Source organism: Rhamphochromis longiceps, linkage group LG5 (genome assembly GCF_057381845.1).
Source record: "Rhamphochromis longiceps isolate RC_006_pf linkage group LG5, R_longiceps_female_GT1.1, whole genome shotgun sequence".
Taxonomy (NCBI): domain Eukaryota; kingdom Metazoa; phylum Chordata; class Actinopteri; order Cichliformes; family Cichlidae; genus Rhamphochromis; species Rhamphochromis longiceps.
Window position 1 is genome coordinate 22,868,854 of NC_140561.1, and position 499,341 is coordinate 23,368,194.

Consider the following 499,341-nt stretch of genomic DNA (forward strand, 5'->3'; position numbering starts at 1 on the left):
AGAACAAAACTGTAAAATGCACAGTAAAATACCTTCATATTAGGATTTTTTCCTACAGTGCAGCCATACCCGCGACATTGTGGTTATTAGTTCACATTCATTGGCCGATGCTTAGCGTCATGTTATTATGTGTCCCAACATCCAATGGCATGTCACATTGTTTTCATGGCCACACCCTCACCCCAGGTGCAGAGGCCTATTTTTGTTCAGGAATGTTGTGAATACTTTGAGATTCATATTAATTGCAATTCCTACCTCTACATTTATTTTTTAAAATATATAATTAGGACAGCGTGGCCGTGCAATGTTTTATGTCATGATCCTGGGTCTGTGGACCCAGCGTTTTGAGTTTTAGTTTATGTAAGTCCTTCAGGTTTCCTAAGTTCATTTGTTATCATGTTATCATTTGTTTCTAGTTCTTATTATTTCCCCCTCGTGTTTCCAACTATGTTAAGTCTCCCCTGCTCTTCATGTGTTTCATGTCTGTGTCTTACGTTGTCAAGTTCGGGTTGTCATGTCTACGTCTCATTATGTTTCCTGTTTTATTGTGAAGAGGTCTGGTGTTTCTGTGTTCATCGTGTTCAGTTTTACTCTCCCACTGTGACGTCATTATGTTCATGTGTCAGCTGGTTCCCCATGTGTTGCCACTTCCCTCATTATCCTCCTGTGTCTATTTAGTCCGTGGGCTTTCAGTCATTCTTTGTCAGGTCGCCTGTTCTCTCTGTTCACTTCGCTGTTGCTCCTTCCCTGTGCACCCCGCTGTTGTTCACCCTGCTGCTGTTCATGTCTCTGCTCCAGGTACCCATGTCAGTTCACTATGTTTAAGGTTTTTCATGTTTTGTTTTAGTTCACCCAGTTTAGGTTATTGTTTAGTTTTCAATGATGCCCTATTATTTTGTACCCTCGTTGCTAGCCTCAATAAACGGCTTGTTTTGTTAATCCACACCACGTTTTGGTCTGCGTTTGAGTCCTCCTCTGCAACACATACGGTCTGCCCCAGCCAGACCGTGACAGTTTTATATGTTCTTTTTAGTTTTTATTCCTATTAATTATATTTTCACTTGTTACCTCTCAATTATTGAATCAGACCTAGATGACATGAAATTTTCAGCAAAATTATAATTCAATTACTCCTTTAATTATTGATTATTCTCATGAATTTTCGATCATTTTAAATATTTTTCCATAGTATTACATTTGAATTTAACAGATCATTCTCTCACATAACAGACAAATATTTGTGAAATTATGATATATTTCTTAATGTATTTTTACAATCTAAATATGCATATGTACAAAAAAATATATTTAAAAAACAAGTAAATTGTGTTTTACTATATTTAGAGTGATGTTATGTTATCTTACCTTTGACATGTGAAATCACAGTCTACATATGTAAATTTAATGATATTCTAGAAAGACAGTACAAAAGTGTGAAATATACAGTAAGATACTTTGACATTACTATTTTTTGGAACAGTGTGGTTAAAATAATTCAAATGCAGTAAGTATATACGTTTTTCATATAAATATAGTCTATAACTTAATTATTGTCTTTAGCCCACATAACTACACACTTCAGTTACATAAAACGTGAGTTTTGATTCTTATGTACTGTATAGCCTGTATAATAAATAAATATGTAGCCCAATAAGTATAAAATCCAGAAAGCTACACAACATGGAGCGCTTCATTTACAAACACAAGTCTAACTTAAGTTTCACACTTTTTTTGTTAGAAAACAATCACAATGTTACAGCTTAAATTGCACAAAATGTCAGAAATCTGCACTGTCATGAACAAATATTTCAACCTAATTTTTCATGATTTGTTGGATTAACCCATTGAGGTCTGAAATACAACTGGCAATTTTTGACTCCTTTTGAGTTTTGAGTTTCACTCTCAAATTGTTTTATTTTATTTTTTTCCCCTTGCCTTGTTTGGTATCATTCTTTTTTAGCTCAACTGAATTTAGTTGTTTTTTTCACCGACATACTGCATTAGTATTACTGATCTGAAATCACACAAATAACTTTTTTTATAAGTATTTTTTTTACTGTAAAAAAAACATAGACATGTTGAGTAATTTTTTATAACTTGAAATGCAAATATAATTGTATATTTTGTAAACATATACAACTATTTATCTAAAAATGCAGCCAATACACCTGCCGAGTTTTTAAATTTTGCACAACCATTTAAACTAAAACCATTAACCATTAAAATTAAAATGAGAGAACAATCAGGTTTCGCAATAAGATGCCCCACAAATGATGTGTGTCAGTAAAAAAAAAGTTTGTCCACCAAAAGACAAATGAGAACAGCACAGGGATAAACCTGCAGGCCTGACAACAGGAGGTGTATCACTCTGCTGGTTTTCTACTTAGTGACAGTTTTTACATTGCAAATGTGCCTTTGTGTTCATTAGTGCCCTCACTGACACACCAAGCAAAACGACTACACAACAGAACAGCTACACAAGACAACACAACACACTAAGTATACACTCCACACTAACCGTCACAAATCTCCCACATCTAAAAACTCTCTCTCTCTCTCTCTCTCACTCACTCACTCACTCACTCGCTCGCTCTGTCTCGCTGTCGTTACTGTCACTCCCAAAACTTTTGCCTCTTCCTAAACAACCAAATCTCAGTGTTGACTTTTTTTTTTTAAAATTGGTCGACATGGTACAGTTTTCCACCGATAGGAAAGCGATGGCTTTTTTTCCTTTCTTTACTGTTTTCGCGCTTTCCTTAAAGAACGCTTAAAACACACACACAAACGTGACGACAGTATTTAGAAAAAAAGCATGGCTTATATATATTATCATAACTCTGGATTTACTGGCCTGTAATTAAAATTTATAAGCGTTGAAGTCCGAACTTTCAATGTGGGCTGAAATAGAGACTCAGCGTGGCTGCAGCTTTTTGCTAACTTAAATCAGTCATGTGATTTGGAGGTGCAGCGCGTCCGTGGACTACAGAGGGTTGATAACACTCATTTACAGAGTGTAACATCCAACCACCTGTGTAAAATCTGAAATTCCCATGGTGTTGTTCAAAATGTGCTCTGGCACAATCATAAGCATTGCTTGCTACTGAAAACAAGAAAAAAGCCGGTCCTGCTATGGGCTGAACCATTTGTTAATGGTAGAGGGGGGGGGGACACTATCCAATATATTCAGTTTTAGCATTTATATTCACTGTTGACTGTAACTATGCTCAAACTGTTAATGCTATCTTATTTTAATAAACAACACTGTCATATGAAAAACTGGGTTGGCACTTGGGGTGGCAAGGGATCATTTTAGGGTGGCACTTGCCATCCCATGCCACCCTTCTAGATCCGCCCCTGCCTGTAATCATTATGATGCTATAATTTGATGATACAATAAATAAAATGTTTTTGTACATAGTATCGGTATCGGATCAGTATCGTCGATACTACCCTGAATATTACTTGGTATGAGATCAGAAAGGAAATCAGTGGTATCGCACATCACTACTAAATGCCGTATGGAGTGCCCACCCCCAAGGTCCTATATGTATGTGTTATGAGAGTATGAATAATGTGGATGTCTAGGTTGTGGGATAAAATTCAGACACAGGTGGCCAGAAGGGGGTTCAGAGGAGGAATGCCTCCCCTGCACCTCAGTGTCACATCTGTACCCCAAAACCCTGCATGTGTGGGGGTGTGAGGGATTCTTACATATTCTGAATACTTTGGATTACTTAATATATTGTCATGCTTTTTACAACTACATGAATGTAATATTACTGTGTGATTTATTACTTTTACTGAAGGATACTCGCCATATCTATACCAACTAGATTTTTAAATCTTAACCCTTTCGTGCATGAATTATGACAACCTCAATCCAGAGTATTTTTATTCATCTTTAGACATGAAAAAAAGATTTTTGAACTTTTTTTTAAAACATGTACTTTTCAAAGAGTTGTTTACATGTCCACTTAGGTGGACAACACATATTTTGACTAGGGCTGGGTATCGTCACTGATTTCTGGAATCGTTTCGATTCCGATTCACAAGGTTCAGAATCGATTCGATCCACGATTCGATTCGATTCGATTTGAATCTGGGAAATTTTGCCTCAGACAGTCAGAAATATTATAATTCAGATCAGTACATTTACATGTTTTTGTATCTATAAAAAGGAAGCTGACACTCGCAAGACTTTATCAAAGGTGTGAGCATCACAGCAGATGCCTTTGTGTCAAAGTAGCTGAAGATAAAACACAGAAAAACATGAAGGTGATTTTCCTGGCCTGGGATTTTATAAAAAATATTTCGCAGTACATCAAAAACGAAAGAAAACCATTAATCAACATATTAACTAGTGATGCGCGAATCATGAACGAATCGTTCAATACTCGAGAATCACTTTACTGACTCATGAATCATGATTCACAAGCCCAACTGACTCACTGACTCATCCCTGTTGCTGTTAGCAGCAATATATCTAGCTTAAAATTAAAATTGTGGAGCAAAACACAACATCCAGTATCTTAACAAAAGAATTTCTGCTCTGAACTGGAAGAAAAAACCCCGAGTAGAAGCTCACATCAAGACAATAGCTCCTCAGTTCACAGTAGCATCGCTCTGCTAACATGCTAACAGCACATTTGAGCTACTCACCCCCTCCCTCCTGTGCTGAATCATAGAGCGAACGAATCACTCAGGACTCACTAACCCCCTCCCTCCTGTGCTGAATCGTAAGCGCAAGCGAATCACTCAGGACTCGCTCACCCCCTCCCTTCCTGTGCTGAAATAGCATAAACGAATCGCTCACTCACTCACCCCCTCCCTCCTGGCTCACAGCTTCTTCTTCTTCTTGGTTGGCAACCAATGTTAAAGCGCATTACCGCCCCCTGGCTCACAGCTCAGTGGACATTTACATGAGAAAATATATATTTGACACATTTGAGGAAAATACTAATAAAATAAAATTAAAATCTTTTGCTCTTTTTTGCTGTATAAAAATTGTTGTTTTTCTTTTTCAATCACTCATCTTAGCAGTATGATATACATGAAAAGAGAAACAAATTAAGTTTGAGTGAAAATGTACATTTTTGCGCTCTCTGGGCAACTGACTCAGTGACTGAAAGGACTCAAAAAACCCGATTAATTTTGGTGAGTGACTCATTCAAACTCGATTCAGTAAAAAGAATCAAATTTACCATCACTAATTACCACAGCAGGAAGGTAATTTTGCAATATAATGACCAAGACTCATGCTCTTAGCATTAAGTACAGATGTGTGACCTTAGAAAGCAGCGGTCCCCAACCCCCGGGCCTCGGACCGGTACCGGTCCGTCAGTCGTTTGGTACCAGGCCGCGAGAGTTGAGGCTCAGGTGTGAAATGTATGGTTTTCAGGGTTTTCAGCATTATTTTGTTATCGTTTTTAGCGTTAACTCTGTTTTCCTGGGTCTTTTCACGTGTGTTAAGAATAAATCTTCTTTTTTTCGGTACCGGTACTAGTTTTATTTTGTTGTATTTATCCGCGACACCTTAAAGGCCGGTCCGTGAAAATATTGTCGGGCATAAACCGGTCCGTGGCGCAAAAAAGGTTGGGGACCGCTGTTATAAAGTTCTGTCACTAAGAGTTACATGCCAAGATCAATAGTCTACTGTCAGCACCTGTCCAACTTAGCTGACATGTCTGAAACTAGACAAAAAAGTATTCTGGAACATCCATCCGCAGAGCACTAATTTGATCTACCTTATCTGGGGTTTTATCTTTACAATTTAATGTAAATGAGATGTTATTGAGATGTTACTAAGTATCAATCCTCAACTAGGTATGAACCTAGGAAAAGGTTCAGATGAGGTGCACTGTGATTATTTGTAAGGAGTTAAAATAATCTATTTATTTAGGAATGAAAATGGCAGGGGCTCACCGAACGTCACAACCCCATATCCAGTGATGGGAAAGCCATTACTTTTTTCAGTAATTAGTAATCTAACGCAGTGGTTCCCAAACTTTTTTTCCCTAGTCCCCCCTTTGTTTTACATGAAAAATCGTCGATTTCTATTATTACTCCTAAACACAAAGATATATTAACTATTTTGGTGTCTCTTTTGGAGTGACAGCACTGTTGACTATACCCTTGTCTCTCCTCTCACAATGACCTGCTTGCTTACGTCTGCTGAATCTGCCCTTCAGAGACCACTGACTGATTTTTATGTTGCACAACACTGATTTGTCTTATCGAAAATGTAATTTAATGCATTCTTTCAGTTTCACCAATAATTACAAAGTCAAATTGTCTTCATGTATCTTTATCAGAACACTGTGGCTTACCACAAATGAAAAGATTGTTGTGGTAACAAAGTCCTGGTAAAGTGCACCGATCTGTCAACATTAAAGCTCACAAAACTGCAGGAAAATCACTTTGTTGGAGGAGTGGTTTGTGTGTGGGGGTGTTTGTTATTGCTGGCAGAAGAGGACAGAAAGTAGAGTTTGCTCTTTAAATATTAAAAATATTTACACAGCAGTGCTGTCCTTGTTTGAGTTTAAAAGGCAGTTTCAGCTGCCTTGATTGCACTCTGGTAGGAGGCATAATGGAGAGAAGCGTGGTGCAAATCACTCTCTTTGGACTGCTGCTGTCTTTGGCCTCCACACTGCCAAACAAGGTAAGATAATAATACTTAAAAAGGGCCACAGAACCACTTCAAGAATCCAAAATCTAAAAAAATGTGTGTGTGTGTGCGTGTTTGCATTACGGATGTTGAGGAGGCAAAAATAAAAGGTTAAAGTCTTTAGCTAACTAATATACAGTAAGATCGCATAATGTCTTGTGAATTGAAGGAATTTTGATCAATCTCTGTTTGCATATTTACTTTATTCTTGCTCTGGGTCGAAGTCAAAAGGAAATTTGAGCAAACTTTAATAGTTAAAGCTTGCTATTGATAACGGTACTGGTAAGTTCTAAATTAAGGTTAAAAATGCCAAGTCCCATTAAGTAAATATTTATTGTCTATTCTTTTTTTAACTTAAATATTGTAATATTATTCTGACTTTGGAAACTTCTGTTTCCCAGTCGGTCTGGGAAATCAACTCTTTAGGGAAAGAATGTAATAGTTAAAACTAGAGGAAAAATAAAAAGAATGGGGTGTTACTGCAGTTAAACCAATTAGATTTCACTGATGTCATCCACCAACACATTGTTTTTCATTTGTTTTTACATCTGACCTTTGGTCAACCAATAAGATCACCTAAGCCACTTTTTAAAAAATGTGCCTCCTGTGTTTGCTCAGGATGACTGGGACATCTACAGCTTTCACATAAACTCCACAGTGACCAGTCGTTATGCCACCACTGTCATCACAAGCCGTGTGGCCAATCGTATGAACGAGTCAAAGGAAATTGAATTCCATGTTCGGATTCCCAAGAATGCCTTCATCAGTAAATTTCGAATGTGTGTGAAGTTAAAATAATGTGTAACCATCCAGAGACATTTGCAAATAAAGAATTCTATACTGAAAAACATATTACAGGATACTCAATAGTGTGTATTTACACCAGGGCTTCTCTTGGTCCTCCAGGTTTATCGATGGCCAAGTTTATGATGGTGTTGTGAAAGCTAAGGAGCAAGCTCAGCAACAGTACTCTGAAGCTGTGTCCCGTGGTGAAAGTGCTGGACTTGTCAGGTATTTGAGTTCAGTCATAACTTGACATAAAAAAAACAATTCTCAGTCACGCAAAACAAGTTTTTTGGGGGGGATCCATGGGCCAAAGGGTGAAAGTCCAACAGGACCAACTGGGACAAAGCCAAAGCACACCACAAATCTCCTGGATACCCCCATCACAGGCAGGGTGTTTGAAACAAGGGTGTGGGAAGATGTCCCCTCTTCCCACTTTGGGGGTTTTTTGTTCTGTTTTTTTAATGTTCTCATTTTAGCAATAACCTGCTGTGACATTCTATTTAAGGAAATGATTATTGTTTCTGCTATAGTTCTGTAGGAAGGACTCTGGAGGAATTTAAGACCTCTGTAACTGTGGCTGCTCACAAAAAGGTCACTTTTGAACTCACATATGAGGAATTAATGAAACGAACACGTGGCAAGTACAAGCTGCAAATTCATGCTCGACCCATGCAGCCTGTCAGTGACTTCAAGGTGACTGTCTTATTGCTATCTGTTCGGTGATTGTTTAGGAGAACAATGCTGAGGTAAGCCATGACTAGATCTTATATTTACTGTACTTAATACCAGGTGGATGTGCACATTCAAGAGGAAGCTGGCTTCAGTTTCATCGATGTGAAAGGAGGCCTGAGCACCAAAGCCCTCGCTAATGCCATCACTAAAACACACACAGATAAAGAGGTACCGTATATTGGAAATCTCAGTTTTGTAAAGCATTAAGTGAACCTAAGTCCTGTCACAACAGACAATAAAATAGATACTATCAGGATAGGATGATAGGTTGTAGGATGCCTTTGAAAATCAGGAAGAGGAAGCGAGGGAAGGAAGAGGCAAGGATTAAATGGTGGAAGCTACACAGAAATGTACAAATACACAAGTTAACCATGTCATGTGTACATGGCAGTTGCATTTCTTATCACGTCAGTCCACATTCAATACGAAATAAGAAATTCAAATAAGAAATTAAATAAGAAATAAGTGTTTCACAATCTTGTTGATTTTTTTTTTATTTGTGTATACAACAACAAACCATATTAGCTGACAATGGTTTTCTCAAGTGTTCCTGAGCTCATGCAGGGATTGCTACTACAAAGTCTCGTCTATTTTAGATGTGGTGCCAACTGAATGGACAATGATAAAATATTGATTCAAACATTTGGTCCTTGAGTAAAAACATATGTCTCTATATTCTGAATCTTTTAATATATCATATTATAACTGTCTAGTTTCCTAGACAGTCTTTGAGAAAGTGGTGAGACCATCTTTACTGCTGAAATTCCCCGCTTCTCTTTTTATGACCAGTCAGACCTAAATATTTTTTAGTATAATTAGACTTGTTAGAAAACTGAATTTTAAGCTGCTGACCTTTATTCTTTAATATGGAGTGTAAGTTGTCTGAAAGTTTTGTTTATATTAAGATCTTACACATTGTGCAGAATATTTTGAAATTGAGCTTGTACATTCTCACCTTTCAGATGAATGCAATCAAAGGTTTGGAAGGAAAGGACACAGTTTTTTTTTTTTATCAAGTAAACAGAAATTAAAATCACTGACCTCTCTGTCTCTCATGAGTCTAAAGAATTAAATTCATTCTGTTTCCAGGCGTGGGTGTATTTCTATCCAACAGTTGACCAACAGAAGATGTGTGACAGCTGTAGTGATCAGGGTATGAATGGAGATCTAGTTATTATTTATGATGTCAACAGGGACAATGGACTAGGACACATCAAGGTAAAACCTGGTCAATTATCAATGTACACACAAAGAGAAAAAGAAATGCTGAATTAATATTATATTTTTCTGCTCCTTAAATTATCTTTTGACCAACGAACCTTCTTCTCACTGCTCCTTAGAAATCTGACAGATACTTTGTTCATCACTTTGCTCCATCTGATCTTCCTCGAGTGCCAAAAAATGTCGTCTTTGTTATTGATCAGAGTGGCTCAATGAGTGGCAGAAAAATACTCCAGGTAAATTCTTTGAAGGGCCTATATTTGCCCTCCTCCCTGATTTTTGCATCTTTATCACACCAACGTGCTTTAGATTTATGTGATTTTAGTATTAGATACTGACAACCCAAGTAAATACAAAATGCTGTTTTTAAATGATGATGAATTTATTTATTTTGGAAAAAACATTTTCCAAAAGTATCGCCTGTTAGGTTACCTGTGTCGTTGACCCAGTGGTTTGTTTTTACTGTTTTGAGGTTGAGGTTTTTCAATCTTCTCTGAATCGTTTATTTCTTAGTTTAGTTTAGTATGCTTATGCTCCTGAGTTTACTTAGTGTTTCTGGTTTTGGATATCTGCCTGTGTGTGTGTGTTTTCCCTGTACTTCCTGTTTTACTTTGATAGTCTCCTGTTGTTGTGTGTCATGTTCTGTTTTGCTTCTCTCCCATCTTGTCTGCTTCATTAGTTGCCAGCTGTGTTTCTCAGGTGTTTCCTCTTTGTCCTTTTTCTCTCTTGTATTTAGTGTCTGTGTTTCCCTCTGTTCAGCGTCACATTCTCCCTCCTTTCTTGCCATGTGTTCGGCCTGCCTGCTTAGTTCACGTTTTTCCAGTTTGTTTTGTTATCTTGGACTCCAGTAATTAAATTCGATTTGATAAAGACGATCAAGTCTTTGAGATAACTTGCACTGAGTCTTTAACATTGCTGTGGACCATTCTTCTTTGCAGAATTCTTTCAGCCACACTTGAGGGTTTACAACGGTCAGTTTAAGGCCATGCCAAAGCATCTAAAGGGATTTAAGTCCTGACATGAATTGTTTATTTGTTTTACTCATATATTTCTGTTTTCAGTAATTCAGAGGTGGACTTCCTTGTGTGTTTTGGACCACTGTCGTGCGGCATAATTTTAGTATGCTTGAGCTTCAACGCACAAACAGATAATCTTTTACAGACTGATATATCTCAGTAACTTTGTCTCTCAGGTGTTCTCAAGATTCATTAGTTTAGGGCTTGATGTGTTGTTTGTTGATATTTGTTAGCAATTACTTTTACACATGGAAACAGGTACAGGTAATTTTTTAAAATTTAAATCATGATCATTTAAAAACTACATTTTGCATTTACTTGGGTCATCTATGTCTAATGTTAAAATTAAATTAATGATCTTTAACATGCAACTGTGACAAATATGGAAAAAATATGAAATCAGGAAAAGGGAAAGAACTTTTTATCAACACTTTTGTGGTGGTTTTTCACTCTATAATTCTAAAACATGCAATATGTTTAAATCACTTTAAAAATGTAACATGTTTTTGCCCAGACTAGGACTGCATTAATCCACATTTTGAATGATCTGGCAGAAGATGATCACTTTGGTCTGATCACTTTTGATGGCAACATTTTGCACTGGAAGCGAGAACTCGTTCAGGCCAACAGCAAAAACCTGGAAAGCGCCAAAAACTTTGCAAGCAATATACAAGCTAGAGGATGTGAGGAGTTGCAGTAAACATATATATTATGGAATATGAACACTTGACAGAAAAATGTCTGGCCTGAAACTTTGTTTGTTTGTTGTTGAATTTCAGCCACAAATATAAATGAAGCAGTGTTGCAAGGAGCACGTATGCTGAATGATCATAGCAGAGAAGGTTCAGCATCTATTCTGATACTTCTTACAGATGGAGACCCAACCTCAGGTTATAATAAAGCACACATTTACATAAATGTGCAAGAATACTTCAAGAAATAGGGGATTCGATTAAACACTGTATTTAATTTAGTTATATGTTTTAAGCTTTTTTATCAAGTTTTTTTTTAGCATTATTGAGACTGTTATTTCTGACTCTATCTGGGTATATCTTGCATCTTTTCAGGGGTGACAAACCTGGAGAATATTCAGTCAAATGTAAGACAAGCTATTGCAGGCAAATTCCCACTGTACTGTCTTGGTTTTGGTTTTGATGTTGATTTTAAGTTCCTTGAGAAAATGTCGCTGCAAAATAATGGTGTGGCACGGCGGATATATGAAGACTCTGATGCTGATTTACAGCTGAAGGTAATTTTCCTTATACAGTAAATACTCTTATGATGTGATTTAAAAATCGCAGAGGATTGAAAGAAAAAACAAGAATAGTTTGTATAATGTCCACATTGTATATCAACAGGGTTTCTATGAAGAGGTGGCCACACCTCTATTAACAGACGTGACAATGATCTATGTTGGTGGGACCAATCTAACCCAGACTAACTTCAGCCAGTATTATAATGGTTCTGAGATTGTGGTGGCCGGTGAGATCACAGATAACAATATTGAAACCTTCACCCCTCAAGTTGTGGCCATTTCGGTAAAAATAGATTTGCAGGACTCATCAGTTGTCATTTTCTTAAACTGTTTTCCCTGTATCTATACTGACATTACATTGCATTTGAATTGTTACAGAGTAATAGAAGAATAATATTCTCTAAATCAAATAAAACCGTGGAATCCACTGGAACAGTGTCTGATGACCGTATCCAGAGGGTTTGGGCGTACCTCACAGTTAAGCAGCTACTAGACAAAGAGTGAGTATGATATATGCCATCTTTCCTCATTTGACTGTTCCTAACAGTTTATTTAATGGTCAAATGTACAATAAAGTTGGGCTTTTAGAAAAGGCCAAAGTTATTTAATAATTTCCCTGAGGTAACATATTTACAGTAATTTCCTTATTTTGACCAGCTTTATACACGTTTCTAAGGAGCAAAGACCCCAGGTTTGATTCTGAGAGGAGTCACAAATCCCTTGGGGTATTTGGCATAAAAAGCTGCATAAAAAGCTGGCTTTTGACTGTAGTGAGACTTAGTTTCTCTTTGAATTAAACCATTTATTAACTAACTAATTAATTATTTTACTTTTTTCCTTCTTTTATTTGGGTTTTATTTATACCTCATCTAATTGTATTATTTAGTTCTAATGTCAGCACTTTTTGTCACCTGTGGTTGTTTTTAAAGTACTTTATAAATAAAGATGATGGTGATGATGATGATAAAAAGCTGCCCGATCATAAAATGTGGACCAGCTTGTGAATAAGGGAGTGGCTGAAAGTAGCTAATGGTAAAAGATTCTATCATGAAAACTACCATAAACACAGTTCAGTAAACAAGTCATGACTGAAATGATTCATTACAGAAACAAAACACATTTCAAATTGCATAGCTCTGTTTGAGGCTAACCTGTCTTGAAAATTTGTTTCATATTAGCAGGCAGCCGATGACCTAAAAACCTATATTTTACATTCTATTGAATGTATCAGTAAATGTTTCCGTTGATCTGGAAATGAGGACCAGCTTTAAAAAGAAGTGTGGCACATGAACTCACTGTTGTCACCATTTGTGTGATAATATTACACACAAATTATTGTTTTATCAATTTTTATGATTAGAATCACAAAATGGTTAGCACTGTTGCCGCACAGCAAGAAGGTCCTGAGTTCAATTCCACCATCAGGCCGGGGTCTTTCTGTGTGGAGTTTGCATGTTCTCCCCGTGTTTGCGTGGGTTCTCTCCGGGTACTCCGGCTTCCTCCCAAAGACATGCAACTTGTGGGGATAGGTTAATTGGATAATCCAAATTGCCACTAGGTGTGAATGTGCAAGTGAATGTGAGTGCGAATGGTTGTCTGTCCCTATGTGTTAGCCCTGCGACAGACTGGCGACCTGTCCAGGGTGTACCCTGCCTCTCGCCCTATGACAGCTGGGATAGGCTCCAGCGCCCCCCGCGACCCTGAAAAGGATAAGCGGAAGCGAATGGATGGATGGATGGATAGAATCACAAAATCTAATCTAATCTTTCCATTTTCTAAAAATTCCACCTATACAGCAGTACTTTAAAAACACTCAAGATGGGCCAAGGACATGCAGAAGTTATCAAGTGCACATTTAATTCTTTCTTAATGTTCATATTTATTTAATATTTTGTGGCACAGGCTTCAGTTATCGAGACCGGAGAAAGAGAAAGTAAAGAAGGAGGCTTTGGAGCTGTCACTGAAGTACAGTTTTGTGACTCCTCTCACATCTATGGTGGTCACAAAGCCTCCAGGAGAGAACACAGATGTGCTTCATAAACCAAAGGAAGGTGAAACACCACAGAGATGGCAGCCCCGTGTAGATCACTCCTTTTCAAGACAATATTTGGCTCCTAGTAGTCGCCGTTCATCTGGTGAGTATCACAAACACAAAAAGACTGAAATAAATGAAATGCCTCATAATCTCTACTTTTAGCCCTCAGACTAATGTCATTGTCAAGTTAAGGGGAAAAAAAACATATGCATCAAACTGCCATGCCCTGACTATCATCTTGTCTTTATGTTTATTTAGCACATACCTTAAACGCTTAAAGCTGTAAGCTAATGATAGTTATATAAGAGCAGATGCATGCTGGTGCAATAAGCTGTACGTTTTATGTCCAATGGATGTATGATCTGATTAGTCGACTAATCAAAAAAATAATTGGTGACTAGTCGATTATCAAAATAATCGTTTGTGGCAGCCCTAGTCCTCTCCAGGTTCCTCCCACAGTCCAAGGACATGCAGTTGGCAGGGTTGGATTAACTGATTAACTAGTAGTCGCCTGGGTGAGTAGACTAACGTCATTGTCAAGTTAAGGAAAAACCCAATGCGCATCAAACTGCCATCCACTGAGTATTGTAATACCTTTCTATCAGAGCTAGGATGAACTTTGAGCCACAGTAGCTCATCTGTTAAATCGAACCACACATGCCAGTCTTTGTTCCCCACATTTCTCAGTGATCCTAGGCCGCCCATGGCCCCATCGCTGGTTCACCACTGTTCCTTCCTTGGACCACTATTGATAGATACTAACCAGTGCAGACCGGGAACAGAGGCATCACTATGATTACAAAAATTAAGAAAAGAAACTAAAAGTTCTAAACTTCAAACATCAAAACTCACACATAATAACCACAACTGAGAATATTTACTGAAAGAGGGTTGAAAAAGGGTGAGAGACAGCCAATGTAGACAGTGCATCCGGGCCACACATACTGCAGCTGCTTTAATATGATGTAATTACTGCTTGAGGTTGTACTAACTTAATAACTATAAATACATTATATAAGTAAACCTATACTAACTAATAAACTAGGTACTATTAGAAAACATGATATGGTGTGTGTTATGAAATGGCTGTGTGCAGGCAGGAAAGGACCCAAAGTGCAGACTCCGGAGACAAACGTAAACTACAAAACACAGCTTTAATGCTGAACTTAAAAGGATAACAAAACTGAGAATACAAAATAGGTTTACGCAAACAGAACACACAGCAAGATGAGGGTAGATCACGACACAGACAAAGAGAAACACAGGGCTTAAATACACAGAGGTAGCAATCAGGGAATGGGAAACAGGAGGGAAACACAGCTGGGGCAAATCAGGCCTAACGAGACAAAGGCAGCAAAACCAGAGACATTAACATGAGACAAGTACTTTCAAAGTAAAACAGGAAACATAACACAGAGATGCAGACTTGACCCGGGGAGACAGCAACTATGGATAACAGACAGAAAACCAGAACACTAAAACTCTAACAAAACCCACACAGAAAACCTGAACTAAGAATAAACCTATAACCCATAATATAATGAAATAAACAAAATCAAAGAACCAAAAACACAAAACACTGGGTCGACGACCCAGGCACCCTAACAGTGTGATACAGCGGGTCCAGAGATTGTCGTTCAGAGCCATCTATATTGCACATCACACCACATTCAACGCAGCTTACAACTCAGCCCCAAACCCCAATTCACTGTGTTTTAACACAGCAGGTGTGATTATGGATGCTGTGCAGGTGCGTCCAGCACCGCAGACCACGCCCCACAACACATGACTAACATAAGCTGTGTAACTCCGAAATGACAACACAGGCACAGCTTCTTCAAGACGGGCGCTTCGCTGCATTTATTGAACGCCGTGAAAACTACAAACATAAAACACAAAGGCTTTAAGCGCTTCAGTCTATCAAAAGTAACACTTGTGCTTTAACAACAAAAATTACCCCGTGGCCACCTGCCACTTTGGAGGTCCTAAAAGAATACCTTTACAGTCTTGTGCATTCTAAATTAAAACATAAAATAATTAGAACACCATACATTACAAATTTTCACAATATTACAATACAGTTATGGCAAATGACAAATGCCTTGTACAGCTGGTAGACTAACCCGGCCTTTGCAGATAGCTCGCTGGACTCCTTAGCGTGATTATTAAACGTGGGCTCACAGCCTATACTATCACGCCCAAACCTCGCGATAATAGCGGTGTAACAAAACTACAATATTGACCACAGAAACGTACAAGCAAGAACATTTTAACTGCTGGAACCATCTATTAAACTTCTTTATACATAAGCCATTTCTGTGACACTTACAAGCTGTGTCCCAAAATGTCAGCTGCATCCTTCGGGGGACCCGGCCTTCGCGGTCTACGTGGGCCGGGTCCTTCGAAGACCGAGAAGGCCGGAAGTGCGAGGCTGTGAAATGGGACGGTCTAGCCTTCAGATTTGCATTACCGCTGTTTCGGTGGAGTTTAATAAACTCGTCCGTCTGCTCCTTGCTATCTAAAATATAACAGGACACTGGCGTAAATTCTCGCCTGTCTCACACTTCTGTTTAATCAGTTTTCTGTTTGACGTTTATTCAGCTCTGTGAAAATTCCGGAGGAATTAATAAAGTTAATTATTAAGAAAGTTTTATTTAATCTAATAACTTTGATCTCAGCCAAACCGATTTACTCCGGAACAAATAAAACACAGAAAAAGGGTAAAAAATTACATTTTTAAGTTATCAGAGTGACTTATATATCATGTTTAACCTGAGTAGCGAAAGAGCGGGGGTCTGAAAACGATGAAGTCGGGAGTCCGCTGCTCTCGCCGGCTGGAGTGACCATTGAACCCCCCCGGCTTGCTATCGAGCGGGTGGGTAACAGACGTCTCTGAAAACGTCGGCACACTTTTGCAAATATGTGATGTCTTGATAAACCGAGCAGATATTTGATGTTTACACAGCTACTTTCTCGCCTGAAAATATGTTAAAAGTTTATTTTGTGACCCAGAAAGATTAATAAGACTAATTTTAAAACTCAGTAGCGGCCGCCATTGTTGGCAGCTGAAATTTGGCTGGGCCGTGCTATGAATTCTGGGATATGGTGGGCCACAAAGGACACACCCGACCCATCCTTCAAATTCGGGGAAATGAAGGACGCATTTGTCGGCCGCATTTGAAGGAGTCGACGAATTGGGACAGCCTTCGTTGCCTGGCTGTGACGTAATCGGCCTTCAAATGCGGCCTCCGAAGGATGCAGCCGATGTTTTGGGACACAGCTATAGACTGCTGTAAGTAAGCTCTATATAAATGGTTATCCAGTCTAGAGCACTAGGAATAATGGGTAGAACACAAACACTGACCTCAACATTGGAGAATCTCAACACCCACTCTAAAAAATGCACAACACAGAAGAACCACCTTGACAGGAAAAGACTTGGCTGTACATCTGGATCTATAGGTCAAAGGTCACTCTGTCGAGGATACCAATGTTCACATTTTGGAAGGAGAAGACAATAGATAATCTGAAAGAGGAATGAAAGCAGCCATTTATGTTCACTGTCAACAACTATCTTTGAACAGGAGGGGTTATTCACGACAATCCAGCATGGAGACCCGTTTCCAGGCAACTCAACCATCACTCACATCTTGCGTCAGGTGAGGTTAGATGCCACAATGGTTTCACCCCAAACCTCTAGTGATAATGACCCATGCCTTTTTCACACTTGTGTGATGAGTCACATGATACATAGTCCTCTTAAGCGACCTCGATAGGGTTTAACTATCTGGGACTATCCACCATTTGATTTTAGAACTGAAGACGTTACTCAGATGAAATGTCTTCAAGAAACTTAAAGAAGTCCAGTAACTTTTCCTTCCAGTCTCCTTAGATTATCATGATCTGGATGACTGCGAACCTACACAGACATAGATTGGCAACTGTACCGTACCCTAAAACATTTTTTAAAGAAAATAACAGATTCCTAAATGTTACTGTTTGTTTCTAATCACAGATGTGATGGGCAAACAATCCATTGGAGGCTATGGAGGATACAGTTTATCAGGTACAGTGCTAAACAAATTTATTAGACCATCACCCAATGCAAGGTTTATGTAACGGCTGCTCTAAATTAACAGAATTGTAACTACCAAACTCACATTCCTGAACAGAAAAATAAGTTTAGTTCTTGAAAATTATGACTTCTCTGAGAAGTTCAGTTAATTCAGTCATTTTTAAAACTAGCTTTTAACAGATTTCTCAAACTCTAGTCTCTATAAGTTCAATGTTCAAGAAACTGAACTACCTTCTAATTCAGTTGTTCTAATGATTAAAAAAAAAAGGATAATAAAAGTAAGACAAAACCTGTGTGAATAATCTAACAATATACAGTGCTGTGAAGCAACTGTTGTTGAAATTTAACAATATATACATTAAATTGCATTGCAATGAATTGAATTAACACATTTTTACTAAAAAAAACCATGTTTGAATCAACCCACATAGCAAAATTGGTATAGCCCGGATCTGGCCCACAAAATGTGCTTACACATGGCCCACATACCGCAAAGGATGACGGCCCTTTGGTGGCCCAGATCTGGTTTGCCAGATGTGGCCCAGACATAGGCCAGCACAAGGCCAGTTGCAGACACACTGGTGGTCCTGTGCTGGCCCATGTGTGGACAACCTCTGGTAAACCTGGTCTGGGCCACCAAAGGGCCGTCATTCTTTGCGGTATGTGGGCCATGTGTAAGTTGTGTGCAGCCATGGGCCAGTTGTAGACACACTGCACAGAACAGTTTCAGGTCTGGCCCCAGATGTCGGCCTAATGTGTACCTTAATCAAGCCATGTAATAATGTCCTGGAACATGCAAAACAGTGCAAAAGTAACATGACAAAACTCTGTTCATAAGTGAATGGACTGACTCTTATATAGCACTTTTCTAGTTTCCCAGATTACTCAAAATGCTCCATACAACAGGCCACATTCAGCCAATCACACACTTTCTCTAAACTGAGTGCTTCCTCACAAACCTGTCAAACCTGCACTTGAAACATTGGCTACAACATGGCATTTGGCTGCAACATGGCATTTGGGTCTTCTAACTAAAATAGGAAAATAGGAACATAAATAGTGCCATCATTGCCAGAGGTCGCCCACATTGGTTGACAAACACCCTACCATGACACCGGTCAGTCAGAAGTGCCAGCTTGATGCTGGATCCAGGGAAGACCTGTTTTCTATGAGCCTGGGCCACAGAACCCAAACCACAATCGATGCCATGCCATCACATAGACAGTGCCATCTCTGCCAGGCCTGGCCCATGTCTGGATGACATACGTCCTATCATGCCAGAGGTCGGTCAGCAGTGCCGGCTTGATACCAGATCCGGGCCAGACCTCCTTGCTGTGTGGGAACAAGAAAAAGGGACCTTGTGTATTATTTTGGGCCATTCGGCTAGTTAAGTATTATATATAAATCGAAATAAACATGTTTCTTAATTTCATGTTATCAATTTGTGTTTTTGTTGTTTCAGGAATCTCAAACACACGTACTCGTGCCGTACAAGGTATGATGTGACACATACTGCAGCTGCTTTAATATTATGTAATTGCTGCTTAAGGTTGTTAATGCGTAGTTTACTGGGTTTCCTAACGTCTATTCTTCTGATGAAGGATTCACAGCCGTAGAGCTTTTCATTAACATTTTAACTGGAAATTACTGACTTTTTTGCTTAAACTTTCATTTTTAAGATATTATATTACAGAGTGTAAAACGTAAAAATTCAAACGTAAAAGTATCGAATTTTCTGGATCGTTCCGCACGTCCCTACCCCTCAGTCAGTGAGTGAGATGGTAGACAGCGTCGAGGAGAAGAGTGTGAAAACACATAAATATGATTGACACACATAAATAAAGCAGCAACTGGCTGCACTTTAAAGAAGAAGCAGATGACTAACTAACTAAGAGGAGACACTGCAATGTCAACCTACACTGATGAAATACTGTTCGGCTACTGAGTTTGGTTCTGTTTCTGTTATGTGAAAAAACCTTTTTGCAGTGTTTTGTTTTTGTGTTAAATTAAAATGAAAATTTTCATGAAAATATTAAACAAAAGTAAGAATACCTGCTTTTGCAACAGAACAACAAAATTAGGCAATTATAAGGCTTCTCATAAAAACAATGAATGCAAAAGGGTTTATAAACACACAAAGCATCCATCTTTGCCAAGTAGGGCTAAAATATGAGGCTATAGATAATAATAAATTAAGACCCGTTTGGGAGCCGTGTCACAAGAGCCAGCTCTCTGAAAAGCTGAACTTCCCATCACTACAAACCTGACACTGAGTTTTGAGATTCAATATAATACGTGTTTTTATTTATTTAAAGCATGGGTTAGTTTCAGGGTGTGTTTATTAAATCAATATGCAACATAAGGATTTTAAATATTGGTGTATGTAATTCGTGTTGTTTAAATGTATTCAACGTCAATACATAAATCTGAATTGCACTGAATTGAATGAAAAACGTGTATGAATTGACAAGAAAAATGGACCTTGTTTATTACTTTATTTTGGCAAGTAATAAATGAACATGTTTCTTAATTTCATGTTATCAATTTGTTTTTGTTATTTCAGGAATCTTAAAAGGAAAGAATATTGGCCGTCAAGGTATGATGTGACAAATATTGCAGCTTTTCTATTATGATGTAACTCCTGCTTAAGTTTGTACTAAATAAATTAACTATCTTAACTATGTAAATACAAAAAAATACAATATAATTAAACTTGTACTAACTATTAAACTAGTTACAGGCCGAAAACATGAGTAACATAGGCTGTTGTCAGTAAGCTCTATATAAATGGCAGTCCAGTATAGAGCACTAGAAATAATGGGGAAAACACAAGGAAGGATCTGGGAACAAATTGGCAGAATAAACACTAAAGACAGCAGTGCAGCACAACAATGAACAAACATTATCCCAGACACTGAGAGCAATCATTGTAAAATGGAAACACAAGGCTAGCACAGCTAAACTTAATCAGGGATAAGACAAGGGAAGTAAAGCTGAATACAAAGCATAATAGACAAAAGACTACAAAAATAAAATGGGAACACAAAGAGGCCTAACACAGAAACAGACTCTTAATGAGAAACATTTTACATAAAAAAAAAACATATCAATTCATACAATATTCTATTTTTATTGTGTTTTTACAAGAAACCATCTTGAATCTACAATACTTTTTCTTGTAGATTCAAGATGGTTTTTTGTCCTCTTTTTAAACTTTATTTTAGTCACGATTGCTTTGGGTTTATTTATATATAAATATAAATGAATATGTTTCTTAATTTTAATTAATCAATTTGTTCATTATTTTGTTGTTTTATGAGTCATTAGCATTCATGATTTGCAACATTGAGGTATGTTGTGGCACATAATGCAGGTGCTCTATTAAGACATAATTACTACTAAAGTTTGTACTGACTTATTCATTATAAATACACAATATATAAATGCATGCTAACTAATAAACTAGATACTGTGAGAAAACATGACTAATATAGAGTGCTGTACTAATGTTGTCAGCAAGTTCTTTTTTTTTTTTTTTTTGGCCTGTCCCGTTTGGCTCTTTTGCCATCAGAATTGTTGTCTAAAGGCAAAGAAAGATGCCCAACGGATTTACTTTACCAAACTGACCATCCCAGCCTTGCCGTAATGGTCCATTTGATTCACCTTTTATTGTTTATTTTATTTTCACTTACTGAATACGGGACAGACTTGACTGGGGGAAAGAAGGGGAGAAAGAAAGAGGGAAAGAGAAACAGCTGAGAAGAGGGACGGGGGAGAAGGGCAAAAGACAAAAACCAACAGAACGGGCAGAGAAAAAAAAATGCATATATCAATCACCTGGATCACCTGCTGAGAAAGAAAAAAGAAAGCAAGCAGAAGAGAACAAGAGTAATAGAATAAACAACATCACAATGATATATGGGAATATGACAGTAAATACTAAATGTTAAACATTATTGTGCAGCACATAAGATCAACAGAACACAGTGTGCTTTGAGGTAGGAGCCAAAAAGGGTGTAGTTTGTGGGTGTGATCACCCGTGTGTACAGCTGTGAGCATGGACGCGCTTGTTTTTTGTTTTTTTAAAAGGTTCCTTCATGTAATAATCTGCTAGAGGGTGTGGGGGGGCCACAGCCCCGTCCTCCAGGGCGTGAAGCAGGTGTGGAGGAGATCAAAACTCCAGACATCCAGAGGCCCCCAGAACACAAGAGACCAAGGAAGACCAACAGAGGGGCAGCTGCGCCACTGTCCCGGAAAGAGCTGAGGAGAGTCCCAGATGAGGGCTCACTCAGCAGCCGCGGAGCAGAAGCCAGGGGGAGTTGCAGTGACGCGCCCGTGAGCTCCGCCGGCAGCCAGCTGCGCCTGAGTGACCGAGCCCCAGGCCGAGAGGCCGGGGGCACCCCACCTCCGAAGTGGCCCGAGCGAGCCCCAGGCTCCAGGCCCCGATAAGCGGCCGCCAAGGAGTGAGCCGGTGTGTACCTGGACGCCCATCCCCGGACACAAAGAACCACCAACGCACCGATGTCTGAGGGGGTCCGCCACTGGCAGGGGAAGTGGTGGTAGGGGGAGATAGGCCTCCAAACCTTGGAGGGCCTGAGATATCCCCAGAGAGGTGGCGCCTGACACCCAACCTGACATATAGACACAGACATACAGGCACACACAGATACAAACATCCATTCCCACCCTCATGCTCTCATATGCACTTACTCCACACTCAACCAACGTGGAGACAGACATAAAGAGACGTTGTACACACGATCACACTCCCCAAGCGTACTCTACAAACCGGGTCTAGGTGCCCTCGCCCCTGGAGGGGGGAACTGCACCCAGACCCAGGTGGTGTTTCCCTTTTCCCTGCGGTGGGGGGAGGCAGACCGCCCCGACTCCGCAGCAGCAGGAAGGCTCCACACTCCAGACCGCAGTCGGACGGCCAACTCCTCCTCCTAGCCCCCCTGCTCCAGCAGGTCGCAGAGAACGGGGGTGAGAGAAGACTCCAAACCTCCCTCCACCCGCTCATTGTAGTGTTGATGCATGTGTGTTCTAAGGTGCATTTAAAACCCAGGAGGGCATGGAGCTACCTGCCAGAGAGCAGCAGGTAAGCGCATGGTCCCTCCTGCTAGCCCTCAATGTCTACGTGTATTTAAAATTGAGAGGTGGGCAACGATGCCAGGGGTGGGGTGTACACCCTGATGGTACTTTGGACTCCGTGTATCGTGCCCACCCCCAAGATCCTATATGTATGTGTAATGAGAGTGTGAGTAATGTGAATGTCTAAGTTGTGGGATAAAATTGAGGCAGAGGCAGCCAGAAGGGGACAGAGGGGGGGGGTAGCCTCCTCTGCACCCTGGTGACATACCCCTACTCCAAGGCCCTGCATGTGTGGGTGGTTGGGAGGCAGCTGGAGATGGGGAGGGAAGGAAGGGAGGGGCAAGTGACCCCTCCCTGGGGCCAGCTCCCCCGCTGACCCCAGTAGGCACCCCCATACTCCGCGACCCGCCAGGGAAAGGGGGCCCAGGCCCATCCAGACCGGGCCCAGTGCAGCAGCGCCGCCCGGCCCCACAGAGCCCGGGACAGTCCACCCAACCCCACCACAGAGAAAACTGCACCCACCCCACCATCCACTCATCTTCCAGACTACATAAGACAATAAACACCCAGGCTGAGATCTTCCTCCACCTCTCCTGTATCTCCCCCTCCTGCAGAGGGAGCTCCTGAGGAGAGGAAAGCTCCTGCAAGATGTGACAATCTCCCCCACCAGTTGAAGAGCCCCCCAGGTGGCTCGACGCACCGGCGGCACCCTGCTCCAGGGCTGGGCCCCCATGCACCCACCCGCCCACAACCCCGGCAACACACCAACCAGGACCCAAGCCCCCGAGGCCCAGTCCGGGTCCCAGCCCAGAGACGGAGCGCCCCCAGAACCTCACGCCCATCCCGGACCCACCCAGGGCCAGCCAGGCTACCAGGTCAGTAACCCACGTCCGTCAGCACAGACCCTCCCCTAGCCCCGCTGCACGCAGCCGCGAGGAAACAGTCACCAGAGAGCCAACAGAGCCCCTAACCGGACATGACCGCTACCCCGGGTTGAGCCCCCCAAGGAAGATGCCTCCGGGGAACCCCCCGACGCCCTAAGCCTGTCCCTACCCCCACACCAATCACAACAGTGAAGGCGGGACCAAACTATGACCCCCCACCCCCACTAGGTGATGGAGCTGATCAAAGGAGCCCAGAGCAATTGATCTGATGTGGTGGCAGAGGCTGTATCAAGACTAATGTAATCTAATAGATAATTTCTATATTGGTTAGAATTAAGATTATTTTTATTTTTCCAGTTCATGAGGACTGTTTTCTTGGCTATGCATAGGGCAGTGAAAACCATATGGGCGATATTCTTTTCTGAAGTGACATTATCTAAGCTGCCCAACAAACACACTAAGGGGGAAGTTGGAATGTTACATTTCAGACACTTCGATAAGTCTTCACATATCTCGCGCCAAAACTTCTGAACTGGTGGACAGAACCAAAGAGCGTGGATATAATTGTCCGGTGAATTGGTTTGGCAGTGTGAGCAGTTGTTGGTAGACGTAAAGCCCATCTTGAACATCCGATGACCTGTATAGTGTACTCTATGTAATATTTTGTATTGAATTAATTGAAGACTGGGATTTCTAATTAGATGAAAGGTTTTTAAGCAAATCTGAGACCAGAAGTTTAGGTCTAAGTTAACTGATAAATCCGCTTCCCATTTTGCAATAGGAAGTGATATTGATTCATCTGTTTTAGAAAGCATTCTGTATATTTTGGATAGTAATTTGGGGGGTTTAAGAGTAAGAAATTGAACCACACTTGGTGGTGTTTGTAGTTCAACTTGACCCGGTTTAAATTTCTTTTTTACTATGGATTTAATTTGTTGATATTCTAAAAATCTTTTCTTGTTGATCCCATATTGTGTAACTAGTCCGTCAAATGAAATAAATTCTGTTCCTTCTAGTATATGTTCTAAATATTTGATTCCTTTATCACTCCAATCTGAAAAGTTTATCATATTATTGTTTTGTAATATGTCAGGGTTGTTCCAGATAGGTGTACGTTTGCATGGGATTAATGAAGACGCCGTCAATTTTAGAAACTCCCACCATGCTGTCAGAGAAGAGCTGATGTTGATGCTTTTAAAGCATTCATGTCGTTGGATGTTTGAGCTGATAAATGGTAGGTCTGAGATCTCTAGATTATTGCAGAGTGCTTGTTCTACATCTAGCCAAGGTTCATCTAAGAGGGTGTGTTTTAGCCATCCTGAGATAAACTGAAGCCTGTTGGCTAAGAAGTAGTGCTGAAAGTTAGGCAGTTCTAGTCCTCCTTTATCCTTGGTCTTTTGTAGTGTTTTTAAGCTTATACGTGGGGGTTTATTTTTCCAAAGGAATTTGGACATACATGAATCTAGAGATCTGAACCAATCTTGTGGCGGTTTAGTTGGGATCATTGAGAATAAATAATTTATTTTTGGTAAGACCATCATTTTTATAGCGGCAACCCTTCCCATGAGTGATATGGGTAGACATTTCCATCTAGCCAGATCATCTTCTACCTTCTTTAAAAGTGGGATATGGTTTAATTTAGTTAGATCTGCAAGCTTGGGAGAAACATTAATACCTAAATATTTTATATTTCCCGATTGCAGTGGTGTAGAAGAGGAATTATGGAAGGAGCAATTAATCGGTAGGACTGTAGATTTTGACCAGTTAATTGAGTAATCTGATATTCTTGCAAAAGAGTTTATCAATTCAATCACCCCAGAGATATTGGTTTGTGAATTTTGGAGAAAGAGTAACACATCATCCGCATAAAGGCTGATTTTATGTTCCACGTTCTTGCATTTTATGCCCTTAATTACTGAATTCTGTCTAATTGCTGCTGCTAGTGGTTCAATAAAAATTGCAAATAGTGAAGGGGAGAGTGGGCATCCCTGCCTGGTGCCCCTCAAGAGACAGAAGCTGGAGGATGTCTGGTCATTTGTTCTAACACAAGCTGTTGGGGAATTATATAATATTTTTAACCAGTTTATGAAAGAGGATCCAAAACCAAATTTGTGTAAAGTTGCAAATAGAAATTTCCAGTTAACTCTGTCAAATGCTTTTTCTGCGTCTAAAGAGAATATTGTAGTTTCTAGGTTTTTACTGTATGAGTAGTCTATCAAATTAAGTAATCTACGTGTATTTGTTGATGAGTGCCTACCTTTTATGAAACCAGTTTGGTCAGGATGAATTAAGAGGGGGGTTATTTTCTCCAGTCTCTTTGAGAGAGCTTTGCAGATTATTTTAAGGTCTACATTTATAAGGGATATTGGACGATAGCTTGAGGGATATACAGGGTCTTTGCCTGGTTTTAGCAGGAGATTAATGTTTGCAGAATTCATATTTGATGGAAGTCTGCCCTTTTCTTTAATTTCCAACAACGTTCTGTAGAAAACTGGTGCTAGAATCGACCAGAATTCTTTGTAGAATTCTGCAGGAAAGCCATCTGGACCTGGAGCCTTATTATTGTGCATACTTATCAGGGCTTCCTGGAGTTCACCTGGTGTCAGTGGTGAATCCAGTGCCATTGCTTGAGTGTCCAATAATTTTGGAAGAGTTATGTTGTCCAAAAACTGATCAATTTCTTTTTTAGATGGGTTTATTTGTGGTGAATACAACGTTTTATAGAAATCCCTGAAAATGTTGTTTATTTGTATCGGTTCATATAATGTGTTCCCAGATGAATCTTGAACAGCACATATAGTTGTTTTTTCTTTATTTATTTTTAGCTGGTTTGCTAGAAATTGACCGGATTTATTACCATGTTCATAATTTTGTAGGCGTAGTCTTTGTACTAAGAATTTTGTTTTTTTATCAATTATCTCATTTAATTCTAGTTTTGTTTTGCGTATTTTGTTCAATGTTTCCTGATCTTGGTGGGACACGTAGGCTTCTTCTAGTGATTTGATGTTTTTTTCTAATTCCTGAATATTTTTGTTTTCTTTTTTCTTTTTATGTGATGAGAAAGAAATTATTTTACCTCTCATCACAGCTTTCCCTGCTTCCCATAGAACAGAAGCTGATGTTTCGGGAGTGTCATTATAGTTCAAATATGAAGTCCACTCTTTTTTAAAATATTTAATAAAGTCTTCATCTTTAAGTAGTGATATATTAAATCTCCAGTTTTTTCTTGGCATAGTATTATTCTTGTGCATTAGTGTTAAAGATACAGGACCATGATCGCTGACAGCTATAGGGTGAATCTCAGTGTCTGAAATGTCGTTCAGCAGTGAGCTGCTGACCAAAAAATAATCCAGACGAGAGTAGGAGTGATGGACATGTGAGAAAAAAGTATATTCCTTACTGGTGGGGTGAAGGGAGCGCCATGCATCGCAAAGACCAAAGTCGCTCATATATTGTTTGATTATATTTGTGGACTGCCAATTACGCTGAGTTCCCGCTGTATTGAGCCTATCCATGTCTTCATTTAGTCCAAGGTTGAGGTCACCTCCAAGAACAAGTGTGCCATCTAAGTGTTCAGAGAGTGCACTGAAAAAACCGTGAAAGAATGAGGGATCATCAACATTTGGACCATATACACTTGCAATACATAGCTTTTTATCACGTATAGATAGTTTAATGATTAAGAATCTGCCCTCTGGATCTATAACTGTATCGAGTACTGTGAAATTAATATTTTTATGTATTAAAATTGCTGCTCCCCTTTGTCTAGAATTATAACAAGCTGAGAACACATTAGGAAACTCAGGTGTTTTAAGTTCATTCGAACCTCTAAGAGGTCTGTGGGTCTCTTGTAATAGGACAACATCTGCCTGTAGTTTTTTGAGTTGGTTAAATATTTTTAACCTCTTTTCTCTGGAGCCAGCTCCATTTATATTCCATGTAATGAACCTCAGTGTACCCATAGATGTTTGTGTATAACTAGGGATGTATGCTGTGTGCGTCGCTTAGACAGGTGGAGAGAATACGTCACTTGTTCATAAATAAAGAGAAGGAGAGAGAGAAAAAATGTGTGGCGAGATGCTCCCTGAGTCTGACTTTGTGTATGCATAGTTACTAATATGAGTAGGCTTGGCTTAAGTGTGTGTGTATCTTATATGACTGTGTGCGCTGTCTGACTGATGTAAATGTGCTGCCGTTGAGCGCATGGTGCGTATGTGTCGAAATAAAGGATGTTTGTGGATGAGTGTCGAAGCAGGTGATCGAGGCAGTGAAAGGAATAAAGAAAGAAACCAAGGACAGGGGTGAGCAGCATAAAACCAAGAGGGGGAAAAGAGAGGAGGGGAAAAAAAAAAAAAAAAACGAGAAGAAAAAAAAAACAGAAACAAAACGTAAACATTCCAATTAAATCACTGACGGAGAGTGACGGTGTTAATTCTGCTATGAAATCACACTTTAAGATGCGATTTGATACTGGTAAGTTAAACAGATGTTAATGCAAGTTAGTGTGAGTGGATAGGGAAATGGTGTAGCTGATTCTTATCTGGTGTGAGGTTAATACAGCCACGGAGTGATGTTGGGGTCGCGGTGGAGCTGTCCGTCCACGTACAGCCGGTCCACAGCGATGACAGCGCGGGAGCCCTTCTGGATGAAGCCGCGTCGGATTGGGAAGAGGACCCTGCGTCGTTCCAAGATCTCTTTGGGGAACTGGTCGTTCACGCTGAAGTCCGTTCCTTTTAATTCCCTGCCGCGGCTTTTCACATGTTGCTTTTGTTTGAAGTGGCCGAATTTGGCCACGATAGGACGTGGTCTCCCGGCCGTAGCCCGAATGGGGCCGAGGCGATGTACCCGATCGAAGACGATGTTCTTCACAGTGTCCTCCGGCAGCTTCAGGTGGGTTTTGATGAAGCTTTTTACCGTGGTCTCCGCGTCCTCTCCAGCGGCTTCTGGAATACCAGAAAATACCAGATTATCACGCATGCTACGAGCTTGTAGATCGATAACTGTTTCTTTTATTTTTTTATTTTCTCTATTGAGCTGGGTAACATTGTCTGTGAGACATTTCACCGACTCCCTTAGCGTGGCATTTTCAGCAGCAAGCGTTTCCACCTGCTGCTGGCTGTACTCCAGGGATTCTCGCAAGCATTTAAATTCTCGGTGAAGAATCTCCACCAAGGACAGCCTTGCGTCGAAACTGGACAATCGCTTGTCGATTGACTCCAATATGTCGGCAATATCTTTGCCGGCTGGCGATGTTGAGCCGGGGGAATCTGCCGGGCGTTGTCTTTTCGACGACGGCGTCTCAGCTTTGGCCGGGGAAGCTGCACACGGGGTCTTCTTCATCACGAGATCCTGAAAGCACTGATCGATGTAATCTTGGAGAGTCTCTAAACTCTCCTCGTTGTTCTCCAGGGTGTTGGAGATTATTTAGACAAATAGTGTTAGTTATAAGACAATTGATAAGTGTATTTGGTCATGCTGAAGCTTAAATGAATTTGTTCAAATCTAAACTACCATTTGCTTTCATTTTCCGCCAAAATCTCCGGCGTCTGACGTCAGTTACAACATGAGTCGCTTACCTTGTCCGTCACTTCCGTCACTTACTCACCTGCTCCGTCACTTCTCACCTGCTCCCTCACTTCTCACTTATAAAAACACAGTTATATTTTTTCTTGTCAGCAAGTTCTATATAAATGCATGTTAATTTTTTAGACTCATTCCATCTTACATTATCAGATTTTTTTTTTCTTCTGCTCAACCACATCTGATTTTCCCAAAATTGTTATGGTTTAAATCTATCTATCTATCTATCTATCTATCTATCTATCTATCTATCTATCTATATATATATATATATATATATATATATATATATATATATATATATATATGTGTGTGTGTGTGTGTGTGTGTTCTTCTCATGTTTGTGTGGGTTCTCTCTAGGGCTGCCACGATTAGTCGACTAGTCACAATTACGTCGACTATCAAAATCGTCGACGACTGATTTAATAGTCGAAAAGACGCAGTAATAAGATTTAAGAGTGTAATAACGGACTGAAACAGAAGATGGCAGCACTGCATGTACAAGGATGCCAGCTGCCGTTAAACCCCAAAGAAGAAGAAGTTGTGTCCCAGAATTCATAGCGCAGGCCAGCTCAGTTTCCAACAATGGCGGCAGCTAGCTAGTTTTAATATTACTCTGATTATTCTCTCTGGGTCACAAAATATATTTAACATATTTTCAGGCGAGAATGTAACTATTTAAACCTCAAATATCTGCTCAGTTTATCAAGACACCACATATTTTCAAAAGCGCTCCGACTTTTTCCTAGCTGGGGGCAAGGCTCGGTCGAGCCCGTGAGAACACTGGACTCCCGGCAAATCGTTTTCAAACCCACCGCTGTCTTTCGCTACTCAGGTTAAACATACATAAGTCACTTAGATAACTTAAAAATGTTATTTTTTGGCCTTTTTTTTTAGTATTTTATTTGTTCCTGAGTAAATCGGTTTGGCTGAGATTAAAATTATAGTTTTTACACAGCTGAATAAGCAGACGACTGATTATCAGAAGTGTGAGATGCTCGAGAATATACTCCGGTGTCCCGTTATATTTTAGATAGTAAGAAGTTTATTAAACTTCACCGAAACAATCTGCAAATTTCATTAAAATTTAACAAACTATCATCTTGTCTTTATTTTTATTTAGCACATACCTTAAACACTTAAAGCTGTAAGCTAATGATAGTTATATAAGAGCAGATGCTGCTGGTGCAATAAGCTGTATGTTTTATGTCCAATGGATGTATGATCTGATTAGTCGACTAATCGCAAAAATAATTGGTGACTAGTTGATTATCAAAATAATCGTTTGTGGCAGCCCTAGTCCTCTCCAGGTTCCTCCCACAGTCCAAGGACATGCAGTTGGCAGGGTTGGATTAACTGATTATTTTAAACTTAAACTGTCCATAGGTGTGAATGTCAGTGTGAATGGTTGTCTGCCTCTGTTTCCCTTTCATAAAACAGCCACCCTTCCACTGGGGCCATTTCTGATCAGGCTTAGAACCTTAGAACCTCTAAGGATACTTCTAAATTGAAGACCTTTCAGAATGTTTTTATTTATTTTTTTCAGTTTATTAATGGGATAATGTACCTGTAATACTATCGGAGACTATGGTAAATTTTTACAACTACCTGCAAAAGGTTAATGGGGTAGGTTCTCAGTCATCAAGGTCATGGTAGTCTAAGGAGCTTGGAATCTAAGTTAATGGACTTCTTTAAGTTTCTTGAAGATGTTTCACCTTTCATCTGAGAAACGTATTGAGTTCTAGAACCAAATGAGAATTTTCACCAAGCATGACATCCCAGTCCACTTCAGACCCAGCCACACCTCTACATCACAGAATCCAAACAGCCATACTATAAACACATGACATAGAAGAGCCATCTTGACGGGACAAGACTTGGCTATACAACTGGATCTAAAGGTCAAAGGTCACTCTGTCAAGGATGGCAAAGTTCACATTTTGGAAACAGAAGACAGATAATCTGAAAGAGGAGTAAAAGAAGCTATTTATGTCTACTGTGAATGACCATCTTTGAACAGAGGGGGTTGCTTACAACACCAACTGTCTGCCACCTACAAACCAGCTTTGAGATCCCTTCCCAGCTCACGCCCCACTTACATCTAGCATCAGGTGAAGCAAGGTCCCACAGTGGTTTAACCCAAAAACCTCTTGTGATAATGACCCATGCCTTTTTCACACTTTGGCTCATGTGATGAGTCACATGATTAATAGTCCTCTTAAGGGACCTCCACTAGGGTATAAATGCAACCAGGAGATGACGGACTAGAGCAGCGCAGATACTGAAGGACCCGTCCCATCCTGGCAACAAACTGTTCCAACTTCTGCAATCCGGTAGAAGTCCGATTGTCTATTCTTATTTAAGTCACGTAATGTACAGAATTCACCTGAAAAAGGATTCTCTGGTCGAGGTACAGTGCTTAACAAATGTAATAGACCATCACCTGATGCAAGGTTCATGTAATTGCTACCATAAAATTAACAGTATTGGTAACTACCAAAACAAATCTGTTTATTGGAATAATTAATACAACAGTATGTGCAAGCTGTTTAATTAAAATCATATTGTTAATGCTAAAATATAATCATTAATATTATCCCTGAATTTTCAAATGTACTCTTACAAAAACATACAAAAGTATATAATAAAAACAGATATTTCCTTCTTATATGTTACTGTTTATTTTTAGTCATGCAACAGCACACCCCCAGAGGAGAGAGAGGAGAGAGTGGACATCCTGGAGCAGGTGAAGTGCTTAACAAATTTATTAGATCACCCAATGCAAGGTTTATGTAACTGCTGCTTTAGATTAACAGTATTGGTAACTACCAATTTTGTATTTTTTTTTTTTGGGGGGGGGGGGTGGAATAATTAATCCAACAGTATATACAAGCTATTTAATCAAAATCATATTGTTAATGCCATCCATCCATCCATTTTCATCCGCTTTGTCCGGGGCCGGGTCGCGGGGGCAGCAGCCTAAGCATATTGTTAATGCTAAAATATAATCATTAATATTATCCCTGAATTTTCAAATGTACTCTTACAAAAACATACAAAAGTATATAATAAAAACAGATATTTCCTTCTTATATGTTACTGTTTATTTTTAGATTAACAGTATTGGTAATTACCCAAAAAACCTGTGTGCACAGTTTTAATGCGTAATTTTACTGGGTTTCCTAACATCTGTTCTTCTAGTGAAGCATTCAAAGCTTTTATATGAATTCATATGTACTATCAGGTTTTGCATTTGTGGGGTAATAGAATAGAATACAATGCTTTTTATTGTCACTGTACACATGCACAATGAGATACAGAGCATCTCCTTCTCAGTGCAGACATGTAGGAAAAGAAACCGTTTTGCAGCACTATATACATATGAACAGTATTAAATTAATTAAATATTACACAGTAGTGATGGTAAAGAGTGTAGTCTGGGTGTAGAGGGTAGTCCTTGGATTGGGAGGTGGTATTGTATTGTCAGTGCAGCGTGGTTATGGCTTTTTGGAAGAAACTATTTACGCTGCATCTGTAGTGTTTCCCTGAGTGAAGCAGGTTGAACAGGTCAAAACCAGTGTAGGAGCTGTCTTTGATAATGTTTGTCAACAACATTTCTAACAACTTGAAGTGCAAAAATTAGAATTTATGTACAAACTATGTTTACAGACTGACACTGAGTTGTGAGACTCAATATATACGTGTCTTTATTTATTTATTTAAAGCAGTGGTTAGTATCAGGATGTGTTTATAAACTCAATATGCAACATAAAGACTTAAAATATTAGTGTATGTGATTAAATGTATTTACAGTTGTTCTCCCTGATGTCCAACCTGCTGTTGTTCATCTTTCACGTGATACTACTACTCTGGAAGCCACTGATGGTATTGTATTGCCTTGATGTCATTCAGGTTGATAAAAAAAATAATAGTAATTGTTTTGGTTTGGTTTCTTTTGTTTGTTTGCTTTTTTTGTATTGCAAGTTCCAAACAACCCATGATGTACTCAGATATGCAGCAAATTACATACTTTTTTTCTGGAAGGAAACTCCAAACATGGGCTGTTTTTCAAATCTCTTCATTAACCATAAAACAAAAAGAAAAGCAAACAAAATTGTAAGAATAATATGTTATATAAATCAGGCTCTGCATAGTATGTATGAACAAATGTGTATTTTTTGGATTCCTGGCTCAGGGGTTATAAAGCACATTTTGGGTAGAAAACCTGGGGTGAATATTTAATTTCACTAAAAATGTTCTAACACTGTGTACCTCTGTATCTCTAGTTCCTGTACTCCACAGGTTTTTGCTAAAAGCTGAGAACCAGACTGTTCCACTATGCTTTGATGTCAGTGGACCTGTCCGCCTTAAACTTCTTCACTATCCCAGCAGGGGTCAGTAGTGTTAGCTTTTTCCATCCTAATTTTTTTTTTCTTTTCAGTGTAATATAAACGAATATTTTTCTTCCCCATTGTTATTTTTCATATGAAAACTCCAGTTTGTGGTATAAGATGAGCATTTCTCTTTTCTTCTAGAACTGTCTGTAAATGGTGAGCTTGATTCAGTTACAAATGGAGGCTTCAGCAGAATTTTCATACACGTCAAAGACAGCCAACATGTTGAGATCGACACCAACTGGGTCACTGTACGAGATGGACAGACAGTGACATATTACACTGGACAGGATCGCATTACAGCTGGAAGGTGATGTTGTATTATCATGGTCGAGACTCGTGCTCTCAGCTTTAAGCACAGATGTGTGACCTTATTCACCTGTGTTACCAAGATTTACATGAGAAGACTGTCTCTCTCAGCACCTATATATGTTAGCTGACATCTCTGAGGCTGAAACCCCTAAAAAGTTTGTTTTTTATTTTGTGTTGATTATTGAACAGATGGGATATGATTTTAGTAAGGACAGATCGTTTGAAAGCACCGGTAAGATTTATAAGTAAAGAGTATGAATTATAAGCTATTTGGTGATTAGACATAGTGTAACAGATCAGAGTCAATGTTAGGAGGGTACATGCGAATGGTGGATGAGGTAAAGCAATTGGAAGAGGTGGGTCACATGAAGGAGTCCGAAAAGCAAAATGATAAGAGGCTGTGAGATTTAAAACACACAGAACAGAGATTAGCTGGCTCAGAAAAGGAAAGCGAAAGCAGGAACATGATTGTTTCTCACATGAGTGGATTTGAGTAAAGCCCAAATGCACGAGAATACAGGCAGACGAGTGCATACAGATCTTCACTTTTTATGCTGAGGTAGACTACAAGCCATACACTTATATTTATTTACAGACTTAAGTTTACTTATTAGAAACCAAGCCAGCACTGTGTCAGACTGAGGACCTATCCTGGGTGTACCCCAACTCTCAGGAATAGGCTCCAGCTCCTATCATGGATAAGTGGAAGAAAATGCATTGATGGATGCAAATAATTATTTGTTCAGGCCATGAACTGAAGTACAGAATGAAAATGGCAGGGGCAGACATGAAGTAGAGTTTGTCATGAATTCACTGTCATAAATTCACTTTTACAAAAGATGCTAACATTAAAGTCCCTGTACTTTATGCACTGCACTGCTGTTTAATCAGAGCAGGCTAAATTCATCCAAGTAGCATGATCTGTGCAGGTGCTTTATACAGCTTTAAAAAAAAGTTGAGTAACTCCATGTTTTTCCAGTGTGACAGTGATTGTGCGCAACAACGAAATAGACGTTGCCACTGGAGACATGCGAATGGTCATCATAGTTCATGAGAACAATGGTCCAAAAATCCTTTGGCCAGTTTTAAGACAGCGTCCCTCGGACAACAATGCTGAAGGACTTTTAGGTGAGTGAAAAGCTGTGTGTGTTTGTGTCCTTGCTGCATTGGTTTTCAATGTTGCTTCACTCTCTCTTTCCAGCTGTAGAGGCTGCAGTTTATGAGGAGGTACAGCAAGCTCCTGTCAGAAAACTAAAGATTAAAAACCAGGAGGCAGACGTTACTGGGTATATATTCTTTTCTTTTTTGTATTTATGTTTTTGTTTTGCTTTAGAATCCAGCCATTTCTACAAAGATTAATGATCTCTTTATTCTTTCTTTTGTAGGGAGATGGTTGTTGACTACAGCTTTGCTTCTCCTGTCACAATGAAGTGTTGGCTCACGTCTGCTGACTCTGCCCTGCAGAGACCACTGTTCCAGTTTGTCATTACACAGCTTTAACTGGCAAATATGTTGATTTATTTGAAAAATCTTTAATTTAAAAGGAAAACAAGGCAAAAACATATATTGTGGAAACTTTCTTTCCATCTGTTTCCAACATGTAGAAATATAACTGTGAATGTGGATCTAGTGTCAGACAGCATTACCAATTAAAAATAACATACATAAATCAGGATTTATGATTACCACCATCTGCCATTAACATAGCGTCCAAAATGACACAAATGCAGTTGACATGACAATAACAGGCATACTTCTACACCTTTATTTTTTTAAATTCGTTGAAAAATAAAAAAATTAATTTTATAAGTTTAAACTACAGTAATCATATTGTTATAGCTAAATGTTAATCAGCTTTGCTGGCTGATCTGGAAGAGAGTTGGATTGTAGAAGGTTTGCTTATAAATAACAATTTCAAATATTTCTGAATCCTGGTTAAGTACCAGAACATTGAGAGAGAAAACTTTTTAAAACATTTCTTCTGTTTTGTCTTTAGCCTCAAACTGCAAATGACATGTAATGAGGCTGACTTGATTCAAGGATCTCTGACAAATATAATGCTGTTATTTTTCTTGCATAATTTCATGACTTCCTCAGAACAGTTTATGGAATGGATATCAAGCGAATGAATAAAGAATCCAAACTATTCCCTAACTTTGTTTGCGAGCTCTTCTGTACAACAGCTATAAGCCCCTCCTGCTGGGGAGGTTGATGTACAAGAAATTCAAAACACATTCGAGCCACCCTTGTTTCTTTGTATTTTCTTTTCAAGGAGAGAGCTAGACTTTCTTGTAAATTTTCAACATTAATAGCAACGGTTCACTGGGTTTTTTGAAGTTTCAAAGTTTTCCTTTGGACATTGGCTCCTTTTTCGCTCATTTATGTCCAGTATTACTTGACTATTTTCAAAGAAATGCTTTTTTTGTTATATTTTCTATAGCCACTTAACACTGACCTATTCCTGCATAAGGAGGCACCTAACTCAAACAATGGACCAGTTTAGAAGTCTTAGGAAAATTAAACACAAGTTTAAATGATGAGTACTTCTAATACTGCAACTACTAAATAAATTGTTATAATTTTTACTGTTATTATTACCTTTTGGTCATTGTTTATAGTTTCCCAAAACATATGTATATATAATGCTCAGATTTACAGTTTAAAATAAAACTGCATATAAAGAAAACTAAAGTACTAAATGGGATGGAGTAGTCTTTCATCTTCTTACTTTCAAGATATTCTAATATGCCTTATCTTAGCTCCTACATATTTGATGACAACAGGTTAAAGGACATTTTGCACAAATGACTGAGATTAAGTTAAGATAAAAAATAAAAAAATTCCCAGCATGCATCTCTACCACAACTGGTGCGGAAAGGCAGCTATTTTAATCAGTGGAGTGGAACCAAAGTCTAACAAAACGTTAGACTTTGGTTCACAATAGAACCATGACATATATGTTATATAACATACAGCCTAACTCATATAATCTGTCAACTTTAACTTGAATACTGTGAGCATGAATATTCTGTTAAATGTGTAGAGGCTATTTTATTTGTGTTGTTATGTTATGTTGACTGGAGCCTCCATGTTTTTATAGGGGGCCCTGGCCTCTCCTCCTTAGAATGTGTGGCCTTATTTAGTTCGTTGGTCACTTATTCACACCAGTCCAAACTGGGTGATGTGTCCAAGACTGACCAAGAAATACAGTGACATATCTAACTCCTAAAGAAAAGTTTAAGCAGTCTCTTCAGTCTTTTTAAACTTTGCACTGATTGGTTCTGTTTACTAAGGTTTTTTACTCCAACACCTAGACTAGAGTTTTCTTTGTTATGAGGAAAATGTCTTTCCTATGATGGAGTATTAGGCCACATTAAGAAGAAAAATATTATTTATCATTTTGAGAATAAAATTGAAGTTTCAAGATTAAAGTTGTAATTCTATTTTGAGAAAAAGAAATCTGAATGTTACAGTTGTTGTATCAAGCAAACTGTCATGGCTGCTTTACCCTCTGCAAAACGTCTTGTGTAGTTGGGTTAATGAGATCGTACTTCAGAATCGGTTTTAGTAAGAAGGAGGTTATTTCTTAGCACATAAACAGAGTGTGGAGAGGACTTTAAGGACATTAAAAAGATGGCATAGAAAGTCAGACGGAAAACTGTGGAAGAAATTCCAAATGTATTCTCAATAATGATCAATATGATCAATAATATATATTACTAATATATTACTAATGCTCCTTCATACTTTTCTACCTGTTACCAACATTAACAGAAAAAAAGGTTTATATGAATGACTCGTATAACCTCGTATTTAATGTCTTGAAATATATATATATATATATATATATATATATATATATATATATATATATATATATATATCAAGATTTGCAATAACGGTAATTACTCAGTAGAAAATGTGTGGTGCCACTTTACCTTCCAACATTACTCCTTTGCACAGAATTGACAGTAAAAAAGGTATTATTTATATACTTCTTACTGTCTTAGTGCTTTCTACCAAGCATCTTAGTCCTTTCAATGTAAAGAATGCAACAACACCAGCTTGTAGCTCTGCATGCACCTGTCTCTTCATGATACAAACCAAAAGTGAAAGTAATGTGAACACTTCTTACACTGCGCTAAAGTAACAAATACTTCACATTGGCAACCTGTTTAAATGCAATAATTTTGAAGCATTATGAATGAAAGCTAACTCCATGTTTAAGTGAAAAGAAATGAGATTAGCAAGGCTATCTGCTTTTTTTAATGGTAATAGCAGAAACTGAAAAACATAAACACAGCACAAGTTTTAAAGTGTTCAAACTTGCATGGACAGGGACAAGCAGAGTTCGGTTACACGGGTGGTGATATGCCTCACTGTTCACTCACTCTTTATTAACTGGTTCTTAAACAAAGAGAAGATGTTATCTTAAACTGGAAATTTCTGATTATTGCAGTGCATTGAAAAACAAATCGGACAAAAAATGAAATGGTAAATGCAGAAAGGCTTGAAAACTTCAGTGCCATTGTCTCACAGTGACAAAGCAAAAACACTGATATACGTTTTCTTTTTCTTTTTTTCTTCTTTTTTTTCTTCTCAAGAGACAGACACGGTTTTGAGTTTAGTTAAGCATTATGTGGTCAAACCAGTTGAGCTGCTGTGCAAGGTGTGTGCCATTGTGTTCCTCCTTGAATAATTCTCACTCAACGGGCTGCATTAGAGTGGATGAAAGACATGCAAGTAGGTGTTAAACTTGTTTATCTAGGCACAGTATACCAAAAACAGCAACACAAGGAATTTTTGACAAAGGCACAGAGAACACATTATCAAGTGCTGTCCAAAAAAACAGAACAAAAAACCCAAATAGGAACTGTTAACTGTTAAAGTAACACTCTGTGTACTGTTTAAGAATACTTTAGTCTTATAAAGGTTGAACCTTGTTCTGATTTAAAAAAAAACAACAACAAAAAAACCCAGAAAAAAACCTCCTTGTGGACTTTGAACTTTGTCGTTTGTGTTGGTTACACTGTAATCAAGAATTCGGAGCAGGAAGTTTTAGGATTATGCGCATTGCTGAGTCTCGGTTGCAGACAGGAACAGAAAGAAAGAGAGGCAGGGAGAGAGAGGGAGGGACTTGTCTTGATTCAGTACAATGACGTGCGGTGTGGTGCAATTTTCACATGACTCAAGCACTTGTGGGATACTTTGGTAAGGTGTGGAGCTGAATACCCAGTAGAAATGCACACTTTGGAGTGGATTACAACACAAGGTTTTAAAGAAAGTAAGACTATTCTCTATTAGATTACTAATTTTGCTGTAGTTTTATGTCATTATACTCCTGTCTTATCTAATGTCATACTACAGTGTTCTTATTTTTCATGTTTGAATGCGTTTTAAGCAAGGACTATTGAGTTAACAGTGAACACTGTAATGGATTTGTTAACAACACAAAGATTGCCAATGCCAGTCAAGTTGCTAGATCTAAATTGTATTGATTAAGTTATTCTGTTAAACAAAATAACTTATTTTTTTTTTATCTCTTTTTGACTAGACCATAAACAAATGTGAAACACATATTCATATATGTGGGTTTATAGTTTATCTCAGTGCCTCACTCCCTTCCTTGTACAAATAGAGTTTCTATGTGTATAACTTCCAATCTCTAACCCAGCTGATGATCAGGAAGCAGCCAAATTACTCGCTTAACAAGGTTTGAATGTTGCCCTCAGAGAAATATGCGTAGAAGAATGCTGTAGGACTGCTGCAGATACCTAAAGAAGAATGTTGGCTCTTGGATGGTCCTTCTGGTGTATTTTACTGAGTCTACACATGCCACTTCATGGCTTGGAGATTTTTGAACATGACAGCCACAAAGTCATTTGCTCACAGGTACTATAATTTACAGTGCTTAAATACACCGACAATGGCATGCCCTGTACATAAAACACAGTTTTCATTGATAGTTTATCATAATGTCCCTGAACATTTTCATTTCCTGTTTCACCAATCAAGTTATCTGTTCTTAAACATTTAATTAAAAGCAGACAAAAGGTTATATGATCAGAGTGTTTTATGTTTTATAACATAGTCATCAGAACTGCAAATATTGCCACCCAGGCTCATTCAGTAACAAGTCAAATGTTTTTCCTCCAATTTTTTTTCTCCTTAAAGGGTCTCTCTAAATGCAAGATGAAAGATGAGATGCCTGTTAATCCCAGCAAAAACACTGTGGATGTTCAGACACTAAAACCAGATTTTAAGCTCTGCTGTACGAACAAGACAGCATGTGCATTATGTTTGGTGATAGACATAGAGTTTAACATCGATCCAGATGAAGACACGGAGGATCAAGGCTCCTCTGGCTCAGAAATGGAAGAATACAGAGAAGACAAGATCACTTCACAAGGTATTTGAAATCCACTTATAAGTTCAAACATCAGCCTTGTATTAAAACAAAAGGAAACTGTAACGTGCCTTTTTATGTGATGCAATTTTTAAACTTTTGTCTTGGTTGAAGGAAAGCCACTACAGTGAGCAATGACTCTTATTTACTTGAAAGTCAGAGTTACTTGCTGCGATATACAAGCAGATGTGTTTTGAAAGCCATCCAAGTGAGATGTAGAAGAACATGTCCTGGCATGTTGGGAATCATCACTGGAACAATGAATGAGCAAACATGGAGTTTATTTGTGAAATGGTTCGTGTGAAATGAACACGTGTTTGGCTAACAAAACAACAATTTAGCTCACAATAAAAATCAGTTACATCTGATTTGCTTTTTCATAAGTCAATCTGAAGAAGCAGAGGTTTGTTGCAACGCTGTCATAGATAACAGTGGCACAAGTGAAAACCACTAGCTTCAGTTACTAATGGTTAGTAATACAATATAAGTCAAGCGTCTTGACAGATAAGACTACTGGCTTATTGTGGAAATGAAGTTTCAATTCTTTCTTATCCACACCTTCGTTTGTTTCTGTGTTACCACAGGGTCATTGACAGTATGTTATTGCACAGAAGCGTCCATGCCAAAGTGCAAGAAGGTGGTGTTTACAGTGAATAATGAAGCTCTTACTCAACAAAACCAGCTAAAGGTATTGTAAACCCCATGTACTTTGCACTGCCATTACTGCCTCACTTCCAGCATACTTGTCTCATTAACGCTGATCTGTATGTGACTTCTACAGATCTCAGTGGTGATTACTCAGTCAGATGGCTTTCCCTTTGAAATCTCCCTGATTGTCCGTAGCTCAAGTATAACTGAAAGGGTTGCTGCTCCTTCTTTTAATGAAGGTGTGTATTTTTAATTACGTTTGAACTATAAAGCTACAGCTTATTACACATCTGGCAACAGTGACATATATACCTGTTTGTTCTCAGTGTGCTCCCAGGAACTGCAGAAAACTTTACCAGAGTGTCAAGGTAAAACACACAATCAAACAATGTCCCTGTGCATTAAAGCAAAAAACAACAAAAAGAGAGAGAGAGAGAGAGAGAGAGAGAGAGAGAGAGAGAGAGAGAGAGAAAACATACCTAATAACTGACACTGATTTCCTCTTTTCAGTGCCCAAATTCACATTTGCAGTAAACTCAAAGATGAATCAAGTGGAGCTGCAGCTTGAAGACGGGAATAAGATCCCCCCCTCGATGTGCATCCAGTACGAGCAGAAAGGAAGGTGTCAGGTTAGTGATATCAGTGCCTTAATTTCATGACATTTATAGTTTGTCATTTATATTCTGTACAAAGGTTGGAAAGGGTTTGACTTTTTTTTTTAGTAAAAGAAGCAAAAACACCATTCCAAGTAAAACTGTAGCATTAAAATTTCACTTTATTTCAAATTATTAGAACGCATCAGAGGAGAAATTACTCATCATGTGGAGTTTTTCATGATGTTATATAAACACGAATAAGTATACAATCATAATATTCGATGGCTGGTGTAGGTGAAGCTAATTTTATTACTTTTAGTGTGTGTGAAGAAGGTATTTAGTTTAAGGAATAATTCGAGAATTTGAGGAGGAAATGCTTTCACTGCTTTATTAAATGCACTGCAAATAATAATAAGTAATCATTAACACTGCAAAGTAACTACCTGATAAACATAACCTGATAAATGTAGTGAATATTGTCTTCCTCTGCCCACAAAAGTAGCTGGGCAATTAGGCAAATTGTACTAAAGTTGTACTACTCTTCGCTGAAGCCATTTTAAATGTTACTCTGCAGAGTTGGAACAGGATGACCATACCACTGTACTCCGTAACCCGCTGCATGTGTCTCCAGGTATCATCAGCTCTTTTACATGATTTCTCCTGGCTAATATCAGCAGTCTTGTGTCCCATGCAGACTTATATGACTATCATATTCACATATTCACATGTCCTATAGCTGTGGTACGAGGATGGACAAAGGTCTACACGGTCACTACAATGCCCCTTCAATAAATCTGGTGAGAAAATTTGAGCAATGTGTATTTATTTAATTGGGATGATTACCTCCTTGAAATGTAGACATCATAACTCACTATGTGTCTCCCCTAGATTCTCTAAATGAATCACAAAAGAACATATGGGAAAATATCACCGTGTCAAAGCCCCATGTACAAATGACCAGCTTTGGAGAAATGTTATCCTGGAACGTGTCTGCACCTTGCAGGCTGGATGGTAAAGTGTGGCTGCTTAAGAAACACAGTCGAAGCAGGAGTGCCTTCAGCCAACAGCTGGAAAATGGCACTGCATGGAAACAAAACATCAAGGGACTCTGGGTAAGAAGTGATACAGCCTAGTGAGGCGTGCACTCCTCTTTTTCAGACTCTTCACTATTACTATCTATCTATCTATCTATCTATCTATCTATCTATCTATCTATCTATCTATCTATCTATCTATCTATCTATCTATCTATCTATCTATCTATCTATCTATCTATCTATCTATCTATCTGTTTTCAAGACCACCTGAAAATGGTAAAAAAATAAAAAAAAATCATATTTTACATGGTTGGATCTTAACAAGGTTCCATGTAGAGCTTCAACATCCAACAAGAAGAAAGACAAAACATTTTTTGGAGCACGCAATTTATTGAAAACAGTGCTGAAACAACTCAGACAATTATGGCGCCCCTTCCACTGTGGCGTGTAGAAAACATCTCAGGTGGGATCTGCTTGTCATGCCACTAACGTTGGAATCAAGGTTACATTTTTTCTCATCAGAAAATAAAACTTTCTTCCACCTTTCAATGTCCTGTGTTTGGTCCAAACGGTCAGGTATATGGATTTCAAGAGACTCTTTTTGCGACCCTGCTTATGCAGTTCAGCAACCTGACGACACTCAAAAAGGGAACATTTTTTTGCTTTTGCCTTCAGAACACCGTGACAGTGTGATTACCTGACAGAATTTGACAATGAATCAATTTTTCTTTGACAGATTTGGCCTTTTGATCAGCTGTAAAACAGCCTGTTTCAGTTTCAGCGTTGTTTTCAAAAAACTACATGCTCAAAAATGTTTTGTCTCACTCCCATTTCTTCTTGTTGCATATTGAAGCGCTACTTGGAACCTTGTTAAGATCCAATCATGCAAAAAAATTTTTGCCATTTTTGCAAGTGGTCTTAAACTTTTGATCGGGATTGCATGCACTATATCAGTTTGTTCCAGCTCTTAATTGAAAATAAAGGACATTTGCAACGAGTGAAGTACCAATATTAGTATCAATGTATCTGTATTAGACAAAAATAAAATAAAACAGTGTCTAGCTGAACACCCTATTTTATAAACTAATAGGATTTGCAATTGTTTCATCAGGTGAACACATTTGTGTTTGAAAATGTACCCCTCCGGCCCTTGCCGTGTTTGATGGTAAAGTATTCCAAAATGTATAGACTTAGTCATACCTGATTCCTGAACAGAGGTAACTTCTTTGTTTTTATTTGTTTGTGCAGATGAGAGTAAAGGGAATGGAACATGACCTAGGTCCATTTTGTTTTGATGACAATGGTAGGTACATGTCACATTTTAAAAATTGTAAAAGAATAGCATTCTTCTATTTTCTGAAAAGGGATTTTATTTTTTCCTAGTTGCAGCTGGCAGGTGGCGCTGGAGTCTCCTAGCCACTGCTGTTATGCTGCTGGCTTTCATTACTGTGCTGTTGTTATGGTCCTTTCATAAATCTATCAAGGGTAAGTTTGAAAATTTCCTTTTCTTTTTCGCGTTAGTAGTCTAACAATAACATCGCGTATTCACGGTGCAGCGAATCAGTTATTTGTGAAGAGATAAATATCCATGTAGTGATAAATCCAGTGATTTAAATTTACCTGTTCTTACTTTTATAGGATGGGTGTGGAGCTGGCAACACGGTGGGATAGTAAAAAGTGAGTTTTTTTTCTCTACTTTCACTAAAAAACACATACACATACACCCACAACAATACAATTCTGACTTACCTTTCTCTAAAGTTGGTAAGATGCGTCATGTTGTCCTGCTGAGCCCCCCAGACGTGGATGATGCCACTTCTAAGTTGGTGTGTCAGATCGGGTCCAACCTCAGCGACAAGGGCTTCAGTGTGTCTGTCGACCAGTGGAGCAGGAGGGAGCAGTGTAATTGGGGGCCTCTGCCATGGCTGCATTCACAGCTGCTGGAGCTTAACAGCCTGGGTGGCCGAGTTCTGCTGGTTCTGACACGTAGAGCCTTGGAGAGAACCGAAGAATGGATGCACTGGAACAAAGATATTATCAACGAAAGCATGGGGAACAAAGAAAATGATCTACCAAAGCTGTGGTCACCGTATTCTGATTTGTTCACAGCCTCCCTGTCCCTCATTCAAGCTGACAAGCTCCTTGATAGAGCTGGTAAACGTTTCGTTCTGGTGAAATTTGATTCCCACCCAAGAGAGACTCACACCAGAGACAGGTGTTTACCAGAGCTTCTTCAGGGGCTGCCACTGTTTAGTCTTCCCTCTCAGAATCAGTCTCTCCTAGCTGAGCTAACTGTGACAAAGACAGAGAGAGGATCATATGGAGGAAGGTGAGGTACTCCAATGGCTAAAAAGGGACCAAGACCAGCAAGAGGGCATCATCGTGTAAATCTTTTAAATCACCCAAATGTACTTTAATAAGCTGTATTGCTTTTTTGTGTACATGAAGAATATGTTCATCAGAGTTGGCTGCCATGAAGATGATATGCTAATGAAGAATAAGACTCCCGACTCAGTGATAAGTGATACAAATACAGTCAACAAATTCCATACAGAGACCATAACCAATAATCTGTTGTTCTAAATCTCCACATACCTTCAAGCCTTATTTTATTTTATTTTTTAAATCTGCTTAAGCAGAAGCAGCTGCTGTACCAGGACAGTGTATACAAACTGACAGTATAAACTAAGTCCTGACATGTCTTGAGATGATCATCTCTGTACACAAAGACAACGGCAAAAAAATCTGGATGATCTATTCATTTTGGTCTTTTAGGGGATTTTTTGAAAGCAAGAACGATTATAGTCTTATTGTCAAAGCTGCAAAACTGTAACTCCTACAGACTAAAAATAACCGTGCACGGAAGCCTGTCCACACCTGTCTATAACTATATTTGCCTCTGTTTTTGTTTTTTTGTTTGGTTTAAAAGCTAAAACACATCGAGTTATGATTGGTCTTTGGAAGGACAGCGGCTCTTATTGGGCCAGTGTAAGGACTTACTGAAGTACTTGTTATAAGTATTACCACATTCCGTAAGAGCGGTGTCTTGGGACGGATATGTGCTCCGCCCGCGCGGGAGGTGTGAGTTATCTCTGCAACCGAACACAATGTAGCCAACAGCCGGGTCATGTGTCAAGCGGGTCTGTCTTGGATTCACTTCTTTTAAAGTTTTCTGCCCGTTTCACCCTATAGCAGCGCGAAGGTAACGAATACTCTTCATTTCAGAGTCAGTTTGTTGCTGGTCGTGTTGCTTGTTTTAGTGTCAGATTTTCTGTCGGCTGATATGTTGGTTTTTTTTCAACGTGAAACATGAAGAACCAGAGACTGGCATCAAGGCTACTTTATATTTAGAAGCACGGTAACCGAGTACGTCCGGTTTCTTTTGGTTTTGTTTGTTTGTTTATGTTAATGTTCGTTTTTATATTGAACCAAACAGTGGTGGAACAAATAAATTAACTAAGAATATTTTAGAAGTTAATATCCTTTATATGGAAAATCCTAATTAGGGTGTGTTAAGCAATGTATTCTGTTACCCCAGCCAATACTGGAGGTTTCCATTTTTAGACTTTTCGGGAAGTAAAACAAAATTTATTAGCTTTATAGCAACTTAATAATTTCTGCTCAAGTGTGGTGCATAATTTGCTACAGCTGCAGATAATATTGAGTACAATGTAAACAATGTAACCACTCTACTGGGCAAACTAGGTGATGACATCATTTCTAAATTACCACAAGCCTCTTTTTTTCAGCATTTAGTTCAATAAAAAAAATCAATCAATAAATAAAAAACAGTCAGAACATATAAGACAACAAATACCTTTGATATGATATATCTGTGATGTTCCAGTAACTGTTGATAATAGCAGTTAATTGATATAGCTTTCAGAACTGTAATAGTATTTTTGTGTATTTTTAAGCAACCTTTGTTTATATGTAAAACTTTAATATATAAAACCTGTGTCAAAACAAAACAAAAACGTTTGTGTTATGTGTGAAATATTGTGAAGCAGTGTTGGAGACCATTAAATATAATTGTGGAAAATAACTGATATTGTCATGAAGTAAACAGATAAATCTCACTTTATCTCTACTAACACAAGCACCATTTCGTAAAGACATGGTAGCAAATTCATAGTTTCATCTTCTGGCCAGATGGGCATGAAGAGTCTCCACAGAAACCTGCTTCAGGGTGTTTGTCTATGGAGTCTGCTGGCTGTTCAGGTGAGCAGTTGTCCAGATAGCTGCAGTTTGTGTTCAGGGCCAGAAAATGACCAGTGTGAGGAATGCAGAGATGGATGGACACTCCATAATAAGATCTGTGTAGGTACTGTATACAGAGCTTCTTTCTGGAGTCAAGACATTATCACTTATATATTTAATTTTTTTAAAAAGGTGTTTTTACATTTTTAAATGTTATGTTTTAGACATCGATGAGTGTGGCACACAGCTGGGTAACTGTCCTCCAAACAGTTACTGCTTTAATACAGAAGGATCCTTTGAGTGCAGAGGTCAGTGCCTTAGAGTTGGTGTTAAAGAAACTATGTTGGATACTCATGCAGAAAATTAAGAATTGGACCTATTGCTCACTTGTTTGCTTATTATTTGCAGCAGCTTAAGAATGCAATGCAGGCAGTGGATTAAAAAAAGGAAATGACCCCTCTTTTCTCAGGCTGCGACGTGGCCTGTGTGGGCTGCTTGGGTAGCGGACCAGCACGCTGCAGGAAATGTGCTTCTGGGTACAGACTGACAGGATCCAAGTGTTTGGGTAAATACAAGAGAATAGTTTGTGCATGATATATGCATGAGTTCCAAAAATGCTGGAACACTGTAAAACTGGCCTGTGCCATATTGTGTTGTAATAAAATACCTGGTATGATTCTTTCTCACAATATAAAAGTGTTTTTGCAATATTGTTGCCTTAAAAATAGCACAAAATGCACAAAAATGAGACAAGCTCAGGTGTGTTTGAAGAAAGAGCTTGTATGTCAGCCTCCAGTGAAAAGAGTACACTGAAAAAATATGCAAGAAAATTGTTCCCATTAGAGGTCAAAACAACAAAACTTGAGGCAAAAACACCATTGAGTGCAACCAGGCTATGAAGGAGGAGATACTAGTAGATGATTAAATGTGAACCAAAAGCAAACCAATGACTCAGTAAAGCATCGCTAGCTATATGTACTAGTTTCACTCTATATGACAGACAGAGCAAAAAGTAGGTGAAAAATAATGATGCAGGTACATGGTGGAAAAGTAGAGCTCCAAAGTTCTAGCTGCTTAAAAAGTCTGACCATTCTGTTGCTATTGTTTTGCTCAGATATAGATGAATGCAGTGACCGTGTGCTTGCCTGCCATGGTCTCGATGAGATTTGTACCAACACAGAAGGATCTTTCCGTTGTGACTGCGCTGAAGGATTCATCCGCATGGACAGTGTTTGCGTGAAAAAGCAGTTGCCTCGTGAGTGCCACCTAATGTTAACCATGGACACTTACAAATACATGAACAGAAAATTTGCTCAAAGGAAACCAAACTGAATTCTTCTTTTCTCCCACCCTTCTGCAGATTTTGAGGAGAAAGGTCTATTTGAGGATATCCAGGATGATGAGGTGGAGATACTGAAGCAGATGTTTTTTGGGGTGGTCCTTTGTGCTCTGGCAACACTTGCAGCAAAGGGAGATTTGGTCTACACATCTGTGTTTATGGGAGCATTGGCAGCCATGGCGGGTTACTGGCTTTCTGATCGAGGCGACCGATTGTTAAACAGCTTTGTAAAGGGACATTAGAGTTGCAGACTTTTGCAAAGAGAACTTTACAGGAAATGGACAAACCAATGCGCTGCTGCTTAGAGTGGCCATGGAGTTTTGCATTATTTTGTATTGTGTGGAATATAATATGTGCTTTTAAAAATGTCTTGTTTGTTAAAGTGTATAAACTATTACTTTAAGTTTATGCTGCTTATAAAATTTTTTGATTCAGGAGGGTGACATTTAGTGTGCCTTATCTTCTGCAAGTCTGCAGATTTTTCTCAGACTCATGGATTTAAATTGTTTTTCCATAAGTCAGTGTGTGATATCATGGTCCTTATGGAGTACGGAAAAGAAAATATATTTGTGCAGTGAGATTACAAAAGGTTGATTCAGTTAAGCAGCTAAAGAGTTGAAGTGCATTTGGTGGTATCTAACATCGTCTTATTTCGTAGAATAAAATTACAGATGTCTTGAATTCTATGTGCACATTGCAGTTTTAGTGAGTTTGATTACGGAGATTCAAGTAAAACCTGTTAAATCTTTAAAAGTATTGGCACAGGCACCCAGGAAAAACTGACTTTCAGGGTCTCAAGTATCTTTCTCACAAGGACATTAATGAAGCTGCAGACATCTAAATACCACGGTGAATGTTGTCTCACTTTACACAAGTAAGAGCCAAAGAATCCAAACTAAAGATCTAAACAAAGGGGGGAGAAGGTATCTTAGCAGAAGGCTTAGGAAGAAAGTCATGTGTTTAGATTATTATATATATCAAACAAACACATTGATGTTGTGCTCCTGCAGCAGTCCAAGGTAATGACCATGGCCAGTTTTCCATATAAAATGCTGCTGTTATTTGTATGTACTGCATTAGAAATGACCAACGATTGGGTTTTTTTTTCTCTGTATTTGGAGCAGCCAAAATACAATGAGAGGATGCTTTCACCACCCTTTTTTTTAATTTTTTTTTTAGGTACACCTGTTCAGCTGCCGTTTATGCAAATATATAGTTGGCTAATGATTTAAGTGACTTTGACTATGTCAAGGTTGTTGTTGCCAGACAGCCTGGTCTCAGTATTTCACAAACTGGTGATCTATTTAAAATTTCCCAACATAACCATCTTTATAGTTTACAGACAATGGTCCAAGGCATGTGGACCCCAGCTCAGCAGCCAGACCCTGAACTTTAACATGTAGCAAAAGCAGCGATGAGCAGTTAGGCTGCTGCCTCCATTTCTACCTGTTCATGTTTCTGAAGTCAAAGTCTCTCTGTGCTGGTTTTCATCTTTGCTTTTTGCTGTCAGCACAAACTAAAGGAAAGATTATGTGTCCTCATTAGGATCCTGATTTGTGTTGGTGTATGGAAATTTGTAGTAAAGCTGTTATGTTCAATGCTTTCCATGTGCACATTTTTCAAGGTATAAATGCTCAAATAAATACTTTACATACAGTTATTCTGAATCAGTCATCTTCAGTGAGCATTAAATCAGGTTTTAACTTAAAGAAGGTAGACAAAGTTTATGTATAAAGTAGCAACTGTTTAAGTGATTTTAGTTGAAAAATCACAAACGCAGACAGAAAGAAAGTCACCTTTATTTGATGGATATAAACAAGCTGGCCAACACTCAATAGTAATATTCTGATACAGCACATACAATAGCAAACTGGGGCACTGAGGACAGCCTCCTATAGTTTTTATAAAACAAAACATTACAGAGTATCCATGCTTTTTTTTTCCCCCAAACTTACTCAATCTCACTTTTTTTTTTTTTTTAATTTAGGGACTTTCTCTTTATAAAGTTGTTGTTGTTTTTGTTCAGTTTTTTTTAAATAGTTTTATCTTGTGCATTCACACAACAACATACACGCACTCATAAACAAATAAATTGCAGTTATGCACGCACACATCCCTCTTTTCTGAATGCATTTACACCAGCAACTCCAAGAACATGCTGCACTCTCACAGAACTGCACAGGCTGTCTACTAAGGGGACACAGTAAGTGAGACACACATCACTCTCAAACACAACATCACACCGTCACAATGCACGATGCAGATGCAATTAATGTATGAGGAATGATGCTTTATGGGAGATTAGCTCACGTTCACACGAATAATCATTCAGCATGCTGGACACATTTAGTTTGCTCCTTGGTTTTTACTGTACACCTCAAAACATTTACCTATACAAATAGTACAGTCTCAAACTGGCATGTTCAGTGCACCGAAAAAATAGAAAAAATAAAGCTAACTTAAATACAAAAAAATGAATAATAAAAAAGTAAACATAATATTTGTTCCGTTAAACAAAAGCGTTTCTGGCATTGGTCACAGTGATTTGTTTAATCCAAAGTTTTCAGTGATTTGCAGTAAAACAAAAACAACCTGTTTACAAAAATTACTGGTGACTTTTCAAGTCTTTCTACACATCTGTTTCTAGGCACCGATGAAGCCTTGCCTTCTCAAATCTGCCACGCGCAATGTCAGATTACTCTTGCGTCTAAGCTCAGGAAACCAGTCCCAGCCTCTAAGCCTTGGTGTCTCCGAAACCTTTTTTTGACGCAACAGTAGAGAAATCGCTCTGCATAGAGAACAGGAGATTATCCTTACATCATCGCTTTCAGTTGGCACATTATGTAAAAATCGACATGCATGGGCACAATTGAAATGTCGTCTACCATGTAAATCATATGTTACTATTTCATGGTAGGAGAACTCCCTACTTCAAGTATTCAGTAGATAAGGACCTGAAAATAGAGGATTCATACTTCATCCCCCTCTCGGTGTAGTGAGAGGATTGTTGCTCCTCTGTCTGTTTGCATTGTCTTCCCTTTTGTTTTTTTTAAACATCCAAGTCAGGATTTATCTTAACATTTGTAAACACAAACAGCAAGGTTTCACACGGTCTGTTGGTTCTTGGTCAGTGGATCAGAGCCGTAACGGTGGGAAGCAGACACATAAAAGATGATGCACAGATCACCTTGGAGTGATGAGTAAATGGAAAGACATTTATATACAACAACCAACACTTGGCCATAAAAGGGAGACACACAGGCACTATGAGGGTTAGAGAGAGGAACTGGGGATTGTAACAGTCTACTTCATTTTTCCACTATACTGTAACAATTTGTGTGCGCGTGTGTTTTTTTTTTCTACTCGGTTAGCTGTCACAGTCACATACATCATCACTTCGGCTTACGAGACAACAACAACGACAAACACACGAAGGAAATGCATCCAGACAGAGTCACTCAAACCTCCGGTTGGGTGATAACTGTGATAGTCCTCTCACAAGTGCAAGCTTCTGACTGCTGAGTTCAGCAGACATAATCTCAATGCTACCTGTGCGAGCTGCAAAATTAAAAAAATAAATAAAGTCGCTGTTCAAAGTCGTCACCACAGGCAAAGTGGTCTTCAACTGAGTTGTTTTTCACATTAAGAAAGGAATGTAATAATGTCACCTTTTCTAAACTTCTAGATAGATTTGGATACACTTCTTTGTTTCCCATAAACTGTCCTAAAGCTCTTAATTTTTTTTTATTTGGGCTGTCCTGTATTTTCAGACAGGGAATGTTAAATTTGCTGCTGAGGGGGGTTTTCATATACAGTATAAATCAGAGGAAAATCACACCGCTCAACGCTCTAAATAAGACATTTCTCAGACCTCCAGCCAGATAGAAAAATAACCATGAAGAAAAAAGAAACATATATATTATATATATATATATTTATATAGTATCTTGTCAGTTTGAAATGATTTTCTGACCACATATAGACACACTCTATAGATTTCTCTCTATATGTATAATATATTCATATCTATCATATGTGTACAGTTTTTACGAGGCACAGGCCACCTTGTTGAGAAGGAGAAAACAAGTCACTATGTTTGGGGAGGTCACACAAACTACTGCTGGAAGAGTACAAGGGAGAGGGGAGCAGGAGCATACTCTAGGTCAGACACTGGTGTGTCAGTGGCTCCAATAGACCTGCAGGATAAACATCTATTGGACACTGCCTTCTCTTTATAGTCTAGAATGATGCTTATAGTAGCAGTATTTGCTGAGGGACCTAGCCTCTGTTTGTGGATCACAAACCCCATTTGTCAAATCATATGTACAAAGAACTCCTTTACAGTTGTTTATGAAGCCCATTGTGGGATCAAGTCCCTTTACTGTAAAAGGACTAAAAGATGCTCTTTACCAGGTCTTCTCACACCGTTTAGTTTGAGCACCAGCAGAAGCACCATTAGTAAAAATTCCTGCAACACAGAGGAGGTGCATAGGTGCATAGTCTCAGAAATAATCTAAATAATCTGATCAATATATTCTGACCACTCCCTTGGCTGCTGTGATTGGACAATTAAATCATTTTGACTTGATTTAAGTAAGGATGGGAATGCATTCACTCTATGTTTACATCTGCATAGTTTATTTCTTTTTTTGACTACTTTTGATTAAAATGAGGTAAGATGAAGATAAAATCCAGTGCAGCCACAGCCTTAAGGCTAAAACTAGCCTGAGAACTGGAAGGCCCTGCTTGCACAGCCACAGAGACCTCTTGATGTTGCAGGCAAGGCTCAAGCCTGTCATCAGTCAGATCAAAGCTCTTCGTTTTACCAACAAGAAATGACAAAAGAAACCCTAAAACCACTTAATCTGGACTGTGTGGAACATGCTAGTAAAGGGACACCATGTCACGTTTAGAAATGCTGAAGAAACACATGGCAGGTAAAAAGGTTAAAAAAAGAAAAAGAAAGGAAGAAGTCACTGCGTGCCACGGAGGGAAAATATAGCTCAGCAAAACAATCTGATGATTACAACACGCCGAAGGTCATGACAGCCAGGCAGAGGGGTCAGATGTCACCAGGTGAGTCAGGAGGGCAGTGAGGATTGAAAAACCATGACAAGAGTCAGGCGGAGGAGCCAACCAGAGCCAGAGGAGTCAGGCAGGTGAAACAGTCAGCAAGACAACCATGATCTTGAACCAGTCAAAGGAAGAAGGAGGAAGGAAGAAATACTGGGCTGACAGACGGTCATGAGATCTCTGCTGGGTGGATCAAGAGAGCGCCGTTGGCCTGAACTTGTGACAGACAGGTGAGTTGACCTCGGTGTAACCTCTGATACAGTGCTCCCGTGTTAATCACATGTCCAAGCAACAATTAGACACACACAGAACATCTCTTTCTCCATATCGTTCTCTCTCCTTCCATTTCAGTTGTGAATATCTAATGTTGTGTGAAGTGGAGTGCGTCTTGTCCTGTTCACACCAAGAAGAGCTCCCACATCACCTTAAACAGAACATGAAGGAGACAGTGGAAGTTTCAGTTTGGAAAGATTTTTCTTTTAGTGTAATTAATATAATGTTCACTACAGCATGTCTATGCGTGTCCAGATGGGTGAAATACCTGCTCAGCTGTCAGTCTCTATGCATGACCTGCACACCTGAGTTCCCCCTCCTCTTCCTGGGAAAAAAAGGTCCCGTTGCTGGGTACTGATTGAGTGGAGGTAATAAATATTTAGTTGGGTAGTGTTACAACATCATGGCATGGCTGTGCTCCTCCAGTAGTGACTGAATCATCTGAATGTGAGAAAAAAAAATACAAAGATATATAAAGATAAAAATATAAATCTGACAAACATGCTGAGATTTTTACAAAACACCACAGACTCCGCTGGCAAAGAAGTAAAATTAAGAAAGTCTTAAATATTTCTCACCCCTCAAAACAACATTAGAGCTTTGGTTGTCACAGCAAGGATTATGCCCAAATGCCCTCCTCGTCATCCTGTCGTTGGCAGCGTTATGCATGAGGAGAAGAAAGCAGCAGAAGCTGTTATGTTGCTTTTATTCAAAGCAGCATTGAGAACTGGAGGGACTGAAACTGTGTCTTATTTATTGAGACCAACATCTGGTGACTGGAGCGATGTCAGCGGTTAATTCTTTGTTCGCTTAATGTCACAACTATTTCTCTACAACAGAATTTTAACATTGCATCTATTGTCCAACTACTGTGCTACTGTGTATTTGACAGTCTGTCAAAGCAAACTTCTAACCATCATGGCTGAGATTATCACAGATATCTGTGTCACATGCAAGTACAGTATGTAGCTTGTGGCATTTGTTGGTCACAGTTATTAGATTAACTGAGTTTTAAGACATTTTTACTTTTCCATATCAAAAAGACGTCAGTGCTGACCTTTGAAACATGTTGTAAATAGCATTTAATAACAGAGATAACATGTGTGATCTTACCTGGTCTGGGGAAGGGCGATGACCAGCATGCGGGGGTCCTCGGGCTGGTCCCCCGCGATGGTGGGGCGACGGGTGACGTGGATGTTGGGCATGGTGAGGGTGTTGGGGATGCTGAGGGTGCTGGGGGTGCTGGGGGTGCTGAGGGTGTGGATGTTGGGGGTGTGGCCCCTGTTGCGGAGGTCCGTGTGGGTGCTGAGGGTGAGGGTGCTGCGGAGGCAGATGCCCATGTGGGTGCTGCTGAGGATGCTGGGGGTGCTGTTGGTGAGGGTGCTGGGGCTGTGGAGGGCGTGGGTGCTGTTGGTGCTGGGGAGGTGGCTGAGGGTGCTGAGGATGTTGCTGGTGAGGAGGGTGAGGGTACTGCATCTGTGGCTGCTGTGGGTGTGGGTGTTGCTGGGATGCCTGTGGGTGCTGTGGGTGTTGCAGGTGCTGTGGGTGCTGTTGGTGTTGCGGATGTTGCGGGTGCGGGGCGTGTGGATATGGAGTCTGTTGAGGGTGGGGAGCGTGGGAATACTGGGGCTGGGGCTGAGGTGGAGCATGTGGGGGCTGAGACTGGGGGTGGTGAGGAGCATGTGGATGATATTGCTCGTCTTCATAGTTGTCGGCTATCAGCTTCATTCTGCTTTGTGTCTGTAGGAGGAGGGCAGAGGTCAGTGCATGACGCTCTGCAGTTGGCAGAAGTGAGGAGACTGCACACTTGCAGTACATGGCAGCAACTTGTCAGTAACAAAGTAACTGTCGCTGTCCTAATTCATAACATAAAAATCAGGTTGTATTAAATAAGGCTTAAAACTACTGATTAAGATGAGCAACAACTCTCACCTCCTACTGGCAGTTAGAAAGAATGTATAACTCTTAGACACATTTACAATGGCTTTAGGCCTAGAGGCTTCCTCCATTCTTTATATACCGTCTGTGGTTAAACTACAGTACGATTCCAGGTGACCATCCACTGTTCAAGGATCAGTTTATGTGCTTCCAAGGTGACATAAGACAAAAACTAGAGACAGAAAAGTGGCCAGATTGCCTCTGCCAGAATTTTACGTGTGTAAATCATACTAGAGCTGTACGCTTTAAAATTTGAGTTAGCTTAAAATAAAAAAAAAATTAAAAAACGGAATATTTGAGACTGCTGCAAAACTGAAGTCTTGGAGGCACAGACTTCTTATTCAACTCTGATGTTTACGGCCACAAATTATTTGCAAATTGAGATGATAATGACATCACTTCATTTTAGTACTAGTCTGGAATTAACAAAGACTTAAGAAATAAAAGCAGAAAAATGACTCTGAACTTGCAAAGTGGTCATGCAGTGATAACCTTGTAGAAAATTGTTTAGCTGACTTGTACAGCTACATTTTTTATTTTGGCAACAAGCATCGGCAGAGAGAAATTTCCTTGGAAGTATGCTGCAGTACTAACATGTTGTTTGAGCTGGTGCATCAGTTTGTCCCGCTCCCTCTTGAGGGCTAGCACCTCCTCCTGGGTCTTCTTTTTATTCGAGGCAGACAGTTCCAGCAGTGCAATATTAGCATCTTTCTCACTAATTGCTGCCAGCAGAGCTTGTTGTCTGAAAGAAAAACAACATAAAACACTACAGTAGTATCTCCAGAAAGATTTAGCTATCAGATAGAAGGCCTCACATTTGACTCTAGAATACTTTGATATACAGAGGTACTCATGATCGACTCAGTGATTACAAGGTGCTCAGACCCTGCGACTGAAAAACAAGCCAAAATCATCACCCCACCAACACTGTGCTTTAACAGGGTATGAGGTGTTTGTACTGATATGTTGTGTTTGGTTTTTGTCAAACTTTGTGCTAATTATTATTAGCAAACATCGCCACATTGATCTCATTTGTCCAGGACAGTTTTTTCTTAAGATGCACTTTTACGATGTGTGCTACCATGTTCTTCTGGCTCTTCCATACAAGCCAAACTGTCATGAACTTCAACATTTAACAAGCTAACCAAGGCATGTAGAGTCTGAGATTTTGTGTTTTTTTCTGCAATTTCTCTGGACATTATCTGGCCTCAGGGTGAATGTGCAGCACATATTGACTTTTGGGTAGATTTAAGGAGCTTGGGAAGAAAAATTATTGGACTATTTTAAGTTTCTTGAAGAGGTTTCACTTCAGAGAAGCTTCTTCAGTTCTAAGACCAAATGGTGGAGAGCCCCAGGTATTCCCTAGTGGGAGTTGTCCCTTTAAAAAAAACTGGGACTCTCCACCATTTGGTCTTAGAACTGAAGCTTCCTGGATGAGAAGTGAAACCTCTTCAAGAAACTTAGATTACAATGACCTGGATGACTGAGAACCTACACAGACATTTTGGGTAGATTGGCTACTGTTTTGAATATCAGTGTGACCATCGTGGTGGATTTCAGATTACTTTTTGTTCTGATAATGAAATCAAATTTCAATTTAGCAGTGCTATGTCGGCTGTCTTCTCATAAAGACGGTGGGGAAGGACAAAAACAAATGAACTGGATTACATTTTGAGAAAAGAAATTAATCCAAGGCTTAATTACAAGAACATTTTTTAAAAAAGGAGGTTGAAAATGTAGACCGCCAATCTGATTTTTGCTAACAGCAAATCTCAGAAAACACTAACTTCATTTCAAGGATCTCCTCCAGCTGTTTCCTGCGTTCTTGTCTCATGTTGGTGAGGTGAGTGTCCCTCTCCTGTAAAGACTGCTGTGTGGAGGAGAGACGCTGCTTGGTGGCATCCAGCTCTTGCCTCGTCCTTTCTAGCGTGTTCATTAGCTCCTCCAACTGACGTTTGGGAAAACAAGGACATATATCTCATTAGGTAATTATTAAACTGTGTATCATCAGGGGTAAAAAATTTTTTTATTAGGGTACATCACCTTCAAGTGGTGACCACCATCTATGGAGCTGTCCTTACGAGGGTCCTGTCCCAAGCCTTTCTTGTCACCTTGCAGCCCCAGTTTGATGTTTGAACCCTTTTTAGCTTGATCTTTACCCCCTTGTCTGCAAAACCACAAAATTTGTGCATTTCCATTAAAAGTCAGTAGAGTTATATGAAAAATATGTAGACTTATGAAATGGGTGCATTTTATACCCAAAACCACAACAAAAATGTGAAACACAAAACAAGCAAAGCCAGTACAGCAATGGGCGATCATGTCAAGTGCATTTTGAATGTATTCAGTTTCAAAATAGTACCGCTTATGAGATCACCAGGACAACAACAAAACATGAGCATCACAGATGTAGCGATAGCTTCATGTTAATTGCATTGCTGAGATAAATCACAGGTTTAAGCACCAGTGTTAGGATGGAGTTAGGAAGAAATGGGGATGTAATGGGAGCAGGGTCATTACTTACCTGGGAGCTAGACTGCAGATGGGGAAAGGAAAAGGCAGAAGACAAGGGGTTGATGGAACGAGTGAAGTAGACATTGGAAGCAGGAAATAAGAGAACACACAGGAAAGTAAAAAACAAACAAAACAGACACATTAGAACCAGAACATAAAGAAACAATCACAAGAAAAAAGTACAGTGAACCCAGAGGAGATCACGCTGCGTTCATTGCTCATCCAACAACATGGAAAATTACAAACACGCCTGTGGCAGTCACTGCTCTGCAGCCTGACACAGCTAATGCAGGATGCACCTTCTCTGAAAACAAGGGCCCATGTGCATCTTCTGCCAAGCCTGGAAGTGGCAGACATGCATTTAGTCAGGCAAAAGTTAGCCGGGCAAAAATAAGAGGAGAGGACAGGTTGGAGAGTCGAGCAAAAGGAGAGGAAGCCAACGGTGGTTTGATCAAGTGGGCAAGAAGGGAGCTAGTGGGAGAATCAGTTATGGATGCAGGGTTGTTCAGACAGAAAAGACCTGACTGAACTGACACACTTCAGGACTGAGGGCTCAGTCCAGACCCTACCTACTACAGCACCCCACACTGAGCGCGTGTAGACGTGGAGCACAGCAGCTCTATTCATGCAGGCCACTAGGGCTGATCTTTTCCTTTAGTATCTCGTAGAGCAAGCTAGGCAGGGCACGTGGGGGCAGGTTGGGATGGAAAGCAGGAAGAAGGGGGCACTAGAAAATAGGGTCTGTTAGGTGGTGTTAATGGGATATGAGGGTGCAAGGGTGGCTGGGTCACAGAGGGTGACTTGGGGTGAGGCGAGCAGATGGGTGGCTGGAATGAGAAGGGGAAGCGTGCTCGTGGCAACAGCAAACATTAGCTGAGGGCAGACACTTATACAATAAGCTACTACAAACAACCAACGCCACAAAAAGACACAAAAGGGTGTATATTTGTGTGTCTTAAAGTGTGTTAGCAGGAAGCTATTTCCACAAGAACACAAGGAAGTATAGCAAGTTCAAATAAAATGTAAAAAAAGTAAAGAAGTCAAAGCAAGTGGGTAAATCACACCAAGTTCTATAGATAAAGGTGCTGATGCGTGCATTATTTGCAGTATTATTAGTATTAAAACATTTACAGTATATACAATGCGTTTTTAGTTAGGGTTACAAATTACAAAACATTTGCTTATAAAACTGCAATTTTTATATTGACAGTTTGCTGCAACACCGGTGTGACTGAATTTACTGTGTGACTTTACCAAGCATCACCACAGAAACACGCCAAAACAGTAAAAAATGAGTGTAGCATGTGGTGCAAATAAATGGCAAGCAATATATGCCTATCTGGACATATATTCACAACATTATGACCTGATGATTTGCATTTATATGAAGTACAACCCTTGATCTTTAAGGTTTGAACTTCATATTTGCTTAAAATTTCACATGGCTGTTTAATTTGCTGTGATTGCTCATGCAGCAAAATATTTGTGGACTTTTTTCCCACTTTACATCATCAGTGCACAGATAAATGAGTTTTAATGATGACTGCTGCCCCCAAAATAAACATGCAACACAAACTCCTTCTCCCTTACACGTGTATACATGCACACGTGCACACACACACACACACGCGTAGAAAAGCTCCTTAAATGATCAAAAAGCAGTCACGGACACAGATGCAGACTAGAAAGCAAAAACATTCTAAAGAAATGAAATCAAAATGAATCCAGGGATCTTTGTATCATGTACGCGAATAAAATAATGGCACCACGGACTAAAAACAGACTGTGTAACTCTGATACAAAGATTTTTGAATCCTTCAAACAGCAGGCAGACCCAGGTACACAGGTGAAACCAGATGCAGTTGCGGCAGTCGCAGTCGGAGACTTTAACCACGCAGCCAAGCCTTAAGTGCCAGGGCAGAGCACTCACTTTCCCAGGAAATCCCACACCATGCCCCCTATCTGCTGGGGAGCAGTGGACACAGAAGGGAGCGGGTCAGGGGGAGCTCTGCCACCGGGACGAGGGGTGGGGCGGGGGGCGGGGGGAGGGGGGCTGGTGTCAAAACAGAGAAAGATTTGCAAGGGAGATGAAGAAAAGATTTTGAAAAATCAGAATCAGATTTCAGAACAGAAGAGAAGTAGGTTGAAAGTTGATTCATGGCCAGGGGTAAAGAGAGGGGCAGGTGAGCATGGTTCAGAAGAGAGAGAGGGAAATGGGACGGAGAAAAGTGGGTAAAGATGGCAAAAAAAAGGACAAGAAGACGCAATTAATCAAACACCACTAACAAAGTATCACGACATTAATCCTATAATGATCTGAGAAGGGAGTATATAAGTGTCTTTAACACTAAGCAGTGGCAGGGGAGAAGGGCTGTGTGGTCCTCATGCAGATCAACCAATCCCTATGTTAGTCTCATCCGTCTGAATCCTGTCCAGGTAAAGGACGATGATCTCCTTCATTAGACAAACCAAAGTGCAAATAAACTTGCAGTACTGCTCCCAGGAGAGAACCAGAGAGGCCACCTGCTTTATTTCTGCACTCCATTAACTGGACTCAGATGACCTCTTCCGAAAGAGAAGTGGCTGAGTGGAGCATTGCTGATATTTATAAACAAAACCTAAACGTGTAAATCAAAACTGTGTGTACAGAGCACATTATCCAATACCATCGAGTGCAGTGCAGTATGAGAACATCACAACTGAACATAACATGGAAACACTATGAAAATGTGCACAGAGCCACATGGACATTTGCCCAGCATACACCGAACACAGAGAACTGTAAAGCTGACAAACAGATGCATCCAGATCAAGAATAGACTGCTCAGAGCTACTCAGCACAAACAGTGGCACACTGTATTGCTTATGGTAATACCATTAGAGAGTTGGGTAACCTAAATTACAAAATAAACTGATTTATCTGAAGATAAATGGGGTTTTGTTTGCGATATAGAGAGTAGCAGATTTAAAACCATCTCTTTATGCCGGGTTACTTGTTATGATGTGAAACAAGCCACAGAAAAATATTTATTTTTTGTATCATACACAACGTTTTGAGCATTTTGGCCTTGGCCATTTTTTTCTCTTTTCTTTTTTAGTAACATAAAGGGGGACTTCCACTTTTCACGTATAATTTTACTTCCAGCAGACCTGTTCTCTATTTGGGACGCTAATTTACAAAATTTATCTCATGTTGTATCTTATATGAGCTAAAACTAATAAAACAGACAATAAACTCATAAAGAAAATGTCATTTTCATGAGGCCCTTTTCTCATGCAGTCCTTTACAAATGGATTTCTTTTTGAATTGGCCAACAGAAAGAATGGTGATTTAAGAAACACCTTTATTAGTGTCCTAAACCTGCTACATCCATCTTTTCTATATACAGTCTATGATCATACATGAAATAAACACACCGTATGTATGTATTGATAAGTTTGTTTTTCCTTTTCTTTACTTGTTTTCTCCCATTTTTTGTGTTTTTATATTCCCTATATTTATATTGTATATAAATATATTGAAGCTAAGTAGAGAGCTAAAAAATAAACAAAGAATGGATGTATCAGGCATTTTCAGGCAAACATGTTAAATTACCTAAGAGGTTTGCTAAAATTGCAGGCAGGTATGCTAATTTTTATCTTCATAGATGTAACAATGGTCATAGAAAACAGAGTGTTTGTTAAAAGGGAAGCATTAAAGCAGTGCAGGCTAATATGCAGTCAGAATTAGTTACCTTTCCAACTCAGCAATTTTCTTGTCCTTATCATTCTTTTCGGTTTCCACCTCTCGCAGGATGTCCAGCAGTCTCTCCACCTCTGTCTGAGCCTTATTAGCTTCATCCTTGTAGTAGCTCACCTCCTTTTCCAGCAGTTTCACCCGGTCCACATACTCTGGGTTCCCTCTGGAGCCCGACTGCTGCTCCACTTCATGGGCTTTCTGCATCAACATGCCAAGAAAAGACAAATACAAACATGTACACGCCCAAAAACACACAGTTAACAAAAATAACAACCCAGTATCAACAAAAGTGTGAAGCACAGAACGTTTTACTGTCAATGAAAGAGAGATACATACAGTACACTGTAGTCCATCAGTGACTTATATTATCTACGTCTCTTGCAGTGTCCCTGTACTTTCAAATGAATAAAGCCGAGGCAAATGTTGTGGATGAGGGCATCATTACTGGTACTGGCTCATTAGTTTTAACAAAGCTATTATTTAGCTCCAATTAAATGGTCCATTGAGACTCACTTCATGCACATGGAGTAGAATACAGGACTTCAGGATAGTCTGTGAGAGTTTTGTATGTCTGTGACAATAATAACAAATCATTATAGTTAAGCACTAAATTGATTCACTGGCTATCAAAATCAGAGGTCTAGTTTTTGGACAGCAAGGACATCTCTCCACTACAGTGGTACACAGCACCCTGGACAATACACAGCCACATATGTTAACACATATCGCAGAGTTATACAGAGCCATCCACCAAAACACTGCAGTGATCTTCAACCACGGCCGATACCTTCGCTAACAGCACCACACTGAGACAAAAGAGAAGCGTGGCAACACTGATACTGACAACATGCACAAAGGTCGACCAAGTCATGCAAACCCAACGAAGCTGCACAGTCTTTGCAATTGTCAGTCCAAAGAATGAAGAAAGAGAAGCAAGGGTGACCAAGTAAATCTGTTCTAACTGTCATATTTTATGCATGAGGAACGATGCTAGAGTTTAGCTTAGAGGAGATATACATAATTTTATTTAAGACCCAATAATCCTAGTTGAAATTTATGAAAAATAACTACAACAGACAGTTATTGGACAACAAATTGCCCTCCATATGGCCCCTGCAAATATTGCAATGAACAGTATACTACAGAAGAGCATTTATAGGAGGCTATAGGAAGGAAGCACTTGATGATTTGAGGATTTTGCAGTTCAATTACTTTATTTATTTGAATGCATTCTGTGTTTTTATTCTGTTTTCCTTATCTATAACATTTGTTTAAGAACCTCTGAAATTGCCAAGATTCACAAAATACACAAAAGTGGATCAAGTTGGGGGGATGTCAATATTATAATTCACTGTCAAATAGTTTGATATTTTTTGAGGATTTTCACAGAGATGCTAAAACACACTGAACTGAAATGCTGTGCTAAAAATGTAATATTTAGACATAATTCAATGACAAATATGTATTAAAGAAAGGTTTGTTCACTCTGTTTGCCTCTTTTAATTTTTTTCACTGGTTATAAGTGCACCAAATATGAGGAAACTTGAATGCCATGTCCTGTGACTTCAATTGCATAAAGTCTCTGAAAGTCCAATGAAAAGTTTACTATTAATTTGTCATATTCCCCACATGAGCTTCTATGACAAAACACACGTGTGCTGCATTTGAGGTCAGTGTAACCTGTACAATTCAGTGAATGTATGGGTTCCTGTTGCCACACAACTTCCCAGATGAGGCCTTAGTGACTAAAAACATTACCATTAAATTTAGCTATAGATACAAAATTTTACATAAATGTAAAATTTGTTACATTTAAATGTTTTTTTTGTGCTGTGGAAGAATATGACAGTTTATTAAGTATAACCACCGAAAAAACTATCTACAAAGCCAAAACTTAAAAAAACAACAACAACTTCACACATAGTTAAAGCTAATGCAGTCTAACAGTCCTGCAATTAATCCCAGGTGTGTCCTTACATGACACAGTGTAATGAGGCTATACTAAATCATAGGAAGACTTTTACATGTAAAATGTAATTACAACAAAGGGCAATAAACAGCTGTATAAAATTAACCCTCATAAAGACAGAATTTATTGCAAGATTGTTGTTTTAGTTTGAGCTACATATACTTAATAAAATGGCAGAAGAATCTATATTGAGCACGTTCCAGCAGACTAAGTAAGCCTTCGGTTCTACATATATGCAGCACCAGTTTCACCACATATCACAAACAGTTACAGGATGAGCACAGTGCACAGGACTCTGACTGCAGCTCATTATATCAGTACAGTGCAATGAACAACATGCATCCTGGGTGGGTGAAAGCAGGACCTGTGCTGGGGTTTGGCACGATCACCATCTAGCATATTTCAAGGAAGTTATCAGTGTCCTCATGCTTTCAATATGTGCCTCAGAGAGCTCAGGAGAGGGACTTACAGGAGTGTTCATGTGACTGAATAGCTGCTCAGCTTGCTACATTGCAAACAGAGGGTTTGAGGAAGGAACAGGAGGGAGACGGGGGAGTCCCGGGAGAGTAAATGTCAGGATTGAGTTTGAGCCAAAGAGAGAACAGCAGGATCAGACATGGTACAATACATGTTTGACAGATAAGTAACATAGTACACATGTTGTTAGGCTAACGGCAACACAACAGAGACAAACACAGAGGAAGAGATGATACAGCGATAGTCTCAAGAAGGAGAAGAAGAAGGCAAAGAGGGATATTTAATGACTGCCTGCTACTTGCAACACCCTTAAAAAGCATGGCTGCCTGTTACAGGAGACAAAGCACGATGGCAGCCATTAGCCTAATGAAGTGTGCTTTATATAAGGTCTGTTCACATTTCTTGTTCAGGTCCAAAGAAACAGCCTAATGAAGGATAACATGTTCTCAGAAGTGAGACCTCGGTATTCTTGTTTCTTTACTGCTACTTTAATTTTTAAATGGGACAGAGCTGTCTTCACTAAATAATCTGTGATCATACTTAATCTTCCCTCAATGACACAGGCCAAGATCAGACCAGCAGGAAAATATGAACAGAGAAAATACACTGCACGTTAATTTGGCCAATCATTTCTACAAAAGGAAAGTAGCCTTTTTTTCTTATGTCTGTAACTGCTTAACAGTCTCCACTGAAGTGGTCCCTGAATTCACAATGAGCTCATTCCTTTCTTCGCAGTGGACACTCAGCTCTGGCTTCTTATCTACAATTCAGTGCAATTAAAGAGAGACATTGCTGCAGTCTTCATTCAGAGTACAGAAGCTCTCTGCAATTCAGACAAAGAGACATCCATAGAAAATGTTGCCGTACTGACTGCTAAAATGGTCAGCTTTCATCCAGACATTTCTGAAATCATCAGCGGAAAGTCATCATTTATATATGACCTTCAGTAAGAGTAGCATTAGGCTCATTTTTAAGTTCTTTCTTCACAGTGGATCACTGATAGCAAAACAGTGTTAACCAGTGTTAAAGTCCAGAACATGGCTGCTGTCGAGCTGTTAAACACAGGTTTCCTGAGCACATGAAATTGCTTAACTTTATATAGAGATTGAATAGTACAATCAAAAGCTTAGCAGCAGCTCCAACATGAAACTTGTTGCGGTGTCGTTTTCCCAACACGTGCAGACTTGTATGAGTCTGTGTGGTGTAATGCTAGCTTTACTACACTGTTTGACCCCAATTCAGGATTTCCGACTTTTCCACCTTTACTTGATTTCCCTCTAACTGAAGCACAACAGATCTTTAAAACCAAAAAAACTGGATAATTAGGATTGGCTGCAAAAAGTAACTGTGTAAAAATGAGCATTAGATAAGCCGTCTTTTAATATAGATGGCTGTGGGAACCATAATCTGTAATTACTTCTTTCAAAACAACCTGCTGAAAAATTCTCTACAGGTTAAAAACTGTGAATTGCTCGTCTCTTAAAATCTAAATTAAAATTTTGCATTATAGTGTGCGAGGTGATTCGGTGGTGAGAGATGCACACCTACCTTCTGTAACTGTGTCTCCAACTTACTACATTCCTCTTTTTTCTGCTCAATTGCAATCTCCAGTGACTTGAGCTTTGAATCCTTCTTGAGGCCAGAGGATGCCAGGGATGATGCGTGTTCTTTCAGATCGATGAGACTGGACTGCAGGTGAGTAGTCAGGACAGACGGTTAGCAGCGCTTCAAACCAGGCAGGCCAGCAGAGTGCCAGCATGTGCAACAAAGTTACAGCACCTGAGGCGACTGCTTAAATGGCACCTAAAGCCCTACTGAAAGATAGTGTTTCAATATTTGCTGTGCATAAAAAAGGTGCATGCTCTGCAGCAAAGAGAAGGACACAGTCATGTGTACACAGCCCTGTAGCCTTATAGAGAAAATCTCTTTGCTCACTGACCTCCTTTTCTGTTAGTTCTATCTGCAGGCTGTTCACCTTCTCCTTCAATTCCTTGTTCTCTTTCTTATATGATTCCACTTCTTCCAGTCGTTCTCTGTCTTCTCTCTCCCTTTGGTCCTTCAAACGCTCAATAATCCTCTCCTAACACACAGAAGCACAAAGAATTAAAACTCTTCATATGACTGAACGGTTAAGAGTCTATATAAACATTAAACTGCTGAGATGTTCATTTAAGATTGTTCCAGCACAAATCAGAGATTTGTATCAGTTCATTCCTTTTAAAAAACAAATGTCTCTAGTTATGTGAAATTAATATCACACATGAAAAATACAGTTATTAAGAAATTAGACTAAAATTAAGCTAAAATGCTGAATCAAGCTAGATGCCGTGCCTGGAATTTTACCCCAGTGCTACTTTGTTATTTTTTCCTTGTATGTTTTTATAAGTAAAGATGTAATCATCAAAATCTGGTTACCTAAAAATTGAATAAAACACTAGTGCAGGAAAGAAATAATGATATCTAATGCAGCTAGAGGATTACATCAGCTATTTCCTCAATTATACATAAATCTATGAACTGTAATAGAGTTACTACTGATATTTGGTGAGGTTCCACGATTTTTAGGAGGATTAAGAAAAGTCAAACCCGATGGAGCTTTTTAAAGCACCATGATGGGCTTCACAAACAGCCTTAGTGCAGAGAAGGGCACAGTCGCCCTGCTGCGACATGTGCCTTCATCTCTCTTCTTTGATATCAAGGAATGTAATAACAGAATGTAATAATAAATGTTTTAATATTTTATACTATTCACACTTCTTTCTGTACTTTCTGCACAAGTACAAATCTGATCTCGTCACAATTTCAGAAGTTCTGTACAATCACTCCACAGCAACTAGACGCAACTTGTAGTTGTTTAAAAAAAGAAGAAGAAGAAACAGAAAACAAGAATTTTTACTAACATGGTTCATTTAGAGGAAAGGTTTAACATATGTGGGAATTTCACCAGCTACCAGCTGACTAAGCTTAATATGAAGTCTGGAAATAAGAGGAAGCATTTCTGTTTGTGTCTCTTTAAATTCCCCTTATGAGGAACTCTAAAGTTCAAGTATCTATGACAACACCGAAGCTTACATTATTCTCTTTAAAGAGTGTAACTTTTACTAAATTAAATAAATAAATGTGTATTTATCTTCTCTTTTTCCTCACCCCCAGTCACAGCAGATAGCTTCTCTCTAATATTAGCGTACAATATAAAGCACTTTGAGGTGATTGTTGTTGAATTGGCACTATATAAATAAAATTGAATCGAACTGAATTTAATTGAACTGATGGCGAACATGCTCCTTTTCTACTCTGTGTGGCACTTGCAGTGTGTTCAAGTTTCACTAGAGCCCAGAGAGAAAATGTTGCAGACAAGTTGGAGCCACCCATACAAACGCTGGCAATGTGCCAATCTGCTAGTGACCAAAACAACCACAAGGAGGTTTTTGGTGCAGCATCCTCTTTGTGATCAGTATCACTTAGCGACAGCCAGCAACCATTTACCAGTCGGTCAGGGAATACAAGTTTGCTTAGGACCGTGTTACTGCGACCTAACAGAGATATAAAACGTCAGGAAAAAAGTTTGCTAATCTCAATTTCTTGTCGATAATGACGCTAATGTTTGGTCCTTGTGGTCTTCTTGAGAGCATACAAGAAAAAAAGAGGTCATTCACATCCTGGATTTTGAATGAATGATTGTCTGAAAAAGTCACCTGGAATTCCTTCCAGTATATACATCCTTTTGATGATATGATAGTAACTACAAACAGATAAAGTGTCACAGTTCAGACAGTGTTACGGGTTCTGTGGTATAAGGGTGGCGTGATCTACCTTCTCTGACAGCGCCTCTTCCAGGGTGGCCAGGGCAGTGTCTGTGTTACTGGAGTCGGTCTGCAGAGACTTGACCCTGTCCTTGAGGTTCCCCAGCTGCTTGTCTTTGTCCCGCAGCTGCTCCTGCAGGTTCTCAATCTGACTCAGAAAAATAAGAAAAAACAAGGAGCAAAACACACAATAAAAAGCACGATCTCCAAACCAGCGCAACATTTAAAGTCGGTATATCTGCCATTTTTTAAGTCTCTGAAGCTTAACACACTACATAAGCAACAATGTACAATGTGAGAAGAAATACATCAAAAACTATAAGACCTTTAAGTTTTGAAAAGCAGAACTTAATGTAAACCTGAATTTAAACCAAACTGCTATCTGAGCAGTGCAGGACTGAATTAAGGTATTTTATTTATGATAAGATAGGAGAAAACAATGATTCATAATTAATAAAAATGATGAAACAGATAAAAGTGCAAAGATGAGAGAGAGAGAGAGAGAGAGAGAGAGAGAGAGAGAGAGAGAGAGAGAGAGAGAGAGAGAGAGAGAGAGGGGTGTGTGATCAGACACAAGAGAAGAAAAACAAAACGGGAGAGCAGGTCTGGGTGCGATATGGAGTAACACTCTGTGAGTATTTATAGCACACACAAATGAGAGCCAGTGAGGCAGAAATATCTTCTTGCTTGTCTTTCTGTGGGCATTTTCCCCTGAGAGCATGAGACTCTCTCACACTTCATGGACAGAGTAACCTCCCAGCTTTATATTTCCACAGAGCGACTGGTTTAGTCCAGGACACGGAAATGTGACGAAACAACCCACACAGTCGCTGTTCATTTCAAATTTGTGACTAAATCTGGAGTAATTAGACATGCCCCCACAATACAGTGTGTTGTAGACAAAAAAATAAACAATAACTCAAAAGCAGAGTAATGTGGGCAAGCCAAAATTGTGGCTAAAGTGTATTTCCTCCCTAATGTTTCTACATGGTGAGGTCTTCTTTCCTTCCATTCTCACCTTTTTCTGCAGGACATTAATCTTTCTTTCTTTGACCTCAAGCATGTCCTTCATGTCCCTGATTTCTCCGGCGAGAGTACCCTTCTCCTCCGTCAGGTCCTGCAGCTGCTTGGTTTTCTTGTTCAAGAAGGACTCTTTCTCCTCCAGACGTAGACGTAAAGCGTCAACCTAAAGCACATTAATACATGTCAGAGGAAGCACACAAAGTGGACTAATTATCCCAAGTGTACCATTATAGTTAAAAGCACTTTGATTTAATAACTTATAGTAACCCTAAAGTAAAAAAGGTGCTGGATGAGTATTTATTAGGGAAGTATTTTAATAATTCACCACAGTTATTTATTTATTACTGCAGATCTGTGATGTTTTCTGGTCTATGAGCTGTGACAGTACACTGGGCAACAGTTTTTCATTGGTAGTGACCTAGGTTGCACTTCACTTACTACAAAGCTTTCAAAGCAAACACTCTGCTGATATGATTTGCTGTAATAAGCCTCGGGCCCAGGGCGAGCCTATTGTTTGCTCAGTTTGGCTAGGAGCTTGAGAATGTTTGTGAAGCGATGTATTGTTAAGTTAATTTATTGTACGTGTACAAATAAGTTGAGCTTGTTTTATTACCTCCGTTTGCAGGATGGCAGCACGTTGCTCCTTGGCAGTGAGAGACTCTTTGAGCACCTCGATATGCTGTTTGCAGTCTGAGTTCTGGTTGTTGAGGGTCTCTAGCTTCGTCTGCAGAGCCAGCAGTTCTGACTCTTTCTTTGACAACTCCTGCTTCAACTGGTCAATCTGTACATGAGAGGAAGCAGATCATTTTGACCCAACCGTTACGTGAGCAGTGTAACGATTTCACACTCACGAATGGGAACCGCGAGCTAGTCTGCACAGCTTTCGCACTATTTTCATCAACACGCTTCTCCCTCATTAAATATGCATTTGGGACTAACTCCCCTGCATTCATCATATATTATACATCATTTCTATTCATGATTGATGAAAAGAAGTCTAAAAATAGAAGAACAAAACTGTGGCTGGTCGCTTAATAAGGAGAGAAAACGTAAACACTCCAAAGACACGTACGCGTGAGCCCCAGAAAGTCACAGACACACACACCTTGACACTATCACAGGTTGTAGGTGGCTGTGCTTGAGTGTATGACTCTAACTCTGATATGCAAACACAACTTATCATCACGGACCGGTCGGAAAACAAGCAGCGGAAGTCAGTTCAACAAAAACAAAGCTTTCATTGTGGCTTATCTTATTTTAGACTTGTGTTTGTCTTGTGGCCACAGATTAATAAAGTGATGTACTTTTTATGTGTAATTAAGGAAGAAAAGTGTTTTCAAATGTTAAAGTATGCGTTTGCAAAGTTTGGATTTTTCCCCACTTTTGGCACGGAGCCTCTTTCAGATTTTTTGCCGACAGGGCACTTTGCTGTTCTCACTATGTGTTAAAGCAGCTCATTTATGTAACACAACATTTTTCAGTACTCTCTCTTCTGCACAGCTCTGTACCCTGAACATCATGCCTGCCATTTTATATTAAGCCATACTTTAACAGCATCAGATCTGCATGCACAGTGCAGTTAGTCTCTACCTTCGTCTTCATAAACTTAGAGTGGTTCTTGTAGACCTCCATCTGTTTGATTTCCTCTTCTCTGTCCTCTGTGTTCAGTAAGCCGTTTGCCTTCAGCATTTGAATCTCATCCTCCAGATCCCGAATGTTGCGTTCCAGAGAGGCAATTTTGGTGTCCTGCACACAAACACGCGGAGGAGACACACCTCAAAACCAGGACTGGCATGTCCAAAAGTTGCATGCTGCAAATAAATCTGAGCTAAAGAAAAGAGTCCAGGAAACAAATGGAGGGTAAAAGATTTAAAGAGAAATACAGACACAGAGACTGAAAGGGGGGGGGAGGAACTGAAAGATATAGTGAGATAAACCAAGAATGGAAAAAGCTCTTTGGTCTGACTGAGAGCAACTGCAGTATCTGTCGGTGAAATCAGAAGCGTTCTACTCAGCTCCGTGCGGCAGCTCGGAGGATTAATCACCATTGGGAAATATTGAGCGCACATCCAGTACGGCGAGATCAACCAGGACCGGAGAGAAATGCGCAGGGGGAAAGGAAGAAAAGTAACAAGCCGTAGCTTTTGCCGTAGATGCTTGCAGATCAAGTCTCTAGACTGCGACTGTGAGTGCAGCTTTAGCTTCACGGCTTTTTAAATAAATAATACAACGTCTTTAAGATTAGCCATGGTCCATCTCCCTCTCCAGCAGAACATGGAGCAACCTTGTTGTTCTCTGTCTTTCTCTCTTTTTTTGTGTCCCTCCTTCTTTCCTCTTAGTGACTCTGAACTTATGAACTTATGGCCATTAGCAGGGGCAGTGATAGCCCGCTGCAGAGGAAGGTGGGAAATGTGATGAGGAATGATGAAGTACCAGACAAGGATCTGAGGGGTTAACGTCAATGTATGAGCACTGCACATTGTACATGCACTTCGCCCTGCTGCTGCACCTCAGCTCAGTCTCTGTGTTACGAGACGAACATCAATGAACTAACACTGCTGCAATCGAGACAAGACATCGTACCTTTAAAGAAGAGTGATTTTATTCCATCCACATGTAATCACTGGTACATCGACCTGGTCAGTAAATCTTGCTCTTTATTTCCCTTTCCCTGCCTCTGTATGCCTCTCTGTCTCTCTATCTCCCTGCATACTGGCCTCTCACTGTCATAAACAACCACACCTGTTTCCATGGCAGCAGCAGGCAGGCTATATACCGTGCACTGTCTCTGGTGAGTGAGGAGGAGAGGGTGGGAGGGATGTAGGGGAAGAGAGGGAGGGAGGATTATTCGTGCTTCCATCAGCATCAACACAGCAGTGGGAGAGAGGAGAGGGGGAGAGATGCAGGGTCTTCCTGCACAGCACAGGAGGAGAAAGGAGGCGGGACTTCCCCGCGCGCCGTATGAAAATCAACAGGATCCTAGAGCTTGCACATCACATGACTAGGCTGGGGCCTGCTCGGCACGGATCCAGCCGAGTGAGAGGGGCTGTGTCAGCTCAGCGATGATGTCATGATTTATTTTGAGGAAGTGATGTCAGGCCTCTGCAGTGAGGCTGGTGGTGTCTACAGTGGTTCATTGAATGAGCCTGATATCGCTAGTGTCACATCCAGCTGCTGTACAACATGCTTGTGTAAAGAGGGTGGGGTCCTTCATCCTAAAAGATTCTCCATATGGTATGTTTTGTGGAATTATTTACAATCCAAGATGCTTCTTGCTATCCTTTTATACACTTTTTTTTGCTATATTTCAGCTCAGTAGTTTTTCCTCAGTTCAGAAACCTTGAATGAAAATTTTAAAACAATGCTTTGGAGTCACAATACTCCCCTGCAAAAAAATGAAGCTGAAATGATAGAGCTGGAGTCTGGGATGTTTGCAAACAATCTGTCATGCAGAATAGAAAACATCTTGTCATGAAACTGGTGTGGCGTGTTACTGTCTGGGGTAGCTGGCCATCTGTCAAGCGAGCCACAACAGCTGAAATGTTAAACAGTAATATTGACTCTTGTTTATGTTTGCACAACTGCTTTGTGAGCAGTACGTGTGTGTGTGTGTGTGTGTTTGCTAGAGTGTGTCAGTGTGTTGATGATTGACTCAGCTGCCGACGATCACAATCACAACAATAGATTTGCCGGAACAGGTTTCCATTTAGACATGCAGTGGCAAACATGCTACAGCTGTGAACGTCAGTCAGTTAGGTAAATACAAAAATAACATCTGGCTTTAAACAGAAGCAGTGAAGCGTAGTTGATGATGGGCCCTGCTGTATGTGTTTATGCGCAGGCTGTATAGGAGTCTTACTTTCATCTCTATAATGGTCTGCAGGGCCTTAGTTTTACTTGGGTCCTGATGCAGTTGATTTCTTCTGTGCAGTTCCTTAAAAAAAAGACAACAATTTGTAGCAGCGGTACAGCAAAACCGATCGTGGTCTCCAATGAATAGCTAGATTATTAAAATTTCAAAAGCTCACCTCACAATGCATAAAAGCTTTATGCTTACACATGCAAAATATTTCATGCAACTGCTCTTCAGTTCTTTTACTTCATACATTACATAATTGTTATGATGCAGGGATAAGCAGCAGAGAAGAGAATATTGATTTTGTGACATGCTGCACTGCCATCTAGTGACAACAAAACAAAAGAACAGTTGTTTTTTTTTACTCTAAAGCAGTGAATGCAATGACTTAACATCATCATCTTAACCCTCGACATATACTACCTCTCGCAAATGGATGTTTTCCTTCTCCTTTTGATCCAGAATGACCTCCAGGTGTCCCAGTTGCGCCTCTGCTTCTGCAATGCGCCGGGCTCGTTCTTGCTCCTCCTCCTCGGTCGCCCTGCCCGGGCCCGGGGGCAGCCCTTTGCTCTGTAGCATCTCAAGCAACTTCTTAATTGACTCATCTCTGGCACCCAGGGTTTGTTTCTGGGTCTCAATCCTCAGTTCCATCTCCTCTAGGGTCTTTCTCAGCAGGAAGAGCTCCTTGGCCTGTCTGTCATGTTCAGCCTGCAGCCGCCGGAAGTTCTCCTCTGTCAGCTCAATGGTGGTGAAATGCTCAGACCCAGAGCGGTTACCACTCTCCTGCTGCAGCAGGTGGTTGAGGTCTCGCTGTGTGCGCAATTCATCCTGCAGAGCTTGGATGGTCATCTGAAGATGCTACAAACACACACACATATACAAACACACACAGAGGCTTACCAATTATTGAAACTATTTTTAGGTATAGCTCATAACCGGACATTACGTAATAACACTACACATGGGGATGAACAAACAATCCCACAGCAGGTCGATCATGGGGAACACATGACTTACCTTGGCACGCTTTTAGATTTTAGGTTTTTTGTTGAAAAAGTGTGAAGCACGGATCTAATTTAAGTCCTGACTGCATAGATTTACAGTTGTTGGAGAAAATATCTTTAAAAAGAATTCACAGCTTCCAAATATAAATTTATTAGTCTGTAAAGGGCTTTATTATACACAGAAACACCCTGGTGCTCTCACAGGTCTGACTTTCACACTGAGAAAGCAGGGACCAAGTGCATGTACAATAACATGCACATTCAACTTTATGTAAACTGGTACATATAAGTGAAGAAAGTGTGCAGATGAACAAAAAAAAAAAACTGAACACCCTGAAATTTAATTTAATTCTAAATCTAAATGATCATAATCATCTGTATTCATCAAACATAAAGTGAAATATTCCAAGCCTTTTTTGTTTTAAATTTGATTATTATCCCCTCCTTGAATCGCTACCTTATCGTGGTGGAGGGGTTTGTTTGTCCCAGGGATCCCAGGGGCTATGTTGTCCGGGGGCTTTTGCCCCCTGGTAGGGTCTCCCATGGAAAATTGGTCCTGAGTGAGGGACCAGACAAAGAGCGATTCAGAAAACCCTTATGAGGAAAGCATCGAGGAAACAGTTTACCCTGCCCGGGGTAAGGGTTACCGGGGCCCCGCCCTGGAGCCAGGCCCGGGGAGGGTGCCTGAGGGCGAGTGTCTGGTGTCCAGGCCTTAGTCCATGGGGCCCGGTCGGGCACAGCCCAAAAAGGGGAAATGGGCCCATCCTCACGTAGGCCCACCACCTCGGGGGAATTGTGTGCCGGGCAGCAGCCAGGAGCGGAGGCCCTGGCGCACTGATCCCCGGCTACCAAGACTGGCAACTGGGACAAGGAATGTCACCTCTCTGGTGGGGAAGGAGCCTGAGTTAGTGCGTGAGGTTGAGAGGTACCAGCTAGATATAGTCAGGCTCACCTCTACGCATGGCTTGGGCTCTGGAACCAGTCTCCTGGAGAGGGGCTGGACTCTGTCTCAGTTTGGAGTTGCCCCTGGTGAGAGGCGGCGGGCTGGGGTGGGTATTCTAATATCCCCTCGGCTTGCTGCCTGTACGCTGGGATTCTTCCCAGTGGATGAGAGGGTTTGTTCCCTGCGCCTTAGGGTCGGGGAACGGGTCCTGACTGTCATCTGCGCTTATGCGCTGAGTGGCAGTTCAGAGTACCCAGCCTTCTTAGAGTCCCTGGGTGGGGTGCTGGAGGGTGCTCCACCTGGAGACTCTGTTGTCCTACTGGGAGACTTCAATGCTCACGTGGGTAACGACAGTGATACCTGGAGGGGCGTGATCGGGAGGGATGGCCTCCCTGATCTGAACACGAGCGGTGTTTTGTTATTGGACTTCTGCACAAATCACAGTTTGGCCATACAAACACTTTGTTCAAACATAAGAGTGTCCATAAGTGCACGTGGCACCAGGACGCTCTAGGCCGCAGGTCGATGATCGATTTTGTAATTGTATCACCAGACCTGCGACCATATGTTCTGGACACTCGGGTAAAGAGAGGGGCTGAGCTGTCAACTGATCACCACCTGGTGGTGAGTTGGATCAGGTGGCGGGGGAGGACGCTGGACAGACCCGGTGCACCTAAATGCGTAGTGAGGGTGTTCTGGCAACGCCTAGCAGAGGCCCCAGTCCGTGAGATCTTCAACGCACACCTCCGGCAGAGCTTCAACAGCATTCCGAGGGAGACTGGGGACATTGAGTCCAAATGGACCATGTTCAGCGTCTCCATTCCCGAAGCTGCTGCATTGAGCTGTGGCCGCAAGGTGGTTGGTGCCTGTCGTGGTGGTAACCTCCGAACCAAATGGTGGACACCAGAGGTGAAGGGAGCCACCAGGCTGAAGAAGGAGTCCTATCGGGCTTGGCTAGCCTGTGGGACTTCGGAGGTAGCTGACAGGTACCGACAGGCCAAGCGGAATGCGGCTCGGGCAGTGGCTGATGCAAAAACTCAGGTGTGGGAGGAGTTCGGAGAGGCCATGGAAAAAGACTTTCGGACTGTCTCGAAGAGATTCTGGCAAACCGTCTCAGGAGGGGAAAGCGGTGCTCTACCTGCACTGTGTATAGTGCTGGCAGAGCGCTGCTGACTTCGACTGAGAAAATTGTCGGGCACTGGAAGGAATACTTCAAGGACCTCCTTAATCCCACTGACACATCTTCTGAGGAGGAAGCAGAGTCTGGCCACGAGCTGTGGGTAGTGACTGAAAGAACGAGATCGTGGATACAAGCGGAGGAAATGAGCTTCCTCCGAAGGGTGGCTGGCCTCTCCCTTAGAGATAGGGTGAGAAGTTCGGCCATCCGGGAGGGGCTCAGAGTAGAGCCGCTCCTTCTCCACATCGAAAGGAGCCAGTTGAGGTGGTTCGGGCATCTGACAAGGATGCCTCCTGGGCGCCTCCTGGGTGAGGTGTTCCGGCCATGTCGCACCGAGAGGACCCACGACACGCTGGAGAGATTATATCTCTCGGCTGGCCTGGGAACGCCTTGGTGTTCCCCCGGATAAGCTGGAGGAGGTGGCTGGGGAGAGGAAGGTCTGGGCTTCTCTGCTTAGGCTGCTGCCCCGCGACCCGGCCCCGGATAAGGCAGGAGAAGATGGATGGATGGATGGCTGGATGGATTTGATTTTTATGGTTTAAAACTCATGAAAATCAGAAGTCCAGTAAACTATTAAAACAATTTGTAATGTAGAAATATTTAATTAATGGAATATATGTTTATATAAATACTCAGTACTTGGGAATCCTTTGCCACTAATTACTGCATCAGAGCAGTATGACACGGTTGTTCCACTGCTGAGGTGTTACTGCTCGGTTCCTTTGATGGCGGCCTTCAGCTCGACTGTATTTTTGGGTCAGGTGTTTCTCATCTTCATCTTAGATTCTCTGGGGATTCGGGTCAGGAGAGTTGGCTGGCTAATCATTTACAGTAATAACATGGTCATGGTAGCAGTTCTGGCACTGTGAGCAGGTGGTGCTTTTCTGCAGATGGAAGCATAAAGTGTTATAAAATCTCCTGGTAGATGTCAGTATTGACTTTGGACTTGATAAAAAACAGTGGACCAAAACACCAACAACATCGGCTGAAGACTTGGCACCCTGAGTCATCACAGTGTGCGGACTTCTTACTGGACTTCAAAACATCTTCGATTTTGTGCCTTTTCCACTCTTCCCCCAGACGTCAGGACCTTTGCTTCATTTGAAAAAAAAGCATTTTGCACGTCTGTGCAACAGCCCAGTAACACTGCATCTGTCCACTCCTCGAGAAGCTCTCCCAAGTTCTTGAATCAACTTTTCTCACGATTCTCTCAAGGCTGCTGTCATCCCTGCTGTTTGTGCACTATTCCTACCACATTTTTCCCTTGAAGTCAGCTATCCACGAATAAGCTTGAGCACAGCACTCTGCAACAGCCAGCCTTTTCTTCCGTGCCCTTGTGGACGATGTCAATGATCATTATCTGGAGAATTGTCAAGTCAGCAGTTGGGTTGTGTTTGCATGTACTGAACTAGACTGAGAGATAGACATTATTTATACTGTGTGAACAGTATTTCACTCAAAATGAAATCTATATTTTTCTTTATAAAGACCTGAAATATTTCACTTTATATATGATGAATGTAGAATGTATCAAAGTTCACCTTCTTTAATTTAATCACAAAAAAATGAACTTTTCACAATGATCAAATTTTCTTAGATGCACTAGATCTTCAGACCATATGAGGGACATTTTTAGAGGAAATCAGCGCAGATATGGTGAAACTGATGAGGATAATATGGGATACAAAACTTATCAACTATACAGATTTTTGTTTTAATCTAAGTGTCTAGGTGCATTTGAAGAGCACAATCTGTATGCATGGTTTCATAAATCTGCCTTTGCCTTTGTGCATACACACAGCTTTATGCATCTGCCACCAGGACACGAATACTAAAAGTTAAAAATATCAGAGGGGCCATACTGTTACAATGAAAACATATGCAAACTAACTGTGAAATTTCCTGGTAGAGACTGGCTGGGTGGATGAAAACTAGTTAAAATATAAAATTAATGAACAGAAGTTACAGTATTGATACCCCATAGGGACAGATCAGCCATCTGTTGAACAAAGGTGTGCATGTTTGTGAATTTGTCTGTCCGTATTACATGATATCAAAGCTATACACCATTCACATTCTTTTTATTGATTGGTTTTGGGTCTAGAGGAATACCTTTAAGGCCCGGTTTCTGTCAAAAACTGACTTCTGTTGAAATTTTCTTCCAGCAGAGACAGAGAGTGGAGCACAAATTACTTTTTGTTCAGAAAATAGCTCAGTCAGGATCTGAAGGAGTGGAAAATATGTGAAATCAAACCGACTTCACGGGGAGTCTGAGGTTTTAGGTTTTGTTGTACTAAAGGAGCACCAGACATTATTACATTAAACAGAGTAATCACTTTGTACTCTTAAAATGAGGAAACATAAAGACCAGGGTTCATAGGACAAGAAGGGAGCCTGAAACACTGAAAATATTTAACTTCTAGGAGTTATAGGATTCATAGGAGAAAGGACTGTATGGTGCAAAGGGATTGCCAGGTGTCTGAAAATACACGCCACACTGAAGGTGACTCTATGTTGTGCACTCAGCACGTGGTGCAAACATAGGGACAAACCTTGGTTCTCCTGGCATCCAGCAGCTGCAGAGCATGGGCAGAATGAACAGAAAAACAAATGTATGGTGAAAACACAGCGTCAGAGCTTGATGCAACAGAGATGGATGAACATAAACAAGTCAGAGATTAAAATGAGAGCTGCCAGTTTATCAGTCCACAGTCAGTAGTGCAAATTCTTCTTAAAAACAGACATTTTGGCTTGTCATAGTAGGAAAAGCAATGGAAAAAATTAATCATTTTAATAGTGACAGCATTTAATTGATAAAGGATGCTTCAGAGTCCTGAGCTGTACTTCCACACTTACACATATGTGTGTTCACATTAATAGCTCTGTCTATACAGAGTGCTCAGAGGGTGTACACATAACCATCAAAAAGTTAGGGATGGAATTCTGTACACTTCTCATCTCACTGCGTGCTGAGACTTACTAGAGCTCAGCTATTTCTTTTATTTCTGCCTTTTCTCTCTACAAGAAGTCAAAAGTCTGTCCACAGAAAAATGATGACTTTATCAGAATGGCCTTTCTGGAAAGAGATGAAGAAAAGATTGGAAATGGCTTTTTAAAAAATGACTTAAGCATTCTGGTTAGCAGCAGTGATAGATGTACAATTAATAAAAGCAGTATAAATTATGTTATTAAGAATGATAATGATGAGATGAAGCATTATCGTAGAAAACTGCAGCTACAGAGAAAATACGCAAAACATTACACCAGCTTTAAAAGTACATTTTTTCCTCTTACAATCTTGCAGCAAACATATTTTTTGATCTTTGTTAGCTTATTTTACCATTTCATTAGAACTTACTGAAATAGTAATTGCAGAGGGACGTAACATAATGAACAGATTAACCACAGAGTCACTAGTTGCAGTTTTAATTTATAATAATTACAGTGTAACTACGTTATAATATATGTAGTACAGCCACCTCTTAATATAAATACAAAATTATCATAAATGTCACAAAACCTTCTCATTTGGCTCAGTATCTGAGCACAGAACTGACATGATACTGTGTAAGTATAAAACATGTACTCTTCCGGCCATCAGGGGGCGGTGTTTGTGTCAGCATTCTTGCGGGACTGCTGCCAAGCACAACTCCCTTCAGTAGTGCTGTTGGAAATATAATATATAAAACAGAGAATGAGGCCAAACTTTAAAACCTGAACAGTCTCTTAGTGACAAACACTTTTCAACACAAAGTTTTCTCTCTCACAGAAATATTAATTTGCTATGTACATAAAAACATGTTAGAAATATATCTAATTTTTTGAACATGTAGAGGTTAAATCTCTGCAAATACTGAAACCCAACCGTTTATTTCTCCTCACATACTTTCTTTCTTATCCTCCCTCATTTCTGCTCCTTTCTCCTAAATTACCTCCCATCTTGGAACTGAACTGCAAAAGCCAGTCCAGTGAATCCATTTACATAATTGCACTGTGGGTTAAATTGACTGCATGGCCGTTCCTCCAATAATCACAGCACAACTGTGGAAGTTTCTGTGAGTCAGTAATGACTCAGCGGATGTTCCCTTTTTGGTCACCCTCTCTCTCACGAGTAGGCTTCTGTTTGGCCGCATATCCTAAAAAATTGCTTCCAGAGGTTTCACCAGAGTCGCAGAGAGATGCTAAGCTTCCCTCTTCGACTGACACCTGGTGCAGCCGGGGGTAACTGGCTGTCAGAAATCTTGTAGTGCGGAAACAGGAAATCCATTTGAGAGAGACCATAAACAAGGAGTCAGATTCAGCCATTTTAAGGAATATATCTATAAAAAGCAAAACTCTGGTTAATCTAGAGAAAAAAGACTGAGATTAAGTGGAATAAGTTTCTTAAAAAATCTGCCTGCAAAATTGCATTAACCTGAACTTTAGACCTAAATCTACTCTAGCAATCCATCCATCCATTTTCCTTACCTGTTTCTCAAACTGAGGCATATCCCAGCTACCACAGGAAAAGGCAGGATCGGTAGACAGAAACTTACTACAGTTCCATCTACCTACTCATGCAAAGAGTAACCACTGTATGTGCTTACTCTTTAGCACTGTATTATGTAAGCACTGTATTGTGCACAATACCACAAGGCAGCTTACAACTACAGTAAGTATTCAATTCAGTTGTATTTATACAATGCCAAATTACAATAAAAGTTGCCTCAAGGCACTTTATATTGTAAGGTAAAGGCCCTACAATAATACAAAGAAAACAGAAAACCCCCCAACAATCATATGGCTCCCTATGAGCAAGCGCTTTGGAAAAACTCCCTTTTAACAGGAAGAAACCTCCAGCCAGGCTCAAGGAGGGGCGGCCGTCTGCCACGAATGGCTGGGGTGAGGGGAGGAAGACAGGACAAAGACACGCTGTGGAAGAGAGCCACACATTAATAATAACTAATGAGAGGTGTATGAAGGTTTATGAAGACTTTAAAACTATATTTTGTCATTTTGACATCTAAAAGTACTGTTGTTCTGTAAGAATGTGCACGTGCTACATCTTAAAGAGTCAAACATGACATTAAACAGATTGAACCCAGAGTGTAAAATCTCCTGCCTTACAACATGTCTTTGATGCTCTTTCTTCATAGCTAAATTATCCAACAAAGGCTCAGGAATCTCTGTGAAAATATTGGCTGATTTCTAACATCCTTGACATTTTTTAAAGAGTTCTTCTCCTTAGCAGGGGCTGACAGGCGGCATTAAATAGTTGTAGCTGTTGGGAAAATTTTAAATGTGATCCACAATCAACCACCTTTTTCCTCAATGTCAGAGGAGCCAGCCAACCTCCCTTTGTGCCCTGTTTAAAAGAACTAGCATTCCTGCTCCACCTCTATCACTTGTTGGTTTAACAATAAGGCATGACCTTTTCAGACTTATACTTTGCCTCCATAAATCCTGGAAGCAGAGGAAACTTCAACAGAAACTTCTACTCTTCCCCGCCTTATTATTCTAACCAGTTGCCCACAAGGATGGGTGTTTACTAGGATAGCTAAAATGTGTCTTGCAATGAGTAATAAAAACTGTTAAAGCTACTCTACCCTCAGAATTATATTCAAAGCTGGTGGCATTTAGGCGGTTTTACCAGGTGGCAAAGGAAAAAGCTGCGATATGTGTGGCATACTGTCTGTGTATGTGTTAAAGAATGTGGGTGTTTGCATCTGACAGACAGCTTTAAAGTGCTGACTCGGAGCAGCCTACTCCTCACTACATTCCTAATCTTTGTATTGTATGTCGTGACAGCTGACAATACACAATTACACCCACACGAGGCAACTGTGCATCTGCATGCAGCTACAGGAAAGTTAGGCAGCAGAGTAAAGGCACGAATCTGTGAGTCTAGGCAGTACACACAACTGTGCAGCAAGATTTTTTCTATGCAGCACTACTAAAGATTAACCCTTGGTAGGGGAATTTCATTTTGATATCTTTCAATATGGATTTTTAAAGCTGTAGGCGTGATGTCTAAACGTATTAGATGTTCTCCTCATAGTCAAGAACAGCCAACTATAATACTCCAGCATCATTAAGTTTGATAAAAACCAAAGACTGAGGAGTGATCTTCTACACTTAGGCTTTGTTTAATTAACTGAGTGTCAAAGCGTCACTGTGAAGAATGATATGAAGTTCAAACACAAGATGAAATGATTCATTTTAGCAGTTAAACTGTGCTCTGATGCAGATCTGTTCACTGTTGATGTAATATGCAAAAGAAGAGCAAATAATTTATTGATTATATATTTTTTTATGTTTCTAAACTCATTGATAGCACACTGTTTATTAGTAGTACTATTGTTATCATTTTTGCTAGTATTTATTGGATAATATAATGCAAAGTTGCCATCCACATGGTTATAAAAGTTATTTATTAGCTATAACCTAATAACAAGTCAGGGCAAACCAATATACACTGGAAACAGCCAATGTTTTGTTTTTAAACCCTCTGAGCAATAAAATACAACATATGTTAACTTTTGGCTTCTTTAACCGTTAATTTATTAAATAATTAGATTCATAACCAACGCCTGTAAAACTCGTGTATTTGAGTGCACATGGGGGCACAAGTAAAGGTTTATGTACTTAATTCTGCTCTCTTTGAGATAACATATGGGGGTGGTGATTACCCCAATCCATCATCATCAAATGAGAGAAGCCATAATGAGAGTGCTGCTATCTATTTTTTTTAATTAAAGTTTTTTGTAACTGTGTTTGCGGCCATTTACACACACAAACACACATACACACACACATATATACATATGGAGAGAGAGAGAGAGAGAGAGAGAGAGAGAGAGAGAGAGAGAGAGAGATAAATATATAGCCAGGCAAATGTGATGACCCCATATTGACCCCACAGGTATGTCGCATCTTTTCTCTTTCAGCTGAAAGTAAGAAATACGTGTGTGTGTCTTGACAGCAATGGTGAGAGAGCACTGTTGTTTTTTGTGTGTTTTTGGCAACACAGTCTGCTATCTTTATGGATAACCCCACATGCATCCATGGTGGCGTGTCAGTAAATATGGGGGTGACAGGACTGACTGAACTATAGAGAAGATCTCTCAAACCTACCAACAGTTCAAGAGCGCAGGAAGCCGGTAATAACAGTTGTCTCTCAAGATGCAGTACATAGATTTTCAGCACAGGAGAAAATCATCAAAATAATTTCTGCACTCTTGAAGTGTGTAAGTGCGGACCATTTGTGCATTGACCAGTTGAATCACTGATTGATTCATCAACACTGCTTGCCTTTCATTAATTGTCAGCGCACGCCTCTGCTAATCATGATTTTCAGTCCTTGTTGTAGTTATGGAATGAGCTTACGTTTTCTTAAATGTTCACAAAGTCTATTTTTTGTAGAATGTTGCAGTTAATTAACAATATAAATGAATACTATAGATTTATGAGGCAGGCAGCAGAAACTGTGGGATTAAATGCACCAGACATCAAAAGAAGAAATGAACCTGTGACACAGTTTGTGTGTTTCTTTACTAATTCTGTGTTGGTAGTGTAACGTTGAGTTCATGGGCTTTAGTGTATCCATTAGGCTCAGGCTTATGTGCTATGAATAACAGCAAGCTAATGTGATACTTCTTTATTAAATCGTCTTCAAACTGATGCAAAATAATGATGTACAATCCCATCAGTAATGATGGACTGAAGTGGATAATTTCACGGTCATTTTGCATGAAAAATCAGCTAGTCTGTCTTTTACTGAAACGTAAAGGCTGTGTTTAATCTACAGGAATGTTGCCAAATTAATGTGCTCATGATATGGTTTTTAATCAGGCATGAATTAGAAAAACAGAACCACACATGAGAAAAAAAGAACTAATGTACATTTCTTTTAAATATCAGGGTTTTTTTTACCTCCAATAATCTATGTTACATTAGAGGAAATAAATATTTGATCCCCTGCTGAATTGGTAAGTTTGACACTTACATAGAAATTAACAGTATCTACTTTTTATGAAGGTTTTATTTTAATGGAGTGAGGCAGAATATCAGGGCAGCACAGTGGTGCAGTGGTTAGTGGCGTTCCCACACGTGAATTGCATGAGATCTCTCCAGGTACTCTGGCTTCCTCCCACAGTCCAAAGACTGTTAGTGGGGTTAGGTTAAATGGTGATTCTAAAGTGACCTTCAATGTGAATGTGAGAATAGTTGCCAGGGTTTACCCCGCCTTACATAAAAGTTATAAATTCATTTGCATGTCACTGAATGAAATAATTATTTCATCCCCTGAAACCAAGCCTTTGGAAGAATTCTTACTCCCACAGATTGGGAGCACAATCACAGATACTCCTGCTCTAAACCATCTTTGCATAAGACTAAAGAGTTGTCAAAGGATGTAAGAGACAAGATTGTGGACCTGCACAAGGCTGGAGTGGGCTACAAGACCATCAGCAAGAATTATTGTGAAAAGGGAGAAACTGCTGATATGATTATTCACAAATGGAAGAAATATAAAAGAACTGTCAATCGCCTTCTGTCTGGAGTTTCATGAAAGATCTTGAGCAGTTGGGACCACAGTAATCAAGAACACCATCCGTAACACTCCACAATGTAATAGATCAAACTCTTGCAGCACCTGCAAGGTCCCCCTGCTCAAGAAGGCACAAGTTCTGGGCTGTCTTAAGTTTGGGGCTGTTCTGGGTTTCTTTTTACCATACAGGACAACATCACTGCATTGAGGGGTCACTGGATGGGGCCATGTACTGTAAAACCTTGGATGAGAACCTCCATCCATTAGGTCATGCATGGGTCTTCCGGTATGACCTAAAACCAGGGTCGGCAACCCTGGGCACCTGTGCCAGCTGTGGCATGCGAAGGGTTAACTGATCTGGTTAACGACCATAGCTGGACTGGCCATCGGGCATACCGGTGATGGTGATTTTTTGTTTTCATGGGCCGATGTTTTTTTGTTTTTGTTGTTGTCGTTTTTGTAACAGTATAAACAATGAAAGGTGGTGGATTGGCCAGATGCTGGCCAATGTGTAAAAATAACTCAGTTGTTTGATGGTGGCTATGGCGGAGCTTTCACAGAGGCCAGCAGGTGGATGAGGGAAAGGGGAGACAGGAGGAGGAGAGACAGGAGGAGGAGAGACAGGAGGAGGAGAGACCCGAGGCGGCCGCTGGTCCAAGTGTCAGGTGAACTGAACTTCAGGTAAGAAGTTATGACCTGCAGTCTATCTGGGTCAGATATAAACCAAGTTTAGGTGTAGTTTATTTTCGTTGTGCTGACTTTTTACAGTGAGTTACAATATCTTGTACTGCGTACTAGCTAGCATGACGGAGGTGCTATACAGCCAATGGCTGGGCGGGTGCTATGATGTTACTGATAGTGAACTTTATTTCATTCATAAGATTAGTTATTAGAGTTGCCAACCGTCCGGTAAAAAACTGAATCGTTTATTTAATATTAATTTCTAGTATCAGCTGATGTTTGCTGGAGCCACAGCTGTAAGCTGCTGGCCATGATATAGGTTTGGATATGTGGTGAGAGGGAAACGGAGATGTCCTTACTGAATTATCAGAGCTGAACAGGTTATGGGGAAACAGGTTTACCTTTTAGGTGACATGAATGAGTTGAAGGGAAGTTATGAACTGTTTCTGAGAGACAAATAACACCAGGATCCTTTTCTAAGTAGCTGAAAGCTGGTAACTGTGCAGGGGCGGGTCTAGCAAAGTTTTGCCAGGGGGCCAGGAAGGGCATTAACAGGGAAAAGGGGGGCACAAAGAAATACTTTTCTTTCTTATTCCATCCATCCATCTTCATCCGCTTAGGCAGCAGCCTAAGCAGAGATGCCCAGATCTCCCTCTCCCCAGCCACCTCCTCCAGCTTATCCGGGGGAATACCAAGGCGTTCCCAGGCCAGCCGAGAGATATAATCTCTCCAGCGTGTCCTGGTCTGCCCCGGGGCCTCCTGCCGGTGGGACATGCCCGGAACACCTCACCCCACCCAGGAGGCGCCCAGGAGGCATCCATATCAGATGCCCGAACCACCTCAGCTGGCTCCTTTCGATGTGGAGGAGCAGCGGCTCTACTCTGAGCCCCTCCCGGATGGCCGAACTTCTCACCCTATCTCTAAGGGAGAGGCCAGCCACCCTTCGGAGGAAGCTTATTTCCGCCGCTTGTATCCGCGATCTCGTTCTTTCGGTCACTACCCACAGCTCATGGCCATAGGTGAGGGTAGGGACGTAGATCGACCGGTAAATTGAGAGCTTCGCTTTTACGCTCAGCTCCCTCTTCATCATGACGGACCGGTGCAGCGTCCGCATCACTGTAGCCGCAGCACCAATCCGTCTGTCAATCTCCAGCTCCCTTCTCCCATCACTCGCGAACAAGACCCTGAGATACTTGAACTCCTCCACTTGGGGCAGGAACTCATCCCTGACCCGGAGTGGGCACTCCACCCTTTTCCGGCTGAGAACCATGGCCTCAGATTTGGAGGTGCTGATCCTCATTCCCGCTGCTTTACACTCGGCTGCGAACCGTTCCAGTGCGAGCTGGAGGCCTTCACTCGATGAAGCCAACAGAACCACATCATCCGCAGAAACCGCGACCAGGACGAAAACCGCATTGTTCCTCCTGTATCCGAGGTTCGACTAACGGACGAACTCTCCTTTCCAGCACCCTGGCATAGACTTTCCCAGGGAGGCTGAGGAGTGTGATCCCCCTGTAGTTGGAACACACCCTCCGGTCCCCCTTCTTAAAGATGGGGACCACCACCCCGGTGTGCCAGTCCAGGGGTACTGCACCTGATCTCCACGCAACATTGTAGAGGCGTGGCAGCCAGGACAGCCCTACAACGTCCAGAGCCTTCAGGAACTCGGGGCGGACCTCATCAACACCAGGGGCTCTGCCACCAAGGAGTTGTTTAACTGCCTCAGTGACCTCGCCTCGGAAATTGGCGGGTCATTCCCCTCAATCCCAGACTCTGCTTCCTCCTCGGAAGACGTGTCAGTGGGATTAAGGAGGTCCTTGAAGTATTCCTTCCACCGCCCGACAATTTTCTCAGTCGAAGTCAGCAGCGCTCCACCAGCACTATACACAGTGCAGGTAGAGCACCGCTTTCCCCTCCTGAGACGCCTGACGGTTTGCCAGAATCTCTTCGAAACAGTCCGAAAGTCTTTTTCCATGGCCTCTCCGAACTCCTCCCACACCCGAGTTTTTGTTTCAGCCACTGCCCGAGCCGCATTCCACTTGGCCTGTCGGTACCTGTCGGCTACCTCCGGAGTCCCACAGGCTAACCAAGCCCGATAGGACTCCTTCTTCAGCCTGGTGGCTCCCTTCACCTCTGGTGTCCACCATTTGGTTCGGGGATTACCACCATGACAGGCACCAACCACCTTGCGGCCGCAGCTCAATGCAGCAGCTTCGGCAATGGAGACGCTCAAGATGGTCCATTCGGACTCAATGTCCCCAGTCTCCCTCAGAATGCTGTTGAAGCTCTGCCGGAGGTGTGTGTTGAAGATCTCGCAGACTGAGGCCTCTGTTAGACGTTCCCAGCACACCCTCACTACGCATTTAGGTCCACCGGGTCTGTCTAGCGTCCTCCCCCACCACCTGATCCAACTCACCACCAAGTGGTGATCAGTTGACAGCTCAGCCCCTCTCTTTACCCGAGTGTCCAGAACATATGGTCGCAGGTCTGGTGATACGATTACAAAATCGATCATCGACCTGCGGCCTAGAGCGTCCTTGTGCCACGTGCACTTATGGACACTCTTATGTTTGAACAAGGTGTTCGTTATGGCCAAACTGTGATTTGCACAGAAGTCCAATAACAAAACACCGCTCGTGTTCAGATCAGGGAGGCCGTTCCTCCCAATTACGCCCCTCCAGGTCTCACTGTCGTTACCTACGTGAGCATTGAAGTCTCCCAGTAGGACAACAGAGTCTCCAGGTGGAGCACCTTCCAGCACCCCACCCAGGGACTCTAAGAAGGCTGGGTACTCTGAACTGCCACTCGGCACATAAGCGCAGATGACAGTCAGGACCCGTTCCCCGACCCTAAGGCACAGGGAACCCTCTCATCCACCGGGAAAAACCCCAACGTATCGGCAGCAAGCCGAGGGGATATTAGAATACCCTCTCACCAGGGGCAACTCCAGACTGAGACAGAGTCCAGCCCCTCTCCAGGAGACTGGTTCCAGAGCCCAAGCCATGCGTAGAGGTCAGCCCGACTATATCTAGCCGGTACCTCTCAACCTCACGCACTAACTCAGGCTCCTTCCCCACCAGAGAGGTGACATTCCATGTCCCGATTGCCAGTCTTGGTAGCCGGGGATCAGTCCGCCAGGGCCTCCGCTCCTGGCCGCCGCCTGGCACACAATGCACCCGACCCCTATGGCACCTCCTGCGGGTGGTGGGCCTGCAGGAGGATGGGCCCATGTCCCCTTTTCGAGCTGTGCCCGGCCACCAGATGCTCGCCCTCGGGCACCCTCCCCGGGCCTGGCTCCAGGATGGGGCCCCGGTAACCCTATCCCGGGCAGGGTAAACTGTTCCCTCGATGTTTTTTTCATAAGGGTCTTCTGAATTGCTCCTTGTCTGGTCCCTCACCCAGGACCATTTAAAATGTCTCGCTTTTAATAAATAATTATCTTAATCTTACAACCAAAGTTTTTATCTGATGTAAAATGTATAGAAATCATACATATACCAACAAGACTGTACATCACTGTCACAACAGTGTTTGTTTTCATTCAAAGGCTTTATGGCTTTTCCTATAATACCTGGTGGGCCGGTCTCTAGTCATAATGCCCGGGCTGATTTTTTTGTCCCAGTCCAGCCCTGGGCACGACACGCAGTGAATTAATTTGAGAAGGTGCATTAAAAAATAAATGGCTGGGCCAGCGGTGCACATTGCAAATTAGCTTGCATAGACACATTAGTTGTGCCACTTCTTAATGATGGTATCTTAGCTAACAACCCCCAACTACCAGATACAACCAATAAGCTAAAAATTACTTGGCCTACCGGTAAAAGGGACGTTACTAGCTGGCAGTTCTTTCAAGCGATGTTGAAATTTCAACATTCCGACACTTCAAATGCTTCAGGAGCTGTTCGCTCAGCGCAGCATCAACACCGCGGAAATACACGGATACATCGGTAGACTCGTGACAGAACTCACACTCTGTGGGGGTCAAAGTTTGCAGAAATACGAATGCAACTGGTATCCATAGCTGTGCGTGTTCATGGAGCTTGCATTTTCACCTGCTGGACATCACTACCTGACAAGTTTAACTGTCTTCAGAACATTGCGGAGGCCTTATTGACAGTATTTGGCTCTATATATCTGTGTGAGCAGATTTTCTCTCACACGAAGAGAGTCCTCAGGTAGCCATCTGAATGCTGGAGTGAGAGACCAGAGGTCACATTAATACGTGTATCTCTGTATTAACAAACATGCCAATTGGCCCAGTTTATTTTTCTTATCATTGTTGTGAGGAGACCATAAATAGCATTTGCATTTTCTGTTGTACAGTTCATTTGCTGTTATGGAGTTCTTGTTATGGCTAAAAAAGTGTCTTTTTTTTGTTACAAAATAGCTGATAACTATTTGCTGATAGCTGCCAACATCTGCGAACAAATATAATTCTATAAAGTTGTTCTATATAGTGTGTAACTGTTAGTATAGAGCGTTATTAAATTTATTGCTAATGCAATCATATGGCACATTGACTTCTGAGGAAATTTTAGATGGCACTCATCATTAGAAAGGTTGCTGACCCCTGACCTAAAACATATGACCAAGGCAATAAAGAAATGGCTAAAGAAGAAACACATTAAGGTCATGGAGTGGCCTAGCTAGTCTCCAGACTTTGAAGTTTTGAGTTGCCAAGCAGCTGCCAAGAAACCTCAAGGTTTCAGTGAGTGTCTGTAAAGAAGAGTGGGCCAAAAATCCCACCAGAGATGTGTGAAGACCTGCTGAGCAACTACAAGAAACATGTTATGGCTGTCTTACAACTGTGGTTGCCAACAAGGATTTAACTTTAATGTATTTTTTTTTTTGAATTTCTGGTTGATATTCTGTCTCTCTCCATTAAAATTAAACTACCATAAAAATCAGAGAAGATTAGAGTTCATTTCTTTGCAAGTGAGCAAACTCAGCAGGGGATCAGATCATTCTTCCCCCCACTGTATTTTGACATGCTTCAGTGTAATGTATTGAAATAACAAGATTCAAATATGTTCCTAGAGAAATGCAAAACTGCAGTGTCATTAATTGTGTGATTACCTTTTATTTTCTGGCTTACATTTGTGCATATTTTTTATTACTTTACTTGTTATGATTTTTCTGCACTCAAATCTCTGCTCTGAATCTAAACTGATGTGATTCTGTAGAAAAAGGAGACTGTAACATTTCACTCTCATCCAAATCCTAGCAGCCTTGCCCTATGTAAACTGCATTTTAATCTCATCTTGTCAAAATAAAATAGGGAGACGGCCTCCTCATTTCAACACCTTCCTGTCGTGTGGATGAGGCAGCAGCCATCTTATGTGCTCTGATGGAGAGTGGCCGGCACGGGAAGAATCCATGGGCACTTTAAGAAAAGTGACTATTCACATGACGCTGACTGTGACATGACTCAACGTGTCATCAGTACTTTTGCTCATCATGTGTGTATGACAGCTGCAAGCTTGTTTGCTACTTAATGAAATGGGATAAATCAACAAACTGCACTAATGTACTCTGTAGTGGGTTCACCTGAGCCATGAATCATACATACAAACAATTAACTATCCCCTCCCACACAAACACACCCTGGCAATTAAACTTCTGTGCACACATTTACAAGCCAGCACAACTACCAAAGGAAGTAACCGCTAATTAAGAATGCAAACACACTACACACACAGATATGAGGAATACAAGCATGAATGCTTTTTCATGAGGTATTTAAAATACACTCCAACACTCTGGTGAGATTCACAAGTTCACACTTGTGCTAACACCATGTAAAGATTGGCATCTTCCAGCATAAAATAAGCAAACATTGCACCCATGCACAGACACAGAGCAGAGGGACTGGGAAGCTCAGCCTCCATTTTTGTGAAAAGCATTGATGCAGGCTGACTGGGTGGCTGAGCAGGAGTGGTCATGACTCAGTCCGATATGGTATGCTCTAGCTCACATATTTGCCTCCAGCAGCTCTTCTCCAGCTTGAGCGCAGCAAAACATTTGGTGAAATGGAGTCAAAAAAGAACAGTTTTATAACGGCCTCAGCCACACTACATTAAAAATGCACAAAACGGTCCCGGGCTAATCAGTAATCATTACCTCCAGTCATGACCATTGAACGTTTTGATAAAAACTCTGCAGGCTACGCTTGGTATTTCACTCACAATGAAATCTTCGCTTTACAAAACAGACAAAAGGCAAAATCTAATGCCAGAGAGCATGTCTTTAAAAAGTTTGTCTAAAAAAAGAAGCACATCCTCCCTTATTCTAGATTTCGCACGATAAATAATGCATGGCATTTGCTCAAGCTAATAGAGGCCCAAGGCACCTGATGCAACTGTAAAGAGTTCTGCAAGACAGACGTAATGATTGGCCTGAAATTACTCCATTATTAATGAAGCAATTTGCTCCTCACTCAGCCTCTGAACAAGCCTAGTGGGTGTGACCAAAGCATTCCACTGCAAGTATGCACTTATGTAAGGACGCCTTGCAGCCCAGAAATCAACTTAGAACAGACCAATTATAGTAACAAGGCACATCTGCCTTTTATTAGCTGACATACTTCATTAATGAGCCCTACCAGGAGGAACATAAATATCACTCAGTGCAGGGGATGACTATGGACTGGACAAGGCTAAATATATTTGTGGCAAGTGAAAACCTATTAAAGCCAACACTGTATATAGCCTTCATGTTCTACAGGACCAATCAGCCACTGCAATGTCTGAAGCCAGGCTAAAAATGCATACAGGACTCAGTACCTAATCACACTGAATGTAAAGAACTGCTTTGGTCCTGTCACTGACACTGCTATTAAACAGGCACATTTGCATACAAAACTTGTTTCGATATTAAATCTTTGACTTCATCCCGATGCGTGACACAGACTCTCATCAGTAATAACCAGACAGTCTGCCTACTATTCAAATACAAAGGCTGTGCATAATCTACACAACTGTTGCCAAATTAATGTGTTGCAAATGATGATATCATTTTTATTCAGGCGTGGATTCAAAAAACAAATCAAGGAAATCGAATAACACCACACAAATGCTCATTCACGCCCAAAACAAGTGCCCCCTTGTTTTTTTAGGAATCATAAAGAAAGACAAGAGTCAAAGTACACCTGCCCCACACCCTTTATGAGGGTTGCTAGCAGGTTTAGGCATCCAGCCTGTGACGCATCTTTCAGTTTAGCCTCATGACACTGCTGTAACCACAAGAATAAAAAGTGCAGGCCCTTTTAACTCCAGTCAAATCAGGTGCGTCCACACCGATTTGTTTTTTAAAGGGCTGTTCTTATACATAAATCCAAACCAATGTGCCGACAGACAGTCATGTGACGGTCCTGCTAACACTATCCTTCTATGACCTTGAAGGGTGGAGAGACACCGTCTGCTGCTTTGAGTAATGAATGCCCCACTGGCTGTTCGTTATTTTAAATCACATCTCAAACTGGCACAAAGACGCCAGCCGGCTGGTCATATTTAACCTTTACATCACTGAGGTATTCTTCAATTTGCTGCATCATGCCACAGCCTGCCACAAAAAGAAAAAACATACTGTACGGTTCAGTCTGGCCAGACAAGCAGTACGCTGACCTACTCCACAATCTAGTGCACTGTATCATCAGCAATGACATATCCAACTGAACCGAGGGCTTTATATTCAAATGTTCTCTCCAGACTATGAGTCAGCTAACTGTTTCCAATTTCTGCCACCAAGGTTTGACATAAAAATGATTAAAATCAGGGTGAGCATTTTCTCAACATGAACGCGAGCTCAGCTGGGGTTTTTTTTTTATCCACCTTGTTTTCTGTAGATATTTGTGTGCTGCACACACAGGTCAGTGGAAAAGAAGAAGAAAGCTGCAGGTTAGCCTTTTACTTCATTAACTCCAAAAGTGGGTTGAAAGCTCTCTTAAAGTGAATGCAGTGAAGGCCAGATGAACAGAGGTAAACAGCGAGAGATGATCAAAGCCAGTGCGAGTAAAGGACAGACAGTGGAAAATGAGAATGACAGTTAGAGAGTAAGACAGATAGAGAGTGTTTAAGAGTCCTTGACAATTGTGTCTGGGCCTTGTGCCTACTCTTGTCAGGCAGTGATTTAACTGGGCCATGACTACACCCCCACACTGAGGCAAGCAGAAAACCTTTTGACATCTCCCCCCTCTAGGGCCAATCTGCTGAACCTTTAAAAAAATACACTAAAATTAAGCAGTGCTGCTTCTATACTGTGTGCAGGAAGTTCAGTTTACCTGTTGGCAGCGTCACTGCACTTTTAACTTAATATGCTCAGATTTCGAGTATATTGTAAAAAACTTGATTAGTGTTTTGTATTTCCTGTGGCTGAGGTGACATTGATTCTGCAGAGGAGTACTAGGAGAGGAGAGTGTCGGCATGTTAAATATTTATGCACACAAATAACTCTTTCCAGAAAGGTTCCCACAAGTATTGAAAAACATGACTGCAATAATTCTCTGAAATCTTGGACTGAGGATGACTGTGGTCTATTGCAGAAGGAGAGCGTGGTGAAAGCACAGTCACAGCTCAAGAAGGACAGTACGTGAAAAAAAACAGAAAGGCAAGAGACAAAAGCAGCAACTGAAATTCACTGCAGTAATGAGTGGATTATGACAGCTACGAGGGCTTGTCTCACCTGGTTCTCCTCATGAGTGACTCTCATTTGCTCTTTGAGGATTGACGTACGAGCCGCCTCTTCTTTCCTCATTATCCTCTCCTTCTTCAGTTCAGGACTCCAGAAACTCTTGATGCTGTTGGTGGAAGATCCCAACTTACTGTCCTTCAGGTCAAGCTCCCGTCGCAGCATCTCATTCTCCCTCTGCATCTCCCTGAGCTGGGCCTGCATCTCCAGCAGCTCCCCACCACTGCCCCGCACTGCCTGCCTCAGCAGAGCAGAGGGCACCCCCTGGTGGTGGTGGGGGTGCAGCATGGAGAGGGAGCCCAGGTCACTGTAAGACAGAAGGTCAGCATGAGGCAGCCCCACAGAAGCAATATTGGGACTGCTGCCCATGGCTGTGACACGGCCCCCATACATGGCCCGACTGGTGGCGCGACCCAGAGTCATAGTGCCTTTTGGGTAGGTGGCAGTGGAGCCCACGCCCTCGTGGTCACTCAGGTACATGGGCCCCGAAGTAGCATAGGCAGCGTTGAGGGACTGGATGTTCTCCATGGAGAGCGTCTTGCCCCCCGCACCGCCCCCGCTCCCACTGTGTGCCCTTCGATGGCCCAGTCTGGGGGACCTTGGTAGGCGCGGGGACCGTACGGGGCTGCTCTCTACATGGCCTACAGCTCTGGCACTGCCGTACATGTCCTGTGATTCGGCGGTGTAGCCACCAGAGGGGTCCTTAACAGGGGCGAGTTATAATGAGACTGCTCTGACTCTTAGAACTGCACATGGGTGACTTATTTCATGTCTGAAAAGGTGGAGTAGATCAAAGTCAGATCTGAGGAAACAGGAGAGAAGCTTCTGTTAGATAAATAACCACTATTTGTACGTGTCACATGAAAGGCACAGCGAGACAAAGCATTTACTATTACAAAAAACCCCCCAAAAAAACACTGCATTCAGAAAAGAATACCAAAACAGACCTGGCCTGCAAAATACTACTATGGATTGAAAAATAACTAGTTTTATCATTTATTAGTTTTATTAGCAGCAAATTGACACAATTTATGTGACTTACAGTAATCTCCCAGCATCCCACTGGATTCATACACTGTCCAGCAGTGATGTACAGTAAATCCCATTAATGATCCCAAATAAACAACGGACTAATTCACAGGAATAATATATCACATGCCCATTCACTGATGCTTGCTTATTGTGCAGTAGAGTGAACAATGATATCCATGGAAAATTTACTGAGATACTAAAGAAAAATCTTTTAAAACATCTAGTCATTTTTTAAGGTTTTTCACATTCTAATGATATTGCTTTAATTAAAACTAATAGGGGCTATTAGTTGTATTGTTTTATTATATTAAGATATAATGACAAAGTACAGACCCAATTAGCAGTGTTGATTCCTAATTAGCTCCTCGTGCGAGGAGAAAAATGTGTTGTTCGGAAAGTGGTTTTAATGAGCAGTTAGCCCATAACATGTCCCACATACACAGAAGCATGACCGAGCATGCTTGTAACAGTATGAAGAGCATCACAGCACATGAACACAGTATCACAGTGCATCCAACAGTGCAGTCAATGCAATATCTAAAGAAATAAATGTGATTTATGTGTGTACAAAAAGACAGCTAACAGATTCCATGGCAAACAGAACAGAGTAAAGCCCTGCAGTATTTTATTGTCTCATAAACGGATAATTTAATTCACACAGTAATATTCACAATAAGACTGTAAAGAGTTTGGGATTGAACGTGTCTTTGGGATCAGCACAATGCTGCAGCCGTTATCTCTTAACTGCATGTTGTTATGTGCAAACAGTAAAGTGTGGATGGTTGTCTGATTCTCTGCGTTTTCCTGTGTTAGACTGGTGAACTGTCCATCCAGTGTGTACGCCGCCTCTTTGCCCAGTGTCATCTGGCATAGACTCCAGACTGCAATGAAGAAAATAAATGGATATTTTTGACTGGGTTTCATTTTTTGAACATGTGAAGGGATTAGTATTAACTATAACAGTAATGCCATAGTATGGGGCCTAGTTTGTTTTTTGTTTTGTTTTTTCAGAAATTAAAAGACTGCAAAGCAAAGCAGACATTACTGGCTAAATGGGAGAAAATGATGTGGGAGAGTTAATTTTTAATGGGTGTAATAATGGATGTGTCAGTTTGTGCCATCTTTAGTTTAAATATATCACAAGATGTATTACGCTTATAATTTATTTAAACCTGATGTCCTTATTACACCGTAGCTGATATTTGGGGTCAAATACCTTATATAACCCTGTATAACCCTGTATAACCCTGTATAAGACAAAGGTTAACTGAGCTTATAGGCATTCAGTGTAAGTTAAAAAGAACCAGACTCTTCCATCAAAGTGTCTCCTTTGGTGACACTTGTTACGCAGATCCAGTTGCCATGGTGACTATGCCAGGGCTAACAAAGATAAAGCACCTCAGTCGTCTGACGTAATGTTTCAAAAAGGTCTGATTAAAAAAATTTTTTTTTAAATGTTTAATTGTATATGCAGCACAAAATTTACTTAAGGGTATATTCTGCAAATAATTCCTTTTTTATTATCATGTACATTCTTGTATTTTACTTTGAAGGGCAGTTAAAATGACAATTAATGGCACGGTAGAGCATATCGACAGGTTGGGCAGTGTGTGAAATTCAATGCGATTTTTGATGATGGGGACCCTCAGCTGCTTTCACCGAAGCTTCATCTGTAAATCAGCGCCTGCCCAGCAGCGATCACTGCAGCCAGGCTGAGGAAGTGGAACGAGACAGTGTCTTCTCTGCTAGCTGTATTAAGTAACAGGTGTCTGGAAACAGAACGGGGCTGGACAGATATATGCATATATTTAAAAAGGGCAAAAGAAAATCAAATGGAATCTGTCTAAAGGCTCGGACAGAGCATGCCTTCAGATATTTCATCTATATCCTTTAGCTGCAAAAAAACCCTCTTTTTTAACTTTACATGCTCAAAGGGACACGAGCAAATTAAATGCAAATTTCAAATATGCTGACATGTGCAACAACAAAGCCTGCTGCTGTTATCTTCAGCGGTCAGCTTGCTACAGCAGCTCTGTGAAGTCTAGTTGGTAAATTTATGGGGAAAAACCCCCAACATATCCAGCAAAAGACTGCAGAGAAGCATCTTTTAACAAATTAGCACTGTCCTGCTAATGAGCCTCATAATCATTATTTTTTTGCTGATAGATGACACTGCTCAGAGTTGAGGCATTAATGTGTCAGAAAATATCCAGTGAATCAGAGTTTGTTAGGATATATAAATGTGAGTCTCTATAGAATTAGGATTATTGTTTTAGTTTGACTTGTGTCAAAAATGATGAGCCAACGATTCAGGCAGTGACTCCAGCATGTTTCTCACTCTGTAAGTTGACCTAAAATATGTCTTCTTGTCCAATGCTGAAGCTTTTTAGGCTATCCAACTTCCATTCCGAGTTAGGCATATAAACTCTGAAATTACAGGAAAACCACACATGCAGAACAATGCTGGGAAATGTTTTAAAAAAAACAACAACAACATACAAACACAGGTTTTGAAAGCACAATAGACTGCCACCGCTTAAGTGAACACACCAAAAGTGTGTCTTTCTCTGTCCTAACAGAAATCAGCTGCTAGTGATAAGGCTTTTACATTGCACAGTATTCCCTGTCCACCATATGGCACATTCCAAGCACATCATTGTGCCACAGTCATGTGTTTCTCTACTTGCACTTGCAGTGGTGGAATAGTTGGATGGAAATCTGTAAATTGTGGTTTGGTCATAGGACTTGCAGTGTAAGATTGCAGATAGTGAAAAAATTTACACTAAATCATCCATTTAGTCCATTTAGTCATTGTTGTTTGTTTCATTGTAGAAGCTGGACTCAAGTGACAAATATCTGTGACAAATACCATAACGTGCTATGTTCTACCTTATATACTGTGTTATAAAAGACTGTGGGGGCTCGTTTATTGTTGTTATAACCCTTTTCTAAAGGAAAATTGAATCACCTGCATCCGAAGCACACTGCTGAGAAAGCCAGAATGACAAAACTGTCAAAAAATGGAAAAAGGAGAGTATCTATTTTTGCAGAAACAGTGATAATATAGAAGAACCTCAAGAGATGCCAGCTGATGACAAGCCCAACTGCAATCATCTACCTTATATGGATAACAAAAGGTTCCATGACAAATCAGAAGGGAAATCAGAGCTTACTTCCATTATGACACCAAACTTGTTTACAGACTTTATTATCCAGGCTTTCTGCTGTGAGCTTATTATTGCGATCGTAAATATCAAACACGCGTGGTTGTGGAGGGTTTGAAACATAGATTATGCCGCTGAGGTGACAAACCTAAGAGCAAATTACAGTATAACACGATCAGAGAGAAATGGTGCGGAAACAGCAGAGAGGGTACAGATGTCCCGAAACAAAGATTTCACCACAGGGGATGCTTTGGCTACCTCTGGGGTCAGGGGGAGTGTTTCCTATCAGGCAATCGTGACATTTTATGAAAGGCTGCACGGGGGTATTTTGTTCTTACCCTGATAAAACTGATGAAACGACCAGCCTACTAAACTATATGGAGCGGCTGTGGTAATGTGAGGTCAGAGCGCATGCCAATGGCGGACAAAGAAGGACATTTTCTATAAATAGACTGTCATATGGGCCGATAATAGTTAGTAATTCATGTGAAGGCGGCCAAGCACGCCAACCGGTTCCTTACGAGAGCAAGTGCAACACATGCAGCCTCCTCATCATGTATTCTACTACAGAGCCTTGACGCCCCCGAATGCCTCCCACGGACTTCAACGCTTGGATGATTAGATGAGAAAATGTAGATGTCCACTTATCCACCAAATTCCAGTATTTAAGGATGGTCCAGCTTATGCTTCAGGCTCCTAATGGAAGATGTCACGGGCGGGGGGAGGGAAATGTCAAACACCCCGATATCACGGTAACCTTCATTAAGTCATAAACGACTATTTGGAGCTGAGGTGTTTCTCCTTATGTCGCCTTATTGACACTGGGTGATAGGGGCTACATTTAATGCAGCACAGTAATACAGGAAGGCACGACCGAGCAATTGACAGCTCACTGGGCCTACATTTTCGATAGCTCCAGCGTGGTGTGCATCTGAATACACCAATGAAATATTAGTCTAACCCGCCGTGGAGAAAGCGATTGAAACCTTTATTTTGAAAGACTTCGCTGCTCTATCGCGTCAACGCGGCTTAAAAATGCAAATTCTTACGTATCAAGTGAGCTATGCAATCAGCCACCACGGAATTAGGAGGATTTCTTTCTTCTTCTTTTTTTTAAACGCACACAGCCTGTGCCTTTTCCCCCGGCAAGTCGTTCATGAAACCCTCAAGAAGGCAGGGGAAAAAAACCTTCGCGCATGTCAGGCGTTCATTCTTCTGTAATGAAAATCACAGATCTGATGTGAGGTAAAATAAACGCACGGGCTTTACCTTTATCGATGTTAATTCCTCTTCTTCGCCGCTCTAGACGGCATCTTGTCGCCTCCATTCACCCGAGCAGCCTCTCTCAGCATCCTGCGCTGTCATTGGGCAGCGGGCACGCTCTCTCTCCTCCTCTACACGCCAGGGAGCAGCATCACCACTACTGCAAGTGGCAGCTGGCGGGAGGGGATGGGCGAGAGGGATGCGGAGAGCGGCCTGCGCTGAATCTCACATCTTGGTGCTGAATGGGAATCACTGACCATTCCCACCCACATTAGTAGAAGATATTTGGATCTTGTTTTATTTTATTTTCTTTGCACGTCTCTCTGTGCCAATAATAGCGCATCAAACCTGCGTGCACAGGGCCCTGGAAGCACTTTGATGCTTCCAGGTGCCCAAGTGTCCTTGTGTAAGATATCGAACCCCAGATTGCTCTCCGATGCGTTCATCAGAGTATGAATGTGTGTGTCTGTTAGATAGACAGCACTTAAGTGTAGAAAAATCGTGCTTGTATGAGTGGGTAAATGAAGCATGTTGTGTAAAGCGCTTGGAGCGCTCAAGTGGAGTAGAAAAGTGCGATATAAGAAACAGTCCATTTATAAAGATATGTTAAGTAGCCCAAAAAGGCTGGATTGGTTATAATGTAAGTACAATAACACAGAGTCATAAAGATACTTGAATCAGGTCACAGTTTGTTTACCAAAGCAAACAAATATATCGTGCTTTAAAAAACACAAAAAACCCCACTGGAAATCTTTTTTTTTTTTTTTTTTTTTTTTTTTTTTTTTGGTAGTCACTCACTTTTTGGCACACCACGGGCAGTCCAGCTTTACATGCTTTACAACACCCCAAATACAAGTGTGGTGGTTAGTTATCAGCTCCTGCACTTAGTCTGCTGCTTTAAGTAGTAAAATTGTGTATTTAATATTAGATACAAGGACAAATTACAATCAAATTATTATGTGATTGTATTGAACTGATTATATATGATTATATTGCACTGACCTTTGTTTAAGTACAAATCAGTTTGGATCATTGACAAAATATACCTGAATACTTTTTTTATTCAACAAGTAGTAGAAAGTAACTCAGTACATTTACTAAAGTATTTTAAGGTTACTTATGTATAGCAGGACTCAAATTTGTTTTTTTAATCACCTGTTTCTATCATTAGGGCTTAGTCTGTGTGACAGCCTCAGCTCTTTACAGCAAAGCCCGTATGTTTCTGTGACCTATCTGTAGAATGATAGGTCACAGAATCAGGACCACTCTTGCACATCTGATCTAGTTCATTCTTTCTCATCAAGCAGAAGAAACAATCTGCTTGCATGAAAGTGGATCAAGTGCATTTTATTACATATTAATGTCTGTTAGAGTGATTAAAGCCAGTCCAGGTTTGGTTTACATAAGCTACGGGCCTTAATCAGAAAATCCATAATAAAAAGTTGTAAATCAGTCCGATGAAAGGAAACAAACCAGAAAACATGCAGACCATCCTTGAAAACATGGTAAAGCTTAGCAATTAGCTTAGCAATTAGCTTAGCCTTGCATGAAGCTCAGAAACAACAGGAAACCGCTACCGTTGCTGTATGTATAAGACATAAAAATCTACTGCATTGATCAGCAACTCAAGGCCTCATTAATTAACTTGAAATTGGTCTTGTTTAATGTAGTGAAAGCTTTAAGCTTTAGGCAGTTTCTGCCTCTGTATTCAGTCAGAGGCAGAAACTGTTTCATCTGATGCACTGGTAATCTTACAGCAACAACAAAACTTCATGCAGTAACATTTTACCATACAGACAAGAGAGTGATATTAATCTTCTCTAACTCTCCACAAACACAATAGGAATGCCCCCACACCCAAAAAACATCCTCTTTAAAATATGAAAGCAGCCCTGAACTAGGACAGATAATCTTTGTTTTTAAATCAAACCACTGGAAGAATCACAGAGTCAGAAAAGCACTGACACATTGTGTGCTCTTTTATAAAACAGTATTCAGCCTGCCAGCATTATAAATCAAATTTGCCTGAGGGTAACCACGAATCTGTTGAGCTGCTCTGACAGAGGAACCTACGCTGCAGCGGAAATCAATCTAAACCCATGACATCATGCACTGTGATTTTACCATGAGGTGAGTGCGTCCTTCACATGTGTTTGAACACACAGCCCCGAGGGCTTTTCCAATTCCGAACAATTTCCCCCTGGCTCCTGTCTTCCTCCTGTTCTCACCAGCCTTCAGGCCTCCTGGAATTACAGGGACTTTCTCCAATTTTACATTGTAAACACTGACGCTAAGTGTGCTTGACAGGGCCCAAAGGAGAAGCATCAGCATTTCTGTGTCCTGAACACACAAACACACCAGCTCACATGGTCTCTCTGTTTCTGAAGCTCTTTATTTCATGCGCACACGCCAGTATCCAGAAACAATAATGAGGGGGAAAGAGGAAGCAGTAAAACACCCTTTGGGCATGTTGACTGAATAATCTCTTCTTCTATCTTCCTCTGATGTTTCCATTATCATATCTCATAACCAGCAGGACCTCTTTTTTGTTGTGAGTGCTAGCCATAAGGTTTACTTGCCTCATGTGTGACATCAGTGCCACGGTCAGTTTGCTCAGTATTTAAGTGTTTTAGACTTTCAAGTTTTGTTTTTGTAAATATCTGATGTGATTGTTGGCTTACTTAGAATTTAGGCTGTTTCATGTATTTCCCCACTTTAGTGTATTTAGTGCTGTTCTCGGTCCTTTAGAGTTTAATTCCTCCTTCAGTGTGCCATCCTCTCTTGTCAAGTCTCCTGTATTAAGTTTATTCCTTTGTCTGTTTTCCAAGTTGACTCACTTCCGGCTTTATTTTGATAGTCCATTGTTCCTTGTGCTTTGCTTTTAGTTTTTCTTCCCTTCTCCCATCTTCTGTGATTTAGTTCAGGTGTTGCCTCGTTCTCTCCATCTGTTTCCACTTCGCTGATATTGCCCTTCTCCCTGTCTGTGTGTATGCAGTGCCATGTGTCCTATTAGTCTTTGTTAGAGTGTCTGCTCTCCTGGCAGTTCCCATTCCCTGTGTGGGTTTTCTTGTAGTTCATCATTTCCAGTGTTTCCCTTATTTTTTCTTGTTAACACTCTATTAAATCATTTGCTTTATCATCACCTCTGCCTGCCCGAGAGCCTGCATTCAGGCCATCCTCACAACACTGAATGCAGTTTGTAACATCCACAGACCCATGACAATCAGAGGCAATCTCTCTTCTTAACTTTTGAATTCAATTAGGTGAGTTTAAGGCCACGATCCCAAAGAATTTGCATGCACAGGTACTGGTACACACTCCTACATATCTTAAGTATCTCACACTACCCAAAATATAACCAGCACTGCATCAAAAACACTAATGCCAAGTGCCACAAATCTAACCCCAAAAGCTCCATCACTCCATCACAATGTGGAAAGTTCACAAGAAACCACTAAGTTGTCAAATAATAACAACAACTGTATTAAAAATTATTCTGAAATGTGTTACGGATTGTAAATCTGTAACAAAGAGAAATCTTATTTTAAAAACATGAGAAAGGAATAAAATAAAACAAAATGCCAATAGTGAACCACTGAAAAAGAAAACCGCCTGTATGAGACACACACACAGGAAACGCACATGCTGCAAGGGTAATGAAATGAAGGTGAAACAAATAAGGGAAGAGTAGGTAGTCACACAGACAGGAAACCCTCATGGGCAAGAAGGGAAGTTTCTTAAATGAAAAGAGAGCTAAAAATAAAATAGGAAGCAGTAATAAAAATGTGAGGAAACAAAACGTTCATTAATGCATATGATATATTGATGTGTAAGCTTTGTGCGGGGGGGGGTTGTTTATTTTATCTAGCATTATGTTTTTAGAGGCAGTGGGGTTTTATGTGGCTTGTTCTGATAACTCTGTATCCAAACAATGGAAACAGTGAGACAACTGAATCAAAACTTAAATCTTGGTTTTATTAAAATTGGTTTATCTCACGCTACAAAAAACCCCAGACCCCGAGAGCCAAGTGCTCACGAACATTATAAAGTTTGTGTGAGCAGTTTCATTATTACCCAGAAGCACACCCAGAAAGGGGCCAGTGTTCAGCTGAAATGAACAATCAACTGATTAGTTGTTCAAAACATTGCTGTTGATATTGTGAGTTCTCTTAACTGCTTACGTTTTTTAAAATAAACAATCCTAAATGAAAACTAAAAACAACCCTTTAATGAAACTTTGTGCTGATGCTCAGACAAAACAATGCATTCAAATATGATGGATTTCAGGGAATATTGGTGGGAATTTGTTCCCTCTTCTTTATCCTTACTTTGCTGGAGAAACCTGGAGTTTCGCTGAACGCTGATGGGTCGGTGAAACACGGCTGTCAGTCAGAGTAGCACTATGACATAAAAAAATATCAGAAATGTCCTTTTTGAAAAGTTTTTAAAATCAGTATTTGCACTGATAGGCATATAAATAATTGTACAAAATGTCACCATAATAAAACCGAGTCTTAACAATTTCTTAAAAAATTTCAAAATCGAATCGTTGGAATTCTTTTTTTTGACATATGCTATTCAAGCAATATGTTTTTCTCATATTTAGTTTTTCTTGATAGAGTCATATTGTCTTACATCAAGGCATCCAGCACCGTGACAATAATAATTTGAGTTTACTTTTTAGTCATCAATTTCCGTTCTTAAATTAAAATTAATAAAACTTAGCCAATCAATGGCGAAACAAAGTCATCAGTCCATAAAGGCGCACAGAGAGGGGTTGTTTCATTATTTAAAGGACTGCGAGCGGGTAGGTTGAGACTGTGACGGGTGAGGGAGGAAACCCTGTTTATTTAATTTCAATAGCCTGATTAATGTTGCCATATTTAGGGCTGATAGGGTTATGGATCTGTTTTTTGATGGTTTCAAACACATCAAAGTCCTGTTAAGCATCTCCTCAGTCTGTAAAAGTCGCTTTTAGTTTTTCTGTACACTTTTCATCGTACACTTGTCTGGTTTGTTATGTGTTTAAAAGATTTAGAAACAGGGAGTGCTACACTCGCAGGAGATTTCTCAGAAATGAGTAGCACGGTGAATCAGTTTAAATTTAAAGCCTCAATTCCTGTAATCTTTGAGCCCACTGAGTGATCGTAACGGTGACTAAATTGTAGAATGAGTGGCCCTCACTTCTGGTCACCCTCTGCTTCTACCTCCATCACTTGAGGATGAGTCATAAACTGCTTCTCTCAGGTCATGGCTGATGTTAATAACTGCTTAATCCTTGGAGCCAAAGTCTGTCGTCATGGCTTTCAGGAAATGAATGAATGTGAGCGTACCAATTATAGTTTAATCATTTATCACATATGCCCTTAATATGAGGACATCCAGGTTAAGTGACCTACAGTATAACTGGGTTCAGCAATAACAGGCAATTAATCAGCCTGATGTATACAGTCGTTCATCTGTTCTGCACTGAGAGACTGGATAGAGCTGGCTCAAAAAGCCTCAAAGACCACCTCTGTGAGAGAAGAAATATGTCCATAAGTTACTATAGAGCCCAGCAGTGTCATTTATGATGTTATGATGTTAAATGTGTCCCATTAGAACTCCTTAAAGTTACAAAAAGGCTGGACACCCGTGATGTAGAGCTGGCTGCTGGACTTGGCAATAAATCTTTGTTAGGAAAAAGATTTAGGAGTTAAAGCTTTGCGGTGCTCTCACTGATGGGTGATATCAGCTAACAGTGATTCTTTTAGTCTCGTTTTAACCTTTGTGGCCCTATGGCTCCATCATCTGTATCAAAGAGTATATCTTCTGTGAAGTCCACTCTATGCTTCCTTCGAAGTATCAAAGACTTCGGTAAGGTCCTCGGTAATGCTAATTAACAGGACCAATAGATCCCTCACTGCTGAGACTTCCGTTTTGTTTCTAGCTGGACTTCACATTTATAAAAGAAGAATATCTTTTGTATCCCAGAAAACATGTCTCTTCTTTAACATGCTGCCCATATCTTAAACTTTGGAGGAAATGTGATGGTGTGTGTGTTTTGTAATCAAAAGATCTTTCATTGTTGCATTTGCAGGTCAGCACAGAAACTGACCTCATTAAACAAATCATTGACCTTTTTGCCTGTAAAGTCGGGTGCAAATTCAGTTTAATCCTTTCACATCCCAGTGTAGTCTTTGACTATGCAGTCCAGCACAGTTATAATTGACTACCTCTGAGTCAGGATTAGCATCAAGGGCGTAGCACTGAAGGATGAGTTTAAGGTTTCATCCTGTTTTGCATTTAGAGGGTTCCAGTTGGTTATATTGTTATTTTTAAGCTATTCTCTTGCTTTTCTATTCAGAAATAACCCCTGAAGTGTGATGATTAAACACTTCGAATGCACGAATACATTATTTCTATCTGCCTCTCCAAACTCTAAGTTATAAAGTATACTGCTCAAAAAAATAAAGTTAACACTTGATTATCAACAAAGTCGGTTAGACTTCAGGGATATCAATCTGTTCAGCCGGGCAGCAGAAGCTGATGTGAATCAATTTTCTCCTTCTGGCCAAACTGTCAGAAAGAGAAGGTGCCATGAGGGCTCGCTGTCCTTTACTGGGACCTGTGCTCACAGCCAGGCAAGGTAAAGCTCAATTGGTATTCATCCAAGAGCATTAGAGCTGGCAGGTGCACCACTGGTGTCCCGTTCTCTTCACACATGATGTTGCAGGCAGCATAACATTTGCCACGTCATGTCCACACTCTGTAACGCCTGTCACACATGCTCAGTGTGAACCTGCTCTCATCTGAACAAGGCGCCAATGGCAGACCTGTCAGTTCTGGTGTACTCTGGCGTATGCCAGTCGAGCTGCGTGATGCTGGGCTGTGAGCACAGGTCTCACTAAAGGGTATCACGATTTTTTTTCAGTGCTTATGTGGAACTTTCAATTCAATTCAATTTTATTTATATAGCGCCAAATCACTACAGCAGTCGTCTCAAGGCTGTAACTTTCTTACAGTTTGGTAAGTAACGTACACACGAACAGTCCATTGGAGTTCATTCTCCTGTTCCTCCTTGCTCCTTCTACAGCCCTGCACTTAAAATGAATATTTTAACAACATCATAAAGAGCTTATCCACAAGTGCACATTTTATTTATTTTTACTATGTGCATCTTACATTAAAAATAAAATGACATTGACTCCAATTCTCTATCACACCAGTTGAGGGCAGTCAAGATTAGGAAATGTGGGTGTTGATTTCTTACTGTGTGGTATGGCGAGCTGTTCAGTGGGTGGTGTTTTATAGTAAGGTGATGGGCAATTCAGCACATTGTAGAGTAGTACACTATTGTACTGCACCGCCATCAATTCAAGCACAATTCAGCAACTTGAATGCACTGCAACTTCAAAGCCTATTTGGAGGACCAGTAAGTCAAACAGTGTTGCAGGTGAGGACACATTATACGTGTAAGCAGAATTGAAATAAACAGTGAATTATTATTACATGGATGACAAAAAGCCAGGACACACAGATCAACCTGGTTTCTCAGGTTTCAGGTAAATATCTGGCACAATGTGCATATGAAACACAGACCATCCTTTTCATAGTTTTCTTAACAAATTTTAAATCCAGCAGTATTTCCAAGAATATTTGTTATTAAAAGGTACATTCTTCAATCTCAATGAGAATATCATGAATAAAAATCAGGATCTTCATCATGTTGCATCCTTCAAACCACGCAGATGACACGTGACACAAGGCACACGTTAGCGACGATAGGAACTGTAATCGGTTTGTTCTGACATGCACACATGTGCAGACTCAGTCACGAATACTCACACACTCACACCTCCATCTCTCCCTATGCATTGGCAAACGCTCCACTTCACGCTGATCCTTCCCCTCTACCACCCACACCGGGATAAGTCATCCCTGCCTCAGCATGTAAAGCCTAGTCTCATCTGAACAGTATCATTGCCTTCGAGGGTCTTATTCTTGATCTTTTCCTCTCCTGGCTGGCAGCAAACCTACCGCACAACTTGCCTACAACTATGAGTCTATATCGGTGTCTCACATGCACATACTCACACAGAGACCCCAGACAGAAATCACAATATACTCCTTTTCTTTTTATTCTTTTCTCCATTTGGAAATTGCAGGGTCAATATTTTCATTAATCACATTACTTGACATGATGCACCAAAATTTTTACTCTGCTTACAGGAATACACTGAATAAAACACAAGGTTTCACAATGGATACACGACTGACATTTTGCCCATTGCACTTACAACAGTGAATGACATTTTTCCAAATTTTTAGTTTCCTTTTTTTCCCGTTGCTTCCCTTCGTCACCTCGCGGATCACACCCACCAAACTAAAGACCTCCTGATAGTCTGACAAAGGCATTCTGCTCTGCAATTGCCACGGAGGTTTTTTTTTCTCCTCGTTTAACAAATACAATATGTATAGAAACTCCACAGAGACTGGATATGTTTCTGAATACAAGGTTTGTTCCACTGTTGTAAACAGTCAATACAAGTCAGCCACATACACTATGCTTATGCAGTAATAATGATCATCGTCATCATTAGTTTTATCGTCATCATCCTCATTATTGTGATAATAAATATTCTTTTTATACACAAAAGTTGGCAGCAAATACGGCATGGGGATGCACATGAAAGCCGTACTCGAAACTCAAAAGCTGTACAGAAGAATGACTTTATATTTACAGTAAGAATGTGAGAACGTGCCCGTCTGCCCTTCTGTTAATAATGTCCTGTTTAGTATCATGCGCCTCGCCGTCGCTCCTCACCGTGTTTTTATGCAAGTATTAACGTTGTTCAGAGAGAGGCACTGTCACGCAACCTCGATATTCCTGTGTTTCATCAAGCATCGAGTGCTGCCAGTCAGGCTTGTGCTTTCAAAATGACATGCCCTGATTTGTGAATGACTGGCTGAACATTTTACTCATTGTTATTCTCTACGTTGGCCTATGAACGTCAAGGTTTGTTAGGCAAACCTCGGTGAAATCATGCCTTACCTTTTTTTTCCTTTTTTCCTTTTTTAAATTCAGGTACAACTTCCAAGAATATAGTTTCTAATCATGCACCTTTCCAATGGCTTGGCTGCTGAGTGGGTTAATCAACAATGAAATATCTGATAGAAGCATTCCATTCATCCTTACAGGTTATACTGACACCCAATATGTACATTGACACATATTAATGAGGAGTGCTGACCATCTGTATCACAGGTTTTATAGCAGCACAGACAGTCACTGCAAGCCAAACACTGAGGAGCCCAGGTCAGCCAAAACGCACAAAAACTGAATGAGGGCTTACGAACAGCCAGACAAAGCCAAGCAAACCCATGCTTCAAAGCAACATGATGGTGGACATTCATAAAACCGACAGTCTAACACAGTTTACCCTTTGGCAACAAGTCCCCCATGCGGGGAGTGAGGGGTCAAAACATGCCACAGAAAACAAAAACAAAAAAACAAACAAGAACTCTAGTTCAATATTCAAATTCATACAGACAAGTTGCTAAGTAAAAACGTTTTCAGTACTTTTTTTTCTGCTTTCGTAGTTCATAATTCTCTTGTTTTCTTGTGAGTACAGTGATGATAATAAACTGTTTTAGGCTGAATCACTTCCAGGTTCAAAATGAGTCATTGCATAGAACATTTGAATTGATAATTGCTTTCGTCCTCTCCTGTATCTGTCTGTGAGTGTAGGTGTGTGTTTGTGTGTGTGTCCGCATGTGTGTACGTGTGTGTCTTTGTACAAATAGAGGCAGTGGCCCCAGCTTGTTAGTGAGATCATCTCGTTGGTTTATTGGTAACCTCATCAATCAGCAGGAGGTTAACAGGTCTATTTGGAGAGAACTCAATTAGCCTTGGCTCTGAAGTGTAACAGGGATGCAAAGTGTGTAACGTGTGCAGTATGTGTGTGCGTGTGTTTGCAGGAAATTGGTAGAGAGAGAGAAAGAGAAAGTGAGAGAAAGACAGAAAGAGAAAGTGAGAGTGTGTTCGTACCTGTCTGCATGCTCTTATGCGTCTGCATATACCATGCATGTTTGTACACGGTACTGTGATTGTAAACCCTCTGACAAATTGTATTACGGCTAGTTATTGACAGAAGTGTCTGATAATACCCTTCACTACTATAAACTACATTTATGTGCTATATAGCATTTTCTGCATGCTATTGCTTTTAAAAATGAATAAGCAAATTAGTTTGATGCGAGAAAACAGAGATTCAAATAAATACAAAGTGAAAAATAGATAATATAAATAAAAAGTTTTACCAAAGTAAACCACATAACAAAAAAAGTCACAGAAAAGTGATTCATTAAATACACAAAACAACAAATTTACATAATTATATCTCTTGTTTTGTCTTATGTACATACAGTAGTATACAGTGTAAAAACAAATGCGTGACAATATGAACGTTTTCAAACATATGAGGTATACAAGTAAAAACGTACCGAATAAGGCTCTTCCATTCAGTGAATATATCAGGCAAAAAAAAAGTGAAAAGAAACTAAAAGATGAGCCAAATCAATGAAAAGGATAAAGTCCCAGAATGCTCTGGGGCTGACTACAACGATGGCTTTGTGATGGCTAATAAAGAGCCGTGGCCATTCTTTCATTTGGTCCTCTCATCCGTGTGAATCTCACACATGTGGGCACACCGGTAGTAATTTCCCTTCCCTAAAAACCTACAGCTAATGACTAGCGGCATCTTCGAGGTGGTGAAAAAGTATTGATATGGGCTTTTTTTTTCTTTTTTGCAGTTTTTCATTTGTGCGTGCATTCTCATGTCCACGTTTACACAATGCATTCTGTAGACACTGAAACAACAACAAAATAAAAGACAAATAAAAACACATTCAAAGACAGGGTCATTTTCCCTATACTGGAATGTACTGTAGAGATCAGAGAAACCAAGCCTTGAAGAGTTTTAGTGGCGTCATCAGGTTGGTCGTCATTGTCGTGATATGCAGGTTCTGCTCCAGGTATGTGGTGCCTTTTAGGGCTAAGATTGGTCTCTTTGGTACAAGGTAAAACCTATGAAATCTGACTTCTTTTTATTGATTTTCCACCATGTTTTGCATGAAAATACTCTGAAGGCATCAAAGTAGAATCAAGTATCCTTGAAAGACATGAGTGGTGTCACATTAAAACCCCTGTAGAGGGCGCTGTGAGGCTTTCTTCATTGAGCTGCTTCAAAGGAGGGACACGCAAGGATGAGCATGCTGACTTTCCCCTATGATATCCACCTGCCTCAGTTAGTGGGGCTTTTACTGTCACACAGATCCCAGGAGGACTTTTTCTTTTTTTAAAAAAGGATGGGAGGCATGACTTGCTCTTTCCAGTTTGCCTCATCCCCATTATCCACCTGAAATAGAGACAATGGAAATGTTAATGTTGGCAGAAATAAATGAAACCTTAATGCACAACAGATGCTAGTTAAATTAAAACAATACAGTTAAAAGAAAAATACCAAAAATGACGTTAAAAAAACCCATATTTTTGTAAAAAGCAATCACATAGTGACAGAGATTAAAGCTTTCTTTCTTCTGTTCATGTCACGACGCAGCCTGCCCACCACATCCTCCTTCACATGACACTCCAGCCTATCACAGCCCTGCTGGTCCTGGCAGTAATTCACTGAGCCACTGGGTCTGGTTTATCTCTACATTTCCCCTCTGACTCCTCAGAGTGGCAACCAACAGAGATGACCAACACGGTTGCTGACATCAATCCAAACTCGACAGCAGACAGAATCAAAGCTAAATGATAGATCTTCACTCAAATAAACTTCAACTTTGTCCCTGCGTGAGTTTTAACACAGGCAAAAGAGAAAAAAAAGCGAGCTTTGAAATCTGCTTTATTTGCACTTTTGCAATTCTGCTCCATTGAGCAGAATTTGTTCATTCTACCATGTAATGAATTACAATGAGTCATGAATCTGTGTCCCTACATGTGCTCTTGTCTCTGTGTGTCTTTGCGTGTGTGCAACTAAAGCCACGCCACAGTTAGCTTTCGCTGGCTAATTATAGCCCAGTGTGCTTGGCCCAGATTATCGGAGGTGTGTTTAGTTAGGAGGTAAACTATTCTAGTGCAGACCTCACTTGCTCTTGGTTTCTGCCTATCATCTCTGCTACACAAACTTCAAGTGGACAGTAACAAAACTGTAAAAAAAAAAATGCACATGCAAAGAAAAGTTAATTAAACCAGCAACACAGGCATACATTCACACACAAGAACACAGATGTGCAGCATGTGAAAGTGACTTGCCGTTGGTCTAATGAGGCCTCAGATGTCTTCGCAATCATCATTCTGGGACCATAGTTCTGTATAAGCCTCCACTTACTTTCAGCCCTCTGCTCAGGACTTGTAACACTGTGCTGACGAAGCGATCGCCCTTATTTAATCCACTTCAGTCATGCGCCCATGTCTGGGGAATTGAGTGCTGACAAGGCATCCTTTGATTCCACCTCTGTTTAGCAATTCGGGGTAAAGGAGAGGTACCGCGAATCAGTTCAAATATACAATCAAGACATTTAATGAGTCATCACTTCACTTGAGTCTTCTCATTATGCAGACATGGACTATGCTAATCTATGTAAATATACCCTGATAGAACACTTAATCCATTAATCAAAGTGAGACAGCATTTTATGTTTTCACAGCTTGGAGTGTTGGTGTACCCCAAGAAAACCAAAACACAAACCTAAATGCATAAAAAATACCACCAATGATCAATAGCATAACATCTGCTGCATTTACTACATACAAAATTATCAAATCTTTCAATAAGTTACTATTATGACGTGGTTTTCGACTGCTTAGTGGTGCTTTGTCCCAAAAAAATAAAAAAATAAAAATCAAAGTCGACCTGTTACGATTCCCTTTCAAATGTACACTGTTAAAATGTTGACGCTCACATTAAACATAACAAAATTCAGACAATGAGGCCAGTGTATGTGTAAGTATTTTCTTATTCAGCCTTTTTTCAAGCAGACAATTAATAAATACATTGGAGCGTTAAACCCTTTAAATCTCTTTCAAACTTGTCCTAAAAGTAGAGATACTCACTGATGCATTCAGCATTCCTCCCTGTCCTCTAAAAAGTGAAATGTATTAAAGCAGTTTCATAGGTTTTTCCAGTACAAAGCTACCAATCCAACTTATTTCCACTCTGCAAACCCTGGAAAAAAGCAGCACAGTAGAAAGAAAATGAACATGTTAAATAATAACCACACATATTTCCCTTTTCTAAGCAGTAACTATTCAAAATTTGGAAGTGTTCCATCATTTCTGTTGACAGATGTCAGCCCGTCATCATTTCTCTAACGCAATCCGTGCTTCTAACATAACAGCTTGAAAAACAACAAAAATGTATACATTTTTATAATTTCAACAAGTCTCTTATTAAGAACTACAGTTTCATTACCCTCCTCTCTACAGTTCACCAGAATGAAGTGAACTTCTTCCCAAGGCCGGACAAAGCTGCAAGAATGACAAAAGAGAAGAAGGCAAATATGAAAAAACAAGAAAATCCAAGAGCTTAGTTTTAGCTGTAATAAATTTCTCTGTTTTACCATATCATAGCAAAACTAAACCTAAAGGAAAACTCTATTTCAATAAATCAAAGTATTAATGAGAGTACCATCTCCCAGTTTTCCTGCTTGCTCTGCAGCTCCTCCTTGCAGTATTTTGGTGAGAACATTCTCCCCTTCAGCAGGTGCCTGGCCTGCTGTAGCGCTGCCTATACCTCCCGGTTTGCTACCGATCCCAACGGGGGCAGCCTTGGAGCCTACAAACAACAACAACAAAAAATCTAAATCATCATGTACTGTGTGCCATATTTTTGCCTGTGGCGGTGGTTATGGCATCTTGACAGTGATACTATGACGTACCAATGCCTGTTAGAGGTGGCGTGGCTATTTTGGTAGGCTGAGGTGCTATTGGGATTCCTGCTGTAGGTTTCATTCCTGTGGCAGCTGCTGCAGGCGTGGTATCCATTTTTGCCTGAACAAAAATCAAGACAAATACTGAGTACGGGGAAACTGAAACTACTGAGTGGATTTCTGAGTGAGTCACGTTGTTCTCACACTTGCATTTCAGCAACAGCATCAAACAACAGCTTTATCCATAGTGGCATTTGGAACCGTTTTTGAAAGCTGAATAGGACACACCAGTGCAATTCACTGCTTATAATTATTATATCATCATAAAAGGCTTCTGTGGATTATTTAGAAAACACAACTACTTAAAATATGTCGCCATAAAAACATGTATGTTGTTGTATATGGGGAAAGCAAGGCCAGGTGTAGCTCTACTTACCGCTGCAGGTGGTTGCCCTGCTGCCGACCCTACTCCAGGCTGTCGTCCCTGTGCTGGAGCTTGGCCAGCTTTTGGCTGCTGCTGTGCTGGTCCAGCCCCTGCACTTGTTGGTATAGGCTGACTGCTTTGTATCTGGCCTTGCTGCAGCGGTTGCTGCTGCTGCTGCTGCTGTTGTTGCTGTTGTTGCTGCTGCTGCTGTGCATTCTGCTGATGGTGCTGCTGCTGAGCATGTTGGGTACCATCAAGTGGCTCAGAGCCTGGATGCCTCCCCGACTGGTCCTGCCCACCTGACCGCTGCTGTCCAGAATGGCCCTGAGAGGTCTGCTGTTGCTGTGGTTTAGGCCCTGTTGCAGTGGGATCCTGTCTCCGGGACGTTGAGCGATCTCCTTGTCCCCTCTGACTCCTTCCTGCAGTGCCATGGTGATGACCGGAGTCACGAGAGAAGTCTCCTGAGTTCCGAGGGCTTCCCTGGGCAGAACGTGAGTCTGCACCGCTCCTTCTTTGTAAAGATGAGGAACTCCGGCCATCAGAACGGCCAGATGGGTCTTTGGGGTGTGTCCTGGAAGACCGAGAGGACCTGGAGTCTTCTGTGGAGTGGCGGGAAGAGCTGTGTCTGCCAGGGGTGCTGCTGTGGTGACGGTGGTCCCGTGGTGTGGAGGATGAGTGGCGTTGGTTGTACTCATCCTGTGGACCGTATTCCTCTGGAGGCTCGTCGTAATCATGGTAAGTATGTTTACTACGTCTGCCTGTGGACGAGTGACTCCCGCCTCCATGATGTCTTGAGCGATCAGAACGAGCCTCCCGTGGTTTCTCAAACCAGTCAGTCTCCTCTTGACCCAAATGATAGGCTTTTCAAAAATCAATACAGACATGATCAGTCAATGTCAGTGGTATTGCTTTGGCGGGTGGAGTAGCATGCAGACTGATGACATGCAAAATATCTGTAAAGCCATGCTCCATATTCCAGAGCCATGCAGATGTTTAAAAAAAAACAAAAGGAAAAAAAGAAGCAGCATTCACGGCCCACCTCATACATAAAAACTATGCATGCAAAACATGAATATAAAACATTTTTGGCATTGTTTGTCAAAGGAAAAAAAATAAATAAATCAAAATAAAAATGGTGATGTTCTCCAAACTTGGCATGCAGTCTTTTCAGCACAGAGGAACAAACTACAGCACAAATAATTCAGCACCAGTTACCTTCACTGTCAGAAACAGCACAATGCATGTCATCTACAAGATAAGGGTCATCTGGTTTATAGACATGACTCCTGGGCAGGTCCTTCTTATGATGGTCCTGTACATCTGGAAGTGAATGGCTGGAGCCGTACTGGTTTCGCACGTCATGGGCTTCTGATATGCCAGAGCTTCTTCCCATGCCGACAGGCTTTCCAACCGGACTGAGCGGGCTCTCCTCTTCTGAATTCTGGCGCATAGGAGGCCTTCCACTGCGGCTGCTTCTTTGAGATCGCTCCATAGCATCTCTTTCATACGATTTACTCCGGTGCCCTGTGGCATCTCTGGAAGAAATCTTGTCCATACCATATCCTGTAGACCTGGACCTACCAGAGCTATACATGCGGTCCTCTTCCTCAAGACCTTCACGACTGGTGCCATAATATTTCTGCTGGTCGTATGCACTTTTCTTCATCCCGTAGGTGGCATCATCCTGAAGCTTCTTGGATCTGGACACCACTGTACAGGAACCCCCCGTTGATGTTGTCATTGTGTAAGAGGCAAGGTCAGACTCCACATCCCGTGCTTCTTCAATAGGGGAGAATTTTGAAATTTTCTGCTCCATTCCCTGCTTCCTGTGTTTACTACGTTTAGAGGAGACTACGGCAGGGGCAAGATTCTTGGAAGTTAATTTGTGGCTGCTAGAGCTGCTGCGTGATGAGTGTTTATAATCATCATAGTAATAGGAAGAGCCTCCACTCACTGTGGTGCCAGTGCGACTGTCCACTGTGGTCTGGTAACCTGTGGAACTTATAGGTTTGCCATAAGCGTCCACGGGCTCATCATCTGGCCTGCCATATGCACTTCCTCGAGCGGGGCCATTCTCACTACGATACCGCCCTCCGACTGGATGACCCAGAGCATCTGTGGGTTGCCCACTGTCTTTTGTCAGCTCGCTGATGTCATCGATCATGACATAGTTCCTAGGAATACTCTGCTCTAAGTTAGAAGTGTAGAGACCATCTGTAGCATAAGCAGATGTGGGGCTCTCCACAGAATGAGTCAGGCCTGGCTCAGGTGGGTGGTATTGTCCATATGCATTGCCATAAGCTGAACCATAGCTGCTATCTGGAGCTGATGTAGCCACAGATACTGCAGGGTTGCTGATGACCTCATAATTGGTGGGAAGCTTTTGTTCAAGGTCAGCCAAAGATGTTTGCCTTGGTCTTTGATGGACTGTGAGAATCTCAGCCTGGGGCTGATAGGAGAGGCCAGGCTGGTAGGAACTGTGAGTGGGATAAGGAAGGCTCTGTCCTGGCATAGGTTGAGCAGGTGAATGGAAGCCCTGGTGACCATGCTGTTGCATGCCAATGTCTGTCTGATAAGAGGACTGGCCATACATGCGTGAGGAATAAGTTCCCTGGTTCTGATATCCAGGGCCTGGTGGGGGATGTGGCTGGAATGTTCCAGGCTGGGGTGCAGAGGATGAAGGGTACTGAGGAGGCTGGAAACCTATCTGTTGGTAAGTGGAGCCTGGTTGCTGTGTAGATGTTTGAGGGTATGGATAAGACATATAAGATGAAGTTGAGGGATACTGGGAAGTTGCAGTGAGATCATTCGTAAACTGACTCAGTGGGGCAGTGCTGGGCCTTGTCAGCAAACCATTAGCGTCAAAGGTTCCAGTTGCAGCTGCCATCCTAAGGTTATTGAGCTCGCTGTCTGACATGTAGTCTCGGGCATCACCCATACATCGCAGGTAGGCCAATTCTCTCCTCTCTCTCTCTTTCACCATAGTCTCCTTTCGTTGTGTAATGCCTAGCTCCAAATAGCGTAGCTTGGCATCAATCTCTTTTTCTTCTTCCTCCAGTTCAGCCTGCTGCTTACGAAGCTTCGACGACTCTTGTTCCACAGCTTTTAGTTCGCTCAGAAGGCCAGCCTTGGTGACACCCTGGGCGGGTCTTGGAAGGACCCTCTGGTGCATGCCAGGAGAGCTGTACATTTGTGCTGGAGTAACAATGGGAAGTGGAGTCTCCTCTGGAGGGGGGCTGGGGAGAGTCCTCTTTATTTTCCTCATCAGAGAGTTCTGCTGCTGCTGCAGGGAGGCCATCTGCTAGGAGGGGCAGATACACATCAGCAAACACGGAGCTATAAACAGAATGTGTTTATGTAAATTAAACTCATTACTGTACACTTAGTACTCATAGAGAAGCTGCACACATCTTCATCTCTACACCGAAGCAAAGAACTATTAAGCCCTGTGTTTTGTCAGACTCCCTGACGTTAATTGAGCTATGTACTATGAGAGCCTGAAATTCATCAGTATTTTAATTAATATGGTTTAATTTTATTAAAACGTTCCACTGAAGCCAGAAATTGTAATTGAAATTTTTCATGTTATGCCAGGTTAATAATTTTAATAAAATGTTTAGAACTAAAAGTCAACACAGAGCACCACGCTATATCACACTACATAAAAATGTTCAAATGTAACCATGTTGTTTATTAAAACAGTAATATTAAAACCACTGTTACTGTAATGAACTAAGCATTAGTCTACAAAGCTATTATCTTAAAATAACAGCAATTTTTCTAAATTTAAGGCCCATAAAGGTCAATGACAAAATTTTTGATGAAATATAATGTTGAACAAATTCTGTGTTTTAGCAGTTTAGTATATGTAAAGATAAGCAGATGATGGTTAGACATACTTTTCAAGGAGAATAAAATGAAGAATAAAATGAAGCAAATGTCTTCTGATTTCACTCCAAATGTAGTTTCAGAAAAATGCTAATTTTCCCTTTACTGCTTTGATAGTTGCTGTGGCTGGACTTCTTTTACAAGACATAAATATTTATGCGCCTCATGCAAGTAAGAACAGTGAAACATAACAAATAAAACACAGTTTAAAAAGATATCTATGCTAGTCTTTTACTTACAAAACATTTGTGCTTCGTTGATCCATGATGGAGGGTTTTTTTTAGTATCCACAAGAGAATCGAGTTTTAAATGTTAACACTAAAGATTAGAGGTATGTATATGAAAAAGACTTGGTCTAAGTGCAGAGCGATATTAATTTATTTTGACCAGCTGCTAACAATTAGGGAGCGAGCAAGGCAGCGGTGGGATTACTTCACATTGTGTCTCCCTGTGGCAAAACTTTAGGGTTTACCAAAAATAGAAAACGTGGCAAATAGAGAAAGAGACAAACGGACTAAAAATGTATAAATGGAGAAGATAGGGGAGGAGACGTAGCAGAAAAGCTTTTCTGATTTTGCCATCTGCTCTTATGAGATCATTCTGGTACTCTGTCAATGCCAGATCCTGTGTGATTATCCATGTTCATGTCCACACAAAGCATCCGAGACATCCTGGATACATATTAAAGGAAAAGCCTGAACCTTTGACCTTGCAGTCAGGGGATATACTGGCTCTGTTATGCAAATTAATATAAGAACTGTTATAATCACCTTTATCCTTTGATGGAGCATTTCTGTCCTGATGGGACAGGTTTGACCAGTATGAAAATGATGTGGATGATATTCTATGGCTTTAAAAGTCTTCAAATCTAAATTGAGTTGATTTTCGACCAGTTTGTTGTACATTACTCTCCACCTCCCTTTTTTAAACACCAAATGAAGGGAAAATATTCTGGAAGAATTGTGTTCATCCTTACCATAAAATCTCAACCTTGGAAAATGAACTCCAAGGTGCACTGAAGCAGCTTTGACAGCATATGTTGGCGTAAACTGTGTGTGTGTGTGTGTGTGTGTGTGTGTGTGTGTGTGTGTGTGTGTGTGTGTGTGTGTGTGTGTGTGTGTGTGTGTGTGTGTGTGTGTGTGTGTGTATTTTTTAATTCACGTAATGAAGTTTTAGTTTTATAGTGTAGAAAAGCACTATGTGACTTCAAATAGCCCCCAAAAGGTGCTCCTTTTATTTGATTGTATCTGTGCTAATAGGCTCTAGTAACTATAGAATAAATTAGTCTTGAATGTGTAACACTAATAACCACACATTAGTTTAACTAGTTTCTAAAGTCAGATTTGTCTTGTGATTATACTCTTCAAACAGGCATTTAAATTTTTAGAATTCTACTAGTTCTTTGTTGTGTATAAACACTGATATGTTACATGCATGATAAATTCTGTTTAAACAAAAGGTTATGATTTTGTACCTGACTGTTGGACACAGCTTGTTGGTGATATGGGGAGAACCTGGTCTTGACAGGGTCCTCTGATGTAGGACTGAGAGGCTTTGGATCCGACATCGAACGCTGCACACTTTTTATGGGTCTTGGTAGAGTCTGGTGGCGTTGGGGTGACTCGGCGGTGAAGGCCTTTTGCTGGGGCGTTACATGGGCCTTGTTAAGCTTCTCCTGTGAGGCAAATGTTGTCTCTAGCATGCGATGAGGAGACAGCGGAGATACAGGGGAGTATAGCACTTGGGGAGATTTGGGGGGCTGGCGAGAATGAGACTCATTCTGTTGCTGCTGATAGCCGATTTCCAAGGGGTCTGGTTTCCTCCTCTCAAACTTAACAACTCCTTGGAGTCTAGGGGAGATTGGGTCAGATGTGTTTGCTCCTACTATATGCAGACTTGTTGAGTAGGGGCTGATAGTTGTGGGCACACTTAGCTGAGGGGCGACCACTCCCTGGGAATGAGACTCTGGTTCTGTCTGGCAGGCCAGACTCTCTCCTTTGTGCGTTCTTTCAGGAGCCGCAATGTAATGTAACAGGTCAACCTTTGAGGTTTCTGCCACTGTAATGTGGATTGCAGGCGAAACCCTGCCTAGTTGGTCAGGTTCTGTTTGGCATGATGAATCATTTGTGGTCTGAATAGCTATGCTTGCAGAAACCACTTTGGATGATCCTTCAGATTTAGCCTCACCGCTAGATTCAGAGTGCTTGGATGCACGTGATCGCCTGCGCCTTACGGGCTGCTGGTCCCATTCTGCCTGGTCCTCCTCATCAGTCTGTACACTGCAGTCTGCAATTCGCCGAGTTCTCCTGCGCCTGTTCATGAATCTTTCCTCTCCATCTTCGTCATCTGTTTGCACACAGCTGTCTGTAATCCTTTTCACAGAGTCCTCCTCTGAGCCATCCCTCAGCCGAGGCATGGAATTCTGCTTTTTCATAATCTTAGAGTCAACCTGTTTGTCACTGCTTTTTAAAGACATTTCAGAGGCTGAACTATGAATAGGTCGAGCTGCCACCACGGCTTGGACCAGCTGTCCATCTTGCCAAAACTGAACACTCTGTCCATCTTGCTGAATAACTCTACCACTTTGGTCACAAATAATAAACCCTTGAGGGGGACCTCCTCCAACAACAACACCTTGTATAGCACCTTGGGCAGATGTTGCTGCTGCTGCAGCTGCAGCAGATGCAGCAGCAGCTTCAGCCGCCACAGCTGCCGCTGCTGCCTCCACTGCTGCTGTCTTTTGCCTTTTCTGCTCCTCCAACTGCTGCTGGAGCTGCTGCTGTAATGACTGGATTTGCTCAAGCTGCATTCTCTGTTGAGCTAGTTGTTCCCTTTGCATAATGAGCTGCGTTTCGCGCTCAGCTTGCTGCTGCTGTAGGACTTGCTGTTTGATCGTCTGCAACTCTTGGATCTCACGCTGAACCAGGAGCTGTTCTTTTTCTCTGTGACGCTGAAGCTCCATACGATCTCTTTCAAGCTCCTCTTGCAGACGTAACTGTCGTAATTTCTCTAGTTCAACCCGTTCTCGTTCTAACTGCAGCATGTGCTCTTGTTGCTGACTCAGTCTCTCATCTTCCTTACCTTTCTGAGCATCTGTGGGTGGAGAAAGTTTGGAGCTTGGTGCTTGTGCAGAACCATGTGGTGGTGCTTGCGAGTGACTTTGCGGCAAAACTAACTGTTGAGGCTGACTGACAGGTTGTGCTTGAGTTTGGGTTTGAGTGAGGGATAAAGGCTCAGTTTGAGCAGGCAACTGCTGTGCCTGCACTGGCTGGACAGTTGGAGGCTGGCTTTGAGCTTGAGAGAGAGCTGTAATACTCTGCGATGAGAGCTTAGAGTGGTCTATTTGATGATCAGCTGTTGTGTACATCCCAGTGGCAACAACACTTTGTACTGCAGTTTGTGATGGTGCAATTGTTGTAACTGTTTGTGGAGCAACTGTTGTTAAAGGCTTTCCAAGGTACATTGGAGTTTCTTGGTGGGAGCTGCTTACCACGGGCATACCTCCTGATGGTGTGGCAGACGTTTGATATTGGTTTGGAGGAGGGTATGAATATGCTCCCTGCGTGGACAGAGGCATCCTGGGAGTCAACTGAGGCAACCTTGTAAGACTAGCCAATGGTACAGCAGTTACACCTGTAGGGTACGATCTGTAAATTCCTCTCGGCATGGGGCGCAGGACAGAGGCAGGCTGTGTAGTAATTGGCAAGGTAGAGGCAATGGGAGCATTTATGGTAGAATATATCATTCCATCACCTCCCCTCAAAGCAGCAGGGTACAAGGCGCGTATACTAGCTTGTCTAGCATTTATTAGATTTGTTAGGGTTTGGCCATTTGCTGTTGGTCTTCCATCTGGTCCATAGAGTAAATTTGCTCTTATTGATGCTAAGCTTTGCTGGAGATTTAACTTTGCTAAAGGTCCACCCCTTCCTGCCCCATATGGTAATTCTGCATTAGTTCCATACCGGTTCCCATACTGATCCACTGTGTTAAGAGCTGCACACATGCGACTGATCTCCCTGGCAGTGGTCGCACTATACTGAGCCAAATTGGAGTCCTGTGATACTGTTAGGTCACGTGAACTGTAGGCATAGTCTGAACTGATATTTGACATGGAGCCATATCGGCGAAGGGGTAACGAAGGGCCTCCGAGATCTCCTTGGTGACGCAAGTCTGTGTAGGAACCATACTGTGCTCCCATGCCAAGGTATCCACCTTCATAAACCTGATTTATACTGCTAAGATCTACTGCCATACCACCCTGGAGATTATTCTGGTAGTGGCTAGCATCAGTCATGGAAGGCAGATTAGTATCCGACATGGATGGCTGTATTCTTCCTGAGGGGACTATGGGTGTTTGGTATGCTTTATGTTCGTCTGTCATTCCTTGTGTAACTTGAGGCTGGTGTTGTTGTTGTTGGCTAATGCTGTAGTGAGGTGACTGGGGAGGATGGGCTGCTTGAGAGCTTTCAGTGGTCGTGTTTTTATCTGAGGATACTGTGGTAGACTTCTGAGTGAGTGACCCTGAACAGGAACCACCAAAGGGCAATTTGTAAACAACATCACAACAAGCCACCTGGTTTTCTGGTTTGATCTGTCCAGTAAGATCCAAGACCTGAGGAGGGGGAGGAGGTTCCTCTCGCTTTATCAGTTGAGTCACTGTGCCACTTTGTGATGGATTACTCTCATCAAGGTGCACCATCATCACATGGGGCTTACCTGTGGACAGGTTCATTACTGTTGGCTTATTTTTTAGTTCTAAGGCAACTCCACCATACAATTCGTGGGGAATATTAGAAGCAGGAGCCCCAGAAACTGATGGTGGAGCCAGTGGGGAGACTCTAGGTATGGCACTAGCAGTCACTCCAGGCTGGGCACTGCTTGTCTGGTTCACTACAAGGTCTTTTTTTATCAGCAGTGGCTGGACTTGATTAGCCAAATTATAACGAGCAAAAGAGGATTGCTGCTGGTGCTGCTGGAGCTGTTGTTCCAGAAGCTGTTGCTGCTGAAGCAGCTTCTGCTGCTGTAACTGCAGTTGTTGCTGTTGTATACCCAGATTCTCCAGACAGGCATCAATTTTGGGAATAGATGGGTCTGTGATTGGTGGCTTACTTTGGGTTAAACAGACAGCTGATCCAACACCTTGCCCAAGATCCACACGGTTTTGTAATGGATCTCCATACACGACAGGCTGCTTTGGTTGGGATATGAATGTTGAACCTGCGACTGTGACACTCACTGTGGTTGGCGTTGATACAGATACGTGTGGTTGCTCTTGTGCGTTTAGGTTCATGATAAGAGGTTGCACTGCTGTGTGTCTACCAGCCGGCTGCTCTGCTCCTAAAGAGTATCGTCTCGTGTCAGAGGCAAGGGATGTTAGGTCCATTCCCTGGTCTGTCATTATAATTGGAGCTGGCCTCATTGGGGCCCTCAAATCCACAATATTAGTTCCAAGAAGTGTTTCACCCTGACCTACAACCTTTGAAGTGCCTTGAATATTTGAAATTTTACCTAGCGATATCTCCACAGATCCAGCACTTATACCAACATTAACTTTTTCAACATTCTGAGCCATCTGAGAAGAATGTTTCAGGGACTGTTGAGATGGGTGTTTTTGAGGTGATGTTGGCGAACTTGTCGAAGAGGGATGCGAGCTGTAAAGTGTTTTACAACTTGCTTGTGTTGGTGATGACAAAGGCGAAGTGGAAGAATTTACAGTAAGTGGCTTGGCAGGACTAGTTGTTTCTGAACCGAGAGTTATCACCATCACCGGTGAATCTTGGGAGGACTGCTGTCGTATGAGACGTGGCGAAACTGCTCTTTGAGGTGCCTGAGCCCCATGGGATGCTGCAGCTGATGTAGGACCACCAGGCACAGATGGCAGTTGCCTGCCGCCACTACTAGTGGATCGCACAGATGGGGCATGAGTTGGACTTTGTACTGGAGAAGCAGTGGGAGAGACTGGGGGGCTAGGCCCTTTGAAAAGGGAAAAGACTCTGGAGGTCAGGGAGGATGTTCCAGGGTCAGATGGTGCCTGTGTTGGCCTCTGGGAGCCTACCTTGGTGCCAGCAGGTACCGGGCCACCTGTTTGGCGATTTGTCACAGTATGACTCACAGCTTTTGTTGTGGCAACTCCAACAACACCTTCAATTTTGGCACTCTGTGTCATCATCCTGTTTTGTGTTTCTTTTGATAGATGCTGTGCTGCATGAATACCTGGAATTCTTGGATCACTGCCTGTTGTAGAGAAGGACATAGGTGCAGTAACCTGTGTTGGGCTTGAGCCAGGGGTGAGTGCAGTTCCAGCTTCAAGATGATGCTTATCATCAGACTGAGAGGTACTTTTCCGCTGATTAACAGCTTGCCCCTGCCTCTGCATGAGCTGTGCTTTCTTCATCATCTCCTCGTACACTTCCTCTGCACTTTTCAGTGTTTTATCAGATGGTAAAACTGCTGTCTTTTCTGTTGGAGAGTAGAGAGAAGTAAAGGTTGGAAGGTTATACTCATTTCCTGATTTGTAAAGCTTTCCACCAATTATCTCAAAGCCTTCTGCCTCAGAGTCCATAGAAGGTGAGTACTCCGAACATGACGATCTGTGAAGTTCCTCCATCTCAGCAGCCTGCCTCAGCTCCTCTGTTGGTGATGCATCCTCGATAGGAGAGAGATTACTTGGAGGAGTTTTGGACCTTTCTCTGCGTCTTTGGGCTCGTAGCTCTTCTTTATCCCTTTTTGTTTTTCGGGCAGTACTTCTGATCCTCTGTTGCTCTAAATCTCTCATTTGCTCCTGTTCTCTAAGTAGTTCTTCCTCCTCTCTAAGCTCATCCTCCTCAGATGAGTCCTCAATGGTTGGCAGCAGGGGCCCATGGGAACGATGGCGAGCCTTTCTCTGCTGCTTAGCCTCCTCTAGTCGTGCCCTACGGCTAGGGCTGCTGTCACTGTCATCCTCCATGGATGACACAGATGTGGGGGATGTTCCAGAGGTGTAGCTGGGGGTGGTGGCAGGCAGAGTTGATGAATACTCTCCTTTAGACCGCTCCTCTGGAGACCCAGTCAGACTTTCCATCTCTAGCTCTGGTTCTCTTAGGTCATGCTCAGTACTGAGCTCCATGTCTCGATTGTAGCTGTTGGTGTTATTTAGCTCAATGGTTTTAAAGCGGCGAAGGCCTCCAGCGATCACAACGTCTTCTTCTTCATTTGCCTTATAAGCCCCTTCTGAAACCTTGGCGTCATCCTCAAAACTATTAGAATGATGAGAGAGTCGTCGCCTCTCTTTGTTTAAGTCTCCACTTGTTTTATGTGACTTTTTTACTTTCTGATTTCCATAATCTTCTAAATCTTCTTCATCAGCACTCATCTCCATAATTTGCCTCCTCATGTATTCTTCATCTGTTAAATCTTTATGTGACTTCTTCTGTCTTACTGGCAATGGTGAGAGACCACTTTCACTGCTGTCCTCCACGTAATCATGCCGAAGCTTACAACTGAGGTCATCTTCTGATTCATCTCTTGCTGCATCGTCATCGGGACTGATGTCCTGTCCTACCGACAGTGAATGTGGCCTGTGCTTCTGATCTGAAGTACTCTTTGACTCCAACAGAGGTTTCATGGAGCTCTCCAGCTTGGTGATTTCTGAGGGGATGGAGGCACCTCTTTCACTGAGCTTGATTCCTTCTTCCCGAATCTGACCAGTAATTTCCCCATGAGAACTGGAGATGCCATCTGAAGAGTATCCAGTGTCACTTAAACTCTGAGAACTTGATTTGTTGGAATCCTAAGAAAAGAGAGGAAGAAGAGAAGAGGTCAGAAGCAAAAAAGACATACTTTTTTCCTGTAATTAATTAATGAAAAAGTATATTACAAGCTTCAGTGCACATCTTGTATCCAACTATTTCATCCAGCTCATCAGTGACATTTCTATGAGCATTTTTGAAATGCTTAGGAGTAAAATTAATTCACTACACCTAATAAAGATGAAATAGTCTCTAATAGTAATATATTAGAGAATAATTAACTTGGAAATAACATATCCGTAAAGAGACAGTTCACCCCAAAATAACAATTCTTACTTCGTGGCGCACAAAGCACCAAAAAAAGTTGTCTTGATACATGTTTTTTTTGGGTGGCAGGCAAAAAAGGTTCATTTGAAAATCCAGGAGCTATGTCTCTTTCTAGAATGTATGACTGCACAACTAAAAAAAGACCACCGACCTTGGTGGGAGTAGTTCATTCTAGGAACTACATTCTTTTTATTGAACTACACATGCAAATAAAAAGAAACTATACATGCTGTCACACTGTCACAACTACAAGCCTCACAGCACAGGTAAATGTGATGCAGGTGGTGGATGCAGTGGGGTAGAAAGAAAAAAACTTCTTGAAAGTGATTAGTGCTGGATTCACTATTTATTTAGAGTAACCAGGTCATGATGTTGAGAAACAGACTTTATTAGGGTTGAGTTTTGAGCACCACTTGGTAAGTGGCAGTTAGCTCCTTGATATTCACCAAACTATATGGTGAAAAAAAGTGGGCAGCTCGCACTAAGTTTAGATGGAAAGTCAGCACTATAGGCCAGAGGAAACATAAATTTGTCTTTTTTATGTGTGAACTGTTTCTTCAATCAAACAACCAGATATATTAACATTTTAGGTTAAAATCAACCCAAATATTTACACTTTATTTCTTTTTGGTTTTAGAAATTAGGCAAATTTGCAAAAGTTGCCATTTAGAAATATTTATGCATTTGTACTTGTACTTGGAAAAAAAGACCAACTTAACTGCAAAATGTTTCTGTCTTATAGAAAAGAAAAAAGAAAACAAAATAATTAGTGTCATTAGTAATGAATTATTTCATAGTTTATTATGGCTGTTGACTGTCTCGTCTTGATTTGGGTTGAGTTTGCCTTTCAGCATTATGTACACACAGATGGATAAATACACTGACACAGCATGACTATAACAGACAGTTGAACATACAAACAATTACGGACAAATGTCATTTGATTACATGCTTCATTGCCATCTTTGATGCATTCTCCATTGCATTCTTCCAACCGCTGAAGAATAACGAACATGCTTAGAATGCTTAAAATATCATCACGTGTCACATTAAACAAACACAAAAAAAGTTCAAGAAAACCTGCAAATAAAATAAAAGTGGACAAAACATGGCTGCAGAACGAAGGCATGATCTGAATGAAAGAAATGGCTCCTGAGACCAATGATGACGATCATAAGGATGAGGATGAAAATGACATAGATGGTGATGTTAAGGACATCATGATGATGAAAAAAGTCCATTAAAAGGAAATCATCTCACTACCAAGTGAAGGAATTTCTGTATCTCTATCTGTTCTTTGCCTCTCTCAAATGTAGTTTCTCACATTTATTTTCTCCACACGAGGTGACCTTAAAGTTGACGTCACCCTCCTCCGTGCCTTCTTAATGATGTCACTGGTCTTGATATCATAATAATTCCTAAATAAAACTGATGCTGACAACTACCTTTTCGTGACAGCACTACTCTATTTTATGCAAAAGATGTTATGATATAGCACCTTTAGGTAAAGATGTAATTATTTACACCTTAAACTTTGCTCAGGATTAAAGAGATAATGATGACAGAGTGGTGGAACAGATGAAGTTATGAAAATTATAATACGAACATAAAATCATAAAGAGCTTGATAAGCACAATAATTAAAAAATGTAAAAAAAAAAAAAAAAAGAACAACTCTTAATGGAGCAAAATAAATAAAAAAAATGGTGACTCAAGTGGAACAGGTGAAGGCGAAGAAGTTGCAGGTAGCTCACTTCATGGTGTCTTGACTTCTGCGCATCTTCAGGTATCTTCGTGTCTTTTGGAGAAGTGACAGTCTCTGACAATGCCTTCTTTGGCGAGGCTTTGACGTCTTCTTTTAGAGATTTAGATGCAACTTTAGTCTTCTCCTGGCTTTGCAGATGTTTGCGGGCCTGGTTGTTACCTGTGGGTTTAGACTGAGTAGGTATGGTTTTTGAAGGGGTGGAAGAAGCCTTGGCATTGCTGGGTGCAGCTTTACCAGGGGTAGATGAAGTCTTGGGACCAGAAGGGCCCTTAGTCTGAGCAGAGGGCTGAGCAGATACCTTTGTCTGAGTCAGCCCTTTGGCCTGGCTCGGGCCCTTTGTCTGGTTAGCTGGCTGAGCAGGGACCTTACTTTGAGCGTGTGACTGAGTAGGACCCTTAACCTGACCAGGTCCCTTACTCTGAGCCGTGGGTTGTGTTGGACCCTTAACTTGGGAAGGTGGCTGGGTTGAACTCTTAAGTTGGGCAGAACCTTTGGTTTCAGAGGTAGGCCCAGCCTGTTTCACATTAGAGAGAGGGCCACTTACTTGGGGACCCGCTGGTTTCTGTTGTTGTTGAGGACCTGTGGTCCTGGGCCCTGATAGTTGATTGGGCCCTTTCTGTTGAGGTGGTTGTTGATTGGCTGGAACAGGTGACCGGGGGGATGCCATTGGCTGTGGAACAGGAGCTGGAATATCTCCCAAGCTTCCTGACAGGGCCCGCTGTGTCTGGCAGTTCAAGCATAACCATTCTTTCTTCTGAAAAACAAAAAGAAGAAAGCAGGATTTAGCCATGAAGTAAAGAAATCAGATAGGAGAACATGATTTCATAGTATGTACATCAGCAAAACAAATTATACACTAATGCTAGTAAAAGAAACAATTTGAATTTTCTGCCACCAGCAAACCTCAGGCATGATTAGGTGCTCATAGTAATATTTTCCAAAACACACTACTGGATTCTTATTCCCAGTGATTGATGGGTACAAGCATAAAGATCTGTCTGTTAGTTAGATATATTAAATCCAAGTCATGTTTCTTCATAAATGGTCACGGTGTGCTAAGGACATGCTATAGCAAGTCTGAACAACTGAATATTTGAAAGCCTGTCCAAACAAGGCCTTTCATCTCCTCAAGAAGACTTAATAATTTGACAGCATTTAGCACTCTCAAACCGAGTACACAGAAGAAAGAGTGCAGCACAAATACAAATGAACACAACTGTTATTAGATTGGACGGGTGCAACAATCATCAGATCTTTTATGGAGCCCATAGCATCTGCAAGAGCAGCATTCACCCTTCACAGTCATCCTCGCTAAGCCCTATGTTTGGAGAGAGGAGTGTGACACTGTTAAAAATCTAGTACAAAAGCCATCACAGACAGGATATTAACATAAACAGATTCAATTTCAGGTCAACACAACACATCGATCAAACTGCTCAATGGAAAGAAATGGTTCAATTACAGGTAATGAAAGCTGAAAATAGAGGGGAAGGAACTATGTTTGTAACACAGCCTCCTGTTAATGACAATCATCTGTGCCTCGGGCCTGAAGAATGAGCATTCTTGTGTCACCGACTTGTACAACAAAACAAATAACCTCATAAACACCTCCATTGCTGATTACCATCTGCCCAAATAAATCATTTCTTTTATTGGTGTAATACTTCAAAAGCATAAATACAGAAGATGGAATTTAACAACATGCCCGGTAACAGCTAATAAATAAAATAATGGTGGTAGGTGTGCAGTGACTGTATCAGAGGACATCTTTACCGCGGTGCAAACAGTCAAGATGGCAGAGAAGGTTGCAAATAAAACATTTATTTTTAACGCACCCTTACGTTTTCATCACACTGCAATGATCAAATGGAAAAGGGAGTCATTGAAGTCACTGGGATGCTGTCTTTCAGTCAAATTCAATTAAGGAAAGTTACATTAAGAAGAGATCCTCCTGAGTTATACAAATAAATGAGAAAAGCCCACGTTCCACGTAAGACAAAGAGAGACTGACAGAGACTGACAAGCATTTAATCAGCAAGAAACATCTGATCAGCACAATAGGGATCTTAATCTAGAGACCCAAGAGGCCAGCATTTGATAGATATGTCTCTAGTGATAAGGTCTGTGAGTACAACAGTCTGTCTTCTTTATCATTTTATACAAAACCTTTAGAGACATTGACCCGGCCCTGTGTAAGGGAGAGACTGATTGTTCTTCTTAGTGGTCCTTGTCTGTCCTCTATTAGATTCAGTGGCCACAATGAATGGTGGCCGCATGGTCATGGACACCCTAATTGAAAAGTAGGATTAAAAACAAACTATAGAAAATGTAGGTATACCAGTTCAACTGCTCATTAATGTGAAGATTAATTCAGCCAATCGCAGGGCAGCAACATCAGAATATGGAAGAAAGGTGATTTCAGTTACTTTGAATGTACAACTACTGTGATTTTCTCTCACAACCATCTTTACACAGAATGAAAAGCGAACATATCTAATGAGAGACAGTTCTCTGGGTGAAAATGCCCGTCAGCGGTCAGAGGATAATAGCCACACTGCTTCAAGCTGGAAGGAAGGCAAGGGTAAGTCAAATAACCACTAATTATAATTAGAGATGGCACGATACCACTTTTTTATGTCCGATACCGATACCGATATCATAAATTTGGATATCTGCCGATACCGATATGAATCCGATATAGTGTTTTTTAATCAACAAAACTGTCTTTTTAAATATCTTGCTGCATTTTGTATAAGTTCATACTCAAGTTTAAAACAACAGCTACACTAAAGCTATTCTGTTATACCTGTATGCAAAAAAAAAAATTTCATAGTTCAGCAATACTGATCAATCTAATAAACTTAAACCTACACCATCCTCCCTATTCTGGTATTTTAAAGAGTACTTAGCGTAAATATTAAGCAACCTAACTAATAGGGTTCCAACTCCCAGCAACAACAAAAATAAATAAATAAAAAATAGGGAACCACCCCTCACGCTCCACCTCATGATGCTTAATCGACGTAATCAACCTTAATTTGATGCAGTGTGAAAAAAAATGCACAGAAATCAATTATTTTTCAATATATTAAAATATTAAATAGATTCAACATATTTCTTCAACAAAATTGCAGACTGCACAGATGGTACCTTCCCAAAGTAAAAAGTACTATAGCTTACTAGGGTATATATATTAGACTTAATAGTTACTATATACAGTAATTGACTTCTATTCATTTTGCATCAAATTAAAACTTTGGGTGTCAGATAATTATTTATTAAAAGCTAGACATTTTAAATGAGAATAAGAAAGAAAAGTATGTCTTTGTGCCCCCTTTTCCCTGTTAATGCCCTATCGGCCCCCCTGGCTAAACTTTGCTAGATCCGCCCCTGCACAGTTACCAGCGTCAGCTACGTAGAAAAAGATCCTGGTGTAGAAAGTAATATTAAATAAATTCTAACAACAGCTTATCAAGCTTAAACGTGCTGCTGTTGTTTATCCACTGGTTTCCTCTTTCTGGTGCAAAGTGGGCCAAAAGCAAACAAGAGAGACGGACTCGCAACAGAAAAGCCGATCAGCTGATCATTAAGCAGTTTCATGATTGAAGTAGCAGCAAGAAGAGGCAGTCGCTCCATATATCGCTTGTTAAGCTTAACGCAGGAATGCTTTACAAAGATTCAGAGATGGACTTACACACTTGCTTTACTTCTCTCGGGGATAACTTTGTCGGAGATGAAATGCCGGGTTGCTAGCGAAGCTCCACAGCCGCTCTATCACGTGATGCATACTGCTTCGACGTGCTAACGTTCTGAGGTGAGTTACGGCTGTTGCAAGTTTTGTGAGGTGCTTTCGTGATATTTAATGGATCGGATTTCATTTTTCATTTTTCTCCGATATCCGATCCAGTAATTTAGGTCAGTATCGGACTGATACCGATACGTAATATCGGATCGGTCCATCTCTAATTATAATCAAGGTATGAATATACACAAAACATCAAACTTTGAAACAGAGGGGCTACATAACCACAAGACCTCACTGCATGTCACTTCTGTCAGTTAAGAACAGGAAACTGAAGCTACAGTTTACACAGGCTCGCCAACATCGGAAAATAGAAGATTGAAAAAATGCTGAGTCTCGATTGAGCCGTCATTTAGCTTGAATCAACGGTTCAAGCTTGCGTTGGTATAACTGTATGGGGAAGATGTTCCAGGCACACCTTGGGCCCCTACTAACTGATCATCATTTAAACACCACATCCTACCTAAGTATTGTGTTGCTGTCCATATCTATCCCATCTAGTGTACCCATCTTCTGATGCCTGTTTCCATCAACGTGTCATGTCACAAAGCTCAAACCATCTAGTCAAAAGTGGGTTTTTACCCGTGTGGTGTCCTCGGGATTCCCATATACTTGTTTGCCATTCACCTAAGGACCAGTTTTGACCCGAGGACACCACAAGGGTTCAGCAATGACTTCACTGTACTCCAATGGCCTCCACAGCCCCTAAATCTCAATTCAGCAAAGCACCTTTGGGATGTGGTGGAGCCAGGGATTCATATCATGGATGTTATCATGCCAATATGGACCGAAATCTCAGAGAAATGTTTCAAACACCTTATTGAATTTGAGATGTGACGAATTAAAGCAGTTCTTAAGGCAAAAGCAGGTCCAATCTAGTACTAGCAATGTGTCCCTAATGAAGTTGCAGTAAGAGTATCATTCTGAGAACTCCTCATTTCTTAATTATGATCTAATATAATAAATTCCTAATATAATACATTTCTCATGCATGTATGATAGATAAATAAAGACATATACAGGGAGTGCAGAATTATTAGGCAAATGAGTATTTTGTCCACATCATCCTCTTCATGCATGTTGTCTTACTCCAAGCTGTATAGGCTCGAAAGCCTACTACCAATTAAGCATATTAGGTGATGTGCATCTCTGTAATGAGAAGGGGTGTGGTCTAATGACATCAACACCCTATATCAGGTGTGCATAATTATTAGGCAACGTCCTTTCCTTTGGCAAAATGGGTCAAAAGAAGGACTTGACAGGCTCAGAAAAGTCAAAAATAGTGAGATATCTTGCAGAGGGATGCAGCAGTCTCAAAATTGCAAAGCTTCTGAAGCGTGATCATCGAACAATCAAGCGTTTCATTCAAAATAGTCAACAGGGTCGCAAGAAGCGTGTGGAAAAACCAAGGCGCAAAATAACTGCCCATGAACTGAGAAAAGTCAAGCGTGCAGCTGCCAAGATGCCACTTGCCACCAGTTTGGCCATATTTCAGAGCTGCAACATCACTGGAGTGCCCAAAAGCACAAGGTGTGCAATACTCAGAGACATGGCCAAGGTAAGAAAGGCTGAAAGACAACCACCACTGAACAAGAAACACAAGCTGAAACGTCAAGACTGGGCCAAGAAATATCTCAAGACTGGTTTTTCTAAGGTTTTATGGACTGATGAAATGAGAGTGAGTCTTGATGGGCCAGATGGATGGGCCCGTGGCTGGATTGGTAAAGGGCAGAGAGCTCCAGTCCGACTCAGACGCCAGCAAGGTGGAGGTGGAGTACTGGTTTGGGCTGGTATCATCAAAGAGGAGCTTGTGGGGCCTTTTCGGGTTGAGGATGGAGTCAAGCTCAACTCCCAGTCCTACTGCCAGTTCCTGGAAGACACCTTCTTCAAGCAGTGGTACAGGAAGAAGTCTGCATCGTTCAAGAAAAACATGATTTTCATGCAGGACAATGCTCCATCACACGCGTCCAAGTACTCCACAGTGTGGCTGGCAAGAAAGGGTATAAAAGAAGAAAAACTAATGACATGGCCACCTTGTTCACCTGATCTGAACCCCATTGAGAACATGTGGTCCATCATCAAATGTGAGATTTACAAGGAGGGAAAACAGTACACCTCTCTGAACAGTGTCTGGGAGGCTGTGGTTGCTGCTGCACGCAATGTTGATGGTGAACAGATCAAAACACTGACAGAATCCATGGATGGCAGGCTTTTGAGTGTCCTTGCAAAGAAAGGTGTCTATTTTGGTCGCTGATTTGTTTTTGTTTTGTTTTTGAATGTCAGAAATGTATATTTGTGAATGTGGAGATGTTATATTGGTTTCACTGGTAAAAATAAATAATTGAAATGGGTATATATTTGTTTTTTGTTAAGTTGCCTAATAATTATGCACAGTAATAGTCACCTGCACACACAGATATCCCCCTAAAATAGCTAAAACTAAAAACAAACTAAAAACTACTTCCAAAAACATTCAGCTTTGATATTAATGAGTTTTTTGGGTTCATTGAGAACATGGTTGTTGTTCAATAATAAAATTATTCCTCAAAAATACAACTTGCCTAATAATTCTGCACTCCCTGTATCTGCTCAGTGTAACTGACTTTGAACACAAAATGATGTACAAATAATGGTTAGTGACATGTTGGCGTAGGTGTTAGTAGACAAAGCTACAGCTCACATTTAACACAACAGGATGAAAAGGATGAGGAGGTGGATGGGAAAAGAGGAAGGAGAAGGTGGTCCTGTAAGAATAATGATGCTGTTAGTGAAGATAATGTCTATTCAGGATATAGGTATATAATATTTGCTATATTTAATGCTGTTACTATATGCCGCTTATAATAATGTATAATTATTATTTATCTAAGCTGAATTATTATTTATGGGAGGCCACTAAAGCTAACATACTGAAACCTCTTCAGTATACCTACATGCACATCCCTGCAGACAGAGCAACAGTATAAAGGTGGTGAGACAGCAACGTCACTGTACATGTACATTTGTAAATGCAATAACAGACATATCAAATTATAGCAGGGTTTACCTTTTTTCCCCTTTCTGCATACTTAAAGAATGCATATGATTTTTCAAAGCATAATTACTGAAACCAAAACACCTGCAGACAATGTATTTGCCAAGTGTCAGAAACTGAATCCACATTCTCTGCTTTACACTCAGCTAATATTTTTAAAACACTCAGATATAGCCTTCCAGCAGATTCTTTCCACACTGCCTACCTCAAAACAACACTGCATGCAGTGTGAATGAAGTTTCATGGCTTTATACACATAGATCCCCTTTTGTTTTTACTGTTCTTCAATTCAGTTTGATTTTATTTATTTGCATTGCACCAAATTAAAACAACAGTTGCCTGAAGGTGCTTGATATTGTAAGGTATAGACCCTACAATAATAATACAGAGAAAACTCAAACAATCAGACAACGATGAGCAAGCAGTTGGTGACAGCGGGAAGGAAAAACTCCCCTTTAAAAGCAAGAAACCTCAAGCAGAAACATGCTCATGGAGGGGCAGCCATCTGCCACGACTGGTTGGGGGTGAGGGGAGGGAGACAGGATAAAAAACACACTGTGGAAAAGAGCCAGAGATTAATAATAACTAATGATTAAATGCAAAGTGGTGGACAAACACACAGAGGGAAAAGATGTGCATGAAGAAGAAGCACTATCACTATATTTGCTTCCTTAAAAAAAATCCCTTTTTGTATTTGTGGTGCGTTCTCTTTAGAATACACATTTGGATATCTGCGTGTCTATGTTTATTACATGTATAAAACATCCTTAGCTGCTGTGGCCTGCACACAGAAAAATGAAAACCTCCAAGTCTTATTTAATCTATTAAGTCAGAAAGTAGTTGACGATTCTTTAAATGTAATTAACTTAAAGGAGTTTTGCAAAAAAAAAGTTTTTTCATTGTCATCTTTTGCTAAACTTGTATGATGTTTTGTTGGTTTCACAATTAATTTTGCAAAAACAGCCACGTTTCAAAGATGACGCCCAATCAGTCAGGGGGAAAAGAGCTGTAATAAGTGGCAATGACCCAGCAAACATAGAACCTCAATAATAACTCAATTATGCAACATGAGTGACAAATTATGCAACTCCTTCCCTCAGAAATGATGCCATTTGAATCATGAATAGTGTGAAAATATGCAGTGCATCTTGGTTAATGCAGCACTAACAATAGTGTGGGCAACGACATCATTTTTCAACATTAAGCAGGATAAAGTAAGAGCCTGGAAAACATTTGGGTGCACCGTGAAAACACAAACCACAGGTTATGACTGTAAGGTACTACATTACTTAACTTCACCTACTCAGTTTGATAAAGTCCGAAACCCAACAAAGGGCCTCAACCAAATATAACGCAGCAAAAATAGACGTGACGGTTACATTAAAAATCTATCTATAATGCGCTATTTTTGCTGGTGCTATTCCTCCGTACAAGATAAAACCTTTGTTAATATGCCCGAATCCTAAAGGAATCTGCTGTCTCAACTGAGACCACAAAGCGTGGATGGAGCTACTGCAATGCCAAACAGACAGACTTGCTTTGTTTTCCTATCTCTCAAGTGCTCTACTGAGAAGCTATATATAAACAGGTGCAGTGCTCTCAGAACTAGCCATCTGTGCTGGTTCTTTCACAACAAGTGACTGTGTGTTTGTGGACAGCTAGTACATGCTGCGACCAAGAGACAACTACTGAAGCTATGCAACAACAGCTACAGTGAAGACGCTATATGAGTGTATACTTATATGATCACACAATTAAGCCAGCTAATAAAAATTCCAGCTTCTGAACTCTTGACTCACGTCTCTAACTTTCTCGAAACCCCATCTAATCATCCTTTTTAACATTATCACTTAAATGAGATGCTGAATAGTATTTCTTTTCTATGGAGACGTTTTTCTTCCTGCCATGTTGGAAGTGCCAAACTCTCCTCTTTGCTCCCGAATCAGCATAACACCACTGCGTGGGTGAAAGGGAAAGAGGAGCAAGGCCAAACCGGAGCAGGGAGTAGCAAATTATTCATGTAGAATGCTTTAGCTTGTACAGCAGCGAGTGTTGTGGGCTGTGCTTCCCACCTCTACCCACACTATGTGGAGAAAATCAGGACCGTATAAAAGAGCGAGCCTCTGTGCTTCAGAAACAGCCTTTTAATGCATCTTGAAAACAAAACAGCCAATTCACTGTGGTAGTCTCCAGCAGCTCGATAAATACAAATTAAACTGTAGCCAAAAACTACAAAAGACACAAGTAATGAAATGTCCTCTTTAAGCTGGAAGTAATTAATTCTGAAAACAGCTTTTTTTTACTTTTAACTGCAAAGAAACTGACATACCTCTGTGCTGTTCTGTTGTTTGCATTTTTCATTTGCTGGAACTCTCATTTTTTTAGGGGATTAAGTGTGTGGGGGTTTTCTCTAAGGACAGCAGGCTCAGTTTGTTAGCAGGATTATCCTGTTAGTGAGTTGATAACCTTGTTAAATGGCAGGTTAAGGTTAAGTTATCTGATCAGTGGACAGTGTACTTAACATTCACTCTCATCTGTGATTCAGATTTAGCCAACAGGACTACACACTGGTTGTTAATTTGTAATTACATACACATAATAAGCATTTAATGTTTGTTTGTATCTGCTAAAGCTTACATGTGCCAACAAGTGATTTTTAGCAATTTGTTGACAGAACACATGTTTTGAATACATTTTGGGATTGAACGTGTGTCTTTGTATTACTCTCTGCAGCTGTCAGAACCATTTGGTTTATTGTATTTCTTGACAAAATCTAGATGTGTAAAATATTCTCATTTGATTTTTTTCTGTAAACCAATAAAAGTCAGTGAGAAACCCTGGTGGTTATACGACAGAAGGAATGCGCACTGACAGAGATTTGTATAATTACAAATACTGTAAAGTATGTAATGAACACAACCGTTGTTAGATTGGACAGGTGCAAGTATGATTTAAATTTAGACACACTTTTTAAGACTGCTCTCACTTCTAGCAATACTAGTATGTATACACAGTTTGAGATTCTGTTTTATAGATCATGCATTTCTACATAACTTGAAAGAATATTTTCTTTGATTGAAGTTTGTCTGTTTGTATATCCTTTCCAAAAATTTCAAATTTTGGGACTGAAAAATCAATAATGTCAAAGTCAAACTCGCAAAAACTGCACTTCCTGGAATGGCCACTTGAGGACAGCACCAAAAACCCTAACCCTATATCCCACAGATATGTCAAAATACCCATATTTACAGGAGAAATAAACATATATAGCAGCCTGGTACACAAAATAAATAAATAAATATGTTCTGTACCATTGTGTCTGACTTGATTTTTAAAAACATTAAATTAAAGCATTTCTCTGCCTTAAATTATTAAGGCTTAAAAATTGCATTTGACAAAGTTTAAGCCTCCACATTCCTTTATGGAAAGATCAGCCCTAATCTGTTAGAACCTGTGATCCAAAATCCTTTAGAGCGCGTTACGGGACCAAGTAAATTTCACATTTTTATTAACTCTCAAACTCAGAAATGTTGCTGTAGAACAGGGTCACCTTGTTACCTGAACAGAGATTTACAGATCTTGGTAAAAGACGGCAACACTCTGCAGATGATTCACGGCACGAAAGTAAATAAAAACCTGTCAATGTAGACTGTTGTCTTAGTTTAATATGTAGGAATCAACTGTAGCAGAATATCTATTAATTCTTTCTTTAAATTTGTGCTATTGCATTTTACAATGATTTCCTATTCAGTATTCAAGTAAGACCATTTGTATTGTTCCATTTGACTGCTATGTTTGAGGAGTTCAATTTGAATTACCATTACAAGACTAAATACTCAGAGAAATACAAAAATTTGACTGATGCAAAGCAGACAGGGATAGATGAACCTTTGCTTGCAAAGCTGCAAAAGCAACAATGACTTTTTAACAAGCTTTACACATTGAGGGATGGAGCAGTGAGACCAGCTTTGTGATTTCACTAAAAATATACCCCAAGAATAAAGAAGCATTTGAGAATGTTCCCCTGCCCAGATGATCTATGACAAGACAACAGTATCATGGCAAAATAAGTAATAGAAACACCAGTCCACCGGTCCATGCAGAAGTTGCATTAGCAGCAGGGGGTGGTAATATGTTTAATTAAAGCCACAAAGTCGGTATCGAGCAAAAAATGTATGCAGTGCACTCTAGGGTCTTTAAGAAATTGTAAAGCTAGGCGGCTAATATGTATTTCCATGTAAATGTGTCAATAATGTCTGTTTAAACACTTTCCCATTATTATTTTCATGTTGGCTTAAAATAAAATATCTCATTCTGCTGTTACTGCATCTTACTGCAACTTCTGCATGCGTGTCCTTTTCACATTTTGTAGAGGCAAAAAGCCATACTTTTTCATTGTTTTTCGAATGGCACTGTTGTTAGCATTCACATTTTAGCCAGCTAACTGAGGCCCGTTTTATTTTTGGTTTTTTGTAGTTTCCCTGAGCATTACACAGTTTAACCTTGAGAGCGAATTTGCTGGGACACTCCTGGGAAGATTGGCAGCTGTCTTGAATGTTTTCCACTTTCTGACTAATCTTGCTCACTGCAGAATGAATGACTTCAAATTGTTTAGAAATTTCCTTAAAACCTATCTGAGATTGATGGACAGAAACAATTGCTTCTCTAAGATCACTGCTGATGTCTTTTGACCTTGCCATTGTATTAACACACCTGAATGATCCAAACTAGCAAACTGCCAAAACTTCTGATTTCATAGAGGTAAACACACTTGCTGATGATCAGTTATCAAGTGCGTTTGATTAGCAGCTGATACTTACACTCGTAACTCCTATGGAAACACTAAGGGAGGACTTAGCTTTATCTTGAGTGTTATGTAATGAGTGTAATGTGGCACTTGTTGTTCTTTACTTTTAAACTGTTTGCTAATGTGGCTTTAAACTGGCACTTGTAAAACCGTAGAATTTTAAAAAGGGTCTGCTTTCTATTCATAACAGCTGCAGGTCGATAACATTTCATCCTTTTTTCCTGTTTTTACCCTCTTTTACAAAACCAAGTTGACAATTAGTTTCACTTTGCATATTTTGTTTAATCTGCAAATGAACTAATGAGTGCATTCTCTAGCTTTCTTCGCTTTTTTGACCATACCAGCTTTCAAAAAGATGTGAGGAGAGTTTAAAGAAAAGGGGGGGGATCCATGAATTTAAGACTGCTTCAAAATCGGCTGTTCATAATTCTTTTTGTTTAACTGTACAGAAATAGCTATGTGTGTGCATGTAAATAATGTCAAACCTACAGACCAAGCTGCTGGTGAGGTGAGATATGTGTGGAGAGATTTAACCATCTCTACCCATGGAGGGAGCCAGAGTGTGCACAATTTCAAGGAGAGAAATGGAGCCCCTGTGGGAGCATACACACCCACACAACAACATGAACGTGCAGAGCTGAAAAACGAAAAACGAACAGTACACTCACTAACTCGCATTTGAGCATCCTGCTAAATATTGCACTTAGAGTAGGCTGCGTGTTTAACACCAGGGTTTTTAATTTTATCCTGGCTCTGAGTCCCTGCACAACTGGTGCTGACATCTGCACGCCCCTTTCCCACTTTACTTCTGACACACTTATACATGCACATCAATCTACTTTAATGTGCTGGACAAAAAGAAGAGAAACACATGCACAGGCAGCACTGTGTTCAATTTACACAACTTCTGTATACACCTCTTACTGTCAGCCAGCTCCCAGTGGGAGTCTGTGCCCCACATGGTCTCTCTGCCAGGAACTAGAACACAAGCTGTGAGCAAGAAATGTCAACTGTCATTAGATGCACTCACACACCTCACTGAGATATAATATTTTAGGTGCTCATTACGAGAAAGAAACGAAAAGCCCTATCCCAGACATATCCCTATCCTATCCCATTTCAGGTGGCCATTCCTTGACACAACTCCTGGGTTTTGAATATTTAAACAGCACGCCGTGGCTAATATACAAGCAGAGGATAAAGCCTGACATTTCTTATTGTTTAGCAGATCTGAATTACAGTGGCTGTTTCCAAGCCAAAACAAAAACCGCAAAGGGGGAGGCAATGGTAAAAGAAAGATACTAAGTTGTGCAAGGGAAGTGAGGAAGTGGAAGCACGACATCTAGTATTAAATATTCTCAGAAACACAGTCACGCATCGTGTGTAATCCTCCTCACCAAAGTTTTATTTAAAAACGTCAAACTTTGCCTGTTACATATTAGTTATTTCCAAGTAATTCAACAACAGCTTTGACATCTTTCCCCATCAAAACTACCTTGGTCACTAGCTGAATATAAATTATTTGTGACAAAGCAGAACAAAAGAAGTGGCCACATCAACCATCAAAGAAACTACAGAGTACTGAAATTCAAAGCGTCGCTATGTAGCAACAAAGGCAGCAACCATCATAATAATCCTTCGCGTTCTGTGTCTCGCAGAGATTAATGAGGCATGCGACGGAGGAGGTCATAATTAATTCGTAACAAGTGAAGGTCATGGGAGCAGAGGGTCAGTGTGAATTATTAACTAACACGTGCACAGGGGCGAGCTGCCAAGCAGGTGTGAATAGGGTGAGCCTACGTTGACTGGGGAAATACATTACACACAGTTTGGTGCCCAGACATGTCGACACACATATGATCAGTACCAGCAAAGGTATAATAAACCCTGAGACATACTACATATGCACTCAAATAACAGAGACTTACATTGAAAAAGTTTGTATTCAGTCTTTTGTGCTTTATATATAATTTATTCCAAGTAGCCCCATAGCAATAATTACATTATCTTCAAGCAAAATATTGATGAGAGTCAAAGATTAGCGGGGCAATCTTTAAAAGCACTATTAGATTATATTTCTAATGTGAAGAGTCTGAATGAACAACAGGTCAAGATACTAAGTGTGCAATGGAAAGCGTGACTGAGCACATGTCCCAGCAGTGTGCCAGGCAGTGCCACGACTGTGACATGTCAGTAAGAGTCAGCAGGTATATAGGTCAATCCCCTGGGACTCCTTCAATGGGGACACGTGGTGAAGCTTGTGGATTAGAGAGGAAATGAAGGATCATCTACTGAGCAAGCAGGACTCAAGTACAGTCACTGTCAGTCATATACCATCTGGCACAGAGGAATGGTTAAATGGTCATGACAAGGGGTTTTGCAGGTCTTCACATTATGTTGCTCTGAATGAATGCTGTTGTTTCAGTATTACAAGGCCAAACATCTGATGTCTAAGTAGTCACTGAGCTGATTTTAGATTTAGAATAAAGACAAAGGTTATACTGAAAGTGTGAATGCTGAATGCTGTTCAAGTTAGAAAAATACAAGAAGAGACTTACATTCAATGTAAGACAGATGATGTAGCAGGACTGTCCATACTTGAAGTACTGCAAGAGCCTTGCCAGCAGTTTTCTATTTGTAGACATGAAATGTAATTTACACTTACAAATAGATAGTTACACTTTATTTATTTTATACACTTTATAAGCTTTTTTACAAAATGACTGTCAGATCCGCTGTTATTGCAATGTCCCACTCAGCTAAACAAATCCCAGAAAGATTAAATTCACTACCTAGCAACCTCGCTTTGACATCAAAACCAGCTAAGATGATGCACAGTTCACCTGGTAGAGCAGGCGCCCATATGAAAACAGGCTACTGTCTGCTCCAGACAATTTCCTGCATGTCATCCCCAGCAGACTGATTGGGATATGATTTGAGTTGCAGACATGCTTTTATCCACAAAAGCACTGGATAAACAGATGAGTCAACTCAACTAATTTGTCCCCTGTGAACCATGAATGTGCAAGATTTCACGTTAGTGTCATGCAACAACCATTACTGTCAGTAAATGTTTTAATGTGGACGCTGGTAGGATAACTGACTAAAAATTAGCACTCATAAAATGGTTAGTCTGGCAGAGTCATACTTAATGTGATTAAAGTAAATACAGCCAATATATCTATTTTTTGCACAGATTGGGCATTTAAGCAGACCATAATGGCTTAATAACTTCACGACTGCATAACATGACCAGTGTACAAACAAGCACATTACCAAGGTGCTAAGAGTGCAGGATAAATATTTTCCAAAACAGTGGCACTCTATATGGGAAATAATTTTCTATGAGAGGGGGACTCATGGCCTCTCCAGCAGAGTGTGTTGCTGCAGGACAATAGTGCGTCATCTGCAATCAATAATGTGTGTCTCTGCTGTCCCTCTGGGAGCTGCGCAGCACTGGGTCAGGTCATGTTTCCTGCTTTTTATTTACATATTCTGTCTTTTTCTATTCATGTCAGCAGGAACAACAGGTGCTTTTTCTTGCCCAGCACACATGCAGACCTATTTGATTGGTGAGGCAATCTTGCCTCAGCAGGGAGCTCGAAATACAGAAGTGTCCAAAATGTATGTTTTCAGACACAAATGTCAGCAGGGGAATGTTACCACTACCCTTTTGCCAGGATTTTGTGTGTGGGAATAAGCTTTTCTTTATTATTACATTAACGTTTGAAAATTCTGTGTTGTGTTAGGTGATGTCTGCCTCGCAGCAGTCATTTGAACAGGGGATCTATGTACTCCTTATGGGCCACATTATTCCGCAGCATAAAGTCTTGTTCCATTCCACTGCTGATGACAGACAGATCTGCCTCTTACTCAAAACCTTAGTGTACTCAGTCTTAGTCATTATTGAGAGTGAATTATATGAAAACTTGTGACTCAGTAACATGTCTGTAAACATAACTGCTTTGACACTACTTTTAAAACTACTGGCTCTTTCTGCGAAACCCTACATAATAACCACAAATCCTAACTTCAAATGTGAAAAGTATTATAATTGCGCTATATTATTGTAGAGTCTCTACCTTATAATGAGACGACTGCTTTTGTGAAGGGGTTCTATATAAATTGAATTGAACTGAATTAAATTGAACTATGCATCTCATGCAAAAGAAATCAGTTATTGAGCATTATTGTTATTGAGCACTAACAAGAATATCAGTGAAAGACACTGTGAGGTTTTGGCTCGTTCTATGTTTCAGGGCAATGAAATTTTGTGAAAAATAAAGCATTGATGTGTAGTTTTAAAAAAAAACGTGCATTTTCTTTTCCTCTAAACAGCTTAATACTTTTCAATTAAAAACAAATACATAAAAAGGTAACCTTGCAGTGCTAGGAAAAAACCTAGGCATTGTGGGTCAGGCCATAACTGCAGGCACATCACATGGAATATTGTTCTGAGCTCACCAGCTTGTCTTCTGGAGTGCTGTGTTTGAATGTACAACACTCCTGTTAAACTGTGGTATAAAATTACAAGTTGAGTGCCAAGCAAAGAATTTGCATCCAAATTAGAACAGTTAGTAAACGTATTAGGTGTACGAGTTTAGTTTAAGAGATACTTCTTCAAGCATCACTTTAAGCATTCAGAAAAAAAGGCTTGAAAAGTCCAAGGATTTTGCTCCTCTCAATTGGCGTCCTTTTAAATGTGATCTTATATCGTCTTTTGTTGTGGCGAATCTGTAAGTGCTTGTGGAGACAGTTTTCTGCGACTACAGGATTTCGGTTGCCCTAAGCTCAGACTCATGCTGTCAAGCTCTGTGCTGCTCTGCCTGCCTGTCTCATTAGCTATAGCCTACATAGTACCACCAGGAGTGGAATGTACTTAGGCGTTACACTTCTCCAAGACATTTTTTACTACTACACTACATTTATCTAATGGCACTAGTTACTAGGTTCTTCGCACTTTTTTCATATAAAACATATAAAGACCTTATAAAATATGTACAGATTAATACAATTCATACAAAAACAATCAACATAAATCAGATTTATCGTTTAGTCTATTGACAGATAGCTGTCAGTTGTTTTGATAACGATTTAGAGCAATCTTCCAACACAGCTGGAGCACAATTCCAATATAATCGATCTAATAATTGTAAAAATATTCCACAGGGCTTTTGCACTGGGATAAATCATACATTTAACTGTTAAGTGAATACTTCCCCCACCAACGACCACCACGCCATAAGGATCCCACCCAGTGATTTTAAGCGAGACTCTGCTGGGTTAAGTAGTAGCTCAACCCAGCAAAGTGGTGGTCCATAATGTGTCAGACAAAGATGTAATTTGTATAGTTTTGCTTCTTATATTTAGAAAAATTGCATTTAATTAAAGTACAGCTTTAATTCAAGGAGTTTATAAAAATTTAGCATTGTTTGTTTGCACTCTTCAACAATTCTAGCCATTGTTTTGCATTATGTCTCCTCTTATCAGAGGCTCAGAATTAATTTAACTGAGTTTCACAGCCAGCCGAGCCTTGTTCATAGTTGATTCCGTTATAGCTTTACACTGTGAAGTGTAAACTGTAATTTTAAATAGGGGGAGATCATCATTGGGCTGAACAAACAAAATAAACCTATCAGGGATGCACTGACCAGTTCAAAAACAGCAAAAGGCCTGAAAGATGACAGAAGACAACCGAAGAGTATGATGACAGAATCGTTTTCATGGTTAAGAAAATAACTTCACTAGATCTAATGAAGTTAAAAACACTCGTGTTATTGTCAAAGTCTATAATCATGATACAACTTCATGAATGGAAATACAGAGGCTTTATAACAAGGTGCAACCCGCTGGTTACAGTGATTCTAAAAACAGTTCTTTGGACAGAAGAAATCAAGATTAATTTGTACCAGGATGATGGGGAGAAAACAGTAAACACAGAGAAAACACATGGTGGAGGCAATGTTAAGGCATGGTGTCAGTTTCAGTTCAGTTTCAGTTTCAGAGGCAATGTTATAGCATGGGCATGTATGACTGGCTAATTGAAGACGTGACTGCTGATAGACGTATCAGGATAAATTCTGCTCTCTGCTCAGACTCAGCCGGATGCTGCAAACTTATCGGACGGGACTAAACAGTGCAAACAGAAAATGACCCACAGCACACTGCAAAAGCAGCCCAAGAGTTCCTCAAAAGAAAGCAATGAGATATTCTTCAGTGTCAAAAACAAGTCAGCTAACCTCAACCCACTGAGAGGTACTAGTAACAAGCAGTAACAAGTGATGGCACCTGAAGTAAAGGTCTCTCAACATCAAGTAAGTAATATTTAGTATGTTTATGGTTATTAATGTTTATTAAAGTTGTCACAAATTGCTGTGCACTAAATAAATAAATAAGAAACATAAATAAGTCCATAAAAGTTAAAAATAAGTTAAGATACAGAATAGATTTAATTAACGAAAGTATCAACAACAAACCAAAACATGGTTAAACAAAATATTTTTAACTACTTTTATTAGAAAGGGAAGAAGCATGGCATTTGTACACAGGCCTTCATTCAATGCAAATGATTTTCACCAAGTATTAAAACAAATACTTATAATTTCAAATTATTTTAGTCTGTCCAATTAATTTTGAGCCTCAGATAATTGGGGACTGCATACAAAAATGGCTGTGATTCCTAAATAGTTAATTCAAGACTTCTATAAAACCCCTCGAATTAAAGGGGTGTCTTTGTGGTGGTGGTGGTGTGCTTGTCCAACCAATTATGGACTTGACTGTATGTACGCATTTATGCATCAATTATTTACTGATTAACATACAAATATACAATTCAATCATTTCAATATATATCTGGTATTCTAAAGACTGCAAATGATTTTATGTGCAGAGAGTTACAGAGCTCTCCACCCCTCATACTCTTTAGTTTCTTACCAGCTTGTCTGAGATTAGTCAATATTTGTTATATCTTCATGAGGACAACACTTTATTATTTGCTCCTTTTTAAGATAAATCAGTTGTCCACTTTGTGTTAAGTCTTCTGTTAAGAACTTATGTGCCTCATTTTCAACTTGTCAGGTCTTGCTTTCTTTGGCTTGTTTAATAAACAGGAGCGTTCATTTCATAAGGTGACCTACAAAAAGGAGTAAATTCCCTCGTGTCTCTCCTGAATCACTGCGAACTCTCATACTCAGCTGGCTCAGCCAAAATAGCCTGCACCACTTAAAACTCGTACAGAATGTTGTTGGACAGATTCATCTTCAGGTTGATATAAACATGTACAAACATGGTACTGTTTTTAGTGTTTTTATTCATATTTAATGCTTCATGGAAAGTCTTTTGCAGTAATAACTGGCCCTACTGACTGACACAAAGACATTAACAGATGTTTTGTGCCTTCTTCAGTCCTCACTTAGTCTGCAGCTCACTGAAGGATTCACTGGTTCACGACTTGTTCTTTTTCCTCCCCACTCTCATTTTCCACCATAGCACAGAGGTTTGATTTGTTCTTTATTTTATTGTTTTTCTTTTAGTCTGTAGCACTTCCTTTCACAGTTTGGCATTTTTTGTGAACTGCAGCTTGGTCTTTTGTTGTTTTTGTTGTTTTTGATACTTTGCCAGACATTTTCTGGTGCATTTCCTGGTGAATCCTCTAAGCTTATAATTATAAAGTCTTCTTTTAGTTCCTGACCAAGTGACATGTACATGTACATCTCCTACTTGCCTCCAATCACAAAGTGGTAGCTCTTCCTGTCTTATTCCACTTATCCATCTTTAGAAAAGAAACATATCCAACTCTTGGTTCTGATCATTTTTTTATTTAACAGCCAAGTGTTTAATAAATGTTTTAACTGTCACACTCTTGCCGCTGTGCAGGATTCTCAAATTAAAGCCGAACGTACCCATTATTTCGTTTTCAATTTAATCTCCTGTAGCACAGACCCCAAAGAACAAAATGTCCACATGCTTACAGTATGAACTGAACGCATTGTAATATAAGGTAGGGGGAAGGACATATTTCTATAAAAAGCCAGTACAGTAATAATGCTAATCTGTCGCCTCCACCCCTGCTAAATATAACTCAATCATCGTGACAGATTCTTTCAGTCCACCTCTTTCATCCCTAGAGGACAAGAACAATCTAATATCCTCCTTCTTACACTTGAGGAATTGTAAGACAGCATTCAAAGGATGACTGAGGCTGTTCTGAAGGCAAGAAAGGCATCTGACTGTTTCATTTTTTTCTTTTTTTCTTTCCTTTCACAGTTAAGCCTTTTAGCCCAGCTCTGTTAATTTGCCCTGAGAATATTCAAGATGAATTGCAGTGTTTATCCCTCTGCAATCTTGCTTTAAAAGCACCCACAGCGATGCCATACAGCTCAACTTAGTTTAGTGAATGCACTACTCTCTGTGGCCAAACTGTCTAACGCAGTCAGTACAATAAAGTCTTTGATGTGTCTTATTTTCACCTTCCTTCACTACCCTCTTCTGTGATTGCGCAGCTATATTTCTTGACTTACTCACTGCTCTGAACCTTTGCAGGATTTAATCAGCAAACAGACTTAATGTCAGCAAGATAATAAAGACACAGAATTGCAGTGTGGCAAAATGAGATTAAGTGAGATGCATGTACTAGTCGATAAGCGTATAGTCTATCTGCGGTAGCATCATACAGAAGATGGGTTATGCCATGAAGATTAAAGAGTCAGATGCACATTTTGCAAAAGACCTCAAAGGCAAATAAAGAATAAAGATGGTAACAAAAACAAAAGTCACACCTCTAACACTATTTCTGTTTTCCAGTAATGTTAATCAAGCTGCTGTCAAGCAAACCTATTTTACACTGTGGTTGGCAGCCGACGCTAGTCATGCGTCTCATCTTGTCACATATGTCTGTCCCCAGGACAAGTTAATCAGGCTGTCTGCTAAGTCCTGTTTTATTTTAGATGAGTTTCTGTTACTTCTGCCGGAGAAAGCCACAGCTAGCAGTCAAGCAAATAAAATTTATGTACCTCACATAAGCCTTCAAAACAAGTCACTCAAGCTGTAATCTATCACTGGAACATAGTAAGATGACAACTTTAATGGAACACGTCCAGCAGAAATATGTCTGCTAATTCTACAGTAGGCTCACGTGCAGGTTGATGAGCCATCTTATATGCATCCGACTGAGTCTGCAAGGCAGTATGAAATGTGGCTATTAGAAATGTATCTACATGCTTTATAGATATGATCTGGCATAATTTAGACAGGATTAGACCATTTCAATTAATGAAAAGATCCACAATGAGACACAATGTGTGCTTTACCTTAGCTGTAGATAGCCTGGGCTCACACAGGTTGGATTAGATAAGAAAATACTAAACTTGACATGTGACAAAATGTCCTGGGGAGAAAGTTTATGTAAGAAAAAGTTGCAAACTTCTTTCTCATGATTATACATTTAAGCAATTCAAGAGGCTGATGTGTCCATATGAAACATAGTATATTAAATTCATTGCTTTCCCTGAAGCCTCATCAGGTACCAGGGGAAGGGTGGCTGTCAAGAAGCCATTCATAACGCTTTAAAGTCCAAACCATGAAAATTGAGTGTTTAGTGAACCTTCTGGTGAAAAGTAACTTTGCAAGTTTAAATTTGTATCATATTTGCTACATCAGGCATTTCTTAAAAATGTATTCTGTAAAAATGTACAGTGCAATTTATTTTGTTTTTTTCAGAGGGAAAAAGAAAAATCACGTTAATGATGTAGGAGTCTCAAAAGCTCACAAAACTTGCATCAAATATAATATACTTGATTTTAAAGGGCTAATGCAGGGAAACAGAGAAAAGGCTGAGGTGTGCCAACTTAGAAAACAACTGGACTGAAAATCAGTGGCAACAGATCTGATGATGATGATCTCAATCCAAATTTTGAATTTTTGGATTAAATCATCATCAATATGCACAGAGGAGCTCAAGAGAGAGGTACAACAGTGTCTACAGCCATCTGTAAAACACGGTGGAGGCTCTGTGATGGTTTGAGCCTGCATTTCAGCCAGTGGTTTTGGGGATCTGTCAAACTTTGATCCACCATGAAATCTCGAAAGCATCTGATTGGCAGTGGCTTCACTTTTCAGCATGAGGATGAGCCAAAACACGCTGCCAATGCAACAAAAGCATAAGCGGTTAGAAACACACAGTGGAACACTATCAGTCATGAATTAACCTCCCTAGAGCGCAGACCTTAATGTTATTGAAACAGTGTGGGATTGGCAGCCAACATCCAAAGTGCTTTGAATGCATTTCAGGAGACCAGAAAAACTGTTCCTGATGACTTCTTAAAGAAATGACAAGAAAGTTTGCTGATATTGCCCTCTGTTTTTCCCTTTTTATACTGCATTTACATGTATGTTTGCACATTTCTCTGCATCTATTTCCCATATCCCCTGGTAAAATATAGAGACACGAGTGGTGGCTCAAGTCTTTTGCACATCTCTGTGGCATCCTGTCAACAGGGATCAACTCTCCAACGATCAAAACAGAAAATACTATATCAAAAAAATATATATATATCGAAAAAACACAGCTTCCATCTTCCTCGGCAGCAGAGTCCCGATGTCTTCATTAATGGAGACAGTGAGAACACCATTTGTTTAGAAGAGCCTAAAGATCCTCAGGCTGCTTTTGCTATACTTGTTGTTGGGATGCTGTTCAGGGCAGCAGCCCAGACCATCACTAACTGATCTGGTCATTTCCAGAGCTGCCCGACAGCTGCAGCACTGAGAAGATTAGCAAGGGGTTAAATGTAATATCTGTGCGATCAGTGAGCTTTATCTCTTTCATTTTGTCTCTCAATCTCCCGCTCCCTTTCATTATAGCTCTCCCTCTTCCTGGCTCGGTTTTTGTGTTCCCCTGACATACAACCACACATTCCTGTCCTATAATCTCACATTTGTGTTGCCAGGCTTTTAGTATTTGCAGCCTCTAAGCATAGAGCGCATTCAGCTAACCCCTCCTTCTTTCCTAATGCTAGCATTAGGGAGCAATCGCATGACTGAGGTGCTGAGGGGAAGAGAGAGCAGGAGCACCAATGAGGCATGTGAAGTGATGTGTTAAGACGGGAGGGCCCAGTAGCAGAGATGGGAGGACTGCACTGGCCCGCCTCTGTGGCTCTGACAGCAATGATAGACCCAACACTGCCAGACATCCCTGGAGCATAGCTAAAGCTAGTTAGCATAGCCATCAGGCCTTGAAGATGATGAGTTTTGAAGAGGTGATTAAGCCAGTGCCGAGGCCCCTTGTAGGCTTCAAAGCACATTTTCTTACAAGATAGGAGAGAAAAGGCATTTGAAGATAGAACCAGAAGGTCTGAAGGGGTAATTCAAGTTCAGTATGGTCCATGTGCTCCTCACCTCATGTAGTTATTCATGAAAAGCACTGATACTACAGCCGGTGCAGGTAGAGCAAGTTACAGGTTAAAGTTGATCTCAAAGACATCTAGAGACAAATTTACGTTTGCAATGCGCAGAAATGCAGCAGAATAATGCGGAAACCAAAGCAGTCCCAGTGTCGGCTTCGTGCTAGACATTTTCCTCTTATCTTTTTCTACTTTTTGTTGTTCTTTTCTTTACAATCGGGCAAAACAATGTTGCCATAAAATGTCAAAAATCTCAAAAAGACTTGAATTCTAAAAGCTGCTCTGGGAGCTTTGCCTCTGGTTGTCTCCATAGATCTGCTGCATACAGAAGTTCAGGGAAAGAGTATGCAACTCTGTCTGAGCACAGAGCCTGGTTCCAAACACATAGTTCCCAGGGATGAGAGTGAGTGGCATTTAAGCCTTCAAACCAGCGAGCCATCTGTGCTGGGTGCCACATAATCTCAACAGGAAACAGTCATGGCTGTACACCACATCATCTTCAAGTCATCCACAGCACAGTCATACACACTGAATTTTATCATACTGTAGTGTATACTGTACTGATCTTAATTCAAGCTAAGAGTGCACCCATTTATTAGAAACGCAGGGTTTATGTGATTAAGAACAGGGTATTTCCCTCTTACAGCCTCTTCAATACTAACATGGTTATCAAACAAAGTAAGAAATGGCATTGTCTCAGTTTAATCACCCAACAAGGCTTACAATTCTCAGATGGCACTTATTTGTGTGGGTGGATCTTTACAATGGTGTGTTGGGGTTAAGCTCTTTACTCAAAGGGACCACCAAACTCCCTCAAAATGGATTAGTACTATTCCCAACTAACTCCCTCTACGACCTACCCCAACCCCAAATCCCCACTCAACCCCTTAACATGCACACAGAAACACACTCATCTCTGTGTTTCTTTTTTTTCCTCCGTATCAGCTCCTTTAAGTACTCTCTTATTATGTGCGGAGGTTTTAAAATGCTAGTCCTTCTGTTGTGGCTAAATAAATACAACACAGACTAAATCAAGAGTGCTGAGTACCCATGCTGCAATGTCAACTGCAAGGTATTCAACCAGAAGCAATTGCCAGTTCAATCAATGTGTCAACAGCAAGCAGTTCCCAACTCCTTCGTGTAGACACGAGGAAGAGGAATGCAAAAGGAACAAGGAGATCATTGAAACGCAAAGAGTAGGAGTGTGCGTGCAAAGATCCATCACGAAGTGGAAAATAAGACAAGAGAACAAAACAACCAGAGCATCACAATGAAGAATGACGTGTCAGCAGGACAATTTTACTGTATGAATATGGCAAATCTACCCTAATCTGCATATAGTCACGTATGAGAAAGGGATGAAATATTCAAAGGTATCATAAGGTACAAGCAAGCATTGAGGTGTTTCATAATATATATGTACTTTTGGCATAAGGGCCATTTTAAGCTGAGGAGAACAGATGAATAAGGTTTGCTCCGTATTTTTATGTTGTAATTTTCAACAGCCAGCTCACAAATTGAGAAATTAAAACTGTAAATTCAGACCTCGCTGCATGTAGCTGTAATCCCCATTATCGTGTTTCAGTGGCTGTGATTAAGTCATATTCACTCCTACTAGAAACGTGCAGGCGTGAATGACATGTGCAAGATTCATGTGGACCTGAAAATTGTAATTCTTCCTCCAGAACCTATCTGCACTGGGTTATTCTAGGCACGCAGCACTTGCAGTATAAAGGAATATGAGAATATTAAAAGGCAGCGAGCAGCTGATCGAGGCCGGGTGGGTGTCTGAATCTGTGATGGCGTACCATCATCACTTTGGAAGCAGCCAGGCTCAGCATGGCAGGCTTGGATGCCTGATGCCACCAGCCATCTGGCTTTGGATGAGACTCCTAAGGGAGACACAGGCTGGTGCCAACCTTCAGAAAACACTTCCAACATGTTTGAGAATAAGAATGGTGTGTTCAGCTACACTGCCGCTCTGTGTGAAAGCAGCAACTGTGTTCCTGCAGTCCGGTGACACATTCGCAAATACTACATGTTCTACATATGTTCACTGTATGCAGGATGTGTACTCAAGGACACCGGGCTCCTGTGGTGAAAAGCCAGAAAAGAAGACCAATGATTTGTATAACTCATATGAATTTCATTCATGCATAGCTCGCAACACAAATCGAATCAAGTCTTTTTTATTAAACACATGTAAAATGCAGGTGTCTCACCAATTTCAGCTCATGACTCATGTACAGCCTAACTGGATCTTTAGTGAACCACAACAGTGCACAAATAAAAATAAAATACTTCCACACTACATTCTTGAGACATCTACTATAACATCTACTGATCTACTGTCATTACATGTGCATTAAAACCATTTCTAATGATTACAATTTACACTGCTTGGGCTGCTGGTGGGCCAGATCCACTCCTCCGGTGGACTGGATGTGGCCCACAGTTCATATGTCTGACAGCCCTGTTTTAACAGCTAAAACTGCTTCTGCAAATTCACTTCATGTGTGAGCAGCATAGTTTATTGTATCCTCTGTGGAAGGTGCATAAAAGGCGCCAATTTACCATACAGGTTTTTCATTTAACAGACTGCCTTTTCCTCTTCACTGCCTTGCTACAGCTGTGCATATTAAAGAATGAGACTGTAACAGTGTTATACTATAACTGGTAAATATCATATGTTGATGTCAAAAAGTTGATTATTAAATTCTGACTTTATTTCAGCTTTTTATTACGCTAACCGCCGTGAACTGAAACCAGATCCAAAATAGACCACAGCTGAACTTTACTTTAGTGACACATGACCAGGATGTGCTTAGATTAAACACAAGTCTGTCTGATCTACCTCGATACTCTAGAAAATTAGAGCATTAACCAGCAGCCGAAAAGCCACATTCCCATAAAAGAAGGAACAACTCTTTCATAGAGGCCTGAATATTTGTGTCTAAATGTCCAAATACGTATCCAGAAACAATAACTAGTTTCAGGACACCTGCGTTTATGCGTTCTTGTCTCTCAGACACAAATACGCACACATGCACACATGCACACATGCATCAACACACACTGACCCTATGTGACATGTGGAATCAAACACAGCTCTCTCACTGCTGCACACTGCATGAACTATTTATAATGTTCTCCTTCACTGAATTATTGATGAGCTATGTTTTCTGTTTCTCTACACTTTTCTGCAGTTCTGTGAGAAATTTGCTCCTTTTTGACTAAATATCCACTCTGGGCCTCTTTCACATTATAAACAATGGGGACAATTTTAAGCAAACAGGGTCGGTTGAGAACATCTAACCAACCATGGGGACGGGGAAAAATAGGCATATGGAGTAAAAACACAATGAAATCATGTTTTGTTTTGTTTTTTTAAAGTAATGTTAAAGTGAGAATGCTGGGAAGTCAGAGGTAATTTCTTATGTCAGTCACACCTCTACCTGTATTTCGAGTCATGAAAGATCTAAAGTATGACATCCACTCTGCCGTGTCTGCCTCACTAGCAGACTGTGATACCAGGAGGAGAGACAGAAGCACAGAGTTATTCAGGAGTAAGGACTGAAATCCAGTGTACTGTGAAACAGATTGAGCAGCAGACACTCCAGTGAAAATATTCTATGTTCTATTTACAGCCAAACTCTGGGGAGATGACAATGACACGGGGGTTTGTTTAAATCTCCTTCAGAAGCAATAAAGGGGGAGGAAACCTCCCAAAACAAGGACATCTTATTTACTCAGAGCCACACATGACTTTCAACACTAATTGATGTGAAATATTCCGCAATGTAACAAACAGTTGGCTTCCTCACGCTAATTATCACTGATTCTCACTTTCCTCCTCCTCCTCAATCTTTCACCTCTTTCCTTCCTCTCCTCCTCCTCCTCCTCCTCCTCCATTCTTCAACACGTTCTCGCATAGACACTGGCAATCTTCGTCTCATCCCAGATTAAAAAGGGGCTCGCTATTTTTTTATATAATGCAGCTCAGCCTAATTCACTCTGGATGAATTATGCATTGTGACGGAAAATATTTTTTTCTTCTTGAATGCTTCAAGCGTTTTCTGATTTCCACAGGCTAGAATTTTTTTTTCTCCTTGCGAGAGAATATGCATTCGATAAATGTAACAATCTGTTACCGGAGATGGTTTGGCATGACGTAGGCAAGCGGCTGAAACAAATAATTCAACAGTTTTATAGGGCCAGTGAATTTAGGTAAATTTTCTCTCTGCGTTTCCTCTGTTTGCCAATTTCTAGACACTAGTTTTCTCTACATGTGTCCCGCTTTCAGTTAATGTAATTATCTTCTGAGCTGTCAACACTGTAGGAACTGTTTATTCTAAGTTCTCTGTACAACTGTAGCAGGAAAAACAGACATCTTCAGATAATTGTATCAGTAAAAACCAAACTGCTTCTCTAAAAAATATCATGCAATTAAATAACAATATAAAAAAAAAACAAAAGCAGAAAAGAAATATAAATCTGGTAATGATGTTTTTTTTAACATACACCAACAGGCTATTTTGTTACAATGGCTGAACAATGTTTTACAATCAGACTTGCCTAAATTCTGTGTGGCATGGATTCAACAAGATAATGGAAACATTGCTTAGAGACTTTGGTCCATGTTGACTTTAGCCATCACAGTTGCTGCAAATTCATCCTGAGTCACGGATACAGTACAAAGCAAGATGGAGCCATGCTTTCATGTTGTTTATGCCAGCGGTCTCCAACCTTTTTTGCGCCACGGACCGGTTTATGTCGAACAATATTTTCACGGACCGGCCTTTAAGGTGTCACGGATAAATACAACAAAACAAAACCAGTACTGGTACCAAAAAAAAGACGATTTATTCATAACACACAAGAAAAGACCAAGGGAAACCAAGTTAACGATAAAAACGATAAATGCTAAAAACCGCTAAAAACCCTGAACCCACACCTGAGCCTCAACTCTCGCGGCCCGGTACCAATTGACTCACAGACCGGTACCGGTCCGTGGCCCGGGGGTTGGGGACCGCTGGTTTATGCAAATTTCTCACTCTATAGCCAAATGTTAAAGCAGAAGTCAAGGCACATAAGACCAGACAACCTTTTTCCAATCTTCTATTGTCCAGTGTTGGTGAGGCTGTGTGAACTGTAACTACAATTTCCTGTTCTTAGCTGACAGGAGTGACAGCCAGTGTGGTCTTCTTCTGCTGCTTCAAAGTTTGTGTTGTGTGCTCTTCTGCATACCTTTATTGTAACAAGTGATTATTTAAGTTACTGGTTTCAGGTCAATCTCTATAAACCCTTGAGTTTGTTGTTTAGGAACATTCCAGCAGTTCAACACTTTCTGAAACATTCAGACCAGCCTGTCAGGCAACAACCACAATGCCACCTTAAAAGTCATTTAAATCAGCTTCCTTTCCCATTTTAATGCTTTTTCTTAACTTCTGCAGGTCATCTTGACAATATCTACAAGCCTAAGTATATTGAGCTGCTGCCATGTGATTAGCGGATTAGATATTTGCAATAACAAGCAGTCCTAAGCACAAACACCTGTGCCTAATGAAAAACTAGTATAACATAAATAACAGCAAACACTATACACAATAAACTATTCATCATTTAGTATTTCTTGTTTAGCCAAAACCTGATAAAGCTGATTTCTTTAAACTCAAACACAAATCAGCACATGGATAAAATCATAGTGTCACTGTATGCATAAAAAGTGCATCACATCATTGACTAACTTGCTCAAAATTATTATAGCTAATGAGCAACACTGTCATGACATTGAAAAACTGTGTGGGAAGAGGATATCCAGATCTATCCAACAACCAGCATGTCAAACAGACAATAAATCTAGCATATGACAGCTTCTTCAATGAGTCTGTTGGACTCATGCACATAGGGAAGGCAACCTTCTTTAGTTTTGTTACCACTGCTTAGTTTAAACATCTCCATAATGCTGACAATTCTCCTCCATGGCCTACGTTCTATATCAACATGGCTCAAACTTCGTGTTGTGCAAAAGTGGTATTTGATGCATTGTATCAAAAGTTTTACAATTACAACAGTACAGCATCCCTAACCCCAACAGCTTTGTTACCACATCCTTGAAAAGAAGAAAGAATGGTTACAACATTGCCGGCGCAAAGAAACACTAAAGTTTGGAGAGATTAAGAGAGGATGAGAAGGAGGATATCTGTGCCAAACAAGCTGTGGAAATCAAGCTGAGGAACCAAGATTCAAAGTACAAAGCCTCACACCATGTCCAAATGGTTCTCACCCACTCTGGAGCGACCCACCTGCCAGCTCACGAGGAATGACAACAAAACCTGTTCACAGATTTGGAAAGAATCCTGGATTGAGATGCAGGCTTAAGCCTGCAGAGCAGAAACACAACACACCTATTAACTGAGTTCCTCCTAAAAGAAGAGCAACAGCAGTCTGAAAGTTTTTGCAGACTCTGAGCATCTCAGCATCCAAGCATGTAAGGGATGGCTGACAAACAAATTATCTCTCTGTTTCCATAGCAATCTATGAATGGGCTGTGCTACTGCCTGTGACAACCCGATGCCTGTGAAGACAAGACTCGCCCATAAAACGCTAGCGCTCTGCAGCAAGCCTGTTATTACTGCTATCATTCAATTGGACTTGATTTGCATAATTAAACTCTGTTATTGCCTGGCTCTGAATGCTATTGTCAGGTCCTGTTCTTACCAACCAGACTCCCAGCGTGACACAGGACAAGGGGGCACTTAAAGAAGAAATATACCCTCAGGTGACCCTGAGATATGACTAACCAATACTAAGATTATCCATTAAATTGAATTTAATAAGCCTCTGTTTCCTGTAGATAGGTCATTTATTTCTGCGCTTCTCCAGGGTAGTCACTGATGAGGTGAGTCACAGCTTGGACTTCACTCTGCTAACCACATGAAAGGCCCTGACGGAGCTGAATGAAGCAGGTCCCGACTGTGAAATAGAGAAAGGCAGGAGAAAAAGGAGAAGCTCACAGGCTTATGTAAAATATTGTTTGTGCAAGCTGTGAAGGCTCCAAATATCAATGAAGAAATGTTATCAAGTTAGCTATTTATCATTTAGTTATCATTTGTAATAATGCCTTCATAGCTCTGTGTTAAAGAATGAGAGTGAGAAAGAGTGGGTCATTCTTAAAAAAAAAATACCAAGGAACAAGAGAATCAGAGTCACGGTGATTCTCAAGGATAGAATAAATGCAGCAATTGCTGTCTATTTGACAATCCCTGGAGCCACATGCTGGATTCGTACAAGCAGTCATCCTCAGTGAAATGAAGTTGTTCACACCAAGAACACACCAAGATGACCTGGCAGCATCAAGTTGATAACAACCATTGTAGCGAGTATGCAACAATTCAGCGTTTTTCACAAAAACATGCCATTTTGTGTTGGAAATCAGAATCTTACCTCGACTATGTGTGGAGTGGGATTGAATCCACACATGTTGCACACTTGAGAGCGGCACTGTGTGCAGGTGTTGTAGTTGGGTTGTTCTGCTGTGTTGCCTATGTTGAGATTTGTTTTACAAAGGGGACAAGAGGCTTTGGCCTCTTGTCCCCTTTGCTGTTGCTGCTGCTGAGAAGGGGGCCGAGGCCCTTGTTGTGCAGACTGAGGTCCTGAGGGTTTACCTGCCCCAGCTCCTGGACCAGGAGGTCCTCCTGGTTTGGGGGCTGGTTTAGGGGGCTGCTGTTGGGGTTGAGTAGTCTCTGATATCAGAGTGCTTGCTTGGTTGAGAAGAGACGCACCAAAGCCAAACAACTTCCCGAAGGTTTGCTCTGGAGGTGGGGGCTGTCGTGAAGGGGAGCTTCCTGCACTGCGCGTCTGGTCCTGGCGTGGGTGCTGGGGTTGGTGGGCGGGTGAACTACGGGATAAATCAGGCTGGGATGGGGCCTTGGCCATCCCAGGGAGAGGGACTGCCCCTGGAGGCAGCCTTGCTTGCTGCTGACCTGCGCCAGCTGGACCAGTCTGTTTGGTAGGGCCAGGCACTGGATGGGCCTGCAATGGAGGCTGCGTCTGAGGAGGTGTATGTGTCTGAGGTGTGGGCTGAGCTGAAGCGTTAGGTTTAGGTTCTGGATTGGTTGCATGAGAAGGAGAGTGAATCTGTTGCTGACTCTTGGAACGTGGTGTGGTCATATCCATCCCCAGTGCTCTCTGCATTTGACAGTTTAGACATAACCACTCTTGGACCTGAAAAAGAAAGAAAAACAAGGCAATGGCAATAAGCTACAGTATCTTGTTTTCACAATGGGGTACACTGGATACAAAAATAGAAATTCATTGAATAATCAGTTTCCTGCAACTGCTGAAAGAAGGTTGCATTTTTATCTTGCTGGCTACTGAGTGATTTTACCATGGTGCCACAAACTGATAGCAAGGAAAAGTCTTGCAGGCAGCCTGAAAAGTCCCGGTGATAATCAAGCCTCTTTCTCCATTCCTCCTCTACTTCACTATGTCAACATGCTCTCCTAGTAGCAAGCCTGACACCCCTGAAAAAAGAATGAAAGAATAAGCAGCTACCTCACAGACCAACATTACCATTTACTCACTAGATTCTCTACTGCGAACTTTAAAGCCACATAAAAAGTGATTCACTCATCACACATCACTCCGTGGCTGACAGGTTGCTGCTAGTGGGCATTCTGGCTTTCAGTTGTTTTGGTAATTCTCTAATCTACTTACCACCCCCTCATGTGTCAATCAGCAGTATCATTCGCTCCTATTGGTAGTCACTTTAATTTCTCACCCCAAAGTTATGAAAAGTTAAAACTGGAACCAGCCTATTTTATTTTGCCTGTTGCTGCAACAATCAGTGCTCTGCCACTCGCTTTCAGCATGGAAGCTTCTTAACTCTGTTTCCCCCACAAAGGCAAACACATGAATGTGCTGTTTTTGACTGCAAAAGCAGACACAACTAAGTCTTCATGTAAGCAAGTGAAAAGCTGAAAATCCACTGCATTCATTTATGACCGTAATGTCAAGTCAACAATAGAAACAGCATCACTGGTAGCATCTTGTCTGATTTAGGCTTTCACTGGGAATCTTTCGAGTGCCTACGATATAACTTGTAGAAGTGGCCGATGTCGTTGGTATGATTTTTATGTGTGTGTGTGTGGCTCGTGTTTCATACATATTGCTGGCTGACAGAAACCAATAAAATGCTGGGACTTTTTCCCACCTGTGTCCCCACTCTTTATCGTGGTTGATTCAACTTTTTCCACTTTTTTGTAAAGTCCCTCACATCCATTCCGATAGTTTCAACACTCTCTCCAGGAATTTGCCAACTTATGTGTGTCCTTATATTGATGTTATTCCTTATACTGAGATGATGGTTGTTTTTCTCTCACTGATATATTTAAAAACTGCTGTGAAAAAGTAGTCGAAAGTGAGCAGGATGAATCCAGGTGTGCCAACCTGACGTGTATTTACATTTTTAGGGAGACGCACATCAAGCAACCGCCTGTGTTAAGGTGCATGGTTCAGAGGGGTTTGCACAGAGGCAGTAGGTTACATTGTAGATTTCCCACTGAAGTATAAAACACTAGCAGTGTGACAAACATTACCATTAGCTTTTTTATAAAATGACCACCAGAAACTATAAAAGCAAGGACTGGGTGTGAGTAACTGTGTTTTCATGTCATCCACAGTGATTTAGTGAACCATAAACGCCACTAGTCCAATTTCTCTTCCCTCTCTAAAGATATCCAAGTAAAATGAACTAAAAACTGAAGAATGCTTGTATGGGTGTGAATGTGAATGAGTGTGTTGATCTGTTTATGTGACAGAGTGGGCGCAGTCCTTTATCCAGTGCGTGCTGGGGTAGCCTCCAGCCTGCTCTGAATGGGAAATATTGTGTGTGGAAAATGATTCAACCGCAAAATAATTGTGAATGGTGTAAAATATCTCATTGAGGAAGGATTTGAGTATCCCCATGCCTCCGCATAGGCATTTATTGCTACCCATCACTTACCCATAAACAAAATGTGTGTGAAATAAATCTGACAAATGAGATGAACTCTGAAAATCCTCAGTAAATCACTGCTGCCCCTGATTTTATAATCTTCCCTTCCTCTGTCTTTTCTGGGAGTCTCTTTCCTTTTTGCTTTCTCATGATTTCATATTTGCATTACATAACGTGGAGAGCTCCTCATTAAATTCATTCCTCCAATCTCCTTGTGTTTCTCCTGTTGATCTCTTTGCCTCTTGTTTTCATTTCTTGTTCACTTACTGCTTCATACACACACACACAAAAAGGTGAAAGCCAGAAAGAGGCGCTAGTGATGCCACATGGCCATAGACTGTAATTGGCATCCTGGTGCTCTGACAGCTGCCACACTATTGTAACTGTCTTGGATTCGTGGTCATTGCATAATACCTTAATGAATTATAAATGAAGGCAGCAAAAGGTTGTAGGTTTGGGTTATCGCTTGGAGGTCTGGGCCTCAAAGAACAAGCTGGGAAGGCTGGACTGGGTTTTTTTTTTCCTTAGAGCTTAGGGTCAAAATTGCCTTTCAGTCTGTGAATCTGGATTTCATAAAGATTTTAGTTCAACTTTCCCTGAGAATTATTTGCACTCTAAGAATTTCTAAAAAAAAAAGTGTAATGCTAAAAAAAAAGGGCAGTCTGAAAATGCTTTTAACTAACAGTCTGTCAGCGGAGATGTTCCTGCTCCATTATTCCATAATTTACAATACACTCAGCACTACATGTGGCAGAGTACACATCACAGCTGAGCAGACTTCAGTGTGGATTCAAGCGGAGTTGTCACATTAACCCTCTAAAGCTTGAAACATGAAATAATTTCCAGAAAACATTTTTTTTTTTGAGTATGGAGTGTTTATTGAACCTTCTGACAAGTAAAGAAAATAAATAAATATCCATCTGCACACATAAGTTTTCATTTTAATGGCATTTCTTTCCCAATTTATTGCTTTAACATGTGCTGTGCAATTTATTTACGTTTTCAGGTGAAAGAAAATCCCACTGAGGATGATGATGAAGTCTCAAAAACTTGTGTATCAAATATCATACAGTAGAAAGGGGTATACTGATAAAATATTTATAAACAATGACTCTACAAGTTTAGTTTTTAATAAAACTCTGCATAAGCTGATATCAGCATATGATAAATGCAGTAAATGCAAAGATTTCATACTATTTTATGCATCTCTTGTATTTATTAATGCATTTCTAAAGCCGTCTGGTATCTGACAACATGTATTAAATCAAGATTAAGCAAAATTGTATCATACTACTAGATAAACAGGAGGAAGAAAGACATAATTTAGTCACTTCACAGTTTAACTATGAGTCACTGGACCTTAACTGTAGTATTGCCCCTCATATTGTAAAGCAGTGACTCACTATTATGCTGGGATTTCTGGTTGAAGAAGAAGCTCTCTAACTTAAACCCACTCATAACATCGAGTTTTGCTGAAGCCTGATCGGACTGCACTCATTTCATTGCACTTCATTATTCAGTTATAGTTATTCACTATTTGAACTGCTGCAAAAAATGAGATATGGGTAGTGATATGACTCACATCTCTCAACGCTGCACTTTTTTCTGCCTCCAGTGGTCAGAATTCTAGTTTAGATGATGTAGAATTGAGTTTGTCATATTCAGCACACATTGATCTCACCATTAGGTATGATTACAGGTGCAATACAGCACCTACAGTAACTATCCTGATCTGGGCAGAAGTACAGTAGTGCTGAGCTAGACAGCATTTTCTGTAGCTGTAGCACTTGCTAACAGGCAGCTGCTTCCTCTGGGTGGAGAAAAAAAAACAACCAATCGGGGAGATCATGTGTGTTAGACACTTCCTCCGGCTGAGCTGGCTGGTTGCCTGCAGGCTCTATGCAGTGAGTGCATACGGCATAAATGCCATAAAATCCTATCCTGATCCAACTCTTCTACAGTCTAGTTTTTTATCTGCCTTTCTGGATCAAATTCTGATTATGCAAAGAGAAGCTTTCAGGCTGTGTTAAAAGTGAAGGAAATTAAAAATCTATTCATCAGTTCACAGATGAAACACTCATCAGAAAACTACCACACATATTATGACAAGCACGACTCTGAGATTGCTAACATGATTTTACAGCACTGCTTTAGTCATCGGGAAGAACTTTAACTCTTCTTCGAATCCCTGCTGCTGCTTTCTGACCACACCTATCTGTTCTTGTAAGAGGCATGGGCTTGAAATTTTCAACCAGATGGGGCAGTAATAGACTACATTTCCCTCTGCTTAACAGTCATTTTTTAATAACAAGATAATGCAGTTTTTAATTATATATTATCTTATTCTTATTGCAACAAAATCTTTAATGAATCTATTGCAATAGCTCAAAATTTGACTGTTGACTGCTTTTAAATGTTTAGCAACCTCTTCACCTGCTTCACAGTATTTCTTTATCTCTTAAGTCAGTCATTCGATCAGTCAGTCATTCAGTAAGTCCGTGTAGACAGAGTAAGTCACAAGCTCAGCAGCACCTTAGCCTACTGCCTGGCTCACTGCCAGTTCCTGGTATAAGGAGCGATCAGGCCGTGGTTTTCACTGTCAATCAGGGAAACTGAGAAGCCGGGTGCAGAGGTGACTCCTGGGGACAGTGAAAAAAGCCAACACAGCGCCATCTAACACTGCACACTTTATCTAATCAGAGACTCGTGTAGAAACTCCTATTTCTATGACAATTATTGTCATTGACATTTTTTTTCAGACACACTGTTAGGATAATCATATAAAGCTCACCAAGGGGGAAAAACACTCTGGAAAAAACAAAGAAAGCAGCTGCAATTTCTTCATGTCTCTGCTTGCCTCATCTCTCCATCTCATTCCTTTCTGCGTCCCCGTTGTTATGAGGCAATCATGTGGATCTTTATGAAATCTGATCTGTATCAGCAAAAAACACACACACACACACACACACACACACACACACACACACACACACACACACACACACACACACACACACACACACACACACACACAAGCACACTGCACACTGTGTCTCCTCCCCTGCCTCTCTATCAGTTCTCTTTTGCAGTCCTCCATCTTTTTCTCCTGCACTCATCTTCATTTCTCCTTGTTATCTGCATCTCTCACATCCCATCACTCCATCTAATTTTCTTCTTCCAGCTCCATCATCATCTGTGTGTTTATGACGACTCTCTTCAGAGCCAGAAATTCATACACAGCTAGTTTCAAATGAGGGTAAATTTCAGAAAGCTAACTGCCACACTGCCAGGTAAATGTTTGTACCAAAATAGTCGCGTAACAAAGAACTATGCTGAGAGTGTCTACCTCTCATTTACGAGTGCGTGCTTCTGTCTTCTGCTGTCTTGGAGTCTGACACATATACAGACGTTAGAAGATGTAACACTGCATACATCACACAGGTGCACAAAGTTTCCCTGTTTTTCTTCTTCGTGCGTTCGTTGACAGGTGTGAGACATCATGCCGTCCATCATTCCCCGGGAAAGCTGGATAACGAACGCGCTGAGACACATCCAAACTTCAGCTGACAAAGATGCAGATGAAGAAAGCAGCTTTGTCTTAGAGATCACAATGCAGTATCACCATGCGGTATGTACAGCAGCTGAGCACTGCAGTTTGGGGATCGGGACACTTGGAATGCAGTGGTTTATCAATTCCTTGCAAATTGGGCCAAAGACATTGAAATTCTTCCCTATGCCTCGCTCCCCCTTTCTCTCTTTCTCTCTGTCAATTTGTCTCCCAGCCTCTGCTAAACTCAAACACAAGCAGCTCTACAAACAACTACACGAGAACAGTCTCAATAAAACACATCTGTTTTACTCCTGAATGTTACCAAGCAGGGAAACAAAGCTAATGAAAATCCTGAGTCATTGTTGGGGAATCGCTGTTAAATTTCTTTTCATGCATACTATTCAACTTCTCTCACCAGGTATACTGGTGCAGTGTTGGGAATGGCAGGGAGTCATGGTATTAATAAGTATGCGGGAAAGTAGTGCAGAGTGCATAACATTAAATCATGATCTACAGTAGAGGAAATCGGCATGATATGATGAACGCTTGTGCACTGCAATGCAATACCGTTCCCTTGCAAAGGATTTGTTGCTACCTTTATGAAACTTTTAATAGTCAGTTCCTTTGAGATTTTGCCACAGAGAGCTCTAGACTCCACTCTGCAATACCGTTTGAGTCTACAGTACATCATGTGTCATTATTGTCACTTGAGAGTATTACTGAAAAGCCAAGAGCATTTCGATTTCAAATGTTTCTGTCTGGATGTTTCACACACAGCCAGAAAATTAGCAAGATTTGCTGCGAGGGAAAAGTTTCTGTGGTCTGATAGGCCATGCAACAAATGTGCAATAACAGTGCAAAGTACAATCCTGTTTGATGACAGATTAAATAATCAGTAGAAGGCCTAAAAGAAGTCATTGTTTGCAACACGGAGTCAAAGAATTATACCAAACTGCTGAAAGTGATCTTTCTGCGTGTCCAGTTCTAACAAGGGCACTATTAGGAAAACTGACTAAAGATTCCTGTGCAATTTTTCCATACAGAAAAGACTACTGTAAGATGGACTTTAACTGCAGTAGGTTATGGTGTAATAATTAAAACAGTGTCCCAGATTTAGTGTCTGGCAGTTCTTGTTGCAAAATATTTTGGTATATGCAAAATGCAGCATGAAGTGTCTCAGCTGGATTCCTGACCTAGTTCCCACTGTTTGTCCACTTTAAACCAGTCTATGATTACATCCAAAAGCACAGTGTGGAAAAACAGCCACCCAAACCCTGACATAAGTTTCACAGAATAATTATTTCGTTATTTGAACATACGTGTTCACTAAGGAGCTTTTTGTCTCACTTTCTTATGAAATGATTTACAGTAAATAGGATAAGAGGTTTGCAAAGGAAGGACAATTACTTGAAACACTGTATGTTATACTGTTTATTTTTGTTAAAATTATCTATTTAAAATCATCAGCGCAACATCGAGATGTCCAAATATAACTGTTTGGAAAGACTTACATTATCAAACCTTCTGATCGGTGTTCTCTATATAATGGTGTATGTTTGTCGTGTATGTGCAGTTAGGATCACACGTTTTTGGACAATGACACATTGTTTTGTAATTTAGCCTGTGCACACTGCCACAGTGGATTTAAAATCAGACAATACAAATGTGACTGAAGTGCAGACTTAAAGTTTTAATTCAAGGGGTTTAACATTTTCAGACGCTCAAAAGTAACTGGACAAACAAACATAGCAACCAAATGCTGTTTCGTCCCTTGAGACACTCTGCTAGGCCTTAATTGAATTGAGATCAGGTGACTGACTTGAATATCCCATTTCTTTTTCTTAAGAAACGCTTGGGTTTCTTTTGCGGTATGCTTTGGGTCACTATCCATTTGCACTGTAAAGCGCCGTCCAATCAGTTTTGCAGCATTTGGTTTAATCTGAGCAGAGAGTATAGCTCTGTACACTTCAGAGTTCTTCTATCAGCAGTTATATCATCAATAAATACTAGTGCCCTGGTTCCACTGGCAGCCATCCCCACATCATAACATTGCATCATTTTCTTTTCCCATCATTCTGGTACAAGTTAACCTGTGCAAATAATTTTTTCCCCAAACAAAGCAGACACTTTTATATGTTTAAAGTCTAATTTGGCCTTCTTGTTATCAAATAGCTGGTTGTAACCACTGATTTGGCCATTTGTTGTAAAACCCTCTGTATTTGCACTCATGAGGGTGCCTCTTGACTGTAAACTTTGGCAATAATACCCCAACTTCTTCAAGAGTGTTCTTGACTTGTTGTTTTTCTTAACCAGAGGAAGAATTCTGCAATCATCCACTTTAGTTTAGTGGCTGTCAATATATAGAGTGGCCTTTCAGGTGTTTTGGTGTTGCCAAGTTGCCCAGTACATTCAGTCTTTGTAAGAATGTATTGTACACTCCAAGAAGGTCCTGGGTTTGAATCCACTATCTCGCAGGGGACCTTCTGTGTGTCTGCATGTTCTCCCCATCATGTTTGTGTGGGTTCTCGCCACATACTTCCCATGATGCACTGAGGGTTACTGTTTCACTCACGTTTTTTACTCACTATGTGTTTATAGTTTACTCTGCATTTAATCATTAGTTATTATTAATCTCTGGCTCTCTTCCATAGTGTGTCTTAATCTCGTCTTCATCTCCTCACATCAAATAATTGAGGAGATGGCCGCCCCTCCCTGAGCCTAGTCCTGCTGGAGGTTTCTTCCTGGTAAAATTGAGTTTTTCCTTTCCAGTGTCGCCAAAGTGCTTGCTCAAAGGGTGCCTTTATTTTACAAGATTAAGTGTCTTGAAGCAATTGTTGTTGTGATTTGGTGCTATATAACTAAAATTTTATTAAATTAAAAATAGCCTATAGGTCCAAATATGAGTGTGAACGGTTGTCTGTCTCTGTGTGTTAGCCCTGTGACACGCCTGGTAACCTGTCCAGGGTATGTCCTTTGGTAGCCTATGGTAGGTAGGGTAGGCTCCAGCTCCCACCCACAACCCCAAAATGGATAAGCAGATGGACACTCCCGAACTACCAAATCTCTCTCACAGGTTTATTTCAGATTGTCAGCCTCCTTCACTTGCATCAACATCTCTGTTTAGAGAGCTCCAGTGAACATCTAAAAAGTGCAAGTTCAAAACTTGAAAACAACCACACATCGAATAGTCAATACAATACTTTTGTTAAAAACCTAGAATTAAGGCTATAGAATTATATTCAAATATTGAATATTTGATTTAAGAAACACTGCGGTTGTATGCAGAGGAAAAACTACAAAATTTGTGTCATTGTCCAAAAACCTAAATAGTCGACTGTGCATATCATACTGGCTAAATGGTTATTTGAATATTGTGTAAGTGTATGTATTGTATCATGTAGTTTAGGGTGTGACCAAAAGACATGCACTCAATGTTTTTGTTGAAAAACCTGGAAAAACATTTGTTGACTAGTAGGTAGACTCAGAAATAAATTCATTTCAGAACATGTTTTGGTTTTTGGGGGGGTTTTTTTGCTCTGATGTTATTTAGCATCGTCAAACGGAAGAAAATGAATCTCTCATCAAAAGAGAGCAAGACACACAAAGATCAACAGCTTCATGGAAAGAATAATTTAGAAGGATCGAGAGAAAAAAGATCACATTCACTAAAATTAAGTGAATCTTGAAGAGATTCCCCTAAATGGTATTTTCATACATGATTTATCTCCTACTCTAAATCTAACCAAATGACATCTTGATTTCCTACATTAAATTCTTCACAGCTCACCCATGTCAGACAGAAGCAATGCTGTCTTTCACTAAAATGAAACTTTAATAGTGATTCATGAAACATTCTCATTGTGTTACACTTTGCCAGATCTGAATGTCACTGAATCTCTTGTGCCACATCATCCAGAGTTAGAGGGGGATTAGAAAAGTCTAACGCTAAATATCTGAATTAATTTGAGGGGATTAGGAACCGTCCTCTGCCTCCTCTGGGGTATAATGGACTTATCCTTCACTGATATGACCATATCACTGTATTTACATTTATATAACTAATACATTACCCACTCAAAATGTGGCCGTTTCGAAAGGCCAACTGCAGCTTGCAGCTTGAGTGAGTGATGAATTCTTTTGTTGACCGAGGAATGAGGCTTGTCAGCAAACACACTGCTGATTCAGGTAGCGTCTAATTATTTATATTGATATTTGACAAAATCTAGATTGTATTTAATGTGTAGGCTAACTTTGCTTTGCAGTTTTCTCTATATTTGCATGTAAATGTGTGTGTATGTGTACTGTGATTATAAACAAAGGCCCTAAATAAGCCAGTGGAACAGAGTTAGCACAGACACACATATAACATTACTGTTTTATCAAAAGGACACAAATAAGCACAGAATTAAACAAAAAACACCCCAAGTGAGCTTGTGAAGCAGAACTGCCAAATTAGGCAGGCGCTGCAGAATAATCAGCTAAAAATATACTTTGAGAACCATGAATGCCCACTAATAATGTCCCTGAAAACATACAGCAACATACAGAGAAAACTATTTTTTCTGCAATGCACCAACATATCAGCCAATCCGATTGCCTGTGTCAGCCTTGCTGACTGTTTATTGGGCAAATAGAATAACATCTGCTAATGGCAAATGTCATCTCACTAAACACTAAGTGCTAATGTGATGAAAATCTGAAAGACCTTAAAACTTTCAAACAGATCGCTTGTGTTTGTGTCATTCCACAAACAAACATGCACTATATCGACTCAAGTACTACGTCTTACACCCATGCCCAGAAGCTGCCGGCGCAGTTTTTGTGCTGATGTTAATGCCAGAGGAAGTTATTGAGTCAGCAGAGTGTTGGTGACTTTTACGCACTATGAGCCTCAACACTCAGCAACCCCGTTCTGTAAACACTTGGGCTGAGTTGCTGTGGTTCCTGAACGCTTCCACTATGCAATAACACCACTCACAGTTGGTTATGAAATATCTAGGAGGTAAAAAAAAAAATCATCATGAAGTGATTTGTTTCAACGGTGGCATCATATTACAGTATCATGCTCAAATACATCGAGCTCTCTAGAATGACCCATTGTTTCCCAAATGTTTGTAAAGAAAGACTTCATGGCCCGTTGTTTGCTTTTACACACCCATGGCAATGGCACAGTAAACAGCTGAATTCAAAGATTAAGGGGTGTGACCCAATATTTTTGTCCAAATAGTGCAAGGCCTCAGCTATGGGAAAAATTAAGAATTTTACTCTGCATCTCCACAATTTCTAGCAACAAAAAATGAAAACTATAATAATATTCAACAGTACACATCCTTTCTTCTCCAGCAGTTCTTTCAGTTTGATTCCTTGTTGTTTTCTATGAGATCTTATTAGTCCTCTTTTGTGAAGTGCTTTATATTCTGTGTTTCTGTTACTCACTTCCTGTTTTACTTTGGTAGTCATTTGTCTCTTGTGCCTTGTATTTACTTCCTTGTGTTGTTTTCATCAGTTTCAGCTGTGTCTCGTCACCCTCCTGTGTCCACTTTCCTCGATTACCTGGCCTCAGTTCTTTGTAGCATCATACTGTGTACCTGCCGTGAGTGCGAGAGAGACAGTACACCTGTGTGTTTGTGTTACTCCGACTAAATATATAATCCTCTTGTTTTTGTTACGTGTGTGGGTGTGTGAGGCACCTGTGTTATTCTTTTGGATTTTGGACCATATTTGCCTGTTTCTGGATTCATCATCAGTTTGTTCAGGAGTCTGCATTCAAGCTGCTATACACCATATGACAAATTCACCTTCCGAACAGGAAGCAGACTGGTTGAACTCTATTTAAGAAATATAAACAGTCACACATATGCAGATAGACTCCTTCTTTTATTCCTTTTAGCTCAGCAAAAAACTCAAGTGGCCCTCAGTTTGAAGAACACAGCGCACTTTCTAAAAGTTAAGAAGTAATCACAAGTTTAAGGTCAAACTGGGATCAATACCATACCTGAAACACTCACAACCCACAAAGCTGCCTTCGAGCACGCTTGAAAATTACAGAATGTTTACTTATGACACTATGGACAGCTTGCTCTCCCCGGTTGGTGTTGCTTGAGAAAATTTATTTTCAGCCTTGGGATTAGAACTTTAGAGCATTAAAGTCGATTTAAACAGTCCCATGTCTGACTGAGAAATGTAGTGTTTAACTGTAAGCTTGTGTACAAAAGACGTCCAGCTGTGCACCCAGTATATGTTTTCCTGATCAGTTTGTGGTCTCAGTTTCTAGTTTCAAGGGTAATTGAATTTATGCCTTTTAGAGGGATGTTTTTGTTTTTTTCGTTTGTCAGACATATGACTATCCAAAGAGTATGTAGTGAGCCTCAGTTTTTTAGTCAGCCCTGTGCCTCACTCATTGTGTCCAGTTTCAAAACCAAGATGGCAAAAATTCTCCGTTTGAAGCTAGAAAGTGGGCCTTCACTAACAATGACAATAGCGCGGTAATCTAATCTGTGGTTTTCAGTACACAGTGTCTACGAGGCCAGTCTGCTGTTTGGTGCCTAACAGATGTACAGTGGGTTTCTCTCTTTCTTTTTATACTGAACGTCTGCCTGTTTCATCTGATTACTGAAGCTTTTTGTCTGATCTTGATTGGAAACATTTTATTGTAGAGTCCAAATCGATATTACTGCTTTTGGTTTGGTTGCTAAATCTATCTACTGCAACTGTAAACTGTGGCCACCTACCTGCTATATTTTAAACTCGAATGAGGAGATAGAGTGCTTCTGTGTGGGAGCATTTGTTAAAACTGCTCTTTCAGCTTGTGGGATTGTTGATAAAAAAAGAAAGAAAGAGAAGAACCTCCAAGGCATTTCTGAAACAAAGACTTTAAAGAGTCATTGTTTCATGACTTGTTTGAAGAATGTTTCAGCTCCATGTCAGGGGTGTGTCTTCATCACCAAACTGTATGAAGAAAAAATTTCGTTTTCAAAAGCATCTTAGCATTGTTTTCTGATTTGTTTCTCCATTTTGTTGTTGTTGGGGTATTTTTTTCTCCCTACGCTGAATTTATGCAGAGATAGATAGTGTCAGTACGAACACTCTGGCTATTACGGTTAATTTATGATGATGCTTTTTTTTCTCCTCCCGTTCTGTCTCCTCCTGCTACGGCACAGCTTTTTCAACCAGCTCTGTCTCTCTCTCTCTTCCTCTCCCTCCTTCTTTCAGCTGTGGCTTCTCAGGACCGGGCCACCGTTGCAGACAGAAGGAGGGTAGGGTCTATAAATAGAAATTGGACCAATTATGAAGCAGATGTTCCCCTGTATGGTGGTGGGAGAACACTGTCAGGGGAGAATGTCTGTGGTATTCTCAGTATCGCTCTCACTGCTCTTGTTCTTTGTTGTTCTAAGGTTGCCTTTAGACCGTCTCATTTCTTGCCTTTCTGGCTTTCTCGTTTTCTCATTTCGGTGCTACCTACGTCACGTCACATGTAAGTCTTAGTTCACGTGCACGATAGCTGGCATGTCTGAATTCGTAGCTATCATGTCTAAATAAAACTTGTCTTCTCAGCTTGACTGACAGCCACGTAACAGATGCGGTCTGTGAGATCCATTTGTCGCTCGCTGTTTACATCCAAATTGCATTACCATCAAGAGGTAGTTTAACACAGCTCTGACGTGCATTGCAACAATTATCTTCACCCCTCAAAGAGTGAAGAGAGATTCTCTTTACAAGATAATGTGGCTTCTTAAAAGAAAATCCAGGCTAGCCCCGCTATTTGAGTCTGTGCTCAAAAATCCAAACATGAAATCATCCACAGCTATCAGGACTTTAATCGGCACTGCCATCTTTCTGTGATTTAATGGGAAATCCTCTTCAATGACAGATTTTTGCTCATATTATCCTGATAATCTGGGGGACTTCAGTGGGTCTCTGTAAACTATTTGCAGACACACATCTCTTGCACAAGAAGTGGTCCTAATAGTGTGTTGTCATCACAGGTCTAATCCTGAAACTACAACGAATGAGAAAATTCTTCAGGTAATTTTTCACACAAAACACCAAATGTTCAAATGAAAACAAGATTATAATCTCAGAAAATCCCAAAACCTTGTTATTATACAGGACAGGATATATGTTTATATACAAATATTTTACTATTAAGAATCAAGAGAATCCCTGTGTGGATTTTGACACAGCCTTGCTATGGCTATCCTTTCTCTGGGCCAGTTCCCATCACTGTAATCGTAATTCCTGTCATCGTCATCTTCTGCATTATCATCACCTTGGTTGTCATCAGTTTCCCTGATGAGTGATAAGGCTGTTTTAGATATGCTGTAGTGAGGCTGAAGCCAAATCCATCCTAAGTAGGTTAAGGGGGTAAATCTTCAGGTCTCCAGAGGCTGGACATTTTCCCTCCCTGTTTCTCTCTCTCTCTGTCAGGATCTGACAAGCACACCAAGCCTGAGCTGAAAAGCACCCACCTCCGCTGTTCTCTTTACTGCCATGCTCTCCTTCACTCCCTGCCATGATCTATTCTTTACTGTCTGTTTCCACTTTGGTCCATGCTTTTTTCTTTCTCATCTTTCCATTTCCCACTGCTTTCTTCTTCCAACGTTTGCAGTCTCCTCTCTTATGCACCCGATGCATACATGTCATCAAGCTTACACACACCCATTGGGCAGTACATTTACATGCACGCATTTATCGTTCAAAAAACCTAAACATTATATTCTGCATCCTAATATTTACTCAGCCTACGGTCGCTCTGATAGCCTGTAGGCCAGCGTAACTGACATTGCTTCTTGGCTTCAATTTGCAACATGACTCAGTGAAGTTGATTTGAAACTTTGTGACAGATGACACAGCCACACTTGACTCACAGTTACAGTGAAGCATGGCCTAATTCAAATTAGGCAAGTGATTTATTTTCAGATGAAGGCAATAGGCTTTCTTAGCTACCTGTTAACAGCGATGAGTGTTTAGACGCATATGAATGATTGCGAATGATGGGGTAATGTGTTGTGCTCCTTTTTTGGGATGATATAAGAATCTGTTCAGATTTTTCAGAAGAGGCTCTGGGCATGATTAGGATGTGCTTGTCAGAAAGGATGGATGTATAATATACAGGCACAATATACTTCACATAAGTGTTATGTAAAGATAGATTAGCTGAATAAACAACAGAGTTTGCTCTAGAGGTAAGAGCCTCTGATTTATTATGGCTAGTAGGGGGTGAGTAATATATTACTATGCACCTTGGAAAAGTGCATGCAACCAGGTCTTTGCAGATGAAAGATTATAAGCCAACCAAACTATTAAATACTCCACCTATCAAGAGAAATCATGGCTGGAGCAGAAGTTCACAGCTCTCAAACAACATGCATCTAATTCACATCTTGACTCCCATTCATTTGGTGCAATTCAACCCATGAGTCAGTCAGAGCCAACTTGATAACAATTGTCATCAACAGCATTACTCATAAATGTCAATGAGAAATAACATTCAAAAGACAAATTAAACCAAATTGTAGCACCTGAATCACCCACTTCAAAAAAAAATGCATACACCACTATGACGTTACAAAGGGTGTAGAGGAAAAGACTGGCAGTGCAGCAGCCAGAGACCATGGCGACAGCTGGTGAAATAGCTGTTGGAAAGTGAGCAGGTACTGAGTTCAATTACTGATAACCCGTAGGAGCAAAGGACACCAATGACTGACCTCCACTACAGCAACAAGTGAGTCAGTTTGTACACTCACCAGCCACTTTGTTAGGTACACCTGTTCATCATAAAGACTCAATCACATGGCAGCAACCAATCATGTTTAGGCATGTAGTCAAGACGACCGGCTGAAGTTGAAACTGTTGTTGTCTGATGGATGGGCTGGTCTGGTATGTGAGTGTTTTGGAAACTGGTGATCTCCTGTCAAACAACCATCTCTAGGGTTTACAGAAAATGGTCCAAAAAAGCAAAGGTGGCTGGTTGATGCCATAGGTCAGAGGAGGATGGAAGGAAGGAAACACTAATTCAAACAACAACTCATTACAACCAAGTGCAGTAGATCATCTCTGAACCCACAACATGTTGAACCTTGAACACTTCATGCCACAAAGCTCAACTCATCTCAAACTGCTTTCATGAATATGAAAATGATTTCACTGTACTCAAATCTGCAGCACCTGTGTGATGCTATCATGTGGAACAAAATCTCTGAGGGATGTTTCCATCATCTTGTTGAATCTATGCTATAAAGTGTTAAGACAGGCCTGAAGGCAAAAGAGGATCCAACGTGGTACTAGCAAGGTGTACCTCCTAACGTCCCAGGTAAGTTTATACTGACAGGACTTTAGACGTGCAGTACACATATTTGACTGATGATGAAAATAATACAATCATGTGACAACAAACAAAACCTGATGGTGTTTAGACTTGGTCCTATTTTAAAGCAGATCAAAATTACAAGGAAAATCTTGTGCTCAGTTTGTCAACATTAGAGAGTAACCTTCTTCCTTTTATTCTCTTTAGCTCTGAGGCAGTCTGCAATGCTGTATGCCTGAATTCATTCCAAATATGTTTGTGCAGTCGATTACACGGTTGCATTTTTTAACCTTTTTAGCAGTATTTGAGATGTTTTTGTTTCCGTGCGAATGCACCATGGCAGATGCTCACTACGTTTGTAACTCCCTCACTGACAGTAACCGGGAATCAGATGAATTCACCTTTACTATGTGGCACTGGTCTGCTGTAGTGAAAGATAAAAGAGAACAATCCTTGAAAATAAAAACATCTTGGTGAAGCAGATCCACCTACCTCTGTTAGGTCAGGGTTTGGGTTGAAGCCACACTGGTTGCACACCATGGAGCGGCACTGCGTGCAGGTGTTGATGTTCGGCTTGTCATCCCCAGTGCCCATCAAGTCGGTGGTTTTGCAGACGGGGCACAGTTTGCTGCTGGGCATGGGTGCTATTTGAGGCACAGAGTAAGGGGAGGTGGGGACACTGCCTCGGTCTGGGGACGCAGAAGGGGACCTCCCAGTTCTGCTACTACCGACGTCCACCTGCAGACTCTTCCTGGCCACATGGCCCTGGCCTTGCTCTCCATGAGGCGCAGCATGCTGTGGGGTGTCATGGGAAGCCAACCTGTCACCTGTCCCATGACCGATCTGGCCGCCTGCTTTAGGTCCTGAGTCTGATGGAGGTGGCCTGACAGAGAGGTAAAGAGAACACAAAACAAGGTGTACATTAGATCTGTGTCCTAAGCTAGGAGTATAACCAGTTTAACAAAGAGACTATTGTTTACTGAGAGCCAACTGAGCATGGAAATATTTCTATTCGTCTAGGGATAGGAAAGGCTTTAGCTCTGAAAAAACTCAAGAAGCTTCTCAGCTATTCTCTCAATTACCCTTTGCAAGGTCAAGACTGAGTTTTACACACTTTATGTACATTTTACACTTTTAAAGTCATACGTTTTAAAAATCCTTTTCAGGTTCGCTTGCTGGAAATGGCTTTATGATCACTATATCAGACTGCACTGAAGCACACATATCCACTGTGTCTGTGACAAATAAAGTCTTTGAGTCCAGTTAACATGCTTATTCTTATAAGCACACATTTGCAAACACCCAGTCCATGCTATTTTTTACTCATGAATGCAAGGCCATCTATTGCATAAACGAGAACGCCGAAATAAAAACTCATTACACTCTCTGCTGGAAGTAACTACACGGGGTTACGAGCTTTTTGGTTTTTTTCTTTTGTTAACATGCAGAAACTTTAAGAAAATAACCACAGCAGCCTTTTGGAGTGATTGAAAGTACTGAAAGAAGAATAGTGAACATCATTAAGAGAAACGTGGTGTTTCCGGGTTTAGACTTAGGAAAACAAAGGAACCTAACTTTGTTTTTCTGACCTTTTCTTTTATAATAAATTAGTATATATTTTAAATGCATTGCATTTGACTTTTTCTTAAGTGGGCTTTTATAGCTGTAACAGCTACTGAATATAAATAAGCAGCAGTGCTTCTTCATAAAGGATGCATTTTGGAGTCCTTCAGCTCTGAGATGCATTAGGCGCACATATCATTAAAAGATTGTATTGTGGTTCATGATGTGATAGCAGACCACTCAAAACAGAGGCCAGGAGTAAATCAAATGCTGCCTATTTTATAGTGCCTCTTTCTGTAAAGTGCTTGTCTTTAAAGCTGGTCTGTTCTCGCCTCAGCATTCTGTTTGGGGTGGCACAAAGGTGGCGTATCAGGACTGTAAACTTTGGGTTTTCTTGCACACCCTGGCCTTCAAGCACTGGTGCCAACAGTTAAATAGGAACGGAGGATTTCCACTGTCATAACAACTTAGACCTTGTTTAGTCATGGCCGTCATCTTCAAAGACAGTCGAAGCAGCAGCCCTGGATCCACAGTGAGGGAAGTGTGGCGATAATGGGAGAATAAAGGAATTAAAATAGAGCATGTTAGCAATTGTGACTCATTGGCAAACACTTGAGTTGCCACAAAACTCTAACCTTGTTCAACTCTCTACAGGAGCTCTGTGTTTACTGCAGTGAGCCCATCGGGAAAATCTTTACTTTTCATCTATCGACTGTGAACTTGAAATTCACACAGTTGCTGACAGTCTATGGCGGACCATCACTTTCAGTCCTTCTGAGGCTACACTCATTCCTTCTCAGACATGGGATATGTAACATTGCTGGCTTCATGAATATTTAAAATGTAGGCATTCGGTGATTCATATGGGTCAGTTTTATGTTAATAATCCTCAGGGAACATTGACAGAGCAGTTACCAGTTTCACACAATATTATGTAGTATGAGCAAGATCTGACACTAAGTAACATATAATGAATTATTTTAACTTTTCTTTGATTAGCAGCTGTAATGCGATAGTTGTTTTGATCACTACAGGAGCCACATTGTGTATGTGGTTATGGGAATAGATCCATACAAACTTGTACATATACAAATGTAGCTTATAAACTACAGTTCACCTGCCTGAAGTGAAGTACATAATGTAATTTGCAGTGAGATCCTGATCAATCCTGTCTCAATGTCAGGGATAATCTCACATAACTAATTAATGAAGTACTGCTGTTGTGCTGTGTGCACAAATGCATGAAACTCTCTCACTCTGAATAAACACAGTACAGTGTTGTGTGCGCCAATCCAATAATGGATTTGACTCCATGCATTCAGACGCGCTATGTTGAAAAGGATACTTAATGTTATCAGGTGTGACTCGGCGTGATTGCCGCCACTGCTGCTGATTTTACGAAGGTAAGCATTCAGACATGAAACCCTCAGATAAATGAACATTTTTTAGTAGCTGATGCGTCTTACCGTTGATCCACTGTGCAGTCTACATTTAAGTCTATGTCAAGGTGTTTTCAGAAAATAATTGCAATTTAAAACACCGAGGCACTAAGTGGAGTCTCTTGTGGTTTATGTAAAGCCTCAGGCACCATGGCTTAATGAGAGTCAAAAGCATAGTTTAAACTTGAGGACACTTTTTCAAAAGATTTCTTCAAATGTTCTCATCCATCAGTAAGTGGTAATCCACTGAGAACAACTTGTGGCTTTGTGGCGAAAGCACTAGAGACTGCTTCACAAAGTGGATAGTAAGGCATTTGTGTGTTGCCAGTCTTTCATGCTGGGGAGCCCCATGTGAAACTTTAGATCGCGAATAAGCAGAAAGATGATTAGATTGTCTACTCAGCCTTAATCATCCATGTGACAATATCCCAATGTCACATTAATTAAAAATTGAAATGCAAGACAATGAAAATCTCAGAGAAATTTTTTAGTATTACAGGAAACACTATTCCCTGAATTGCCAAGAATTAGATGGGAAAATTTTTACCACTTTCATATGAGAAGAGTAATATAAGTTAACTGCAGAGATAAACATTTAGCATACCTCTGTTTTACTGTGAAAAATCTTATCCCTGTCTAATGTAGCTGAAGGTTTCCCAGCAACGGACAACAGCAAAAAACATGTAGGTGCTGACAACTTTTGGACACGTGACAATCACGCTGACTATGTAGAATAAAGCGAATAAGCCCCTGGTTACACAGGCCATCTGTCCAACACAGGTCATGAGGCAAACATTAGATTTTAGGTTTTTTGCTGGAGGTTGACTGCAATCACTGTGAAAGTGATTGATAAAGCTCCAGTCACACGAGTCTACAGTCCACCCCGTAGCAAACGCCTGTTTCTAGGGGCAAATGTTTGTTCCCCAACTAGTTCCTGAAAACCTCCTTCTGATTGTCATAGGAGTGATGCACTCATCTGCAAATGCTGGTAAGCTCTTCAAGTTGTAGTAAAACTTTAAAAAGTACAACACAAACCAGAAATGGAGAAGCTTTGCCTTCAAAGTAAAAGTTGCGCCTTCTGAAACATGTTGTCTGCAGCACTGAGACACAATTTTTGCTTTGAAGGTGACCCTTCTCCATCTCAGGTTTGCCTCTCACTTTTTGAAGTTATAACACCCTTGGGCTAGTAGTTAGTGAGTATTTTTTAGACAAACATGAAAAACTACACGCAACTGTGACAGTCTGCTAGCATCCATGCATCCATCCTCTTTTGTTTATCCAATTCAGGGTCGTGGGAGGGCTGGAGCCTATCCTAGCTGCCATAGGGTAAGAGGCGGGGTACACCACCACGCCAGTCTGTTGCAGTGCTAGCACCCAAAGCAAACGATTTCATCCAGCAACAGCCAGAAACCTCCAGGAAACACCTGCCAACCAGTTGGGGCGCACACATTTAGCCCTAGCAACCGGTGGTTGTATCACATCCAATATGTCTGACAAATTAAGCAATGTGTGCATGATGTCACATGAGAAATTTGTACTGAAAAAATGCTCATGTTTTTATCATTACCCTCAGACAGAGCTGTTTTTGATATTTTCCCAAGCTTCAGGCTAAGCTAATCTAGCTAGTTACTTTGAGGTCCCTAATACTGACTAAACAGATATGAGTGTGATTTCTTATCTGTAGTACATCCTTTAGGTGCTTGCTAAAACACATGCAGTGGGCATTGACAGACTGGCGATGTAATGCGAGACAGGTGAGACAAAACTAGTCATGCTAATCCTGTCAATACTTTAGCACAGGAGGGTATCCACAAAGACTGAAAGTGCTGTTTGCACAGTGATGGCCATAGACATAGTAATTCAACTTAATCCACTATTAAATATCCAGCATAAGAGTCATGGCTGAGAGCCTTTTTGATCAGCATCTAATGTTCAAGTCGGTTTTCAGTTTAAATACAGAATAACATCAGCTCCCTTTAACATCAAATCAAAGCTTTTTTTTCCAAAATGTAGTAGTCTTGCTGTTTTTGTGCATTTCCATCTTTCCTCCCAGCAAAGTTTCATATAGTCCATGTTTTAACTAACAGTACTCATTGTCCTAATAAAAATCTAATTACTGGCCTATACAATATACCAACCCATTACATTGCTTTGAAAGGGTTTACTGAACAATAAAAACCACTGCAGCTATACAATAAACAGCAGGCATTCATTTATATTTACTTTTATCATTTGGATTAAAAATTGTCTTCGCACTGACATCTGGTGTGCCAATTAGGTCCGTTGGTAGAGGGGTAGTCATCAGACTGATGTGTGCTTAATTTTAGCTGGATAAAGTTTCAGAGTCTATACAGTGGAGATGCTACAGACACAACATTAAAACCACTCAAAGACAAATACTGACCATCTAGTCACACTACACTGCTCTCATAACTCCCAGGTCCCAAGTGTGAACAGTCTGATCCACAGAGACCTCAACTGGCAACTAAGTGCACCCAACAAGATTCCCCAGAGAGCCCATGTCCACGGCAAATCAGGGCTATTTTTACAGGATGATAGTTTAAATACTTGTGATGTAGTGTATGTTTGTATCTGGTTTAGGCTTTCTCTCTGTTGGAAATGAACCTGTAGCTGAGGCTTCTGAATGAATGTGCCTCCCATTTAGCAGTATTTAAAGGTCAGAGTGGAAAGGGTTAGGGTGATGAGATGTGCACATGATTAATGGCATTATTTGATGCGAATGTCCAATTGCATGTTCAGTGTATCAGTAAAATGTAAATCCACCATTAAGTATCTGTTTGTCGAAAAGCATCAACAACTATCGCACTTGTTTTTCAATCAGCGCCGGGTACGTCACATCAAAAAGAAAAAGGAAAGAAAGAAAATGTAACAAGGTTATGTTTATTTCCCAGAAGGAAACACTTACAGCTTCATAATTATCCAGCAGGGCAGATTTAATTCTGTCATTCAATGGCTGCTGGACATTAGACAAGAGTGTTTCTGCGTGTAAGTGAATCATCGGGGTTAAAGAGGAACAAAGCAGGGGTTGGCACACATTTAAGCAATTTCTGCAAAAAAATATATAAAAATAAGAAAAAGTGATTATTAGTTGTTGCCACTAACAACCAGAAAAGATGTCAGACACAGAATGAATGATTTTCAATTAGTTTTTTCAATTGGTCAAACCTGCCAAAAAAGCTGTGACAACAAGATCCAAATCAATGTTATAAAGCGTGTATTACAGCATCTCTGACAACGTTACGTAGCTTTGTTAGAGGGCACAGCACTTCTTGATTTCATTATTTACACCACTTTTCATACTTTAACATCAGACAAGCTTGGCTGCCCCTAAAAAATGATGAGCAGCCAAGTCATAGATGAGGGGAAAGCTTACTCTAGAGCCAACATATTCCCAATCTTGCTGGACAAATGTAAAAGTAGTAGTTGCAGTGATGAAACTTTTAAGTTTATCCTGCAATGCCTCACATCATAAATGTGAAACATGGTTCAGTACATCAAATGGTCTTTCCCAAAAAATCACGCAGAGGTTCCTTCAAAAAGCAACCTCAAAGACAGCACGCAAGCTGTGAGCTACAGCTGTATTGTGTTTTGTGGCGATTGTTACTCTGATGGCAAAACGCATCCAGTGTGTAGTTGTGACTAGACTGGACACAGTGTCTGCGCTGCCAAAATATTCAACGTGGCATCCAAGTTCAGTTTCATCCGCAGAACAGCCTGGAAACACAAAGAAGATGGTACTTGACTTGGATATGTGGTTTTAGCCAGCTTCACGAGTAAAACGTATTTTAAAAAAATCAGTTTAATTGATAAAATAAGTTTCTTCTTTTTTGAAAGTTTGATAATGCCGCTATTCTTTTCCATCTGTGAGTAATTGTGTTAAATAATCACGATCTCATTATAGACAAAAAAAACTGATTGTGATTTTTCGCCATAAAGTAGCAGCGCTGGTAGACATCCATTTTCTGTTTATAACAGTGTCATTAGTAAGGGTGCCAATGAAGAACTGGTTCCAAATAATTAAATCTTTTGCCTCCCAGCTTATCAATTCGTTTAACAATGCTGGCTTGTTTTTCTGACAGCTATGCATTGACTAACAATGATGTCAAACTCATACTGAGTCTTTTTTTTTTTTACTCGGTTACTATAATGTGTTCAGCCACAGAGATAATGTAACAATTGTGCTGATGCTGAAAAACTGTGTAGGACTTCTTATTTCCACAAAGAAACAAATCAGGAATCAATAAGAGAAAAGGTGAAGGCGCTAACCTATAATCAGAATCAAAAACAGTATTGGTAGCAATGATATTCTATAAATGCCCCTCCCTGGTGATAAACAATATGAACTGCTTTGCATTTGGAGTGTGCTCAAAGTCTTTGAATTTGAGTGTATCCATTACTTGTGATTGGTTTCATGCACTCTGCTTGTGTCTGGGTTCGTAAAGTACCAGTATCAATACTCAAACCCGCATTTAATATCAATATCAGTTCTCCACCAGTTGAGTTTTTAGACTGATAATAAGGAGATGCCAAAGCAGCAGGACACTGAGCTCATCGCTGTAAACAGGAACTATTTGGAGCTTGTGTCAGACTGCCTTTCAGTTGTGGTCAATAAGTCAGGATGACTATGCACTTAGTCAAAGCTGTTATGATAAGAGAAGAAGCAGAAGAGTGGCTCCCCTAGCTTCACAGACTCATACAGGGGCTCAGATAGAGTTCTCTAACTGCAGTAAATAAAGTGTAAAACTGTCAGAATTGGTCCCAAAAACCTCCTACGTGGAACTTGCTTTTGAATAAAGCTATATAAAGCATATTATACCCTTACTGATATTAATAGGCAAACCCATAAAATGGTGCACCTCATTTTCATTCAGATGAAAGTCTCCTATCTACAGTCTCAACCCAGGCGTTGTCTCATTATTTCTTAAACACTCACAAGGTCTTTGTAAAGGAATATGTTAAGGCAAGATTCAGACTGAATGTGCAGCCACAATCTTAAAAAGACTGTTTAAATTAGCCATATGATATACTCTCTGTCTCTCTCCCAGCCGATTTCTTATAATGCCTCCCTCGGTCTTTTAGTACACTCAGTCTCTCAGCAGTAGACATCACTTTATGAGATACCTTAGGGTGGATACCAGAGAGAAATCAAGATATAAAAGAATCATGAGGTTACAAGGGAGCTATGAGGATTTAAACCTGTTCCAAAGTGAATAGATGGGATGAACGGTAAATGCTTGGACGAACAGAAACACGAAGAAGACTGGACATTATTAAAAGCGTACGGTGTCCTTTTGCAGACCACACATAAAAAGCCCACTAAAACTCACTGTGGAATAAAAAGAAGTTAAGCAGCAGCGCAATGCAAAAAAAAAAAGGCATCAAAAACCAGACGTCTGTTGCACTAAGAAATCAGCACATAGCTTTGAATATCAGGCTAAAATCTATGGAAAGAGACTGTAAGCAGGTGTGGCGAATGTAAGACGCAGCTGTGACTGTGACTGTGCATGTGCATATTCAGGTCTACAACTGCTGAACTGTATAATTAAGGCAACATCAGATCTTGTTGGAAGGGCAATCCCTCCCACACACCCACACAGAAAACACAGACCTGCAGGCTGCTACATGTGATCACACTAATGATTTGTGCTGGCTTTTGGGAAAGGCTAATATTTTATTAGCCGACATTGCTGTCAGTATAAGCCAGCAAGGGGTGGTGGGAGGGTGTTAGGGGGAGTAGGGGTTCATGTAGTGTATGTTCCTGTTAATCTGAAGGTGATGCTGTCACATGAGAAGCTGCCACAACGCCATAACGCGTCTGAACTGAGTGTCTGGGTTTCTTGTGGTGAGATGCGAGCACCACTCTTGAGGAGAGGAAATCACGCTCTTTTTTTTCTCTTCTGTGCAGTACACAGAAAAGTGGAAAAAACAATTTTCACCGGATGCATATTGATTTGAGACTGAGACTGAGATCTGTTAACTGGGACAGCTGTGGGTTATGCTCTCTGGCACTGCTCTTCCACTGACGCTGGCGATATCTAAGGGTAGCTTTGTCATCCTACAGACGTCTCCTTGCAAGGTGGAGGGTGATTTGTCATGACTCTCTATTTACTAGCACTGATGTCGAGGCATGCTAGGTGGAAATCATCATGTAATGGAAGCGATCGAGCCCTTCAACGTGAGATCCAGTGCACTTTGAATCATTTACTATTATATATATATATATATATATATATATATATATATATATATATATATATACTTAACACTGCCTCACTACGTCGCTCTTTCATTCATGATACTTGCTGGTGCCTCGGGACAGACACCGTGAAAACGGGCGTAAATTCCTACTTCAGACGTCTGAGAGCATATTTACGTTTTATTGATTGCACATCGAGACCGTTGCATATTAATTTTCTTATTAACAGGGCGGTGCTGCCAAAAAAATTACAAATAAAAAGCATAAATTGGTCTGAAAGGGGGGTGGTGGTAAATTGTGTTGACAGTGATATTGAAATAAATAATTTAGCACCCATTCAAGTCTATCTACACGCAGTCGGTTGATCCTATATCTACGCTGCACATCGTTAGGCTACTAATGTACGCTACACACCACGTTGCCGTGTAGCCTCCCTGATTCCTCTCCACACTTTGGCGGAGAAGCGTCCTAGCTATTGCTGCTACCTGTTAATCCCCGGCCCGGGTCCAGCCCCACTTCCTCCGGCTGGCGCTCCATTGCTGGGCTTGATGAGCTGTCCAGAGTCCGGTGGTGCTGAAATGGAAGCCGGAGCCCCTGCTGCAGGGACGGCGGGGCCGGGCTGTCCCGCCTGTCCCTCCCCTTCCATGCTGGCCTCGTTCCCCATCGCCTCGGGATAGGTCTCGATGGACAGAAACGATGTTGTAGATGGTTCTACAGCTGTGGTGAAAACTCAGATGAAACTCAGCGGTGCTCCCCTTCCGCCATCATCACCTACAATTCAGCATCCCGCACGGAGCACGCGCGCTGACGGAGAGGGTGAGGGAGCGCGCTGACGCAATGGGTGGTGACTTGTGTGGCTCGTACGTGCGCGTGCACGGTGGTCACTTATCTCAAGCGAGCCTCGAGACACCACGGCGCAAATTCCCCTGGCCCGAGACCTCCAGGGCGCATGACTGGAGAGCAGTGAGGCATCCCTGATTCAGAGCACGTCGTTTCCTTTATGGACCGTTTGTTTAGTAACCTAAATGATGGAGACACCAAACAAAGCGAAGTGTGTGTTTGAGATGCCTGACTACTTTTTGAAGTTTCGCTTTTGTGAGCCTGCTGAAAGTCAGAGAAAATAAAATAATACTGAAAGACTTCAAAACATTGTGTCAAAGCAGTTTCCAGCCAATGGTGTGGCTAGAAATAATCCAATAATATTATATTTGCAATCTTAACAGGAGATTTGTAAGACAGACACCCTCTCTTTTAATATTAGCTTTAAAACTTTCAGTACTACCTTAATTATGCTGCAATAGGGCTAGACTACTGGGGGCTTCCCATGATGCACTGAGCGTTTCTTCTTCACTTATCTTTTTTTACTCACTGTGTGTTTATAGACCACTCTACATTTAATCATTATTAATCTATGTCTTCCACAGCCTGTCTTTTGTCCTGTCTTCCTCTCCTCACCCCCAGCCCATCATGGTAGTGGGCTGCCCCTCTCTGAGCCTGGTTCTGTCAGAGGTTTCTTCCGGTTAAAAGTTAGTTTTTCTTTCACACTATTGACATGGCGCTTGCTATTAGTTAGGTCTGATAGTTGGGGTTTCTCTGCATTACTGTCTTTACTTTACAAAATTAAGCACTTTGAGGCAACTGTTGTTGCGATTTGGCACTATATAAATAAAGTACAATCGAATTAGCTTTCTTGCAAGACATAAAGTAAAAAAAATCCTGTTAACGTAATCCATCTTTTTTATTCAGCAAAAAGAATAAAATGATATGGAATCAAGCACTTGTACCTGAAATCAAATGAAACACAGTTAAACCTCTAAAAATAGTTGCACAGATCTTCAGGAAGTCCATAGTCGGCCACAAGTGATTTGGTTATACTTGCAATTTAATTACATTTCTCTAGAGCTAAAGCAATTATTGTCATCCAGCAGACAATTAATCACCAAGCATTTCGGGCTAATGTTTCAAGTCATTTAAGCAAAAAGGCCAACTGTTCCCTGGAGCTTATAACATGTGAACTTGTTTGTTATCTTGGTCTTTTGTGATGTTTGGGATTGTGGTTTGTTGGACACAAAAAGGAAAATGAAAAGATCATTAAAATAATTCATTGTTGCACCTAAAGGAGTAAAAACCAGGGCCAGAGTGCACCTCCATCTCTGTGTTAAGAGATAATAGGGTAATAGCACCATCAGCAAAGAATGATGTCACACAGTGTACTGCAATCATAGCTTTCCTGTTCTGCACTATGGTAGTGCTGCAGTCACTCCTGCATGTTAGTGCATCTCCATCCACTGGCCCTCCTTGCATTTAAAAAGAGACAAGAGGGAGCATAGAAGGAAGAGGCAGATTAGAGAATGTAGCCCAGTCAAACAACTCTTATGTATTTATAAGCTCTTCTGCTGTCTTGCTGCTTTCTGTTTGTTGTCACTGAGGACTTTTTGGAGTCCCCAGTGACATGAATAAATATGAAAAGTCCTACATTTATTTTAGTAAATGTAAAACTGTGCTTCATCTAAGATATAAAAATGCATGAATAACACTTAAAAAATGAGAGTTTTACTACAGATCCAGTAGAGGTGAGTGTAATTTTATAAAAACCAACCCCCAAAAAGCATACTTCCATACGAATCATCTGTTATTTATAATTTTCTGTTAACGGTAAACATGACTATGACAACAGAAGGACATCTATTCATATAATGTCTATCATGTTTTGTGTTTACTGTGAAGAAGCTGGTTGCAGTTCTAAGTCTATGTCTCTGTAGCAAATCATCAGTGACATAACACACCGCAGCATGGATTTACTTAACTCAAACATCTGCTGCACTCAAAATGTGTGGCCGAGGGGTGGTTTTTTTTTCTTTAAAACCCACTCCCACATAGGTTACTGTGTGCTTGCTTCTCTGCTCTGCCATGAAGCCAGTGTTTATCACAAAGAGGCTCAAACATGTCCTAAGGTAAAGCCAGACAGCAGCTGAAAAACAAAATGAAACACAACCTAACATAAAATACCTGTCATGTTAAGACTGACAGTTTTACTTATGGGTGTAGCTCATGTTTTATAGATCAAAGACTGCTCACTGACTGCGATCATGAAAAACGAATGTATTTCATTTCATATGGGGTAAAATAGAAAATGTAGCTTTGAAGTGCAACAAAAAACTGTGGAAGAACACTGAGCTTGTTTGAGCAAAGACAAAATACTGATGCAACAAGGCTGACATTAAATATTTATATGAATAGAAATTTACATCTCAGACACTGTGCCACAACATAGTCTGACTGCAGTAAATCAAAAGTTCTATTCTGAATAGCTGTATTTAAAGCACAGTGTAGAATAATGGTGGGGATATAGCTACTGCAGGTGGGGTGTGGGTGACCACATGAAAAATGATGCCATTGTGCTGACCTTTATTTCACTGTAATTCAACCTGGATTATTTTCATTCATTTTTTTATGTTTGAAAAAAAAATGTGTGGGACCTGAGCCATTTGTCAGATTTTGAAGTGGGTCACACCACAAAAGGTTTGAGAACCACTGGTCCAAAGACAGATCTGCAAGGTCCCGCTCATCCCTGAATGATTGCTCTCCCTAGTGTGCATCGGCTGCCACTACAGTGCATTTACCTTTGTCTGATAATTACTACCACTTTAACACCTTTCTTTATTGTAGTATGAATTGGTGAGCACAAAGAACTCACCTCAGTATATAGGCAAGCCAATAAACAGATACGCCTCCAAAGAGACACTTTAATCTTTGCTAAAATGACAATAACTTAATTTCCTTTTTTAAATTTTTATTATTTGCAGGACAAACTGTACATATATATCCAGAGACCTTCGATTGAAAAAGACATTCCAGTGAAGAGAAAAACGTGATGAATCAGTCTGTGAGTGACTGTGCCATTGAGGTCTTAACTGTCCATATATATTACAATGATTACAAGTCTATTTTTTATGTTATATAGTGAAGTTGCTACACTGGATATGCTGAAGTGCTGAGAATGACTAAAACATAGGCTTTATTGTCCAAACATTCAATACTTTAAATACTTCATTGGCACTGTGAAAACGTCAAAGAGGGATACAACTGAGGAAATGCTGACTTGTTGTTACAAAAGTTTAGTGATATATAGAATTTTATAGAAATACAGAAGAAAACCATTTATTGTACTGACCACACAAAACTGTAGAGAATTTAAAAAAAAAAAAAAAGCATCCAGCTTCACTTGGGACATGCCCTTTTTTTTTTTTCCCCAGAGGCTGCATATAGCAATGGCACAGGTGGAAAATGTTACATTAAGTCTAAAATAGCATGTACAAATATGATAAAAGAAATTAACAAAAACGCAGCAATAACCTGCCTTCAGGAGAATGTTTCAGGAGTGAAGCCCCGCCCCCAATCCCATGGTGATTGCTTGCTGCTCTCAGAAGTTATGATTGTTCGTGTTTACTGGCGTTTGGCTTTATAAGGTCGGGAACGTTTCCTTCTATCGGGCTTCCTCTGTTTGTGCAAGCGGCCAATGCTCACTCCCTGCCGACGACGCACAGATATGTTCTGCTCCACAAGGCTAGCCAACATGCCTGCACAGGAATACCAGCAAAAGTTACAAAAATACCAACACGGCGCTTGTGTTTTGTTTGTTTGTGTAGAAAAATGTGTACTTCTGATTGAATGGGCACACAACTGAGTGCTTCTCATTTTGTTCTCTCATTCCTAAGATTCTTATTCTTAGTAAATACAGAAAAATGACTGACACTTTATATGAAGACATTCATAAATGTGGTAGGATTTAACTTGTACACAGTACTAGTGACCACTGAGAATTTATGGAATATAAATGAAATCTCAAGAGTTCCTAAAGGCTGGTTTAGACAGGAAGGGAAAAGGAATGCAAGATAAACTGTGATGGAATATGGCGATCAGCTTTACCTTCTTGGGCCAGCATTGATATAAAGGTGCAGATAAATTCATCATAATTGTGGGTTCTTCTTTGATCATCGATCTGAACACATGGAGGTAAAAAGAGAGAGAGATTTGATTATAATTGTATGTTTTTAAAAATGAGTCAAATAAATGATGTTAAATTTCTGTGAAAAAGTCTTCAACCACCCCTGATTTGTATTAGATTTTGCTAAGAAAATGGTAAAGCAGTGCAGTGTTTTACTGAAGCATGTGCAGAATGCATGGAAATACAGTATATACGGTAAAAACAGTCTGTTGAAAGTCAATATTTGCTATGACCACTTAAATTTTTCAACACGCCCTGAACTCTTAGGCAGTTTTCTTGTAATGTCATGTTAAAAAAACAAAAAAAAAAACAAAAAAAAAACTGAAGCTCTTGTCAATTAGAAGCTTTCCAGATGGTAATACATGGTGGATGAAAAGCTAAAAGGTACTTTTAGATATGCTACACACTACTTTTAGCTACAGATGACTACAGACACTAACTGTTTAACCTTCCTCTTTAGCATTTTTCATAGATTCACCCAAAGAAATTTGAATTAATGATGTGTTTTTGTGACAGGCTGCTAGTAAAGAAAAGTTGTTTACTATGTTTACACACAACACTGGATCATCCTTTGAGTTAGATGCCTTTTTATGCTTGAATGATTCATAGGTCAGTGTTAAGTGGCTTAAAAAATGAAAAGAAAAAGCACAAGCTTTTTTTGGCTTATTTGAAGCAACATATGAACAAAGGGGCAGTCTGAGACTTGTCACAGAACTGAAAACAAAAACCTACTTTGTATTTCTTCCTCTTTTCCACCTCTTCCTTTAGATGCACCTCATAATTGGCAATGTCAGCCTCTACACACTTGAGCAGTGCAAGCAGCTCCTGCAAAAGACAGAAAAATAAGACACTTTGTGTGTTCTAACATACGTGACCGGCAACGGCTCATTAATTGTCAGCACAAGCAAAAAGAAAAGTACTGTGACATAAAGATAAGTTGCGGGGGTTGATAAACATGAGTAACAGTGTACACAGTGGAATAAATCCTGGTGATTTTATGGACTTACTTTGGGTGAATACTTATCCCCAAGAGGCTTGCTGTCTGCAGGAGTTTCCACGGTGTTGAGCCTTTCCTTGCCTGGTTTCACCTCAGCTCTATCTGTGCTCCCTTCTTCCTTCTTCACCTCTGCAGACGGTCCCTCATCTCCTCCTTTCACGCCTTCCTTTCCGTCTGCCTGCTCTTTGTCTTTCAACTTCTCAGGAGTGCTGGGCCTCTTTGTGCCATCAGCAGCCGAATCTGCTGTACAGGTGACACATGTGTTTACTTCCATGTCTAAAATTATTTACATACTTGAACTGAAAGGATTACCTGAACAGAGGCTTTTAAACTACCTAATGTAAAGTCATTAATGACCCTGTCTACTCACCAGATGGAGGGAGAGTATAGATGGTTCCATCCTCCTGTAGATGTAGCAGGGCCACACTGACAGAGGGGCCGAGCTCCCGTACGGCACGGTTATGTCTGGAGTCGAGCCTCAGCATCTCATCTTCTCCAAACAGCACGCGAGACAGATGGGAAGCTACCGGACTGGATGGGCGTGTGGCAGCCTGGGAGCGAGCCGGAGAGCGCAAGGGGGAGTTAAAGGCGCTGCCAATCTCAGAGGCTGTATCAGTGCTCTCGTTGCTGGGTGTGGGGGAAGGTTGTGAAGCAGATGTGATGCAAATGCCCCCGGTGCGACCCTCAGTGCGGACAGACAGAGGTGTATTCAGGGCATCTTTTCTTTGAGCCTCCTTTTTTAGTTTCTCAGCCAAAACACTGAGGGCAATCTGGCTCTCCATTCCAGTCGCAACCCGTCCCGTCCTCGAGCGTAGGCTTGCCTTCCGCCTAAACCTAAAAAGAAAGAGTGACATTTACAAACACAGATTAAAAGAGCTTTAGCTTCAGGTCGGATCACAACAGGAAAAATAAAACAAAATCATCCGCCAGAAACAAATCTCCAATACTTGCCTGCTGGATGTCCCTGCAGAGCCAGTCATCTCTTCCTCCTCCTCATCATAGTCATCTTCATCATCTGAGTAAGGGGGTTGAGGAGGGCCTGGCATCCGAGAGCGTCCGACACCAGCCGCAAGATCTTCCTCCTCCTGTCAACCAGAGTGTTTAATAAAGTGCCACAAAATTAGCCCCGCTCCCCCTTTTTTTTTTCTTTTTCTAAGAATGTTTTTAAAGGAAATGTAAAGGCCCTAAAATAAAATCTGTAAAGTGAGTTAAAAGTTTAAGTGCAGAGCTAGCATGTTTTTAAATAGCAGCAGCTTTTTAAATAAGGCCCAGTGTGCCGGACACACGACACTTTAGAGAGTGCAGGATGCAGAGAAGCAAGAAAAGAGAGAAAGCTTTACATAATTTGGCATAATATAGTTTCCATAATATTCGCCACCTAACTCTTGACTCTACTGCATGAAACAGCTAAATTGGAACCATTTCTATAAGCATCCACATAAACTGCTACATAATTCACATTTCAAGGGAAAAGGACAATAAACATTAAAAAAAAAAAAAAATCCAAGTTACCCTTTACCTTATAACGGCAAAGTGTGTAAACTGTGTGTCACTGTGATCTCATTGTTTGCTTGTTTTTTGTCACATATTTGAATAAACTCAACGTCTCTGAGGCTTAAATCAGTGGCCGGACAAAAAAAACAAAAAACAAAAACCCAAAACAGTCATACATTACAATAAAAAAAATCTAAAATGGCCACATAGATGATGGCTGTTCATTCCGTCTTCTTCTCCTTTCAGCTGCTCCCTTTAGATTTCCCACCAGCAGATCATCTGCCTCCATCTCACCCTATCCAAAGCATCCTCCTCTGTCACACCAACCCTCTACACATCCTCGGTCTCTACGTGAACCTTCTCTGTGGTCTTCCTCTTTTCTGTGCTAAAAAAAACGAAAATGCTAATTAGCTAAACACTTCTCTGACCCACTTCTTACCTGCATTGGAGACTTGGCATAGTTGTGGTTGTCCAGAAAGGCGGGCAGACGTTGAACAATGGGATTGGAACTAGTGACTTGCTGGGAACCTCCTCCGGTGGGGACTGGTGGTTTGCCCATGACCTTAGTGTTTCCTGACGAGCTAGTGGTGTCCTTGGACTGAACCCCTGAGTCGTCTGTTGTATATTTATGCTTCGGTTTAAAGTTTGAGCCGACTACACATTTTAAAGGAATAAATTAGAATGAAATAGCAGAAAGAGAGCCGACCGCTTTACCTGAAGATGCGTGTTCACCTCCTTGGGATGTAACTGGGTCTGCATCTGCTTCTTTCTTGACTGTGACGCTGCTTTCATCTGGAGAGGAAGAGCCTTGCTGCTTCTTGTCATGGACAAGCTCGGGCTGGGTGAGCCGGATCATCTGATTGGTGCGACAACATATTTTAATTGCATTCTCAAAAGAAAAAACAAAAACAAAAAAAGTCCATACATTTATTTTATGCGGGCTCTTCTTTTGGAGATCTTCCTCCCATTACAGCGGGAGGGTAACCAGATTTTTGGGTCTCAATCTGTAGTATTGCACAGTACCTTACGGTATAAGGCAGCTATAGTTTACTGTACACCGATGCTGTAAAATTAAAATTAAACATTTTAGCCCCATGCATTTCTTTTAAAATTTTCCCTTGGACAATAAAAAAAAAACAAAAAAAACTTGAAGGCTAATATGCTCTCAGTTAATTGGACTTTGGGGATTGTAATTGGCCTGCAATCAAACTCAATTCCTGACCTTCTGTAGACCCTCCAGCACAGTCTGTCGATTTCGTTTTAATATTTCCAGCTTGGACTCGTACTTCATTCTGCGGTCAGGCACCACTGCCATCAGGTTAAAACGGATATCATGGTATGGTTCGCTGAAAAAAAAGCAGTGCAGCAGCATAATAATGAAGCCTTAAGGGTGACTGTAAAGCTAAAGCACAGCTACTTGAAGCTAACTGATTTAGGACTCACCCAGCAGTGGCCAGTCCAATCCTCTCCATAATAACACGCCGTGCCTTATCAGTCCATTCCTCCTCCTCACCCCAGGGTCCTGAAATATTGTGGTGGGTTATAGTTCATTTAAACAGCAATTTCCATAAAGTGAGTGCTCAACAACAGCATGGTTCAGTTCAGTTTAAAAAAAACAAAAAACTTCCATACGGAGAAATTAAAGGAGAGTCAATTTGTTTTGTTTGCATGATTACTTCAGAAAAGGCACTGCTTTTTTTAAGACGCCAAGAACTCTCGGTCAGTGTTTGCATTTAGCATAGACTCTCAAACAACCAATGAGGTTATCCCGGAATTCAGACTCTTTAATGGATTAAAATAAATAAATAAAAAATAGAATAATGAAAGAAAAAAAGTCTCCCGAGTCTCACCGTGGTCAATGGGATAAGCCTTGAGCCCATCAAGCTCAAAGAGGCGGTCTTTGATGGGCACATAGCTAACAAAGTGGAAGGCTTCCATGGTCCGCACTGCACTGATCCCGTTCTGTTTTTCTGGCAAGTGCCTAGGCTCCGGTCTCCATAGAAACACGGAAAGAAAGCTTGAGAAACTGACGAATGCACAAAGCTTGACATCTCCCACAGTGTGGCAGACCAATCACAGAAGATTTGAGAAGGAATCACTGACTGAAACCAACCTGGCATGGCTGTTATGTGCTCTAGCAAGCTCTGGGGCATTTCCTATTGCATAACCTTTGCTCTGAAATATACATAATTGAGAGTTACACATGACGATACGGAAGAAGCAGTTCACTGTTGACAGAAACGTAAAAAGCATGTTTAGGTTACCTTAATTAATACATCCCCCACAGTAACCACAGTAAGCTACTTATATGATTTTTTTTTGAATGAATAGAAAGGGCCAGTGAGTGAGAGGGACAACTTACTTCTGGACTAAAGCCTTTTGTAAAAGCTTTCATGCGACTAAGGGTGGTGCCAAGCTCAACTCCACTGCAGTTCAGAAGAACACTCAGCAAAGCATGGGTGGCGCATGAATTCGGTATCAGCTAGATATAAAAGTGACAACAAGCACACATGTAAAATTAGACCACCTTATTCTTTTTTTACTTTATAGTAACATATGAAAGTGTAGATGTGGATTTTAAAGGGCTGGAATCTAAATGTGTTAAAGGGCTTCTTTTGTTTTGGGTCACTTGTGATTGAATCCAGTTTTGAAGTTCAGTTTTTCTGTTCTGTGGTTTTGTAAGCATGTTATTTACAGGGTACTTAACAAAATTACATTTTTTAACAAATGATAAAATCTTTAGTTGATTAACAGCATTTGATCAAAAGAACAAAGATATAAAATATACAGAAAATATTTTAGTTAACTTTTTTAAAATTAAATACTAAACACAGCGAGCAGGCCTAACATTATGACTCTCTGGCTAGTATAGCATTGGCTCCCTGACCCCCTGAAAGTGTGCTGTGCTATCTGGCACAGAGATGGCCTCAAACCAAGGTTAGTGGTACATGTCAACGTAACATCCACATGAATGGCAGGACCAAAGGTTTCCCAGCAGAACATTGCTTAACACATTACACTGCGTCTGCTGGCTTGACTTCTCCCTATCCAGACATCCACATTATGTAAAAGAAAACATGGTTGGACAAAGCTCCCTTCCTCCATTGCTCTGTGGTCTAGTTCTGATGCTCTTATGTCCATTGTTGGCACTTTCAGTGATGGGAAAGAGTAAGCATGGCTACCCTGACTATTCTGCGGCTATGCAGGCTTTGTTTTGGAGATGCCCTGACCCAGTCATCTAGCGATCACAATTTGGTTCCTGTAAAACTCACTCAAATCCTTGTGCTTGCCTATTTTCCTGATTCTAACAAATCAACAATGGGGACAAAATGTTCACCTGCTCCCTAATAAATCCCACAAACTAACAGGTGCCATAATGAAAAATAATCATTGTTCGCATGATCTCTCAGTGGTCATAATGTTATGCCTGATCGGTGTACATCTACATATTATCTATTATATAAAAAATGCAAATAATGCAATTTATGACCCAAACTTTGTTCGAGCACTAAGTTATATCCAGCTTTAATTAGCATTAACAAAAATAATTCTTTTAGTCAACTGCACAAAAAAAGTTCATTTTTACAAGTTTACAGAAAATGTATGCTATTTGTCCTGGTTTTTGTAACTTAAATGAATAAAAATTAAATGACAAAAATTAAATAATTTTTAGTTACACACACACACACACACACACACACACACACACACACACACACACAATATACATTAATTTTGCTCACCTGTGAGAAAGAACTAGTCTAGTTAGAGAGTGGGCAAACTTTATAGCTTGACACCTCATACGGAATTTAAAACAAGCCTAACAGCTTTAAATGTTGTCATAATACTACTACGAGAAAAGCACTCACCTGATGAGCAAAAAACATATCATTTACAATTTCCTCATCAATGACTGACGTTTCATCCACCAGTGTATTAACTTTCCTCCTGGATCTACGTTCCTCAATCCACTTGAAGAGGAAGATAAAGCCATAGACTGGGCTGAAAAATATAAATATAAAATACATGAATCCATTTAGACAGTTTGAGTGCTAAACCCAGATTTGCCCCGAATGATCCCCCAAAATCACAGACCTCTGACATTTGCTTTGGAGATCATAGATTTCCTCCACCTGTACCCCCTTGACACCTACGAAATAGAAACACAAGGAAATAGCATGATTTGTTTTAGGAGGACTCCACAGATCTACTGGTATTCACTGCAAACCAGCACAGCTACTCACCGAAATCTTCCACCAGCAGAGTGAACAGTCCTGCAATTATAAAGCATTTAAGGTTCAATAACGAAAAATAAAAACAGACAACACATGCCACTTTCACTGCTATCCTCTCTCTATATATTCAATGTTTCGCCCGTCTTTACTGACATGACCATCTTGCACAACACAAAGCCTATTGGCATCCTACTTGCAAAGGTTTTAAACTCGTATTAGTTCATTGAAAAGCTAAATTGTGCCTCTGGCTTCATGTGGGAGCTAACGTTAGCTAGCTACGCGGTCCGTCGAAATTGCTCACCCGGATCGCTCTCGAGCTCTAGCCACCCTTTATTCATATTTGCATCTATGGGCAGCAGACTAATATCTAAGAGGTTCTCCAGTCCATGTCAGAACGTAGGGTGGAAATCTTAGCCGTATCCATTAACAAATCCGCTGTGTAGAGTCCCTAGGTAAACACAATAGAAAGAAGCCTCCTACATAATACGCGAACAAGAAACGACGGTTCGTCGCGAAAAACAGTCCGACTGGCAACTTCCTGAGCGAGAGCAACGACGAGCGGTCAACCAGGCATGGCGATAACGTCTAACATAACATAACCCATAAAAACTACACATAGAATTGTATAAATATCAGCGAGTTTGATGCTATGATTTAAACCATGAAACCTTCGGGGAAACAACCAGGTCCCTGATTATAATAGTAGCGACTATAAAACCGCGACGTTTGTCCAAAAGCAGCAGTAGAGGACCAAAATTTGGGGGGGGCATCTTTAATGTGAGTACAATAAACAGAACTATGGTTACATTAATAAGCTTACTGTAATGCGTAATATCCTAACCCAAAACTGCAAGTAAGAACGGATACCACGACCCCTGGGAAATCCGGCTAGTTAGTCGGAACGCAAGTTAGAGTAGTCTCTACGGGGACAGTATTTATGGTCACACTGGAAAAAATTGGAAATTAGCAACGTTTTATCAGTGCATTTACACAATTACCGTGCTTATTTGATTGAGTAATAGTTATATGCACTAACATACTGGCGTCTTAAACAGCACAGTGTCCGCTTATATAAGGTAAGCTCAAGTTTACGTTTAAATGACGCGTCTTAGTTAGCCGAGTGTGTTAGCTTTGCTCTAAGATGAGTTAGCATTAGCTGCTGGGACGTTACACCTACACAGTATTAGATCGCTATCTCGCCCGAACAGAGCAGTCGGTTCTGCAAAAAAAGCCGCTGCTCTTCCAGCACAAGTCACAGATGGGTCTCAGCCCGTCCCACCTCTGCCGCTCATGGGCCGTGGAGGTTACCGCTGACCCTCGGGGGCTGAAAATGCGTTTGTTGTTGTGTAATTAGCTAGCACATTGGTCTGCTAACATAGCCGACAAACAGTAACATTTTTTGTGGATGCAGTAATGCAGCCCAACAATAAGCCGTCTGACGACAGGTGCTTGATGTTAATCTTTTAAAAGAAAAATGCATAACATCTTACAGAGGTAGCTGCAAGCTGTCGCCATCCCGGGCTTAGAAGCCTTTTGGAAAGAGGGGGAGGGGGTTCGGGGTTTTTCTCCCGTGTGAATGAATACTCGTATTAATTTCATCTATGGACCCGGAAGGTAATAAAACAAGAAATACGAAAGCTGAAAACGAAGTATATAAGAACTGAACCTAATTTCTGTCCTTCAGACAGACTGTAAACGCTAAACTTGTGAAGTTCTCCGGTATCAGACATCAGGTCTGCAGCCTTGACTTCACCTAGTGAACACGTTTTTTGTTTTTTTTGTTTCTTTTTTTATTTTTTGCAGAACTTAATAACAGCTTCATTATCATTGAACATGTACCGCGCTGTCCTCTAATTGTTGACGATCATTGTACGATTGAGTCTTTTAAAAACGTTGAATGTAGTTATGGCTTTTGGATAAAAGACGCACAAAACAAAATCAAACCTTTGTTTTTTATGTCCTGAAACGTCTGGGCTGCAGTTCAAACTGAATGTGTCAACAACGGGATGCCTTTTTTGTGATGCTCTGGGTTTTGTTTTTTGTTTTTGTTTTTTTTAGTTGATGTTAAGTATAAACCTCTTTTAGAGAAGGGAGACCCTTTGGAAAGCTTTCCTCTCTACCGCTGTGCAGCTAACCACACACAGTCACAGTATAATGAAATTTATAAAAGTATAATGCATAATGAAAGGACACAAGTTTTGGGATGAGGCAAACTTATTGCAGGATTATTTAAAAGAATTCAGATTTCTGTCTTAGATTTTGAAACAGTTGAATGTGTCCTTTTTATGGCCTATTTCTCCTTTGAATAGTGTTTATTGCTCTATCATTGCAAGATTATGAGATGGAGAGAGGAACAAATCCAGGTTAAGTAAAGAGGAACCACAACTCAATGGCAAATAAGTTTTTTTTACACTGTTTTAACAATATTTACTGTAAAAACATGTAAAGGTCTCTGTAAAATACATAGCTGCTCTTGGTTTGTAAATATATGTCTCAAAGTGCACAGCACTGTGAAAAAGTACTTTCCATCTTTCTGATTTTGTTTTTTTGCCCCATTCTTCTTTGTAGAATTGTTTTAATTCAGCACAGTGGAGGGTTTTTGATCATAAACAGCCTGTTTAAGGTGATACCAAAGCATATCGGTCTGCTTTAAAATAGTTTTTCACACAGGGCAGGTAGGTTTGGATAGCTTTCTTTCTTTAATAAAAGCATTTTGAATTTACTTTGGTTAATATATATATTTTTTGGATTATCTGAAACATGTATGCAAAAATCAGGAAGGGGATAAATACTTTTTCATGTCACTGTACATTCCACATGTTCTGGTTCCAACAATGCAGGGGATTTCTTTTTTCTTTTTTTGCTAACTTATCACCTTTGTTGTAATGTAAAGATTGGATGTGCCTCATTATTGCAGGGCTCCTGATGAAGGTGTGCAGGTAATACTTTGAGAGCCCCGTAAGACGCCATGTCTGAAGAGGCAATTTCAGAAAGTGACCTGGAGGCCAGCCTTAACAGTGAAGAGGAGTATTTAGAAAATGAGGAAGAGGAAGACAATGAAGACATGGAGGAAGATGAGGATGAAAATGATGGAGATGATGAAGACGACAGTGTTGGTATGTGACAAATTAACTTTGTGCTTTTACCTCTTAATATTCAGATTCATTTCAGGCATCAAATTCAGCAGTTTTGTTCTCTTAAGCCAAAGATCTGTAGCAAATATTAACTAGTATTCAACTTCATTACTGGCTGCTCCCTTGTTAGATCGACCTGCGAGTGCCCAGAGCCGGACAGAAACGGGTCAGGATGACAGGGACTCCACCTCAGCTACCTCCGGAGAGCCTTCTTCCGAGCCTCCATCTCAGCCTGCATCCCGCCCATCCTCCAGGGCCCCTTCCAGACCTGCCTCTCGTTCTCCAACAAGCCCAGAGAACTCGAGCAAGAGTGGGCCGCCTTCCAGCAAAACAAAGAAACAGAAAGCCTCTAAACTGAACAAATCCTCAAAGTCTCTGAAAGGCTCCAAACCTTCAAAGCCATCTAAGCCTGCACACATGAGGAAGAATATCAGGTACAATTATGTTTCTATGATTTCTAGGTATATTTCCTAATAAATCTTTGCTTGTGTGTAACCAGAAAGTTTTCTCTGTGCTTATAGAAAGCTGCTGAAAGAGGATCAGCTAGAGGCTGGAACCAAGGCTGCTCAGCAGGAAGAGATGGAGAGGCGGAAACGTCTGGAGCAGCAGAGGAAGGACTTTCCTACACCAGCTCCAGCTGTCCCTGACTCTCAACTAGGTGACTTTCTAAGACTGAATTGTAAACAGTATTTCAGTTTGGCAGCTTTCATAATACTCAGTTTCTAAGTTTCCCATTCCCTTTCCATCTTTCCAGCAGTGGAGACTGCTTCAATTTTAGGAGAAGTGTCTCACTTAGTCCCTGGTCTCCTGAGCAAGCAGGATGTGATCTGTCTGGACAGCAGTGGTGAAGAAGATGAAAAAGCGGAGCCAACGTTGCCCGGACTTCCCATTAGAGATGGTGAGATTGATGATAGTTCTGTGCAGTTGTAATTTCTTATTTCCAAGTTAATTTCGATGATACTAACCCAATGTTTACTTCACCAATGACTTCACAGATGTAATTGAGCTCAGTTCTGGGGACGAAGACGCCCTGCAGATAAGCAGTGAGTCGGCTGATGAAGATCCTGATGGTGCCCATGGGACAGAGGAGAGCAGTGGAGCACACATCAACGATGATCTGAACCTGCCTGATGTTCAAGGTCGAGTGCTGGTTAATATCAATCACCCTGCAGAGGAGAAAGACATTTTCCTGGCCCCACAGCTGGCCAGGGCTGTCAAACCTCATCAGGTATAGCTGCCATCTCATACAGCTCATATGCTTGCAGAGCATAAATCTTTGGTAACATTAAAAAAAAAAAATCATAGTCCAGCTTGTTTTATTGCTTAACCTTTTCTTTTCTTCATCTCTAAGATCGGGGGAATCCGGTTTCTCTATGATAACCTCATTGAGTCTCTGGAGCGCTATAATACCAGCAGTGGCTTTGGCTGCATCCTTGCTCACAGCATGGGGCTGGGCAAAACATTGCAAGTCATTTCCTTTATTGACATCCTGCTGAGGAACACTGAGGCCCACACTGTGCTTGCTATTGTCCCTGTGAGTAATCAGTGTATACGGGGTTTAAAAAAAAAGTAGTTATGTAAGTTGCACATTAATGTTTCCTGAAATAACAGTTATGTTAGGATTAAAGTAACATTCCACATTTTTTGTTTCCTTCATACAAGGTGAACACACTTCAGAACTGGCTAACAGAGTTTAATCTCTGGCTCCCACCTCAAGAAGCCCTCCCCCCTGACACCAACCCCACATTCGTCACTGGCCGCACATTCAAAGTTCACATTCTCAATGATGAGCACAAGTATGTAACTTAGTGATTTGTGTGCGCTGTGAAATATTTGAGCTGTTTAATCATGTTGACTATGTGACCTGCAGAACAACGCTGGCCAGGGCCAAGGTTGTGGAGGAGTGGTCTAGAGATGGAGGTGTGTTGCTCATGGGTTATGAAATGTACCGGCTGCTGTCCATGAAGAAGAGCTTTGTGATGGGCAAGAAGAGGAAATCAAAGAAGCCTGCCGGACCAATCATCATTGACCTGGATGAAGAAGACAGACAGCAAGAGCTCATGAAAAGTAAGTACAAGTATAAGGAGCCGTTGGAAACTATACAAACATCTATGTAGATGTTCCTTGTCACTCTAACACTGTTTGAGTCATTGAATTGGACCTTATGACCATGATCTGTTAATTGTACCCGCGGCTATACAAGGAGTCATATTGTACTACTTAATGTTACTTAGCACAAGTTCTCAGGTATCTGTGACTGTGCACAGCACCCATACAGTGAGTGAACGTGCCTTTCTACCCATGCTTGTTAACATTAGCTGATAACTTAGCACTCCCTCATCTTATCTAAATAAGTCACTTAAAGCTCAGAAAAAACTTATGGCAGCAGCGATAAAGCTAAAGCCGAGACTTCTAAACGAGCCAGTGACATGCTTCCATCTTTTGTATGCAGTTTACACTTTCATCTGTTTAATTTTCATCCTTTTTCTTCAGGTATTGAGAAGGCCATAGCACGGCCCGGCCCAGACGTAGTGATCTGTGATGAGGGCCATCGCATTAAGAACTACCACGCCAGCACATCCCAAGCCCTAAAGAACATCCGGTCCAGACGCAGGGTAGTTCTGACAGGTTACCCCTTGCAGAACAACCTTATCGAATACTGGTGCATGGTGGACTTTGTCAGACCTGACTTTTTAGGCACACGCCAGGAGTTCAGCAACATGTTTGAGCGTCCAATCCTAAATGGTCAGTGTGTGGACAGCACTCCTCAAGATGTTCGCTTGATGCGCTACCGTAGTCACGTGTTGCATAGCCTGTTGGAGGGCTTTGTCCAGCGGTAAGCTTTCAGTCAGGCTCAGAAATTGAACATTGTGAAAACGAAGCATACTAATATGGAAGTTGCTTACCTCACCACGTTCACGGGAGTGCTTTTTTTGTTTGCAGACGAGGTCACGATGTGTTGCGAGACCAGCTTCCCACGAAGGAGGAGCATGTGATCCTGGTACGGCTCTCCCCCATTCAGAGAGCACTCTATACAGAGTTTATGAAACGCTTTCGAGAAGCAGGGAACACAGGCTGGCTCGGCCTCAATCCACTCAAAGCTTTCTGTGTTTGCTGCAAGGTAAGACTATGGATTTTTTTTTTATTTTTTTTTTTACTAAAACCCCTGTTTACATTGGGGAGCTTTTTTTTTTTCTTCTTCTTCATCTTATCTGAGTTGCTAAGTCCTGTGTCGTCGTCATCATCATCATCATCTTCTCCATCTAGATCTGGAATCACCCAGACGTCCTCTATGAAGCCCTGCAGAAAGAGAATCAGGCCAACGAGCAGGACCTGGACCTCGATGACATCACTTCAGCTAGCAACCCTCGCTGCCCTGCACCCGGTGCTGGCCTCAAATCCAAAGTAGCAGACTCAAGCAACAGTAAAGTCAACAGCACTCTGCCACCACTCAATTCCTCTCAGGACAGAGCCAATCAAGTCATCACATATGAATGGGTATGTCACGAACATAGAGCTTGGCATGACATTTTTAGTGTCACTGTTTAACAAACACACAGTTTAAAATATGCCAGCAGCATGCCTAAAGGTTTGTTCTATACTTTAGGCAAAGGACATAATGTCCAACTATCAGACAGGAGTTCTGGAGAACTCTGCCAAGATGGTTCTGCTCTTCCATTTGATTGATGAGAGTGTGAGGAGAAGAGACAAGATTTTGGTCTTTAGGTAAGTCCTCTGCCCCATGCACAGGGCATTAAAGACAAATCCACCAATAAGAAGCTTATAGAAGACACTGACTGCAGTTTGCCTAATTAACCTCATTTTTCTAGGTTTTCTGCGTCTTTTCAGGTTACTTTAACAATTACCCCACATTCTGAACTTTCTTGAAAACAAACCAATTACTGGTCATAGCCATAAAAGTAAGCACACTTACTTTGCTTAGCCCTTACAATCTGTTTTTGCTGTATTTCCATTAGCCAAAGCTTGTCCACCTTGACGGTCATTGAAGACTTCTTATCAAAGAGACCCATGCCGCAGGGCATTGCCTGCACTGATGGCCAGAGCCAGAACTGGGTTCGCAACCTCAATTACTACAGTGAGTCATCCAATCTGTGCCCTCTGCAGAAAATGCGCTCTTCAACACTGAAACCTCAAAGTTGTGATTGCCTTTATTGATTTGGTGTCCCTGGCTGCAGTTTCTATAGTATTGGATTCCTCCACTCATTATATTCTTTTGTGGAGAAGACAATGTATTCTATAGGAATTTGATGAAAATGTTCCTAAACTCAGTATCTCTTCTTCACTTCACAAGTTAAAGTGTGTTCAGGTGTTTCACTGTAAAGAGATGCTATACCCCTGCTTTGTGTGTCTGCAGGACTGGATGGAAGTACATCTGCCTCAGAAAGGGAGCGGCTTATTAATCAGTTTAATGATCCAGAAAACAGCTCAACACGGGTCTTCCTGCTTTCTACCAGGTATAAATCTCTGCATTCGCTTCATTTTTTTCTCTCTCACCTTTTCTCATTAATTATTTATTTAACATTTATTTGTTATTCTTTTTTTGTGTATTTCAGAGCGGGCTGTTTGGGGGTAAATTTGATTGGCGCAAATCGCGTCGTCGTGTTTGATGCATCGTGGAACCCCTGTCACGATGCCCAGGCTGTGTGTAGGGTTTACCGATATGGTCAGAGAAAGCCCTGCCACATTTACCGCCTCGTCTGTGACTTTACCTTGGAGAAAAAGATCTACGACAGACAAGTCTCCAAACAGGGCATGTCGGGTAAGGGATTTCTTAATCTGAACAAGAGCTGTTAATCGTTACAGTGGACAGGTACTTCACTTGAGCCCTTATAAAAGCTCTGGTCTTGCCCCAGTTACACAGACCTAGAGACCAAGTAGCAACCATATACTGAAATGTGTGTTCCCTGACTGGTTGGAGTGTGCTTGTTGGTACTTGGTGTGAAATTGATCCCCAAAGCCAGAGTTACACAGGCCTAGAGACTGAGCAGTGATCTAGTGATAGCAACGGGTTACTGGCAGTTGCTACCAAGGCACTGGTTGCAACAAGGTGTATGGTGCTGCACCAAAAATTTTCTTGCCATTGCTTTGCTTTGTTGCTTTGTTACTAACATCGACTGGTATTTCTCAAATGCTGAAACTTTGTTTCTGTGCCTTTAAAGACCGTGTGGTTGATGACCTGAACCCAGTGCTTAACTTTACTCGTAAGGAGGTGGAGTCGCTGCTGCACTTCGTTGAGGAGGAGCCTGAAGCTGAGAAAATCCTTCTAGAATCCCTGGCAGTATATGAGCCAGTGATATCTCAAGCTTGTCAGCTTTATCCACGTCTCATCTCCAAGGTACTGTTGCAATAAAGTTGTTACTTATATTCCACAGACTCAAAAGCACCTCCTATTTCAAAGTACAGTAGGAGGTGTAGTTAGTGGAATGTTGTGCTATGATATATTAAAAGAAAACTGTCAAATTTTCAGATTTTGCTATTGCTTAACTCATTCACTGCCAGCCATTTTCAAATCAGGTAACTCCCCACTGCCAGGGTTTTTGAGCATTTTTACTCATTTTTGAAGAGCCACAGAAAACTGTGTGTTATGATCATATAAACGCTGAACCTACCAAAATGAAGAACAGACTCTCTTCTTACATCCAAAAAAAAAGCTTGTTTCTACCATTTTCCATTCTTTAGTAATCAGCTGTAGAAGAGAGGTGGGTTCCACCAAAAATGCCTGTTTTGACCAAAAAAAGGGAGAAAACGAGCTTTTTGTGAAAAATACATTTCAAGCAGAAAAGTGCCTTTGACACTAATATTTCTTGCTTTGTGACACCTCTAACATATAAAATAGTTTTTCACTTCTATAAAACAGAAATAACACTGAGAAAGTTTATGTTGTATCAAAACAATTTATTTACAAATATATGAAAAAATAAAATTCACTGACAAGCTGCCCGAGGTTGTATTCTGGCCCCTCCCATTGAAAAACGTAATTGACGTCTATAGACGTCAATGGCAGTGAATGAGTTAAGTAAGAATATTAAAAAAAAAAGAAAAGGGGGGGGGGGGGGAAGCACCTCCTATTTCAAAGTACGGTAGGAGGTGTAGTTAGTGGAATGTTGTGCTATGATATATTAAAAGATAACTGTCAAATTTTCAGATTTTGCTATTGCTTAAGTAAGAATATTAAAAAAAAAGAAAAAAAGAAAAGGGGGGGGGAAAAGCAGTGGTTCTTTTTCTTATAAGCTGACTGTAAGTCCAATAAAAGCTCCCAACAAGAATTAGTTGCCAGCCAGCTCTCCTGCTGAGTTACAGCTGAACCACTGAAGAGCAAAGTCTTAACTGTGCGGTGAATGAGTAAGCAAAAGAAAAATCCATCCATCCATTCATTTTCTTAACTTCTTTACCAGTTCAGTGTCATATGGGGTCTGAAACCCTATCCCAGCTGTCATAGGACGAGAGACAAGGTACACCCAGTTTATCGCTGGGCAAATACAAGTTGGGATAGACAACCATTCATGATCACATTCACACTTATGGCCAATTTAGATCACTAGTTGACCTAATAACTCCTGATACTGTGTAAGGAGGCCATTTTTAAAAAAACATGGTACTCAGAGAGTCCTGACTGACTGCCGAGCGTGTGTGGCATGTGAGAGAGCTGCCTCTTCATGAAATGCGGCATCGCTGATATTTGATTCAGTTTCAATTAATTTCAACAGCTACCTTTCCACCACGAGTCTCTGCTGGTGGACCGGAAAGAGTCGAAATTGACCAAAGCAGAGAAGAGAGCTGCTAAGAAGAGCTACGAGGATGAGAAACGAGCCTCTGTACCTTATTCCCGTCCATCATATGCCCCCTATTACCCAACCAGTGATTATCCGCTCACAAACATACCAGCATTTACCCAGCGTGGATGGTGAGTGCAAGTCTACAGTGTTTTGTTTTGCATTCATTGAATGTTAGTTTTTGATTTTCTTTTGAAGTCATTACTACACTAAGTATCTTGCATAATATAATTTAAAAAATCACTCCAGGTTCGGCAAAGTCTGAAAAAAATGGTAGCTTTGATTGCCTCTTTTTTTTTTTTTTTTAATTCTACCTGCGTTTCTCATCTCTTTCTAATGAATTTCCAAACTACAACCAGAGAGAGAGAGAGAGAGTGTGTGTGTGTGTGTGTGTGTGTGTGTGTGTGTGTGTTCATGTTCAAGTTCATCTAATAAGTTCAGCCTTCATATTTGCAGGCGTCCCATGACACGGCCAGATGACAAGCCCGTGGCAAGTGTCAGGCCAATTCAGTCAACACCAATACCCATGATGCCTCGCCAGGTCGGCATGGGCATGGTTGGCTCTTCCGGCAGTCTCCCTGTCAACTTTCTCCAGAAAGCCGGTGTTTACGTGCAGAGGATTGTCACCACAACAGGTTATTATGATGTTTTTAATGTTTAAATCACAATAAATAAATAAATGATCAGATATTACATCCGCCATTTGTCTGGATTCACAGATATAGTGATCCCAGGAGCCAACAGCTCAACAGATGTTCAAGCTCGAATCAGCGCAGGAGAGAGCATCCATGTTATCAGAGGATCTAAAGGTTGGTTCAGTGCTGTGTTAAGAACTCTGTGCATACAAACACTCATTTAAACGTCTCTCTTCACTTACTCTTTTCTGCAAAGCAGGTACCTACATCAGAACAAACGATGGACGAATATTTGCCATTCGATCTGGAAAGATCAGTCGACCTGTAGCCGGGGGTTCTGCTGCTTCAAGAGGTAGGGGTTTTCCTCTTCATTCAGATGTTTTGTCTCATTCATAAGACAAGTATTTCTTATCTGATTAATCAGTGGAATAATCAGTAGAACACTTGATTTCTAAAATAATCGATAGCTGCAGTCTTACACTTAATCAAATTTAGATATTTCTCTTCCGGTCTGTAATGCTGTTTATCCATCCAAGTTGGGTACATCAGACACAAGGCCCAGGGAACAAGGCCAGAATTGACCTGGCAGGGACTCCAGTCTGGCCCACCTGATGTGATTGGAGCATCTAAAGGAGGGCATAAATATTGGACTTTTAACAGTATTGTTATATAGCATTTCCTACGGATAAAGACCTCCCACATGGCTATTCATGGCCTCCTGAGAACCGAGGAAACGACTAACTTTCAGTTGGCTGGTTCTCAGAAGGATAGTACACCAAAGTAATTGAATAATAAATAAATAAATAATTTTAGATGACAGTGAAAAACTGGAACTTTTCTATCTACAATAGAAAATGTAGTTTTGTTTTGCTTAGTTTTTTTTGTTTTTTTACAAAGTGTAGTTAATGTGCAGTTAAACTTCCTTAGTCTGATGGAAAAGGGAGTTTCTTTGGTCTTGCCGACTTAATATCAAAGTGGGTTGTATGTGGCCCTCGATGTAAAACAAGTTTGACATCCCTGATCCAAGTCATTTAGGTAAGACGGAGAGTATGTAGGACCTACTTTCTTTTTGGATGTATGTCTTTGATTCTTTGAGGACCACATTTCATCTTGTTCCATTATATTTAAGAGAAGTTGGACAAACTGGGGAACTGTAGAAAAAAAGGTGAATTTGATTTGAGGGTGAACTGTCCCATTAATCAGTGATCACATTTGTGCAATGCACTACATTAAGTTTTTTAACAAGATTTTCAACTTATAACTTTGTCATTTTCTTTTCAGGATTGACCTTTCAAAATTAAATTCCCCAAAGACGGGAACCCTGTATAAGACCCCTGACATGTCTGCATTTCTGTCTTCTCTACAGACACCCAGGGTTCGGGGATCCGACCAGTCAGTAATGGCTGTTCTTCCCCTGTGGATCAAAACCAACGTTCCCCCAACGACGAGCAGCGACCCTCTTCTCCCTTAGGCACGGAGATCCTCAGAGAGCTCAGCCATTACACCTCATCCACAGGCGACGCTGCTGCTGCTGCTGGAGCAGGGAACGATTTGGCGTCGCCGTCAGACATGTCATCTGTGCCGTCGGGAGATGGAAATGCTTCACAAAACTTTCAGGCCCGCGATCTCAGTAGGCTCGGTGACGACCTTCTGAGTTCATCTTTAGAGATGCGAGGCACCAAACGCAAGAGTACTGAAAGTCAGGGAAACGCACAAATGGGAGACAAATGTACTTCTGCTGCAGCTCATTTCCCTGCGCTTTCAGGTGGGCTCAGTTTTCCTCCAGTGGGTCTGAACTCATCCCTACTTGGGAACCTTGGTCACATGAGTCACCCACTTCTAATGGCTGGTAGTGGTGGATCATCATTCCTACAAACACCAGGACAAACACTGGCTGACCTACAGACCATATTTCCCTCTGCAGGCACAGACCTACTGAGACAACCTGCCACAGGGAACGGGCACCTTCCCACCCCCTCCTCTTCCTCTCTGTCCACTATTTTCTCCTCTGCCTCTACGACCATTCCTATGTCATCTACATCCTCAGCAACAACTTCTTCCTCCCTACCATCTGGTTCTCTGCCTCGGTACTTGATGAACCCCAACATGGCTGGCCTGCTTTCACCAAGGTTCCCCCTCACCTTCAGTCAGCCATTGCTCTCTGAGCCGAGGTTGTTCTCCACGCCTCTTCTCTCAGGGTCAGGGGGGTTTTCTGCACCCAACTCCAGCTCGGCTACATCCAGCTTCCTGTCCCACTTCAACAATCCCACTTCCAGCCTGTTGGGGGCAGCTCTGACCCAACCAGACAGACATCAAAGTACAGAGAACGGCGGTGACAGTTCAGATGATGATGTTATTGAGGTGACAGGACAGTAAGTCAGGAGTCTCAGAAAGTGCTGGCAAGGCAGTTACACACATACACACCTGTTTAACCTAAAGTACATTAGGAATGGGAATATTTAAATCTTTTATGCAACTAAATCAACGAAATTCTGTTGTACCCCCCAAAGTTGCGTGCTATTTTCTGAATTTGCTCTCAGAATGCAAATGAAGAGAAAAAAGTGCAACTTGATTAGATTGAAATGCATAAATAATAAAACGTCTCAGGAAGGATTTATGTTAATCCTGAACCTCTTAAATAGAACGAAGTTACCTGCTTTGACTTTATTTGGCAGTGTTTCACTTATGACCGAGCAAACAGTGGAACTGAATTCCCATTTCTAATGATGTCATTAAATGTCACACATCAGGACGCACACAAACAGCTCATACCTTATTGACTTTCCAGAGTCAAGAGTTACAAAATCCTCATGCTGACTGTCCCAAGTTGTTGAGCTGGAGCAGCAGAGCAGTGGGAACAGACCTTTGTCATACAGGGACCAGCCGAATCTTTCAGGGAGGCAAAACAGCCTCTTTGTGCTACGTTTTAAAGCAAGGCTATGCCTGCAGTTTTCTTTCCTCTGACTTCAAATGAAAGTGATTTGAAACTTTTTTTTTTTTCATGGCCAGTTTCTTATTAAAAAGTGTAACAAAACTGGAACGCTACATGCCACAATAATGAGTAACACACAGTAGCTAATGGGTGGAGGGGATTGTGAAAATCCCCAATATATTGAGAGATGATTCTTCAAGGCTCACCTTTAACAACAGGAATTTTAGGCTTTCAAGCATATTTTAGTCTTTAGCAGTTTGATAGACATTGTAGCTCCCCTGTTAAAGGATATGTGTGATACTATAATTGAACATGTTGATACTTTGTAAATAAACAGTCATTATCATTGTTTATATTGCAAGTCAATACTGTGCAGTGTGTAGATTTTGGTCGTAAGGAAATGGTTTATTAATACGGTGACAGTCATCATGATAAACCCACCCTGAGGATGCTGGGGAAGCAAATTTCTGTTTAACTTTGTATTTTTTTTTTCCCTTAAAATTAAAGTGAATGTACTATCATGCTAGCCTTTGATAACACAGGGGCAGGGACATGGATTTGGACTGTGTTCTTTCATTTTTAGCCTTAAATAGACACAAAGGGGTCTTCAGTCTTAGCATTTATCTTATTTTTTACAAATCCGTCCTACTGACATTTAGACCCTCGGCGCAAAACTCAAAATACAAATTTAAGGTAGATTTTGACTGGAAGCCAAAAGGAGCTCAAACCAAGGTTTAATGTTGCTAGCTTATTCGCAGAAGCCTGTCATTTCTCCTCCATTGCAGTTCTTACTGAAGTGTCCCCACCATTTAATTCACGACTACTCAGTGAGCTTACACAACATGTAATCTCAGCTGCAGTAACTGTATTAGGGTTTTTCTTTCTGAGAACAAACGTTACCTGAGCTATAGAAACCATTGCATTCATGCAGCCTGAGAGCATCAAAATGTCGCTAACGTAGCCACCAACCATCAAACTAGATGTAACTACCCTTTCGGTACAACCGCCTGTGACTGTGGCAGAACCGGGTCAGGTGATATGGTGGCCTTACAAAACTGACAGTGCCATAATGTGGTAGCTTTTCACCTCAGTGCAGTGCAGTGTAAGTAGCTTCTGTCAGTAGTGTCAGTCAGTGTAGATATGCAGTGCTTTAGGGAGTTTGGGTCTTCACTGTTCTCCGTAGCCTTGTGTGTCTGTGTTATCATGTCACCTTGAGCTAATTAGTTTTAGGAAAGTCGCTTTCCTATGTTGGTAAACTAGGCTAGATGCAGTGCTTATTAGCCTTTAGAGACACTGGATAACCTGAGACAACAGTTGAGTTACGTTATTCGTATGCGTTTTTTTCTGGGGATCTTCTCTCTCCCCTGTTGAGTGTTCTTTATTTGCTGCAGGCTTCCTCTGTCAGCTTGGATACTTTTTTTTCCTCCCCCTCCAGTTTTTCTTGAACACATCTTGGGAACTTGTGATTTGGTTTGTTTCCAATTTAAGGTAAAGCTAGTACTTTGTAAAAGGACCATATCCGCTTGTGAGCTGTACAAGGTACAAAATAACGACCCCGTGTCTTTGTTACGTCTTCTCAATCAGTTGGAAATGCTTTACATCTTTTGTTCTTTGGAATATTTCATTCATTTGCAAAAAAAAAAAAAATCTTTGGTGTTCACCTGGCAGTCGTGTCCCTCATTACACTCTAAATATCGGAAATGTATTTATTTATGATGGAAAATGTTGTTTTTGTAATTACATTTTTTACCTCTTTTTTTTTTTTTCTCGATTTGTCCCATTAATGGCTGATCCAGTCAGATTTTCATACATGCAGCCTAAACCGAAGCAAAATATGACTGTGTTATCAATGTTATTTTAACAATAAAACACTCTTCTATCGCAGTGTCAATCATACACAAATACATTTATTTTAAAAGCCATGATGTATCCAAATGTGACAGTACAAACAATCAAATGACAGGATCATCAGTAACCTGAGAAGAGGTCAACGTTATGTCAGGTCAATATACAGTATATTATGGGCTTTTAATAATATTAAAATATTAGGTATTTGCTTATCTATAAATGAATGAAAACTTTAAAATTTTAAAAGACGGGGAAACACCCTTTAACTATATTGAGAGTGCGGATTTTGCAGAGGGCACCCTGCACCTTCCATGTTTGGAACACCACAAACACCAGTTGATCCAAAGAGAGCATAAACAAGTAAATAAATGGTGTGTGTATATATTCATACATGTATATACACACATATCATTCTTTAAAATCCCTTATTGAATAAGTACTAGCTCCAACATTCCACCCTTTGCAAGCTTGAGATCTATGTTTGTTGGTTTAAAACTGCAACATTTTCTACTTAACACAAAAACTTTGATCGTTAAGTTAAAGCTAACATGAAGCAGCAGAAACTAAACAAACAAGCCAGACAGCAGCTTTGGTAGCATCTACCCCAAAATTAGAGGCCAACTGGTGTCAGGTTTTTTTAAAGAACAATACAAATGCTGATAGTTGATATAAAAATCTAATATCCAATAAATGTGCCAATATTTCATTTTCTTTCAACATTTAACGTTGATGTGTAGTTATTTATTTACTCGCTTACACTCTTCTCGACACTCAAAATATAAAGGCTGCTTCCTCTGTCTCATCTTTAAATTCTCATTTACTGGCTATTACAAATGCTGATAGCATTAAGATCAGCAAATAGCTGATATTTGTTGATAACCCAAAATCCAACAAAGACTACATAAGACATGACCTCAGTGTCTACAATTGCAGCTCTTGTTCCATGCGTATTGAAAAAGGATTTCATAAATCACACATAGTGCCTTTTCTTCTTCAAAAACAAACAAACAAACAAACAAAACATCAGGGAGGCTCATGGCAGCAAAAACCAGCACCTTTTGCCCTCCATGTAAATCAGTTTAAAAACAAACAAACATCCAACTCAAATAAGTTTAATCTGTGAGGCTAGCTCATCTTAAGTTCTTTTACATCCTCATCAGGACTGGAACCGTTTTTTAGCCATGTAAGATCTGGAGACTTGGTTCATTATGACCAAGGCACTGAGCACCAGGCAGAGTGCTGACAGGTACCAGGTGTATTCTCTGACAGCTCCAGCGAACCACACAGAGCAGAGGCCCAGGAGCATGCTGGCACTGCCAAGCAGGTAGGTGATGAGTCCAGACGCCGCGTGGTAGCGCTTGAGTTTGGCGAGGGACCAGCCTTTGGCTAGAGAAGGATAACTGAGAGGCATCGCTGCCAAGGACTGCGCAATGACCACACACACTGTCAGCAGGCCCAACAGACCGTGCCACGAGGTGAAGTGGGGTTTACCACTCAGGTGTTTGTTATAAAAGATGGCAGCAAAGCCCAGGACTGCACAAGAAGCACAGAGGCCCTGCAGGAGCCGGTGAACACCACCTTTGGTTTTGTGTGAAAAACTTTTGATAGGAGAGCCCTCAGGTGAGAAGAGGAGTATAGCTTCTGTCATGAAGAAGGAAAACTGGAGGGAAAGGACATTACCTGAGTCGTTGGCAAATTTGATCAATTAAAGAATCTAAGAACATTTTAACTGTTTAAACTTACAGCTAGGGTCATCAAGAAAGGATGCCAAGAAAACCAACCTAAAACAAAACAGGAAATCAAATTAAATGCGATGCAATGACGGGCACTGCTGTAGAAATGTGTGATTACTTAAGGCACTCACTTGTACCGGGTCGAGAGAGAACTGAGATGAAGACAGCGAAGCCAAAGCAGATGAGGTGGGTCAACACAACAGACGCTGTTCTGGTAAAGCCATAAAGCCGAGGCTCTGATTCAGGCTCTTTCTTGTGAACCATGTCTTTAAAATTCACTCAATCGCCACAATGTGACCGACGTGAACTCGCCGTTAGTTGAATCAATGAGAAGCGGAAGTGACGATGGGCCAAAAGTCCTTGCGTTGTCTTCTTTTGCTGCTCCACTGTTTTATTTAACAACCCGGCACAAACAAAAGCCTACATTAGTAATTTATTAACATGTCCCTTGTCGTGACGTCAACACACGTCAAGCGTTGGTGTTTTCCGCCGGCGATGATAAGACTTCCGGCTAGGGTTTTCAAAACAAAGTACGTTGGAGCACTTCCACACAAACGTTCATCCGGAGACTCTGTAACATGTCAGCTGATTTACCTGAATCTGAAATCCCCACATTGTCAAATAATACAATAAAGATTTTCGTTATTAACATCTGGTCCGATTGTGTCAAATTTGACACGGTTCTTCTACTACTATTATTTCTTCTTCTGCTTCTTCTTTTTCTTTTATTTTAGCTGCTCCCTTTATGGGTCAGAGTCAGATTTATTGTCACATCAGACATTAACAAAAGTAAAAAGTGGGTGAAAAACTTTTTGTTTCAGAACAGATCAGCAGAAACACAGTGAGACACCACATTTTATATATGCTCAAATGCATTAGTAAAAGTGCATATGTCTGACATCAAAATAGCAATAAAAATAAAAGTAAATTAACAGGTCGTAATTTATTCAGCAACCTGACAACAGTCGGAAAATAGCTCTTTTGCATCCTGGTCGTGTGCCTGAGGATGCATTTATAGTGTTTCCACATGATGATGATCCACTGTTGTTGACTTTTCCTTCTCGCAGCTTCACATCAAGCACATGCCCAAACCAGCGCAGCCTTGCTTCACTAACTCAACCTGAGCTGGTCTCACCCATTTTGTAAGGGTCCCCTTTCATTCTTGCTGCCTGTCCATCTGTCACAGATCATCCCTGATACTCAACTTCATTATCTCTCTTATGCATTATTGTTTTAGAGGGTTGACCCCAGGTATTCACACTCATCCACTTTCACTGCCTCTGCTCTTTGCAGATGTTACACCTGCTTCCCTCTCTGTCACACACATGCATTCTGTCTCAAAATTCACACGCAGCGCATTCCCCCTAAATATTGACTGAATTAGCCTCTCAAACATGTATGTTACACAGTCCTGCACATAAACACATTTATCCTTATCCTGAATTAAATCATGTAAGTAAATAAGGTTATAACATACCAGATGGAGCATTAACCTTGGGTTCTGTAAATGATCTATTGATATAGGAGCATCTCCACAAGAGTTTTCATAACAATCGTTTCCTTGGCTTGTCTGATCTGAAAAATACAGACATAATATTTTTAGTCCACCAGCCCAAGATCTGAGCTTTGTCTGATTAACCTGTAGTAGTCTGTGCAAAGACTCAGAAATAACTCAAATCCAAATAAAACGGCAATCTTGTTACATGGTAAAGCTTTTATTCTGAAACCGAAATTCCCACAATTCCTTTCATTTTATTCTGACCAGCTTAACCGCCGGCTTCAGTTGCTAGCTGACGTGGACAGAGCATTGTAGTACAACCTCTCCTCAAAAGTGCTTGAATACTTGCACGCGATTGCTGCCAGGCCCTTTAACACGTGGTCAAGGTCCTTGAAAAGGTGTATTTATCTCTAACAAAGTGGTTTTGTAGTTGTCGGTTATTGAGAAAATTCTGCAAAATAAATTTCGGTGCCATTAGATGCATCCCTCATGCTATTTATTGCACAGTGGATAAGAAGTGTCATCTAAAGTACCTAAAGCATTTCCTCAGTTTATGTTATATGTCAGACTAATGGCACCAGTTCCACACCCAGCACTTACTGGTCAGCTGCCTATTAGTTGTTGTTCTTCAGTTACGCTCTAATAAGCTTGTGACTCTGCATGGCTTCCACACTTGCAGAGTCACAAAGAGCACAGAAAACAACAACATTGTCAGTCAGAGTATCTGTCTCCTCTCTCCGTCCTATACAATGCACACCACACAGGGTACTGCATGTCTTCACTGTTGCAGGCTTTAAAAATGAAGCTTCTTAAAAGGTAAGCATGAGCAGTAAAGTTGCTTTTGCTTTTAGATACTCACGTTGTTGGTTCTTTAAAGGAGCAAGTAGACCTGGCAGGAATTTAAAGGGTATGATAACAGAATTATTTCCATGGTTAAGAAAGACAATTCACAACATCAAATCAAGTCAAGAACACTGTAGACATGTCATTGTCAAAGTCTATAATCAAGACACACTTTCATGAATGGAAATACACAAGGCTTACAACAAAAAACAATGGTTACACTCAGAAACAGGAAGTTTAGATTATACTGTGTTGGAGAACATCGAAAAGAGGCTGCACAGTTTTGGAAATAAATCTTTGGACAGATGAAACCAAGATTAACTTGTGTCGGATTGATGGGAAGAGAAAAGTGTGGAGGATGAGAGAAACGGCTCATACTACGTCATCTATCAGACATGGAGACAATATTATGACATGAGCATGTACGGCTGCCAGTGGACCCAGGTCAGCAGTGTTTCTTGAAGATACGACTACTTATAGAACTAGTAGGATGAACTTTGAAGTTCACAGGGCTATACTCTCTGCCCAAATTCAACCAAATGCTGCAAAACTGATCAGACTATACTTCACAGTACAAATGGATAATAGCTCAAAGCATACTGAAAAAGCAACCCAAACGTTTCTGGGTGCAAAGAAATTAAATATTCTTCAATGGTCAAGTCAGTCACCTGACCTTAGTTCAATAGAGCATGTTTTCAGTTAACTGAAGAGAAAAGTAAATGAAAGAGACTGGAAAAAAGCAAAAGACCCATTCTTTTTCTTCTTCTTTTTTTTTTTTTGCCTGTCCCGTTTGGATCTTTAGCCAATAGAATTGTTGTCTGAAGGCCAAAAAAGATGCCTAGCGAATTTACTTTACCAAGTGCATCATCATGGCCTTGCCACATCAGTCCATTTGATTGACCTTTATTATAATTATATATTTGTTTTATTTTATTTTCAGTTGTTACAGACGGGACAGAGATGACTGGGGGATAGGACAGGGAGAAAGAAAGAATGAAAGAGAGGGAGAGAAAGACAAACTGGGAAGAATAGATAGTGAGAAAGGAGGGAAGAAAGAAAGAAAGAAAGAAAAACACCTGGATCACCTGTTGAGAGAAGAAAAAAACAAAAAAACAAACAAACAAAAAAGACCAACATAATAAATATAACACTATCACAATAAACTAGCTAACAGTAGATACTAAATATTAAATGTTATTGTGCAGCACGCAAGATCAACAGCGCACAATGTGCTTTGAGGTAGCAGCCAAGAAAGGTGTAGTTTGTGTCTGTGAACACCCGTGTGTATACCTGTGTGCATACCTGTGTGGATCAGCACGCTTGTATTCAAAAGGTTTCTCCATGTAACGATCTGCTAGGGAGTGTGGGGGGCCATAGCCCCGTCCCCCAGGGCATGAAGCAGGTATGGAGGAGATCCAGGCCCCAGACATCCAGAGGGCCCAGAGTACGAAGACCCAAGGAGGACCACTAAAGGGGCAACCGTGCCACCCTCCTGGGAAGAGCTGAGGAGAGCCCCAGATGAGGGGTCACCCAGCAGCCACGGAGCCGAGGCCAGAGGGGGTTGCAGCGACGTGGATCTTTTTTTGCAGAGCCCAAAAGACCCATTCTAGTGACAGATTTCCATGACTACGTTGTACATGTACAATAACAATAAAGGGCTATTCTATTCTTCTATTCTATTTCTTCATTAAGCCATACATTCCCTTCCTTTTTTATCTGTTCTGATGTTCCAGAGCTGTGGACCTTTAACTGTGAAAACGCTGTTTTCTGTTTGGCTGGTTTTTAGTCGTTACTAACTGTAGAGAAATTATCTCATGCCCTCTTGTAGCTTCAGATGTGCCTTACTCCCACTTGTGAGAAACAGAGAGTGAGCGTGTGGGACATGAATAAATCATGTTATGGTATTCTAACATGCATTTCTGGCCTGGGAGAATCTGCCATATTGGAGCCTGGAAGGTTTTTTTTTCTCTCTGACTGATTTGCCAGTTCAAGTATCCCCAAATCAAAAATGAATCATTCTGTTCATTTCAAACAAGTATCCGTTTAAGCATATCTACTGTTTTATTATGGACTAAAAGATTATCATTAAGAATTAATTTTGTTATTCGGAATTAAACAGTTAAATTATTATTATTATTTTAAATGATCGCTACTCTTTCTGATACAGCAACGTTTATTAAATACTGGGCTTTGTTGTCAAAGGAATTTCCCAAATGAAATGCGTCATTCAGCAACAACACAGAGATGAAAAAATAATAATAAATTTATTTAGTAACCGTTTATATTTAATTTACGATCTTTTTTTTAAATTTATTTTAACATCCTGCCAAAGCTATCATCAGTATCATCAAGAACAGCTCCCACTTACAACTCCATCTAACAGTCGAGTGTCTGATGAGAACAGAGGGGATTCCTCTTAGTGTAGCTTAATACTCATATGGGATTATACGGTAATCCCACACCCACAATGTGCATGCGCAAACAGAAGTGCGTGCGTCGGACGAGGGACGGGTCGCTGTTAATTCAACGAGAAGCTGCGAACGCTCTTCAGATTCCCTGTAGAATGAGTGTGGGTGATAAAGTAAGCGAGGTAAGGTCATCTTCAACACTTTGTCTTTCAAAAAATACGGATTTTTGCTCGGGTGTGACTGTCAACTTGAGTTTGTCGTCCCGTCTCAGACTGCGGGATTAACTCCGTTACACGCAGAGCTGCATTAAGCAAATCAGATGACCAATGAAACAATAAGATGTCGTGAAGACTTAAGCATACATGAGTTCGACTGGTAAACAAACCGATAAGATCCCCCATAATAAATAAATTGCATGGATACTTATGGACGGTTACAATGGGCTCTTGTTGCCCTGTGTGAATAATTGCACCGTGTGGTGACCCACTTGGCAGACAGACTCCCGGGTATTCATATTCACGGCACAAAGCAGCTCCACAAGGACACTAATTTAAAGAGATCCAGATGAACCTGTGAGCATGTACACTTATTCTTCCTAGTGGTATTTGACTTTATTATCATCATTATTATTATTATTATTATCAGTTTCTGCAGCTCAGAGATCAACACTGGCAAGCAGTGTGCACATGCTGTCTGTCTCAGCTGAATGATGTATTCAGGTTCTTCAAAGTAAACTGACAATTATCAACAAAAAGTATGAGCCATGTGGTTGTTACTGAAGTTGCCAGTTGTTTCTGACATAGCTCTGTGCTTTCTGCATGCAACAATTGCTATTTTTCCACTTTTAGTGTCAATGTTTTGTCTTAAATATGCAGTTTGGCCTCACAGTCCTACTGTCAAACAACACGAGTTGTCCCAGGATTGTACAGGATCATACTTGTCGTCTTGTCCCACATTTTAATATAATCTTATCCTGGCATCAGATAACAAAGACTAATCTTTTGGTTTATTTTTTTTATTCGTAAAACCCATACAGTGCACATGCTGAACGCATGTTTATGTTAAACGTATCCATTAACATTTTTGTTTTACCTGTCTTGCAGCTCCTGGGGACTTAGAGGCCATTATCACAGTGGACTCAATCAAATCTTGACCCAGTGCCTTTTTTTTTGCCTCACACGCTATAAATTTGCAAAGCATGCAAAGGTGCATATATTTTCATCTTGAAAGGCAACATGCACCCACAATAGCTCATGGACAGCAAGTGCTTGGCTGACATATTGGCATCTGCGTCTCTGCATCGAGGTCAGGATGTCTAAATGTGAGCTGATAGAGCTGCAGGATCTCAGTGTAAATGATCCCATCGAGCTGGCCGCTCCAGCTGTCCACGTAGCCCCGTCGACTGCAAACCTGGGTCATCCCAGCCACTACTGTGTCGTCCGTCTGGTTGGAGATAACGTCAGCATTGAGGCCTCTGGTCATCACACAGGAGAGACTGGTGTGGGTCATGATTTCCAGCCATACAGTCATGCACATCTCACCTGGTGTGACCTGTGTGGTGAATTCATCTGGGGGCTTTATAAGCAGAGTTTACGCTGCACCAGTAAGTACTTCCACAAAAGATTTGTTTACAGGATAATCCTGGTTATAATCTCTATTTCTCTCACCGTCAACAGTTCCCATGAAACAAACAAAACAAACAAGTAAATCCTGATAATGCAGATCTTCTTCTTTCACATCACAGACCTCCATCATCCCCTAAACACAACTCTAGCTGACAGCCTGACTATAAAATCAGTCAGTCCCTCCAAGCGTCCACATCCAAAGCACAAAACATTTTCCGACAAATGCACTGCTGATTCCTAGTAGAGTAAAGTTTGCTGAAAACTGTAGTCTTTTGAAGTTTCTTGCTATACACTCAGATGAAAACATCACACAGTTGCTGCAGATTTGTCCATGATCCAAAGCTTCTATTGCTCCACTTTCCAAAAGTGCAAAGGTTAGGTTGAGATAGATAGATAGATAGATAGATAGATAGATAGATAGATAGATAGATAGATAGATAGATAGATAGATAGATAGATAGATAGATAGATAGATAGATAGATAGATAGATAGATAGATAGATAGATAGATAGATAGATAGATAGATAGATATTTTATTGATCCCACATGGGAAACTGTTGTGTTACAGCAGTAGGAAAAAGAATAAAAATAATCAAGTCTACAATAAAACACAAATAAACAACAAAATTAAAGTAAAAAAAAACCCACCACAGGTGTCTAGTAAAGGGTTTATACTATGAGATGTATTTATACAGCACTGATAAAAACAAAACAAAACAAAGAAAAGTAAAAAATGAAGTTATTCTTACTTTGACTGTGTTTTAAATGACATTGTGTGAGAGTATAGTGCAAATTGCAATTAATAAATAATATTTACACTATGAATCTAAGAAAAAGAAAAACAACTGCAGAATGAAGAGTTATAATACACCTTTATAGAGAACATTGGGAATGGTCTCCTGACGCCTTCTTCATGCCATCAGAGTTGATTTAGTCTGAGGTAGAAGTGCCTCTGCTGCCTCTGAGGTGTGGAGTGGAGCAGGTGAGATGTTCTGTCCATGATGGAGAGCAGTTTGTTCAGTGACCTCCTGTCCTCCACTGACTCAAAAGAAAAAAATCTAATTCTGAAAATCCCAGTAGATCAGCGATGCCTGAAAGATTCAAACCAGCCCATCTGGCACCCACAACCACACCTTCAAGGTCACTGGTGATTGGCTGATTAGATATTTTTGTGAACGAGTGGTTGATAATTTTATATAATAAACTGGCCAGTCACTGTATATAAAAGTTATATATTAGATATTTGTTTTTAAAGATTCAAATCTTCCTAATGAACAAGTAAACTTCCCATCGCCCCATCTGCCGGGGAGATTAGAAGTAGAGAGTCGAGCAACAGAATCACAAATTCACTTTGTTCTTTTGTGAAAGTATTTGAACATTGGAAATAGAAACAGCGTTATTCTTTGATTAATTATGTAGTATCCAAATTCAAATTCAAATTCAAATTTTATTTGTCACGTACACAGTCATACACAGAACGATATGTAGTGAAATGCTTGGACAACTGCTCGTGACCTAAAGAAAACAAAAAAGGAAAAGGCTATGAATAAGAAAGGAAATAAATATGAAAAATTAAAAAGGGTAAATTTAACTAGGAAGGAATAAAATATAAATTAAGGTTAAAAATGAAATAACTGTACAACACAAATTAGAATGAAGGGTAAATTTAACTGGGAAGAATAAGATAAAATATATAAATTAAAGTTGAAAATAAAATAACTGTACAACAAAATACACAATACACAATATAGAACTATATAAGAATGTATGAAGAAATATAAATAAATAAATATAAATAAATATACACACAATAACAGCAGCTGTACAAGTATTAACTGGAAATGAAGAATATAATGTCCAGTGTTGTGCAATCCACATTATGTCTTGTGCAGTGCAAATATGCTTAAAGTGATTTAAGTGATGAAGTGAAAACAATGTCCAGAATGTCCAGTGTGTGTGTAAGAACTATATGTGTGGGTCAGTACTGTGTGGTGGTGTGATTGAGAGAGCTCGGAGCGGATGGTGCGCTCAGCTGACCGCACAACCCTCTGTAGAGCTTGTCTGTCCTGCATGGTGCTGTTCCCAAACCAGGTTAAGATGTTTCCCGTCAGGATGCTCTCTATGGTGCAGGAGTAAAAGTTCCTGAGCACCTTGGAGGGCAGTTGGAAGTCTCTCAAGCATCTGAGGTGGTAGAGACGCTGACGGGCCTTTTTCACCATGGTGTTGATGTGACAGGACCATGACAGGTCCTGCGTGATGTGAACTCCGAGGTATTTGAAGCTGTCCACTCTCTCCACTGGGCACTCGTTGATGACAGGGGTCTGGTAGTTCCTCTCCTGCTTAGTGCTGAAGTCCACTATCAGCTCCTTTGTCTTACTGACGTTTAGAAGGAGGTTGTTCCTCTGGCACCAGTTCTCCAGATTCCTAATCTCCTTCAGGTAGGCCGTCTCGTTGTTATCAGAGATCAGGCCCACCACGACGGTGTCGTCAGCAAACTTGATGATGGTGGTGGAGCTGGTAGTGGCTACACTACCAGCTCTACCACATCCAGTGAGTAGTTTAGGGTTATTACATTAACTAGTGGAAATATTTAATCATTGCCCTTTGAAGAAGGTGCTGAAATTGAGATAAAGCAAATTTTAAATAAATAACTAAAAATATTGTGAAACTAAAGCGAGAACATCAGAGGGCAAACACAAGAAACAGACAACCCATATCCACACATATGGCCAATTTGGAATCATCAGTGGCCTTATCATCCATGTTTTTGGACTGTGGGAGGAAGCCAAAGCACAAGGAGGAAACTCATGCAGGCACAGGGAGAAAATGGCTACACAGGAAGCCTCCAGCCATTCATGAGGTTCAAACTGAGGACATGTGATGTATTCTTCACTTTCTGCATCACATGATTTATAGTATGTAGGATTCATATGTTAGTTTTTCCATTCATTAGGAATTTTATCACACATTTTTTCCTAATCTGAAGGAAGCTCTGGAAAGCATCACATTTTGACTTCCTGTGTGCTACATGTAGAGCCAGGGAGCGTCTTTTTTTTTTTTTTTTGCCTTCCTGCTGCATGCAGCAGCGCGCTATGAAGCAATTCGACACAGCCAGGTTTTTAGGAAGGGAAAACAATTACGACTAGAAACAACATGAGAAGAAGCTACACCGCAAGTCTTGACATATATCACCTTTAGTGATTTATCGCTCTCTTTTCGTCTCACTCTCATAGACTGCAGCTACACTTGTCACTACCGGTGCCGACCGTCCATCCAGCTGGACTGCATGACACATGGAAGTTTGTTAGCAGAGCCTGCAGCTTTATCTGATGACTGCATCGAGACAGACACAAATGTGGTAAGGAAAACAAGAACACTATAATAGCAGTGTATTTGTGTAGACAGCAGTTTTCATTTGTATTTTTTCTATTTTCGTAGCTACAGAAAAATTTCAGTTGCTTGTTATTTATTTGTACAACTAGGATTTTTTTATTTTTGCACAAAAATAAAGTGCACTTAACTCTTCCTACATTCATATGGAGTAGGTGGGTAGGTCAAATGGAGGGAAGCTGCCCACTACTCTCGTCTCTGGTTCCCCACAGGAATACTTGGGAGTATAGATTTTAGATTATTTTGGAATTTTTCTTCTCAGTTCACTTCTTTTGGCTGCCTGGTCTCATTTATGATTGTGCACCAACCAGACACAGTCAGATCCTTTATTATATTTTGTAAATAGTAACTTTATAACTGATAATAATATCCTTTTTTCAGTACACCTTTTACTGGGAAAACAATCAGAACAATTTAGGGGCCTTGTTGTAGAAGGATGAAAGTGCATTTACAAGGCTTTGGAAGTTCTAATGCCTGCATGTTTGGATGTGTTAGGCTCCCGGGAAAGCTGCAGCAAAGTATTGAATTCAACAAAAATAAAGCCATTGGTGTGGTTGTTATAAGTGCATTTACAAATATAGAAACATAAACATAGAAAACATTAAAATAATGCCGAGGTTTAGATTTTTCTCCACTAAAATCCTCTGAAGTATAGATGAGCAATAACATGAGGGGAAAATTGTCACTTAAGATAATTTAAGCAGATCCCACTGGGAGTAGGTTTCCCCCTCCAGATGTCATTATTGCGTTTTTACTGTCAGTGAGGAGCAAATGGTAATGGTGATGCTAGAAGAGCGACTCATCCTTTACTCAGGAAGCCAGCAGCTGGGAGATGAACCTGCATTTCACTGTGTGTTCATCTTTCTTTCACAGTAATGTACTGGTGAGGCTGTGGCATAGTTTATCAGGCTATTTTTTTTTTTGGTCAACTGTTTTAAGTAAATATTTCTTTATTGTTTTTTTCTGGCTACATAAAAAGAGCTTGTATTGAGCTGACTTTTTTTTCATGCATTTGTTTTATTTCACCTTCCCTTTTTAAAGCCTAGTTGTGAAGGCAAGCTTTCTGCTCACTGTATCGTGGCTTATTTGTTGTTCTTTCCATTTTCTTTTCAGGATGAACAGATCGAGTTGGGTAAACAGGAGTTAAGTGTTAGTGAGATTCAACAGAAGGTGAAGGAATACAATGCTCAGATCAGCAACAATCTCTACATGGTGGATGTGAGGAACTGAAAAAAACAGTTTCATTGAGATTCAGTTAAGCAAAAAATGTGCATTTTCATATAAATACATAGAGTTGTGGTCAGAGGTTTGCATACAATCATTATGATTGTATGTAAACAGAAACCACTTTGTTGCTATATGTCTGTGAAGGTTCTCAGTCATCCAGGTCGTCGTTGTCTAAGGAGCTTGGAAAGAAAAGTGTCTGGACTTGCTTTGTTGCCAGTCGCTTTCTTTCCAAGCTCCTTAGATTTTCTCTGATCCACACAGGGTTAAAAGTATACATACAAACTATAATATATAGAAACACCGACAACTAAAAACTTCTCATTAGTAATCATGATTGACTACAATGGGTATAAAAAGCAAAACGCATAAAAATAATTTGTTTTAAAAGCACTCATTGGATTGACCAATAATCAGAACAATGGAAAAGTCCAAGGAACTCAGTGAAGATCCAAGAAGGACAATCCTAGAGTTACACAAGTTGGCGTCATTAGAGCCATTTCCAAACAACTGGCGCTTCCAAGATCATAGGTTTAAACAGATGTACAAATGGACAACTTGTTCAGATGTGTCACCACTTTTGAAGGGGTTCAAACCATGAAAGAGGCCCCTGTTCCAAAATCAACACCTTCAAGCTCAACTAAAATTTGCAACTGCTCACGTGGACAAGTTTGATCGTCAGCCAAGAAAAGATTGAGCTATTTAGCCACAATGACAAGAGGTATGTTTGGAGGAGTAAAGCTGAGGCTTTCAAACCTAAGAACACCATTCCAGCTGTCAAGCATGGTGGTGGTAGCATCGTGCTCTTGGGCTGTTTTGCTGTCAGTGGTACTGGTACATTGCACAAAGTGGATGAAATGATGAATAAGCAGCACTATCTCCAAATTCTTCAACTTCGCCCTAAATCAACAGCTAGGATACAACCAGATAGTTCAACAGGAAAATGATCCCAAACAAACATCAAAACTGGTTTTGGAATGGAGCAAAGAAAAAGCAGGCTAACATTAAGCTTCTGGAATGGCCTTCCCAAAGCCTCAACCTCAACCATACTAAGAATTTGTGATCTACCATTAAAAGCACCATGCCAGGAAACTAATCAATTTAAATGAACTCTACCAGTTCTGCCAAGAAGAGCAGTCGAATACCCAGCTAGAGTTATGTCAGAACCTTCACAACATGCAAAGGGATATTTAACCAAATATTTGTGGGGTGTATGTATGTATATATGTGACCCTGTGTGGGTTAAAGAAAAACCAAATTAAATTTAAACTTGTGCACGCAATTCTTGTTTTTTTAGTCATAAATGTCTGACTACAACCACATCTCAGCATAGTTATGTAGATGTGTGAACATATTTCTATTCATAATATTTGTTGATAATGTATTAAACCTTTTAATTCCCATTTATATGCTATAAATCTGTCCACCCTTCAGAATAAAGATGGGTCCTACACTGGTTTCATCAAGGTCCACTTTCAGTTAGTTCGTCCCATTTCCCTCCCTCCTCCCCGTCAGAGTTTGAGCTTGATGCAGGAAGATGATTATCAGGGAAGACGGATGAAGCGGCGGACATCATTCTACCTCCCCAAAGATGCTGCAAAGCACCTACATATAAGCTCTGAAACACGGGTACGAGAAGTCATCGAAGCACTGCTCAATAAGTTCACCGTTGTGGACAACCCGGCAAAGTTTGCCTTGTTTGAACGCACAGAGAGACAAGGTCAAGGTAGGATTCCTAATATTGCGTTGTTCTTACAAACTAAAATAGAACCAATTGTTGAATCGTGAAATTCTGCTTCTCTTTCCTCTAGTGTACATGCGTAAACTGTCTGATGATGAGCGTCCCCTATACCTGCGCTTGTGCGCTGGCCCCAGTGAAACAGTCTTAAGCTTGGTTCTGAAAGAGAACGAGACAGGGGATGTAAATGTAAGTTTCCATTCTGTTCTGAGAAAGATAAACTTGTCAATATATGGGGCTTAGATGGTGAATTGCTCTCTTTCACAGTGGCATGCATTTAGCTTTCCTGAATTGTGCAACTTCCTGCGAATCCTTCAGCGGGAGGAAGAAGCACACGTAAGAGAGATCGTGAAGCGCTACGCTCTTGCTAGAGACATGATGAAGCAAGCCATGGCCCCGATGACTACACCGGGTTGACACCGAGACACTCAGCTTCACACTGGAATAATTAGAAGACATTCTTCCATGAAAAGTGTCGATAAGAAATTTTATGTCATGGTAAAGGGGAATGAAATAGCTCAGGTGATGATGTTGTATGGATTAGAGATTGGTAATAAAGCAGGGAGTTTGCTGTAATATTTAATGTGAATTACTTAAAGGTTCAGTTCAGGGTGATTTTGATCTAGTACAGCTATGAACTGGACTGACTCAAAACATATGAAATTGTTGTGGACTAATTGATCACACTTCTTTCTTTAAACATCATGCTGCTTGATTAGATTATTTAAAGTGACATATCTTAGTTTATCTGGTTTATCATCTTATACTCAGTTTTATTCATGTTGCGACGATGTTTTTTAAAATTGTGGCACTTTAATCAGCCTCTGAAAATGAGTTGGGTAAGCTGAAATGTGTGGATGTTCAGATGATCTAATAAAATGTGAAAAATGGCTGTTTAATATGAAACTTTTGATTATTTCTAACAGCGTGCCCGACTAGAAGGCCCATTGTGGGGGACCACAGTAGTTTCCACATGAATATTACACTCATATGTGATTGTAGAACATCTCATTCAAATGTAGGTATTAATATGCTGATATGTCAGCCTTGATTCTTCTAGAAGGGCTTTTGACAAAGTCTTTTGAATGTGGCTGAGATTAGGCGTCTACACAACAAACACACTCATGTGGGCCCACAGTGGGTAGGCGTGGGGCTGTGTGGACAGGGCAAACCCACCCCTCATTGCATGTGGGCCCAGTTGGGTGTGTTCACGCAGGGATAGCAGCAGTTTTATCCTTTGGAGACCCTAAAAAGTTTTCTGTGGACAGCCCACAATGTACTTGCCTACAGAAAACTGCTTTGGGCCCCACATGGGCAAGTAGTTTTGTCTGTGTGAAGGTTTCTGTTGGCATCCCTTAGCAGCTTTGGATATCTGCAACCCACTGGTGATCAGATATGCCCTACTTCTCACCCTAAGTATCAAGACCCACAGTGAGCTGTTCACTGTAGGTCACCGTTGCTGCCTCTACTTCTAGCATCTTCATTATTACACTTGCCTCCCTCTCAGTCACATCCATAACATGCCATATCACAAAGCTCAAAACATCTGAAACTGCTTTATTGAACATTACAACACTGGACCTTTGGCATGTGGTGTAACTGGATATTGAAATCATGGTTGAGCAGCTGACAAATCAGGAGCAACTGCATGATGTTATCAACATGGTCCAAAATCTGAGGAATGTTTCTGGTGAATCAGTGCCATGAAAAATTAAGGCAGTTCTGAAGGCAAAAGGGAGTCCAGCCTGGTACTAATAAGGTGTAGTAAAGTGTCCAATAACTGTATATGTGGCAAGGGGTGGCTATACTATTGGCTCATGAGCACGGGTGTCAAACAGAAGACATGGGGGACCAGCAAAGACTCCAATCTGTCCCAAAGTTTGGCTTTGGAAAATGCAGAGAACATAAATTTTGGACTTTCAGTTTTATTTTGATAGGTTTTCCAGCTTTTCCTATTGATGAAGACCTCCATCTTGGTCATACTACACCAAAGTAATTCAGTTATAGATTTATGTAATTTGGCACATTTACTTCTTATAGTTTAATCCCAAAGAATCGTGCTGATCTTTTTTTTCCCATCTACTACAGCAGCATTTCTTTATTATGTAGAAAAAACAGAGAGGTGCTGTTGAATTAGCACTTCTTTTTTAATATTAAGCTATCTGAGGAATTAAATGTGTAGTTAAAATTCTATACACTTGAAAAAAGGGACAGTTTCACTAGTTTCGGCCCAACATGAGATCAAAACGGACAAGTCACTAGTACTATTATATTCCTGTCCATGTGATGGCGTTAGCTCACCACAGCGTCTCTGCACCAAGCTTCAGAGGGAAAGGACAGAAGAAGAACGTGGCCGTCAGATGGCATAAACAACTTAGCGTAGCTTTGTGTGATATGAGGTCTGTGCTTGTACAGAATTAGCGAGCCAGTAACATAAATTCATCAAAGAGAAATTCTTACCTACGAGCACACTGCTGCGCAATTTAGGTATGTGCTCCGCTAAGCTAAAGCGACGAGGAACAGCACGAACTATTAAATCAGTCCATGCTAGCCCATGGCGACGTCAGTAAATGTTATTTTGTTTAGGAACATGTTGACCTGGCTAATGCTAGTATAAAAGCTAATGGTGATGTTAGCAGACGGTACATAAAGTGACATAAAAGCAGCTACGATTAGCGCAGCCGGGATAAGTTTCTCAGCACTGGTGACAAACTGATCTTGGTGTCGGGAAAGGCTTACTAGCTAACTGCTATGGCTTCAAAATGTTACCGAGTCTTCTACTAGACAGATAGAAGCAGATATTCATGTTGTTGTGTTTGATTTAAACTCCATATCTAACCATTTGTAATTCGTGACACAGAAGCGTGACTGCGTGCGTGATTTTTGGCTGCTGTGTTATTCTAGCACCGTCATGCTTCTGGCCTACAGCAGAAAATGATCATAACTGAACTCAGTCCGGACTTGTCTTGTTTAAAGAAAAGTCAGGTCTCGGCCTTTCTTAAAGTAGCATTTTGTAAAAATGACTAAATAAATCAATACGTGCCATTATGTTTTGCCTGAAAGCAGCTAAAGCTACCCTTTATTTGCCACTTTTCACAGGTGTCACACCCTGAAGGCACATTTCATCTTGTACAGTAACACTGTAGCACCACTGGCAGCCTCGGGACCCGAGAAAATAATGTGCTGCAGCTGAAGATGGGAGGTAGCGGCTCCAAATCCAAAGGATTTTGGCCTTTTTCTGGCTCAGGTAGTTCAGACGATCCAACCAAAGATGGAAATGAGCAGACACTGGCAAGAGTTCGAAGTTTCCCGGGTGCCACTCCTTTTGTCTTTACAAGAAGAAGGTAAATGTAATGTCGTCATACACCAAGACACTCATTTATGACATTGTTGTTGACTTGTGTCGTTTTTAATTAGCAGTCTGTGGGTTTTTGAGTAGACTGAGGTTCCAACTCAAAAGCAGTGCTCGAAAAGGATTGTTTCATGCATGTTGTCCAGCCTTATTTAAACTGGGCGATGTATGTGTGTGATGATTTTGCAAAGATTTTGAAAATATTTAACAGCAATGTGATACAGTGTGTTCTTTCGAAGGGGGGGAAATGTAAAGAATGGTTGAAAATGTTCTTTGTAAAAATGTTTTCGGTGAAAACAGAGTTACACATTCACCTTTGGCCAACACTATTGAGAGAGAAAAAGTCCTAAGATTTATGGTGTTTAACCAGTGAATCACACCAGATCAGCTGAGGTTGTTCTTCCTGCTAATGTGTCCACTATTTTGATTCTCCACACTGTATTTAGACTGGACACAAGCAGACTTTAACAGACCTGTAGTGGTTTTAACTACCCTCTTACGCACCACTTTTACACTGATCTGGTTGTTTGCTTTTCATTTTGTATTGTTTTTTTTTCCCCCCTCACACTGTTAACCTTTTAAAACCAGCCGTTTAACCCACAGGAAGACACTGTTTTCATTTTAGCCAACATTTCTTTCTTTCTTTCTTTCTTTCTTTCTTTCTTTCTTTCTTTCTTTCTTTCTTTCTTTCTTTCTTTCTTTCTTCTTCTTTTTGCACATCACGCATGAATGGGAAGTGGCTTAAGGTGTATTCAGACACCTTAAGTTTGACATCTTAAAACCACACTTATGTGGATGTTCTTTGTGGTACACAAATTAGAGTATGTGGACCAGAAATATTTACACAATACGTGCGTAAGAAGCAAGCTAGCTTGTGTGTATTAAAAATAATTACTGTGCGCAAGTAATTTTGTGTCTTTGCTCCAGCTCAATGTTCTTTGATGAAGACGGTGACTTGGCCCATGAGTTCTACGAAGAGACGATTGTGACAAGAAACGGCCGTAAAAAAGCGAAGCTGAAGAAGATTCAGAAAAACCTCACACCTCAGGTGAGGAAATTAAGATTTTAAAGCAAGACTTTACACACTAATACCAGATCTCTGTAGCATATGTCCAAATCGTTTTATTTTCTCGTGTCCTCACAGGGAATTATAAAGCTGGACCATCCGTGCATCCATGTAGATTTCCCAGTTGTCATCTGTGAAGCCTGACAATGTCTGAGGAGCGTCTCGGACTAGCCACTGTGTCAACTCCGTCCTTCGGCTTCCACTGCAGATGGAAGCCCGAACCACCTTTCAAAATAACATGATCTCTTGATATATTTGATGCCCTTATGTGGACAGGCTGATGCATTGTGTGCTGAGCCTCTGCATGTGATCTGTTTTTGGCTTGTGTGCAGTTAAGACACAAAATAGGTCACCAGTAGGGATCTAGAATGGTGCCAAGCTGGGGAAAATCAGTTTACAGATCTTGGTTTGTGTGCATGTAAGTGTGACTGTGTGCAGATTTGGGATGACACATGACTGAGGCCTGAATATTTAGCAGTAGATTGTCTTCTGGTTTGATTCATAAAACTCAAAGAGCTGAAGGAGAATGTAATGTTCTTCCCTCCAAAGGGGTCTGAGCAAGAGTTGAAAAGTTGCCAGTGCACACTTACGTTTTTTGACATTATGACTCGCTTCATTATGCATGGAACAGGATCTACTTATGGGACAGCCCAATGAGTTGACAATCAGTGGCTCACAAACCCTTAATGTCACAATTTAATGTTGGAAGGACTGGCTTCAGTGACCTCAGAGCCACAAGATGTGCATCGCAGCAGTGAGTCTAATGACAGATCCTGTTGTTTTCTTTGCTGGTTTGACATACAATGTTTAACTTTTAATTTATTATAACTGTTTTTTAATTACAAAATAAAATGCTGAATTAAATCACATTCCTTTTCTGTATCCAAACTTTACAGATGAACATTTCAATGTACCGTAACTTCACATAATCACAGTTCATTATGAAATATTCCAGTAAAAATCAGTAAGAGCAGTGAAGACAAAAGAAGATTAACATGGACACTCGTGTTAATCTTTTGTGCTTTTTTTGGCCCTAGACAGTCGTCTGGGTTTCTATATTAACAGTGATGGATAGATAACTACAGTTTAATTACACAGAGGTCATGGTGGGAAATTAAGATCTTCTAGCAACGGGAGGGGGTTAAAGCCCCTGCCATATATGGTAACCACACCTGACATTTGTAATGTGGTTGGCTCTTGGAATTTAGACCTGCATGGGAATGGCATCAACTAATCTTGGAAACTATTCAGGTGCCTTCTGGGAATGTGGAGTCATGACTATAAAGCCATCAGTCTGGCCCTGGTGGACACTGCATTTTTCACGAGTTTTAATACAAGTAATCACATTAAATTATGTTATTAAAGGTTTTAAAATATTTCAAGTTTCGAGGATTGGATTGGAGTACTTTTAAGTTTTCAGTAGTTTGACTTGCCAAGGCTTTGCTATCCTGTTTGAATTTGACTTCAGTAAAAGAGTCAATTATTTAAAGAAAGATGAACTTTTATATAACTCTCAAAGCTCATAGAAACTATTTGCCAAATAATCCTTTATATAACAGGCAGTTGAATCTTTTTACAGAGTTTTTAAACACAGGAGTGAGCAGAAGGTGGATGTGTATTTCAAATGTCGCTCTTGACCTCCACCTACAACGAAGTTAGGCACTTGTAGAGGAAATTGTGATGGCAAACCAGCACTTGGAAGTAAAGCGTGTATAAGAGCATCTGCTAATGAGTTATGGATGAAGTTAAGACAGAAGTAAAGACTATCAATGCAGTCACCATGGGAAAAGGTTTTTTGACAAAGCTGTCTAATATTGCTCTTCTTAGAGGATAAAGAGTTTAGTGCCAAAATCCACTACACTTTATTGCTTTTATGAAGTGTCTCTGCTGCAGTCTTTGGGCTTTCCCCCTGCCCCCTCTGTGGGTACGTACTGTTTTCAGTCTGGGGAAGACATGCCATGTTATTACTTTTTTGTTGTTTATTTTCTCACAGCTGAACAAATATAAAAGGCCACAAGGTGAATTGCAGTCTCAGGATTAATGAAATTGACTCAGCAAACCACATATCCTCTGGTTTTGCTGACAGGTCACATGACATTTTAAGCCATGCAGTAATGTCAATATATTCTTTTGTCTTTTTAAAGGAGTATTTAAATTATTCCACCTTCTAATAGATATATCTGACAGCTTTTTCTTAAGGTGTAAGTAATAGCACAATTGGGTTATGAAGGTCAAGAATGAAAACGTGCTTTGTTGTTATAAGCATGTTGATGAGTTTTTCTATAAAAACTCTTTTCAAAGGAAAGAGTCGATAACTCAGATTGTGGAAAATAACTGGGTGGATTCTGATTAAGTGGAAAACGTGCACCTCAGTCTAGTTTACATTTCATTTGTTATTGCTGAAAACCAGACACAATAACAATCAGAGGTCACAAGCGGCAAAGTGTTACATGTTACTTGGAGTTTCTGGTGGACATTAAAAAATGCTCTTTTGGAATAATACATTTTGTGAAAAAGAAAAACACAGTTTCAACAATGTTCTTATCAAGATGTGTGGAAAGAGGCACCGAATGCAACGGGAAACAGTCTGACAAGGGCAAAAAATGAGGACAGGACTATTTTTATATTCTGCGGACTGATGAGCGACATGACACGAGGCACAAAAAAGACAGGTGGAAGTAATAAATGCTACGAGACAGGAAGACTTAAACATGATACAGACAGAGTGGAAGACAGAAGGAACAAGCCCAGTGATGAGAAGGAGAAACAATACCAGCAAAATAATAAGATCAAAACAGGGACCAGAAACTCTGTAAAGTGTAAAGTAAAAAAGTAAAACTCAAAAGCTTTAACAAAAAAAAAAACAACTTTTACATTATTTTATACTTTTAAATACATCAACTTTAAATACAGCAAATATCCTATTAACCAAATGTATTTAAGACTAGCTGTGCTTTAGAACGATGCTAATGGGGTGCCTCCCTAATACATAAACAAACATATTATTTCAAAAATTACAGTTTTATCTTTAGTCTTCTGACTGATAAAGGAGAGGTAGAGTTTACTGGACACATATTAAATAAACAAATCAACAGAATAAACAGTTTAAGAAATTACCGTTTTAGCTGATTTTAAACAGAATTTATGCGTGTGTGTGTGTGTGTTAAACTAAAAAGGCTCTAATTTTCACTTCTACATATTGCAATGCTAAAAAATCTTAGAGCTCTAGACTAAATGTTTATTTGTATTCATAATGGATGGTGGGTGCTGTCACTTTGTTCCTGCTCAGGCTCCTCGAAAGCTGCTGTCTTTCTCTGAGCTCTCACCTTCATGCTCTAGCGTCTGGCCCTTCTCCACCTCCTCCCCTGATACTTATACATCTGACTCCCCTTCTACAATTTTGAGTACAATCCTTTCTGTCTCACTCAGCATTCTGCTTCCTGAAGTATGGGCGTAGGTTGAAAACGGGACTCCTGCTGTTTATAGTACTATTTCAGTACTAAGTTGACGTTAATCTCATATTTAAGATAGAAGAACATTTTTAGCAACACAAAGATAATATCTGCAAAGACATGAGTTAATCTCCTTTGTTGCTATAAAAAGTGGAAGCTGCAATGCCGGTCACTTTGAAGAAAGTCAGTGTTGTATGTTGGTCAAATCACTGCAAACAAAAAGCTCAGGCTGTCTTCTTGACAGCTCAGGAGGACACATATAGATTGCATACATTTTTTTTGAGAAAGAGGTCTCAGACTCCTGTTTCTCACAGAGGAGACTGAAAACTATGTTCAGATGCAGCCTAGCAGGAACCCACCACTTACAGTAATCTGATTTAATTAGCTGAAAGGGAGCAGCCTGTGTGTCTCCAAGTGTCACAGTAAGTATTAAATTACTGTGATATTACTTACCATGATCCTGACAACATATATTAGGATCCTCGCACTGGATTATGTATTGTTTTGCAAAACCCAATGTGTTTGTGTGAATGTGGCCTACCCATGTAAAATTTACACTTGATTCATGTAAGACCCAGCAGGCAAAAATCCTGTTTGAGAAGTAAAGTCACACCACTGAGTTTTAGTGATGAAAGTAGCTTCCTATATTAACTACCACGCTTTAAAATTAAGACCAGGTAAGAATATAAAGTGAGGGGTTTGTACTTGCGTGTGCAACTTAGTGGTTAAGAGGTGGGGTTTCCTTGACATTTAAATAGCAATGAACAACTGTTTTTGTATCCTCTGTTAGACAGATCTCTTAGGAGAACTTTCTAGACTCTTGGCACAGAGCACAAGGACTGAGCTGTATTTATTTTTAACAAGTGGACAGCTTGATTGATCCACTTTCATTTGGAGATTATAAAGTAAAAGAAAAGACTGCTGGTAAGACACATAATTACTACTCTTTTAAAAAATGACAGTTTTAAAAAGAAATTGAAGGTATTCACAGCAGTGGCATAGCACTTTTTAGTGTTTAAAAAATGTTTAAAAAATATCTTGAGATGTATAACTGATGCTATCAATTTTATTTTAATGCAGGGGAACATGAGATGAGACATGAGAGTTTTTCTCGCTCTACACTGCCTAACAATTCAAATCAACCTCACTGTAAAAGTGACAAACTAAGCCTATAAACCTGAGAGGTCACCATTTCCAAAGTTTAGTGTGATCTGCAGGTCATTTAAGCTAGTTGATGAAAATGCATCAATCATCTATAGTGCATATCGATTTAAATACACTATATCATGGATACTAGACTTTTTTAAGCAAAAACTTACGTATAGTTAATATTTTTTAGTTTGCATTTATTAAGCTCTTGTTTAAACAAAAGGAAGCAAAATAACCTTTCCATTCCACTTCCGAGTGCTGCAGTTCATCCATTCAGGTTAGGGTGATAATCAGATCTAAATCAGGAGCAAAACACTAGATTTTAATCTAAGATTCGCTTTTATCAGTGAAACTTCCTTCAGGGCAGAACTCGAAGAACAGGCTAACTTGATATTAATTCACGAGGAGGGGGGTAGGTTTTACTGCTATGTACATTTACCCTCAAATTCAAGCCATATGAAGCTGTGATCATGGTGAAATATTTTTATTCTGTAAAGTAATGTGAAATGATGGGAACACTGTTGGGAAGATAAACAGGAAAACGCGGATAAAATACGTCTTTCAATAACTTAACACCCCCCTACTCAGGAAGTAAATGCAATGAACTGTTGTTGCTCAACTCACCACTCCTGCCATGGTCTGGGAGAATTGATTAATTAGTAGTCATCGATATGCATAGAAAAAAGTGAGGTTATTCCTCACATGGCAGGGCAGTGGAAAATAACTTACCCGACGATTACATGAATGGAATAAACTTAACTTCTCGGCTTCAGCGGAACAGGTTAGAATGGACACGAAGAAGACAGCCGTTAGCTAACTTAGCACGGTAGTCCGTTTCAATGAAACTTTGAGCTAACGGCGAGGTAACGTTCGGTAATGTATTTATATAAAGTATATATATGTGTGTATATATATATTTTAACATTACATGTTTACCAGTAGCCTATTTAGCTAGCTTCCCACAACTATTTTCAAAGTAAGTAAAAGTAGTTTTAATTTCCTTCCTGAAGAATAGAGGAAGTTTTTTTGTATGACTTTATTTGGTATTATTTGAAAATACAAATGAGTAATGAGGCAATAATGTAGTAATAGCTCACAGAAACCTTCGTGAGCAAAGCAAGCGAGCTTTGCTTGCGAACGATTTCCATATCTATATATCTAAATATATAGATAATAGATTATAAATAGATTTGAACTATTTCGTTTAGGTTTTGGCTGAATTTAACAAAACTGCTTTGTCTTTTACAGACAAAGAGGGGTGAAGGGTGAGCTGTAACCATGGAGGCTGCATTTCACCCTTTCTTCACCACAACTGGCCAGCTGCCCTGGTTGCTTCTGACTGTGTTTACATCGTGGACAGCCTTTTGTTCTGCAGAAATAAAGCAGACAAGAAGGCCATTATATACCCAGAAGCCAGTTCTTCTTGCCTGGAATGCCCCAACACAGGAGTGTGAACCACGACATAGAGTAACCTTATCTTTGAGCCAGTTTGACATTGTAGCGACCCCCAATGAGGGCTTTGTGGGGCAAAACCTTACAATCTTCTATAAGGAACGTCTTGGGTTGTATCCCTATTATAAGCATGATGGCAGTGCGGTGAATGGAGGCCTTCCACAGCTTGTCAGCCTCACTGAGCACTCAAAAAAGATGCCCGAAGGCCTTAAAAAATACATAAAAGTGCCAGGGGCAAAAGGTTTGGCTGTTATTGACTGGGAGGAGTGGCGTCCTATATGGGTCAGAAATTGGGATGCTAAACTTATCTATCGAAATAAATCCTATGCAATGATAGCCAAAAAGAACCCTACATGGACCTCAAAACAAGTGGAGAAAGTTGCAGAACAAGAATTTGAGCTATCGGCTCAAAGATTCATGCAGGAGACTTTGAAACTGGCCAAGAATATGAGGCCCAATCAGCTGTGGGGCTTCTACCTGTTTCCAGATTGTTACAACCATGACTACAACAAGAATGGTCTGCAAAACTACACAGGCCACTGTCCTTCAGTGGAGGTGGACCGCAATAATCATCTCAACTGGTTGTGGATGGAATGTACAGCACTTTTCCCGTCAGTATACATGGAACCTGTGCTACGCTCAACGAGCCAAGGGCGCCTTTTTGTCCGGAACAGGGTGAAGGAGGCAATGCGCCTGGCATCTGTTGGGGATGGATTAGCACGTCCTGTTTATGTTTACACCCGACCTACCTATATCAGTCAAACGACTCTCCTAACTGAGGTTAGTTGGCTAGAACAGCATTTTATACAAGACGATTACACTTTGATCAATACAAGTGTGATTTAATTTAGATCATCATTATTATTATTATATTTACATTATGCAACAACACACAAGCAAACAAAGCCAACATTAGCCTAAATTTGATGAACATAAATATACTTTTTAAAAAATAAAACTATACCATCTGTTTCTGACGGAGACACACCAATTTGTTGTCCTTCACCACAATCATCTTCAGGTTCTCAATTTTAATTCTTTGGTGGAGTTATTATAAAATTAAATCAGTATTTATAGTCACTTACACCTTCCATATACAGGTGTTAGGAAATCTCATTCAACTGGCAACTAGACATTAGTACTGGATATAAAATGTGTGTATATTTGACTGTCCTACTAAAACACAGGTTACTGTATGATTTCACTGAACAGCCCTGAACTGTTTTTGTTTTTAGACAGATTTGGTCTCCACAATTGGTGAGAGTGTTGCACTTGGAGCTGCAGGTGTAATCTTCTGGGGCGACACCTCTCATGCAAGCAGCAGTGTAAGAACAGTATTTTCTATGCTTCTTTGATGCTGAACTGCTTGGTGATTAGTGGCAAGTCAAGTTAACGTTTCTTTTTTGTCTTCCAGGCCAACTGCTCAACCCTAAATGATTATCTTAAGGGACCGCTGGGTCGGTACCTGCTCAATGTGTCCACAGCAGCAGAGCACTGCAGTCATGTGCTATGTAATTTCAGCGGCCGCTGTTTTCGCAGAATATTGGACAGCGATATATATCTGCATCTCAGCCCTTCAACACACAAGATAACTAGTCAGAGTGGCCAGCTCAAGGTTACAGGAATGCTCAGCCAAACTGAGAAGACTTTTTTCCACAAGCACTTCCAGTGCCAGTGCTACAGTGGGTACAGGGGTGATGACTGTACTTTGAAAGAAAAAGAGCCCAATAGAGCCTCCTCTGTATTAGGGACTTGGCCTCTTTGCCTTTTACTTCCGCTCGGACTCCTTACTCTTCTACATTGAGGAAACAGAGACTAACTATTTTCTGTTTCAGCGAGCCTAGAAGTGGACAGTTTAGACTTTTATGCATAAATATGGAAATTATATTGATGCATTGACAATACCAAGTAATCTGAGACCTCCCCAAGCTGTTTTTGTCCTGGCATGCAGACCGATGGAACATAAATATCTGTGGGTAGCAAGTTGCAGCAACAACTTGCTGTCAGTCTGCCCCAGGGCAGCTGTAGCTTGCATCCACCAGTGTGTGAACATGAGAGTGAATGAATAGTGGAATTGTAAAGCACTTTGGGTGCCTAGAAAAGCGCTATATAAATGCAATCCATCATTATAACAATGGGCTGAAATGAATGTCCTACCACCAAGATTACCTTGTAGAAAATCATGCCTAAAATCAGTCTTTTCTCAAAGTAATCACCAGATAAATGGATGTTGAGTAGCTTTACAGGACCTTAGTGTAAATGTTTTACTGTCTCCATAGTGAAGAGAAGCCAAAGATATCTATTTTTGAAAGCTTTTTTTTATGATTGGTTTAACATCAGAACAACAACACATGGCTTAAAGTAGAAAAAGTGGATAAAAGGGAACAGACGCACACATATTTACAGGTTATTGGTGCCTCATGGCAAAACAGACACTACATTACAATAGTATTATATAGTATGAATATCAAGCTCTTAAGTGTCTTATTAATGAAATACAAGCCAGTCTTAAATCTCTTTTGTATTTTTTTGCTTAGAGAAACATCAAGGATGGACCTGCTTGTTTTCAGTTCAATATTGTGCCTTAACAGGGCTGAAACCAGCTCTCTTTTGCAGTTGCAGTCTTTATGTCCTTGCTTTATATTGATATAAACTCCATCATGGCTAACAATTTTATTATAACCGAACAGTGCAGAGCAAATACATACACGTTACAAGGTATCCATCAACTTAAATGGATATCACTGTGAAAACAGGTCATAAAACATTAGGAAATATATCAGACTGGCAATTTAAACACAACTTGACACTATAACTGACTGTAGTTTACACATTTGCCCAACAAGCCAAATAGCCCCCAGTTTGATCCTGGGAAGACAAAACGGATCGCTTTAGTGTTTCATCAGGAAGGGCATCCGGTATAAAAAATCTACCAAGTCAAACATGTGGAGCTAACGGCTGTGGCGACCCCTGAAAGCAGGGAGCAGCTAAAAGTTCAATATAACTGATTATAGCTGATTTCAGCTTGTGTCTGATGTACTGGAATAGGCTATATGTTCGCTCCATTCATAACCAAATGTATAGGATTGCTTTGAAATTGTTTGCAACTGTCTAACTGAATATTAGCCGACTGAAAAAAAATGTTGTGTCAAGGATCTTGCCGGTGATACTGTGTGAACAGCAATTACTGTAGGTACAAGTTCAGAATTGTTTGTTCCCAATATAGCTGAGCAGTTGCATGTTTTATACAGTAGGTACTAGTTTCAGTAGCTAAAATGAGTTATGAAAGAAGCCAGCAGGTGGTTTTTCACAAACACGGTAGTCTCAGAATTGCACAGCTGGTGTTGAATCGTGATGTTATATGTACTTATATTGCATAGGTCTTCAAGTTCTGCACTTTACTTTCATGCAGAGTTGGACTGGGTGTCATTACATGTCGTGAGGGACAAAACTGAGTGAATACTGTCAGTGCATGACAGTGCTATAGTGGCTTTTCGCGTGTAATGTGTCACATTGGAAATACTCTGTTTCACTGTGAATCTTGCTGAAAAGCAAAGGGTTGCCTCGATGGTTGTTATCTCTCTCCATCAGCTTTCATCTTATTTTTTTAAGAAGTATCCAAAAAAATTTAAGTCTTTTTTTTTTTTTAAATAATAAACATGATATTCTTCTACAGCAAATGTTTCTCAACATATTATTTCAAATAGTATGCAAAAAGCACAAAAATAAAGATCTTGCACGGTAAAACTTGACTAGAACGAGAACAAGAAGAACGTTTTTAACTATTTAAAGCAGATTTTGTGATTCTGTGATCAGTAATTATGTTCAATATTAAGATATAAATAATGTAACTGAAATGTACTGGTTATTGTTTCAAAGCAAATTAACAAAATCAAAGTGTTCTGTATTTAAAAATTTCATATTTGTCTTTTGCATTAGAGAATTACATTATTAAAATGTCTTTATATATGATTTCTTTGTCTGTTATTTCCTTACTCTTAGCAGAAAGGAGGTTCTGCTTTGTCAGGGAAATTCTGAGCGCAAAGTCATATGAAAAAGATTTTAGAGCTACCTTTAGCAGCAGTCACTTGAAGTAAGCATTTTCTGTGTTCTGTGTGACTTTAACAGTTTGTCACATCATTGAGGAATTTTGGGAAACTTTTCTTTACATGGTTGCTTCAGTTCATACCTTCATTTACGGGCAGCACTCTTAAGGTCTCACAACAGCATTTCAATCAGATTGAGGTTCATGGTTGACTCAATGTTTGGATTAATGCCGTTTATTATAGTCAGGTCCTGTGGCACCAAAACAAACCCAAATCAACACCCCTCCACCACTGTGCTTTAATTCATATAAGAACACAAGTGAATTCTTAGTATGGAATATTTTTTAACAGAAATGACAAGTTCTGGTTGTGCATGAAATACCTTTTTTTAGGACAGCCTATCACAATTGACTTGCGGTTCAAGTACATAAAAAATGTCATAAAGATTTAAAGAGTTAAGTTTGATGTGAGATAGTACTAAAAGTATGGTCTTGAGTTTGGGGGTGTCCAGGTAGACATTTGAATTAGATTTCAGAGAAATGACTTTGGTTTATGGCTTCATCTTTTTCTTTTTTCAATTTTATAATGCTATTTTTTTTCTATTTTATTTTTTTGCTATGTTTTTATCCTGTTTTATTTTTACTTTAATTATCTTGAGATGTTTTACCTTATAACATCATCCTAATATATTATAGTCAGTATTTATTTTATTTTTTTACTTATTTAATATTAAAAAAATATTATTGTAAAAATTTTACTTGAGATATTTGTTTTGTCATATTGTGTTTTATTTTATTGGAAAAAATACTGTACTTATATGCCAGTCTATCTTGTTATAGGTTGTAGGTTTTATACAGCGTCTGGGATAAATGGCGTGTACTGCATTTTACTTTAGAGCTTAACATTCTTTTGAGCGCTCAGTTACACTTTACATTTATTATTATTTTGTTTTATTTAATTTTTATTTCTGCAAGCTTTGTTAGGTTCATTTTCTAAAAGTAAACCAAGTATCCAAAACCTTTAAAAAACAAAAATAATTCACATCTTCGCTTTCGGGAAAGAAACTTTCAACGGGAAGTGCCGTTGAGATTAGTGTTGTGTGCAGCTCTTAAAGTGCTCCGACGAGAAAAAGTCGGTTTAAAATCGTGGTAGATTTAATTTATATCGGACAAAAATTCTTTAGAATGCGTTTGCGCTACTGTCTTTCTCGTCTGTTGGTTAATATCTCGTCTACTTTGAGTTTATCGGCAACCACTCGTTCATTGACCGGGTAATTGGTTTTACTTTGTTAGAAGAATAAAGATGTGCATCTGTGTTTAAGTACAATTTCTCCTCTCACTTTGAAAAGCTAAATTAGCCATCCAAACGAGCAGCGAACCGAAGCCTTTCAGCAACATTTCCCATCACTGGCAACCAGCAACGCCGAGGACGATGACGATAGAGAAGAAAGCCTCGCCCCTCCGCCACTGAACGTGTTTAATTACCTCTGTGTCGGTATGTTGCTGCATAATGCAGGTCGCCTCCCGCTGCGTCCCATTGTGCGGGTTTAGCTAGTACCGGAGCAATACAATTAGCTGGTGCTAGCTGTCATTTTCATTTGGCTCGATTATATTGGTCGTCTTACTGTTTTGCACTGCAGCACCAAACAATTGGAGTCACTAATCCTGGCTGTATCTAGGTTTGTTTGTTCATTCTGTTACCTTGCAAATCCACCCGTCCCCAAACATTTTTGTCCAATTGACATTTATTAAGCACCTTTAGAGTGAACAGTGTCTCATGCGGGGTGTGCAAGGATTATTCATTTGCAGTCTGTCTCAGCTTGCATTTAGATGATTGTTTCCAAAGGATCTCACCTTCAATCTTTTAAGGAAAACCAATTCACTTCTAAATGTTAATGTCCACCTAATTAAGTGAAGAACTGCCAAGCAACAAACACTTTTTTGGTAGCTTTACATTAAAAATGTTACCAGTCAGCTCTATTTATTATATGTGAAGATGAAAATCAGCCGTGTTTATCAGCAATGTGACAGTAAATACTTTAACAATACAGGTGAAGTTTGCAATTTGTAACCACATATTGTGCAGGTAAAACCACAGGTCTGGGTACTAGTCCTTTCATCCATTTATACAGTGCCAGACGAATAGCACTATTGTGTGAACCGGAATAATATGAAGGGCTTTCAAACAATTTACTGTTTACCGCTTTCTCTAGATCTTTCATCTTGAGGAAATGAATTTCTTGCGCAATCGTCTCGTTGTTCTGGGCCTGGTATTGTTGGCCACGTTACTGCTCTACCTTCTGCTGCCATCCATTCGCCAGGGCAGCATGGAGCCATCCCTGGAAGCTCAAAAAATGGGGCTAATGGCCACCCCTCCTCTTCCACTTCCAACTATCAATGTGTCTATTCGCACCGGACAGCTGCCTGGAGACCCCCCGCTGTTCTTCCGAGAAGCTTTACCAGTGGATGGAGCTGGACGGCAGATACTGCCAAGGTGAGCTTATCTGAGGACATAGCATGCATTCCAGTTTTAATTAATATCAAACCAATTTACAAAATTAGTTAATAAACCAGATGGCGATGGTGATTATCACAGGATTGGTTTGTGTCTGCTCTAAAATCCCGGTTAACACAGTTATGTGTTTGTGCAGGCTGCAAATTGTCTTATTGCATGGTCAGGCCTTCACATCCAAAACCTGGGAAGAACTTGGTACCATGGCCCTGCTGGCAACTAATGGATATCAGGCCTTGGCGATGGACCTACCAGGTAGAACTTAAGTTGAATCAAACGTCACAAGCACTAAGAATTTGATATACCTTTATTTGATATACCTTTATTAGTCCCACAAGGGGAAATTTCATGTGTCACTAGTGATGATCATCTTGCTTATTACAAGTATTTGCTATCGGACACAGTATATTAGTTACAAAATAATTACTTAAGTTTAATTATACAGTAAAACAATAAAACAAAGTTTGCACACTATTGGCCGTTCCTCAGTTATATGAAAACAAAATTATATTCACAATTAGAATTGAGTCAGTAAGTTTTATTAATGTATTGAGTTTATGAGATGAGTCGACTGACAGCATACATTTAAAGTAAAAAGTAGGCTACAGCAGTTTTCTCATGCACATTTTTGTAGTTATTCAATAGTGCAGTTGGTTTAGCAAGCTCCGGTTTCATGAGTTAATAGCGCACTCTTGTGGTTAAAAATATTTTTACCTGCATTGTATGATCGCAGACCTTGAAGCTCACTTCAGTCTAGTTTATCATACTTATGCTAGCCGATATATGAGCACTGATGTATGATTACGTATGTTATATGGATTGTTGGTACTCACTTTGTGATTAAGTACAGCATCCTTTCGGAAAAGGGCTTAAATGTGGGTTGATGTAAGCAGGACAAGCCTTACTTGAAATTTGATGTTTGCATGTAGTTTCCAACTCTGCTCCAAATCAAGGTGAACTGAGAAGCGGTCTGAGCAACCAGATTAACTAGAAACACCTAAAACGACAAAAGGGAATGCTGGAAAACACTTTAAAATCCCACTCTGCACACATTCCTAAATGATTGCTTTGTTTACAATGGACATGTATTAAAGCTGATTCAGATTTTTGCGTTTAGAAGTTCTCTCGGAAAACTGCTGTGGAAACTCTTTAGTTTGAAAACATTATCTCACTGAGTGAGTTATTTCATACGAGAAGTGAGGAAGAGCACAAATGTAAATGAAGGAGGCTAACCTGGAGGTTTATTTATTTTTGTAACCAGTTATCTTGTAAAGTGTTTTAGATGTGGTTTGAAAAAGAAAAGACCTAACCCCTGATACAAACCAGACTTTAATATATACATGTATACCTGACACCATGAGGAAAAGTAAAGAAAAACTTGAGCTTGTTGGTTCGGTGAACCACCAGCACACCTCACTCCAACAGGCTCTCCTGCACACAGTCCTCAATAATAAACTACTCTACAATACCGAACATTACGGCTAACGTCTCAGTTTTCCCATTTCAGTCCAGCTAGCCAGCAATGAATAACCGGTTATTGCTTAAGAGACAGAGAGTGAATGACAACAGTATATCTTTTATTTTTTTATTTTTTTTTGTGTATTTTATTATTAACATAAAACTCATTTATCAGCCAGGGGCAGCACAAAAGGGATTCCTTAGACTACGTTTTAGTTTTTTTCCCCTTGTTTTCCACCTTGTTATCAGTTCTCTCACTAGTTAGCGGACACAAACTAATGTCAGTCGATTAGCAATAACCAACCAACCCAGTGATGTCACATTCTGTACTCTCACAAGATGGTGCTACGCATGCTCGAAGAATTACTCGAAGAATAACTTTAAATACTTAAAAAAAAATTTCAGCTTAAACCTGTGAGAGTTTCTTGCACTAGGTGTAAATTAACTTTAATATATGTAGCGTAGTGTTGTAGTGTTATCTATTTAAGTTTATTTAAATTATATCCCCCTTCTTTTATATATATTTTAAGGATATGGAAAATCACCAGACTCGGAGTCTCTGAAGACTGACCAAAGTCGAGTGGATCTCCTTTCAAGGTTCATGGAGTCTTTGGGGGTGAGGGCAGCTGTGCTTTTGAGCCCATCGATGAGTGGACATTACTCCCTCCCCTTTCTCATGAAGAACAGTGCTCAGCTACACGGTTTTATCCCTATAGCACCAGTTGGGACCCGGAGTTACTCTGCACAGCAGTACCAAAATATTCAGGTGAGAGAGGCATAAATAATGATGCGATCTCTGAATACAATGACTATAAATACTTACTGTATTATAGACGCGCACCAGATAAGAAGTTAGCTCCGGGGCGTCGGGCTAGCGATTTTATATATATATATATATATATATATATATATATATATATAACACCCAGCACGCCCCTGCGGGCGGTTTATCCTTCAAGCTCGGGTCCTCTACCAGAGGCCTGGGAGCTTGAGGGTCCTGCGCAGTATCTTAGCTGTTCCCAGGACTGCGCTCTTCTGGACAGAGATCTCCGATGTTATTCCCGGGATCTGCTGGAGCCACTCGCCTAGCTTGGGAGTCACCACACCTAGTGCTCCGATTACCACGGGGACCACCGTTACCTTCACCCTCCACATCCTCTCGAGCTCTTCTCTGAGCCCTTGGTATTTCTCCAGCTTCTCGTGTTCCTTCTTCCTGATATTGCTGTCATTCGGAACCGCTACATCGATCACTACGGCCGTCTTCTTCTGTTTATCTACCACCACTATGTCCGGTTGGTTAGCCACCACCATTTTGTCCGTCTGTATCTGGAAGTCCCACAGGATCTTAGCTCGGTCATTCTCCACCACCCTTGGGGGCATCTCCCATTTTGACCTCGGGACTTCCAGGTTATACTCGGCACAGATGTTCCTGTACACTATGCCGGCCACTTGGTTATGGCGTTCCATGTATGCCTTGCCTGCTAGCATCTTGCACCCTGCTGTTATGTGCTGGATTGTCTCTGGGGCATCTTTACACAGCCTGCACCTGGGGTCTTGCCTGGTGTGATAGACCCCAGCCTCTATGGATCTTGTACTCAGAGCTTGTTCTTGTGCTGCCATGATTAGTGCCTCTGTGCTGTCTTTCAGTCCGGCTTTGTCCAGCCACTGGTAGGATTTCTGGATATCAGCCACCTCCTCTATCTGCCGGTGGTACATACCGTGCAGGGGCCTGTCCTTCCATGATGGTTCCTCGTCTCCCTCCTCTTTCTTGGGTTTCTGCTGCCTGAGGTATTCACTGAGCACTCGGTCAGTTGGGGCCATCTTCCCAATGTATTCTTGGATGTTCCTTGTCTCATCCTGGACTGTGGTGCTGACACTCACCAGTCCCCGGCCCCCTTCCTTCCGCTTAGCGTACAGCCTCAGGGTGCTGGACTTGGGGTGAAACCCTCCATGCATGGTCAGGAGCTTTCTTGTCTTTATGTCAGTGGCTTCTATCTCCTCCTTTGGCCAGCCTATTACCCCAGCAGGGTACCTGATCACGGGCAGGGCGTATGTGTTGATGGCCCGGATCTTGTTCTTACCATTCAGCTGACTCCTCAGGACTTGCCTGACCCTCTGCAGGTACTTGGTGGTTGCAGCCTTTCTAGCGGCCTCTTCATGGTTCCCATTTGCCTGCTGGATCCCCAGGTACTTGTAACTGTCCTCTATGTCTGCAATGTTGCCTTCTGGTAGTTCAATCCCCTCAGTTCTGACTACCTTCTCTCTCTTTGATACCATCCGACTACACTTCTCCAGTCCGAACGACATTCCAATGTCATTGCTGTATAGCCTGGTAGTGTGGATCAGTGAATCGATGTCTCGTTCACTCTTGGCATACAGCTTGATGTCATCCATGTACAGGAGGTGGCTGACAACTGCTCCGTTCCGTAGTCGGTATCCGTAGCCAGTCTTGTTAATGATCTCACTGAGGGGGTTCAGGCCTATGCAGAACAGCAGTGGGGACAGAGCATCTCCTTGGTAGATCCCGCACTTGATGGTAACTTGTGCTATGGGCTTGGAGTTGGCCTCTAGTGTTGTACGCCACATCCCCATTGAGTTCCTGATGAAGGCTCTTAGGGTCCCATTGATCTTGTACAATTCTAGGCATTCCAGTATCCAGCTGTGGGGCATTGAGTCATAGGCCTTCTTGTAATCAATCCAGGCAGTGCACAGGTTGGTCAGTCTGGTCTTGCAGTCTCGGCTGATTGTTCTGTCTACCAGTAGCTGGTGTTTTGCACCTCTGGTATTCTTGCCAATTCCTTTCTGTGTCCCGCTCATGTATTGACCCATGTGCCTGTTCATCTTAGCCGATATGATGCCTGACAGGAGCTTCCATGTAGTACTGAGGCAGGTTATTGGTCGGTAGTTGGAGGGGACCGCTCCCTTCTTGGGGTCCTTGGGGATCAGGACCGTCCGACCTTCGGTTAGCCATTCCGGGTGTCTCTCGTTAACTAGCAGCTGGTTCATTTGTGCTGCCAGACGCTCGTGGAGTGCAGTCAGCTTCTTCAGCCAGTAGGCGTGAACCATGTCGGGCCCTGGTGCTGTCCAACTCTTCATACTGGAGACCCTTTCTTGGATATCTGCCACTGTGATGGTTACTGGACCCTGTTCAGGGAGGTCGCTGTGGTCTGCCCTCAGATCCACTAGCCACTGAGCATTGCCGTTATGGGTTGCATCCTTCTCCCATATGCTCTTCCAGTATTGCTCCGTCTCCAGCCTTGGTGGTGCTGTTCTCTTATTGTTCCCTTGCCACTGAGAGGACACCTTTGCTGGTTCTGTGGAGAACAGCTGGTTTATTCTCCTGCCTTCTATCTCTCTGGTGTACCTCCTCAAGCGGCTGGCCAAGGCTGTGAGTCTTTGCTTGGCAGTTTCCAAGGCCTCAGGTATGGACAGCTTGCTGTATTTCTTAGGCACCTTATTTGTCGCACCTTTCTGCAACTCTGTTAGTTGGCTAACCTCCCTCCGTGCTACTTTGATCTTGCCCTCTAGCCTCCTTCTCCATGGAGGGTACTGCCCCTTGTGGCTGTTCAACTTGTAGCCAAGCATCTCACTGATCACTGCTGCCGTATTGTAGATCAGCTTGTTAGTGTCGGTAATCGTGGTTGTAGGTATTGCCCGTAGTGCTGCATTAACATCATCTAGCAGACCTTCTGAGGGTACTTCACGTAATCTTGGTAACCGGCTACGGGGGATCCATACACACACACATATACATATATATATATATATATATATATATATATATATATATATATATATATATATATGTGTATATATATATATATATGTGTGTGTGTGTGTATATGTGTGTGTGTGTGTGTATATATATGTTGTAGGATGGGTGTCTTCCTCTTTGACTTCTTAGTCCTGTGTCCTTTTCAGACTCCCACTCTGATTGTGTTTGGAGCACAGGACACAAATCTGGGTGCCCAGTCCCACAAGAACCTCATACAACTCCCAAATCACTTCGTGCTGAAGCTGGAAGGAGCGCGCCATGCCTGCTATATTGACAAAACCAGAGAATTTCACCAAGGATTGATTGAATTCCTCAGCAAACTGAAATGAGTGGCAGAATACCTGGGCTAGGATGGAATAGTCATTTTTTCTTTGAATGTAGTGACCTGGAAGTATAATAGGAGCTGATTGAAATCTCTACATACTAAAGAAAGTGCGTCAGTGCTTCCTTTTTTAACTCCTTTAGCATAGGATACACTGGACCATGCTTTGTGAAAGGGCAGTAGGTAAAGCCAACCCACAGTTCAAAGCGACACACCATCCAATTTTTCATGAAAATATAACTGAAAAATCATGCAGGTAAATGGTTCCATTTCAATACAGCTCCAGTAGGTTCCATGTTATGCCATAACCTGCTGATATGTTTTAAACCATCAGTGACAGGCTATGATAAACCTACAGGCGACGTATGAACTCTAGGCTGCTGTAACTAAATTAGCTTTTATGTTGTTTCTCTCTGTAAAGAATTTAGATTTATTTAAAAAATATATATGAAGAAAGACATGAACTATATTAAAAATGATGATCAAAGTAAATCTAAGGTTTAGCCTTTAGGATTATCATTATCCAATTTTAGTGTAGGCACAGGAAGCCTACATGAAACATTAAAGTTTCACAGCAGGTGCTCGTCAGCAGCATCTGCTGTAACATTATTGATTAGTCTAACGTAAACGCAGTCGAGCCCTCCCCCACATCTTTCTTTTACTTCATGGCTTTTTCCACTGAAGTCAAGAAATAGTGATTAGGAAAAGACAGGAAGATGTTTTTTTCGGCCAATCAGTGGTTGACTGTAGTGACGTAAATCAGCAGAATTCTTATTTCTTGTAGAGAAAAAAAAACTTTGACAAGGGAATAGCTGTTATAGGGGATGAGGTGGGGTGTCCGCCCTGGACAGGTCAACACTCTGTGGTTTGGAAAATAGTGTTTAAAATTTTACATTTAACAATGTAGTATTTCAGATGTCACAAATGCATTATTTTTCAGTTCCTTTGCCGCCTAAAAATACAAGAGTAATTCAGCTTATCTTGTTAAAAAAACAAAAAAACAGAGACTTGTATAGTGGTGAGTTTTGATTCTTGTTTTTCTCATCACCTGTTGCATGTAAAAAATATTTAATGTGGTTTGAGTGACTGTTACCATTTTTGTGGGTGACATGTAGGTTACTGTAAATAAGCAAATGTTGCTTCCACCTGTATTTGAAAGCTTCTGTTAGTTTCACATTTAACAAACAGCATTTCTATAAATATCTGGTAACCATTCTGGCTCCCATTAAACACAAGCTGTGCTAAACAAAAGCAAACACACTTGATGCTCAAAGTAATGGAGTTTAAAAAACAGTAAAAGAAAGTGTTAACAATGTAAAAATAATTTAAAAACCAACTCTTGTATTATATAATATTGAAGTTGTATGTAATATATTTTCAATGAGTTTGGACAATCATGGAAAAAGGAAAATACGTGCACTGCTTAAAATAAAGGCAAAAAAATCTGTGCTTTGTGTATTTCATTCAGCATGCTGCCATGTTAAGAAGGAACAAACCTTAAGCTTAACCTTGATGTATTTATATGACTTTCTTTGTAGAAGTTTTCTGTATATAATTTGTGACTTGTATATATTTTTTGTACTTTTTTTTTTATCCAGGCCCCAAATTAAAATAAAATTAATGAACGAAAGGGAGGCAGGTGGAATGGTGAAGTCGCATAGATCTCACAGGTAGTGTAGGTGAATGAGCTGCAAGAAATACCTCTGGTTAGTTGGTCATTCAAAGTAATGGACAGTGCAAAAGAGGGGTGAAATAGAGAGTGCAGGCAGAGTGGAGTGGGTGGAGATGAGCAACAAAAAAATAGATGCAAGAGAAGATTTACAAGATGGTAGTGAGACCTGCTATGATGTATGATTTGGAGACTGATACTGACAAAAAGACAGGAGGTCGAGCTGGTGGTGGCAGACCAGGATGGAGACGATTAAATGAGTAACTGTCTGGTAGCTCACCAATCAGCCTGCTTTCACAATTTAAGTTCTAGTTTCAACTTGAGTTTCTGGTCCTTTCTGGCATGTTGAGAGTGACATCTGATTTAAAAGCAGGGAGCAAAAGATACTGAGCAGGATATCAGTCAGCAGTGAAACAATGCCATTTATTTAAGGAACAAAATTATTCATGTGTGTACATGCACAGACTGCATGTGCACATAAATCCACATATGTATATGCCAACTGAAGTGTCTGGTATTAAATTTGTATTTTAATTTTAAAAATGTAATACATACATTCAAAGCATACAAGATATAAAACAATGCAAAGGAAATTATATGGGAAGAAACCTCTCAATAAGTAAATTAGTAAAATAAATAAATTTACTTAAATCAAGCCTTTATATCGTTAGCTTCATAGCATAATTGCCTAAGTCATTGACTTAGGCAATTATGCTATGAAGCTAACGATATCAGAGAAAGCTCATGAGTGCTTTGGAGATAAACGTTGAGATGGTTTGGACATGTGCAGAGGAGGGATAGTGGGTAAACTGGACATAAGATTATGAAGATGGAGCTGCCAGGCGGGAGAAAAAAGGGAAGACCATGGAGATGATCCATGCATGCAGTGAAGGAGGACATGCAGGGCTGATGTGACAGAGGAGGATGCTCGAACTTGGGCGGGATGGAAGAATATGATCGGCTGTAGCGACCCCTAAAGGGAAAAGAATGGTAATAGTAAATGGCCTGTATTTGTATAGCGCTTTTATTTAGTCACTATGGACCCCAAAGCGCTTTACACTACATTCAGTCATCCACCCATTCACACACTGGTGATGACAAGCTACATTGTAGCCACAGCCACCCTGGGGCGTACTGACAGAGGCGAGGCTGCCGGACACTGGCACCACCGGGCCCTCTGACCACCACCAGTAGGCAACGGGTGAAGTGTCTTGCCCAAGGACGCCGGGGCTCGAACCTGGCGTTCCGAAGGTCTTGCAACCTTCCGATTACAAGACGAACTGCCAACTCTTGAGCCACGATCGGAAAACCTGAAAGCGTGTCAGTACGGGGCGATAGCATTAAAATGTGTCTTTCAAATGTGTGAAACAGAAAGGCAGAAAATGCAAATTCATTGTAGTTACCACAGCTAGTAGACTTTTATTTTGAAGGGCAGGAAGCCAGCAGCATGTCAGCTGATACACAGTAACACACACGCCACATACTGTCACAAACCTGGTTACCTGGGTCGTAGGAGCTTGCGTGGCTGGAGAGGGTGAGTAATAACAAGTAATAATAAGTATTAAAATAAGGTGGAGTAAATAACACTGCGCTATTTGCCGTCCTGTAATCTCCGCTGCTGGAGCCTGTGCCAAAAGACAGGGACAATAAGTCAACTCGCTTGAGGCTAGCTAGCTTTTATCAGGACCCGAGCTGAGGTGTTTTAAGCAGGTAAGGTCATGGCAGCGGTAAAAGGGAGACAGTGATAAACGGATTTAGCGTCATGTCTGTGCCAGATAAAGAACAGATATTTGCCACATGAACCTGGCGTGTTATCACTGTGACATGCCGTGTGTTGCCTCCTATGTCCTCAGGCAGAGGATAAGTCGAACCATGCTGCCTGACAAAGACGGTCCAGGTGTTGGAGGCGGACAGAGCTTTCCTGAGGGTGAAGACCCCTCCGTGTCTCTTTTTAGAGACTACCTCCGGCTCAGAACTGTGCACCCAGAGCCCGACTATGGTGAGAGACTTTTATTACATGAGCTCAGTTCGTGACCTTTAGCGATATGGCGCAATTGAATTTTGGGATGCATTTGTCTTTAATAGACCCCAAACCGCTGCTTGACTAATGATCTTTTTCATGTCTTGTTTCTCTGTGGTTTTCCTTTAAGATTATGTTCGACAAATGCTGTTTCTTTATATAGTATAATAATAAATGTATTGTAAACAGTATCTGTGCTTCCTTTGAGAAACTGTAACATGGATTTTTTCGTATCAGTGGCATCATTGTCTTTCTTCAAAGAGAAAAAGTAATCAAAGTTCACTTCTTATCTGTGTCAGTTAAACATTAAATGCTCACAGTTATGCATGTAACAGATGTTCTTAAACGCTGAGCTGTTATGTAAAGTTTTCAGTTCAGTGGTTACACCTTGTGCTGAGTCTCAGGAGTAGAAAAAATAAAAGCAACAGCCATGAGGCAAAAAACATGTGACCCTGGGGATGGATCATTTTCCAAAGAACTATTTGGAGGCATTACGACCCTGTTTACGGTTGTGAAATGCGTCCCGTGCAGTTAGATCCTTGTTGGAAATATATTTCTCCCTGTTTAACAGCAACCATGTTAAACAGGGTTTGTGTTCCAGTTGCTCTGAGAGAGTGTGACTGGCTAGCTAGACTGCTTTTCACATGCACATCTAAGAGTGGCTGAAAATGCAATGATGACAGGAGAAGGCTTGTCAAAGTCCAGCAGCAGGAGCTGTGACTGAGAATTTTCACTCAATTATTAATGCTTGAGTGCGATGTCTTGTTGTTTGTTTATTCTTTCATAGATGCTGCTCTTAGGTTCCTTGACAGAATAGCGGAGGAGCTTGAGCTACCCTTGAAGAAGATCGAGGTGTGTGACATTGATGGCTACGTTCAGAGAGCAGTTGTTTACATGATACAGTGGACATAACATTAATAATAAAAAGATCCTTTTCCTGTCCCTGCTCCTTTTAGGTTTTTCCAGGTAGAGTCATATCCATCATGACATGGGAGGGAACGAATCCCACCTTGAAGTCCATCTTGCTGAATTCCCACACAGATGTTGTACCTGTTTATCAGGTATGACATCGGTCTCACTGTATGGCGCTACAATCCTGTTATCACCTGTAACAGACCTGAAAAAAACAGATTTGATATCAATCTTTTCTCCAGGAACATTGGAAGTACGATGCTTTCAGTGCTTTCAAAGATGCAGAGGGCAACATTTATGCCCGTGGATCACAGGACATGAAATGTGTAACTATACAGTGGGTATAACCTGCCTTGATAACTTGCTTTATTAAACAGGATTTGTGCTCTAGTGTTGTTGTGATGCTCTCTTGTATTTATGTTTCTATGAGAAACACCCGATTTAACACCCGCTCACTCAGCCTGCATACTGTCAGTTCACACTCTCGTCCTTGTTCCTGTCATATATCTGCTGCGTTCACTTTGTTCTGTGTAGGTACATCCAGGCAGTCAGGAGGCTGAAGGCGAGGGGATGGAAACCGACACGCACTCTCCATCTCATGTTTGTTCCTGGTAAGATTTTAATATGCCTCTCCATTCTGTTTTTAAATTGTTTGTAATGTCTTTACATATTGTTAATACAGGCTCATGGGTATTTTTACTTACTGTGACTGATTACTCCTTAATTAGTAATGCTAGGACAGTAAAAACACATACAGTGTGTGACTGATACCATCCTCATTCTCCTGTTGTTGTTAACTGCTTATGATGCAGCTTCAGTAATTCTTTAACAGGGATAAAGACTGATCACAAACTGTAGTCTTGTACTCATTAAACACAAAGGAGATGAGTTTTACCTTTGGTCAGCCAAACACATGTGCTCAATCTAAGATTAACTCTGACCTGTCACTCTGCCAGAGACACCTCAAGATATCATAAAAACAGGAAATGCATATTAAGTGGACTCTTATTAGGGGGTCTGTTAACAGTGTAGATGGGTAGGAAAACACACAGTGTGTTAAACATTATCTCCTAGGTTGTGGAGATGTAAACTTTAACAGCAGGACTTTGTCTATTCACATTTATCCAGTATAGACATGTTAAATATGTGCGTCCAAGTACGCTTTGTTTCCTGCATCTGTTTGTACATGTTGTACGGTATTTATTGTCTGCTTTCCACACAAAGGCTTTGATTCAAGTCTGAATAAATTAAACTGAAACAGCACCCCTTTCAGCAACATTTCTGCACTGTGCCAGCGTGGAGCGGAGGCACTGGCTCCTGGGAGTTTACATTGTTGCCAGCATTGCTCCTCCCAGCTTCGTCCCGAGCAGATGTCTAATCAGCCATAATCATTGAATCCAAGTAATAAGGATGAAGTTTGTTCTCCGAGTCTTGTTAGGTTGTAGTCACTTATTTATTTACTTATTTTTTTAGATGAGGAAGTTGGAGGCTACAAGGGGATGGAGACATTTGTGAAGCAGCCAGAGTTTCACAAGTTAAACATCGGCTTTGCCCTTGATGAAGGTAAAAAAAATAAAGAGATACAGTTAAAGATAAAGCAGCCTTTGTATTCTTTTTCAAAAGTAAATGAATCAAAATCAAAATATTGAACATGCCAAAGTGTATGAGTGAGTTAAAAATACTTGTTATTTATTTAGTTTGAATTATTTCCACAGAAAATCCTTTTACTTTTGAAACAAGATAAAACTGCAGGTATCCATAACAAGAGCACCTAGTAAAACTAAGCTAATGAAGGGAAGAGACTAACAATAAAAACCTACACATTTAAATTTGAGAATTGATCATGCTGTAGTGAAATAAAAGGATTTAGAGAATGTCTTTGTTGTTGGCGGTCTTTACTAGCCTTTCCCTTATTTTCTTTCTTTTTCAAACATTTGATTTTATCTTTTCTCTTTGATGTCATATAGAAGAGTGGTTTAATCCTGAAACCCACTACATTATTTTTAATAAGTTTTTTTTTAATGGGGGAAGATTATAATTCAAATGTATAAATTATAAATCAAATTTGGCATTTACTTATTTTTCTTTCACATATATTAGTAATTTTCTGTCCATATTCTTTTATGTTATACTCTGTGTTCAGACCTTCCCTTATCTTCCCGAACTGATTCAGCCTCAACCTTACACACTTTCTGGAGAAAGGAGAAGTGTTACTCTGGGAGGTTTGGAAGTGTTTATATGGGTGTTTTTTCTTTGTGATCAGCACTAACTGGGCTTCCTGTTTTTCTCTCTCTTAGGATGGGTGAGACCATTAAGTCGGGATTGTAACTTCGTTGTGTTGTTGTGTGATTTTACTTTTTAATTGGTGTCAGTAACATCAGTTCAAAAAGTTCTGAACTTCTTGACTTTTTCACTGAGACCTTTAAAAAAATGAGTAAATGCAGGTCTGAAATTTTCAGGTTATATATGTAAATTGCTTTTTTTTTTTTTTTTACATTATTCATGCCAAAGATAAAAACAAACTTGCCTGCATGGCTGAGTTTATAACAGAGCCAGTGTTTGGTTTGATCAGACGTAAACACAATAAGAGAGAATGCAACAGCAAGCTGATTAACAGCGACTGCTAGATAGAAAAGTGGCCAGCCAGTGATGCTGGCTGACAAATGTGCTTCAAATGATTGTTAATTCCCTTTGTTATAAAACCACAGTAATTAAAAAAAATAGACACAGTTTACAAAGTAAAAAAAAATGTAATAGTTTTTAATCTCTTTTTTTTTTTCATGATAATCTAGAAAGTTTTAGGTTTCAATACAGATAAGAACACTTCCTGAAATATTTTTCGACTAAAAATAGTGAAGATGTTAGACTTTTGCCTCATATGCCTTCATAAATGTCTTCACTGGGTTTAAATTTGACATCCAAACATCAAGAGATTCCAGTGTTTGGTTATGTCTGCTCAGAAATGGGAGTCAGTACATCTTGAACTGGAGTTTCCATGTTCTTGTGCATGAGGTTAGATTCATTGTGATACTAAATTAACTAGTGACTTGCAAGTGTCAATATGAGAGTGCATGATTTTCTGTCTCTGGGGGTGTACCCTGCCTCTTGCCCTGTGGCAGCTGGGATGGGCTTCCGTTCCCATCCTTGTTCCTGAATTGGATGAGTGGAGAAAAATGGATGGATCAAAGTGTATTTGAGTTTTTTCTGCATACTCTGCAGGTTTGGCCAATCCCACTGATGCGTTCACTGTGTTTTATGGGGAAAGGAACCCCTGGTGTAAGTACAAAATACACAGAAATTGAAACCTCAACTTAAATTAGTTTTGAATTACTGGTTAGATGATAAAACGTGTCTTGAATCAAGCAGGATTACCTCTGCTTTCAGGGATTACTGTCCATTGCCCAGGCAGTCCAGGTCATGGGTCTCGGTTTGTGGAGAATACAGCAGCTGAGAAGCTGGTACTTATCTGTACAATGTTACTGGTTAATAAAGCGGTTGAAAACAGGACTAAAGGAAAGTGTCAGTAACAACACTTATCTTTTCACTTTCTTATAGCGCCATGTCATGAACTCCTTCCTGGACTTCAGAGAGAAGGAAAAACACAGGTGAGGAAATTTACACTTTGGTAGTGTAAGCAGGTCCTAGATTTCCTCTATAATAGATCTCTTTGGAGTTAGTTTGAGGTGATAGGTTATCCCAAAACCTGCTCACAAAAGTGTGTAAATCAATTTCAATTGTACAGACGATGGGTTAATTTGCTTGTAGGTCTATTTGCAGCTAATTTGTCCCATAGCAGCATGCTTTAATGAACTGTGTAGACATTAAGAACTTCTAATTTATCTTTACATGTCATAAATGTGAGTAGCCTATATTTATTTATTTAAAAACTTTTTTCTGTTTTTTTTTTTTCACACAGTATTCAGGACATTAGATAAATATTTACACTTTTGGATGCCTAGAAATGTATGACATAATTGGGTTGTGGAAATTCAATTGCTCAGTCTCTCATGAACGATTCAACATAACTAAAGGAAAATATTTTAAAAAGGTGTCTTCTGGCACATTACCTCTAAATTCACTGTAACCATTAAAAAACTACAGAAATGGAAGCAATAATGTATTAATTGTCAAATACTGCTCATCAGTTGTCTTTGTGTCCCATAGATAATTGGGAAGAGACCATTAAATAAAATATAAACTTTTATAAAATGCAGTTGTGTTTGATTCAAAGTTGCATTTTGGTCTGTTTTGCATTATTACCTTCTCTCTCCTCAGGCTAAATACCAGTGAGTGTTTTACACTTGGTGACGTCACCACAGTAAATATGACTATGGTCAAAGGGGGCGTGGCCTACAATGTCATCCCGGCTGAAATGGACGTCAGCTTTGACCTAAGAATACCACCTACAGTAAATCTACAGGTGCGTAAGTGGTTTATGTGGTGGTGGTCAGAGGGCCCGGTGGCGCCTGTGTCCGGCAGCCTCGCCTCTGTCAGTGCGCCCCAGGGCAGCTGTGGCTACAATGTAGCTTGCCATCGCCAGTGTGTGAATGTGTGTGTGAATGGGTGAATGACTGAATGTAGTGTAAAGCGCTTTGGGGTCCTATGGACTAGAAAAGCGCTATACAAATGCAGGCCATTTACCATTTACCATTTATGTGTTTGTGTAACTCCTTCGTACAATTATGCACATGGCTGCAAGTGTCATAGTACTCCACATTGACTTTTAAATTACCACTGTACCAGGAGTTTGAGAGACAGATCAAGCAGTGGTGTAAGGAAGCAGGAGAAGATGTCACCTATGATTTTGCTCAGGTCAGTGTGCTTGCTCTCAACTCTAAGACTGCTGTTGGTTTGTTCTGATGGTCAGATGGTCTAAATCAGCTGGTATCTGTTGTAGAAACACATGAACCAGAATATCACATCCACAGATGAGAGTGATCCATGGTGGAATGCCTTCAGTGCTTCCTGCAAAGAAATGTGAGTGGACTAAATCCTTTTTCAAACCTGGAATACATAACGCTGCTGTTTTCACGAGTCTGTGAAAGTGACGACATTTAGCCACAATTCTACTCTGATTTGCATCTGTCACATTAAGATGCCATCAGATTACTACATCACTATTTAACAATATAAACCTGAGGCTACAACCCCACACCCCAACACAAATGACGGCACACATCTGTAAGATCTTTGTCTTAGTAGAATACAAAGCTGACTGCACAAAGCAAAGATGAAAACCAGTACAAAAAAGCGACCGCTGCTGACATGCAGTGCTTATACTATGGTGGGCTAAGGGCTGCAGCAGTGTTTGAGTGATTTTATCTCCACAAGGGTCCAACATTTATTGTGGGCTGTTAAAGTATTGCATTTTGTATTTTTATTGTCTCAGTATATTTATGTTAAGTCTTCTTTTCTCCATGTGAGGGAGTATTGCTTTAATTTTGTTATGCTTGCATAATGACAATAAAGAGTCTTGAATCGTCATTGTAACCAGATGATCAGTGTTTTTTACTTCCCCGTGTCAGTGTTTTGGCTGATAGGTGTGCAGTGTTGTGTAGTGGTCACAGCTTAAACCTTTGTTTTGGCTTCATCTGCAGCTGCTAACTCTGGTGATTCTTCAAATAGTATGTGTTCATCTTACTGTTGAACAATTAATAATTTAAGATTTTAAATAAAAATGATCTGCTGTATTAGTTTATGGCAAAACTGAATTTTATATCCTTGTAATCTGCTTACATAACTTTTTTTTCTTTTCTTCTTCTTTTTTTTTTTTTTTTTAAAATATCCGCTCTATGAGTCTTCACACATTAGCTGCAAATGTTCACACAACTCTCACAATTTGCTCCTTGTGCTTGGAAAGGTTTGTCACAGATACTTGTGGAGCTGTGAAACACTAGAATTTTCTTTTTCATTTAATATGTTATTCAGGGAGATTTACATATATATGAGTTTTTACTTATGCTTTGCAAGCATTTCCAATATAGGCAGTGACACTTTTTGCACACGTTTAAAAACATCTTATCCATATAGTTTCAGCTAAAAACAGGAGCATACTGTGTAATCAACAGCCACGTCTCATATGATCATCTCCACTCTAGGAATATGACTTTGAAGAAGGAGATCTTTCCTGCTGCCACAGATAGCCGTTTCATCCGTGCGGTGAGTTTAAGAACTGACTTGAGTTTGTAAATAGAGGAAATTTTCTTCTGAGAGTCATTTGAGGTTTTTCTTTTATTGACATTACTGGGAGAAATCAGTTCTTGTGTTTTAAATAATGTTTGTTTAATGATCTAGGTGGGCATCCCTGCGATTGGCTTTTCTCCAATGAACCGGACGCCGATCCTGCTGCATGATCACAACGAGTATCTGAACGAGCAAGTCTTCCTGAAAGGCATCAGCGTGTACGAGAGGATCATCCCGGCTCTTGCCAGCGTTGCTGCCCTTCCCAATGAGGCTTAGACATAATTTAATCCTTTCTAAAACATATTTACCAGATTATCTGACTATTTAACTTGAGGAATTATCAAAGATTACCAAAGAGTATATCATTAAACGGAGCACTGAGCCTTTGGTACTGTTTATCTTTTTGATTCTCAGGATGAAGTCACACTAAGCTTTGCTTTACTCAGCACAGCAGCAAGTCTTAGCATCCTTTATGTTAGCGTTGAGATTGAGTGTACCTTTTTTTTGAAGGATTAATGCCTGTTGTGTAAATCAGTTCATTTAAAGAACTCAAGTGAAAGCTGAAGAGGCTTTTGATTGCCAGTTTCTAATTAAACCAAATCTAAAATTTTAGATGACAGAAAATTTTAATTAACCAAAAGTCAAACTGAATAAATGTATTTCTTCACTACTGTCACTGTCCTGTTTTCTGCTACACAAACAGGAGAGACATGCCTGATGCCACGTTAACACTCGGTTTAATTAGACCTATTAATTAGAGGCAGAATTGCTGTTGTTTTATGAAAGAACACTTCTGATTGCCTTTGGGGGAGGCATTTAATCTCCAAACATCTGGTTAAAGGTCCAGCAATAACACTTAAAATAATCACATCAATAAAACACTGAATCCATTTGTAGCCTCAAGATAATCACAAAGTGGACCCCAAACAAAAATCCAGCTTTTCCCCCCACTTAATTTCACCATTATGTTCCTAAAGGCTGCTTTTTTTTATCACCTGTTAACAGCAAGATGGAGCTAGAGCTCGTATTTCACAAAATGCACAACATGGGTTTGCCTCCTAAAGGAACGCAACACTATAAAATGCAGAAATGTCTCACTGGATTCATCCTCCTAAATTTGGTGATAGTGGACCACAGATAGGTGGCAGTTGCGATAATAGGTAAAATATAAATGTCTGCAGGAAATTTGATTTGGTGCTTTGATTTTTCTTTGGTCCTGATATTTATTCACCCAGTATTATCCTCACCCACCCAAAATATTCCATCAGCATCATTTATGCTTTAGGTGTAGTGCTTACTAGCAAACATTAGCGCTCTAACAACCTAAAGTAAAATGGTGGCATTACTGTGTTTGTGCTTACGGTGATCTCATTGTGAGCATGTCAGTATGCTGCAATTAGCTTTTATTCCAGAGCCTGAGTGCAGTTTCACAGAAAGTCTGTGGCTAAAAATCATATTTAAAATATCAGACAGATATCTAATGTGTTGGCCAGAGGGAATCACTAAATCAGAATGCATCATTTTAAAATCTGTAAGACAGAAAGGTGTAAAACTGGCCTACAGTTAAAATCTCTGCTCACCCAGCCAGATTAAAATTGTGTTTTTATTTAGCGTGTCCCTTAAATAGAAAGTGATATTTTTATTCACTTTACTTGGATGGTTAAAAAGGGAAAAACTCTGTAAAGAAGGATGTTATGAAATACAGATGGAATAATGGCAATGAGGAATTAAAAATGTATTTTGATTTTTAATGCTATTTACATGAGGTAAAGGTCGGCCTCATCCACAGTGCAGCTCTCGTTGGTATTGTCGTCTAATTAACAGTGTATGGCTCTCAGAGGGGGACTGGCAGGAAGCGAGTGCAGTCAGTAATTAGTCTTCTCTCTCTCCCCAGGACGTGACAGCAGTATTAGCACATGGGGCCATCAGGGAGCCGAATAAAAGCTGAACCCAGATCCTTCCTCCCAGAGGGGGGGGAAAAGGTGCAGCCATCCTGTCGGGTCAGCTGCCGAGCTTCTGAATGCCGGGCTGTGGGGAAACATAGGTGCTGTTAAACAGTTTGTCAATGACAACTTCGCTGTTTCAGTATTTCAGGAAAGCCTTTATTATATGTGGTACCAGAGTCAGTAATTTGTATACATGTTTTTTCCTTGGAAACGAAAATTGCTCGACAGTTGATCCCCACTTAATTGTGGTCTCTGAGCAGGGTGCCTGCCCACATGGGGAGATTTTACCTGATTCACAAGGTCTGTGCACACACCCTACTGTGGCGTTTCCAGGATTATGATCATAATTCATGAACAGCTCTCAAAGACCTTTTACAATTAATGGACCAAGTAAAGCCTGAAGATTTATAGAAATAAAATCGTAAACAAGAACTGAGAGGCAGTCTGAAAAACATTTTCTCTATCAGTATCCGTAAAGTAGCTTTGGTGTACATATAGCAAGGCTGTAATGAGTTTCACTTCCATGGTTTTCTTGCTTCTGGGGAGAGCTGTTAATACTCGCAGATGCTGCAGTGTATGAGGGGCTATATGCACAGTGTAAATCACACAGCTGAATGGCTCTGCTGCTCCACTGCAGTGCAACTACAGCTGTCCTTTGGTGGTAAATACATCCAAACCCTTTTGTAATCGAAGGAGCTAACTCTCTCAGGGCTTGTAGTTCAACAGCCACTGCGATCATCTGTTTTTTTTAAATTGTTTTTACTCAGATAAGGAAATTTATCTACAAAAATCCAAATCTGTGTTTTGAAGGTAGTTAATTTAGTAGTTTTCCAAAAAACATTTTTCTTGTATAGGCCTTGGCTGAAGAAAGAAGCTCCATATTTAAGCTATTTAAGTATAGAAATCTCTCTTTTTTTTAAAAGAGAGATTTCTATTCTTAAATAGGCCATAAAAGAATAACAGTTATTTGATATAATATATTTGAGACCCATGTCCGCACATCTGCTTTTTAACTTCTTAGTTTCTACACATTCTCTGTCTCACCGCACATTTTGATGCTTAATTCATTTCCCTGCATTTTAAAATCTCCTTTTCTTATATAGAGCATGTCCAAATGCCTGGCTGATACAGTATATGTTACATCATTTTGTAGTCTACCATTGCCAGACTTATTCTGGGCTGTGTTCCTGTGCATCTGACAGATTGCATGAAAATGGGATGAGCTTAAGTACTGTCTCTGACTTTGACTTTAACTTATCACCTAAATCATAAGGAAGTGATCTCTTGGTTTGAGCACACGTGACGGGCATGAAAGAGCACGGAGACACCGTGGCAAATGTCTACGCTACCTGCAACATCATATGTGAAAAGGAACAGGCACCAGTGGCAGAAACTAATTTTGGTGTTCTCTGGAGAAAGGGATGTCAAAACAGGTCTCACTAAAGGACCCTCATGCAGTTTGGTTCTGACAGTTTGGACAGAAATATACACATGAGTATCCTGCAGGAGGTCATTATGTTGGGTTCTTGCAGTCCCCTTCCTGATCCTCTTCACACAAAGAAGCAGATACTAGTCCTGCTGCTGATGCCCTTCTACAGCCTTGTCCAGTTGTCCTTGTGCAGTGGCCCATCTCCTGATAACACCTCCACACTCTTGAGACTGTGCTGGGGGAGAGAGCAAATCTTCATGTGATGGCAGGTGTGGAGGAGCTGGACTATGTGTCCAACATGAGTGTGCTGCAGGTACTGTCTCAGCAGTGAGAAGAACACTAGCTATAGAAAAGTCATTCAGGTGGGATACAGAGAGAGCAGAGCTGGTCTGTGAAAACTATTCCTTTTTGGGAGTTGTCTTGTTGTTGACTTCCCAGTGTACCTGCTGTCACCTTCTTAGAGAGAGTTCTCAATTTAGCACCATATGTGTTCACTGCATGCGTAAAGTGTAGAGCTTGTCACAAAAACTGGCTTGCAGGCCGCTGTTCATGACTCTACTGCGTTATGTGTGCCTAATGCCTGATGCCTTTAAGTTCCCATTTAGCACAGTGTTTACATCAGTGTCAGCTTTAACATTAATTTGTCACAGTACGCGTTTCAAACTGTCATAGCAGAAAATCAGAGGTGTAATTAATAACATAAATAGTGATTTTATTAAATTTTATGACTCAGTTCCATTCCGGCTCTTTTTTATGGCAATGTGTGAATGGAGAGAAGGCATCGGTAATATTATTGGTTACACGCTAATTACCACAGCATGGTGTATTATAAGGTCCAAGGACTGTAAATACAGAGGAGTGGATTAATTGGAAGAATAGATCAAATATATGTCTTTATCCAATCACGTTACATATAAAAAATAAATAAATAAAAGAACTATACCCACCTATCCTTGGGTAATAAGAAAGTTCAGTCCTGGTCCTTGCATTTCAAGCTGCTAGCTGCTTTCAACAAGATGTCCAAATCCTCAGTGGAAGGAGTGTGTTTCTATTTCTGCACGATGGCTTTCTCAGAGGCAATTATGACTCTTGTCATAGTCCATTTCTTTGCAAATTACTCACAAATTCCATCCTTCTCATCAAGTTTCTCATTAAGAAAATCTCCTGTTAAATTTCATATTACATAAAAGACATAAACCCTTAGTACAGTTAGGATATTCCAGATCAGCTCCCCCAGTGACAGAGTTCCTCGTTGATGTGAGTCTTCCACTTCATGTTGTAATTCCTCCAAAAAGGAATTATCTCCACTCCCACGTCTCATATGGGTGTGGTTTGTTTCACACCCACACACAAAAATGATGGGGGGAGGTTTTTTTCTTTTTAATATGGCTAATAAAATCAAATCAAATGGTCATCTGTGTAAATAATTGTTATGCCTGGATTGATTTAAAAACCAAAACAAATACTGACTGAATTGTCTTGCTCAACTAATGAGCCGCCCTGCGTGGCTGCCACCAGAGCCAACACAAATGAGGGTTACTCATGTCCAGGCATCCAATCTGATTCTGAACTTTTCATCCCAGAAAATCACCCTAAGCTGTTCCTTGATTAAAATTCTGTTAAAGGTCAAGTACCAACAAAAACAAGAACTACAATGTGGGTCTATCTATGATGGACAGGATGCACAGCATACAGACACCAAGAACACAGCAAAGCTCTGCCCTTTATGTTTAAAGGCTTTCATGAACAAGCTATTTGTTCAGTGGGGATGTTTCAGTGAGACTTTTCAAAGAAGTAACCAGAACTCTCAGCGAGCACAACCACACCCAACTCAATGGCTACACTAAAACTTGCTTGCATGCTTTATAATGTTTTTATTACAAAATGCTGACATCAGCCTGTTTTTATTACACTGTGATGGCGTCGTTGTGATGTTGTATTGAAGGTGTGTTGTACAGCTCTCTACACGCTTCTTCATATGATATGTTACTTCATATGATTTCATGAAAGTTTTTTACAAGTCAGTTTTGACCATGGCTGACGATAATAGAGGTCAAGGTCTTAGCCAATGCCAGCCTAGGTACTCATGTCCCCCAAGGCTTAGTATATTGCTGTAAAGTTTTAAAGATGTGAAGTTTAAATATGAAGTTTTACTGATTTTCGTATTTACTGTGACCTTGACCTTGACCTTGACGCAGTTTTCACCTAAATTAAATCCGCTCCAACTGTTATTAGTATCTACCGTCATACAAAATTTAAAAATGATAGTTCGAATGAGACTGTATTCTAAACAATACTTTAATGAGTTCATTCTAAAAAGTTCCTGGAAATTCAAAAAACAGCCCCAAGCATCCTTAATTTACCCTGTAGTGCCACTGTTTTTTGCATCTCTTCCAGTGTATAACACTTCAGTAGTCCTTACTAGATAAAGATTGGCTCGTGTACAAAAAGCTTGTAGCAACAGAACATCCACAGATACTCTCCTCTCCAAAACACACTGTACAAAAAATAAAAACCAACAAGGAAGTATTGAGATTATCTTCTTTTAAACCTAAGTTTTTACTCTCACGTGGGTAAATTCCTTCTTCTTTCGGCTGCTCCATTTATGGGGTGCCACAGCAGGTCATCTGCCTCGATGTCATCCTCCTCTGTCACGCCAGCCCTCTGAATGTCCTCCTTCAGTACACCCATGAATCTTCTCTGTGGTCACATGTCCAAACCATCTCAAACTCGCCTCTCTAACCTTTCTAACATCCTCTGATGTACCCATTTTACTTCTGTCCATCCTGGTAATTCCCTATGAAACTGGAGCATCTTCAACACTCTTACTTCCAGCTCGACTTCCTGTATTTTTGTCAGCGCCACTGTCACATGCAGGTCTCACTACCATCTTGTAAACCTTTCTTTTCCATCTTGTTGCTATTCTTCTGTCACAAATTAACCCTGACACTCCCCTCATTCTACCCTGGCTCTACTTTCTTCTTCACCTCTGTTGTGCACTGTCTGCTGCTCTGGATGGCATTTAAACTCACCTTCATTCCGCTGCTCTTGCAGAGGTAGGTAGCAGGCAATGTTTCAGGATGCTGTACAGTTGATATATGAAGGAAAATTAACACAAAGGCAAATATTAGATGAGATCCGTTTAGCAGATATTTAAAACTAAATGATTAATCCCCACTTTTAACTTCTAACACCTTCAGCATTAACATGTCCCACTTTGCAACAACCCATATATACTCTTTGTCTTTTATTTCAATTTTGTGGGACATGGTCACACTATAAAATGATCACAGATGGTTTTATAGTGTGATATTTAAAAAGAGTGGTTGAATTTTCTCACAATTTTAATGGTTACATTAAAAAGTAAACAGCAGCTAAATTAAATGAATGATCAAACATAACCCCACTTTTTTTAATCTAGTCATGCGTGACCATGACTGGGTCTCCTGTGGACTGGGGCCCAGTTGGTAAACTGGACCCCGGGGGAGTGAAACGGGAGTTAGAAGCGTCTTGATTTTTTTACATTCAGGGACCCTTCAGTACCTGAAGTGTTGCGTCTTCCTCTAAATAGAAAAACTAAATTTATGGCAGTGACAAATCCCACGTGGCTCCTCAGAGATAAATAAAGCCAAACTAGATTCTTCTCCTGCTTCTCTGTTGCCTGGTGAGCGTGAGCGCGCACGGATCCACGGGCTGCTGATGAGAGAGAGAGAAAGAGAGAGCGGGCGTGGACGCGCCGGCCTGTGTGTGATTGTGGTGTTAGTGCTCGTGGTGGTGTGTATGTGTGTGGGAGCAGGAGGGGAGACTCTGCAGTGTCTTGGCAGCTGCATTAGTGCATCTCCCACCGTCCGCGATGCCTTCACGGCCAATGCCTGCCTCCTCCGCGTCCACTTGACGAGAGAAACCGAGATGAAGTCGTCGGGAAACTGAGCCTGACGTTCACACATTGCTCGCTGTATGCCCCGGAGACAGTCCGGAGCGCTTCATTCACGCAACGAGAGCCCGTGACGAGAATTTTTAATGGAAAATGGCGATAGGCGAAAGGTCTTGCAGCATCGTCTGCTTGCTATCTATCCAGATTATCTTCATTTTCAGCGCATCGTGGCCTGGAGCGCAGGGTCTCTTCCCCCAGCAATACACGTAAGTAACCCTCAGTGAAAACGCAGCCGGGCTCCGATGAGAGACAACTTTGGGCTTGACCACTTCGCTTTGCCACCAGGAGATACTCCAGTCACCCTGCATGCTTTATCTTCTGCTGTTATGTAATTTGACAGGGTTGGCGATTACATCAATGTAAAGGCAGGTTATTTAAAGAGCTGGAAGGTGTAGTCCACGCTATGATATATAGGGGTATATAGGTATATTTGTAGGGTTAAATGAGCAATCATATTTCAGTGTTCCTCCCAAGCAGAAGACCCCATACTGTAAGTGTTTGTACATCAAGTTAGGCAGAATTAGGAGCATCTGGCAAATGATTAATCCTCCCTATTACCATATGATGAGTTAGAGCCTTCATCTGATGTTCTGCACAAATAGGATCTGAGGGTTTTACCCAATGGACGACAGTGAATATTAACTTTGACTTTCTCAAAAACCTGTTTAAAAACAAAAAACAAACAAAAAATTAAAACTGCAAGGACGTACAGGGAAGTTTAAGGTGAGCTAGACTGTGGCTTTAATTAGTTGAGCTATTTGGAGAATTTCTATTTGACATGCAACATTAAGTCTGTGGAGTCATAAAACTGGTAAGGCTCTTTTCCTTGTTTCCCCTGTTGTTCTTGTGCTCCACTAAGTGCTAGATCTTTCCATGATGGCTTGAAAAAAAAATCATCAAACAGTCCTATCATTTCCTACAACCTCTTGAGGAAACCACACTGTGCACTGTACAACACAAGTACTCAAAGCTCAGGAGTAGCCTACTAGTACCATGCCTACTATCTAGCACAGCAGAAGAAAGGTGTGGTTTTACTGTGGCTTCTTGCTGAAGGCTGCATTCGAAATACCATTTCCCCTTGTTTTTCAATCAATCTCCTGCCCAGTTCTTCAATCCTAACCTTTAACCCGTTACAGTTAAGTACAGCTGGCACTTAACTTGAGACTATCTGGGCCCAACTCCAGGCTCAGCGATCGGGCTGCTCAGGTGGGAGGAACAGGCCAGATGGTCCACTCATCTCCAGGGCACATGCTGAAGAATTTCTGGCCAATCACAACTGGAGATATGAGGTTTATTTACCAATTAGAAAAGAGGGGTCTATTCTATAAACCAGTCAAGTGTGGGCGTGTGCATATGTGTGTGTTTTATGATGAAATGGGTTATTTCAAGCTGCTGCTTTCTCCTCCTCCTCCTCCTTTCTGCTGCTTTTTTCTGCTGAGTGCTCTGAAACAGCTCCATATAGTCTTGTGCCCTGGGTCGCTTCGGCTAAGCTAAATGAAGCGGTGTTGCGACGCTGTAGAACAGCTTCTCATTCCAATTAAGAATTAATACTGCAGCAGCGTGGATTTATACCACTTCTCCCTCTCTCGCTTTGCTCTTTCTCCTCCCACCCTTTCTGTCTTGATACGGCCTCTCCCTGCTGATAGATAGATAGATAGATAGATAGATAGATAGATAGATAGATAGATAGATACTACAAAAAATATGTGTTTTTATAGTAATAGCCTGCCATGCTGCAGGCATTGCAATCTGCCTTCCTCGTGTTCTGACATCTAGAACATCAATGGGGGAAAATCAAATATTTTTTTATGTTATTTTATTGCAGTTATTCTCAGACTGCAAAGGAGCTCATGACCTGTAAAAGTTTACATTAGAAATAAGTGTTTTGAGAACATTGATCAAAATGCCTTTGTTAAAGTACTCAAATTCAAATCGGAGGTACTTTCACTTTATTCAAGTACAACCTTTTTTTGTTCTGCATCAGATTTCAGCTTCTGTTATTTACTACTGCTATATTTGAAGCTTGACCATAATAAAATCATGCTAAAAGTATTTTGCTTAGTGGATGAAACTTTGCATAAACCTTGCCTATGGCACAGTGGGTCCCAACGTTTCTACAGCATACACAAATATTCTATACAAATCCCACAATCACATTTATTTTTACATTTAACACATTCATACTACAGAATTGAATGTCAGGTTAGAGTGGTGTGTCACAATACAATGAATCAGAGAGCTATACTATAATAATCATAGTGTATGTATGTTTGCATGAATAGCATGAATAAAACCTCCTGGAAGTATCATGGTTATATCGTTATTTTTGACTTATTTTGGCTGCAGCGATGAATTTAATGAAAGTCTAATATTATGTCATCACTAATATGGCACATATGACACCTTGAATGGGGCTGTTTTTCACAGCGAGTACTTTTGTTTTGGTGCCTTTATGTACTTTTTATGTACTTCACCTATCACTGCAAAACCATGTGTAATATGCAACACGTGGAGTTGTAACAGAGCAGAGAGGAAATCTTCTTTTAGTTAAATCCACAACGCTGATCTTTCTCTCAAGGCCACTGCTGGTGCTGCACTAGAACTCAGTGTCTCGAGTAGCTTTGTGTTTTTGCACAGCACATGAACAGACATTAAAGGAAGCAGGCCATGTGTTAACAAAGCCAGGTACTGTTGTCAAAAGACGATTTTTAGGAGCAGCAAGATATGAATAGAACTGAGCAAGCATCAGTAATGGCGGATAAGACAGTTTATGAGCAGCATAAAAAGAGGCGGGTTGCAAAGTGGCAGTCAGCTTGTCTCTGTCTGATTTAATTACTGATTTCCAGTAACCCAAACCATAGATAACCATAGATAGAAGGATAGATAGATGCTTTATGGCTTTTCCGTCTGCTCCTTATACCCCACCTATGGCTCAGCTGTTCCTCTCAACCTTTTGCTCTCTCTGCTGTAAGTGAATATGGGTCACATCATGTAGTGCTTCTCTATCTGTCTTCACAGTGTTGTGTGACTATAGCCGGTAACAGAGTAGAGGCACAAGAGTGCTTTGCTGTGTGGCCCCTGTACTTGGTTTTCTGATGTCCCACAGGGCTTAAGAGGAAGTGGAGCACACAGTCAAAAACTTTAGTGCTTCAGCGGCACTGAGTCACGGGGTCGAAGCTGCTCTGCAGTCATGTAACAAACCTAATTTAGACACAACTTTTTGAGGGCATTTTAACTGAAACTGTGAAGAAGGAAGCTTGGTGTCTTCAGTAAGCTATATGCCTTATTTCAGAAAGACATTAAAGTTACATTTTAGAAACAAATATTTCCTTTATGTGGAAAAAAAAAGTTAACTTTTAGTCGGTTTGTGGGTACAACTGGACACCAGTCCCCTATATGATTGCTTACTGTGCTGTCTTCAGCTAGTCGTGAGGAAAATGTGGAGAAATGCACAGTTGTCAGTCCAAAATGGTAGCATGAGAAAAGCTCAATTTTTGGAGCCAGTAGCAGCTGTTGTCAAAATTCGGATGTGCCAGAAACTCAGGATAGTATTCTCTCCACTGCAGTAAACCCGATCTGCAAAGATTTTCTAATAACACACAACAGACTAGCCGGCACAACAAAGTGTGCACTGTTTTTTTGTGTAAAGTAAATAAATAAAATGCTTTGTAGCATTTTCAGTAAAAAGTGTGATAAAAAAGTGTTTTTTTCCAGGTTTGAGTGTTGCAGAAAAGCCACATATTCATAATGCTGATTCTTTTTTTTTTAATCTATGAAGATTAACCCCACACATTTGTTTTAGCAAATGTCAAAACATCTGGGATGCAGATGGAGGACGTGTGTTAATGAAGCAGTCATGGCATCTGACATGCTTCAGCTTTGGGATTGCTCAGTGTGTTCATGATTGTAAACATGATATTGTTTTGCGCCATGTGACATTTAAGCAACCTGTAGGATTGCTGGGATTAATGTAACTGATTGCCCAATTTATAGGTGCCTTTTAAAGAAATCCTAGCATCTGCAACAAAGTCTTTTTGTCAGCATCTACTTTGCTACTCCTGCCTTTGGATTTGCTCCTTTTACAGTTTTAAATGAACGAGAAAGTAATCATTGCAACAGATTATGCATACAGAGTATCTATTTGTAGTCTGGGTTGCACTGACCAATCACATGCGAACGAAGCAATTTAGCTTTTAGTGGCTCTCCTCTAAAATGCATCTGCATTTGGAAGCAGTCAGTAATAATGACTGGTGCAACAGCAAGTGTTGACATGGCATGGATATCTGCTGGTTACACCGGAAGCCCTGAAAAATGGACCACTGCCTCCAAAGGCTGAGTCAGCAGACAAACTGACTGTTTTCCAGACTGATGACAAAGTAGCTAAATGCAAAAACAAACAAACGATATTTTAATAATATTCAAGATATTTTCAGTTAATCAAATTAATGTAATCCAGATTTAATAGCACCAGCAAATTGAGAACACTTTGGAACAGAGTGCATTTTAAAGGCTTTATTTAAAGCGTTAGATATTTTTCCGATTGCATCCCTCTATAGAGAGGGAAAAGGAAAGTGTGCATGCTGTTTCTCTTTTCCACAGCACGCCTCGCTTATTTCTACCACTGCCTCGAACGCCTCAAGGTAAAAAAGAAATTCACTTTCAAATGGATCAGTGTGAAGACATGTCAGGCATTCAGTCTTATAATAATCTTAAATGGGCCTTTAAAGTGATACTCTTGATGTTGCTGGATTTGAAAAAAAAAAAAAGGTTATATCTTAGTTTCTATACACGGTTCCTGTAGCTGGGCACTTCCCAGAAACCCAGAAGTAAATTATCACTTCAAATAAAAGAATGTGAAAATGTCTCGCACCGTATTAAGAGCTGTCTGATCTTCATCAGGTCTGGGCGTCCTCGATTTCAGCTGGGCTAGAAAAAAGAAAGAAAAAGAATCCTTTGCAGCATCCAAAAAGCTGTCTTCCTGTGAATTCGGGCAGTTGAGTGAAGATTTGTGGCTTGTCCGACAGCAGAAACAAGTCCAACAAGACTTTAATCAGTGCTGTTGTCTTGTAACTCTGCTGGAAGCTGTCTGACTGATAATGAATCGACTCTCTGGGCACTTACAGGTCTGATTAATTGATTTCCTGGTTTGACTTATTTAGGTAGAAACTAAAATGAATATTTCATCTCCAGAAACTTTTCTTAAATCTGACTGAAGTGAAGTACAGGATTGCAGGGGAATATATAGTAAGATAGTCAGAGCATAACACAAATATTGTGTTGTATATTATATGGTATAATAACTATATAGTATATAGTTTAGTGTATAGTCTTTTAAAGCATATTTTTACATTTATGTAGTAATGGTTGACTGCAAAATTTTGAAGGAAACTGATTTTTATACTGCAGGATCCCTCTTTTGTTCAGGTAGGTTGTGTAGGATTGGGTGCCGCTTTGAAATCGCAGCTTGCGATGTGATTATGTCACAGTATTTATTATTTAAAATGGAAGAGCACATGCTGTGCTATATTTATGATATTGATTTAAGTGCAAAATTCTTATTTTAAATGAGTAGTTGAAGGAAGGCTGTATTTAGTTAAAATACATTTGTGGAATAGGATAACATATTTAGTCACCCTAAAAGAATTCAGCACACGTAGTAATGGAATATCTTGAATTTCATAAATCTGGTCCTTCAAGTGTTTTCCCCCTCCTTATTCTCTATTTGTGTTTCTCATTTGTAAAAAAAATAATAAATAAAAAATCTTCAATGTAATAAGTGCAGAAAAGTCCAACAATAATAATAAAAATAGTACTATGTACTTTGAAACTTGAGAGTCCAATCAGAGGTGTGAAATCAGAGGTGTGATCCAATCAGAGTAGTAGCAAATTCAAACTAATTTGTTGCTGTCCTTGATAACACTGCGCCAAACTCCAGAATTTACCCCAAATACAAAAGTTAGCTTTTAATTTAATTAATCCACCTGCAAGGTTTTTTTTGTACCTCCAACTCTTAATCAGACATCAGCCAGTGAACTGTGAGTTTCATATCCATTCAAACTGTAGAAGTGCTACATTTTAGCCACTTTATTACCTTGATGGCAAACATGATAGGTCTGTAAATAAAGTGATAATAATGTGACCATTTAGTATAAAGATATACTAATGTCTCATGCAGAAGGTTTCCTTAAGCTCTCCCTCAGTCTGCTCATATTTATCTACATGAATTCCATTTAGTAGGATTGTATGAAAACAACTGATAAATTATTTAGTGTGTTAGGCTTTGAATGTTAACGCTGCAAGGAACTGTGGAGCGGTATTATTCCTTTTCATTTCCTATTGTGTAGTTCAGTGTATCCTAAATGCTCAAGGAGATAAGAAAGGAAATGAAGCCCCTTTCCTTAGTATTTAGAGAAAAGAGTGACACTTAGATATTTCCATGTCGGTTCAGTCAGTTACAGTGGGGCAAAAAAGTATTTAGCCAGCCACCGATTGTGCAAGTTCCCCCACCTAAAATGATGACAGAGGTCAGTAATTTGCACCAGAGGTACACTTCAACTGTGAGAGACAGAATGTGAAAGAAAAATCCATGAATCCACATGGTAGGATTTGTAAAGAATTTATTCGTAAATCAGGGTGGAAAATAAGTATTTGGTCAATAACAAAAATGCAACTCAATACTTTGTAACATAACCTTTGTTGGCAATAACAGAGGTCAAACGTTTACTATAGGTCTTTACCAGGTTTGCACACACAGTAGCTGGTATTTTGGCCCATTCCTCCATGCAGATCTTCTCGAGAGCAGTGATGTTTTGGGGCTGTCGCCGAGCAACACGGACTTTCAACTCCCGCCACAGATTTTCTATGGGGTTGAGGTCTGGAGACTGGCTAGGCCACTCCAGGACTTTCAAATGCTTCTTACGGAGCCACTCCTTTGTTGCCCGGGCGGTGTGTTTTGGATCATTGTCATGTTGGAAGACCCAGCCTCGTTTCATCTTCAAAGTTCTCACTGATGGAAGGAGGTTTTGGCTCAAAATCTCACGATACATGGCCCCATTCATTCTGTCCTTAACACGGATCAGTCGTCCTGTCCCCTTGGCAGAAAAACAGCCCCATAGCATGATGTTTCCACCCCCATGCTTCACAGTAGGTATGGTGTTCTTGGGATGCAACTCAGTATTCTTCTTCCTCCAAACACGACGAGTTGAGTTTATACCAAAAAGTTCTACTTTGGTTTCATCTGACCACATGACATTCTCCCAATCCTCTGCTGTATCATCCATGTGCTCTCTGGCAAACTTCAGACGGGCCTGGACATGCACTGGCTTCAGCAGCGGAACACGTCTGGCACTGCGGGATTTGATTCCCTGCCGTTGTAGTGTGTTACTGATGGTGACCTTTGTTACTTTGGTCCCAGTTCTCTGCAGGTCATTCACCAGGTCCCCCCGTGTGGTTCTGGGATCTTTGCTCACCGTTCTCATGATCATTTTGACCCCACGGGATGAGATCTTGCGTGGAGCCCCAGATCGAGGGAGATTATCAGTGGTCTTGTATGTCTTCCATTTTCTGATGATTGCTCCCACAGTTGATTTTTTCACACCAAGCTGCTTGCCTATTGTAGATTCACTCTTCCCAGTCTGGTGCAGGTCTACAATACTTTTCCTGGTGTCCTTCGAAAGCTCTTTGGTCTTGGCCATGGCGGAGTTTGGAGTCTGACTGTTTGAGGCTGTGGACAGGTGTCTTTTATACAGATGATGAGTTCAAACAGGTGCCATTCATACAGGTAACGAGTGGGGGACAGAAAAGCTTCTTACAGAAGACGTTACAGGTCTGTGAGAGCCAGAGATTTTCCTTGTTTGAGGTGACCAAATACTTATTTTCCACCCTGATTTACGAATAAATTCTTTACAAATCCTACCATGTGGATTCATGGATTTTTTTTTCACATTCCGTCTCTCACAGTCTAAGTGTACCTCTGGTGCAAATTACTGACCTCTGTCATCATTTTAAGTGGGGGAACTTGCAGAATCGGTGGCTGGCTAAATACTTTTTTGCCCCACTGTAGGAACCTTTCCAGGCATAAAAAGACGATTTGACTCCAACCTAATTATTTTAGTCATGAATTAACCTTTGTGTGGTAGGTGGACTGACAGTATAGAAGTAATTAGTGATATATCATCTCTAAACAAGTGCGTTTTCCCCTAAAGAACATTTTTAATGTTTTCAAAATAGCTGTCCCCAATGTCAGAGCATCAATGTTTACTTTTCTTTTATGGGCAGTACTTGTCAATTAGGGAAACTCCACATGGAGAGGCGGAGGAGGTGTTGAATTGAGGTCCGTGGCCCTTTCTCACATAACAAAGCACTCAAAACGGAGCAGCCCACTTCAGACAAATTCATGCTTCATTTGGGTTAAGGGAGGGAGCCTGCATGATGACCATTTAACCCACCCGTGTATCAGACGTATCCCAACATGAGTCATATGGTCTTTGTGCTAGGGAGCAGTTTGGACACCTTTAAATGTCTGATGTCTGTGTCCTGAAAACAAATTCTGAAAAATTCAGGGCTGCAGTAGATGTGTGAAAACAGCTAGAGATTTGTATATGCTGAATGCGTATGCAGAAAATCAAAATCAACAAAATCAGTAGGATGAAAAGTAGAGAAGGTTTGGTGCCATTTCTGTGTTTTACATATAGTGTATTTAAATGTTTTTCCCTTTCAAACACTATGTAACACCATCAAGGTCAAATTTAAGGTCAAACCTGATCATCACTGGCTTTTATTCCACAGTGTCCCAGGTTTTCAGTTTTGACTGCTTGTTTTGTGTTTCACCTTTAATTAAATATCGTCCGGTCTCATGTGAGGATTACACTGGATACATATTAGATTGGATCATGGACATACAGGGAATACTGTGTGAAAGTGAGCCCGAGAATACTCCTCCCAACAGTGTCTGTTTAAATCTGACAAATAGTGTCTCTGCTGTATTGATACGAGTATAGGTTTCTGTTTTTTGATCGAATAGAAAATAATGAATGAAGTTTTAGTTTATTGGGATTTCTTGGATTAACCAGTCCGCATCTTGAAACGTTACTAGGGAAGACACTGAGTATGTGAGTGTAGCTTGTAGTATAAAGCACTTTCTCCAAAAGTTGATTCTGTTCATCCGGACGTGGCGTTTTGTGGGACAAACGTTTCGTCACTCATCCGAGTGACTTCTTCAGTCTCAGCTGACTGCAGGTTTCCCCAATCTTATAAACAGTAAGATTGCCCATTGTTCCCTCAGTGGGCTGGTGTCAGTCATTATGCAAATTTCATTGATAGTTTGTGGCTATAATGTTGCCTTTTAAAAGATATTCAAACACACATTGAGTTTTTCGAAATACAAAAACAAGAAAAGACAGATTTGTGCAGATAAGTTCAAAAACAATTACCAGTGATAATGTTTTTCTGCTTACTCTGCTGCATTGGAAGCCATTATAATTGCAGTGTGGATGCATATTTTTTAAACATATATCCAAACTATATAACAATTAAAGAAATAAATACTTATATTAAGTACAGACAAGCTTGCAAATCATATGCAATTACAGATGGTTGCAAGAGCGACATAAAAAACATCCACACTGACCAATAAAGCTGTTCTCTCGCTCTGTTGCTGCAAGAAAAATGAAGCATGTTTGCATAAAAGATGTGGTAATCTGTGTGCAGTTTCCTGCTATTTTTGTTACATCACTGATTGTTTCTGTGAAACAGATACACCTCTCTGTTTCATTTGTTTTGCATTGTGTGACAGTCAGCCTCCGGTGTTTATCCACAGGATGATGCACTGGGCCAGGCGTATCGAGCAGGAGATTGACAGAGTCTTTCAGCACATCACTGGAGCTCAGCAGTTGAAAGGGGTGAGTGTCTGCTTCTCTCATTCATCACAGTGTTGGATAAATTCAATAAGAAGTGCACCGAGCGGAGAGGTCAGCGCGCAAATTGACTGTAACTCCATTAAGTTGAAGATCCGCAGCTAAATAGGTGCAAAAAACCAGAAAACAGTCACAGTCTGTCTCACTTAAACCTCTTTGTTTCCTTGTTTGGTGGTTTTCTGGGATCCCTGCAGAGCCAATAACAAAAAATAATGTTTTCTCAGAGCAGCCATAAATCTTTCTCTTACATCTTTTCTCTTTAGCCGTTATTTTTAGTACATATACTCTGCTTTTAGACATTTTAGATACATAATTTTGTATTGCGTTGTGTTTACAATAATTATCAGTTTTGCGCGCACTGGATTATACACCTGAAAGTGAAAGAGATGCCTCAACACACACCTACAGTGGTTAGATTTAGAATATCTGAATTGAGCTTCATGAAATCAAGAGCTTTAATAACACCTACATTCATGAATACTAATTTAGGCCTTTCATGAGCTGATCATATAATAACTGTGTTAATATTGAAACTGTTCATTTTTGAACACATAACAGGTATTTTCCATTAAGCTCTGAGTTGGAAGTCATTAATGATTGATTTTTACATTACAGGTGCATTAGAGTAATCTTATTCCAGGGTCTTTTGATTCTGATTCTGTGCGTTAAATTCCATATTAAATGGTTCTAGTTCTGGTTCTAAACAATATCCAGTCAACTTGGATCTCAGATTCCAACTCTGCTTTTTCCAGCTGAAGGTTGGACATCAAAGTTTTTAGTGAGCATTGCTCATACAGAAGTAAATGATGAATTCCTAATAAATATTTTATACTTAGGATTAACTCAAAATAAAAGTTGTTTGTTTACTGAAATAAAAGAACATTTTAATGTGGAAATGTAGCTCAGTTGCACCCTAAAACAGTGTAAGCAAAAGGCTGAAAAAAAAAAAAAACCCAAAAACATTTCCACTGAAGGTTTTTTACAAAATGGGATTTTGATTTGTTACATTCACTGACTGCAGGTAAGTCCAGATTGTACTTGTTTTTATTTTTGTCTAATTGTTCACAGTGATCTGGTAGACTGTCATTAGGAGTGTATTCAGTTTTCTTTTACTTTTCATTTCCAGCATGTTTTCAACATTATTTAGTGTAACAGGTGGCTGGGAGGGGTTGTCCCTCTGAAGGCAAGTGCCAGAGACCAGGAACAAAGATCATCTGTAGGGGGCAAGTGATCCCTGCTCTGAGGAGATGTGTGGGGGCGTTCCCTCAGCAGAGAGCAGTGGCACGTGTCCTCTCTGTTTGTGTCACACCATAGCAGATGGTCAGCCTGCAGTAATGCCTTGATGTGAAACTCACTTGTTCATTCAATCCTCATTAATCCCGCCATGCTTTTAAAACACTGCAGATCTGTTCAAGATTGTTCTCCTTTGCTTAGAAAGTTTTCTCTTGGTGAGGAAACCGTTATTCACGTCAGGCATCATTTTAATTCCTAAACAAGGGGTTCAAATTTATAGATAACTACAGCTGTCACAGTTAGCTGGGTGTAGAGTGGTAACTTGAGGCCTAATTTGAGAGGCATGAAAGTATCAGTAAAATTCCAAAAACACTGGTTACCATGACACTTTGGGAATATAAGATCAGGAATCATCATGCAAATGATATGGTAATTATAAATAATGTTAAATAATGAAAGGACCATAAGTACACAGAGGAGAATATAAAAATGGGTGGGAAGTGGGGCAGAGCTGAAACAATTTAGGACAGAACGTAAAACTCAAAACAAGATATGAGAGACAATAACTAACAAAGTGAAACAACTAAACTAAAGACTGAGATAAGGAAAATCACAGAACATGAAACACTGATGAGGCTAAAACAATGAACGAATATACAAGAAAACTCAAGTACCTAAACTCTAATAATAAACTCTGTGAATACTGAATTCAGTTCAGTTCTTCTGAACCCCAAGGCTAACTAGAACTTGAATATAACTCTATTCTCACTTGACTTTAGGTTTCTAGTTCTTTCTGCTGGCAGAAACAGGAAAGAACTCAAACAAATCAGCATTTTTTTAGTCTTAAAGAAAGCCGACACATCTTTATAGGTCAAATTAAGACACCTTGTACAAGCCATTCAAAAGTAATAAGGTTAAAAAGTCTGCAGCTCTCCTAGAAATTTTGTTGTTGTTTTGAGCTTAAATGCTAACGTGTTCACAATGGCAATGTTAACGTTGCTGTGGTCAGTTAGGTCTAACATCCTGACTGTCCAGTTCTTGCACCTTTCTGAAGTGACATTTTCATATGTTCCATACATTTCACTGAATAAAAAGGTGCTTCTATGAAATAGGTCACTTCAACATCTGCTATGTAAGAGTATTTGGTTCTTAAATCAGTCAAAATGGCAGCTCATTCCAGAAAAGAACGAAGGACGATGTGACTCTGTACCGACAAGAAGTATCAGTATGTTAGCACAATAACACTGGCTATGTAGCATAAACAACAGATGATAATGGGATTGTTATGAGTTTTATATATAATTGCACAAAGCAAATCAATATGGGGAAAACAGAACCTTTTCTTTATCATGGTAAATTACTAAATTTATTGTCTTTTAACCATAGATGTCAAAATTTTTAGTGGATATCCATTAAGACTTAGTGCTATTTCAGTTTGAACTTGTGTTGAGGGCAGCTTGTATGCAGAGGGGAAAATAAGCATTGAACGTGCCAACATTTTCACACTAAACATTTTTAATGGGGCTATAGATGTGAAATTTTCTGATGTAATCTAGACATAGAAAGAAATCAAAACAAATAAGTCCAAAAAGGAACTTATGTGTAATAAAGTGGAATGACACAGGTATAAATTGTTTTATCAAAGCCAACCCCCCCCCCCCCCCCCCCCCCCCCCCCCAAAAAAAAGCCCCAGCTGCTATTTTAAAAGCAGGCCTACCCCATATTCATTTGGAATATTAGAGGCTTCAGTCCTATTTGATGGCCCATGAAAAGGTTTTTCTTTGGCACTGTGTCACATAAGAAGCATCTCTTTATGAGTAAAAGCAAAAAGCTCTGTCAAGACTGTAGTGACCGTATTGTTGCAAAATGTACTGATAGTGTTGGATATGAATGTTGCAGTGAGCACTAAGACTGGGAATAAGAACCACTTCTTATAGTAGTTCAGTTTCTGTTCCTGTTTCTAAAGTAGAATCACTGTGGCGATTGCTTTAAAGTCTCTTTGTGCTGTTGGTTTTGTTTTCATACCTAAATACTAAGAGAAAATCATATGTGTGTCCTCATGAAGCTGATAGATCGACCCGATCAATCACCTGACTTGCATTTCATCTCAATAGCCCTATTAGAAATATATTTAATGAGGAAAATGCTACCAGGTTCAATACTTATGTTCCTACATGGTTGTTGTCTATGTTTTACCCACATAATGCGTGTCCTCAGTGGTGCTCCTTGATGGATTCTACACAAGACCTAGTTCTTCACAGACAGCACAGTTCACAGAAACACCCATTGCTGCATGTTCCCATCTGTGCAGCATGGGCCAGTAAAGCATCTGGTCAGTATTCAACATTTGGGACATTTTAAAGTTAGGGAAGAAAGCTAATTTTAGTGGAAAAGTCCTCTTGCAGTCTGTATGTATGCTTGCCAAACAGATTCATCCAGAGCACTGCGTTTCTTTTTGGCTTATCTTAATTCTTTCTCCGACATCTTTGCATGTGGGATAGATAAACCCGTTCAACTGCCTGTTAATGCAAATATCTAGCCAATACCAGCCAATAACATGGCAGCAACTTGATGCATTTGGTTCATGTAGACTAAAGGTGACCTGTTAAAGTAGTAGCTCTCTGGTTGAGAAATGTCTTATTGATCAGAAGTCAGAGGTTAAACACTCTGTGCTAATAAGAAGAGTCAAAAATAACTAAAAAAAACAAACAAATGTTGAAGCAGATGGTCTACAGCAGCAGACGACCACACCATCTAAACTTCACTGTACTCAAATGGCTTCAATCTGTGACAAAGTGGATGAGCAGTTGCAATGCTCTCCATTTGTCCGGCATCTCCTGGTGTAGGTGTCCTGAAGTGGGGGGAGAGCAATCCTGCAGCAGCGTTCTGCTGTACGGATCACCCTCTGAAGAGCTTTTTGGTCCTAACACAGCTGTTCCCAAACCAGGATGTGAGGTTCTGTGTGAGGATGCTCTCCACAGCGCCTGTATAGAAAATCCTGAGGATCTTTGGAGAGACCCTGAACTTCCTCAGTTGTCGTAGGTGGTACAGGCGCTGCCTAGCCTTTTTGGTCTGGACCTGAATGTGGGCAGACCATGTCAGGTCTGAGGAGATGTGGACACTGAGATATTTGAAGGACTGCACCCTCTCCACTGGAGCTCCATTGATGATAATGGGCTTGTAGTCTCTGTGCTGACTCCTTCTGAAGTCCACCACCAGCTCCTTGGTCTTGCCAACATTCAGTTGGAGATTGTTGTCCTGGCAACATGATGCCAGATTCTTCACTTCATCCATGTAGGCCGCCTCATCGTTGTTGGAGATGGCGTCCAACACCACTGTGTCGTCAGCAAACTTGGTGTTGGAGCTGTGGGTGGCCACACAGTCTGAAGTGTAGAGGGAGTAGAGCAGTGGCGAGAGGACACATCCCTGTGGCGCTCTCGTGTTGATGGTGATGCTGTTGGAAATGCACTTACCCATCCTCACCACCTGAGTTCTGCCAGTGAGGAAGACAAACACCCATGCACACAGACGGCTCTTGACTGATTTTCACAGTTCAGCATCAATCATCAAAATGCATTTTGAGAAGAAATTTATTTTGAGCGGAGAAAAGCTGCGTGCAAAAAATGTATTTCAGCGTTTGCTATTATCCACACACACACACACAATAGCAGCCACTCTTGCTCAGTTTTTGCATTTGCGCTTGCTCGCAATGTGCTGCTTGCGCTCTCAACATTTCTGCCCGTGCGCGTTCAACTCTTTCTGTACACCGTTATATTTGTGTCACAAAACCAACCAAACCAATCACAGACTTGGATGCAAAAAAATCTGACTGGCTCGTTTGAGTTTTGGACGAAATGGATTCTGGGATATTGCATTTCGTCATTTCGAGCTGATTGGAGACCAAAACAGCCAATCAGATTTTTTTTTACATCCAAGTCTGTGATTTGCTGATTTTGTGGCATAAATATAACGATGTACAGAAAGAGCTGAACGTGCACGGGCAGAAATGTTGATAGCGCAAGCAGCACATTGCGAGCAAGCGCAGATGCAAAAACTGAGCGAGAGGGGCTCAGTTTTTGAGTGTATATGGATAATAGCAAACACTGAAATACATTTTTTGCACGCAGCAATGAATTTTGTTCACTCAAATTTAGCTTTTCTTCGCAGTAAATAAATTTCTTCTCAAAATGCAGCACTTGCACCTGCAAATTTGTTTTACATGCGCTCAGAATAGTGGCACAAAAATAACGCCATAGGTTTGGCCCCAACAGCACACATTGACACAGAAGTCACCAACCTTTGTCTCTCAAAACTAGGCGCCTGCTAATGCCTGTCTATCTGCTGTCTCCCTTTCTCGTGTCCTTGTTGCACATTTCTTCGCACACTGTGTTCTCCTTTCTGTCGCCTCTGCTTCTCACATACACATCTGACTTATTCTCCCAATTCTGTGTGTGTTCTCTATGTGTGAGTGTTTAGCAGCTTGACCTATGGCCTACTTAAATGAATAACGAATATAATGCTTTACTATCGTTAATACAACTAAATCCCTAATACTACAATAATCTATTCTTACAATATAGTAAGTCTCTGCCAGGCTCAGATGAGAGAGGAGAGGCGAGCTGAGTTACCAAATCGATGTATTTTTTGTTTTGTTAATTAAGTTTGGAGGGGACGTTTTGTTAGGTTTCATGTAGGATGGGGTTCACTGTAAATAAATTGCTCACCTCTGGAAACCCGAAATGTCTGCTGAGTCTGCTTCCCTACCACCTTCCTTGACGTTCGAGTCTGACTACTTTACACAATCCTATAGAGCACCTTAGAGATGTGGTGGACCAGGAAAATCTCATCATGGATGTGTACCTGACAGATCTACAGCAACTCTTTGATGCTGTCATGTCAATATGAACCAGAATGTTTTCAGTACCTTGATGAATTAGCGCCATTAAAAATTAAGGCAGAAGGCAAAAGGGCCTAAACCAGCACTAGCAGTGTGGCCACGATTTAAGCTCTAACAATTTCAAAGCAGAAATGATTCTAAGACAAATATTGTGGAAGGTATTGCTCCTAAATAAAATCATTACTCAATACAGCTCCACCCACTATCCATCCAGTGTGATTCCCAGATGTCTCCCACTGACCTGTAAAGTTTCCTTGTGTACTTTCTGTGGCTGTACCAAAGCTGTACGGCAGGTGCTCTGAATTTAACTTTCTCTGTGCGGCCTAATTCAAATTCAGACCCTGCAGCGAAAAGCATTAAGAGCGTCATTTGGGTGTATCAAGCTTAAGACCCCCATGTGTATAACATGCATCTAATTTGTAGAAAGTCCGCTGTGTGATACAAATATGCCTTTTTAATTTAAGTATAAATTAACTCTAATGTAGATTACTTTCTATATGTTTTTTATGACATGGTGATGATTGCTCATAAAATTACTTTGGGCGCTTCAGTGTGTTAACACAGTGTTCATAAATACTTATGCATGAATGGAGACATCTTAGAATTGGACTGTACACGCAGACACAGCAAGTGCGCCTTCAATGAACAGATGAGCTTTCGCATATTGTCGAGCTTTGAATCTTACAGCTCTGTCTCAGACACTCTGTCAGTGTCCTTTTTTATTCTGCAGGTTCATGAAAAAAACGATTTATTCATAGATAACGTATCTCTGGAAAAGTCAGCAGGAGTGAGGTTTGCACTCGATGCACATGTTGCACGTTTTTAACAGCTGTCCATTCAAATTTTACAGATATACAATGAAGAAAGGCGTCGGTTTAGTCTGGTGAAGAATCAGCCTCGCAAGATTGTTGAAAAAGTGGCCTCGGATATTGAGAAACTTCTGGCTAAAAAGCGCAAAGCACTTGATGTAAGTATGTTTCCTCAAGTTTTATATTTTTGTCTTGTGATTTTTAAATATTAATTTCTTAATGCCATAATCATACGATGTTGCTTTAAAAAACGTGTAAAAGAAACGCCTTACTTATCACAACATAAAATAATCCGGTCCTTCTCATTTTTCTAATATTAGATAAATACAATCTCAGATGCACAGCAACTCGTGACATATTATGCCGTGTCCTTATTTAATTACCAAAAATCAAACTGCAGAATTAGTGTGTGAAAGTCTAACAAGACATTTACTAAATCTAAGGGAGTTAAGAGGTGTTGATAATCAAATATACCCAGTTAACATCATCAAGTATGTGCACCTCTCTGAAAGAAAAAGATCTATCAGTTTGCTGGTCTGGAGCATTCAGTTGTGTGTTAGCACAGTGCCAAGGAGGAAAAGATTTCAGCAATGATCTCAGAGAAACAATTATTGCTGCTGCTGTCAATCTGGGAAGGATTATAAAACCATTTCCAATATAGCAAGAAATGTTATTCACAAAGGTAAAAGCCTCAAAACAGCTGCCAATCTTTGCTGGAGTGGTGAATTTGCTGGGGTGGCTGTAGCTCAGGAGGTAGAGCAGGTCATCTACTGATCGGAAGGTGGTTCGATCCTTGGCTCCTCCAATCTGCATGCCAAGTATCCTTGGGCAAGATACTAGCCCCGAGTTGCTCTCCAATGCATCCATCGGAGCTCTGAGGTCTTAACACTGGCTGCCTGTCCGTCAGAGGATAGACTTTAAAGTTCTGATACTAAAGTTCTGATACTGGTCTATAAAGCTCTCAATGGTTTAGGACCAAAATACATCAGTGACCTCCTGACCCAGTATGAACCTTCCAGATCCCTCAGGTCATCTGGATCCGGTCTTTTATCAGTTCCCAGAGTCAGAACCAGACACGGAGAAGCTGCATTCAGCTTTTATGCTCCATATATCTGGAACAAACTCCCAGAAAGCCTCAGATCAGCTGAAACACATTATTTAAATCCAGGTTGAAGACTCACCTGTTCTCAGCTGCATTTGAATAAAACACCAAATCCACACTTTTAAGCTTAAATTTCAAAACTTACATTTTAACTACTGATTTTATCTACTGTTTTTTTAATCAATTTTAAATCATGCTTTTTATTTGTTTTTGTTTTTTAATGTCTCTGTAAAGCACTTTGAATCACCTTGTTGTTGAATTGTGCTATATAAATAAACTTGCCTTGCCTATGAATGAATGTGTGTGAATGTACTTAGAAAGCACTAAGTGCTTGTGAGAATGGGTGTGATTGGGTGAATGTGGCATGTTGTATAGAGCGCTTTGAGTACTCCGGGAGACTAGAAAAGCACCATATAAGAATCAGTCCATTTGCCTGAGCAAAGCTTAGAGAAACTGCGACAGTTAGCATTAGTACATTTGAGAAAAGTACATTTTGTTTGGAGGGGCTGCCAGGACAAAGCCTCCTCTCTCTAAAATGAACAGCATGGCTTAGGGTTGGACAGCTGCATCTAAACAAACCATAAGGTCTTTGCAACATCATTTGTATAAACCAGAATAAAGTGGAGATTTTTGCACATAAGTTAGAGCACCATGCTTAGCAAAAACAAAATACAGAATATCAGCAGATTATAGTTACTTAATTTTATAACCTTTTAAAGAACAGATGATTTTTTAATCAAATTTTAATTAAATTAAATTTATAAATTAAACTCTTTATACCTAAAACCTTAGAAATGATAGAGGGTGAAGTTTATTTTCACATGGCTACATGCAATCCATTTCTCTGTCCTTTTGTACAATGCTGTTTGTGCAAAACCTAAAAAAAAGTTTTGTAAAGATATGACCTACAGATACAAATGTTACTTGCTTATAGCGCACATGCAAGCAAAGACAGAAAAGTTAGATTGAGAACCCATTTCATGTCCTGCAAAATGCAGGACCACAGTATCATTTACAAACACCAGTTAACACAAGTCTGATTAAGTCTGTCTAATTGTGACCTTCCCCCAAAATCATCTGATTAGAGAAATTGAACATTGCTTGTCTAATGTGGCTGTGTCTCTGTAGAGGTTAGCCAGTGAAGCAGAGCGGCTCCAGCGGGAGCATCTGTGGCAGGATGAAATCAAGGTAAGTCTCAATAACATTATATTCTCAGTTTAAATTAGAAATATAATGTTACTCAGTTTATAGCTTTGATAGTTGTGCATGTAGCCAATTCAGCTCCATTTCTTTTACTTTCCATTTCCAAATGTGTTTTTTTAATTACTTGTAAGGCCTTGGTGAGTTTTTGTTTTCAACGTATTCGTCTTTACTTTTCTTCATAAGGTTTTTTGTGTCTGTAGTGGATTTGAGTCAATCTATAGTAATTTCAAGGGGAAATTATTTTTTCAAAAAAATTATATGTTTGAAATACTTGAAAATGTGTCAATTAAAAAATTAGGGAAACAATACAGTGTATTACAATAATATATATTATTGTAATCACTGTATTGTTTCCCTAAAAAAAGCACATGTCATTATACTTGTCATCACACATTTCCTCACATATTAGAAACGGTACAATTTTATCTTGAATTCACTGAATAAAATAATTCAGGGGTATGTTCTCAGCCCTGTGTCTCTAAACGGGATGACCTGAGAAAGAAACATTTACACCAGGCAGCTGAGTGGATCCCTCTGCGCTGCGCTCGTCTGGCTGAAACAGATGACTGAGTACACTCAGCCGTGTGGTTCTTTTGAGTCCTACACACATGGCATTCCACTTTTCCACTCGGTCTGCTTCATTTCCCCGACAAAATGAGACGGGATTAACCTCATCCTCTCACATGGGTTCTCACGTCCTTCTCAGAGGCACTGAATTCCCCTGTGATTTCAAAGGACTACATGTTTTTGCTCATCCGCTACAATCTGAGTAGACACTGTTGCCTTAGGCTCCCAGTTAGATTTCCGCGTCTTAACTGGCCGTTGTTTTCGTTTCTTCTCTGTTTTTGAATGTAGGCAAAGTGATTTGATCATCAGAAGATGGTACACTGTTAACATAAAGGGAAGGACATGGCCACGTAGGCTGGAGTTTTTAAATGATGATCAATACTACGAGGCCGAAAGTGTGCCAAGTAAATAGCCCCCACACCATTACACCATCACCATTAGCCTGGATATGCTGTGCATTCAAAGATGCTCTTTCCATCTCTGTAAGCTGAGTCCGGTTGTGGCAGATGGCTGCTACTAAATGAGCATAGTTATGTCAGAGATTTGTTCTTGTTAAAAGGGAGTTTTTCCTTCTCACTGTTGCCAAGTGCTTGCTTAAAGGGAGTCGTTTGATCATTGGGTTTTATCTCCATAATTGTGGGAGCTTTACCTTAGTGTAAAAAGCACCTTGATGGGACTGTTTTTGTGATTTGGTGCTATATAAAGTCTGAAAGTAAAAAGGCCTTATCAGCAAAGATTAGCAATTTTACTCTTTGGGTTTTTTAAAAATAAATATTTGTATAGAGATGGTGTTGTTTCCACTTGTAACCAGTATGTATGCTAAGCTGAGCAACCCAGCCTGCTTAGCGTGGAGCTCTATATTTAGCAGAGGGATATAAGAGCGATACCCATCTTCTCATCTGTCTCTTAGCAAAGATAGGAACAAGCATATTGTTATACATAAAGGTGGCATGATGAGAAAGAGACAGACTGAAGAGACGATCTGAGTAAATCCTAAACGTCTCCTTTTTTATCATATATGAATGAAACTATCCTTTATCGCTGCTGACAGATTAATGTTAGAAGAAGCAGAGCTCATAGGAGAAGTTAACATGCTGGATGAGCAGCATCATTTCTTTGGACTGACTGAAAAAGAACACTGACTGATAGCTCGGTGTTTTCAGAGGTGCTAAAACTTTATATTACTAACAACAGGATGACTAACGGCAGACTGATGGAGTTGTCATGTTAAGCTCGATTTAGGCTAAGCCGCTCTTTGGAGATCAAATCTGGTAATCAGAACAGGCCAAAAATAGGAACACATCCACCTCAGTGTAGATGTCACGCGTACTCTGAAGTAAAGACAGTAACAGATGGCGATGCTCCACACAAGCCTAACAGCCTGTCTACTGATTTGTAATGTGAGAGTGCTGAACAGAAAACAGTACCGAACAATAGGAAACATTTGGTGGTTACAGCATCACAAATGCAGCTTTTCCTTTTTTTTTAAATGTAGTTTTAAACTAAAGACTTCTGTACTTTTTTTGGCTGCTGTTTAGATGAAAGTGTTACTTTGGAAAGCTCTTGTGCTTTTTGTTAACATTTTATGGATGGAGGAATCATTTTTTGGGCTGTTACTCCTCTCTGGGAAAAAATGTTTTGGATCCGTGCATCCAGCTTGGGGTCTCGGAACAGCTGGTGCCTGTCCCCCCCCAGCTGTGACTGGGCAAGAGGTGGGGTACACCCTGGAGAGGGGCCTGACCGAGAGAGACAGAAAACAACACAGTCTCAAATCCCTGGATTCAAACTGCTTCTATTTGAGGTGCTCATTGGAAAAGATACACATGAGCTAAGTCACGAAAGAACGTCATGATTTATCAAACAGGATTCTCTAGGTTTTGGGCACAGCCATGTTCCTGGGAGTCTGGTTGTTGATTGGTGTGTACCAGTTTGTTGTGTAGGATGAGAGTCTTCCTAAAACTGATCAATGGTGGTTCAGAGGAGATCTGGGTCATTACATCATCACTCCCAATAATACCCCAATTCCTGTCATTATATGTTTATTTGTCTCTCCCTCTGTACTGTATGTTTTCCCCCAAGACTAATTCATGTTTTATTAGTTTTGGAACTAATAAGGTTTGTGTGTCCAGGTGTTGGATAGTGTTTCTATATCTATGTTCCTGAAAACGCTATTTCCTTAGATTTAGCCTCACAGTCCTTTTCCTGGGTGCAGACTGTCCTCACTCATTAGATTTGAGCAAAAGGGACATTTTCTTTAAGCCACTTTGGGTGAAAGCTGCTGGCGTGTACCATAATGTTTCTATCTGTTAATTTTCTAAATACAGATGTATGCAAAGTCCCTTTATTCTCTTTAAAGGTTATAAGATATAAGAATTTTATTTTCTCCCTGCTGTACACTAAAATAATTTAAAATTGGGATTGATTTTATTTTAAAAAACATGATCCAGATTAAGACAAACAATCTTTTTCTGAATAATGTGTTTGAAAAAAACAAATATTTCTTTTATAATTTAACAGTTTTCTTCCCTTTGACCCAGTTATACACCTGCTTAAGGGGGACTGAAAAAGCCTCCATAGCACATCCTTTGGTCTGTTTAAATACTGTTTAATGTTGTTAGTTAACGTCCATTCAGTCAACGACAATAGAAAATCATTAGGTGGCATTACATGGTCTATAGTCATGGGATTCAGTGATTCAACATGTCTGCTAACATTGTCTCTGCATCTACATTTAACTAAGAGCAACAACTATAACAAGGCTTGCCTGCTGAAATGCATTGGGGGGTTTTTTGGGGGGTTTTTTTTGAGGTAAACCTGACCGTCCTATAAGAATAAAGGCATTTTACAGTATTTGAAATGAGACTGCCTTGGAACTTTTTGATGATTTATCCACAAAAGCATGTTGAAATCCTACCATGAATAAAAAAAAGCATTTCAGCAAGTTCCTGAAACTTCAGACAATATAGAAAACATTTCTGACCATCCAGCTAGTTATCAGCACACGTACGGCATCCATGCTCGTACGGGGGTTGTATGCAGGTATGAGTGACTTGCATGTCTGAGAATGTGAACGATAAATACAGATTTAGTAGGAGTATGCACAACTCTAAATCATGAACATGTATAGGTAGCTTGTCCACTTTTTATAAAATATAAAGAACAGAGAAGGTCACTCTTACAGATAGCTGAAAGAAACTCATCTCAGAGTGAATGTTCACAAGTGTACTCATCAGTGAGTGGCCTTGTTTATTTCAGCAGCATCGGACCACATTTAATTCTGTATATAATTTTAAAAAATATTACTTAAATTATTAAAAAGACATTAATTTGTTTTTTTGTTTGTTTGTTTGTAAACAAGGTTGTAGTATTTAAAAAATGCAGTTTTGGACTTTCGATGGGCATCATTTTAAATGAACATACATTCTAAGTAGTGGCTACGCTTATGAAGAACTGTGCAGAGACAGACTTGACACATGCATGCATATGATTACTTGTCCTCAAACTGTTTCACAGTTGCAGCCTCTTCATATCTCCATCTGTTCTCTACTAGGAGCTGGACATGGCTTATTATGATTCCAAGGCAGAGCTGGATTATGTGAGTAAGGGACAAATAAACTGAACTTTTATTTAAAAAAAACTAAGTACAGTAGTACCTTGGTTTATGAGTATGATTCGCTGTTGCTCGCAAACCAAAACCCTCGTATGTCAAAGAGAATTTTCCCCATGAGAAATGATTGATGGACCGCTCCGAGCTCCCAAAATATTCACATAAAAATCATTTTTAAAGGTATTTTCTATATAAGTCACTGACTATGAGTTTTTTGCTCATTACTCGTAGGTCAAGTTACTCGCAATCCGAGGTTCCACTGTATTTGGCTTACACTTACTTGACCTAGCCTGAATTGACTCAACTACAGTATTAATATTAGGGAGAGAAATGTGTTTGTGCTTCATGTGCTTGTCCTCCTGTTCATGTAGTATTCCATGGATGGAGAAGGAGAGGTGGAAAATCCCTCTCACATCAAGCTGGAGTTTGTGTATGACCCAAACTTCAAGAATAATGTCAACTATTCCTACACAGCTGTTCAGATTCCCACGGATATTTATAAAGGAGGTAAGTAGAGTCCCCAGTCTGTAAAGACATGTTTGCAATTAGCTTAAGGTTAAGGTGTGTATTTAAAATATTTCACTGTTTGTTGATTAGCTCCCGTCATTCTAAACGAACTGAACTGGACGCAGGCGTTGGAGAAAGTCTTCATGGAGAATAGTCGAGAGGATCCGTCACTGCTGTGGCAAGCATTTGGGAGCGCGACAGGAGTCACTCGCTATTATCCAGGTAGGTTTTAGTTTTTAGGTTCCAGCTGTCAGGTAGGAGGTGAATAAGCCAAAGTCAAAGTAAATACTATGACGTGAATATTTTCTTCTGTTTTTTTTTTTTTTTTTTGCAGCAACACCCTGGAAAGCTCCTGATAAAATTGACCTGTATGATGTCAGGAGGAGGCCCTGGTATGCGCTCCAGCTTTAAACATGTTTACATGTGGGCTGCATGCATTGGATTGAAGCAGATGAAGTTTTGTGTCCTCTTCTTTGTTCCCCACAGGTACATCCAGGGTGCCTCATCCCCCAAAGACATGGTCATCCTTGTTGACGTGTGAGTAATTCTGCTAAACTCCTTTTGACCCATTCAGAGAATGAACATTCATTTTTCTTATGGTTATCTTAGTTTAGTATCACAGCTGGACACAAGCAAAGGCTAGACTGGCTGGCAATGTACAGAGAGTCCAGGAAATCGCTTTTTTCTGCCCATGTGGGTTTTTTTTATTCTGATTCTCGGATTTTTCTTGTAACATCCAGTCATTTTACTGAATTTCATTACTTTTCTTATGCCCCTCCTGAGTTTTTCTCTGTGTGCCTCTCACTGTTAAACATGCAAATTTCACCTCTGCCCTTCTTTCATTTTGCTCCCTGTTTAATTTTGAAGGTTAGAGCTTTATGATCCCCTTTAGTTGTTGTTTTATTAACCACTTTCTGATGATGCAATATTATTGCAATTTTTAACATTTTGTGATATTCATATGATTTATCACCTGTTTCAAACACGTTATGTCCTCAAAGTTAAACTTTGTCATTATCTGTTCAATCTAATTTTTATTTATTTTTTTGCTGCAAAATGAGACGTTCAAGCTGTCACTAAAACCTGCTAAATGTTGACAGTCAGTCTGATATCAGTCGTGATTGAATGTGGTCAAGTTGGCAAATACTTGCAATCTGTTTCTGATAATACAGCAACTGTGATAGATCATAGAAAATCACATATCTCTTAAAGTCTACAGAGACTGAAAATGATTAGATTTGCACTCAACAATCTTCTTGTTTTATAGGAATGTTACTAGAATACAACCAGCCAGCAGCTAGCTGAGTTGAGTCCCCTTGAGTTATGCTTATTGATAAAGTCTCATTCATACTGATGGCAACATGTTGGCACTCTGAGTAAACAGCAGTTATTTGCAAACCTTTGAAAAAGGGATGGCGGTCAGTCCAAGTCAGACTGCAACTGTTTCCAGAAAGATTACCTCCTACAGGCGTGATGAGTCCTCTAGTTCGTAGACCCAGAGTATTTTAATTTATGCAACAAAATATCAATATTTGGTGTCCCTGTATGGATATAATGTATCGTAAAATACGCAAAATATTCTGACATTAGGCTATATAGATTTTTTCCCCTCACCCCTGGCAATTTAAAGTGCCTGTTTTAACTTCCTGCACGTCCAGCCTGGTTGTTTTCACTGTGTGAGCCTTTCTGTTGGAACATTTTCATCAGCATGATTTGTACTATGTTGGATAAAGTGTGAAATACTGCTTTAATAGTAAAATCCTTCTGCCTTAGGGCCAAACTCGATGAGGTATTTTGCTCTCTGTTTTTGGTATTTTGTTTAACAACAAGCTGTTGGCTGTAGCATCATTTTGTCATCTGCAAATTTGTATATTTCATAAATGTTTTTCAAGTATTGCTTTAATCAGAAACATTTGTATTTGTATGGCAGAGCAGACACTAATGTTTTGCTTTTTTTTGCTGAGTGAATTCAAACTCACGCTCGAGAACAGCAGTCTTTTGTTGCTGTGCTGTTCCCATGGTTGCTATTGTGGTAAAAGGACATACTTCATTGGTACTTGCTGCAAGGTTAATCCCATTGTTAAGCTCAATGTGGGAAATCAGCAGACCTTTCATAAGTTTGAAACCTGGTTGCTCATCACGTGTACATTAGGATAGCAAAAAATGCAAAAACAAATTTTCAGATCTATTCTTCCATGCAGTATTCATGAGCTTTATTTTTTAGCCACATTTTTACTGTAGTTTTTGAGATCACATTTCCACTAGTACTGCAGAAATTTGTGTTTTGTTGAATGCAAACTGTACAAAATTAAAACAGAAGTGGAAAGTAAAGGAGTGAAAAGTACCATTATATAACCACTGAATATATTTATCAGTGCCGATCAATCGCTGCAGCAGGAGAGATTTTGCAGCACTACTGAAGACTTTAGTGGAGGCATTATGAATTATTCTGTTCTTTTTAAACTGGCCTCTTGAATTATTTTAAACCTGGCTCACGAAGAGAGTTTGAAAGTTTTCAAGAAAAAGAATCTTCACTTTGAAGGAGACTTTTACAGTTACAGTACAGAACTTTTCTGTTGAGTTTTTATTTCGAGCTCCTTGGGGCGACTGTTGTTTTGATTTGGCGCTATATAAATAAAATTGAATTGAATATTGCCAGACATACTTGTATCAGGCACAGCAGTGAACCAGTAAAGTGCCCTTCCTGTGAGTGTGAAGAAGTTTAATCCCTGAGATACCTCAGTATAAAAAAAGGTGCAATTTCAGCAGTAAGTCTCAGGTTTTCAGTCTTTGTTGACTTGTGGTATAAACATTGTTAAAGTAAAATTATTTTTTTCATAGTAGGTAGTGAAAAAACTGAGGGTTTTTTTAGTCATTTAATTGTTTATTTATCACTTACTGTAATTACTTTGGTATAGTATGAATGCTTTGGTTGTAAAACATATGAAAATACACCTGAAATTCCAAAATCTATGCCCTCTTTCACATTTTCCAAAGTCATTCAATGGGCTAAATTAAAGTGTTGGCTGACCCAATTTTGGTCCCTGAGCCTGAAATTTGACACCCCTGTGTCAGTCTATGCTCTCCACAACTGTCGATTGGCATAAAAATGGATAAAATTAGATCGTCTTTAGCATCATTTTGCGAGTTTTAACTACATCTGAGCCAAAACCTTTAGGATTAGTTAATACTCTTGACACATAAATGCGTAATTTTTGCATTCCCTCATACAAAATTATCTTCTTGCCTTTTGTTTGTCTCCACACAAGTATTTATTTAAGCATGTTTATTCTGATGTTTCCTCAGGAGTGGCAGTGTCAGTGGACTCACCCTGAAACTGATCAAAGCGTCAGTGATGGAAATGCTGGACACTTTATCCGACGATGACTACGTCAATGTGGCCAGGGTTAGCATATGCTACACTTACTGAATCTGAACACTGCTTTTCCATCATTTCCCCTGTTGTTTTCAAACTGCGTCTGCTCCTGTGTTTCAGTTTAATGAGAAGGCTGTGGCTGTGGTCCCTTGCTTTAGCCATCTAGTCCAGGCTAATGTGCGCAACAAAAAGATTTTCAAGGATGCAGTGCAGCAGATGCAGGCTAAAGGCACCACTGACTACAAGTCTGGATTTCACTTTGCCTTCAATCAGCTATTAAATGCAAGTCATCTATACTGATTTTGTTTGACTTGGCATTATGTGATAAAATAAAGGTTCTGCATGCAGTTTTACTGCATTGACTGACATGTGCATTTTGTTTTTTCCTAATTTTCAGAAAACAAATGTCCCCCGGGCTAACTGCAATAAAATAATCATGCTGTTTACTGACGGAGGAGAGGACCGAGCTCAGGATGTTTTCATGCAATACAACTGGCCCAACAAAACGGTCAGTTTCTCGTGCTAATCAGACACCTCTCCATTACCTCCTGCATTCGAGCAGGATGTTTCTGTAGTGTCTAATCACCCTATGACAGTTAATTTGACATTTCCTTTATTCACCCATGTCAGGTTCGAGTATTTACCTTTTCTGTGGGCCAGCATAACTATGATGTCACACCCTTACAGTGGATTGCGTGCACCAATAAAGGTGAGTTCAGCTTCATATACTGTAGACTACAAAAGGATTCAGTCCATGGTATTAAAAACTGTTTTGAGATGATAAGATAAGATGATGAGAGGATGTATTCTGTGGATCACTTGATAAAAAAAGGTAATGATAAATAAAAATATTTGTAGTTTTACTACTTTTTTGTTTTTTGTGGCTTCATGCCGAGAAAAAGCACTGAAATGTGTGCAATGTTTGGCTAGATGAACTTGCACTATGTCTTTGAGGATCTAGCAAAAAGCATATAATAGGGCATCAAAAGAGGGTTCTGATGACACTCTGGGTCAACCATGGGTCAAGCATTCAAAGCAGCTGACATGCAGGGAGGTTAGAGTGGGTGGAGATGAAAATCAGGGGTCATTTGTGACTGACAACAGCAAGAGTGAAAGGAAAGCTTTATAAGATGGTGGTGAGGCTTGCTGTGGCACAAACACAAATACAGGAGGCCGAGCTAGAGGTGTCAGACTTGAAGATGCTGAGATTGTCATCGTAATTGCCCGGGTGGGACAGAATTAGAAATGATGACATCAGAGGGACAACTCGGGGTGAACAATTTGGAGATGAAGTTAGAGAGACAAGGCTATGATGGTTTGGACATGTGCAGAGGAGGAATAGTGGCTATGCTGGACAAAGTTAAATATGGATCTGCCAGGCAGGAGGAATAGTGGACGACTGATGACAGTTCATGGATGAAGTGATGAAGGACACGCAGAGGGTTGGTGTGACAGAAGAGAATGCTAGGGATAGGGTGAGATGGAGGCAAATGATCCTCAGTGGTCATCCTTAAAGGGAACAGCTGCATGAAGAAGTTTTTACTCATTGTTATGAGTTGAATAAGAAATCCTAAACATCAATATCTGTAAGAATGGGAATAAATAAGAATAGAACCAATAAATAACTGAGCATAATGTAAAACACACTGATCCTGTTAGAGGACTTGACTTTAAGGAGGTGCTGGTACTCACAGAGAGGTCGCTACCACAGTTTTGTTTGTGTAGATATTTTAAGGCCCAACAGTTACTCACTGACACTGAAAACCTCTTTGGCGAGAACGTGGGGGAATGTGGTGCATTTGCCAACGCCTTGAAAAATTCATGCCCGCCGAGTGATATTTTGACCCAAGAGAAAAAGCCTTGTCAGTGTCCTCCTGGTTTGCTAGTTTTGACTGAATAATTGATGGTTTTATAAAATAGATCAGCTGAGCAACACATGTTATATTTTGTTAGCCGTTAAACGTTGTGAGCTAAACTCTCTGCGTCTCACTGCTTTGACCTTCAAACCTTCATTACAAATTCTTTAAGAATCTAGGAAATCCCTTTGCAAAGTTTGCAAAGACAATAAATATGTCAGGCTGTGTCTTCATGAAGACAACCAGAATATTTAAAAATGCACCATACATTTTTTTATGTGTTTGGAATTATGAAAAAGACAAGCATATGGACGTGGGATAATTTGAAACAATGAATGTTAAGGATGAGGACTGAACAGTCTCAGTCCTCATCCCATCAAGAGATCAGTCATTGGAGATTTTAGACTTCCAGCTGATTGAATGGTCTTGACTGAATTTCATGAATATAGAAACCTCTGTGTTAAAGCTCAGTAGTTTTCTTCTTTAAGCTCTTTAAGCTTCCTACCTGTGGGATTTTAAAGGCTGATTCACTGGTCTAGTATCATCCAGTCAAATCTAGAATATTTATGAGCACCACTCCAGTGTTGTTGATTTTTTTTTTTTTTTTTGAAAGAACCGCTCACACATCTCCAATCTCGCTCTCTCTCTCTCTCGCTCTCTCTCTCTCGCTGGTTGTCTTTTTTTCTTCGCCGCTTGCCAGGTTACTATTTCGAGATCCGTTCCATCTGCGCTATAAGGATTAACACCCAGGTGGGTTTGTCTAGTGCCTCTAATACAGATGATGCCTGTTTGCTCATTCTCTTTGTGGCACTCGCTCGTCCTATAGAAACATCTATGCTCATTTGTTTGCTCAGCCTTCTCCCAGAAGCCTGATGTTGTCGGTTGTTTTCAAGCTGCGGCCTGTCACGTATCTCTGTGTTTTGTCAGGAGTACCTTGACGTGCTGGGACGCCCCATGGTTCTGGCAGGCAGCGAAGCCAAGCAGGTTCAGTGGACCAATGTGTATCAGGATGCTCTGGTGAGACGGCATGAGCTCATCAAATATACCTAATCCATTAAATACACAATAAGCTCATATAATTTCTAATAAATGTTTTGGGACTTTATCTTTGCACTCTGCAGGGTCTTGGCATGGTAGTAACTGGGACTTTGCCTGTTTTTAATCTCACCATGGACGGAAACTCACAGGTAACAAAACAGGATAATTATATTTGAGCTTAGGTGGATGAGATGGTTTTGCGAGTTACTTATTTTCTTCCTTTTGTCTTAGTGAACAAATACAGACTTTAACTCTAGTGTGTAATATCACTTATTATTTACAATTACTAATGTTTGTATGGCAAAAACAAATATTAGTGTGATCAGGATGCTTCTATACTTACTAATATATTACATGTGATTGAAGCAGTCTGTATAGAAAGGACACGTTTACATATGGGTGAGGTGACTTTCTGCTGCTAAAGTTTTCTAATTGGCTGCTGCTTCCAGCTTCATCAGGAAAAGCAAATAAGCACATCATTTAAAGTGTGACAACTAGTTTGAATAGAAACAATATATAAACAATTTATTTAAATGACTAAATGTACGGCTGCTGTTTTGTCTTTTTCACAAGAATCAGCTGATTTTAGGTGTCATGGGAGTCGACGTGCATCTTGATGAGATAAAGCGACTCACACCGCGGTACAATGTATGTGCATAAGTCACATTTTTCTTATTTATAAGCTGAGATGGACGAAGAAGACCAGCTCTTCACTGCTATTCCTTCTTTTTCTGTGGTTGTCACAGCTCGGGGCCAACGGATACATATTTGCCATCGATCCAAACGGATACCTGCTCCTTCATCCTAATCTCCAGCCAAAGGTGATTCAAATCTATTTCATTTGGTAAAATGCTTTATTTATTCTGTGGGGAGCTGCTTTAAGAAGAAGAAAGTTGGAGGATGGGGCAGTTTTAGGTTTGGGTTTTAAGCATCAGTGATGATGATGATGAATAATTAATAATATAAGGCTATGTGTTAATATCGCGTTCTCTCTCAACTCCTCTCAGCTTGTGAATCTGCCAGAACCTGTGACGCTGGACTTCCTGGACGCAGAGTTGGAGGACAGCAATAAAGAAGAGGTGAGGAACAAGTAGAGCTGTTTTGTTGATGCATGCTCAATCATCCAGGTAAGTAAATCCCCAAAAGTAATCCTGTTCATCTGGATGTAGCGTTTCTGTTGTTGAATTCTTTGTTGTTCAAACTTAGTAATTGTGTGAACAACATGTTTCCTCCTCAGGAGAATCTGCCCAGCAGGATAAATTGTCTGTGTAGGTCATTGAAAGTCGATGAGAACATATCTGTGGCCGATTTAAAAAAAACCTTTGCTCTGTGTTTCCATCGTGTAGATCCGCCGACAGATGATCGATGGAAGACCAGGTGAAATGCAGATCAAAACTCTGGTACTGTCGATTGACGAGGCAAGTCACTTCTCTTTCTGAATGTCTGCACGCATTTCCTCTTTAGTTTGGACTGCAGCAGTTATGAGGAGTTTAACACATGTCATGATGACTCATACTCATAAATTTACAGTGCTGTGTGGTGGGTCCATGAACAAACTGCTTACACAGTTTTTTTTTTTAATCACTTTATTTGAAAAAATAGACCTAGAACTGTAACCAACAACAGTGTTTTTATTTAGAGCAAAAATCCAGCTTAAATGTGTCCGACTCTTTTTTTATCCTTGCAAGCAACCAAAACTGTTTTTGGTCTATAAGTTCCTATTATGAGGTTGATTATTTACGGCTGATTATCCAGTAGGAGGTTTTTGTACCAACCTGGGCTCTTGCTTCTCTTAAATGCCTGCTGATGTCTCAGTGCTGTTTCCTTTATGTTTATCTGTATGTGCATTTGATTTATTTATTTATTAGTTATGGGGGCTCTATCTGACAGTTGGGTATATTTCTGTGTTGTATGGGGCATGGGGATGTTTTATCTCTTTTTTTTGCCTTTTTGTTCTTTATGTAAACGCTGTATGTTAAAGATAAGCTGCTTAGCCTATACAATCACATCATATTACCATTCCTGCATGCTGAAATAAGCGGCTGAAGTCTTGCATTGTCTTTAATTCACAGGTTTTTAAAATAATAAAATAGTTTTAGGTTATATAAGGTCCAAATCTTATTTAATAAAAAATTAGGTATATTTGAGCAAATTTCATACTCTATCTGCAGAAACTGCTGACAGTCTGGTGATCTAAGTTAATCAAATTCTTAAAGGAGCTTGTTATGTGGACTTGGACTGTGTGTAGAAACATAAACGTGAACATTAATTTTACAATGTACAACCCAGGCAGGGCTGCAGTAGTCTGACGAATAGCAAACACAGTTTTTGAAAGTTAAAAATGCTTAAACTTTGATCACTGTACTTTATTAGCTTTGCCTCTTATGTTTATTGAAATTCTTTACCTCTGCAGCGCTACATCGATGAGGTCTACAGGGGTTACACCTGGACTCCTATCAATGGAACAGACTACAGGTGAGCGGATAGAGAGTCATGAATCATGAATAAAAACCAACCAGCTGTGGCCCAGTGAGGCCTGCAGGCACAGATTGATTCACTCCAAGACCCACCATCTTTTTGTATCCCCCATTCATACTGGAATCCTGTCGGGATGCTGCCACCTGCAGTCTCGGTCTAGTATTACCATCCTACAATGAGTACTACATCAAGGCAGATCTGAGCGATGTGATGCTGCAGCTCCAGTGTGAGTACATGGAGGCAGGGTGTTCAGGTTTACATCCAAGGAAACCAGAAGCATTTCACACTCTCTCTTCTTTCGTGTTACAGATATGCAGTCTTTGCTGCCCAGCTCCTTTGAATCATCAGGGCACGTGTTTCTAGCTCCAAGGTGACTATCTTCATCTGTCATGATTTCATTCTTCAGTAAAAGGAAGGTGCTTATTTATGCTGCCGTGTCCGCAGGGAATACTGCAAGCGTCTGCAGCTTTCTGACAACAACACCCAGTTCTTGCAGAACTTTCTGTCTCTCATGCTTGACCTCTCCCCTGAATCTGATGAGTGTGAGTGCGTTAACAGAATGAAAATATCTCACTGCTGTAGACACACCGATAAGATATTCACCACATTTTTTTAAAATATTTTGCAGGTGACCATGGCCTGATCCACAACCTGATTTTTGATTCTAGGATCATCGGGCAGCTTGCTTCTCGTGTATGGAAGAACAAGGACCTCAATTCGTAAGTTTGGTTCTATTGTTGTTGTTGTTTTTTGTGTAAACTACTATAGTGCAAAACTAGAGCTGAAGAAGTAACAAATGTTACAGGTATGGCTTCCTAGCTGTATTTGCATCCACAGACGGAGGAATAACACGAGTTTTTCCCAACATGTGAGTGATAAAAGTAATTACTTATTCAAGCTCCTACAACTTTCCACTTGAAAACTTTTGATGACTTGTGTTCACGTGTTTTTGTAGAGCTGCCGAGTTGTGGGATGAGGACCCTGAACCCTTCAATTCAAATTTCTACAGACGGAGCCTCGACAACAAAGGCTACATGTTCAGATCTACACTCAGATCCTGTGAGTAACTAAGCAGCCAGACTTCACTGACTCAAAGGAGACGCTGATGTAAACGTTACTAAAACAATAGTTTGTCTGGTAATCATGAGCTTGGCATCAGCTGATATTTCAAGCTTATATTTTGTTATGTTTCATACTATTTTAAATAATTAAAATAGTGAGCATTACACATGCTGGTAAGCACGTTTTGTTACATTTGAGCAGAGACAGGCTCCCGCAGTTCCCTAACTTTGTGCAAAGCTAATATAAGTTGCTTCTCTGCTTCAACTTTGATGTTTATTTCGAGCCGCCTGCCACTGAATTAGGTTTTAAAAAACATTTTTAAGGAAATCACTCAAATGGAAACTCTCTCAGGTGTCATTACTTGATTCCTTTACCTATACTTTGATCGTGTTTCATAGAACGTTTATGCAACATCTTAATCCCAAGATCTTGGCTCATTTCAGCCAATTGTCTTATTTTCATGTCCGTGTATTTCCACCAGCTTTGGATGACCCCATTGCAGCAGAAAATGGGACGAGTGAAATTGTGGTTAGTTCAGCTGTGGAGGTTAATTTAGCAGGAAAACTGCTCAGACCTGCAGGTAAGATTTTTATCTGGTCTGTTATACATATGAAATTGGGGTTTTTGGTTTGTTGTGATTCCTGTTCTCGTCCCGTTCTCCTTTTACTCTGATCCTGTGGATGTCGTCCTGCAGTGGTTGGTGGGAAGCTGGACTTGGAAGCTTGGGTGGATAAGTTCAAAATCCTGGCCAGCAACATGTCAGACGGCCGGCAGGGGTCACACAAGGTACAGATTCTGAGTCTAAATCACCTGTTAAAAGCAAATTCACCTAAACAAAAATCTCACATGGTCTCATTTTGTTAAGCAGTGTGGACCTCTGAGAAGTTGCGAGATGGATTGCGAGATGGACACAAATGTAAGCACTTTTCTTTATTTCACTCTCTCGCTGCGCCGCAGCAGGACAGTGCCATCAGTTTAATGACCAATCTAAGGTCCCTCAGTGGTGATTAACTTGATGAAACTGTGATTAATAGACTGGCCTTTTATTTCACGTCATTCACAGTTTGTAGCCCAGAAGAAAACTGTTGTTGCTGCTTGTTTCTCTTTCAGACAACTCACAGAAAAAAGGAATTCTTATAAATGTGTCCAGCGTGATTAACATAATCCACACTGCTGCATGTAAATGGTTATGAGGGTGATTAAAGCTCATAAGCGCTCACTCATGAGTTGTTGTCATAAATGTAACCTTTTTTTTTTAAAGCTACAATATTTTTTCTTCTTCTCTTTTTTTCTCTATAAACTGTTGGGAATCAGCCTGTAACTTCAACTGCTGTCAGCTGAATGCTTGACAGTTCTTGTCACAGCCCCCAAGCCTTAAGGAGACCTTCACACATGATTTAAAATGCAAATGACTGCAATCACAAATGCTTCTACCATATTATTTAATACATTTCAATATTGTCCAGAATATAATAACACATATTACATCTTTTATTGATTTTTAACTGTCTGTTTTCGCTCTAGTAAGATCAAACTTTGTCTTTCTTCCTGTGTTCTGCTGCACCCACACTGTCTTCTGCAGGAACTCGGCTGCTATCTCATTGATGATGGTGGGTTCCTGGTTATGTCCAATCAGGCAGATCACTTCCAAAAGGTATGTCTATGTGCTGTAATGTGTCTACCCTTTATGATGCATGTCATCCATAGCAGGGGTATCAAACATAAGACATAAGACTCGGCACACCAAAGACTCCGATGCAGCCCAGTGGAAAATGAGGATTTAGGTAGAAAATGTAAATTTGGGATTTTCGTAAGTTTTAGAGTAAGTTTTAAAGACCTCATATTGCAAGTGATGATAAAACGTCTGGGCAATGAGCTACTGGGACTTTTCCTGTAACAAACCAATCATTGCCAGGATTTTAAATTATGAAGGAAATCTATGTAAAACTAATTCCTGTGAAACAGGAAGCTCAGTGGTTTCCAGGGACTTCTTTCCACTTTAGTGAGGAGCAGCAGTGCATTTGTCATAGACACAGCATACACACCTGATCAAACTGCAGTCCTCTTGCTCTATAGATGTGAAAAGTCTCTGCTTGATTTGTGCAATAATCATCTATTTCTTTCAGTATATAAAATAAACCTATAGTATGGTCGCAGGAAAATAACAATTTATATTTTAAATCACCTTTAGTATTTCTTGGAGCAGACGTTTTCTACTTGCATCACCAGTTTATCTCTTTCCCTACACCTACTCATTGGATCTTTTTATGCCTTGTATCACCAAATAAAGTAATCATCGTGTATAGTATAGTATGTACGGAGAGGCCTAGCTGTAGTCTTTGTTGCTCTGGATATTTTATCCTGTAGCAGTTTCAGACTCAGACATATATGGATGAATTTGAGGGGTTCATCAATCAAAAAAAGAAGAGGAACTTTGGCACTATGAAATATAAAGTGATTTGGGATTTTTTTTAAATCTGTGAATCATGCAAAGCTTCTATAATTTTGAGCTCAGTGTTGAGCCATTATTCTCACGTTTTTATTGCTCCCTGTAACTGTCTTATTGTCCTTCTTTTTAAAAAAAATCTCAGATTGGTCTTTTCTTTGGCGATGTGGACGCTCCCCTGATGTATGCCCTCTACAACAATTCGATCTTCACTCGACGGCAGTCTTTCCAGTACCAGTCTGCATGTGAGCCGGTCAGCAGCAGCCACACCGGCGCAGCACCGAGAGGTGTTTTTGTGGTAAGAGACAACATCAGGCCGTCAAACTCTGAATGATTAGACAGTCTGAGACGTTTGCCTTCATTTCTTAATTTTCTCTGTCTCTCCAGCCGTCCATTGCTGATGTTTTGAGCTTGGCATGGTGGACATCAACAATGGCATGGTGAGACTTTATTTGCAGCAAATCAGATGAAATCTACTTCACTTTATGTCTTTTTAAAACAGTCTTTGCTGTGTACATGAAAGTGATTTTATATTTTTTGTGTTCGACAGCTCCTGCACGGTTATTTTGAGCTGTTTATATATAGCTCTGAGTTTACTGTTATTGAACGATGTTTTCTTTCTTTAATGTCTTTTTCAGGTCTGTGTTTCAGCAGCTTCTTTATGGACTGGCCTATAACAGCTGGCTCTATCAAGGTGACATGCATGTGAACTGATGTATTCCTTATTGTTTTATATGGTACACAGTAAGAAAGGAAACACACATTGGATGAATAGTAAACTTTCAGGAATTTCACTGTATTCTTACTTTGTTATTTTCCCGTCATCATTAAGTAAGTGTTCGACTGCAACTAAATAATGTCATTATGTTATAAGCTGATTTTGAACATGCTTTTGTTTCTTTAGCTGATGTCCTCATCGAAGGCTTTGAGACTAAAGAAAGCAGCTGTGTGACCATCCAAAGCCAGTTCTACTTCACAAACACCACAAACTCCTACAATATGCTGCAGGACTGTGGAAACTGCTCCAGGTGAGTTTTCTACAGAATCAGCAAAATCAGCTTGCAGTGTTTATGAGCTCGCAGCCCTGTGCTGTCCATATGGAGCTGGCTAAATACTTGTCACTGTCTCCTACAGACTGTTCCATGCAAAGAGGATCGAAAACACAAACCTGCTTTTTGTGGTCGCCGAGAAACTGCTCTGCCAGTCGTGTGAGATTGAGACACTGACCCAGGTCAGAACAGAGTGTATCCTTTCTGCTGTCGAACACTTCTGACATTTTCATTTTTGTAGAGGTAGAAGATATGTTTTTATGTTTGCTGTTACCGCCATAACCAACAACCAACAGTTCAGGAGGAAAATCCGTGTGAAGTATTGAACAATACACGATATCGTAAAGGCCCGACTTCCTGCTTTGACTACAGTGCCTTAGTAAGTGCCTGTGCTGTTATTATTCAAAGGAATCATTTTGTGTCTTAGTCCTGAGCGTGTGATAGGAAATTCTGAGAAAAAAAATATTTGTAACGTCACACAAACAATAATTATCAAGAATAACCAATTAAACTACTATCCAGTGACAACTATTTGAAAAAATACAGAGACCTGCTACTAAGGAGGTATATTAGATAGTGATTAAAGTTGAAAATTCAGCAGTAAGCAAAACAATGTGTGGCTCTTCCATTCAGTTGCTTTTGCATAGTAAGTGAACTAATGTCCTAATATCCTATCCTAATGTCCTAAACTAAAGTCCTAATGCTCCCACAACCGTTGGCTAAGGCTAAAACAAATTATTTTTGTAAAACTGAATATTAGGGTTTGACACCCCTGAAAAACATACTGTGGTGTTGTTCCATTGCATGGTCAGGATTAAGACACATTTTCTTACTGTAAGACTCCAGGGTCATTAGTTGTGGAGAACAAAAGGATTCACTTTTTACTCTCTTTGCAGGAAAACACGTCAGAGTGTGGACGAGGTCATTCCCTGCAGTCCTCCATAGGAGTCCTCCTCTTCATTCAGCTCACTCTGCCTCTCTTTCATCTCTCACACATGCAAACGCTCTGACATTTTTGATCTCTGTAGGTTAAGGCTCGGATCTACTGAAGAGTAGATCAAACAGCAACTGTAAAATTCTTCTTTTCTGAACTACAAACAGCTCACAGAGAACAGTGCTTTGAAAGAAACCCCTGGATCAGCTCATAGTGTCTTTTGCCTTATTGCTAATGCATTTCTTGGTGTTTCGGGGCTTGAGTGCAAAACATATGATTATAATGCGTTGCGTGTGCATGCTATTTAAACTGAGACAGCATCTTTACATTTTTATTTATTTATTGCATAAAGGCTTAGCCACGGCAAAAAGTCAGGGAGACGACCAAAGCCACCCAGCAGTAGAAGATTGTTGATCACGTTTGTTTGACTGTGTTTCACTGTCTAGAATCTAATGTGGCAGCAGAACAGTGTATCATATTATTACATTACTCCCTGAACTTCCTAGATGTGGTTAAAAACAGTTACTTCATGATTTAGCTTTTTCACATAGGGCCACCTAGGTTTCTATAGCTTTTTTTTTGCTTAATAAATGCAATTATAATTTATAAAGTGCATCTGTATTTACTTGGGTTATCTTTGAGAAAGGACTCAGGAAAGGAGGAAAAACCTTTTTACAGCACTGTACAGTTTATGCTAGCTCGTAGCCTTCGTCCTCCCGGCCTTTGCAAGTGTAGAGCTGTGTATATATATATATCTGTATATAAAATCCATGGGATACCTTTGAGATGCATGGTATATTTTGAATTCTAGTAAAGTACAAGAAACCTAACACTGTATTTACAGGTAGTGTAAAATACGTAATTATTACTTTCTACCACTGAACGTACGAGGCTGTACGCACCATCACCTTTTATTCTGAGGAGCTCTGAGTGGCTTAACAGACGAGTAACAGTTAAATAAGGACAGTACCAAGAGTTTTTAGAGCTTTCAGTACTTAACGTTACTGATCAGCTGAATATATTAAAATGTATATGACTTTTCAACCATACAGTGTCACAGTGTTGTTAACGGTTCAGATAAAGGGCAAACTAAGATATTTAATGGCGTATAGATGGAGATCAATCACTGCCTTGAAAATTTTAATGAAAAAGCTGAATCTGCTGCTGGGTGACTTGAAGACTCCCACCTGTAGGCTGCTCAGATGTTATTTGTGGCACCCATGCTGTTGTTGGCTTGAAATGAATCCCTTGCACCTGTTTGTATTTGCTCGTTCGGTCCCAGCAGATGTCTTTGCACATACAGATCAGGAGGCGCTGCACTTACAACTGTTTTTCACACGACGGTAGATCTGGGCCTTCAACCCACATTCACTTCAGTGTCTTTTGATCCAGTTCTGATCTTTGCCGAGCCAGTTTTAGTACTAAAAATTGGGTCATGCATGACAGGACCCCAAAAGACTTCTCTGTCAAGTATCCTTGCCCTCTAATGTCATTAGATTTAGGCACACGTCTGACAGGATTTAGATAAAAATATCATTTTTTCCCATAAGATATTTTTTTCAAAACTAAACGAGAACAGAGATGTGAAAAGCCAGCGTGACACATCAACAAAGAAGCATCTGTGTGGTTTGCTTGTTTGACTGAATCGTTAAAGCTGAGGTTTGCTTTTTTTCTCCGAACGCCTCCACAGATGCTCGGTATGATCTTGAAGTGCTTCCAGTCAAGTAAGATGTCGTCAGATGATGTGAAATGAAACAACACAAACTAAATTGTCAAACAGTAACTGACTTTGTGAGCTATTAGTGCATCCTTTGTGGACTCCAATATTTAAGTGCTGTGATCATCGGATACTTGCAGTGTAACGTGCAGTGTTAACAGCGTAGTCTATTAGCACAAGCCTCGCAGAAGTCAGCATATTGCCAACATGTTTTTAAACATACACGTCAGTTAGTTGATTGATAGGAAGTCCTTTGTCCCTTTTTCTTGTATTGCCAATGTTTGTCAAGTCTGAATTTATGCACTTATGTATGCTTCTGTATGGGGAATGTAGCTTCTGAAAAACTTTCAGTGTTATGAATATGTTCTTCTGCGCTTTCTGACCTTCTGTCGAGATACCCCTGACGTGTCGCTGATCACTGAATGACTTACTGCGGCAGAACATTTCGGTGTTATCATGCACTAAGATTTTTGACAACAATAGCAAGAAATGTAGCAGTTTTGTAATTTTGACAGGTGTTTATTACACTAAAGATGTTTGGAATCATTTCTTGCATTAGATTAGATAAAAAAAAGAGAAATTTCCTACTTCAGATTAAATCTAATATCTATCAACATATTTGTTGTTCTTAAGTCGACTCTCAGTGTGTGCGCACAGGAGATTTCAAGTTTGTTTTGCTGCATAGTTGGCTTTCAAATTAGTTTTGATGTCAAAATCTGTACTCTTGTTACACTCAGATCAAAGGTAACTTCATAGAAAAGCACCCCCCCCCCCCCTCTCCTCCCTTCAGCAGATGAATGAGGAAGCAACTTTCAGCTGTCAAACACTGCACAGTCACACTCTGCTTAGTGAAGCTCTAACATCCCCCGGGTAGCACCAGTAGAAAGAACATATTTTGATTTCTTTTGAAGAAAGTGAAAGACAGGAGCCTAAAACTGGTGCTACGTGTGATTCATGAGCGCTCGCTGCATGCATGATTAAATGAAGAAATCCGTTTTTCCGCAGTGATTCATTCTTGTACGTCTTTTTCTGTAATCATTTGATCTGGTTGCAGAGTTAAGGGGTATTTTTTAAAAATGTGTTTTGTTTTTTTAAAATAATATTTGTAAAAATGCATTTTCTCTCTTCGTCTGCCTGGTGTTCCACCCCACAGTGCCTTGTTGCACTCGTCATTTTAGATGTCAGGAACATTCGCATCGTAGATGCGGAGATTCACCGTGCAGGCCATGTGAAAGACGCACTTGAATTTCAAGGGTTGCCGTGGTTCAGCTTTGAGAGGACTTTCTGGTCAGGGAATGTGAAAAAAACAAAAATATGCTCCCATAGAACTTTTAAAGGAAAATATTTTTAAAGGAGCGCAGTCGTGAAAGTGCACAACAGAAGAGTCGGCCTCCTTTCCTGCCTTCTCATGGACACGTTTGTCAAATCTACACCAACAAACTGGGCCGCCCTTCTGGCCTGTGTCATCTGATCTCCATACTGTGGTCCAGCCGGGCACAGACACTGTCCATTTACATGGATTTCTACTTTGTCCCATCTGCACCACACTATATTCTATATTTGATGCCTGTTGGAAACTTTTCAGTTGTGACTGACTGAAATGAGTGAATGTTAATGTACAGTATACCTACTGTTGTGCATCTCTGCTGTACCCAAGCATGGTGGGGACCTGGAGAAGCAGATTCAAGCTCAACATTGGTTGAAAACCTCAAAAAAAATTAAATAAAAAAAAATGCTGCTTTCAAAAGAAGACCCAAAACAGGAAACAGCTGTTCCTCTGAGACCTGCAGTATTTCCTTTAGGTCATTTTGCGTCTTTGAAACAACACTGTTGTACTTTGAGGAAAGAACTTTTGTGGAACTCTTTGTACCCTACAGTACAATATATTCCTGCTGTTGAGGTCAGTGTTGTAGTTTCGTTTTAAATTTACTGGTATTTATTTGCATGATATTTTGAATTTGTACATAGTCTGATGGATATTTTACATTCCTGTCTGCATCTGGATCTTCAGCTCTGTCGGGGACGGTGGTGTGATTGTGCCCCAATGTGGATATTTTGGGTAAAGTGGAGGTCGCTGAGCTCTTTGCTGCCTGTAAAGGAACGAAGCTGAAAGTTTGACTTCAGTGAAGCCTACAGTGACTTAGCGTTTGTAGTTTAAGCCTTTTGCAGGAAGTTAAAGCACAGAGCAGTTAAGATTTATGAGCAGCATACTGCCTGGTTGAACTTTATTTGTTTATTCAGCAAAAACTGATGTAAAAACACTGGAAGTGACTCGTGCATTTAACGGCTGCATAACAAATAAGGCAGTGGCATGTGTGGGGATGCCCCTTTATTATTAGGCTTTGTTTATGAAATATGTTTAAGTGTTATTTGTTTATTTCAATGTAAATTTATTTGTTCATTCGTTTGTTTATTTGAACATCGTGAATGATATTTGCGTTGATCAGAAAGGAAGTGAATATGTTTGGAGGTTGCGCAGGCACAAGGTGCAGTTTACAAGACGAAGAGCGAAATAGGACAAAGTTATCGTTATATCCCGTACGTCTGTGTCCTTTAATTTGTCAAACAAGAAGAATGTCCATGTTTTTTGCTGTAACTTTGCTTTTCATTTTGCCGACGTTGTTGTTTACTTGGGACAGTTTTCTCTCTTTGTGCCAGTCTCCTGCGCCACCTCATTTTTGTACAGACAACGTGAAGCAGTCAGCAGAAGACGAAGGCTTAACTTTGTAAAGATTTTGTCAGCCACATTACAAAATGGATATTTAAATGTTTATATCTTTGGTGATTAAATGCTATTGATATTTTTCACTTCAGCTCTGATTGGTACTTTTTCTTCGCTCATTTGTTATTTTCGTTGGGTGACCCTCACACTTCAGCACACTATTATAACGCAAAGATTTACACACTGCAGCTCTTTATAATCCCTTATCAAGGAGATGTGCAAAAAGTTACAAAATGTTACTAAAATGAACAAAGTGATTTGTAAATTATTTAAATCTTGGTGCAAAAACAACATATTAACAGCTGAAATTGGCAAGCATGATTTTGATTGCAACAAGTTAAAAACATGGGACAGGGAAGTCCCATCTCATACATTTCATTTTATAATACCTGCACCACCTAATAGAGATGTATTACATATGACAGGGTATCAATGGGCCTTTCATTGATGTGTAAGTTACCCATGTTATGCGCCCTAATGCCCCTACCTCATCTTTTTAGAGACATGTCGCTGGTATCAAATTTCAAAATGACAGATATAATTAGAAATAGAAAAAAGTGGAACAAACAAAGCAAAATACACCCGCTTGCATAGGTTTAAAAGGTCCTCACCAGGTTGTACAATAATTAAATTACACCTCAGATAAATAATAAATAAATAATGACACAATGTCACTGATTATTTAAACAAAGCTAATCAAAAATGATTAAGCAGCGTGTAAAAATCAAAGTTGAACCCAGTTCAGTAGCAGAAACCTGAAGTCACGATTTTCTTTATGACTTTTTAATCAGTCTCTCACATCATTGTGCAGGACTTTTGCCCCATTCCTCTTTCCACTCCTCTATGTTTAAGTACACTGAGGTTCATTTCTGCACAGCTCACTGTAGAGTGATGGACTTGGGCTTATAAGCCTTTCTGGACTGATAGACAGCAACAGCTGCTCCTTTAAGATCACTGCTTTTCTCCTATTGTGTTAACACAACAGCTGGTCTAGATGGTTATTTTCTTTTTATTACAATTACTGCTGCTTACCCTCTTGATTCTTACAGAAGCAGCAAGACTTTAAATTTGTATTTTGGCTTAGATTTGTTAATATTCACATAGTATAATATGTTGTGTGTTATTCATCCAAGGTTGTATTTAAATCATTTTAGACTCTAGTAAGCAACAGATGATTTTTTTTATGACATCCAAAAAACAACAACAAAAAACAACCTTGAATTGAAATTGGTGTACTGATTTTCTATTTTCTTTTTCACGGTCTTCTGTGGATTCAGGCACTGTGTACTCTTTTTAGACCGTGGTGATGCTGCTGTATAATAACTTCAGTTGAGCCACTGAGCGGTTCCTCTGTTATCTGATGCAGAAAAAGTTCTGTCAGCTGTTTAGGATCGCATCAATAATTTTGAGGGGACTGATGAGAACCAGAAAAGTAATCCAAGAGTTAAGCTGCTTGGAAACTAATCATGGTGATTTTTTCTAACTTCATTTAGAGAGGATATCAAACAGTAGGCTGAGATCTGTCGCTGACACTAAAACCTCCGGATAGAGGTTGTTGATGCTTCTATGATTCAGTAAATCAGCCGTCCTACCCAGCAACTCTTACTAGTCTTGTTTGGAAAAGTGATACCTTCCATCCACCTGGCATTGTGCCTTGTTATGTGGCTTAAGGAGAAATACACCATCCGAATTAGATATGATGTCAGTGGATCAGTGTTTGGCAAAGGAGTTTGAATTATTGTCAATTTAAAACATCATGTTGGATTTATCCAGCAGAGCTCATGAGTTTGTTGGACATAAGTTGAACTTAGGAGACACAGAACAGACGAGGCGTTCGTGGGAGACGGGGACTGATGTAGGTTTGCTGCAGAAGTGGACCTAATCCGGGTAAAACCGCTTCTAATTACAGTTAACGAAAGATGGGAACTGGAAACTGTTTTAGTACCAGATGAGTGTGTATTTCTTTTCTTTTTTCTTTTTTTTTTTTTAGGTTTTTAGGTGTTGAAGGCATGTATCCTCTCAATGAAATATTGTGTGGCTGGTTGTTTTTAAAGGGTTTTATTTGTGGTCAGAAATACTGTGATTTTGATGGGATAATGACTGAAATTTGTGTGGCACACTGACAGAGAGCCGTTCAGTGGTTGGTGTGGCGATTTCTTGGTGACTTCAATACCTATACTAATATTGATACAGTGATTTTGGAGCAAAGTTCAAGCTTGATTTGAAAGATTTTAAAGTTATTTGGAGAAAAATGTTACAGTAACACACCGTGCTTGGCTGTGTCAGTTGATATTTAAGCAATAAGAATGAAAAAGAGACATAAAAAACAAAGTGTAGGGAGCTAAGACTCATACAATACCAGACTGTTCCCTGTGTGTAGTTAAATAAGACCTCTAACAATAAGTAGGCATGTAAAGAATCTCACATGGTGCCATATATTCAGGAACAAACAGGTGCACTGAGAGGAGGGGAGGAGGCAGCTGTCAGGATATATTAATGACAATGGTCCCTGAAGAGGAAACATATGCCTTGCCCCAGAGGACTTGACTAAATAATTTGGTGTTAGAAAAAACAGCAACGCACCACACCCCATCTTAAAAGGTTCATATCTAAAGACACTGTACAGTTGAACTCAGCATGTGTCTGCTGACATTTTAGAATAATATTTTTCACTGCTGTGCAGGAGAAATACATCAGCATTAGCAGCATGCTCAATGAGAGGAAGGCTGTGCAGGTACGATGCAGACAGTGGTGATGTGTTTCGTTACTTTTCGCATAAAATGTCTGAAGAAGTTTAGACATGACATGATATACAAAGTTAAAAAGCTATCTGATGCTTTGCTGCTCTATCAACCACAACTTGTGGGTTTACACTTGTGGAATAAAAAAAAAGTAAATATGTGTAATACAGAGATAACGAGAGCAGATCATCTCCATCTCACGCTATCACTAGCATCCTCCTCTGTCACACCAACCATCCGCGTGGTGTCCTTCATTACATCCATGAATTTCCTCTGTTCTTTTCCTCTTCCCTTATATTCAACATCCCCCATCTAATAGATCCTCTGCAAACCCAAACCATCTCAGCCTTACCTCTCTAACTCTCTCTAAACCACTTGTTACCCTTCTGTCACTAATCACCCGTCACACTCATCTCCACCCGCTCCATCCTGCCTGGACTCTCTTCTTGACCTCTCTTGTGCGATGCCTGACCTTATGCATTTTTTTCCTTACTTTTACTGACTAGATTCCAGTCTCAAAAAACAAGGCACCAAATATAATATAATATAATATAATATAATATAATATAATATAATATAATATAATATAATATAATATAATATATCCAATAAAAACTATGAAGACACTCAGATTTGAAGGATTTTGTTTTTATTGTGGAACGTTTAAAGACAGCAGACTCGCCAAGTCAACAACATTTAATGAGAGCATTTCAACGAAAAATCATATTTTATGATTCTCATTTGAGTCTCTCATAGAAGTTGCAGCTTATTCTTCAGCTTCCATTCCCTGAAACAGACAGAAAAACACACACACACACACGATAAGTTCACTCAAACTGTGGAAGGAAGACTTTGTCCCTGTGAAGACAGAGAAAATATTCTGTCTTTAAAGAGACCTTTTTTGATCATTTCCAGTACTGTGTTTTAGTTGTTCATTATTTAAGATAATACCCATTTATCTTATACACAGTTTATTATTTGTCTGAAACATAACCATTTTAGCTCCTTTCCCCCTGCTTTTAAGCTGGCTTTCTTCTGATTGGCTGCCCCTCACATTTAGAAGATTTGATGGGTGAAGTTTACAGTGACAGCTTAGGTATACCTGCTTTCTTTGACATCATGAAGATTTTAAAGCAAAACACAATCTCTGAAACTGAGTGTTTAGAGAGTGTTTGTTTATGTACACATTTGTCTGTGTGTGTGTGTCAGAAATTAAGCAAAAATAACTTGACTAATAATTTCACCTGAGAAGTTTGAAATTTCATAATTAGGGAAAAATCAATTATGAATGCATGAATTTTACGTATTACTTACTTTTCCAATTTCACGACTCTTAGCCCTCAGCTTGTTGACCTGGGACTCAGCGATGTCAGCGCGCTCCTGAGCTTCCTCCAGCTCGTGCTGAACCTTCCTCAGCCTTGAAATGTGAGTATTGGCTTGCTCCTCCTACAATGAGATAAAACAATGGAGTTAACTGTCATAAAGACTGAAGCTACAGAGAATAAATGACTGACTCATAAACAGCAAAGTATTTAATACTGTGAAACATTTTAACTTACAGCCTCCTCAGCCTGTCTCTTGTAGGCCTTCACTTTCAGCTGCAGCTTATCCACCAGATCTTGAAGCCTGGCAATATTCTTCTTGTCCTCCTCTGTCTGCAGTTTACATAAAGTCACAGCAAATGTAATCATATGGACTTTCCCGGGATACCAGCATCAACAAAATCAAATAAAACACCTTCCTACCTGATAGGTAAGCTCTTTCACTCTTCTCTCATACTTGCGAACACCTTTGACAGCTTCAGCTCCTCGTCTTTGCTCAGATTCAACTTCAGATTCAAGCTCACGTACCTAAAATATGAACAATGTATGACAATGATGGGAGTTCAAAAATAAATACTGTGAAAAAAACAGTTGAGGTCATGCTGGTGAAAAATGGTCTTTACCCTAGCCTCCAGTTTCTGGAGCTGCTTCTTGCCGCCTTTCATGGCCAGGTTCTCAGCTTCATCAAGGCGGTGCTGCAGGTCCTTCACTGTCACCTCCAGGTTCTTCTTCATCCTCTCCAAATGAGCACTGGTGTCCTGCTCCTTCTTCAGCTCTTCTGCCATCATGGCAGCCTGAAATTTCATATCATATGTATTGTTGTAACTGTCATTTGTATTGTTGTACCAACTAATATAGTTGGTAGAGTAATGCTACTGCACTATAGACATTCATCAGGGTGGCTCACATCAGTGATGGCCTTCTTGGCCTTTTCTTCAGCATTTCTGGCCTCCTGGACAGCATCTTCCACTTCACCTTGGATCTGAATGAAATCAGCCTCCAGCTTCTTCTTGGTGTTGATAAGGCTGGTGTTCTGAAAGGAAATACAGGATAATGAATCACATATTTGGACTTTCACCCTTCAAATTATAAAAATATGAAGTTTTTGAATCGTAACTAACCTGAGAGTGCAGCAGTCCCACACGCTCGCTGGCATCAACCAGCTCCTGTTCAGCAATCTTGCGGCCTCTCTCTGTTTGCTCCAGTGCAGCTCTCAGCTCCTCGATCTCAGCCTGCATCAGGTTGTTTCTGCGCTCCACCATTGCAACCTGCTCCTTCATGTCTTCCTGGCTTCTAATGGCTTCATCAAGATGGAGCTGGGCATCCTGAAATGTGCGACATTAAGAGGTAACAGTACCCACTTTAAGCTACTTTTCAGATAATTTTAGAAAGTTCGGGCAAATCCTTCAGTGGACCCACCTTCAGCTGTCCCTGCACATTTCTCAGCTGTTTCTGGGCTTCAGCTGCCTGGCGGTTGGCATGACTCAGCTGAATCTCCATCTCATTCAGGTCTCCCTCCATCTTCTTCTTGATTCTCAGGGCATCATTCCTGCTCCTGACCTCAGCATCCAGAGTAGTTTGCATGGACTCGATCACTCTCTGGCTGTTCCTCTTGATCTGTTCAATCTCCTCGTCCTTCTCTGCAATCTTCCTGTCAACTTCACTCTTGACTTGGGTCAGCTCAAGCTGAATGCGAAGGATCTTGGATTCCTCGTGCTCCAGAGTAGCCTTTGAAAAAGAGTGAACCATATTAACTACAGCACACAACGTTTCCTTTAGTATAAATATACAAACTGAATGTTTGTACAGTTTGTACTGAGTGTACAAACTGGTGAATAAAGAAGAAAAGATAGCTCAGACATAGTGCATCGAATACTTTTCAAGGATAAATCTCACACAGATATGCTTCAAATTGTTTGAGCAGAACATGCACTTCTTTTGCACAGAAGCCAAACTCAGCTCAGGAATCGTAGATTCAGTTTTACCTCGGCCTCTTCCAAAGCTGTCTGGATTTCTGACTTCTCACTTTCCACTGTCTTCTTTCCCTTCTCAAGCTCATGGATGGTTTTACCGGTCTCGCCAAGTTGTTCACTCAGGTCTGATATCTCCTCTGTTCAAGCAGATTTTCAGTACATGAGCATACTGGTCGATTTAAACATTCAAAATTCGTCTCAAGTGTATTTTATTGACAGAGTGCTTGGTGAAAACTGGATTAATGGTCTTACGTTGCAGGTTCTTGTTCTCCCTCTTCAGGGTCTCCAGGTGATCAAGAGCTTCCTCGTAGGAGTTTTTCATCTTGAACAGTTCAGTGCTGAGAGAACGAGCCTCCTTCTGAGATCCCTCCAGCTCTGCCTGGCTTTCCTCATACTTCTGTTTCCACTCTGCAAGAACCTGAAGATACAGCAAACTATTTAGTTTCTCTTTCTTTTAAACTCTCATCATATTTATATACAAACAAAAATACCGTACCTTGTCAAAGTTTCTCTGCTTCTTGTCAAGGTTAGCAGCCAGAGCATTAGCTCTCTCCACGTCGATCATCAGGTCCTCCACTTCACCCTGCAGTCTCTGTTTGGTCTTTTCCAGAGAGGCACATTTTGCATTCATAGCTTCGATGGACTCCTCAGCATCCTGGAGACGCTGGGCGAGCTTTTTCCTGTTAAGAACATTCAATTTTCAGACTTGCTGTATATTAATCACGACACGAGAAAAAATATAAGGTTGGAGACTTACTTTGCCTCCTCCAGCTCCTCAGTGCGCTGAATAGCATCAGTTTCATATTTGGTCCTCCACTGAGCCACCTCGCTGTTTGCCTTGGACATTGAACGCTGCAGCTCAGCTTTGGCCTCCTGCTCCTCCTCATACTGCTCCCTGAGGAGGTCGCAGTCATGCCGAGCTGACTGGACAGCATGAGCCAGGGCGTTCTTGGCCTATAATCCGAACAAAAACCAGATAAATATTTGACAGAAAACATTTTTTCGCCTTTTCTTCTCACACAGTTTTCAAATTCTGTTACCTTGACTTCCTCCTCTATGTGCCTCTTAAGCTCCTCAATTTGCTGAGTGTAGGCCAGTTTGCCTCTGGTCAGCTGAGACACAAGAGCTTCTTTCTCCTCGATCTGCCGTGAATATTCACCTAAGCAACGATTTTTTAGTTATTAGCAGCACTCAACAGCAACAAGAGCAGGAAATAAGCATACACTGATGCACCATAAATTTTCCGCTGTTGCAACTGAAGAAGAACGACATTAAAAACCTTAATGAACCCTAAACTTGTGAATAGCATTCCTAATGAGGTTAGAAATATCCACATCACTACATTTTTAACTTGTAAAAATGTATGTGAATTTCCATTGTTACAGATCTCGCTGCTGGTTGCATTTTGCCTCAGTACCACTATCACAACATGTTTTTCATATGAAGTGAGTTTCGTACCATTTTCAGTCTGAAGTCGTGCTTTTTGTGCACCGATATCATTCAGCTGACGAACATTTTCATCGTTCTTTGACTTGAGCTCATTTAGCTGATCTTCCAATGTCCTGCACATCTTCTCAAGGTTTGCCTGATGAAATAAATCATGTATTAGCAAATAAATAAATACATACATAGATAATAAAATTACAGTTTATTTTCCACTTTTGCAAGTTTAGCGCTCTGATTACCTTGGCTTTGGCAATACCCTCCATGTTGCTTGCAAGGTCATCAATCTCCATCTTGTACTCGCTTTTCTCTTTCTCCAGCTTCTGTTTGACTCTCTGCAGGTTATCAATCTGCTCTCCTAGCTCGGCCACGCTGTCAGCCTGCTTCTTGCGGAGAGCTGCGGCGGTGGCTTCGTGCTGCAGGGTGGACTCTTCGAGATCACGCCGCAGCTTCTGAAACTCGGCCTCGCGCTTCTTGTTCATCTCAATCTGAGCTGCAGTTGCTCCGCCAGCTTCCTCGAGTCTCTCACTGATCTCCTCCAGCTCTCTGGAGAGATCAGACCTCTGCTTCTCCACCTTGGCCCGAGCAGCACGTTCAGCCTCAATCTCCTCCTCGAGCTCCTCAATACGAGCCTAAAACACAAAAAAGTTTAAGCTAAGTTGAACATATTTGAAGATTTTTTGCTATAGTAAATACTTCTAATTATACCTGAAGTTCCTTTATCTTCTTCTGTAACTGCAGTCCCAGAGATTGCTCATCCTCGATCTTACTCAGGAGCTGGCTAATCTCAAAGTCCTTCCTAAAGGGGAAAAAATGATAATGGCATATTACAGTTGTATTTATCAGAGAATATTTTAGTGCAGATAAATATATATGAATTATTTTTCTTACTTCTTTATTTTCTCATCAGATTGCTGCTTATCGTTCTCCAGATCCATGATGGTTTCTTGGGCCAGTTTAAGGTCACCTTCAAGCTTTCTTTTAGCCCGCTCAAGGTCCATGCGAAGCTTCTTTTCTTGCTCCAGGGAACCTTCAAGCTACCAAAGACAGAGATATTTCATGGATTTAGAAAGTGTATTAGTGGACTGTTGGTTTTCAGATGAGTTTTAAAAATACTCACATCGTCCACTTGCTGCTCCAGCTTGGTCTTGGCCTTCGTCAGACTGTTAACTTTGTCTTCCTCTGCCTGCAGGTCATCGAGGACCTGCTGATGGGCCTCTTGGAGGGCTTTCTTTTCTTTGCTCAGCTTGGCAATGGACTCATCTTGAGCAGCCAGTTCCTCTGTGAGGTTTTTGACCTAAAGAAGTTGACATGAATATAAACTTACAAATGATTTTCGCAACACTTAACAAAACAATACATTGTTAAAAGAGGGAGTATGACCTTGTTCTCAGTGGCATGTTTCTCCTTTTCCACTTTGGCCAGGGTCAGCTCCAAGTCATCAATATCCTTCTTCAGCTCAGAGCACTCGTCCTCCAGCTTCCTCTTCTTTGCAGTCAGCTCAGCGTTCATTTCCTCCTCATCCTCCAGTCTCTCAGCTGTCTCTTTGAGTTTGGCCTCAAGCTGGATTTTTGCTTTAATGAGCCCCTCACACCTTTCCTCTGCATCAGCAAGGTTTTCACCTTCCTAAAAGGCAACACAAGTTTGTTAATCAAATTAATTCTTTGATAATCAGTAGACACTGTGCATGCAAGGTAGCGACTGAACTCACAGACTGCACTTGTAACAGTAAGTCATTCTTCTCCTGCAGCAGAGAAACCATCTTTTCCTCCAGTTCTTTCTTCTTAGCCAGAGCCTTTGCCAGATCCTCTTTGGTCTTTTCAAAGGTCTCTTTCATTGCGGCCATCTCTTTCTCCGTCTCTGCACTCTTCAGCAGAGGCTTAATCTTGAAGTACAGCTTCATCCACGGCCAGGTTTTGACATTCATGAATGAACGGATGTTGTACTGGATGGAGAAAATAGCCTCTCTGATAAAAGAAAAAAAGGACGAGTTATAAAATGTTTGTTTTACAAATTAAATTGCAGGTTTCACAAACGTCTGTTACAGCGTCAGCAACAGACAGCTTACCTCCTCTCCATCATCTTGACAAACTCACGCCTCATGAGGAAACCTCTGCAGAGAGCCTGAGTCATTGTGACCAGCTCAGCCAGCTTCTCGTCTCTCATCTCCTCCAGAGTTCCCAGCAGACCGGCTTTGAAGAACACCTGAAAGTTATTAATACAAATTATTTTTAATTTGTTAACTATTCTCCACATTTCAGCATTAACAGCATTTTCCAGAGAGATTTTTCTTTCTCTACCTTGGTGTGACCAAACTTGTACTGAGAGTGGTCCACGTTGATGGATCCCAGAAGTTTCTCTGAGGCCTTCTTGTTGTCAATGAACTGTCCCTCAGGAATGATGCTAGCATTCAATACCTTGTATCTAAAGTAAAGAGTTCAATCACCAAGTCAGATGCAGTGGCTTTAAGATAATAATAAAAGTAATAATAATAAAAAAAAAAAAACGTTTCATTGTCAGTGAAGATGCTAGCAGTGTTACCTCTGCTTGAAGTCACCGTAGAGGATTCTGCTGGGGAACCCTTTCCTGCAGATCCTGATCCCCTCCAGCACACCGTTACACCTCAGCTGGTGGATGACCAGGAAGTTCTCCATGAGGCCTGTAATATGTCATTAAATAAACACATTTTGACAAGAGTGACAGAATGAAAATGTGAAACAGTGAAAGCACATCACAGGTTTGATTTCTTTCAGCCATGTACCTGGCGTCTTTGACTCATTGGGAATCAAGCAGCGCACAAAGTGAGGATGAGTGCTCCTCAGGTTGGTCATCAGCTTGCCCAGATTCTCCTGAAGCATTAAAACAGCATTGAGTTAACAAAATAAATGACAAGTATCTCTAGTAAGTGATTCTTCCACATCTTACCCTGAACAATGCAGACACCGTCTGGAAGGAGCCACCCTTCTTTTTGCCACCTTTCTTGCCACCACCGCCCTCAGCTGTCAGTGGGACAGTTACAGTGAAATGATTAAAGCAAGAAATGGCAATGCATTTTTAATATCTAAAAAACTGTGGAGAAATTACAATTGATACCTTCGGAACCGGCATGAGACGCATACAGGAAAGCCAACAGCTTTGTTGAAGACTTCTGGTAGAGCTGTACCACAGAGTCGTTCAGGGGGTCTTTGTTCTTCTCCAGCCAGCCATTAACATTGTAGTCAACAGTACCAGCATAGTGCACCAGGGAGAAGTGGGCCTCAGCTTTGCCTTTGGCAGGCTTTGGTTTCTGGAAGGGGGCACTTTTGCCAACATGCTGGTCATAGAGTTTGCTCTTGAAGGTCATGTCTGTTGCCTTGGGGACAATGCACTCCTCTTCAAGGATGGAGAAGATGCCCATTGGCTGCCAGGATGAAACATGAAGCAAATTATTTCAAGGCTTCAGACTGATTTCTGTTTTTATCAACACACAGTACAGAGTTCATGTGGTAAAAAAAACACAAAGTGTCTTCACCTTCTCAATAAGCTCAATGCAGGCAGCCAAGTCCATGCCAAAGTCAATGAACTCCCATTCAATGCCCTCTTTCTTGTACTCTTCTTGCTCCAGGACAAACATGTGATGGTTGAAAAACTGTTGCAGTTTTTCATTGGTGAAGTTGATGCACAGCTGTTCCAGGCTGTTGAACTGAAAAGGGAAAAAAATCCTTATTATATTAAACTCATCATTAAAATCTGTCCAAAGCAAAGCTTCTTGCAAGAAATGTTTCAATAACAAAGGTATAAAACGGTGCTATTTCCGGCTGACTTACATCAAAGATTTCGAATCCAGCAATGTCGAGCACACCGATGAAGAACTGTCTCGGCTGCTTTGTGTCCAACATCTCGTTGATTCTGACGACCATCCACAAGAACATTTTCTCATAAACGGACTTGCAGAGCGCCGAGACGGCGTTGTTGACCTGATTTTACAGATCGACAACAAAGACAAAGCATGAGAGAATGTCACACAAATAAACTGTTAAAGTGGTAAAAACGGGATGGATTAGGATATTTCACCTGCGGGACAGTCTGACCCTTAGTCACAAACTCGTTTCCAACTTTGACTCTTGGGTAGCACAGTGCCTTAAGCAAGTCAGATGAGTTCAGGCCCATAAGGTAGGCGATTTTATCCGCGACTGAGAGTAGAGAGAAAGGCAGTAGGACAATTAGCAATAGTGTTTTTAGTTTGTTTCATACTAAAAAAAAATTTTTTTAAGGTCCAACATACCCTCAGTGCCATCTGGCTCAGCCTGCTCTTCTCGCTGCTTCTGCTTGAACTTCATGTTTCCGTGTTGCATCGCAGCTCCGGTCAGTTTATACATGCTAATTTTCTCCTCTGCGGTGAAGCCCAGGATGTCAATGGCAGTCTAGGTATATTAAAATAAATAAGTCATTCACACAAAGCTCTTTCATTTAATACAGTCCTAATTGTTTTTTTTATAGTAACCTATATTTAATCATTTTCTTACATCAGTAGCGATGAATTCTTCAATGTCATTGATACTCTTGACAGTGATTTCACCCTGACTGATCATGGGATAGTCGTATGGGTTTGTGGTGATCAGGAGAGCCTCTAAAGAAAACAAAAAAATACATGTCAATATAATACGCTATACAATACAGAGAAACAACACATATATGTTATATATTGTTGTTTACAAGCTATGGAAAAACTGAGATATTTTCATTATTATTCTCTAACCGATGAGCTCAGGTTTGTGGCCTGTTGTGAGCTGATAGAAGATATGGTAGCTCCTCTCAGCAGAGAGCTGGAACGTCACGCGAGACTTCTCCAGCAGATCTGTAAAACAAATCAGGATGAGGATAAGAAAGTCCATAGGCTAACAGGACAGAGACGAAGGATGTGCTTGATCATTTGTAGCCTCACATGTTTCAATGTCAGCTGAGGCCAATTTCCCAGTTGTGCCAAAATGGATTCTGATGAATTTACCCTTTTAAAAAGAAAAGACTGGATTAGTATGATGATTTTTTTTAATTATATTTTATTTAGAAAGGCTTAATTAATAGACACTTACAAAACGGGATGAGTTGTCATTCCTCACTGTTTTGGCATTACCATAAGCCTCCAGCAGTGGATTCGCTGCAATGATTTGATCCTCAAGGGACCCCTGAAAGTTTAAAATGACACATGTTTGCATTTTGTGTATTTCTTTATTTTCATATACATAATTGAAAACACATTGCATGACTTACCTGCATTTTTCCAGGGACTTGCTCGGTTTTCTTTCCTCCAGCCACTGCGATTGTCGCAAAGTACTGGATGACACGCTTAGTGTTGACAGTCTTTCCTGCACCAGATTCTCCACTGTAGTCACAAAAACACCTCATTAGCAAGAAAACCCCCTTGCACTGGGTAATCATTTGCTGAATTCTAAAAAAGAAACTTACGTGATAAGGATGGACTGATTCTCACGGTCTGTGGAGAAACAGTAACAAAGATATTGGCCATCATTTATATTAACAGTAATGCGGTGACCCACTATTAGAGTTTAATGTGTATATGTAAGTTATTTTATCTTTACTACTACTCCACAAGGTAAGTTCAAAACTTATAAATTGTTCCTCTCTTGTTATATGAGCCTGGTATCACATGCAAAGTGCTGCGACACATGCTTCATACCTTGGAGCATGAACTGATAGGCGTTATCAGAGATGGAGAAGATGTGGGGTGGAGCCTCAATTCTCTTCTTGCCCCTGTATCCTGCCACAACCCCTGAATCATACACTGGGAGCCACTTGTAGGGGTTCACAGTGACGCAGAACAGCCCAGAGTAGGTCTGTGGAGTCAGAGAGGATCATTTATGATGCATATCTTCCTTTTGTCATGAGCACGAGTATCAGCTATGGAGTTCTGATCAACTCACGTAGATCATCCATGCTGCATAGCGCTCTTTGAGGTTATACAGCACAGTAGGCTCACTGAGGTGGGTCATCATGGCCATGTCCTCAATCTTATCGAACTTTGGAGGGTTCATGGGGAAGACTTCATCTTCTTTCACGGTGATAGTCTAACGCACAGACAAAAAAAAAATTAGTGGCACAGATATCAGTGGGCAAGTGGTCCAAACTTATTAAACAAGCAAAGACAATCAGTTTATCTATTCCCTTAGAGGTCAGAAAAACAACACGTGCACATAATTCATTTCCTGCTATTCTGTTTTATTTTAGCTGAAAATGAAGCTGTGCTGCTTAGTTATTTTTTTCTAACATGCATACAATCCTGAGGCCTTCATTCCTGAGACCACACTAGCATCAGTGCAGCTGTTGCACTCAGATATTTGAACTCACCCACTCAATCAAGTAGTCTGGCTCATGCAGCTCGGCTCTATATCATTTACACTACAATAATAATAAAAAAGGTTTTGCAGAGTCAAGGCACTCTCACCTTCCCGCACAGAGTGTCCACGGTGGCTTTGCCGCCCTCTCTCTTAGTAAGTTTCCCCTTGAGGTACATTTCTTTGGGCTCAGTCACAAAGTATGCTGTTTTAGCATCAAATGGAGCGTTCTGGGCTTCAATGCGCTCTCTTTCTGGCTTGCGGAGGTACATGGCCGCCGCGCCAAAACACTCCATCTCTGCGTCTCCCATGATGACTCTTTACTGCAAGTAAGTAAAACAAGACAACAGTCATTATTTCTTCTCGCTCATGATGGCAAGACAGTACTGCACGAGGATAAAGAATCCTGAAGCTGTTGTGGATGTCAAATGAAGTGACAGCTGGACTGTGTTTAAAATACTTTGTAACAAACACTCCAATCTGTGTGTAACCCACGACTGCCTATATCTGCTCCAAAATATTAAAATATTAAGAGGTAAAAGGCACTAGGCACTGAACAAAACTAACAATTTCTCATCTTTATTCAATGATTCAAACATGTTAATAAAGTGAGAAGCCTCAACGTGAACTCTGTTAATTGATTTGTAAGCCATCTCACAAAATGCTAAACGAACAGCTGGATATTCAAGCATCAAAGTCTCATTTACAGCATATAAACAATGCTATTAATTAAAAGTGTCTTTTGATAAACATGGAAAGCAATTACCTTTCCCCCTCCCTTCAGAAAAAAAAAACAGCTGTTGATGGTCCTGTGAGGGTTCTGATGAAGAAAAAGAAAAGATAAATTGTTCAAATGAATAAGTGTAATTAAACTAATAAAATAAATAAAAAGGCACTCGGTCTGCAGTAAAGTCCTGGCATTAGCACAGCGGTCCTGTCTCTGGCAGTAAATGATCATGCCCTGCATTGTTCATTAAGCTGCTGGCTCTCCTCCTGCTAATAAAAGACTGTAAGTCACTCACCTTGACTGGAGGTTTGGCAGTCCTTGTGGGTGTCCAGCCTTCCTTCTTATATAGGGAGATCAGTGTTCACTCAGCAGAAATGGCCTCCTTTATTTGGTCAGGTTGTTTTGTGCTATTTCCTTGAGTATTTTTGCCTCCTCTCTGTCCCCTGTCGTCGTTCGTCACTGATCAACAGGCTCTTTCACTTTTTAGTTGTCACATATTCTGAATGACTTGTTTACAGAGGCATGTTTCAGGCAATGACAACAATTTTAATCAGGAAATAATATCAAGAGTGAATGACACATTATAGTATTTATAATTGTACTTACATATGTAAATATAATTATGTAATTATAAATATAGTAAAAGTCTAAATAAAAGTAAATATATTAACCTCACTGGTGTCATTAGATAAGTGTGGCTTTGCTTTCTATTGTCATTAATTAAAATACTACTCGGTATAATTTATATATTCAAAATAGGAATCAAAAGATCCTAAGGCACTGATGTATGTGACAGAGAGCACAGAACACCATTGTCCTGTTGTAAAGTATTTCACTGCTGCAGTAAAGATGACACACAAAGCACCGCTGTCAAACAGGAAGCCTTAAAAAGTGTATAAATAGATGAAGACACTGGCAATGCAACATTTTTGAACTTTGTCTAAATATTGTTCTGGTGATCGGTTACTGAAGTTCAGACATTGTGTTGGTCTTTACAATAATCTCTTTAATGCACCCTGGCACTGCAGAGGATCTGAGTTTAGCCGTGGAGAAGCTCTCATGTGTCCCTGGGATTCTGTTGCAGAAGCCTTGCAAGTCTTTCCTGTGACAAAGGAGCACAATTGGGCCTAACAGCTGCTAATCTAAGAACTTGTGAAAATGATGATACCTCACGATAGCAGAAACATGCACTGGGGTCTGGGGTTTTATGAAATCCCACACTTAATTAAATTTGCTCGGTAGCGAGAATGGACAACAGAAAGCAGAACAATGTTCATATTTATAGCACTTTAATTTCCTCTGTCCCAGAAATGCTGAATGTATCTGGTAAACACATGTCGAACAAATGTTGCTTTGAAGTTTGATCAATACAAATGCCAATCACGGAATACGTCATGCGCTATAATCAGAATTTACCTTCAAAACAAACCTCTGCGAGCAGTTTCATGCCTTGAAAAGTTCACTAATACTCTCTGCATGATAATGCTGCTGGCCAGAGTATCTCATTATCCCATTATAACAAGCCAAGGGTGAATATCTTGGTGAAGGAACTCAGTTAATGTGATGAAATTACACTTTAACGCCCCACATATAGTGTTCATAAGCAGTATTTAATATTGAACAAATGGGTTATGACAGATACTGTGTACTTAGACACATATATATGATTTTAATTAACTATATAAACATTTATCAAGAAATTCAGCTACTGTTTTATGCTTGTGGACGGATAATAAATGTGAAAAGAACGTTTAGATATGCTGACAAATAAAAAGGTAATTATATCTGCTCACAACTTTATTATTGTGTGCTATGAAAGCTTTATCACATGTTTCATGTTTTTCATTATATTCTCTTATTTTGAAGAGCGGAGGACAACTTCATTCATTTGGGAAAAGATTATAATTTTACTTTATCAACTATTGATCGTTTCAATGAAGACAAAGACATGACGGCTGTATTTTTAGACTAATGAGATTAATGAGACGAATGGCACATGATCCCAAAGAATTTCAGCAATGTCTTTGGACTGAAATTTTAGGCGCTCCAGATTTGCTGGGTTGGCAATACTGCAGCAAGGCACAGGTCATAGGTGATTGGGGGGGGTGTCCTACTATTTCTGTACAAATAGCTCACTTCACTTTTATTTATTCTCCCTTCTTTCTATTTCTATGGCTTTTTTTTACATTTCTATGAGTGTTTTTTTGTGTGAGTGTATGAAACTGTTCTTTGGAAATAAATGTGATGTCAAACCACTAAAATGACAGCAGCCTGTGTCATTTGTTGTAGGTAGTAAGTGAGTAAAGTTTGATTTTCTAACACTTTTCTAGACTTAGAACAGCCACAAAGTGCTTTAAAAAAACATCACATGTTAAAGACATGGTGGTCACACATGAATCGAGTAAAATAACACAAGAACACAAACACTGCGCCTCTCTGAAAGGTTTCAAGCCACATTTACAAGGATACCACAGAGTGACGGGTATGAAGAGAGATCGCTAAGCTGTTCTATAATTGTACAGCTAAGGTTTGAAAGTGCAATCACCCGTAGCTTTCAGCATACAGAATCACAAGAGGGCCTGGAGAATAGGGGCGGAGCGGTTCAATAATGTAGCTGCGGGGCCTTAGCCTGTAAGGCCATAAAAGGAACCAGGGAAGCCAAGGAGAAGCTTTAAAAACGGGGAGATATGTGAAGACTTTGGTATAAGCGTGAGTTAGAAGCCTTAACAGCAGCTTTTTGGTTTGGAGTCAGTTAATAAATGCTTTAGTTGGACAAGAAAACAGAGCTTTACAATAATCTAAGCAGGAGGAAATGAAAGCATAGACAGGTATCACATAGTGATGGATTAATGTCATCTTTGGGTCGAATTTAAAAATCTCAACACATTCACTTTATTTTCCGTTCCACATAAAAAACAACAATAACAGTACAATTCAAAATTAACGCTACTTTCAGCTGCTCCCTTGTCACCACCACAGCAGGTAACGTGTTTGATTGTTACACCAAATGTCCTTTTAAGACTCAATCCCAAAGGACATGCGTGTCACCAGCTGGAACTAAACCAGTAACCTTTCGCTTGCTAAGCAACGGGTAAATGTGTGGCACCACACTAGTAAGAGTGAAATTCAGTCATTAATAATTAAAACAGCAAGCATTAATTAAAGGTCAAAAACAGTTGCTGTGACATTTATACTCTCTGGACATCAGACCAGAAAGCTGTGTGTTACCTGATGAGACTTTTAACCCTCTCAGGCTCAAATTGAACTTTTTGTTGCTAATGCACAACCAAGTCCTGCAGTGGTACTTCTGAGTAAAAAAAACTCATAAAATATGTATGTGGGGTAATCAGGTTGTTAGTTTTTAACTGTTGCAAATCGGCAACGCCTGCCTCGAGAGGGTTAAGGAGGGGAAACAGTGTCAGGTTTCTACTAATTCCCTACTGACAGACCTTTAACACAGTCTGAGGCGTAACTTCAACATTTCTAACCAATACGTAAGGGTCAAAGCACACTCATGAAGCTACCCAGTGCCCAATATTTTGTTTTGCAGAGGCTCAGATGTAATATTTTGTGTAGCTATGATTACTCTAGGTATGATAATCTGATGAGAGATGTGTCAGTGGGCTTGAGCTTTCTAGAGACTGACATGAAATCTCATGTTATGAGTGGAGCAACATCAAAAAGATAGAAAATATGTCTGCTGCCTGCTTTTGTTGGGGTGCTCGTTAACTCACGGGCCACAAGGCTAATGCAGCGGCCTGGTACTGAATCTACGCTGAGGTCTTCCTCATCAATAAAGGCTAAGAAGCCCCACACTCTGCCCTGACTGCTTCTTTTGTATGCTTTAATTTTAAAAACAGGGAAAACACAGTAGAACCAGACATGAATGCAATATACCAAGGGGACCAACTGGTATATATGTACAGGTTTACACGGGATCGTTTGCGGTGTGTTTGAGGACACACACACACACACACACACACACACACACACACACACACACACACACACACACACACACACACACACCTGGCCCATCATTTGTATTTTACACTCTCATTTTAGAGCCCCATTTCGTGTAGCATCTTCACTTCACTGACTGTTTTTCTCCATATCAGATTGCATTGCTGGATTTTTGACACTGTACTGAGTCAACGGGGGTTCGGATGCAACCCTCTCATCTCGCTTTATCCTGCGGCTGAAAGTCAACCATTCAAAGGCAGACAGCTTTGTCTTAAGGCCGAGCCACTGCTGTTGACAAGTTAACTGTCTGTGTCTGAGCGAAGGAACGTCTTTGACAGCAGTACATCACCGTTTCTAGTTCCTCTCGTGCCATCGCTACGCGCCTTTGAAGACCTTGACATTGTACTTCCTAACGTGTCACGGTGCATTTGTCTTCAGGACAATAAACTTTCCATCGTCTGATCCACGGGTAACAGGTGATTAGATTTGTGTCTCTAGGTTTCTCAGGGCAAGCACTTGTGTTGTCTCGAGGGCAAGGATTTATTTTTAAACCCTTTCTTAAAATGGTCTTGTTGTGCTGCGTGCCCTGACAGATGAACTAAAGACAAGGAGCGGCTTGTAGCTTGACCTTCTCTTAAGTCCAGTATTTGTTCCCCATATGCGACAAGGAGAGGATCGTGTTATACGACGTGTAGTAGTTTGCATTCTTTCCTTGTTGAAAGATGACACTGAAGAAGCAAAGAAGGGAAGAGGGCATTAGGAGCCAAATATTGAGGACTTGACACTCGACAAAATAGGCCTAAATATTCAATAGAAATGTGATACTCGACCTCTTGTGCTCCTGGGTGTGCTTATTTGGAAGAAACACAAATATAGCTGTCTCCTCAGCAATGCTCTCAGAGCTCAGTCATTTGTTACAGCTTCAAGTCTTATTGTGGAACGACCTTTGATATGAAACAACTGCCTCCTTGGTGGCCTGAGCCTCCCGAAGGATGCAAGAGCGCTTACTGAAAGGGTATTAAAATGTGAGTCCAGATTTAAATAGAAAATGCAAAGAAAAGTAATTTTTTCTATAGTTGCTTTTAAAGGTTTTCAGCATCTATGGGTCCATGTTGTGTTTATATGAAATGAAAATGTATTAGCTTCTAGCAGAAGAAGCTAAGAGATATGAGGTGATATCAGATAAATAAACACATTTAAAGGAAGACTAATTGGACTATTAATTAAAAAAAGACAATATAATCAATTAGTTTTGCTCAACTTATCATTTCTAGTTTCTCAACTAGTTTTAGTCTGATTATCTTATTTTATTCAGCTTTATGACTCCAGGCTGATTTCAGTTCAATCTAAGCCTATCTAATATTAATCTCAGGTCGTTTCCCATTACCAGTGGAGTCACTATTCAATGTTCATAAAACCACTTCCCAAAGGAGGATGTCTGAGATTCACGTCAAAACAAAGATATTTAAAATCAGACACCTGCAGTAACATCCACATTAAATATCTTGTTTTTCCTCACTCTGCTTTAATAAAATATTACAATATTACTTTAGCTTTTCTGTACTTTGCTAGCTTTCCAGAATACTTCAGGTTTCTATTGGGTTTTCCATGATTTTCTTTTTATTAAAATAAAAAGCAATAATTTGAGATGTAGTGACGGTGAATGCCAAGACACTGCTCGGGTTTAAGCATGAGGAGGAGTGTTGCTGCAGGTTGTGGGTCACTGATGGGTCTATTTTCATCACACAACGTCGTGACATGGTGCAACATATGTGCTGGAGCACATAGAAAAACTGTAAGGTCACTACACTGTCAGTAACATTATCACCAAAGGGAACAGATTTACAGTTATCATAGCCTAAAGAACTTCTATGTGATAACAGGTGACAGTTGACAACCAGGTTATTGCGAGTGATGAAGCTGTGCAGCCCACATTTAGACCACCACACACATAAAAGAGCATTTCAGTTCACTGTTATTAGGTTCTATATGTATTGTTTAACTTGTGCAGAGGTGCACCAAGTGTAAGTACACCTTTAAATCCTGACGCATTTTGAGAAATGCGTTTGGAGCTCTCGAGCACTCCTACAAATATTTAAAAAAAATAACTGTTTAACTTTGATGACCGTAATGTCTCTGAATAACTAGCTTCATGTCTACTTCTTTTGAGTTAAGCATTATTTAAAGCATACGACATATAAAGATATTCAACTGCTTGTGTGTTTATTTCTTGTCACGTAGTTGGTACATCAGACAAAAAAGCTCATATTGTGTGATTTCATCCAGACTGCGGTTCATTCATGTCTCCTTGACCTTCAACACAAAAGAGAGAGCAACAAATTAATGTCAAATGGTTCTGTTAAGAGATGCACCACCTTTGCAGAGTACCTTGCTCTTGACGATAAAACAGAATTAACAAAATTATTTTACCCTGACAATTTCACGGCTCTTTGCTCTCAGCTTGTTGACCTGCAACTCTGCGATGTCAGCGCGCTCCTGAGCTTCCTCAAGCTCATGCTGAACCTTCCTGTTCCTGGCCATGTCAGTGTTGGCTTGCTCCTTCTGAAAAGTAGAAGTTAAGGCAATGACGTCACTCATCAGTAAAAAATAACTTTCATTAAATCTCTTGATGCACGCTCAGTAATCCAGGTAAGGAAATTTAATCTGTTTATCTGGACGCTTCTGGAGTTTTTAGTGGGAGAAACGTTCCAGATGAACAACTTTCAGTCAACTTTCTGTGAACCATCGTAAAATAATTCTGCTTCCTGCTTTAAGTACACTGCTGTCAACAGGGTCAGAAGTAAAGGTGTTACTTTGTCATGACTATCTGCTTTGCATGTGTTGAATATTTCACACTCACAGCTTTCTCAGACAGACAGCTGCAGCTTCAAGATCTTGAAGTCAGGTCTTCTTGTCCTACTCAGCCTAAAGACAGCAGAGTCTGTCTGAAACTACCACTACAGAGACCTACTTCTCTATCTGATTCATGAACGTCTTCAAAACAACTTCAGAGCACACAACACGCTCATCTTCCACAGTGAATCCACTTCAGACGCACACGAGGGACAACAACAAACAAATATGCACCAAACACTCACTTACAACATACTGCAGACTATGTGAAGGGGATGTTTCAGCGCAGCGCAATCACCGGCATCTCTATCAACCACACAATTAGCATAGATATAAACACATAACTGTGTGTATTTATAGTTGCAACCAGAGAGTTTAGTTTCAGCGGTGGTGTACTCTTTATCACATCAGTTCGTCAACTACTGTTGGAGCCACAGACTCTTCATATAATGGAGATTATTGCCCTCTAGGGGTGTAATGCATATTCTACACCCAGCTTTTTCTTGGCAGCACAAATTATAAAACTATACGTGATGATTACTCATCGCTTCCTTATTTAATTAAAATTTTGGGATTTTATGCCAGAAAAAGCATTTCTGTTTTGTTGCATCCTACCTGATAAGTCAGCTCCTTCACTTTAGGTTCATACTTGACACCCTTCACAGCCACAGATCCACGTTTCTGCTCCACCTAAACCTCCGCCTCCAGACCCCGAACCTTTCCAGCCACAAGCCCAGATGTTTTTTATGGTTAAAAAAAAGTGATATAACATTTTATGAACTTTTTTCCTACACAAAACAGTTCAGTGAAATAAACAGAGCCCACCTTTAGTTTTAAGTTTGTTTGGGGTACCACTTCTACAACTTTTATCAAAGTAGTTCCTTAAATGATCTCACGTTACTGAAACCAACAACAAAACACTTTTTTTTCTGCAGCAAACAAACTCTCACCTCTAGTCTCTGGAGATGCTTCTTGCCACCTTTAGTGGTAGATCCATGATGGTTTCGTGGGCCAGTTTCAGATTTCCCTCGAGGTTTCTTTTAGCTCGCTCAAGATCCATACGGAGCTTCCTTTCTTGCTCCAGTGTACCTTCAATCTTGTGCATTCACGCACACAGTAATTAGTGCCAGCTTCAATATATAAAAACTTAGTGCTGCACTTGTGATAATTCAAACAAATTTAGAAACTCACATCGTCCACTTGCTGTTCCAGCTTGGTCTTGACCTTCGTCAGGCTGTTAACTTTGTCTTCCTCTGCCTGCAGGTCATCGAGGACCTGCTGTTGGGCCTTTTGGAGGGCTTCCTTTTTTTTGCTCAGCTTGGCAATGGACACATCTTGAGCAGACTTTTAACCTAAAATGTTAAGTGAATAAAATCATTACAGCATGCAGTTCCCACTAAACAACTGAAACGAGGCACAAACCTTGTTCTCGGTGGCATGTTTCTCCTTTTCCACTTTGGCCAGGGTCAGCTCCAAGTCATCAATATCCTTCTTCAGCACAGAGCACTCGTCCTCCAACTTCCTCTTCTTGTCAGTCAGCTCAGCGTTCATTTCCTCCTCATCCTCCAGTCTTTTGGCTGTCTCTTTAAGTTTGACCCTGAGTTGGATCTTTCCTTTAATTAGCCCCTCACACCTTTCCTCTGCATCAGCGAGGGTTTCACCCTTCTGTAAATGCAAAAAGGAAATGATACAGTCAGCTGTAAATAATCAAGTTACAGACAAATGGAGGTTCCAGTTCTCTTTAACATACACTCTGAATTTGGATCTGCAAGTCATTCTTCTCCTGTACGAGAGCAACCATCTTTTCCTCCAGTTTTTTCCTCTTAGCCAGAGCCTTTGCTGGGTCCTCCTTGGTCTTTTCAAAGTCCACTTTCGTCGTGCCATCTCTGCCTCTGCACTCCCGAGAAGTGGCCTTATTCTGAAGTATAGCTTCATCCAAGGCCAGGTTTTGACATTCATGAATGCACGGATGTTGTACTGGATGGTGTAAATGGATTCTCTGTGGAGACAGAGTACAGGACATTTTTCTTTCATTGCTCAAACTGAATAGAAAAAGGTTACTGCTGTCTCCCAGATTCTAAAAAAAGAAAACTGCACTGCAATCGTTTCTTAACTCAAAAAATACATTTTGCGAGAACATTAAGTTCAGCATCTTCCTGTTCAATAACATGTCCCTAGAGGCCTCCGGCACTCTGACACACAGCTTTGTTGTCTATTAAAGACCTTAAACTATGTGACTAAGAATAAGTCTGAATAATGCAGAAGCTCTGACAAATCCTGCATTTACCATGTGGTAGCCTAACAAGATGCTTTTATCTACCATAAAACTGAAGGAGTTACAGTCAGCTGTTGTACATTACCCATGACATTGTCAACATTTTTCATTACATTTTTGGGTTCAGTCAATGTAAAGTCAAACTGAGTTTAGGAGGTGGAGAGCCCTGAGACAAAAAAGTAAAAGTGACAGGCTGGAACTAATGTTTATGAGCGACACCATTGTTTGTTGTTGGTCTGCATATGGTACACTGTTAATGCTTGCATATGGTTAAATGCAAGAAAAACTGGTCATAAATGCTATTGTTTACTGTTTAAGTTCTAATGCAGATTAGCCATTTGATTTAGCACTTTTAAAAAAGCAAGATCTTTTAATCTTGTGTTCAATCACATAATTACATAATTTGAATTACATAATTTGAGCATTTAAAAATACTCAAGTAAATATTGTGCTACAAAGCTTATGCACTGCTACTGTTAAAAAAGGTTTGGATTGGTTAATGTTCGCAGATGTGTGAAAACAAACGTAATTTGTATTTTGGTTTTTTGGTTTGTATTTAAAGGTTTTTCACCTGTGGCTGACTATGGCCGAAAAGAAGAAAAAAGGGAAACAAAAGATCTGCCTGGTCATTGAGTGAAATCCAGTTAAACACCTGTGGTAGATGCATCAATCCCTTTCAAGCGGGGAAGCTGCACAAACATAAAGAGCTTGACAATCAAGGTTAAGCAAAAACTTATTTAAAATGTTTCCATTATTATATCAAATATGATCTATTTTGATACTTTGAAAAGAAAAAAAGTTGGATTTTGTGATTGTTCCAGCATTAAGAGCCTGCTGGACTGAACTATGTAACTAGGAAATAGCGACTTTTTATGGCAATCACACCAAAATACTTAGCTTTCACAGACTAATGAAAAATTAAATTTTCCCTGAATTATTCAGAGCAGAAGTACTTTCTGTACATTAATCAAAGTCTCCACCTGCAGTGATATTAAACCAGGGACCTACCTGGTGTTTTAGTTTCATTGGGAATCAAGCAGCACACAAAATGTGGGTGCATGCTCATTAAAGTTCATCATTTAAGTATTTAAGAAAATGAATATTACCCTGAAAAGAGCCGACACTGTCTGGAAGGAACTGCCCTTCTTCTTGCCACCACCCACATAGCAAAATTGGTGTGACCCAGATCTGGCCCACACAACGTGCTTACACATGGCCCACATACCGCAAAGAATGACGGCCCTTTGGTGGCCCAGATCTGGTTTGCCAGAGGTGGCCCACACATGGGCCACCACAAGGCAGTTGCAGACACACTGGTGGTCCTGTGCTGGCCCAGAACAGTTTCAGCTCTGGCCCCAGATGTCAGCCTAATGTGTACCTTAATCAAGCCATGTAATAACAACATGTGCCGGAACATAATAGTGCAAAAGTAACATGACGAAACTCTGTTCAGACAGTGATTCTTAAATAGCACTTTTCTACTCTCCCGGATTACCTAAAGTGTTCTATACGACATGCCACATTCACACATCTTCTCTGAACTGAGTGCTTCCTAACTACATTCATACACATTCACACTCTTGACATGCTGACTGGAGGGATCAAACCACTACCATGGCAGTATAGTATTGCAACATGGCAGTTGGGTCTTCTACCTAAAATAGGAAAATAGGAACATAAATAGTGTCATCATTGCCAGACCTGGCCCACATCTGGTTGACATACACCCTGCCAACACACCAGTCAGTCAGAAGTGCCAGCTTGATGCTGGATCCAGGCCAGACCTGTTGTCTGTGAGCCTGGGCCACATAAACCAAACCACAATCGGGCCAGATGTGGCATGCCATCACATAAACAGTGTCATCTATGCCAGGCCTGGCCCATATCTGGATGACATACCACGTACCATGCCAGAAGTCAGCCAGCAGTGCCGGCTTGACACCAGATCCAGGCCAGACCTGTCTGCTATGTGGGCAGCCTTTTTTCCACCTTTTGGACCTGTAAAGCGCATTTTGCAAACTGATTTGTAAATAATGCGAAGCAATAAATGCAATAGTCTTTCCGCATACCTTAAATTTTGTAGATACATGAGTTTATATAAAAAAACACTACCTTCTGTCTACACATGAGGTGCAAACAGCAAGGCCAGCAGCTTTGTGAAAGACATCTGCTGTACCACAGAGTCGTTCAGAGGGTCTTTGTTCTTCTCCAGCCAGCCAATGACATTGTATTCAACATTACCAGCATAGTGCACCAGGGAGAAGTGGGCCTCAGCTTTGCCTTTGGCAGGCTTTGGTTTCTGGAAGGGGGAACTTTTGCCAGCATGCTGGTCATAGAGTTTGCTCTTGACGGTCATGTCTGTTGCCTTGGAGAACATGCACCCCAACATGCATCCTCTTCAAGGATGGAGAAGATACCCATCGGCTGCCGTGATGAAAGAAGCAGTAAAAAAACAAAACAACTTAAATTTGTTTTCTACTGTTTTCTATGCAAATGGACAGCACACGGCTCACCTTCTCAATAAGTTCAATGCAGGCAGCCAAGTCCATACCAAAGTCAGTGCACTCCCATTCAATGCCCTCTTTCTTGTACTCTTCTTGCTCCAGGACAAACATGTGATGGTTGAAAAACTGTTGCAGTTTTTCATTAGTGAATTTGATGCACAGCTGTTCCAGGCTGTTGAACTGAAAAGGGGGAAAAGTGTCAAAGATTGTGTGTTGCTGTTGTGTAAAGTATGAAGAAATGACGTTTGTACTTTACTTACTTTACATGAACATGAACGTAAGACTATGCAGTGTTAGTTCTGCATACTTACATCAAAGATTTCAAACCCAGTGATGTCCAGGACAGATATGAAAAAAATCTTGGCTGCTTTGTATCCAGAATGTCATTGAGTCTGACAACCATCCACAAGAACATTTTCTCATAGACAGCCTTGGACAGAGCCATCACTCTATTATTAACCTAAGAAATAAGAGTTTGGGTTCTGATTATACCACAGAAAAAATATATAAATTACTGTTTGCTCATAGACTACTTTTTAATTACTTGTGGCACAGTTTGACCTTTGACCACCATTTCATTGCCAATCTGTACTCTTGGTTAACAGAAAGCCTTCAGCATATTGGGAGAGTTCAGGCCCGTGAGGTAGGTATGTATCAGCCTCTGATGAAAACAAAAAACAAAAACAAAAAAAGAGAAGAGGGAAGATGTTTTAGAAATGACTAAGTTTGAAATGAATGAAATAAAATGACAACAAAGGATCATGCATGTTCTGGGTCTGCCTCTGGTTGTCTTGTATTTGTGTATTCCCAAAATACAGGACAGTTCACAGTAAGTTTTCTTTCTCCAGAGGAGTTGCAAATGGCCCTTTATAAAGTCAAGGACCAGCAGCTCTACTCTGAGCTCCTTATAGTTTCCTAAAACCTTTAACTAGTGTTACATGTCGGCCAAGACACCTGAAAACAATCAGGACACCCCAAACATTACAATGCAATAATTCTCCACCATGGAAACAGGATCAAATGTGTACACAATACAAGATATATAAGTAGATTCATATTGGGAAGTATAAAACTGGATAATAACTAATTTTTACAATTTTTTAAATTTACAGTGGCCCTGAGACATCAAAACACAATTTTACCTTCAGCGCACTCGCTCAGCCTGCTATTCTCACTCCTTCTGCTTGAACTTCATCTTTCTGCGATGCATCACAGACCCAGTCAGCTTGTAAATACTTATCTTTTTCTCTGCATTGAAACCCAAGATGTCAATGGTGGTCTAAGGAAAGAATCGACAAAAACACAGATTTTACAGGTGTTACTTACATTATCTACGATACCTGATTCTTCATCAAACAAATTTGTTCTCAAATTCATCAGTAAGAAATGAGAAGCTTACATTTTTCAATTCCTGATTTTACAGCCAGAAGCACACAAAGACAACAGGGTTTCCTTCTCAGTTTAGCTATTAACCTTAATATTTTACAGCAATGAAGTGGAAAAAAAGACTATCAGCCCACAGTGAATACAGAGATGAGTTATCATTCCTAACTGTTTTAGTATTACCATAAGCCTCCAGAAGTGGGTTGGCTGCAATGATTTGATCCTCCAGCGACCTCCTAAAATGATGATATCCAACTCGTTTGTGTTTTTCATTTTAAATTGGCAAGTGTATCACACAGTTCTACATCATATCACATCACTTAACTTGCATTTTACATTTCGAGTTTCTATTTACATTTCGTTTACATTTCGCTCCAGACACTGCGACTGTTGCAAAGTGTTGGATGACACGCTTAGTGTTGACAGTCTTTTCTGCACCAGATTCGCCACTGGAAAATGAAACACACATGCAATGGTGTAAATCTGACATAATACAGTGCAGAAATTACTAGTTAGATCACTTAGAGTTGTTTCAGTCCAAAACAGATGTCTTTCATTAAAACTTAAGTAATCATGATTGACTGATTCTCACAATCTGTGAAAAAATGTAATTTAATACAAATTGTGTTATTGAATTCATTTATTATAAGCTGCCACATTAAATCATTATAAATTCATATGTATTTATAGGCACCATCACCATAAAGGGGAAGTACACAAGACATTATGTAGAATATAAAATGTAGTCTGGGTCTGGGTGCAATTCCCCCCTCCAGGGGCAAGGGTACCTAGACCCGGTTTGTAGAGTACGCTTGGGGAGTGTGATTGTGTGTACAGCGTCTCTTTACGTCTGTCTCCACGTTGGTTGAGTGTGGAGTGAGTGCATATGAGAGCATAAGGGTGGGAATGGATGTTTGTGTCTGTGTGTGCCTGTATGTCTGTGTCTATATGTCAGGTTGGGTATCAGACGCCACCTCTCTGGGGACACCTCAGGCCCTCCAAGGTTTGGAGGCCTATCTCCACCCACCACCACTTCCCCTGCCGGTGGCGGACTCCCTCAGGTGTCGGTGTGTTGGTGGTTCTTTGTGTCTGGGGGTGGGCGTCCGGGTACACACCGGCTCACTCCTTGGCGGCCGCTTGTCGGGGCCTGGGGCCTGGGGCTCGCTCGGGCCCCTTTGGAGGTGGGGTGCCCCCGGCCTCTCGGCCTGGGGCTCGGTCACTCAGGCACAGCTGGGGGCCGGCGGAGCTCACGGGCGCGTCACTGCAACTCCCCCTGACTTCTGCTCCGCGGCTGCTGGGCGAGCCCTCATCTGGGACTCTCCTCAGCTCTTACTGGAACAGTGGCGCGGCTGCCCCTCTGTTGGTCTTCCATGGTCTCTTGTGTTCTGGGGGCCTCTGGATGTCTGGAGTTTTGATCTCCTCCATACCCGCTTCACACCCTGGAGGACAGGGCTGTGGCCCCCCCACACTCCCTAGCAGATCATTACATGGAGAAACCTTTGGAATGCAAGCATGCTGATCCACACAGGTATGCACACATGGGTATTCACAGACGCGGACTAAAGCTTTCTTGGCTGCTGCCTCAAAGCACACTGTGCGCTGTCTATCTTGCGTGCTGCACAATATCGTTTATTATTTAGTAAATATTGATATCTATGACTAGCTAGTTTATTGTGATGGTGCTTTGTTTTCTCTATTATTATGTTACTCTTTGTTGTTTGCTGTCTCCTCTGTTTGTTTTTTTTGTTTGTTTGTTTTTTTTTTCTCCATACAGGTGACCCAGGAGTTCTTTTTTTTTTTTTCTCTCTCTTCCCCCCCCTTCTCACCGTCTCTTCTCCCCTTTGGTTTTCTTTCTTTCTCTCCCCCTCTTTCTCTCATTCATTCCCCCTGTCCTATTTATTAAAAAAAAAAAAAAAAAAAAAAAAAAAAATGACAAAGGATGAACTGAAGCTCTGCCATCACGTAATGTCGCATACTGCTGTTTCTGATGTCATTTAAAAAAAAAAAAAAAAAAAAAAAAAAAAAAAAAGAATATAAAATGTAGACTTTTTATGGGTCATTACTTTAATGGAGTTGCTGATCAAAGGGTTTATCACCTTGGAGCATGAACTGATTATCTCATTATCAGAGATGGAGAAGGTGTGGGGCTGGCAAAATCCCATCACCACCTCCTCGCGGTGCCAGCTGGAAACAACGACCCTCGGGAAGTTGGCTAACGGTGAGGGTCCTCGACGTCAGGTGGAGTGACGCGCCGGTCGATGTATTCCACAGTCACATCCCATGCAATGACGTCTCAAAAAGCTAGGGCGTCCCCCGCAGGCGACGCGCGTCGTCCCCGCCTGAACGACGTGAGAAGTGGACAAAGGCTACCTGCTCATGGAGGGAGTGGGCTGAAGAAGCAAGCCCAAATCCGCCTTGGAACCCTGAACATCGGAACAATGACCGGAAGAAGTCGAGAATTGGCTGACGCCCTCAAGACCCGCCGCATCGACATCGCGTGCATTCAAGAAACCAAGTGGAAGGGAGCGAAGGCACGGGACATTGGAGAAGGCTTCAAGCTTTTCTACAATGGCAACCGGGCCCAGAATGGAGTGGGCATAGTGGTGAGTCAAAAGCTCCGGGACAACGTGGTCGAAGTTACCCGCATATCGGATCGCATCATGTCAGTGAAGATCGACGCCGACCCGACCATCCTACGGATTATCTCCTGCTATGCACCACAGACCAACTGCCCCGACGAGGAGAAGACAGAATTCTGGCGCGCCCTCGACGACCACCTGCAAACGATTAGCTCTGAGGAACACGTGGCGGTAGGCGGCGACCTAAATGGACATGTAGGCAAGGGGAGAGACGGATATCACCGATTCCATGGCGGCCAAGGATTTGGGACCAGAAACGACGACGGTTGCCGGGTACTGGACTACGCAGAGGCCCACGATCTTGCCGTGACCAACACCTTCTTCAAAAAGAAGCCGGCACACCTCATCACGTACTCCAGCGGCGGCAGAGACACCCAAATCGACTACTGGCTAGTCCGAAGACCCCATCTCAGCCTAGTCACGAACGTAAAAGTCATACCATCAACCAATATTGGCCCTCAACATCGGCTACTTGTGATGGATCTCCGACTCAACCTTGGCCAACGACGACGAAGAACACCAACCACGACGGTGGAGAAGATCAAGTGGTGGCGCCTCCCTGAGTGCAAACAGCAGCTTATGGACGCCCTTGAACACCTCGACGTGGACTCCAATGAGCCAGTGGACAAGGCTTGGGAGAACATCGCCAGTCAAATACGTGACGCAGCAGGCAACACCCTTGGGGCGACGAAGCCAGGGAAGCACTTCATCGACAAGCAAGTATGGTGGTGGAATGATAGCGTGCAGCAAACCATCAAGGAAAAGAAGTCGGCACTCAAAGTGTGGCTTCAATCCCGCAGCGATGGCGACTACCAGCAATACAGGGCCCTACGATCGGCCGCAAAGAAGGCAGTAGCAGCGGCAAAGGCATCGCACTATGACCAACTGTATGAAGAGTTGGACACGCCCGGAGGACCGAACAAAATCTACCGCCTTGCCAGCAGCCGCCATCGAGCAACACAGGATATTGGCCAGGTCAAACACATCAAGGATGCCAACCATCAAACCCTCCGCGACCCGCTCGCCATCCTCAATTGCTGGAGCGAGTATTTCTCCGATATCTGCAACGTGGAGTTCCCTCACCAGCCAATCCACAGTGCCCCGCCCGTCCCAGGACCTGTCCCGCCAATCACCATCAAGGAAGTGGAAACAGCCGTTAAAAATATGAAGAATGGTAAAGCGACCGGACCAGACGACATACCAGCCGAAGTCTGGAAGCTGCTCGGGCGCCAAGGCGCCTTAGTCCTCGCCAGCCTGTTCAATAGCATCATCAGAGACGGGACCGTCCCAGCAGCCTGGTCAACCAGCATAACGGTGCCCATCTGGAAAGGGAAAGGCGATGTGGCTGAATGCTCCAACTACCGCCCGATCCGACTCCTAAGCCATACCATGAAGGTTTTCGAACGGATCATCGACGCCAGGATGCGAGAAATCGTCAACTTAACGCCCAACCAATGTGGCTTCATCAGGGGGCGTGGCACGACGGACGCCATCCATGCTGCCCGCCTGCTTTTGGAGAAGCACCGAGAGAAGTCCAAGACCATCCACATGGCCTTCCTCGACTTGGAAAAGGCGTTTGACCGTGTCCCACACGACCTCATCTGGCACTCCCTGCGATCACATGGAGTTCCTGAAGCCTACGTCAACTGGACAAAGCTCCTCTACCGACAAGTCACCAGCGTGGTCAGAAGCCCAGTGGGAACATCGCCGCCCTTTAACATCAATGTGGGCGTCCACCAAGGCTCGGCACTCCCCCCGCTGCTCTTCATCCTTTGCATGGACACTGCGACGGCGGATCTCCAGTCACCCCATCCCTGGACACTTCTCTACGCCGACGATGTCTTCCTGGCCGATGAATCGCGAATAGAACTGCAATACCAAACGCAGCAGTGGAAGACTCGCCTAGCTGACTTCGGCCTGAGGCTCAACACCAACAAGACCGAATACTTAGAGGCTGGCCCCCAGACGATCAGCGTCGATGGAGAAGATCTGGCGAAAGTACCTCATTTCAAATACCTCGGATCGATGATCAGCAATGACGGCGATATCCTACTAGATGTACGAGCCAGGATCAACGCAGCATGGATGAAATGGCGCCAAGTCACCGGCGTCCTGTGTGACCGAAGAATGCCCAATCGCCTCAAGTCAAAGATCTACAAGAGTGTAGTGCGCCCCGTCGCCCTCTATGGATCCGAGTGCTGGCCAGCCACCGCAAAGCACGAACAAGCCCTTCACACGATGGAAATGCGGATGCTGCGATGGTGCCTAGGCCTAACACGATGGGACCACGTCATGAACACCGACGTTAGAAAGAGGATGGGAATCGCGCCAATCACAGATAAGATGCAAGAAGCGAGGCTGCGGTGGTACGGACATGTGGTACGGAGCGATGAGAACTCAGTGGTGAGAACAGCACTGCGGCTCAGCCCCCAAGGACGTCGACCTAGAGGCAGACCAAAGCGGAGATGGATGGACCGAATCAAGGACGACGTGAAGAAGATTGAAGCCGATCTGACCGACACCCTTGACCGACCCAAGTGGAGACGACTTTGCAGAAAAGCGGACCCTGCAACCGAGCGGGAAAAACGCTAGGAGGAAGAAGAGATGGAGAAGGTGTGGGGTGGAGCCTCAATCCTCTTCTTGCCCCTGTATCTTGCAACAACCATTGCATCATACACCAGGAGCCACTGGCAGGGGTTCAGTGTGGAACAGGCCAGAGTAGGTCTGTTTGAGAAGCACAAGATCATATAAATGACAAGAAATAAAAGAAGCCCAAACATTATGAAGACCTACACGTCAAACACATAAAACAGATCTCATAACAATGGTACACATCAAAGTGGAATATAGTGGATGGTTCTCACTGTCACTTGTAGGTGGTGGGAGAAATGAGCAGGTATAAAGACTTTGAAGGGACAAATGGGTCTGGCCATAACAATTTGCATTTCTGGCATCTCTGAAGCAACCAACATGTTAGCAGGTGTGAGTGAGGGGTTATATGTGCCAGAAGTCTGATTTGTGGGGGTGCTTCTTTTATACTGAAATCTCTGGCCACCATTTATCACCTCATTCTTAGGTCACTGTGCTTCTGAATAATAGCAGATTGCTTCCTAAGCTCATCATGTCAGTCTATCCAAAACAGAAAAACAAACAACTCAACAATTCCTCACAAAAAAGCGACCTGTAAATAACTGAAGGGGTTGTTTATGCATTATCATACCTAAACCTGAAAGGAAGAATGAATTCATGTATGCTGCATTTCTACAGGCTTTTATGAATTCATAAAAAATGTAGAAATATAATTAATGACAGTCTTTGTATACATATGACAGATTACATTATCAGCAAAGGGAACAGCCACACCATTAAAACACATTTTTGGCAGAGAAATTGTTTCAAACATCTCTTAAGCAAAGGCCCAAGCATTAACCAGAAGCTAATTTGAGATCTCTTTATGGTCCATTATCATGATGTGCTTCCTCTATAAAGAAAGAGGACACCTAAGCTCTGTATTTCTGACTGTTAGTACAGTAACTAGGTCACAAACACATCACGTTCAATTGTGTTAAGTTCTTTCATGGTAAGTAGAGATCTTTGCAAGTCTGTTATCGTTTCTGTTCTGCGCAGCGAGTTTGCTAAGTGCATGCTTAGCACTGATTGTAGTTTGTGTTTGAGGCTCAGATGCTACAAACACTGATGGTACTCTGAGAAAAATGGCAACTGTTGAACTCCTGTGTGGTTACATGTGGTTAATTTATTCAAAGAAGAAAATCAAATTCATTGTGAAACACAATGACAATGATGGTCTTATAAGCTGGATTAGCTTTGAGAATTTCAGTCAGAAAAATCTTTAAAAGCATAAAAATTGCTGAAATTATAAATTCAAATGTTGATGATTATTATGCACTTAAAGAAAACTGTGCACCTGATACTTTAACATTATGGTATTGTAGGATGGTCTGTATCGTACTGGACCAGCCTGTGCTGTGAACAGGGTGAAACATGGTATTAACAAACAAGAGGAGGGCACGAGGTCGGGAAATCCCAATTTTTTCGTTGTTCAACTGCATCCGCTCCATTGCTTTATAGATAGAAAAAGCACCAAGTAATCAACAGTGAATATTTGTCTTAATGAAAACAAGTGAACAACTTGTTCACATGGCAGAGCACCTGTTCGCCTTTGGTAAACAATCTATCTTGGCTTCAAGAAGGCCGAGTTATTTTTGAACTGCTAATGAGGAAAATATTCCCCTGTGTGTGATAAATGAGACATCTCTGCAGGTTTTTGGCAGCAGACTGACAATTTTGCTTCTGTGTTCATTTATTCTTAAGTGACAAAAAGGTCAAATCAGTAGAGCAGACAGAGAGTGAGGAAAGGAGAGATTAAGGCTGATTCATAGCTTACTTGGACTGATGCTGAACCTTTCTTGGTTGCCTTTTGGAAAGTTCAGGTAAGTTAAATACCAAAAAACAAAATGGAGCGTCACATGTTTTGTTAATTGCACTACCAGTGTCTGCATTTCCTTGTGTACCACATGCCTTTTGGTACTGATATTGCAGACAGATGGATGATGCAAAGATGTTTTGGTGCTGACTGCAGTGTGTATGATTTCCTTTTTAGAATCATGAAATATATACCAGCCTCCTATAAATAACAGATGGGACACACCTTTTCTGCTCTTAGGGTTGTTAGTAAAAGGTTTTGAATGTGTAACAATGTCTTTATCAGTCTTTGGCATCACTGTAGGGTCCACTTTTCAGAACATTGCTTCTAGACTTTGACTGGACCATTACAACTTCTTTTTCAGTAATTCTGTCATAGGTTTACTTGAGTGCTTGGGATTATTGCCCTGTTGTAGAACCACACAATGTTTTTGAAGGGTGCTCTTCAGTATCATTTTGCTTATCATGTCAGAGCTGTGCTGAATGTATCTACTTCTGCCTTTAGCTGTCTGTCCAAAAGCCAGAGCTATTTTGACCAAGCTTTAGCTGTGAAACTGATGACTGAATATTTAGACGTTTTTCCTAAAGTGTTCTGCTTTGTTCATATTCAGCATTGCAAACTCTTTTTTACAGAGGTGAGGCTTTCTTCTGGTAACCCTTCCAAAAAAGCCAAGCTTGTTCATGTTTGCAGATGACACTGTGATGTGAATTGAGCAGCTCAAAGAGAGAGAGTGAGGTGGAGGTAAGAGGTAGCAGTGCAGTCTGCTTAATATATATATCAATTTTTGGCTAGGATTAATTTGCATATTTGTTTTTGATGGGCAAAATTATTTTGTAAGTGGCAGATATGTCACAGTGTGAACTCTCATCAAGCTCTAAGGCCAACAGATCCGCCTGTCCTCTCTCATTCTGTAATAGACAAATGCAGCTGCTCCCACATCCTCATTCATTACAAAGTGCATAACATTTTTTCCTGATTAATTACATTTTATTTAAAAGGACATAGGACTATTACACTCACTTTAGCCCGATAAGCTTTGGATGGTTAAGAGTTTGAAATCATTCTTATTTAGGTAATATTTAGCTCCCTAGTTCTCCTTAGTTCTTCTGAAACAAACATTTTATCTCCTCTCCCTTAAAGGCTGCCATCCTACTTTAAACCAACTTTCTGCTGATTTTAACAACGAAAAAGTCCAGGTGAAAAAGTCATCCTCATAGGACAAGCTTCCACTCCCTTCACATACATACAGATCCAAGAGTAAAAAAAACCTACAAGAAACAGAACGTTTCAAGCTCTTTGACGCTTGAGATTTTGGCTAACAGGAATTGATCAGATTTCATCATTTGAAAGTTTGGCCAAGTTTAATTCGATGTTCCACCATTGTTTATTTGACAAACAATAACAAAAAACATAACTGCTCTGACTTTGCAGTAACGCACACAACTATAAAACAGAGAGCAATGATAGTAATCGTGGAGGAAATGTAATCATGTGGCTGTTGATTATGATTTGTTACTTTGTAAATGAACTCCACAGTTGCAAAAGAGATGAGCATCAGATTCAAGTGCTTGAAATGCAGGGCTTAACCCATAATCTGGAAAGCTGTATAAACTGGAAGATAGCTTAGATAAAATTCTGTCTATGTGCAACCAACTAGAAATGTTTAGTGCTGACAGTAACTTAGGAACCAGTAATACGCCAGTGTAGATAAATCTTGTATATGTATTCAGGTGTATAAATGTTGTATAAAACGTAATAATTAAACATCTTTTCATGTTGATGTATTTTTAATGCTAATCAATTCTATTTTCTACAGGTAGATGGGTCTCTGCACACACATCATTTTTCAGTTTTTTGCTACAATTTCATGTTTACATCATTCCTGTAAATCTATTCCACTGTGCCAAGGTTTTTTCTAATATGGGAAAATCTGCAAATAACATTTATGTGGATTGTTTCCTTTTTTGTGTGTATTGTTTTTTTTTTACTATATCCTTTTTAAAACATGTGAAAAAAAGTAGTTTTGCACCTGCAGTCTCTCTTACTCTTCCAGCTTTGTCAGTTAGCACTTCATGAGTCGTTGTTCCATCTCTCCATGTCTTCCGTTTTTTCTCTTCTCCTTCTGCCCCGTTCCTGTGTAGATAATTAAAAAACAGCATTAGTTCGTTGCTTTTATTAATTACCTTTAAACCTTTAGGGGGAAAACTCACATGGCAATGGGATTTTGTGATAAGTAGTTATTAAATATGTCTTACTCAATCAAGTGTACATGTATCATTTGATTTGTGATGATCACATTACTGCCTGTGGAAAACAACCTTGGCTGTGGTCAGAAAAAAGACAGGAAAGGTTTCATTAAAGGTTCTGCTGAGAACTATGGAAAACAGCAATGGTGTTTTTAAGCTTGACAGGAGAGGCAGCTGGTGCTTTTGGGATACATAATAGAGTTTATACTGGGTGCACTACATCAGTGAACTCTTCAATTATACTTGTCTGATGGGCATACAGGTTTCATTTCAATCCAGATGTTCCCCAGTATTCATTTAAATATGCTTAAAGTTCAGTTCAAGGTGATCTAGAGCAATTCCCTCCATTCAAAAATCACAGTAAACCAGTGAAATATCTTTACAATCTATTACAATTAGAGTTCACATAAAAAAGCAAGGCTGGAAATTCTACTGAATTTCTCAGAACAATGCATGCAATAAATAATCAGTATGAAAGCTGAATAGCATATAGAAAAATCTGAAAACATGTCATACCATATTTTAAGATAGTTCCAAGGGACTGTCCCCGGTTTTCCCATCTTCTGTCCAATGCAAGCTGGTACAGATTCAAGCATCACCCTGTGACCTGAATAAAACATTTTGTATGTTACCCAGCACTCACCTTGGTTTATTATCCACAGCCCAGCTGATACTCTTTGACAAATGAAGAAGGTGTCAGGCGTAGATCAAAGTCCATTAAAATACAATAAGCCTGCTAGGTATGTAGCATTTGACTTTAGTATCAACATAAGCCTGATGCTATATTTGAGTTTTGCCCTAATAAGACAGAAGATTTCGGAGCAGGTATCGTGTAACACATGTTTATTGAAGACAGAGGCTCATTATATCTTGTGGGTAAGTGCTTTAGAATGCCTTCTTCTTATTCACTGCTGTAAGTTGATCTTCTTTCCAGGGAAACAGTGCCCAATGGCTTTCTACCCACGCTTAATTGTGCCGGCTATGTTCCATAGTCTTGGCAAAAATGTCTGCACGCTTGCCATCCTTGACAAAAGCCTCAACAAGCATCTAACAAACACAAACAATATGGAATTGAATGCCCTAAACAGTGTTAACTCGCTCCGCTTAGATTCACAGGAAAAATCCAGGATGAGGTCATTTTTCAAACATAAAGGAAGAAGAACTGGTACTCTGCTGCTCTACTTTTAGGGATTGTCTCAGTCTCCCTTGTGTGTCCCTTAAGAACAAGACTAAGAACAGCTGTTGGCACTGTTGTAAAATGTAATGCCTTGGCAATCCTTCCTTTTCTTTAAAGCTTTTTGGCACTCATTTTATTTTATAATAATTTCTGACTTGTAAGGCCTCTGAAACAGTACCTCAGTGACTTTTTAAAGCTTCCCCAAAGCACTTCGAGGGACTACTGTTGTGCCAGAGACCAATAAAAAGATCCATTAGTCACACCTTTGGACTGTCTGTAACTGCTGACTTGACTTTAGCCAAAAATGAGCCAATTTCCTATCTGTGCTACACATAAACAACCAAAAGCCAACTGCACATCTGTATGTTACATAAAATTTAAAACAAGACAGGAGTATGGAGTTCGAAATGCTGCTTCATCTCCGTATTTTTGCTGAAGGCAACACAACCTGACTGTGTTGGTAATTACAGGTACAGGAATTCTGGCATGTAAGACGTCCAGAAGACATAAACTGTGCGATGACAGAGGTGGAGGAAAGAACTGGTGCACAAGGATAACACCACACAGCATGACCAAATAGAGAAACCCACTTGTGATAGGCTCCCATCATTTGATATAAAAGGAAGAGCAAGCCACCACCAAGCACAGGCACCCAGCAAAGGTAAGTATCTTGGGGAGGTCATTTATTCCAGTACTTTGCCATATCATAGGAATCAGGCTGGTTATTCACATTTTTATGTTTCCAAACAGATTTTTCTTTAGAAAAAATAGAAAATTATTTTCTATTTAATACTATTTTAAAACAAAGAACCACTGACTTAACTGTCTAATTTGTGAATTTTTGTTCCTTATTTCAGAAGTCTGCAGTGAAGTCTGAAAGGAATACCCATTTCTCATCTGGTGTCCTCCAAGGTAAATGTGATCAGTTTTCGTGATCAAGAGTACCAGTGCATGAGTAGGACAGACACAAGAGCGGATCTTTATGAGCATCTCTTGTTGGTACTTATTGAATCCCTGGCTTGAGAGTAGCTACTCTGAGAGTAGCTACTCTCAAGCCTTCTCTTCTTAAAGGAATAGCATGTTTGACTGTATAGGTAGCTATAAGAGTGTGAATATATGTAATATATACACTGCTGACAAATAAGATGAATGACTCCTCTCTTGTTTCCTCACTTGCAGTAAAGGGTCATCATGAGTGGGGACGCAGAGATGGAGTGTTTTGGCGCGGCGGCCATGTTTCTCCGCAAGCCAGAAAGAGAGCGCATTGAAGCTCAAAATATTCCATTTGATGCTAAAACAGCATACTTCGTGAGTGAGCCCAAAGAAATGTACCTCAAGGGGAAACTTGTTAAGAGAGAGGGCGGCAAAGCCACCGTGGAGACTCTGTGCAGGAAGGTGAGAGTAGTGACACTTGAATTTGTGCAGCTTCAAATGTGAATTCAGACTGCTCAAGTTATGAATAACTATATGGATATGTTAACTATATGTAGCATGGTCCAAATATCTGAAACCAGAGAGGTTTGGGTATATTTACATGTAACACACGAAGTCATGACATGTAAGCTATATTTGGAATTTTCAGAATCTGACAAACTCTTTTCAGCAATCAAATGTAAACTTGTGAGATTGCCCTGAAGCCATTCTTCACCACATGATAGCAGAAAACATGGCATCACAACTGAGTGAAAATGTCATAACTCAAGTTGTTATGGTAAGAAAGAAGGGGCTTTTCTCAGCATAATGGTTAGACTGAAAGTTTCACTTGGTTCAATTCAAGGCAGTGATGTGAATTTCCTTTGGAGTTGAACCAAGCTGGTGTTGTAAAAAACAACAACAGCAACAACAAACAAACCAAAAAAAAAATGCAGGTGCAGCTATAATGCTAAATTAAAACACTTCTCAGAAGGAGGAAGAACAGAAAGAACAAGGCCAGACATACCCAGAATTTCACTGTTGATAAAGTTCAAAGTTGTTTGACACCAGACTTGAATCACTAAACAATACACCAAAGAATACTAGCACTCCTTTCTTCTGAGATACGGTAAAACCTCCGGTTTTCATCGCTGTGAACAAAACAGACAGCAAAATCTTTGCATGAACTACTTGAAGAGTAACAAAAGCCAAGTACTGTTAACTGTCACAGCTTAATGTGTGAATGAGTGTGGCACGAATAGCATTGTCCGATTCATTCTGACAATGCTATTCTTGCCACATATTAAATCTGAAATACAACCTTGTGCAAAGTAGACTAAGACGAAGTAGCTTTTTGGACCCATTTGGATGTATTCCACAGTCAAAAACTGATCAGAAGGCCAAATGAATAATTCAAAATAAGAATGAGAATAAAACAAACAAGATTAAAAACAAATATCACAATTTAGACAAAACTGCTTAATTCTATCTGAATTTACATTTGTGCCTTCTTTGGCAGACTATCACCGTGAAAGAAGATGAAGTCTTCCCAATGAACCCTCCCAAATTCGATAAGATTGAGGACATGGCCATGATGACCCACCTCAGTGAGCCTTCTGTGCTGTATAACCTCAAAGAGCGCTATGCAGCATGGATGATCTACGTGAGTTGATCAGAACTCCATAGCTGATACTCGTGCTCACGACAAAAGGAAGATCTGCATCATAAATGATCCTCTCTGACTCCACAGACCTACTCTGGGCTGTTCTGCGTCACTGTGAACCCCTACAAGTGGCTCCCAGTGTATGATTCAATGGTTGTAGCAGGATACAGGGGCAAGAAGAGAATTGAGGCTCCACCCCACATCTTCTCCATCTCTGATAACGCCTATCAGTTCATGCTCCAAGGTAATAAACCTTTTTAAGATACAATGTGTCCTGATCATTTTGTAAGCTACAGTTCAGAAATAAAACAGCTGCAATTCAAAAGTGAACGAATTATTTTGGCTTGATGATTTTGGTCTCTTACAGACAGAGAAAATCAGTCCATCCTGATTACGTAAGTACAAAGCATGCTTTTATATGATGAGCATTTCCAAAAGTATTATTTGCAATATCGAAATTACAACTCTAAAACTCCTTACTCTAACCAGTGGAGAATCTGGTGCAGGAAAGACTGTCAACACAAAACGTGTCATCCAGTACTTTGCAACAATTGCAGTGGCTGGAGGAAAGAAAACCGAGCAAGTTCCCGGCAAAATGCAGGTAAATGAAGTTGCAAAATATGAGATCTAAAAATCAATCAAAGAATTCCTGTACTCACAGCTCATGAACGGTGTCTGTAGGGGTCACTGGAAGACCAAATCATTGCAGCAAACCCACTGTTGGAAGCTTATGGTAATGCCAAGACTGTGAGGAATGACAATTCTTCACGTTTTGTAAGTTATTTTGGTGATTTTACCTTAATTCTGTGGTAAAAATTCACAGTTCATGTTCACTGTTGCATTTATAATTGAAACATTATTCTCCTGCTTAGGGAAAATTTATCAGAATTCACTTTGGGACAACTGGAAAACTGGCTTCGGCTGATATTGAAACATGTATGATTTTTGTTTTGGTTTTACTTATGTATTTATTTTTGAGGGAATTATCAGACTGCTTTGACTGCTACAAGGAAGATTTGTGATAACCACGAAACTTAAATCTGTACAGATCTGCTGGAGAAGTCTCGAGTGACGTTCCAGCTCTCTGCTGAGAGGAGCTACCATATCTTCTATCAGCTCACAACGGGCCACAAACCTGAGCTCATCGGTTAGAGAATTATACCAAAATGACACCAAAAAACAAAATATAGTGTTTATATATATATATATATATATATATATATATATATATATATATATATTGTTCATTATGTTTTATGTATTTTGTTTTTCTCATTTAGAGGCTCTCCTGATCACCACAAACCCATACGACTATCCCATGATCAGTCAGGGTGAAATCACTGTCACGAGTATCAATGACGTTGAAGAATTCATCGCTACTGATGTAAGAACAGCTTCACTCACGACCTTTCACTAATATTAATAACTATATAAACAGAACTCCATGAAGCTCATCATATTGATGTTCGGCTTTGTTAATGGGGAGTTTGAATTAAAAATGTAATAAATGCTGAATCAAAAACAGCTTTCTATTTTACATTAAAATATAATGGGTTCTGTTTGTGCTTATTAAAACTTATTCATCATTTCACAGACTGCCATTGACATCCTGGGCTTCACCGCAGACGAGAAAATTAGCATGTATAAACTGACCGGAGCTGTGATGCATCACGGAAACATGAAGTTCAAGCAGAAGCAGCGAGAAGAGCAGGCTGAGCCAGATGGCACTGAGGGTATGAAGAACATTGTGCACTTTAAGCACTGCTGATTTTGTCACTTGAAAGAGGACCTTTGAGGTAGAGGTTTATTTATTTATGAATTTGTGTTCATATAGTTGCAGATAAAATCGCCTACCTCATGGGTCTGAACTCGGCTGATTTGCTAAAAGCACTGTGCTACCCGAGAGTGAAGGTTGGGAACGAGTATGTGACCAAAGGTCAAACTGTTCCTCAGGTACAGATGTTACAAAGAAAACACACAAATAACAAATGATTTCCTGTAAGACAGTGTCTTTAAACCAAACCCTTCAAGACACTAATACATATTAATAAGGCTTTTTTTTTTACCAATAGGTTACAATGGCACTATTCCTAAATTTATAACCACTAATGATAAAATCAATATCCCTTCACTTCAAAATCAGGTCAACAATTCCGTCAATGCTCTCTCAAAGTCGGTCTATGAGAAAATGTTCTTGTGGATGGTCGTCAGAATCAACGAGATGTTGGACACAAAGCAGTCAAGAAGCTATTTTATTGGTGTCCTGGACATTGCTGGGTTTGAAATTTTTGATGTAAGTATGCAGAACTAACACTGCATTGTCTTATGTTCATGTTGCTAATTATGCAAAACATTTTCAAAACAGTTCAGGGTTTAGGGTATGTCAAGAATAAAAGCACAGTCTTGTTTTGGGTGCGCTTGCTGACCTTATCTGTATTTTTTCAGTTCAACAGCCTGGAACAGCTGTGCATCAACTTCACCAATGAAAAACTGCAACAGTTTTTCAACCATCACATGTTTGTCCTGGAGCAAGAAGAGTACAAGAAAGAGGGCATTGAATGGGAGTTCATTGACTTTGGTATGGACTTGGCTGCCTGCATTGAGCTTATTGAGAAGGTGAGCCGTGTGCTGTCCATTTGCACACATAAAACAATAGAAAACAACTTGAAACTGTTTTTTTATGCTTCTTTCATCATGGCAGCCAATGGGCATCTTCTCCATCCTTGAAGAGGAGTGCATTGTCCCCAAGGCAACAGACATAACCTTCAAGAACAAACTCTATGACCAGCATGTTGGCAAAAGTGCCCCCTTCCAGAAACCAAAGCCTGCCAAAGGCAAAGCTGAGGCCCACTTCTCCCTGGTGCACTATGCTGGTACTGTTGACTACAATGTTAATGGCTGGCTGGAGAAGAACAAAGACCCCCTGAACGACTCTGTGGTACAGCTCTACCAGAAGTCTTCAACAAAGCTGTTGGCTTTCCTGTATGCGTCACATGCCTCTGCAGAAGGTGATGATCATATTTTTAGGACAGAATTCAGAGTTTCCATTGTTTTCATTATATTTCAAAATGATCAGATTTAGTACAGAACAGAAAAATAATTACATTATAAAATAAAAAATTATATTTAAAGTCATTTAAGTTTATATCTGACATTTAATGTTTCAGCTGAGGGAGGTGGAAAGAAAGGTGGCAAGAAAAAGGGTGGGTCTTTTCAGACTGTATCTGCTCTGTTCAGGGTAAGCATAAAAATATTATTTTTTTCCTCAGATGCGTAGGTAGCATCCAGGGTTTACTTTCCATCATGTGAAAATTTGAATATTTTCATATTTTAGGAGAATCTGGGCAAGCTGATGACGAACTTAAGGAGCACTCATCCTCATTTTGTACGCTGTCTCATTCCAAATGAATCAAAAACTCCTGGTAAAGACTGGTAACAATAATGTAAATTAATGCATTTTAAGGTCTGTGAAGGTTCTCAGTCATCCAGGTCATCGTAGTCAAAGGAGCTTGCAAAGAAAAGCGTCTGGACTTCTTTAAGTTACTTGAAGACGTTTCACCTCTCATCCAAGAAGCTTCTTCAGTTCTAAGGTCAAATGGTGGAGAGTCCCAGATATAAACCTAGTGGGAGTAACCCCCCACAGAGGGACAAAAGGACCCCCTTTTGTCCCTCTGTGATGATGATGATCCTCTAATCGCCTGAGCCAAGGTGTGAAACTGGGTGTGGGTCCCAATCAGCCAGAGTTTCGGGTGTGTTCATTGTGAAACCTGGCCCCACCTTATCATGCGAATTCCTAAGATCAGATGGCCCAGGATGTGAGTGGGCGTTAAGGCGTCTGGGAAGGGATCTCAAAACTGGATTATAGATGGCAGAGAGTTGGTGTCGTAAACCCCCGCCTCTGTTCAAAGATGGTCGCTCACAGTGGACATAGATGGCTTCTTTCACTCCTCTTTCAAACCATCTGTCCTCTCTGTCCAAAATGTGAACATTGGCATCCTCGAAAGAGTGTCCTTCATCCTTAAGATGCAGATGGACTGCTGAGTCTTGTCCTGTGGAGGTGGCTCTTCTGTGTTGTGCCATGCGCTTGTGAAGTGGCTGTTTGGTCTCTCCAATGTAGAGGTCTGGGCATTCCTCGCTGCACTGTACAGCATACACGACATTGTTAAGTCTGTGTTTTGGAGTTTTGTCTTTCGGGTGAACTAGTTTTTGTCTGAGCGTGTTACTGGGTCTGAAATGCACCGGGATGTCATGCTTGGAGAAAACTCTCCTGAGTTTTTCTGATACACCGGCTACATAGGGGATGACAATGTTGTTGCGTCTGTCCTTCTTATCCTCCCTCACTGGTGTCTGGTCTTCTTTTCTGTGCCTCTTTGCTGACATTAAGAACGCCCATTTAGGATAGCCGCACGTTTTGAGTGCTTCCTTTACATGTGTGTGTTCCTTCTTTTTTCCTTCAGGCTTAGAGGGAACATGTTCTGCCCGGTGGTGTAGGGTCCTAATTACTCCAAGTTTGTGTTCCAGAGGGTGATGGGAGTCAAAGAGGAGGTACTGGTCCGTGTGTGTGGGCTTCCGGTAAACTTCGATGTTGAGGTTGCCATTCTCTTCAATGTGAAACGTCTTCAAGTAACTTAAAGAAGTCCAGACGCTTTTCTTTGCAAGCTCCTTTGACAATGCATTTTAAGGTAAATGTAATGCCATGTACATGACTGAATTTAATATGGGTTTAAGGTCTCATGGAGAACTTCCTGGTCATCCACCAGCTAAGGTGTAACGGTGTGCTGGAGGGGATCAGGATCTGCAGGAAAGGGTTCCCCAGCAGAATCGTCTACGGTGACTTCAAGCAGAGGTGATTACTAAGAATAAAGACATTTGCCACAATCTAAAGATCGACTTCTCCTTAATTCATCATGTACCCCCAATCAGATACAAAGTGTTGAATGCCAGTGTCATCCCTGAGGGACAGTTCATCGACAACAAGAAGGCCTCAGAGAAACTCTTGGGCTCTATTGATGTTGACCACACACAGTACAAGTTTGGCCACACAAAGGTACAGTAACAAAAAATGCAAACTTTTGTTGGTATTTTAAATAAACTGCTGCTAAATCAGGATACTTTAAGCAGGTATTACAATTTTGCTTTTGACAATGCTGTATGTGCTCTGTATGACTATTTTTCAGGTGTTCTTCAAAGCTGGTCTCCTGGGTCTATTGGAGGAGATGCGTGATGAAAAACTCGCTATCCTTGTCACAATGACGCAGGCTCTCTGCAGAGGTTTCCTCATGAGGAGAGAGTTTGTCAAGATGATGGAACGCAGGTACTGTAGGCATAGTAGCTTTACACACCAAAGGGGATTTTTACAAATGCAGATGACAACTTCAATGTAATTTCTGCGCTAATTTTTTTCTTTCTGGTTCAGCCCATAGTTTTTATTACAGTTTTTCAGATCTAAAAATACCAATTTTTCTCAATCTTCTATCCTCAGGGAGGCAATTTACTCCATCCAGTACAACATCCGTGCATTCATGAATGTCAAAACCTGGCCTTGGATGAAGTTGTACTTCAAGATTAAGCCTCTGCTGAAGAGTGCAGAGACGGAGAAAGAGATGGCCGCAATGAAAGTGGACTTTGAAAAGACCAAAGAGGATCTGGCAAAGGCTCTGGCTAAGAAGAAAGAGCTGGAAGAGAAGATGGTTACTCTCCTACAGGAGAAGAATGACTTGCAGATCCAAATTCAAGCGGTATGTTAAAATAACAAAGGAATTTGAACTGTCTTTATGAATAAGGAAATCTTAATCCATTTGTATATTACTATCAATTTAGGAAGGTGAAAACCTTGCTGATGCAGAGGAAAGGTGTGAGGGGCTCATTAAAGCAAAAATCCAGTTCGAGGCCAGACTCAAAGAGACAGCTGAGAGACTGGAGGATGAGGAGGAAATGAACGCTGAGCTGACTGCAAAGAAGAGGAAGCTGGAGGACGAGTGCTCTGAGCTGAAGAAGGATATTGATGACTTGGAGCTGACCCTGGCCAAAGTGGAAAAGGAGAAACATGCCACTGAGAACAAGGTTGGTGCGTCAGTCTCAAGGCTTTGAGGTCAAATTGTTTGCAAACTGCAAATACATTGTTTTTTGGGTTTTTTTTAAATACTGTCAATATACAGTGAGACTGTGAGAGACAGAATGAGAGAGACAGAATGTGAAAAAAAAATCCATGAATTCACATGGTAGGATTTGTAAAGAATTTATTCGTAAATTAGGGTGGAAAATAAGTATTTGGTCACCTCAAACAAGGAAAATCTCTGGCTCTCACAGACCTGTAACGTCTTCTGTAAGAAGCTTTTCTGTCCCCCACTCGTTACCTGTATGAATGGCACCTGTTTGAACTCATCATCTGTATAAAAGACACCTGTCCACAGCCTCAAACAGTCAGACTCCAAACTCCGCCATGGCCAAGACCAAAGAGCTTTCGAAGGACACCAGGAAAAGTATTGTAGACCTGCACCAGACTGGGAAGAGTGAATCTACAATAGGCAAGCAGCTTGGTGTGAAAAAATCAACTGTGGGAGCAATCATCAGAAAATGGAAGACATACAAGACCACTGATAATCTCCCTCGATCTGGGGCTCCACGCAAGATCTCATCCCGTGGGGTCAAAATGATCATGAGAACGGTGAGCAAAGATCCCAGAACCACACGGGGGGACCTGGTGAATGACCTGCAGAGAGCTGGGACCAAAGTAACAAAGGTCACCATCAGTAACACACTACAACGGCAGGGAATCAAATCCCGCAGTGCCAGACGTGTTCCGCTGCTGAAGCCAGTGCATGTCCAGGCCCGTCTGAAGTTTGCCAGAGAGCACATGGTTGATACAGCAGAGGATTGGGAGAATGTCATGTGGTCAGATGAAACCAAAGTAGAACTTTTTGGTATAAACTCAACTCGTCGTGTTTGGAGGAAGAAGAATACTGAGTTGCATCCCAAGAACACCATACCTACTGTGAAGCATGGGGGTGGAAACATCATGCTATGGGGCTGTTTTTCTGCCAAGGGGACAGGACGACTGATCCGTGTTAAGGACAGAATGAATGGGGCCATGTATCGTGAGATTTTGAGCCAAAACCTCCTTCCATCAGTGAGAACTTTGAAGATGAAACGAGGCTGGGTCTTCCAACATGACAATGATCCAAAACACACCGCCCGGGCAACAAAGGAGTGGCTCCGTAAGAAGCATTTGAAAGTCCTGGAGTGGCCTAGCCAGTCTCCAGACCTCAACCCCATAGAAAATCTGTGGCGGGAGTTGAAAGTCCGTGTTGCTCGGCGACAGCCCCAAAACATCACTGCTCTCGAGAAGATCTGCATGGAGGAATGGGCCAAAATACCAGCTACTGTGTGTGCAAACCTGGTAAAGACCTATAGTAAACGTTTGACCTCTGTTATTGCCAACAAAGGTTATGTTACAAAGTATTGAGTTGCATTTTTGTTATTGACCAAATACTTATTTTCCACCCTGATTTACGAATAAATTCTTTACAAATCCTACCATGTGGATTCATGGATTTTTTTTTCACATTCTGTCTCTCACAGTTGAAGTGTACCTCTGGTGCAAATTACTGACCTCTGTCATCATTTTAGGTGGGGGAACTTGCACAATCGGTGGCTGACTAAATACTTTTTTGCCCCACTGTAGGTTAAAAACCTGGTTGAGGAAATGACTTCCCAAGATGAGACAATTGCCAAGTTGACCAAAGAAAAGAAAGCCCTCCAAGAGGCCCATCAGCAGGTCCTCGATGACCTGCAGGCAGAGGAAGACAAAGTTAACAGTCTGACGAAGGCCAAGACCAAGCTGGAGCAGCAAGTGGACGATGTGAGTATAGGAATTTGAGTTTCCTTGAAAATAAACTATAAACCCCAAAAATCTCAAAACCAAAATAAAATCTTATCTTGTTTTACACAGCTTGAAGGTTCCCTGGAGCAAGAAAAGAAGCTTCGCATGGACCTTGAGCGGGCTAAAAGAAAGCTTGAAGGTGACCTTAAACTGGCCCAAGAAACCATCATGGATCTGGAGAATGATAAGCAGCAATCTGATGAGAAAATAAAGAAGTAAGCAAAATGCAATTAATCAAATTTAGTATCTAATATAACTGCATTTGTTTAGCAGACAGCAGCAACGCTAAAGATCATTTCCCGACCAACCAGCATATGTTACTGAAAAACAAATCATAATAAAAACAGAACGGTTCGCCCACTCTTCCGCAAAAGTGAAAAAACAAAAACTCTCTATTTCAGTGTAAAAATCAGCAGTCAGAATGAGGGTTACCTATTTCAAGAATAAAAATAAATAAATAAAAAATGTGGATGTAAAATTTGGTTTGAACTTTTCCCCACAGGAAGGATTTTGAAATAAGCCAGCTTCTGAACAAGATTGAGGATGAGCAGTCTCTTTCTGCTCAGCTTCAGAAAAAGATCAAAGAACTGCAGGTTGGTGTATCTGACAGCAAGCTGCCAAGTCTATTACAAGTAACAAGTATATTCAGCTTTATTATTACATTTTGATTAGATGTCTGTTTCTTTCAACATGTAAATCATAGGCTCGTATTGAGGAGCTCGAGGAGGAGATTGAAGCTGAACGTGCTGCTCGGGCCAAGGTGGAGAAGCAGAGGTCTGATCTCTCCAGAGAGCTGGAGGAGATCAGTGAGCGGCTCGAGGAAGCTGGCGGGGCCACTTCTGTTCAGATTGAGATGAACAAGAAGCGCGAGGCCGAGTTTCAGAAGCTGCGGCGTGATCTCGAAGAGGCCACCCTGCAGCACGAAGCCACCGCCGCAGCTCTCCGCAAGAAGCAGGCTGACAGCGTGGCTGAGCTAGGAGAGCAGATTGATAACCTGCAGAGAGTCAAACAGAAGCTGGAGAAAGAGAAAAGCGAGTACAAGATGGAGATTGATGACCTTGCAAGCAACATGGAGGCCATCGCTAAAGCCAAGGTACGATAAAGTAAAACATTTGACAAGCAAGAGAAAACATACATTTAACCTTATGTTCGTTTACATTTGGCTCTTGTGTCCATTACTTTAGATTATTGCAGCTTTTGTTCATTTCAGGCAAATCTGGAGAAAATGTGTCGCTCACTGGAGGATCAGCTGAGTGAGCTGAAGACCAAAAATGATGAACATGTGCGGCAACTGAATGACATTGGGGTGCAAAGGGCAAGGCTTCAAACGGAAAATGGTGGGAAAACTATTTTTAGCTATTTTTTCATTCGATATATGATCATATTCAAATGTGGATTGTTTTTTTCTTTCTTTCTTTTTTTTCTGTCTCACCTTAGCTGAAATCGCTCGCCAACTGGAGGAGAAGGAAGCCCTGATCTCTCAGCTGACAAGGAGCAAGCAGGCTTACACTCAGCAGATTGAAGAGCTAAAGAGGCACATTGAAGAGGAAGTTAAAGTAAGTGCACATTAAAAACACCTGCACTACCCCGGAGCTGATTAAACCACAATTTAAGTTAATAAATTAAATATTTTTTTCCAATTTTCTGTAAGGCCAAGAACGCCCTGGCTCATGCTGTCCAGTCAGCTCGTCATGACTGCGACCTCCTCAGAGAGCAGTATGAGGAGGAGCAGGAGGCCAAAGCTGAGCTGCAGCGTGCATTATCCAAAGCAAACAGCGAGGTGGCTCAGTGGAGGACCAAATATGAAACCGATGCTATTCAGCGCACTGAGGAGCTGGAGGAGGCAAAGTAAGTCGTCGGTTTTAGTTTCGTCCTATCGCAAACTATGTTTATAATAGAATATAAAGTCTGTTAACTAATCGTTAACAGGAAAAAGCTCGCCCAGCGTCTCCAGGATGCAGAGGAGTCCATCGAAGCTGTGAATGCAAAATGTGCCTCTCTGGAAAAGACCAAACAGAGACTGCAGGGTGAAGTGGAGGACCTGATGATCGACGTGGAGAGAGCCAATGCTCTGGCTGCTAACCTTGACAAGAAGCAGAGAAACTTTGACAAGGTACCATTTTCATTTTTGAGTTATTTATTTTAATCAAAGCTAATGAATCATGAATTATGCAAATACATGGGTCTGCCTTATATCTAAGATTCTTGCTGAGTGGAAGCAGAAGTATGAAGAAACCCAAGCAGAACTAGAGGGATCTCAAAAAGAAGCTCGTTCTCTCAGCACTGAGCTGTTTAAGATGAAGAATTCATATGAGGAAGCTCTTGATCACCTGGAGACCTTGAAGAGGGAGAACAAGAACCTGCAACGTATGCAAAGCTTTAGATATTCAGTCAACTAACAAAAATACCAGACAGTAAGCTAACTGTGCAAAATTTTAACGTTTTTATAACGTATTTCAATTATTATACCCAAGGAATTTTACCCCATTTCTAATATTGTTTCATGTATTTTATGTTAGAAGAAGCGATGGTGACCCGCACTACTGCTCAGAGATTTAAGTCTTACAAATGTTATACTGTACGCTACAATCAATGCAAGTTTGCATTTATTAGACATTAAGATCCACCAAAAGTAAACAAAATAATGAATTCTGCTTAAACTTTAAATTGATTATTCTTTATTATCTTACAGAGGAGATCTCTGATCTAACTGAGCAAATCAGTGAGGGTGGAAAAACCATTCATGAACTGGAAAAAGCGAAAAAGACTGTAGAAACAGAGAAGTCTGAACTCCAGACTTCACTTGAAGAGGCAGAGGTACTGTTTGATAAAAAAAAAAACTACTCTCCAATCAGCACAATTCAATTTTAATGATCCTGGAGCTACATGGTAAATATTTTATTTTTTCAAAGGCTACTCTGGAGCACGAGGAATCCAAGATCCTCCGCATTCAGCTTGAGCTGACCCAAGTCAAGAGTGAAGTTGACAGGAAGATTGCAGAGAAGGACGAAGAGATTGAACAGATCAAGAGGAACAGCCAGAGAGTGATCGAGTCCATGCAAACTACTCTGGATGCTGAGGTCAGGAGCAGGAATGATGCCCTGAGAATCAAGAAGAAGATGGAGGGAGACCTGAATGAGATGGAGATTCAGCTGAGTCATGCCAACCGCCAGGCAGCTGAATCCCAGAAACAGCTGAGGAATGTGCAGGGACAGCTGAAGGTGGGTCCACTGAAGGATTTGCCCGAACTTTCTATCTGAAAGGTGTGCACTAATACCTCTTAACGTTACACATTTCAGGATGCCCAGCTCCATCTTGATGAAGCCATTAGAAGCCAGGAAGACATGAAGGAGCAGGTTGCAATGGTGGAGCGCAGAAACAACCTGATGCAGGCTGAGATCGAGGAGCTGAGAGCTGCACTGGAGCAAACAGAGAGAGGCCGCAAGATTGCTGAACAGGAGCTGGTTGATGCCAGCGAGCGTGTGGGACTGCTGCACTCTCAGGTTAGTTACGATTCAAAAACTTCATATTTTTATAATTTGAAGGGTGAAAGTCCAAATATGTGATTCATTATCCTGTATTTCCTTTCAGAACACCAGCCTTATCAACACCAAGAAGAAGCTGGAGGCTGATTTCATTCAGATCCAAGGTGAAGTGGAAGATGCTGTCCAGGAGGCCAGAAATGCTGAAGAAAAGGCCAAGAAGGCCATCACTGATGTGAGCCACCCTGATGAATGTCTATAGTGCAGTAGCATTACTCTACCAACTATATTAGTTGGCACAACAATACAAATGACAGTTACAACAATACATATGATATGAAATTTCAGGCTGCCATGATGGCAGAAGAGCTGAAGAAGGAGCAGGACACCAGTGCTCATTTGGAGAGGATGAAGAAGAACCTGGAGGTGACAGTGAAGGACCTGCAGCACCGCCTTGATGAAGCTGAGAACCTGGCCATGAAAGGTGGCAAGAAGCAGCTCCAGAAACTGGAGGCTAGGGTGAGTCTCATGAGAGCCATCTGACTGATTCGCTGTAAGCTGGGGAAACATTTTATATTTTAAAAATAACTGCATACATCCTTTGTCAAGGTCCGTGAACTAGAGGCTGAAGTTGATGCTGAACAGAGGCGCAGCGCTGATGCTATCAAGGGAGTGCGAAAATATGAGAGAAGAGTAAAGGAGCTCACCTATCAGGTCAGCTGATTACTACTACAAAACCACAGTAATGAAAATACCATGCTTAAATGAGTATTACATTTATACCAGAATAACTAATTAATGCTTTACAACAGACGGAGGAGGACAAGAAGAATATTGCCAGACTTCAGGATCTGGTGGACAAGCTCCAGCTAAAAGTGAAGTCCTATAAGCGACAGGCTGAGGAGGCTGTAAGTAGACCTGATTCTCACGAAACACACTTTGTATAACTCAGTGCACAGGGTTTAACTTCACTGTGGCTTCTTCTACAGGAGGAGCAGGCCAACAGTCACCTGTGCAGGTACAGGAAGGTGCAGCATGAAATGGAGGAAGCTCAGGAGCGTGCTGACATTGCTGAGTCTCAAGTTAACAAACTCAGGGCGAAGAGTCGTGAAATTGTCAAGGTAAAAAAAAAAAAAAGATCTAGCATGAATCAAATTTGTAGAAATATTCATCCTGTTAAAATCGAGACTATCCAGCCAAATTTTTAAGTGCCACTGTTTTGTCATTTCAGACCAAGGAAGCAGAGGAGTGATGAAGAAATCAAGGTTGTAAATTAACAAGAAATCATACAATATGATTGTCTTGTTAGCTGTTCACATAAGCAAAGTGACAGTGCTGTGACAACCTAAAGTCAATAAAAGTTAGATTGATGCACCTTTTGTCTCTGTGCTCTTATTTTTGAATGACTCTGAACCTTTTTAAAGTCTCTAACACCCTGGTTATTGTTGTGTAAACCTATCAGTCTGGTTCTAGTGTGAAAGCATGAAGCTGCATTCATACACAAGATTACATGTCTCCATATGTGGATTTTCACCTTTCAAAAACAGAAATTTAACAGAGCACAAACAACAGAGTTTGTATGCTTTTAGTTGTTCAAGGCGCAAACAGATTTGTCCAAAATTCAGCTTCAGCTTTCAGGCCCCTCTTCTGTGAAACGGGCTCCCAGTCTGGATTCAGGAGACATACAGCCACCTTACTTTTAAGATTAGGCTTAATGTTTTCCTTTATTAACTATAAAGCTTATAGTTAGGGCTGGATCATGTGACCCTGAATCCTCACATTGTTACACTATAATAGGCCTAGGCTGCAGGGCTCTTCGCATGATGCACCGAGTGTGTTTTGTTCACTCACCCTATTCACTCTCTATATGTTTATATACCTCTCTGCATTTAATCATTAGTTACCATTAATCGCTGGCTCTCAACAGTGTGTCTTTTGTCCTGTCTTCCTTCACCCTCAACCAGTCACAGCTGTTGACTGCCCCTCCCTCAGCCTGGTTCTCCCAGAGGTTTCTTCCTGTTAAAAGGGAGTTTTTCCTTCCTACTGTCACCAAGTGCTTGCTTATAAGGAATTGTCTCATTGTTGGGGTTTCTCTGTGTTATTTTATTTACACACACATATACATATATACGTATATACACACACATATACATATATATATATATATACACATATATATACACACACATATATACATATATATGTATATATACGTATGTATGTATATATATATATATACATATATATATATACATATACACACACACACACACACATATATATATATATATATATATATACATATATATATATATGAAACTCTGGCTGAAACGCTGATTGGGACCCACACCCAGTTTCACACCTTGGCTCAGGCGATTAGAGGATCATCAGGGGGTCCTTTTGTCCCTCTGTGGGGGGTTACTCCAACTAGGTTTATACCTGGGACTCTCCACCATTTGACCTTAGAACTGAAGAAGCTTCTCGGATGAGAGGTGAAACGTCTTCAAGTATCTTAAAGAAGTCCAGACGCTTTTCTTTGCAAGCTCCTTTGACTTTTAAAACTTCTCTATTAACCTGGAGCAGAAATACTGAGCTGGGTGCACAATAAAGACAAACTTACCTGCTCTCCAGGTTGTAGCTCTTTGAACCAAACAAAGATGGCAGCAGGAAGTGACTAGTTGTGCATAAGTACAAAAGCTAAATATCCATTCATTCAATACATTAATTATTAGAATGTTCAATAAATGTTCGTATTACTTATTTATTTACTTAATTATTTTTTGGAAAACTGAGCATCTTATCCTAAATAAGTTGGGATGATTGCTTGATCAGACATCCAAGTTTAGGATAAATGACAGTCCATTCAAAACAAAACTTTATTAAAACCATTACAATACATTCAACATTTAGCCACCTAACACATTGAGACGAGCAAATAAACGCTGGACCTTTTGTAAGCAGAAGCCCTGCCCCGATCTCCACACAGTGCGTGTGGAGATCTTAAAGACAGGGACGTGTTATTGCCGGAGGTCGCCAGAGGTCAGCATTGCACACTGCACATGCTGTTGCTGTCAGCGGGGAGTTGCTGTTACGGCGTGTAAATAAGATCGCAGATTTCTTATTTGCAGTCGAAATAAAGCTGTTTTTTTTTTTTCTTTTTTGTTGTTGACGGATTTCGTCGGTTTCAGTCGATGCGGGATCAGCTTTACGGACCGCGTGTGTGAGATGAGTTTCGCAGTGCTTTGGGATGCGCAGTGCGCTTTGCTGACTGGAAGTGCTGCAGTGTAAACAAGACTGTCCGAGGCTGCAGCGCTGCTATCTGCACAATAAAACATACACAATTCCGCTCATAGCTGACTTCTAGGCTCAGAAAAGAAGAGCTGTATTTTCGCCGCGAAAAATCAGGCATCTTTTTTTTTTCCAAGATGCGCAAGGATTTTGGTTAATTTTCTCCAGGGGAAGAAAAAAGAAAACTGGAGCTCTTTGGGGATTTTCTCTCTTTTTAAATGTAATCAAACTAGACATCTGTCACTCGGCACATCTGCTACTTCTGGGGACACATAAAAGGTTTATCTCGTCGCCTGATTAAACAGATGGACCTTGGCTGCCAAGGACCCAACAACTCCTCCAGCCAAGATGACTGACAACCAGGAAACCCAAGATGCTGCTGCTGAGGACACGACTCCGTCCGGGAGCGCGACCTTGCCGCTTCGTCAGCCGTGCGAGCGCCTCTCCTGCCACAAGAGCAGCGTGTGCTCCCGCTCCTACTTTGTGGTAGTGATGGTGTTTTTTCATGTTTACATCATTAACGTGATCGCGCTGCTTTTCTACGTGCACTACAACAGTGGGCAGGAAGACGCGAACCGAAGTCGTGATGCTCCCAGCAGCGGCCACCAGCGCCCCGAGTCGCGACGTCCGCCATCGAAAGACGAGCTTCAGCGCGATATTTCTCTGCCACGGATAGAGGGAATAAGGGTGAGTTAGGGTGAGTACTTGAGGATGATGATGATGCATCGCTCCTTCTGTCATCCTCTCACACGCCTTTGATTTCCCTTTCAGGTGGGACATGTCCAGAAGGTGTCACTGGTGTCAGGGAGACTTCACGAGATGAGGACTTTGAGCCTGAAACCGCTTCTTTTTGGTAAGAGGCTGCACAGCCACGTAGCTAAAAGAAGATAAAAATGAAGATCTGCCTCAGATGCCCAAAAGGAGAATAAAAAAAGAAGTGCTGCAGCTTACACTTGGCTACTTTACCTTAACATAACCCAGACTGGGCTGATTATTGTGCTACATCTAGGACCTCATAAAATAGGCAAGTAAGTCCTAAGGCAACTACTCTATACAAAGTCGGTCCATTGCACATGGGATGCAATTAGGGTCTCACAGCTGACTGGGTAAAGGGCAGAAATGCATCTGTACCTGAAAAACATAATGCATCAGTGCACAGCATGCAGTGGGAATGCTTTGCAAGTATTATGAAGTGGGTGAAATGTAGGCCTGTAGTCATTTGGATTGCTTCCTGATCTATTCACATGTTTTGTTTTTATAAGTAATGCGATTTCCTGCAGATTTTAAAGAGCTGACTCAAGGTTGATATAAGAAGATTTGCTGTAGGTTAGCTGGACACTAACTGAACTTTGGTTTGACAATATTTGAAATTTAAATTAATCTGATAGTTGTGGTTTTTTCTTTAATCAAGTAAATTTTGAAAATGTGAGACGCAATATTCAGAATTTCCAAAAGTCAACAAGTCCATCTTTTAAATCAGTCAACAACTGGTTAAATTCCAGCCTGAGGAATGTAGCCTGACATTATAGAGTGGTACTTGAATGGCATTATTCTACTCAATTTGAGGACTCTGGTCTCATTCACCCAATCACATTCACACTCATACAGTGCTTTTATCTATACCTAACCACTGTTTTCTAACATTCATGTACATACTACTATTTAATGCAGGAAATTCAGGGTTCTTGCTCAAGGATTCTTTGAATTATGGGGCTCCATCCATCAACCTTCTGACTGACCTTCTTAACCAATTGGTAGATGATCCTTCCTACCACACTTTCTAAGCTATCCCATTAGTTTAAAAAGAGAAGATGAAGAATCAGACAGATAATGCTGTCTTAATTTCCTCCGTAGTGTTTCTTACTTTTTGTGTTTCTGCAGAGATCCCGGGTTTTCTGTCTGAGGATGAGTGCCGTGTGGTGATGCAGCTTGCCCAGCTGAAGGGTCTAATGGAGAGCCAGTTAATGGTACAAGATGGTCAGGAGGAGCTGGCCAGGGAGCTCAATCTCAGCCCAGAGGAGATCTTTAACCTTCTAGATATCAACCAGGATGGACAATTGCAGCTCCATGAGGTGTATGTCAGTTTGTGGACTGAGAGGCATAGTGCGCAACCTGAAGTATTTTTTGTTACTTTTTGCTTCAGAGGTCTCTTACTCATTCCATCTTAAACACTATGACTCCTCCAGATACTGACTCATTCTCGAGTGAGAGATGGCATCTGGCTCACACCAGAGAATCTGCGAGAAATTTATGCTGGGCTCAAAGCTGACAAGGATGGCAATGGTAAGAAATTAACTTAATTAATCATTTCCACCAAGACCTTGTAAAAAAGATGCAAGGTAATGTGTATTCTGATTTTCCATTGAGAATTTACTTTACCTTGCATCTTTATCTCACGTGTTTCAGTGCAGCCCTTCACATGATTTGCTGTTATTTTCATAGGCTGCAGTGCTTTTGAGCTCTCAGGGCCACAGTAACTACCTCCTTACATAAACAATGCATTTATGGATATTTTTGATAGATTTTAGGTGGCAACTAAACTTACTTACCTTCTGCTATACATTTAATTTCTTTTCCAGTACAACGTTTTCAAGCAAGTTTCAGTGCTATATGTCCATGCTAGTAACAATGATGTGATAAGAATCTTAATCAAATATTGAGCTCTATTTAAACATAAAAGAGTTAAAGAGGAATTAAAGAGTGTAACTAGCAGAAAAGTGCTGCCAATCAGATGTGTTGATTAAGTGATGTGGTGGGGCGTGGTTTGCGGTGCCGTGCAGACGCACCTGCATGACATCCGGAATCACAATCCGTGCGTCTGCAAGTTGTGTGGAATGTGGTGTGATGAATGTGCGGCTGCCAGCTGAGAGCTGCAGCCGCGTGTATTAAATTTGGGTCTGAATAACGATCTATGGACCCGCCGTGTCTCAATCACACCACGAGTGATCATCAGCAAGTCTAACCATCTCTGTACAAGCAGAAGTTTTAGCAGATTTGGAGTATTCAGGTGTTGTCATGGGAAGGTTTGCGACAGGCAGCATGTGGACCCAAGTGCAGGACTCGGCAGACAGACTTATCTGAAAATACATCTTTATTAACTGGCAAAAGGCTGATTTAACAAAATATAAAGCAGAGCAGAATAGAGCTAGCGCTAGAAAAAAACAAACTGGAAGGAACTAATGCTGACTAACAGATAGCTATAACATTAGGGCATGTATGATAAGGACAAAACAGGGAACTGAGAAAAATGAGAGATAAATACACATAAGAGGTAATTAGGGAGATGGATCACAGGTGAACTAAATCTGACTAACGAGACAGAAATCTATACATAATGCACACTGGACAAGAGACAAAGTAAGACAGGAAATATCAGCAACACACACAAACAGACTCAGACTAAGACATGTGAACTTGACCCTGGGACTGAGGAGACAAAGGGATGGAACGTAGAGAGAGAAACATGGGAACAGGAAAGGGGAAAGCACACAGAGCCACACTACAGCTGTATTAACTAGACAAGACAGGGAATGCAGACAGACATGGAGACAGAACACAGGGACTGGACACAGGGACATGACTCGGGAGACAGGGATCACAAAAGGGACTAACATCAACCAAGGAACTGTAATAGAAAAATGGATAAGGATGAAACTGTTCAGAACTAGAACATAAACCACTTCACTAAACCCACAAAGCTCAACACAGTGGGTCATCGACCCAAACCCATGTATCAGTGGCTCCCAGACTCTTTATGTTCTCGCTCCCTTTGAGTTTGAGATCTGTGGACTCAGTCATGTCTTTTAAAAAGCAGTTAAAAACCTATCTGTTTAAACTCGCTTTTGGTTGATTTTGTTTTGTTTTAGATTTTAATGTCTGTTTTCTGCCTCTGTAAAGCACTTTGTGATTTTATCTTGAAAGGTGCTATATAAATAAAATTTTACTTTACTTTACTATGAACCATGACAGATGTGTTAATGTGAGGCCATCTGTCCAAAGCTAAAGCTTGGCTGATACTGAGTCATGCAACAGGACAATGATCTCACTTACACCAACAAATCTGCAAAAGGACGGCTGTTAAAGAAAAGAATTAAGATCTTGTAATCGTTCAGTCAAAGTTCAGAGGGTCTGGAGGTAACAGAGGCCTCAGGAGAGCTGTGCAAAAGTTGCAACAAGTTGCAACAAACCTCAGTTAACTGAAGCTACATTACTAAGAAGAGTGTAGAGAATTCTGCCGCAACAATGTGAGACACTGCAGAAAACAATTGCTTCAAGTTATTGCTGTTGCAGGATGTTCTACGAGCTAGAAAATGTTCATATGACTGTGCATCCTCATACTTTGGGTAGGTTTGCTGAGTCTAGAAGAGTTCAGGCTTCTGAGCAACGATGCTTTCCAGCGCTTCCTGTTGCAGCGCGGGGTGAAAAGGAGTCAGCTGGTGAGAAACAGCAGACACACGTGGTTGTACCAGGGCAAAGGAGCACACCAGGTCCTCCAAGACATCAAAGAGAGGTAAGAAAGACAAACCGTTACTGGGATTCATCCTGTGCTTACATTTATTTAAAACGTTTCCTTTCACTTGTCAAAGGGTGATTCGCCTCACTCGACTCCCACCCACGTTAGTGGATCTTAGTGAACCTCTTCAGGTGGTTCGCTATGAGGAGGGGGGACATTACCATGCCCACCACGACAGTGGCCCGGTCTACCCTGAAACAGCCTGTACACACACACGCCTTGCTGCAAATGCTTCTACTCCTTTTGAAACGTCTTGCAGGTGAGAAGCTAGAAGCAGCACTTCTTAACAAATATATCCACGTTTGTTCACATATGAATTCATCTGTCTGACATCATTACTGAACTACTCACTGTTGCTCCATTGTGACAGCTGGCATGCTAGTTTGTGTGACTCAACATTATCTTGCAAAAAATTGTGCACGCTTGTTGTTTGTGTGTGTGTTTGTGTGCTGTTTGCTTGCACTATACATGTGTGTGTCAATTTAAATCTGTGTTGCACACTTAGGTACATCACAGTTCTCTTCTACCTGAATTCTGTTGATGGGGGCGGGGAGACCGCATTCCCAGTGGCAGACAACAGGACCTATGATGAAGTGGTGCGTAATAGTCAGGAAAATGGTCAGGAAATGTGTGCAAAGTGTCCTGCAAACGTATTGTGTACATTCTGCGCATGTGTTTCATAACTGTGGCGACTCACACATATGTCAGCAACTGCACGAGTATGACATCAGACAAGCTATGTGACTGATTTTGAACATGTGTTTCAGTCTCTCATACACAATGACGTGGATCTTTTGGACACCAGAAGGAATTGTGACAAAAGTAACCTGAGGGTGAAGCCGACCAAAGGGACCGCTGTTTTCTGGTACAACTACCTTTCTGATGGAAGAGGTGGGTAAATGAAAGACAAATTTCCAGTAAAAAAGCAAAAAGAAAACGCAGCAAACCAAACTGCGTATTATTTTCATTACGTATTTCCAGTACACAGATTGTGTACCAACATTCAAATACAATTTGTATGAATGACCTCATTCATAACCAGTGCAGGTACATAAATTTGTAGTTTTTGTACCTGATTTTGTTTTCCACTCTCTGAACAAATTTAGAAATGGCTAAGACCATAATATTAACAAATGACAATGATCTGGTCTCGCAGAATTTAAATATACATCTTAAAAATACTACTACTTACTATTTTTACTACTACCTTACTAATAATGATTGATTAAGTAATCAAATTAATATTTTTTGTTATTGTTAATGTTTTTTCCTTAACTTTGATGTCCAAGCTTCTTTGTTGCCTTAGTGCAAGCTTCTATCTTACAGCATTGTCCCGCTTTCACCTACTCACGTCAAGATAAACATGTTTCCATATAAAGGGAAATTCGTAATATACACATAGTATGCAGATTCCACTGGACTGTTGATTTAAATAGATTCAAATTCCCAAACATTTGCATGTGATGTGAAAAAAATTGGACAGTGCACACATTTGTGAATCCAGTAATTTTGTGCAGGGTGAAAAAGTTTCTGTGCACATTAGCGAATGAGTCTCGATGTGTAATTTGCTTTTTTTTTCTATGAAAAGAAATTCATAATCTTAGTAAGTGTTGAATAAGCCTAAAAATCCATCCTAAGAGCTTACATAGACTCAGTATTTCTTGGAAATTAGTGCATACCAACAGTGTTAACATGTTTACAATGTTAGATTTGCAAACTTTTGAGACTAAACAGTGAATAGAGGCTGTTGATACTGATGGTTAACTCTGGTATATGATTGGTTGGTTTGTTGTCATAGAAACATATATGGGAGACATATATCTCATGGTGATGTTAGATCAAAGTGAAGAATACAGTAGATACAGTGTCAGGGATTCATGAATGTCTTTACCACAGTTGACTTTGACTTTGGTGTCAATAGGTAGAAGTAGATGAAAAAATAATGGACATCTGTACAGTCCTGATAGTTGATCAAATTGTTTACGCAATTAAAAGTTAAATGAGATCAAGAAAATATTAGAACTGTTGTTTTGGAGCCTAATAACGTAGATTTAAAAATTCATGTTAATACAGTGATAAATCTAATCTGAACTGCTCTGGTTGCCACCAAAGTGTCAGTATGTTAATGTAAATTTGATTTTTAAATTAAAATAGTTAAAGGATGTTTTTAGTCAAAGGAAAAAAAACACATTTTTTCTCATTAGGTTGGGTGGGGGAACAGGACGAATACGCTCTGCATGGAGGTTGTATGGTCACCCATGGCACTAAGTGGGTTGCCAATAAATGGATCAACATTGATCCGGATTACCAGAGGCAGACTCGCTATCAGCAGTTGGTGTTACAACAGCCAGAAGAGGAAGAAGATGATGATGAAGATCTGACTATGAACACAGGAATACAGAGTCCTAGCATCCATCAAGACTTGTAGCTTATCTGCCAAATAATACAAATAAGAAATCCCAGCCTTCCTCAGTCCTGTGCACAATGTTTTTGGTAACACCGTTTGTGGCCAGTATGTAAGGACAAGATTTATTCAGGGAATGAGGTCACAGTGGGTTTATGCAACAGTAAAGAGATGTTTTGTTGTTATATTTTTTTGCTTGGATATTGCTATCCTGTTATTTTTATCTACCAAAACCTCGTGTGTTAGAAGTATTGCACTAGAAACACAGTCAAGGAGTTGCAATTTTAAAAGCTTTTCTTTGCATGCGTCAGATGTGCAACAATTGCACTTGAAAACTGAAAACAAAAACCTTTCAGTGGTCTACCTTCTTATTGCTGCCATTACCAAAAAATAGGCTCACACACTGTCAGTGTGATGCATGTTGCCTTTGTTTTTCTCCCTTGAATTCATCGGTACCTTTTCCACGTGGAATGCACAATACATGAAATGCACAAGATATCTTCCAGATTTCATTTTATTTATTATGTATTTATTTTTGAATGCACTCTCACTCTCCCACATTGAATAAAATAAAGTGAGCTCTTCTGTCTTGAACACTAGTCATTCTTTTATATAAGTTAAATTAAAAAAAAACTGTATGAAAATGAAGGAGACACCCTTATCACACAGTGGGATAGCTCAGAAAGTAATAAATTGATATTGCATAAATTCATTATTCCTTCTACTCAACATTTTTCCACGTGTTTGCATGAAGGCCTTAAAGTTTCGTGCTGGTATGCAGCTCCTGTAATCAAAAAAGTGTTTTAAATATTTAATCGTCAGCCGTAACATATCCATACCCAGACAGATGAAAGTTGCGTTTGAAAATGAAACCTGAATGTTGGCTGGACGTACCACTGACGGCTCATATCTTGGGATGGTTGTCGCTCCACGGTGGTTTAGACAGTGGAGCACAGCGTCGTGTACGGAGGCAAAAAGACGTCTCTTTGTTATTTTCTCAGAGAAGAAGTCACCATGCTCTAATTGTTCCACCACAGAGGCTGCAAACAAAAGAGTCTATGAGTGAATTATCACCACCATAAAGTGCAGCACAATACACCTGCAGCAGCAGTATTCACTTACCTTGACAACCAGCCATGTAGACATCTACATCAATCTCACTGAAGTCCTGGAAAATCTGTCGATATAATAAACCTCTGTTATTTCAATAATTTATACCAGAATGGATCTTCAGGGTCAATTTTGCTGTGACAAGCTATGAATCTGTTACAGAAAATTTTAAACACCGGCATTCAAAAAGTATGCTGCTCTGTGTCTATATTTGACATTGCTATTTAAAAACAACCCTTTTTCCCTGAATTATCTTAAAGTCTTATGGTTTTGTCCCAAGCTTTTAAAACAGCATAAAATGTGTGGGTATTTCACTCATGAAATAATTGCCTGCTTATCACTTACATTTTTCATGGTCTTGATAGCCACTGTGTCAATGAAGTTAGCTGTGGAGAGGTCAAGAATGATGGAATGAATATCCCAGGTCCATTTGCCCAGGGAACCCAGAGACATTCGCTCAAGATCCTGGCTCAAGGTGTCCTCACTGCTTGAGCCCAGAGTGGTGGTGTCCCCATCCTGCAGCTCAGACATCCATCCTAAGCTGGTGCAATCTGGATCTCCTCCTTTGAGGTATTCCCATCTACCGTCTGGTGTTCGGGGAGTGGTTGGGATGACAAACACTGTCCCATTTTCCCTCTCAGTCCCACCCTGCTCGTCCTCCACTATAACGGTCCCGTCTATGGATGTGTCTCTCCAACAGCCACCCTCTTCCTCCAGAGAGAACTCTGAAAGTTGTCTAGCTGCCCTCTGTGCTCGTCTCTTAGGAGTTGGATATAAAGGAAATTATTGTTAATATAGCTGTGAAGGTTTTAGGTTTAGAGGACTTGGGCTACTGATGGCCCACATCTTTCATTATTCTTTCGACTGCTCCCTTTAGAGGTCACCACAGTGGATCATCTGTCTCCATCTCACCCTACCTGCAGCATCCTCTTCTATTACACCAACCCTCTGCATGTCCTCCTTCAGTATATCCATGGAGCTTCCTCTTTTTCTTCTGCCTGGCACCTCCATCCTCAACACTGTGTTCAGCCTCCTGTCTTTTCTGTCAGCTCCAAACCGTGCATCATAGCATGTTTCACTACGTCTTAAACCTTCCTTCTCACTTTTTCTGCTGACCTTCTGTCTCAAATCACCTCTGACATTCATCTCCATCCTGCCTGCACTCTTTCGCATCTGTGTGACTCATATTATGTAGAGGACATATACTGGGTAAACTGGGAAAAGGTTGTTGAGGTGGAGCTGCCAGGCAGGAGAAAAAGAAAAAAGGCCCAAAAAGGAGGCTTTTGGATGTGGTGAGAGATGACATATATGTGGTTTGCACAAGAGAGGAAGATGCAGTGGGCGAGAAGAGATGCTGCAGTGACCCCGAAAGAGAGCAGCTGAAAGGAGAATAAGATACTGAACATTACTTCTCTCTTGGCCTGCCTCTTTGCCCGTCTCTCAGCCCGTCTTTCTCTTCGTTTCTGTTTAGCCTCCTGCCTCCTTTTGTAGATAATCATTTTGCTGATGTTAAGGCCACTCTGAAAACAGGAAGAAGAAGAATAAAATATAGGATGAGGATAACACAAATGCTCACAAAAAAGGGTAGGGATCTGTAATTGTCTGGTTTTATGTTCTCAAACTGCTTTTGTCATGTGTGATAATAAATGATTGGAATTGGGACTGGCAAGGTCATTTTGGTGATGCATTTCTTTTTCCACTGTGCAAGACGATTTAATTATTGATCAAGAAAATAGTGAATGATCAGACTATTCAAGAGATAAAGTCACAAGTTGCAGTCGTGGGCTTGATATCATTCTTACAGACCTTTTCTTTCAGGGCTTCCAGGTAGAGATCAGCATTGGCGAAATAAACTGTTGCAGACGAGCGGAATATAGTAACACCTGGAATCCCTCTCGCCTGTCAAACACAGAGACATCATTAATTATTTGGCAGTCAAGGGAGACAAGCTTTTACTCATGCCTTTCTGTCTCACCTCTCTGTGCATTTCTATATCCACATAGAGCTCTGTACCTGGAATATTTCCCAGAACAGAGTATGTCGGCCTGAGAAAAGAAATAAAAACACTTAATGTATGTGCACATTATGTTTGCATACAGCCAATTTGTCTAATCTGGCAAATCCTGCAGTCTAACATCTTGTCCCTAATGCTGCATCTCACAAACAGCATGACTGACAGACTGCAGAGTGAATTGCTATGATTAGGTGAGAGGTGTCTTACAGCTGAGTCCTGAAGATAACCGTAAACACTGCAAAGGTGACAGATGCTGCCAGACCCAGGTCCAGATTGAGGAGCAATGTTGATACCCAGGTGACCAACCAAACCACCTATGAGACACAGGGTTACACTGCATTATCCCGTTCCTGTGACAATTATTGTGAAACTCTGTAACTACATTTAAATATGATTTAAAATGATACACGATCACAATTCGTTATCCTCTCACCAGGTCGATCTTGCTGCTCCTCCACAGTGTAATGATGTCATAGTACTGCTTGAACATCCCTTTCAAATTTACAAACACAACTGCTGATAGGACGGCCTAAAGCAACAAGAATAGTCAGGAATATGGTCAGAAATGCCAGAAAATCTGTAAAGCATCATAAAAACAGTAAAGACAGGCAGGTCATAGCGCAATCTGACCTTTGGCAGTTCCTGGAACAGTGTCCCAAGTTTAAGTATGATCACTAACACAATTAGAGATGAGGCAACTCCAGCCATCTGCACAAACAACACAAAGATATGACAGCATGTGTCTAATACATATATTCCTAACATTTAGCAGTCCCCAAACAACTATTTGATTGCTTCTTGTCTCCATTTAGCTTTGGGTTTGCATAATAACTAAACACCATAAATGTCAAATTTCTGGTTTACTATTCTTTATTTTTTAAATTAAGGTACTCAACTGGGACATATTTGTAGCCAGTTTGCTGTACAGCTCTCGCACATGCAGCGCTTTTTTGGAATGTCTTTGGCTTGTGATGTAACACTTGTTTCTAGGCTGCCTCTGTGTAAAGTTTTAACTTCAGGTGCTCACTCACTTGTGTTTTGACCCCAGTTGTGTCTTGTATTAGACTTCGAGACATAGAGGAGCAGACAGAGAAGCACTGAAAGAAGCCTCCAACTGTATTACTCAGACCCAGCGCCACAAGCTCCTGTGACAGGGTGGAGACAAAGACACACAATTTGGAGAGAAAAAGATGAAAATAACAGAGTTTTACTGAATGTAGAAAAAGTCATGGATTATTTGTTGTGAGGTCTTATTCACCTGGTTACTGTCCACCTTGTATCCATGTTTTAGTGCAAATGTTTTGCCAAGGGAAATAGTTATGGCGTATCCAACAATGGCCAGTGCAAAAGCATCACCGATGACTTCTCCGAAAAGATTCACATCTGGCACACTGGGGGAACTTAAACTGGTGCACAGGTGGGGGATATGAAGGAAACCAGTTAGTTCTAACATGCTCGAAAAATGACTTAAGCAAAATGACAGCAGTAGAAGATAAAGTTAAATGCATACCCACTAGGAATTTCTCCAACAACTGAAATTGTGTAGTTGGTGTTCAAGTGGGCATAGGAGGATATCAGTGTCCCTGCCACAATCTAAAATGATCACAGCAAACACGAATGTCACAAACATAAAGGTGCAAAGCTAAATTTCGCAGCACATGTCTACCTTAAAAATCAATCAGTAAAATTCAGTCATTCGTATGACTAAATAGATGATGTGCACTTAATTATTAGCCATAATCTTTTGCCATGAAGTGCAAAAAGAGAGAGGCCCCTACGGTGCTGCTGATTCAGCTGCTCTTTTCCACTGTGTCTGTGCTTTTTCAGCACCGCTGCATCAGCACAGAGCACAGAGGTGATAACCGAAAGAGCAGCCAGAGAGGGTCTCCTCCGGTCAACTTACGGTGATAAGCTCCACTGGGATGGGAACTGGCAGCTTTGAACTGAGAAATGAGTTGAGCTCCTTGGCTGCAATTAGAAGCACTATAGTCACAACGCTGACCAGCAGTGTGGGAAGATGAGTGTTTGGCAGCAAAGAGCAAACATCCTTCAGAGTCTGTAAATTTTTTATAAAGTTATATGAAGTTATATAAAGTGACATAAAAGTGACATTGTACTGATTTTGCTCAGAATGGTGTCTTTAACAAGCCGTGTTGCCTGCATAGGTAGAAATCAAACTATGACAGATAACTGATTTCAGATTATCACATGCCTTGTAGTTAACTCTGGAACCACTCAGTACTTTTAAATACTTTTTCCAATATATGCTTTAGTACTCTGCAACAAAAACAGATTAGGATGTGTCAAATCAGTACAATCATTAAAAATGCATAAAAGATGTCTAAATGAAAGAGACAAAGTCCTAAAAGCATTTGTGCTACTTAGGTGAGAGTATGTATGCAGCTCCTCTGTGAGTGTCAATGCTGCGATTTAACACATACACTCAAGTTGTTCCAACACATGTAAAAGAATAAGGTCAGGACTGTTTTATTAACAGAAACACAGAGAGCACTTACTTACAATACTTCATAGTACTCACATACACCAATGACAGCGGACCACTAAACCGCGTAGGGGAAACTCCAAAGATGTACTTCAGTTGTGCCACCACAGCATGGGCTGCTGCAGCTGTTGTGTAAGCTCGCACCAGAGGTTCAGACAAATATGTCCCCACAAATCCAAACTTTACCACACCCAGTAGCACCTGTAAATGCGATATTTTCAGTACGTATGTGTTAATGCAGCTGTAATAGCAAAATAGGGTGTTATTGTTTTCTGAGATGTTCCAGGTTTGCAAACCTGAATAAGTCCTCCAAGCACAGTAGTAGCTGCTGCCACTTGCACCCTGTATGAGTCCCTGGCAGTCACATCTACCTCTGCAGTGATGTTGGTCCCATTCGCTTTCTGGAAATCTACATCCGGAGCAAGTCTTTCTGTCACACTACCCACCATGATGCTCAGCACCGTAAATGTGCCTGAACACAATAAAACATAGCAACTCGTGTGATTACAACAGTTACCACAGCTGCCATGGCACAGTGTATGTCTCCCATTTGCATCACTACCTATGGAAACATGGCGTGATGTTCCAAAAAAGAAGTAGACCAGTGCTGGGTAGAGCGATGAGTAGAGGCCAAATACAGGAGGTAAAGAAGCCAGTAATGCATATGCCATACCTGTAGATGACAGATGTTTTCTTACACCAGCTGACGGACAGGTATGTTTAAGGAGCTATGCTATTTGAATACAACTGGCAAGTCATACTAAAATATTCCCATACCTTGTGGCAGGTGCATTATACCCACACTAATCCCGGAGATGAGGTCTGGCATGCCGTAGTCCCAGACTGAGTACTTGGGGAGCCAGTATAACACAGGCAGTCTCCTCACTATACTTTGCTTGAGGTAATGTATGTTGCATCTGGGAGGAATTTGAAGAATTCAAGAAGAAGAACTGTGAAAATCTTTGTGCTGTAGAGCTGCTGGTAGGTATTCTTTAGGACCTTACCTTAAGGCATTCTTTAGCTGCTCACTTAGAGAAGAGTGGATATCAGCATATGATTTCCTCTGTGTTACCTCTTCCAGTTTCAGTTCATCAAGCACATCCCTCTCCACTCTGAATCTCTCAGATCTGCGTGCAGACTCCATCTGTCTAACTCTGTCTAAGTACAAAGATTCTTTCTGACTGCAAGCGTGCAACCAAAAGCAGAGGCCGGAGAAGTGTTGTGGAAGCAGCAACTGCATCTGCATATCTACACCATATTGCCTAATGATTAACTACAGCCAGGATATTGTGGGCAGAGCTATTACAAAGATAGTGGACCGGATGAAGCAAAATATATAATTATGTGCTGAAAATAGAAAAAGGTTAACTCAGTGATCATGTGTTTCCATTCATGTTGTTTTATTTTTTCCATTCAGCAACAAAACTGAAGCTAACGAACCATGAACAGTCATTTCAAACCCAGCGTACCCAGGTAACTATTTAATGAAGTCAAAGTGACAAAATCAAACGTGGGTTCTTTTAAAGCTTTATGTCCCTTTTTATGAGAAACTCTGATTTCTGAAGCTTGTGCACACACAGTATGCACTGGGTCTTTAAGAGAACACAGTCATGAAATCTGAATCCAAACTCAGAGCAACATCTCATGCATTTCAGAGCGGCATGCATGTAACCAGGGCAAACAACCTGGAAAGAATTACCCCAAATGGTGGGCAATTTAATTCTGATGAGTGAAATTATGAATGACAACATAAAATGTAATAACAGTTATTGTTGTGACTGCTTTAAAACCTTCTCTTCAAGGATCACTCAAAACCTTCTGACCCACTTGTTGTCTGCCACAACACTATCTATTTTTGGGTTACCAGCTCAGAGGGCAGCAGCAGAGGAGGGGGTACATATCTTTGCCACGCATTTGCTCAGGCCTCTCTAACCCCACCGACTGTGACATTCGGCAACATCAACAACACATGTAGCCTGTTTAAAAACAGATATGCACTGGTCTTTTTAGATTGAAGACGGTCTTTTTAGTACGCCAAGAGAAGCTGATGCATTTGGTAAGACTAATTTTTTTAAAGGGAATAAATGCTGCAGTATGTGTCTGCTGTCACAGTGATCTGTTACAGTGTTACTCTGCTTCTACACTTCTATATGTTGATCTATATATTGTACACAAAGGCTAATCTGAAAATGTCATGTCATCATGTCATGATGGTGGTGAAAAGATAAGGCACTGCTTAAAGTCTCTTTTAGACTGTACTGATCTTAACTGAAACATTACTTCCTTTTTATCCACATAAGCTTGATTTTATCAAACCTTTTTAACCAAATTTCACTCTATCATGCACCAGTGAAACATCGGGAGTGACAACCTTTAATTCTGTGTGCATTTTCTTCTGTTTTTCAGAAAAAGCCTCATTAGTTGTTCAGGGTGTATAAAACCTCCTGTTTAAATTTGTAAATAACATTTTCACCGACGTTTTGAAGCATAATGGATCTTACTGCTAAACATGGGCTGCTGCTGCTCGACCAGCTGAGGAAGATGAGGGACGCTGAGCATCTGACAGATGTGGTGCTGGTTGCTGAGGGCGTCAGCTTTCCCTGTCACAGAGTTGTCCTGTCCGCCTTCAGCCCATACTTCCGTGTTATGTTCACCTGTGGCCTGCGTGAGTGCAACAACAGAGAGATATTCCTGCGTGACACTCCTGCAGACAGCCTGGCCCTCCTCTTGAACTACATGTACTGCTCAGATCTTCCTCTCACTAATGGCAACGTACAAGGCATCTCCATAGCAGCTTTTCTTCTACAGATGGATGATGTCTTCACTCGCTGTCAGCTGCACATGATGGAGAACATGGATGCCTCTAATTGCCTTGGTGTATATTACTTTGCCCGTGACCTCGGTGCAGAGGAACTGGCTGACCAAGCTCAGCGCTTCCTGAGGCAGCACTTTGTCCAAGTGTGCCAGAATGAGGAGGTCTTGGAGTTGGAGGCCCATCAGCTTGGAAAGCTTCTGTCATCTGACGATCTGAATGTGTCTCGGGAAGAAACCATTCTGGATGTGGTCCTTGGATGGGTCAAACACAGTACCCTGGTGGATGGAGAGGTACGTGTTCGGCATCTCCCAGAGCTCCTGCGGAAGGTCCGTCTGCCACTGATAAACCCCGACTACTTAAGAGAAGCAATAAAGAGAAACACAGCCCTGCTGGCTGATGCTGAGTGTCTGGAGATTATGAACGAAGGACTGGAGGCCACGGCTTTGCATCCCGCGGCTGCACCACGCAAACTAAAGCTGCGTTATGGCATGGAGACCACAGATCTGCTGCTCTGCATTGGCAATGACAGTGGCGGTATCAGGTCAAGGTATGGCAGCTATGCTGAGCGCAGCTTTTGCTTTGCACCGTCCACAGGGCGAATTTATTACATCACCTCACCTCGCTACGGAGAGGCTCTGGGGTATGTGTGTGCTGGAGTTGTGACTGAAAGAAATGACATCATTGTAGCAGGAGAGGCAAGTGCTCGCAGAATGGCCCGACAGAAAGACACCAGTGTTGAAATCTGCAGGTAAGAAAAGATATCTGAAAGCACTTGACTGATTTGCCTTTGGTTACCCCACATACAGAAGATACTAAATGTTGCCAGATTTGATTTCCAGGTACATGGTGGAGGCCCAGGGAAGCTGGGAGCACCTGACATCAGCAGAGTACCGTGATTCTTATGCTCTGGCGTCACTGGGAGACACTCTATACTTGCTGGGTGGCCAGATGAAGCTGAAGAACCAGTTTCTCATCACAAACTGTGTGGAACGCTGGTCTCTGCAGGGTGGACCCTGGCGGAGCGCAGCACCCCTTCCTTTGCCTTTGGCTTGTCACAGCGTGGTCAGAATGAAAGATCGCCTTTATGTGGTGGGCGGTCGAACCCCACAGGTGAGGCAAAATAAAAGAAATCACTTTCCAGCTATTTAAACACATTCACTTTAAGTCTTATAAACTAAAGATACTTCTTTTACACATTGAAGGAGAGCTCTTACTGTGTCCCTATGTGACCCTTCTCTGACTGCACCTGCTCTGCTTTGTCATATCATTGCTCCCCTTCGACCTTCCAGTCATACCGGATGGATGAGGAGCCCGACTGTCTTAGTAACCGCCTCTTGGAGTATGATCCAAACACAAACAAATGGACAGAGCTTTGTCCCATGAAATACTCAAAGTACCGCTGCAGTGCTGTAGTACTCAATGGGGAAATTTATGTGATGGGTAAGATGAATTATTTTGTTAAGCTGCCAATACATTTGAAGGAATTTCATTAGTGCCATTGTGGTGGCCGTCCTCTTTGAACTGCACTGATTTTTGCCAACTTCTTTCTCAGGTGGTATTGGTTGTGAGGGTGTGGACCGTGGACAATCCCGTCACTGTCTCAGCGCTGTGGAGATTTACAACCCAGATGGAGATTATTGGAGGGACGGACCTCCTCTGCCATGTTCCCAGCTTTCATTGCGTACCAACGCCTCCAATGCTGGTGTTGTGGGAGGAAAGATTTATGTTTGTGGATATTACAAAGGAGCAGGTAATGAAAAAGTATCCATACCTATTATGCATAAAATATTTAGCTCCCCCCCGTGACTGAATTTCCACTCTGTGTATTAACTATCTTTAGATCGCCATGATGACATAACAAAGGACATTCTGGAGCTAGACCCGTGGGAGAACCGGTGGACTGCGGTGGCTCGCCGTGCTTTAATGCATGACAACTATGACGTCTGCTTAGTGGCAAATCTCAACCCAAGGGGACTCGTATCCCCACCTGCAGACTTAGTAAAGCTGTGACACCACTGTCAGTCAGATCAAAGTCTGCGAAGGAGAATTAGTGAAGGAAATTAATCATTAATGCACTTATTGCACAGCTTATGGCAATCACTTTTTTCAAGCAAGAAAGCTCTTAGTACTCTGCATGAAAGAGACGTCTATGGTTAATTGCTTGGTTGCACACCGGGAAGTAGGAAAGCAATTTGTAAATACAATATATTTGTTGCTTCTTAATGTGTTGTGTAACAGCTGCAAAGCGGATTATCCCAAACCTGCAGCTGTGTAGTATATCTGGAGTGTTATTAGCAGCTCCAGGAAAGGATTTTCTTTGAGGGATATATGATTATAATAGTGGAGTTCACACTTTGATAAAAAATAAATAAATTATAGCAAAATTCTGGCACTCGGCCTGTTTTTGACAGGAAAAAGATTTTTCAAGACAACCATGCTGAAGTTTGAAGCCACTTAAAAAAGTTATTGTTTTTTAAATTAAATACATTCATATTTATTGAACATGTTCTTTTAAGTGCAGTGTAAATGGCAAGTAAGGAAAAAATGAACAGTTTACCATAAATTACATATATTAATTCTAATGGGTAAAATCAATGTAGGTGTAGAGGAGTGATTATTTAGTAACCACCACTCCTGTGTTCTAAGAGCCCAGTGCAAGTTGAACATGTTTAAAGATGCACTGAATAAAGCTGCAGTAAACTTGGTCATGTGTGTGTCTGGACAGACGAGGGCAATATTTCTTCTTTCTTTAGAAACTTGGATGATTCTTGCTCTTAAAAAATGGTTATTAAATGCATAAAATTGAAAAGAAAGAAAATCATGCTAAAACACACCCTGGGTTTTACAGATGTTTGTGCCAGTTTATGAAATGTCAATAATCTTTCTCAGACTGGGGGTCTCTGATGCACTTTCCACCTGAATAGCTGTGCAATTAGGCTTCCTGGCTGCTTTCTTGCTCTGGTTCTGGTTCATATATATATATATATATATATATATATATATATATATATATATATATATATATATATATATATATATATAATAAAAAAAAGAAATTATAAGGTCAACAATTTTAATGCTTTGTGTACAACACAGTGCTCAGTTTTTTTTACAGCTCTTTTACAAAGACAAAAGGGAACACATTTCCAAGAGAACACAGGTCAGAACTAATAAATACAAATAATAAATATAGATATACTTTTAGTCTTTTCTGCTCTATGCTCTGAAAATAAATAAAGAACACATTTTGGCACCTTTAATTATTCTTTAAAAGTCTAATTCAGAATCAAACAGCTGCCACAAGCTTCCTGGTTGTACAGTGGAGCCCTGCTCTGCTGACAGCTTCTCTAAGATGGGGTCTATTTCTGTGAGGCACAGAGAGCTGCTGCTGTCCTGAGACCAGAAGCTCAGAGGCGTGATGAAACAACCTTCAGTTTCACTGGATCTCCTCTCCTTGTTAAGTGGCACCAGACTGCCTGGACTGACACTGTCCTTGCTGCTCACTGTGCTCATGTCACAGCTCTCAGGTTTCTGCTGTTTGTTCACGAGAGGTTGACGGTTTTCATCCGAGACTGCACCCTTACTCCTCTGTGACAAAACCAGGGGTCTCTTTTTGGGCCTTCTTTGTCTCTGAGTAAATTTCTGCTTTCCAGCTAGGTGGCTGCGATTACGACGGGGAACTTCAACCTGGTGTTGTTCAGCGTTGTATGACGCACATGTAACCTGTGTGCCTTCAAGCTTGCTGTTGTGCAGGATGCTGGACACCGACTCCTCTGGTGCTGGTGACGTCTGCATGGTGTTATCCATCACTCCCTCAGAGCGGGGTTTGGACAAGTGCTCTGAGAGTAAGGCGCTGAGCAGCTTCAGGGCCTCTTCGAGCATGTGTCCTTGTCTTCCCTGTTCCTCTCTCAGACCCTCCAGACTACTTTTTAAGTTTTGCAGATGTGAGTCAAGCTCTGCTACAGTGTCTCCATTCTACAGGGTATAAATGAACAGTTATACTCCTCACTCATCAGAAACATTGCCAATTAAATCTCATTTCAAAATAAAGAACACGACAGACAACATCTTCACCTTTTGCACTGTTTCCTTAAGTTGTGTCATCACATCCTGTTGGGAGTCCATATTATTTACCAAAGTCTTAAACTGCTGGGAGATGTGGCCCTGATGATTGTCCAAATTATTTTGCACTGGGATGAACAAATAAAAACATTAAACACAGAATAAAAATGACAACGGCGTTAGAAGTGGATTGCTGCGCGGCAAGCAGCACCATCTGCTGGTGTTAATATTTCCTTTTCAATACATCAACTTAACCATGTTTTATAAAAACACTCAATTCAACAAGGAAACTTACATGTTGATGTGAAATTGTCAATTTTTTCAGAAACTATTTGGCACACTGCTGCGTTTCTCTCAGTGCCAGCAACCAGCTGTTGAATCTGAAAAGAACATTTTTTTGTTTTCAAATTAAAAACATTTTAAAGAGAAGGTCATCTGAATTTGAATAACTAGAATCAGTTTACGTTATCACTTACATTGCTAAGTGTTTCTCTGATATGCTGGCATTCTTTGGCTAAGTGATCACTGTTAAAGCAAAAAGCAGGGAAAAAAGGTTACGTAGGGATTTAGAGTTGCATATTTGAAATGACAAAAAGACGCACCTGTCCTTTTTTTCTTTTGCCTTTTTCTTGTCTTCTTCAAATTTAGCCAGTATTCCTGAAGTTCTGGTTTTATCCTTCAAGTCTCCAAGGAGGAGAGGCTTAGTGTGATAACTGCTTGAAAACTTTGGGTCACTCCCCTAAACAGAGACAAAATACAAATGTTAGGAAAGCAAGAATTATTTAATATGTTTGTGTATGCGCGCTTATGATCCCATTAGTTTTTGTCACACACATAAACAACTTTTATGGTATTGGAAATTCAGAAATGCTTATTTTTCATACAACGAACATCTACTCATTTCTTTACCATACTGTCTTTGTCATTTAAATATTTGACATTAATGTAAAAATGGCCAAGCTTTAACAATTTACAGGTAGAGTTAATTGGCTTTGGAAAAATCCAGATTACAGACAAGAGTTAAAACTAAATAAGAGCATGCTAGAAATTAACACAGTATTGCAAATGAAAAGAGGAGAGCTGCAGCTCTATAAAAAGAGAATAATTAGCTGAATGAAAACAGGTGATCTGACTGGGGAATTGGGTTAACAGTAATAAGTGTGATGAAACAAAGACAGTAAAACGCACAGTGGTTTCATGGAGGAAATATGTAAAGAAGGGCTACAGTCAAAGACCTGTAAATGTTAGTACAAGTGGGAGCCAAAGTTATAGATTTGGTTGAGTATGTAGTTTCAAGACTGTATAATATACACAAAGAAAATGCAAACCATTACTACAATATTTGCCTCGTCGTTAGACCTTTTATGAATTTAACAGGGTGGAGGGAAAAATCAATACAGCATTGTACTGCGATTTTGATAGAGACACCAAATACTGATATTTTATTAAATAAAATTAAATATTCTTGGAATACTATGAACAAGAGCACTCATCTCCTGAAATAACATCAAGTGAGATCTAACAGATTGCCAACATGTTGCCATCAGTGTGAATGAGTCTTTGTCAATGAGCACAATTCATTTACAAAGTTTAACTGTGAGGAATAATTTGCGTTCAAAAAAAGGTGACAAATTGCAAAGTAAGTTATTGCAGTACTCCGACGTTAAAAATTGCAATAATATCATATCCTCATTGAAGTATTGTATTAATATCATATCGTGGGGTGTTTGGTTATTCCCATTTCTAATGCTTGGCTTTGCATTTCGTAACCAAGAACCATCTGCAAGGTGAACATGGGAAATCCTACCTCTTGTGAACTTTGCTGGGAAGTTCTGGAGGACAAACTCATATCCTGAGATGCGCTCTGAGAATTTTCATGCCAAAACTGAGACTCAAAGAAGATCTGAGAGTCTGACAAACTGGAGAAACCACTGGTAGATGCATTTCTGTTTGCATTTTCATCCCAATGAAGTGTAACAATAGAGAAGAAAACACAAACACAGTCAAATTATGTAGCAAAACCATTTAGTAACCTTTTTTTTTAAATTGTGTTTACATGTGTTTACATGAAAAACTTCAAATGTTTTTAGAATTAAAGGGAAAATAGCAATGTTATATGTCAATAACAAGAGATTAAAAAACAGAAAAAAAAATAGTGTAGTGGCACATTTTAATTACCTGCTTCCAGTTGGGATATTTAGCATTTCCTTTATATTTCGTATATGATTCATTGCTCTTTGGTTATCTGTTTGTAAAGATAATAAGTTAGCCACAGTCTCATCTAACTGTCATATTAGCAGTACAGTAGCTGACAGGTAGATATTAGCAAGTTGTTCACAGCTAGAATATCAATAAAGGTCTTCAGTAAAAAGTAATCTTGTTAACGTTAGTGTGTATAGATGTTATATCAGTAATTCACCACTGAAATATATTATTTAAATTACCTCACAGTTCTTACAGATGTGATTATTGATAGCTAGCTGTGTGAAACGTAATTAAAACTCCCGCCATCTGCAGAGGCTGCGCTGCGTTCAGTGGCCGTCGGAATGTGTCCTACTGCAACACACCTGAATAAAATTAGTAGGTCATTATTAGTAAGACTATAGAACTTGATTGTATGCTGAGGTGGCAGTTCAGCCATCTGATTTATGTTACAGCAGCTCATGAGTGAATGAGCATGGTGCAATAAAAAGTAATTTTACAAGTACATTTTCCAAACACATTTTCTTACATTTATGTAAATTTACTTGAGTAGGGTTAGGGGTTGCCACCTCAGCATGCAGTAAAGTTCTATAGAGTCTTGCTAATGACCTACTGATTTTATTGAGGTGTGTTGCTGCAGGGACACCGGTCCTTGAGAAAGTTTTTCTTATCATACAGAGATGCTTTATCAATCCAAGTATTTATTGACATGCCTTGCTCACCCACCCATGGATCTATCGGCATTTATTTTCAAACATCTGCAGAAATTAGATTAAAGATAAAAGCAATACAACAAGCTAAACAGGACTGTAAAGTGGTCCATTATTATTAAATGAATTATTACTAACACAATATTGTTTTGTACTTTGTTTTAAAAATTTCAGTTACTCTGTAAATCCTGTGAAAATATTTGAGTGTTCAAAACTGCAATTTATAATTTCCAAACCCTCGCAAATTCAAGAGCGTTGTGTGTACTGATCCATTATTAATATTATCATTATTACTGGTACTAGGAGGAGGACGAAATGGAGAATGAGAAGAGAAATAAAACAAATGTTCTGCTTGTTATTCTGTTCTTTCTCACAGGAGCGTCGCCGTTCTTATAACTCTTATTTTGAAAGGCGTTTCCGGAAGTTTACATGCTAAATGTAAATCCGGTAGCTGTGAGCCAGTCGTTGTAGGATTATCTGTTTGTGGGTCAACACCAGAGGTGTTGTGATGAGCAGTCTGGCAATAGCTGTTACTATCTGAGTGGTAACACCTCCGCGGCGGACGAGACCAGCCGGTTACTAAACCGCGCCTAGGAGTTTGGTCAGGCCAAAGCCTGGTGTTTGGCTGGTAAGTTAACTTTTTCTGTCTCCACACTCAGCGGCTACTGATGTTGTTAGATTGTAAATATATCCGATCATGTGAAAAAAGGTTTAGATCTTCAACTCGGTAGTTGGGCGTTATTTTAACTGCTACAACAATCAAGTTAAGCCTTCAGCTCGGTGACAGGTGCTAGCTATCGCTGTGTAGCTTCACTGACGTTAGCTCGTTGCGTGCAGTTTTCTGATAATTTAGCTTTGCTGCTTTTCTCCTCAAATAATTGTATTGTGCCGCAGAGTTAGATGTAAAAGTGTAGTTTTTCCACAATAAAAAGTTGTGGGGGGAAATAGTGAAAACTACTTTATTAACAACAAAAAAAGGGCTATGCATTTATTTGTGTTGTCATGAATGTTCAAACTGTTTAATGGTAACTAAATTGTAGTTTACTATCAAGCATATACTGGATCTTCCACTGTTGTGATCAGACAAATGTATTCTTATATTAACTAAGTTAAAGCAGTTAGAGACAAACATATTTACCTACAGTACTGTGCCTTGAGCCATCCTTCATATCTTATTTTGTTTTCTGAAGATTCTTTAAAGTTTTTCTTTGGACATTGGATGCTTTTTCATTCCTTTTCATTCCATTCCTTGTACCTGACCATTTTTTTTAAATTTTGTTAGACCACTTAACACTGACCTGTGAATCATTCAAGCATAAAAGACTCGCCTAATTCAAAGGATGAAGCAGTGTTGTGTCTACCCATAACAGATAGCTTAGCACCTAACCAGTTTTTCTGTCTTTAGTCATTTTGTTACTAGTAACTTGTCACAAAACCACATAATTCGTTCCCATTTATTTAGCCGAATCTCAAAAAAAGAAAGAAAAAGTTGGCACAGTTTGACAGACAGAAAAAAGTATCTTAGCGACAACAAAATGATTTGTAAAGTAAAAACTTAACATTTGCTGGCATGGTGTGCAGCATGACCTTTAAAAATAAGGAAACAGGACAAGTTTGTTTAAGTAATCCAAACCGATTAATAGTATGTGAATGTAACTAACTGCCACAGGATCTGAAAGATCATCTGGCCCAGTTGATCCACCTACTGTTCACTGAACACTCATCAGAAATGGTCTGAGTGTAATCTTTAAGAAAGGACAACCGTAGTATTCCAAAGTATTAAATAACTGGAATGAAAATCAGCGGCAACAAGTGTTGTTAAGGAGTGATGAAATTGTTTGTTTGTTTTTTCTTTTTGTCAAATTCTTGGTAAATCTTTTGTGACAATAGGGAGTGAATAATTCCTGTAACCGGAAAAAAAAAAACATTTGCAGAACCTGACTATGTGAGGGCAGACATCTGCTTCGACCGGTTGGGGAAGAGAGGAAGGTGAAAGCAAATAGTGTTACAACAAACACTTGGCAGGTTAGACAGGCACTTAACTGCAGAGGGCTCAAATAAAGTCTATAAGTTGCATTAGGGTTGAATAAATAAAAAAAAATATATGATTTAAGATAAGAAAATCTGAAGCCAGCTCTCATTACTTACTGGTTTTCTAAAAGGAAATTTAGCCAGTATGTAGGCTTTATAGACATCCTGTTTATGAAATGTATTAAGTTGTCTGCTTTTTGTTTTTGTTTGTTTTTTTCTCCAAGGTTTCAAATATGGCTCTGCCATTCCTTCTGGTCTTTGCTGCCACCGTGATTCTTATCAGACCCGAGACGCCTGTAACTAAGGTAGGAAATGAACGTTACCTAAGGCAAAAGACCAGCTCATGCTATGTTCTGCCGATGTCGATCTCTTAATCTATGCATGCTTCTCTGCTTACAGGCCCTACATCAGAACTCACTTGAATGTTGTGGTGATAAGCAAAGAGCTAACAGTTCATGCTCAAATGACACCCACTGTGAACCAGGTAGTGTGGATGTTTTTAATGTCTCATCACTGACGAACACTGGGAGAAAGCATATTGGCCTTATTACGTTGGCTACCACTGAGATTTGACCCGTTTGACATCATTGTTGTTATCAGTATACGATTAGGCAGAGTTAAAAGACTCAGAGTAGTGCAGAGCCTCTGATTGTTAAGTATTTTGGAAATTTGTGCGTATGGTCTCTTTAGTCTAGTTGACCTAAATTATTCCCTATAATGACTCAGAATAATTCATTTCTGAAGTTTGGAAAAAGGCTTGCTGTGCATCGCACTTGTGTGTTAATGTTTAACTACGCATTTGAAGATCTCAGGGATTAAATGTGCATTTAACACTTTGTTTACGTACGATCAATGTCGGCTGTACGTGGCCTTTGATATAAAATGAGTTTGACATCACTGATATAGATGATTTATTCTGTACAGTTGGGATTCAAAGATAAGTTAAAAACAATTCTGCCTTTTTGATACATGAATGGAAACAGCATTTAGCAGCTACTTAAAGATATCTGCGTGATATATCGCCATGCCCTGGTACCTCATCGGATTATAGAAACTGCAGTTAATTTAGTGTATCAAACTGGAGAAAGACTTGTAGTTTGTCGCTACAGCACTATAAATACTCAAATCAAAGTGTGTAAAAATTCACACTATGTAATACAGATGTCATTCTCTTGAATTTCACAGGATGTTTCCTGCGCGTCCTCGAGAACACCAACACCGTCTGCATATTGTGCGACTCGGCAGCTGTCGATTTAGAAAATATAACAGTCTGCACCTACAGTAAGGACTCTGAGCTCTTTGCGTGTTGGATTGTGTCGCTCATGTTTGGGTCGTTTGTGTTAACACGCCTTTTTCTGTGCTTTCTAGACTACACACTGGAGCGTAAAAATCATACAACTGTAACGACAGTTGTTCCTAAAATTGGTAAGATGTGCAGACTGATTTCATGCGGTGTAATATTCCTTGCATGGTTAGAGACGGGAATGTTTGATGCAGTAAATGTCTGTCAGTTCATTTCCTGTTTTTGTGCTGTGTTTTTGTGCAGGTGGCCCTGGTGTGGCAGCCTCTCTACTTCTGGGAACGCTGTTGATCAGCCTCTTCCTGATACTCTCTGTCGCCTCCTTTTTCTACCTCAAACGCTCCAACCGACTTCCAAGTATCTTCTACCGCCGCAACAAGGGTGAGGAGCACTGCACAGTGACTCACAGTGACACGCTTTTGGTGCTGGCTTTGATTTTGTAACTTTCTTTTTTCCCCTCCAAATGCAACATTATGTTTTTGTTCTTTTTCAGCCTTCATATTTCAACCAAGTGAGACAGTAAGTGGATTTTGACTTTTTGTTTTTTTTAGTAGTAGTAGCATATTCAGAGTGTAGAAACTACAAATCTGTTTTCAACGAAGTCTTTGTGCGTCAACTGTTTAACCTTTGCTCTTTTCCTTCCAGGCTGTTATGATCCCCTCCTCGTCAGGTGAGATGGCCACACTCTCTTTTGTAAACTGTAATCTTTGACCAGGAAGTATTATGTGAAGCAGCAGTATTTGGTATTATTCATGAGGATGCATGGAAAATTTTTCTATTTAAAAACAAAACAATACAAAAAAACCACACAAAATGAGCTCAAACATGCTAATTGTGATTACAGTGAATGTGTCCTCCTGTTCCTCTCACAGATGATTTTATGACCCTTCATTTGCTCTCTTTTCCAGTGAGGAAACCCAGATATGTCCGAAGAGAGCGACCCTCTGCTTCGTCAACACTGAACAGTGCAACCATCACGACAACTTCATCTGCTCAAGTTTATAATGTGTAGGGTGGGGGGTGCAGGTAGGAGAGAGAGCTCAGGAACGCCGTAAGATTTACAAAAGGGTGAAGGAAGACAAGATGACTCTAATAAGGATGGCCAAATTTAACTGTAGCTGCTTTTGCTGGGCTGTTAATTTTTCTCTATGTATTGAGAGTATAACAAAAACTGACCAGTATCAAGTAACTAACTTTCTGGGGCTCTGAACTGTCTTGTACTCAATTAGTTATTCGTTAAAAATGAAGCAGCCACGCAGTCTAGCCGTCCCAGGAAAAATGGCTCGTGTTCATGTGCAAGTTTGTCTTTTCTTGTGGTGAACGAGAGTTGCTCGTCTCACGATCATGCCTCAGTTTAAGTGGAAATGCTGTCGGCAAGTGTTTTTTTTTTTGTTGTTTTTTTTTAATCTGCTGCGTTTGGTCAGAGAATCTGAATGAAGAGTTTGGTGAACGTGGATGCCTGTCAGGTTTGACTCGTAAACCGTTCGTCGCGTCGACTTAGCGACAGAACGGGAACATGCGATAGACATTTTGTTTTTACTTGTGTGCTATTTATTTGCATTTTGTAACTGTGCACTGAGTTTTACTGCTTAGAATTAGGCTGACAGGTTAAAAGACGTGTCATCATAGTTTTATTTCTTCTCTGGTGGACCAGGTCTGTAGGCACTGTATTGATGATGGATTGTTTGATTGTATTTTGTACTTTTGTTGTTGCCGTTGTATTTATTATTTTTGTAATCAGTCAAGGTGAATGTATTCCACGTGCATAACACAGAGCATGCATTGCAGTTGCATGCTCATTTTTTTTTCCATTCCATGTGCAGAGCCAATGCTTCACTCTTTTTTTTTTTTCTTTTTTTTTTAAAGAGCTGTGATCCTGCTGATGCATATAAAATAAGAGTTCCTCTTTTTTCCTGTCAAAATTTAGAATTTCCAAACATCCCCGTGCACTTTATACATCTGAGGTCTTCACTGGACTTTGGACCTTGATTTTTTTTCTTTCTCAAAGAAATCAATGTTGCTATTTAGTGTGATTGAGATTTTTTTTTTTTTTTTTTTTTCTGTTGCGTAGACGGCAGCTCTGTAGTTGCATTTTGAACATTACTTGATTACCATTAACTTTGCCAAATGTATGAAGAATATGGCTTTGTCCTAAATGCTGTTACTGTGATGACTCTGCCATTATGAGCTTTAAATGGAGCCAGGAAGCATTTAATCACAATGCGTCTGTGCTAATAATTGGGTATTTGAATTATGACAAGTGGCCTTTTTACTGTAGCTCCAATCCTTAACCCTATCCAAGTTCTACATTGTAGTTTTGATTCACAAGATGGTTCTAAAAGTTATGTCTGTCTTTAGCATGTGTGGAGCAATCTGAACCAGATAGAAGGCAGCAGTCATTCCATGAATATTCCTCTTTTGGCTTCATGTGTTTACTGTTGTACAAAAAACCATAAGCTAAAAACATGTACATATTGTTTTATACAAATGATGTATCGTTTTTGTAATGATGTACATATTCTAGTTTCAGTGCCATGAATAAATTCAGAAGATCTAAGTATTGTTTGCAGAAATAAAGCACCTTTCATAAGCCAATGCAAAGTTGCCTTTTTTTGTCTTTACTGTTGTTTTGTAAACTCGAATGAATTCTATCCGCTGTCTTGAGAAGGGAAAAGGTTAAATTGTTCAAATTAACTTACAAAAAAAACCATTATTTATAACATTGACAATATTTATACTATTAAAATAATACAGAGAAAGCAAAACCACAGAGAAAAACTTTAAACAATATACAATCTATAACAATCTCAGAGAGTGCAAATCCCCCTGAAGGGCAAAGGCTGTACTACAACTTTACGATGTTTTTTTTTTTTTTTTTTTACAACATGCTGATGTCAACCTTTTATTAAACATGATAACTTCAGCTTTTTCCTAATTTGTGTGGCCTATGACCTTGAGGCATTATTGAAAGTGTATTTTATGATCATCTTATTCTTTACAAACATTCCTATTCCATATGACTGAAGTTTTTTTTTTCTACAAACTGTAAAATCTTTAATCTGTCAGATGTTAACATATGTTCGTGCAGTGGGTGATTTTGTGAAACTTAATGATTTTTAGTGTGATGCCACAGGGTGTCATACTGAAAAAATATGTGTGTTGTGCAACTCTTTTAATGCGATATATTACTTGATATGATGTCTTGGCATTTCTTTTCAAGGTCACCTTTGACCTTGGACGTTAACAGTGAAGGTTAAGGTCAAATGCTTTGCCATCCTAGGTGCTCGTGACCCCAAGACCTAGTATTTTGTTGTTGTTTCAAGGTGATCCATACAAAATTTAGGGTAAAAGTTTTGGTAGTTTTTACTCATTTTCATTTTTGGTGAAACCCTGAGCCGTTTTTCACAAAAAGTTGTTAGAAGTATCTACAGATGTGAAAACTGCAAAAAACAAGACTGCTGACGTTACAGCCAACAAAAATTTAAGAAATCGATCAAACAAGAACACTATCATTTCCTAAATGTTGCCGATACAATCGAAGGAAGAATTTTAAAAATAATTTTCAAGATAAAAGACATTTTATGAAAGTTTTTATGAAAAGATTTTGTTTTTTGGAAAATAAATGCATGTGTTTATGAATGACAGTAAAAATGTTTGGATTTCTGTCGTGTTTTAATGTCGTGTTTTAAATAATTTCCCCCAGGGATCAATAAAGTATTCTGATTCTGATTCTGATTAATGTAATAATAGAACTTATATTGCTGTTATTATTATCAGGGTTAATATTTTGGGGTGCTGGAATGTCTCGTGTCTGGCAGTCGAGGGAAGGACGTTTGCACCAGGAGCTACATGTGACAGGACATACTACTCTATTTATAACATCTGAGTGCAAGGGCCCAGTCTGACATATGCAAGGGCAGATGGACATCGTAGCTTAACTATTCCTGCAGGAAAACGCAAAGCTACCTCTAAAATTGGATGATTTAAAAAATAAATAAATAAATCTGCATCAGGTAAGCCTCTGCATATTTTACTAAAGCACATTTAACATAATATAGTGTGGTTATACAGCTCGTGGTTATGGATACTGCTGGTAAGATATTTTGCAGTATTGACCCACAATAGTTTATATTCTGATAATATTAATTAGGACAAAAAAGTAATACTAATGGTATTTTACTGTTACTTAAACAAAACCGCAGAAAATGGCAAATGTATTGTGTTTGACACATTGAGGCCTATCATAATCATTTTTGAGATTTTCCCTATGTTGAAAAGGCAAAACAAACCCAATGTAGATGTTTGTTAAGTTCATATGTTGTTCCCTGACACTGGGCAGCTGATTTGTTTTCATATCAGATTATATGACCTGTTTTCAAAGATCAGGGCCCTGGAGTATTTTGGGGTTTGTTATGGAGCTTGTGACTAAGGTGCTTTGGTGTTACTTTGCCACTCTGAAGTCTCGCTCATTCATCAAACTTTGATCTGAGAAAGCTTTGCCCTCTACACAATGGCTTCCTTTAATGACAGGTGATTATAAGCAATGTTAAGTCTAAGACAAATGCACATGCTCTATATTTAACTCAAATGTGTTGACGTAACCATATCTGCTACCAAAGATACCAAGAATGGATTGTTATGCATCACTCAAGGCCACTTTAGTTAAGCTTATGCAAAAAAAAAAAAAAAAAAAATCCGTTTAAGTATAAATATATATTCTTCTTTTTTTTAGATTGAGGAGCATGTGAATTGTCAGAATGGATGATTTAGATCACAGTATTCACATTGCAGAGGATGACTGGACAAGCTTCTATGAGGAGAGTGAGGAGTGCAGTCTGCAGCAGCCTTCACTTGCCTGCCTTGATGATGCCAGTCTCACAGATTCAGAGGATTCGGGAAACCTAAGCTCAGCTGTCAGCCAAAGCCAGCAAGACTCACAGCAGAATCCTGATAATGACAAAGATGGAGATACAAGCAACACAGCAGAATGCACCGAAGAAGAAAGCTCTAATTTGTCAGTGCCACTTAATCAGCCGGAGGATGCTGCAACAAAATCTGAAGAGGACTCTGAAGCATATCCTAAATGTCCTGCACCAGTCCCAGAGGAGACGGGTTACAGCGCTACAAACACTCTGCAAACTGAGCTACTGAATAAATCAGAACATCTGACAAAAGATGGAGAAGTGCAGCCAGAGAGTGAACCGCTTTCTTGTCACCAAACAGGATTAAATGTGAATGAGCCAGACACGACAGAGAGGGCTGTAAACGAAGATGTAAGGAGTGTTTCTGCAAGAGCAGAGAAGGAACGCTGGTTTGTGACAGTGAACGATAATCCCGCACGATGGCGAGCACGTCCCACCGCTGTAAAAAAAAAACGAAGACAAAAAAAACCCTTTGAGAGACGTCATGCGTGCAACGCTACTCAGGAGAACTCACCTGAAAGTGGTGTAAAGTTAGAGATGAATAAAAATAAACCTGCATCTCAGGCAAGAAGGGAATCTAAATCAAACCAAAACCAAAAATCAGGCAGCAACCCAAGTTATGAACACAACGTGGAGGTAGGAGTCATTTCAGAATCATCACAAGCGGCTTTAATATCTGATGAAGAAGACAATTTTCCATCACTCAAACAAAATATTCTTAAGCCGATGATGAAGAGAAGCAAAAGTGAACCAGACAGCTCAGCTTTGATGGCACGAGACCCACTCACGCATTCACAGATGGAGAATGAGGAGTGCGATGAGCTTGAAGACAGTGCTGAGTTCCTCTCCGTTTACAGTTATGATTCAGAAAGCTATTTGTCAGCAGCTGAATCAGTGGAGGAAACTCAGCATCCTCCTCAACACCCAGAAATGTGCCGCTCGTTATCTTTGACATCCGGCTGCCAAAAAAAAGATGCTGACTCTACACAGGACGGACAAATGCATTCTTCTTTTTCCACCAATGTGTCAGCTGCCAGCTGTAAAATTTATGAAGCTACCGGCGCTGTGCCTTCCCCGATGCATCCATCTGCCAACCAAAGAAATACAAGCATGCCAGATCATATCCCCCCATGTGAAAATGAAACACACTGCTTGATACTCTTGGACACACCTGGAGCCCAAAGACATAAAATCAATCTTTCAGTACCTGGTTTCTCTAAGGAAGAACAGCCCTCCCCTCTCTGTGTTCCTGATGTAACAGTAAAACCTTGCTCTGAGGAAGACTGCCCAGAAACATATGCCAAAGCTGAGGGTCACAGTCGACCCGTGTACGCCATCTCTGCTTTTTGGGATGAAATGGAAAAATTGACAATAAATGACATTTTGCAGCTCAGAATGAATAGAGGCTCATCACCTATAGAAACAGGAGAAGCCACGACACCAAATGTAGATGAATCCCCAACAAATCATGACCCTCTGGTTGACACTGTGGAGTATAATTTGTCTTGCAGCACTCCCATGGATATTTCAGACACAGCAGACTCGGACTATTTTACGCAGGCTGACGAATCTAAGCCAGACCAATCAAGCTGTGAGTTTTCCACCTCAGATTTTGAAGAGGAGTACTGGCAGTTTGTTGGCCCCAGCAGGAACCCCAGCCCTGACCCTCACAGAAAAAACAAGCACAGCAGGAGTGACTCTCCATTCTTCTCAAACGATGAGTCCACATGCTCCGAAGGCAGAGAGACGCCTGTGCCTTTAGAGGACTTTGCAGGGCAGTGTTTTGACAGCCAGAAGCCCCACACTTTGACCTCAAGCACACTTGCATTGCCTAGACAGTTAACCAAAAGTAAAAGTATGCAGAATATACAAACTCTCAACAGAGAGAATGCATCTTTGCCTGCTTTACTTGGTAGTGATGAAAGTAGTCTGTTTTTTAGCAGATGTCAGTCTTTGGCAGAAAACACTGCTTTTAAACTAAGTGACAGCCTGGGAACACAAATTCCTCTGTCTTTTCTATCCAGCACAGACTTTCTTGATTACCAAATATCTTACCCAGAGGTGTTTGAATACTTTTTCACAGAGGATAAAGTAAACTCTGACTCCAGGCACTTCACTGTTTATGATCCAAAAGACATCTCCATGCCTCCTGTCTTTGACTATGCTCTTTGTTCATGTAGAGATGAAATGTCTTTCTCTCCTCTTCACTGCAATGAGGAGAAACCCATCCCCATTTTCTCTTGTTCTCATCCTACCGTCAGAGAACTCACACTGCCCAAGGTGGGCAGTGGGTTTGCACTCAATGTTTTCTTGAGTGCAAACTCTGATGAAGTGGATGACATCTCTCCCCTGAGAATTGTGTCTCATTCTTTCATTCAGGCCCACCAACATGGATCCACAGTAGAAGCAGCCGTGGGTGGATCTGCCAGCTGGAAAAGTTTACTGCCGATAAGAAAAATTCACTTCCATGATAAAGGGAGCATATGGTGCAGAGGATCTGGTGACTGGGTGTTTCCGGTTGACTTCGAGAAGATACCCAGCAGGAGAGAAGATCCAGGGGCACCGGTGCTGAGTGTGGGAAGGGTCTCCCCGGCTTCCTCGCAGCTGTTTAGAGAGCTAGAAGAGCAGCATTTCATTTTGGAAACTATACAGACAACAAGTAAACATGAGCTTACGTAAAATCAGGAGACATAAATGTAAAAATGCAACATATTTAATTTCACTTTTTGCCCTTACAGGACACCAGGGCATCTTCTCCACACTGAAGCAGTCAGACATGTGTTTAGTCTGCATTGCCTTTGCCTCCTGGGTACTAAGATCCTCTGATCCAGAGGCTGCTGATGCCTGGAAAGCAGGTATGATCATTTCTGAATTTATGTTCGTCTATCAGTCATAGTCAGTCGTGATGTTTTTTTCCATTACTTTGCTATGTTTCCTGATAAAATTTAGGGTAACAATTTATGATTGGGCACCCTTTTCAGTAGTTAATTTTGAAAGTACTGAATAGGCAAATTTTAAGTGATTAGTAGTTTTTGGTATTTTTGTAGAAAAATAAATTATTTTCCCATCTTCCATCAAGTACACCTTACTCTTGGGGCACAGGCGATGTTATGGAGAGGCTCAACTCTAAGGTACTATATAGATAAGAGTCAAAGGAGCTTGCAAAGAAAAGCGTCTGGACTTCTTTAAGTTACTTGAAGACGTTTCACCTCTCATCCGAGAAGCTTCTTCAGTTCTAAGGTCAAATGGTGGAGAGTCCCAGATATAAACCTAGTGGGAGTAACCCCCCACAGAGGGACAAAAGGACCCCCTTATGATCCTCTAATCGCCTGAGCCACATATAGATAAGAAGACACTGTACACTCATTTTGATAGTTATGTTTGAATTGTGATTATAAAAAATCATGTTTTTATTTTTTTATGTAAGTTGGTAAGAAAGAACAGACCTTATTATATTTATATTGGTAAAATAAAAGGCGCAAGATTGATCCACTTCATAATATGGCCCGTGCCCTAAAAAGTACTTATGATGTAAGATGGGGAAATATGGTTTGTTTCAAAAATTACAATTAAATTGCACACTACTAAAAATTACTTATGCAGTACTTTAAATCACTTACAGTACAAATTGTGTCTCTTTTCCTGTAACATTGTTGAAAGTGAGGCAAAGTTAATCAACTTCATAATATGACCCGCACCCCAAAAAGTACAGTGTACTTACAACGTAAAGGGAACGTATGGGGAGATATCGTTTTGTACTTAAAATTTATTATGAAGTACTTTAAATTACTTATAGTATAATGTGTGTCTCCTTTTCTGTAAGCTACCCAAAATTTAAGCAATACATAAAAGTACCTAGGCATTACTTACATTTATTTACAATATAATTATTAGTTTTTTCCTGTAACATACCTGAAGTTATGCAATACTTACAATTACTCTTGAACTATAAATTACTTACGTTATTTACAGTCTAATTATTTATTTTTTTCCTTTAAACACTTGACTTGTACCCCCTTATTCTAGTGTACCTACTTTTAAGTATTTGTAGGCAAATTTAATCACATTCGATTTTCAAATCAAATACACTGAAATTCCATTTAGTTACTAGAGAATTGCATCTTTAGTTGTAGGCTTTATTATGAAGTTTTGCCAATTTTAGTAAGGAAAATAACTTTTGCCTTAAAACATTAAACATTTTCCCTGTCACATGTTTGTGTACTAGGTGATCAAACATGAAAAGTTGAAATTCAAAATAACCATGGAAATCCTTTTCAGCTCTACTAGCAAATCTGAGTGCACTATCAGCTATCCGGTACCTGCGGCAGTATGTGAAGAAGAGGAATCCTCAACTTGAATTCTGATATGTACATACAAAACAAACTACTTCCAGCCATTCTCACTTGGGTCCATGGATAAAAAGAAATCCACTGTATTTATATTTTGCAAAATGTCTACAGTTAAAGTACATACACAAAGTTTAAAGCTGCAGCCCGGCATGAATTGAGAGAGATGAAAGTTGTTTCCAGCCTCAGTTGTTCTGGTGCAATTTTTAGGTCAAGTATGGACAGTATGTGACAAAGATATTCAGGATTTATAGCTTCAGTGTGAAAGAACAACAATGCAGTTTAGAGCCACAAAGCAGAGATTTTACAGCGATATCAGGCATTTTAACGTTTTATTAACTTCAGTGTGTCACTTCTGGGTAGGCCTGAGTTGATACAAGGACCATAACTAGACATTTTAGATTTGCTCACCACCTTCCACTTTGAATGTCTTGTTGTCCTAAAACACACAGCTGCATAATGTCAGAGCAGCTTAATTTCGACCAGATGGAGAGTGTAAGTGGTTGTCTGTGTGGAGGAAGAAAGGTTTTGCTGTAGATGTCTCATATGTATTTTGCTGTATGTTGGAGGGAAAGGTTAAATAGTTGACAGAAAAGCTTTGAATACAAACAGTGGCTCGCAAATGTCTTTGTTTGAGAGAATCTTAAGACAAAGTCACGTCTGTGTGATTTAAGAGGTGTTTAGAGGGGCTCTGGCATTTTTCAAACATTTTCTACAAGATGAAATTATTCAGATTCAGCTGAATAAGGTTAACTCAGCTTATTATTGTGGAAAATCCTGGGTAAATTAAAATAAATAAACTGGTTTAGTGTCAAATTTGTTTGTTTTCTTCTTGGTTCCGTTATCAGGTAGGGGGGCACAGAGGCACAAGTGGGGAGATGTTGGTTTAAAATTATTAAAAAGTCAGCGCAAGATCTCCTATGATGATGTCACATCCTGCAGGTGTACAAATTTCAAGCTAAACAAATTTCTCATTAGTACCTTCAACAAAACACAAAAGACAACAATTTATATGTTTAGTTGGTATTAGTGTCTCAAATTTATCTTGTTGCTCTTGTGAAATGACAATTTTGTTCAAAGATTTTCATGTAAATGGTTGTTGTCAAAACACTTCATGTGATTTGCTTTTAGTGCCACAAACGATTAAATGCAATCAAATCAAGAATGAGAGCCTTTTCCTCTGTCTGAACACAAGCTGAACTTCATAACCTCCAGAAATGTAAAATTAGCTGCAGAATGGTTCTACTAAGACATTTTCACACATGCACATCAGCCCTGGTGGAGCTGTATGCGAGATTGGCAATTTTGTGACACACCGGATTGGCTCTAGATGGATTATAACGTGCCAACTCCCTAGAACGTGTCTGAGGGAACACAGTAAGAGAATTAACTGCCTTAACCAAAGTGAGTATTTCAACTACACTTTTAGTGTCTCTTTGGGAAAAAGGAAGAGCAGGAAGTGCAAATAGGACATGGTGTCAATTCAGAAATATTTATTGAAATAAATATGTCATGGATACACTTTCATATCATGTCACATAAATACTGAATTTGGGCAGTTCTTTTTAAAAATGTTCAAGCTGAAGTTTCGATCCAATTAAGTTGTTCTCATTAAAACTGTAAATACGCTTTCCTAATAAAATCAATTAAAACACTGTCTGTAAAGACAGATCATGGTCCGATTCTAGTCACTGCAACTAATAATACTATATACTGTTTTTAGCTTATGACTTACTTTTGTGCTGGATCAAGGGTCGAGTGTTCACAACTACTGTTATATCAACTCGCTCATATAGGTACAATCTCAAAAATGAATGAATAAAAGCTTCGGTTATAGTGTGAAAAGATATCTTGATATATAAAACTTTCGGATTTAAACAAATATTTAGCAGATTTAGGAGTACATACAACCTCTACTATGCTTTCAAAGGCTAAACATCACAATGCAACTCGCTACTCTAGTTTGGTGAAAACTGAAGACTGAGTCATGCTAGGTTATTACAATCATCCACACATCGATTTAAATGTCATTCTGTACAAGGAAATCTTTTAGAAATCATTACAGAGATAGTTATAGTTGACACCAAAGTCAGTCTGTTTTCATATCCTTTATAAGAGCTGAATTTTAGCTCATTTAAGTGACTGCATAACAAACAAGTTTTTTAGAGTCACTTTAAATCTCACATAAGAGTCAGAATAATAATATTATTATTAATAATGCTATTATTATCAGTGTTGAATATTATAATAATAAAGTAGTATAAATTTTCTAGTGATATGAAAATCTCAGACGGACTTTGACAGTCGCATTAAGTGCTGAACAAGGAATGCACATAGAGATCCACAAATATTTTTCTAAAATATATTAAAACAAACAAAAATGACACAAAATATTCTCTTACAGTTTCAAAAGTACACAGTATTGGGTAAAAGTTTAGAGTTTCAGGGCATGCACCTCCTTGGACTCAAGATGGCTTGTCACCTTCTTTCTTCAGACGGCTTTTGACAAACAGAAAAAGAGTTAGATGGTGCAATGACGTGTAACAATTGACATGAGTTTCCCTGAGCAGTGTTGACTGCATGTTGGACATTTTGGCAAATGATGTAAAAGTATCACTGAAAAGTACAATTTCAATTTGTACCTTGCGCAGTTAAATGGTCAAACATGAATTCAGATAGAGAATTTTATTATTCAAATTACTAAAGTGACCGAATAGAGAGAGCTCACCTGTAATAATCCTCCTGACCTGGTAGAGGGCCTCCATGCAGGTGATGCCCGTGCAGCCACTGCTGCTCCATTGCCATCCTCTGCAGCTCTGCAGACTGAGCATGCATGGCCTGAAGCTGATGAGCTGCAGACATCGGAGGAATTGGGCCCTGCAGCTCTCGTGGATACGCTGCTCCTTTTCAAATTTAAACAAGGTCACAGTGAACCAGTGGAATTTAGAAATGAGTCAAGATGTGGTCTGTGACTAAGTACATTAAAGACTACAAACCAAATAGTGGGTGGCGCAGCATCTCATGATCATGAGGAAGATCGCTAAGTAAAGGGTTGGGGATTGGGCCTGCAGGGAAAGGGAATCGGGCCAAACGTGGTCCTGTTGCCAGAGGATCCACTAGTGGATGAGGGCTTGAACCTGTTTGAAGAAAAAAGAAAGACCTATTGTAAAAAGCTAAAGTAATATTAAGACCTTGATATGTTGAATACTGCTGAATAATTAACTTCACCTTGACCGAGGGGGTCCTGTTGGTGCAGGTGGAGGTGGGAGTGAATGTGAGAGTGTTGGTGATGATGGGGTGTAACATTAAGCATCTGCAGCCTGGCAGCAGGATCAGTCGCCACTGAAGCCATCCTCTCAGCGTGAAGCCGCTCTGCAGTGAGTCGCTCAGCGTAAGTCAGCTCCGGGCGCAGCTGAGGTGCCGCTAACACCATTCTTTCACGCTCTAGGTGGTTCAGCCCAGGATGGAACGGCGCAAAGGGATGTGGGGGCCCAGGTATGTGAGGAAGACCTAATGGCCCATGTCTTGCAAAGTGCTCCATAGGGTTTGCAGCAGGGTGCAAGGTTTCCAGGTCTGGGGGTTTGACCTCAAAGCCAGGCTTCATCCTCTCGCGTAACTCCCTCTCTCTGAGGTTCCTCAGCTCACGCTCTCTGAGGCTAGGCTCAGCACTGTACAGGCCAGGCATGTGATAGGCCAGCAAAGGGTCACCAGGGGTCAGGGACACATAGAAAGGATGGTTGCGGTTGGTGGGAGACATGACATGGGGTCGGGCGTATTCGCTTAGGGTGCGCAGGGCAGGTGTGTCTGGGCCAATGTAGGGAGGAACGGCTGCTACTGTGGTGGGCGGCTGCTCAAAGGAGGGGCGTCCGTGGCCTTGAGCCACCATTTGAGCTTCACTCATACGACTGTCATGAGAGGAGCTGGATGCTCTCTGTAAGCAAATGAGAGATAACTGTTGACATGTTTTATGTAACAAAAAGGGGAAAAATGAAATTAAAAGAATATTGCACTTACAGCACTTCTGTCGGCCTCCCTTTCTCGCTCTCTCTCTCTGTCCTTCTCCCTTTCCCGTTCTTGTCGAGCACTGAGCTCAGCTTCTCTCCTGGCCTTTTCTACAGCTTCCTCTCTTTTCTTGGCCAGCTTGGAGGATGGCAGTGGAGTAAAGAAAAGGTCTGTCCTGGCACACGAGTTGTAGCCACGATCCAAGTGCTTGATAAACCTGAAATATTTAACAGATATGCATTTATGAGCACTGAGTATCAGCTTCATATGCACAAAACTGCATTACGAATCATTCAAAAAGTTTAGCTTTTATATTATAGACGCAAAGTCTAATGAAATTTAAACAACACTTTCATTTAATGTTGATTTGCTTACAAAAATATCTATTTTTAGATGGTTCTTTAAATGAAGCATTGAGATTTTTCTTCACTTAACCTGAAACTCATTTATGTATGTTTATTAAATTACTCTCAGCTATTAAGAAACTTTATCAAGAACCAGTATTACAACATTGTTTATGCTCATTGTTTGATTGCCTTACGTCCATCACTTATCTGGAAATGAAAATAAAAGTAAACGTTATGATTTTGATCTAAGTCTCCCAATACAAAGAGCTTCAGACAGACTTCAGGCAGATTTAAAAGCCTGGTGAAACATTTGAAGGGCATTTTGGATCAACTTAAGTTCTAGTCGAAGAATGAATCATTTTGTGTGAACTTCCAGACTAGCTGAGGGGTTGGTGTGAGTTTATTATCCTGCCAATTATTGTGTTTTCAATTTTTTTTGTCACGCTTTACAACAAATTAATAATATCAAAATCTAAATTTTGACCGGAGACAAACAGAAATACATCCAGTCAATTTGGTGGAAAAGCAAAATGTGCTGCAAACTGGCCCACGGTTAAAGCAGCTACTGTAACAGTAGTTCCCATGACTACTTGTATATGAAAAGTGTGACTTGTATTGATACATAAAATTACCACCACAGTCTACAGTCCATTTCAGCTGCATTGCTCAGCTCTTTGACTCTGCTCCAATACTTTTACTCTTTTAGGTGTCATTGCTCTCACACATCTGTTTGTTTAAAGCTTCAAGAATTGGTGTAAAGAACAATAAAATATAAAACTTAAGAAAAAATACTGCCATCTTGAGATCACAGAGACTTACATCACACAGACTCTCACACACCCTTTGCACTGGACTTTGATTTTTATCTCAGCTACGCTCCTGCATAGTTTAACAAGTGCATCATACTGAGTTGTGATGCTATCTGCTGACACAAACACACTGAAAAGATGAAAACAATACCAGCTATTGTATTGTGGCTGGTAAAAATTCACTGTTCACTGATTGCCCAGGACAAAAAATATCAGACAAGCAAGTTCAGAGAGGAGATAATGAGCCTAGTGGAGAATTTCTCAGCTGAGTAAAGATGAGATATACTTTATTGTTCTCAGACATTTCTCAGACAGAAGTGCTGAACGCGAAAGGGAAACATATTTTTCTCACAGGTCAAAACATCTTTTAAAAGGAGAAAAAATGCTGGACTGACATTTCTCAGGTGATTTTACTGCACCTGTCAAGTAAAACCTGGATTGTTTTTTGCAACAAACAAACAAACAAAAACATACCGTGCAGACTGACTGGCATGACTTGCCATGTTGACAATGGTTGGCTCTGGTGAGGGGCTTCGAGGTGGAGACGGTGGGCTCTCAGCCTCCTCCATCTCATCAAGAGGCTCCTCTTTAACCTGAACTTGCGAACCTCCTGCAGCGCTGCCAGACGAAGGTCTCAGAGGAAGAGATTGGAATGATGGCTGGAGGCTCGGTACAGGGCCAATAGCAGCGGGTGTTACAGAGGTGAGGGGGTGTGAGGCTGCAGCAGGTGAGTAAGAGGAAGTCATGTTTTTTCCAGAGTTTGTCTGCACCTGAGAGATCACTGGAAGCTGGCTTGGAAGTGAATGCACAGGCAAAGGTTGTGGCATAAGCTGAAGAGGGGGAGGGGGAGCACCTGGAGGATGCTGGTTGGGCAAGGAATTGAGAGGCTTTAGAGCAGGAGGCGGCGGAAGATTAGAGGGCATCTGGGGGAAAGGTGTAGCAGACTGATGGGGAAGCTGTTTGTGTGAAGGTGGAATAGGAGTAGTGGGAGGAGGCTTGACTTGAGGACCAGGAAGAGGAGGCTGGTGGAGCTGACCATCCCTAAAGAAGGATGGGGGTCGTTGTGGGGGCAAAGGTGATGGACCATGCAGCTGCAAAGGCTGCGCAGAGTTGAGAGTGGATGGGATCTGAAATGCTGGAGGAACAGGAGACTCCTGTTCCAATGATGATGGCAGAGCAGGTGGACCGGAAATACAGTGAGGGGTGGGCTGTGCACGGCTATTTGTGCCTACTGTGGCAGCTGACTGGCCAGTGGCGGCCTGAGGGGGATCTGGAGAGGGAGGAGGGGGGCTCTGAGCTGGGTCTGCAGAGGGTATGCTTTGCAGTAGCTGGGGAGTGATAGGCTGTGAGGGGAGGGCTTGGGGGACCGGTGTGTCAGCTAACACAGCAGTGGGGGCAACCGGCTCTGATGGAACACCGTTGGGCTGGGCAGATGAGTCAGAATCACTCTCGTTGCCCTGCTGAGGGCTGGGAATGCTAGGAGAAGAGCTTCGGTTGTCTTGATCGATGTCTTTGGTGTCACTGCTGCCATCGTCCTGAGCACTGCGACTCTCTGAAGAGCTTTCCTCCTCAACCTCAGCCTCACCCTCTGAACGCGAGCTCTGTGGATCCTGGAGGAAAACACACACACACACACACACACACACACACACACACACCAAAAAGCCTGGTTCATATTGTACTTAAAAGTGAATTCATGTCTACAGTAACTGTGTTTTTATATATACTGAAGAACAACAGGTTTTCTTTAGATATTATGGGGCGATCGTGGCTCAAGAGTTGGGAGTTCGCCTTGTAATTGGAAGGTTGCTGGTTCGAGCCCCGGCTTGGACAGTCTCGGTCGTTGGGTCCTTGGGCAAGACACTTCACCCGTTGCCTACTGGTGGTGGTCAGAGGGCCCGGTGGCGCCAATGTCTGGCAGCCTCGCCTCTGTCAGTGCGCCCCAGGGTGGCTGTGGCTACAATGTAGCTTGCCATCACCAGTGTGTGAATGGGTGGATGACTGGATGTGTAAAGCGCTTTGGGGTCCTTAGGGACTAGTAAAAAGCGCTATACAAATACAGGCCAATTACCATTTTTACCATTACAAAAATGATGAGGATCATCATAAAAGTGTTACTGCAGCTTTAGTTTGCAATAAGTGCTCATGTGCTCTCACCTGTGTCTTTGGCCTTTTAGGTGTTACTTTCTCAGGCTCATCGGGCTCCTGAGCAGCACTTTCCCGTACACGTTTTGCTGACTTTTGTGACGTGACCTCCTCTTTTATCCTCTGCAGAGGACAAAAATGTCATTACTCTCCACAAATTAGATGACTCCAACCGACAGAACTATACACACATCGTAATGCTGTGCACACAGCTGTTTAAATATTAGCTTTGTTAAAAGACCGAAAGTTGAGGCACACAACGATGTGTGCTGCAGGTAAAGTTTCTGGGCTGCCTTTCCTCATCACAGCCATCCCTTAAGACTCTCTCCATTTAAAGCAATGCATTATCAGGGACCGTAACATCTAGTCTTTTTCCTGAAAAATTATGTGGTTGTCAAGGCAAAAAGAAAAAAAAAAAAAAAAAAGAAACCCACACTCCACTGTTTGGCAGCAACCAAAGTGACCCACAAACAACCAAGCTAGTATCACAAGATAATTCCAAACAGGTCCAACAAGTATACGAATAGGTAATCATGCTCTACCTTGTTTGTTTTCTTTGTGGATTCATTCTTAGTATCTGTGGAAGACGATCTCAAAGAATTGGAGATGGATCCACTCGGGGAGGGCTGGTTACTGGACTGCTGATCCTCACTGGTCGGGGAGCCTGTAAGCCTTCTGTGGCCACTTCGTAACGATGATAACTGCTTTAAAAACAAAACAGAACACACATTTAATATTGTTAAAACCCAAAACAAGGATGACAAGTATCCCTTACTCGCAAAACCTGCAAAGAGGTGAAGCAAGACTTAAAGCTATGAAATCGAATTTAATTGTAATCTAATGTCATTGGTAATAGTGAGTGTGTGGCTGATCTGCCAGCCTCACGCTTACAGGTGCTCTGCTACGCCGTGTCCTCATGGCATGCTTGCTGTTCACTTCTTCCTCCACTTTAACAGGTTTAAACATGAACGGAGCGCTTCCTGACTTTGGGGCTGACGGCAGACATCCGTGTTTGTTTTCATAAGTACGACAACTTGTACACAGCAAAGGGTTGCCTCTCCCACCCTGGTGCCAATCCTTAGAAGCTGTAACAAGAAAAATGGCTTTAGGTACAAGTTTCACTGTTAACTGTTTAAAAACAGCTTTCTTTATCAGCTTTTAGCCACTGTTCTAAAACTAAAACTCACTTGTTGTGCCACAATGACTGCAACTCTTGCTTTCCTGTTCACTGTCTTCACTATCAAGATCATCATCACTGGCAGAACTTGCATCCACTACAAGAAAACAAACAAACATGCCAAAAACAGCTTAGACCAACACAAAGTCCAGCTCATAGGACTGCCAAACCTCTGGATTTTACAATTACCCCTCCATTCAACAGACTTGGGGACACCTTTCCAAAGAAGCTTATGAGGATTACCTGAATAATTTCGAGACTGTGCGTTCAAAGGAGAAGCTGCAGATCGGGTTTTTGCTTTGCGAGAGGACGGCTGCCTGCGCTGCTGTCGGTAAGCTCTGGTTCCTGCGGCCTCTGGTGTTTTCTTCCAGTGGTAATAGAAAGTGATCAGTTCTCCCTGATGACAAGAACACAGATAGTCATGTTATGACTGTCATGTTATGGCTTTCTGATCAAAGATGTGACAACAGTGACATGTTACAATCATTATAAATTGCTTTGTCTGCAAAAGCATAATGTGAAATTACAGTCTTTTTGCTGGGGAGAAAGTCTTTCCGAATGCGGAAGAAATTTTTGCCATATTGTCTCAAGCCTTTGATGAAGCGTTTCTGTAGGGAGCAACAGAAGGCAAAACAAATTGAATGATATTCAGGCAGAACACTATTACAAACAGGAGCTTTCAATAAACATGCAATTGATTTACCTTGTAAAACTAGTGATCTGCTTTTTAAAACATGTAGCTGTTACAGACGCAATGCTACTGCAGAGATGCATCATATTAGATTCTATCTGAAGAACCATTTAAGATGCAGGCAAACTGCCCAAATAATAATAAAACAAAATACATCTACACTACCCGCAAATACTAAATGTGTTACATATATTTAAACCCTTTAGAAATTGTATAAGCTTGCACAAAGATCTAAAAAACCTTTAATGCAATATAACTAAAAAAAAAAAAAAAAAAAAAAAAAAGGCTCTCACCACGTCGTCTCCCGACCAACACTTTTCAATAAGTTTTGGCAGAGGCTTCTTAACAAGACGCTGGAGAGCTTTTGCTGCATCATAGTGACTTGCATGAAGCTAAAATAAAAATTGTGGATTTTAATACATCTGCAATAAATGATGCTGGAAAATAATAATATGACTCAAGTTGTGCCTCATACCATGTTCAGAGCATTGAGTGTGGTGTCATCACGGGAGGCTGCTAAACATCCATCCTCTGTGGATCCACCATCACACATCCCTGCAAATGCCGCCATGCTCCTTGAAAATAAACAGAAGTATTTATGTTAACAAGTGAAACCAATGCTGAAGGGGTACCTTTACCCTTTCTTAGTTTGACATTACTTTTCCTATGTTGCCTGCTTACATGATATTTAATAAATCAGGCAAAAAAATAAAGGCGAGAACAGCAATGCAGCTTAAGAGCAAGAAAAGCAACATTTATATCATTGGAGTAGAGCTGGGCGATATGAGATTTTTTCATATCACGATATGTTTTTTTCATTTCAGGCGATAACGATATCTATCACGATATAAGCCAAATAACTATATTTGTAAGATTTAAATGTGCTGTTGCTCACAAGTAAAATGTGAAATAATCAGCAGCTTGTTTTTAAATATTTATTTCCCATAATAAGTTCAACAGGGTAGATGTACTCAGATAAATAAAGGCAAATATTGCAAACTACACAAAAGACAGCCGCTAAAGCGTTTAAGTTTCAAAATAGAACAAACGAAACAGACTAAATTGTCAATTCCACTTAGAAACAAAGTATTAATTCTAAAAATAAATCTTAGTTTGTGTTACAGAAGAACAGACAAAACAGACTAACTTTTGTCAATATCAAATAAACTGAGAACTAAAAGGAAATTCTCAATCTCTCCTTGTTGTATAGCTGAGCTTTTCAAACAGTTTTAACAGTTACTTTAGTCTGACAAAAGCCGAATGACGAATTAGCGCTTCCAGTCAGAGACTGAGGCTACGTCCACACGTACACGGGTATTTTTGAAAACGGAGATTTTCCGTTTCCGTTTTAAAAAAATTATCCCGTTCACACGTAAAGGCAGAAATGAAGGAAAACGCTGCTATGAACATGCCAAAGCAGCAGGTGGCGCTAGATTCCTAACCGTGCAGAAATGTTGGCCAATCAGAAGTCTAGAAGCCTCGGTGGGAAAAAGTAAACAAAGCTGGGGCATAGAAGCAGAACAGAGTCGTGTGTGTGGACGGACAGTAACTGTGTGTATATGTAAGCATTTAAACACTGCAGAGAGTAGAATTAACAGTAACAGTATTGTAGAAATTCATTTCACCGAAACAATAACGTGGCGCAGTGTGACGCATGCACCAGTTTATTGTATTTCCAGACTTGCTTTCGGCACAATTTACAGTGCACGCTACTCTGTTTTTTGTCAGACTTGAAATAGCTGAAATACCTTCACACTACGGAACTTCTATGGCTCTTCCGTTCGACAATCTCTCCGGCATTGGAACCGTCATCTGTTTTCTCTTCGGTCACGCTCGGTTGATTTTTCTAGTCGGCACACTCATTTCCTCCATTATGCGCTGGCTCCATTACCTGCTGGCTGCTTCCCAAACAAACACATGTGCGGCTTGGCACTTGTGCTGTACGTAACAAGTCACGCGACGTGATGCTGCGGCTGTGATTGGTTCGGCTCTGCGCTACTGAATTTGGATCGGCTGACCTTTTTTTTTTTTTTTTTTTTTTTTTTTTTTTTTTTTAAGAGGACAAGAGCGGCGAGGTCTATCGCGATAGCTTAATTTCTCTATCGAGTAAAAGTTATATCGCGATACATATCGTTATATCGCCCAGCTCTACATTGGAGCACTATTTTTTTTTAAACTAACAGGTACCGACGAATGAAAAATGTTGCTGAAATGCTGAATACCAACAAACCACCAACACAAGCAACTGTAAGGCCAGATTAGATACAGCAGTATTCACTAAATCCCTGCATCACCGCCTCAATATTTTCTAACTTCAACATAACGCAGCAAAAAAACTCAAAACAAAAAGCACAATAGAGTCTTAACTGACTGAAATCTACTGCAACCAACCAGAAAAGAAATTATCTAACAACAATAGCGAAACCAAGAGTGGTTCTATTTTGCATGTACTTCCTCATCTGTAACACTTTCCTGATGACTGTGTCAAAAGTGGGCCGGTAAGACTGGCTCTCTTTGCCTTTTAGTATTTTTACACCAATAATGGTACGTACTGCCAAAACACATTAAAGGTTACATAACAGTTTTAGATTATTTTGTAATCAAAAAGTTACATCTGTATTTAGCTGTTCAGTAAGGGCACTGAGTTATTTACTATTAGATGTTATTGTAAATTTCTGAAGAAATTTTATACATGCAATTTTTTTTTTATTTGCAAAAGGTGCCAAGACTTCCACTTACCTAGCAGCTCTGAGGTACATGAGAAGGTCACAGTCATTGACCCCAGGCGTCCACATGAGCTCCTCACTCTCTGTTTGAGTTTGCAAACCAGGCGCAGGCCGTGGCTGCAGCTCTGGGAGCTTGGCCTGCAGTGCAACAAACGAAAGGCCAAAAGCACAGCAATTAAATAATCAGTACAAGGGACAACAAAAGCAAAACTTACAAAGAAAAAGCTACAAAAAACACATTATTAGCATGTGTATGAAGTAAATAATGGTTTAAGGTTTTTCTGGTTATCAAATAGGTTTAGCAAGCTGAGTTACATAATAGGATTTCCATGAAGAAACCGGAATGTAACATTAGCTATGAAAGAAACATTTACAAGGGATGCATGTATATCTTTCTTTAATTCACACAGGCTCAAATATATAAATCTTTTATTTATTTGTTATTAGTCCTTTATTTATCCAGGTAAATATCTCATTGAGATGAAAAATCTCATTTCCAAGAGAGACCTGGCTCTTGGCAGTGCTGACAAAGCCGAAGCCTATTAACTTGATTGACAACTGGTAGTTTCTCTTTGCCACCTTAAAAAGGATTTGTTTGACAGCACTCATTGGACTGACCAATACTTAGGTATATTGATTTTCCTTAGATCTTGAGTTCCTTGGACTTTCTCATTGTTCTGAGTATGTATATGTATATGTATGTACACACACACACACACACACACACACACACACACACACACACACACACACACATATACATACACACACAAAAAGAGCAGGATAATACAAACAAACAAAAAAAAATCACTGGAAACAGCTGTGGTTATCATACAAATTGGTGCAGCCCTACAAATAAGAAAAAGTTGTGAAACTGCAAACCTGTGCAAGTCCCTGCAGGTTTGAAAGACACATGTTTAGCTACATTGTTCAGAAAACACCTCCTAATCTCAACAAGTCTTGTGGAACTGGCTGTACAGTGAGTCTAGTAGCTGGTGCATTTCTTAATTATAGTTTATTTATAAAAATAAATAAATAAAATAAAGCAGCTACCTGATGACTTGGCCCCACTCTGATCTCTCCCTGTGTGCTGTTTAGGCTCCTGAAAGTACAGAAGAAAAACAAAAAACAGGCAGCATTACATTTCTACACCAGAGCAAATTAAACTCAATTGTATTAATTAACTGCAGTCTGAAATGCATACACATGTATTTAACAGGTAATTAACGCTGTACGGTATGTAGTCAGGCACAAGATCAATATTTGCATGTAACTTGTCAGAGTAGCTTCCCTCGCACAGACTGCACAGTGATTTCAGCAGTGCGATAACATCCCGCCCCTCCGCCTCTGTGGGCCAATCTCAGCCGTGAGCAGCGACGTTTCCTTATATTACATGAATGAAATCCGACGCTACAGCCATCGCAAAACCCTGTCAATCAATCATACATGAGCTGCTAATTTCTACGGACACCATTACGAGAACAGTGTGTGCTACTTTTGGAGATCAGACTGACAGTAAACCCTACCCAGCCTAGTTAACCTAAGCATTCCATAATAATTATCAACATTAGCATGCCTAACATTTTGACACCGATTAGCAGTCTCTCATGTAAATACATGCCTCACGGGAATTCCACAGCCGATTCAATAAATGTTTGCAAACTCTACCTAAGGTTAATCCAATTTACTGACATTATTTACACGATAGCTGCAGAAATAACCGTGCCCAGAAAAGCGTTTTGACAAGCCCGTGCCATTAGCTGCTAACTAGACAGTAGCGTTACGCTGTTATTTTGGCTAGCTTGTTAGCCAGGCACGAACTTCGTGACCACTGACACTCCGACTATTTCACACAAGCTGCTCTCAAAGTAACGCGGGGAAACACTAAAACACACATTTCAAGACAACTAAATAATGCGACGTAAATGAAGGCGGCGAGTTAATGAAGTTACCTCCGCGGACTGAACAGGTCGTCCATGTCGAAGGATGTTTGGATGTGGCTTGTTGACACTACGCAGCGCAGTCAGCGGGCGATACACACAAACTATGCGAATCCCCTATTACATGGCTATTCAAAATGGAGGCGGTGTAGTGGAGGGACTCGCTCTATTTTTTTTCCCTGTGCAATGACCTCAGCAGCCACAGCTAAGACTTCAAAGTTGCCTGGGTGTACATAACTGAGCATGTGCCGCGGATCAGCAGCAAGCAGCGCAAACGATACCGAGGCTTCATGATCATCATCACCACCACCAGCAGCTGCTGCTACCGCTGCTGCACAGGCAGCCATGAATCAAACAACACACCATACTGTGTGTACTGCTGCGGTTATTAGACAGCATTTTGAAACACATCACACCACATTGACCGCCACCTACACAAGCTGTGATTTAGACAATACACTTAATGCGGTTCAGCTTTTTTGTTGTCACATTTGCTTTGAGTTCACCACAAACAGAAGTAAACAAAATAACCATTAAATATTACATACATGTACATTGCAACCCGCCATATTGCAAATTGTTAATAATAATAATATTAATATATAATGTAATAATAACGTTAAAAATAAATTATTATTATTATTATTATTATTATTATTATTATTATTATTATTATTATTATTATCATTATCATTATTATCATTATTATTATTAGTTTGCACACACTCTTCATGGGAATGGCTGTCATGGTAATATTGGACTTTTAATGATTTGTATGAACTGCTTTTTCTCGCGCTCTCTCCAGGGTCAAATACTGTGCGGCAAACATTTTAAATGTCTATTTAAAAAAACAAAAACAAGAATTGGGTGCAAAATTTTGAATTTATTTTGGATTTTCTCTAATCCACACAGGGTCAATAGTACACACACAAACATGCACTTAAATCTTTTATTAGGTGGTGCTGAAGGTTCACCATCGACATCTAATTAGTGATCAAAACTGACTACAACTAATAAGTTTCTTTTTGCCAGTCGCTGGACTGAACAATACTCTGGACGATAGGGAATCCAATGAACTCAGTGGACATCTAAGAAGAATTGTAGAACCATTTCTAAACTGCAGATTCCAGGATCTTCATTACACTTTTGTTAACACTTTTGCAAATATCTGGAGGAAGACCTAAAGTGTCACCCTGAGATGACAGGAAGTTGTTTGAGATATTCAGGAAGAACCCAGAAACCATCATGGCTCATTGGAAATTGGTGGAATACCAGCATCACTGTCCACAGTTAAGCGTGTTTTTAAATTCTCCCTCAGCCCTCCCAGAATCTGGTTCTGCTGGAGGTTTCTTCCCCTTAAAAGGGAGTTTTTCTTTCCCACTGTTGCCAAGTGTTTGCTCATAGGGCATCCTTTGATTCTTGGGGTTTTCTCTGTATTATTGTAGGGTCTTTACCTTACAATAAAAAGTGCTTTGAGGCGTTACAGCTGCGTTACCTGAATGACAAGAGGCATGTATGTCCTGATTTGCTCTAAAATTATACAAGTCTGAATATTCTGAATCTTCCTGCATCTTTGGTTTGGACATTTAAGATTTTATGGGAGAATCACATTTATATTAGGGTTTGCGATTTACTTGTAATAGTTGAGGATAGCGTAAGCCCTATTTCAAAGTTGATCCTCTCATGTCTGCATATGAGAAGGAAAAACACAAAACAAAAACTAAAAACAGCATCAGGAGCCAGTTTAACTAAAAAAACAAAACATCAAGAACGAACTACTACAAGTGTGTTTTGCTGTTGTAATATACACTGATCTTATTAACAATACAATACAATTTTATTTATATAGCATGTTTAAAAAACCAGAGGGTACATCAAAGTGCTTCACAGTAAGGAATAAACAGTAAATGATTACACTGAACTGTAAGTCATTAAAACAAGCTAAAATAGAGAACAAACAAAAGCAAGTAAGTAGAGATAGAGAGAAATCATGATTATCCAGAGAAATGAGTAGCAAGCAATTAATGAGCGGTGAGAATTAGTGAGTTGGAAAAGCCAGGTCGAATAGGTACATTTTCAAGCGTGCTTTAAAGGATTGAATGGAGTCAGAGGGACGAACAGTAGCAGGAAGACTATTCCAGAGCTTTGGTGCTACAGAGGCAAAGGCACGATCACCCCTAGTCTTCAGACGGTGCCTGGGCTGGGCCAGAGGTAACTGACCAGATGATCGTAAAGAATAGCCGGGAGTATAGAGACTGAGGAGGTCGGTGAGATAGTCAGGGGCAAGGTTGTTTAGGCATTTGAAAGTAAGCAGCACAACTTTAAAATCAATACGAAATTTAATAGGCAGCCAATGTAAGTCAGAGAGCACTGGAGCAATGGAGGCAAAAATGCCGCTGTATTCTGAACATCAGAATCAGAATCAGAAAGGGTTTTATTGCCAAATGTTGAGCGGGTTTACAACATTAGGAAAATGCTGCGGTGCTTCAGTGCAAACATACTGTTATAAATACTGTTATAAATTAAGCTTAAATAGACATGAAAATAAAAATGAGAATAAGAATTAAAAGTGCTAAGTAGATAGATAGATATATACATGATATATACATGAGTGCAGGTGGTGATCAGTGCCAAACATGGAATGATGCAGTGAACACAGCGTAGGGTCATGTGTTAGTGGTGGGAACAGTCATACGGTTATTGTTCATGTGTCCAACAGCAGAGGGGAAGAAACTGTTCTTATGGCGAGAGGTTCTGGTGCGAATGGACCGGAGCCTCCTGCCTGAGGGGAGCAGGTCAAACAGACTGTGTCCAGGGTGAGAAGGGTCAGCTGAGATCCGAGCTGCACGCCCCAGTGTCCTGGAGGTGTACAGGTCCTGCAGAGATGGGAGGCTGCAGCCAATCACCTTCTCAGCAGAGCGCACAACACGCTGCAGTCTCTGTTTGTCCCTGATAGTGGCTCCAGCGTACCACACGGTGATGAAGGAGGTGCGGATGGACTCGATGATTGCGGTGTAGAATTGCATCATCGTCCGTGTTGGCAGGTTGAATTTCTTCAGCTGCCTCAGGAAGTACATCCTCTGCTGGGCTTTCTTAATGACGGAGGTGATGGTGGGCTCCCACTTCAGGTCCTGGGTGATGGTGGTACCCAGGAAGCGGAATGAGTCCACAGAGGTGATGGGGGTGTCAGTCAGGATGATGGGGGGGAGTGGGGCTGTGTGCTTCCTGAAGTCCACAACAATCTCCACTGTCTTCTGGGCATTCAGCACCAGGTTGTTGTGGCTGCACCAGGACACCAGACGTTCAACCTCCCTCCTGTAGGCAGACTCATCCCCGTCCGAGATGAGTCCAATAACGGTGGTGTCATCTGCAAACTTGATTAGCTTGACAGACTGGTGGGTGGAGGTGCAGCAGTTGGTGTACAGGGAGAAGAGCAGGGGAGAAAGAACACAGCCCTGAGGGGAGCCGGTGCTGATGGTCCGGGAGTCCGAGACATTCTTTCCCAGCCTCACATGCTGCTTCCTGTCCGTCAGGAAGTCAGTGATCCACCGGCAGATGGGATCAGGCACATTCATCTGGGAAAGCTTGCCTCGGAGATGGTCTGGAAGGATGGTATTGAAGGCAGAGCTGAAGTCCACAAACAGGATCCTGGCGTAGGTTCCTGGGGAGTCCAGATGCTGCAGGATGAAGTGTAGGGCCATGTTGATGGCGTCATCTACAGACCTGTTGGCTCTGTATGCAAACTGCAGGGGGTCCAGGAGGGGGGCCGTGAGGGTCTTGAGGTAGGAGAGAACTAGGCGCTCAAAAGACTTCATGACCACAGATGTCAGAGCCACGGGCCTGTAGTCATTTAGTCCAGTGATCCTAGGTTTCTTGGGGACAGGGATTATGGTAGAGGACTTGAAGCAGGCAGGCACATGATATGCCTGCAGTGAGGAGTTGAAAATGCAGAAAACACTGGGGCCAGCTCGTTTGCACAGTGTCTGAGAGTGGCAGGAGACACACCGTCTGGGCCGGGAGCTTTCCGAGCATTCAGACTCCTAAACTGCTTCCTCACACCTTCTTCATGAATATGAAGAGTTGTGGTGGGAGGAGGTGGTGTGAAATCCTCTTTTGTGTGGGGTGAGGAGGGGGGTGTTGCAGGTGAAGTGATTGAAGGTGGTGATGGCTCTATGGAGGGGGGAGAGGTGGGGGAATGAGTGTCCAAAGTGTCTCTATTGTTGGGGTCGTTGGAGGTGTGAAGGCTGCCTGATGGCTCGACAAAACGGCAGTAAAAGTCGTTGAGGGTGTTGGCTAAGAGCAAGTCATCAGTGGAGTGGGGGGTTTTAGGCTTGTAGTTGGTGATATTCCTAAAACCTTTCCACACAGAGGCCGAGTCATTCTCTGAGATCTGCTGCTGCATCTTCTCAGAGTGCTGATGTTTAGCAATGTCCACTTCTTTAGTGAACCTGTACTTGGCCTCTCTGTAGCAGTCCCTGTCTCCGCTTCTGAACTCCTTTCTCTTTTCCAGCCACAGCTTTTTGAGTTTAGGAGTAAACCAGGGTTTGTCATTGTTATAACTCACCCTGGTGTGTGATGGCACAATGCTGTCCTCACAGAAGTGGATATAGGAGGTGACAGTGTCCGTAAACTCGTCCAAGCTGTTAGAAGCAGCCTTCATTGTGTCCCAGTCTGTAGACTCCAAACACGTGCGAAGCTTCTCCACAGCCTCGTTGCTCCAGTTTTTTGGTCCTCACGACAGGTTTGGAGAGCTTCACCTTCTGTCTGTACGCGGGGATTAGGTGGATCATGACGTGGTGAGAAAGTCCGAGTGAAGCGCGGGGCACCGCACGATAGGCCCCCTGATCGTGCTGTAACAGTGGTCTAATGTCCTCTCCTCTCTGGTCGGGCATTTAATATACTGCTTGTATTTGGGAAGCTCATGGCTCAGATTGGCTTTGTTAAAGTCCCCAAGAGCAATAATGAGAGAGTCCGGGAATGTCCGCTCCATGTGCAGTATCTGCTCCGCGAGTGCGCACTGAGCTGCCTGCGCATCCGCATCTGGCGGGATGTTATCATTGGAGGTGAGCGAGTTACAATAATCTAATCTGGAGGTCACAAAGGCATGGATACGTTTTTCAAGGTCTTTGTACGGTATTAAACGTTTGACCTTTGAAATTTGGCGCAATTGGAAGAAGCCAGATTTAACCACAGAGGAAACCTGTTTATCCAGCTTAAATGAACTATCCAGGCAAACACAGATTACTTACAGTGTCTGTAAGAAAGCAAGCAAAGGGACCAAATCGGGCAGCTAGCTGATCTCGTGGACTGTGACTATCAAACACCATAATCTCAGTTTTCTTCTCATTTAAAATGAGAGAATTGGCAGACAGCCACTCTGTGACCTCTTTCAAGCAGTCAAACGATTCAATGAAGCTGGCAGGTCAAAAGATAATTGGAAATAGATTTGAATGTTGTCAGCAGGCCCCCTTATTTAGAGGTAGAGTCATCTCATTTTCCAAATAGCTTCATTGTCTTTAATTTAACTGCTGACCCCCCCCCCCCCCAAAAAAAAAAAAAAAAAAAACTGTGTACAAGCCAAACATCTGGAAAGATACTATGAAGATCACATTGTTTTGATACAATTTTTAAGATGTCTGAGTAAAATATGTAACATATGCACAATAAAAAGAAATAATCACAATGTATTGTGTCAACTCCAACAGATTTCAATAATTATTTTACTCCACAAAAAGAGAGAAACTTAAGATGGAAGAAAACTTTATTGTAGAGTCAGAGTTCAAGTAGTTTCAGGTAGTTCTCTATTCAGTATTACAGCAGGTTTTATGCGAGTAGTTCTACATTTATCCTTATTGCCGAAATGTATTTTCATTTATTAGCAAACAAGTTACTGTGCATTTGTGTGCATGCACATATTTGTAAAGTCTTCACTCCATCACTGGTTTTCTGAAGTTTTTTCCAGCAAAGCGAGCCTTGTCTCCCAAATCCTCTTCAATTCTGTAGTGAGAGAGATTCAAAATTAGTTCTGCTCTTTAATTTAGTAAGAGGTCTTTTCATCACACTTAACATTTGATACAAAATTTACTTTCAATTAACTTTTAAATTTACTGTTGCCATCTTGACTGCAAAAAGCCGTTGTGATGACGATGGGTGGGTCTCACTTTTAAGCTGCATGCTCATTGGCCAGTGAGTGTGCTGGTTCATATCACAAATAACAACCCAAGACAAGTGACTGAATGCATAAACTCAGCAGAAAGATGTTTATAGAGGTCAAAACACTGACTTCTGTAAACACACTAAAGCCATTTTCCCATAGACTTCTATAGGAGCAGAAATATTTTTTGCAACCACAACTAGCGCCACCTGCTGGCCTTAAGATAGAATCCAGGCTTAACCTCCTAGGACCCACATATGTGGACATCATATTTTGGGTTGTCTAGACCAAAATACTACATTTTGCTCTACAAGGGCCTGAAATCCACTTACAAGGACATTATACTGCCACTGTTCTATCAAAATTTAAAGCAAATGTCCTCATATGTGGATCTCATTTTTCTCAGAAACAAAAATCAGGTAAAAACAAATGAAAAACAAACACATAATCCTTTGTTTTTACATTAATCAGGTCCCAAACAACTCAAGTAGCAAAAAGGAATTAAAAATGCATGCCATGAAAGAGTTCGGGTCTCAGGAGGTTAAAGCACTTGTTCATGTTTTACACTTTTTATGCTCATTTCAGAGAAGCATGATAAAACTTGTGAGTTGAGTAAAGCTCACCTGAGAATCTGGTTGTATTTGGCCAAACGCTCAGAGCGGCAAGGAGCTCCGGTCTTGATCTGAGTGTGTCAAAGCATTGTTTATTTTAGCATTTATAATACATGTGTTCAAGTTGTATTATTATAATTAGGATAGACTTTCATTTATATACTGCTTTTCTACTCTTCTCAAAGTGCTTTAAAGTCAGATTTAACCATACATTCATACAGTGCTTTATTCTATACACTGCAAGCACATCATCTATCTAAAATCCACATCCAGTTTAGGAACACTAATCCCCTTCTCACAGATACAATAAGGCATTTGGATTCTAGACAAACAAGTTTCATTTTATGTTCTAAAAAGTCAAACCTTTACATCAAGTATTACCTGTCCGGTGCATAAGCCGACCACCAAATCTGCAATGAAGGCGTCTTCAGTTTCACCAGAGCGATGGCTCACCATCACACCCCAGCCGTTCTGCTGGGCCATCTTACACCTGCGGAGAGCAACGAGATTTTCCTTAAATTCTACATGGATGATGCAATTCCAACAATTCATGATTCTTTTCTCACTCTTTTCACTTTCTTCTTCCCTCCTCTCTTCTTTGCATTTTAAGGTCTACCAATGACGTTATCATTCGATTGCTCTGGTTAGCATTAGCTTGTAGCATCATCAGCACTGTCACCAGATTAAAGCTTAGTTGGGATATTTGGGCAAGACTTTTAGGGTTTCCATGAAAGGAAACATGTTGGGAAGATTTGATTACACTTCCAGTACTTACAGTTACTTATAGTAACCAAGGGCATAAACACATGTATGCTGAAGAGAGAGAGAAACCCATAGAACCAGGTCACGAAAGCCTGTCCTACTTAAACAAAGAAATTATTTTCTATACTTTGCTGTACCGACAAAGTGATCATGATACGTATTTCACGCAAAATGAAGCGAAAAGTTTTTTGTAAAATAACATATAAAGCTGTCCTCAACTCAAGTAACATTACAGTCACGTCACCCACACCTTAAAATCTAATACTTATATAAACATTTGTATGAGTTTCAAAGGTTCACTTACGCCCTCATGGATTCTGTAACTGTGCCAATCTGATTGACTTTAAGCAGCAGACAGTTGCAGGCCTTCTCCTCCACAGCCTTGCTGATGCGATTAGGGTTAGTCACAGTCAGATCATCGCCAACAACCTGGATGTCTGTGCTGCCAGTGAAGTTGGTCCAGGCTGCCCAGTCATCCTGGTCAAATGGATCCTCAATGGACACCACTGGAAGGACAGTTAAACAACATTACTATGACTTGTGATACTTTAAAACCTAATAAGTCCAAGACTTATTAAAAGAAGTCCTACAAGACAAGAAACACCAACAACACAATCTGATTGTTGCACTTCTGCAATTACATTCAATAGAGGAATATTGGAAATGTAGCTTTAAGTTATTAAGTTAATTGATTTTATTGGAATTTTTAAGTAGTAATAAAGAGGCCAACGTCCAGCAACCATTGCTGCTGTATACAAATGGCACATTCAGTCAATGCAAATGTATCAAATCCACATTTAACTGATCATTAGGAAAAAAAACTAATTATTTGAGTTCATCTGAAAACTGTTGTGCTAATTATAGAAGCAAAAACTTTGCTTACTTTAAAATGACTACTTACAACTCGGATTATTTGCAAAAAACAGACAGTTTCGGGATTTTACCTGGATAATCCTTCACGAAGCTCATGTAGAGATCAGCCAACTCGTCGGGTGTGATGTAACGACTCGGGTCATCAGGTGACTTGAAATCCAGGTCATATTTTCCATCCCTGTAGAATTCAGATGCTGCTACATCCATGCCAATCACAACCTCATCTGTGTACCCTGCTTTAGCAATGGCCTCCTTCAGCAACTCCAGAGCTGCAAGGTTAAACATCACATATGAACAAACATGTTCATTATTTGTTACTGAAGGAATATTCTCGTATAACTTGTGTGTAACTTCTTTTACACGACATTATATATTTAATAAGACACAACAGAAATACATCCTTAGCACAAATGTTTACCTTCCTGATTTTCCAGAATATTTGGAGCAAAGCCACCTTCGTCACCCACATTAGTGGCATCCTGGCCATATTTCTTCTTGATGACACTCTTGAGATTGTGGTAAACCTCGGCTCCAATGCGCATGGCTTCTTTGAAGGTGCTAGCCCCGATGGGCAGGATCATGAACTCCTGCATGGCAAGCTTGTTGCCTGCATGAGAGCCGCCGTTGATCACATTGAAGGCCTGATGAATGCAGAGAATGGAAAAATAAGGCATGTTAGAATTATAATAAGAGGTTTACTGAAAGGTCAACTGAATGAAGACAGGCCAGCAAATTTATGCGTGCCATCAGATAAGCAAAGTCTCACCGGCACAGGCAAGATGACCTCTGGGTTTTCTGCGAGGTCAGCAATATGGCGATACAAGGGGACTTCTTTCTCTGCTGCACCAGCTTTGCAAACAGCCAGAGACACACCTAGGATGGCGTTTGCTCCAAACTTGGCTGTTAGTTGTAAATGAACAAAAAAACAAAAACAAAAAAAAACATAATGTATATAATTATTTTAAATGTAATAATATTGCATTAGTAATAAATAAAAAAAATCAGGATGAACCACCTTGATTCGTCTCACATTGAAATAAATGGATCTAATTTGACTGTAAACGCTTAATGACAATCATCTTTAAAGGTGCAATATATATAACATACTCAGTTTTTTTTGTAATTGTTGCTGGGTTCACACCCCGAGTTCCTTTCCCTAGCCCCTAGGACTGCAGGATGCCAGTAGCCAGAGCAGAGGACATCATAAGATGGGTATACTACATTTTAATAAGTGTTGCGGAGCATCTGGTGACATCGGGAGAAGGATGATTTCCAGTTTCTGTGTCGCAGCTATAACACGATGCATGAGGGGAAGAATAAACCTACCATTACTGAATTTTCCTCAGTGGGGGACAATAAAGGATATTTCCATTCTATTCTATGCTCGCTACATAATCCTCCTATCCAGTGGTCATTTGCAAAGGTCTTAAACCGCTGTTGCATTAACCTTTTATGGGCACCTTTCTTTAAACTCGACTGATAACAGGTTAAAATAAAAGGTTCTTTTTAATGTAATTTTGGACTGAGGGGACAAAGACTGCACATTCACTCACTACTCCATCTTAAACACAGCATTTGAAAACCTTTTAGTGTAACTAGAAGAAAACAAAACTGTTCTCATTGGAACAGTTTTGCAATTCTGCTGATTAGATGCTTCATTTGTTTAACATCACCATTAAAGGTATGAGAAATCTGTCATCAAGCAGACATTTATGAAGACTATGCTGTAGTGTACATAATAGTACAGATGCTTCTGTCACTTACATTTGTTCTCTGTGCCATCCAGGTCAATCATCATCTGGTCAATTCTCTCTTGCTCAACCACAGACACATCCTGAGCAGACAGTAAGCTTCACATTAGCATTTCATCATCGATGGAAACCCTTCCAAAGGTTACTTAGCATACATATTAGAAAATGCAGACACTAAATGATCTTACTTGGCCAACAAGTGCAGGAGCAATGGTTGAATTAATGTGCTCTACAGCCTGTGAGACTCCTGTGAAGGACACATTAGAGATTATTTTATCAAAATATTATGGGCAACCCTTGCAATCTCAATATTAAAGCCATAGATTTAGCAGAACGTGCAACTTTTGATTCTAAAATTCATACTTTGACACAAAGAAAGAGATGTTTGCGTAATTAACTCTGTTATTTCCCCATAGTCAGTGTTTTAGCAGCTATTTTAAAATCAACATGCAAATCATCAATACTGAAATGACAGCATGCTTTACAGACAGCCCACCATGCACACTGATCGACTATTAGATGGACACATTTTTATTTTAAATTAGAAGGACAGGCAATGGAAACTCACTAACCCTTTCATATCTGGCAAAGAGAACAAGAGAGAGAGAATGGTGAGTTGTGATAACTCATAGAAAGACAAAAAAGAAATACAAAAAAGAAGTCAATATTTAAAGTATTTTTCTTAAAAAATGAATTATACTTTAAGTAATAAAGCTTCTTTATTAAAAACCAAAAAAAAACCCCAAACATGTTTCAACAATTTCATGAAATTAAATAAAGGAAATATGTACAAACCTTTCCCAAGGTAGCGAGACTTGTCGTTGTCCCTGAGCTCCAAGGCTTCATAGATTCCTGTAGATGCCCCGCTTGGTACAGCGGCCCTAAACAAGCCTGGGAAAGGTACATGCAAACGGAAGCATGACAGAAGAATAAAAAATGTCTAAATAATAATAAAACAAACAAAACAAAACGTGCATAGATAACCACATCATAAGGACAATTTAGGTAATGAACACTATTTTAACTACAAAAAACAAAAACTGGCCCAGAAGGCACATTTAGGCCTACCCTTGTCAGTGTAAAGGTCAACCTCTACCGTGGGGTTTCCACGAGAGTCGAAGATCTCTCTGGCGTGGATCTTAACGATGGACATGGTGCAGGACCTTGAGAAGAAACAGAGCTGCACTTGTTAATATCGGACAAAAAATAAAAGCTGTTGTAAATGTAATAAACATACAACAAAAAATAATATATACGTTTCTATTTGAATTATTAAAACGTGTCTCCCGTACCTCTTTCACTCTCTCCCCTCTGCGAAGCTCTCAAACAAAAATATCCTGACCTAGCTGCAAGCTTAAAAGCGCCAACATGCATGCTAGTATGCTAATTGGATTAGGCCTCCTCATCTGATTAATCACATGGCAGCTGGAAATGGTTGCGTCTGTCACAGCAAGGTTGAGCTTGAGTTATGCAGAAAAACGTGAGGGACTTCAAGGTTTTCATGAAGAGTAACAATGCTATCGTGATTACACTGACTCCTTTTTTGTGCCAATACTACCCACATAGACGTGTTCAGTAATCTTTTCCATTTGCTTAACAGATAAATAAGCCAAAACATAATGAGGATTACTAGAAACTCAGTAAAGAAAAACAGAAAACACCAAAACAACAACAAAACATTAGAGAAACAGCAATTTCTGTTTTAGCTCCCCAATATTATCCAATTCTCTTAGTAGGAACAGAAGCGGCAACTCTGAGAAGTCCTCCGTTCTTGCTGTCTGTGCCTTAGGATAACAGGGTATCTATGCCCACTGATCTGCCACTGCCAGTTATTCCTGATGAGATGGGTTTTTAAGTTGTTTTTTGTGGACTCATCTTCAAATAGCAATATCTAGAGACACACTTAAATCTTTGTAAGTCAAATATCTGCCGCAATGTCTTCAGGAATATGCAATTTCAAAAGTGTAGCAGAATTTCAAAATCATGCTCTGAGGCTTGAAAATTCATTCATTGAAGCATAAAGCATCGATCTAAAGGCTTATCCAGCAGGGTCTGATAAAGACTTCATAATGGATTTGCATTATCTGATTTGCTTAATAAACTGCTCCATGACCTGGATGACTGAGAACCTCTGCAGACTTCATGAAAAATAATGAAGAATAAAGGTGGTCATACCAAATATTGACTTTCAAGCTCATTAGAATTGCACAAAGCCGTTTTTACCTTATGTACCGTGTGTCCAAGCATGCTCCAAATAAATCACTGCAACCATTTTATAGAGAAATATTTTTTAAAAAGCTATAAACACTATATTTGATCTTTTTTGGCAAAGAATATTGATATTTAATTAGCATGAATATATAAATCTTTTACATTTTAACATCTTTTCTTACATGACTTCTATTAATGCAAAATATAATGATTGTAAAGGGACACATACTCAAGGAAATCTGAGGTTAAGCTTAAAAGTTGGCATTGTGGAATTAAAAACTGAGCAAGTAAAGGTGGTTGAATGGGAAGATACAAACCCTCAGTTAAAGATAAACACATAAATGTAAACTAAACGCAGAGTGTATGAATGACTTTTTTTTTTTAATATACGGACCTCGATCGTAGCAGCAGCGCTGCTGATGGGGATGGTTGACAAATATCAGCTAGCTAAACTTTACAGAGAAAACGAACTATTAAACAAAACCTACCAGAACGGCCAATTACATTAATTAACCGTGGCCCAGAAATAATTACCTTGACAACAGATGCAGAAAACTTTGAGTCTGTGGGAGAGCAAGAGAAAAACTACCGGGTACAGTGGGAGCGAGAAGAGACGAAGAAGAAGAATAGCGCCTATGTGCGTGCTGCTGCCCCTACAGTTTCCAATGTGAACTACAACCCCATCAGCTTCTACAGTAGCCTGTGTAAATCTTGTAGGTAAAAATGTCTGTGTTGCAGACTTTTAACAGGAACCATTCTATCTATCTGGACTGAAAATCAGTTGCAACAAGTTTTATGGAGCAATGAATCCAAATTTGAAATTTTCAGTCTAAATTGTTGTCAAATTGTTATCATTGTTGTTGTTTTTAAATGTAATTTCTGGTTAAAGAAGTCAATTCATCATTTGTTATGGTAAGCAATATAATAGATCTGTAAATTTTAAACAACATAATTCCATAATTTAAGTGCCATTTCTTGCATTTGCGCCACCCGACTTTTGGATACAAACGCATACAAACTGCTTGTATCAGTGTGTCTGAATGGGTGAATGAGGCGTATTGTTTGAGTTCTCTATCAGGGTAGAAAAGTTCTATATAAGAACCAGTCCATTTACCATTTACTGTTTGCATATAGTTGCAATTTAAACAGGCTTTTATATATTTTAAAAAAATACATGTTTCTTTAAAATGTTACAAAATGATGTGATCTAAAAAATATTATTATCACACTTATCGATGAGTGACAAAATAAAGGAAAAATCTAAACCTTTGACCCTAAAAAAGGGATGTGGCAGTTTGTTCATGCAGTAGGACACATTTTTCTGGGATGCTTGGGTCCAGTTCTCTGCTTTGACAGAAGAGTAACTGCAAATCAAAACAAGATTCTGAGAGTAAGCTGCTTTATCCTGTCATGTAATGAATCTACCCTGATGGGAGTGGCCTTTTTGTGCAAAGCTGTTATGCACTCATCTGTATTTCATACGATCCCACTTAGTGATCTGTTTTTGTTGTTATTTCAGACTCTCCCCAAATCTGATCAAATGATGGGTTACTTATTCGTTCATCTTCTTTTGTGTAATGACACTTTTGCGCATCACGCCCTTGATGCCGCACCCTCAGGCTTTCATATCAAGTTTCATTTAAGCACTTTTGGCTCTGCTGTTCTTACCTAGCACTCATAATCTTGTGATCGGAAAACATAACATGTGGGATCTTACACTAGTAAATTTGTCATGTTTCCTGTTCCCTTTTTGACAAAACAATCTGCATTTTCTTTATAAGATTTCACAATACTTGATAATGGCAGTCAGTTTTTTGTTTTTAAAGACGGACAGGAAACGCTGGCAAAGACAGCAGAGGAATGGCATGTGGCAAAGGCCCAGCTGGCTGGCTGGCTGGGACTTGAACTGGGGTCTTAGCTGTTTTTGCATCCTAATCCAGTTAGACTCTAGGTTTCCCCTAGCAGCTTTTCTTTTTGTACATCTACAGTGGGGCAAAAAAGTATTTAGTCAGCCACCGATTGTGCAAGTTCCCCCACTTAAAATGATGACAGAGGTCAGTAATTTGCACCAGAGGTACACTTCAACTGTGAGAGACAGAATGTGAAAAAAAAATCCATGAATCCACATGGTAGGATTTGTAAAGAATTTATTCGTAAATCAGGGTGGAAAATAAGTATTTGGTCAATAACAAAAATACAACTCAATACTTTGTAACATAACCTTTGTTGGCAATAACAGAGGTCAAACATTTACTATAGGTCTTTACCAGGTTTGCACACACAGTAGCTGGTATTTTGGCCCATTCCTCCATGCAGATCTTCTCGAGAGCAGTGATGTTTTGGGGCTGTCGCCGAGCAACACGGACTTTCAACTCCCACCACAGATTTTCTATGGGGTTGAGGTCTGGAGACTGGCTAGGCCACTCCAGGACTTTCAAATGCTTCTTACGGAGCCACTCCTTTGTTGCCCGGGCGGTGTGTTTTGGATCATTGTCATGTTGGAAGACCCAGCCTCGTTTCATCTTCAAAGTTCTCACTGATGGAAGGAGGTTTTGGCTCAAAATCTCACGATACATGGCCCCATTCATTCTGTCCTTAACACGGATCAGTCGTCCTGTCCCCTTGGCAGAAAAACAGCCCCATAGCATGATGTTTCCACCCCCATGCTTCACAGTAGGTATGGTGTTCTTGGGATGCAACTCCGTATTCTTCTTCCTCCAAACACGACGAGTTGACTTTATACCAAAAAGTTCTACTTTGGTTTCATCTGACCACATGACATTCTCCCAATCCTCTGCCGTATCAACCATGTGCTCTCTGGCAAACTTCAGACGGGCCTGGACATGCACTGGCTTCAGCAGCGGAACACGTCTGGCACTGCGGGATTTGATTCCCTGCCGTTGTAGTGTGTTACTGATGGTGACCTTTGTTACTTTGGTCCCAGCTCTCTGCAGGTCATTCACCAGGTCCCCCCGTGTGGTTCTGGGATCTTTGCTCACCGTTCTCATGATCATTTTGACCCCACGGGATGAGATCTTGTGTGGAGCCCCAGATCGAGGGAGATTATCAGTGGTCTTGTATGTCTTCCATTTTCTGATGATTGCTCCCACAGTTGATTTTTTCACACCAAGCTGCTTGCCTATTGTAGATTCACTCTTCCCAGTCTGGTGCAGGTCTACAATACTTTTCCTGGTGTCCTTCGAAAGCTCTTTGGTCTTGGCCATGGCGGAGTTTGGAGTCTGACTGTTTGAGGCTGTGGACAGGTGTCTTTTATACAGATGATGAGTTCAAACAGGTGCCATTCATACAGGTAACGAGTGGGGGACAGAAAAGCTTCTTACAGAAGACGTTACAGGTCTGTGAGAGCCAGAGATTTTCCTTGTTTGAGGTGACCAAATACTTATTTTCCACCCTGATTTACGAATAAATTCTTTACAAATCCTACCATGTGGATTCATGGATTTTTTTTCACATTCTGTCTCTCACAGTTGAAGTGTACCTCTGGTGCAAATTACTGACCTCTGTCATCATTTTAAGTGGGGGAACTTGCACAATCGGTGGCTGACTAAATACTTTTTTGCCCCACTGTAAATTGACCCTGCCTTCTGAGATTTTTAAATCTATCCCAGCTTCTTCTTCTTCTTTATTGCACCATCACCAGCAAACAAGAACAACCGTATGCTACATTTGAAAAAATGAAATGTGGAATGACGAATATCATCTTTATCAGCTGGTAATCTTAATCTTTCTTGTGCCAGTATGTTTCTAGTATGTTTTTTAAATGCTTTCTCAGTGATTTAAAAGGAATATATATATATATATATATATATATATATATATATATATATATATATATATATATATATATATATATATTACAAAATGTAATAAGTGATTTAACACAAAAAACCCCCCAAACGTTTATACTTTTAGTCCTTACTGTAGAGCATCGTATTTTTATATTTGTTCATTATATTGTCTCCACCATCCTTGTTTGGATCAGGGTGGCATGGTGTGTGATATATCACGTGGTCAGTGAGGCACTTTCTTTTGCAGACAGAATTACTGAGGATGCTTAAGGTCTCTATCCACTTTGATACCTCAAGACACATGGCAGCCAGGGACAGTAGCTTTTGTCTTCAACTTTTTCTGTCTTCAACCTTCTTATATATATTCTTTGGGTTTTTAGCCTTTATTGCAACAGGATAGCTGTTGGAAGAAATTCCAGGGGTGCCTCATACTGGGTGCTGGTTTACTCAACCCAGTGAGCTAAACCAGCATTCAGTCTTTTGGCTTTATTTCTTCTTCTTTTTTAAACCCTTATAGTAAGTTGCAGATCACAATGTTCCTTTTACAATATAATAAAACTGAGAATTACTGGTGTTTTATACAATATACCCTTACATTCCAGGTTTCAATCCAAGATAACAAGTGTCACTGTTCTGGTGCAGAAGAAAGTGCTTGCATAAAGTCTTGACACAACCCCAGCAACATCTTTTGGATAAACTGGAACACCAGCATGCTCCTAAACATCAGTATTCAACCTCATACTCCTTGTTTGGCTGCATGTCAGCCAAATTCCCAAGTCTTGTAGAAAGCCCCCCAGATAAGTGTAGGCTGAGGGAGGAAGATACTGCAGCCCATAGGTCTGTGATCAGTCAGTCAGAATTTTGGTATTTAATGTTGAACTTGAGTAACTAACATCAGTGTTAACCAGAGATGGGCAGTTACTGTAATCTGATTACTTTTTTCAAGTAACAAGTAAAGTAAGGGATTACTATTGCAAAAAATGGTAATTAGATTACCGTTACTTTCCCGTAGGAACGCTGCGTTACTGCGTTACTAAAACCGTGATTTTTTTGCCAGAATGTCTCATGACAGTGACATAAGCAAGTGCGACATTTGTGACAACAGCTGTGTGCAGATCAACAATGGATAGGGTATGAGCGTGCAGCGTTTAAAGCGTGGAAGTACTGGCCTTACTTTGAGTTTGATTCCATAAAAAGTGACAAAAACATTAGCGTCCGTTGTGCGTGGGAAGAAAACTTCTTTTTACAACGAAAAAAAACCCCTAAACAAGCTCCGAGTGCGCAACGACGTAACGGGAAATTCACAGAGAAACTTGCACACCTCCACCTACCCCACTCCTGCTTTACAGGTGAAAATAGAGCAACAGGACCGCTAGTCTTTGATTTTATTTATTTTCTGCTGTGTTTTACTTGCATCTCTTTGAAAGAGTGTAAACACAAAAAATAATTTATTTTATGTGCTGGAATGTGCAGAAAATAGGTTTAAATGTTAAACTAATTTCTTCCAGTCAGAGAATGTTGCATATAATTTAATTTTTGGTTGATGCATAAAGTTAAAAGATTAAAACTGATAAAACAAGTTTAAAAAAAAAAAACTTTTCCATTTGATTACATTTTGTATGATGGATTATGCAGAAAAAGTAGAATTGGGCTGAAAGATCTATCGCTTTATCACCTATTCAGGTTGTAAATCGTGTTTTTAAAAAGTAACTAAGTAACTAAGTAATTAATTACTTTTGAAAATAAGTAATCAGTAAAGTAACGGGATTACTTTTTTGGGGAAGTAATCTAATTACTGAATACTTTTTCGAGTAACTTGACCAACACTGGTGTTAACTCACAGCTCTGTCAATATGGACCTCCGTTAACATGCATAGGCTTTCATAGAGGAAGTATGGGGAATGGTTTTTGTATTGTGTGCTGTGCAGTTAATTTTGCAATTGACAACTACAGCGAACCTCAGGTGTAAAACTTAGCAACAGAAGGAAACCTTTAATATTTCAGGGGAAAAAAACCCAGACAAAACTGAAACACAATCACACGTTTTTTCATAAAATGTTTAAATGAAGCTGTAAGTGAATTTAATCACATACACTACATGGACAAAAATGGAAACCCATGCCATGAAGGTCCCGGTGCACAGTTTTTGTGCTGATGTTAATGCTGTAGGAAGTTTCAAGCACGGCTGTTATTGTGTCAGCAGACCGATGACAACTTTTCAATTCAATTCAATTCAATTTTATTTCTATAGCGCCAAATCACAACAACAGTCGCCTCAAGGCACTTTATATTGTATTGTATATGGTAAACCCTACAATAATACATACAGAGAAAAGCCCAACAATCATATGACCCCCTATGAGCAAGCACTTTGGCGACAGTGGGAAGGAAAAACTCCCTTTTAACAGGAAGAAACCTCAGGCAGAACCAGGCTCAGGGAGGGGCGGGGCCATCTGCTGGGACCGGTTGGGGTGAGAGAAGGAAGACAGGATAAAGACATGCTGTGGAAGAGAGACAGAGATTAATAACAAGTATGATTCAGCAGAGAGGTCTATTAACACATGTTTAGTCAGAAAGGTGACTGAAGAAGAAAAACTCAATGCATCATGGGAGTCCCCCGGCAGCCTACATCTATTGCAGCATAACTAAGGGAGGATTCAGGATCACCTGGTCCAGCCCTAACTATATGCTTTAGCAAAAAGGAAAGTTTTAAGCCTGATCTTATAAGTAGAGCTAGTGTCTGTCTCCCGAATCCAAACTGGAAGCTGGTTCCACAGAAGAGGGGCCTGAAAACTGAAGACTCTCCCTCCCATTCTACTTTTAAATACTCTAAGAACAACAAGTAGGCCTGCAGTGCGAGAGTGAATGGGGCGATATGGTAGTATAAGGCCATTAAGATAAGATGGGGCCTGATTATTTAAGACTTGAGGAGCAGGATTTTGAATTCAATTCTGGATTTAACAGGGAGCCAATGAAAGGAAGTCAATACAGGAGAAATCTCTCTCTTTCTTGCACTCTTGCTGCAGCATTTTGGATTAACTGAAGGCTTTTCAGGGAGTTTTTAGGACATCCTGATAATAATGAATTACAGTAGTCCAGCCTGGAAGTAATGAATGGATGAACTAGTTTTTCAGCATCACTCTGAGACTGGATATTTCTAATTTTAGAGAAGTTACTTAAATGGAAAAAGCAGTCCTACATATTTGTTTAATATGTGCATTGAAGAACATATCCTGGTCAAAAATGACTCCAGGGTTCCTCACAGTGTTACTGGAGGCCAAGGTAATAGAATAATAGAATAATCCTTTAAATGTCCCACAAGGGAAAATTTGGATGTAACAGCTGCAAGAAAGACACATATTAAAACAAACAGTACACAAGACACAAAACAGAAACATACACAATTTTTACATATTTACATCCTTTTAGGCACTGTGCGTCTCAGCACATGCCCATACATGGTCTGTCACTTCATGGGTTATTTGCTGTGGTTCATAAACTGTTAAACTTTGTAATAACACCACTTCAGTTGTTCATGGCTGACTTGTTGCAACCTTGCTCTTTAGAGACCTATTCTTTTACAAAAATGAATAAAGGCAGATTGCATGGATAGGTGCTTGATTTCCATAGACCTGCAACAACAGAATGGGCCAACACCTGAACTGAAAGATCAGGAGGTGTGGCCTAATACCTTTATCTAAATAGTGCACCTGTTTTGCAAAACATTTCACAATTTTCCCATCTTGTACAGATAATCTTCAGATGAAGCCCCATTATATTATAATTATTATAAAGCAATATTATAATTCTTGCTTTTTTAATTTCCTCAAGTATTTCCATCTAATACAGCCAATCAAAATCTACAGTGAAACAGTTCAAAGGAAATTAGGTCATCTTTCAGTAAAACTTGAAGTGAAACAGTAGCTGTGTAGCTGTTTACATATTTACCAAGCAAACAAAGGTTGCTGGTTCAATTCCAGCAGGAGACATAAATCAAATTTGTGTTGCGTGGCTGGGATGGTCATCTGGTGTAAGACAAATATGCAGGGCTACTTGTGCCAAGGGAGCAGCTGAAAGACTTAAAAAATAAATAAATATAATAAAGGATCAAAAATAAACAGCACACAGCCATGCTGCCCCATTTTGATGAAACACAAAATATTGTATCTGGAAATACAATCAGTCCAATAGTGCACTATAATGGATTCTACTTTTTTTCTTTTTTCCCACAGAATTCAGAGGGATAGCTTTTAACTTTCACAAAGGTTATCTGATGGATTTACAAACTAATCTGTTACAGTCAGCCGAGATCACTTCACAAGCGAGAAGTGAGACCTCATTTCAGCAGCCATTTCATCCTTTGAAACCACATTTGTTGCATGGATTCAGCACCTCTTTAAAATGATTAACTTAGCTACATACAGCAGTTCTGTCAGTACAGAAGTCTTGCTCAACGGCTGTTTAAAAGTATTTGTGTGTGCGCGGCAGTCAGTAAGGCAGTTTAAGGGAAGGTTGACCTTAACTTGAGAGAAGCTACTGTAAAAAACCAAAACAAATTTGTTTCAGACAGTGGATAAACTGAGGGGCTGCACATTGTAGACAGTTTAATAAAAAAAAAAAAAACATTTTTGCAAAATTCAGGTAAGATTACACTGGAAAGTATCATATAGTCCACTGGTTGCACACTTTAATGTATTAGAGATTTAATGAAAAAAATAGAAAACGAATAATTTTTCATATTTTACTAAAAATATTTTCAGTCCATGAATTCAACATGTTTGTTGTTCTACTGCCTTACCAAAGGTTTTTTGTTGGGTCTGTTATAGTTCTGTCAGACAGTCAAGCCTAAAAAATCCCCACGGCTCCTGGCTTCTTCCAGGGCAATATTAAATGCTCTGCAAGTTTTTTTGGACTTCATAACATGCTCTGTGTTCTGAAAACTGGCTTTAAGTGACTATAATTGTAGCTGTAACACAGCAAAGTATATAAGGTACTTCAGCAGAGCTGGCAATATCATCAAGGACTACTCTCACCCCAGCAACCAACTGTTTGAACTATTACCATCAGGCCGACGGTACAGGTCACATAAAACCAGGACAAACAGATTCAGGGATAGCTTCTTTCCCAGAGCTATCACCGTAGTAAATAAGCACAAAAACAATTGAACCTATTCCATACCGTCACTGTCATTGTATTATGCTGCTATTCATACTGTCATTATATTAATGCTGCTATCCTGTATATATTGTACATACTATTGTTTGAGTACTTACGATTGTTTTTTTGTACTTTTTATATTTTACATTTATATTTATTATTGAAACTTGCACCAATGGAGTGGCACTCCAATTTCGTTGTACTCTGTACAATGACAATAAAGGCTATTCTATTCTATTCTATTCTATTCTATTCTATTCTATTCTAAGTGACACTGTCACGATCCTGGGTCTTTTAACCCAGCATTTTGAGTTTTAGTTTATTTTGATGTTTATGGTTTGCTTAAGTTCATTTGTTTATTTAGATTCACTTTGTTTTTTCTACCCCTGTATTTATGTTCCCCTCACTATTTATTGTCATGTCTGCGTCCCATTATGTTTCCTGTTTTATTTTGAAGAGGTCTTGTGTTTCTATGTTCAGTGTGTTTAGTTTTACACTTCCCCTGTGACTTCGTTGTGTTCATGTGTGTCAGCTGTTTTCCCCATGTGTTCCCACTTCCCTCATTAGCCTCTTGTGTGTATTTAGTCCGTGTGTTTTCAGTCATTCCTTGTCAGGGCGACTGCTAGTCCACATCGTGTCACCGGGTAGCCACGCCAGTTCTCCATGTTTAAGGGTTTTTCATGTTTCATTTTAGTTCACCCAGTTCAGGTTATTATTTAGTTCACCCATGCCCTTCGTTTGTATTTATTTTGCCAGCGATAATAAACTGCTCGTTTTCTGTTAATCCACATCACATTTCACATTGTGTTTCGGTCTGCATTCAAGTCCTTTTTCACAACATATACAGTCTGCCTCAGCCAGACTGTGACAGATACAAAGTCACTGTACAGGCTATATACGCTGTGAATGGGTTTAACAAGAATGGCAGGTGGTCGTTTTTTGTAGTAATTTTTTTTCCATGCAAAATAAAAGCAAAGAAGCAAAATTACCCCCAAAATTATTTTATTATACAAATTTAAAGTCACATGTTGAATAAAAACCCTTAATCAGTACAAAAATACTTTAGAAAAAAGGAAAACTCTGAATTAAAGTGTTAAAAAAAATTGTGTTACAGATTCAAGCAAGTCCTAATACCTTTGTGGAGGATATACATATTTGGTGTATTATATTTAATAAAAATACATGAATTAGACCCTGAATAAATGTTAGCCACAGAAATTTACCTGTCATGCTGTCATGGTGCATATAGTCAGTGACCCAAACCCATTATGTTTATAGCTGTTCTAGAGTTCTTAATAGAAATGTAAATCCATGCGTAAATATAGAAGTAAAATAAAAAAGCTCTTAATACTACTTTAATCCAAGAAAATACTTACCCCTAAAAAATAACAAAGTAAAACTAGCTTATAAGATATTGTAGAATTATTGTATAAATTCAAGCAGGAAGCATCATTACACCTATGACAACTGTAAAAGAGGTACTGTATATTCATTTAAATTTATATGTAGTAAAAAAAATGCTATTTTTTCCTCCCAGTGAAAAACACAAATGAGAATTTGGAATGCTGATAATATGATGATAATCTTTATGGATAAAAGTACTGCACCACCTACATATTACACTTACAGAAAAGCCATGCCATGTAGCTCCTAGGACACAGCTTTTGTGCTGATGTTAATGCCAGAGGAACTTTGTCGTTCTGTACCACTTTGTCCTTTTAGCTTAGAGTTGAATATAGCAATGATGGCAGTGAATTTCAACACAATTTAATAAAAAAAAAAAACAAGCTTATTTTAGATCTTTGATCTGTCAAGCTGGTCTTTTTGTGTTAAAACAATTTGCTGTACTAAAAATGACCCACCATATAAAACCATGCAGTAAACAAGCTACTCTACATATTTTTGAAATAAAAAAAATTAAAGTTGCTCTTAAAGTTTGGATTTTTTAAAAATATGGTCATTTGCTCCATTATCGTGGACATGCAGTGAAGCTCGCCCTTTCTTTTGCTGTCACCTCTGCCATCACTGGAAGATCATCTGCTGGGCGGGAGCTGGTCTTAAGACGCTGGAAAAAGGCATTAAGATTGTCAATGAATATCACCAGGGGCATAATTTCCAGGGGGGTTAAGGGGGTTATTACCCTCCAATAATCAGACCCGACCAATATAACCTCTCCAATACAATTATGAATGACCTTTCATAGATAGGCTGTTGATTTTCTTTACTCATTTCAGGTATTACCAGCAAAATAGTTGCATGTTTAATCATCTGGGAATTTACCCAGATTTATTTATTTATTTATTTAGAGAGAGATCTTGACCCCTCCAATGTTCAGAACAAAGTTACGCCGATGAACATCACAGTTAGTTATTCAAATACAAAGCTGCCACTAGTAACATCACTGACCTGCCAGAGACTCCCTCTACCTTTGGCCAGTTTGTAGATCATAGTGACTGGGATCATAGAAAGAGACGACATGGCGAGGAACCAGCCAATCCAGTAAGCCCACCAAGGATACACGTAGGTGTTGTTGAATTTCAGTGGTGTGTAACTTATCAGCAAAAACACAAGGGTTCCCTTTAAAGGAAATCATCGTCAATAATAATCAGTGAAAGATGGAAATTATACAATATCGATAAACTATTTAGTCAGACTGCTTCAGATGCTTACACTGCAAATAAGAGGAATGGCATACAGCCAGCAGTACTTGATTAGTGACAGAGGTTTGTAACCAATCATGTCCTCAATGTTGTCACAGAAGCGTTGAGCACCTAGGACAGAAGTATTTATTTAATTATTGTAAACAAAAAAGAAGCTAGGGCTATTTTTACCTGGGTTAGCATGCTCACAGTTGCTGCTAATTTCCAATTTGCAGCAACTATAAGCGCAACAATGCATACTCTTTCCTGCACAAGGAGCTTGCTGTTGCTGCCTCCTCCACTTACATGTCTTTCCATGTCTGCACATTGAAGGGTGTGAACCTCCGTTTCTCTTTGGTTTCCATATATATATATATATATATATAAACAATTGTACCACTGACATTTATAACATACCATAGATCCATCCAATAATCACTGACTGGAAAATTGCCATCAGAACAAGAGTGGGCCCACTGCATACATAGTGATCAAAGATCTGCAGAATGTATGCGCCAGCCTAAAATGAAAGCAGCGAATACAGTGGATTTGATTTATTTAAAAAAAAGTATTACTGCAAACAACTCAAAATCCTGTTGATTTAATGGAAACAAAAACACATTTTAGGAGTGTACCTACTGTGTATTTTGTGTCATTTGACCATGCTGGAAAAAAATTTTACACAGTAAACTGATTACATTTGACCAACAATAAATGTGCTTCTGACAGCTCACCTCTGACACTAATAACAGACCAAACATATAGCAGAGCGCACAGATCAGCATCAGATAAAGCTCTCTGCGGTATCCTTTTCGTATCTGGGCTGGGTACACATCTGTTAACGAGGTCATGATGCTCTCGAGACCTGCAAACTGGAGAGTAACACAAAGACAGGTTAGTGTCAAGATAAGTTAAGCAAGAGATTTTTTACGAGACATAGGAAAGACTGAAGCTGACCTGGCCATCTATTCCCAGTAAGATGATCATGGTGAAAAAGCACACAGACCAGACCTGAGGCCATGGCAGCAGGGTCACAGCTTGTGGGTAAACTATGAAGACAAGTCCTGGACCTACAGAGTGAAACCAAGAACAAGTAAATCATGTCAGAGTGCCACAGTGTCTTCGGTTTACGGAGAAATGTTTAATGCATTTTAACATTTAGAAGGTTCCAGGCTTAATAATTGTCATGAGGAAAAAGATTATTTTTCAATTAACAATCCGTAACTTTAGAGAAAAAAAAAACACATGCCAGTCTGAAATCTAACCAAGCAGGTGTGCAGCCTCACCTGATTCAGCAACTGTAGCAATGTCCACACCCTGTTTTTGTGACATGTAGCCCAAAACTGAGAAGATCGCAAAGCCTGATACGAAGCTGGTCCCACTGTTCAACAAGCAAAGATAGAAGGAGTCTCTGCAAATCAGAAACAAAGCTTCCTGTCTTTATTTGTGAATCGGTAACGTACAACAAGGACTGACACTGTGATAACAAGAAATTACTAAAACCTCCAAAAATGTCTCTCTCTGTGTATGTGTCTTCTGTTCTTTGCCTATCCTGATGCACACTTATGTTTGGGGTTTTTGTGTCACAGGCTGGGTCTCCGACCCAGCACTTTGAGCTTTCTTTGTATTGTTCTCATTTTTTGAGATGTTGTTAGTTTTGTGTTATTTCCTATTTGCCTTTAGTTTAGGCAGTTATTGTTCCTGGGTTTTCTATGTTTTGGGGTTTTCTATTTATTTCATCACGTATTAGGTCTGTTAAGTTGTGTTGTCATTTCCTGTTTTATTCTGACAATGTCATGTGTTCTTTGTTCATTGTATTTAGCTTTCCTCTCCTGGTCCTGTCATTAGGTTTATGTCTGTCAGCTGTTTTCCCCCATGTGTCGCCACTTCCCCTGATCACCTCATGTCTGTATTTAAGCCTTTTGTTTTCTTCATGCCATTGTCAGTTCGTCTGTTTATTCTCACCAGAATCATGGTCATAGTCATAGCCTGTTTATTTTCCACCTCGGTCATAGTTATAGTTTTTGGTCTTAGTACCTTTAGTGTTTTGTTTCTTAGTGTTTCGTCAGTTCAGTGTTTTGTTTCTTAGTGTTTTGCCTGTTTGCTTTGGTCTCTTGGTTTATTTCCTGCCGTCATCGCAATAAAGGTTCACTTTTCTGTTAATCATTACTATCCCTCGTCATCATCTGCTTTTGGGTCCTGCTTCCGCACACATCGGCGCACCCCGCCGTGACAGAACGAACTGACCAGTCATGGACCCAGCAGACTCTGCTCTCACCGAGTGTCTGGAGGACATGGCTCAGATCCAAGCGATCCTCAACCGCGTCCTCACAGCGCCCGATTTGAAGAGCAAGCTGGTAATGATTAACACTGCTGAAGCTATTATGGAGAGGGATCCCCGCCTTCTCCAGCTCCCGGACTCACCTGCCATCGTTGATGCCTTTACGAGGATAAAGGAGATGCTGCAGGCCCAGGGACTGTCGAGTCAGGAAAAGGCTTCCAGCACCCACCAGTCACAACAACCCCACAATCAGTCATCTCCATTGCTGCCTCCGGAACCTGAGTGTGTTCGTGTCGGTTCGCTGAGATTCGCCGCAGCGTCACCACCTCTCAGCTCACCAGTTTCCACGCCCTCATCACAGTCTCGCCATACTCCTGTCACAGTTCAGCGCGAGGAAGCGCCGCACACCATAGACTTGGACGACGACGAGCGCCAGTCTATATTCTGCGCTCTCTTGGAGGAGGAGCTCCGGTGGAAGCCGTGGCTCATTCCGGAGCACGAGCACTCTTTCCGGGGAACTCGACTGGCTCTCGGGGGACCTCGGAGTTACCAAGGACTTCCACCCATCGCTCCGCCGTCTTCCACTCCTAAGAAAAAGCGGCGTGCGCGCCACCGACGCTCCGTATCACAAACGCAAGTGAGTGATTACATTTTGGCTCCTCATGTTTTCTCTCAGGAAGTTGTTGAAATTGACACTACTTTTCCGGTTAATGAGCCCGGCTATACAGAGACTGTTTGCCCTGGAAAAGCTAGCCATCAGGCTCAGCTAAGCTGCTGTGGTACTGCTATCCAGGCCGGTTTGGAGCCGGAGACGGAGGTACAGCTGGTGCAGCCAATTTCAGTGTCAGCCGGAGGGCCCGGGGAGCCCGTCCGGCCTCATGTTTCGTCTGCTGGAGGTTCAGGAGAACCCAGCCAGCCTCATGTTTCGTTTGCCGGAGGTTCAGGAGAACCCAGCCAGCTTCATGCTTCGTCTGCTGAAGGTTCAGGAGAACCACACCAGCCTCAAGCCTCGTCTGCTGGGGGGCCCAAGGAGCCCATCCAGCCTCATGCCTCGTCAGCTGGAGGGCCCGGGGAGCCCATCCAGCCTCATGCCTCGTCAGCTGGAGGGCCCAAGGAGCCCATCCAGCCTCAAGCCTCGTCAGCTGGAGGGCCCAAGGAGCCCGTCCAGCCTCAAGCCACGTCTGCTGGGGGGCCCGAGGAGCCCGTCCAGCCTCACGCCACGTCAGCTGGCGGGCCCGAGGAGCCCGTTCAGCCTCATGCTTCGTCAGCTGGAGGGCCTGAGGAGCCCGTCCAGCCACCTTCTGCTTCACCACCTGTGGCTGCCTCACTGTCACCTGGTTCTGCCTCTGCTACGCCCGGTCCAGCTCCGGTCTGTGCTTCGCCCGGTCCAGCTCCAGCCTGTGCTTCGTCAGCCGCAGCTCCAGCCTGTGCTTCGTCAGCCGCAGCCTCAGAGCCTTCGTCCTCGTCTGGTCCGGCCTCGTCAGAGTCTTCAGCTCCGGCCTCGTCAGAGTCTTCAGCTCCGGCCTCGTCAGAGTCTTCAGCTCCGGCCTCGTCAGAGTCTTCAGCTCCGGCCTCGTCAGAGTCTTCAGCTACGCCTGGTCCGGCCTCTGCCTGTGCTTTAGCGTCGCCTGGTCCTGTGCCCTCCAAGCCTCGGCCGGTACGCCTGACACTTGGGCGCCGCCGCCGCCTTCCGCACGGTCGGCCGCCTGAACTGTTTCTACGCCGTTGCCGTCCGCACGGTCGGCCCCCTGAACGGTTTCCGTGTCGCCGCCGTTGCCGTCCGCACGGTCGGCCCCCTGAACCGTTTCCGTGTCGCCGCCGTTGCCGTCCGCACGGACGGCCCCCTGATCGCATGAACTATGACTTTCTGGACCGTCACCCTCCGGGTCGGCCCCCTGAGGAGTCATGAACCGTTCCCTGCGCTCCTGTGATTTTGATGGACTTTTTGTTTTTTTGGCCTTGTTTCTGGCCCTCCGACCTGGACCCCCGCCGCCCGCCCTTGGTGGGTTGTTTTTGGTTTTGTTTTTCGAGGTTTTGGGGCGTCTGGAATCCGCCCTTAAGGGGGGGGCTCTGTCACAGGCTGGGTCTCCGACCCAGCACTTTGAGCTTTCTTTGTATTGTTCTCATTTTTTGAGATGTTGTTAGTTTTGTGTTATTTCCTATTTGCCTTTAGTTTAGGCAGTTATTGTTCCTGGGTTTTCTATGTTTTGGGGTTTTCTATTTATTTCATCACGTATTAGGTCTGTTAAGTTGTGTTGTCATTTCCTGTTTTATTCTGACAATGTCATGTGTTCTTTGTTCATTGTATTTAGCTTTCCTCTCCTGGTCCTGTCATTAGGTTTATGTCTGTCAGCTGTTTTCCCCCATGTGTCGCCACTTCCCCTGATCACCTCATGTCTGTATTTAAGCCTTTTGTTTTCTTCATGCCATTGTCAGTTCGTCTGTTTATTCTCACCAGAATCATGGTCATAGTCATAGCCTGTTTATTTTCCACCTCGGTCATAGTTATAGTTTTTGGTCTTAGTACCTTTAGTGTTTTGTTTCTTAGTGTTTTGTCAGTTCAGTGTTTTGTTTCTTAGTGTTTTGCCTGTTTGCTTTGGTCTCTTGGTTTATTTCCTGCCGTCATCGCAATAAAGGTTCACTTTTCTGTTAATCATTACTATCCCTCGTCATCATCTGCTTTTGGGTCCTGCTTCCGCACACATCGGCGCACCCCGCCGTGACATTTTGTGTGTGTGTGTGTGTTTGGGGTGTGTGTCATATTTATGGAAGTTGTGCTGATGTGAATTTAATTCTTCTTCATGCTGTATCTCACATTTTGTGTTGTTCCTGCATTATCACAACAGTGTTGGTCAGTGCTATTAAATTCTTTTGTTTGGGTGCAGGTTAAAGTTACATTGACTCATAGTAAGGGTTTGACACTTGTAATGAAAAAATTTAATTAAGATTTTGAATCTTTTACACAAGTCTTATTAACTGATAATTCTTTAGCATTAGGAATTAGCAGCTATAGTAGGACATAATTGCAAATTGTGATTTAAACCATCAAATTAGATCTTCATCAGGTAGTCACCTATAACAGTTATTGTTGTACTTGTTGTAGCTTCCAAGTGTAGTCAGGCATCCCAAACATATGGCATAAGAATAAAATATTTGTGTTCCAGCATCCATCCAGACCTGTAAACCAACAGAAGATTATTTTTCCAAAAATGCTGCTACTAAATGCTGTTATCGTGGCACAAAAATCAAAAGAAAATAGACTAAATAATACCTGTGGGTCAGCAAGCCGTGCCAGATTCGGATACAAGTAGTATTTGATCCCATGGAAAGCTCCGGGAAGGGTTATTCCTCTGACAAACAGCACAGCTAATGTGATGAAGGGGAATGTGGCTGTGAAATATGTAGCCTGTAAAAAAATAAAACGGGCAATACAAAAAGTACACCATAACTAACAATAGAGGGCATGGTAACATTTGCAAGGGGATATGTTGTGACAATGCTGTGATTTTGGCTGTGCAAACCTTTTTAAAAAATTTTCACCAATCCATCAATGTTACTTAATAAGACTATCTTTATTTATTGTTTTTACAATCTTGAATTTTCTAACTGTATCACTTCAGGAAAAAAGGCACCAGTGGATTAATTCAATTAACTCCAGTGATTTAGGAAGAAAATAAGTTACTACACGCTACAGTAGGTAATTATATGGCAGAGACAGCTGGGATCTATTGCACACGTCTCTCCCACAGAGAGATTTCCCAGTCAGCACTTCCAATTCACTTTCTCACAAATCACAAGCCTCACATGAGTCATGCCTATCCACTGAACGAGGCACACGAGAGTCTTCGCGTGTTTCATAACGTTTCGTCAAACTGTTGCTTTCTATATGAAATTAAACTCGCAACCGTATTTGACATTAGCTTGCTCGTGGCTGCTTTAAGTTTATATTTGAAAGATTCAAATTGTTCAGTTACTTTTTTTTATCGGTCTAGACAAAACAAACCTTTGGGTTATATAGACTGAATATGTTACATCACAACGTGTTTTTTTCCCCATGTATACGGGAGTTATTTTTTGTTTTTGTAGTTTATGTGAAAAAGGGGCCTGCTTTTTTCTTTACAAAGTAGTTTAACCAAACTTTTTTTTTTTAAGTATCTCAGATAAGAGATAATCCTTTATTAGTCCCATACGTGGGAAATTTGTTGATATCTTAACATCTAAATTTAACCAAACTAGAATTGTGCCTTGGGTGGCTTCAGTGTGGCTGCTTCCTATTTTAACTAATCACCAGTAATTTCTTTAATACTGAGTCCAACAATCTGATTGCATGTGGCTGCAGGTCTGACACAACCACAACTGCATGACAACACTGTTATGTGTTGTGGTCTGCTTTGAAAGCTAAGCACACGTAACACTGAACTATTGGCTTGGCAGCAGCCCAAAAAAAAAAAAACTGTGGCTGTCTGGGAGTTCTGGTCTGTTATTTTCCATGCCACACCTTAGTCACTCAGCCATTCTCAGTGAGGAAAAGTTGTTGTGGGTGATTTTAGAACAGGAGGGAAAGTGTTTCAGATTATTTATGACCCCTTCATCATCAAGTAACCACTGATTATAACGTTTTGTGAACTAGACATCCTGTACCATGTCTGTCATTGAATTTAAGTGCCAAACATTATCTTCTTTGTTAAGCATGCGGTGTGTGCTAAGTGGAACAAAAGTCTCCTAAAAGGGTTTTTAGTACTCAGCTGTAAAAGGCTGATGGGGGTTTTTCATCACCCTGCCGTGTAGGCTGGTCGGTGGGGGTGGGCTAGTAGGCGGGTGGGCGGGCATTGTGGTCACCCAAGTTTCTGAATGCAATAACTCAATAATAAAGCTAAGTAGGAGCTTCAAATTGATAATAGTGGTGTATCTACTACAAATCTCGGACACACATTTGTCATTTTAGTGTTACCTTTCCTGTGGATTTAACTCCCTTCCAGACACAAAAGTAGCAGATGACCCAGGCTAGAAGAAGGCACAGAGAAAGTTCCCACTGAATGTTTCCCAAGGCCTCTATGCCAGTGGATATGTTCAACACCCGACGCCTGAAAGATGACGCAGTGTTAGTTAGATGAATGGCCTTTTAAAGCAGTATGTGTTGTTGTGTAAAACTTCATCTTTGGACTGTAGTTACTAGTTAAGATTTTAATTTTTTTTTTACCATTACTGTCATTACCTACACATATGTGTGAGTTTGGAGAGGGCTACAAAAATGGGCAACATGTGAGCATTGCGTGAGTTTGCATGTTGAAAATCCAATACCCAGGAACATTTATATCAGAAAAAATATTATTAGTTACATATTTGATTGACAAGTCACTGGGGCCAACATGAAAGACCTGATGAAGTTGAAGCTCATTAAACTATTCAGAATGATATATGCTTGAATGTGCAATTAAAATCACTTCACACCTTTAGTACACAGGTGTTTTCAATTATTCTGGTTGATTGATCCCATCTCAGTGCTGTGGGGGAGCTATGCTGACAGATGCTACAGCATATGCTGTTACACGTGAACTGTCTTGCTCAGGAAATATGAGTCTCTCAGATAAGGCAGAAGATCTGAATAAAACTTCATAATAGTGCAGATTAGGTAATTTTGTTTTCACGTTGTGTTTGAAGGTGTTTTCAGTTAGGAGCAATCAGACATCTGTGTGGCGCTAAGGGGACTCACCAAACTACTAGGGGTGCAACAATACACAAAATTCTCGGTTCGGTTCAGTTCGATACTTTGGTGTCACGGTTCTATATTTTTTCGATACAAAAAAAATGTTCATTCTTTTTTAATTTGTCATTTATTAAAATTATAAATATATATTTTAACTCAAAAGTACAGTTTTTAAATTTAATGTTGCTGAAACAACAAAGTAATAAAAAAAATAATCTATCTGATAGAGAAATCACTCATCTTTGGAAAAGAGAGTTTATTACAGAGAAATGGCTCTTTCCAAAATAAAAGCTATACTATACGCTTCTTCTGGGCTATATTCTCAGCAGCATATTAAACATATCAGGTCCCCATAAGGAGAATCATGTGCTAACGGCTGTCTAAATGACTCGGGTAAAGTTTGTAGCATGCATGCTTGTTGTTTTGTCTGCTTCCACTTGTCTTTGCACTAGAATGATGTCGGCGTAAATGTGCAGTCATATTCGTTGTGTTCCCACTAGTGCTGTCAGCGTTAATCTGAAATGACGTTAACGCCACAACACAGCAAATCTCCGTTAACGAGCTACCACGGATCGCCCTGTGCGTGGGGCTGGACGGTGTCAACACGTTAACGAGCTAACTGCGCTAACGCACTAGTTCCCACCCATGTAATTGAGCACTGCGTGGCACATCAAACATACTGTTTTACTTTTGTCCATGACGCGCTTACCTTCAGGGTCATACTTCACATGAAGAACAAAACAGTTCCAAAAGCCAGATCTGAATGAGGGTGGGGGAGGTTCAATTTGCCATGTTGCAAGGAGCTTAGCTTCTGTCTTGCTAGCTTGTGCTGCGCTCAGTGGATCTGCGCTGGACAGTGCAGCCTAGGCGGAGTAGTCGAACGCAGATCCACTGAGCGCTCAACACAGACAGCATCGTCAGAAGAAAAGTTGATAAAATAAATTAAAAATGTTGTATTGTTCGATACATATGCATACCGAACCGAAAGCAATGTATTGAACGGTTCAATATCGATACGAGTATCGTTGCACCCTTACAAACTACATGATAAAACTGGCAAATTTATCATAGCACATGCAAAGAAACACACGAAAGCAGTGTGGAAAAACAAAGATCTGATGTGGCTGTGGCATCGACATGCAGAGCTTTTATCTTTAGTATAGTATACCTATAGCTGAGCTTTCAAATGAAGTTTTATTAAAAAAACTCATGATAACTCACTGCCAAAATTCTACAACAGAAGATGATGAATTTACAGGTAAAGTCCAGTTGAGGGTGGCATTGTAGTTGTTTATTACCACACAACGATCTGAAATAGATTAAAACACAGTTAAAGATGACAAGTCTTCAAAGGCTTGAATTTTATTTATGTCAGTTAAATTGCTTAAGCGAGATGTCACATTTAGAAACACAATGAAGTGACATTAACATTATCCATACTATTTTTAAGGCCACTGATGTTTTGGTGTATGCAAAGGCAGATAAAAGTATAATAGCAACATATGTATTTACTTGTATTCCATGTGTTATTACAGGTGGCCCATGGCAACTCTCCAGAGAAGGAAGAAAATAAGTAGAGAAAAGCCCAGGCTAAAATCACAATATAGCTGATGCCTCCGTAGAAAATGATCATTTGGCTTGCATATCCCATGCCTGGAAACAACAACTGTTAGCATTGCATTCTCTTACTTCTTCTTCATTGATCTGCTTCACCACAATTCCAGTGGTTAGCTCACCTTCAAACAAGGGGCAGACCTTCCTCCAGCACATGATTCCTCCCTGACTAGTGTACTGGCCCAGTGCCGTCTCCAGCACAAATAGAGGTATGCCACAAGTGAGAAGGAATAGGACGTAAGGGATGAAGAATGCGCCTGCAGGTGACAACAAACTACATTAGCACATGACTGGTATACTATATTGCAAAAATATTCATGTTCATCTTTCAAGACAATAAGTACTTACTTGGGCAATGCTAGGATATACTTTTGAATCATGAGAGAAAAATGCAGCTACAGAAACATGTCATATCTGTAGTTAGTAGACTATAAAGGTATTATGAGTGAACTGAAAAGAACTGGGCCCATGAGGGAACCTTGGGGTACACCACAAATGGTTTGTTTTTTGTTAATGGAAGTAGACTTTTCTGATTGGCTAGAATGGATGTCTCACTTGTATCCGCAGTGACACACAGTTACACACAGTTAGTTCAGTTCAGTTCAGTTCAGTTCATTTTTATTTCAAACATTTCAAACATGTGCCTTCACAATCATTACAAAATATCATTCCATTATTTGTTTGACTGGACCAGCTCTTTATCCTCTCAAGGATACTTGAGGGTGCATGGGAGTTTGCCCAACCAGTCTACATGTGTTTTGTGGACTTGGAGAAGGCATTCGACCGTGTCCCTCGGGGTGTCCTGTGGGAGGTGTTGCGGGAGTATGGGGTGTCTGGCCCATTGCTACGGGCCATTCGATCCCTATACAACAGTTGCAAGAGCTTGGTTCGCATTGCCGGGAATAAGTCGGACTCGTTCCCTGTGGGTGATGGGCTCTGCCAGGGCTGCCCTTTGTCTCCGGTGCTGTTCATAATTTTTATGGACAGGATTTCTAGGCGCAGCCAAGTGGCGGAGGGCTTTCGCTTTGGTGGCCTCAGAATCTCATCTCTGATTTTTGCAGATGATGTGGTTCTGTTGGCTTCATCGGGTGAGGGCCTCCAGCTCGCACTGGAACGGTTCGCAGCCGAGTGTGAAGCAGCGGGAATGAGGATCAGCACCTCCAAATCTGAGGCCATGGTTCTCAGCCGGAAAAGGGTGGAGTGCCCACTCCGGGTCGGGGATGAGTTCCTGCCCCAAGTGGAGGAGTTCAAGTATCTCGGGGTCTTGTTCGCGAGTGATGGGAGAAGGGAGCCGGAGATCGACAGACGGATTGGGGCTGCAGCTGCAGTAATGCGGACGCTGCACCGGTCCGTCGTGGTGAAGAGGGAGCTGAGTGTAAAAGCGAAGCTCTCAATTTACCGGTAGATCTACGTCCCTACCCTCACCTATGGCCACGAGCTGTGGGTAGTGACCGAAAGAACGAGATCGCGGATACAAGCGGCAGAAATGAGCTTCCTCCGAAGGGTGGCTGGCCTCTCCCTTAGAGATAGGGTGAGAAGTTCGGCCATCCGGGAGGGGCTCAGAGTAGAGCAGCTGCTGCTCCACATCGAAAGGAGCCAGCTGAGGTGGTTCGAGCATCTGACAAGGATGCCCCCTGGGTGCCTCCTGGGTGAGGTGTTCCAGGTATGTCCCACCGGGAGGAGGCCCCGGGGCAGACCCAGGACATGCTTGAGAGATTATATCTCTCGGCTGGCCTGGGAACGCCTTGGTATTCCCTCGGATAAGCTGGAGGAGGTGGCTGGGGAGAGGGAGGTCTGGGCCTCTTTGCTTAGGCTGCTGCCCCCGCGACCCGGCCTCGGATAAAGCGGATGAAGATGGATGGATGGATGGATTATTTGTTTGAAAAGGAGTAGGCTGAAGTATTTACTTATTTGTCCCTACCCCCTCAAGTTTTACCTCTCATTCATTTAAATTTTTTTTGTCTTAAATTAAACAAACAACATATGAAACATATGAAACATATGAAGTAAAGCAAAACAAAACATACATAAATCAACAAAAGAAATTAGCAAGCCCCACCACAGTATAGTTTCTTTCATATGAAAAATACAGAATGTGTATATTTGCAGATACACAAGTTATGGAAAAACAAACAAACCAAAACAAAAAAACAAAAAAACAACCGCAACACCATTACCAGCAACATTACCGTCCTGGGTTAACCCCGTTTTCTTCATTCTTATACTTATTTAAAATTAGGTTTTTATATTTTACTTTAAACTGTTTTATGTTTTGACTGTCTTTTATTTCTTCTGTTAGACTGTTCCATAATTTAACTCCTGCAATTGAGATTGACATAGTTCTTAAAGTTGTTCTAGCACTTTGTATTTTTAAATTCCATTTCCCTCTTAAGTTATACCCACCTTCTCTTTCTATGAACAATTTACAGATTTCTTTGGGAAGCAATTTATTTCTTACTTTATACATTATTAGCGCTGTTTTAAGCTTCACCAAGTCTTGGAATTTAATAGCTTGCATTTTGACAAAGAGTGCATTTGTATGGTCCCTGTACCCTACATTATTTATTAATCTAATGGCCCTTTTCTGTATTATAGTTATTGTTTGTGTGTTACTTTTGTATGTGTTTCCCCAGACCTCTACACAGTAGCTCATATATGGCAGTAGTAAAGCACAGTATAAAATGTGCAGTGCTTTCTGATCCAACATATGCTTTGCTTTTCCCAGGACGGCAATGCCCCGTGCCAATTTCCCCCGAACATAAGTAATGTGTGGCTTCCAACAGAGCTTGTGGTCAATGATCACCCCAAGAAATTTTATTTCATTTACTCTTTCTAAATATACATTGTCAACACATATTTCTACTTCGATGTTTTTCTTTTGGTTTCCAAACAACATAAATTTGGTTTTATCTAGATTCAATGATAATTTATTTATATCAAACCACTTCTTTAATATCGTTAATTCCTGTGTGATCATCCCCAAAACCTGTGGCAATTCCACACCACACAGTTACACACAAGTGAATATTACTGTAACTATCTCTGACTGAATTTTCACACAGAGGACACAGTTGAAGGCAATTTGTCTGAATATAAATATATTTTATAGTCTATGTACTTTAGGAAAGGTTCAAAGCCTAAGGTGTAAAATACGGTGGTGCAGCGGCCCAGCTTTAAGCCGGACCTGCTGCCCTTTGCTTCATGTCTTCCCTTTCTCTCTCCTCATTTTGTTATCTATCTTAATTGTTTTATTTAGTAAAGTCCAAAAGGCCCCAAAAACAATCTTTTTTTTAAAAAAAGAAATTTGCATCTAGTTCATTAAAACACCTAGAGGACCTATCTTGAGATATCTTTTTGCAATGCACTTTTAATGAGATGACTATAAATTATAAGTTTTTTTCTGCACAATCTGACGTCATTTTGTGTTGATTTTATGCAAAGTATTTAAATTTCCAATCTTCTTACATTGAACAATGTTACAGTAAACAATATGACTAAATCAGTAGGGGTGCTTAACTTAACTATCAAAAGCTATACCCAGCCACTTACAGTGTCCTGTCCATGACACATCAAGATAAAGGAACTATTCATGTGGATTAGGAACACTGACAAACGACTGAAGCCAGCAGAATGTAAAAAATTATACACGGTTACAGAATCTGCTGCAGCATCAGTCTTTACATTATTATTTCTGAGATTCAGATTTTTTATAACTGCAGGGAGATGTTTATAAGTACAACAGTAGAAACCAGGTCAGGTTTCAGGATGATGCTGTTATAGTATGTAATAGTGTGTGGTCTAAAATAGGATGATTTAGAAAAAGACAGACACCTTTGAGATATCTCTGTTAGCTGATAGCTTAGATACACTCATATTTACATAATTCAATTGTTCAGCTATTTTTTATGAGGTAAGCTAATAAAGCCACAAGTATTTTTTATTGCTGTTGCCAAGCAGGATGCAGGATGATTCTTTCTGGTGCAGTTCACTTTCTTCCATTGTCAAATAAGTGTTACCTTGAACGACTATGTGTGATTCTTCTGTGACATAGGGCTTTTCTCAGTAAGAAAAAAAAAAAGGATGGGAAATAAGAACCCTGAATTTATCACTTGTTATGGGGACACTTAATCAAATTGGAACAACGGCTGATAATGTCTATGAGCAGATTGTCAATTTCTCAAGGATAAAAGCTAGAACATTTAAATAATATCATCATTTTGCTATGGCTGAAAATAGTCGTTAGGCCTGAAGTTTATTTGTTTGAAATGCCTCTGACATATCTGTCCTCATTTAAGGTCAAAGAAGGGGCAAATCACCAACTTTCAAATGAACATTTCCATCCCTAAGAGGTAAGTTAATAATATTTCATCTGTCCACTTCCTGCTGTGACAAAACAAATTTCCCACGTGTGGGACTAATAAAGGTTATCTTATCTTATCTTATCTTATCTTTTGTTCGTTTGATTTCATTCGTTCATTTTTGGAATGTTATCATCAAAATCTGCCACGTGAAATGTTTACGATGTCCAGTTTGTTTCCAGTTTAGCACCATCACAGCTAGATATTTTTCATTCAAGTGGAGCAATGCTGAACTTAAAGGGCTTCAGCAAAGAATCTGATTGTGATTTTTGGCATGGACACAGACTGTTATTTTTATAGCCTTTTGTAACCTGTCAAATCCTTAATCAACAGGCAGACAGAGACAGATGGATAGCAGATACACTTCACATTGGACAGTTTTAATCATTTGCAGCTTTTAACAAAACTTTGAATGAACGTATTTGGCAGTGAAAATAAATATCTAATTAAAGCCCATAATTGTGCTTTGGTGAATAATAAAAACATATCTTCTTAATTCCTTAAGAAAAAACCCCCACTATGATCAACCATAATACTACACTTTTATTAATTAAGAATAATGAATAGAAATACTTACCTCCACCATTCTTGTAGCAAAGATATGGAAATCTCCACACATTGCCTAGTCCAATAATAGCACCGGCCACAGACAGGATGAACTCCTTTTTGCTGCCCCACTTGCCACGCTCTTCAACAGTTTTTGAAGTGCTCTTTGTGGGGAGATGAAACAGCCTGCACAGAGAGTCTGCCATACTGCTGAGCAAGTGGTCTAATGGTAGTACTGGCAAAGACTCTTGAGTGTCTGGATTGACTGGCTGGGGACTGTCTGATGTAGATTTGTATTGGGTTACCTAATGCTTATCTAATTGATGACCTGCACGGCCACAAGGGGGACCTCTAGATTTATACCCAAAAGTAATTTCCCAGCATATAGCCGACAAACAGGAGAGAGAAGCATGTGTGACTAATCTCCTTTTGAGCATGGTATTGAAGGCTTAGAAAGCAGGGTTCACTGTCTCAAACCACCTATAAATGACTAACAACTACAGTAATAGTGATAGTTTAACCAAGTTAAAAACAGAGATTAGCCTCCTCTCAGTCTTCTTGCATTCATGTATATTGTTATACATTATTACAGTTTTGTGTAATAAAACAAGGATCATGCAGGGAATTTCCAATACTTAATACTGAAGCCCCCAAGAGAGTCTTTGCCAGGAGGCCAAGAATTTCTAAAGCCTCATTAGATGCCGTTTTCTGTGTGCTGTGCTGTGTACATTTCGTTCCATCAGCTAAATGCACCATGTTGTCTTCTTAATAATGAAGACTTATAGATATTTTGTTTATTTTTAGAGGGAAATTTGGGACTCTTCTACTGTGAAGCTATACTGTAGTGTACACACTGCAGCATGCGGTTTAGCATTGTCTTAAAGAAATATGCAAGGCCTACTTCAAAAAAGATCGTTGAGGGGAGCATAAGTTGCTCTAAATAATGTATAGACCTTTCAGCTCTGTGCCTTTCCAGATGTGCAGTTTGTAATTAAGTAATTAGCATCTTATTTCCTGTGCAAGCAGTAAAGACACACTCACTTTTTCACAGGGCTACATAAAGTCTGGTGAAAACTTTATTTTCACGTGACCATATGTGACAAAAGCTTCCTTGCAAGTGGGTAGAAGCAACCTTAGTGGGATTCAGCTTCACACTGGTCAGTAAGCATGTAAAATATATATTTTTAAAGCAGGCCTCAGGTTTTGCCCACTAAATGACCCACAATGCCCTTTAAGATGACATTTCTATAGTCTTAGTGTAGTCTTTCTTATCTGAATCTGGAGAGAGTTGCTTTAGCCTCATCTGGATAGATGAGCTGACATAGAAACAGAAATATGTCCAGTAAGAAAATTAACTTCAAAACTAGGTAGCAGAGCATCTTTACACAGTCATTCAGAGTTGTTCTCAGGGTTCTCCTGGCTGCCTGAAACATTTCTGCTCATTCTTGATAAAGTGAACCTTGAGCTCACATTATTTATAAACACTCTAAACATCACTCTCACATCAGAATATGTGCCCATAATTATGTGCTAGAAAAGTTTCCAGTGCACAGTTGAATCCAAATGGTACACAGGCGTGTAGAAAGTTGTGAGGAACATAAGTTCTTGTTCTATGTAGAGAAATCAATCTTTAGTAAGGATTTGTAGAAGTAATATTTCACTTGGGGATAAATTTTCTTTCTACATGTGAGTGTCTGTATAAGCTCACTCACTCAGGTAGGTTGGTGAACTTTAATGGTGTAGCTGTTATTCCTCACAGTGTGTTTGTGCTCAGGATGCACAGCACTTTTTGCATTTGGCTCTATTTTGATGATGTCCTTTTGCAGTTTCTGCAACAGGTAGCAGACCTGGTGCAATAAACTTTAGTGATGTGGTATCTTTAACAGGACTGGTTTTCTCAATTTCAGATTAATTGATGGATATGTATTCTATTGTGATAATAAAGTTAAACTCAACCATTTGTCACCATATCTGCAGGAGTTGATTTTGATGAGGTTAATGTTAAAAGGTTCCTGTTCTTCTTACTGTGACACATGCTGAGCAAACACAACAAAAATAAAAAACTTTTTATTTACTTTTAACTTTTTGGATAAACTAAATTGTCTATGTTTAGGAAACGAAATATATGACTTTGATTTTTCAGCTGTTAATGTTTTCTATTTCATGTATCACTTTATATCTATGTTTTCTTCTACTTCCCTCCTAACTTGTCCTAGTATTATGTTGCCTCCAAGTATCTAGTAACTAAATTACTCGTATTCATTTCCATCATTTCTTCTCATCAAGGACTATTTATGAGCATCTCACTATTTCAAAGTCACAGCAGGGGGCACCTCAGGATCTTTGATACCTCTCTCTGAGTGGAGACTGATACTTTCCTCCTTCGCTGCCAGTGTTGGCTCTTCAGCTTTCCCACAAGTGCTTTGCTCCTTTTGGCAAATTCTCTTTGATTAAGCAGTGAAACAAGTATTCAGAAAATAAAATTAAGTTTTGATACCACAAAGTTAAAATATTCCTTTACAAATAAAAATCCTGCATGCATAATTTAAATTCAGTTCAATTCAATTGTATTTATATAGCGCTAAATGAAAACAACAGTCACCTCAAGGTGACTGTTGTATCGATTTGATGCGTAGTTAATGCTTAGTTAACAAAAAGAACAATTAGAACTCTTAATATTAACAATATCAAATAGAAATCAAAAACATAGTATGTATCATATGAAAAACAAGTACAGTGTGGTGCAAAAGTCTTGAGCTGCTCGTCATCTCTTTATGTTTTGCTAGGGCATTGGTAATAGGTGTAGCAGTTAATTAAAACATGCGAACATGTGAGGCAAAAACAGGGTTTGAGCTTGAAAATCAATATTTTCAGCTTTATTCTTCAACACGGTCTGAATTCTCTTAGGCAGACCTTCTTATAATTTCTTTAAGTAGTCTTTAGGAATAGTTCTCCAGGCTTCTTGAAAGACATTCAAAGCTCTTCTTTGAATGTTGGCTGCCTTTTGTTCTGATATCTGTCGACATGATCCCACGCTGCTTCAATATTGTTGAAGTCCAGGCTCTGGGGTGGTCAACTGCCAGATGGAGACGTGTGATTCGTCACTCCAGAGACCACATCTCCACTGCTCTAGAGTGCAGAGACATTCCCTCTTGTCCCACTTTGTTATAATACCACTAACAGCTGATTGTAGAATATTTAGTAATGAGGAAATTTCACGACTGGACTTGTTGAATTTTGCTTTCTACCAGAAAATCTTGAAAGAGAATGTCTATCAATTCATCCCCTGAAGCTCAAGTGCAGTTTGGCTATGCAAGCCCACATGTGAATGCCTTAAAAAAATGAATATTTTAGAGTGTCTTAGTCAAATTCTTTACTTAAATCAGGGTGAGATGCATCGTCTGGACCTTAAACGGGACTGTTCATGCTCAAAAGGAGAAGAGTGGGTCAATATTCCTTCGCAGTCATGTAAAAGCTTGATTGGAGTTCTTGCTGCCAAACCTTTAAAAAAAATCTTTTCTGTACATATTTGTGAACATATCTGTTCACAAATATGATATGTTCACAAATATGATATGTTCACATATCTGGGTCGATTCCAAAAGTTAATCTTTCTGATTAATTGAAACTCAGGTAAAATTTTTAATACAAATTGGTCCATAACTTTTTTCAGCAATCCTTTGTAACTAACAAACCAAGAAACAAGCAAGCAGACAAAGTGAACCAATCACATGACTACTTCAGTGGAGGTAATAAGTTTGAGAGCTAATAGATATTTGTGACCACTGATGAAAACTGGCATAACTTGAAGGAGCCAATAGCATTAACACTGAAGGATGTTGTGGGTCCAAAGACGTCCAGTTGTGAGAACTGTTTCTTTGGAGAGACTATAAAGATGGGAAGGAGAAGACACACAGGGAACAATGGCCAGACATGAGAAGCAAACACAAGATGCACTGAGAGTATTTTTAAGTAAAGTGGGCCAGTTGACTGGAGGAAGTAAAGCAGTGGAGCTTACTCCTTTATAAGGGTTTCACTCACTCCAAGGTGATGTTTGACAGTGTGCACAGGCCTTGACTTGGTCAGTAAAGGCCTTTTACTACTGAAAAAAAGCTATGTGAAGGGTGTACTGAAGTGCCAGGATAACACCCTATAATATACTTGACATATTCATACCAGCAATAATTGTTTCTGAACTGGAGATAAATGTTTTCCTGTATTGGATATCGGTACATTGATAATAAGTTTACCTCTTTCCATCAGTCCCACATTAGATACCACTTTCCTTTGCCCCATTTTCTTTACTTCCCTCAAGTCAGTATATCCTACCTGTCACCATTTACTTCTGGAGAGGTTTTATAGCTCTGGCGACCTCTAAAGCAGGAGACACAGAGAATGTGCTGTGGATGTTTCACAGGTAAAGGGAATATCTTTGAATGACACTGTTGTAGAGCGGTTAGATATGTAAACCAGACTGGACATGTTCTCTGATTCACAAGAAGCACATCGAGATAAAGGGTAAGTCACATGGAAAGCAAAGCTAGCTACACTAGAGAGCCTGAACGATACTCCAATTGACAAAAGATCTGATGGAGAGCGAGTAAAAGAGTTCATCCTTAAATAGTCCAAGTGAGTGAACAGTGAGTTACAATCAGATGTGCCAGCCAGGGAACCAGGGGAAACCTGCAGGTAGTGACACCTCTAGGGAACACAGGAAATTAATGAGAGATAGAGGAGGCAGAGAGAGAGAGAGCCATGGAAGGGGGGAAACAGATGGAAAAGATGGGCAAGCAGATACCATGACAACTTCTCTCACAGCCACATTCGAAGTATTTGAACTCTTGCTCTTTAGCACTGCTTTTATGGTGCCAGTAAATACCAGTCATCACAGAGAGGCTTGGGTGGAAGAACTGGGCAGTCCAGTATCAAATGAACGGTGGGAAGAAGGCCAATGAAGCTTGTTTGAAACCCAACCACAATTCATGAATTATGGTGCTATGTTGACATTTCTCTGTGCAAGTAATAACATTTCTCCCTTTGCTTGTGTTCGTGACCTTCCTGGTGGAGCAGGCAGCCTAACTTTTATGATTATTTTGTATTTTCTCCTGTTGAGGAGCAGTTTTAGACAGGGTCAACAAGGGGTGCTAGAATCACCCAGTGACCATCATCAACAAGCCTGGGATGAATGGGAGAGTAAACTCAAAGCTGGTTAAGGAAGACCTTCAATTCAAATCCTGCTTTGACATCATGAACCAGAACATGTATTACAATGCTTTTAAGAATACTTCCAGAAATAAAAATGCACCGAAGGACATAAGATGTTGATTCAGAGGCAGAGATTTCTTCAGAAAAGAGGCAGGACAGACTGTCCACACGTCTGTCCATGTGTCTGTCCTCTCACCTCCATAAAGCTTAAAAAGCTTAAACGGGAGAGATGATGGGATCAAATCTGAGTTTAAAAGACAACATTTTATTAAAGTGAAACAAGTGATAACTACAAATGCAGAGTAATGTCAGTATAATTTTTGGACAATGATGTAATTTGGTAATTTTTATCTATCAAGACATTTAAGTTAAATTAATATGACATATACGACAAATAAAATCTTTTCAGCTTCAACCGAAGTCATTAAACAAAAATCTGGGATTCATATGTAAGCAGCTTATGCTGTAGCTGAACAGTGTAGACTTGCTGTAGGCATGCTGTGCTAGACAGACGTGACGTCTGTCTAGCACCTGCAGCTCACTTCTCATGTTGCCACTACATTTTCCAGCTGCTTATTTAGCATTAGGAGCTGTAAGCTGCAAACTAGGAGAGTGGGTCCAGCAGATTCCAGGCGCAACATCAGAGGTCTCTGTCCAGTTAAGATACTACGTAGCAATACACACACACACACACACACACACACACACACACACACACACACACACACACACACACACACACACACACACACACATACCCTCTCCCCCAGTTTTTAAATGATGTCTTTGTTCTTTTCCCTTTTCAGGCTCGGTTGGATCAGCACCCCTTGAGGCTGGCTCTGCGTCTCTTCTTACAATCTTACCAGGGATCCTTCAGTTGCATAAGATACATGTGTTACTGCACCTTGGAAGCACTTTATTAGTAATGACATAAACTACTGCTGCTATTATTACTACTACAGGGGATGATAATGATATGAATTTCTTTTGTTAAATGTATTTACTATATCATACATATTTAGAAATCTCTTTAACTACATTATCAAGACAAAATGTATTTCCAGATAACCAAACTTTAAGACAGGGTCCTTTTTCTTTCTTACAAAGTAAAGCGTAAATGACAGTGAAATGTGGTTTGTAATGTAGTTTTTCAGTTTATTCTTAGTAACAACACTGTTAAAAAGTCGTCTGTTAATCTGAACTTCTGAGAAGCTGATGCTGGTAAAGAATGCTAAACGTAAGCAACACAATAAAAAAAGGGGTGGTATCATTTAGTTCGTCCAGCAGATGGCAGCCTTTCTCTAACATTCAAAGGAAATGCTCGGCAAACCACAGAAGAAGAAACTCCTTTTGAAATGTGTTGAATGAATTCACTGGGCTAAGAAATTCCTGGCTACTTATTAGAACTTAAGTTTAACGAAACATTTTTTCACAACTGTTGTAGCTTACGGTTTGAGGTGATAATGTCGGGGATTCCTCCGGACACATGGCAGCCTCCCACAGTGGCTTTGGAGACGACGTAAGTCCCCAATGAAACACTGGATGCTAACTCAGCTAGCTTTGAGGAACCTGAAGTGTTGGTGTCTGTTGCGTTAATAAATTTTGCATATTTTATTTTTTCACAATCTTTTTAACAAACCCCATGAAGCATAGCACGTTTCCGCTAAAAACTAGTTTAAGAGACAGCCTTTGTTATTCAGAGCCGCTAAAGACATGCTAACTGGCCGTGCGTTGCAGGATGGGGACTGTTGTGGTGGAGCTGTACTGGAACCATGCACCAAAGACCTGCAAGAACTTCGCAGAGCTGTCCAGAAGAGGCTACTACAACAACACCAAGTTTCACCGGATCATCAAAGACTTCATGGTGCAGGGAGGAGATCCCACAGGAACAGGTGGGTTCGTCACAGATAAGTGTTTGAATACCACTGTCCACATGTTAGGGTAACAGGTTCATGATTTGAGTAGGCTAAATGCTACTTAAGGGTGTCTAGCAGAGGAGGAGCCAGACATTTGAAACACCCGGGGCTTAGCCCTAAAGGGTAGTATGCATGTGGGATTTTTTTTTTTTTTTTGAGGGGGGGTGTAGAAATGACTGAAAGATTAATAGGCTCTGTTTTGAGTTTTGTTCAAAAAAGAATGACTTCATATAGGGAAATATATATATCACACATGCAGGACACCTTAAACTAGTTTTTTAATTGAGCAGCAAGACAGAACGAAGTCGGGGCTGTATCAAGACACGAGGACTAAACCCCAATTCAACCAGACCCAGAACTGATCCAGAATTAAAACAGGACTACAACAGTTCAAAAGCAGGATTACTGAGGACTTAACCAAGACATAACCACAATCAGAACTAGATGATAGTAGCACTAAAAATCATCATAGACCTGCACTACACTTATTTATTTAATTCTACCAAAGTACAATATTTAGATTGAGAAAAGTTTATATAATTATTTAGCCTTGTTGTGCAAACAAGCCTGCAGAACTTAATAAATATAGAATTTGAAAAATAGCAAACCTAAAAAGAAACACTAGGTACGAGATACATGAGTACCTATGATACAGTGATACTTTTAGTAAGCAACCATTTGACTAACATGTGTGTCTCACCTGCTCTTGTTCATCTCTGTTCTGTCCTCATTCTCCATCTCAATCTCTGCTCCTCTCTCTCCCTCTTTGTGCTGACAATCATCAAATATACAGTTGAAACCAGATATTTACACACTCTTCAGATCAAAACACAAACACTTTTTTAATTGTAACATCAAATCAGACTAAATGTTTATTTTTTTAGATTGATAAATATAAAAACATATTTGTTAACTTTAAGAGTAAAGAGAGAAACTGTCTGTGTTTTTTAATTGCAAATGGCACCAAATTGCATTCAAAATTGAGCCACACTTATGGAGCTCCACAGTTCTTTTCCTGGTGTTTTGGTTGACATCTCTTGATTTTCCCATGTCAAAGAAACAGGCTCTGTGTTTTGCCTTATATGCATCCACAGCTGTGCCACCAATTTACTCACATGGACTCTACTAACCTATCAGAAGCTTCTTCAGCTCAGAATGGAATCGTCTGGAGTTTTCTTATTAATTAACAATAAACTTAGTGTATATGTACTCCTAAATTTAATGAAAGTGATAAAAAATAGACAGCTCTGTCTCTCTTTATTCTGACATTTAACTAATTCAAAATATATTTCAATATTTATCTAAAACAAAAGTTTACTCTAAATTGATGTTGTACAGTAAAAATGTTTTATGTTTTCTCCCTAAAGTGTATGTAAATATCTGGTTACAAATGTGAATATCCTGCTGTGTACTGAAATCCCTCTTGTTTTGCATAGAAATATACTGAACAACATACAAAGCATAATATATAAAATAACATTTACCTGAGTTTTTTCTTTGAAAGAACCCTCGAATGTCCATTCTTATATTTCAGTACATAACTGAAACCGAATTAGTCGGGGAGGGTAAGAACTGAAAATATGAAATAAACACACGTAAGCTAAGACTCTCTAAAAAATAGCATTTGTTCGGCTTTTCATTTCGCCATTTGTTGATTCACTTGAAGAGCAAGTAAAATAATATTGGTCAAGTGATCAGTTTGATATCAATCTTTCGTGATGCACCGTCATATTTACATTATTTGTACGGTATGAATGATTTGCTTTGGTACCTGCTCAAACTTAAGCTCTCCTTAGTATGGCTGGCTCCGTCTCTCCAACAGCGCACTCACGGGCAGCAGCTGCCCCGCCCCCTCGCTCAGTCGCTTAGTGCCTGAGCTTGGATCATACCAATATCAGGGGGGGATTCACGCACAGTCGTAAATTCCCACAGTGTGCACTATGTGCTTCGAATATTGTGTGTACTTTTTGTTTTATACAGTTGTCAGCCAGGCATCTAACTATGAAAAAATTACACTCCAAAATACCCCGGGCTTCTGACAAAACAACCCGGGCTTAAGCCCCGTAAGCCACCCCCACGCTCCGCCCCTGGTGTCTAGATTACTAAACATGTCAGTCACTTTAACATGAAGCTAAGTAAATGTAGATGTCTTTCGTATTGTTCCAATTTACAATGTGTTGTGTTTTTTTCCCCTCCCCTAATACACTGACATGACTGTTTTATGACTGTGCACAAAGCAAACTCCATAAATGAAGTTTTGGTGTTGATGCTGCCCAATATTACATTCCCGCTCATTTGGCTGTAAACCAGCCAGGTTCCAAAATTCTTATATGGAATCATGAGGGCTGTTGAAGCAGCATATTAATGCTCGTAGTTTTATAATCAGTCAGAACTCTTAATATAGATCCAGTGTTCAGGTGATTAACATGACTTTTAACCAGATGCTTTGTTTGTTAATACAGAACTTCATTAAACGGTGTGTTTGCATATGCAAATAATATTTACAGATGCTTATAATACTGTATATTTTACAGTTGTTCTTTTTCTTTGCCATCAAAAGCATGTCTGTATTTTTCCAAGAAAAATATGTAATTTTCTTAATATTGAATCCTCTTTTATACATACTAATCAGCCACTTTATTAGGCACACCTTGCTAATACTTGGTTGGAGCCCCTTTTGCCTAAAGAACTGCCTTAATTCTTCATGGCACACGTTGAACAAGATGTTGGAAACATTCAGCTTTGTCCGCTGGACATCTACTATTGAAGCTCAACTTTCATCAATGATGCTGTATTTCAGGGGTCTCAAACTTGAATGAGCTGTGGGCCACTGCAGGCACGGTCATCTCATGTGAGGGCCACTTTAGTGTTGAAGTAGTACAAAAAAACAAACAAACAAGAAAAACCCACAAGTATTTCTGAAACTATAGTGTGTGTGTGTGTGTGTGGGGGGGGGTTTGTTTTGTTAATTTCAAATATTGTATAACAAGGTGCTGTATTTGAGCACAGTGATCTCGTTGTAATGTAAATCAAGCCAATTTCAGGCTATCTGAGTTTTGTGATAAGGTGCATTATCCTACTGGAAGCAGCCATCAGAATATGGGTAACACTGTGGCTATAAAGCGATGGGCATGGTCAGCAATAATAGTCAGGCAGGCTTTGACTGTTGAAAGATGTTCACCTGGTACTAAGGGGCCCAACGTGTGCCAACAAAATATCTCCCACACCATTAACACCAGCTGTGTGAATTGTAGCCTCAGTTTCATGTTTTTAACTAACAGGAGTGGCACGCAGTGTGATCTGCTGTATCCCGTCTGCTTCACGCTTCAATACGCTGTGTTCTGCATACCTTGGTTGTTGTTATTTGAATTACTGTTGGCTTCATATCACTTAAAGAGGTCTGTCCGTTCTTATCTGACCTCTGGCATCAACGAGGCATTTTTGCCCAGAGAATTTTCTCTTTTACAGACTGTAAACCCTGGAGATGGTTGCGTGATCAGCAATTTTGAAGTACTCCTGCTAAGTTCAAAGTCACTTAAATCACCTTTCTTCTGCATTCTGATGCTCAGTTTAAACTTTATTGTCGTCTTGAACACGTCTACAGTTACTGCTATGTGAGTAGGTTTTTAGATTAATGAGTAGTTATATGTATACCTAATAAAGTGGCCCTGTCACTACTGTCTGATTAATTTCACATGTTCATGGTCTTCAGAAAACTCATCCAATGCGCCACTTGTAATGTTTGTTTTCCAAACAGGTCGAGGTGGTGCCTCCATTTTTGGCAAACAGTTTGAGGATGAACTACGCCCAGAACTAAAATTCACAGGTAATGCACGTAGAAGAAGCTTTTATAGGCTTATAAAGACAGGCTCTGGAGCAAATCCTTCAAATCATTTGTGTGTGTCAGTACTGATGTCTTAATCTGGTATTTGTATGCACATGTTCACATATGGACGCTTTATTTTTAGATTCAAATCTTCAGTAGAGTTCATGTATACCAATAACTTGTAAAGGTTTCTGGTGTTTTTGAAACATTTCTTTAGTTCACAGCTGAATAAACTGAGTCCAGTGATCCCGATAAATACCTGTGTGATAACTGATAGTGAGGACATTTATAATTTCTCATTATGTCTCTGTGCCTGTTAGGTGCTGGTATTCTAGCGATGGCCAACGCGGGGCCGGACACCAATGGCAGTCAGTTCTTCCTCACCCTCGCACCCACTCAGTGGTTAGATGGAAAGCACAGTATTTTTGGAAGAGTGTGTCAGGGAATGGGAGTGCTGAACCGGATTGGGATGGTGGAGACGAACAGCCAAGATCGTCCAGCTGATGATATCAAAATTCTCAGAGCAAATGTATCCAGTTAAATGAAACTTTTGTTTGTTTGGTTGCTTTTTTTAAATAAATATCTTTTTAATGTAAGTAAAATGTGTTTTCTTCAGCTGTGCAAATAACCTGTAGACAATATTAATCCACCAAACTATTAGACATTCCTACTTAGTTATCACTATCAAAACAAATTCCGTTTTAAAGCCAAATTGATTATTACAATGTGTATTGGTTATAAGTTTTAACTCCGCAAGGAACAAGAATAAAACCACGAGAGCAATTAAATGACGAGCAGCATCAATCAAATATTGATTACTGCATATCTGTAAAATGAAAGCTCCGGAGAGACACAACGAGTGTCTACAAACATCTGTAAAGCATGTTGGAGGAGCTGAATTTCAGCCAGTTGTTTGGGATTTTTTCAAATTAATGTAATTATGAACACAGAAAGGTGCCATCAGATTGTCATCCACCATGCAATGCCATCTAGAAAGCATGTGATTGGCAACAGTTTTATTTTCTAGCATGACAACAAGCCCAAACGATCTGTCAATGCTCCAAAGACACAATGGAAACTGATCAGTCATGGATTAGCCTGCACCATAGAGTCTGTATCTGTCACACTCTCTCAACACATTCACTTAAATTACAGAAAAGCTTTCACAGTGAAAGCTAAATTATTCCCCAAAGTATTTTATTATACAAATTCAAGGTCAAATATCAAGACACATTTAAAAAGTCTTGTAACCAATACAATAATCCAAGAAAATACAATGCACCTTAAAGTAAAAGTAGGAGTTCAGTTATAAATGTAAGGAGCAAACATTAACCACTTTTTGACAGACTTGAAGAGCAATATTTATTTGGTTTATTATACATGTTGATAAAAAAAAAAGAATATCATGAAATATACTCTGAATGCTTAAAATACATACGGATCGTTAGGCCTAGTGTTTCCTGATATGTGTGTGTAGCACAAGCAACATGAAACACATACCAGAAAACGTCAAGGAGAAATCTTTCCAAAGGACACAATTTCATAGTTACTCCTCAGTTCCAGGTAATTAAAAAAGGAGGGGGCACTAAAGGAGTCTGAAGTAAAAAACAAAAACAAAACTGACCTCTGTTGCTTACATTCAGTGTATTTCAGCCAAAAAACTATAGGAATATAAACATAAAAAAGGTTCAGAACACTGAAAACTTGATGTGCGATCCTTGGCATTACTTAGCATGTCAGCATGTAGCAATGTTGACCTTTGTTCTATGAAATGTAAGTTTTTATTTTTCATGCGTATGTTATAAAGCATTTTGTATCTTGTATGTTGTAGCTGTAACCAAAATAAAGCTACAAGCTTAGTGAAGCTAATCTTTTTCATTTTAAATGTTATGAAGGTGTTTCTACGCAGGTCCCCATGTTATTTAAGTATTTAGAACTTAATGCCAGAATGATGATAGATATAGTTTTTAAAACAGGTTCTGACTGAGAGAGGAACAGAAAAACAGCCTTTTACTTTTCAATTTGTATGAATATATAAAAACGTTGTGTTAAAATAACCCAGATTTCCATGAAACATCACAAAAACACAACAGAAGTAGCAGTTGATGTAGGAAATCATTAAAAAAGTGATCATCATAAAAACGTGTTAAACTGTGAATATGTGTTTTCAGCTCAATACTTTTAAACACTAAAAGACCTTGCTTTTATGTTTCTAAAAAAGAAAAAAAAACTTGTCACGGTGCGAGGGGCTGCACGGCGCGTTGTCACCATGGCGATCCGCGTTAACGGAAATTTGCTGCGTTAATGCGGTTATGGTGTTAACGTCATTCTAACAAGATTTAACGCCGACAGCACTAGTTTTAAAATCTCTATTCATTGTGTTGGTCTATAAATAATAATTGTAAGTTTCTTTTCAATCTCAACGTCTGTGTGTTCGTAGTGAGTTTAAAGTAAAAAGTCAAGTAAAAATGTTATTGTTAGGGTTTGAGGTATTTGAAATGCAAATTAAAGTCATATCAGAGGCTCCATATCAGTGTAGTATTTTATACATTCAGCCTCTAACAGATATTCAGACATTTCGTGCTTCAGATAGACCCTTTCACCTTATAAAAAATATTAATACCAGCCACCATATATGTGCATAATAGAGGACCCACACCTTAAGTATTATTTAAAACGCAAATTAAAAGGTACATTTAAAGATTTGCATTTCAGTGAATAAGGCTGAACAGTTATTTTGGGGCACGTAGTGAATCATGGACATTTATCATTTCCTTTTCCATTCCTCGAAGATCACTTGCAGGCTGGGAGCTGGTCTTCAGACGCTTGGTAAAGGAATTAATATTGTCAGTTATTATCAGGTATTATCAGTTATTATCACTAACAGCCGACACTAACAACATCACTGACCTGCCAGAGACTCCCTCTTCCTTTGGCCAGTTTGTAGATCATAGTGACTGGGACCATAGAAAGTGACGACAGCGCGAGGAACCAGCCAATGCAGTAAGCCCACCAAGGATACATGTATGTGTTGTTGAACTTCAGAGGGGTGTACCTCAGGAGCAAAAATATAAGTGTTCCCTTCAAAAGAAAACATATAAATAATAAACATTATGGGATGAATTTCCCATATGTGGGACTAATAAAGCTTATCTCATCTTATCTTATGAGAATAGAGCATACTGATAAACTGTTTACAGAAGCTGCTTTAGAAACTTACACTGCAAATGAGAGGGGTGGCATAGAGCCAGCAGTACTTGATCAGTGACAGAGGTCTGTATCCAATCATGTCCTCAATGTTGGTGTAGAAGCGATCGGCACCTAGAACAGAGACAGTTTACTAGAAAGAAACTTGTGTTTAACTTTTAATATTTCCCCACAACAAAATTATATTTTTAAGGTTTTTACAATGACCACTTTTTCAAATGAGTTATACAGTGAATATGGGCTGTAAACTCTCAGCTTCCTTTAAGGAGGAGGTCTTTGTCAATTGTTCAGGTTCCTCAAATTATTTTAAGGACACACTGCATACCATGCTAATATATGCCAGGTTTTCAGCTAATAGGTCTTTGAGAATCACCTTGTTGGTACAAAAATACTACTTTATGCTATTTTGTCATAAAATCAACCAAAGAAAAGGGAATAAATTATGTTTTTGCCTGAAGATACAATATAAAATCAGTTATTTGCTTGTATTTTATTTGTAGACACAACACTAGTTCATCCCTTGAGTTATGTGTTTAACAAACAAAATAAAACATTCCTCTGAAAATGGGCCGGTACAAGAACTGGACTGACAATAAGTGAAAACAGCCAACGTCCAAAGAAAAACCTTGAAATACCTTCAGAAAGCCTGGAGTATTATTCAAGACAACTTAAAAAATATAATAAGATAATCTGACTCCTTGAAAGATAAATATAAGAAAAAAAGATACAGGGCTGGGTGTGGGGGGCTTGGGGACTCACACCATTCAGCTATCCACTCGTGCTGATTATGCAAATAATAACATGTCGCAAATATCTTCCAAAAAACACTGCATCAGGTATGAAAACAGACCTGCTTTTGTCTGCATTAAATTCAGTACATTTCAAGATTTCTGCAGATACGATAAGATGCAATAAGTTCAATAGCAAAAAAACCTGCATCCCCATCTTTCAGTTGATACTGTGCCTCTTTAGCAGGTCCTGACAGTTGCTTTTAAATTACCAAAAATGCTTTGTGCTGTAAATCCAGCCCTACATGTGTATGTATATACAGCATGTATAGAGATTTACAAGATATATTTTGGTAATAATAGTGGACAGCTATTAGGACGTCACTATAAAAAGACATACAAACCAAAGACTTTTATAACAATAATAATTTTGTCTTACCATAAATCCATCCAATCGTAACTGACTGGAAAATTGCCATCAGCAGCAGAGTAGGACCGCTGCAAACATAGTGATCGAAGATCTGCAGAATGTATGCACCAGCCTAAAATTAAAACATTCATCATGTTAATCTTGAAGCTATTCACACTTATTATCTAGTATATCAACAACTTTGATATCCTACAAACTTAGAAAGCAAAGTGAACTCTATATTATACTAAAAGAAGCATTAGGACAAAATCTCATCAACAAATTTCATAAATCTCCAGACAGGGGCATGTTTACCAATAAATTAGGTTAATTAGGTTAATATGCTCTTTGTGAACTGAAGAAACCATTTGCTGCAGTTTTGAAAGACAGCTGCTTCTCCACTCAGGTCTGGGTTGATGAGATTCCCACACCCCCATCACTCTGTTGTGTCCTGCCTGGGCCATCCTTCCTAACCCTTCTAAAAACACCTTGCCTACAAATTGACCAAACTGCTCTGTAACTGTAAGCCTAAGTCCCAGATGCCCTTCAACGTACATCCATTTTTGCTAATTATTTCCAATCTTGTCCTTTTGACCACAACCCATAGCTCGTGGTTATAAGTGAGGCTATGAACATCCCTGTCACTGTTCCTACCACTCTCCCCACTCAAGACCCTGAGGTACTTGAACTTTTCTACATGTGGCAGCAATGCCAACCAACTTGGAGCAGGCATTCCAATCCAATCAGACTTCAAGGTGGTAATTCTCATCATTGCTGCTCCCCATTTGCCAGCAAACTGCCACTTGATGAAGCCTGAAGGATCACATCATACACAAAAAGCAAGGTTGTGATCATGAGTCCATTATGTCTCACACAAATGTATTAATAAGAATTTTGAACAGAATCAGAAACAAAGGGAATTCAACACCCACCAAACCTGACATTGCTATTAATTCAAAGCGGGGTTTCACTATTGTTGTGAAGGAACTAAAAGTCCACAGCAACGGGCCCAGTACCACATACACCTGAAGTGTCCTCGCAGGACACCCAGACTCCCCTGAGCACATGCAGACATGTGATTTTTGTGCTTCCCTTGTTTTGATTTCCATTTTGTTATACCTGTGATACCAAGCCCACCAAGCCTGGGGCATTTACAAAAACACTGAACAAGATCCATATAAAAGCAGATGCCATTAAATATTCAGATTTACACAACCATCATTTTTTTGTAGCACTACATTTTTCCAGTCTTGCATTGCCACTGTTCCAACTTTTATGAAATGAATTTCAGGCATGAAAGTTATAATAATTATGCTGTTTTTAAACATCTCACCTGTGACACCAATAACAGGCCAAACAGATAGCAAAGCGCACAGATCAGCATCAGATAAAGCTCTCTGTGATATCCTTTCCTTAAATGGGAGGGGAAGACATCTGTCAAAGAGGTCATGATGCTTTCAAGACCTGCAAACTTGAGAATTACACAAAGACAGGTTAGTGTCGAGGTAAGTTAACCAGAAGAAAAAAAAAACAATACTGCATTACATTTTCTTAGGAGATATAAAAAAAACTGCAACTCACCTGACCATCTATTCCTAACAAGATGATCATGGCAAAGAAGCACACAGACCAGACCTGAGGCCAAGGCAGCAGGGTCACAGCTTGTGGGTAGACTATGAAAACAAGGCCTGGACCTACAAAGTGAAACAGATGCCAAAGTGTCTCTAAATGACAACTTTATGATCATTACGGAGTTGTACAATTGTTAAGGAAATGCAGATTGGATCAAATAAATCTGAAACATGTTAAATGGTAGGAATAGAAAATGAATTACCAGTAAGGTGCTGATTTCTTATATACATTTAAATAGGCCTAAATTCAAGCTGAAATTAAGAAGTCAGAAATGCTGTGTGGCTACCTTAAGAGAGCTGCGAATAAATGAATGTCCGTAAACCTCAGTGAAGAGAAGCTATGTTTTAAGAAGCAGGGAGCGCTACGATTCCTCCAGAATGATGCGAGAAACCGATAAAGTAATGCAGAAAACAACTGCTTCAGTTATTCCTGCTAAAGATGGTTCCACAAGCTAATAAAACATTCAGTCCACTTAGTTTTTCATACACTGCTTCTGCCTTTTTTAAATTTACTGAAATGTAAAACCTTGAAAGACGGTGTACTTTATGTAGATAGAAAAGGCATGCATAGTCCCTTGAGGGATGCAATATGCCTCCAGAAAGCAGGTTGTAGTTAATGGAAAACAACATTTTCCATAATAGTAGTGTTTTTTTGTACATAGTAGTTCAAAACAACAGCCGGGAAAGATAGATGCATTAGGTTTATGTTTCCAACAGTGTCCTTAAGGCACTTAATATTTTAAAGTAAAGACTCAACAATAATACAGAGAAAAAAGGAAAAAAACTACAACAATCATTTGACCCTCTATGAGCAAGCGCTTTGGCAACAGTGGGAAGGAAAAACGTCCTTTTTATGATAAGAAACTTTCGGCAGAAGCAGACTCAGGGGAGGGGCGGCTATCTGCTGTGACCAGTTGGGTGTGAGGGAAGAAATATTAACAATAACTAATTATTGCTACTGCTAAATAGAACAGCCTGATGGCCAAAAATACAAATATTGCTCTATGATATTGACTGACAGACCATCTGATAATAAAATGTGTGCTGCATTCATGTGTTGGGGTTGTTATTGACTACAGAAACCCTGGGTGGCATTCTTACTCAATTTTGGTTGGCAGTAGTTGAGCACACACTACACAGCATGGAGTACAGACATTTCAGCATTACAAGCACAAGCTGCTCCAAGTCTTGGGAAATAAGGGACAATCATTCCATGCTTGTGAAAATTCCCCAGCATCATGCCTTATATTGTCAAAGTCAGTAGTGCCAGAGCTGATCCTGTATGCTTGTGGATAATTTTAAAATTTAAGTCTAAAAATCCTAACTATAAAAATGAAAAATAAGAGCTCATACACCTCGACCAAGGCTGAAAACTGCTTCCATGAACTGAGCTGCTGGATCCAGCTGAGTTCATGATATTATCTTGAGAACATTTAGATGACATTTTCCTCTTTTTTCAATTTGATGCATGTGTTGTGTGAAAGAACTAATCTGCTTGCAGTGTTAAAGAAGCTCTTTTAAAAATTCTTGTGTCCAGAGTTGTACTTGGATCAACTTTGAAACTAAATCACAAGCTTTCATGTTAATCTGTCTTTATTTTTTGCATAATGGATGAGGTAAAAAAAAAAAAAGCCAGACTCAAATACTTTTCAGACTGACATCCGTACCTGACTCAGCGACTGTAGCAATGTCGACACCCTGCTTTTGCGACATGTAACCCAGAACTGAGAAAATGGCAAAGCCTGACATGAAGCTGGTCGCGCTGTTCAACAAACAAAGATAAAAGGAGTCTCTGCAAATCAGAAAGAAAGCATAATGTCACTATTTTCTTTAAGACAACAAAAAGATAATGGGCTGTGGGAAACACTTTCATTGTTACCCACTGGTTAATATTCTGTTTGCGGTAGTGCTTGAGGTGCTAATTCAGTTAACAAGGTGCTTCTCAGCACAGATTGCTTTTCTTTGCAGCCTTAGTGAGTTCAGTGCAGATGTTTATAAACCAGTTCTACAGCTGCTACAGATTCTCAGGGATCTCCTTGAGAGCAAAAAACAAGGACTGCGGTCGCCAGTAATCCAGTATGGTTTTACTGGAGTCTGCCCATAGAATACATAAATAATAAAGTGCATGGAATAAAGCACTACATGAATGTGTGATTAAAATGTGATCTGTAGTCTAAAGTGCTTTAAGAGGTTAGTAAGATAGAAAAGTGCTTTGTACGGTGACTGAATGTCTACCTGTGCTTAAAGGTTAATAAAAATAGAAGGGGTAATGGATGCACATATTACAAGGGCTGTAATCAAAATCATTTTCAAGTATGTGTTTTCTTGATGTGTTATTTACTTAGACCAGTGCTAAAGCCTTTCAGAAAGTAAGAAAGCTGCTGTAAACACATTTAGTGGCAAAGTATTTGGAGACAGCCACTGACATACAAACTAAAATGTTTGTCACATCTTCGTGAGGAGCTCACCTGTAACAGTTATTGTTGTACTTGTTGTAGCTCCCAAGTGTAGTTAGGCATCCCAAACATATGGCATAAGAATAAAATATTTGTGTTCCAGCATCCATCCAGACCTGTAAACCAAGTTATTAGTTCATAAACACCGCTGCAGAAATGTCTGACACGATTAAGAAATGAGGCTGAATCATACCAGTGGGTCAGCGAGCCGTTCAGGATTGGGATACAAGTAGTACTTGATACCATGGAAGGCTCCAGGAAGGGTTATTCCTCTGACAAACAGCATGATTAACAGGACAAAGGGGAACGTGGCTGTGAAATATGTTGCCTGTATATATATAAAAAATAAATTAGGTTTTAAATTAAGGATTACTTGTTGATGACCACACGCTATGATGAGGCCATGCTGTTAATGTCAGCATCAAGATATTATTCAACAAGTCCCACAACTGTGAACAATATTCACAGTTGTGTGAATATTTGCATTTGGTCTTTGGAGGTAACACCAAATGCATAATACCATTCTTATTTAACTGCGACTTCCATGACCAGAATTTAAATCATGTGCGACACATTGGACCAAGAAATAACATAAAGAAGTACAAGAATATAATATTGCTATATTTTCCTTTGTTTATTAAAAGGAGGCTGTATTGTCCATAACAGTTGCAAAACTTGCTTTCATAACCCTCTTTTGTGCCAACTTCGGCTGTTATGTGTTGTGGTGTGGTTCGAATATACTGTATGATAGCCAGGCATGTGCAAATGTGAGACTGAATGACTGCCATGGCGGCAGCCTGAAGGGGGAAAAAAAGCAGTGGACGTCTGGGAGTTCTGATCATTTCATTTTTCTTCACACCACACCTTAATCACTCTGAGAACAAGTAGTAGCAAGTAAGTAATTTGAGCTCAGTACCGAAACAATTTGGGATTTTTATAACAGCAGCCACTGATCATCTCACCTCACTACACAACAACTTAACCGCATTTTATGTCAGTAGGTGATGTAATTTCATGCTTACACAACTAACGGATATACAAAGGTCGTGAAGGGAAATTGAGGAAACAGGTGTGCCTAAAAGTTTACAAATCCAGATTAGAAAGTATGCAAAACATCTGTCTATCTCTAGAACACTCCAAAAAAAAGAAAATTAGATTTTCACAATAAAATTGGCAACAGCTACAAAGACACTGTGCAACATGAAATGAATCTGAATGATTCCCTGAAGAACCTGAAAGCCAGTGACAACTGCTGAAAACTGCTGAGGGTATAAAATGCGACTCAACATTTTTCCTTTTAGTGTTACCTTTCCCGTGGATCTTACTCCCTTCCAAACACAAAAGTAGCAGATGACCCAGGCTAGAAGATGGCACAGAGAAAGGTCCCACTGTATGGTTCCCAAGTTCTCTATGCCGCTGGATATATTCAACACCCGACGCCTGAAAGAAGACGTACTATCAGTGTATGGAAAGGTCTTTTAAACCAATGTATGTAGTTGGGTAAAACCTACTCTTTTGTAAAAATTTGAATCTAGTTAATTCACAAAGACTTTAAAAATGAAGATTCAGTGAGTGTGGCTAGAAAACTGATGTCAGCATACTTACACAGTGGACTACTTAAGTACTTACATATAGATTGACAAGTCACTGGGTTCGGCATGAAAGGTCTGTTGAAGTTAAAGCTCATGAAACTATTTAGAATGACACAAGCTTCAACATGCAATTAAAAGCCCTTCACACCTTCAGTACATGGGTGTTTTCAGTTATTATGGCCAAATTAAGTGTTTAATGCCAGGGGCATTAGTGACTGAGACATCAGTTTAACAGTTTGTAGATCTCTACACACTGACAGCAAAATGTCAAAAGAAGTAACAGACCCTACTACTTGTATCTAAAGCATCTTCACACTAAACATTTATCAAAATGTGGGATATTTCTGTAAGATTTTTAATTTAGTTTTGGTGTTCTACACATTCTAAATGTGTCATAACAGTTTAACCCTGCTTAACAGACACATGACATTTCATACTACTCCTAACCTATAATTTCCTCTAGATTTGTACTTCTCATTTTAAAAAGTCAAGTAAAATTCTTTAAAAACTATACTGGTGTTATAAAGTATATGTCAGTATACACAGAATACTATAATGAGTATCAAATGATACTTATTATAGTACTCATCAAATAGTAGCAAATAAGTGTTTTGCAAAAAAGATCTGTTATCATAGTCCCTTATCATAGCAATTAAAGCCAGAGAAAAACAATAATTAATGACACTTACTCTCATTGGCCACTTTATTAGGTACAACTGTATTAATGTAAATATCTAATCAGCCAGCAGGATAGCAGCAAGTCGGTGCATTCATGCACTTAGATGTGGTCAAAACAACCTGCTGAACTTTAAAGTGATCATCAACAAGAGAAAGAAGTGCGAATTACATGACTCTGAACATGATTACAGATAAGCCAGTTGTAGCTCGAGTATTTTAGAAACCGCTAATCTACTGGGATTATGCCACCATCCACAGTTTATAGCTAATGGTCAAAGAAAACCATTAGCTTGCTGATGCCAGAGGTCATCAACAAGGCCAATACCCCAATACCGCTAATTGGTAACCCTAATTACTAGTTGTTATAACCAAGGCGTGCAGAAGACCATATCTGAATACAAAATGCATCAAACATGAAAGCAGATGGAGAGCAGCAGAAGACCATACTGGGTGCCACTCCAAACACCTACAAACAGGAAACTGAGGCTATAGTTCCAGTAAGTTCACCAGAGTCGGTCAACTGAAGACTAGAAAAGTTTTGCCTGATTTGATGAGCTTTGATTTTTGCTCACACATTCAGATGGTAAACAACATGAACTGACGTAAACAACATGAATTGAGCGATGTTCAAATACTGCAGCCTGTCTGACTTTTGTTGCTAATCATGTCCATCCCTTTATCAGAATCAGAATCAGAATCAGAATACTTTATTGATCCCTGGGGGAAATTATTTTTTGTTACAGTGCTCCATTTTAAACCAACATTAAGACAAGACAGACAATATGCTAACTAAGAATAGTACAATATATACATATATATACATACATACATACATACATAAGTCACTTATAAATAAATATTTGGAAAAGAAACATGTGTAGTTGTAGCAGCAAACAGTGTGTTAAGTGGATGCGTTGTACAGGGAGATGGCCACAGGCAGGAATGATTTCCTGTGTCATTCAGTGGTGCTTTTCGGTAATCTCAGTCTCTCACTGAACGAGCTCCTGTGACTGACCAACATGTCATGGAGTGGGTGGGAGGTGTTATCCAACATTGTCTTTATCTTGGACAGCATCCGCCTCTCCGACACCACCTTGAGGGAGTCCAGCTCCATCCCCACAACATTGCTGGCCTTACGGATCAGTTTATTAAGTCTGTTGGCATCTGCGACCCTCAGCCTGCTCCCCCAGCATGCAACAGCATAGAGGATCGCACTGGCCACCACAGACTCATAGAAAATCCTCAGCATTTTCTGGCAGATGTTGAAGGACCTCAGTCGCCTCAAAAAATAGAGACGACTCTGGCCCTTCCTGTAAAGTGCTGTGGTGTTTTTAGCCCAGTCCAGTTTATTGTCAATGTGTACTCCAAGGTATTTATAGTCCTCCACAATGTCAACACTGACCCCCTGGATTGAAACAGGGGTCAAGTGTTTCCTGGTCTTCCTGAAGTCCACGATCAGTTCCTTGGTCTTTGCCACGTTGAGCTGCAGATGATTCTGCTCACACCACGTGACAAAGGAGTCGACCACAGCCCGGTACTCTGTCTCATCATCCCTGCTGATGCATCCAACCACCGCAGAGTCATCAGAAAACTTCTGAAGATGGCAGGTCTCTGTGCAGTGGCTGAAGTCTGTGGTGTAGAGGGTGAAGAGGAAGGGGGAGAGGACAGTCCCCTGTGGTGCCCCTGTGTTGCTAATCACCTTGTCAGACACACACTGTGGGAGACGTACATATTGTGGTCTTCCTGTCAGGTAATCAACAATCCAGGACACCAGAGAAGCATCCACCTGCATCGCTGCTAACTTATCACCCAGGAGGGTCGGCCTGATGGTGTTGAAAGCACTGGAAAAGTCAAAAAACATGACCCTCACAGTGCTCGCCGGCTGGTCCAGATGGGTGTAGACACGATTGAGCAGGTAGATGATGGCGTCCTCTGTTCCGAGACGAGGCTGATAAGCGAACTGAAGGGGATCCAGATGTGGTCTTACTATGGGTCGCAGCTGGTCCAGGATGAGCCTTTCCAGGGTCTTCATGATGTGGGAGGTCAGTGCCACGGGCCTGTAATCCTGGGGGCCACTGGGACGAGGCGTCTTTGGTACAGGGACGAGGCATGATGTCTTCCACATCACCGGGACCCTCTGCAGACTCAGACTCAGCATAAACAGTTTATGAAAGACTCCACACAGCTGGGGGGCACAGGTCTTGAGGACAAGGGGACTCACTCCGTCTGGTCCAGCAGACTTGCCTGAGTGAAGTCTCCTCATTTGCATCTCAACCTGGTATTGAGTGAAGGTGATGGGTGGGGGAGGGGTGTCAGGAATCTCACAGGAGGCAACATGTGAAGAGAGAGGCTGGCACAGTGGTGTGGCTCTGGATTCCAGGCTGACTGCAGGTGAGGTTGTGGGGGTGGGAGCAGACACTGTGGTGTCGAATCTATTGAAAAACAGATTCAACTCGTCGGCTCTATTCTCACCTCCCTCAGCTCCCCTGCTGTTGGTTGGCCTGAATCCAGTGATGGTCTTCATGCCCCTCCACACCTCTCTCATGCTGTTCTGCTGGAGTTTCCACTCCAGCTTCCTCCTGTAATTGTCCTTAGCCTCTCTGATCTTGTCCTTTAGTAACACCTGGACCTTCCTCACCTCCTCTTTGTTGCCCCCTCTGAAAGCCCTCTTCTTGTTGTTGAGGAGGGCTTTGATGTCCTTAGTCACCCACGGCTTGTTATTTGGGTAACAATGAACAGTCTGAGCTGGAACAATGGAGTCGGTGCAGAAAGTTATGTAGCCTGTGATACACTCAGTAAGCCCATTGATGTCCTCGGCGTGAGGCTCACAGAGTGTTTCCCAGTCGGTCACCTCGAAACAGCCCTGTAGTTCCGCTATTGCCTCCTCTGACCACCTCCTAACAGTCCTGGTGGTCACAGGTTCCCTCCTCACAATTGGCACATAGCGGGGGGTGAGGTGAATCAGGTTATGATCTGACCTACCAAGTGGGGGGAGGGAGGAGGAGCTGTATGCATCCTTGACGTTAGCATACAGTAAGTCTAAAGTTTTCTCTCCCCTGGTGGGACAGTCCACATATTGTTTGAATGTTGGTAGTGTATTGTCCAGTGATACATGGTTGAAGTCACCCGAGATCACAATAAAGGCACTCGGGTGCTGAGTCTGTAGCCGAGCTATGACTTGTGTCAAGCCAGCCTCCAATTCGAGACTTGCAGTCAAGCCAGCCTCCAGTTTGTTTTACGTTCCCTGTGTATTCAAAGTATTACGGGAATGGATGTGGAAACCGGATTTCAAAATAAAAGCCAACTTCGAGTGAATTAACAGATATGTTAAGAACATAATAACATATAATTTAGGCTTTTTTTTTTTTACAAACTCTAATGTTAGATCTATATGACACAGCCTTGTACCCTAATTGTGCCCTGTCACTATCAAGGCCATCTTATTTTGGATTTCAAAGTAAAAGCCCTGTGAATCTTCATTTTTGAACTACTCTTTCAATGACTTAATAATGCTCTTAAAAGCAAAAGTCGTATTTCCAAATACTATTTGAACTTTATATCAACACTTTCCAACCACAGTCTTTTTACAGTGATACCATATCAATATCAAGTCAGTCTGATTTTGCCTTTCATAGTAATGGCCCTTTGAAATTGTCCATAATTGACTTAATCTTCTAACGATTCAAAATGCTCTAAAATGAAAAATTCTTGTTTCCACAGGGTAATTCCACCTTAGATCAACAGTATACAGCCCCACAGTGATACCATATCAATATCAAGTCATTCTGATTATGCCTTCCAAAATAAAAGCCTTTTTAAATTGTCCATAATTGACCTAACTTTCAGTGATTTCAAAATGCTCTAAAATGGAAATTTCCTGTTTCCACAGGGTAATTCCACTTTAGATCAACAGTATACAGCCCCACAGTGATACCATATCAATGTCAAGTCATTCTGATTTTGCCTTCCAAAGTAAAAGCCTTTTCAAATTGTCCACAATTGACCTACCTTTCAGTGATTTCAAAATGCTCTAAAATGGAAATTTCCTGTTTCCACAGGGTAATTCCACTTTAGATCAACAGTATACAGCCCCACAGTGATACCATATCAATATCAAGTCATTCTGATTATGCCTTCCAAAGTAAAAGCCTTTTCAAATTGTCCACAATTGACCTAACTTTCAGTGATTTCAAAATGCTCTAAAATGGAAATTTCCTGTTTCCACAGGGTAATTCCACCTTAGATCAACAGTATACAGCCCCACAGTGATACCATATCAATATCAAGTCATTCTGATTATGCCTTCCAAAATAAATGCCCTTTCAAATTGAGCATATACGGCCTACTTTTTTGACGATTTCAAAATGTTCTTAAACAGAATTTTGCTGTTTCCACAGGATAATTTCACTTTAGTTCAACAGTATACAACCTCACGATGTTACCATATCAATATCAAGTCATTCTGATTTTGCTTTCAAAAATAAAAGCATTTTCAAACTGCCCATATCTGACTTGATCCTGGAACAATTTCAAAATGCTCTAAAATGGAAAATTCCTGTTTCCACAGGGTAATTCCACCTTAGATCAACAGTATACAGCCCCACAGTGATACCATATCAATATCAAGTCATTCTGATTATGCCTTCCAAAATAAAAGACTTTTTAAATTGTCCATAATTGACCTAACTTTCAGTGATTTCAAAATGCTCTAAAATGGAAATTTCCTGTTTCCACAGGGTAATTCCACTTTAGATCAACAGTATACAGCCCCACAGTGATACCATATTAATATCAAGTCATTCTGATTTTGCCTTCCAAAGTAAAAGCCTTTTCAAATTGTCCACAATTGACCTAACTTTCAGTGATTTCAAAATGCTCTAAAATGGAAATTTCCTGTTTCCACAGGATAATTCCACTCCAGATCAACAGTATACAGCCCCACAGTGATACCATATTAATATCAAGTCATTCTGATTATGCCTTCCAAAATAAAAGACTTTTCAAATTGCCAAGATACAACCTACTCTTTTAAAGATTTCAAAATGCTCTAAAAGTGAAAATTGCTGATTCCACAGGATAATTTCACTTTAGGTCAACAGTATACAACCTCACGATGTTACCATATCAATTTCAAGTCATTCTGATTATGCCTTCCAAAATAATGGCCTGTTGAAAATGCCCATAATTTACCTAACTTTCAGTGATTTCAGAATGCTCTAAAAAGGAAGATTTCAGTTTCCACAGGGTAATTCCACTTTAGATCAACAGTATACAACCTCACGATGTTACCATGTCAATTTCAAGTCAGTCTGATTTTGCTTTTCAAAATAAAAGCCTTTTCAATTTGCCCATATATGACTTACTCTTGGAGCGAATTCAAAATGCTCTAAGATGGAAAATTGCTGTTTCCACAGCATAATTCCACTTTAGATCAATAGTATCCAACCCCACAGTGATACCATATCAATATCAAATCAGTCTGATGTTGCCTTCCAAAATAAAAGACTTTTCAAATTGCCGATATACGACCTACTCTTTTAAAGAATTCAGAACGCTCTAAAAATGAAACTTGCTCTTTCCACAGGATGAATCCATGTTAGATCAAAAGTGTACATCCACACCATGGTACTACTTCAATTTCAAGTCATTCTGATTTTGCCTTCCAAAATAATGGCCTGTTGAAAATGCCAATAACTTACCTAACTTTAAGTGATTTCAAAATGCTCTAAAAAGGAAATTTTCTGTTTCCACAGAATAATTTCACTTTAAATCAACAGTATACAACCCCACAGAGATACGATGTTAAGATCAAGTCACTCTGATTTTGCCTTCCAAAATAAAAGTATTTTCAAATTGCCCGTAGACGACCTACTCGTTTAACGATTTCAAAATGCTCTTAAATTGAAAGATGCTGTTTCCACAGGATAATTCCACTTTAGATCAACAGTATCCAACCCGACAGTAAAACCATGTAAATTTCATGTTGGTCTGATTTCGCCTTTCAAATTAATGGCCCGTCGAATTTGTCCATATGTGATATACTCTTTCAATTATTTCAGAATGTTTTAAAAATGAAAATTGCTGTTTCAACACATATTGGGTTTTCATTTTGAAAAGCAAAATCAGACTCAATTGATTATGACAGAATTGAATCATAAAGATGATGTAAAAGGAAGCTGAAATTGCCACTAGGTTGTAATTGATAGTACGTTTATATTTTAAGTCTGTGGAAAGATGTCATGGTTGGTTTGCAAGCTGTTTTGTAATTTCTTTATTTAGAATGACATCTTTCCACAGACTTAAAATATAAACGTGCTATCAATTACAACCTAGTGGCAATTTCAGCTTCCTTTTACATCATCTTTATGATTCAATTCTGTCATAATCAATTGAGTCTGATTTTGCTTTTCAAAATGAAAACCCAATATGTGTTGAAACAGCAATTTTCATTTTTAAAACATTCTGAAATAATTGAAAGAGTATATCACATATCGTTAGCTTCATAGCATAATTGCCTAAGTCATTTGACTAAGTCAATGACTTAGGCACTTATGCTATGAAGCTAACAATATGGACAAATTCGACGGGCCATTAATTTGAAAGGCGAAATCAGACCAACATGAAATTTACATGGTTTTACTGTCGGGTTGGATACTGTTGATCTAAAGTGGAATTATCCTGTGGAAACAGCATCTTTCAATTTAAGAGCATTTTGAAATCGTTAAACGAGTAGGTCGTCTACGGGCAATTTGAAAATACTTTTATTTTGGAAGGCAAAATCAGAGTGACTTGATCTTAACATCGTATCTCTGTGGGGTTGTATACTGTTGATTTAAAGTGAAATTATTCTGTGGAAACAGAAAATTTCCTTTTTAGAGCATTTTGAAATCACTTAAAGTTAGGTAAGTTATTGGCATTTTCAACAGGCCATTATTTTGGAAGGCAAAATCAGAATGACTTGAAATTGAAGTAGTACCATGGTGTGGATGTACACTTTTGATCTAACATGGATTCATCCTGTGGAAAGAGCAAGTTTCATTTTTAGAGCGTTCTGAATTCTTTAAAAGAGTAGGTCGTATATCGGCAATTTGAAAAGTCTTTTATTTTGGAAGGCAACATCAGACTGATTTGATATTGATATGGTATCACTGTGGGGTTGGATACTATTGATCTAAAGTGGAATTATGCTGTGGAAACAGCAATTTTCCATCTTAGAGCATTTTGAATTCGCTCCAAGAGTAAGTCATATATGGGCAAATTGAAAAAGCTTTTATTTTGAAAAGCAAAATCAGACTGACTTGAAATTGACATGGTAACATCGTGAGGTTGTATACTGTTGATCTAAAGTGGAATTACCCTGTGGAAACTGAAATCTTCCTTTTTAGAGCATTCTGAAATCACTGAAAGTTAGGTAAATTATGGGCATTTTCAACAGGCCATTATTTTGGAAGGCATAATCAGAATGACTTGAAATTGATATGGTAACATCGTGAGGTTGTATACTGTTGACCTAAAGTGAAATTATCCTGTGGAATCAGCAATTTTCACTTTTAGAGCATTTTGAAATCTTTAAAAGAGTAGGTTGTATCTTGGCAATTTGAAAAGTCTTTTATTTTGGAAGGCATAATCAGAATGACTTGATATTAATATGGTATCACTGTGGGGCTGTATACTGTTGATCTGGAGTGGAATTATCCTGTGGAAACAGGAAATTTCCATTTTAGAGCATTTTGAAATCACTGAAAGTTAGGTCAATTGTGGACAATTTGAAAAGGCTTTTACTTTGGAAGGCAAAATCAGAATGACTTGATATTAATATGGTATCACTGTGGGGCTGTATACTGTTGATCTAAAGTGGAATTACCCTGTGGAAACAGGAAATTTCCATTTTAGAGCATTTTGAAATCACTGAAAGTTAGGTCAATTATGGACAATTTAAAAAGTCTTTTATTTTGGAAGGCATAATCAGAATGACTTGATATTGATATGGTATCACTGTGGGGCTGTATACTGTTGATCTAAGGTGGAATTACCCTGTGGAAACAGGAATTTTCCATTTTAGAGCATTTTGAAATTGTTCCAGGATCAAGTCAGATATGGGCAGTTTGAAAATGCTTTTATTTTTGAAAGCAAAATCAGAATGACTTGATATTGATATGGTAACATCGTGAGGTTGTATACTGTTGAACTAAAGTGAAATTATCCTGTGGAAACAGCAAAATTCTGTTTAAGAACATTTTGAAATCGTCAAAAAAGTAGGCCGTATATGCTCAATTTGAAAGGGCATTTATTTTGGAAGGCATAATCAGAATGACTTGATATTGATATGGTATCACTGTGGGGCTGTATACTGTTGATCTAAGGTGGAATTACCCTGTGGAAACAGGAATTTTCCATTTTAGAGCATTTTGAAATTGTTCCAGGATCAAGTCAGATATGGGCAGTTTGAAAATGCTTTTATTTTTGAAAGCAAAATCAGAATGACTTGATATTGATATGGTAACATCGTGAGGTTGTATACTGTTGAACTAAAGTGAAATTATCCTGTGGAAACAGCAAAATTCTGTTTAAGAACATTTTGAAATCGTCAAAAAAGTAGGCCGTATATGCTCAATTTGAAAGGGCATTTATTTTGGAAGGCATAATCAGAATGACTTGATATTGATATGGTATCACTGTGGGGCTGTATACTGTTGATCTAAGGTGGAATTACCCTGTGGAAACAGGAAATTTCCATTTTAGAGCATTTTGAAATCACTGAAAGTTAGGTCAATTGTGGACAATTTGAAAAGGCTTTTACTTTGGAAGGCATAATCAGAATGACTTGATATTGATATGGTATCACTGTGGGGCTGTATACTGTTGATCTAAGGTGGAATTACCCTGTGGAAACAGGAATTTTCCTTTTTAGAGCATTTTGAAATCACTGAAAGTTAGGTCAATTATGGACAATTTGAAAAGGCTTTTATTTTTGAGAGCAAAATCAGAATGACTTGATATTGATATGGTATCACTGTGGGGCTGTATACTGTTGATCTAAAGTGGAATTACCCTGTGGAAACAGGAATGTGCCATTTTAGAGCATTTTGAAATTGTTCCAGGAGCAACTCAGATATGGGCAGTTTGAAAATGCTTTTATTTTTTAAAGCAATATCAGAATGTCTTGATATTGATATGGTAACATCGTGAGGTTGTATACTGTTGATCTGGAGTGGAATTACCCTGTGGAAACAGGAAATTTCCATTTTAAAACATTTTGAAATCACTGAAAGTTAGGTCAATTATGGACAATTTAAAAAGGCTTTTATTTTGGAAGGCATAATCAGAATGACTTGATATTGATATGGTATCACTGTGGGGCTGTATACTGTTGATCTAAGGTGGAATTACCCTGTGGAAACAAGAATTTTTCATTTTAGAGCATTTTGAATCGTTAGAAGATTAAGTCAATTATGGACAATTTCAAAGGGCCATTACTATGAAAGGCAAAATCAGACTGACTTGATATTGATATGGTATCACTGTAAAAAGACTGTGGTTGGAAAGTGTTGATATAAAGTTCAAATAGTATTTGGAAATACGACTTTTGCTTTTAAGAGCATTATTAAGTCATTGAAAGAGTAGTTCAAAAATGAAGATTCACAGGGCTTTTACTTTGAAATCCAAAATAAGATGGCCTTGATAGTGACAGGGCACAATTAGGGTACAAGGCTGTGTCATATAGATCTAACATTAGAGTTTGTAAAAAAAAAAAAGCCTAAATTATATGTTATTATGTTCTTAACATATCTGTTAATTCACTCGAAGTTGGCTTTTATTTTGAAATCCGGTTTCCACATCCATTCCCGTAATACTTTGAATACACAGGGAACGTAAAACAAACTGGAGGCTGGCTTGACTGCAAGTCTCGAATTGGAGGCTGGCTTGACACCAGTGAGCTATGGCAGAGTGGATAGTGTCACATGCAGCTGTGGGGTTAGCAGAGGGGGGAACATAAACAGCCACCAAGATGACGTGAGAGAATTCCCTGGGTAAATAATACGGCCTGAGTCCAACAGCACACAGTTCAGTGTCCGGGCAACAAATCCTTTCTTTGATTGTTATGTTGGCAGGGTTACACCACCGGTTGTTAACTAAAACAGCAAGCCCACCTCCTTTACGCTTACCGCTAGCGATGCTGTCCCTGTCCGCCCGAACAGTGTGGAAGCCTTCCACGGAAGCATTCTCATCGGGAATGACCTGGTGCAGCCATGATTCGGTGAAACACATCAGGCTACACTCTCGGTATTCCCTCTGACTCCGTACCAGTGCTGAGAGCTCGTCGATTTTAATTGCCAACGATCGCACATTTCCCATCACGATAGACGGCAGACACGGTTTAAACCTCCTCCTCGCTTCGAGCCTCCGCTGTCTCACCGTCACCTTTTTTCTTCTCTTCTGTCCTTGACCTCTGCATCCCCGATGTGTTTTCCTCCAAATTTCAGCTGGTACTTCTGCGGGCACTTCTGCGGGCCTGGCCAGCGAGCCGGCCGGCATCAGGGCGATCAGCTGATCTCTGGAGTAAACAGTCCGTGCGTGTAGGAGATGTGCCGCGGTCCCGTTCCATGATAAAAGTAACAGTTCCACGGCCACCAGAAGAACAAAAACTCTCTCAATCCACATGATTGAGTAAGAGATAGAAAACGGAGGAAAATACAAGTCAGAAAAAAAAAGAATACGTAAGAAAAAAGAGCTAAACTAAGAGAAAAGCAGGAGCGACTGTAACAGGCTGCACGCTGGTTGGCGCATGCGCACTGAAATGATCGCAATGTGCCCGTTTTCTGATGGCTGCTTCCAGCAGGATAATGCACCATGTCACAAAGCTCTAATTACCTCAAAATAGTTTCTTGAATATGACATTGAGTACCCCTCTGGCCTCCACAGTACCCAGATCTCAATTCAATACAGCACCTTTGGGATGTGGTGCAAATTTCTGAGAAATGTTTCCAGCACCTTGTTCAATCTATGGTATAAAGAATTAAGGGAGTTCTGAAGGCAAAAAAAAATGGATCTACCCTTGTACTAACTAGGTCTACTTAATATAGTGAATGTGAAGCCCTCCAAACTACATGATAAATTACCATTAATTACCATTAATGCTAACAGCCATGTAATGCATGTAATATACGTATCTGAATTTACATACATTTTGAAACAATATTGAGGATTGTTAACAAATTATCTCTGATTTGTGACTTACTGCCAAAACTCTAAAACAGAAGATGATGCATTCACAGGTGATGTCCAGTTGGCAGTAGTATTGTAGTTGTTAATTTCTACACAACGATCTGAAATGTATCAAAATCTTGTTAAACACGCTCTGCTGACACATCAACAAGTGAATACTGCATTAAATATTGTGAACATTAGCTTTAGTATTTCATAAATGTATAGTTGTGTGAATATTTGCATATTAACATTTCAATCCAATCTTTACATACTTCCAATTCATTTACCAATTAAGTCAGTAATTTGTTGATGTATATGTGGGACAGAAAATTGAATTTACTCGTGTTCCAGGTGTTATTACAGGTGGCCCATGGCAACTCTCCAGAGAAGGAAGAGAACAAGTAGAGAAAAGCCCAGGCTAAAATCACAATATAGCTGATACTTCCATAGAAAATGATCATTTGGCTGGTGTATCCCATGCCTGGAAACAACATAACTGTTAACATTGCATTCCCTCAGTTTTTCTTCATTGATCTGCTTCACCACAATCCCAGTGGTTAGCTCACCTTCAAACAAGGGGCAGACCTTCCTCCAGCACATGATCCCCCCCTGACTGGTGTACTGGCCCAGTGCCGTCTCCAGCACAAATAGAGGTATGCCACAGGTCACAAGGAACAGGACATAAGGAATTAAGAAAGCACCTAGAGGTAGGAAAAAATAAACAGTAAACAACATATGGATTGGCTCTGCTTTGAGGGCAGCAAATGTTAACAGTTAAAATAACAGGGACGAAATACAGTAACGACATTATATCCTCCTGATAACCAAGCAAAATAGTATCTTTCAGTTTAACTGTTTAATGAATCACACAAGGGGATCAATGCTCTTTATCTGATTCAGCTGTTAGCTCAATTCCATTTGCTGTCCAGAGAGACGGATTTATAAAGTCTATCAGCAGAGACACGCCAAGACTCACACCTACATGCATGTGCAAGCACACACACATACATGCATACCTACAGATACTGTCACGGCCAGGCGGATCAGCTGCACGCTGATCAGCCCTCTCTGTTTCTCTCTCTCTCTTCCTCTTCTCTCTCGCCGGGGCAGAACTCACTGTGGGTTCACGCCCTCAGCCCACGCCCTCGGGAGATGAGACACCTGGAGCAGCATTTAAGCCAGGAGGTGACTGCTGTTCGTCGCTGGATCGTTGTCTACCACGCGTTAGTGAAGTCAAGCTACAACAAGTTTAGTTAAGAGTGTTTTCCTCTGTGCGTCGTTCTTAACCCTGTCTCCCTGTCTACAGAGCTTCCTGGATTTTTCCCCGTGTGATTCCCGTGTGGCAGTGTCGGAGTGTGAGCCTGTGATCGTGTGAGTGGATATTCTGAAGAACGCGTGCTTTCCCTTGGACTTCCCTGGAGACCCCTTCTCCACCCACTCAGCTGTATATAACACCCCCCCGCACATTCTTGTATATACACCTGGTGACTTGTAAATAAATCCTTCTTGTGAGCATCAGAACCGGAGTCCTGTGCTTGAGTCCTCCTCCAAACCGTAACAGATACACATGCTGACAAATGGAAAATTATGCAAAATGTATCAAAGTGTTAATCAGACATACAGAATTATACAACAATTAAAATACTGGCTGTGGCACAGCCTGCTAATAGATGCACCTGTGGTATCACTACTTGACCTCTAACCTCTAACCTTTAGTTCAAGGTCACTGAGATTCGAACTCGTTGGAGATTTTTAGTAAATGCACTTGTGGTATCGATTTCAAAATGTTAGGTAACTTCCTTCTTGAGTTATCATATCCACAAGATTTTTCGAAAACTTGACTTCTGACCCCTGACCTTGAGGCTGAGATTTTTTAGCAGATACACCTGTGGGATCTATTTGAAACACCACTTGTGTTAGGCTTGATTTCTTAATGTAAGGGTGAAACCTAAGGTAACCTCTAAAAATTTAAACTCTTCAACATTTTTTAGGTATAACAAGTAAACAAAGGTGATACAGCAAGTCAAGCTTGCGGGTAGATTTAGAAACCCAGTCGCTCTTGAGATCCTGTTCTAAAGTGTCCAGTTTAACAAATTTGTACTCTGCCAACCTGGCTTTATTTAACATTTTAAAAAAAGGCAAAGTCAAGACTCCTGGGCTGCAGCTCCTGTTCCTGAGACGGGACAGGCTGGGTTTGATTTAGCTTACATGTTGAAATCTGAAAGTATCATGTATTTCTGGAGGGAAGGCAGCAGAAAGAGCTGTAAGTAATTTACTGAAGTGTCAAAGAACACATTCTTTCACACCTTTCTGGCAGCTGAAGTAAACTTGCTGGTAAATGTGGCCTTTAACCCTCTTTGAGATTAATATTTGCAGCTGTCGAGGCACAGAACCTGTTTTTGGTGCCAAATCGCTCCTCTTCTTGTTATAAATCTCATTAAAATTGACATACATACATACATAACAGCGGTCCCCAACCCCCAGGCCTCGGACCGGTACCGGTCCGTGAGTCGTTTGGTACCGGGCCGCAAGAGTTGAGGCTCAGGTGTGAAATGTATAGTTTTCAGGGGTTTTATCAGTTTTCAGCGTTATTTTGTTATCGTTTTCATCGTTTACTTGGTTTTCCTGGGTCTTTTCACGTGTGTTATGAATAAATTTTCTTTTTTTCGGTACCGGTACTAGTTTTATTTTGTTGTATTTATCCGCGACACCTCAAAGGCCGGTCCATGAAAATATTGTTGGGCATAAACCGGTCCGTGGCGCAAAAAAGGTTGGGGACCGCTGGTTTAGAAAATACTGCCAAAGCTCTTCATCTTTCATCCTCTGATGACAAATTTTGTTTCATTTACCCACATAAATCTGTTGTACACACACACACACATGTGAAGAGAGAGAGAGTATGCATAGTATGCAAATAGCCACCAAACAGCCATCATAATTCGTCATACAATGAGAACAGGACAAATCAACAATTGACAAGGACTAATTAATATTAAAATCTGTAACATAATGTATTGTTTGGAGTTTAGTCTGTTACTGTTGCTATTTTTACCATTTCTTCTTGCAGCAACTGTAACCCACATAATTTCCTTAGGGATTAATAAAGTATTCTGATTCCGATTGTTTCAGGATGACCTGCCATTATCTGCATACCTGCATCTTTTGCTTGTTTCTCCTCTTCTTTTCTCTTTTTTCTAAACTGAGCACCTGATGGCTTTGAACTTTTCTTGTCCATCTTCCATTGGTTTTAATTTTGCACTCCAGTATGAACACCCATCACCACAACATAACCTAATAGACCAACACCTTAGTTCACAGATTCACTTTGTCTAGAGTTTATTTCTGGGATTTCACACAACCCAGGATTCATATCATGAATAGATAATGGGCTTGGATTTACAACATTATAAATGAAATGTGCTCTATTTGGAAGCAGCCGGCCCCCTCCCCTTTCGACGGGTTGTGTGTGAGACTTTAAATCATCAAACTGTAAATTTTAAATTTTAAATTGTTATTGATCCCTTTACCCCGAGTCCTAAAGTGTATATTTATTTTCTTACTCTTCTTATATATATTGTTTGTTTACTTGCACTGCTGTAACTGGAGCCTTGTCGTCTCGTCTCTCTATATACTGGACTGTATGTAGCGGAGATGAGAATAAAGTTTACTTTGGCTTCAGCAGCGAGCAGGCGCACCGAGGGCTCTCGCGCTCACTTTTCGTGTACAGAATTTCGAAAAAACATCGGTGCAAATTATAAGTCTGTATCATAATAACTTAAAGAAGTCCAGACGCTTTTCTTTGCAAGCTCCTTTGACTCTGTATCATAATGTCTGGTGTTTTCGTGTTTGTTGGTTTCTTTTTATTTTGTTTTTATTTTGTGAGTTGATTATTATTAGATGCTGCTCCAGCCAGAGAATCCCCTACCGCCCCGCCCTCTCCTCCCTGTGCCGCAAGCAGCAGGCGCACCTGGCAAACGGAGGGCGCCCTTACACCCAGCAAATGGGCGATAGAAAACCGATCGGTGCCTATGCCATTCCCTGACTGACGTTGGGGCAGCATGAGTACGAGCATTTTTTTTTTGCCGATGCCCGTGATGCCGCCCCCCACCACGATGCCGCCCCGGGAACCGCCCGTGTCGCCCGTATCTAAAACCACTACTGTGTATAACTCAGGGGCGATTTTAGCCCATTTTTGGGGGGCGCTTCAGCACCCCCAAAATGAATCAAAGCACCCCCAAAGATTTCTTACTTTTTTTTGAGAACATTCGCTGTTTGTGTGACACACTACTAAAAATATAAAAAGCATACAGTACTGTACTTGTTTGAGACATAAAATTTTAACAACAAAAGTATAGATAACCCCCCTCCCAAAATGGTTTGTTCCAGCTCGCCTCTCCCCTACTCTGGCTCTAGGGCTCTTGCTGCCAGAGCATGGTGGCTGAGACGCAGCGGAGTGGGGGTGTAAGTGCCTGACTTAAAAAGGACATGTTAGCTGCGTTTAACCTTCAGTTACTCTTAGTTAGGTAGGAGTCAGACCATGTTTCTTTTTAGCTGAAAAGCATTACACCAGGTAACCTGCAGTGTTGAAAACGTGTTTTCCAACAATGTTTGCTACCTTATCCGTCCTTCTCTGTCAGCAACTTTTGATCGTCCTGTTGCTCCCATTGAAATGTATACAGCCTATTTAAAATCTAAAACTTTAAATTGTCTGCAGCCTACTGTTGGTTACCACTGTCCTCTTTGAAATGGATACTAACTAGCTAACTGACTGAATGCCCATTAACCTTATAACTCCTGTTGTGTGAGTGTGTGTTTGTGTACAGAGAGACAGCCAGGTTCATAATGGATATAAGGAAGTTTTTTCAAAAAAAGGAGCCACATTCAGGTAAAAGTGTAAAATCAAATGATCCATCAATCAAGAATAATGTTGGATCAGTGTTTCAATGTTTATATCTTTTATTAGATGTTCATGTGGTTTAGTTATTTGCCTTTTGGTTAAAAGTACACTGAAAGAGGACTTTTTGTTAGTGATCTTAATAGAATTTTTTTCATATTAATGTAATTTTTCATCTAATTGAATACAATCTATTTGTGTATGATTGTCAGTCCAAAGAGGGAGAGAGGACAGAGGGGAACGTGAGGAGAAAGTACAAGGTCAGGAAGAACCAGGTAAGAAAACAGACAGGGAACAGTGACAGGCACAACAGAAACTGTTAAACTGACAAAGAGAAAAAAAACCCTGATTTTACTCACACAGTCTGGAAGTTGTGTTCTCCCTATATTAAAGCTGCTATACAGAATCTGCAAAACAAACTGGGTTGAAACATTTTTGACCCTCTTTAACAACATTCCAACATAACATTATAATTGATTGGGGAGATTAAAATTAATGATATATTTTTATGTGGTTCAGCCACAACTCTACTAAAACCTCAGACAGTAATAGGTAGGCCAACTTTTGGACCGTCCAGTTGCCTGTATGACTGCCGCAGTACGTACATCACATTTGCACATTATCAGAAAGTGCCAAACAGCCCTGGTGGAGTGAGGAGCTGTAAAGAGAAGCAGATGCTCTGTTTATATTCTAAAAATGTTTTAATCTTGTTTCAAAGATTCTGTACAGCAGCTTTAAATGTTTTCCAAAAGCACACATACACTTATCAGTGTTTCTCAAACTTTTTACAGTGTGTACCACCTGAGAAAAAATGTCCAAAAAGTACCACTATGAAAGCATGAACCTCATAAATCTTACAACACAAAGTTATTATTATTAAATTAGTAAAATTAGTATCTGCAATAAAGATTTGTTGTCATTGTATACATTCTACCACAGGCAAAGTTGCCTCCATTTTTATAGTTTTTATTAATATTTTGTAATAATTTATTTGTAATAATTTATTCTGTTTTGGGAGTGTTTTTTTTTAATGTATCTGTATTATATTATACATACACAATAAAAGTGAATCTCTGTCCATAAAATGCACTCAGTTTACTTTTTACTCACTATGAGCATCACTCATTATTCTCCCCGAGTAATTAAGGTTAGGATATGTATTTTTTTCTATTCCAATCCATTCTTCTTTTGCAGCATTTAAATAACCTTTATCAGATTTGATGGTTTTGTTACAGGCAAAGTGTTTTGCTTTTCTTTCACAACTGTGGGGATTAAATTGTGTTAAAATGTACAAAACAGTGATGTCATGTTTTGTGACGAGGACACAGGCACAGAGAGACTTGATGAATTTAAGAATCGTATGATTTAATAAAGAAATTTGCAGACTTGCACAGAGATGGTAAAATTATGATGACTGATAACGGAGACGAAGACAACAGACAATGAGGACAGGGAGGAACAGGGGTTTAAATGCACCAAAGTGACAGTCAGAGAGAACTCGGGAGTCGGGACAACATTTAAGGATGCAGGGACTGACAGAGACAGGTTTATCTTGCCTGGCTGGGCAACTCTCTGGGTGCTCAGCACCCCCAAAGCTCTGATCCTGGAATCGCCCCTGGTATAACTAACGACACTATAACGAGCAGCTCCACGGTCTGTGCATCCGTGTGGACAGACTGTTTTCTGGTGAGGAGCAGTCCTGGGATGTGCGCCAGTAGTGGTGATAATAAGCTCCGTATGCGAAAAGTATGCACTGTGGGACTTTCTGCGCACCGCAGCGGTTTGGTACTGCGTTACGTAACAGGTGTGTAGTCTCCGCTGAGACTGGCTCGTGAAAACCACGCTGACTCCGGCTCCACGCCCTGCGCTTTGACTGAAAGGCGGTTCTTGAGCTTGTTTTCTAGTCCAGCTTCATATACCAGTGGCATTTGTTACGATGGTTTAACCGACTGCTTCTCGTGTAAACATTTACTAATATAACGACTTTCGGGATGTTTTACTTACTTTACTCCTTATTACACTGAGATCATCACATGGCGTTTACTTTGTAACTTGTTCTGATTGGTAAACTTGCTGCCCTGTTCCAAAACACTGTTGCATTGATCCAGCGCACTTTTTGTTGTTTGCTTCTGTCATGCGCCTAAAACTCTGCAGATTAATCAGTAAAATTCAAATTAGGCTAGAAAAAAAGGTGAAAGCAACTTTCTTTGTAATAAAAAAACAGAATAAATCTGGCAATGTATTTTTTTTTTCAATAACCTGTGGGACAGAAGGAAACGGGGATGAAAACTAAGCTGCTTATCAACCATTTAATATGTTTTTCATCCTCTAATTAGACCCTCCCCCAACCAAGAAAAAGTCATCTGCGATTAATAAAACAATAGTCTACTGGTCATTCTGTTTCTTCTCTCTCTCTCTCTCTCTCTCTCTCTCTCTCTCTCTCTCTCTCTCTCTCTCTCTCTCTGTTTTTTATTATGGGAACAAAGAGTTTCGGAGGTTCAGACATCGCACTGCACTTTGGTTAAGTAAGGGGGAGAATAACAGAAATACTCACCCCCGCCATTCTTGTAGCAAAGATATGGAAATCTCCACACGTTGCCAAGTCCAATAATAGCACCGGCCACAGACAGGATGAACTCCTTTTTGCTGCCCCACTTGCCACGCTCTTCTACAGTTTTTGAAGTGGTCTTTGTGGAGGAATGGAAGAGTCTGCACAGAGAGTCTGCCATGCTGCTGTGCAGAGAGCTTACCTAATGGTAAAACTGACACAAGTCCCCGAGTTTCTGGAGTGACGGGGTGGGGACCGTGTCATGCAGATGTGCACGAGCTTACCTAAATGTTACCCAATTGTTTCCTAACTGTCCGACTGTGAGGCCACAAACCGAGCTTTGCAAGACTGTCGGGCCAGCAGCCGACTAGTCAGTGAAGTCCAGCTCCCTCCTTAATTGTTTTTTGTTTTGTTTTGTTTTTTGTTCTGATAGAATTCTTTCAACATGTAGCAATTCGCGGTGCGTGCAGATGTTATAACATGACCAACAGCCTATAGGGACAGTGCGAGCATGACGGTGAAGAAACGTGCTTACCTGTCAAAATCCGTTACGCCCACAGGTGTTCCGTGGGTGTGGGCGTGCTCGGTATCTGTCCTGCGGGAAAAGAAAGAAAGAAAGAAACACACACACACACACACACACATCGTTTTCTTTCTTAAATGATCATCCATACATACACACATAGTGTATATATATATATATATATATATATATATATATATATATACAGGGACGTGCAGAGGGGGGGGCTAGAGGGGCTTGAGCACCCGCCCCTTTCCTGATGAGTGCCCAAAGTGCCCTTTTGTTGAGGCAACTTTTAAATTTTTTTTATTTATTTATTATTATTTTTTTATGTGTGTGTGCGTGCGGAGTCCTGTCTGTGCCCCTCAACAATAATATTTAACTATTAATCATAGTTTTGCTAAATAAAAGGATCTGGCTTGCATCAGTCACATGATCACATTTAACCAATGATCGCCCTCGACGGCAGAACGCGCTGGTTACGAGCCGGGAACGAGCTCACAAAGAGCACGCGCATTTTTTGCGGTCCGGAGCTGTAGGAGAACAGAGCGTTCTCACTCCCGAGGCGTAACATGTCGACGTTTTGTCACGTCCCGCGGCGTTCCTGAGGAACGCGAAAGGAGACCTTCGGCGTTCTTATGGTACGCGGCGGGTTATGGCTGGAATCCAGTGCAATGACGCTCCCGCGGTAGTAGACGTTCCAGCCCTGTATTCCAGCCCTAAACCTAACCTTATCCCTAGCCCTGACCATAACCTTATTCCTGACCTTAACCAGGACTTTAATGATGTTAAATAGCGTGTTTCTAAGCGATTTGAAGAAAAAGAGCGAACATGTGTAGGTTCAGTCCAGACGGTTCTCATATTTCCTCTTTTTCCGAGGTCGTCATTTAGGAACGTGGTGGGTAGCCGAAAACGTAATATGGTGACGATTTGTCACCTAGCGTAAAATGTTACGCTTTGGGAGTGAGAACGGGTTGAGGAGAAACACAAGTTAACTCAGAGACACAGACTGATGCGACAAACCCAGTAAGTAGGTGTACAGCGTACACTGTAGTGTGTAGCACCCAGGAGTATTAGCTTATTACGTACACGTTGGTAAGCTGTCTTGTTGCAACTGACGAACTGAAACAAACGAGCGTGCTGTGTGTGCAACAGCGCGACAAACATTACCTGTCCTTTTATTAACTCCACAAGTAGTGCTGGTCATAGCTGCTGGCTACCTGTGTAAGGCTGTCATGGGTTTGTAGCTCTGTCACCGTTTTAGGGAACATATTTAGTTTTAAAGTAAGTTTCCGGGCTTTTCCTGCCTTTCTGGAGGGATTATATTTCACTAAAAAACGATCTAATATGCATGTCCACATAATAATAATTATAATATATTAAAAAACACACGCTGTATTTTAAAGAACATACATTAAGAAGCAGATTATATTAGATTTATATTTTAAATAAGACAAAAGATTGTATCTCTACAGTTTAAAAATGTAATAAGCTTTGCCCTGCACAGAGTGGATAGTGAAACAAATGGAATCATCATAAATACATTATTTCATATTTATTACTTCCCCCTCCTCATTGCTTTATTATTGTAGCTCTAGTAATAAATAATAATGTAAGGATGCCCATAGTATATACAGTATTCTGAAGAAGGTCTAAAATGTCACTGTGCGTGCATGTGTGTGTTTTATGTATATAGATTTTTTTAAATTATTACTCATGATATAACATTGTGCAGACATGGCTGGTAAGGACATGAGGAGGAAACAGTAGGAGCGTATGAGGCTACTAAAGGCAGTGCTATAACATTTTTCTGTCATCATTTTATTATAGATTAAGTGCAAGAGTTGTTAGGTGTGGATAATTAGATTATAGTTTATTGCAATAGCAAGTTGTGCCTTGTTCTCAGATAGACAGCAAGTGGAGAGTGATATATGAAATGATGGGAAGGAAGGAAGAAGAGAAGCAAAGAGTGATTCACAGGCAGAGCCGAGTTTATGTCACAGTTTTTCGTTGCCTTATGGTTCCAAGCGCTGTCACCAATCTTTGCATTTTGTTATTATCTCATGACACTTGTTTAATCAGCTACCATCTCTCCTGTGGACTTTTTAATGTCTACAGTCTCAGATCAACACAGCCCTGCCCTTCCCATATTAGATTCTTGATGAATGTGTGTTGTTGTTATTCAGCATGGTTCAATGTGCCCCTTTTTAACTTTGAGCACCCGCCCCTTTAAACCTCTCTGCACGTCCCTGTATATATATATATACTATGTTCCAGGCATGTCCCACCGGGAGGAGGCCCCGGGGCAGACCCAGGACACGCTGGAGAGATTATATCTCTCGGCTGGCCTGGGAACGCCTTGGTGTTCCCCCGGATAAGCTGGAGGAGGTGGCTGGGGAGAGGGAGGTCTGGGCGTCTTTGCTTAGGCTGCTGCCCCCGCGACCCTGCCTCGGATAAAGCGGATGAAGATGGATGGATGGATATGTGTGTGTGTGTGTGTGTGTGTGTGTGTGTGTGTGTGTGTGTGTGTGTGTGTGTGTGTGTGTGTGTATGGATGATCATTTAAGAAAGAAAACGAAATGTGGAGATTACTGTTTGGCAGCTTTAAACAACAACTGTAATCTCCACACATTTCGACTTTTTCTCGAAATACAATTACGACTTTAATCTGAAAATCAAAATGATCGAAAGTCATTTTTTTTCTTAATGTGGCTCAAATACGCCTTCTTCAATAAAGCCACAGGCGGAATAGTGTTTTTAACTCAGTGTCACAAAGATCTGTTACACATTCATGAGTGCAAATTCAAGTTTATAAAATCAATTTTTTTACATTATCTAATGACGTAATTACAATGTTTTTTACGAAAAGATAAAAACGTAATGATTTAATATGATCATATTTTTAATAAAGGCCAGTCTCTGTCATTAGTTCTGTATAACTTTCAAATAAATATTTATCCTGATTTTCTTCCTGTTTATTTTCTTTTCAGCTGTACTTTTGCATATTTAATTTGCGTAATTTGTTATGCAAATAGTGCTGAATGCAGCATCTCTCTCTCTCTCTCTCTCTCTCTCTCTCTCTCTCACACACACACACACACACACACACACACACACACACACACACACACACACACACACACACACACACACACACACACCAGTATAGTTAAGCCAGTCTGAAAAACTTCTATAACCAACAGCGACATGTATTAACAAACCTTATGCTGAAAGTGTCAAAAAATAAAACGTGATAAAAAAAAATTCTGAGCACTCAGTAATATGTGGGGTTGATAAACTTTTGCAGACTGTGTGGCTTAGAATACACAAGAAGACTGTTACCTTTACAATCAGGGTGGCAAATTTATTTTAAATATGCAATGAGTCCACCAAAATTGTTTTTCTCACAATCAGTATTCCAGAACAGCAGGACAGGAAGCTCAAACTAGCTCGCCACTGCAAAAGTTTACTTATTTATTATTATTACTATTATTAATTTTTGTTTTTGCAAAGCCCTGTAAAAAACCTCTGTGCCATGTTAGAAAGGTATTGATATTAAGTACATAATGCATGCAATTAAAAGGCTTCAAAAAATGTTTCCATCAAATAAACTACATGGTGATTGTACATATCCCACAAATACAGAGAGTGTTGTGGGAACAAGCTGATACACCAAACCAAAATGTAGAAGTAATTTGTTGCTTAGAAGTTCACTTAGACTTATGTAATAACAAATTAATAACAAATTACAAGTAATAAAAAATAACAATCCTGTAATAACCTGTATCAACAAATTACAGGTTAGTATAAAAACAAATGTGCATAAATAATGTAAATAATATAAGAAATATGACGTGGATTGCCATTAAAGACAGATAATAAAAAATCATTTTTACAGTTAGATGCAAATATTTTTGGACACTGACATAATTTGATGTTATTTAAGTTGATTATTAAATCATATTAAAGACAATACTATGATGAACCTAGACTTACAGATTTGTAACTTTAATTTAAGGGGATGGACAAAAACACAGCATTAACTGCTGATAAAGAGCCATTTTCATGCATAGTCCACTTTTATCAAGAAATGAAATCTAAATGAAGACAATAAATAATAAATAAAATTCTTATTTTTTATACTTCATTGAGAATTCTTGCAGTAAATGGTTACCTGCACCCATTGATATCGCCACTGATTTCCTCCGTTGTGATGCTTTAATGCAGCTGTCTTGATTTGTGACTTTTTTGTTGGTCTTCTGCGAGTGTAAAGCATGCTCAGCATGGTGAAGACTTATGCAAAACCCCTGTGATTGCTCCAGGTTATTGTCCACCAGCTTTGCTGCATTTCACTGAACCTGTGCAGAAAGTATAGCTTTGCACCTTGTTTTTCAGGTATTGTTATTTTCTTCTGATCATGAGTTTTCCATCGTTTTTTTATACCTGTCCTTCTGGTAAGGTAGGAGCTTTCCATCGTTTTTTATACCTGTCCTTCTGGTAAGGTAGGAGCTCAGTTTTATCTGTTGATAGTTTTTGGCAAAATCTAATCTAAACTTTCTTTTCTTGAGAGAAATAAAAAATGTAATCCGATCTATTAAATATCAAAAAAGCACCTCACCTTACATAGACTACAGCGTACGCCGGAGTTCCTAAATAAAATTCACCCTCAGATTTCTGCTCTTTGTGTGAAGTGCAATACGGCTGTAGGGACCTATTACCACTGCATATGGCAATGTCCTTTAATTACTAGATTTTGGAAGAATATTGCTATAGAGCTCTGCTCTATTTTCCACCGAACGATCCCACTGAACCCTATGCTGTTCGTTCTGGGTCTATCTATAGAAGGGCTCTCTCTGTCTTCTGTACAGATGCTTTTGTTAAGTAAACTTTTACATTTGGCGAGGCGATGTGTACTGTTTCAATGGATTCAGAGACGGCCTCCTACTGTTACACAGTGGTACAGAGAACTGCTCAGGGTGCTGCCGATGGAGCGCCTCAGTGCCATCATAAAGGGCAATTGTAATGCATTCTGTAGCATATGGCAGCCTCTGCTTGATCACCTACCTCATGACCTTACTGTGCTATTACATAAAGGGGACTCGCAGTTTGTTTTTAAACACACTGATTAATGTCTGTGTTTTCCCCCCCCCCTTTTTTTTTTTTTTTTTTTTTTTTATTTATTGTTTCCCTTGACTTCGAATGTGAAACGCTTTACATATTTTGTCCCAGGCGTGTGTACTGGTAACTCATATACCTGCATTTGCTTTGTTTTTGTTTTTTTGTTTTTTGTGCTTGGCTGTGCTGACTTGTTGCTGTTCGTGTTGTTTTGACAAAATCAATAAATCATCGTTTCAAAAAAAAAAAAAAAAAAGCACCTCATAAAACTTGGGACATGGCGTAACTCGCCTCATAACCATAGCATGTCGGAGCAGTGTGCTCACGTGAAAGAGCGGCTGTGTGTATTTGTAGCCTTGCTACCAAACCAGCATTTCATCTCCGAGGAAGTTATCCCAGAGAGAAGTAAAGCAAGTGTGTAAGTTCATCTCTGAATGTTTGTAAAGCATTCCCACGTTAAGCTTAACACCCGATATATGGAGCAACTGCCTCTCTCTCCCTCTCCTGCTGCTACTTCAATCATGAAACTGCTTAATGATCAGCTGATCGGCTTTTCTGTCGCGACTCCCGTTTCTCTTGTTTGTTTTTGGCCCACTTTGTACCAGAAAGAGGAAACCAGCGGCTGAATAACAGCAGCACGTTTAAGTTTGATAAGCTGTTAGAATTTATTTAATATTAGTTTCTACACCAGGATCTTTTTCTATGTAGCTGACGGCTGGTAACTGTGCAGGGGCGGATCCAGCAAAGTTTAGCCAGAGGGGGCCGATAGGGCATTAACAGGGAAAAGGGGGCACAAAGACATACTTTTCTTTCTTATTCTCATTTAAAATGTCTAGCTTTTAATAAATAATTATCTGAATCTTACACCCAAAGTTTTAATCTGATGTAAAATGTATAGAAGTCCATTATTGTATATAGTAACTGTTAAGTCTAATATACCCTAGTAAGCTATAATACTTTTTCCTTTGGGAAGATACCATCTGTGCAGTCTGCAATGCTGTTGAAGAAAGATGTTGAATCTATTTAATTATTCTTGAAAAATAATTTAATTCTGTGCATTTTTTTTCCACACTGCATCAAATTAAAGTTGATTACATCGATTAAGCATCATGAGGTGGAGGGTGGGTGGTGGTTCCCTGTTTTCTTTTGCTGGGAGTTTGCAACCCTATTAGTTAGGTTGCTTAATATTTCTGCTAAGTACTCTTTAAAATACCAGAATAGGAAGGATGGAGTAGGTTTAACTTTATTAGATTGATCAGTGTTGCTGAACTATGAAATATTTTGGGTGCAGTGTATTTTTTTACATACAGGTATAACAGAATAGCTTTAGTGTTGTTGTTTATTTAAACTTGAGTATGAACTTATACAAAATGCAGCAAGATATTAAAAAAAAGTTTTATTGATTAAAAAACACACTATATCAGATTCATATCGGTATCAGCAGATATCCAAATTTATGATATCAGTATCGGTATCAGACATAAAAAAGTGGTATCGTGCCATCTCTAGTTTTAACCAGCTTTTATCTTCCTTTTATGTCAGAACAATAAGAAGAAACTACTTTTGGCTACTCTATTGTGACAAGGGTTCACCACAGCAGGATCCTCAGCATGTTTGATGTGGGAAAGTTTCACACCAGACAAACCCTGAAGGGATTTGTGTCTCTGGCTGGATTCAAACCAGGAACCTTTCAATCATCAAGTGAATGTGTAAACCACTGCACTTTGCAGCCACTTATCTTTACGATAGACTTGGACAATCACATGCCCAGCTCCTGGAAAGTCTTCTTCAGCCACAGAAACCATCCTCTTCCATGGATGTGTAGGTCTATCTTGCAGACCTCACCACTGTTTTCTCTCTTTTCTCTGAATTTGACCTTCTAATGTTCTCACTGTCTCTTTAATGACTTTCTAATGTTTTAACAATGTAAAAATCACTCATTCATTTTCACTGGTAGCATCTTTGACTGCATGTTGTAAATTTTCAGCAGCAGCTTAAAATGCAAATGCCACCTTCTGAACACCCCTCAAACATTTACCTGCTTGATGTATGAAGAATTAATATACTTAAAAGAAAGAAAAGACAAAGCACACACATATCAATGAAATGGCTTTAGTGCAATTATAATTGAGCCCCTCAAGATGACGGACAACATATAATTATTGCAAGAATTTGTAAATGATTAAAGCAATATTTTTGTCCAACCCCCACATTAAATCTCTAAAACCACGTCTACATCAAATTCATAACTGTACGTAACATAAAATCTTCCTACCCACACAGCTAAAATAACAGAAACCATGTCAGTGTATAAAATATATGTTGAGCTCACTGTATCCACACACACATCAGCTGCAACTTGATTTTTTTGTTTGTGTTTTTTTCAGATTGTGTAATAATCTGAGGTCACAGTGGACGGTGATAATTTGCATCTTCTGATCCTTGAACAAGGTGACAGGCTGTAATCCTTTATCCTTTACTGAAAAAAAGTGTTGGCAAACTTCACAAACCTTGTTATCTCAAAAGTGTGTTATTGCTCTATGCCTCACAGTGACACATTATTGCTTATTGTGCATGTTGCAGAGACCTGAGGGCTGTACTACGAAGTGGTTTA

General features: G+C 40.3%; 27 protein-coding genes, 2 long non-coding RNA genes and 1 pseudogene across 52 annotated transcripts; 16 read left to right on the forward strand and 14 right to left on the reverse strand.

Moving 5' to 3' along the window:
* The first annotated feature begins 6,535 nt into the window (after positions 1 to 6,535).
* On the forward strand, positions 6,536 to 36,334 carry LOC146670012 (inter-alpha-trypsin inhibitor heavy chain H3-like). 2 transcript variants are annotated; one of them, XM_085406683.1, is made up of 24 exons: positions 6,536 to 6,658; positions 7,283 to 7,443; positions 7,571 to 7,675; positions 7,981 to 8,143; positions 8,240 to 8,350; positions 9,272 to 9,400; positions 9,523 to 9,639; positions 10,934 to 11,102; positions 11,199 to 11,309; positions 11,487 to 11,668; positions 11,778 to 11,957; positions 12,053 to 12,174; positions 13,577 to 13,809; positions 17,294 to 17,368; positions 17,725 to 17,775; positions 19,247 to 19,279; positions 20,348 to 20,380; positions 32,029 to 32,085; positions 33,153 to 33,224; positions 33,626 to 33,733; positions 33,875 to 34,043; positions 35,025 to 35,173; positions 35,247 to 35,331; positions 35,431 to 36,334. In XM_085406683.1, exons 1-24 carry the CDS (start codon positions 6,587 to 6,589, stop codon positions 35,543 to 35,545), a joined length of 2,802 nt encoding a protein of 933 aa, XP_085262809.1. In that variant the 5' UTR covers positions 6,536 to 6,586; the 3' UTR covers positions 35,546 to 36,334. The 2 variants fall into 2 exon arrangements, with proteins under 2 accessions (XP_085262809.1, XP_085262810.1); XM_085406684.1 differs by lacking the exon at positions 32,029 to 32,085.
* Positions 36,335 to 39,179: 2,845 nt separating this feature from the next.
* On the forward strand, positions 39,180 to 46,777 carry LOC146670013 (uncharacterized). Its single transcript, XM_085406689.1, has 15 exons — positions 39,180 to 39,329; positions 39,778 to 39,937; positions 40,220 to 40,454; positions 41,036 to 41,139; positions 41,233 to 41,338; positions 41,426 to 41,467; positions 41,610 to 41,728; positions 42,270 to 42,326; positions 42,432 to 42,492; positions 42,584 to 42,807; positions 43,844 to 43,897; positions 43,981 to 44,035; positions 44,116 to 44,217; positions 44,371 to 44,409; positions 44,494 to 46,777. The coding sequence occupies exons 2-15, from the start codon at positions 39,830 to 39,832 to the stop codon at positions 45,063 to 45,065; spliced, it is 1,878 nt and encodes a 625-aa protein (XP_085262815.1). The 5' UTR covers positions 39,180 to 39,329; positions 39,778 to 39,829; the 3' UTR covers positions 45,066 to 46,777.
* Positions 45,805 to 49,917, forward strand: creld1a (CRELD disulfide isomerase 1a). Of its 3 annotated transcripts, none has more exons than XM_085406692.1 (6): positions 45,805 to 45,934; positions 46,833 to 47,056; positions 47,157 to 47,240; positions 47,402 to 47,497; positions 48,047 to 48,187; positions 48,293 to 49,917. In XM_085406692.1, the coding sequence occupies exons 2-6, from the start codon at positions 46,885 to 46,887 to the stop codon at positions 48,511 to 48,513; spliced, it is 714 nt and encodes a 237-aa protein (XP_085262818.1). In that variant the 5' UTR covers positions 45,805 to 45,934; positions 46,833 to 46,884; the 3' UTR covers positions 48,514 to 49,917. The 3 variants fall into 3 exon arrangements, with proteins under 3 accessions (XP_085262818.1, XP_085262817.1, XP_085262816.1); XM_085406691.1 differs by having other exon boundaries at positions 46,885 to 47,056; XM_085406690.1 differs by lacking the exon at positions 45,805 to 45,934 and adding an exon at positions 45,959 to 46,098 and having other exon boundaries at positions 46,885 to 47,056.
* Positions 49,918 to 53,921: 4,004 nt separating this feature from the next.
* Positions 53,922 to 99,512, reverse strand: erc2 (ELKS/RAB6-interacting/CAST family member 2). Of its 3 annotated transcripts, XM_085406693.1 has the most exons (18): positions 99,419 to 99,512; positions 93,948 to 94,755; positions 78,613 to 78,636; positions 73,360 to 73,794; positions 72,940 to 73,014; positions 70,671 to 70,826; positions 69,694 to 69,861; positions 69,076 to 69,243; positions 68,068 to 68,205; positions 66,194 to 66,334; positions 65,803 to 65,943; positions 61,804 to 62,006; positions 57,599 to 57,722; positions 57,343 to 57,503; positions 56,150 to 56,297; positions 54,731 to 55,357; positions 54,196 to 54,263; positions 53,922 to 54,058 (listed from the first exon to the last, which is right to left on the reverse strand). In XM_085406693.1, the coding sequence occupies exons 2-17, from the start codon at positions 94,617 to 94,619 to the stop codon at positions 54,237 to 54,239; spliced, it is 3,408 nt and encodes a 1,135-aa protein (XP_085262819.1). In that variant the 5' UTR covers positions 94,620 to 94,755; positions 99,419 to 99,512; the 3' UTR covers positions 53,922 to 54,058; positions 54,196 to 54,236. The 3 variants fall into 3 exon arrangements, with proteins under 3 accessions (XP_085262819.1, XP_085262821.1, XP_085262820.1); XM_085406695.1 differs by lacking the exon at positions 78,613 to 78,636; XM_085406694.1 differs by lacking the exon at positions 99,419 to 99,512 and having other exon boundaries at positions 93,948 to 95,279.
* A 12,233-nt stretch (positions 99,513 to 111,745) lies between these two features.
* On the reverse strand, positions 111,746 to 112,932 carry LOC146670016 (uncharacterized). Its single transcript, XR_014911749.1, has 3 exons — positions 112,873 to 112,932; positions 112,515 to 112,626; positions 111,746 to 111,915 (listed from the first exon to the last, which is right to left on the reverse strand). It is a non-coding gene; the product is annotated as an uncharacterized LOC146670016 (long non-coding RNA).
* Positions 112,933 to 113,059: 127 nt separating this feature from the next.
* bsnb (bassoon (presynaptic cytomatrix protein) b) lies at positions 113,060 to 184,325 on the reverse strand. Its single transcript, XM_085407818.1, has 9 exons — positions 184,056 to 184,325; positions 174,844 to 175,234; positions 157,945 to 158,724; positions 127,449 to 128,213; positions 119,116 to 125,409; positions 114,969 to 117,051; positions 113,766 to 114,613; positions 113,339 to 113,450; positions 113,060 to 113,235 (listed from the first exon to the last, which is right to left on the reverse strand). The coding sequence occupies exons 1-9, from the start codon at positions 184,232 to 184,234 to the stop codon at positions 113,060 to 113,062; spliced, it is 11,628 nt and encodes a 3,875-aa protein (XP_085263944.1). The 5' UTR covers positions 184,235 to 184,325.
* A 3,370-nt stretch (positions 184,326 to 187,695) lies between these two features.
* bap1 (BRCA1 associated deubiquitinase 1) lies at positions 187,696 to 196,166 on the reverse strand. 3 transcript variants are annotated; one of them, XM_085406703.1, is made up of 17 exons: positions 196,125 to 196,166; positions 195,314 to 195,343; positions 195,165 to 195,219; positions 194,939 to 195,071; positions 193,432 to 193,551; positions 193,183 to 193,244; positions 192,920 to 193,062; positions 192,513 to 192,591; positions 192,292 to 192,415; positions 191,784 to 191,925; positions 191,509 to 191,684; positions 190,527 to 190,660; positions 189,946 to 190,409; positions 189,586 to 189,818; positions 189,311 to 189,403; positions 188,500 to 188,572; positions 187,696 to 188,150 (listed from the first exon to the last, which is right to left on the reverse strand). In XM_085406703.1, exons 4-17 carry the CDS (start codon positions 194,954 to 194,956, stop codon positions 188,017 to 188,019), a joined length of 1,995 nt encoding a protein of 664 aa, XP_085262829.1. In that variant the 5' UTR covers positions 194,957 to 195,071; positions 195,165 to 195,219; positions 195,314 to 195,343; positions 196,125 to 196,166; the 3' UTR covers positions 187,696 to 188,016. The 3 variants fall into 3 exon arrangements, with proteins under 3 accessions (XP_085262829.1, XP_085262828.1, XP_085262827.1); XM_085406702.1 differs by lacking the exon at positions 196,125 to 196,166 and adding an exon at positions 195,606 to 195,789 and having other exon boundaries at positions 189,586 to 189,815; XM_085406701.1 differs by lacking the exon at positions 196,125 to 196,166 and adding an exon at positions 195,606 to 195,788.
* Positions 195,940 to 210,690, forward strand: rad54l2 (RAD54 like 2). Of its 5 annotated transcripts, none has more exons than XM_085406697.1 (22): positions 195,940 to 196,081; positions 198,222 to 198,420; positions 198,569 to 198,872; positions 198,960 to 199,096; positions 199,193 to 199,336; positions 199,434 to 199,666; positions 199,790 to 199,972; positions 200,101 to 200,234; positions 200,309 to 200,505; positions 200,932 to 201,274; positions 201,382 to 201,559; positions 201,706 to 201,936; positions 202,046 to 202,164; positions 202,416 to 202,534; positions 202,814 to 202,913; positions 203,013 to 203,218; positions 203,619 to 203,794; positions 205,167 to 205,363; positions 205,689 to 205,867; positions 205,952 to 206,041; positions 206,124 to 206,219; positions 207,234 to 210,690. In XM_085406697.1, the coding sequence occupies exons 2-22, from the start codon at positions 198,273 to 198,275 to the stop codon at positions 208,241 to 208,243; spliced, it is 4,524 nt and encodes a 1,507-aa protein (XP_085262823.1). In that variant the 5' UTR covers positions 195,940 to 196,081; positions 198,222 to 198,272; the 3' UTR covers positions 208,244 to 210,690. The 5 variants fall into 5 exon arrangements, with proteins under 5 accessions (XP_085262823.1, XP_085262822.1, XP_085262824.1 ...); XM_085406696.1 differs by lacking the exon at positions 195,940 to 196,081 and adding an exon at positions 196,227 to 196,380; XM_085406698.1 differs by lacking the exon at positions 195,940 to 196,081 and adding an exon at positions 196,227 to 196,380 and having other exon boundaries at positions 206,127 to 206,219.
* Positions 210,333 to 212,853, reverse strand: cyb561d2 (cytochrome b561 family, member D2). The gene is made up of 3 exons (XM_085406704.1): positions 212,512 to 212,853; positions 212,391 to 212,428; positions 210,333 to 212,307 (listed from the first exon to the last, which is right to left on the reverse strand). The coding sequence occupies exons 1-3, from the start codon at positions 212,642 to 212,644 to the stop codon at positions 211,804 to 211,806; spliced, it is 675 nt and encodes a 224-aa protein (XP_085262830.1). The 5' UTR covers positions 212,645 to 212,853; the 3' UTR covers positions 210,333 to 211,803.
* Positions 212,854 to 217,199: 4,346 nt separating this feature from the next.
* rassf1 (Ras association domain family member 1) lies at positions 217,200 to 225,992 on the forward strand. Its single transcript, XM_085406705.1, has 7 exons — positions 217,200 to 217,311; positions 218,233 to 218,732; positions 221,989 to 222,113; positions 223,259 to 223,363; positions 224,804 to 225,095; positions 225,181 to 225,296; positions 225,375 to 225,992. The coding sequence occupies exons 2-7, from the start codon at positions 218,441 to 218,443 to the stop codon at positions 225,522 to 225,524; spliced, it is 1,080 nt and encodes a 359-aa protein (XP_085262831.1). The 5' UTR covers positions 217,200 to 217,311; positions 218,233 to 218,440; the 3' UTR covers positions 225,525 to 225,992.
* Positions 225,993 to 227,436: 1,444 nt separating this feature from the next.
* Positions 227,437 to 230,389, forward strand: tusc2b (tumor suppressor 2, mitochondrial calcium regulator b). The gene is made up of 4 exons (XM_085406706.1): positions 227,437 to 227,594; positions 228,207 to 228,451; positions 229,387 to 229,507; positions 229,604 to 230,389. Exons 2-4 carry the CDS (start codon positions 228,303 to 228,305, stop codon positions 229,667 to 229,669), a joined length of 336 nt encoding a protein of 111 aa, XP_085262832.1. The 5' UTR covers positions 227,437 to 227,594; positions 228,207 to 228,302; the 3' UTR covers positions 229,670 to 230,389.
* Positions 230,390 to 233,752: 3,363 nt separating this feature from the next.
* hyal2b (hyaluronidase 2b) lies at positions 233,753 to 239,224 on the forward strand. 4 transcript variants are annotated; one of them, XM_085406711.1, is made up of 4 exons: positions 233,753 to 233,901; positions 235,375 to 236,358; positions 236,814 to 236,903; positions 236,993 to 239,224. In XM_085406711.1, the coding sequence occupies exons 2-4, from the start codon at positions 235,405 to 235,407 to the stop codon at positions 237,380 to 237,382; spliced, it is 1,434 nt and encodes a 477-aa protein (XP_085262837.1). In that variant the 5' UTR covers positions 233,753 to 233,901; positions 235,375 to 235,404; the 3' UTR covers positions 237,383 to 239,224. The 4 variants fall into 4 exon arrangements, with proteins under 4 accessions (XP_085262837.1, XP_085262834.1, XP_085262833.1 ...); XM_085406708.1 differs by lacking the exon at positions 233,753 to 233,901 and adding an exon at positions 234,726 to 234,999; XM_085406707.1 differs by lacking the exon at positions 233,753 to 233,901 and adding an exon at positions 234,726 to 234,989.
* A 1,503-nt stretch (positions 239,225 to 240,727) lies between these two features.
* On the forward strand, positions 240,728 to 249,137 carry abhd14a (abhydrolase domain containing 14A). 5 transcript variants are annotated; one of them, XM_085406715.1, is made up of 6 exons: positions 240,732 to 240,894; positions 240,973 to 241,118; positions 241,837 to 242,117; positions 242,275 to 242,390; positions 244,124 to 244,359; positions 247,515 to 249,137. In XM_085406715.1, the coding sequence occupies exons 3-6, from the start codon at positions 241,855 to 241,857 to the stop codon at positions 247,695 to 247,697; spliced, it is 798 nt and encodes a 265-aa protein (XP_085262841.1). In that variant the 5' UTR covers positions 240,732 to 240,894; positions 240,973 to 241,118; positions 241,837 to 241,854; the 3' UTR covers positions 247,698 to 249,137. The 5 variants fall into 5 exon arrangements, with proteins under 5 accessions (XP_085262840.1, XP_085262838.1, XP_085262839.1 ...); XM_085406714.1 differs by having other exon boundaries at positions 240,728 to 241,302; XM_085406712.1 differs by having other exon boundaries at positions 240,728 to 241,118.
* Positions 249,138 to 250,742: 1,605 nt separating this feature from the next.
* Positions 250,743 to 259,144, forward strand: LOC146670025 (aminoacylase-1A-like). Its single transcript, XM_085406717.1, has 15 exons — positions 250,743 to 250,893; positions 251,213 to 251,358; positions 252,167 to 252,231; positions 252,336 to 252,440; positions 252,534 to 252,628; positions 252,826 to 252,902; positions 253,765 to 253,854; positions 255,511 to 255,567; positions 255,676 to 255,749; positions 255,847 to 255,896; positions 256,567 to 256,711; positions 257,035 to 257,103; positions 257,189 to 257,268; positions 258,390 to 258,450; positions 258,586 to 259,144. Exons 2-15 carry the CDS (start codon positions 251,232 to 251,234, stop codon positions 258,748 to 258,750), a joined length of 1,260 nt encoding a protein of 419 aa, XP_085262843.1. The 5' UTR covers positions 250,743 to 250,893; positions 251,213 to 251,231; the 3' UTR covers positions 258,751 to 259,144.
* Positions 259,145 to 265,636: 6,492 nt separating this feature from the next.
* On the forward strand, positions 265,637 to 308,391 carry cacna2d2b (calcium channel, voltage-dependent, alpha 2/delta subunit 2b). The gene is made up of 38 exons (XM_085406718.1): positions 265,637 to 265,989; positions 275,601 to 275,682; positions 282,678 to 282,794; positions 284,867 to 284,926; positions 289,059 to 289,103; positions 289,487 to 289,622; positions 289,713 to 289,844; positions 289,957 to 290,014; positions 290,109 to 290,159; positions 292,929 to 293,028; positions 293,119 to 293,280; positions 293,396 to 293,506; positions 293,629 to 293,707; positions 295,555 to 295,604; positions 295,782 to 295,871; positions 295,976 to 296,041; positions 296,466 to 296,540; positions 296,639 to 296,713; positions 296,900 to 296,971; positions 297,239 to 297,310; positions 298,306 to 298,367; positions 298,520 to 298,596; positions 298,680 to 298,740; positions 298,815 to 298,912; positions 298,999 to 299,089; positions 299,176 to 299,238; positions 299,326 to 299,429; positions 299,914 to 300,012; positions 300,127 to 300,218; positions 300,301 to 300,348; positions 301,015 to 301,086; positions 302,024 to 302,176; positions 302,266 to 302,318; positions 302,517 to 302,572; positions 302,783 to 302,906; positions 303,013 to 303,122; positions 303,224 to 303,306; positions 303,824 to 308,391. The coding sequence occupies exons 1-38, from the start codon at positions 265,877 to 265,879 to the stop codon at positions 303,935 to 303,937; spliced, it is 3,306 nt and encodes a 1,101-aa protein (XP_085262844.1). The 5' UTR covers positions 265,637 to 265,876; the 3' UTR covers positions 303,938 to 308,391.
* Positions 308,392 to 311,673: 3,282 nt separating this feature from the next.
* On the reverse strand, positions 311,674 to 323,175 carry LOC146670027 (myosin heavy chain, fast skeletal muscle-like). The gene is made up of 41 exons (XM_085406719.1): positions 323,134 to 323,175; positions 322,878 to 322,931; positions 322,222 to 322,434; positions 321,701 to 321,844; positions 321,457 to 321,613; positions 321,225 to 321,252; positions 321,030 to 321,141; positions 320,852 to 320,944; positions 320,704 to 320,767; positions 320,518 to 320,616; positions 320,285 to 320,388; positions 320,044 to 320,182; positions 319,833 to 319,951; positions 319,586 to 319,735; positions 319,291 to 319,461; positions 318,873 to 319,179; positions 318,705 to 318,778; positions 318,541 to 318,628; positions 318,321 to 318,438; positions 318,080 to 318,203; positions 317,848 to 317,984; positions 317,491 to 317,746; positions 317,163 to 317,405; positions 316,900 to 317,076; positions 316,671 to 316,816; positions 316,488 to 316,578; positions 316,022 to 316,411; positions 315,795 to 315,921; positions 315,377 to 315,495; positions 315,094 to 315,290; positions 314,833 to 315,016; positions 314,589 to 314,754; positions 314,349 to 314,473; positions 313,783 to 314,091; positions 313,485 to 313,688; positions 313,271 to 313,396; positions 312,987 to 313,157; positions 312,787 to 312,891; positions 312,601 to 312,696; positions 312,356 to 312,487; positions 311,674 to 311,828 (listed from the first exon to the last, which is right to left on the reverse strand). The coding sequence occupies exons 3-41, from the start codon at positions 322,420 to 322,422 to the stop codon at positions 311,808 to 311,810; spliced, it is 5,814 nt and encodes a 1,937-aa protein (XP_085262845.1). The 5' UTR covers positions 322,423 to 322,434; positions 322,878 to 322,931; positions 323,134 to 323,175; the 3' UTR covers positions 311,674 to 311,807.
* Positions 323,176 to 329,007: 5,832 nt separating this feature from the next.
* Positions 329,008 to 329,965, reverse strand: LOC146670028 (uncharacterized). Its single transcript, XR_014911866.1, has 3 exons — positions 329,904 to 329,965; positions 329,232 to 329,363; positions 329,008 to 329,114 (listed from the first exon to the last, which is right to left on the reverse strand). It is a non-coding gene; the product is annotated as an uncharacterized LOC146670028 (long non-coding RNA).
* A 320-nt stretch (positions 329,966 to 330,285) lies between these two features.
* LOC146670029 (myosin-4-like) lies at positions 330,286 to 336,089 on the reverse strand (annotated as a pseudogene). Its single transcript, XR_014911840.1, has 12 exons — positions 336,000 to 336,089; positions 335,576 to 335,712; positions 334,978 to 335,092; positions 334,745 to 334,893; positions 334,443 to 334,613; positions 334,053 to 334,353; positions 333,457 to 333,465; positions 332,938 to 333,117; positions 331,405 to 331,690; positions 330,846 to 331,319; positions 330,605 to 330,750; positions 330,286 to 330,371 (listed from the first exon to the last, which is right to left on the reverse strand). The product of XR_014911840.1 is annotated as a myosin-4-like (transcript).
* A 10,807-nt stretch (positions 336,090 to 346,896) lies between these two features.
* LOC146670030 (myosin heavy chain, fast skeletal muscle-like) lies at positions 346,897 to 361,636 on the forward strand. The gene is made up of 41 exons (XM_085406720.1): positions 346,897 to 346,983; positions 347,180 to 347,234; positions 347,502 to 347,717; positions 348,754 to 348,897; positions 348,985 to 349,141; positions 349,265 to 349,292; positions 349,387 to 349,498; positions 349,579 to 349,671; positions 349,770 to 349,833; positions 349,946 to 350,044; positions 350,178 to 350,281; positions 350,492 to 350,630; positions 350,732 to 350,850; positions 351,041 to 351,190; positions 351,343 to 351,513; positions 351,599 to 351,905; positions 352,065 to 352,135; positions 352,232 to 352,319; positions 353,626 to 353,743; positions 353,821 to 353,944; positions 354,075 to 354,211; positions 354,380 to 354,635; positions 354,718 to 354,960; positions 356,582 to 356,758; positions 356,849 to 356,994; positions 357,282 to 357,372; positions 357,483 to 357,872; positions 357,990 to 358,116; positions 358,217 to 358,335; positions 358,431 to 358,627; positions 358,709 to 358,892; positions 358,981 to 359,146; positions 359,472 to 359,596; positions 359,692 to 360,000; positions 360,079 to 360,282; positions 360,371 to 360,496; positions 360,610 to 360,780; positions 360,871 to 360,975; positions 361,074 to 361,169; positions 361,251 to 361,382; positions 361,493 to 361,636. Exons 3-41 carry the CDS (start codon positions 347,514 to 347,516, stop codon positions 361,511 to 361,513), a joined length of 5,814 nt encoding a protein of 1,937 aa, XP_085262846.1. The 5' UTR covers positions 346,897 to 346,983; positions 347,180 to 347,234; positions 347,502 to 347,513; the 3' UTR covers positions 361,514 to 361,636.
* A 1,828-nt stretch (positions 361,637 to 363,464) lies between these two features.
* p4htmb (prolyl 4-hydroxylase, transmembrane b) lies at positions 363,465 to 371,155 on the forward strand. The gene is made up of 9 exons (XM_085406721.1): positions 363,465 to 364,236; positions 364,321 to 364,402; positions 365,431 to 365,621; positions 365,736 to 365,832; positions 367,897 to 368,059; positions 368,136 to 368,321; positions 368,568 to 368,658; positions 368,830 to 368,953; positions 370,267 to 371,155. The coding sequence occupies exons 1-9, from the start codon at positions 363,898 to 363,900 to the stop codon at positions 370,488 to 370,490; spliced, it is 1,497 nt and encodes a 498-aa protein (XP_085262847.1). The 5' UTR covers positions 363,465 to 363,897; the 3' UTR covers positions 370,491 to 371,155.
* A 68-nt stretch (positions 371,156 to 371,223) lies between these two features.
* On the reverse strand, positions 371,224 to 377,237 carry slc26a6l1 (solute carrier family 26 member 6, like 1). The gene is made up of 19 exons (XM_085406724.1): positions 377,098 to 377,237; positions 376,871 to 377,010; positions 376,656 to 376,766; positions 376,390 to 376,565; positions 376,130 to 376,294; positions 375,494 to 375,646; positions 375,101 to 375,183; positions 374,849 to 374,996; positions 374,622 to 374,735; positions 374,221 to 374,298; positions 374,024 to 374,119; positions 373,798 to 373,904; positions 373,552 to 373,621; positions 373,383 to 373,475; positions 372,986 to 373,096; positions 371,922 to 372,335; positions 371,589 to 371,643; positions 371,361 to 371,506; positions 371,224 to 371,250 (listed from the first exon to the last, which is right to left on the reverse strand). The coding sequence occupies exons 1-19, from the start codon at positions 377,235 to 377,237 to the stop codon at positions 371,224 to 371,226; spliced, it is 2,427 nt and encodes an 808-aa protein (XP_085262850.1).
* Positions 377,238 to 378,020: 783 nt separating this feature from the next.
* Positions 378,021 to 381,815, forward strand: kbtbd12 (kelch repeat and BTB (POZ) domain containing 12). The gene is made up of 6 exons (XM_085406723.1): positions 378,021 to 378,149; positions 378,500 to 379,656; positions 379,748 to 380,018; positions 380,198 to 380,348; positions 380,461 to 380,658; positions 380,749 to 381,815. Exons 2-6 carry the CDS (start codon positions 378,584 to 378,586, stop codon positions 380,916 to 380,918), a joined length of 1,863 nt encoding a protein of 620 aa, XP_085262849.1. The 5' UTR covers positions 378,021 to 378,149; positions 378,500 to 378,583; the 3' UTR covers positions 380,919 to 381,815.
* A 360-nt stretch (positions 381,816 to 382,175) lies between these two features.
* On the reverse strand, positions 382,176 to 385,201 carry iho1 (interactor of HORMAD1 1). The gene is made up of 7 exons (XM_085407951.1): positions 385,149 to 385,201; positions 384,778 to 384,916; positions 383,573 to 383,709; positions 383,447 to 383,495; positions 383,266 to 383,350; positions 382,983 to 383,098; positions 382,176 to 382,883 (listed from the first exon to the last, which is right to left on the reverse strand). The coding sequence occupies exons 1-7, from the start codon at positions 385,199 to 385,201 to the stop codon at positions 382,176 to 382,178; spliced, it is 1,287 nt and encodes a 428-aa protein (XP_085264077.1).
* A 1,113-nt stretch (positions 385,202 to 386,314) lies between these two features.
* lg5h1orf159 (linkage group 5 C1orf159 homolog) lies at positions 386,315 to 391,808 on the forward strand. Its single transcript, XM_085406725.1, has 9 exons — positions 386,315 to 386,510; positions 388,138 to 388,218; positions 388,313 to 388,397; positions 389,099 to 389,194; positions 389,282 to 389,338; positions 389,460 to 389,594; positions 389,707 to 389,732; positions 389,859 to 389,883; positions 390,122 to 391,808. The coding sequence occupies exons 2-9, from the start codon at positions 388,147 to 388,149 to the stop codon at positions 390,223 to 390,225; spliced, it is 600 nt and encodes a 199-aa protein (XP_085262851.1). The 5' UTR covers positions 386,315 to 386,510; positions 388,138 to 388,146; the 3' UTR covers positions 390,226 to 391,808.
* Positions 391,809 to 393,107: 1,299 nt separating this feature from the next.
* On the forward strand, positions 393,108 to 399,646 carry perm1b (PPARGC1 and ESRR induced regulator, muscle 1b). The gene is made up of 4 exons (XM_085406730.1): positions 393,108 to 393,226; positions 393,946 to 396,794; positions 396,874 to 396,990; positions 398,414 to 399,646. The coding sequence occupies exons 2-4, from the start codon at positions 393,971 to 393,973 to the stop codon at positions 398,497 to 398,499; spliced, it is 3,027 nt and encodes a 1,008-aa protein (XP_085262856.1). The 5' UTR covers positions 393,108 to 393,226; positions 393,946 to 393,970; the 3' UTR covers positions 398,500 to 399,646.
* A 313-nt stretch (positions 399,647 to 399,959) lies between these two features.
* Positions 399,960 to 412,579, reverse strand: rereb (arginine-glutamic acid dipeptide (RE) repeats b). 4 transcript variants are annotated; one of them, XM_085406727.1, is made up of 17 exons: positions 412,331 to 412,579; positions 411,432 to 411,480; positions 410,392 to 410,516; positions 408,128 to 408,227; positions 407,946 to 408,044; positions 407,489 to 407,569; positions 407,205 to 407,358; positions 406,972 to 407,058; positions 406,676 to 406,869; positions 406,327 to 406,485; positions 405,797 to 405,907; positions 404,114 to 405,249; positions 402,496 to 402,700; positions 401,710 to 402,412; positions 401,478 to 401,618; positions 401,210 to 401,384; positions 399,960 to 400,980 (listed from the first exon to the last, which is right to left on the reverse strand). In XM_085406727.1, exons 1-17 carry the CDS (start codon positions 412,354 to 412,356, stop codon positions 400,947 to 400,949), a joined length of 3,579 nt encoding a protein of 1,192 aa, XP_085262853.1. In that variant the 5' UTR covers positions 412,357 to 412,579; the 3' UTR covers positions 399,960 to 400,946. The 4 variants fall into 4 exon arrangements, with proteins under 4 accessions (XP_085262853.1, XP_085262854.1, XP_085262852.1 ...); XM_085406728.1 differs by having other exon boundaries at positions 401,210 to 401,378; positions 406,327 to 406,488; XM_085406726.1 differs by having other exon boundaries at positions 406,327 to 406,488; positions 412,331 to 412,577.
* A 5,484-nt stretch (positions 412,580 to 418,063) lies between these two features.
* Positions 418,064 to 425,307, reverse strand: eno1b (enolase 1b, (alpha)). 2 transcript variants are annotated; one of them, XM_085406732.1, is made up of 13 exons: positions 425,215 to 425,262; positions 423,762 to 423,910; positions 423,538 to 423,632; positions 423,265 to 423,360; positions 422,658 to 422,716; positions 422,483 to 422,552; positions 421,485 to 421,618; positions 421,137 to 421,359; positions 420,790 to 420,987; positions 420,150 to 420,351; positions 419,465 to 419,573; positions 419,096 to 419,154; positions 418,064 to 418,315 (listed from the first exon to the last, which is right to left on the reverse strand). In XM_085406732.1, exons 3-13 carry the CDS (start codon positions 423,620 to 423,622, stop codon positions 418,246 to 418,248), a joined length of 1,305 nt encoding a protein of 434 aa, XP_085262858.1. In that variant the 5' UTR covers positions 423,623 to 423,632; positions 423,762 to 423,910; positions 425,215 to 425,262; the 3' UTR covers positions 418,064 to 418,245. The 2 variants fall into 2 exon arrangements, with proteins under 2 accessions (XP_085262858.1, XP_085262857.1); XM_085406731.1 differs by lacking the exon at positions 423,762 to 423,910 and having other exon boundaries at positions 425,215 to 425,307.
* Positions 425,308 to 434,743: 9,436 nt separating this feature from the next.
* Positions 434,744 to 451,018, reverse strand: LOC146670039 (sodium- and chloride-dependent GABA transporter 2-like). Its single transcript, XM_085406733.1, has 14 exons — positions 450,823 to 451,018; positions 446,010 to 446,144; positions 445,786 to 445,926; positions 445,495 to 445,582; positions 443,518 to 443,650; positions 441,838 to 441,972; positions 441,640 to 441,743; positions 437,572 to 437,696; positions 437,243 to 437,355; positions 437,020 to 437,157; positions 436,703 to 436,805; positions 436,317 to 436,417; positions 436,053 to 436,223; positions 434,744 to 435,711 (listed from the first exon to the last, which is right to left on the reverse strand). The coding sequence occupies exons 1-14, from the start codon at positions 450,995 to 450,997 to the stop codon at positions 435,616 to 435,618; spliced, it is 1,758 nt and encodes a 585-aa protein (XP_085262859.1). The 5' UTR covers positions 450,998 to 451,018; the 3' UTR covers positions 434,744 to 435,615.
* A 6,302-nt stretch (positions 451,019 to 457,320) lies between these two features.
* Positions 457,321 to 462,340, forward strand: ppil1 (peptidylprolyl isomerase (cyclophilin)-like 1). Its single transcript, XM_085406735.1, has 4 exons — positions 457,321 to 457,515; positions 457,734 to 457,888; positions 461,670 to 461,738; positions 462,059 to 462,340. The coding sequence occupies exons 1-4, from the start codon at positions 457,460 to 457,462 to the stop codon at positions 462,277 to 462,279; spliced, it is 501 nt and encodes a 166-aa protein (XP_085262861.1). The 5' UTR covers positions 457,321 to 457,459; the 3' UTR covers positions 462,280 to 462,340.
* A 143-nt stretch (positions 462,341 to 462,483) lies between these two features.
* LOC146670041 (sodium- and chloride-dependent GABA transporter 2-like) lies at positions 462,484 to 491,567 on the reverse strand. Its single transcript, XM_085406736.1, has 14 exons — positions 491,096 to 491,567; positions 484,214 to 484,348; positions 483,988 to 484,128; positions 483,679 to 483,766; positions 471,477 to 471,609; positions 470,363 to 470,497; positions 470,182 to 470,285; positions 469,381 to 469,505; positions 467,664 to 467,776; positions 467,416 to 467,553; positions 466,113 to 466,215; positions 464,959 to 465,059; positions 464,649 to 464,819; positions 462,484 to 464,563 (listed from the first exon to the last, which is right to left on the reverse strand). Exons 1-14 carry the CDS (start codon positions 491,268 to 491,270, stop codon positions 464,471 to 464,473), a joined length of 1,755 nt encoding a protein of 584 aa, XP_085262862.1. The 5' UTR covers positions 491,271 to 491,567; the 3' UTR covers positions 462,484 to 464,470.
* Between the last annotated feature and the right edge of the window lie 7,774 nt (positions 491,568 to 499,341).

Coding starts and splice junctions, on each gene's coding strand:
- LOC146670012 (XM_085406683.1), top strand. CDS start 6,587: ATGGAGAGAAGCGTGGTGCAAATCACTCTCTTTGGACTGCTGCTGTCT. Junction 7,444..7,570: donor TTCATCAGTAAATTTCGAAT/GTGTGTGAAGTT, acceptor TTGGTCCTCCAG/GTTTATCGATGGCCAAGTTT. Junction 17,776..19,246: donor TGGAGGATACAGTTTATCAG/GTACAGTGCTAA, acceptor TTGTTGTTTCAG/GAATCTCAAACACACGTACT.
- LOC146670013 (XM_085406689.1), top strand. CDS start 39,830: ATGTTGGCTCTTGGATGGTCCTTCTGGTGTATTTTACTGAGTCTACAC. Junction 41,468..41,609: donor AACTTTACCAGAGTGTCAAG/GTAAAACACACA, acceptor TCCTCTTTTCAG/TGCCCAAATTCACATTTGCA. Junction 43,898..43,980: donor GGCCCTTGCCGTGTTTGATG/GTAAAGTATTCC, acceptor TTGTTTGTGCAG/ATGAGAGTAAAGGGAATGGA.
- creld1a (XM_085406692.1), top strand. CDS start 46,885: ATGGGCATGAAGAGTCTCCACAGAAACCTGCTTCAGGGTGTTTGTCTA. Junction 47,057..47,156: donor CCATAATAAGATCTGTGTAG/GTACTGTATACA, acceptor GTTATGTTTTAG/ACATCGATGAGTGTGGCACA. Junction 47,498..48,046: donor GACAGGATCCAAGTGTTTGG/GTAAATACAAGA, acceptor TGTTTTGCTCAG/ATATAGATGAATGCAGTGAC.
- erc2 (XM_085406693.1), bottom strand. CDS start 94,619: ATGTACGGCAGTGCCAGAGCTGTAGGCCATGTAGAGAGCAGCCCCGTA. Junction 65,944..66,193: donor TAGAACTAACAGAAAAGGAG/GTCAGTGAGCAA, acceptor ACTCACCTGCAG/TCCAGTCTCATCGATCTGAA. Junction 56,298..57,342: donor GAGGAGATCCTTGAAATGAA/GTTAGTGTTTTC, acceptor TTTTTCTTTCAG/ACAACAAGCTCTGCTGGCAG.
- bsnb (XM_085407818.1), bottom strand. CDS start 184,234: ATGGGGAACGAGGCCAGCATGGAAGGGGAGGGACAGGCGGGACAGCCC. Junction 125,410..127,448: donor AGAAGTCAAGACACCATGAA/GTGAGCTACCTG, acceptor CTCTTTTCTTAG/GATTCCAACAAATCAAGTTC. Junction 113,451..113,765: donor CAGGGCAACCACCTGCAGCG/GTAAGTAGAGCT, acceptor ATTTTTGTTCAG/GCAAAAATGGATACCACGCC.
- bap1 (XM_085406701.1), bottom strand. CDS start 195,642: ATGAATAAAGGGTGGCTAGAGCTCGAGAGCGATCCGG. Junction 195,220..195,313: donor TCTGCTGGTGGAAGATTTCG/GTGAGTAGCTGT, acceptor TCTATTTCGTAG/GTGTCAAGGGGGTACAGGTG. Junction 190,661..191,508: donor ATGCCAAGTCTCCAATGCAG/GTAAGAAGTGGG, acceptor TCTGGTTGACAG/GAGGAGGAAGATCTTGCGGC.
- rad54l2 (XM_085406697.1), top strand. CDS start 198,273: ATGTCTGAAGAGGCAATTTCAGAAAGTGACCTGGAGGCCAGCCTTAAC. Junction 199,667..199,789: donor GGGCTGTCAAACCTCATCAG/GTATAGCTGCCA, acceptor TTCATCTCTAAG/ATCGGGGGAATCCGGTTTCT. Junction 200,235..200,308: donor ATTCTCAATGATGAGCACAA/GTATGTAACTTA, acceptor TGTGACCTGCAG/AACAACGCTGGCCAGGGCCA.
- cyb561d2 (XM_085406704.1), bottom strand. CDS start 212,644: ATGGTTCACAAGAAAGAGCCTGAATCAGAGCCTCGGCTTTATGGCTTT. Junction 212,429..212,511: donor TCTCTCTCGACCCGGTACAA/GTGAGTGCCTTA, acceptor GTTTTGTTTTAG/GTTGGTTTTCTTGGCATCCT. Junction 212,308..212,390: donor CTTTCTTGATGACCCTAGCT/GTAAGTTTAAAC, acceptor CTTTCCCTCCAG/TTTTCCTTCTTCATGACAGA.
- rassf1 (XM_085406705.1), top strand. CDS start 218,441: ATGTCTAAATGTGAGCTGATAGAGCTGCAGGATCTCAGTGTAAATGAT. Junction 218,733..221,988: donor GCAGAGTTTACGCTGCACCA/GTAAGTACTTCC, acceptor TCACTCTCATAG/ACTGCAGCTACACTTGTCAC. Junction 222,114..223,258: donor TCGAGACAGACACAAATGTG/GTAAGGAAAACA, acceptor TTTTCTTTTCAG/GATGAACAGATCGAGTTGGG.
- tusc2b (XM_085406706.1), top strand. CDS start 228,303: ATGGGAGGTAGCGGCTCCAAATCCAAAGGATTTTGGCCTTTTTCTGGC. Junction 228,452..229,386: donor TTTGTCTTTACAAGAAGAAG/GTAAATGTAATG, acceptor TCTTTGCTCCAG/CTCAATGTTCTTTGATGAAG. Junction 229,508..229,603: donor AGAAAAACCTCACACCTCAG/GTGAGGAAATTA, acceptor GTGTCCTCACAG/GGAATTATAAAGCTGGACCA.
- hyal2b (XM_085406711.1), top strand. CDS start 235,405: ATGGAGGCTGCATTTCACCCTTTCTTCACCACAACTGGCCAGCTGCCC. Junction 236,359..236,813: donor AAACGACTCTCCTAACTGAG/GTTAGTTGGCTA, acceptor TTTTGTTTTTAG/ACAGATTTGGTCTCCACAAT. Junction 236,904..236,992: donor CCTCTCATGCAAGCAGCAGT/GTAAGAACAGTA, acceptor TTTGTCTTCCAG/GCCAACTGCTCAACCCTAAA.
- abhd14a (XM_085406713.1), top strand. CDS start 241,855: ATGAATTTCTTGCGCAATCGTCTCGTTGTTCTGGGCCTGGTATTGTTG. Junction 242,118..242,274: donor GGACGGCAGATACTGCCAAG/GTGAGCTTATCT, acceptor GTGTTTGTGCAG/GCTGCAAATTGTCTTATTGC. Junction 244,360..247,514: donor AGCAGTACCAAAATATTCAG/GTGAGAGAGGCA, acceptor TGTCCTTTTCAG/ACTCCCACTCTGATTGTGTT.
- LOC146670025 (XM_085406717.1), top strand. CDS start 251,232: ATGCTGCCTGACAAAGACGGTCCAGGTGTTGGAGGCGGACAGAGCTTT. Junction 255,568..255,675: donor TGGGGAAAGGAACCCCTGGT/GTAAGTACAAAA, acceptor CTCTGCTTTCAG/GGATTACTGTCCATTGCCCA. Junction 255,750..255,846: donor ATACAGCAGCTGAGAAGCTG/GTACTTATCTGT, acceptor ACTTTCTTATAG/CGCCATGTCATGAACTCCTT.
- cacna2d2b (XM_085406718.1), top strand. CDS start 265,877: ATGGCGATAGGCGAAAGGTCTTGCAGCATCGTCTGCTTGCTATCTATC. Junction 299,239..299,325: donor ACACGAGTTTTTCCCAACAT/GTGAGTGATAAA, acceptor GTGTTTTTGTAG/AGCTGCCGAGTTGTGGGATG. Junction 303,123..303,223: donor GACCCAGGTCAGAACAGAGT/GTATCCTTTCTG, acceptor AACAACCAACAG/TTCAGGAGGAAAATCCGTGT.
- LOC146670027 (XM_085406719.1), bottom strand. CDS start 322,422: ATGGGAGACGCAGAGATGGAGTGTTTTGGCGCGGCGGCCATGTACCTC. Junction 315,922..316,021: donor AGGGTATTGCCAAAGCCAAG/GTAATCAGAGCG, acceptor TTATTTCATCAG/GCAAACCTTGAGAAGATGTG. Junction 314,474..314,588: donor GGAGAACAAGAACCTGCAAC/GTAAGACCATTA, acceptor CTGCTTGAACAG/AGGAGATATCAGACCTGAGT.
- LOC146670030 (XM_085406720.1), top strand. CDS start 347,514: ATGAGTGGGGACGCAGAGATGGAGTGTTTTGGCGCGGCGGCCATGTTT. Junction 358,336..358,430: donor ACATTGAAGAGGAAGTTAAA/GTAAGTGCACAT, acceptor ATTTTCTGTAAG/GCCAAGAACGCCCTGGCTCA. Junction 361,170..361,250: donor AGCGACAGGCTGAGGAGGCT/GTAAGTAGACCT, acceptor CTTCTTCTACAG/GAGGAGCAGGCCAACAGTCA.
- p4htmb (XM_085406721.1), top strand. CDS start 363,898: ATGACTGACAACCAGGAAACCCAAGATGCTGCTGCTGAGGACACGACT. Junction 365,622..365,735: donor GACAATTGCAGCTCCATGAG/GTGTATGTCAGT, acceptor TGACTCCTCCAG/ATACTGACTCATTCTCGAGT. Junction 368,954..370,266: donor CTACCTTTCTGATGGAAGAG/GTGGGTAAATGA, acceptor TTTTCTCATTAG/GTTGGGTGGGGGAACAGGAC.
- slc26a6l1 (XM_085406724.1), bottom strand. CDS start 377,237: ATGGAGTCTGCACGCAGATCTGAGAGATTCAGAGTGGAGAGGGATGTG. Junction 377,011..377,097: donor CAGCTAAAGAATGCCTTAAG/GTAAGGTCCTAA, acceptor AATTCCTCCCAG/ATGCAACATACATTACCTCA. Junction 373,097..373,382: donor TGGAAGCCCTGAAAGAAAAG/GTCTGTAAGAAT, acceptor TCCTGTTTTCAG/AGTGGCCTTAACATCAGCAA.
- kbtbd12 (XM_085406723.1), top strand. CDS start 378,584: ATGGATCTTACTGCTAAACATGGGCTGCTGCTGCTCGACCAGCTGAGG. Junction 379,657..379,747: donor ACCAGTGTTGAAATCTGCAG/GTAAGAAAAGAT, acceptor TTTGATTTCCAG/GTACATGGTGGAGGCCCAGG. Junction 380,349..380,460: donor TGGGGAAATTTATGTGATGG/GTAAGATGAATT, acceptor CTTCTTTCTCAG/GTGGTATTGGTTGTGAGGGT.
- iho1 (XM_085407951.1), bottom strand. CDS start 385,201: ATGAATCATATACGAAATATAAAGGAAATGCTAAATATCCCAACTGGA. Junction 383,351..383,446: donor TCAGAGAAACACTTAGCAAT/GTAAGTGATAAC, acceptor TGTTCTTTTCAG/ATTCAACAGCTGGTTGCTGG. Junction 383,099..383,265: donor TGACAATTTCACATCAACAT/GTAAGTTTCCTT, acceptor TGTTCATCCCAG/TGCAAAATAATTTGGACAAT.
- lg5h1orf159 (XM_085406725.1), top strand. CDS start 388,147: ATGGCTCTGCCATTCCTTCTGGTCTTTGCTGCCACCGTGATTCTTATC. Junction 388,398..389,098: donor TGACACCCACTGTGAACCAG/GTAGTGTGGATG, acceptor TGAATTTCACAG/GATGTTTCCTGCGCGTCCTC. Junction 389,595..389,706: donor CTTCTACCGCCGCAACAAGG/GTGAGGAGCACT, acceptor GTTCTTTTTCAG/CCTTCATATTTCAACCAAGT.
- perm1b (XM_085406730.1), top strand. CDS start 393,971: ATGGATGATTTAGATCACAGTATTCACATTGCAGAGGATGACTGGACA. Junction 396,795..396,873: donor GGAAACTATACAGACAACAA/GTAAACATGAGC, acceptor TTGCCCTTACAG/GACACCAGGGCATCTTCTCC. Junction 396,991..398,413: donor TGCTGATGCCTGGAAAGCAG/GTATGATCATTT, acceptor AATCCTTTTCAG/CTCTACTAGCAAATCTGAGT.
- rereb (XM_085406726.1), bottom strand. CDS start 412,356: ATGGACGACCTGTTCAGTCCGCGGAG. Junction 411,481..412,330: donor GACCTGTTCAGTCCGCGGAG/GTAACTTCATTA, acceptor CTGTACTTTCAG/GAGCCTAAACAGCACACAGG. Junction 410,517..411,431: donor GAGTGGGGCCAAGTCATCAG/GTAGCTGCTTTA, acceptor GTTGCACTGCAG/GCCAAGCTCCCAGAGCTGCA.
- eno1b (XM_085406731.1), bottom strand. CDS start 423,622: ATGTCCATCGTTAAGATCCACGCCAGAGAGATCTTCGACTCTCGTGGA. Junction 422,553..422,657: donor CTCCTGCACTTGTTGGCCAA/GTAAGATCATTT, acceptor CTGTCTGCTCAG/GATGTGTCTGTGGTTGAGCA. Junction 418,316..419,095: donor AAATACAACCAGATTCTCAG/GTGAGCTTTACT, acceptor CTCTCACTACAG/AATTGAAGAGGATTTGGGAG.
- LOC146670039 (XM_085406733.1), bottom strand. CDS start 450,997: ATGGCAGACTCTCTGTGCAGGCTGTTTCATCTCCCCACAAAGAGCACT. Junction 445,927..446,009: donor GGTCTGCCCCTTGTTTGAAG/GTGAGCTAACCA, acceptor TGTTGTTTCCAG/GCATGGGATATGCAAGCCAA. Junction 436,418..436,702: donor GATTATTGGATGGATCTATG/GTATGTTATAAA, acceptor CTTCTGTCCTAG/GTGCTCAACGCTTCTGTGAC.
- ppil1 (XM_085406735.1), top strand. CDS start 457,460: ATGTCGGGGATTCCTCCGGACACATGGCAGCCTCCCACAGTGGCTTTG. Junction 457,516..457,733: donor ACAGTGGCTTTGGAGACGAC/GTAAGTCCCCAA, acceptor CGTGCGTTGCAG/GATGGGGACTGTTGTGGTGG. Junction 461,739..462,058: donor CCCAGAACTAAAATTCACAG/GTAATGCACGTA, acceptor TGTGCCTGTTAG/GTGCTGGTATTCTAGCGATG.
- LOC146670041 (XM_085406736.1), bottom strand. CDS start 491,270: ATGGCAGACTCTCTGTGCAGACTCTTCCATTCCTCCACAAAGACCACT. Junction 484,349..491,095: donor TTGCTACAAGAATGGCGGGG/GTGAGTATTTCT, acceptor TCCTACCTCTAG/GTGCTTTCTTAATTCCTTAT. Junction 470,286..470,362: donor AACGGCTCGCTGACCCACTG/GTATGATTCAGC, acceptor CTTGGTTTACAG/GTCTGGATGGATGCTGGAAC.